Raw genomic sequence first — 543,417 nt, 5'->3', positions numbered from 1 at the left:
TGAGACAATTGGAGGGCAGATGGGTAAAAATAGTCATCAGTTCAGGTTAATGTGTTCCCGGAGGGTACTTGATACGACGCGGCAGTCAAATGGGAGCCATTAAAGATGAGAGCAAGAGCGTATCTATCTTAGCACTTAAGCACTCTAATTATCTCGCACGCCGCTGCCAACATGCGCACGGCGTAATTCACGTTCAAACGGCTAATGGCGGCCGATCGCTATTATAACTTCTTGGAAAATAATATCTACATAAAAATGCCCAAATTCTGTTTACTGTGTTATGACAAAAAGAACAAAATAGATCGAAACTGTTCAAGATTATTATTCTGTTTACTGTGTTAGTCAGTGGCCTAGTGGTAGAGTGTCCGCCCTGAGACTGGAAGGTTGTGGGTTCAAACCCCGGCCGGGTCATACCAAAGACTATAAAAATGGGACCCATTGCCTCCCTGCTTGGCACTCAGCATTAAGGGTTGGAATTGGGGGGTTAGATCACCAACTGATTCCCGAGCGCGGCACCGCTGCTGCTCACTGCTCCCCTCTCCCCCAGGGGATGGATTAAAATCACACGGGGATGGGTTAAATGCAGAGGACAAATTTCACCACACCCAGGTGTGTGTGTGACGATCATTGGGACTTTAATCTTTAATCTTAATCTTAATTATGACAAAAAGAACAAAATAGATCAAAATTGTTCAAGATTATAAACAAAACTGCCGTTTAAACCGCACGTTAGCTTTGCCCGTCAAGTGGGATACCTCCACTGCCGACATTAGCATTTCGCCTAAACAAGCGCGTAATAAGTTTAACGCGTAATAAGCTGGCAGCGGGGGATGGGCAGCACAATGAAAGAAAGCCACGCTGGCTTTTAAAATGAATAAGAATTGATTGTGTCCCAATAAAGAGCGAATGGGCCCAGTGTTAACTAGATTGCGCGTAAACGTCGCCGGCCGTCCCCGGGCCGCTTTATTGCGCGCTAATGCAATAGAGAACACTTAGCAATAAACGTGCCTCTCTGATGAGCTCGCAGAGGCTTTTCCAAGATGGCCCTGATGAAATTGCAAGAATTAGATTTGAGCCCGCTGCTAATGATGCCTAAAACAAAAAAAACAAAAAAAGGGAAAATGTCTAAATAGAATTAGCCGGTCCTCCTCCTCCTCCTCTCGGCTAAATGCATCATATGTAAATTAGTGTCATTTGGAGAAATCTCCTCGCCCATGAGGTAGGGCCTTCATTAGACGGGGACTTGAACAAGAACTCCTCCAGGATCTCTAAAAGAGTTTTAGCGCAAACAAGATGATCAAGATATTTATTGCACAGATGCTTCATGACTTCAATCCAAGGAGGAATATGCCTTGATTTTCTCATTCCCAAAAACGCCAACAAAAAAATGTTTTTAAAAAGCTGTTATATATATATATATAAAACAAAAAAGACGTATAAAATCAATATATAGATTCCAAGCCATTACCTGTGAGGGAGCTGTGCTAACCGCTAACACCACTCTAGCGCAATTCGCTCCACTTTAAAACTCCAATCCAAATGTTTACACAACGAACAATGCCACTTTGTCGTGGACGGCGCAGACACGCAAATTCTGCAACCAATTATTGACCCCCCACTGGAAGATCCTCCACTTAACCACTCGGCGACCTCTTGCACACTCGACCCCTCCCCTCGCCCTTTCTGCTGTAAAAACAGACCAACTGCGGGAATTACACAGCGATTAAACGGGATCAGCCGGGTTCCCAACGCAAACAATGAGACAGTCTAGTTGCTCGGCTAGTATGTTTTCAGCAGGTAGGTAACTCACTAATCTGGCCCATTGTTCCACCCTTCAGCCCCGCTGAATAACGTGGCTTTGCTAGCAGATTTGTATGGCTTTAGAGAAAACCTCCAGCAAATAGGTAAGGCAAGTCTGTTTGTCGCGCGCTTCACATAAAACGATTGCTGTGTATTAACTAGCCTAATGAAAGGAGGTAAAAGTAAAGATGGGGCCCCGGGATTGACCCCTGTGGAACGCCACAGGTCACCGACAATTGGTCTCAAACTCACAAATTTCAACAAGTCCCGTCCTCAATCAGACTTGAATGAATATATGTTCTAATTTCTGTAATAAGATCCCATGACAGGAGGAAATTAGTAAGCAAATGGAAGACCTCAAAATTTTCAAGCAAAAGTTGACAGTATTTGCATGCAAACTGCGGCTGTCACGTTAGGCAGACAGCTGACGCTACTGTAGCGCGAGGCTGCATTTGGAGAGCACCGACTAAGTATTTTCTGGGCGTCTGACAGCAGGATCGCATATGGCTGGCCTGCAGCTGTGCGGGTATTTCCACTGTCCATAAGCACCTTCCTATTAATGGGCTGGGAAAGCCACCAATGCGTTGGAGCTAGAAAACACAAAGCCTGGGAGACACATATGGCCCAAGACGTCTCATCCGGTCCACCGCCTCGTTTCAAAACTAGGACAACCTGTTAAAAAATGTGTTTAAGCCACAGATACTCGCAGAATCTCAGGTGCATCGTCACGCAGTGTTTTTCCTCCTTTCGGCTGTGACTTTTTGACTCCGATGACATCATACCAGAGAGACGGGAAGACGGCAGTAAAATGAAATGCGCTATTTCATAAATAACATGTAGAAGGGGGAGCAAAAAGATCAACAAAGTATAAAACGTGATCAATTACTGGGCGAGTGGGACTAAGCCAACACTATAAGTCACATCTGAAAACCCCCCAAATGAGCAAACAGAACTTGATTGTGTTGCTTTATTTGGCGCTCGTTTGTCACTCAGGTGGTCTCGCGGGCGGCCCACCTGCACGCCGTACTGTAAATTATGCACCCCGGACCCTAATTGCCCATGTCCACCGCCTTGCTATAAAACCGGGGCACGGAGCACTAACTCTATTGTCAGGTACTTCATCAAGGCCGGCGTGATTTATTTGCTCGTTTTCAGCAAGAGTTTTATATATATATATATATATATTATTTATATATTTATTCTGTATATTTCATTTTACTTTAGGCCACTAAAAAGGCAAGCACAGTAAGTTGCACTTCCTGCGCTATGGTTAGCATCACACTAAGGCCTGTGCGGTTGGCGTCCACGGTCATTCTTCAGTCTAATTATTTCCTTTTTTGCAGCGCACCGCAGCTGACAGTGATGGATCGCAGGTTGAATCTGAGCATTTTTGTCTGCGTATATGTTGGACGCGCTAGGCGTACGTACACTCGCTGCGAGCAAACACAAGCTCGGAAAGATTTCTCTGCTTTTCCCATTCCACTTTGTCTTCATTTTCTCTCCCTTCGGTGATGTATTGCGAAAGCGCATCGGCCAGACGGAAGTGTAGATTATGTGCCGTCGTGATTACGCCAAATAGTCGAAATGTATAAAGAGCTGTGATTGGATGTTTTCTTTGTCCAAGCTGTCAAATAAAAGTCCGTCAAGTGTGACTTAATGTCAATTCATGATGCGGCATCGAGCTGACGGCTTGCTGTAAAACTTTAGCAGCAGTGTGCGGTATTGAGAAAAAAATCCCTCAAATGCTAACATTGTTATTGACAAAAAAAAAGATGGAAGACAGCAAGCAGATGAAGACAATCGGGAATTAATGGTGCTTAACATTTTCAGGCACTCCAAGCGAAATCACATGCGGCTGCTGCTTGTGAAAAAGACTTGTGTGAATTTCTCTGGCCCAAAAAAAATGTCAGTCTTATTAGTGCTTTGCGTATCGTCGCCACAATTTGGCCAACCTTGCTTTGAGGCTAATTGGCAAGTGGAAGGCGCTTTACCAACTCGAGAAATTAATGAATCCAAATAAGCAAGTCATCCAAGTGCAAGGCCGTGCGTGTGTGCCGGAGGCACGTAAAGTGGCAAACACCGCCGATTGAAGTCTGGAATGTTTTTGGCTGACTCAAAGCAGGCGACTTGAAGTGGAAGGGGGGATCACCCTCCACCACCACCGCCCACCTTCATCCCCTCCCTTCCCCTTGAGATTTTAACCATTTTCATGCAGGATGTGAAGGAAAATGCAGGACTGGAACAAAATTGAGGGAGAAAAAGTCAAATAATCAAAGAACAATTAATCGGTCTTAAAAAGTCACACTGCTGTCTTGTGTTAGCGTATCCTGGAGATCAATCAGTCTGTTTTGCATGTTTCTGGGATTCAATTGCTTGTCGGGACACCAGGCGAGAATGCGGCGGCGGTCGTGTTGGGCTTTGTGGCTGTTAAGCGTCTTTTATAGTGCAAGAATGTCACGGCTCAGTGCTGAAGTAGAATTTATTAATAACAGTCGGAGCCCACGCAAAGTGTTTCTCATCGCTTTCTTCCTTCCTGTCGGCTCAGATCGCCCGCAGTGGAGGATGTGTGCGCTTTTTATTTTCAAGACAGACCTTATAGTTTTGTTTTTTTTCGATACAAATTTTCCAAATGTTAGTTGAGATTTTTGACAGATTTTCAGAGGATATTTTTTTATATCCTAAAAAATGAGTATGCCGTGTAGAGAAACGGTAGTCCCTGAGCCGCCACCTCCTCACTGGATCCATATGCGAGGCTCGGAGGCAGGAAATCGCCACGATTGGATGTAATCAGGGGAGGGCCCGCCGAGCCCATTAGACGAGTCCTGCTGGAACTGATTGGCTGTCATTAGCGAGAACCGAGTCATGCGCAAATAACATTTCAGCCGGCATCAAGAAGATTAACTCTGCATGTGTGTTTTGGTGGAATTTATTTTGGTAGGTTTCTACTTCCTGTTTCGAATTCAGGTCCAGTGGACAAGGCAAGATTTTATGAAAGATTAATAAACTATTTTGAGATTGTCATTGGAGACTGTTTTAAGGATTTTCGGTTCAGGCAATTTTTGAAATTGTCAATTGAGATTTCTGAAAGATTTTCTGCAAATTAAATGAAGTTGAGATTTTTGTAAGATTTTGCCATTGTTGCTTAATGCATCACGAATCAATTGCAATGACCAGCTTCTCTGCTGCAATGGCAGTCCAATCCAGCTGCTTTTTACTGACGCAGATCCAAATATGTAAATGCCTGACCGCCGCTCGACCCGCGTAGGAATGTTATTTTGCTTCCGCTGCCTCACGCTACGCTAATTTCTTCAGGACCGCAAGTACGATTCAGGCTGTTCCGACAATATTCTTAGAGCTGCGGAGACCGAAGTTGTTTGACAAGCCTGTGGCTTTGTGTCACCAAAACCCCCAGCAGGTGAGGCTCTGGCTCCCCCGCCTCCCCTGACCACACGTTCCCACTCGGGGAAACTAAGGTCCACGCAGCAGACGCAACGAAACGTACGCCAAGACTTATTTTGTGTCTGCTGGCGTAGTTGAAGTCCTTGATTTGTATCCCCCCCACTCCTTCCATTCTCCTCCCACTCGATTCCCAGGTCAAGGGGGCTCGATGAGACATGTCTGCTCTACTGTGCCGCCATCTGGTTATCCACTCAAGGTGTCCGGCCAAACAATAGGCTTACAACAAGGTTCGCTCTGAAAACACAACTTCCCACTGATGACTTTCTCTCTGTCTTTCTCAGTCTGAGTCATCCAGCGCAATCACAGGCCAAAAGTAAACACAGCAAATGAGACGCTGATTACATCACAATGGCACGACTTGACGTTTTATGAGCACCGTCAGCCACCTTTGAAATAACGCGCAGATGATGTTTATGCGTGCCGGCGTTTTGCTTCAGCGCTCGTGTTTGGACTGTAAACACGCATGATATGGCATGATGTAAATCCCACGGGCTTTGCTGGAGTAGATTACACATGACACGTTGCTGTCACATTTATTTCTTTTTGTATTCTTAGAAAATAGCTACAAATTTGAATTTCACTTTGTCTGAGGACAGAGGGAGTTTTGTTGCGTCAAGGCGATGCGGACAGGGGATGGATAGCATCAGCTAGCTCCCCTGGGCTAATGGAGGAGTTGATCCTATTAGAGGCCCTCGCTCTCCACTCCCGCAGCCCTAATGGCCTCCCTCTCCCCCCTACTCTAGTGTTCATCATCCCTTCCTGGCCACTGATTCCCAGGATCAATAGTCCTCATCCCTCTCTCAACGTGTCGTAAATCAGCCGGGGCCGAGGAAAGAACGCGTCTCCAGCGAGCCGGCCGGGGTCAGGCGGAAAGGTGAGGACAGCTTTAAGGGCCCCGGCCCGGTAAAATCCTCCCAGTTGTTCTTCTTCAGTGCTGACTTAAAGGATGGATGAAAGGGAGGACATAAATTAGGATGCACCATGAAGCTGTCAGCAGCGGCATATATGTGATTTTCACATCCACTCAAACAAATAAAGGTTAGCAAATATAATAAAGTTAACTAACTGGTGATGCAGTTATAACTCAATTTTGTTCTCTTCCCACCATTTAGCCCCACATTGGGCAAGGACAAGGGGACAAAAGTGAGACAAAATAATTTACTAAAAACATCGCTATGTAAATGAAAATATGTCTTTTTTGTCGCCCTCTTGTGGCGCTCACATGCATTACACGAGCAGAATACACAAGCCTCTTCTTCTTCTTATCACATTTGCACATCAAAATCCTTTGGAGCGGTGAGAACGGCAAACCCCCTTGAAAGGCTCACTGTTACCTGCCCGCTGGGGTAGAACCCGCGTCGGCTGCGTCTGCCCTTTCCCATGCTTCCTCCCGACGGTCGGACCCCCACGAGCCACGGCAGGACAGAGGGGACACCTGTTCGGCCGCCATGTGAAATCTCAGTCTTCTATTGAGAGAAGGGAGTGCGGGTGGGGCGGCTTGGCGATAGGGCACCTCCGTGGCAGGAAACCAGAGAGGGCGGCGGGAAAGCGGACGCTCGGGTCCGTCGCAATTTGCCTCTTTTCACAGGACGATTAGCCGCGCTTGGTCGGAGAAATGGGACTGTGTGCTGCTACACTTTTCTAAAATGCTCTCTCTGAGGGACAGTTAAGGACAAACTCATCTGTAATAAGATGGAGACAACTTTTGTCCAAGAGGAGACTCAGGGCTGGATATATATAAATGTTTTCATTGAAATGTTATAGCCATAAGTAATGAGAGGACACCCTTATTCTCCTCCATTGCTGTTGTTTGCTAGCTCAGCTACTTGCCGTTTCTGATTTCAAACGATGCAACGTATTGACAAGCGGGCCTTTTGGGTGGGAGGGGGGGTTTACATCGAAGTGCGCGCCCCCAAGCATCGAGTGCGTGATCAATGGCACAGGTGGGTGCACATATCTCCAAACTGCTCATTAGGTACAAATTAGCGTGACTGCTGCTCGCCTCCATTCATAAACGTTGAGTAACGTTAACAGCTCATCACTCATTTGCATGTGTCATCCGTGCCCCCCCAACCCCCTGCAATATGGAGAGCGGGGGCGCGCCATCCAAAACACTCCCGATCCCCTCTCGGCTTCATTTGCGCTGACCCACAATGCGGTATTTTCTTAACACGAGCAGCAGGCCGCTTTGATGTTATCTGCCTATCCAAACAGCCACGGAGGACGGTGGCCATTAATCACTGTGAAGCCTGCGAGGGCCTGCTCATAAATCGCCTCGCCGCTCCTTAAACAGGAGAGGCCCCCAGGGGTGCGCCCGCGCCATTTATCAATGCTCGCCTCCCTTTCTGGATGAAGTAAAACTCATTCGGGATTGATGCTGCAGGAGTTGACTCGACACCCTTCACTGTGCTGCAGAGCTCTTTTTTTTTTTTTTTTTTAAAGCCTGATTTTTAGCCGCCTTTGCCCTCATCGAAAACACCAAAGAGGCGCGTCCGCGATTGTGCCAGCTGCGCTTGGTCGTCATGGGCCAACTTTGGCACCTTGTAAACAAACCGGGGTGTCCATGAATGTGTTCTTGTGGTACCCCAGAGACAGAGAGACCACTTCATAAAAAGGAAGAAAAAAACGCAGAGTAGCTCAGACAAGCGTCAGGTGTCAAATTTGCATGAACTATTTTTTTTTTAATATAAAGATATACATGACATGAAATGACAGTAAAATGGTCGCATGTGACTTTTTGCTCCTTTAATCCATAAATCAGTGTCAATGTCCAAACAGACAGCGGAAGCAAGATGATGGATGAAAAGTGTCTGCTTGGATGTGTGTGTTGAGAGTACGCAAACAAGCTGCTCTTGTCACGCATGGCCTTGAGGAAGCTCTGTGGATTTAAAGTCTCCATCAGAAGCCCCCCCACCCACTCAGGGACTTCACTCAGGGCCGTCCTTGGCGCACTGCCTGATAGTCTCTTTCCACACAGCCGAGCGGGCAAACAGCGGGGTCCTCCCTGTGCTCCCCCTCCCAGGGGGTCAGCACCCCCTTCTCCTCCGCACCTACACCAAGCTTTGATGTGACGGACGCGAGAAGAAGGAGGTCTTGGCAACTTGAAGCCCCCTCCACCACTTGTGTGTGTTCCTTTGTGATGTGGTGACAGGGGGGATGGTGAAGGGTCGGCCGGGTTCAAAGGTCGTACGGCCTTCTGTTTGTTGGTCGAAGAAGTGCCGCTCGTAAACACAATTTACTTTTAGCTTATTTATTGTCATTTGCAACATTTTGTCCTCCATTTTGTAAAGATCACTTACAAAAGTTGGCTAGCTGAAGTTTAGTCGGGACTATTACGTAAAATACACACTGAAAACATGTAAGAAAAAAATAATAAAAATATAAGTAAAATAATAAGAAATATTAAAATAAAATATGAACGGTCACTTGTTACGAGGCAGACTAGGTGGTGTGGCTCAATTGCGCCACAGCGTTCACGCGTCCGTCATTTCCTATCCTTGCCCATGGCCACATCCTGCTCGGACCCCCGCCAACCAAGCCCCCATCTTTGCAAGTGGAGTAATTAACGCGCCATCTGATCCACCAGTCCTCCACATCATCTCTCTTGGGTAACACACACACACGCACACACACACACACACACACACACACACACACACACACACACACACACACACACACACACACACACACACACACACACACACACACACACACATTGGTGATCCATCAACTGGCGTTAACTGGGCTGATGGATCTGTCAGTGCGTATTCGGAGGAGACCCCGAAGAGGTCGTTGTCATCATCATCATCATATGCTGAACCTTTGATATGGATGCATCTCATTTGATTGATTAACAGAATATGTGCAACAGCAGTGGCGTACAAAGGGGGGGGGGGCAGGATGGGGGGGGGGCTCAGCCACATGCCCATGAATCTTGTTGGATGATCTGCGTGCATATGTTGCTACCACTTGTGTACAAACCTGAGTTTTTTTTTAAGGTATATAATTCTGGCAAGATCAATGCTGGTTTAATTAGCCTTTCTATGGCGTTTTGCTTTGAATGTTAGCATTAATAACATTAGCTAGCAGTAATATCTCCATCTTTTTTTTTCATGTTGTCAATCTAATCAGTAAAAACAAATGAACGGTCCGAATGGAATTCATCCCTTTTATTTGTGAGTTCAATCTTGAGAAATAACATATCCTGTCAAACAAAATCCGCGCTTTCCAACGTTTAAGAGGCTTGAACTTTCCGTGACCGTGATTGAAATCAAAGCGATTTCACGCTGCTTGTGTAAAACGTGACTTCCTGACGGCGATCGAGGTGGCAATGACAAAGAATGAGGAAGGCGGACGGGGGACCACAGGTGCAACCAAATAGGCTTTTGAATTTTAGACTTTCATTTGGCTTTTTATTGGGCTTTTAGAAGTTAATATCCATCCGTCTAAATTTACACCAATAAAGCCAGACCGACCACCTTTTGTTGTCTCATATACAGAAAAAGAACACACAAGACACCAGGCACTTCAAAGGACATCACATCTTTACTCTTCGTTCCCAACTCGAAAATGTTTCGACCGGCGGTGCCACAGGCAATGGTTTAATCCACAGGTGTGTTCCACTCCGGTCCAAGTTCCCAACGGGCCCTCTGACAAAAGCCATTGTGGCCCAGAGAACAATGGCGGCGGCTAATCCCTCTCCAGCGCTGACAGCTCGGCCCTTCCAGAAAGCTCATTGGTGGACGGATGACAGGGACGGGAAAACCCAAACGGATTATTTGCCCCAGAGCGTGGACCCGATTTCTTTGTCAGGATGTCTTTGTGGACGCATGAAGTCAGAGCAAACCACATTGAGGCAGAAATAGGGGTTTAGTTTTATCGTTTTAGGATCAAAATGGCGGTCACCAAGAAAGCAAACGGCACGTTTAATTTACTTTGTTTTGATTTTTTGATATAAAGGTTTGATTTTTTTTTGTTGCTTTTCCTCTGAAATGTATTTTTGTTTCATTGTTTTTCTCCTTAATTTCTGTCAAATACCGCCAAAAGTATTCTCTCAGGAAGAAGTAATTCGTACCTGCCTCACTCAAATTTGATTGAAATGCCTCGGGATTTTCTCATTAGCGCCCCTGAGTGAGTGCATATTGGGTAACAAACATTCCCAAAAGTCACTTCGGGCTCTTCTTGAAATTTTCCCATAATGTCAACAGAATCACTAGATGTTCAGTCACGGAGAAACACTCCCTCCTTCTGGACATATATATCATTGCATCATCCCTGGACGTAGCATTGAAAATTTAGTTTACAGTACAAATGTGCATTTATTTGGCTTCAATATGTTTATTTTTTTCATTATATTAATATGAATAGTAAAGATTTTATATTATGTTTGGGTCACCTGGGCCATTTTGGCCAATCATAACTCAATTTCGTATGTAATCAAGTCACGTGGTTTACGTCCTACAGAACACGAAAGGAGTTCAAAAAAGAAATGGTAGCTAACTTCGTCGACGATGAAAATATTTTTAAGATCAAAATTTCTTGGAAGAATGAGCATAAACGGGGGTTGGGTCCACAAAAAAACAATAACATAAAACAAACGTTTAAGAAAAATCCCCAAAAAGTGCAAGTTTATCCGTGGGTGCCACTGTATTCCCTTTCTCTCAAATGTAAGAGGCTTTGCAGCTGACGTCATCAAGCTACCCACATTAGCTTGGCGGCCATCTTGGCGGTCAACTTTTCAGTGCCTGTCAACGACTCACACGCTTTCGTTATATCTGCTGCTATTTGAGCTTAAAAATGCCGGATACCTGCTGTGCTGTTGGATGTAGCAATAGACGAGGCGATAAACCAAATCTTAGCTTCTATAGATTTCCGGCGAACATGAAAAAACGTGATAAATGGATCGCGGATATTCGTCGTGAACGATGGAAACCTACGATTTACACAAGGATATGCAATGAGGACTTCATATCAGGTATGTAAACAAACCATTCACCCCTGATTTGTTTCACAAAATGTGAAATAATACAATATGGGATGATACAAATATGATTGTTGAAAATGCTGGGTGCATTTTTAGAAAGGCAGCAAGAGCAGCAAGGCAGGGAATGGGATGATTTCTTCAGTTCACCCCCCCGTTTTTATTTTGTGTTTATTTTTTCATGATGCTTCATCTGATTGGCTTGAAAACGTTATCAATGTAAATATTGAACTTCATATTGGAATTGAACAATTAATTCTCGAGTGAATGCATTAGGAAATTTCCCAAAAAATTATTATGAACCTTGTGAAACAATTTCTTTTTTAATGTAGCATTTTTTAACAAGAGGGTTTTTGTTACTTCATTTGGCACAAGGTAAAATCTACATTGGTAAAGTTTTCAAGCCATTGGCACAAGGTTAAAATTTTTATTGGTTAAGTTTTCAAGCCAATCAGATGTGGCATCATGCAAAAATAAACAAAAAATAAAAATGGTAGCAACTTGAACAGACAGGTACAGTATCTGAATGATTTCACTCTATTCAGTTTTTTAATATGTCAAGTTATGAAATGCCATTACAAAACAAATCGACGAGGTAATTATAAATATCTGGATATGAGAGTTCAGGCAGGTCGGCTGTTGCAAAATGCTCGGGCGATTTTAGCATGCTTCTCGGTAAAAGGTACGGATCCGTTGTGCCAACAAGGTTCAACTTCTCTCTGTAACGTTTCTTTGATTCTTCATCCAAATGCCCAACTTCGTTGGATAGCAAATCAGCCATAATTCTGATGTAATCGGTGAAAATGTAGCGCAGAAATCAAACAGTCTATACAAACACGAAGGAACGAGCTGACGAGTTGACCGCCAAGATGGCGGCATAACACAAAATCACGTGATAAAACCACGTGACTGCAAAGCCTCTTATAGAGGCTATGATTTTTTTCTTGTTATTCTATATTTGCTCTTTTACCAGTAATATTGATAACATTAGTAACATCAACAATCGTCATTATAATAGCAATAATATCATTATGAGTTTTTTTTTCTTCAAACGCTGGGAATTGGAGATGCTTTTTGAGCTTGCACTTGTATTGTTTTCCACAAGGTGTCAGTACTGTAACACCTTACGTTTGAATCCACTGAAAAAATCGAAAACCATGAGAATGGGACCACTCCATCCATCCTTATCATCGCCTTGTTATGCTGATGGATGGCACCACTTAAGTGTACATCTGAGCCGATTTGTTCGCCGGCTCTTCATGTTTGTGCCGGTATGAGAAGGAAGCTCATTAAAAGTCTCTCGAGAGTCGCTTCGCATGGCTCTCACTTGTGGGAATCTGACCAACAGCTGCGAGTTTAACACCCACCCGATGAAAACCTTTCCCTTTGTTTGTTAGTGCCACCAAACTTGCCTCAAATCTCACAAAATCTCACTAGGGTTCAACCCAATAATCATGCAAAGGATATATTGGTGATGATAACCATAGAATAGGACGTGGCTTTTGTCATGACCGTGAAACCCAGGGAGCAAAAAACGTTTTATTTAAAATAACAGTCTCGTGAGACTGACAGTCTATGACCATAGAAAGGACGTTCTGCTGATGATGTGATGCTAACCATAGAACAGGAAGATGTATTTGTCACCTCACTCTAGCGATTTAGCTTCTTTTCCCTCCCTTTGGCTTTTACACCTGTCTTTTGTCTGTGATGTCACCATGAAATGCTCTGGCCAGGCTGTACTGTGTTCAGGCTGCGCCACAAAGTCTCATTGTGCTCTTGGAATGAGAGTGCTCGTCCTCAGAGTGTCCCGTCGTCCCAAATGGCCAGGTCTGGTGGGACAAATCATACAAATATTTTTGTAAAACTTCTTAATTAATTGTACTACTTTTTCTGTTGTGCACGCCTTGGCCACCTAGGGGCAGTATAAAGCTGGTTCTCTTGTACTCAGCTCCTCTCTTGGCTTCTCAGTACAGCAATAATATTCATTGTATGTTGTTTAGTTCGATAGGAAGCTCTAACCGAGTGAGCTGCTGTGTGTTTATATCCATGTGTATTTTATGTATTTGTTTATATAGTGTCACTGTCTAGATAAGTTAACACTTGTGCAGTCCATATGTTTACATGCCACAAATTAGTTTGCATTATTTTTGTAATCTGAAATATGACGATCGGGATTTGAATATTTTTCAGAATCGTTCAGTAACACAATAAATGCAATTATAATAAGATACAATGTGATATTAGAAACAACACCATAAGATTGGAGTTGAATAATTAGATTTCTAAGTTTGCCATGAAAATAATAATTTTGAAGTTACCATACCAGACTGGAGGACTTGACAAATTCGTCATCCAGCGGGCTGTCATGCAGCGGGTGGTCTTGGAGCTGTCGCCTGAGATGCGAGATGTAGCTGGAGGCCAGCCGCAGTGTGTCCAGCTTGGACAGCTTGGTATCGGGGGGCACCCAGGGCAGGGTGGTCTTCAGCCTGAAGAAGGCATTGCTCAGCACCCTCATCCTAGCCCTTTCGCGGGCGTTGGCCGCGTCCCTGTGCGACTCTTTCCCACAGTGCTCCACTCCTCTGTCCTCTTCGGCCCAGCCGGCTGACATGGCCTACTGCAACCCTTCGGGATATGCTCTTGCGTTGTCCAGAGGGGTGAGAAAGCAAAAACAAGCCTGTGGCTGGGCGACGGCTGTCATTTAAGAAAGCTGACATCTGGGCAACACTTTCTCCTCCCACCACTCAACAGCAATTCTCAGCCTCCACTTACGGAGACTCTGCCAAGTAAAGTAACCGTACACATCTGTGCTAATCGATTAGCAAATCAATCAACAACTATTTTGGTCATCATTTAGAGACCTTGTTTAACTCACAGTTGTTGGAATTTCAGCCTATCACCTGTAAATATTCTGTAAGTGTATTTCAAACAGTAACATAGCTGTGCCGCAGCAAAGTCTACTTGGCTTAATGCTAACAAATAATGTAAAACTCCATAGACATGCTAATAGTTAGCAACAATCATGGTGGTTTTGGTAGCAACAGATATTCAAACGTAAATAGTGGAGAGACGCATGCTGGCTCGTCTTTGCCTGGCTTATGTCTGTGTTACACTGCCATCTAATGACCAAGGTGAGCACAGCAGAAGGAGCAGCGCAATAAATTGAATTGTAGCATTCAAACCTGATGATCAAATGTTTCAATTCTTTGCATTCTGTTTATTTTTGGAATTCTGTTTTCTTTAAATTACACTATTGTAGGGTTAGGGTTGTTGTTATTGTAGGGTGCACTCATAATTTTTAGTGATGTCACCCCCCCAAAAAAAAGTTTTGAGTGATAGTAATTTCTTGAAGACCTTATCAAAAGCGTCTCATCTTGCGGGCGGTTTCACAGAGGGATCGTGTTTCCACACACGGAGCAGCTGTTTGCCGTTCCCATGACATCTGGCACGTTGGCATGACCAGGGCTAACATCACTCATGCATTCTTTGCTCTACTTGGTGCTGTTTGAGGAATTGTTTTAGAAGACTGGAGAAAGTCGAGGTTGGGTTAGGGTGGACTCCGTGCATCAAATCCAAGCCAAAAGCAAGACGCTCAAGCGCGACCAAATTTTGGAAATCTTTTTATTGTTTTATAATCATTACAAACTACAGTGCACACACAGACGTCAAGCTATTTAATGACACTCCCAGTTGAGTTTTGAACACAAAGAAAATTTCATGCTTGGAAAACCTGCTTTTCTCAATGCTAACAAACAATGCAAAACACCATTGACATGCTAATGGTTAGCTTAATTAGTCACGATTTGAAAAGCGATGGATATTGGAACACAAGAGCAAGACAATATAACAATACTCGCAGGCATATATTCTTGTTCCTCTATGACGAATAACTAATATATTTGTATATTTTTGGTGAGTGTGTGTGTGTAGCAGAAAGGGTGTGTGTCAACTTTAGTGTTCACAAATGTCCATCTCATTTGGGCTTGGACTCTATGGCCTTAATAAGCGGAACCCAGCGGGACATGCTGGTGGGGCGTTTGGGCAGACACGCCTGCTTCCATGTGGCGCCCGGAACATTGACGGGGCCGTCGTACTCGTCCGCCTCAGAAGTAATCTCCATCTTCTGGATGATGAGTTTGAGGAGGTTGTGCTGCTTCTCCAGCATGCCAGACATCTCCTTCAGCCTGGAGATACGATTTCTTTAACTTTGTTATTTTAAAATCGCAGCGCCTTGTTTTTTTTTGACAGGTGTCATACTACCAAAATGTTATTAATAATGCATTTGCAGCAAAATGCAATGGAGACTACTCAAGTGATGTCATGACCACATTTTCCACTAAGAGCCACTAATGCATACGAGTCAAACTCAAGGCCCGGGGGCCAGATATGTCCAGCCACATCATTTTATGTGGCCCGCAAAGACAAATTGTGCATCAAATTCGTGTCATTACTAGAATTGCAAATTGTCTTCACTTTTAATATCTTTTTTCTTTTAAAATATTTGACCAGTTTTTACTCATCTGATTTGAAAACGAGTTATTTGTCAGTTTGTTTTGTAGCTTTTACTGCATATAATATGAGGTGCTCATACATTTATTTGGGTTGACAGTCATAATGGCCCTCCGAAAGAAGCTATGACTACAATGCGGCCCGTGAAAAAAATGAGTTTGACACCTCTGCACTAATGCAACAAAAACTGACCACTTTGGCTTTTACCTGCATTCATAGTCGAATGCCACACAGAAAAAGGCTCACGCGATTAGAACACAGAGTAATGTGGATTTTCGTTACCTGCTCTTTTGTTTTTTGACCTCGGTCTCCAGCCCGGAGCATTTTTGCGACGCCACCTGAGTCCGCTTCCACTCGTCGTTGGCCGGCGCGCTGCCTCCAAATAACTGCATGATGAAGTGCTGCGTAAATCGGAGGGATAAATCACAATATTGCGGCATATTCATATTTATGAGCGCGTGTTTACCTTGGAGCACTTGCGGTTGGGGTAGATGATGACGGACCGTTTGTCTGCTCGTTTGATGAACCAGTAGGGCAGCTTGTCTTCCAAGGCAGTGTGGAGATCAATCTGGTTCCCCATAAAATGCTTGTTTTCAGTTACATGTAAACCAGATTATTTACGTGTTCTAATCGTACTTCTTCTGCCGACAGAGAGCCTGTTTGTGACCCAATTAAATGCTTTCATAATTTTGAGGAACATATAGTCACAAGATGAGTTGATCAGTGGCATATGAAAATGTGATAAATCTTCTATGGACGTTGATGTTAGCATGATGCGTTTTTGGTAGGGTATATCTTAGTGGTAACAATGCTTCTTGCCAATATGACTCACGCCGTTGGATAGCCTGGTTATCGCCCTATTGATTGGTACCTCATTTTTGAGGATCCGGTTTTTGTAGGATGAGTAGCACAACAGCAATTTTAAAATGCAAAACATTTTCTATGGAATCTTGTTTGGAGCTAGCTGTATTCAACTGGTGTCTGTTGCTAGAATGATATGTGTTTACAAACCAACCTGCATGGCTATTCTTTTCATGGCAGCATTTCTTTGCACTTCCGCAATGTCTCCAACGGCTAAACCAATCTACAAGACGGAAAGGGACGCGTTATTTCCGAGTTTCCCCCCTTACATTAACGAATCCGGGCGCCGACCAGCTTACTAGTAAGTTGATGAGGACAATGGGCATCATGAGAACAAAGGAGACAAAAGTGAAGTACGTCAAGCCGCTGAATGGAAGTTCGTTGTTGAGATATGCGCTCAGGAAGTTGTTCTGGTAATTCAGTTCACCGACCATCATGACAAACGTTTGCATCATGGATAGCGGCAGGTTGTCAAACTCTTTCTGTAGGAGGTCAAAACAACATATGGTGGGATTACTGTGATTACCTGCCGACACACACGGCTATTGATGAAAAAGGTAGAAGGACTAGATGAGGCGTCAAGTGTGAGCATTCATTGTACCTGGTCAAGCAGTAGCACATAGAAGGCCAAGGCGAACGCCAACAGGAGATAGAAGAACAGCAGCACGGTGCGAAAGAGCGTCCTGCAGATCTCGCCAAACATCACCACAAAGATGCCGATGTGCTCGAACCTACGGGGAGCGACCGGCCGCAGTCAAGTGCCAGGCGGACATTTTGATCGTAAGATTCGCCTACCTCTGGAGATACAGGAGGAATCCGAACCAAGAGCTGGAGACGGCCAGGGCGCCCGCTTGCCAGTACCACGAATCGGACGTGTTGAGCATGAGCGGGATGACGAACAGAAGCGAGTTGACGGCCGAGAACCAGTCGGCTTGGTTGGAGTAGTCTTTTAGGTAGTCCCAACGCTGAGAGCCAATGTGTTACGTAAGGATTCTCGTGTCATAGTCTGACCATCTTGCAGGTACGCAGTCGGACACGTTTGAAGTAACCAACTAGGGCAATGTTAAGAGTTGTCCTTTTTTACCTGCTGTATCATCTGAAGGACTTCCTTCAGTATGGAGTAGATATTCATGACGAGGACCATCACCATGCAGAAGGACAGGAACAGACTTTGCTGCTCAACGCAAAGACAAACAAAATGAAATATCCGTATATGAACTTGCCAAACTGTACCATAATGCAGATCAAACCTAGTGCTCGTCAAAATTAACCAAATCAGGACGATAACACGGCTATAAAACAGTATTCTGCGCAGGCAGTTATACCTCTGTGAAAGAGACAGGCACCATGGTGATCTTGCGCTCTCCCGTCTCGGTGATGTTCACGCTGGGCCTCAAGGTCACAATGAGGTGCGTCAGCGGCAGCAGGCCCAGCAGGTACATGAACATGTTGAGAATATGCGCCTTGCTCCCGTACGCCACCCTGCGGAATCCATGCGACGGTTACTCGTCAGAAACAAAACATCGGAGCATGACGGCGCACTCACCACTTCATGGAAAGGTACTTTTTGCTGACAGGGTGGTTGAGCAGACCCAACTGGTTGTACTTCACCATTGCCTGTGAGGAATAAATACTGCTGAAGTCCAGGTCCGTGCGACTATTCCGTAATCTTAATTTACGTTGAGCGCGGCTAGCGGTTGCGGCCGGTTGGACTTGTCCCCTGTCTTCTGCATTTCCAGTGGCGCTTGCAACCACCTGAAATCGTATTCAATCTGTGGAAGGTAGACATCAGATTCATTGTGTCTTCGGATCGGGGTTGGATTAACATCGCAGGCGAATTACGTGAAACTCCGGACTGTTGTGATCGTCCTCCGACTCCCTCACGCTGCAATCCAACAGGTGCTAGCGAATAGAAAACGATATTACATTTTGTAACGTACATGTGAGTCACTTTAAAACAAACCTTATAAGTCTCTGGAACGTATTCAATCATGTCCATGATGGCGCAACGCTGGGATCCCCCGATTTTAAACTTTATCAACGCTTCCACACGTCTGCAGGGACAAACGTAATATAACAAGCCGCCATTTTAAGTTATCCAAACGATGTAGCTACCTCTCACTGTCAATGACGGCATTGACCACGTCCTGCTTCCCGTGCTGCAACGCTTCGTGTAGGAACGAGGTGTCGTTCTTGTTCAACGCAAACTCCGCCCCCCGGTTCACCATGACCATGACTGCCGCCACGTGGCCCATCCTCGCCGCGATGTGGAGGGCAGTGTTCTGAATGCCAGATCGTCGTTTTAATCTAGTCAACCTCAGGGGTGAAGAAAAATCATTCATACCCCGTCTTCATCCGTTTTATCCAGCAGTTTCACATTGGCGGATAATATGATGTCCATAGTTTGCGTGTATCCCTCCGAGGCGGCGTGGTGGAGACACGTCCAGCCCTTGTAGTCACTACAGACAAACATTACATCATAAGACTCACAGAGTGCTCACGACAAAAATGTAAATCAGCCCGACGGGTGTGTTGACCTGTGAAATAGGGCCCCTTTGCGCAACAAGAGCCCCACCACCTGCGTGTGCCCCCCTCTGGACGCCAAATGAAGCGGCGTCAGGCCCCGCTCATCGCCTTCGTTGAGCAAGCGCGAGTCCGTGATGGTCTCCAGCAGCCGGTGACATGTGTTGATACGGCCGTACCTACAGGGGAACCAAAATGATAGCGACACCTAGGGAGCGCTATAGTCACACAAGTCATGTTAGGGTCCTTAGATGACCTCAAGATGCTTGCGAGCTTTTTTTGGTCTAGCTGACCCCTGATAGGCTGTCACATAACTAAACCCAGAAAACTGGAGAACCGTGATTGGTCGTTACCTGAAGAGCAACTGTGATGTAATTTTCAGTGGCAAAATGGGCCCCGCCTGAGGACATCAAGCCTTTATGACATCATTGCCTTTCATTTGCCCCACAGCACTAGTGGAATGAGTACATGACCACTCATTTCACACCTACTTAAAAAAAAAATCAAATATGCCTAACTAATTGAATTCTATTCCAGGCATTTGGGGCAGTACATAATGGAGATGTCACACCCAATTAATTGTAAAAAAGCTTTTTGCATGGAAAAAAAAAATTATTCTAGATGTTGAGGTAACAGCGCAGCATGCTTACTGTTCTTTTGTCCCCATATCACGTTCATCCAATTAGGGAGATGAAACAGTTGGCTTCAGTCTCAGGTCTCCCAAGAGTCATATTTTAGCCGTTATGCTCCTGCAGTCATTTTTTTTCCCATTTTCTTATTTCAAGCAGAGTAAAAATAAGTAAAACGACTTTTCACCAGTGCACATCGTTAAGAATGAGCTATGACAATAATGGATGATGATAAATGTTTCCTCTTTTTACTTCTGCAAAGGGCCGATGCAGCAAAGTGGAGATTGCGGAGTAAAATAAACGTCCAGAGCTAAAAGCGATCCTTCTAATGGCTAATCACTGCCCTTAGCCTCAAAAGGGAACCAAGAGCAGAACAAAAACAGGACGCTGGAGCCAAGAGGAGACTGCGGCGCATAATGCTGTAGCAAAAAGCTGCGCATTATTCCAGCCCCTCTATCAAAGCGACTCACTGAGCAGCAAAGTGCAGGGCAGACTTCTTGTCCTTGGACTTGCACGCCAGGCCCAGCTGGCCCGAGAGGCCCAACATGTTGCGCACCGAGTTGTGGATTCCCAGCCGGCAGGCGTAGTGCAGCGGCGTGCAGCCCTCGTTGTCCTCGCAGCTCAGCAACGCTTTCATGCTGCTGCGCTGGAAGAGCAGAAGATGAAGCATTATCGGAATACGATTCTATAAGGCAGCTGGGATGCGTCATGTGCGCTAAAGCGCTCATGCGGCTAATTGCTGTCTTATGTAACATGAATCCTATCTCAAGTTAAAGGCAGATTACGCAAACAATAGTGGACCATGATAAACAGGAAGAACACTAATTAGGAATTGAGCCACACCCCCAAAATGGAAAATTCTATCAGACTGCAGGATTTTTATTTTTTCTAATAGCGGAGCTAGCCGGATTCACAGGGGCCAACATGTACCTGCAGCACATCTTCCGGTACATTCTTCAGCCCCTTGGGTTGCAAGATGGCCAGATGAAGAAAGTTACAGCCAAATCTGTCTGTTAGGTTGACATTGGCCCCTGAAAAATGAAGGAAAAAAATGGTCAGAAACAAATTATGATTGGCACGTATGCTGTTGCACCTTTGGACAGGAGCAGCGCCACGGTTCTCCACGCGCCGTTACTGGTCGCTAGTAGCAAGGGTGAGTTGCCTTTGCAGTCAACGGCGTTGACATCCGCACCCTGTGGAACACCAAAGCGTTCCTCATTAGCTTCTTGTCCCAAAGTCATTTTTATCTGTGCAATTTTGGGGGGTGCGCTGTTGCACAGGATAAAAAATGTATCAACAAAATATATTAAAAAAAAATATATAATATATATATATATTTATATAAAATTTATAAATGTATTTATTTATTTGTTTATTTATTTATTTAAAATAACGCAGGAGTTATTTTAACATTTGAGGTGGTGTGTGGCTTAAAATATTTTGCAAGTTGCAAATCAGACACAATTTCATGACTGCTCTGTTCCATGACATGCGTAAAAGGCAACAGCAATCGTGGCCATAAAAAAATCCCTGATGCTTAGTTTTTAATTAAGATAAACTCTGCGCACGTGTTTGTTTCCCACCGTGGCGTTTGCTTCAATAATCACTCGACAAGAGGTCAACTTGAACCTTTTTTTTTTTTTCCCCGCCAACAGCAGATGGTGACAAGTAATTGCAAGCAGCTTTTACAAGCTAATAAGTGCTCATGGATGTTTGTTCAATGCACCTTATGGCGAGGAATCCACATTATTAGAAACAGTGATGTGTATAAAATGCATGTAGATGTTTACCAAGGATATGAGGTAGCCGGCTAAGTCGACGTGGTCGAATATGGTCGCTCTGAGAGGAAGACAAACAGGTTTTGTTAGTCAGGCTCGACATGTTACACAGTACGTGACTTTAAGTGGCAGTTTGTGTGTGGAGTGTCGTTTTACAAGCAGGTGCAAGGCTTCATAAATCAGTCTTGCTATTATTGGCGGCTACATGATTTCATCTATTTATCCATCCACCCACACCACCTTCGGTCTGTCCATACGAGCGTCTGTTGTTTGTCTGTGTCTTTCAATTGCCGCATTGAATTGAATTGAAATGGCGGTTTTTGTGGAGCTGTGACACATCGGAAATCGCGGCGCTCGTAGTCAAGCTACCGCCATGACCCGTGCAAGTGTGAAGAGAGCCCACTTGTGCAGCGGCGTCTGACAAGCTCCATCGGCCAGGTTAATGATGTCCTCCACTCGGCCGTGAGCGCACAGCATCATTTTGACCACCTCGGTGGCGCCTTGTGTGCACGCCAGGTGCAGCGGCGTCGACTTGTCATGCTGCACGCCAAACAAACAAACAGGCGCCAATTAAACCGAGCATCAGTTTTGTCTCCAATCGCTGGCGGATTGAGTTTATAGAGCAGCGCAAACACACACACACACACACACACACACACACACACACACACACACACACACACACACACACACACACACAAACACGATTAGTGCACTTAGCAAAGCTGAACACCGAGAACTGTAACACAAGCCTTTAATGAGATAAGCATGGCAGAGGCAAAGTGTATTTTCTTTTTTCTTTTTTTTTTTTTCTTCAATTTACATGACACTCGGGAGGCTCTGTCGAACTAGTGCAGTACCTGCTTCTGATCAATGTTGGCTCCCATGTCGATACAGAATCGAATAGTCTCCACATTGCCGCCCCGCACGGCCAGATGCAGAGGCGAGCTATTGGATTTGTCCAGATAGTTAATATGGTTTGCACCCAAGTAGCCCAGCTCCTCCCCTGTTGGACGATAATTCAATCGCATGTAATACAATTAGGCTACATTGACAAGAAAAAACATTTGACTTCAATCGGATGCTTTTTATGCCCCACCAAAATGTTGTTACATTTTTTGGTCCATTCTTGTGAATTCATGCTGTCCACCAAAATTTTGTGCTCACCCAAATTTTGCATCCCTCCTAAAAATGACATCCAACCAAGATAAAATGACCCCGAGGACAAACTTCCTTTTTTCCTTTCAAGAAGAAACTTTACTCAACAAAATCTTACTATTACAAAAAATATTTACTCTAAACTATAACTATATTTGCACAATTTTAGTTTCGCAAACAGTAACTGCAGGTTTTTTTTTTTCAAATTTACTTAGTTTACAGGAAAGTTATTGGAGTGTCTTACCGGCCTTCAGAACGTGTTCCAAGACCTTTTTTGCACCAGCGAAGGCTGCCGCGTGCACCGCAAAGTGTCCCAGTTTGTTCTGCTGGCACAGGCGCGCTCCGTGCTTTAGCTTTCCAAACACAAAGAAAGGAATTAGTCACCCCACCTTCAATATATTCTGTATCCTCCACCCCTGCCTTGAATTTTGTGCTGCTTACCAACAAGTTGAGAGCTTGGCAGTTATTGAGCGAGCAGGCCATCATGATGGGGGTGTTACCGAGGTCCCCCGGCTGGTTGTAGTCCACCCTGCCGTAGGAGAGCAGCAGCTGCCAAGGACAAATGCTCGCCTTCATTTCAGTGCGATTGCCGCGTGATTGACGGGCAACCCGTCCAAGGTGCCGATCGTCACGATGTCGTCCTGGATTGTCTCGCACCGCCAACTTTTTCATCGTGCGGGACTCACCTCCACCAGCCCGTTGTGTTCCAGACTGATGGCCAAGTGCAAGGGCGACAGCAGCGCCGCGTTGAGGACATTGGGGTCGGCCCGCAAGTCCATCAGAACCCGGCAGCTCTCCGCCTGGTTCTTATCCACGGCCCAGTGGAGGGGCACATCACCGCACTCATCGCAGCTATTCAGAACTTGGAGGCAGGACGAGGACGTCGATGAATGAACGTCTCGGGGATCATGTGATCGACGGCCGCCTTACCTTCCGGGCCCAGGACGCCGCTGATGAACTGGATGATGGCGATGTGACCTCCCGCGGCAGCGTGATGAATGGGGCCGGCGCCCTTTTCATCTTTCTCACTTAGGACCTCTGGATTTTTTCTCACCAGGCTCTGCAGCAGGGCCCGGTCACCCTTCTCGGCCAACTTGAATACAGACAAGAGAGTTAAACGTTTTACTATTGATGATTTGCCACCACCTCATTTGACCACAATATTAAGCACAATTTTATTCCCTTAAAAAAAATAAACGCCTCACCTCGAATATATTTACATGCGCCAGGGCTGGATCCTCATCTATCACGTACGTATAACAACTCGTCTGCCTGGCCACCTCCCTGCCAAAGTTCATCACTCACCTTTGCGCATCACCACACACACAGAAAAAACAAATCAGGATGTAAATCACAGCCGTATCTCCATTTGGCCCGGCAGGTGGGCAGATAAGGTCTTAAGCCGAGCCTTGAGGGGGAAATTGGCCCATGTGACATTGTCCTTACCCCCCCGGAAGGACGCTCAGATCCGGTTCTCGTCGCGAGGTCAATGTGGAGAAAAGCAATTATGTTCCTCGCAGTCGGAGGGGGCTACGTCCTTGATTGATCCCGGGTGTGAGGCGAGATTGCAAAGGGCCCTTGACACAAAGAAATCCTGAGTTTATGTATTTTTTTATTTATATTTTTTTATTTCAATTTCTGGTGTGCGTTACCACACTTTCTTTGGTGGCGGAGTGTGTGTAACAAGATACAATAAAACATCTGCTAAAATGTTTCCTGTCTGTTCCTCCATTAATATTTGAATAACTTTTAATCATTTTATCATCTTCCACCAGAGACCTGAGTGCCCAAAGAGAAAAATGAAGATTCATTTCGGCCAAATGAAATTGGACGATGGCTCGCCGGCTGCATGTTCCAACTTCATTCTAAGAGTGGGCTCACTATTTAGCTGTCTTCTCATCTACTGATCGATAGCAACTTAACAGAATTGGGAAAAGAACCAGTGAATCAAATTAGTTCATAGCCAATTAATAAACCAAATAAAAGGGGGGGGGGTCACTATTTGGCAAACCTACCTATTAAGGTTGAAATTTTTTTCCGAATTTGTAAAGTATTTTGAAAGCAGGCTCACTATTTAGCAAACTCTCAAGCTCTTTGCCAAGCTCTTCTCATCATCCTCAGTTCGAAACAATTTCGACAGTGAATAAAACTTTTCTGTGATTCTATAAAAGGACATTGATTCTTACTTGAGGTGTTTTGAAGTCGAGGATTTTTCTAGATGTTTACCTCATAGATGCAGCCTCCTCATCTTCCTTCTTGTTTCTTCGGATGCTGACAAGATGCCGTCCCCGTTCATTATGCTGCTCCGAGCCAAAGCGCGGCCATGCCCACTTGGCTAATGAGAGGAAATGGTGCCGGCAAGCGCTATATTGCGGCGGCAAAACGTGATATGCTCAAATGCTGGTAACAGGGAAGGCCTGGAGAGGGGAGGGGGGGAGTCAATTTATTTTACAGACTCGCCATTATTGACTGTTTACCAAGCCGAGCTTTATTGTTCTATTTAAAAAGCTTGCGGAGGCTCTCTGTGACATTTCTACAAAGCTGACCACCCGGTTGCACACAGCAGTGTATACTATCCATCAAAACTTGCAGAAGGAAGCAATTTGCTTCCCTTCACTTAATGTAACCTTTAAGACCCCACCCACCCACCCACACACACACAATTCCTACAAATACATTGGTACCTTAAAATACCATTTATTGAAATGTCTCAATTCCTCAGCTCATCAGTACGGCGTTGATATTAGTCGTTCTCGGCAGAGGATAAAGAATATGACTCTGAATACCATTTTTTTAATCTGTTGATGTAAAACAATCCGGATGCTAGTTAGCATTAGCATTAAGCTAGCTAGACTATTACCCTATGCTGTTTGTTATCAAGTCAAAATACAAGTGAATAAAATCCATGAGAAAAGCTTGACAAAGAGCAAGCACACATGAAAATCATGCCAAATAGTGAGCCTACATGTAAAAATTGCATGTATGGAAGGGATGGAAGTGGAAAGCTAGCCATGGTTTGTGGAAAATAAGACCATCTTTGTATATTTTACACATTATACTACTAAATATATTCAAATTCTTAATACATAATATTATGACCGTTTGGTTTTTGTACAACATAATACTGCAGGCTGATATTTTTCCTATGAGAAAAACACATTACAAAATGACAGAAGGTTTTTTTTGTGTGGGACCAGATGGTAGACAGGTGCACAGCAATGAGACAATATTCAAATCTATGTAGACTTTACCTAACCAAATGGGACGAATCGTCAGAACAAATGTAGCTTATCACACACACACATGCACGCACGCACGCACACACACACACACACACACACACACACGCACACACACAGAGTTTACTTTGCGATTGGCCGAATGTGAGGCTTGAAGAACAATATCCCGGCAAATATTGATTTTATGGCCTATTAAAGGTACGACGGATACAAAGGCTCACGGGTTTGACTTGTGAACATTACCGAGATGTATTAGGAACACATTACAAATGAAATCGTAGAGACTCAAGTTTGAATAGTGAAAATATTCAACATTTATCTAAATTTCTTGTCTCTGTTCCCCTAGAATTCAAAATGGTGCTGCCCACTGCTTTATGGCGTTCTCCTGGAAAGAACCAAGAAGTGACGAGCTGACTGACAAACAAATGTAAGACTAAACAATTTTAAGAACAGTTAAATTCACTCATCCAGTCTACTCAGGAATGAAAGTGGTACAGTCCAACTCTAAAGTAGCAAAATAGCTAATTAACGTAGAAAGAGACAAATAATTTTCTTAAAACTTTTATTAGAAGACATAAAGTTTACAAAGTTGATTTTTTTTCATGAGTTTACATAAAAGAGGTTGAGTGCAGCAGTATGCAAGGTGCACATGCCTGTCAATCACAGCCCAAGTGATGCGTGTGTGTGTGCGGGGACGTGGGGACGTGAGAACGCGTGCGTTGGCGTTCCATCACTTATGAATGAGATTTGCTCTTAGGCGCTTTCCTCGGGGGACGAGACCTACGGGTTTTTTTTCCTATGCTAGGTAAAACATTAAATGCCACTCGACAAAAACTGCTCGTGTCATCGTAAACCCTCTTCTACCATATACGGGGATTAGCCTGCGAAGCTAATTAGCATGTCATAGCGATATAAATAAAAAATGTTGATTCCCTGCAGTAATTAAAAACACGACAGTGACATCATCGAATCATGATGACACTTTTTAACAGCCCACCGCATTCCAATCCCACAAAGACCGACGAGTCCCTCTGACCTTTTTCCCCGGCCCTCATTTGGCTAGCGAGGAGCTGCAAGCGTGCAAACGGGTAATAAAGTGTCTCTGCTCCAACGGCGCCATTATTTTGAAGGTCGACGGGCGACTCAGCGACAGCCGCTCTCACTGAGATCATCGCTCCTTCCGACAGATTTCACACCACACACGTGAGCGATTTCTCCCATTTTATCACAAATGTTGCCTTGGAGGAGGTATCGGCATCATAAACTGCTGCTTGCTGCTAAATTGAGGCTTTGCAGGCAAATGAGAATGACGCCACCTTGTGGACGTCCGAGCAGCCAGTAGGCCTCGCCACTTCGATTGACGCTCACCTAGCAAATATGTTATTAAATAACATCACTGCCCCCACCCCCACCCCCCCGTAACACAGCAAAAACGAATTAAAAAGGGTGGCGGTAAATCTCGCCAAAGAGACGGCGCGGAGAAACGTGGAGATGAAGAGGCGCTCACCTGAAATGGCACGGCTTGGATTTATTGCCGCTGCTTCTTCTTGAAACAGACTCGTAAATGTTTTTGATGCTCCGCAATTAAATGACCCACGTCCGTCTGTGCGTGTGTGCGTGTCAGCGCTCAGCAAACGATAAATCATGTGAATAAAAAAAAAAAGTGCAATGATTCCCAATGCCAAAGATTTATTGTTGGGTTAGTTTTGTGTACAGTACAGTATTTCTCCACATATCAGGTTTTGGATAAAAGTAGGCCAACACGGTGACCTCGTGGTTATCAAATCCGCCTCGCAGTCAAGCGGTCCAGAGTTAGAATCTGTTGGTTGGCTTTTTGTAGATTTATGATTTTAATTTAGCGCTTTACGTGAATAGAAATGTGTTAGCAAGCAATAGAAGTTCTAATGCTGGTACTCCTGCGCAAAATTTTCTGCACTCTTGAACGTCCTCCCCCTCGCTTCCCACATGCACGAGGTCAAGAGACTCCCCTGTAAAGCTGCCCTTCCTGCAACTCGGCGCTCATTACAACACACGGGACGCCCGACTACGCGCATGCACACGCCAGGAGGAGGAGGAAAAAAAAAAGAAAAAACAGAAGTCGCAAAATCAATGCAGATTGGTCGCTCCCGAGATGTATTCGCGTGTGTAGTTGCATGTAAATGTGCGCTCGTTTCGGCGGAGACGTTTCCTCGAGAGGAGATCTGTGGAGCGGAAAATGGCAACAACAAAAAAAGCAATTTGTTCTTCGGGGTTGGGAGGAATCGCTCATCTGCATCAAGCGATGTTGATCATTTGGTTTTCCGGCTTTTATTTCTTTAGCGTTAGATTTTTAAATAAAAAAAATAAAAAGAAATCAATGAAAAAATGATTTAAAAAAAAATGTAAATACCAAAAATAAAATCAATTGCATACAAATAAATCCAGATCAGTTCTATTGATTGGTGTTCCGACCATAAAACAAAATACCAAATAGTGCATCCAAGCGAGCGTAGCTACAGTATGTCGGCCACTGCCGCATTGTCGGCGCTTGTCGATGAATGATTCATTGAAGTCCTACTCACCGTAATTAAACTGTATTGACTTAATTACCTCGAGGCCCAACGGGGTCATCAAAGCGATCAGGTTTGAGCGCGGCGCGAGCTAACCTTTTTCCCTTTGGTGTCTGTTACGCTACGTGGCCTTCAGGGGATAACGTTACCGCCCGTCTGTCATTGCTTGCGGAATTTGTTTTTCGGGCCCTCTTGGAGTTGTTTATTCTAAAATCACTTTATGGGGTTTTTAATGAAAGGAGAAATCAACAATAAGCCCGTTGGGACAAACATGTCACTTTGTAATAAAGCTAATATCAACTCTGAGAACAAGGGCGGCGATTAATGAAGGTCCTGAAAGAGCGCCAACAACTCTCCGCAGGTGACGCAAGGCCAAAGTCAACCCCGCCCCGCCTGCCCAAGCCAAGGTGTTCCTGGCAGCCCTCCTTGGCGCTTCCATACGACGCAGGTTCAAAAGGGAAATGATGTTGAGACGTATCAAAATGACTTATGGCTGTCAACAGATGGCGGTCCTTGGATCATCACAGCCACGTTAACCTTCCAGCAGGCTTACATCATGCGGGCCGGTCGGGTCATGGCTCCAAAAATACCTTTCCTGCTTTACCTTGGCAGAGATGTGCCATCACTTGCTCGGGAGACAAATAGAATTGAAGCTGTGGGCCGTCTCCTGGTTATTGTTCAGAAGATGATCATCGAAACTTTTCGAGGTGTAAGAAGGCTCAGATAGAAGAGCAAAACCGCCGGGCTTGTCTTGTCTGCAAATTTACAGACGTCGTTAAAAAGCTCATCTCCCGCCGGCCGGCTCGAGTGAAGTCTACTAGCGCAAAGACCATATATTGCAAGCAACGCCACAAAAATCCCTTTCCAGGAAGAGAAGCTCACATCCAGAATGTCAGCCTGGCGGAACCCGGAGCAACTGGCGTATACCCAAACAAATTCACGGCGAGGCTGTGTGCGTACTATGGGATCTATTTTTAAGGAAGGGAGTATTCAGCAAAAGATGACTTCATAGGATGAGCATTTTGAATGAGACAACTGCCCACGGGTGGAGGAAGATGAAGAGCAGCAAACAGCTTTCAACCAAATATGCGAGAGAGCATTGCACAAAGGTGACCGACCGATCTCAGTCACAAATGAATCCCGTTGTGGTTTAAGCTTCGCATACCAACGAAGGACCTCGGATGCAATGCGTCCCTTTTTTGTCAAGTTCACATCAAACTCGCTTTTTATAATGACACTGCTTAAAATTCTGTGGGAGTCCCGGACGTGAGCGGCAATGAGAATGACTTAATTGACACACGAGCGGCCAGCGTGGAATTTAAAGAGCAATACATCGTCTAACCTTGAAGGAACGACAAGTAAAGCGATTATGACATCACCGCCCGGACGCTGATCTGGATTGAACACATTATTATTAGATGACTTGGTGAAGTCGTCAGCTAGCCAAGGCTAGGGCCAACGCGTACTTACAGCCCATAAATGTCTGGCCCTTTCCCAATTTCATATATATATATGAGCAAGTCCAACAGGGTCCAATAACACCTTGGCGAAGGCAAAGTATGCTAGCGATCGCTAACGGGGTAGCGACACATAGCATTCATGTTTTGCCACAATGAAGTGGAAAAAAGATGGCCAACAACAGTTTTATCTTTCTTATCTTTCTGTAGTCTAAGGCAGAAAATAACAACTCATGTACATTCTTGAATTAAATTTCTGCCCCAAAGTTTCTCAAGCCTCTTAGTGTTTGCTACCATTAGCGTTGTGTCTCATTCTTTTCTACTTGTATTACACAGCAGGCAGCCGCAATGGGAATCCAAATAAATAGAACCTTTTTTTGTTCCCAATTAGGACTCACAGTCCTGGATGTATTATGTAAATACAAGCGGCTCTGCTGAGCCGTGATCAATCGTGTGTGTTTCAGCCGAGCCGCCAACGCAAAACTACAGCCCGCGCGGTAAGAACGCGGCTAGCTTACTTTGATTGATGGCGCTGGCGAGCGATTAGCACGTAGATGACATCAAAAAAGGCTCTCGTGGGATTTTGTGGTTAGCAAGAGTTCAGACAAAGCCTGTGTACAGTTTGCGTTGTGTTGTGTGTATTTTTGACTGCTGCGGCGAGTGTCAGAGGTGAACAGGTGTTTGTTGCTGGATGAATGAAAAGGTGACACCGATTTATGACTCTGGGCTATGGCGGGCCATTAAATTGAAGGCCTCTGCTGCCCACTGTGGGCGGGTGGATGCTTTGTATGGACCTTGACATGGCCGGCAGCTATTAATAGCCGCGGGAGAAGGAAGGAAAAGAGAAAAAGGAATCGGCTGGTGCAATCCGTGAATTTCCTCGTTATTGCTGAAAAGCGGACACTGCAGGCGCTCGCTCGTCGTGCTCGCGGTTGGTGGTCTCGCTGTGAGGGAGGACTGGACCTGCCCCAAATTTCAATATAACAAATGACACTTTTTATCTTTTTTTTTTTTTTAAAGTGCATGATTCTTATGATGCAGTGGCAAGCAGGCGGGAGAGTGGGAGACAAAAGGTTTTTTTTGTTTGCTATTGTGTTGGTTTTCTATTCACGAAGAAGCAGCCCCACAATTTGTTTTTACTGGAACAAAAATGGCAAATTTCTTTTCCGAACTGGTGTCCAGGGCTCATTTTTCAATCTTTCCAGTCCCCCTTTTTCATTATATTTGGCCCTGTGTCAAAACAAAATGGCCGCCGTCCAGGTCAATTTCAAGCATGGGTTCTTAATGTACTTTCCTGTGGACACATCTACAGAATTTCATGTTGTTTGGCGGGACTGGTGTTTGGAGATAATTCATAAAACCAAAATAGTCAACTGGTTCAGTTTAATGATGAAATAATTTATTGTCACTGTTTTACTCTGCCAAACATGACCCGCTAACTTCTTTCCAATCTTCTCGCAGGCTCGACGACTCGCCGCTAGCCTGATGCGATATGCCCTGGTCGAATGTTTCCTTGTACAGTTAGTCAACTGAACTCGGGAACCTTCCAGAAGCACATGTTCATATTCAAATGTGCCCGGCCAAGCGACAGTCCAAGCCACCGTACGCTACAAATAATTCATCGGGCTTACATGCCATTTGCTATCACGGCCGTGTGGAGGCGTGTGGACGGGCCCACGCGTGACACCCGCAGTGCACCTTTAACCTTGAAGCGCTCACACTTACTTAAGGCCCACAATTTGCGCTCCAAAGACGTCCTTTAATCAATGGCGCGCTATTGATCACTCGTCCCTGGGAGGAAGGGACATGACAGGGAAATCAATTACACGTATGCAGTGCATAATCACATTTCTGAAAAGCGCTTAGCTAAGGGGAAATATTGAGTCGCTCACATACACACACACACACACACACACACACTCGGGAGCTCGATGGGGAAATAGCGTTGCTCTATTGAACAATAGTCACATGAGTGAAAGAGAGGGAGAGTTCAATAAGTCAGTGTAGCTAATGATCTGGGAGATGATAAGAGATGCATAATTTAATGTCTCCATTTATTCGTTTAAGAGCGGCGAGTGGGGTAGATCGTTACGCGTCGATAAGCGGAGGTTAAGGCAAGTTTTCATGACATGGCGTGCAAGTGTGTTTTGGCCGACTCGTGTTCAAGAATAGGGGTCAAACCGTTCTGCGCGGGATTATTTTACGCGTCTCGATGTGCTTGCCGCATATTATTTTTGCCACTTCAGTTTAGTGACTGGAGATCCTGTGTGGTCCTGCTGACCTAAATTAAGGGTATCCAAGTGTGAAATTTGTCTTTAAGACTTCCAATAAGCTATTTAGAAGATTATTTTTTTGTGATTTATTTACAGAGCATTAACCTTATTGACTCAATGGGATTTATTTTTTTAATAGTTAATAGAGATATAACTCCTATTAAATTCATGAACTAAACCAAACTGCACACCTCCCCTTTTTCTTTCCAATGAATCATATCAAATCAAGCAAATGTCTGTTGGTATACACTGCGGTTATTTGTCCGTCCAAATGTCCCTTTTCTAAAGTCCTAAAATCTGCTGACTCATCAAGTTTTTCATGTTAAAAGTCTTTCGTACGGCATCAACAGCTTGTGCGTCCGCGCTGGCTCCCGCGGCGCTCACTTCCCACACAAATCAGCGTTTACGCAACCGCGTGCAATACCCCCACAGCACCCCACCCCCCCTCAGGCCCGCCACCCCCCCTGTAAGGGCGATCCGCCTGGTGCCGGCCAGTCAGTTCACCTCTCGCCAGGGAGCTGCTGCAGCCTCTCAGCTGCCTGGTGCCTGCCTGCCTGCACACTCCACTACAGCTGGACGCTTCATTCCGCGCACTCCCCCCCCCCCCCCTGCCTGCATTTTCACGCAACAAGCGAGCGCACGGATGGAGGCGGGACTCTTATTTTTCCCACTTTCGCCAATGATGGAGCGTTAAGATGTTTTGAATGCGCACACACCAACACGCTCGATTCGACGGCATGCGGGGCGCGCGGTCTCCGCGCGGTGCCTGTGGATCGCTCTCGGCCGCGGACGCTTGACTGAGGACTGGAGCGGGAAAGGGGGGATCCCATCTCAATGGAAGCACTTTGCATAGACAAATGTGAATTATCTTGGCAAGGTAAAACCAAATACTTTGTTTCAAATGAGCTATAGTGTTTGGAGGGGAAACCACTTTGAATATTACTCAGGAATTGCTCAAACTGTATTGCTATGCACTCACGGTCCGATGGAAAGAGAGATATTTGTTCTGCAAGTCAAGCAGAAGTAACATCATTTAATTCCCTCTTCGCATCACTTGTCTCGCATTGAGTTTATAATCGGGATATTATGAGTGGTAGCCTTGCACGAGGAGGCACATATGCAAGCCACCAAAAAAAAAAACTCCTTTGGAGAGCTAAAAGTCAGACACATTTTCTCAGCCGTGTAACATTAATGACAATTTACGTAGTTGTTTTTCTCGGCTGTAGCTTTTAACTTGCCCTCCATGAGAAATATCGACTTTTAAAGCAAAATGATTTGTAATATTATTGGATGTTTCATCATTCAAACTCTTTGCTCGATTTCCTCAGCCATGGAGAGACTTGCCTTAAAAGGACCCAGTGGCCATTTTTAAGCTCTTTTTGGTGGACTTTCTACATCGTCGCAAGTCTTTTGGGTCGTGTCCGTCGCCATGGCGGAGAAGCTGGAACCTTCCGGGATCAAGCCCGCCAACGTGCTACCCCTTCCCTCGGTGCCGCCGGAACCCATCGACATCATCCGCACCAAAGCGCGCTCCCGCCGGGTCCGCCTGAACGTTGGTGGGCTCAACCACGAGGTCCTGTGGCGGACTCTGGACCGGCTGCCGAGGACCCGCCTCGGCAAGCTGCGGGACTGTAACACGCACGAGTCCCTGATGGAGGTGTGTGACGACTACAGCCTGAACGAGAACGAGTACTTCTTCGACCGCCACCCGGGGGCGTTCACCTCCATCCTCAATTTCTATCGCACGGGCAAGCTGCACATGATGGAGGAGATGTGCGCCCTTTCCTTCGGCCAGGAGCTGGACTTCTGGGGGATTGACGAGATCTACCTGGAGTCCTGCTGCCAGGCCCGCTACCACCAGAAGAAGGAGCAGATGAACGAGGAGTTGCGCAGGGAAGCGGAGACCTTGAGGGAACGCGAAGGGGACAGCGAGTTTGATAACACCTGCTGTCCAGAGAAGAGGAAGAAGCTGTGGGATCTTCTGGAGAAGCCCGGCTCCTCTGTAGCTGCCAAGGTAACAAATCGAAAGGGGAAGTCATGAATCGTATTTGAATCAAAGCCGATTCCAAAGCTCGTTACTGCGGAGCGACTCACCTTAACTGGCTTGGCGAACACAATTGATGCTCTGTTGCTAACCAAAACAGCAGCATGTAAACCTGACCTTAATTGTGGAATCTTCCTGCATGATTCAATAGAACATTCTGCGGAGAGTCGTTCATGGAGATTCACGTTCACATAGACTGCTGACATCTGGTTAGTCCACAAAGTTCATAAAAACCGATTAAGGTATTCATTCCTTGTTAATTTTTAGCTAGCACTGATGCCAGTTAAGAGAAGCACACAATTTTTCCCAGTAAGCAGACGCTGGGAAATGTCTTCTTGATTTGTTTGACTCTTGACAACTGTTTGTACATACAATAACTCAAATCTACGACCCAGTGTGAGTCTTTTCCTGGCAGGCGACATTTCTTGTTTGTTATGGTAGCGCAGGACCGGGCTGTAGTTACAATCCTGCCTTGCTATGATTTAGCGTTTCATGTTAGGCTCGGATTTTTAAATCAGTCCTCCCAATCTTACGCGGATCAAATGTCAAGGCCGCCCCAGCGGTAATAAAAACGACATGTCCTTCAACTGGTCGTCATCCTCCGACGCATTGTGACTCCCCGCTTCTCAATTAGGTCAGTCACCCTCGATGAAATCCAATCACTGGTCGTATACGTCAGGTTTCAAGTATCCTGATCTCATCAGGGCAGGGCTGTGGCAGACCCGGATTAGATTGCATGTCAAGTGGATCATAAAAATGAGGGAATGGAGTCAGAGGTTTTATAGGGGTTCAATCACTTCCGGTTTTGCCGGGTTGTGATGATCGGGTTTTTCATAGAAGTTCAGTTTGGAGGTAGTTATTTGGTCCAGTTAAGTAGTGGGCGGGTAATATTGACTGGGTGTATTATTCCTGCACAAAGTGATTTGCGATTGGCAAGGATGATCTCAGAGCTTCATAATTGCATCAAGACAAACGGCGCTTAAACGAACGGACGCCGGAATCTAATTCTGAGCCAATTCCCTTTTGATTCAAAATTGCCAGCGAAATTTATATCTGTCTTTCTCCCGATATATGCGGGGACGCATTTTATAGGGAAATCCCGCCTTTATTGTGATTGTATTGACATTTTCCCGAGGGGGGGGCGAGAACGTGACTTAAATGGCTTGGGCGTGTGATCGCGCCGCGGAGAGTTGATTTGAAAATAGACTCAGGATGGCTGCGCCGTGAGGTCAGGGAAGCCTTTTAGAGGCCAAGGGGCGGAACCTCGGAAACAAAAGTGGAGACGCTTGTTTGTGATGTAAGCGCCGTCGTCTCCCCCTGTGAACGTTTTGAGAATTGAATCGTTGAGGGGAAAATAATACCCGGGGAGAAATATCAGAAATGCATTGGCGGGCGGGAGTCGTGCCCCCCAAGATGCTGACTTGGGTTTTTTCACAAATCATTTTGCATGAATAATAAATGAAATCATCACAGGGTGAGAAACGGTCCAATGCGGCAACTTTTTAACTCGGCAGCTCCGCCTGCTGGAATCACGCTCGTTTTACGGAAGGTTCGATCGATAGCCGCTGACATTTTAAGGCGGGAAATTGCAGATTGTTTGTTGACCACCTGCTCGTGACTTTATTGTGATAAGCGTGCCTGCCCACCGCTTGCTGGAATCCAATTTATCAAATCATTGCTTCATCTCGACCTTGTGAGAGTTATGCTTGTATGTTGGCCTTTAGCCCCCCCCCCTCCCACCAACACTTTCAGCCTCCCCGCAGTTGCATGAGCCCTCCAGCCACTCTCTAATCAGCGTCCCTTGCATTTGGGTACCAGCACCTAAATCCTCTTATCCAGCAATCATAATCAGATGAGACGGAACCTCCTAGATGCTAGGTAACTCGGGTTTTGGTGTTTATCGTCCCCGTGCCTGACATTCCAACTGAACTGCAGAACGTTTCTTAAAATGTAAAGAAGAATAAAGATCTTTGGTTGGAATGGAGATGGAACACAAGGATGGCCGTAAAACCCAGGGTGTTACTTTTTTTTTTTTTGCTTTGCTTTGCTAAATTGAAGCCTTTCATTTGCTTGATTACCGCCAAGAGCTCACACGTGGAAGAGTTACAGCTCGAGGCCCCCACCGACGGCGGCGGCGGCGATGCCTCGCACGTGTACCGTGATTTATCAATTAGGGCGAATGGGAAGCGACCAGGACTGAAAGGCCATCGGTAGAGTTTGAGGAAACGGACAAAAGTTGACGTCAGCAAATTGGCGTCGCAAAAAAATAAAGCTAGCGGTGGCAGGCAAAGTGATCATTCCGGCAAAGGCGAGGTGTCCATTACATGCGCCAACGATCACGAGCTGGCGGACTTTGAAACACACCCCGCGTCCTTGTGCACACATGCGTAGCTTTTTATTTGCAAACAAAAATGCTTAGCTCAGCTTTTCTACCTTCCAGTGCAGGAAGTTATTGCCACACTGACATCTCTCTCGCTCTCTCTCTCTCGCTCGCTCGCTCTCACGGTCGGAAAAGCTTTTCAGCAACATTGCCGCCGAGCCTTCACGTCCTCTTAAAGCTCTCCGGCTTGCCGGCGCTTCCTCTCGTCGCCTCTTCCCTCTCGATGGGGAGGACGCCGGCTTTCCTGCCCGACTAATTGCAATTCAAAGCGGTGTCGTTACATTCGGCGCCCTATCGATCACTTTCGGTTTTCATCAAAGTGTGGCCTCAGGTGGCTCCGTTTGCTGCGCTTATCAGTGAAATGTGCAAATTTATGGGCCCTCGAGCTCTAGAAGTTCCAATTGAGTGCCCCTTTTCCATTTTTTACAATACACTGTTTACATTTGCTGAGCCCCTAAAAATATGAACATAATCCGATTTTTGTCCACTTTCTGAAGTGATATGAGGAGATCCGCTTTCAAGCCCTGCCCCCTCACCTCATGACACATCAAAAACACAATTGTCATTCAAAGCAGCGCAACCGAAATGCGTTCCCGTCCCGTCGTTAGCCTTCATTTGTGTTTGCGCGGTTGCCACGGCGACCGCCACCCGTACAGCGATGACTTATCGACACTTATCGGTATCTGCCCGGGCTACGTGAGAAGGCAGAGCAGCTGGTACGTCGCCACCCCGCCACACCGCCGACCTCGCATGCAAATCCGAGGGAAGCGCTTTCGCTCATGCCTCCTTTTAATTTCTGCGTTTCCATATTTCCTTGAAGACTTCAGAGTGAGATCAGGACAAAGTTGAACTAAATAACGTCATAATCCGGTCTTCCTCTGATATTCTTCTAAAATATTCTGAGAAGCAGATTTTTTTTTTGTTCATGACCGATGTTTGACTTTTAACAACAGTTTCCAGTTCACGAGCCACAAACGAGGCGCTATCGACTCCAACCTTCAAGCTTCCTCTGGTGTGAAATTTGTCGGTCTCACTCGGCCCGCCCCTTAAGCGTCCTTCAGCCCGGTCACCTTTGCTCCCAAATCACTCGCCGCCTCAACTCGTTCCCGCAGCGGGTCACCCCCGCTGGGCCTGAGGCTTAACGGCGCCCCGGCAACGACCCCCCCCCCCCCCAAGTACCGTTTTTTTCCGTATAATGCGCAAAATGTAACTAATTTATTGTCCTAAAATCTGGGGTGCGCATTATACATGGGTACAAATTTTATTTTATTTATTTATTTATTTTTATCCAGATATCATACGGAGGCCGCCATTACAGATGCGCTTTCTTCTCTGCTGTTCACTTCAAACACGCTCCCTACGAACACAATGCTCTCGTATCAGACGCTTGCTCGATCACCTGCTCGTTTGCTGTCACAATGTACCCTACACAAATCCGAAACATTTCTTCGCTATTGAGTTTGCTAGCGCATGCGCAGTGATACTGACCGGCAGAATAACATCCGGTTGTTCCCAAAGATGATCTTTTTTCTGAAATAATTTTACGTTTACGGACTTAAGTAGGAGTCAAAATTTGGGTGCGTATTATACATGGGTACAGGCTTTTTTCCAGCATCAACATGCCATTTTTAGGGTGCGTATTATACATGGGGGCGCATTATACATGGAAAAAAACGGTATTCTTGTTTGTATTTTTTTATGTATTATTTATTTTTATATATACCGTATTTTTCGGACTATAAGTCGTGTTTTTTTTCCATTGTTTGGGTGGGGGGGCGACTTATACTCAGGAGCGACATATATGTGTAATTATTTACAAATTTTTACTTGGTCATTAACACATTACTTACTAGTATAGTTGATCACTTCACATGTTATGTTCACTTTAAAACGCATGAGGGTGCACTATGGCTGTGGAATAATTGGAGCCTCACTGACAATGAGTTCCATTCACTGACTTCCGGAGTCAGGAGATTTAATGATTTATAAGCTTATTTATGTTATAGTTATTTGATATATAGTTTATTTAGAGTAGCAACGTCTATGTTGTTAGACTTAGACTAGTTTCCGATTCTCTAGCAAGGCCGTGAAGGCAGCGGGGGGGAAGAGCGATCCAGGGCGCTTGCTTATAGCACTGTGTGTTGGCTCATATGTTGAGCTCTTGTTTTGTGAAATAAAGAGACGGTTACCAAACCCACGTCTTGCCTGGTACTTTGGCAATGCTACAATATAGTACGTAGTTATATAAATGATTGGAGCCGCAACTGACGAGTCTGACGTCAGCGGCGCATGGAGTTCTGGAGTCAACAGCTGTTTTTTTTTCGAGGACGAATATTTCGATGGATTTAATGATTTGGAGTGACACGGTTGGTTCGATAAAATTGTTGTTTATATTATAGTTTGATATATAGTTTGTTGTTTACACAAAGGATGAAGAATCCGATGGATTTAATGATTTGGAGTGACACAGATGGTTTGATAAATATGTTCTTTATGTTATAGTTATTTGAATCACTGTTAATGTTACGTCAGGCCCGTTCTCAGCTCCTCGCTTGTGTTTATGTCACGTTAGCATACCGTATCGTTTAGCCTGTTGTTGCTGATTCATGTCTGTTATTGGATTTTGTCAAATAAATTTCCCCCAAGATGCGACTTAAACTCCGGTGCGACTTATATATCCCCGTTATGGTGCATTTTATGGCTGATGCGACTTGTACTCCGGAGCGACTTTTAGTCCGAAAAATACGGTAGTTTATTCCTACACTGGCTCTTCCACTTTCTAGCTCCATTTATGTTGCGACCAAAGGGACAGATAGACACCATAAAGCTGGACTTAGCGGCAGATATAAAGTAGGCCTCTTAATAACACATTGGCACATTAACAACGCCGAGCAACTATGTGCAGTTATCCAGACTATAAAGCCCAGGAAATATGGATTCTCTGCCCCCCACCTCTCTTTCTGAGAATACCGACAAGAGATTAGGATGTGTTATTTAAATGTACCGACGCATTGTGAACGTTCAAAAGCTAATGCGGATTAGCAAGTATTAAATCAGTCGTGGAGGCAGTAATTTATCCAACCTCGGATACAAAGTTCATCCCGTCTGTTAGGGCTTAAATATTGATTTAATTTTTGCCCCCCCCCCCCAAAAAAAAGAAATGTAGGATTCTGTTTTACACAACGATATTTGAAAAGAGATTGATACCGTCACATCCGAGATGTGTGACAGGTTCCCGGACCTTCTCGCTGTGGATTAAATGTGTAAATCCCTCCTGCCTCCTGTCAGTCCGACGGACCCCCAAACCGATGTGATGTCACCCCCGCCTTAATCCCCCCACACACACACACGCACGCACATTCATGGCAACGTTCACAAGACAGAATTAAAGTGCCTTGTTCCAGTCTTGACGAATCAATTTGCGGCTTCGAATGCTAAACTCGGCCAAAGGCATTCTATTATCAGGAATTGAAGTGGTAGCAGTGGGCGGGACTTAAGGATTGTCAGTAAATGTACATACATACATATTGCTAATTCTGTTGAGCAATGTCTGCCATCTAGTGGTGAACACTGCAATTACAGCTTAAAACGAATCAGCTCCACCAAGCTGCAGCTTTACATTAAAAATGGTTGACTTGAGGCAAGGAGCTGTAAGAAGTCGAAATTGACAAACATGGTTCGGATCGATACTTTTGCCTCCATCTATCAAGTTTGTTCAATGTTAACGTCAAGCTTGTTTGGCAGTACAACGCAGTACAGACACACACACACACACCCTGTTTGTCAGATGGCGCTAAATGTTTAATGAGCATGTTGGCACAGCCCTGCTGCAGCACAACAAGAGAACACCTGAAAACTTGGTTTTGTATCTACTCATCAAGATTGTATTAGAAACATAACTTTCCATTAGTCCTTATAGGTTTTACTTTGCTGATACTTTTATTAGCCAATAAATCAAAATGGTGGCAATACTTTCTCCATTTATACATTGATATTATGTCCATGTATGTGTGTGTGTTTTGTGTGTGTCTTCTAGCCTCTGCTTGAACCCTTCAAATTGCCACCGTTCTACCTGCCGCATTAACAATTTCAGTAGCTGCTAATCCGTCACGTGCGATGGCGGCTATTTAAAGTCTCGTGTCAAATTTATCATCCTGATGGCTTCATCTTCGTCTCCATATAGAAGGAGATGAATTCACATCTCTGTGGTACAAATCTGTGTGGGATCGCTTGGGAGAAGGTCAGGGAATTGCACGGCGGCCCTGTTGTAAACAACAAGCATGCTAATAACAAAAGGCTCGTTAGCGCGCCACCTGGAATAGCCTCGGTTTCAACCGAGCGCCTTCCAACTATTGACTCACAGCAACGGGGCGCTCCCTCCGAAGTTCAGCTCCTCTCCGGCGTTATTTATAGCGGCCAAGAAAACCACAAGACGTAACCTAGACAACAGCAGGGAGATACTTTCACACTTGGAAAAAAAGCATGTCATTACGTCTCTTCCTATGACACAGCTGCGTGATTATAGAGAGCGCCGATTAACTTCAGAAGGCGATGGCGGAACAGATTGTTCCGATAATAACATTGATTTTTTTTTTTTCCCCCTTTCATCGTGCTAATCTGCACTCCGAAAAAAGTATTTTTCCTCCTCCGCGACGCGACCGCGGCGGTCGTACGATGATGAAGGGCATAACAATACGACGCGCACCGGCGAGCGACTGATTAGGGGGGTTAGAGGAGTAATTACGCAGCTGTGCGGACGAGTTAATTAAAAGGAAGCCTGCGCAAAGATCGAGAGGGCGACTGTCGACTTACAGCGTTTGATTTGTCTCCGTCGTTGCCTTGACTCGAAAAAGGTTTTTAGAATGTGGAAGTGTACCTGTCGAGCAGGTCACGAATACCGGGACCCGATAGCACAGTGACCGCGGGTCAGCTCGGGGAGCAGCTGCCTTCTGTCTGGACTCTGGCCCGGTTCTGGCTTTTAGCGTGTTTATTTCTAGGAAGGCCCAGCACCTGCTGTCTGTTCACACTGGGCTTTGGTTTCCATGTGTGGAAGACAAAGACGGGACATCCGTTCATTGTTTACGTCGTAGCAATTCAGTGTCCAAATCAGGATGTGCTTATCAACGGTTCTCCGCTAAAGTGTTCTTTTGGACTCGTTCTCTTACTTTCATTGGCGTTCAACCACACCTGCGTGGTCATGGTCGCTGTATCATACCTCCTCTTCCGCTAATATACCGCTCTGACCCTGCCACAAGAGCAATTGCGCAATCACCTCACCCCTCTCATGCTGTCATCACAGGGCATCGCTCCATCTCCACAATTAAGGCTTTTATGGCCTGGGTCGCCAGGTCCTCCCTGCGCCGGAGGAGGTGAAATGAAAGACGGAAGCTCGCAGCGGGGGAGAGGAAGGGACATCAAAAGACTGTCCGTCCTTGCTTTTATGCAAGCGGGGAAGTTTTGGGCATTACAGTTAAGAATGAGAATTGAAAGACAGCTTTTGAAAGTGGCTGAGTCAGGTGTATCCTTGGTTTTCTTTTCCCAGGAAGGAACCCCCTTGATTGCTTGACCGCAAAATCGACCTGCCAATTAATTTACCATGGCAAATTGGACGGAAGTCACGGGGGCCATTTTTATACATTTGCGCTTCTTTATGTGCAATTTATGATTGACCTTTTAAGAAAAAGTATTTTTTTTAAAAAGTCGTCGTGATTGTATCACAATGAATCATGCATAATTGGAACAAATCATCAAATGAATTGTATCACAAAATAGTTGTCATGAACCGCAATACAACATAATCGTAATGACTTAAACCACATTGTGATTGAATCGAATCGCATCACAGTGTGAATCGTGTTGTACAATATCTCGTTTTGTGAATATACGGTACCGAGCTACGGATCACACTATTCTCTTTGATTGTTAGCCGATGACTCCGATTATCATTTGACCGAAGCAGGAAATCAATGCAGCATGATGGAAAAATACCAATCATTGACGGAGCCGTTCGTTAAAATAGCACGTTTATCTCCGCTGTAATCAAATACGTCCCGCCTCATATGATATGGAGCTTTATCCGGGCTTTGAATTTGATGTGCGGACACTTTATCTCTCTAAAAATAGCCAAGCGTTTTGTTTTGGACACTGTGTATTGGAGTGACTCCCCAATTTTATGTGCTACATAACCAACCCCCCCCCCCCTTGAGAATGATTGATCTAAAGGGAAAATTGTGTTTCTAAATATACGTTTTTAGAGGTTGAATGTATTCTAAGGTGGAAACTGACAAGGTGGACCGTCCCTTGGGCTCTCTTGTGCCACACTGTACTTTCCCATTCTGAATAACTGGAATGACTTCTCTGTCCTGAGAACGATGATGATACAATGGAGACGTCCGAGTCACTGGGCTGCTGTGGAACGTTATTCTTTTCGAGCCGTCGTTTGCTTTGTGTGTGTTATCGTCCTCGCTGGCAAGAAGTCCAAATAACAGAGGTTCCAAACAGTGGAACAATGCTTTTGACAGGGAGCATTAATCGGCTTTTAGTGCCGGCGCTTCCAGCAGCAATCCCTGTTAAGCTTTTTTTTGTTAGTTTTTTTTTCTTCCCCTCCTTGTATTTACTTCCCCTGAACAATAACACGATATTAAATGTCCTGACCTGCGCTGGACCACACACACACAAACACGCGGAGTGATCGACAGTTTACAAAGCTTGGCGCCACCGTAGGCCTCCACCCAAGAGCAATCGCAACAACGTTCGCACAAGTTCCTCCGAAAGTCTTAATGAGATATTTAGGTAGAGCTTATAAATACCACTTGGCAACGTGAAAATGACAAAAACAGAATTCAAATGACTTCTCATTCGAATTGGACCAAAATTTATATTCCAGATGATGCTTTCTAGAGCCATACATAACAGCTAAGTCGACGACAACTAGCGCCACAGGCTAACGTAGCGGTATACATCCCCACTCTGTTCCCTCATGTTCGCTCAATGTCACGCTTACATTCCGTGCACGTCTCTCTTTATGGGGGCAGTGGAGGCCACAAGATGTGTAAGGCTGTCATATAATTGGACGGCGTTAAATTAGAGTCGCGCTAATTACGCACCGATGCTAATGACAGTTGCCCGTCACCCATCGGCAGATTCACGGTCACAGGAGGGGGGGGGGGGGGTTGTCATTGCTGGGCCCTCCAAGGAGATTGCAACTGGCGCGGAAGAACGGGTCCGTGTGGATGTTGATTACAGAGTAGGTGAAATTGTCTGTGTTAGCTTCTTGTGCTAACCGCCACGTGCCGTTTTCTGGCCGTGGCGTAAGAGGTGCCGCGCCGCTCCAGGTGTGACAGTGTCCGGGTGAAGCGAGATAAAGCCTCCACCACAAAAGCCATTTGGGGAGAGCTACAGAAACGAGCAATCATCATCATAATGCGGCTCCATTATCCATCTATGCCGCAATTTACCGATTCGGTCCGTTGGCTTGTGACTCGGCGCGGGCCGAACGTGATTTATGCGCGGCGTTTCGACACAGCCAAATGATCTGCAGGGCCACTTTATCGGCGTAGAGATTTGTTGGAAGCACTCCGCCACACATCGTGCATACATCATCTCCTAAATATGTATTGATTGGCCCTAAAGAAGACTTTGTAAATACTCTGCAAGCCACACAAAGCCTTGTACATGAGTTGGTGCAGACTTTTTTTTTTAGTCACCCATTTTTAATATTTATATTTTTGCAATGCATTTTTTTTAATTTTAGAAAGATGTTTGTGTTTTTATGGATTTTATTTTCTATTTTATTTATTATATTTTATTCAATATTTATCATATATTTATATTATGTTTGCTTTATTTTATTATATTTATTTATTTATTATTATTGTTAGTTGCAATACAAGAAAAAGTACATTAAAATTAAATGAAAATAATTTCAATTTATTTTCAATTTTATTTATGTATTATTTGTTAAGGTCCAAATCCCAATAACTGCTGTCTAATTTGAAAGTCCAAAAATGCAATGTCATCCATGTCCAAATGTGTTTTAGATGTTTCTTTTTTTTTTTTTTTTTTTTGCGGTACATTAATGATCCACTCTGTTATTCCTGTGAGGCGTCGGCTAATTGTCGGATATGTGAACGTGCCTAACGTCTGTTCTGGGAAACGGAGATTCTGAAAGCTCTTAGAGCAGCACTTTGGCTCCCATCACGGCCAAGCGAAGGCTTCTTTCAAATACACTTGTTGCGAGACGCACACAGCCGAAGGGCGTAATGGCTCTGCGGCGTGCATATGTGATGAGCACAAAGTGACTGGAAGAGAGAAAAAAAAAACATCGGATGCGAGATTTCAAGGTGTCACATTGAGATTTATCTTCCCAGTTGATCGATAGACTTTATTTTGCTAAGCCACACCCAGGAATTACATGCCAGCCAATCACAGCGTAGTATCATTAAACATTTGATTTATTTGTATTTTATTGTAAATGTTATCATTTTATATATATATATATTTATCTTGTTTTCATTTTAAATTATTTTTTGAATGCATTTTGAATATTACTTTAAGTGACACAAATGTGGTTCAGTACATGCGGGCAACTGTACGACTTGACCCAAACTGAACTCGGGATGACATAACGCATGATGTTGTGTATGTAGGAAAATGAGCGAGACACGCTGCGGGCACATATTGATAATAATCAGTTGGCGGTCAATTGCCTCTTTAGCTACAGACACAATAGCACATGGCATCCATAATTCATAACCCACTTACGCTCTGAGTGTGTGTACCTTTTACGCAGCCTTTTTTTCACAGGTTTAGAATGTGCCGATTTTCTGCCTGTTTCATCTATTTTTGCCTGAGGTACGTATCAGTGGATGATATCGGTATCATAGAGGAGTACTCGATAGCTTAAAATAAGCCTGATAGTTGCTCGGACACTAAAACGTCGGACGAACGTTCGTTGCCGTTAAGCGTAATAAGCGGAAATTTGGAGTGGTGGGTGAAAGACCCGCTCGGATAGAATTCTACGAACCACACACGTATGATCACACACACATAGGTCCTAAAAGTCTTGTCGTAAGCACTTTGTCGATTTCCCGCCGAGAGAAAACTCCTCCTGAAATTAGAGGTTGAATTTTGACTTTTAGCTTGATTGACAGATAAAATCCGCTGGCTGACTTCGTTTTTGCTCAGCTGTGGTCTTTTTCCATGATGTTTGAAGGATGGGGTGACATTTAGCGAGCTTTTGTGGACGAGCTTTTTGTGTCCTGCCAGTTGGATTATTGCCCGACGTGCGGTTGAAATCGCTGCACTTGTCAAATCCTTGAAAAGCACCAAGGTCCATCAACGGCTTACATCGACTTTTGGGGTTGCGTCTGCCCGGAAGACAGAATGATTTTGAAGTTACGCTTCATGTTTAAGAAAAAATAATAATAATTCCCTTATGTTGAAGTTAGCTCTTGATCTTGAGATACAACTTGGCATCATCGGCATGACAGTAAAAAGAAATGCCATACTGATTATGTGATTGAGAGAAGGCAGGGGAGACCAAGTATAGACCCTTGAGGGACACCACTGGTGAGAGGCAGTGTTGAAGACCTTACAGGTATACTTTATACTATAATTTTTTTATGTCGATTCTGCTAACTGATTCATCATTAGATTGATTTTATAAAACAACTTTTTTTAATCCCTTACAACAATTAAAATTTCAAGTATAACTTTTGACTGTTTTATATTTTCGATTCGGTGTCTTATGTTGTAATGTGTTAAAAAAAAAATATATATATATATACGTGCCGATTACGTGGTTAAACCCTTGAATTTTGCATGTTGTTGCTCCTCGAATAAATCAAAGTTATTGTAGCTGAGCTCCTCGACTGTAGCTTATCCTTCTCCTCCTCGCAAGTGATTTATTCGTTAATTAGCCGCAGCAGCGTGCTCCGCAGGCAGGGCATCATTTTCTCCGCTGTACCTTTATGTTTGCCATTGTCGTATGGCTTACATAAGCGCTGTGAATTTTTGTTTATTTTTATTTTTTTGGGTGGGGGGTGTAGAATGAATATTTGATTGGGGCTCTTAATGCAGAGCGAGCGTTCGGGATGAAGAGGCGGCCGGTGGGCGGGAGAGCAGCGAGCCGCATCGCCGTCCGGGCCTTTGGCATCGGGCCAACACGGCCAAGAGAGCTTTTACTGTACCCACTCTTCTACTTGTCTATCTGCTCTCTGGTGTGCTTTTCCCACTTCTTCGCCGAGTAGCTACCTTTTTTTTAAATTTCATTTATTGCCTTGCTGTATTTTCCCATCAGACTTTTACAGCAAGCGAACTGCAGTGTAGTCGAGTGGAAGTCACGGAACCGGCGCATGGAGCAAACTGCTTCTAAACATTTTGGAACCGTGGTGCAACCTTTCACCATCTTTCCCCACGCTTCTTCGCTGCCCTATGATTAGCCCCCCCCACCGGCAGCAGAAAACAAAACCTCTTGTCTTCCTCTTCCTCTTTTTTTCCGCATCCCTATTATTTGCTCTTCTCCAGCCGGGAGACACAATTAGGGAGGCCACCGCACCGAGTCTGTCCGCGACCTCCCCCATAGACAGGAAAGTGGCCGTGGAGAGCTTACAAAGCGTATCTTCTGGCCAGAGGGAAAGGGAGAAGTGTGTCCTGACTGTCCACACCTTTTGAGATTTGACCACAAGGGCTAATTAGCATGGTATTATGCAAAAGAAATGCAAAAGCACAAAAGAAAAAAAATTCCGCCGACAGGGATTGGACTCCATTTCTATTCAAACAAGATTTTATTTATTACGTGCATGTGAGAATGACGACAACCACGACGACATCCGTCAACGCTCGGTATTCCTGACTCAGCGCTTTTTTACAGTCCGCCCTCTGTTGTTCCCATGTGACTCTCAGATTGATGTTTAATCGATTGCTTTGTTCGCCGTCCAGAAAGACGAGTGTTTATTGGACATTGGCATCAGGGTTGATGAAGTCATAAGGTCCCGATAGGTAAACCGACATTTTGTCGTTTATTGCGTCATATTTCAGGTCTTCTGTTTTCACGACTCTGATTTAGATCATACTGCACAACTTTGTGTCCTCAAAACTTTTTTTGTTCCCTCCTGACGTGATCCCGCCTCTCGCATAAACACCGGCATATTTATATAAAAGCCAAATGACTTTGTGATATCATAATTAGCCGTGATTGATTCCCTCCGTCGGTGTTGTGCACTTTGGTTTCTAAGAGGATCATTATGCAAATTGACACAACTGTCAGGGGCCACGATACAAACTCATTAACGGCTTCCACAAAGGTTCCTTGTGAATTTTTTTTTTTTTTTTTTTACAAGACACCCCCCCCAAAAACAATGGGAGTTATTCTTAGCCGCCTCCTTGGCAACACCGTTGCCCTGCGTACACATCCATAGATACGAGCTCGGCGGGTTTTACCTCCCATCGGAGAGGGCGAGGAAGGAAGTCATGGTTGGTATGACTTTTCGAGCTTCGTAAAAGGTTCGTGTGATCACGACTTGGCCAGATGTTTGGCGATACGTAAGCCCTCCTGTAAACATCCCGCCGATACCTTAAGCTTCTTATGGACTCGTGACATACGATCGCTTACAGCTAAACACCTCCGGCTTATGTCGGCGCCGCTAACCGAATGTTGGGTCGAATGGCTTTTAATCAAGATCCGATTCCCAACTCTGGGCTAGCGGTAAAGGACGCAATTGGGTTTCTTGGACTTGGACTTTGATGCATAAAGATTCAATTAACACCATGAAAGATAAATGTGGACAGAGATTTTGTTCTGACAGTTGCCGGTTTGTCAAACTGATGTAGTACAGCGCCAACTACTGGCAAGGAGGATTTACATCAGTTTTTCGTCAGCCTCCATGAGTAACAGATATTTTGATATAAGATACCGATATCTTGTATTTGTAACATCCCTAGTTTGTACCGTGCTATTGTTAGCAATATTAGCGTATCACAAGCTAGCGATAGCGTGGGAATGGCCAGCCACAATTTTCTCTCAAGATCAGCTTCTCTTTCTTGAAGTTTTCCTTGAAATTAAGCCTTAAGGAACGAGATTCAGTTTTCGAGTTTGGGAGGTTATATTTCTCCTTGGGCTCCAATGAGTTTTGGTACAGCAAAGTTTACGACATCTCGTCAAGGATTTGTCGCTAGCCGCTGGCGTCTTACCTCCTTATATATTCTCGCAAACTTTATTTACCCGCTTTGACGGCGGCTTAATCTTGGTTACAAGATGTTTTTGAATGAATGAATTTTAAAAGGCTTATTTGAAGCCCTTTCTTTGGGGCCCTTGCAACCATGAGGTCACTGTTTTTTGGCGAGTGATATTCATGCGTGGGCGTTGGAGTGTGTCCGGATGAAGTATTTTCCCTCTGATTCCATAACAATATAAAAAAAAAAAAAAAGCGAGCGAAGGAGAGGGCACTTGGAAGTCCAGAACCTTTCAGACTAATAGAGTGCTCACATGGCCTGCCAACAAGGAACCATCCCAAAAAATATGACCGGCATAGTTTGTGAGGCGACGTTTTTTTTAATATCTACAATAAACCGGGAGTGGCATTCAATAGCTTGATTTTTTTTTTCGCTCTTATCTGAAGGCACTGCTTTTGACATTGAGGCACACACAGATACGTCCTAATGGTGGGAATCAGGCGGTGTGGGGGCGGTAAAGTGAAGGTCACCTTGCGTGTGGCCCCCAGTTGATACGCCATAATCTCCTCTTTTATTTTTTTACGGGACGCCACGTTCTCCGAGGAGATCCTCTGCTGCGGCTCTGAACACCTGATCAATACACTAAATCACAGCGTCTCATTATAGCTCTCCTGGGCTTGTGTGTATGTGTGTACGTGTGTATGTGTGTACGTGTGTTTTATGCCGGCCGGGCTTTATGAGGTGTGCCAATGCGCCTTTGGCGTGATTCAGTGCATATTTTATGTTTATGTGTCGTGCTATTATTTGCCCGGTTCAGAGCTCATCAACAAGACATCAAATTAAGGAGATTTGTCCAGGCTGACTCACCTTAGTATGTAGTTTTATTAACTTTTATATTTTGTATTATATATTTATATTATCTTTTTATGTGTTTTTATTTATTATTTTATAGTATATATTCTACTTTATTCGATACATATTTATGTTATTATTTTATACTATATTTATTACATATATATATATAATTATTATTATTTTTATTTTATTTTTTTTATTTATTGCAGGTTAACATTATTAAGCGACAAAAACATTTGAAGACTTTCTCCATGTCAGACAAAGTAGCGATACAAGAGAGTCTTAAGAATGAGGAGAAAATCTAAATCTGATCGTTAATCCGATTGAGCTCCGCCGTGGGCAGATGTTGGAGAGACTCCGCAGGGATCACAGGTCAGCAAAATAAACAGACACGAGGCGGGATGGGATGGGGGGGGGTAAGATGGAAATGGAACCTCATTTGTGTTGTTTACATCATCTTTTATGCCCTTGCTGCCACCTTGTCCGAATCATCCCATCGCTTGTCTTCAATTCACGGCAGCCATCTGGGCTCTCTTTGCAAAGACACAAACGTGTGTCCGACATTTGGGCAAAATTTAGATTTTTGATCGGTTCCACCAGCTTTTTCTTTGGCTTTTTCGGTGACTAGTGACGGTTGTTATTTTCTGGGGGGGGGGGGGGTCATTACCGGGGGTACTCTAATGTACTCTAATGTTGCAATGCAGAACGTGCGCTCTCTTCCCTATCTAATCTACACTTCAATTGAGTCCAGATTAGATTGTTTAATCAGAGTTGGCACATTGTCTGCCTGCCTGATAAACTGGCCCACTTGACTGCAGCTGCCGACGAGGACATCAGATAAAATAGAGTCAATCGCAAACACCCCCCCAAACTGATTGAAAGACCAAATTGTGCACCTCTTGGTCAATTTTCTTCCCATCCTCCAATCTCCTCAAATCGGACACGGCGGGGCTGCAATCGGACGTCGTTTTAATGAAACGACAATTCTTACTGAGGCGGTGGAAACCTTCCAGTTTCCATTTTTCTGGAGATTCCCTGCTGGCATCTCCCACGCTGGGTGACACACTCATCTAAGTGAAAGCTTGTGCAAGATTCAAGTTATTATTTCATAGGCAATAAAAGTGATAGGTGCAGGAAATGGCTTTTTCCTTAGGCGCACACACACACACACACACACACACTTATCTATAAGGGCTCCCACACATGGGATATACGGATGAGCGATTGCGAGCAATACCTCCTTTTTGATAACGGGCCCAGGTGTGACATTGTCTTTGTGTTCCTAGCGTACGGCGGGAATGTGTTGAGTCAAACGGGCTCAGTCGGCGAGTTGGAGGGATGAATAGACCGAATGCAGAAGTTGTATTTCGAGGGTCAGTCGGAGGTAATGCGAGAGAACATGCATGCGCGACGGAGGAAATGAGCTCGTAACGACATGCAAAGGCGTCGGAGGCTATAAAGGACACGAGTCAGCACATTTTCTCTGCTCTCGTTTCATGTTTTGTTTCCTGTGTATATTTCAGAAGGGGTGGGGGGGTCGGGCGTGGGAGGACAGAACGGTGGGAATGCCTGCGCTCATGCGCTCCATGTTTGGTGCCTTTCAAGGAGACACAAAGCCTTGCCAAAGCATTTGTGGCATTTTGTTGTGCCTGGTAAATTTTCTTTTTGTCCCTTCTGGACCACCGTACGTTCGGACCAAAATAGCACTTTCCCTTGAGCTGTTGCCCCTTTTGCCCCCCCAATCTACGGCACTGGGGCTGTGATGAATCCAAATAATTTTGGTGAAACCTTGTGTGACATTTGACTCAAAACACGTTTATCTTATGTTATGAGCACCACTCCCTTTTTTTATCTCCTTGCGTCTACGCATCGGGGTGTGATGAGAAACTTCAAGCGAGCTTATCTCATATCCATCTGACGGACCCTCACTTCTTTCATTCGCGTTCATGTGGATCAGGGATGAATTTGCCGTCTGCACTCGCACCTCTTTAAATACGTGAGGGAAATTAAATGGTGGTTTTCTCTCATTGTTTTGATTGACTTTCTTAATACAAGCACCTATTATGATTGTTCAAGTGTTTTGCTTTTATGGCTTTATTGTCTTTTGAATTTACACACAAACGACAGAAAAACGTGTAAACAAACAATATTTAGAAGCCGAGAAGCAAATATCAATACATAATAGCGAACATATATCCAAAGGTGGCATTTCAATTGATTTCAAGTAGAAATGTACTTGGCCTAACGGAGATCGGTGAATTCCTGGGCCGTATGTTCTCCCTTAATTGGTCATTTGTCTTTGATCACCGGCGTCTTTTTAAGGGGTCACAAGGGTTGCATTCTGGATATACAGACGAAGTAAAAAAAATAGCCAATTCAGCTTAATTAAGACATTAAGAGTGAAGCAGCGGCAATTTGTGTGTGTGTGTTCTCGCAATGCTTATGACTGCGCAAGTGCTTCAAATGCTGCAACCTCTCCTCCGCCTCCAGTTTGGCCCAAAGGCATCCACATGTTTTCATGTTGGCCCTCTTTGCCTCATTTCCCAGCGACATCACACGTAAGGAAGAAGCTGCAGCATTGCGGCATATCTCTGATTGTATTGATTCGATTTTCAATATTTTTTCCAGAATTTAATTTTTTTTCTCGTTTTACAAAAAGCCTCCTATTATCTGTTTTTGAAACAACATTACATTACATTACCCGTTTGGCTAGCTTCATGCTAACACATAATTGAAAACGCCATTGGCATGCTAATGGTTAGCATTAATAAAAGTGATCATCCTCCAGACACTCACACACCCCTTCCTGTGTGTGCTCCCTATCGGAATATTCATAATGCTGTGTAAGGCGTGCAAACCTTGCCCGCTGTGTGCAAAAAGGACTTTCACGACAAGTCCATTCAAAGTTGCCTGCTGTGACCGCCTGTGACTTGACGTAATGAAAGCGAATCAATATAATGTGACATTGATTGTGACAAGGGTGCGCAGGGGGTTTAGGGGAGGTGGTACAAGTGTTTTAGGTTGTGTCGTTTTTTTGCTTTGTTACCAAAACACACCCTGACAAATTTGGCGCACCCCAACATATCACGTTATACATTTTTGCAACAGTAAGACTGCTATTCCGCAATGATGGATCATGTAACTTTCTTAGTATGGCCACAAACACATTTGAGGAATCACTTAGCGAGGCATTAGCTTAATGTGCATCAGTGGGAAGGCACCGCAATGACGACTAACATCTTCCGGGTGGTGTCGTTAAACTTGAAATGGGTGCGCGGTCGGAGACAACCAGCGGACCGGAAAAAAGCTTATCGAATTTGTTTGCGACACCTAGTGGAGAAATAGGTGCAAAAGAACGTTGGACAAAAAGCATGAATTAGCTTAATGAAGGGGTTGCGTGGCTGGAAACACATACGAGGGTTGTTAGGGGTGCGTCGCCTAAAAATAAAATGATTTAGCGATCTCATTAATGGCGAAATAATTCACCGCCAATTCCATCTGCACCTCTTTTTCTTTACGGTGTTTTCTTTCTGTGGCCCGTGGGGAATTATTAGACTTTTAAAGGCGTGCAAGTTCCTCGAGGCCTTCGTCTGTTGACGTGATAAAAGTGATTAACTGCCGCAATAGAACACCGGCGAAGGCTTGTTAGGTCCGCACGAAAATTCACAAGCACCTTAAGTGTATCATAATGTGGCAGCGTTTTCAACTTTGGAGGAGAAAAAAAAAGTTTCATCTGCAGAGATTAAAGTAACCCCCTACGGTTTAAGGCTATTCTCTGGAAGTGTCACTGGCTAATTCCTGGCTGCTTTGTGGGCTCACGAGCTGGTCTTATCTGGCTTTAGGAGTTACTCGCACAACTTTGCAAAGGAAGTTAGGGTTGAATTTTTCAACACCTTTATCCGCAGCACCGCAACCCCCTGCCGACAAAGAAAGCATTGAAACGTAGCCCATTTAGCATATAGCTAGCTAGCTATATGATGATTTTACATCATAGAATAGTTTTTCTTTTTAAGATGCGCACCCCCTTTAGCAAACAAATATGGTGCACCCCAACCTGAAAATATAAGCCAAATTTCACTTGTTCAGCAATTAGCAACGTTGATGTTATGTCGTACATTAAAACATTTTAAACTGCGCACCCCTTTTATCACATGGTGCACCCCAAAGAAACAAGGATTAGAAAAAACAACTCAGCCTATTCCAATTTTGACTTTACGTCAAAGAACAGCTTTTCAAAACAAAAAAATGTAAAAGCCGTGTACCCCCTTTGACACACCCCCAAAAAAAACTCCAGCCCACCCCACCCCACAAAATCATAATATAGCCAGTTTAGCTTAACACTGCTTTGATTTTATGTACAAAAAACCGCCTTGTCCAAATAATTAAAACCGCGAACCCCCTTCAACACACTTTCGCACCCCTTTTTTGACACCACCGGTACCCTCTATAAAGCAGCAAGACTATTTCCCCCCACGTTACAGTTTCTTGTGCCAATCATCTGTTGCCGCTCCTCGGGTGCCAGCATGGCTCATACATTTATTCATGCGCACACATCACTGATAGAAGGAGAGGGAGGGAAGGATCTCATTAGCAAAGAAAGCAGCTTGTCTCGGGCGGTAAACAGAGTTCGTTTCATTTTACCTCCTCACCCACCCCCATTTTTTTTCCCTCCATAGGTAGACTCAGGAAATGCGTGAAGTTTTGAAAGTGGCAAACTTCTGAAAGGAGGAAAAATATGTCATGTTGATTTTTTCTTTTTTTTAAAGCCATCAAGGTGCATCTACAGTAGTTCAACTCTGAATTGTTCCACTTTTGGGGCATTTCCTGAATATTTCGGTTGAAGTTGTGTCATTGAGATCAAAGCATCAAAAACTTTTTTCAGTTGTTGATCCCCGGCTGGCGTTTAAAGTGTGCGGGAGTCATTTGAGAAGGCTTTAAGACAGGATATACAGCAGCGTCTCTCTCGCCATCGATTGAGCGGCTTTAAATATCCATCGATATCACAACCGCACGGCTAAATTTCTCTCGGGAGGCCGACTGCGGGAACGGCATCGCAAGCTGACAAGTTGAGCATGTGTATCGGTTAGCTTAGCATCGCACTCATAAATCTCGAAGCTGCCGACTGCAACGCTCGCATCCTGTTGGTGTCGTGTTCAAAATGTTTATTTTTTATTAAAATGTTTCCGCTGTGTTGTTGACATGGCCGCCGCATTGCCTGGCATGTTTGCGCCCAAGAAAGAATGTTCATAAATATTTCATAAGATCTTGCTCGGCTTCCTGCTTGTGCCCACAAACAAAATGTTTCTCGGGTATCATTTGAATAATAAAAAAAAATGTATTTACGGCTTTGAACGATTTTGTTTGCAAAAGAATGCAGCGGAAAAGCTTGCAGCTGGAAAGAAACACGGACGACCGCTAGGTTAGCCTCTTGCTAACAGTTAAGCTTGAGAGGTTGTGTCAGATGCAAATAATCTGTCCGGGGTGGTAGAAGAATTTACGGCGGTAATTCATTGGTTTAATGGGGTCACCAAACTGCCAGATGATGGAAAAGTACACACACATACACACACACACTCACTGGGATCAATGCACATTACCAAAAGCCATAATCGTCTGAATTGATTCTGCAGCCAAAAAAAGGCTCTCTGCTGAGAAACGGCTTCATTTACAGTACGCAACACAAATTTATCCAAAGTTGTCTTTCCAGTTGATTCCGGGCAAGGCAAAGAAGAGATCGGTGTCAGTCCAACCCATAAAATGTCCATCTTTGAAGGTTGTAGGAAAAGTCTCCAATAATGATCTTCTTAAATTGTTCGCTTTCCTCTCGTGCGAGTCAATCAAGTGTCACGACTGACCCGGCGTCACCCCGCCATCCATCTTGCCAAGATGTGCAGTCTTTTGGACGCCACGTCGGGCTCGGCCCGCGCTGCCGCTCTTAGCTTGCTAATCGCTTTTACCTTATCGGCATTCAGTGAAGGACAACATTTCTTCACCTGCGGCGTGACACCCGTCTTCCATTTGTGGACTGAGTCCAAATCAAACGTTTTGATGCTCAACCTTATAAATGACATCAATTTAGTCCAAGTCTTAATGACTCATTTAGTTCTGTGAATCCACCTTTTGCATTTGTATGGATGTTTGCTATGCATTTTGCATACAAGAAGGGCTGATTGTAATTCAGCAGCACGCCTGCGGTGCCATTTGTGCTCAGACCTTCACTCGCTCTTTTGATTCACATGCTTTTTATTTCCGGCCGCCTTTGTTTATGCAGATCGACCGTACCCAATGGAAATCAACCGGGTCGTACCTGAGCCATCAGATCCGATTTGAAGTTTGAATCTCTAACGTGGTGTTTCTTGGGTTTGTGTTTGGGCAGATTCTGGCCATCCTATCCATCCTGTTCATCGTGCTGTCCACCATCGCGCTATCCCTGAACACCTTGCCGGAGCTTCAGGAGAAGGACGATTTTGGCCACGCCATTGACAACCCTGAGCTGGCGCACGTGGAGGCCGTCTGCATTGCCTGGTTCACCATGGAGTACCTGCTGCGCTTCCTCTCCTCGCCAAACAAATGGAAGTTCTTCAAGGGTCCGCTCAACGTCATCGACCTGCTGGCCATCCTGCCCTACTACGTGACCATTTTCCTGACCGAGTCCAACAAGAGCGTGCTCAAGTTCCAGAACGTGAGGCGCGTGGTGCAGATCTTCCGGATTATGAGAATACTTCGGATCCTCAAATTGGCCAGGCACTCCACGGGGCTTCAGTCGCTGGGCTTCACTTTGAGGCGGAGCTACAACGAGCTGGGCTTGCTCATTTTGTTCCTCGCCATGGGCATCATGATTTTCTCCAGCTTGGTCTTCTTTGCCGAGAAAGACGAAGACGCCACCAAGTTCACCAGTATCCCCGCCTCCTTCTGGTGGGCCACCATTACCATGACAACGGTGGGCTACGGGGACATTTACCCGCAGACGTTACCCGGAAAAATCGTCGGGGGGCTCTGCTGTATCGCGGGCGTGCTGGTCATCGCCCTGCCCATTCCCATTATCGTCAACAACTTCTCTGAGTTCTACAAGGAGCAGAAGAGGCAGGAGAAGGCCATTAAGAGGCGGGAGGCTTTGGAGAGAGCCAAACGTAACGGCAGCATTGTGTCCATGAACCTCAAAGACGCATTCGCTCGGAGTATGGAGCTCATGGATGTGGTAGTGGAGAAAGGAGAGGAGAAAAGCTCCCTGGACAACCACCTGTCACCCAACCGTTGGGGGGGCTCCAGCAGGTTGGCCACCTCGGAGACCAACCTCAAGTCGCCAAAGAAGAGGAGCCTGGAGACCATGGCGGCGGGGCCCAACTCTCCCCACCACATCACCATCACCACCACGGGTAGCCCGCAATGGGGCAGCAAAACCCCGCAGCATCTCAACGTCCAGAAACTGGAGGAGATGTACAACCAGATGACCAAGTCTCAGTCCTTCACCAATCTCCACACGACCAGCTCCATGAGCACGCTCAGCACCACCATTGCCGGCCCGGGCTCGCCAAAGCGGTCCCAAAGTCCCGAGTCCACACAGAAGGAAGAACTGGAGATGAAGGAGGTGGACGGACCCAAGAGCAGACACCTCCAGGTACCTTCGCCTCTCCATCTAACCGCGGTTCAGCTTTCGTCGAGCGACATCCTCAAAGACGGCTTTTATCGATCCGATAACCGGGGCGATGGAGCGGAACTCCACATAGAGGAAGGGGAGAGTTTCGGTAGTGCCGTGGAGAACATTCAAAAATCTCTTCGTGGGAACAACGCTCTTAAAATTAAGACGTCCGCCGAGGGCCCACCGACACCGCCCAGCACCACGTCTCCTGGAGACATTAGCTCCAGCATCCTGGAGGAAGAGTCACCAGACGGGGAAAGGTTGCCTCTCATGGCCAGCTCGGAAGCGCTTATCCAGGCCGTAGAGGACGAGGAGGAGGCGGGGGAGACCGGCCCTCTGGTGGACACCCCACCCGGCGATGAGGGCCCGTCCTCAGACAACCGCCTGATGGCGGTGGCCGGTGCGATTGCCGTGCCCCGGTCCCCCAAGACCGCCGCCCAAAACTGCAACCAGGGCGAGAGGGAAGCCGACCAAAACGGACACAAAGCGGAGAACCACATTTTCACGTCCGACATCCACCTGATACCCGGGGACAGCGGGCTCTCGCCCGCCTGCGAGACCAGCATGTGACTGCGAGAGCCCAAACATTTCTGCATGGCATGGCAAGCCCCTTTCACTTGTGTCGTGGCGGACCGCCCCAACGACAAGGAACCCGTCCACTGGTGGAAACTATTTCCCCTTGTAAATAAAAGACAAGCTCCTTTTCCATTACGCAGATGAACTGATCTGTAAATAAGCATGCAAGATAGAAAAAGACTCGTCTTTTACGGTGCTTCATTTGCTTTGTAAATACTCGGACACGAAAGGCAATGACAATTAACGCGATTAAAAAAAAAGGACAATACCGTTAACAGCAATGTGACAAATGGACAAATGGACAACCATTGTAGCGACCTATTTATTAAAAAAAAAAAAACATATCATTACCTTTTGTGGAAAATGCAAAGTGTTCCCTTGATGAGCCTGTCATTTGTTCCTGTGTGTGTGTAGTAACGTTTTGCAAATTTCAAGTTCCGATATTCAGTCTCCGAATTCATGAGGAAGCAAAACAGCAAGCTTATATTTGGAAAAAAAAAAAGGGATCTTTGTTAGGGACAACTCAGGTTTTAGGGAGCTTGTGGCCCACTGCTTAGCACAGTTGTCTCACAAAAAACAATGAAAAATAATCACTTGTTTTTAAAGAAAAAAAAAACCGAACAATATTATATGTAAGTCAAAAAGTTTTTAAACTTAAAGCTTCTGGATTTAGCACCTTTAAAAAGGTCAGGAACTCTTGTAGCCATACGCTTCGTTTTAGCGCTGGAAATAAATCATGTACTCTCCGGCGTATTTACCTTTTCACAATTATTGTTAAATCTTAAATCATTTTGTTCAATAAAATAGTTGTAGTGTAGTTTGTGGATTTTAATCCATTCTAATAATTCAACAAGTAGATCGAGAGCCATAAAAAGCAATTGTGAATTACGACACCTACAGTATACGCTTTACAGTGTAAAGGAATCTAGTTTGTCAAATAAAGTAGAAATACTTCAGTTATCGATGGACCAAATCAAGCACACAAATAAGCTTTTGTCTAATCCACTAATATGACATGTAAGTATGGCGCCGTAGCTCTACCTTTATATAAATCTCCTGTTTATTTCGCAGGTCAAATTGACCCATATTCAAATTGCACTTTTTCGCTACCCAGCTTCTTCTGCTTGGCTTAATAATGAAATATTAACATTGAGATTTTTTGTCCTGGGTCAAATTGACCCGGAAAAACATAACAGGAGGGTGACAAAGTCAAAGTCAAAGTCAAAGTCAGCTTTCTTTTTTCAATTTTAGCTTCCTAATATTTGTGTTCATATTTGTGTGTGAATTTAATTTATTGTGTTTGTTGTTTTGTTTACATTGACAGAGAGCATCTCTTGTTGCCTTTGAATTCCAATTTATGGCTGGAATATTTTTTGGGACAGATGGCTGTGTGTACAAAATGCATGTTTGTATATGTTCATTATTTTAATTTATTTCCAATTTTCTGTCTTTTGTCACAAGCAAAGAAAAGAGGAAGGAGTACTTAAAGTACAAGATATAGTGTATAATATAATGTGTATTATGATATCTACAATATACTGCGTTGAGTACTGCAAAACTATGCAGGCCCAAAATTGTGGCACTTTATTTTCTTCTGTCTACGAGGGATTTGTACAGACAGACAAATGTATTTTTCCAATGTTCTATCTTTAATATGAGGTAAAAAATAGCATTGCACAAACATGCAAAAAGAGAATTTCACAAGGATGCAATTGAAAATTTGGTGGTTATTTTATGTTTGCTTTTTAATACGATACTGTGTATGTACTGTCAGGCATCTAAACAATGTCAGACTTGAATCCAAAATGGGGGGGGGGGGGGGGGGAAATCATTTTAAAAATGGCCACACTCCATTTGCGTTCTTATTTAATTATTGATTTATTTTTGTGGCAAATTTCTCTATTTTTTCAACAACAACAAAAACATTGTCTCAAAATGGAGCACGACAGTTTAAGTGGTCTTGGAAAAAACAACTGTCGGTGGTGCGACTCATAGCTCACATAGCGAGGCACTGTATAGATAGTCTAATTTTATAGCAGAAATCAGGTCTTTATGTAATAGATACAATTAATGCGATTGAGTTCTCAGGTTTTCTATCACTCTTGATGTTTTTGTCTTTCTTTCTCCCTTCTATTAACCCGAAAGTAAGCCACATTGATGTCTAACCGAACATCGCCGAGCGCTTCCGAATTCGCAGCGCACCCCTTCGGGAGGTCCGATGGATGTGTAGAATTCCCTTCAAAAAAGTGGAGTAGCGTGGGGTGCGTTTTGTCCCGTTAGGGCCACCGTAATTTAATAATCCGGCATGGAACGTAGCAACCGCATCGCATTTGTTGATGGTGATGCGAATCACGCAAATTTTATGTGAACATTATCCGGAAAGGGGGGGGGAAAATCGGATATGGCTGCTGACAATTTATCCATCTCAGGGAGCAGTCATTTTGCCGCTCGCTGTGAACTGAAAACGACATCACAGTTTCTCAGGAGTGGACCCAGGTTACGACCAATCATGGCTCACCTGTTTTCTGAAGCTAAACCAAGGCCTGAGGGTGCTCGTCGCCCTTCCATCTGGCTCAAGAAACATCACAGGGTTTGCAAATGTAATACACAACATTTATTTTGGTCTTTTTTGTCCTTTTTGGGCAACTGTACCTCGGACTATAACAGCCCCACGCTACGCCACTGTATATTTAAATTAGACACGACTGTTTCTCCTCAGCATTCATGTTCCCTTGATGCACTGACTTTACCATTGATGATTATTATTGTACATAGCTTGTGTCTTTTATTTTCTCTGAGAGAATGGCTCCTGATCACAAACTCATACACACACATAAGAGTTTCTGTACAAAGCGACATCTTTGTATGCATGTTGTAGTCCATAGGATGATGTGGCCGCAGAACACTTTGTTGTCTTGTTTCCATGTTCGCCCACCAACACCAAGTCTATTAATATATGCAGAATAACAAATAAATGTACATATAACAACTTGTGTTTGGTGCGTTCTCCAATTTACTGTCTTTTCCCCAATACTTCAAGACTGACCCTCGAAAAATCGTAATTCATAAAGGCATGCGATTATTAAAGTGCGTCGTAGTATACAAAATAACAGCGAGCCAATGTGACTTGGTATTATGAAGTGCTGTGCCTCCATCTAGCGGTAGGAGTCGGAAGCACATGTGTATCATATATTTGTACGAGGCACATTTTTATTTGAAAATTAAATGTATTCGAACAATTGTAATTACTCAGCCTACACTGTAAATTCAAAATTGTAAATTCAAGCCAGCGACAACAACGATAAAACAATAAGAACGACGAAGACGACAAATAACATCAGAGGAGTCACGATACCTTCAATGAAGCCATTTGACTTTACTAATATTTTTGTATACGTGTTTTTATTATCATTGAATGACAAATTAAATCATTGTCTTCCTGTTTTACAGATGTCGACACTTTGTCAGTCGGGAGAGGAAATGATCGGGTGAGTTGGACTAACAGAATGAGCCTCAATTGGTGGTCCTCTTTTCTTATGTATTTATTTATGACGTCAGTAGACTGGTGCGGGTTAGGGTTATCGAAAAAGCAATTGGCAGGATTATGAGTTTGATGCTAAACGACCGCCGGAGGGTTTTGGAGATGACCCACAAAGTGGACTAACATGCACTAAGATTATGTGCCACTAGAGGGCAGAGTTAGAATACAGTATTTACTTTGTGTGCCGTTTCTTGTTCACATCAAAATTGTTTTTGCATTGTAAGTCATCAGCTTAGCTAACGTCATGTGGCAAATATATACATACAGAGCGCTTACATGTGAGATTTTTTTTTTAGTGCAAATCTTTCCTTTGTTGCCAGTTTAATGATCTAGAACAGTGAAAACGTGATTGGAATAAATAAATATAAAAAGGTCGAGAAGAAAAAAAAATACAATAAGTAGGTATAATCCCCCTCCCAAAAAAGTATATTATTTTACAGATTGTGCCTTTTGGCAGATATTTTCTGAAGTCCTTCGGGGAGGCCATTTATCGCCATGTTTTATATTCACTGAGTCTTTTTGAGGGACCTTTTATACAAGTTCGGTCAGATGAAGACAAAGCTGTGCTGCGGTGGACAAGTGCACTGCTGCGTTTTGCGGATTCTCCTCCACGTGCCGCTGCACCGAGCGTTGCCCACCGCCTGCCACTGCAGCACAGCATCCCTGCAGCCCAAACAAATGTGTCATATGATTTGCTGTGCGGTAGGTCAAACCATTATGACATGGACGCTAACCTGTCCATGTCCTGGCCGTCTCCTTGGCAACCTTGGCTGTGGTTGCGCATGGCGGGCGGCTGGCACGCCACACACACCGTGAAACCTTCGGTGATGTAGCGCATCCAACGTGTATGCGGACGGTTCTCTGATGTGCAGTGAGGGGAGCGTGACTCCAAAGAGAATTCCACGCAGAACCTGAGGGAAAGCGAGTTAGGGTCTGAGTAAAGATGACGTTTGTTTCCCGTGCTAAGTGCTCAGCAGCAGACTATAAATGATCTGGTGAGTATAAAGTCCCTCACCCTACTTCCAAAGGGCTCCCGTAGCTGCCCATCTTGGGCCTCGCCTTGCCGAACTCCAGGCTGGTGATAAATGCAGGCCCTGAAAACAAAGGTCTCAATCATTGGGACTGCATTCAAAGCCATTTCAACACAACTTGCGCTCACCTGTGTGCAGTCCACACGGGGTTCCCCGGCGGTCTCTGTAGTCCATGCAGCCGGCCCGCTCCTCCAAGGCCGGACAGGGCTCGCCACCGTTAGCGGGTCGCTCGGCTATGTGTCGCACCCGCACGCGCCAGGAGGGTCGGCATGGCTCGGCGCAGCCGCTCCAGAAGCTCCAAGCTTTCACTGAACACGCCTGAGCTGGAGTTGGGGACATTGGCGTAATCGGCTAAGCTCTCAGTAAACCAACAAGAGACGATTTGTTCCGACTGACATCGCTTATAGCGGGGGTGTCAAACTCATTGTTGTCGCAGGCCGCATTGTACTCATAGTTTCCCTCGCAGGGCCATTATGATTGTCAACGTCTTATAGGCTCATACAGTACAGGCTAAACTGATGAATAACTACTTTTGAAATCAGAGACGAGTAAAAACTGTTTAAATATTTTAAAAAGATGAATGCTAATAAAAATTTCTAGCAATTTTTCTATTTTTATAAAATGAAGACAATTTGTAATGTTAGTATTGACACATGAAGTCGATGCACAATTTGTCTTCGCAGGGCACCTAAAATGATTTGGCAGGCCGTATCTGGCCCCCGGGTCTTGAGTTTGACACCTATGGTTTATAGAGACATAAAAAAAGAAAGCAACAAAATAGTCCATTTAAAGTAGAAATGTAAAAACATGAAAGAGGAAAAAAAGCTTTCTTTCAACATACAGTGCAAGCCACGCTGTAATTTCTTAAACTGATCGACTTAGTCGCATTCTTCAAATACTTGTCGCTCGCCCCGGCTGGGCAAACAGTTCCACCTCTGTGAGATATTTCCACAGTAGATAAGCATGAGTGCATCTTATCATCTCGTTACTGTGCCAAAAGTACCTGTCAGCGCTCACCTGGGCAGTGGGCAAAGTAGTCCGAACAGCAGTCCCGTGTTGCGACGCAGCCGCGGTCGCAGTAGCAAGTCCCGTAGACGCGATCCATCCTCCAGTCCTTGGAGGTGCAGCTCTGGTCTCGGCCGCTGCAGCATTTACCCAAACAACCTCCGCAGACCAACTGGCGCTCTCCCATTAAGGCCAAAAGCAGCAAAAAGTAGGCAACGTCCATTTTGATGTCAATTGGGGACAACTTCCAATACTGGCAACCCCATGTGTCCCACGTGTCTGACGGTGCACCTCTCTCGAGTCTGAATGGACTCAGAGAGAGAGGTTTGGTTTTCTGCCACTACCCCCCCCCTCCCCTGCTTCCTTGCATCACGCCCCGGGCCACCCCAGAAGTCCCTGACAAGAAAGGGAGGAATGTGAGCACTTGGATGTTCTCCACGAGGACGACGGTGCCAAGCGTTTTCAAGTCCAACCCCTGAACTGTCCTTCTTGTTTGCCCCTCACACACAAATTAGATTCTTTTTTTTTTTTTGTCTGTGCTTCCCATTTGTTTTCTGTTTGGAAGAGGAAAAACCTTTCACGCCCTCCTGTGTTTATTTAAACACGTGTACGCCCAGACAGTGTGTCTCCCGCGATAGTTCCGGTCCATAAAGCAGGTGAGGTCGACGAACATTCATTTACTGCCCACGTGCTCAAATGTGGGTGGACGGACGTTCGTAATGACTTCTGCGTGATGCTCCCGGGAGGTCAAGCGACAATAATAACCTTCATCTCCACCACCATCATCATCACAGGGTGAGACGTCTGCATGACCTCACAAATAAGTGAGGTTATCTTTCATTCGGTCTTTCTTTCGTTGGGGTCGGCCATCGTCGTATGTAAACACGCAGTCAGTGTTGTCCGACACGCCTTTCTTAAACGTGCATGTACGTACCTGAGAGCGGTCCTCCATCACTGCCTATGGACAAATACCCTTCTGGGTTTCCTGTCACGGGTGTCAAGGTGACATCTATATGGGGAATGCAAACTGCGGTAGTCGCCGTGGTGACGCCCAGTTGCCATGACTTCCAGTCGTTTGTTTGACAAAACCATCCATCTCGCTGGAAATGCGCTCAAACTGGGTTTAGGATTGGTTTTCGGTTCTATGGAAAGTTGGGTTCTGGGTTTACGATTTGGTTTCACAAAGCGGGGCTTCAAATTGACTATATAAACAATTATCGATGTCGTTCATTCATCAAAAAAAAATATTTCATGACAATTTTTGGCACTTGGAATTAAGCTAACAGGTGACCTCATACGAAGCGTGCTAATTGCCGCGACTCGGGCAAAACTTCCCCAACCCGGCCCCTCCCCAGCATCATTGTTCCGCCTAATGAGCAACTCTGCAGCGGCGCGTTATGAATCGTGTCTTTTGTCCGCCATGTTGACCACGTCCCGAGATGTGTGACGCATGAGTCACTCTTGGTGGATGTTTGATTTGGCATCTGTCGCCACCACGCAATTAGCGGGCGGATGTGCCACCGAAATACACTAGTAGGACGTTGAGCGTGCACCAAAACGCCTCCGTCATGCGGCTGTTAAGTTACGCCATGAGGAATGTCACCTGATAAGAGCTGCTTAAAAAAAATGTCAGTAAACATTGTAATACGATAACGCAATGTGATATGACAGTGGTCACAGCTGTGTGGATGGGCCTTTATTTTTTAGTTTCTATTGTAGCGACCGGTTTCTGTTGACTCACGCTTTGGGCGGCTTTTGCTTTTGATGGATGACTTGCTTGACAACAGGTTGAACACAAAATGGTCGCCGGCCTCCGTAAAAGGAAGTATGCGGAAGGTTGGAGAGGAAAAAAAAACAAAAAACACTTTGCCATTCCGATATCCAACGTGCTGTACCGGATTAAATGAGAGAGCGAGACGTCATTCAGGGCTCAGAGTGCTTTTATAAGTGCAGAAAAATGACAATTTGGTCACTAAAATGGACATTCCTGCTCATTGAACACAACAAAACAGCAGAAGTACAGGAGCAGGGACAGCATTACACATCGATGATTTGATTGTCTAGTTTTCTGTCAAGGGAGTCAATACCTGAAAAATCACCAACCACAACCGTACGAAAATACTTAGAACATTTTAATTTAGTAATCCCACTGGCTAATCGTGTAACAGATTATTTTGACCTCAAATATTCTTACTATTTTGATTTTCCTTTTGTTTACAGTTGTGCAGTAAATATGGTGAATAAATCAATGACTATATCAATAAATAAAGTGACACCATACTTGAGGCTAGAGATGACCTCCAGCTGTCAGCCAGTGCAATCTCGAGTCAGTTCTTAAGAAAAACCAACAACAGTAGCAACACCTTCAGGGCAAACGTGAAGTCGTTCTGCACGATTTTCTTTTGTGCTACGCGTCTTTCGCAGTGGAGGCAAAAGCCTCAAAGGCGCTCACTGACCATTTAGGACACTTCATAAGGTACACTTGCACAATCTCACACGTCCCTGTGACATGAGTTGTTGCGCCACCTGCTGGGGGATGTCGGTCACATCACTCCTTTGAAAGTTTTGACCCCGGAAAAAGTTAAAATTATTTTTGGTCCATTTTTGCCTCATATTATTAGTTAGAATGTTTAAACTTTATTTACAATGGAAAACGTGTCAAATGATGACAATTGCATGTTTTTGAGGACCACGTTGTTTGTTGAAACTGACTAGATTTATTTCATCAAGTATTGTTTTTTTTGTTCCAGAAAAAAAGATTTCAGGAATAAAGTTGTAGTGTTAAAAGAATGTTGAGACTTTCCACTTGTACTATCAGGAGTCGCTACAGCAAGTCAGTTTTTTTTTGTATTCCAATATGTTTTCAAGAGAAAATTAATCATATTGCAGCAATAAATCTTTTTTTTTTTTTTTTTTTTAAAAGTTATCTTTTTGTAAAAGCTGTTTTAGCACGACAATTCTCCAATTTTATAATCTTATCCGGTTCACTGGCAGCTGGGGCGTCGGCGATGGTGCAGGCATACCTAAAGCGAGGCGGGGGCATCACTCGGTGGAAAGCGCGGCGGCCTTTTCAGCTAAAGTCCCTATGTCGTCCGCTTTGGGCTGCAGCACGGCGTCCCCGGTCGGGTTCCGGTTCTCATCTATCGCCTGGGAGTCCTCCTCGAGCTGGAAGTGGCCCCCTTCCTCAGCCACCATCCGGTCCACGCACTCCATCAAGTGAGCCACTTGCTTCCGCTCCTGGAAAACGCAGTTGTTGACCAGTACGTAGCGCCGCCGGCACTTCTCCAGCACGCGTTGCAGCTCGGCGCCCTCGCGGCGGATGTAACGCTCAAGCGAAATGTTCCGCAGCATGTCTGCCCAGGTGAACACCACCAGGACATGCCGCCACACCCGCTCCCCGAACAGACCAACGTGCTCCTCGATGCGGGCGCGGTCCACCTCTGTGAACATGCCCACGGGGATGACCAGCAGGAAGGCATGCGGGCCCGGTGGGCACAAGGTGGCGCCGTGGGTAATCTCCTTCTTGTAGGAGAGCGGTGTGTCCTGTGAAGAGTACCAGCCAGGTGTGTCCACCACAGTCACTGGGCGCCCCGCCACTTCCGTGTGCCGCGTTACGCTAAACTCAGCGGCGCGCTCCAACCGGAACTCCTCGCGGCCCAGGATGGTGTTGGCCGTCAAGCTCTTGCCGGGCCAGCGCCAGCCGAGGACTACCAGGCGCATCGGGGACAGTGTCTGCTCGGGGCCGTTACTTTCGCCAGACGCCGTCACTGAAACATGGTAGAACGGACTCATTTTATTTACACAACATTCAGAATCAAGCTTGAATTGGGGGGGAAAAAGACTGTCACAATAAAAGTGAAATCATCCCATCAGATAAACAAAAACAATTATTTTACTGACAATCTGAAAATTGGACACTTGGTCTGCACCTATCAAATGTTTTTTAATAAATTATTCAACCAATTATCAGGGGAAAGTGGATTTTGCATTTTAAACTATCCCTAGCTACATTCTATAACCTATTATCATAATATGACTAATTTATGATAACATTTATGACTTTTCTAGAAGTTTAGGTGTATGTAAACGTATAATCATATCAACATAACCACGATTGTCATGACATCCAATTTCAATTCGAAATTAGGGCTGTCGACTGGAATTCGAACTATTTAATACGACAAATGACTTCAATGACGTAAAAGTGAGCATTTCCTGCCACCACTCACTATGCTTTAAAATATTATGATATATATAAATCAAGAAGACATAAAATGAAACGAACGCATGACTTTTGACCTGTGCGTGGGGGGAGCCCGAAACATGATCTGTTCGAGCTGCCTTTGTTGTGTTTTTGGCGGTCAGGGAATGACACACGGAAATGACAGCAACTATCCCTGCTGGGGTAAAAATAACCAAATTAATAATAGTAATAACTGTAAAAGAAGCCAAGACGAGGTAATTTAAGATGTGTCAACGAAGCTTCGATACCCGCGGCGTTTAGTCGGAGGGCTAATAATGTTCGCCTTATTAGTTGGAACTTTTTAAACCGGCGAGGGTGTCAAAATGGAGATATGTCGCCAACTTACCCGAAGATGGTTCGTGAAATTTTCCTGCCATAATGTTTCAAATTAAGTCTTGCTAACTTTTGTTGAAGTTGGCGCTTGTAGTTTCGGTAGCGTCGGCGAAAGTACGGAAGCGGTTTTTCTTCTTCCTGCTTGGTGACCTCACTGTCAGAAACGCTCACTTCCCAGGGACTATAACGGGGGGCTGGGGTGGTTGGTGGGGGGGACTATTAAAATAATTATTCAATTAAATTGACTTTAGAATGATCAATAATCACTAGTCGAACGATTTAGACACACAGGAGAATTTGTTCACACTTCAGTTATGAAATGACCCACTTTTCCACCAGGCGAGATTCCTCTCGCGAGATATTTGTCTATCGCGACGGTTCGGTCGCACACACTGTCCGCGGCGGGCCCACAGGAGCAGCCTGGGAATTGTAGTCTTTACCGTAGAATGGTCGCTCAGCCCGCTCAAACGTTTGCCTTTGCGAGCAGTTACCTATATAATAGTTTTTTTTTTTTTTCCGTCATCATATTTTTTTCTGGCGACATTTCCTGAATTGAACACGAGAGTTCCCGACAACGTTTCTCATCTGACGAGATTGCTTTTCGTAAGCAAACTGGAACAACTACATTTCCCAGTGTGCACCTGTACCTGTTATACACTGTCTTCTTCATGGCGTCTGGTCGAAGTCTTCGGGCTGCTCCCCTTCTGACGTACAGATAATCTGTCACAGTTTTAACGGTAAACGACATTAGTTCCTCGAATCTTCTAATGTTCTGGAATATGTGCATTATATTCAAGAGCGGTGTTTCTAACGGTTTGTCCAAGGAGGTTCGTCGTGCGTTGTTTCCTCACTGCAACAACGCAATCTTTGCCTTAGTGTTGAGTGGGGCTTTGATTGTTTAGAGCAAAACATGACGACCTAAAGCCAACATTGTATGTCTTTGGATTACAAGGCGCTTGTCACTATGGAAGTGGCCCAGTCGCCCGTTACGGACGAGCAGAGGCATTTGACCCAGCTGAGGTTCGACGCCGCTGTCAAAGTCATCAAGAGTTTGCCTCCGGATGGTGAGCCAAACAACAACTGAACTAGAGGAGGTCGTTCGGGCCAGTCTAACCAGTCGACTGTTTGATCACGTCGTTGACGCCATAGCTTTGCATTGCACTGGATTTAAAAAGGCCTAATCCACTTTGCAAAGCAGACTTTGTCAACAACGCCGTTGCGAAACACATTGACAGTCTACAACATTTTTTTCAGGTTCTTTTCAGCCGTCCAATGACATGATGCTCAAGTTCTACAGTTACTACAAGCAAGCCACCGTGGGCAAGTGCAACATCGCCCGGCCTGGATTCTGGGATGCCATCGGCAAAGCTAAATGGTAGGACAACAACAATCAGTGTACACATTGTGCAGCACGTTGCTCTCTGCCCTCAGACGACATGCGTTGTTCATTCACTGGATTTGCCGACCTGTGGACTTGAAACCTCGCTGGCCACAGGCCACACAGAGCTTCAAAATGAGTTGAAAATGCCACTCGAGCTCTTACTTGCACGTTCCCTTGCCATTCCATGACATTTTGGAGGAAGTTGCATGAGACCGTTGGGAAATTCTAAGAATTATTTTGGGAGTGCTGGTGGCCATGGCTGACCTAAAATGAAAAATAAACAAAGGCACTCCATGTGAACGCTTCCGCAAAAATGATGAAATTAATGCTTTCATTGTGACTAATCAAGGAATGCGTGGAACTCTCTGGGTGAAATGACCAAAGAGGAAGCGATGGCAGCCTACGTTGACGAAATGAAGCTGGTACGTTCTCTTCCCCAAGGTGTCATTTTCTGACGAGTTGAACTCAACTATGGATTTTTGCGTGTAGATTTTGGAGGGCATGCCCGTGACAGGCGAGGTCGAGGAACTCCTGCAGACCTTGGCACCTTTCTACGAAGTGGTAGACGAGAAGAAAAAGATCACAGAAATATCAGACCTCAGCACAGGTTGTGCATAACTGACACACCCAACACATGCTAGAGGCGAGGCGTGCTTGCTTCAAGCATTTTATTGCTTAATGCCAACATGAATGATGTCATGGGAGTTCACTGAATTGCAATCTTTCAACGTAATTGTTTTTATTTTGCAATCTGTCTCCTGTCGCATGCACTCTCAGCCCGTTTGACACAGTTTGCTAGGCAGCTGGAAGGCAAGTACATGTGACTGTGTTTTGAATCGAATAGCGCCAGTTAGCCACCAGTGCTAAGTAGCAGCGAAGACTTCCTAGCTTGGGTTCTTTTTGTGCTCATGTTGCTTGACGCACACAGAGGAACCTCTGAGATCAGTTCCCACCCCCTATTTTCCAAGGCAAAGAAAAAGCATTTTTGAGAGCAATGTCATGGGCTGAATAGCGCTATTACGTTTTCTGGGAACTTCAGAGGTTCCACTGTCGAATTCTTATAAAGCCCGTAATCTTGGGAAATAATGGCCAACAGGAAAAGTGTCGTGGCGTCATTGGGGGCCAGAAAATGTTCCGCCGGCATTTAAGGTGACGGCACGTTGTGCGGCCGGCAGGTTTCGGCTCGACTCTGAGCACCGTGTCGTCAAAGAGCATGGCCAAGAGCATCGTCAGGACCATGGAATTGAACGGAACACTGGAGATTCGGCCCGCCAAGCCCACGCCTGAGAAAAATAAAGAAACATCCGACGACGACTCTCAGGAAGACGACGACGAGGTCAAAAAAGGTAATCCGATTGAGGCTACCTGAGAAATTGTTTCGCTGACCAGGTTCGTTCGCAGGCTCGCCGAGAGCGCACAAAGTAGAAACTGGCAAGATGGCCAACGGCATGATGCATCTGACAAACGGCGACCGCATGCTCGCGCCTCCGGATGTACCAGACGCTCAACCTCTGCTCAACGGCCACCGTGCCGGTGCGTTTTTCTGTGTGGCATATCACACCAGCCCAGACCCTCCACGACAGCCTTTTAATGAAACGATGGCAGACTGTGACCTTTCTGTGTTGACCTTTCCCACCCCTCCCAGACGCCATCAAAGATGTGACGGGCCCCGCTCAGCTCGCCAGTGACTCGGACAGTGAAGTCTATTGTGACTCGGTGGACCAGTTTGGACAGGATGAGGCAAGAACTCATTGCGGAAATGTTACATGTACAACTATGACATGACAAAGCACATATTATTCTTGCTTATTCATAAAGAGCACTGAGCAGAATTGCTCTCTGAAAGACCTGGAGGAGGAGGAGGAGACTGTGGACAGCAACGACCCACAGGGGGCGCCGCAGGGCATCAGGTGCGGCGGCGAGGACGGAGAGGCCGGCGGGAGCATGACGCAGAGGTCCAGACTCAACGTGGAAATGGCAAACTCTGTCATCGGAGGCGGCAGAGGTAAAAGATATTATGAGATGCTGTTGGTAAGTTCCTGAACAGGAATTATTAGCTTAGAAAAAAGTCATTTTGATTTTGGGTTTTTAGGGTCCAGGTCTCAAAGCCACGGGCTCAGGGCGCTGAAGCCCACCCACGAAAGCGGCGGGGACGACAACGGCGGCGGTGGCGGCAGCGAGCGTCGTGGCCACACCACTGTGGCCAGCCTCAATGAGCAGATCGTGGCGGCGCTGGCCCAATTGCAGGAGGATATGCGAAGCGTCCTGGAGAGGCTCCACACGCTGGAGGCCCTCAGCGCCACGCAGGTCCCGAATTGTTTTTTTTCCATTTATCCAAAATAATACAATAGAAAAGCACGTCACAGCAAGATTTAATGGCCGCCAGTGAATGGTTAACATTTGTCCTTTTCTTTGCAGGCCCGGTCAGCAGTCCTGTCTCCTTGTCACCCATCCACAACAGTCAATAAGAACAGCCGGGTACTTTTATTTTTTATTTGATTTTATTATTATTTATTTTTTTGCTAGCACTGACTATTTTTTCCCCCCCTATTTGTCGGATGTTGTAGAGACCAGCGTGGTGGCCTCTTGACATTTCTCCCAGCAGTCTGGCCTTTGCCGTCGCGTGGCCCTTCGTGGTGCACTGGCTCATCGGCCTCTACGTGCAGAGGAGGAGAAGGTACTTTGCTCCTTCATCATCATCATCATCGGGTTGGACTAAACCTGCTGCTTCACTCAAAACTCCCAGCCATATTTATTTTCTTTTTGTCTTTTTTCCCCTTGAAGACGACTGAACTGAAAGAAATGAGGAAACGGCCACCAAGAAAAATCCTCGCCGGTTAGCAGGTTGGCTAAAGCGCTTTCTACGTTTGCTTTTGCACTAAAGAAGGAGAAAAGAGTCTTGTGAGTAAACGTGCATACTAAAGAATGTGATGATGATGTTGTTAAGGCGGTTTCCATAGCAACTAGGGCTTACTTTGCACAAAGCGGGCCAGATTCTGTTATGAGCTTGATGTGATTTTTAATCTTTCACTTTAGTCGCCCGGAGCAATGCTGCTAAAACAAAAGATGTAACCATTTGGTAGTTTAGAAGAAAGATTGAGAATTACTGTACTGTGTGACATTCTTTGTAATTCTGCGTTGATAGGTTTGCAAAAAAAAACATTTTTGGTAAATTCCCATGGTAATTTAAGATGGAGAATTTGGGAAATATTCCAAATAGGAAACATTTATCAAATGAATGAAATCAAATAAATTTGACTCATAAATCACTCAAAACCTCCCTTTCTGAAAATACCACAAAGGTCCCTTTTGAAGTGTCCCTAAAAATTCCCATAGGAAGTTTCCAACTTTGAAAATGTTGCAACCTTACGTGTTAAGTTGATATTTATTGCGTTTAGCAGCTAAACAACCGTGCGGCATTTCGGTTCATCCTGGTGGTCTCCACGTAGAAAGTGCCTCTACATTTTTAGGTGCACACCTTGTAGCAAATGGACCAAATGAATATACGAATAACATGAACTCAACCCAGTAAAATCTAATTTGCTTGTACTCTGAACACAAACTGACTTTTTGTGACAGCCATTCAATTTACCCGTTCAAATATAATATTTTGTGTGTTATGTATTAAGGAGTATATTAGCCGGATTTGCAGAAGCGCTAATCCTTTAAAGAGCCATTTATGTTTTAATAACAGAATAAATCAAGTGATAGTTTCTACTGGAATGTGTATGCATGTCATAATCCAAGCCTCAAATAAAAGTTTCATAATGCAAAAGTGACGTGACTTGTTTGAAAAAGGCTGCAGAAGGGATGTTACAAACAGTTTTATTTGCCTTTCTCTTTCTGACATAAAAGCAGCAGCTTTGTGTTTGGAAGCAGCGTTTCAAATTACAATAACAAGACAAAAATATAGAAGTGTTGTATATATTATTAGCATTCTCCAGCAAGTGCTACCTTTACTTTAAACTTCAAACAAATGCCACAGAAAAACTAAACCGACACCCGTATGGGAAACTGATAAATTTAAGAACTTCATGAGATAAAAATCATATAAAGTAGTGATTGCACATACGTTTTTTTTGTCTTAACTGCAGTTAAAATGACGATGGCGACTAACAGGAACTGAAGGTGGCCATGTCGATGTGCTGCGCGTTGTTCCTGGCCTCAAAGTAGGACGTGTCCGTCTCGTCGTCAGGCTGCGGGATAAACGGCATGGGTTGCTTGTGAAGGTTCTCCCAATCGGAGCCCTCGAACAGTGGGTGGAGCTTCAGTTCTGTTGGGGGGTGGGGTTCAAATAAAATCTGAGCGTGGGAAAAATCTGGATGAGGTGTGAGCAACCAATGTTGTTTTAAACCTTTGAGTCCCGCCCGCTTGGTCTTATCCATGGTTAAGAGGATTTCAATGGTGTCGCTGGCATCGTCCGACAGCGCTTCGTCTCCCTCGGGCCAGGGGATGTCTGAAAAAAAGTTTTTAAAAAAAATTACATTTTGATTTGAACAAGTGGCTTAAAAAAACAAACATTGCAGCCACCTCTGTTGAGAATATTCTTGAAGACCAGTTGCGGCGTCTCATCATTGAAGGGCGGCACGCCGGTGAGGAACTCGAACAGACACACACCTAGCGCCCACCAGTCCACCATGCAATCTGAAAAGTCGTCTCAGATAAGTCATCCTAAAATTTCACCCGGCTGACTCGTCATATATCAAAAATAACACCAAAGAAAAGGCAGCTGACAGTCACCATAGTCAAACTAAATTGCTGTCCATTTCCACTTTAGACGGTGTTTTCCGTCAGTGGCTAAAAGTTCTGCTTTGAACAACAACGCAGCCCCAGGTGAGCAGAAATTGCGTCAACTTGCATCTTAGCCATTAGCGTGAGCTCCATGTTAATAGATCCAAACGGCCCCGGTCATTTGCAACCTGCTGAAGCCGAGCCAAAAATCAAAGGGCGGAATTAGACAAAGTGTGTTAGCGGCGGGCCATGCGAGCGAGCACGCTTGTGCGCAAACGTGATTTTCCTTACCGCATCCACGCCTCCCTGGAACTCACAAAGAAGTGCTGTGAGATCAGTGAAAGCTAAAGGTACGTACAGTGGTCACCCACTGTGCCGCTGCCATTTCAAAGAAAACTGCATCCGCTCTTACCGTGAGGTGTTTGCAAAAGCAGCTCCGGAGCCAAATAGTCGGGGGTCCCTAAAATGTGTGCCCCCTCCATGGGCTGAGCCCCCCGTCGCACGCTCTTGGGAGTCCGTAAGGGGGTTTGCGAGGTGGACATGGTCCGAGGAGTCTACAAGGAGGAGATGCGCAATCACGTAAAATAACTACATTTTAGTAAGAAAGAAAGGTAAGAAAATATTTATGTACAAGCCCACCAGATAAAGCGAACTTCCAGAGCTGATCTTCCTCTGAACCGGTGTGGTGAGGCAGATATCGGGTGAGGACGCGTCCAAAGTGGAGCCCACGCTGAGTCGCGACACGTTGGAGCGGTTGATGGAGCTGCAGTAGCTCCGGAACGCCACCACCGGCCGCAGGAAGGAGCACTCTGGTCGGTCGAGGGACGCCGGCGTACCCGCGGTGCGGGGTGACGACAAGGAGCGAGTCTGTCGAAGGGACAACTCGCCGCCTTTTTCAGGGGAATGTAAGGCACTGCTTTGGGCGGGTCCGACGGGTTCCGGTGGGGCATGACTGTCAATGGGCAGTGACGTCTCCAGCACCGAGACGTCGAAATCCAGAGTCAAACTCCGGCAAAGCCCGCTGCCAGGGAGAGATGGATAATGGCTAAGTGTGTTTAAAACTTTTGTTAACATGCACAATTACCTGCTTTGCGGCGACGCGAAGCTGCTTTCTAACGACTTCACGTTCTCAAAGTTGTCCTCGAGAGCCGATTCTTTCGTTTCGCAAAAAAGGCTCTTGGCCACGGTGACCGGATTGGAGGGCTTAGGGACGACGGCGCTGTTCTGGCCGGTGATTGCAATCCCCACGCCGGAGAAGGCTCCGGTCAGGCCAGTGTGAGCGGCGGAGGTCTCGCAAGGGACGTGGTAGCATCGTTTGTCGCTCTTCTTGGCGAGGGGCTCCACAGCTTCCGGGCTTACTTGCACCTCGGAAAATGGACGCTTGGCAGACGGCGCGGAATGAGAGCCGGTTTCTGGCTTGCCGCTCGCCTCCCGCTTCTCGGGGGACTCTAAATGTCCTCTTGCCTTCGGTTGGTTTGGCTCATTTTCCTTCTAGAGAGCACAGAAAAGAAATATTTATGATCTCATCACATTTTCAGGATTATTATCACATTTATCTGACCTCCTCGAACTCCCACAGTGGGCTGATGCCTCCCTCTGTGTCGGTGGTGCTGCCCGCGCTCATGGTCTCCAAGCGCTTCCTGGTTTTCATCAGCATGGGCGTCAGATTGACGGCCAAGCTGTGCGGACTAAACATGAAGCTGTGCGGCCCTGTGAAGAATATCTTTTATAGACAAGGTACTACATTCTAATTTTGTTTAAATCATCAGGTGATTTTTTTTTCCCCGTCTAGCTATCAAGTGGGATGGTCTCCCTTATGGATCAGGACCAAACAGATACGGTGGGAACAGCACCTTTCCTCCAGGCAGTGCACGCCGGTGAGCTCATGGTCTCCTTTGCCGTATCAGAGGGGGAGCCAAGGGAGTTATTCTTCCGCATCATTTTGCCACAGGACAGGGCCGACGTGCTGCTGTGGCGTTTATTTTTGTCTGCCGGGGTATTCTGCGCTTGAAGGAATCATAAGTCAACAACAAACGAGACCATCGTGGAAAAAAAAAAAAAAAAGGCTGGAATTCACACTCACAAAACCAAGTGAGGTGATCAAAGACATGACTTGACCCGGCGTGCGAGAGTAATTTGTGGGTTTGGACACGGATGGTGTGTTTAGGATATCTGTGAGTTGCAGTTCTGAAAAAAAAAAAAAATCAATGATAAAGCGGTCAACATTCCATATGCACCCTGTAAATCTGTTTGGACCTACCTCTACCAAGCTTCACTTTGGAAAGCCCAAAATCAGTTAACTTGATGTGACCCTCGTTGGAAATGAGCATGTTGTCTGGCTTTAGGTCCCTAAAAAGGCAAAAAGTGACACTGCATTTGCACCCATGCCGCCTAGAACTCCATACATACGTCATCCCAACCGGTTTGTACCTGTGGATGATGCCATGGCGGTGGAGGTAGTCCAAAGCAAGGGCAACCTCAGAGATGTACTTAACCGCCATGTCCTGGTCGAAATATCCACAGACGTTGAGGAGAGACTTTACATCTCCTCCAATGAGGTACTCCATCACCTTCAATGGCAAAAGAGTCAATTTGACATCACAGAAAAATTTCGGTGATTGTGATCTTGCAAGATTGGTGAGTTACCAAGTAGATTTTGGTGGCTGTCTGGAGAGAATAAAACAGGTGAACCACGAAGGGACTTTTGCTCAAAGCCAGTGCGTTTCTTTCCGCCTTCATTTGGCCCGTCATGTTTTTATCCACCATGTCCGCTTTATTCATGGCCTACAAGCGGTTGATTGCAACTTTGTAAATCAATCGTAAATACAGTAGATACGATACAGTAAAGCAAATATCAACTCACCTTAATGGCATATAACTGGGAATTGCATTTCTTCCGTGCAAGATAAACTTTGCCAAAAGCACCGCGGCTGATTGGTTTCAAACTGACGAAATCTTCGATCTTTGATAGCGTGATCAACCCAACTCTAGAATTGGGAGTAGATTTGTGCTTTTCCTCCGTGTCCATCGTGTTAGTGTTTTTTCTCCCTCTCTCTAAAAGCCACCAACTAGCCTAAAATAAACATTCGCATGTTGGACAAGAGTTGCTGTTTGTTTTGAAATTTGAATTCAGCACCCTTCACCCTGGGTCCTCTGACCTCTATTGAGGTAGGCAAGCAGATGCCTGTTCATAATTATACAGGAATTATTGTGTTTTCGAATACCGCCGGTGTCAGTGCCATATGTGATCGGGCTGGCATAACGAACATTTGCATAGTAATAAAAAGAAGAAAAAAAAGGTTGTAACTGGCAACGCAAGATGTTTACCCTCTGGTGGCCTCCGCGCCTGCTGATAATGTCACGTTTTAATTACTTATTTCTGTAAAATAATGATTTGCCTATGTGTTTGTCACCCCAGGCTGTTGTATTTATAAAAATCTAATTAAGACTAGGGATAAAAATTGTCATATGTTTTTCTCGCTCAGCATTCGAGTGACGTCATTTTGTAGTATTTTTCATCAGCATTGGATGTCAAGAGGAGTTGTCTGTCGGCGTTGTTAGCAAACCAGCCGAAAGTCGTTGTGTTAGAAGAAAAACACCGACTTGGGACTACATGTTCCTTTAAAAGCACACGGAGGGCTTCTCCTCGTACATTTACGTTCCACTTTTGTGTTTTATTCAGCCAAAATGTTTTCCCTGTCGTCGTTTCAGCCACAGCAGGTAAGCGAGGTGCTGTTTTTTTGTTGTTGTTGCCCTAGCTAGTTAGCTCATATCGAGCAACATTCCTCTTATGTAATATCATTTTGGTCGCCTGGTGAAGTATTTTCTGGTTTATTAACTGTACCGTGATGTGTACTTGTCAAGGCTGTTCTTCCTGCCTCTTTTATCGCAAATATTTGGCTAATATTAGCATAAACGCGTGTGATCGTTTCACCGTCGGACCATGCTTACGTCACAAATTCAGTAATCAAGCGTAATTTTTGCACCTGTCAAATTAAGAGAAAGGGGAAATAAATGGTGAACCTTAATGTAAAGTAAAATAACGGTCGCCAATTTAAGATTACACAACTGCCATTCGTGGACGAGGAGTTACGTGGAAACGGTTATGTAAATACATACACACATGACAAAAGTACTTCTGCTCTGTACCAATGGTACTATTAACTACGTATATTAAAACAAGTACCAAAGGAAGTGCTGATTCGATTTCTGTGCTTGAGCAAAGTTTTTTTTCTTTTGTAACTATATACTTAAATTTGTACTTTGGAATAAACTGTGTTAAAATAACAGGTGCCCACTTGAAGGTGAAGTCACATTGAAGAATTCTCTTCGTGACATAATGTAGTTCCATATATAATTGACAGTGGTATGTGTCGTGTCACCCACCCCTCCATTAGATGATTGTGCCTCTCAACCAGCTCATTGGCGCCCTCCACTCACTGAAGAACACTGCCACGGCATCAGTGCAGACCCTGCACAAAGACTTCAGCCCAGAACACACTGCACATGCAAAAGAGGTGAGTTTACGATTTTGAATGTGCCTTGGTGACTGTAAAGTGATCATGATGTTTGCTTCATAAGGATACATGTTTTATTATTTTTCTTCCCACTCTTGTAGCCCAACGCAAGTCTTCGAGATCTGGGTATGTCAGACATTCGAGGCAGTCACCTGGACAAGCTACTGGACAGGCTACTGCCCACACTGGGCTCGGAGGAGCCGCCTGCCGTCCCCTCGGTATGGAGGACGAGTCACGTTTCGGCGCACAGCTTCTTTCACAACAAGCACGGTTAGTTGCTCAGTGCTGATGAAGTAAGCCTCTCTGTCCACATTTTAAAAAGAAAAATACAGTTTATGATGAAAATGTTTTGGTTTGTCATAGGGTTTGCACACAGAAGATTTTTTGGCTCGCCAGTATTCCACAGGCAAAATCACAGACCTCTACGAGACGTTTGCACTGAGCTTCAGTTTTTACCCTGTTAGTAACACCTCGCCATTAGTGTATTACAGACCCACAGATTTTTTTTAAAGCCATTTGTTGTGCTTTGTTTGGGGCTATGTTCAGTGTGGATCCAGAGTCGAGATTTCAAGACTCTCAGACCAAAGAGCAGAAAGACGGCGTCCGGTGACGATGTTCCGACTGAGTCCGATCCTTATACACCGGCTTTCATTAAGGTCGGGAGCCCACCTCACTCCTCACATTTGATACATTACGTGTGGTGTGACGCCTTGCTTGGGTTCTTTCAAAAAGGACTTTTTGATCTCCTTGAAGCACACCAACTGAAAAGGCAAGTCCAAAATCTCATGAGTAATATCTCCTTTGTTTCCTTATAGGGGTTTCTGACGAGGGAAAAGGGTACAGAGGCTCATTCGTTGGACCAACTGACAAAAAGCAGGAACCTTCCACAGAACCAAGAAGAGACCTTCAAGTTGGGCTTCTCTGAGGGCTTCATGCGATCGCAGGCCTACACACAGAAGACGCAAGGCAGGATGCTGATTCCCTTTTCCCAGCAAATCTCTTTTCTGATATTTTTGTTTCAACTTTGCTCCGTTTGCAGATTCATTGAGGAGAACCAGATTTGTGCTGTTGGTGCTTCTTCTACTCGGCATTTATGGTCTGTCCAGATCCCCCTTTCTCTCGGGTAAAGGCTCCTTTTCTGATGCTGGTTTGTCCCTTTTCCTCCTCTTAAATGATCTGACAGCCACATGCACGCATACCCTAACCCTCGTAGTTACATTCTATATAAATTCTACAAAACACTGAGTAGGTTTGTGTTCTCATAGTGAGGTTCCGCACCACATCGGGCCTGGACTCGGCCATCGACCCTATCCAAATGAAGAATGTGACATTCGAGCACGTTAAGGGAGTGGAAGAGGCAAAGAATGAGCTGCAGGATGTTGTGGAATTCCTCCGGAACCCGGACAAGTTCACAGTTTTGGGTGGGAAGCTGCCCAAAGGTATTCCAGGTTTCCCATCCGGTTCTGCCCGATCTCTTCGTTTTTTTTTTAATCCAATCTTCATGCAGGAATCCTCCTGGTCGGGCCACCAGGCACCGGGAAGACACTGCTAGCCCGGGCGGTCGCCGGCGAGGCGGACGTGCCTTTCTACTATGCCTCTGGTTCTGAGTTTGATGAGATGTTTGTGGGAGTGGGTGCCAGCCGCATCAGGAACCTATTCAGTAAGGTTCAGGGAAAGCAATTGATTGATGTGAATGCAGCCCAGCATGGCCAAATCTCAAAGCGATAGCTGATGGTACTACTAGTAAATTCCACCCCCTCTTTCATTTAACTAAGCAGAGCCATGAAAAATGGCTTGAATGATGATTGTAATGATTGCCCTCAAAGGGCCAGACAGTATAAATTAAGTAAATGTTAACCAAGTGTAATCTAATCCCAAACACAAGTTTTTCTTGGTCACATTCTCTGTTTGTATCGACAGAGGAAGCCAAAGCCAATGCGCCTTGCGTCATTTTCATCGACGAGCTGGACAGCGTCGGAGGGAAGAGGATCGAGTCTCCCATGCATCCGTACTCCAGACAAACCATCAACCAGCTGTTGGCCGAAATGGACGGGTCAGTCAGTCCTTCTGTGGTCATCACCCCGAGGATCTTTTATTTGGAAGAAGATATTTGATCATATTTGGACATAGGGTTGTCAAAAGTTTCCAATGAAGTTCAGTGTATCATGTTGGGTTGTTTTTTGACAGGTTTAAACCAAATGAGGGCGTCATCGTCATCGGTGCTACCAACTTTGCAGAAGCCCTGGATAAGTACGTTTGCAGTTTTAGAACTTTCATTTCCAAATGTCATTCCTCTGCTTGATCAATAATCATCTCCTCGCCATCAGCGCTCTGGTGCGACCGGGCAGGTTCGACATGCACGTGACGGTCCCTCGACCCGACGTCAAGGGACGGACTGAGATCCTCAACTGGTACCTGAACAAGATCAAAGTGGACTCAGGTAGTCTGTCACTAGCACAGTTATGACAATTAACTCAAACTAACAAAATAACTAAAAGTAAAGTTGAAGAAATGAATCATGAAATAAAACAAAAAGGTGAGTACTTTAAAAAAAGAAGAAAAAGAAAACTAACTCGGCTACAATTTACATTTATAGCATTTACTGTATATAACACTTATAGTCACTTTAAAAAAATACACATAATGAGTAGCTGTTGTCCTCTTAGTAACAGTGCTCTTTGTTATGTTACAGAGGTGGAGCCTGAAATTATCGCCAGAGGCACGGTGGGCTTCACGGGAGCCGAGCTGGAAAACCTGGTCAACCAGGCAGCCTTGAAGGCGGCGATGGATGGGAAAGAGATGGTCGGCATGAAGGACCTGGAATTCGCCAAGGACAAGATTCTCATGGGTGAGCGAGTGAGGAAGTGAAGCGCAAGGTAGGGAGGAAATGGGTGGGTGTCTTAACAATGGACCCAATTGTTCATTGTAGGCCCTGAGAGGAGGAGCGTGGTGATTGACAAGAAGAACAAGACCATCACGGCCTATCACGAGTCGGGCCACGCCATCGTGGCATACTACACCAAGGACGCCATGCCCATCAATAAGGCCACCATCATGCCACGCGGACCCACGCTCGGACACGTCAGTCAAAAAAAAATAGATACAGGGGAACCTCTGTTTTTGTTCTGCCCAACTTTTCATATGATTCCATTTGCAATGAGTTTTAAATTTGAAATCAGACCTTCAAAATAAAAGCATGCAATACAAGAACATTTTCAACACAAACAAGCACAAAATATTTTGACTGCTGAACAAGCCACTCCCAGGCCAAAGAAAGTGCTACTATAGTTGCACCGGTTTGGTTTTATTTTTATTTTGTGGTTGTCCTCTAGGTGTCGCTGCTCCCAGAAAACGACCGCTGGAGCGAGACCAGGGCGCAGTTGCTAGCCCAGATGGACGTCAGCATGGGTGGGCGAGTGGCAGAGGAGCTCATCTTCGGCGATGACTTCATCACCACAGGTGAGGGATACCTGTGCACTTGCTTTGTGCGCCCTCCTGCCGTCCACTCAATTCGCACCTCATTGGAATCCTCCATTTTAGGTGCATCCAGCGACTTTGACGGGGCAACCAAAATTGCTAATTTGATGGTGACCAGGTTCGGCATGAGTGACAAGGTCAATTCGTCAGTGTGCATTTTCTTAAGGAGGCTATTCAGTGGATGACGATGTCACACGCCTGCTCATTTGTTTCCTATAGCTCGGAGTCATGACCTACGGCGACGTGTCCAAACAAAGTCCTGAGACGCAAGCCGCCATCGAACAGGAAGTCAGGATACTCTTGAAGGTCTGTTTCGCTCCCGATTTTTGATTAAAGCGGTGGAAATTTCACACAAGTAGCTCACTGAATAGTACACGGTGTTTCCAAAATTTTGACACTTAACGTGCAGGAAAATAACAGCTTGTTCTTTGAGGAAAAACTTGTCTTTCTTTTATTCATTTCTCTCATGTTTGTCTGAACCGCCTTAAAACAATTGCATTTGCAGGACTCGTACGAGCGGGCCAAGATCCTCCTGAAGAAATACAAAAATGAGCACGAGAAGCTCGCCGACGCCCTCCTCAGGTACGAGACTTTGGACGCCAAAGAGATCCAACTGGTTCTGGAGGGAAAACCGCTGGACCACTAAGATATCCCCCACTTCCCTGTACTGTGCAGTCCTCATGTCTTTTTGTCCTGCACAGTACAGCGAGGCCGCAACGTACATACTGTGTCAACCCAGAACGCTGAGTTATTTAAAACTCTCAACTGCTTTTTCTAGTCATTTTTAGATTTAATTTTATCGGTCGGATTGGATGACAAAGTAACCTCATTTCATGGACAAGACACACGAGCACCAGTGCTTCTATTTATTCAACAAGGAAGCTCTGGATACCTAGAAGGTACCATTTTGTATAGCCGGGTGCAGTACTTTTTCAGCATCATACCTCCTGAAAAGAGCTACTTTTATTTATTGAAGTGCCCTCCATTTCCTCCCGGATTCTTGCTCAAATAAAGGTCATTCTTTCTCCACCTGACAATGGTCGTTCATTTTGAACCGAAGGTATCATCCGCAACAGGTAATTTACTGTCATGATCGAACCTGCAATTAGTTCCACAGTCAGACATAGGGACATTGTTGAGTTCTCTTTGGTTGCCCCTCCTCTCAAGTGTTTATAAGTGGAAAAAGAGAAGTTCTACTCACTTGAAGACTGAAACTTCACATGGAAAAAAGAACCAACATGGATGCTGCTGACGACATCGCCGTCATCGGGATCGGATGCAACTTCCCGGGAGGTACACTGCCCCACAAATAATACATTTTGTTTGCCTTATAAGCAACAATTTCAAATTACCATGTCTCGAATGACTTGGCAAATGATACTTTTTTTTAAAATTCCTTGGATCATACAATTTGGATCAAATAAATCCTTCCATAGAGAAAAATTATATATAACTATAGTATAATTACATATAGTATAAGAAGTGGAAGCTCTCTTGCTGGATATCAAAATAATTAAAAACAATTTGAAGTATTTACAATAATAACATTTTGGTTGAGGTTTATGTTAGTCTGTCGTCCCTGTGGTTTTTAGGTGAAGGCTTGGATAATTTTTGGAGGGTTCTGTCAGAGGGCAAAAATTGTGTTGTGGATATTCCAGCTGAGAGGTTTGACAAAGATTCCTGGTATGAACTTGATGGCAGCAAACCTGGAAAGACGCAAACCACCAAAGCTGCTTTCATAGACTGGTAAGCGGAAGAATTCAGATTGTCAGTTGCAATATTAGTAGCATTTATTTACCATTTTGCCCTCCTGGGAGTTTAAAATCAGGGGATGTTTGAGAATAATTGTCAATTTTCGCACATGTCCTGAATGTTGTTAGTCACCTAAATGTTGAACAGAGGCTGAGATCTACCGGAGTCAAATTCCTTGTTTGGCATGCCCAAACATGGCCAATAAACTTCTTGAATCTTGAATTTTCAACCTTTCAAAAGATCCGTCATATTTACAACTTCCATTCTCAATATAAATTCAATATAAATGACTAATATAAATTTGTAGCGGTCTGTGTTTTTGTTATGCATGCAGTTCATGATGTAAGACGGTGCCCATTTCAGGTTCAACGAGTTTGACCCCAAATTTTTTGGGATTCCTGAGGCAGAGGCGGATGTCATGGACCCTCAGCAGAAACTACTCCTTCAATGCTCCTTCAGGGCCTTGGAGGATGCCAGCATCCCCATGGAGTGCATCAGTGGAAGCACAACTGGAGTTTATATTGGTGACCACATCAAGTAGTATTTATGACGCCCAGATAAATAGATACAGTATGTCACAAATGTGACGACACTTGCTGCTATGTAAAATAGTCACTGTACTGCTTGTATACCAGGACTGTTAATTTACTTTCCCTTAAATAAAACTGACACACAGCTCTTAATATGTAATATTGAAGTAAAATACAAGAGTACACTACCAGCAGAGCTGAATGCGTTGCAGGTCTAATGAACCGAGACTATGAGATGCTGCGAAGTAATAACCCCGCCTCCATAAATCACTACAACGCCACGGGGACGGCCATGAGTCTGGCAGCCAACAGGATCTCCTTTGTCTTCAATCTCACCGGGCCATCGTTTGCCGTGGACAGTGCATGCTCCTCCTCCCTGGTGGCTCTACACGTAGCTTGTCAGGCGATAAGACAAGGTAAACTGTAAATATTCTCAGGATACTTTTTCAGGCATCTGTACTGTAGGATTAGTTTTTGTTTTTGAGGCTTACCTTCAATCAAGTACTCCTTTTCCTCTCTGACCAGGGGACTGTGAGATGGCACTGTGTGGAGGGGTCAACTGCATTTTGGAGCCTCGAGTGTTTGTGGCCCTCAGCAAAGCCAGGATGATTTCGCCCGAAGGCACCAGCAAGCCCTTCTCCAGCCGAGCAGATGGCTACGGCAGAGGCGAGGGCTGCGGTGTCGTTCTTCTCAAGCCGCTCAAAAATGTGAGTATTGAAACCAATCCTTGGAATTTCTCGATTTGTGTCTGGTGGATGTCAACCAAGGTTGTGGGAGTTGTTTTTGATTGCTCCCAAGGAGAGTCCAGTTGTCTCCACTCATCTCTTAATCTAGATGCGACAAAATCTATCAAAGAGTTTTTAGGATTGTGTCATTTACAGGCATTACAAGACTGCAACAAAATCTGGGGTATCATTGCCAAAACATCTGTCAACCAAGATGGAAATTCAGCGTCACCAATCACCAAGCCGTCCTTGCATCAACAAGAGGCGCTGCTGCGACAAATATACTCCGAGCGTGACCTCGCCAATGTCCAGTACATCGAGGCCCATGGAACTGGAACCCCCGTTGGAGATTTGGCAGAGGCAACAAGCATCTCAAACGTGGTTGCCAAATCTAGAGACGGTGGTGCAGACACTCTATGGATCGGCTCTGTGAAGGGAAATATTGGACACACAGAATCTGCGGCCGGGGTGGCCGGACTCATCAAGGTGCTCCTCATGATGAAGCACCAGACCATCGTTCCATCTGTTTTCTACTCCCAAGACTGTTCCAGCATAAATGCTGAAGTCATGAGAATTAGTATTCCAACAAAAGCTGAAAGGTGGGGAACGAATGGATTGTGTCAACGGGTGGCTGGCATTAACAGCTTTGGGTTTGGAGGCACAAATACACATGTAATTGTAAGAGAGTATAAACAGACTGCAAATGTCGCACATATCCCAAAAGATGCTCCCAGGATTTTTGTGACATCAGCAGCCTCTGAGGAATCCTTGATCCGATCCCTCGCTGATATCCACAGACGGCTTCTCGACGGCCAAGCAGCTGACGCGCAGGCATTATCCTTTACCTCTGCTTGTGGACGGAGCCACACAAAGCACAGATATCGCAGGGCTTTTGTCTTCTCATCCCTCTCAGATTTACAGGATCAGCTTCTGTCTTCATTGAAAGCAAAGGTGGCCTTGACATTGTCAAACACTGAGGTGGTGTTTGTGTTCAGTGGAAACGGTGTTGCCTTCAAAGGCATGTGCAGGCAGCTCTTTAGCACCCTTCCTTATTTCAAAGACAAGGTGCAGGAGGTGGAGGTCCTCTTTCAGAAGAAGAACCAACACATTAGAATCAGTCAGTGGCTTTTCGAAGAGTGCGACACGGTTGACCTGAGCCAGCCAGATGTTGTCCAGCCTTTGCTTTTTGCTCTTCAGGTTGCCATAGCAGCTCTCCTGAAGCACTGGGGCATCAAACCTGACACAGTGCTGGGACACTCCTTAGGCGAGGTCGCTGCCGCTCACTGCTCTGGTTTGTTGTCTCTCGAAGATGCTGTCAAAGTGGTCTACCACCGCAGTGTGCTTCAAAGTAGGGCTATCTATGGAAAGATGCTTGTGGTGGGCAACATACCTTTAGAAAAAGTGCTGATAGCTCTTGAGGACTTCTCACAAAATATTTGCGTGGCTGCCTTCAACAGCCCGCAGTCTTGCACTTTATCAGGAGATGAAGGTGCGGTAAATGTCCTCCATGAGAAACTCAACAGGATGTACGCTGATGAGAATATCTTTCTTCATATCTTAGATGTTCCAGCAGCTTACCACAGTCATCTCATGGATCCTATCCTTGAAGGCATTCAGAGTCATCTGGCTTGCCTGGCTGTCAACGACATAGAATGCAAGCTATTTTCTACTGTGACAGGAGCCAAGTATGTGTATGGTGACTTTGGAACCGGAAGCTACTGGGCAAAGAACATCAGGCAACCAGTTTTGTTTGAGCAAACACTGCGGGCTGTCGAAAGAGATAAGCAGTCAAGAAGAAACATGGTCTTTGTGGAGATTGGACCTCGCAGGGCTCTTCAAAGGCACATCCACGAAACACTTGGAAAAGACATTATTGTTCTCTCTGTTCGACCGCATAAAGAATATGAAACCATCTTGTCAACAGTGGGGAAACTATTTGAACTGGGTGTCAACGTGCACTGGCAGGACCTCTACCAAGGTTATAAAGCACCACCCACAGCGTTCCCAGTCTATCAGTTTGACAACACACAGAAAGAGGTCTACTTCGAGGATGTCAGACAAGGAAACGATTTGTCTTCTTCTTCTTCTTCACCACATCCGCTGTTGTCCCAAATAAAGAAGAACAACAAAGAGTACGTATGCAATCTCACGACGGAGACCGTGCCATATCTCTGGGAGCACAAGCATAACGGCGTTGCCATCGTCCCCGGCGCCTTCTACGTGGAGCTGGCTTTCGCTTCTGTGGTGGCCTATCTGAAGCCGAGGAGGCCCATCTCCTTTATCGAGCTCAGTGTGACGTTTCACAATCTGCTTAGCACGAACAATCACCAGCTGAAAGTGAGGTTTGAAGAAACTGACGGTGTCTTTACAATAAGCTCCTCTGCTGACCCTCACACCTCTGGTACATTCAGATGCGCGGATGGACCAGCTGTGTTGGAGGAACCAAGTATTTGTCTGGAGGGAATCTTTAAAAGGTGCACTTTGACCGTAACGGCTGTAGAGTTTTACGCCATTCTTTCTAGAGCAGGATTCGATTATGGATTTGTGTTCAAACAGCTGAACAATGTTCATTTTGGTGATGAGTTTAAAGAGGCTGTGACAGCAATCCATGTTCAAAAAGAACTCTTGAATCATCTTCACGACTACTTCATGCATCCTGTGCTGTTGGACTATTTCTTGCAAATGACTGCTGTCGCAGCCATGAGGCGTCTCTCAGTCAAGCAAGGATTCCCCTCGGCTATTGGCAAGATTGTCATTTCAGGGCCACCACAAGAGGAGATGTTTATTTACATGCGTGCAACGGAAGAGAAGCCAGACTTCCTGAAATTGTGCGGTTGCTTTACTACCAAAGATGGGAAAGTACTGGTGGAACTTCAGGAGGTACAGATAACATTTTTGGGTGGTTGTTTGCCTGCTCTGCATTCTGTGTTTTACCACAATGAAATCATTCCCATCACAAACAAGATAAATTGTGATAAGAAGATAAAGGCAATAGTTTTTGCAGACAAGCTCGGCATAGCTAAAGCACTCAAGCCATACTTGCATCCGGAGTCATCTTCCGTGGAGGACAGAAATCACTGGACACCAGGCCAGCTCCAAGACGTTGTTCTCGGCAACAACTTGAGAGATTTTCTCTTCATTTGGGCCGTAGAAGATCTCAGCCACTTACCATCTGGTAGAACGCTGGACCGCCTGGTGGCCTGCTGTGAGTCATTCCAACAAATCGTTTTAACTTTGAAGGAGAGCCAACAATCTTGCACTGTCCGTGTTATAACCTACAGGTCCACAGAGAGGATTGTAGACTGTGTGAGTTCTGGTTTTGTGCTGTCTGGTATGATGAGGGCTTGTGCGGCAGAGGTACCGGGTGTCTCTTTTCAACTCATTGACCTGATGTCGCTAACCAGAACAGACATTGAATCTTTAGTTGGTGTCATTAACTCTTGCAAACAATCCGAAGTCATTGTTGGTCAAGGACAGGTGTCGACGACAAAGATAACACGTACGCTCATGGAGGAGAGAGTTTTATTTAAGGGTAACATACCATCAGTGAAAGATTTTGTCCTACAGACCGGTCATCCTTACAGACTGGAAGGCTTGACTGCTAGCCCCATTGACACAAATGACGGCACAGTTGCGGATAAATCAGTCGAGGTTCAACTACTAAATGTGTGTGTCCATTCAGCGGATTACTTCCCTGTGACACTTTCACACTTGCATTTTGGAAAGACATTGTATTGGAACAATCGCATGACACACAACCACACACTGTTGGCTCTCGACTTTAGCGGCATCGTGACAGCCGTCGGGAAAGACGTTTGCAGCCTAAGAGTTGGCGACCGCATTGCCGCAAGTTACCCATCTGCAACAGCAACGAGGGTCGTTATTCCCGAGTCTGTGTGTTATGACACCGAGAAACTTCCATTCCTGGAAGAATGTCCAAGCATGTCCTTCTTCATCCTGGCGTGGGAGCTCCTGCAGCGGATGCTTCCCCCTGTGACACGGCAACAGCAGAAAAAGATGGTCATTGTCACTCCAGACTTAGCCTCTGCGTTGATAAAAGTTCTAGCGTTGACAGCAAACCGATCCGGCTGGAATGTGTCCTGTTTGCCCCATTTGCCAAAGCAAGGTACAAGTCCTGATCCGTGCCAAGCCTTTGTCTTCCTGCCCCCATATGACAACTCTTGGCAAGAATTAAGAGAAAACGACAGCCATGAGCGACATGCTGTTTTTGTTTGCGGAACGCACCAGTCATCCTCATGCTGGACAAACAGCTTTGCGTTCAAGAGTGACTTCCTTCGTGTGCATGTTCTCCATGTCCCTCGTGTCCTTCAAAGAGTTTATCTCAAAGCACAAGGAGGAGCCATCTTTAGGTGGCTCATGAAGCTCGGCTTTGATCGAGCATCTCTGCCTGTCAAAAGGGATACATTTCAAATCTCAAGCGCAGCAGAAGCTCAGGCTGACGAGTCGTACTTTGCCGCCAAGACAGTACGCCAAGTGGTTTTAGATTTGACAGCACCTAACTGCCAAGTGTCAGACATTCCATTTCTGGGCAAACCCAGACAACTTTTTCAAAAACACTCTACTTATATCGTAACGGGAGGCCTCACCGGTTTGGGTTTTGAAACTGTTAAGTTCATTGCCAGCAATGGCGGCGGGTGTATCGTGACACTGTCCAGACGCATGCCAACGCATGAAATGCAGTCCGAACTGGATCTCATCCAGAAGAGGTACAACATCACCATCATGACCTTCCAGTGTGATGTTTCAATGTTGCAACAAGTAGTGGAAGCCATCTCAAAGATTGAGCAGAGATTGAGTAGTTGTCCCATCAAAGGAGTTTTTCACAGCGCTGCCGTGCTCCACGATGCACCCATAGAAAATCTCAATGCGTCTCTCCTGCAGAAGGTTCTGCAGCCCAAAGTGAGTGGCGCCCTGAATCTCCACAATGCCACCCTTCACAAGAAGCTTGACTTCTTTGTGTGCTACTCCTCCATCTCGTCGCTTCTTGGTAACCAGTCGCAGTCCAACTACGCAGCAGCCAATTCTTTCCTTGACACCTTTTGTCTTTACCGGAGGAACCTTGGTCTGGCCGGACAGTCCATCAACTGGGGTCCTCTGAACCTTGGCCTTCTGTTAAAAAAAAAGCACGCCCAAAAGCACCTAGAGAGCAAAGGGATGCTGGTCATGGACGTGGGAGAGATTCATGAAGCTCTCGCCAAAGTCCTTCTCACCAACAGACCTCAGCAGCTCGTATGCAAGTTCAACTTGAAAAACGCCTCACTCGGGAAACGACTATCAACCTTAGTGGACGCAGAACTAAAAGACAACAGGACCATTGAGCCGCCAGTTCACCAATCGTCTCCCTCACGTAAAAATGTGAAAACTATCATCGGCGACGTTAGCAACCTTGGTGAGGACGAGTTGGATGATAATGCCACGCTGGGTGCGCTGGGCGTCGACTCGATGTTGGCCATGACACTTCAGAATAAAATCTTTCAAGAGACGAGTGTAAATGTACCGTTGGTCAGGATACTGGACCCGAACACGACAGTGGCAACTTTGGAAAGTTTTGTGATAAATAATAATATCATGTGATTGATGTAGATGACATGTCCTTTTAGTGAGACAGCGCGGTCGACAACACACACAATACAGGAATGATGCTGAAAATTGTTTTCGATCTTGGACAGTGATCACTTTGTATTCCTCGCAGCTCTGACTGACTGTACCAACAAAATATTTATCTTTCAGAGAAAAATAAATCCAATAATATGACAGTGTGATCGTATCTTGTTTTAACTATAAAAACAATCAAGTCGCCCACTTTTACCAACAGGTACTACAAGAACCAAAGAACACATTGGTGTACAGCTGGTGTATATATATCATTTGGTGCAATAATAAAATATATATACCGTAATTTTCGGACTATAAGTCGCACCGGAGTATAAATCGCACCAGCCATAAAATGCCCAAAAATGTGAAAAAAAACATATATAAATCGCTCCGGAGTATAAGTCGCATTTTGGGGGGCAATTTATTCGACAAAATCCAACACCAAGAACAGACATGAACGAGCAACAACAGGCTAAACGATACGGTATGCTAACGTGACAAACACAAACGAGGAGCTGAGAACGGGCCTGACGTAACAGTCAGTTATTTAAAAAAAACTATTACATAAATAACACGTTTATAAAACCATCTGTGTCACTCCAATTCATTAAATCCATCAATCGTCCTTTGTCAACAATGCCGTGTGCCGCGCCGCAGTTCAAATTATTCCACAGGCCCATACAACGATATATAAACTATATTTTAAATAACTATCACATAAACAACAATATTATCATACCATTTGTGTCACTCCAAATCATTAAATCCATCGATCAAATTTCTCGTCCTTTATGTCATCCTGGTGACAGAGGACATGTCCAGAGGATATGGCGCTTTAAAGTGTTAATTACTTTATTTGATTTTTTCTCTCTATTTTTCATGTTTTGAATATGTTCAAGATAAAGATATCAAAGCATGTGAAGTGATCAACTATACTAAAAATAACATGTGAAGTGGTCAATTATACTTGTAAGTAAGTGATGTGTTAATGATCAAGTAAAAATTTGTGAAAAAAAACATATAAGTCGCTCCTGAGTATAAGTCGCCCCCCCCACCCAAACTATGAAAAAAACCGCGACTTATAGTCCGAAAATTACGGTACATGACACCAATTTGATTTTTTTTTTAAACCAAATTCTTGTTTTTCTAATCATAAAGGCTTAAAAACCACTTCCCTAAATAACCATTAATGTCGACCGCACGTTACCGCGAACCTGCGCTAAATGGGTGAAAAATAACAACATAAGAAATAAAATACAGCAGAAGTGACTGTTACAATACAGTATGACAGAAATGATGGTAAATGTCACACTCAGTCCTGGATGGACAGCAAATCAAACTTTACTCATTATTTCAACATGGAAAAGGTTTCAATTGACAAAACGGCAATTGAAAGACCACAAAAATCAGACAGATTGCATGTGCCACACCGTGTGCCGCTTGCTCACTCCCGTCATAATTTAATAAAGTATGTTTCACTCTGTTACATATACTTAGTTTAATAATCCTCATAAAGCGATAAGAAAGATCACCTTCGGAACACAGGATTGATGAACAGCTTTAAAAACAAACGCAAGGACATCTGTCTTATCTTCACATATCCTTGAGACAATGAGATAAACATAAACACAAAACAATCATAACATCTTTTCAAATGTCTTCTCCATAAAATGTTTACAAAAAAACACCAGTCAGAAGACAATCGTGAAAATAATGCCAAGAAACTGACATGTAGGTTTTCATAAACGATCACGGCGGTACCATGACTTAGTTTTGTGTTGAAAGCAAAAAAAAAAAAAGAAAAAACGGACTTCTGCGTGACCTTCAGAAACTCCGCCAGATGACAGCTGCGTACCCCTCCTCGCAGTGAAACTTCAGGTGTCTTATTTGAGTTTGCATTGTCGTTTTTGTTTAGGTATTTTGCCAAATGTATTTGTTCAAACCACTGGTCCGAAGGTAAGTGCTGGTCTCTGGCATATTCATGGGATTTCCATATATTTCACTAGAAAAAGTTGATTAGATATTTCAATGTTGTGAGATATGGGCGTGGTCACAGATCGAATTATACTCGCAGCTGTTCGCAAATCTGTAGGGATCTTAAAATCTGACTGAAACAGTGCCAGCATCATCGCTTGAAAGAGCGTTTGGGACATTAGTTCCACCCTCGTGAGCTTCATTCAAAATGGCTACCAAAGTGGATAGCGTGGCATTGGGATCCAAAAGTTTGACCAGTGGCACCTTCACACCTCGGTCCTGGTAGATGAGGTTTTGCAGCGTCATGGCCTGCAAGGAGTCTGTGCCGAGAGATGAAAGCAGCGTATCGTCCGTCAGTTGGCTAACGTCCACGCCAATGGTTTTGCAAAGCAGGGAGAGCACATAATCTCTGGGTGGCACCTCCTCTGTGTTCTTGCTTTGAGAATTCAACTCTCTAGACTTTTGGAGGGCTTGCTCCACCAGCGCCGACAGCCGCATGGTCAGGGCGACATTCTGTGAGAGGATGTTGAAGCGGATGTTCCGAAAGTGGAAACGGCAAATAGCCTGTTGGGGTCGGTTGATCAGCAAGCATTGTTCCAGGCTTTTATGGATCTCAGCCACCATCAGCACCATCATCCCTTTGGTCTCCAGGAAGCGATGGATCAGCTCTTTGTTTAAGAGGAGTCCCAGGTTCAGAGCTCCCCAGTTGATGGACTGCGCCACCAGGCCGAGCTTGCGCCTGTACTGACAGAATAAATCCAAAAATGAGTTTGCTGCCGCGTAGTTTGTTTGTGAGGCGTTTCCCAAAAAGGATGATATGGAGGAGTAACAAACAAAGTAATCGAGCTGGCACTTGAGTGTTGCCTTGTGCAAGTTGAGCACACCATTGACTTTTGGCTTGAGAACTTCCTCATATATGGACATGTCAAGGGACTCGATGAGAGCATCGTGCAAGACGACTGCACTGTGAAACACACCTCTGATTGAATAATCTTTGAACTTAAACTGGATTTCGCTGATAACCTGGTGCACTTGCTCAGACACGGCAATGTCACATTGCATGGAGACAATGTTGTTCCCACACTGCTTCTCTATGTTTTGGATCTCTCGCTGCACTTCGGGTGAGGGCTTGCTCCTGGAGAGAGTGATGACAACCTCGCCACCCTTTTGTGAAATGAACTTGACTGTTTCAAAGCCCAGCCCAGTCAGACCACCTGCTATAATGTACACTGATCTTTTTCGGAAAAGCTTCTTTTTTGAGCACAGAAGCGGAATGTTTGAAGTCGCGCCGGTCTGACATTTTTCCAGCGCCACAACAGCCAGCTTTTTTGCATGGAAGTACGACTCGGACATCTCTGAGGGAAGGTTTTGGATCTTCTCAGATGTGACACTCTGAAAGGTGACGCTTTCAAGGGAAAACTTCTTGTTTAAGTTAAAGGACTTAAGCCAGTGATAAACACGTAGCCTTCGAGCACCCAGGGATCCTTTTTGCAAAATAGCCGCAAGGTCAACTCTTTGCACGTGTACACTTTCTTTTACATTCTGGAGCTCATCCTGGTCAGGCAAGTCTTGTGTCTGGGATCCTCGAACAATGACGACATTCTTGACACCAGGAAAGTTGCAGACTTCTGCAATCAAACTTTTGCTGTATGGAGGCAGGACAATGAATGCATCAATTTGATTGGCTTCTTTGAAGATGCCTTGTTTTCCAATGCTCACGTCGTAACCAGACTTTTCAGAGGCGATTGTCAAAACCTTTACCAGAACGGAATCCGGAATAGGAGATATGATGGCGAGATGATGCTTGGCTTTTGGCAAGACCCGACATAGGATTTCCCTCGCCAGCACAAAGAAGGAGAGGCAAGGTGTTGTTTGAAGGAAGGGGAGTTGTTTGGTTGTGTAACACACATCCTGTGGAACTCTTATCCTACTGGCTGCTACCACGGGGTAACAGGAAGCCACAGAATCTCCCACTTTTAATTTCCTGACATCCTTTCCAACCTTGGTAACAATTCCACTGAAGTCAAGCATGAGTAGCTTGTGGTTCTGTGAGGAGTGTTTGTTCCAGTACAGCGTCTGGCCAAACTTGACATGTGAGGCACTCACAGGGAAGTACTCTGATGAATGCACACAAACCTTAGTGGGCTGAATCTCAACTGACGTAGCACTCATTTGCTCCACATCAGCATGGATATGTACAGCACTCAAGCGACTCATTTTAAAAGCATCCGCAGTCTGAAGGATGCAAGGTTCAGATGTGTCGGAAGTAAAGGTGCGTTCAGAATTGTCAGGCATTTCAGGAGGGGTACGTGTGATGGAAGGTTTTAGAATCGCCCCATCTCTAATCACCAATTCTGGGTACTTGCTGCAAGGGTAAGCTCGTAGGATCTCAGACAGAGCTGCAATGTCCTTCGCAGAGTTGGAGCTGATGTCGACTAACTGGAATGACATCTCAGCTATTTCTGCAGCAAGGGATCGTGTCATGCCTACAATGGCAAAGCCAGGATTGATGTGATCAACTGTAAACTCGGATGAGCAGTAGGTTACTGCCCGGATGGGGTTAGCGAAGTAGATTTCCTTGAGCTCCAGGACTACCTGGCGGAATATTTCACAGCAACCTGCTAGATTCTCCAGGACATCATCAGGCGTGAAGGAGTTTAGGTTTTCTTTGCCCCACAAAAACAAGACCTCATCAAAGTTGTCCTTCAAGTCTATGTTGAGATTTGCTAAAAGATATGGAAATCCACGGTTCAAGATATCTTTTGCATGTGTAAATGGAATATAGTGAGAGCGCGAGTCTAAGTGGGGTTGTAGGGCTTTTGCGATCCCCATATTGTCAGAGAAGACTAAGGCCTTGGGAGGTGGATCATTTGTGATCCCCTCGGGGATGACACTAAACTCATTATGGTAGAAGTATTCCTCAACCACATGAGAGTCACTACCAAGGTACTTGATCAACACATGCTTAACCTCAACCAAGGTCCTTCCATGTTGATCAGCAAAGCATCCGCAGACCTCAAAATGGTTTGTACCAACATTGATTGCCCTCAAGTAGACGATCATCTCATCTTGCAAAGGTTCTAACACTGTTAAACCTCCAATCTGGGCTGGAAATCCCGGTCTACCAGCAAAGATGTGCTCTACCGTGACTGGGAGGAGCTGCATGAGGAAGTCCAGCACAACTGGATGAACATAGTAGTCGTGCAACTGAGACCGTAGGGCCTGTGGAACTGTGATCATGGCAAAAGCCTCTTTCAGATCTTCCCCATAGTGTACATTGGCCTTATTGGTGAAGACGTCCCCATATTGGAAGCCTCCTTGGGCAAGGTAACTATAAAATTCCTGATAGGTCACTACAGATGTGCATCTTTTGTAGATGCTGCTCAGGTCAATGCGCTGCTCTTCAACTGGTCGTTCTTTCTTTTGGACAACCGTGCCTGATGCGTATGTGGCTGACGAGGAGAACACTGAGAAACTAGCTTCGTTCTCTTTATGCTCCAGCTGCACCTTCATCTCTAGGGGGCTTGGGGTTAAGACAAATGGGTTGTGAAAATTGACACTGAGCTGCAGTGAGTTGAGAGGGACTTTTGGTTTGGCGCAGGCCATAAATGCGGCTAAACCCAACTCAGCGTAGAAGGCCCCAGGGATGATGGGCACTTTGTTGTGCCTGTGCTCTTTCAGGAAGAAGGTGGAGTCAGACATCAAAGCGCATGTGTAAGTGTTGGTCTCATTGCCTGTGGCGCAGAGCACAGGGTGATTATTTGTTGTGTTCTTCTGAGCCCCTTTGATGATGACATCCCTGTCCGAAGAATCAAACTGGTATCTCGGGAAAGGCAGCGGCGGTGCCTCATAGCCTGCGTAAAAGGTGTTCCAGTCTATGTATACGCCGAGCTCAAAGAGCTTTGAAACGACAGACAAGAGTGTCTCGTGGTCTTTGTCTGGCTGCAGTGAGGCTACCACAGCTGTGTCATTGCCGAGAGTTTCCATGATGTTCCTCTGGAGGGCTCGCCGTGGACCTATTTCCACAAAGACTGTGTTTTTCTTTCCCTGACTGGCTGATCTAACTGCCTGCTCGAAAGCGACAGGCTCACGCACATTCCTTGCCCAATAATCACCTGAGCAAAAATCCCCCCTCTGTGCCTCCTCACCAGTCACAGTTGACAATAATTGCACGTCAAGCTTGTTCTTCACCAAGGAGCCAATCTCCTCCCTGATTTTTGGCAGAATTGGATCCATCATGTGGCTGTGGTAAGCTGCGGGGACCTCCAGGATGCGGATGAAGAGGTTCTCACTGTTGGCTGTGCTGCTCAGCTTTGCCTGAAGGCTCTGGATTGCATCTGCGTCTCCTGAAAGGGTGCAGGACTGCGGGCTGTTATAAGCAGCAAGACAAACTCTCCCTGAGTATTCAGGGAGAAGAGCTGTGACCTCTGAGACGGCCATGTTGCTGACCACCAGCATCTTCCCCCCAGCCACTTCACCTTGGAGAACGCTGCGGAAGTGGATGACTGTGAGGGCATCCTCAAGGGATAGGAGGCCAGAGCAGTGAGCCGCTGCCACCTCACCGACTGAGTGTCCCAGCATAGCATTAGCTTTGACACCCCAGTGCCCGAGCAAGGTGGCGACGCCCACTTGCAAAGCAAAGAGGAGAGGCTGGGCCACATCTGGAGCATTGTAGTCACCACGTTCGCTCTCACTTTCAAGCGTGTCCAGGATGTTGAGCCTGCTCAACTGCTGGTAGACTCGGGAAATCTGCTCAATTTTGTCTCTGAAGACTGGCTCGTGTCGAAGAAGCTGCTTGCCCATGCCGTGGTAAGTGAGGCCGTTACCGCAGAAGACAAACACTAACTTTGGGTCTTGGAGTGAGAGGCTTGATGGATTTTTGTTCACGGCAGCCTGGAGCTTCTCTTTGAGGTCAGTTATGGATGAAACCACCGAGGCCCATCTGTATTTGTGTTTGAGGTGGCTCCTCCTGCATGCCGCCGTGTACAAAAGATGATTTAGGTCAATGTTGTCCTCCAGACGTGAAATGGTGTCTACTTGCATGAGGGTGAGAGACTTTGGTGAATTTGCCGACATCACAAAATATTTCATCTTTCTACCATCATTCTTGTTCATTCTATGCGACTGCTTGTGCTGGGTGACAATAGCGTGAGCGTTTGTACCCCCAAAGCCAAAATTGTTGATTCCCGCAACCCGTCCACCGCTCGCTTCCCACCTTTCCAACTCTTGAGGAACTTTCATGTTCAGGGCCTTGAAGTCTACACAGGCTGTCTCCTCAGAGAAGAAAACTGATGGAACAATGGACTCATGCTTCATCATAAGGAGCACCTTGATAAGTCCGGCCACTCCAGCGGCGGATTCCGTGTGTCCAATATTGCTCTTGACTGACCCAATCCGCAGAGTCTCTGCACTGGAAGCTCGAACTTTGGCGATGACATTTGAGAGGCTCGTTGCCTCCGTCGGGTCTCCGACCGGTGTTCCGGTGCCGTGAGCCTCAATGTACTGGACATTGTTGAGATCGCGCTCGGAGTAGATCATCCGCAGAAGCTCCTCCTGCTGAATCCTGGAGGGCTTAGTGATCGGTGATACGGAGTGTCCGTCTTGGTTGACGGCGGTCTTGCTGATGATGCCCCAGATGTTATCCTGGTCTTGTAAGGCCTGTCAAAGTACAGAGAGAATATAATGAAACCAAAAGTGCCGGTGCCAGGACCACAATTACATTTTTTTATGATGGGTAGTGAAAAGTAAATAGCAGAGGGTGGCATTAAGTCAGCAAGTTATCCATTTTCTGTAACTGTATCTGCCCTCCAATGGAAAATAGAGTCACCTTGGTCAATGGTTTGAGGAGAACCACACCACATCCTTCCCCTCTGCCATAACCGTTGCCTTTGTTTGAGAAAGGCTTGCTGGCTCCGTCCGGGGAAATCATATTGGCTTTGCTAAGGGCCACAAACACTCTAGGCTCAAAGATGCAGTTGACGCCGCCGCACACTGCCATGTCGCAGTCCCCTGAGAAGACGGCGCACAACCAAGGCCCTTTTAGAACCTCTTTTCTCAAGATCACCTCCGACAAATTGAAGCACCTTGTTTGATGGCCTGGCATGCCAGATGGAGCGCCACCAGGGAGGACGAGCAGGCGCAGTCGATGGCCAAGGATGGCCCGGTGAAATCGAAGATGTATGAGACTCTGTTGGCGGCGATGCTCATGGCCAACCCTGCTCCGGTCCAATGGTTGATGACGCTGGGATGGGCATGAGCCGCCGTGGTTTCGTAGTCCCTGTTCATAAGGCCTGCCGGGGGAAAAGCATTCATCTCCCATGCTCATAATACTTGGTAAATGAGGAAAGTGATTTTTTACCAAAATACACTCCAGTTCTGGTCCCGCTGGCTTTTTCCATGGGAATGCCGGCATTCTCCAGAGCTCTGTAGACACACTGAAGCAGCTGTTTCTGCTGAGGGTCCATTTGTTCTACCTCACTGTCGCTGATGCCAAAGAACTTGTGGTCAAAATGGTTGAACCTGCAAACATCATGGTCCAAACCCAATCAATAGTTGAATGAGCCACCAAGTCGTTCTTATAGGGCAGTGGTTCTCAAACTTTTTACACCAGGTATCATCTCAGAAGTTATAGAGGAGCTCAAGTTTTAGTATCAACTTTTTTATGAAATTTTTCTCAGATGAAATATGAGCCTTCATGCCTCGGTGCAATAAAGTTTGGCAAACAATGCCGTAGAGTAGCATTGAGATGTTCTACCCGTCGATGAGGGCAGCGTTGGCTGTGTGGGACTTGCCCGCCTTGTTGTCGGGGTCATACCAGGTGGATAGATCGAATCGCTCTTTGGGAATCTGCACCAAACAATTCCGCCCACTCACCAGAACTTTCCAGAAATTTTCCAGACCCTCTCCTGTGTGCAAAAAAAACCCACGCTCCTATCTTAGACTGGTCACGACTTCATTTTTAATCAATAAAATGTATTTACAATTGTAAATGTGAAATTTCAAGAAATCCAACAATCAAAAATTAATTGAGATACATTACCGCCTGGGAAGTTGCAGCCGATGCCCACCACGGCGATGGCGTCCTCAGCCCGCTCCATCCTCGTCGGGCACAGCTGACGAACACAAACAAAATCGAGTCCTTAGTTCCTCTGCTTTGCAACTAGTCCCTTCCCGCCATCCTCAATCATCCAAACTAAACCTCAGCAGAAGTGAGCCAGCCTCTTTATAGGCGGCCCATCATCAAACATTCATGGTGGATTGTATAGACGTGGCCATGGTGACCAAGAAGCACGCCTTTATGAAGTCTCACAACTGATTAGGAGCGGTTTAATGAGTAAATCAATATGTTATATAACAATGGGCTGCTGTTATTGAAGCTTATCAAAGATCACCGTCGTTAATCTCTTCGAATATCCCCAACACTTTTTTTTTTTCCATATCAGTGGTTATGTTATATGGGCCTTCATTTGGGATCCAGCCAACTTGATCCACCTTTATCTACCTACCAAACAATTTTTTTAAGGCAGGCGTGGCTCAAACTGATAGCCTTTCAAAATAAAACAGCAAAAAAAAATTATACCGTCTCTTAAAGAGAGTTTTGTAATCATATACAGATAAAACCAAATGACAGTAAGACAATAAAAATGGAGGATCATAAAGCATCAACACGCGCCAAAGCACTAGTTTTACAAGAGAAGACTCTTTCTAAACACCAGGCAAAATTTTCCCAAAAAGTAAGAATATGGAAATAATTAAACTGACCATGGGTCTGTAATTTGTTTCATTAAACCCTAACCCTAACCCTAACCCTTTTACCATTTTTATGTCATTTGTTTTTCAGTTGCACATTTTACATTTTTAGATTTACATCTTTGATTTTCAGTTTCAAATATGTTTTTCCATGTGTAGCACTTGGAATGTTGCTATTGAACTGCAAAACGGGACTTAATCTGTCAAAATAGGTTTTGAAATAGAAATTTGTCCCAGACATCAACTGTCAAGCTGGCAATCTGGCCTATATAAGTGTTGGGTAACATTTGATTTAGTTCCTGCTCCTCTACCTCCCCAAAAGGCACTGGGGGAGGTTCCTAGATGTTTTTGTTCAGCTGTCAATCGCTCGGTTGATACCCCAAGGCCACATAAAAAAAAAAAATGAAGATTTGAAACTCAAAAAGATAAGATTTGAAAATGAAAAATAAAAGATTTGAAAATATAAAACTGAAAAAAAAACATCAAATTTCAAAATATCAATGAAATTGAAAATTAATAAATTAATCTAATATTAAAGTCAAAGTCAAAGTCAGCTTTATTGTCAATCCCTTCATATGTCAAGACACACAAAGAAACCGAAATTCCGTTTCCTCCATCCCACGGTGACGAGACATACAAGTAGGCGACACAAAACAAAAACAAGAAGGCACAAACCATAAATAATAAATAATAAATAATAAATAAAATAAAATGAGCGATGAATAAATAACAGACCAATAACCCATTCAATAAGAGGGGCAAAACCGAGCCAGTGTGCATACAGCAAGAACAGGACGCTACGCTGAAAGGGGGAGCGAGTTCAGGATCCTAACAGCCTGGAGTACGAAGCTGTTGGAAAGTCTGGATTGTCAGTTTTATTTTTTGAAGTCCAAAATTTTTTACCCCAATTTAACTCGAGTTTGAAGCAAACAGCAGTGAGTAGAAAGTGCGACACACTCTGCTCACTTCCGAATATTATTTTCCCACACCAGAAGGAAAAAAGAAAAAACTAACATCACATTCAATTCAGCAGTGCAACACAAAACAATCGCTAAGTCAGTTTCAAATTCGAGTTAGGGTAAAGTTAGGTTTCAAAAATGCAGCGTGTGGATGGAGCTTACTTCTCGGGTTGGTGTCCTGTGCCTTCTTACTGAGACAAATGATGTAATGCGTGTAGCGTTGAGGCAGCATCATTTGGATGTTGTTTTCAGTCCAAAATGTGCCCAAACCGGACTTGAAGATGGAAGGAAATGAGCTCATGATTGGCAAATGGAACAAAATGAGGTCATAATTAACTGATGGAATGAAATGAGCTCATGATAGAACAATTTGCCCGCTTCCTCCTACAGACTTCCTCTTCCTGACCTTTTAAAAAAAAAAAAAAAAATTGTCAATACACTACATGTATGAAAATGTTTTGTCCAGCATTGTGCAAAACATTGAATAGGACAGCATTCATTTTGATGTGGTCCCAGGACGCTTTTGAAACTTCAGCAGCAATTATTTTTTAGAAGGCGTGTGGAAGCACTTAACAATGCAGGTGTACATTTATTAATCTTCAATCTTTATATTGCCTTTATAGATGCACGTGTTGTGAACTTTGATGCTGTTGGATGGGATGACAGCAGATAAAACAAAGGTGCCGAGTCAGCACAAATGAAACATTTGCAGAGTCAAAAGGGAAAATATATCTGCTTGAAAATAAAATGTGACCAAAAGCATATTGAATATTTTTTTAGTTTGATGGGAAACTACACCCACACTTATCTGCAGAATCCACAAATGCAGAACTGTGAATATGTCAAGGTCCACTGGACAAAAAAAATAAACTTGGTACTAAAAATATGTACAAAGCAACCTGAGAAATGTACAAACATGTTTTAACATGGTAGCTCATGACAACGTTAAAATGGGAAATGTGTTCACTTGCTGTGAAACATCACTAGGTGAAATTCATCAAATAGCAAAAATTTCACTGAAATGTTAGTAAAAGCCAACAAGTAGTGAAGGTTAAAGATAACGTTTATTGAGTACATTGGGTAGAAATGAACATTCAATACAAAGTCAACAACAAAATCAGAGCTCCACACAACGAATACCGAGATATGAAGATTAAACAATCGAAGCCGGCAAAACAGGAAATGTCGCAATCCTGGCAAGTCAGTCCCACGTGATGTTGAGCATCCGACAACTAAGCTCCCACATCTTCTCCGCCACCTCTTCGTCTCTGCCTTCCGCCGAGCAGTCGGCGGGGGCGCATTCCCTGCGGAAATAGAGGGTGGGGGACAAACGGAGGTGAGCGAGCAACGCCCGGGCTTTTGGAGGTTATGCGCCAGCCTACATGTAGAATCCGCCACTGTCCTTGTCCAGCGTGGGCTCCACGGCGCAGTAGATGATGGTGCGGGCACCCTGCGCCGGCGTCTTAATAAACGGTCTAATCATCGTTATCACAAAGCGTTGAGGTCGGTTCATGTGGCGCCACAATTCCGTGTTGACCACACCTGGATGCACAGCGTACGTCGTCACACCCGTGCCTAACAACCACACAGCCAGGTGGTCAAAAAAAATGTCACCTGTCACTGATCTTCCAGATTGGATGCGCTTCTTGCATATTCTAATTAAAGCAACTATTTGGATTGGCTACACAACATTAAATATTCCATGAAATTTTTCATTGCATAAAACTTTGAAAATGTGCGCTGACCTTCCAAGCGTTTGGCGAGAGAGCGCGAGAAAAGCAAGTTGGCCAGCTTGCTCTGAGAATACGCTTTGAACTTGTCGTAGGCGTGCTTGCTGTTGATGTCGTCAAATTTGATGGAGGTCCAAGCGTGAGCCATGGAGGACACTATCACCACGCGGGCGGGAGACGAACGCTTCAGGAGATCCAGCAGAAGATACGTCAAGAGGAAGTGACCTTGGGGAGGGACAGTTTTACTATATGACCAAAACAGCCAGGCATTCAAGTAACACTTTGTTGGGGGGAAAAAGCGAGCAGTCAGCGTTTGTGACAACATGTAACCTGAAGTGACCTGTGTGTCCTATCATGTTACTAACAGCAATCAAACGTAATATATGAATCATTAAGTGTGACGCAACGCAAACAGTTGTCATAAAAGAGGCCGTAAGAATAGAGTCATAATAACCGTAATCTCCTCACGCTGTTGAATGGCCTGACGATGTGCTAGTGGGATGCCAACACTACTAACAGCCATTTACTTGGGGTTTGAATGCATTCTGTTAAAAAGGTCTGGAAATGTTTTTCAATATTCCAAAATCACCCCCAATTTTCAGAATTTCACATTAACCTAAATTTAAGAGATTCCATGAATTTCATCATTGACATGCGATGTGAAAAAAAAAAAAAAAAAAACTCATTCACCCATGTGATTGACACCAATGTGCATCTCAAAGCCATCGGCCGTTTTGCTGTAAGGACACATCACGCCAGCATTGTTGATCAGAATGTTCAGTTTGGACTCTCCTAAAATAAAATAAAAAATTATGACAGGAATGTTTGACTGCAAATTAAAAGGGAGCCGGGGGGGCATCCATGACACCTCACCTTCATTTATGGCCTGTGCAAATTCTCGGATAGATTTGGTGTCAGCCATATCTAATTTCATGCAAACCACGTCGTCATTGAGGGACCGGTCTCTAACTTCTGTGAGGGCCACCTGAGCTTTCTCCATGTCCCTGCACGCCATGATCACTCTGGCACCTAACCACACACAATTGACATGGATTGATTAGCAACACCTGGAAAGTGACGGTCCATTAAAACTAACATACTTCTTTACAACACTTTCCACTATCTTTAGAATGTTACCAAAAAATATACATTTTTCCATTTCTATTTGATTGCCATTCATCCACTATTGTTCCAATGCAAAGAGACAAAATAATTGATAAAGTTTAACGATTACACAAGCACGCCCCCTAATTGAGAACATTAATTTCGCCATCGAATTTCTAAGTTTGATCCATCCAAAGAAAGTACTGCAAACTACAAAAAAGGACGTCAAATAAAAAAAACAAGTCTATTGTCACCAAAATATCAAACCACAATGTACAAAGTGTTAAAAATAAATACTTGCGAAAAGGTGGGACCGGTGTAAAAAGTTATTAAAACGTTATGCTATTTTATGCACCTTTAGCCTACCTAATGTTAAAAGAATGACTCAAAAAAAAAAATCTCAGGTGTGTTTGCTTTGGTCACACTGACCTCTGGTGGCCAGGTTGGCCGCCGTCTCCTTGCCGATGCCGGAGTTGGCCCCGGTGATGAGCACAGTTTTGCCATCGAGCCTCACATCGCTGTCCCAGGGAGCGCGGAACTGATCCCTGTCAAACAGCGAGTGACTCAACCGGTAAAACATCTGTTGAGTCACTTAAACAAAAACTAACAATCGCGGCAAAACTTATGACTTGGAAAAGTCATAGAAACTTCTCCAGTGCCATCTTAACACGAAGAGCCTCACACGTAAAATATTTGTTTATTATTAAACATAAAATTATGACGATGATTACCAGCTGCGTCGTCATTAACTTGTTAAAGTTCTCACCTTAAATACTGCATGTCGCTTTCTTGAAGTCTTGAAGGAAAACAAGCAACAACAAATGTGCAAAAACTCACGTTGATACTTATAAAAGCGCCTTCGTCCACCACGCCAAAACCGACGACGCAGACCTGGCTTCCTCCAAATTGACGCTCACGTTTGAGCCAATTAACGCCGCGTTTTATGCCCTTGCTCGAACGTGATTGGTTAGGACCACAGGGGCCCGCGCTCAGAATATTTTTCATTGCGACACACGCTGTGCCGAGATAATTTATTTTAATTAAAAATGTTTGGAAAAAAAACACAAAACCTTATGGTTCCATCAGCGAACAAAATAGTAGTAAAATGTTACAGGTTGAGATTGTTGACTGACTCTCGTTTTAGCCAATCGGCACTTGGGTTAACGCCCTTGGACGAACGTGATTGGTTAGTGTGATAATGCAGATGCTTCCGATTTAAAATACAAACTGTGTCGACACAATTTTTCTTAGGAAATGTTAAAAAACGGAATTTTTGGAGTCATTTGGTGATAGAGATACGCTTAAAACATTTTAGTTTATTTTTTTACCAGTGAATCTTAATTTATATATTATTGATTTGTGGACTTTCGACACGCAAGCGCACAATGCCCATGATGCGCGCATATATGTGTCCGCCAGAAGGCAGCAAATACCAACTGATCAGCTGTTGTTTTAACCCTTTGCATGTTTTGTTTATGTATAGATTAACTGGTTACTTTGTCTTCTATTGAGACCTCTTTCTCGGTCTCTGCTGGGTAGAGTAGGAGCTAGACTCGAATTGTGTGTGTTTATGTTTGTGTTTTTTCTTGTACTTGGGACATTTTTTCAATGACTTACGGTGGTGTTTTTGTGCACACAAGGTCACTAGAAGAGGAAACTTAGCAGCTCATTGCACGTCAGCAAAGATTGACTTCCCATTTTTTTGCTTAACCAGTCAGAAAAGGAGTGTGGGACTATGGGTGTGTGTGCATGGGGAGTAAAGTCTGGCATTGTGAAACAAACTTGGGATAATTATTTCAACATATGCTTACTGGAATGAAGCAGGTAAACATTAACATGAAATCCAACAAGAACTAGAAAATGCAATTTCTTTGGAAATTGCGTGTGAGGGCAAAAAAGCTGAATAAAAACTTGGGGAATGTTATGGAAAATCAGTAGGCATAAGCTGAATAGTTTAAAGATGAAACGGTTTAATTCTGCATCAGTGCTCGTTTAAAAAAAAAAATTAATGCTGTATTTCTCCTAAGCAAATTTGAACAGGTTCCCCTCTCCTCAGGCAAAGTTACAGCGGGTACTAATACTAACAGCAGCCCTATTACACTAAGTCAATACGTGAAAATAAGTAATAAGTCTCTGCACTCCCTGAAGACGCTGTTAGGGTGGTGCTCACTATTCTGCAAACCCTAACAGACGCTGTCTCTGAGGATGGTTCCGAGCATTCTTTTTCAGCTGACACACGCGATTCCACTCCCCGTTAAGCTCCACTCCCACGCCCGACACGCCAAATTCGGTTCAAAATTGTGAAACTCGAAAAAAAGATTTGAACCTGAAAAAAAAGATCAGAATCTGAAAAAACAAGTTGAACCTGAAAAAAAAGAGGTGTGAATCTGAAAATATTAAGCATGTAACTGAAAAAAAAAAGAATCTTGAAAAATAAATGGAGGTGAAACTTGAAAATAAATATTTTATCCAAAAAAAGTGTCGCCCCAAAGAATGTGACGTAACATGAGAATACGTCTTCGCCTTCACACAATAAACAAATTGGTCAGAAGTACATTAGAAACATTTCATGGGGCAAATAATTCCAGTTAGGTTGCAGGTGGAAGTAAGCAAAGATACAACCTTAACAAGAGATCAAATCATGACTTAAGGATTCATTAGCAAGGATGTTTGGGTCACCTGGAGAAAGGATCAGACTTTATTTAACCTCTTGCGCTGGCGCCACATTAGTAAATTCCCAGAGGCCCCAAAACAATGGGGCAGCGGGAGGATGCGCTGAATAAACCATGAGAACAATCCATTAGCTATAACAAGAACGCCGCATTTGCTTGATGGGACGCACGTTCTCTTATTTTGGCCCAGACGGGAAGTCAACACAAACAAACGAAACCATGTCCTGCATGGGTGGGCCTGGAACCAACATGTTCCGTATGACCTGTAAGTGCATGGAGGAGTGCAGTTGTAAGGTTTCAATGCATCTGTTTGTGGAGTACATTAAACCGACAAAATCAGATCAGGTACAGTACTTGTTGAAGGTTAAGTTCATAACCAATCACTAGGTGGCGCTCTAACCCCTCACGCTATGTTCATCGTTAGGCCACGATAGTCTGTATGAACACAGTTGCCAGGAAACAAATTGGAAAAATACAAAATGTAAAATACATTTAAAATAATAATACAAATCAGTCTAAATAGAAATATTTTTTAAATTAAATCAATTCAAATTAAATGAAATTGAGGTCACGCTAGTCTGGAATCTTATGCTGACGACGACTACTTCTACTACCACTAATAATAATAAAATATGACTAAAAACTATAAATATATAAATAATATAAAAAAAATTAAGACAAAATATTGATGCCCGCACTGGTCAAACAATCCAAGTAGATCAACAAAAAAAGACATTATTGTAGGCAGAAAAAATGCTAGTGACTGTGACTTGCCATAGATTTCAACTGAGGTCAAAAGTTTATCTTCCAGAAGAACAGGAAAGAGGAGTCCTGTTTACATGACAACAAAAGTCATCTCAAGGTCGAGTCCCTCTTTGGCCAAATGATAAACATCGTCATTATCTTCGTCCATTGCCACCTTTCATGCTACACTAACTTCAGTCAGACAGTTGACGCCCCATGCGTTTATGTTTGTGTGTGTGTGTGTGTGTGTGTGTGTGTGCGTGTGTGTGCGTGTGTGTGTGCGTGTGGCGGTGCGCGCGTGTGTGTGTTAGTGTGTGTGCGTGTGTGTGTGTGTGTGTGAGACCTCACAGAAGTGCTGTGATTCCGTGTACAGTATACACACAATGCACACACACACGCACACACACACACACACACACACACACACACACACACACACACACACACTAATGGCCTTCTGATAGCGATTATTATAGCACAAACACACATGCGAGTCATTTTCTCTCGACTGTATGCAAGCACACATTTTAGCTTTTAAAACCGCTTCGCCCCAATTCACGTGAATTCGCATCAACCACCCAAATGCAGTGCAAAATAACCACTGTTTTCCTTCTCTGCCACCTGATATGGAGGAGGACCAAAACGGCCAAAATTGCAAATAAATAAAAAGAAAAATGAAGAAGAAAATTGAAAAAATAAAATAAATTAATATTTTATTGTTTGTATTTTTCACTATAGTTATTTTAAATTTTGGGTTTACTTTTACTTCTATTTTGAATTATATATATTTTTGTATGTATACTTTTGTGTTTTTTACTTCCGTATATAGATTTCAAATTACATTTTATATTTGTTTTTATTTTCTCATTCATTATTTATTTGTTTATTTGTTTATTATTTTGGCATTTTTTGTCCTGCAATGCAAAAGGTAATGTTATTCAAATGAGGGGGCAGTCCTATGTGTGTCTATTTTTGTTGTTGTCTATTATGTTTGGTCTATTTTTTTAATGTCATTCAGGTGGCGGTACTTTTTTTGTTTGTTGAATTTGTTGTGCCTTTCTTGATTCCTAAAAACATTCCTAATCGACTTCAGCAACCCTGCTGTTAGGCTAACAAAATGATTAATTTGAATTTGTTTGATTTGCATCCGGACAGGAAACAGCGACAGCACCGGGCCTGCACTCAGTCACTTTGTGACAGCTGACGGCCAGCTGAGCAAGCGCAGAACTGTTATCATTGGCTTCAAAAAGGTGCTTGTGTCCTTAGAGAGACGTTCAAGCAGCACCATTTTTAAGGTAATATTGTTAATTTTATTTTGTCTTATTTGCTCGTCTTTGATGTCTTTTTTCTGCTTTCCTTCACCCCGCTGTTGTCCTTTTTCTTTTTGCCTGCAAAAAAAAAAAAAAAGCTTTCACAGTGCGAGCATGTCAAACAAAAGAAAAGGCCCCACTGGAAGAGACCACATGGCGGGCTTCATATGCCGGGCCAAGATCCGAGCAGATGAGAGCCATTAATATTCCCGTGGCATCCCAGATCACTTGCCGTTGCCAAGGAAGCTGGGCAACAATTTGCCCCTTCCACTATTCCGCAAGGTCAGTCGAACTGTGCAAAGCTCCACACTCGAGTGCCGGTGCAAACCTCCAACTAGCGTCCATGGGCTTTGTTATGATATGCTCGCATTAAGCTAGTGTTGCTCATAAACTAGCACTCGAGTGCCGGGATTACAAACGCCTTCTGGCAATAATGAGATCCACTTCCCCGACTGGCGACCTTTACACAATAATAAGAGCGAGCGGCCCGCTTAAGCCGCGACCGCGCGCCTCCCTAGCCGTAAGACCGGGTGCAAAGCGGCTCGACATAAATGCGCGCAATACGATAAAACCGCTTATCGATCCGCGTCCGCACACTCGGACTTTTGTTCATCGAAGGCCGTTAGCAGGAAGTGGGCCACTGTAATCCTGGCGTCGGCGCCAACGTGGCTTGTTATGACTGCAAATAGGAGCGGTTGACCCTTATTTAGCACGCGCTCATCTGTTTAGACAGCAGCGCATTATGCGCTCCGCAAGTCTCATCCAGTTGTTTTCATGAGTGCCGTTTCATCTCAATCATCAGCTTCATTAGCGTGTCTATGTTTAAGCTAGCGACGATGGAGGTTTGTGAATTTGCTTTGCCAACATTCACACACACACATACACACACACACACACGCACACACACACTGACATAAAACCAATTGTAATGAGCTAATAAAGAATAAAAACTTCTAGATAAATGTGACTAAGTAAACATACACTTTTGCTCCCATAGAATGTGCACACACGAGAGGGATAAGGAGCAACACACAACCACTCTACGATGCACTTAATGAGCCACAATCATCCTTATCTACAAACATACATACATTTTCTGAAGCGCTTATCCTCACGAGGGTCGCGGGCGCAGCTCAGCGAACATATCCGTGCGCACACACACACACACACACACACACACACACACACACTGTTACATCATTTACCGTAATTTTCGGACTATAAGTCGCACCGGAGTATAAGTCGCACCAGCCATAAAATGCCCAAAAAAGTGAAAAAAAACCCACATATATGTATATAAATCGCTCCTGAGTATAAGTCGCCCCTCCACCCAAACTATGAAAAAAAAACGCGACTTATAGTCCGACAATTATGGTAAATGACCCAAATTGTAAACGTCGTCTCCTGTTCAAACTGCAACTAGCAAAGTCGAGCCGATTGAATGAGTTGAAGTTTGATTGGCATTTAGCTCCTGTATGTGATGATTTCAGGGGAAAGCCAAAGTTATCCATATTCAAAGTTAAAGAAGTGAACTAAAGTACGAAAGACGTCGAATTAGCGAGAACATATTTTATCGCGAGGCCTCATTGTGACGGTGTGTAGGTGACGTGTGGACCGTGCCCGCGTTCCCACAACTGTTCAGCGTGGAAAGGGATTTCCCACCCGGTTAAAAAGTAACACCAAGTGGTCAACCATTAACCACCGAACAAAATTATTGGGACACCAACAGGCGGTGGGGGGTGGGGGGGGGTGGGGGCCGTTTTTCCCATTTCTTTTGGAATTCAATTCCAACCATCGTATGTGTTCTAAAAATGGATTCATTTGACCAAACTAAATAAAAATTTGCTTAAGGCAAAGCTGTGTTGTTTGGAGTAGATAAGGCATCATCGTCTTTGTTTGATGTTGACTCGGACTCGACCCCCGCCGATTAAAATTGTCACTCAAGCCATTTCCCGTTTTGCCAGCGGCTCGTCCTCGCTCGGGTGACATTGACAGATTTGTTTACAAGCGGTGCTGTGAGAGAAAGAACCGGCTATCTTTTGGAAGTACACGTGTGAAAACATTTTCAGAATGTCGAAACATCACCTGACATGAGCGGCAAGGCTGCAAGATGGCGACACGCGATGCTCTGACAAGATGTCGGTACTGATGCTGGTGATGTAACGTCTTATGTAATATGTGCCCCTCCTCCTAAAAAAAAGATGGGTAAAATGAGGCTGAGCTGATGCTTACAAAACAGGCAATGTGAATTTTTAGGGCAGGCAAAAATATGAGATTGTGTCCTTTATATTTTTAAAATATATAAAAATATTTATAATTTCCCCAATGGAATTCCCATGCCGTTTATGTCATAAGAGACTGCGGGAAGAAATTAAGGGCCCAAATTCCCTTCAGACGAGCGCCCTGATGGATGGCAGGAAATTCCTCGTTTACAAACGTCACTGTAAAGACAAGATGGCGTCTGTGATTGTCGAAGCAAGCCAAAATAGGATGTCGTTGATGCCGGGATAACGTTTGTCACCCCCATGGGCAGCAGAGAACATAGATGGCAGATAGCACAAGAATGCGCACCTGCAGCTTGATTTTTAGAAGCATTTTGTTTTACAAAAAGAACGACTCTTGACGCTTTGTATGTTTTTCTCACTTTCTGCTGGTGTCCCAATACTTTTGGACAAACGTCACAGATGGGCCGCTTGTAGTTTTTCAAAAACATATACGTATATATAAAACATTTTTAGTTCCTGTAGGTGTCCTAATACTTTTGCCCATACCCCACAGGAGTAGATGACAGTTAAAAGATAAAAACACAACTGTTGACATCTCACAAGTATATTTCCACTTCCCCATTGACCGAAAACACATTTGGCATTCTAAAGGCGTCCCAATATTTTGGTCAAACTGCTCGATGCCACCGCAGCTATGCCAGGCGGTAACGTGAGAGCGGTGACCTCGTGAGCACGCCCGCGTGTGTGCGAACAGGAAACTTTACTCCCATGAGTAAAGCAATCTCTCCTCCTTAGCAACCGGCGAGCACAGGAGACAAATTTGACCCACTCTCGGACGCGCTCGGTCGTAGCTAATCAAGTACCAGTCAATGAGTGCGATTGTTCTTCCTCTTTTAATGGCTCAACACACAAAAACTCTTTCTTCTTCTGGTGGGAGCAGTAAGAGGAGAATTTGGGGAGCGGGGCAACAACAAGGCCCTTGATTAGCATGCTAACATATTAGCATACACATTTGGAGAAGAAAACAAAGTCTCGACATCTTTTGAGAAAATGTCAAATGTTGACGCGAGTGATGACGCCCCCGAGATTGGGCATACACGTGTCGATAGTGAGGAGACATGGAATCCGACATGCGCTACTTTAACTTTATCTCGAGGGAAGCATGCTGCGATAGCATCCACGTGGAAGAATACGCTTTGTGTCGCCATGACAATTGATGTTTCACCACTGTGCAAAATTCAAATGCAATTGTAGTCTTAACAAAAAAAATATCCACTCATAGAAATGGGAGTTGACTATTTATGGCAAATGTAAGTATGACACAATAGAAATCATACTTCTACTCTAATTTAGCCTCCCAGGGGCTTTTTCTACTGCTACTCACACACAAGTGTGACATTGCGTTACATGATCACATGCCAGGCGACATGTATGTCAGCCCAGTGACCTGCTAGATTACGCAACAGGATGCAAAAGCCCACAGGGTCCGTCCGTCTGACCATGTGTGTGTGTGTGTGTGTGTGTCCATGTAAAATGAATCAATACAATCTATGCAAACAGTGTGCATGCCACTGTTAGAAAATTGATTTCACCTTGGGGGAAAAAAAAAACTTTGCGTTAGTATGTGAGGCAAAAAAAAAAGAAGGCGTGTGTGTGTGTGTGTGCGTGTGTGTGTGTGTCACATGACAGCCCCCAGCAAGGTTATCCAGCTGTCACAACAGATCAAAAGCAAAACACACACGTTAAAAAAAATACTGTCACTGTGTCAGCAATTCCGTTGATGATATGAACTTGTGAATTTTTAAGGCCTTTTAAAAAACACATTGAATTTAAATTGAACCTGTAATATAATTATTTTTTATTATTTTCAACCACCTTGAGTTATGTAATCAAATCAATAATGATAAATCATGATGTCATCATGTTACAAACCACTCGACACAGGTTTTCTTTCAAAACTTTTATGTAACTGGTGGAATGTCCATTTCAGAGAAGACAAACAACTTCTGAACAGGGCTTAACAACCACTGGCGTCAATCAAAATAAAAACAATCAGGCATCTAATTTGTCATAAAAAAAATTGAATTACAATCTCTCTTTAGTACATCAGTTTAGAAATACAGAGATTAAATGAAGCGCCTGAACGTCTCATCTCATCTCTTGGCAGCTTCTCGTCTTCTTCTTTGCATCTCTTTTAAATTATTATCTCAATTGCACACTTTTGTTTTGGACACATAACAATTCATTTCAATTTCTTTCCACAGGAGGACACATAGAGCAGTCGTTGGTTCGGTAAAGTGACATCTGATAAGTGCTCCACGGGACACAAATACAATATCCATGAATATTGGACGGAGGGGAGACACGTGAGCTTTGGTGCGTACTGTCGTGCCGTGGCTAAAAGAAGGTAGGAGAAAGAGGCTAGTGTGGAGGTCAAAAGGGCAACTGGAGGGAGCGGGGGCACTATGGCAGTAGATCTGCGCCATCTGAGTTTGGATTTGGAACACTGAATATTTTGGGTGGGAATTTCCTGACGTCTGATTGCGATGGCGCAGTTTGTGTCAGTTTGCATTGGGCGTTCACTTGAAGCAAGCGCGCACTTGGCGGCCCATGAGCGGCTGCGGCGGGCGGTAGTTGTCCACCATGCAACACTCGGGCTCGCCCTCGGCCGAGAACAGCAGGCTGCGGAATTTGTCCATCTGCGGAGAGAAGGGACGTGATGGTGGACAACCCTGACAAAATGCTAAGACCAACTAAAAGAAAAAGACAAACTCATCCAAAACTGGGTGATCGTTGCGTTTGGTCCAAAACAGAGCTGCTCTTTCTTCTTCACAAGCGCAACTCAACAAAGAAGCATTTGTACGCAAGGCGCTACCTGAGCCGAGCTGACGCTGATGGCATCCTTGCAGACGATCCAGGTGACGCTCTCCAGCAGAGGGGGCGTGGTCAGGGACCCATCGTACGTCCAGTAGTCCAGGGAAGAGGGCAGCAAGCTGCTCGGGTCGAAGCCCTTGAACGTGGTCTGCTTGCCCTGAGGGAAGGGGGGGGGGGTGCATTAGGACCACCTGACGCTAACTCAAGTGTAGAAAACGCAGCTACCACGGGAACTTACTTTGGTCTTGATGGCACCAAAGGCGTCCAGAACCTTCTGGAGACTGGCGTTTTCATCACCGATCTAAGACGTGATAACTGTTAGCGAACCATGTTCAGAAAGTGAAGTTTGAGTTTTCGTACGAACCTGCAGGAAAACTCCCACCACGGCGAGTCCGTCGGGTTTGCTCGCAGCTTCGCCAAAGTTGCCATATTTAGTGTTCCAGTGCACCAGATGAAGCTGCGAAAACAAGTAAAAAAATGCTTACAAATTTCCCCCCCAAAAAAAAAAAAAGTCATCTTTACCTCCGCAGGGTACTTGTTCCCGGACACCGTGTGCTCCGAGCCCTTGTTGTCAGAAGCCCCCCAGTGGAAGTGGAACTGCTTGAGCCGGTACACCCCTGAGACGGGCCCGCCGGTCAGAACTGCGGGCGGAGGGACAGATGGAAGGACAGAGAGAGAGAGAGAAAGAGAGACGGGAACGTTGAATGTTGTGAGTGACAGCGACAGTCGTTTCTGCTTTGGGCATGACGACAACAACGACACGAGGCCTCCTGCTGTGAACCTGAGGTTGGATTTAACATCTTCTCGCGACAATTGCAAACACGCCTCATCATAACTGCATGTGTTGCGCAACCTCGATTGAGCAAAGACATGTAAAATAAATCACGGCACACTAACCTGTGTCTAAATAGTTAAAGATATCTAGAGAATTTGAAAGGGGTAAAATTGCAACCAAAAAAAATATTTGTCTGTAGGATAATGTGCGTAATAATGGCAACTCTTCGTATGTGATGTGTCATCTTCATATTTGGCTCACAGGATGCATGACTAAATGTCACAAAGCCAACACCAAGGTGGAAACACGCACACGGAAAGCCTGGACGCACTTGTCTTGTGTTTGTATTTGCACCAAAGCAGCGGGCCGCAGTAGATTATGTAACCTTAATCTCAGTTGGCAAGCGCACATGTAATCTGGATAAGCAACGGTTTAAAAATACACACAAATGATCTATTTCTATCTTTACAAAAGAATATTAACCCGCACTGAAAAGACTATTCTTGTGAGATTTTGACGGTTAAAATATAGTTTTTGACCAAATTCCAATCCGTCCACTCATTTGTTGACGTTCCTAAAATTATCGATCGAAGGAGCTCCTATTTTTAGTGCGCTTTGACCTTCTTTGAGCCGTTTGTGGTGGGGAAGGTTTACTTGAGGTGACATCAACAATTCAGTTACCGTCTGCATACATGCTTTGTTCTTGTGAGGAGGGGGCTCAAATGAAGCCCCCCCCCCTTGCCGTCCACTCAGCCCTCCAGCGGGAAGAATGAGCTCTTATTGTACACATACAGTATGACAAATACAATGAACCCATACAGTACATTTTAGGAAATAAAATGTATATTGTCAGAGGGAAAAGGGCCAAAAAGAACAAAAATGAAATAAACTGCCTGCAGGAATAAATTGTGGATGACGTCACTGATGCATGTATGCATGCAAAAAAAAAATCCGCCTGCAGCGATGTTCTAATAATAAAACATGAAAATAAAAATGTGTAGTACTCACCGGAGCTGTCCGTGTCATCGCTGAAGGTCACCTGGAAGGAGTGTCCGTTGTTGAGGATGTCCAAGCAGGTGCCCGGGTCGTACTTGAGGCTGAGCGGCTTGAGCGCGCCGTCGTACGACGCCAGGCCGGGATTGATGTCGATGGGCGACTGCCGCCGACCGTTGGCGATGGGAAAACTGGCTGACCACTTGTCCGGACCTAAGGTAGGAGAGAAAACACACAAATAAATAAATGCTGCAAATGCGTGGATTTTACGCGCGCCTCCCTGTGCACGAATGCAATATCTGCGCGCGCAGATGAGGCGCAATGAAGGCCAAGTGTGGCGGATCGGGATGAGAATTAAGCTCACCGTTATTAGCGGCGTATCCCCACGCGTGAGACATGTTGTCACTAGGAGTGGATGCGGCTTCTTTCTAAGCAATCCTGCAAACAGAGCGCTGGTGCCCCCAACAACTGACAGCCGCGCGGCACCTTATATATATAAATATACGCGGACCCCCCCCGCCCCCCTCTCACGTTCCCCGACGTTCCCCGACTCTTCCTCCTCCTCCCCCTCCTCCCCCTCCTCCTCCTCCTCCTCCTCCTCCTCCTCCTTCTCTTCCTACACCGGCTTTCCCTCTCTCTCTCTCACACTCTCTCTCTCTCTCTCTCTCTCTCTCTCTCTCTCTCTCTCTCTCTCTCTCTCTCTCTCTCTCTCTCTGTCCCTCTCTCTCGCTCTCTCTCGCTCTCTCTCTCGCTCGCTCTCGCTCTCTCGTTCCCTCCCTCTCTCCGAACCCTAACGCTAATCCAACCGTGTTACCCGAGTCGAACCCATGACCACGAATTCAGGTGGTCCCATCATCATCCCTCGTCCGCTCCAGTGTGAAATCCATTAAAAATAAGTAAATAAAGTGTCTTTCGTCTCATCGCCTTCCTCGTCTCGCCTGCATCACGTTTAAATAAAAAACAGAGGAGACGCAATAATGATAACGATTGCAATTGGCTGGCAACCAGTTCAGGATGCACCCCTCCTACTGTACAGAGACCACTGGGAGAGACTCCAGCGCACCCACGACCATTATGAGGATAAGCGAGTCACAAAATGGATAGATAATAATGGCAATAACGAAATCTGTCAAATTCTCACAGAACGGGGGCGAGTGCAGATAAAGTCAAGTCCAAATCCGTAATAGTTGAGCGGCTTGAAGTCATGACCTTCAAACACGACTGAAGCTGCTTCAGCATGGCGAATACATATTGTATAATGCAAATTTGCAATGCACAGCCAGTTAGGCAGGCTTTTCTGCGATGCAATAGCTCTACCTGCAGGCAACTGATGAATATGCGGGCTCGGAGGACCTTTAAAAATAGATGCGTCATATTGATGATGTCATCAAAAAAGGACGCTCCTCCAGAATACAAAACAGAAAAACGTGGAGCGCACGCAAGTTACGTTTGAGTATTGTTTTCGGGTCGTTCATCCAAAAAACACAAGCTGTACAGGTAAATGGATCGCGGCATTATTTTTGTTTTTTTAGAAAAACGCCAGCCTCTGTTGATAAAACATTAAATAACATGCACTTGGGTGTACTATTAGCATTAAATTAAATTAATTAATTAATTAATTAAATACCAGCTCAGTGGCCTCGTGGTAGAGTGTCCGCCCTGAGACTGGAAGGTTGTGGGTTCAAACCCTAGCCGGGTCATACTAAAGACTATAAAAATGGGACTCATTGCCTCTCTGCTTGGCACTCAGCATTAAGGGTTGGAATTGGGGTGTTAGATCACCAAATGATTCCCGAGCGCGGCACCGCTGCTGCTCACTGCTCCCCTCTCCCCCAGGGGATGGATGAAAATCACATGGGGATGGGTTAAATGCAGAGGACAAATTTCACCACACCCAGATGTGTGTGTGACGATCATTGGGACTTTAATTAATTAATGTAATTAATTTAATTAAAAACGCCAGCCTCTGTTGATAAAACATTAAATAACATGCACTTGGGTGTACTATTAGCATGTAGCTGTAGGTTCCGTTTGCACTCCGTCCTGTGTTTTCCCGGAAGAACAGCAGACGTTCTTGGTAAATTACAACCGAGTGGTGGTATCCTAATCCCCCCCCCCACAACAACAATACAAAAACAAAACACACACACACATTAAAACTGTTAGCAATTCCGTAGATATGAGCTTGCGAATTTATAAGGCCTTTTAATAAAACCACATTGAATTGAATTTAAATTAAACCTGTAATATATTTTTTTATTATTATTTTCAACCACCTTGAGTTATGTAATCAAATCAATAATGATAAATTATGACATACCACTCGAAACAGGTCTTTCACAACTTTTATGTAACTGGTCGAATGTCATAGAATAACAATAAGACAGACAATTTCTGAACAGGGCTTAACAACCACTGGCGTCAATCAAAATATAAAAAGTAAGGCATCTGATTTGTCATAAAAAAAATTGAATTACAATCTCTCTTTAGTACATCAGTTCAGTTCAGAAATACAGTGCCTGAACATCTCATCTCTTGGCAGCTTCTCGTCTTCTTCCTTGCAACTTTTTTTTTAAAATTACTATCTCAATTGCACACTTTTGTTTTCGACACAACAATTCATTTCAATTTGTTTCCAACACAGGAGGACACAGAACATTCGTAGGTTCGGTAAAGAGACGTCTGATAAGTGCTCCACGGGACACAAACACAATTCCATGAAGGAATATTGGACGGAGGGGAGACACGTGAGCTAAAAGGAGGTAGGAGAAAGTGGCTAGTGTGGAGGTCAAAAGGGCAACTGGGGGGGCACTATGGCAGTAGATCTGCGCCATCAGAGTTTGGATTTGAAACAATTTTTTTTTTAGCATCAACATCCAACTTTACTCGGCCTATCAAGCTAAGCCCCGTTGATCATGTGACTCAAGGAGAGCTAGCAGTAAATATTATGGGTGGAAATTTCCTGACGTCTGATTGCTTTACGTGTGACAGTTTGCGTTGGGCGTTCACTGGAAGAAAGTGCGCACTTGGCGGCCCTTGAGCGGCTGCGGCGGGCGGTAGTTGTCCACCATGCAACATTCGGGCTCGCCCTCGGCCGAGAACAGCAGGCTGCGGAATTTGTCCATCTGCGGAGAGAAGAGACGTGATGGTGGACAACACTGACAAAATGCTAAAACCAACGAAAAGAAAAAGACAAACTCATCCAAAACTGGGTGATCGTTGCGTTTGGTCCAAAACAGAGCCGCTCTTTCTTCTTCACAAGCGCAACTCAGCAAAGAACCATTTGTACGCAAGGCGCTACCTGAGCCGAGCTGACGCTAATGGCATCCTTGCAGACGATCCAGGTGACGCTCTCCAGCAGAGGGGGCGTGGTCAGGGACCCTTCGTACGTCCAGTAGTCCAGGCAGGAGGGCAGCAAGTTGCTCGGGTCGAAGCCCTTGAACGTGGTCTGCTTGCCCTGAGGGGGGGGGGGATTATTAGGACCACCTGACGCTAACTCAAGCGTAGAAAACGTAGCCACCACGGGAACATACTTTGGTCTTGATGGCACCAAAGGCGTCCAGAACCTTCTGGAGACTGGCGTTTTCATCACCGATCTAAGATGCGATAATTGTTAGCGAACCATGTTCAGAAGGTGAAGTTTGGGTTTTCGTACGAACCTGCAGGAAAACTCCCACCACGGCGAGTCCGTCGGGTTTGCTCGCAGCTTCGCCAAAGTTGCCATATTTAGTGTTCCAGTGCACCAGGTGAAGCTGCGAAAACAAGTAAAAAAAATGCTTACAAATTTCCCCCCAAAAAAAAAAAAACTCTTTACCTCCGCAGGGTACTTGTTCCCAAACACCGTGTGCTCTGAGCCCTTGTCGTCAGAAGCCCCCCAGTGGAAGTGGAACTGCTTGAGCCGGTACACCCCTGAGACGGGCCCGCCGGTCAGAACTGCGGGCGGAGGGACGGAACAACAGATGAAAGGACAGAGAGAGAGAAAGAGAGACGGGAACGTTGAATGTTGAGAGTGACAGCGACAGGCATTTCTGCTTTGGGCATGACGACAACGACACGAGGCCTCCTGAGGTTGGATTTAACATCTTCTCGCGACAATTGCAAACACGCGTCATCATAACTGCATGTGTTGCGCAACCTCGATTGAGCAAAGACATGTAAAAAAAATCACGGCACACTAACCTGTGTCTAAATAGTTAAAGATATCTAGAGAATTTGAAAGGGGTAAAATTGCAACCAAAAAAAATATTTGTCTGTAGGATAATGAGCGTAATAATGGCAACTCTTCGTATGTGATGTGTCATCTTCATATTTGGCAAACAGGATGCGTGACTAAATGTCACAAAGCCAACACCAAGGTGGAAACACGCACACGGAAAGCCTGGATGCACTTGTCTTGTGTTTGTATTTGCACCAAAGCAGCGGGTTGCAGTAGATTATGTAACCTTAATCTCAGTTGGCAAGCGCACATGTAATCTGGATAAATTACGGTTTAAAAATACACACAAATGATCTATTTCTATCTTTACAAAAGAATATTAAACTACGCTGAAAAGAATATTCCTGTGAGATTTTGACGGTTAAAATATCGTTTTGGACCAAATTCCAATCCGTCCACTCATTTGTTGACATTCCTAAAATTATCGATCGAAGGTGCTCCTATTTTAAGTGCGCTTTGACCTTCTTTGAGCCGTTTGTGGTGGGGAAGGTTTACTTGAGGTGACATTAACAATTCAGTTATTGTATGCTTTGTTCTTGTGGGGAGGGGGCTACAATGAAGCCCCCCCCCCTTGCCGTCCACTCAGCCCTCCAGCGGGAAGAATAAGCTCTTATTGTACACATACAGTATGACAAATACAATGAACCCATACAGTACATTTTAGGAAATAAAATGTATATTGTCAGAGGGAAAAGGGCCAAAAAGAACAAAAATGAAATAAACTGCCTGCAGGAATAAATTGTGGATGACGTCACTGATGCATGTATGCATGCAAAAAAAAAATCAGCCTGCAGCGGTGTCCTAATAATAAAACATGAAAATAAAAATGTGTGTAGTACTCACCGGAGCTGTCCGTGTCATCGCTGAAGGTCACCTGGAAGGAGTGTCCGTTGTTGAGGATGTCCAAGCAGGTGCCCGGGTCGTACTTGAGGCTGAGCGGCTTGAGCGCGCCGTCGTACGACGCCAGGCCGGGATTGATGTCGATGGGCGACTGCCGCGGACCGTCGGCGATGGGGAAACTGTCTGACCACTTGTCCGGACCTAAGGTAGGAGAGAAAACACACACAAAAAAAAAATGCTACAAACGCGCCTCCCTGTGCACGAATGCAACATCTGCGCGCGCAGATGAGGCGCAATGAAGGCCAAGTGTGGCGGATCGGGATGAGAGTGAAACTCACCGTTATTAGCCGCGTATCCCCACGCGTGAGACATGTTGTCACTCGGAGTGGATGCGGCTTCTTTCTAAGCAATCCTGCAAACAGAGCGCTGGTGCCGCCAACAACTGACAGCCGCGCGGCGCCTCATATATAAATATACGCGCCCCCCAGCCTCCCTCTCACGTTCCCCGACTCTTCCTCCTCCTCCTCCTTCTCTTCCTACACCGGCTTTTCAGACGTACTATCGCAATTCTCTCTCTCTCTCTCTCTCTCTCTCTCTCTCTCTCTCTCTCTCTCTCTCTCTCTCTCGTCCCTCCCTCTCTCTCTCCGAACCCTAACGCTAATCCAACCGTGTTACCCGAGTCGAACCCATGACCACGAATTCAGGTGGTCCCTTCATATCCTCGGCCGCTCCATTGTGAAACCCATTAAAAATAAATATATAAATAAAGTGTCTTTCGTCTCATCGCTTTCCTAGTCTCGCCCGCATCACGTTTAAATAAAAAACAGAGGAGACGCAATAATGATAACGATTGCAATTGGCTGGCAACCAGTTCAGGATGCACCCCTCCTACTGTACAGAGGCCACTGGGAGAGACTCCAGCGCACCCACGACCATTATGAGGATAAGCGAGTCACAAAATGGATAGATAATAATGGCAATAACGAACTCCGTCAAATTCTCAGTTCGGAACCGGGGCGAGTTCAGATAAAGTCAAGTCCAAATCCGTAATAGTTGAGCGGCTTGAAGTCATGACCTTCAAACACGACTGAAGCTGCTTCAGCATGGCGGATACATATTGTATAATGCACATTTGCAATGCACAGCCCGTTAGGCAGGCTTTTCTGCGGTGCAATAGCTCTACCTGCAGGCAATTTATAAGAATGCTGGCTCGGAGGACCTTTAAAAATAGACGCGTCATATTGATGATGTCATCAGAAAAGGACGCTACTTCAGAATACAAAACAGAAAAACGTGGAGCGCACGCAAGTTACGTTTAAGTATTGTTTTCGGGTCGTTCATCCAAAAAACACAAGCTGTACAGGTAAATGGATCGCGGCATTATTTTCGTTTTTTTAGAAAAACGCCAGCCTCTGTCGATAAAACATTAAATAACATGCACTTGGGTGTACTATTAGCATGTAGCTGTAGCTTCCGTTTAATTGTCCTGTGTTTTCCCGGAAGAACAGCAGACGTTCTTGGTAAATTACAACCGAGTGGTGGTACCCTAATCCCCCCCCCCCCCCCCCCCCACACACACACACCCCTAACCGTCCTTTCTGTCTTAGCAGGGTAACATGGGTAAAAACAAACCAAAAGGCAAGAAGCAACCAAATGTTTTCCAAGTGGCAGCGAACAAGCACCTAAAGGCCAAAAACAAAGCGAAGCCCATCAGGACCAAGCTGAAACATGTATGGTCCATCTTGTCTTCATCGCATGGTCATTTTTAAATAATTATACTGAATGTCTTTTTTTTTTTATCATCTCAGATCAGTGCTGTGAAGAATGAGAAGGTAGAAAACCTTAACCAAATGTTCTCGCAAGTCCAGAAGGACGTCAGCGTTTCCAAACGCGTCGCTGCAGAAGCAAAGAAACCAGCACAGCAGGTGAAGGCGAACAGACATTTTTATTTGATTATGTCATGATCAAAAATGTCATTTTTTCTTTCTTTAGAATGTCAAAGAGCCGCCAAAGGAGCCAGTAAATGTTGACAGTGCTGCTCAGCTTTTCTCTCAGCTTTGATGGATTTCAGTTGTTATGCACATGTGATTGATATCATTATTTTAACCCACTTTATTTTGTAAATAGCCATATAACTGTCATTAAATGCCATTATTTAAATTACCAATTACTCTGTTACAAATCTATCATTACTGCTCTATTGTGTGTGCGTGTGTCACATGACAGTCCCCCCCCCCCCCCCCCGCAAGGTTTTCCACCTGTCACAACAGTACAAAAACAAAACACACACATTAAAACTGTGTTAGCAATTCCATAGATATGAGCTTGCAAATTTATAAGGCCTTTTAATAAAACCACATTGAAGACTCCAAATTGTCCCTAGGTGTGAGTGCGAGTGCAAATGGTTGTTTGTCTCTGTGTGCCCTGCGATCGGCTGGCAACCGGCTCAGGGTGTCCCCCGCCTACTGCCCGTTGACGGCTGGGATAGGCTCCAGCACTCCCGCGACCCCCGTGGGGACGAAGCGGTTCGGAAAATGGATGGATGGATGAATTGAATTTAAATTAAACCTGTAATATATTTATTTTTTATTATTTTCAACCACCTTGAGTTATGTAATCAAACAATAATGATAAATTGTGACATACCACTCGAAACAGGTCTTTCACAACTTTTATGTAACTGGTCGAATGTCAGAATAACAATAAGACATTCTGAACAGGGCTTAACAACCACTGGCGTCAATCAAAATATAAAAAATAAGGCATCTGATTTGTCATCAAAAAAATTGAATTACAATCTCTCTTTAGTACATCAGTTCAGTTCAGAAATACAGTGCCTGAACATCTCATCTCTTGGCAGCTTCTCGTCTTCTTCCTTGCAACTTTTTTTTTTAAATTACTATCTCAATTGCACACTTTTGTTTTCGACACAACAATTCATTTCAATTTGTTTCCAACACAGCAGGACACAGAACATTCGTAGGTTCGGTAAAGAGACGTCTGATAAGTGCTCCACGGGACACAAACACAATTCCATGAAGGAATATTGGACGAAGGGGAGACACGTGAGCTAAAAGGAGGTAGGAGAAAGTGGCTAGTGTGGAGGTCAAAAGGGCAACTGGGGGGGGCATTATGGCAGTAGATCTGCGCCATCAGAGTTTGGATTTGGAAAAAAACATTTTTTAGCATCAACATCCAACTTTACTCGGCCTATCAAGCTAAACCCCGTTGATCATGTGACTCAAGGAGAGCTAGCAGTAAATATTATGGGTGGAAATTTCCTGACGTCTGATTGCTTTACTTGTGACAGTTTGCGTTGGGCGTTCACTGGAAGAAAGCGCGCACTTGGCGGCCCTTGAGCGGCTGCGGCGGGCGACAGTTGTCCACCATGCAACACTCGGGCTCCCCCTCGGCTGAGAACAGCAGGCTGCGGAATTTGTCCATCTGCGGAGAGAAGAGACGTGACTAATAAAACCAACTAAAAGAATATGACAAACTAATCCAAAACTACAACTGATCGTTGCGTTTGGTCCAAAACAGAGCCACTCTTTCTTCTTCACAAGCTCAACTCAACAAAGAAGCATTTGTACGCAAGGCGCTACCTGAACCGAGCTGATGCTGATGGCATCCTTGCAGACGATCCAGGTGACGCTCTCCAGCAGAGGGGGCGTGGTCAGGGACCCTTCGTACGTCCAGTAGTCCAGGCAGGAGGGCAGCAAGCTGCTCGGGTCGAAGCCCTTGAAAGTGGTCTGCTTGCCCTGAGGGATGGGGGGCGGGGGGGGCATTAGGACCACCTGACGCTAACTCAAGCTGCCACCACGGGAACATACTTTGGTCTTGATGGCACCAAAGGCGTCCAGAACCTTCTGGAGACTGGCGTTTTCATCGCTGATCTAAGACGCGATAATTGTCAGCGATCCATGTTCAGAAGGTGAATTTTAAGTTTTGGTGCGAACCTGCAGGAAAACTCCCACCACAGCGAGTCCGTCGGGTTTGCTCTCAGCTTCGTCAAAGTTGCCATATTTGGTGTTCCAGTGCACCAGATGTAGCTGTGAAAACAAATCCCAAAAAATGCTTACAAAAAAAAAAAAAAGAAAAAATCATCTTTACCTCCGCAGGGTACTTATTCCCGGACACCGTGTGCTCCGAGCCCGTGTCGTCAGAAGCCCCCCAGTGGAAGTGGAACTGCTTGAGCCGGTATACCTCCGAGACGGGCCCACCAGTCAGAACTGCGGGCGGAGAGACGGACAGACGGAAGGACAGACCAAGAGACGGGAACGTTGAATGTTGAGAGTGACAGCGACAGACGACAACAACGACACGAGGCCTCCTGCTGTGAACCTGAGGTTGGATTTAACATCTTCTCGCATCTTTGATTTGATTTGATTTGATATGTCTTTATTTCAAACTTATTTAAAACATAAAAGGAGGGAAAAAATTAATCCATCCATCGATCTTCTACACCGCTTGTTCCCACAGGGTTCGCTGGCGTGCTGGAGCCTATCCCAGCAGTCATCAGTTAACAACATAAAATACAATAAATAACACTTTAAAGTGCCATATTTAAATCACCCAAAAACAAAAGTGCTCGAAAAGGAGTAAGAGGAAGCAGAGCTTTTTAGATTCATACCCCTTTCTCACTTAATCCATTAAACTAATAAATCAGTTGAGGTTTCGCTTTCACTTTTCTTTACAATCTCTATAACTTCTTTTCTGCTATAACTGCACCGAGAAATATAGATTTTGTGTTTCTCTCCCATTGAGCAGGCTCCATTCCTCCGGGTCTGCCTGGATCCTGAATCCTGTATCTGGATGGCGTCACTGATGCATGTATGCATGCAAAAAAAAATAAAAAATCACCCTGCGGCGATGTCCTAATAATAAAACATGAAAATAAAAATGTATGTAGTCCTCACCGGAGCTGTCCGCGTCATCGCGGAAGGTCACCTGGAAGGTGTGTCCGTTGTTGAGGATGTCCGAGCAGGTGCCCGGGTCGTAGTTGAGGCTGAGCGGCTTGAGCGCGCCGTCGTACGACGCCAGGCCGGGATTGATGTCGATGGGCGACTGCCGCGGACCGTCGGCGATGGGGAAACTGGCTGACCACTTCTCCGGACCTAAGGTAGGGGAGAAAACACATAAATAAATAAATAAATAAATAAATTTTACGTGCACCACCCCAGTAGGGGTTTTTGAGTTTTTCCTTGCCCTCCTGGCAGTTAAAGCGTATGTAAAGGCACCTTTAACATGCTCTAGAAACCACTCAGAATGTTCGAATATATTCACCTGTATTCAAATAATATTATAGAATTTGAAATAAAATTGCATTCGTGAGCCAAACGCAGTCAATTTGTGTGTATTTCTCGATCTTCCCGGCCCGTCATGAACCGCTCCATTCTGGATCACGTGGTACCGTGACGTAGTTGATCGGACCCCCCCCCCCCCATTGTTTACCGATTGATAGCGCGAAGAACCACACATTTTCCTGGTGTTCTGTCTCCAATACGTCACGTAAGCTTCCTTTTGTTTTAGTTTACAAATTGGTGTTTAAACGTCTGTTCAATGATGGTGACGGTTTGTGTTGTCAAATTTTGTAGCAATACGCACAAAACCCACAGTTTACATCGTTTCCCAGCAACGGAATCTATACGACGACAATGGGTTCGTTTTGTCCAAACAAAACGAGCCGATTTTAAGACCCCGCGGCCAGACTCGTCAAAATTCCAGATTTAATAATTAACAATTTAATTACCGAAATTTTCTCCAAGTCCTCAGTCTAAATTTTTTGTTGATCATTAAAATTATTTTTCTGAAACTGAAGAATTTGTTTGTCACTTTTCCAAGAATTGCCCCTAAAGCAGGTATCTCAAACTCCAGTCCTCGGGGGCCGCATTCCTACATGTTTTCCAAGTTTCCCTCGTTAAACACACCTGATTCAAATGATCAGTTCATCCTCACGTTCTGCAGGAGCCTGATAATTGAATCGGGTGTGTTTAACGAGGGAAACTTGGAAAACATGTAGGAATGCGGCCCCCGAGGACTGGAGTTTGAGACCCCTGCCCTAAAGTGTCCATATCAACTGCAAATTTCAGCATTTAATCCATTTCACTCCTGTATTCTGTATGTAACAACCAAACATCATGGTGTTTGTGTTTTTTTTTTTTTTTTTTTTTTTTACTTGTCATGATTCATAAATCAGAGGCATTTACAAGGCACTTTTGAATGAGACACAATAATTGAACACTGACCTGTGGCAAAACCATGAAAGTATGTTTACTCTCAAAATATCATTTTACATTATAATAATTTTTCTGGTCATGATATTACAATATAAAAGACAGTCATTCATGAAAATGAGTCAAAGCGTTGGCCACTTGAAACCAGTGTATGGCTGTCCATGAGGGTTAGGGAAGCTGGCCCGTATCTTTCTCACACAGCAAGAGGGCAACGGTATTCTGTAGTGGCGACCAACAACTCCCCAACACCAACGGACCAATTGTCTGTATGCTGTGTGTCTGTATTTTCTGAAAGTACACAAATGTATTTATGAATTCAGGTTTCATTTCTTTGCTCAAGTAAATAATCAAAAAGTTGAATCTCTAGATCTAGGTTTATTTTTAGGAGTAAAGCTATACTAATATTACACCTACTCGTGCTGTGGAAAATCCATAGCCTGATGGTACTGTTGCCTGTATTGTAGATAGGCAACTTCCAGCACCCAGTGGTCTAGACAATTGCCCTGGAAACTTGGGTGGTCAGTGATGCAGCTTAGTGGGGCCTTATCTGGTTCCAGCTCAGAGTATTGGCTCATCTTTTCAAATTCTTGACAACATGAAGACTCCACAGCAGATGTCATCACAACACATCGTGTACACGAACACCTAGCAAAGTACAATTTAAAATGACACTTTCGAAGTACCCAAAGTTAAACTTACAAAAGAAAAACCCTAAAAAATAAAACTTACACAAGAAGAGCCATAACGTGGCACTTGACAGCTGTCAGTGTCAAATGCAAAATGTAAACAAGGACCATGTGAAAATTAGGTCAATGCAATCTCCGGTTAGAATATCTTATTTTTTCCCATTTTGCGCGTAGGTATTAACAAGTAGAATAGTTTTAAATTATTCACAATTATCGAGGCACTTAATTATGGGATATTTTGTTACGAACCAGTCAGTATTTCCAAGCCGATCCGCATTTTCCTGACCATGGCCCTGCCCGCGACCACGATGATCGCCATTTTCGGTTTGTACCCCAGGAAAGAAATCATACTCTTCTTCATTTTCATCTGAAGAATAATCTGAGGGAGATTCGTCAGACGACATCGCTTCCGCTGCTATATCCGCCATTAGGTTTACATGGGCTAAGCAACTAGGCAACGCTCGGCGTCCTATAATCTACGTCACAGTCACTTCGGCAATTTCCGGGATGAACTTCAACGATCACATACAAACCGTTGATTTTTCATCGATTACTCCTCAATTCGCAATTTTATTCAAAAATTAACAACAGTTTCCTAAAATACAAGTCCATCTTTTTGGGACCCCATAGTGTCTTTACATGCCCTTTAAGATCAGGGGATGTTGAGAATAATTGTCAATTTTGCACATGTGAAGCCCTTTGAGACTTGTCTGTGATTTAGGGCTATATAAATAAACTTAACTTGACTCCCTGTTCACGAATGCAAGGCCAAGTGTGGCGGATCGGGATGAGAGTGAAGCTCACCGTTATTAGCGGTGTATCCCCACGCGTGAGACATGTTGTCACTTGGAGTGGATGTGGCTTCTTTCTAAGCAATCCTTCAAACAGAGCGCTGTTGACCCCCCCGCCACCAACTGACAGCCGCGCGGCGCCCTTATATATAAATCTCTCTCTCTCTCTCTCTCTCTCTCTCTCCCTGTAACTCCCGAAATCTAAATGTAATTGTATGTTTCGCCACTAAGCGGAGCTCTTGTAGCTCTAGCGATAGCTGTAAGTTTTACATGGTGTGCAATTTATTTTTGTGTGAATTTGTTTTCCTTTTCTTGTTATTTGTGTATAATTTGTAGCAGAATATTGTTAATATTAAGTTGCAAGAAAAAACAAAAGTGTCTAACTTCGAGGGCACTTCCTGCTTCTGGCAAAAGATTCGGGAGTCTGACGTAATGCAGCAGCGTCAAGTCAAAGTCAAAGTCTGCTTTATTGTCAATTTCTTCACATGCCAAGACACAAAGAAATCGAAATTACGTTCCCACTAAGACATAGTACACAATATACATACAAGTAAACAACACAAAAAAATTGAAACAAGAAGGCACAAACAATGAATAAATAAGAGTGATGAATAAAACATAAATAAACAAATAACAATAAACAAGAGGAGCAAAAATGGAGCAAGTGTGCATACAGCAGTCAGTCAGAATATAGCGCAAAAGTACAGGACGCTACGCAGAAGGGGGGAGAGAGTCCAGGATCCTAACTGCCTGGAGTATGAAGCTGTTGGTGAGTCTGGTGGTGCGGGAGCGCAGGCTCCTGTACCTCTTCCCAGAGGGCAGAAGATCAAACAAAAAGTGAGCGGGGTGACTCACATCACTCACAATCTTGGTCGCCTTGCGGGTGAGATGGGAGGTGTAAATGTCCTTCAGGGAGGGGAGTGAAGCACCAATAAGTTTACCAGCCGTGTTCACTATGCGCTGCAGGGCCTTCATGTTGTCATTTGTCAGAGCTCAATGCAGCGTGATTAAAGAAACCTTAACGGTGCCGTTGCAAAGAAACAAAACAAGAGGAAGAAGAAAAAAAAATCAGGGAAATTTGGGAGCTGAGCGTGGGTCGCTAATGCATCGAAGGTGCTGCTGCGGCGGTAGTGCATTACGGTAATTAAAGACATGCAACATTACGGGCTTCATTAATCATGCCTTCAATGGACTTTGAAGCCTTAATGAAAAACGGTTCGCCGTGTCGCGGTTATTGGGCCCGTACAAAATATGGGGGGCACCGCACACGCCGGCAGACCCCCTGAAATGGATTGGCTGCTACAGGATGGAAAAAAAAAACAAAGGGAAATGAGTTGATGGAGGGGTTAACAGTCTGTATCGAGGCAGCATTTGAAATGCATTGTTCTTGAATCATATCGCACCTCATGTTTCGAGATGAGGTATTGAATCGCATTTTATAAAAAAAAAAAAGAAAAAAAGGCCTGCAGTCATTATGTCAAAAATAGCACAATTTAATTATGTCTGTGTTGACTTTTGAGGCTGATAGTTCACTTCTAGGGGTGTGCATCCTCCTGAGCAAAATCAAGAAAAGATCTGAGCTGACGCAGATGGTTTTGAATGTCTTTTCTGTTCCCTCCGAGATCATCTCCTACTGGAGGTGCATTAGGGTGAGATGGGAGCCCCAGATTAGCGTCTATTACCGTGCCAGAAATGACGTACTACCACTTTCCCCGACCCGCTTTTTCGGGGTCTTGCTTTGGCGCTAACTATTCAGGTGAGTCGCTCAAGCAAAATTGTTCCAAAAAGTTCGCCCCCGCCCCCTCCCTCCCTGAGAAAAGCACTTTTTGGCAGCTTTACTTGGCTACATTTTTTTTCTTCAACAAAAGGAGCAAAAGGGAGGGGATGATCCATCATTTAGAACGATGACGTCATTGTCTTTCTCCTTAAATGGGCAACTCCGGGCCTGGATTGTAAGAAAATAACAATGACACCTAGTGTTCAACGAGTTCATTGCAGACTCCTCCAGTAGCCCTGTAAACGAAATGCTCATTTTGTGGCACCTCGAAAGTTATTGCGTAACCCTTTTCTTTTCACTAATAACTTTCTCTGAAGATTTTTTTTTCATGCCTGGTGGTGATGTAGTCCAGAGTTGCACCGCCAGATGGCGCTCCAGTAACGCTACAAAATGAGAAGCGTTTCCAAGGGCGTTTCCTATTTTACGTAAGTACAGTAACAAGATATATTCAATCTTTAAAATTTTAAAACGTATACTTGTATAATACATAGAAATCACTGACTCTGGAGACAGATACTTTAGGGATTTTAAGGTTTAATTGATCTCCGGAAAAATCCAGGCACACATCGAAGGTGAAAACATGCAAGATGAAATACATATGAATATCAATATGAAATCAAATTTCTGGGTGCAGCAATAACCGGGAACAAACCAAATGTGTCTCCAACAGAGCATTAACCTAAAATATTTTGGCAGAACTTTGGTTAGTCTACATCTATTTCTTAGTTTATTGCACAATATCTAGTTAAGTTTTTTTTGCAATGGACAAATGTGCCATTAAACCATTAAATGTGCTATTAAGTAAAACCATGTCATTTCGAAAAACATCAACACTTGCTCAATGTGCGGAAAAAAAATGTGACAGCAAAGGGGCGGGGTGTTTGGCGTTAAGCCACATCCTTGAAGGACCCGAAGTGGGTGGCAAGGATGTCAAATATTTCTCTTTTCTCGGCCGCGTTGTGGGATGACCCGGCAGCAGCGACTTGCTGCCCAGGTTGATTGGGAACAGTCCTTTTTTTAGACCACTTTTTCTAGGCCCTTCCCTCTCAGGGTGAGCAGGGAGGCAACTGCTCAGTCGCGTGAGGATGAGCCGGAGAGGAGCGCTGTTCCATCCCGCTCCTCGGCGACAAACTCGCTCACGCCGCCTAACGTGCAGAGTTGGGCTAGGTACTCCCAGTCACATCCTGACCTGTACCTACTGCCCTTCCCCATCGCCGCAGGACTTTGGGGTGGAGACGTGGACGGGGGAGTGGGGAAGGGGGGGCTGCGCTAAGGGGTCGAATTGCGCGCAGGCCGAGTAGTCCACCATGGAGAACTACATAAAAGACGGGGACAGGATGACAGTGGTGCCTTGAGAGAGAGAGAGAGTACAATCGGCAAAATGGCAAACTAGTGCAATTCAGAAGTCCACCACAGGATGGCAGCAGCATACAATTCACATAGAGCTCTCATTCGAGAGGGGGACAACATCAACATCAAGCGACTTGGGTGAACACAGTCCATTAGGTATTGTTTGGACTGCCGTAGAAAAGTGTTCACTCATTAAGATGCCACTTTTGGGCAATTTGCATTTCCATTTTAATAATTTTACCCACTCAGCCATCTGTGAGTGGGTAAAATATGAATGTGTTGCAGACCAAATGAAAGACTTGTATCTGAAGGCACCGCTGTAGCCAGATCATTTTGAAAAAGGATGATAAAAGGCTTTGGGGTTTTTTTCAATTATTTTTAACATTTCATATTTTTATGCTTATTTAAGTGAAACGGAGAGGAAGGAAAGTCCTTTTTGACAGATGTGAAATTCTTTTGGTTATCAATGATTGAATGATTCTGATCAAGATAGAGGGTGAAGGCCCCATTATTTTTTTTTCTTCAGAAGGACCCAGATGAAAGCAGCTCCATGCATCTCCATGGCGACGCAGTTTTGATGGAGGGTCCTCCTGTCATTAGCCGAGTCATCAGGAAGAGAATGTGGATGGACGAAGATCCCATTCTAGATGGGGGACGAGACAATATTCTATCTGACAGCACTTCAATCCGAATTTGACCTGATCGTCGCACAATGGATGCCAAAATGTCTCGATAGCAACAGCCCACTCCCGATGGAAAACGTTTGGCCGTGAACTCACCAGCTCGTCTAGAACCACCACATCAGGCTCACGCTGCAAATGGCCATCAGCGGCAGCGAAAGCGAACAGCGTTGACCCCCTGAAAGACAGCAACGAAGCAATTTGGTTTGACCCCTGCTGGACCCGAAGGCATGCAACGCACACATACACACACGTTCCAAAATAATAACGGCTCAAACATTTGCAGTCGGACTCCTTCCATGGCATTGGTCGGGCGCGCGCGCGGCAAGAAGGAAAGCGACTCACCGCGAGCAGTGACTATGACTGTGAAAGTCTTCTCCTCAGCCGTTCCAGCTTTGGGTGTCATGGTGACCTTGTACTTGCCCTTGTCTGTCAAACCAAGCTGGACGATAGTCAGGTCTCCACGGGTCTGGTCAAACACGAACTTCTTAAGGTTGTAAAGATCCTCCTTGGTGAGTTTCCAAGTGTCTGCAGTTGAGTTGTTAAGGGACGCGGACAGCGATTGGGCTTCGGCGTCAGCAACGACCTCGTTCGCCTTGGTCGGGGCCTTGGTCTCGTTCGCCTTGGTCGGGGCCTTGGTCTCGTTCGCCTTGGTCGGGGCCTTGGTCTCGGTCTTGCCGTAGGTGAGAATCTTTTTTCCCAGGTCAATTTTTTCCCAGACGACTTTTGTGTAGTCATCCAGCTTAGTCTTGCCGGTGGCCATGGTAACATTGCCACCTGCTTTGCCCTTTACTTCCTTGTCTGCTGCTGCTGTTGAAAACAAAGCACAAGTTACTTTTTATCAGCAGCTCCACAATAATCATTGTCACAGCACACCTCGTGAGTTTCTCTTTTCTGCATCATGGATCATCTATCTCATTAACGGCATTTCATTGGAGAGGTCAACCCTCCATTTTGTTTTCAAATACGGAAGTTACCAGCGAGCGGAAGGGAGATCAGGAGCGCCCACATCAGCCGAGCCATCTTGCTGGTCATCCTTTTCTTCTGCTGATTGAGGAAGAAGCGCGAGTAAGAAGCACACTTTGCCCGAGCAAGCGAGGTAAGGTGCACCAGAGTTAGTACTCGATGGGACTTTGCTTTCAGTCTCAGCTCAGGCGTACCCACAATGCTTGGCCTACAAAGAAAAGGACATCCGCCCTTTAGAAATGACACGGCGCTTGCAAATGTCATACGCGCATCACTAAGACGCAAAGGCATCAAACGCAAAGCTTTGAGAGGAAATCTGCAACTCCATAGGACGGGGACTACGTGTGCTCACCAAGGACGGCATGTGGCTGCCAGGCCTCTCCCGCTACGGAACGGGATCGGCGACTCAATCGTCGGAGACGTCATTGGTTGTCAAAGCACAAATCTCCCGACGGCAAGTAGGGGACGCAAACTGGCCGCTCAAAGAGTCAAAGAGGGCCAGAGCGGCAGAGAGACAAAGGGGTTCTTTGGCGTTTGGGCTACGTTTAAAACTTTGGAGACATGCGTTACTTTAAGGTTACGACCGTCGATTGCATCGCGGTGCCTTTATATTGGCTTACGCAAGCAACACTTTGACTTTGATCCAAAGTGGAACGCGGGGCGGATTTGGCAAGCTCGATGACAACATGAGCGCGTGCAAGCCCGAAACAACGCTCTAGGAAAATGAGCCAACATGACACCAAGACGATGAAAACAATTTCCATAGCCACTTTTCTTCTTTTCCACCAGTACGACTTCTCCGTTCTGTACTGATAGCAAGGACCGATACTTTGGATACGGCAAAGTTCCCCCGCCCAAAAATGCAAGAAAATCGTGACTAAAGAAAGACCTGGATTCGCCAATTGAGATATTTTGCTTATTATTGCGCAACATTGATGGCGATTTTTCCCATTCTCATTCCAATTTCTGGTTGAAAAAAAAACGGCCACAAGATGGCGCTCGATACTGTCCCGCCGAGGTGGAGGCGGCCAACCGAGCCAACTTTATTGACATGAACAGGAATTGTTCATCAAAGTCTGTCTGCTTCTCCTGCCGATTCGTTTTCATTGATACAACACGCACACGCATGCACACACACGCACACGCACACAGCAGACAACCTCGAGGGGATATTATTATTATCATACATATGTGAGGATATTATTATAAACCATAAAGATTGGGTCAAGCAATCATTTACAAATTATGAAAATATAGTTTTTGCATTTTTGTTTATGATCTTGGAGACAAATTAAAATAAACCCATTTTGGATGCAATAAGTATTGATCTTGTTTTCCATTTAATCGCCTTTTTTGCCCTCTTGATTTGACCTGAATGCAATTCCATTTTTGTCCACTGGAGAGAAGCACACGTATGGTACATTGAAACAAGAGCAAAACGGCGTCTACGTTTCTCGCGCAGTTTATAGAAAATGATTGAATGTCATCGCAAAGTAGAAAGACTCGACGCACGTTTTCGGTTGTTTTTTCCTAATTACATTTTTGTATATAAATTGATGTTTCAGCTATTTCTTCATGAAAACAAACACCTCTTAGTGTCTTCAGAGATCCGTTTCCTTTTACACATGGTCCGTCTTTTGACACTCAAGTTGGCTTAACTGTTAATGCTTGTTATTGTTATTGCAATACACCAGAGGGACCTGTGAGCCAAAGTGCCATGATGAGGCAGCCGTTTTATTGTTAAATTAGATTTTATTTTTTATGCCTGCACTATTGTTGACCAACCTTTTCTGAATATGGCCCACAATGTATACATACTGTGGTTTGTGCCTTTTTGGCAGTTTTCAAATGAGCTAAATGCATTGAGGGGGAAAAAAAAACACTCATCAGGGATCAATCCAGCTCAACTATCACTCTCATGGTGGCCTTACCCCCCCAAATGAGTGTATGTATGCTCATGTGCTGTCTTGACCCCTGAAGTGGGTCCTTCTAGCTGGCTCATCCCGCTAATGAGGGCCTTGCTGTAGGACTGTAAACAGAGGACCACTCCCGATAATCAGTCCGAGGCCCGCCGGATGAAAGGAAAGAAAGCGCAGAGGGACTATCAAAGGCCATCCTGCTAACAGGTGAGGTGAACTTACGATTCAAGCCATATTGTTAAGTAAACCTAATAGGAGCCAAATCAAAAATAATAATGCTCAGTGTTGACTGACACAATCCGAGAGGTGTTACGTGACAAAAAGCTTCATTTAGGTGCTTGGAAAGCTTAGAAGGCAGATTTTTTTTCTTTTTATTGATATTTTGACTTGATTGTCCGCCATTCTCAAATGCGTCCATCTTGTCTTTGTTCTTTCAGTCCATTTTCTTTTTGATCTGCAACTGTGTATTCCACCAACTGTATGGTTCTTGTCCTGTGAAGAGCTGTGCTTGCCCCCTTCAAGCATGATAATAGTTCCTGTTGCTCTCCCAAAGGTCAAAGGTGTCTCATGACCAGGGACAGTCCTCTGTTGATTTTGAGACAGCCAGTGGAGTACGAGGACTCAGTTCAGGACTTGTGCCACGCGCTAGGGCAGAACACACTGGGACACAAATTTCACAAAACTATCTTCCTGTTATCAGTCTTCCTGTGTAGCATTTGTTACTTACACTCCAAATCTTCCTATTAACATTTTGTATCCTATCAGTTGCGCACACTCATCATGTTACTATCAAGCCGCCCTTATCAAATGCTTTTTTTTTTTTTTTTTCCTTCTGAGTAATCCATCCACCCTACCCATTAACACGGCTAAAATCCTCGTTCCAGCGTTTATCATCAAATAAAGTTCCGAAATCCTTTGTAATAAACTGTAATGTAATTTCACAATCTACCAACACGGTTGTATATGCGGTGAATGTTATTGTTCAATCTATAGGTCATACAGCGCCTGTGTTCCAAATATGACACTCCTCCTTGATTTACCATCTCATAAGTTATTGTTGTCAGCAGCGCTAAATGATAGTGCTTGAAAGTGAATGTCTCCTTGCCCAATTTACAACACATGCCACATTTCAGCCAGTATTTATTTATGTATTTATTTTCCATCCTCATGTTAGCTGGCATATGTCAGAATTAAAATGTAATTTTGCTTAATAATTAAGTCTTTCAGAATTGCTATATCCTTACTGCACCGAGATAAACTGTTAAATATATCTTTAAAAACAAACAAAAACAATCTATGCTCCTGCACAGACTCTTAAAAGTGGCACCCAAATGCCAGATTACAAATCAAACCTCCTCCTTCACGCTCACATTTTTTGATAAAACAGTCTACTTATCTAGACACTGTCATCACATACTAAATAATGGCCCGCAATATAATGTTGTTGCTGTGGTCCCTCAAAACATGTGACTAGAATTTGGATAATTATTAACCCCCATCAATTGATCAATGACCGTTTTTTTCCATGTATAATGCGCAAAATGTAACTAATTTATTGTCCTAAAATCTGGGGTGCGCATTATACATGGGTACAATTTGTTTTTTTTCTTTTTATTTTTTTTTTATTTTTATTATTATTTTTTTTTTAATCCGGATATCATACGGAGGCCGCCATTACAGATGCGCTTTCTTCTCTGCTGTTCACTTCAAACACGCTCCATACGAACACAATGCTCTCGTATCAGACGCTTGCTCGATCACCTGCTCGTTTGCTGTCACAATGTACCCTACACAAATCCGAAACATTTCTTCGCTATTGAGTTTGCTAGCGCATGCGCAGTGATACTGACCGGCAGAATAACATCCGGTTGTTCCCAAAGATGATCTTTTTTCTGAAATAATTTTACATTTACGTTATTTGTAAATAAGTAGGAGTCAAAATTTGGGTGCGTATTATACATGGGTACAGGCTTTTTTCCAGCATCAACATGCCATTTTTAGGGTGCGTATTATACATGGGGGCGCATTATACATGGAAAAAAACGGTATCTCCTCACTAAATTCCTAGCCTGTTAACCTATCTGCATAAAGAAGACATTTGCAACGCAGGGGATAAGAGAATAACAAGGAACACCTGAACCCTAACCCCAGAACACAAGGAAAACCTTAACAATAAACAAAATAAACCCAAGTACTCCAAATATTTCCTCATTAAAATTTTAGCCTTTTTGTGTAGAGCACCATTGATTTCTAATCATTGACCTAATTTTATCCTTAATTTAATCCCAATCACGAATGCCCCCTGCTTAATACTTTTCTTGGTGTTCTTTTAATAAAAAGTGCCCCCTTGCAATGTCGTTTTTATTTGTTGTTTTTAACTCTAAGTGATTCAAATCTTTGACTTATCCTTACATGTAACCACCTTGTATAGTCTTATGTCATAACCAATCAATAATTCCTCCTAAATTTAACATCTGCAATCATGATTTAATTTGATCCAATTCTTTTACTCTCACATTTTTTATGAGGGCTGGGCACTCTCCTTTTTGGACCCGTTTCTGCCCACAACCCTCAGATTATTCTATAATTTCCCAGTTTTACATTTAACAATGCAAATCTGATAAACCATTGTCTAGCACACCGTTTTCGTGCACCATTTTAACCCAATTCCATCATTTATAACGAACTGATACGCAAAGACAAACATAGATAACACACGGGCCCACAACATAGACATGACAATCTTCCCAGCTGGGGGGGGCAACCGAAGTGCGGAGAGCCTCGCCACCACCACGTCGCACAATGCAACCCCCCACCTCTGTCCAAAATATGCATTTGTGCCCACCTGACCGTTTGGCCCAAACTTTAGAGCCGCACCCTTTTGAAATCAAAAATGGTTACAGTTTAACCTCACCTCACAATGGGATACAACCTTCATGCTAATTATATATATACATTCTTTATCAAATTCTTGTTAAGCCATTTTTCTGACTCCAACTCACATGCCAAATAAAAAAAAATCAACAATTTTATACAAATCAATTTATTGTTCTTCATGAACCACAAATCATCACTTCCACCCCATGAACAGCAGCACCACAACTAATCACTCACTTCTCCAGCTGCGTCGCTGTCCCATCTGACAGCCAAGCCTGCTTTCCACACAATATCATCATAGACACACTTCAACAATTATGTAGCGACCTGGTTAACCCAGTTACCCTTCGCCCTAGACAACAATATAAGTCTCTAAGGTCGCACTATTGAGGTCGCCAGGCATCCGTCCTGCTATATCAGCGATGCCTTCACCTTTTGTTTTTTTTGTTTTTTTTCCCACGAGTCCCCGACTCGTATTGGTGGCCTGGCCGATCCAATCGACCCCGACCTTAGGCAACAGTATAAGTCCCTAAGTGTCTACTATTGAGGCCACTCTGGTGCCCATATGCTAGTCACTGGCATCCCACAAGTTCCAGCGGTGTGAGCGCCCTTTGCTGATCAGACAAAGTCCTCACCACCTTTCTCTTTTCAAAAAGAAATCATCCATACAATCATAAATGTATATACAACCACCATTCCTGAACACAGAGCTAAAATTATTAATTTTTAATTTTACTCTGCTTTCACTCCACAATATTGCTGAACTGGGAGATTTCATTGAAAAAAAAGGTTCCCCCTTACCTTTTGTGCCGATCGGACTGCAATATTGTTGAGCAAGAGCGGAGAAGGAAGAATCCTTCCTGGAGCATGCACTTTCCCTTCTGAAGAAATCACGTCGGATGGTCACCATTTGTTGGATTGTGTCCACAATTTAGGGAGCGCGCTATCTGCGCCTCACGGCAAAAGCCATTGCCAATCACCTGTTATCCAATTTACTCACTGCGTGCTCGTTTGATTTCTTCAGATTTAGGAAAATGCTAAGACACTGAAGCAGAAATTAGACTTACACAGGTTGGTTGAGTTCAATCACAATTCTTGTTAAGAAAGCTCTGTTTTCAGGAAAGTACAATACAGCGCTGGGCCTTTCGTGCGACCATGCGCAAGAGCAGAAAGTCTCCATTCCGAAAAGGCAACGTTCAAGGTTCTTTGGTCAGCTTATATTCAGTTGCACATGCCGGTGTGGGCCGAGTTTGATGGGTGATGAGTCTTTGGGGTGGGGCAAGTTCACAGGAGATTTTGATTCCATGGGAGTGGGTGCTGGTTCGGTGAGAGCTGGTTCCGTGGGGGTGGGTGCTGATTATGGGCGATTCGGTGTGTGTGGGGGCTGTTGTCTTCCATTCCGTCTTTCGGCCTTGGCGATCATCGTTGGCCGGGTTCTTGGCTGTCTCCCTCTGGCACCTGCTGGTTTTATCTCCAAGTGACCTTCCTGTAAACATTCTGCTCCATTCTTGCACATACACTGTCGCACCTCATCCATTCGTCATTCTTTCAATTTTGTCATTTTGTACGGAATTATGTGAGCTTTTGGCTGTGACATCATCAATTTATTCATGTTCCCTGAATATGCAAAGTTTGTACTCACCACTTACCATGTTCTTGTTTGTTTGTTCTTTTGATACTCCGTGTACTTGCTTACGTCATCATATTCTTAGTTTAATCATGCTTCCAACCATATCTTTTCTTTGTTAGGCAAAATATTTGCCCCTGTCCAGAACGTTCAGTAGTAATCGAAAACTGGCGTCTAGCATTAGTCAAAACATATGATACAATCAAGTACTGAACATTTTTAGACGACTTTGGCAGTGTCCGTGATCTAGAGAATCATCAGGCATGCATTAAACAGTTCCTTAAGGGTCATTAAGCTCTTCAGGCAATATATCAAAAAACATTTGTTATTTCAAAGTGCTCAGAAATATATATCAGATCATAAAGTTATAAAAACCTTTGTCATTACCACCTATCAAAAATGTCTTCTTTATTGATTTGGTGTGTGTAGGTATAATTATATGCTTAAAATATTTCTTTGATTGCTTTAATATGTGAATATACTTGTCTGCTTATGTACTTTATTCAATGAGGTTTGAGCATATCTGTTTTGGTAGCTAGGCAGGACTTTTTGTATTTCGACCCCATTCCTTCAAGCTACGAAAACGTACGGAGGTTTTTGAGTTAGGGTTAGCGGTAGGCAAGCGGTAGCCATTTTGGGTTCATTTGGAGCAGACGGGGCGCCGGGTGGACTCTGGATGACCTATAAAATAACGTCTCATAACTAAAACATTGCGTTGCAGCACAAACACATTGTTTTACGGCACAAACGAAATAAACTGTTTTCCTTCAACGTTGCGTGGGGTAGGGGGCCAGCTTCACGCAGGTGTAACATAGGTAACAAGCGCCGTGGCCGTTTGTGTGTCTGCGCCCTCTTGTTGAAATACTTGCAGGTGGATTAAGAGCTTTAAGAGCTTCCTGACGGGTCGCAGCCAGAGGGTGAGAGTGGGCCGTCATACATCCACACCTCTCAGTCTTGGTAGCGGCTCCCCACAGGGCTGCGTACTGAGCCCACTGCTTTACTGTTGTTGTTGAATAACGATCGTCCGCGAAAATGACACTGGGTCCCCATTGTGACCTGCAGTGAAAATGAAAGAAAATGTCACGTTTGTTTTCAAAATTTGCATTATTTATTCAACTGTTCTTTCTTTTTCTATGGACATTTATTATGCCGCTCGAGACTTTCCAAGACATTTCATGTGGGGAATTTTGTCCCTAAGTGGATACTTTTTAGTTGTTCTTATCATCAATTTGACCAATAGTGAACAACTATGTGTCTTTGTGCTCTTGTTAAACAAACGAATCGGTGTGGAAGAAGCCTTGAACGTTCTGACGACTCCCCCGCAGCAAAGCCAAAGGAGTGTGATGAGTCCAAAGTCATTTTTCAATTTGTTCGCCATTGCTGTGTGGCGCTGTCACGTGTCTGCCGGTCGGAAGGAACGACTCGGCCCCGCCCCCTGGTTTCAGGCAACCTTGGACTCGCAACATAAGTAACAAGCAGTGTTGCCGTTTGTGTGTCTGCTCCCTCTTGTTGAAAACCGAGCCCCCTTTCTAGACCGGTTTAGTCGACCTCAAGATCATAATGAAAATAGTCAGGCTTACTGGTCTCTCAGATTCATTTGCTCATCCTCGTTCATTTTCATTCAAAAGCACGTCCGCTAAATGTATTTTCTCATGTTCTCTGAAAATCAACACGAATTCTGAGAGGCGTGAATGGAAAAGCTTCTGTAGTCTTGTCTATACTTGAACATAAATTGAGTGACACCTCATTGAATTCCAACTTTCATACTTGGATTTAATTATTTATATTTACAGTTAAACGAGTTGACTGCTTTTTGCTGTTGTTCACGTCCAGAACATTTACAAAGTTACAAAAAAAGAAAGGAATTCAAGGGGAGGTGCTGTTTTCTTTTTTTTACTTTTGGTCATACGCACACGCGCGCGCCACCCCCCACGTAGCTTGAGAGTGCTTTGAGATGACCACCTTTGAATGGGACGTGTTTGACGTGTGGGCGTGGCATGCCTCTGGCTCGAAGAAGGGTCCATTTTTCTCTTGACTAAAATCCACTGGCTATTCACAGTGAGGCGACGTATCATTTATTTTCTCCCGAGACTGCAATTGTTGCACCCTCAGTGAGAGGGGGGATTTTCCTCCAACATGTGGAAAGAACTAAAGTGTGTTCTTCTCCTGATTGCCATATATTGGACATGTGCTTCAGGTAAGCAATTTGTATCTTTAGTCCATTGAAACAACAGTAAAGAGCTGGAATGTACTGTACTGTGAGTTAGCATGACTGCATCTGCTTATATTCTAACATTACGGTGCCTGAGATAAAAAAAAGAATTAAAATCATTGCAATGTCACACATTTGGGCGACAAAAACTTTGAGAACCTTTGAAGAATCCTCATTATTTGGACACTTTGATGTAGTTGCTGTGTACAACTTGGTTTGAGAGGAGCACAATTGCTTTGTGCGTGGTCCCGGACCGGACCTTTCTTGTTATCGAGGCTTGCCTTTATCATCATTTTCATCATTCACGTGGGCTGCTGTTGTGTCCGAACATACGAGCAACTTGACTTTGAAATGACGAGCTAAAACCGTTGAGTCAAGTGTCTTGGCTTTTTTTTACGGCGGCAAACGAGCCGCTTCTGAATTTTAAGTGCGCAGTATGATGTATTGAAGTTGAGCATGTAACTTTAAAATATTCAATCTAAAATTGCTCTTTTATTTTGAAAACCGAATGTGTTTATATGTGCTGTCGCGTTACTGGGCTTTTCCTTCCATCTCTTTTTTCCGTGTTTACTTTTGTTTTTCCTTCGCTCTGTTTTTTTTTTTTTTTTTTTTTTTTTTTTTATTCCTAAAACATGGGCACGCTTGGAATTCAGGCTGATTGGACTTTGCGACACTTAGATGAGTTGCACCGTTAGGGTTTAGACAGAGAATGTCAACAAGACACAAGAATAATAATAAATGATATATAATAATGATAATAGTGATAATAGTGATAATACTAGTTTAATAATAATAAAAGTAATACATTTATTATTAATAATAATAATGATAATAATAATAAATAAGAATAATCATTTCTTATACAATATATTATGCACATGTGTATATAGACAAGATATTTCTTGGCGCCCCTATGATAAGAATATTTTCATGATTTATATGAGCTAATTATAATGAATAATAATCAGTCATTATTATTAATAAGTTCTTACAGTCCTTGATACAGTATTAGCAATAATTTCTTACAGCCCCTTTATACAATAGATATTTCTTAGCACCTCTGTTATAAAAATAAAAAATCATGGTTATTATGATCTAAATATAGATCATAATCATTATATTACATTAATAATTATATTGTAATTATATTATTAATAATACACCTTCGTGTTTGGTCTGTTCTCATCACACACAAAAAAGTTGCAACACAGTTGTGCAGTTCATAATATCGCTGTGCATCATCAAAATGTGTCGGCATAATGTTGCAAAATTGAGTAGGACTTTTAGGAGACTCTGATTTCAATGCGTGTTCATTTCTCCTAGTGAATCGCAGGGCGCATCTGAATAATTGCATTTGCCCCTCAGAGTCCATGCTTATTAGGTTTGATTGATTGATTGATTGATTGATTGATTGATTGAGCCCGCAGCTTTGATTGATTGATTGATTGATCGATCGATCGATCGATTGATTGATTGATTGACCCCGCTGATTGATTGATTGATTGATTGATTGATTGATTGATTGATTGATTGATTGATTGATTGATTGATTGATTGACCCCGCAGTTTAAAGGCCCTTCTTCTCCATGAAACACTCAGTCAGGCCTGGCTTGCTTGGCTTTGTACTTTGATATAAGGAAGGACGGGCTCTTCTTGAGCTAAGAAGGGGGGAGCGGTCCAACTGTTGCAACGTGTTCCATTCGATTGAGTTGCGTTGTGCTTTAGCACCCTCCAGTGGTGAAATGTGTGATGACCTGATTTGAGCTCAGGTCATCGATATGCGTAACTGGTGGGTGGGGTAATAGCTGAGGGTGAAGATGATGATGATGATGGCATCTTTTAAGTGGAACGACTTGCACCATTGGTGGCTGACGACATACTTTTTGCCCCACTGTACATCTGAAGCTTAGTATCATCACTTTGGGGCAATTGTGTGCAATCCTTGGCAGGCGTAAGTGATGCTTTTATGCGAACAATCAGCAGCTCCACTTTGCTGCATGGCGCTGGCTGGACCCAAAAATGAAGGACAGGCAAGTTTTTGGAAGGGGCCAAAGCGACAATGGGCGTTGGCCCCCCCATCCCACACCCCACCCTTGACAGAATCCTCGTGCATTTGGTTGAGATGCCCCCAATGAAGAGCACAGAATAAAAACATGCAAGTGTTCCATCAGTGTGCTCTGATCTGTCCGCCTGATCCCCAAATTGTGCCTTCAGCCAACCAGTGTCTTCCCGGGTGGCTCGAGCACGACTCCAGCTGCTACAAGAAGGAGGTGGTGACGCCCAACGGTTGGCTGGGGGCCCGGCACCACTGCGTCTGGCAGGGCGGCGACCTGCTCTCCATCACCACCTCGGCCGAGGAGGACTTTGTGAAGCGCACCATGGGCACGGGCACCCGCTTCTGGCTGGGACTCTCCAACCAGGTGAGACGGAAGCAGTCGTGGACTCTGGACAACAACTGGAACTGTTTTCTTTTTTGCCCCCCAGAAATGCGACGACGTCTGGTGTCGCTTTGTAGCCAGAAGCCACGAGCTGATCTGGTCTGATGGCGAGACAACGACATACACCAACTGGGCCTCAGACCAATTTGGAAGGTAGGAAGTCACATCTTCGCATGCTGTTGTCAGGCGGACACGCGTAAAGGTTCTGGAACCGATTTTGAGAACGAGCACTCAAGGAAAAATAGGAAAATGTTCCTTTTTATAATCTACCGACAGCGCCGACGTCGCGTCCTGCGCCTACGTCAACCAAGGAACTCATCTTTCGCCTGGGAAGTGGAGGTCTGGCTCCTGCGCTTCCTCGTTGGCCTACATGTGCAAACGGCCGCGGAGTAAGTCTGCACGTCCGTGGTCACGTTGCTGATGAAAGGTGAGATGCGCAAACGGGTCTTTTTTTGCAGGCTGCCCGGAGGGACGGACGTGTACCTCCAGTAGTGTTTCTGCTGTAATGAAGAGTGAGTTGACGCACGCTTATTTGCACTTTAACCATGTCGTCATGGTTTCCTCTTCAATTTTTTTTCTTTGTGGCCTCAGCTTCCGACTGCGACGATGGCAACTTCCTTTATGGCGATGATTGCTATCTTTTCGACACGACGAACAGAACTTGGGAGGATGGCGAGAGGTTTTGTCTTGCCCGGCGAGGCCACCTGGCTAGCATACACTCTAGGCAAGATGCCCGATTCATCCTTGGTGAGCACCAAGAAGAAGCGCCACCGTCGTCATTTGGCTGAAGCTCTTCTTGCCCTGAAGCTCTTGTTCTCCTTCCTTTCATCAAGATCACGCACATGTCTCTGAAATTTGGTTGGGAGAAAAGAAGAAGGGCAACAACGACTACGAGTGGACTGACGGAACAGCTTCTGTAAGTGGATTGCTGAAGGCCTTTGGAAAAGTCATGTTGCAGGCATCCGTCTTGTCTCGAGGCATCGGGCAGCCGCTTACAAAGTATTGGCGCTCTGATTTTAGAGAGGAGGCGGTTAAGATGATATATCCTGGACGGTGGCTCGGGTTTGTCTTTAGGTCTTCAGGGTTAGTTGCTTTGTGCACGTTTTCCCTAGACATTTGGGTTGCCAGGGCGGGCACAATCTTTTATTACAATGTTCATACTACTTTGACTGACAGGGTTAGTTGCTTTGTGCATGTTTTTCCCAGACATTTATTTGGGTTGCCAGGGCGGGCACAATGTTTTATTGCAATGTTCATACTACTATGACTGCCAAAGTGAACCCAACAACCAAAGTGAAACTTTAATGAGAGAAGGTACGAAAACGCTGCAAGTGAGGAAATGCGGCGGGAAGATGACCACATCGAATGCAAGGCGCTAAAGTTCTGTCCAAAATCTCATCCGCAGGACTACGGCAAAACTTACTACTACTACGGTGGTGTCTGTTCTACTTTGGATTCCTTCGAAGACCTGAACAGAAACAGGAATTGCTACAGCACATTCCCACCGGTCTGCAAAACAGGTGCAAACGTCCCTCCCGAGCGCCCCTTTTGGATGCGTGAAGCATTTGCTCATCATATTCGCTCCCCTTTTTCTGCAGCCAAGGGCGGAGGGCCTCCACAGCTGCCACCATTAGTCGGCCAGCCGGGTAGGTGTCCCGCACTGCCGCCGTCTTACGCTGTCTTGCGCTGTCTTACGCCGTCTTACGCCGTCTGGCTCGCAGTCTGGACTCAGCAATGCGGCTGGTGGCTGGACAACCCCGAGAGCGACTTCTGCTACCTGATGATCCGCCAGCCCACCAAGACCTGGCAGGAGGCGCAAGACGACTGCCAACGCCTCCAAGGGAACCTTCTCAGCATCACCGACCGCGATGAGCAGGTCTTTGTGCATGGTAGGCGGACATGAATTGAAATATTGGCCATGAACAAGTTGTTGTTGTTATATGTTCATTTCGAACCTATTTAAAACATGAAAATAGAAAAATAAGACACCACTTTAAAGTGTCATATCCAAGTCACTGAAACAAACAACCCAAAACCCCCAACGACAAAGAATGCTCGAGTAGGAGGAAGCAGAGCTGTTTAGATTCCCACCCTATTCCATTCAACAAATAATTCAATCAATAAAACCGAAGTAGACACACGTTCAGATTCCTTTTTGCCAGCGTGTAGTCAGTCTTGTCTTTTTTTTCCTCTCATACATGTTAAGAAACCAGTTTTTCGACACTTTTTTGGAACACTTTTATGTTTGCACTATTTTCGTGCTCATTTTCCAGACCATTACACAATTTCACCCCACAGACGACGGTTATACCCATACTTTTTATCGTTGTTCAAACATTTCCACTCCTAAAATTCTCTTCTCTTCTCAGATGATAGCCACCGTGCCTGCCTTTCCAGAAACAAATTTTGTATCCCGCTTGGATGAAGGTTATACCTTGCTGTGTACATATAATTTGAGCTGTCTTGTGTTTGATCACATCCCTGAGTGACAAACGTTTGTATGCTCCTTGTTATTTGTCCTATTGCTTGACTTATTCGCTGTTACCCCGTATTTCCACACAGTAGTTCAGCTATGGCAATATGTAGGTATCTGGAGTCCGGAATGCTTCTTGCTTTCCTCGGAGTAGCAATAACCTTTGACATTTTGGTTTTTACACGATTAATTAATGTGTGATTTCCAGCAGATTTTTATTGTCAACAGTCACGCCCAGGAATTTTCTTTCAGAAACTCATACCATTGTCAATTTTCACTTCCAAACGAGGCTTCGATTTATACCTGACAAATAATTTTGTTGTTGGCAGTGTGGTTTTACATTAAACCACGTATTCATTTCTCTTGTGATTGTTTGTTTTCATAAGCTGCTGTAAATTGTCCCCAGCGCAATAGATGTTTGTATCATCATCATTTCATGATGTTGGATACACAAGTCATTGAAGAGGACCAAGGGCAGACCCTTGAGGTTGTTCACCTGTTATGGGATACATGATCTCCAGACTTTTTACAAATTGCTGCCTGTTGCTTAAGTAGCTCCTCAGCCAGTCCAGACCAACTACTCTGATGCCATGATTTACTGGGTCAAATGCTTTTGGTTGATGAAAATCCCAATAACTTTTTTTATCATCTGATGTTCTCTATTAAGATCCATTAGTGTCCTTCCGGAATCCATATTGACTGTCAGCTAAAAGCTTTTTTTTTTTTTTCTTCAATCTTGTTTTCTCGTTTTTCTGTGAACAGTTTTATATATATATATATATATATACACATATATATATACACATATATATACACATATATATGTAAATTTATTTATTATACACACATATATATGCAATGTCCGCATTTTTTTTGTCAGATGCTGGTTGAGGTCTGATCCCCTCAGCCGTCTACCCTGTATATATATATATATATACACACACACACACACACACACACATATATATATATGCAATATCCGCAATTTTTTTGTCAGATGCTGGTTGAGGTCTGATCCCCTCAGCCGTCTACCCTGTTTCAGTAGCTCCAATTTGTGTTTGCAAACCGCACTGTTATTGCTGCTTTGGTTTTAATATTTCTCGTTGGTCCCCCTGTCTAACTCAATTCCTTTTGAGCTGAGAAAGTCGATCACCCGGAGCTCAACGGATGACGCGTCCTCCTCACTCGGCTCCTCTTGATGATGTCGTTCATTCTGGTACAGGTTACATCAAGGCTCTGACGAACGCATCCTCTCTGTGGTTGGGCGCCAATGTCGCCGTCGGTGACGAAGGCAGCACGTGGGCTGACGGAGCCTCGTTCACTTACGTCCGCTCGGCTTCAGGTCTGTCGGAGACGGTTGTCTGCTGCATTTTGGAGGAATGGAGGAGCACTGAGATCTTCTCTCCCGCCCCCCAGGTACCGCCGATGGGAATTGTCTTTCCTTCTTCACTGGCACCGGCAACTGGGAGTACGACTCGTGCAACAAGAAGAGAGGTTACGTCTGCAAGAAAAGAGGAAATGGTGAGAGGCAACGCCCCACCGACTGACTGTCATCGCCCCTTGACGTCTGTCTGTGCCTTGATGTCTGTCTTTTCCTTTCGCAGTAAGGAAAGACGCTACGCGGGCTCCTGATTGTAAGTCGCCTTTGACTGCGTCGAAAACAGTGACCCTGGAGTCACACCATGCCAACCAACAAATTCTGTGCTTTTTCATTTTTATGAAGTACTCAGCCACGTGTTGAATGTTTTTTGCATCGTTTTACCTTGTACAGCGGCACAACAGCGGTTGTATGCGGCCGTGTTTTTTTCTCAAGCGCGAAGGTGAATTTTCCGGAATCCTTTCAAAATGTAAACGTCTCTGATGCCATTGGGCTAAGCTAACCAAGTCGAGTCCCGGATCTTCCAATTTGCCCGAGAAAATGTAGATTTGGCCAACCGTGACCCGCAAATTGCCCTTTGCTCAAAATGGTGGACTGAAGGGCAAAAACAGGAGTGTGCTCTGATCTGTTCCCCAAATTGTGCCCTCAGCCAACAAGTGTGCTCCCGGGTGGCTCGAGCACGACTCCAGCTGCTACAAGAAGGTGGAGGAGCCCAACGGTTGGCTGGGGGCCTGGCATCACTGCGTCTGGGTGGGCGGCGACCTGCTCTCCATCACCTCCTCGGCCGAGGAGGACTTTGTGAAGGGCACCATGGGCGAGGACACCCCCTTCTGGCTGGGACTCTCCAACCAGGTGAGACGGAAGCGCAAGCGGTCGCCGACTGCTGCGACAAGTGTGACTGTTGTTCTTTTCCCCCCCAGAAATGCGACGAGTTCTGGTGTCGCTTCGAAGGCGGGAGCCGGAATCTGACCTGGTCCGATAACCAGACAACGACATACACCAACTGGGCCGCAAATCAACTCGAAAGGTAAGACGTAACAACTTTGCATGCTGTTGTCAGGCGGAGGAGCCAATTTTGAAAACGGCCACTTGGGGAAAAAAAAAAAAACACGGCAAAATAATTGCTTGTTTCTTTTCTCCCGACAGCGCCGACGTTGCATCCTGCGCCTACGTCAACCAAGGGGGAAGGGGTGAGCCCGGCAAGTGGCGGTCTGGCTCCTGTCTTTCCTCGTTGGCCTACATGTGCAAACGGCTGCTGAGTAAGCCTGCACGTTTGTAATCAGGTTGACTTTGAAAAGAGAAAAGCTCAAATAGGTCTTTTTTTTTTTTTATGCAGACTGCCCGACGTGCTCCCCCAAAAGTGGTCCTGCTGTAGTGGAGAGTGAGTTGCAGCACACTTATTTGCACTTGAACATCTTGTCATGGTCATGTTTCTCTTTGTGGCCCCAGCCTCCGACTGCCACAAAAACACCTTCCACTATGGCGATTATTGTTATCGTTACGAGAAGACGGTTAAAACGTTTGACGATGCTGAGAAGTCCTGTCTTGGCCGGGGAGGCCACCTGGCTAGCGTCCACTCCAAGGAAGAGGCCCAATTTGTGTATGGTGAGCACCCAGAGGAGCCGCCGCAGTCGTCATTTGACTGAAGCTCTTCTTGCCCTGAACCTCGTCTTCTCCTTCCTTTCCTCAAGATCACTTGCAGACCTCACAATTTGCTTTTGTGGGACTCAAGAAGACGACGGGCGACGACTACGAGTGGAGTGACGGAACAAGTTTTGTAAGTGAATTGCCTTTTAAAAAAATCATTTTTCAAAAGATGAGCTGGGAAAGTCCAAATTTGAGCAGGATAAAAAAAAGACTTGGGCGCGAGTGAGCGATTGCCGAGGAAGGGCGTTGGGAAGCCGAGCAGACAGAGTCCAACACGCTCATGTCGTCCACAGGACTACGACCAGTGGCAAGATGACACCACGGGGGACTGCGCATTCCCAAATTCTGTTGGGGAGTTGAGTGCCAGCCCCTGCACAACGCAGCGGCCATTTGTCTGCAAAACAGGTGCAAACGCCCCTCCCGAGCGCTTCTTCTGCACACATCAAGCATTTGCTCATATTTGCAAACACCCCGACCCCCCCCCCCCCAACCTCCCACCCCACCCCCACCCCCCTTTCCTCCCGCAGCCAAGCACAGAGGGCCTCAACAGCTGCCACCATTAATGGGCCAACTACGTAGGTGTCGTCGCGGACTGCAGCCGTCTCACCCCATCGGCACGCCGTCTTATGCTGTCTTATGTCTGGATTGCAGGCTGGACTGAGAAATGCGGCTGGTGGCTGGACGACCCCACCAACGACTTCTGCTACCTGTTCAACTTTCAGCCCATCAAGACCTGGCAGGAGGCGCAAGCCGACTGCAAAGACCGCCAAGGGAACCTGCTCAGCATCGCCGACTCGCTCGAGCAGCGCTTCGTACACGGTAGGAGGCCATGAATTAAAATATATTGGCCGTAAACAAGTGGATCAATTTTTGTTTTCCAACATGAAACAAACAAGAAATAGTAGCTAAAGTAAATCGAAAAAGGCGTCATGTCTTCGTATGCGGTCTTCATACGCGGTAGGCTGGCCATGAAGTTGCTAATTCTTTGAGCAAAACTGTTTTTTTTCCTGTTACGCCTTCCTTTCCAACTCAAAACCTGATAAACCTGAGACATGGCCAGCTTTGCTTGGGTGTTTTTTTTTTGTTTCACTCTTTCTTGCAGTATTGTTAGCGCTTTGTCACGGCCGTGCCACATCCATCAAGTTGTTGAGTCGTTTTGGAATAATCTTGCGTGTTCTCTTTGGGATCCAAAGGTATCACCAAGATTCTCATGGGTGATGCCTCCCTGTGGTTGGGCGCCAGCGCCTCCATCGAGCGTGACGGCGGCAAGTGGGCTGACGGATCCCCCTTCTCTTACCTCCACTCAAGTGCAGGTTGGGCAGAGGCGGTTGTCAGCTGCACTTTGGAGGAACGGATGAGCGCTCAGATCTTGTTTGCCTCCCTCCCTCCCTCCAGGTGTCACTGAAGGGGGGGAATGTCTTTTCTTGCTCACTGGCAGCGGCGACTGGAAGCGTGACGAGTGCGACAACAAGAAAGGCTACGTCTGTAAGAAAAGAGGAAAAGGTAAGTGAGATGTGACGCCCCACAGTGGACCGTCATCACGTGTCGACATCCACGTTCTGGTTCCCGCTTTTAGGAAAAACAGCAAAACCTCAGCTGCCACATGACGGTAAGTCACCTTGTACATCTCTGTAAAAAAAGACATGGAGAGAAGTCAACGGTTGTGCCCTCACAGGCTACAAGAAGGCGCTTCTCTGCCAAGACGATTGGAAATCTCTTGAATGTCCCGATGAAAGCGTCATCCGCATACGGTCGGCTTTCTATGGACGGAAGCGTAGCGACGTCTGTCCGAGTGGCGGCGGATCACGCGGTAAGAATCCTCCAGTGGCATCGTTGTTTTTGGCTCGCTGTCCTGGAGCCGTTTCTGTCACGAGGTTTTCACACGCCGTCAGCGTTGGCGGTAACTCGTTTGTAACATATAACTCAATATCAAAATGCATGGGCATGGACGTGTGAGCGATGGCAATAGAAAATGTTGATTTGACTTTGAATAAAAATAGAAAATGATGAAAAAGAGCTAAGCCGGGCGCTTTTTGGATTCCTCTTTCTCTAATAGTCATTAACCATTAAAATTCCCTACGTCCTGTGACAAGTTGAAGTCAGTATGTAAGTGTGCGAATAAAATGCGCGTGAAATGGTGGTGTGTTGTCACTTGCAGATGGCTGCAAGGTGGAAGGGGCTCTCCGTCACTTCAGAGGATTGTGTGACAACTATCAGATTTGCCCCCTTTACCCTTCGCATACGGACTCCTGCCCTGGTGTCTCCAAATACCTCCACGTCGTCTACAGCTGTGAGAAGAAAGGTGGGCTTCACGTCCTGACACTTGCCGATGATGTGCCAAGGAAAGAATCCAACGGATCCCCAGATAGAGCGTCGGCTAGGAATGAGCGAGCGTTCCTTCCACATTGTCTTTTTTTTGTCTTTTCTCAGTGTGTCTTGATAGTCTGGGCATCGCTGACGGGAGAATCCCAGACTCTTGTTTTTCAGCCTCTTCCTCTGCGATCAATGCCGAACCTCACAAAGCGCGTCTGGGGGGCAGCGGTTGCTGGAGACCCTCCGAAATGTGTACGTAAAAAAAAAAAAAAAAGTCGTAGTTTGGTATCCTGAGCAATGGAATGCCTTCCGCCCTCAGTCGGCAACTGGATCCAGGTGAACCTTGGTCAGAACTTCAAGGTGACAGGCATTGAGACCCAGAGCTGTACATACCGATTGCAAAATTACACCGTATTTGAGATCCTGTTCAGTATTGACGGAGTGACTTGGTATCACCACCCAGTACAGGTGAGCGGTCGCTGACTCTCGACTTTGTCGTCCAGGCTGTCGTCATTCACTGCAAACGCGCGTGTTCTGTTTCCAGCCTTCTGTGGGGATTTATCTACTAACCAGGCCCGTGTTCGCCCAGTACGTCCGCCTCCTGCCAGTAGACAGCAAGTTGTTTTTAGGCCTTCGCTTTGACGTCTTGGGGTGCACGTCTGACGACACCGCTCGCGGTGAGTACGACGTTTGGAGTGCAGTGAGAAACTAGCAAGAAACGGGCTTTGATTTTCCCTTCTGACCCACAGACATCTTATGCAGCAGGACAGCCGCCGACCTCGGCCTCGACGGTTCAATGACGTGAGTCGGACTTGATAAGACGTTTCTTGCCAAAAAGCCTCCTCCTTACTAAACGAACTACTTCCGCAGGGTCCGGTGCCCACCGGGCTGTGCCGAAGCCGGCTACCAGGTCTACGGAACACGGCTCTACAAACAGGTATGTTAATTACCGCACGACCTGCAAGCGGAGTTCTTGTTCTATGTCTGAGACGTTCTCTGAGTGCAGGACTCAAACATCTGCGCGGCCGCTATTCACTCGGGCGTCATTGAGAACCCGATCGGAGGAGATGTGACTTTGCTGAAGAGACTGCCACAGAAAGCCTACAACGGCTCCACCTGTAGCGGAATCCTCTCGAAAGTGTGCGTGCTCCGCTTTCACTGGCGAGTCCACTTAAAGATGCCCGGCTCATTCTCACTTTACTGTCTGCAGATATGTTAACAAATTGGCTCCGTCTCCGTCTTACACTTTTGCTGACACGGGTGAGTAGAATGTCCAGAATAGAAAGCATTTCTCCACGTGACGCCATCTTGCGCGCAGAGCCGAGATGCTTGGGACCTGAATGGGAGGAGTTTGCGGACTTCTGCTACAAACGTTTTGATGATACAAAGAAGTGGCACGACGCTCAACACTTCTGCAGGCGTCTCGATGCCAATCTGGTGTCCATTCGCTCCGAGGCTGAGCAGGATTGGCTGCAGGACCTCTTGAAGTCTGGTGCGCGCGCGCCAAGCGTCGCTCACATTGGCTCGATATCTGCCATATCTGGAAACCCATTGAGAACTCTGTTGCTGTTTGTCCTCTGCAGCCCCCGGAGACACGTGGAACGGACTGAACGACCTGGTCGATCTCGGCAGATTCGTGTGGTCGGACCGTCGGAAGGTGACCTTCACCAACTGGGCTCCGGGAAAACCTACCGGCCTGATGGAGAATTGCGTGGCCACCTTGAGCCAGGTAGGTGCAGAAAAGATTGACCTGCTCGCCGAAGACAAGTTTAGATTTAAAATCAATCTCATTTTGACTTTCAGTCTGGCAAATGGAAGATGATGTCCTGCATGCAACTCAACGCCTACGTGTGTAAGATGCCCACAGCGCGTTACGCGCGCGATATAAAAGACGCCAGTGGAAGTTGCGAGTAATCATATGAATGCAATTGACCTTGCATGATCATTCTGCTTGGTTTACCATGCATTTTGATTGACTGATTGATTTACCATGCATTAATATGATTGATTAACCATGCATTAGTCGTCTTGTTAGATTTACCATGTGTTATTATTCTGTTGAAGTTACCATGCATTCTTCTTCTTCTTCTTGACTTAACATGTGATACTATAATTTACCATGCATTATTATTATTTTGTTCAATTTACCATGCATTAATATGATTGATTAACCATGCATTGGTCGTCTTGTTAGATTTACCATGTGTTATTATTCTGTTGAAGTTACCATGCATTCTTCTTCTTGACTTAACATGTGATATTATGATTTACCATGCATTATTATTATTTTGTTCAATTTACCATGCATTCATATGGTTGATTAACCATGCATTAGTCGTCTTGTTAGATTTACCACGTGTTATTATTCTGTTTAAGTTACCATGCATTCTTCTTCTTCTTCTTGACTTAACATGTGATATTATGATTTACCATGCAATATTATTATTTTGTTCAATTTACCATGTTATTATTCTCTTAGATTTACCATGCATTTTCATAATTGATTTCTTATATTTCATTTACTTATTGTTAAATTTACCATGCATTATTATTCCATCTGTTGTTTTACCATGTTTAATTGACCCCCCCAAAAAACAATAAAATAATAAAGACAATTGGTGTCACCTGTTAACTCATTTAATAGTTTACTGATTTGGACAGGGCAATTTTATAATCTGGTCAATTACATCATACCTGGACATATCCTTCAACACTGGCTCAAGCGAGGAGTGTTTTTCGGCGTCAGCTGTGGGGCGTTGTGAATAAATGTGCACCCCCGGCCCCAAATCGTCCCCATGTAGAAACTCAAATTGTCTGGCCTCTTACTATCGTACCACTAGATGGTGGAATTGGACAAGAAATGCAATTTAAATGAACCTGAACTATTAGACTGTGATTACACATGGCACGGCTTGGCGTCCTAGTGACGGAAGTTAGGCCAAAGTGCTTGATAGTGTAACATTTAATTTTGGGATTATATATATGTATTTGTCATGATCATTGTTTTCTAACAGGCTGTAATGATGTGTATATTTACGTTATCTGGGTTACGTTCATTTTCGTGAATTGCTCCTCTACGCTCTGTGTGACGGCCGGCCGGCGGGAAAAAGAAAAGAAAGGAGGAAACGGGAGTTGAGTTGGGAGAGAGAAAAATAAAGACGTGGCTGAATGAGTCCTGCCATGTCGGTCGGTATCTTATTTTCGCAAGGAAAACTACGTACCGGAAGGTACGCACTGTACCACAATTGTGGCCCGCCGTACGACAACATGGCGAGCAGCTGACTTTCACCAGCAATGTTTTGTCCGCCTCGCCCGTATTGCTGAAGCTTGCTAGAAAAGGCTGCCTCTAGATGCCATACAGCAGCGCCTCCTAGTGGGCACAAACAACAACAAACTCCTGGACTTTTCAAAATATCTTTCACACCCACTATGGAAATTATCCTGTTAGTCTACCAATATAGTATATTTAATATACAGGTATATATTATAATATGAAACACAATTGATCTGTTGGTGGTCTTAAAAGGAGGCACTGTAGTATATTATATCCTGCCGCCTCAGAATTGGCTCACAATGGGCGCTCGTAGAGTTAGCAGGGTTGTCGAAAGGCAGTCAGTTAGCTATGCTACTATGTTAGCGCCACGACATTTATGTACGTCAGCGTCATCGCCATATTTGATGAGGCAAAGTGGAGCGATTGAAAAGGACGCCGCAGTAATTTGCCATTTGGGGAAAATATACAGTAAATCAAAGATTTTTTTTATCTTGGGATAAAAATCTGTCAACTTCAGATTCACAGCAAAGAAACATCTTTAAAAAAAAAAAAAAAAAATGTTACGTAAACGTGACGTCCATGTCATCTTCCGCTTCCGAGTCGCATGCGTGCGCCCATTGAATAACCTCGGTCAAAGATGGCGGGTCCACTGTGGTTGCGATGCCAGAGGTGGATCGTCGGTCGTGTCGCTGCGAATTTACGAGAAGCACAGTGGCACTTCTCCAGGCTCGGACCCGCGTCCGAGACTGCCGTGTCAGCAGGAAACTCGTGGCGGGATGACGAGGTGAGTGTGTCGCGATTGTGGGCGCTGCCAGAGAGGGGAAGGAAGGTCATTTGTAGTTACACAATTGTAATAACAGAATAGTTTTGACTTATATGGGGTATTTGAGAACTAAATTCCTGTTTATATCTTTTAAACATCGTTCAATATAGTTTACATTTTTGGTCAGAAGTTGTACTTTACATACTACGTTTATTATACCTTCATTCATTGACATTTATGTGTAAAAAAAAAAAAAAAAGGTTCTAAATTGTCATATGCTGAGCGATTATTAATAGAATCGAATAGACTTAATGCATTTCTTCTTATTTTGCACATTATTTATTGGATTACTTTTAACAATTTTACTGCGGGATGTTTGACCTTCCTGAGATCATACATAGGTGTGTCTGTGTGGATGCCTGCTGACGTTGCAATTCAATTTTTTCTTCCCCTATTTTATTATGGGATGAGATGAGGTGCCTGATTTTTTTCTGCCCCCTTTTAGATGCCGCCATCGTTACAATTTAACCAGAAAATCCTTCCCAGGTCAACATCCAGTCCGTTATCTCTCACCAGGTGAGACTTGATGATTCTAATGTGATTTGATTTTATTATACTGTATTTGTAAGTGTTTGTTTTCCATGCAGACACAGGTATCCAGCATGTTCCAGGAGGAAGATTCACAGTGATGCCAAACCCAAAGACCCCTTCACACTCGCTCAGAAAGACTTGACCAGCTTATACGATGACATTAAAAAGGTAAATATAAATAAAAGGTAAAAATGCATGTAAGCTAGGGATGCACCGAAATAAAAATTCTTGGCCGAAACCGAAAACCAAAAATGAGGAAACCAAGGCCGAAAACCGAAACACCGAAAGAAATGATTATGTCAGTTATTAGAACCACAGCATTTATGGCTACATGTGTACTAACCTCACTAAAATCAAGGCATTGCAATAAACCAGTTACAAAAGTATGAAAATATTTATTTAGCACTGACATTACAACAATGCACAATATAAATTAAAATTCAAAAATAAAATAAAAATAAAATGTTTAACTTGACCCCACTCATGTGTACATTAAATAATAATTTACAGGCTTATAACTGACTGGCCTGCTGAAAGACTGTAAAATTAAATATGTTCTCTTGGCAGAATCACTGGAGAACTTTCTTGCCTTTTCAAAAACGTCCGCCACAGACGGAGTGGGCGTGCTCGGTGTCAGTTTCCTTTTCTGTGTCGCCTTCTTCTCATATTCAGAATGGCGATCGGGATGTTTGGATTTCAGGTGATGAATTAAACCCGACGTGGAGAAACTTTTTGCAGATGCACCCCCTCTTGAAATTTCAGCATTGCATGTTTTGCAAATCGCTATCCGTGGGTCTTTCTCTGAGATAGTGAAATCAGTCCACACCGCAGACATGCTGGCTCTTATCCCGTTTTCCCGGGTGCTGGCTGCGCTGTTTGCTCACGTCATCACAAGTTTCGGCCGTGTTGTTTCGGTGATTTAGGTCTTTCGGCCAAAAACCGAAAATGCACTTTTGGGTCATTTTCGGCCGAAAATGTTCGGTGGCCGAATTTTCGGTGCATCCCTAATGTAAGCCACTTGATTAGGTCGCCCTGCTCACACTCGCACGTTTTTTATTTTGTCCCAGGAGCTATTTGTTTCCAAAGAAGAGCTCAAGTCTTTATGTGATTACTACTTTGACGGAAAGGGGAAAGCCATTCGGCCAATGATTGTCATCCTGATGGCACGTGCCCTCAACATCCATAGCAACCAAGCAGGGTAAAAAATACACGCACACGTTTAGTAGGCATGATGTGTGATATGATAGTGTGTGATATGTCGTCTGTGGGGTTGTGTAGAGACTTACTCCCAGGTCAGCGCGCCGTGGCCATGATCTCGGAGATGATCCACACGGCCAGCTTGGTGCACGACGACGTCATCGACGGCTCAGACAAGCGGCGGGGGAAGAGGACCATCAATGACCTGTGGGGTGAAAAAAAGGTGCACGTCGAATAGCGCTCACTCTGATCGCCTTCCTATGCCATGTTTTGTTTTTTTTGACTGTCATGTCCCCGAAGGCCATCTTGGCGGGCGACTTCATCTTGTCGGCCGCTTCCATGGCCCTGGCTCGCATCGGCAACATCACCGTGGTCAAAGTGTTGGCACAGGTTATTGAAGACCTTGTCAGAGGTAAAAGTAAAAATATTGCTTGACTTAAGTGTGTGTATATTCACTTTACAGTATTTACTAAAGCACAGTGACAGCCTTGTAGAGTTCAACGATTAATTTAATAATTGATTAATAAATCGCAGTAATTTGGGTGGGGGGTTGCAATTAGATGGTTGAATTTTTTTTTTTTTTTTTGTGGCACAGGTGAATTTATGCAGCTGGGCTCCAAAGAAAATGAGAGTGAACGCTTCAAGCACTACTTGGACAAAACATTCAAGAAGACGGCCAGTCTCATCGCCAACAGTTGCAAAGCAGTATGTACGTTCTGTCTGCACGACACCCCCCTCTCTTCAGCTGTCTCAATGTCATTCCTGTTTTAAACTCGTCTCACCGCAGGTGTCCATTTTGGTCAATGCGGACCCTGACGTACACGAGATTGCTTACCAGTATGGAAGGAATGTCGGCATCGCTTTTCAGGTACTTTCAGGAAAAACATGAAAATATAGTGCTCAGATAAATATATCTAAATCTAATTAACAAGTAACTCATTCATTGCTAGCTCAGTTAAAACAAGTGAATGAGTTCAATCATTTGTGTGCAGCTGGTGGATGACGTTTTGGACTTCACGGCAGGCGCCAGCCAGTTGGGAAAACCATCGGCCGCTGACCTCAAATTGGGCTTGGCCACAGGACCCGTTTTGTTCGCTTGTCAGCAGGTCAGCTTCGCCACAACTCGACCAAATTGTTTTTTTTGTAAAGTAAAAATGATCATTCAATTTGTCAGTTCCCGGAGCTGCACGCTATGATCATGAGACGCTTCAGCTCCAAAGGGGATGTTGACCGAGCCTGGCAGTACGTTGTCCAGGTACCCCAAATTGGCCATATTTTATTTTCCTTGTTATGATTGCTTCAATCAAGTGTCTTCAATTGTTTGAGCAGAGCGACGGGGTGCAGCAGACCAACTTCCTGGCGCGCCGTTACTGCCAGGAAGCCATCCGGCACGTCAGCCGGTTGCGCCCGTCGGCCGAAAGGGACGCCCTCATCGCGCTCACTCACATGGTGCTCGCCAGGGACAAGTAAGGTGCAACTGGAGGGGCTTCGCCTCAGGCAGCTAGCCGTGTCAGCGTGACCCTGCCCCCTCCTCTCCATCATGCAAGCATCAATGACGTCTCTTTCTACCTCGACACAAAGAGCGATTCACGTTTGACAGCCGCACACTGTTAGGCCGTTTATTAGATACCCTCATATACAGTGTATGTAACTCGATGGTTATTTAAATGCTCTGCATGAAATCTTTGAAGCACTGGGCTAAGTATGTTGCTACATCTTGTACTGTAAACGCAAATGTGTGTACTGTGGAGTCATTAATGCTTGGGCTCCGTCCGCTCTTGAAATCTTACCGAAGTTTCTAATCATGGCCTTATCATCTGCAACCACTGATCAATAAACATTTTTTTATTTTATTGCAAAACTTACCCTGTGTTGATGAATCATCACGTGTGCTTGTTGTCGTATATAGAACTGTTTATTATAAAAGGCTGTACATTAATTTTTAAATCAACATATTTTACACAAATGAAGGGCAGCGTGGACTTGAAGCCAAATTTTCTTGTTGGATGCACAAAAAGCAAATGCGAAGGAACAAATGAAAACAAGACCTGGTCTGAACTCAATGCAAACAACTGAATGAAAGTTGGTAGGACTCAACGTGGCTGCTTGTGAAGAGCAAAAAAAGTTGCTCTTTACATTTTTTTTTTTAACTTCTAAATTCTTTCACATTACGCCAAATTAACTTTGCATGGTCGGAATTAGTTGTTGGTTTTTAAACTGGCTACACACCCTCAGAAGAAAAGCTGAGGTTATGCTTAGCAATTAATCCAAACCTGGTTTGCGTAACGCTTCGATGCGAAACATTTCCTGTCATCAAATATGCTGCATGACAAAGCCAAACCGAAGGTCAACCCGGAACTAACATTGCATTACCAGAAAATTTTATTTTATTTTTTTTGCATTAAAGGATGCCAATGTGTGAACGCAGCAAATGTGTTTAATTTTTGAGGCCCGGAAATCTGCATTTCTTTCTTTTTTTTTTTTTTTTTTAAGTTCAGTGATTCAACAGAAATACAAATTATATAAAAGGTGAATAAATTTACAACATAATGGCAATAGCAATAAACTGAAGTTAATATCATGAAGGTTGGCATGCTTTTTTTCTAAATGGTTCTTCTCTCAGGGAGGAAGTATTGAGTTAACTCAATTTACAGCATAGAGAGAACGCCGCCGACTGATTTTATTTTATTTTTTTACACATTTCCATCAAAGCTCCTTGTTGGAGCAGCCGGCCATCTTTCCACATCCTTCAATTGTTGTCTGTCCACCCACGTAGAAAAGCCCCAATACAGTGACCCCTCCCACTAAATTGCAGCTCATTATTTGTGCAAGCCGAACAGTCGCAGATTTTTAACCACTTTTTTTTTTTTTGGGTGTGGCCCGTGTCTGGTCCTCTCTGGATCGCGGGTGTGTCTGGAACGTATCCCTGGCAAGCGGGGGCTCACCGTAGACTACTTGTACAGTTTCTCATCTTGCTTGGTCGCGTTTCAGTCGGCATAGTGTATGATGCTTTCCACATAGTTGCCGGGGAAGAGGCCGGTGACGCCGCCGCTGACGCCCTCGTACCAGCCGTCGTCGTTCTTCTTCATCACATAGATGATGGCGCCCTCCATGAAAGAGAGCTCGTCATCTTTATCCTTGCTGTAGTCGTAGATGGCCACCACTGCCGGAAGGAGGCGGAGACTCACGTGAGGACACTTCAGAATAGCAAAATTGTGAGAAATCTGGCGCACCGACCTTTTTCGACGTAGTTTTTGGGTGCCCAATGGGGGTCTCCGTCGGCATAGGGGTCGTTGTAGTGCACCACTGAGGCATCCTCCTCCTCGTAGTCCACCGGGGGAGGGGGTGGCGGCGGTGGGGACTCGTCGAACATGGCCAGGTCGTCCGGGGGTGGCGGCGGGGGCGGAGTCGGGGTGTCGGAGACTGCAGGGCGAGCGACGCGGCGTCAGTGACATGGAGATTGTGAGGTCAAGGGGTCGGTGGCATGACGATGCACATGCACAACTTACATGCAAATTTGAAGAAAAGTATTTTTTCTTTTGACCAAGGGAGGGGAAAAAAAAAAAAAAGCCACACTAATGTGGGACATGCGCGTCTTTCATTAGACGGAACGCTACGTTGAGACCATTACGACTAATCATGCAGCTACCATGCAGTCCAGCAAAATAAACTATGTGCTGCTGTAAAAAAATAAAATTGCAAGCGTGTTGAGTTCGTCACAGAGTTGCAAACAGTGGGAGCCACATTTGTGAGAGTGGAGCCAAAAATAGAGCAATGCATGCTGGGAACACAGACGATGAGGACGAGATGCTGGGGTGGGTTGGGGTGTCAATCAATGATGGGCTTCACACTTACTGCTCTCCTGCATCCTGGCCACAAAGCCAGTCAGGGGGATCTGTGGCGTCAGCTGGGGCATGGGGGGAGGAGGAGGGGGGGCCACGCACACTGAGGGACAGCACGCACACGCCGGGGAAAAAAAGAGAAAGACAAAAAAAGAGAAAGAAATGAAAAAGAAAGAGAATCAGTCACCCAAAGTGGAAAAGAAATGCCGCCCCACACGGAGCTGATGTGACAAAGGGTGCATCTCAAATACGCTTGGGGCAGTTCTGGGATTCAAAATACAGCCACTAAATTTCACTTGTATCTTGGCACCGATGTCTTCTTTTTCAAAAAGTCCCTGAGCTAAAATGGAATCACTACACTACACTAGACCGTCGTACTACAGGGGAGGGGCTTACTTGAGTTGTGGCTGTAAGCGGGCGTGCCCCCGTTAATATGAGGCTGCTGTTGCTGCATTTGCTGCTGCTGTTGCTGCAAGGAGAACTGTGAGGTGACGGAAGGGGCCCGACGGTAGGTGCCGGTGGCCGACACCATGGAGACGGACGAGTTGGCGGGGTTGTGCCGCGAAATCTGTCGCGAGATGGTGCCGAACTGCGACATCGGGGCGGGGCCCGGGCCAGGCCCGGGGGCCACCGCTGGCGAAGGGTGAGGAAAAATGGCCGGCAGCAAGCAGGAAGGTGAAAAAGATGGTAAAGCAGACACAGAGAGACCCAAAACAGTTAAAAAGCCTGATTAGAATCAGACATGACCAATCAAAAGGAAGCAGAGCGGCTTCTTAAATGACATTTCAGGAGGGAAATCAAATACAGTGGCGCCTCGGTTTTTGAACACAATCCGTTCCAGAAGGCTGTTCGAGAAGTGAATCGTTCGAATTCCGAATCATATTTTCCCCATTACAAATAATGGGAAAAAATTCATCCGTTCCAAGCCCAAAAAAAAAGCGCCTTTTTTAAGCATTTTTTCATTTGCGCATTTTTGTCCAATCGCGCAACTACAGCGCACCGCCGAACGCGCAACCGTAGCGTGTCGCCGACCGCGCAACTGCACCGTGCTGGTCGCATTATTGTGACAGAGCCGTCGCTGAAATTTAGAAAATGTTTTTAAAGTCCTGCTGTACTTTCCAAAATTTAAGTGGACATCAGTGCGCAGGGAGCTTAATTTTGTCTGATCGCGCAACTGCAGCGCACCGCCGAACGCGCAACCGTTGCGCGCCGCCGACCGCGCAACTGCACCGCGCTGGTCGCAATATTGTGACAGAGCGGTCGCTAAAATTTAGAAATTATTTTTAAAGTCCTAATGTACTTTCCAAAATTTTAATGGACCTCAGTGCGCAGGGAGCTTAATTTGGTCCGATCGTGCAACCGCAGCGCGCCGGGCGCTCAGTGTCGCATTGCTTTAGGAGCGTCTTTGTGTTTTAGGATCGCTTTACTACTCCCACCTACTTCCTTTGGAGGCATGATTAGAGTTGATGCAATCCTCAGAGTAACGAGAACGTAATAACGACCAGAGTCAGTTGGCATGCGGGTCCTCTCGGCTCATCTTGCGAGGTTCGTCAACCGAATTCCGTCCGACAGCCGAAGCAAAAAAATCTCGAATTATTTGTTCGAATACCGATTTGTTCGAGAACCGGGACGTTCGAAAACCGAGGCTCCACTGTATGTCCAGCTTGTCCCATTTCCTATTCAGCAAAACAATAACTGTTCAAAGTAATATTTTCATCATTTCAAGTATTTGCAAAGGAAATGCTGCCAACCATGATGAACCTGCTCAGCCAGCGTTGCTTCGTTAGAAAAAGGCAACAAAGAAACGCTTCGACATTTGTTAGCCAACAGACAAAAAGTGGAGTCAACCACCACCACCACCACCACCACCATCACCATCACCACCACCAGCAAGATTAAGAGAACTGATTTGAAGGGCAGGCCCCAACGGACTGACCCACCAATACTGTGACCCATGCATGGCGGTCAGGACGCCCGCCCGAGGGTCTCACCTATGGGTGGAGGAGGTGGTGGCGCCGGTGGTGGTGGTGGACCGAACCCGCTCGGAGGGGGAGGCGGAGGAGGCACACCCGGAGGGGAGGTCATGAATGGGACTGTGGAAAGTTTTTTTATGTTCACAATTTACTATCTGTCATCAAAGTAATGATAATCCGATTCCATCACCTTTTCACTTTCACCTCTACTTTGCATATTTCAATTGAACACAAACAGATATTTAGCCCCTTGGCCTTTTTTTGTTTGTTTTTATTGTTTGCTTTGTGGTAGACTGTTTCAACGGTGACGCTTCTTGCGTCGGCGAACCCGAAGCGTAAATTCCGAGTATATATTAGAGCATTAGTTGCATATTCATGTGTGAATGAACTGAAAGAAATTTATAAATCTGCACGCCACGTGAAGCACAGGGAAAGACAAAAACCCTAACCTGGTCCCAAGTTGGGAATGGAGGGTGTAGGTACTGCGATGGGAATGCCGATGCCACTGCTGCTGCCGCTGTTCTCCCGGCTGCTGCTGCCCCCGCTGCTGCCGCTGAGACACCACACAAACACACACACACACACAAGCAATTGTGATTCTTATGATTTAGAAAGAGGATCAGAATACATTTTGTGACCATTCGAAGGGTTCACATATTCTCAAATAAAATCTGCCGGCTGTCCTCGTGCGAACAACAAAATTCCACATTAATTCCATCAATGGGAGTGAGGGCAACATGAAAGTGCCACATCTGAGTTTGACCCCGGGGTGGGTCTGCCTTGATCCTCCTCTGCGTCCTCCTTCCTCTTTCATCCCACTTTAAAATGATACCCCCGCCTCCCCGGGGCATCCCTCGACCTGCTTGTCAACTAACATGTCCCTGAAACCCTTCAAGCACCTTCCATCCCAGTGAGCCAGTGCCCACTCTTGCCATGGCCTCTTGCCATGCCCCCCCCCCCCCCTCCAATATTCATGTCAGTGGAGCCCCGGGCGCTCGTGGCACAAACAGCAGGGGGGGGGGGGGGCGTTGACCCTCCGCAGGCTGCACAATAAAAGTGCCAAGCCTCATTTTTGTTTTGAAGGCCAATTTGATCTGGCTGCTTCGCTCGGCTCGTTTACGAGCGTCCCCCAGCCTCCTCATTTGCTGCAAAAAGAGCAAAAGAAACATAAAATATTAACGAGCGTCAAAGCCTGACTGCCGTGCTCCTTTGCTAACGAGCCCTCGCTTCAAACGAGATGAGTGTTTGGCTCTCAATGGAGGTGCGCGAGCGAGCAACGTGCTGTGGGACGAGTGTGAGATGTTTCACTTCGCGGCACCCAAGCACTACTTTTCTATGTGGCAGCTGTTTTTCATATGTGTCAGGAAGGAGGGGGCTAGACGCTACCTGTGTGTGCGCTGCCTCTGGTTGAGCGAGGCCGTGCGTCCAGGGCTGTGCTGCGCGGCGTGCTGGTTGCCCAGGCGGGCCGGGCTGGTCATGTAATCGTTGGGCACCGTCGGGGGCTTCACTGGCTCCAAAGTTTTGTAGGATGCGTTGCGCCTGTAGAAGCGTCCCCCCGCCCAAAAAAAGAGGAAAAATGTGAGTGGTGAACACCGATCCTAATGAAAGCAGCAAATGTTGTGATCCACAGCGACTAACGGAACGTCTTACCCAAGCGTCCCGCGCCCTGACATGGGCGGGCTGGGTGGTTTCTGCGTAGGCGGGTTGGTCCGCGATAAGGTTCCCGCTCGGACTGACTGATTGTTTCCGTGCTGCTGCGGTCGGGAAGAAGGAAGACAGAAAAAGAGGAAAAGGCCTTTTAGAGAAGGCGACTTGCTGCTGCTCCATTTTGGGTGACGGCTGCACTTGTTTACAAATGTGAAGGTTGCGTCTGATGTGTTAATGAAATGTGTCGGAAAATTACCTCTGCCAAGGAAGTTGTTTTTTTGAAATGAGTTTCTTCTCCGGATTAAGCAGCAAAAATAAAACCTCATTTACAGAGTCAGAGAATTTTGTTTGACTTTATAATCAATTTGTTCAATTGACATCTGGCATGTCTTTTTCAATACTAATCTTAAAAACCCAGTGTGCAACTGTTGAATAATCAACCGCCATTGCCAATATTTGACGAATTGTGGGCTTTGTATGCGAGGGAGTAAAATGAGTTCGTCTGGCCTTGGCGGAGGTCATCTTTGCTATTGTGGTTGTGTTCCACTCTTATGAGTGCAGTGTGGGGGGAGCTGAGGAGGAAAAAAAAAAATCTCAACTACTTATCTAAGGACGACAACAACACATAACGTGAATGACAACATGTATACATAGGGATGCGGGGTTAAAGGGTGGGGTGCATCTAGTCATTAAGGGGTTGATTAATGGGGAAATAAGACAAAAATGTTCATATTGTGCAGTATTTTCCATGTTTAAAATACATGACACCAAAATGGGTCACGTGGAGGACAGAAAACTTACCTTGGCTTTCATCCACTTAGTGTGGGCAAGTGGTGAGGAGGGTTGGATGGGGGGGACGGAGACGGAGTGGAAAACAGTCAGAAAGAGGGCATGTCAAAACAGCCACAACGCAGTGAGGTCACAAAGAGACAGCCGAGAGAGAGTGAACAAACCAGTCATCCATGATGCAACATTTGCGTTTAGCCTTTCGCATGTCAGGGCCTTTGCTTTGCGGCCAAGGTGAGCCGCCAACTTCAAGTTTGGAGGGGAAACCCAGGCGTCACGCTGGCCAGGTTAGCAGCGCTCGACGGCATTCGCTTCGCAAATGTAGGTCATGCTCGCAAATGGCAAGACGCCCGCACCCCTCCCTTATCTTTGCTCCCTTTCTCTGTGTGGGAACACTTGAATTATGACCTACTTTGAAAAAAAAAAAATTAAGAAGCCTTTTGGGAGTGATGTCATCATGACCCAGTGACCTCCACATTCAAGCTTCATGGGCAGCCGTCAAGTGAAGATGTCATTTCCCAAAATGCTGCCATCACTTTCCTGAACTTCAAATGTAATTACCAGCAAATTCTCCCATGGAAAAAAAAAAGCTTTTAGAGAGAAAGAGAAAACGTAATCACAGAGACCGTTTGGTTGTCGTCTGAGCTTTCCGTTTTCTCCCAAAGGCCTGACAAAAGACGTTCTCTCTGAGAGCAGCATGATGTTATGTCATCTCCTATTTTTTTCCCCTTGAGATTTTATTTTGAGGACATTATCGGCCAGCCTTCGAGAAGATAGTGACAAGCTCTCTCTCTCTCTCTGTCTCTCTCTCTGTCTGTCTCCCTGTTTCTGTCTCCCTGTTTCTGTCTCTGTCTCTCTCTCTCTCACCTTGACTCCGTGTCCAACGTCGTCCAGCACGGCGTAGTCGATGGGCTTCCTGATGTAGCGCACGGGGCGTTCCATGTTGGCTGGCGCGATGATCTTGTGGGTCCTCGCCGTGTTCTTGTTGGTCGTCAGGATGCCAATCTCTCGTCGCGCCACCTTCTCTTTGTGGATGTCCACTGTCTGGGGATGACATCATAACAAGCGGGTGAGGGTGGTTGCTGAACAGAAGCTAATGCGCTAACGCTTCTTGTAGTTAAACAATGACTTTTGAGGGGCTCGTTGAAATAGAAACCCGTTCATCTTCTGCTTTATTTGCAACATCCGGTGACTGACTCACTTGTTCCTTCCATTCACGTCGCGAGACGCGCACATGCACAAATGGCTCATGTTTGTTCTTGCCAACAAAAGCTCTGGGGGATTTTTTTGGGGAGTGCAATGCAGACAAAATGAGACAAAAGAGGTGACATGCCTTTGGGTTTTTTAGCAGTCCTGGCTGTGCTAACAGTGACTCACAAAGACATGCGAACTTATTGCGGTGTCCACTTGTGTGGCCTCCGCCAAGTTGACGTTCACGACTTAAATAGAAGGTGACTCAGTTTAGGAAGTCAAAGCTGCTCAAAACAAGACGACTACTTTTCTATTTTACATCTACGTCGTGTCTGAACAGCGTGGGAATGTCATTGGCATAGAAGCTGCGTGATGGACACATGCGGTTGGTCGGTGGCAGTGTCAGAGGTCGTCAGTGTGAGGCGTCAGCTTCCGCTGCGCACACAAAGCTCTCCCTGTTGGCAGCCTCTTAACAGCCACTTCACACGCTGCACAAGGTGGAAGAGGAGCTTCCCGCCACCCCAACAGGTCCTTCTCTTGGTCTTCCTCCACGATCACTACTGCAGCTTGCGGAACATTTCCCTACAGCCCACTTTTTACTTCCTAAAATGCTGTTAACGATTGAACCGATCTTTATCTGTGCTTCATATTCCTCTCCCAGCCTGACCCGAGGTGTTGCCATGGTAACAAAAAAAAAAGTCCCACGACCTTGGTGCTGGCCTGACATCTATCCGCTGAGATAAGAGTGTACAAATCTGCTTTTTTCTTTAGGTCTTTGGCCTGCTAAGTTCCTCCTTCCATTGCACTCTTGCCCTGGTGCCAACGGAGGTTTCCGCCGTCCACGTGATGCCATAGAGAAAAGATCTTTGGGCCGTGGCTCTTCGCTTGACTTATCTGAGCTCTTAATTCCTTCATCTGTATTAGCTGCACATGCAAGAGGCCTATCGGAGGCTTGCCGCGACAGAAAAGGGACCGCTTCCGAGAGGTTTGCGGTCCACATTCGAGCTTGTGGGACTTTGATGTGGCTCAAAGTAGGACCTCGACAATGGCGGTTGTAGGAACGGCCCAGATTCAATATTCAATAAGTGAGAGCGACCGCTGGTGGGCGTGTGCGTTTGTTATGACCTGCGAGATGTGGTTGATGGAAGACTCCATGCGCCGCAGCTGCGAGGCCTGGATGTCCAGCAGCTGCAGCACGTTGTTGGCTAAGGCATTAATCTGGTAGGCCACGCTGGCCAGCGACTGCGTGGTGTAGGCTTTGGTCTCCTCCAGAGCTTTCCTCTTGTCCTGGGCCTGCAGGGGGGGGGGGGGGGGGGGGGCACACAAAAGACAAAAATGTAAATTCAAGTGCAGGCCTACATTTCACACTCAATGTTTATTCTTCTGCTACATTTACACTTCCTCCCCCGGGATACAAACTGTCCGAGAGCCTCCACCCAGATGCCTGAGCAGGAAGTGGACTTCTTAACGCGGTGACATCACTCGGAAATCAGATAGAAAGTCCAGGCTGCACACTTGCTTTGTCAAACGGGGCAAGCGTATTGAAATGTAACATTTTCGGCACGTCAGCCGGCATGCAGACAGACATGTTGGAACGTCTGAGGCCACAAGCCAACGCAATTGATTCCACTCTGACACACTCGTCTTTCCACACATCCAGAGAGAGCCCGGCTACAAGAAAATCTCAGGAATGCTTGGAATCCAGCAGAAGTCGTTGAAGAGCTCTTGGGGTGTTGGGCCGTCAGGGCGGGCGCCACGAGAAAATAAACATTCAGGAATGGAAGGAGCAGGATTTGTTGTTGTTGTTTAAACTCAACCGCTTTTAACAAATGGCAAATCTCGCTTGAGCCAAAAGGCTCAAAGGTCAAGCGAGCGTGGAAAGCGGCACGATGAGGGGAGGAGGGCGGGGGAGCGATTGCAGATCTCTCGAGGCTCTCGGCCGCAGGCAGCGTATCCGCCGCTGATTGTTGCCGACTGTAATCTGGGCACGGGCAGCTGTTGATCTCGGATTGATGTAAACGTCTGAAATCCGGAAGCTCATTAGGAATAGCAATGACGCGCGTTCGCTTCGACTCGCAAAGCCTTCTGCTTCACCGCCTGGCATGGATGGACACTCGTCTCTGGGATATCCCAATACATTTTTCTGCATTTCCTCTTAAGGTCATCTGGTCTCTCTGTGTTGCAACTTGCTGATGTTGACCCCGTGACTCCAACCTCGCGGGCCGCTTCCCGTTTGAAGCCTCACTCAATTTTCGGGCGTCGTTTAATCTCATGATGTCAAAAGTTCAGTGAAGTTCAGTAAAAAAATATATGTATACATTTCCCCCTATAATCTCCAATCTGGGTTCATTGCAACAAGCATTCAAACTAGGATGCAAGAAGGAAAATAAATGTATAAAGCTGTTATGCTGTTATGCTACTATGCCCGTTATGTGACGTGTCGGACTAACCATAAGGCCCCTCGTGTGTCTGTCTATGCCAAATCCACATTGACGCGAATGTGCACACACGCAGACAAGCCTCAACTTGAAGCGACTTGCCACAGCAACCCTTCACAAAAAGCCTAGCTTCCTTCCTTCCTCCTCCTCAACATTCTCGAAATGTCACGGCGTTCAAAGAAGATGGTGAAAAGCGAGCAGTACAGGGACTTGGCGGCAATGATGGCGTATGCCGTCCGCCGCCTTTGGCGTATGACTTGCATTTCCTCAGGAAGTGTCCTCATAATTGAGCCAGCATAACCACGTGTTAATCGCCGGCTTTTGTCTTCGAGGGCTTTCCTGTTTGTTCACATTTAGGAGATTAAAAAATTTTTTTTAAAAAAAAGGACTACGAGTGTGTGTCAAGTGTCACATATGACATTTTGGGATTTCGAAATATCACCCTTAAAATTTATTTTGGCGAATATTTTTTAGCAGCATCATTGGTAGGAAAAAAACCCAATACTTTCTATAGAGGACATGTTATCCCGCAAAGACGTCAAAGCGGACCAAGACACTTTAGCTCCATTTGAAGCTGGTCTCCGAGGGCTATAATTGGCACCAATGTTCCTCACAGCGGTGCCTCCAGGCTGCCAAATCGTACAGCCAGAAGGCTGAGGAAGAAAACTAAATTACAGGGAATCCTGGCGGGGGAGTGCGGCTGCAACAGACACACCCTCCCTGACTGACAGAGCACATTTTCTTCCTTTTTCCTGCTGTTACTTTATCACCCAACAAAGCTGTCACTTTTAAAAACAAACCCCCAGTGTCACTCATGAACCAAATGGTCCTACAAGCACCACGGTGGAAGCCCAAGGGCCAGCAGAGACAAAAGCTATTGAGAACTTTGTTGAGAGAGAGGGGAGAAGAAAAAAAAGAATCAATAGCCAAATCAATAGCTCCAAGCATTATTGACCTGACTACACATTCCTCAAGCCTGGAGATCTACTGTCTCTGCATGAAACACTGCATTCCACACGCATGTGTCTCATCATAAACGAGATAATGGACTGGAGGTAATGCAGCAACATCAACAAAAGTGTGACAGCGGAGTTTACTTGTGGCCACTGAACGCTCCACTGCAACAAGCACTGTTTTTGAGGTACAAAAGAGGTGGTTTGAAAATGGTCCGTGGCTATGATGGTAGCCATAAAAGGTTCTACTGGCGGCGTGGCGTGTTAATGTGGGATTATATGGCTTCTTTTGCGGGCTTTCTCGTGATATAAAAGCAAGTTTAACAGCTGAGACGCGTTCACTGACCGGCTGTAAAACAGGCCTCCGCGCGTCGGTAGTTTTTAACCCACACGGCGTATTTTATTATTCGACAGGGGTAAAGTAGACACACCCTCCGCGTAAACACATCAAATATCGCCACAGCGGCTCATAACGAGACACCCCGTGAGCAGTTTGCTAAGTTAGCCCCGTCCGCCACTTTCTTTTTCCACATTTCCGGTGCCAACCAGCGTTCGGATCCTCAGCTTTTTCGCCACAAAAGACGGCAGGAGTTAGCTCCGCTTTTAGCTTACCTGCACATAATTGCTTTCACAGTAGTCCGCGACTCGGGTTAGGTTCTGGTAACTCTCGACAAGCGCTCTCTTGCCGGCCGGGATCTCCTCGTCGAGCAACATTTGTAGTTCCGCCATCTTTACATGTCTCCGCTGAGTGTCGTGGTCCCTTCTCCGACTTCCCTTCAAGTGAGGCGGCCACCAGCTCAGCCTCAACCCCCGGTAACGAGAGCGGCCCCTCCCTCGCCTGCTATTTGTGTGCGACTCGCCCATTGGTTCCTACAACCGCTGACGAGTGTTCAGCCTGTGTGATCAAATGCTGCTTGGGTCATATGTGGTAATACAGATTAAGATTTTTTTTTTCTTCATGACCATGATAAGGAATTTGTTTGTGTGATATATATAATAATAATAATAATAATAATTAATATGATTAATTATATATATATATATAAATAAACTTACCATGTTTCGTATAGCTTTTTTTTCCAAACAACCATGTATAAACGTTTCAAAGAAAAATCAACTATGTATAGTCAGGCTTTTTTTTCTAAATAAACAACTGTGTATAGTAGTAAGGTATTTAAAAAAAAAAGAATCAACCTGAAGACATTTCTATTTCTAAACAACCATCTAAAATACAATTTGTAACTGTGCCACAAGTATCCTTTATGACTCAAATTTGAATGTGATAAAATCTCAATTAGATAAACAATTATGTACTGGAAATTATAAATAACTTGGACTTGTGGATAAAAAATGAAAAACAAGTCATATAGGAAGGTGTTTTTTATTATAGTTGAAAATAAAAGCAAAAATATTTACAATAGAGCAAAGAGATTATCTACAGCTGTGGAACAAGTCGTGTAGTCTGATGCTCAGTGCTGGAAATCCTTTAGCGTAAGTTACTCTGCGCCAATTTGAATTCAGATCAAATTTTAAAATGAAACAGAAAAAAAGTGACAGGAAGAACAGTAATAATTTCCTTAAATGTAACATGGCAGCAGCTCAATGAACACACGGGGAAGATGTCCCAACATGGTGGTAATTGCTTCAAACCCACTGAGAAATTTAAAATGCAAGTCTGTCATTGTTTAGTTCCCTCCTCCCCTTAAAAAATGGCTTATGATCCCCATGATGCCAGCATGCGCATGTCTTCCTCATCATCAGCCCTTCTTCTGGCCGCTTTAAAAACAAAGACACAGAAATGCAAATTAGATTTTTTTTTTATGTGCATTGTTTTTAGAATTTTAATGAAGAAATGGGGAGGAGGGAATTTCAATTAGTACTTTTTCAAGGAAAAAACCTTTAACATATTTGTCAATGAAAAAAATTGAGAAAGAAACTAATTTTACAAGAATAAGCTCCTTTTTATGTAATATCAAAGTAATGTTCTATTAAAAAAAGAATAGTTCCATTTCTTACAAGAATTTTGTTGTTTAAGGGGAAAAATAGTACAAAATGAATTGTACTTGTCCAGAAATAATTAGTAAATTTTACAGAAATAGACTTTTCCAACATAGTGTATATTTAAAAATTAAAAAAAAAAAAAAAAAAAAAGAAGATTATTGCACATACTTGCGCGGTGAGCTACCCGTCCTGATGGAGCCGAGGGCAGTCTGGCACTGGGCACCGAGGGCAGTCCACCCATGCTCTTCAGGTTCTCGTCCATGTCCTCCTGCTCGAGCTCCTCCAGCTCAGCCAGCAGCTCATCCTAATAGCAATAAATAGTTATGGTTAGTTAGTTTTTTGAGAAAAAAATACTTAAAATGTATTAGTTGCAAGGGCAAAAAGTATACCTCGTCGAAAGTGTCTCCACAAGGTCGGGAGATGGCTTCATTGATCTCACGAGCCACATCTTGCTGTTCGTTGATGTCCTCCATTAGATCGTCTATCTTGTTTAGATCCCTGAGGAAAGACGGAGGTAAACGGGAGTTCACTGTAGAATGTATTTGTTTTCAGTGCATCTACTCATAGGCGTACTCCTCACATGCTCTCGTGGACCTTCTTCATGGCCTGGGCAGCGTAGCCCATGTTTCTCACCACCTCTGTGTTGGTGTGCGAGTTCTCCAGAGCCTCCCGCTGGAACTCGATGGTAGAAAGCGTGCCGTCGATCTGTGTCAGCTGCTGCTCCAGGCGCTTCTTCCTCTTCAGGGCCTGCAGGGCAGCTAAGAAAAAGTTTGTGGGCATTAGCATCGCGGCAGACCAACACAATAGATATAGTCCCATGACGACACAGGGAGGCTATTTTTAGTCTGGTGTGCTGTGATTCAACAGGCAGTGAGACAGTTTTTTTTATGAGAGTACAAATCACATTGAAATTTTTAACGTGGAGGGTTTAAACACTCTTCAGTGTTTTCGCCAACATTTTAGTTTTGCTGCTGCTAAAAGTGCCAGAATGTCAGTTAATCGTTTACTCGATGTGATTCACTAAACATTAATTATTAAATTCATGCATTTTTAAGACTAACAAAATGATTTGTAAGAATTTGGCGTCACATTTTTGGCCAAAAAGTGGACATTTGCCCCAAAGTTAGATGTCTCTTGTTTTCCAGGAAGATGCACCTGTAGCTCTTCCTAAAATGGCGGATGTCATAACACTTCACATCAGGTTTGGGCATTTTAAGACGACGCCTAATACACGACGTGACTATCTTGTAAACTAACTTTTTAGACCCTTTTTGTTGGTGATGAACATCGAAACATACGTACCTCTCTTATTTCTTGTGCCGTGCTTTTTGGCTACCATTACTTCCTGCTCTATTCTTTTTTCCAGGTAATCCTGCTTCTTGCTCAACATATCCTCGGTCTCCCGGAGCTTGTGGATGGCCTCCCCGGCAGAGGGTCCCCCCTTGGACCGGTGATGGTGTTTGGACCTACCCCCGGACGACGACGACGAGCCGGAGCTCGAACTCCCTTTAAAGAATTTCGTGATTTTACTCATTTTGGCTGGGAGTACCTCCGACGGTGGGTAAAAAGCAGCGCTCGGTGGAGGTATGCGGACGCCGAGCTGTTATGATTGTCAGGTGTTTCCACGGGGTGTGTGAGTGGACGCCGAGCTGTTTTTCCGGCTCGACGAGCTTTTGTGGTTGACGATTCAACTTTTGCCACACCTTGTCCCCATCACCTGCGTGACATCATCGAAACGCTTCCCCCCCCACGGCGTGACGGGGGAAACGTTCGACTGAATATTTTGAATTATTTATTCAAATATACTCCTAGCTATTATGGTGCGGTATTCGAAGGAAGGTTTGTCGATAAACGATCAACTGGAGCAATAATTAAATTACTGTTTTACTATAATGCAAAAATGTGCGCCATCAAATTTCACTTCCGGGGTAATCCACAAACAATATTTATTTATTCAAATATATATTTAACTATATTCTTTAATTATTATCAAAGGAGTGATTAGTGATTATCCTTAAGAAAATACACTTCTAAATTGTGAGAAAATTGTCGTAAAATGTCACTTTCGTGTTTTCAGTTGAATTTCAATTCCGGGGTCAAATTCATGTTGACATTCTTGTTGGAGAAGCTCACTGCTAAGCTAATGGCTGAGTTAGACATCGGAAAGCACTGTCGAATAGATTCTTGTCATCAACAAGGTCTCGAACGTTTTCGCTCTTTTGCTAAAAAAAATAACAATTTGGGTGACGTTAACATTATCGGTATTTAACAAAATACCCGTCATAGCTCAGTAGTGCTAGCATGATTCTGCACTCATCTTAATCACAACTAGACTCATAGATTATCTAAATATACTAAACGCTTTAAATAGGTTTTAATAGTCAACTGTGTAATAACTGTTGCTTTCGTTCATTTAGATTTCCTTCCATTTGTTTGTGATTCCTGCAATGGAGTCTACTGGTAAGAAAACCTTAAGGGACATTATTTCCAATGACCAATAAGAAGTAATTTTTTTCTTAATATTTTCCACCCCAAAATGTTTTACATAATGGTGTATATTGCAACCAATTTATCTTTGCAGTCTTGAACACAGAAGCAGAGAAGCTCACTCATGTTCTCAGGTAAGCGGCACTTAATAGTGTAGGAAAATTCAAAAACAGCTTTCCTGTTGCACACATCCGTATTTTATCATGAAAATTCTTGAAATTTGGAACTCTCAGGAGCCCGCGAGAAGAGAACCCCAAACTGCGGGCGGCAGCACAAGTTATCCGTGCTCCGTTGAGGACTGCAAGGGGAAAGAACTCCTTCCTGTTGTCTGTCCGCAGTGTCAGAAACACTTCTGTTTGGCGTAGGTTTACACTATGAAGCCAGATTTTTACTCCCTGTGTTCAGTTTAGTGATTAAGATTCCGCTATGTCTCTTTTTGTCCACTGCATGCAGCCATCGTCATCAAGATGATCATAAGTGTGAGAAGCTGGAGGTGCAAAAGCCACGCATGGCAGCCACCAAGGAGCTGGTGCAAAGAATCGTGGGTCAGTTCTTAAAATTAATAATGAATGAAATGTTTCTGCTGTTCATTTTTTGCCCACAAGGGGTCAGCATTGTACAAAGTGTGTGTGCGTTACACAGTTTGCCAACCTAGCAAAGCACACGCAGTTTGCCAACCTAGCATAGCACACATTTGGCATTAGAAAAGTTTTTTTTTAATGTATTGAAATAATGATTTTGCCATTGGAAAACAAGGTGCGGAGGACGGCACACTCAATAAACAAGAAGAATACAATTGCCTTGAGTCAATCTTCGCTGATTAACAAGAGCTTGATAATAGAGAATTCACACAAATTTAACTAAACGAACATTTCTAGGGAGCATATTAGTGGGGGGTTTTTTGTCATTTTAAAATGACTCAGGCAATTATGCTCTGAGGCTAACGTCTTGATTTGATGTGTCAATCAATATTTTTTCAACCAATTCAGTGAAATAGTATAGTGTAATTTGGTGATCTAATAAATTTCCACTCTCGTCCATTTAGAGTCAAAGGATGGTTCTAAAAGCAAAGGCCGTAAAGGGGCAAAGAACAGCGCTACAGCAGCCAAGGTAGCTCTGATGAAACTCAAGCTCCATGCAGCAGGAGACAAGAGTTTACCACAGGTACTTTGGAGAACTTAGTTTATGATCGCTGTTGACTAGTTTCCTGATCATATTCTGCTCCACGCTTTCTTTCAGACCGAACGAATCTACTTTCAAGTGTATCTTCCGAAAGGCTATCAGGCGGCCAGTCAGCCGATGTTCTTCTGCTCCAAATGGAGCGTGGGGAAGGTGGTGGATTACGCCGCCTCACTCGCTTCCCTCAAGAACAACAATAACGTGCTCGTAGCTCAGGTAACAACACGCCTATTGGCTTAAGTATGTCTTGGGTTACCTTTTTTTTTTTTATATCTCCCCCAGAAGTTGCGCCTCTGCCATCCCGAAACGGGGAAGTGTCTCCGTATGGACGACAGCCTGCACACGCTGCTGAGCAGTCCGGAAGACCCGCTGCACAATGGGGGGAACGTGATCCTTGAGTACCTGGACAACAAGAGCACCGGAGTGGAGGATGTTTCAAACTATGTTAAATTCAAATGAGTGAATGACTTGATAAAACGCAAGTTTCACAAAGAATGTGTGCACGTTTGTTGCTCTTGGGTACCTTATTATGAGTAGGGCTATCAGGGGAGTATTGTTATCTATTGGGGGAGAGCTGTTTATCAATTAGAAAGCAATACTTTATTAGTCCCACAAATGGAATATTTGCACTGTTTTACCAGCAAGTAAATTTTATAACTTGTTTTTGTGGTCACTTTTTACAATATCTTTATTGTTATGCTATTTCCTTTTTCACAAAAACAGGACTGGATCCTGAAGAGATTTCTGACCAATCACAAGAACTCGCGTACGATTGACGGACGCCCACGGCCAAATCACGAGGAAATCCTGACCAATTGCGTGCACCCTTGCTTGATTGACACACAACACAGCCAATCGCATTTCAAATGCGACGTCAGTCGGATTTATATACATGAAAAGGGGGCTTGTCTCCATCAGACAGACGATTGTTGTGTTCGTAAACAGAAAGACGCAGCGGATTTTGTCGACGTTTCTCAATAATTTGTCCGGATTCTAAAGGCTTGCTCACGCTTGTCACGCATTGTTCAACTGATCGGTCGCTTGGACAACGGCGACTTGATCCACCGCGAAAAAAAAAACGTTTTTTTTTTTGTGCTATTAGGTTGAAAGTGATGCAGCTGCAGACGGACCCCGACGGGCGCAAACAGTCACTCGATTTAATCTCATCGCATTTAATCGGAAAGAGTAGTTTTTCTATAAACCGAAAGTGCCTCAGAGCGGCGCATTCTCGACCGAGTGCTTGTAACAGATTCTTGAACGCGCACTAATTCCTCGGTTGTAAACGCACAACAACACAAGGAAAACGAAGCTTGGAGGTGACCGGAGCGGCGAACTCCAGCAAAAATAAGAATAAAAAAAAGAGCCGAGAAGACTGCAGAGTGAGACAAGCGACTTTTTTGGAACATCTACTTGGCTTTCGCGTCGAGGAATATCGACTTGGTAAGTGATTTTGAGGTGGAACTGTGTTGATAAATAGAAGCAGGAAGACGATTGGGGACAATGTGGGGGAGGGGCTGGCAGAAAATGGCGGTCGTTGTCAAAGATGTCCTCAAGATGGCGGTGCGCTCACTCTTGCTCATGTTTTTCTCCACATAAACAAGCTGTCAAACGCCTACTTTTTTTTTTTTTTTAAACAAAACATTGGATTATATTGTGAGTCAAGTGCACTGCTAAAGTTACATCGTTTTTTTTTTTTTATTGGCATCTATTCTTTTCTTCCTTTTTTAACATTCAGCTAAATAACTCGCTATGTGCTATTTTTAATTGTGGTTTTATTTAATTGCATGTTATTTTACTACGTTTATTTATCAATTTGTTTTTTGGCATTAAATGTGTTATACATTGTATTCAAAGTACTGTTATCTATATGTGTATCCCCCAGAGAAGGAGATGAAGTTGCTGGAAAACTCGAGTTTTGAAGCACTCAGCTCACGGCTGTGTGCTGAAACAGGAGAGTCTCGTATCCTTGGCAGGTGGGAGTTGGTTATTATTACTGTTATTAATTATTTACTCAAGAAATGTAGATTAAAGAAATATTTTCAAGCCCTTCAAAAAGATGCTCTATATATTTTATCGGTATGCAAAATTAAGATTCTAATTTTTAAACAAGTGATCAATAAAAAATTATTTTCGGTATCTAATAAATCTTGACATTCAATAAAATAATTGATTCAATAAGTAGCAATCTACCATTACCATTAAATTGCTCATGTTTATTGACTGTGCTAAACAGAGCGTTAAACATTGTTCTGAGATATAAAATGTTACTAATTAATCTCTAAACCTGACTTGATGTTCTCCGGAAATGAGAAATTTGTGACCTCGCATGGGGGGGGGGCAGTAGACCAAGCAGATCTGTGTTGTTACTTAATCATGTCTTGGAGCACTAACCAGCTCAGTGGCCTAGAGTGTCCGCCCTGAGACTGGAAGGTTGTGGGTTCAAACCCCGGCCGGGTCATACCAAAGACTATAAAAATGGGACCCATTGCCTCCTGCTTGGCACTCAGCATTAAGGGTTGGAATTGGGGGGTTAGATCACCAACTGATTCCCGAGCGCGGCACCGCTACTGCTCCCCTCTCCCCCAGGGGATGGATTAAAATCACACGGGGATGGGTTAAATGCAGAGGACAAATGTCACCACACCCAGGTGTGTGTGTGACGATCATTGGGACTTTAACTTTTAACTTTTTTTAACGACTCGGAAAGTTAATGCCTAACCACCGGTGTGTGTTTCTAGCTTCAAGCGTATTACCTTATGTAAGAACATAACGGGGCCGCAGTTACAATTACACAGCACGTCGTTTACATGCAGCCTGCTACCGACCACAGTGCAACCGGAGCACACGTAACACACTGGCTATTTTGAAGTCCGTTACGTGTTAGACGTGTACACACACAATGTAGGCAGCGACGAACAGTTTTGCACGGTTAAGTAAAAGCTTGCTGACTTTTAGGCCGCTTAGATTAGTGAAGCAGCATCAGGCAGTGACAGAATGCCCACTTGGAAATAAGTGCACAAATTTTTTTTTAGAGTGGTGTATTTCTAATGTGCTGTTTTTCTTAAAAGTTTATTATTTATTTTTTACCTCATAGGTTTTACAGCCGTTCTTATATATTTATGTAAAACAACACAAAGTACGTTGTTTTGGAGTGTTACACTTGTGGAGCTTTCGTGTGTCACACTTGTGGAGTTTCGTGTGTCAAATTGGTGTCATTTGTTGGGTGTGTCAAAGTTGTTTGTTGACATCAGCTGTTTGTGTGCGAGGGGAGGAAAGGGTCAGCTCTGTCTCTACAATAGTCATCAGTGTTGACTTGAGCAAGCTCGATCTTGCATAACAAGCAGTCTGTTCCAACGCATCACATTACACCAGCATCTGACACGAAGAAATAAAAGTGCAGCAACTTGGTCTTGTCACATGACTTTCAGAGATAAGCTTTGGCGCTGGAGATGAGCAGCTAATCTTGTTTGAACAGCAAAAACACTTCCACTTTTTGTAGGGGTTATGAGTTTGCCTCAAGTATTCAAAGCTGAGTCACTTGTGTCAAAATGTGCATGCCACATCATTAGGAACACCTTACAATCGAATTTGACAGTATAAGAAGCAGCATAAAAAGCGACGTGTTTTTAGCTTTTTTTTTTTTATCTGAATACTGGCATTGATTAAAAAAATTGGTTATGTTTTAAAATATTTTCCGCAGCTGTGTTCTTTAGTGTGACATTCTCGCTTGACTGACTTGACTCGCTTTGTCTGCCAACAGGATCGAGAGCTACTCATGCAAGATGGCGGGCGACGATAAGCATATGTTCAAGCAGTTTTGCCAGGAAGGCCAGCCGCACGTCCTGGAGGCTCTGTCCCCGCCGCAGTCCGCCAGCGCCGCCAGTCCCGATCTGTCAGTCGCCGTCGCCCTACCCCCAAAAATCAATCGTCTTACATTCCGCGATAAAAAACGTCTCCCTCCCTTTAGGCTGGCTAAGAGCGCCGAGGACGCGGAGAACCCTCTGAGTGACAAGTGCTGCAGGAAGACTATCTTCTACCTTATCACCACGCTTAACGAGTCCTTCAGGCCGGACTATGACTTCAGCGCGGCGCGGGCGCATGAGTTCAGCAGGGAGCCAAGTCTCAACTGGGTTAGTACACGTTCAATTGAATTTTTTTTATTTTAAAAGCCGAAACCTAACAAAAATTTCGTGGCGGTCAGGTGGCCAACGCTGTCAACAGCAGCTTGTTCTCTGCTGTCGGGGAAGGATTTAACTCTCTGGGACCTGAGCTGTGGAGCGCCATCGACCAGGAGATCAACCTGCCAGCCTGCGACATCTACAGGTAATCCATGCGGTCCCTGATATTTTTTTGACAACCGCAAAAATATGCATGCTACATTAATTGCAGACTTTGAACTGTCCCTAAGTTAGAATTGTTGTTTCTGTGTCTTGGGATTTGCAGGCAACCAGCTATAAAGTTATTGTTTTACTTAAATTTCAAATCAGTTTGAGACCAGATTTTGTTTTTGTGACACTCCAATAACGTTTTCCTACAAGATTTTCATCTAATTGTCAATAATTTATGAAGCGGCCATTCCAACCAGGCAGTTTGAGTGTGGCTAAATGTCTCCCTCTGGTGGCCATCCTCAACAGTACTGACTTTTTCCTCCCCCACCCTCAGCTACAATCCTGATCTGGATTCTGATCCTTTCGGGGAGGAGGGCAGCCTGTGGTCCTTCAACTACTTCTTCTACAACAAAAAGCTCAAGAGGATAGTTTTCCTCACGTGCCGCTACGTCAGGTAAGAGCTGTTTTTGGTTTTGACCTCCCCCACACCACCAGCCAACTCACTTTTGCCGCCCCCTTTAGTGTCCTTAGCGGCTATGGCGGTGACGGCCTGGACAACGACGAGTTGGACATGGAGCTGGACGACCAGGACGACGAAGAGGAGGAGCTGGACGGCTTCACAGAGGACAGGTGAGAGCTAACTAGAATTTGCGCCACCGTGACAACAATGCAATGTTTTTTGCTTTTTTTACAGGTGTCCCAGAGTCGTGTGTGCGTGAGTCTTCACTGTCCAGTCATCGTTGTGTTTTTCACGCAAAGCAGTTCTCACGCTTTTCTAGGATTATATGCATGTTTCAGAGTTTTTTTTCTAACAAATGTTGAGACGAGGCAAATTGCAAAGAAAGTCAACAACAAAAAGGAGGCAGTTTCCTGGGCTGGAACTTGTGTTACTGTTTTGAAGTATGAACGTTTCTCTCCGCTTAGATTAACGAAGCTCGTTTTACCGCAGCTTTTCCGTCAGATGTTCTTTTTTGTGTGTCCTAAATATTCCTTTTTTTTCTATATTTGTGTGCACCTGATTTCCATGCACTTGTGAATAGAGTGAAACTAAGCTACATAATGACTGTATCTGTGCTTTCTTTTCTGTGTTCTAATATATTACTGATGTGAATAAACACCTTTTTTATGAGTGTCATTTTGCTTTTGTTTGGTTCAACACACATGGCTCACAATTTAAAGTTAGGGTTTCAAATTTGGGTTTTAATCTATGCTTGAAGTTTCAAGTGGGAAGTTTTAAATTAGAGTTAAGGTTTCTAACTAGGGTCTTAAATTAAGGTTAGGGTTACAAAGTAGGGTTTCAAACTCAAGTTAGAAAAAAAAACTCCCATGGCTGAAAAATATTTAATCTTGTCATAAATGTAACGCACTTTACAAGGATGTCTTAATGCTGTTTACTCGCATGGCTCAAATACTGCCACCAACCTTAGTTCATTCTTACTACAAAAGTGCACATCGCCGACTTGCAAAAATACACAAGAGCACCATTCCCGCTAGGGGGGAAAAAAAAAAAAAAACGACCTTCCTCGCTGAAATGCTTCAAGACAATGACATTAAATAGTGAAATTTAAAATACTGTCCTTAAAAAAAGTAACCACTTCTCTTTGTCCAAAAGAAAAAAATAACCAAGCACACTTTTGCTCATGGAGCTAAACCCACCAACCATGTCGTAGCTTATGTAGACGCAACAACTAACGTGGGTGTGTGTAATTTTTGTTTTTTTGTTAAACCACAGCCTACATTCGCTTACGTCCCTGAATGTTGTGGCTGCATTTCATTTCCGGCCCAAATGCGTACGTGTCCGTTCCAAAGAAAAAAAAAATGGAAGGAAATGAGAGAGACCTCTTGTGGGAGGGGTTCCTTCCAAGTTCCATGAAAGAATTCAGAGACGGGAGGGGCTGCTATCTGAGTCCAGCCCGTGATGTCATCCACTCCAGACCTTGACACAAACTGGAACCAAAAAGAATGGTTTTGTAAGATAAGTTGTTGTTAAAGTAATACATTCTTGTGAAATCAAAATAACATTCCATAAATAATATTCCGGTATTTTTTTCATGTGTGGTGTGGGCGTACCCTTCCCCCGTGAGACCGCAGCAGGACTGGATGTGCCACGGGTGATCTTTAATGGCGCTCAGCGTCATGTACTTTGAGATCTCGGCCGCTGACATGCAGTCCTTCATGTCCTGCTTGTTGGCAAAGATCAGCACAGCTGCTTTGCGCAGGTCCTGCAAGAGACGAGTCACGATCGGCCGCTTGGAGACAGAAAGCCAAGAGCAAGGTAGCCCCCCCCCCCACTTACCTCATGAGCCAACATTCTGTAAAGTTCCTCTTTGGTGATTACCAGACGCTCTCGGTCGGTGCTGTCCACCACCAGGATGACAAACTGCACAAAGAACCACTACGACTGAGCCCAAAAAAAAGAAAGACAAGGAATAAAAGACGGCCAAGGCTCCACAGCACGCCCGGCAACAGCAGCCTTTAAATTGATGGGATAGCAAAGCGACCACAAGATTTCCTCAGCATTTATGCTTCTTTCAGCTACGTCACATTGTTTTTTATTTTTATTTATTTCATGAGGCTACAATAATAAGTTAGGAAATTTAATTACTGTTCTGAAACTAAGATTTTACGTCATGGTATTTATTTAATAACTCATTAAAAATACTGCTACTACGGCACATGAAGGGCAGACTTTCCACTTCCCGGGGAGAGGGAGGGGATGTCTTTGTCAACGCTTAACCTTTGAACCAGAGCGGCCCCCCAGCTGCTGTGTGCTCGGTGAACAAACACACCATCTGCTCCCATTCACACATCTGCGAGTGTGTGTACCTCGGTGTTGGCGTAGTACGTGTTCCAGGAGGATCTGAGCGACTCTTGTCCGCCAATGTCCCACATGAGGAAGTGCGTGTTCTTCACCACGATCTCTTCCACGTTGCTGCCGATGGTGGGCGACGTGTGGACCACCTCATTCATCAGACTTGTGAAAAGACACTTTATTAGGTACATTTCCCGCTTAGTACTTCACAATTCTTTTTTTTTTATTATTAAAAGTAGACACTAAACTGGCAGAATAAGGAACCTAAGCCATAAAATCATTAAAAATGAATAATAAAGTGCCTCACAACTGGTAGAGTATGGTGGTCTTGCCAGCGTTGTCCAGGCCAACGATGATCACCTTGTGTTCTGTCAAAAAAAATGGGCCACATTTCCATCATTTTTGTGGTAGTCGCAGTCATTTAGGGAAGTCAGGAGCAGACCATTGTGCTCTCAGCTCATCCAGGAAGGAAGCCTGATTAGAGGCTTCCAATTCTAACAAGAGTCATGTCTATGACTTCCTGCGGCTTTGTAAAGATGCGCATCGGATAGATTAAAAAAAAGTCTCCACAACTTAGTTCAAATACCAGATTTGAGTGATTTAAAAACAAAAACAAAAAAAAAGTCAATTTCAAAACATTTTCAACCACTAACATTACGTTCTGAGTGATGGATTTTTTTAGGCCATTTCCAATGTCACATTTTCACAAAAGAAAAACGTTTTTATCTTCTCAAATAAAAAGAAAATTTCAATAATACAAAACTAATATTTTCTGGGGTGAAATGAAGTATTCTTAAATGTAAACATTTTTCACGAGCAAAGGTCAACCCATCGTGACGTCAAACAAGGTGCTGTCCAGACAGTGCTAATCAATCGACCGTTCATCCAAACAAACACAATTAACCAAAAAAAGATAAAAATTTTCCTAACTCTCTTTAGTTTGAATGTAAATCACATTTAATAACCACTCAGGCAATAAAATGGCGAAGAGTTTATAGAAAACACCGTGTTACAAAGTCAACTGTAGTCGTCGAAAACGATTAAGCTGGTCGGAGTAGTTTTATTCTATTTTCTTGCGGCCGAAATAATTAACTCTTTACGCACCTTGATTACAGAAGAAGCTCCACAGTTTAGCGAATATGAGGCCCATTTTTTTAAAATAAAAAGGATGCCAATGTCCGTTCGTACGTCCGTTCTTTGTTCCTAACATCCGTCGGTCGGTACAGAACTGCAAGTCGCCACACACGGCGGCTAGGCTGAGCTAAGCTGCAAACTCACGGCGACTGTTGCTCCGACAAGGACTCCATTCGCTCCCGGAGACATCTACAAATGTGGCCGGGCGTAGCGAAAGACGGCTCGGAGTTTCGTAGTCTGTGTTAGAGAGAGAGAGCCGCATAGAGTTGCCGTATGTGCGGTCTGTTCTGCACCGTAAACCCAGCAGCCCTTGCCGTCAACTGGGCCTGCTCGAGAGGAAAGGAGCTATACATATTGAACGAATTACTGCTGACGTCATCACGCCACGACGCGTTCATGTTTTTTAACCTTAAAAAAAAAAAAAAAAAAAAACGCTCGCTCACTAATCACATCATTCTAGAAAACTATGGCTTTTATAATCTACACATTTTAAAAACAGAAAAAAAACGGTTTCGTGCTATTTGCGTGAGCGCTCGCGGTGACGTATACGGAAGTGGAAACACCGGCGATTCACATACCGAAATGTTGTGGCGGTACCTTGCTGCGAGAAAAGTGGACAATTAACACATTAGGGTGGCATGTGTCATGGCTCACGATAAAATCGCAACAAAAACAGACACAATGTCGGTTTTTCCGAGAATTTCTCTGAGGCCGGAGGTCGTCGATTACTTGAAAGGAGGTTTCCTAAACAAAGAGGTATGTTTTTGATTAAATCTGCACATTTGTTGTCATGGCAGTGGGAAAAAAATCATCATTATCCCGCCAGAGTATCGTTTCAACGTGACCCTAAACGGAAGAGTTTTGAGATAACTTCTAATAGTTCGTCCTAATTACTTTCAAGAAATACAAATGGAATTTAGACCCAGTATTTATCTGATATGCTTCACATAGCTGTAATTCCTAACTACTACTACTACTACAGTAATAAGCTGCCAAACGAAGTGTTGTTGACCTTTAGGTGTCTTACATGCTGTTTTGTAATGTATAACTTCAAAGAACAAAAGAACAACAGCAGCAGTTCATGCTTGCACACCAACCAGGAAATTTAACTCGTTTGTTGCAAGTTGTTGGCGTCCATTGGCCATCAGGAAGCCGAGCGCCACTTTCAGACGCTTCTCACCTGCCTGTCGCATCCCCCGTCATACACTTGCGTCCGGGCCAGCGTCCACCTGGCGTCCCTGGAAGAGATTAGACGAAAACTGGGTGAGGAGCTCAAGAAGGTGAGATGAAAGAAAAGAAAGGGGGGAAAATGTTTATCTCTGAGTTGTCGTGTTTACGTTTGTTGATGTAGCAAACGTGTGCATCTGAGGGTGAGGAGCTTGAGATCGACACTCATCCCAGCGTTCCGGATGTGCTTCTGATCCCTGTGGTCGGACCGAGGTACAAAACCGCCGTGCAAACCTGAGGAGCATTTTCTCAAAAATCTTCTTGAAAAATAACTTTTGGAGATATTTTTTAAAAATAGCATTTTTAGCGTGACAATTTTCTTTTTTTTTTGTCTTCTGCAGATGTGTGCAGCAGCTCAGCTCCGAGGTGGTGGCAGGTGTGCAATGCGGCAACGCTGTGCTCAGGGGCGCCCACGTCTTTGCACCCGGAATACTTGCCTGTCCAAAATGTAAAAAACATTTATCTTAATCGTTTTTCATAATTTAACACCCCTGGGTGGTCGCATTCAAACCTTGAGACAGACAATTTAGAGTGCTGAAAAACTGAGTGCAGCCATGCTTGTGTTGCAGACATGAAGTCCGGGGACACCGTGTCGGTGTTCTCTGACGTGGAGGGAAAGTGCACCCGAGGAGCATTCGGCTTTCACGGCAAGAGAACATTTGTGGGCAACGGTGTGGCCGAAAAGGACCGCACCGACATTTTCGGCACGGGAGAAACCATCAGGTAGCTCAAAGTGTTGTTAACTAACATTAAGACATTCGTAACGTTACAAAATGCATAAGGAAAATATGTTCACATGACATACAAAATTCATAGTTTTGAGTTGCATGTCTCGCTAGGGGCGTCGGCGTGCGTATGACGGAACCCCTTTACTGGACTCCCTCCTTTGATGGAGTCTTACCTCGTCTGGCCTTCTTACAGGTAAAATGATGAACTGTCACAAGTCCAGATTTTTGGTTTTCTTTGGCTAGTTTGGGGGTCTCCTTTTGGAGGTTTCACACTTTGGAGAGCAGTATGGTCATAAAAGTATTGTTTGCGCCAGAACCTTCCATCTGTGGTGGTGGGCCACGTTCTGGGTCCTCGACCCGGAGAGCGCGTCCTGGACATGTGCGCCGCCCCGGGGGGGAAGACGTGTCACATCGCAGCCCTCATGGAGGATCGGGTACACTGCAAAACGACATCACTACTTCTTCTGTCTCTCACATTTACTCAACTGTGCACGAAAAATGTCCTCAGGGCGAAGTGGTGGCCTTGGACAGGATCAGAAACAAGATTGAGCTGATTCGCCAGAATGCTGAAAGGCTGCAATTGAGTAGCGTGAAGGCATTTTGCTTCAACAGCACCAAAGTCGTATGCGATGACATCATCGGCGACCGAGAAGGTGATATTTACTTCTGCAGCCCGGTGGCACAAATCTCTGAATGAATCGTAAAGTTCTCGCCTGTTCTCCAGGGCCACCCTTCGCTTCTGAGAGCTTCGACCGGGTGCTCTTGGACGCGCCCTGCAGCGGGCTCGGCCAGAGGCCAAACATGGTGAGCACCTGGAGTCTGAAGGAAGTTTGCTCCTACCCACCCCTGCAAAGAAGCCTCTTCCATGCTGTATGTACGGACAGTATGCTTTACTTTTCACCACTAGATGACAGTAGAGACACTTGCTGTTTGATTTGTACCTGCAGGCGGTGCACGCATTGAAGCGTGGTGGCGTTCTGGTGTACAGCACGTGCACAGTGACACTGGCAGAGAACGAGGAGCAGGTGGCCTGGGCCCTTCGCACCTTCCCCAGACTCACGCTGCAGCCTCAGGTACGAAGACCAATGTCAGCATCTTGGCTATTTTTTCCCACCTCATACACTCATTTCATCGGCTCGCCTCTCCAGGAGCCTCGTGTGGGGGGTGATGGCATGCCGGGCGCTGGGCTGACCCCGGAGCAGCTCGGCCTCCTCCAGAGGTTCCGACCAGAGTTGAGCTGGGAGGCTGCCGCCACGACGCCCCTTGCCAAAAGGGCAGACGGGGACACCATCGGATTCTTTATCGCCAAATTCCAGAAAAACTGACAAGCTCCCTGAGAGGATACTTGGGAACAAGAGGACACTTGGATGCAAAAGGACTGAAAAAGCTGTAGTAAGCATGTCAGGCCAGTAGGTGGCGATGTCACTATGCAAGAGTCATTGTACACTAAAGACTTTTTTTAATTTTTTATGATTATCTAGTGTTGTTGAAAAAATAATGTTATTAATAATTAAAAGAAAAATCTTTCCATGATAAAAATTGCTGTGTCATGTCAACAAAGTCCCACTGGAGCCCAATGCCTTTTAGCAGTCAATGTTGGGATAAGCCGCATAAACACGGAGTTAGAGGCTGAATGCAGGGGACGTTGCCATGACAATAGGGACGACACCGTTGCCACGGCAATGGTGGATTCCTCATTCGCGCGCGCAAACCAGGAAGTGATGAGGTCACGAGAGGTATTAACAATTTATCGGAGCAAGTGAAAATGAACTTACTGCATCTCGAAGCTAATTTATGGATGTTTGTCAAGCTGGCAGGATTCCCAGGAAAACACCGTTGCACTCAACTCCAAGCCTATTTTAGACTCATCCCCCTTTGGTAGGGACGTTGCCTTGACAACAGCTCCGTGAGCCCACCTTAATTTTTCAGTAGCGTTTTAAGAGCGAGGGGGAAGAAGAAGAAAAACTATTTATAGACGTGGGTGTTTTCATAGAGCAACGCAACTATGCTATCAACCTATGTAAGAAAAAAAAATGTTTTGTATTTTATCAAGAATTTGGTATTACAAGTTTTTCTTTTTTTTTTTTTTTTTTTTTAAACCAAATGACTTTACTGTGTTTCCTCACGTGATAAAAAGACAGTGGTGGACTTACTGTTCCCAAAGTTATAAAACCACCAAGCAAAGGATTTTCTGCAAACAAACATGGCGACTCGCTCGACCAATCAATTACGGAAGGATGTCTGAAAGAAAAAAAACATGAGTGAAGTAGTTGCAGGTCGAAATTAGTAAAGAAGAACAAGTACAGCTCAGTACATGAACAAAAAGTCATGTTTTTTTTTTATCAAATATGCATATTTGTGAACATTCATGCATATCCATTAGGATCTATGCAGATACATGTCTACGTAGATATAGTCTACACACCCCTGTTCAAATGCCAAGATCATAAAAAGGTGAGACCAATATGAATTATTTATAACCTTGTGTAATGTAACCTAAGGGGGAAAAAAACTTAAGGGAAAGTTTAAAAAAAAAACAAGAAGGAACATTTGGAATTGTTTTTTGTTCAAGTGTCCACACCTGGTATGGATATGTTCAGAATTCTTCTTCACTTTGGATAAAGTTCAGATGTTCTAGTAGTCTCTCATACATGAATGCTGGGGAAAAACGTTGGTCTCATTTTTCTGCATGGCATTTAAACAAGGGTGTGTAGATTTTCCATCCACTGCATACTTGTATCTCCATCATAGAAACGCTGCAATCAAAAACCGGAAGGAAGTGGATATAAATAGGATGCCGTGGTTTGGAGGTGTAGCAGCACAACAGGAGGGAGGAAATGGATCCTTGAGGGGGGAGGGGGTAAAAACGTGGTCTACTGGGGGATGTACGAGTCTCGGGCCCATTCCCCCGCGTCACCCCTCTTTTTGGGCTCTCGTTCGTAGTGGTGGTGGTCCCGCACCGGCCTTTGTTGTTGTTGATGGTGGTGACTGCGCTGCTTGTTACGTTCATTGTGGTCCTGCTCGCGTTCCTTGGTGCGATGGTGGTGGTGATGATGATGGTGGTGGTGGTGGTTGTTGTGGTGGTGGTCACGGTGGCCTTGTTGGGGCTCCCTTAAGTCCTCCTCCTCCTCCTCCTCCTCCTCCTCCTCCTTCTCCTCCATTTCTTCCTGGTTGGTGTCCTCATGCTGCTGCTGTTGGTGGTGGTGCTGAGGGAGGAGCTGAGTGTGAGGCTCCACGTAAGCGTCGTCCTTGTTCTCCCGGTTCTCGGGGCTCTCAGAGTCCAGCGTCTCTTGCCGGGCGAAGCCCCTGCTTCGGTGGTGGTGATGGTGATGGTGATGTCGGTGGTGGTTGTGGTTCTCAGTCCTGGCGGAAGAAGAACGGTGCTGGGCATGAGGCGCTCCTCTCCTGGACGACTCGGTCCTCGGGGGGCGCTCCTCCTCGATGGCGGCGTCCTCCTCGCCGTCGGCCTGCTCCTGGTCCTGGTTCTGATGATGGTAGTGGTGGTCCTCTCTGGAGCCTTTCCGCTCCACTATTGCCTTTTCTGCTCGATGCTCTGCACCGCCACCCTGATGTGGAACAGGAGGAATGATTAGCCAAACAATGTTGCAATAATAATGTCCTAATTCTTGATGCATTTTGGTGTCAATTTGTTTGTGAATTTTTGATTGGTCGGGAGAAATTCTGCATTTTTTCCAGCTGTATTTCGGTAGTATGTTCTAATTTCACTCATTTTCATCATGTTTTATTGATACAAAATTTTAAATTTGAGCTAACATTAATTTCAATAACATTTACTAGCTACTGCAAAAAAAAACTAAAATAACCTATTTAGAATGTCATCTTATCAATATGTCATCGAAATATTCCTTTTTGGTTGGCTGGTAGAAATCGTGCGTTCCGTAGTTACTACAATATAGTTTTATGATTTAGTTTGAATATGTTAAATCTTTTGAATTTTCAGTTCTATATTTTAATTCAAATATTTGGTATGTGGCTTTCATTAAAATATGACATTTCAAGTTTTGCTGTGGATTTGCCATTGCATGTGAGACGCGGCGACGTTTCAGCACCTGCACGCCGGATGAGGAGGGCAAGGGGGCGGCGGGCGTCTTGGTCAGCGACAGCTCCGGGGCGTCACAGCCATTTGGGTGCGTGCTCTTCCAATAGGCCTCCAGGTAGTCAGCCATGTGCTCGCACGCATCCTCCAGCTGGTTCTCGTCCAGGATGATGTCAAACATCTCCTGAGGGCGGCCAAAAAGAAAAGCATGTTAATAAAAAAAGTCAGAACAATGAACAACTAACAAGTTACGGGGGGCTTACAGGCGGGCACTGAGCCAGCTTGTCGGCCGCCACCATCTGGACGTTGAGGTGTTTGGCTTGAGACTTGCCTCGCGACTTGATCAGTCTCTGCAGCACCTGAAGGCATCACCCAAAAGTTGTATGCAGAAAATAAAACTTTTATTTGATAAGAGCTGAACCCATGGAGATGTGGTGCAGTTTCCATGGCGACGGACGGGAGCGTCTCCTCACCTTGGGGGAGGTGATCTTGACGTAGACGATGATGGGGGCCAGCGATGTCTTTCCCAGCTGCGACGGGTGGTTGATGGTGTCGGCGTCCAGGATAACCAGCTGCAGTGTCCGCGCCAGCTCAAAGATGCGCTCCCTCTCTCTCTGGACCTCGGCTGAAAGGGGCACAATTGAAAATATTTGAAGGGCGTTCGAGGACGGGGGAAGGCGGCAACAGACGGTGTGAGCCGCGCTTGGACAAAAGCAACATCAGGATTTCCTAACGTGGTGAAAATTGTATTCATTATTTTTACCGTTAGTAGTTTTGTTTTGCCGTGACATTTTTCAAGTCAACAACCACAGCCACCTCACCTAAGTTGGAGCGCGTATTGGAGCGCTCGATGATGGCGTGCTTGCTGGGATGGTTCAGGACGGAGCGCTTGGCGAGCGAGATGTCGGCCGTGACGCGAGTGATGGAGATTCTGCAAGCAAAACGACAAAACAGATGACATAACGTATATTTAATGGACGTAACGCGAGGGGGAGGGCACCCCCAGTTCAATATCAAGTGTACATGGGCCACCTATAAAGTTGCCTGTGTGTGAGTGTGTGCACTCAAATGTGTGTCCCGGGCCTCAGACGAGTCCGCATTGAAAAAGCAGACTCTCGCTCAGCCTCAAAGAAGAGGTCCTCTATAGCCTATTAAGGACATGCCTATTTAAAGCAGCACCACACTCGCGTCTCCCCGGGCCAACTTGTTACTTTCTCCCCAGAGGAGGTGGGGGGGGGATACTTTAGGGTGGATGAGGAAGGAAGCAGGATGAGAACCTACCGTCCCTCAAATCGGTGCTTCAAAAAGTCAAACAGTGCTTTTTGCATCATGTCGGTCACCTGTGAGCAGAAAACACAAACAATCCAATTGAAAGCGTCTCTTTCTGTCCTGTGGGCGCATTTGTGCCGCTCAAACGCACCTCGTAGCCCTTCAGCGACGGTCCAACCAGAACCACGGGCCGCATGGAAGGCACAACATCATATGGAGGAATGTGTTCCGTCTTTTGGAGAGAAAACAACAACATTCACAGCGCTGAGGCATTCTGGACCATGACATGAGACTATTCCTATACAAATGACATTGTAAGCTTTGGGCAGAAAGGAGTGAACAAGGAAAGAAAACAAAGCAGAAGTGTGTCACGTAATATTTAGAATATGTATTGGAAGGTTGTGAATTCAGAAAGGAGCAAGTACGCGAGCAGAGGAAAGTAAACCGGCGCGACTTACCGACTTCTGCTTCTGCTTGGCTGCGGTGAGCAGAGAGAGGGAGAGAGAAAGAAAAAGTTACGGAGAAGTAGAAAGGCGCATGCTAGCCGTGCTCGGCGGAGGATGAGAAGCTGAGGGCATTCGCTGGGCGGGTGGGCAGAGGAGGAACGCGGGAAGGGCGGCCGTCCGCTTTACCTTCTTAAAAAAGGGCATTCGTTTCTCTTTTGCTAATGGGGACGTGAGAGTGTTAGCGCCGCCGCATCGAGGGGAGCGCAGGATGACCGGCGGCTCATTGTCGTCCGCGTCTAAGCCTGTGGCGTCTAAGTCAACGGCTGTCGATGGCGGGGGGAGAATTATGGATGGAAAGGAAAGGAAGGGAAGGGAATGGAATGTCAGCTCGCCTACGCGTGACACTTACCAGACGAAGGAGGAGTTGACTTGCGGGAGTTCGAAACCACTTCACCTAAACTTGATGAGGAGTTTGCTCCCAGTTTGCTGAAACAATACGGAATCAGATTCAATTTTAAATGAAACAAAATGATTTTTTTTTTTTTATTAAAATGATTTTTTTCTTACCTGGAATGGAATTTGCCCTGTTTGGCTCTCAGCTCTTGGAGGACTCGCATGTTTTCCAGCTTGACCGGACTGGGAATGAAACCGATCTCACAGCCTTCCTTCACCAGACGGCCTATCCACCAGTCGTTGTTGAATTTCTACGACAAAGGAACGCCGAGATTTTTGGCCGGCAGCTTCGCCTTCAAGAAAGGCCACGTTGCGATCGGGTCGTCACCTCTTTGACGTGGAGGAAGTCTTTGGCCTCGAAGGAAAGCGCCATGCCGGGGACGGGGACATCGTCCTCGTGACAGGGGCTGTAGTTGACGTTTGTGCGGACGGCGAACGCAACCGGTTTTGTCTGACGGGAAAGCAAATAAAAAATGTTTTTTAGAAAACAATCAACCAACTTTAAGGAACCAGTTGCTTGTCATGTGTCCCCAGTCTCGTTATTCTGCAAGTCAAAGCAAAAAATACTTTTTTCCCCCTGCAACACTTTCCTTAATTACCTTTGCTAACGCTAACGGGCGAATTCTGGCACATGCAGGTGGCGAGTAGTTATTGAGATGCGCAAATTGACGCAGATCCAAGTGGAGATTTGTTTTGGCGCTCTGCACTCTGCTGAGTGAATTGAAAGTTGAACTTTATGATTTGCGGCTGTGGAGGTTTTGGCCAACGGGGCGTGAAGTTTGCCGCCTGAAGGTTGTCGTCACCCATCTCTCGGGCGTGTCGTACCTTGGCCTTGTCGAGCTGCGCCTGAGCTTGCCTCTCTGCCTCTCTGCGCACTGCCTCCTTGTCCTCCTCCAGAGACACATCAGAGTCCGACGGACGGCTGGTGTAGGAATCGGCCGAACCCTTGATTGTGAGTGAGAAAAAAAAAAACATCAAAACAAGACAAGGCAGGAATAGTGTTGGAAGTGGCTCATTTCCTCCCGTACGCAACTTTGACACCCACACGGGGGGTGGGGGGGGGGGGCTTTTCATTCATCTCACTGCAGCAGCACAACACTAAATATAGCTCCCCTCATTAGAATTGCCCAGCCGTTGCACACGCGCCGCCACGGCGGATCGCTCCGTTGTCGGCGTTACGTTGGGATTATGCAAGGAAAGTCGTATGGGCGTAAAAATGCTTAATTATCCGCTCATGTTCGGCCAAGTGCTTCAGAACTTCAGAATGGGACGCCGCTTCACAGTGTTGTTGCTCACCCCCCCTAAAGTTTGAAGGAATATTTCAGGAAAGCTTAGGTCAACATTATGAGGCGTGATAACGAAACACCGTCACCGCATCTCACGGGCGGCGGTAAAGAACTTGACGAATGTTGGCTTACGTAGGCATCCGAGCTCTTGACGCGACCTCCCTTGGCTCTTTTCAGCAGGCGGACCCAGGTGGCCTTCATCGGCCACGCCGCTACACTTGGAGTCCTCTTGGACCCGGCGCCGCCGTGGTCAAGTTCACGCCGGCGATGCACTGGCTACAGGTAGACTGATGCTACATCAACGGCTCCCTTTGAACGCCTCGCCGGGGAATGCCGCTTTCATTTCCAGCCCCGTCGCTCGATGAGGAATCCGCAGGAGCCGCCTGCCCCGCGCATCTTCTCAAACGGCTGCAGCAGGTGCCGACCGCCGGGATGAGTCAGGTGGCGGCGATGCGCCGCATCCTCCCATCCCCGTTGCCACTTGACATGCAGACAGCTGATCCGTCCCGATTTGACTCTTCTCCTTGGTGCTAATGAAGTCTCGCAGGTGCCGCCGCCGCCGCCCTGACGCAAGCTCCAGCTCTCTGCATTTGTCACAAGCTCGCCTGTGCTATTTCAGTGATTCTGCCGCTCTGTCTCCGTCCACCCCTCCTCCTCCTCCTCTTTCCCCTCCTCCTCTTCCGTCACTCCCTACATTTTTTCCCTCAGTTACCCCCCAACATTGCATCCATCTGCTTGCATTGCGGGGCTCTGGCTGGGTTGTTTGTTGCGCAATCACCACAACGCCTCCTGCACGTGTGCCACTTGCTGAAACGAGTAAAGGTGACATGACACAATCGTGTCCACGCTGACATGCTTTTACAGGGTCTCGATGTTTTCTGCAGCGGTGAGGCTGCAATTACATCATCCAAGTGTTGACTTGTTTTGCTTCACTTCTGTGCGCATTTACTTCCTTTTCAATTTCAAGATGGAACCACGAGCCGGAGCAAAGACATCTTTATTTAAAACTCCAAAGTGCCATCGCAAAGCCACACGGGACAAATGAGCATAATTAGCGCGTTAATTAAAAGATTCTCGTCTCTGTTCAGGAGCAGACTAAGTTAGACTTGGCTGAGAGAGGTTACTAAAAATGTCTCCGCCGCTGCACCAATGACGCATGTTGCTCCCACGGACCGGTCGCAGGGTTGCGTGAGTTCGGAGGTCATCCGGTATGGCTGGCGGAATAAACGGATTTATTCATTTATTTATTTTTTACGAGTGGTGTTGACTCCCCAAGGAGTCCTCACCGTACATTGAAAGCTAACACGCTAATGAGCAGCGATTAGCCCGAATAATCAACGCAACATGTATCCGCGTGGTTTGACCCGCACACCAGCCCGAAATCCACAACCTGATCCAGAGTGGGTGTCAAGTACGTGATTGAGCTCCACAAGGCAGGACGCAGATGCTGTTCCGAGGCCGTAAAGGTGAAGAGACTGGTGGCCCGGATGAGGCAAGGGATGACAAAGACTTGTTTGGACAGAATGAGCCCGGGGCCGCTTCGCCGGGTCAACCTCCCTGTCTACTCCCACACCCAGAGTGACGGCACTAATGAGCATCGAGAAACACAATAACACTGCTCTGATCCACTTGGAATGGGATCTCCTCATTCACTTCATGTCCACATTTTGCCATCCAAGCCTGATCCCATCATGAGCGCTGCCTTCTGTTGTCTCCCACTGGGATTTCCCAGCGCTCTCTGGCTTCTATGCATCCACTCCAGAGGGGGGGGAGGGGGTGGGGGTCAGAGAGGCTTGCATTTTCTACAAAGTGACCTTCAGCGATAGTGGTTCCTTCTCAGTGCAGAGAAAATGATATTTATATCTCATAAATACAACAGCTTAAAATACTTTGTTGGATGTGGACCAAGAAAAGCTTCTTTTACATTTTTTTGGGGTGTTCTGTATAGCAGGATAATGAGTCTTGCGGCATGGCGAGAAAGAGTGATGGCGGTGCTGCCGCACAGCCATCAAGGTGACACCGACGGGCCTGGAAAAAGTGTTTACCAAGCAATCCAAGAGCCAGCGCATTAGGTAAGTGCATTGTCCCATCACCTTGATGGACTTGCTGGCTGTCAATCACATGACAAGCTATCGTGGCTAGCAAGACGTGAGAACCGGGCGCATCTATGCTACGACGACTACCGCTAAACTCAAGGCAATCCAAATTTGGATTCTAACCAAAAAGTGAATCGATATCAAATTGTAGCCTTTATCCATTTGAATTTTATTGTTCAGAACGTAAGGACTCGGGATAAAAACCAAATGTCACTTTAAAAAGCTAAAAGCAGGGCGATATTGATTAACTGAAATGTATGATGTTCAAGGCCAGACAGAGAGAGAAAAAAAGTGGTTTTAGGGCTTCTAGCGGCGTATTATGATTTCATCGCGGCTCGCTAATAAATATTACCTGCGACTGGCGGCTGCTGTCCCTGACAGACGCATCGCTCTCATTAGCAGTCAATCCCTTCACTGCGAGGATCTTCTTTATCTAGCAGCTCGCTCCCTCGGCGGACATCGAGCGCTATAATAGGATGATGGCTGATGAAGAGGATACACTTAAGTGAGAGAGGCCGACCTGTGGGGATGGGGTGGGGGTGGGGGGGCTATACTTCTATTTTACGCCAGCGTCATCAATATTCCGGCAGCTCTCTGGCGTGCGAGGTGTAAGACTGCGAGATGATTGATGAGAGCTGGCCGAGAGAACGGAGTGAGTAGCGAACTAACCGTCTCCAGTCAAACGTTAACAGCCGACAAATGGAGCGGGTTCCACATTTACACGTTTTGCCTCTGCTTCCATTTCACGTGGACTGGCTGAAGTGAGGGGGGGTGGTGACGTCACACTTTTTGGGTTCAACAAGTTCTACTGTAGATACCGTAAAAGCACCGCCACATCTTTTTATGAGAAACTGCATCCAGTGTGTGCAAAAAAAGGCTGATATTTTCTCTTCCGGCTGCTGAGGTCACAAAGTTCACAGCGTACCTTGACAAAGAGCTTGGGAACAATCCAAAGATCAGCTGATTCGGTTGCTTTGCATGCTACAAAGAAGCAGCGAAAGTGATCTTCAAGAACAAAGCGTGGGATAACGCCCCTTCAAATGTGCCCCAATAACCTCCATTCTGACAGAGTCTAAGCCCTTCCCCTTGCAAAGAGAGGAAGGAAGAAAAACCTCGCAAAAGCCTGGAAAAAAAGTTCTCCTCAAACTCACCAAATCCGAGTCCTCGCTAGCCGAGTGAAACATTTCTGCCGGGAGGGAAAAAAACAAAAAAAATCTCAGCGGCTGCCCATCTCTGTTGCACAGCACAGGAATTCCTCTGCCTTTTTCGGTTCCGGTAAAAAAAGTATGAGCCTGGAGAGGAGTTAAAAGTTCCTTCTCAGTCCTCCTTTGGCCTACTTTTGAGGCGCGGAGAGAGGATGAGCGTCTTTCCCACGCTGGGAGTCTACTCCTTTGGAACGCCACAACCATCCACTAGACCCAAAAAACAACCCCCCCCCACCCCTTTCCTCCCCAACCTCTGTCCCTCCCACACACATACACACACGCACACACACGTAACGGGTAAGCAAGGAAGATCTCTGGCCAACAGGGCTGGCTTGAAAATTCCAGAAAGCAGCTGCAGCCGCTTTCTTTTATGCCCGCGTGTGTGTGTGGAGTTTACACGAGTTCCATTTTGCCTAAAAAGAAGCTAGCTTTTTGTGTGTGTGTGTCTTACTGTATAGCCTGGAGCACGTGTTGGTGAGACCCGAGATATCAGGAAGTCATTATCTGCGCGACACGACACGGAGATGGTCACGGTTATCGGAAGCAGAGGCCGCCGAAAGTTTCCGTTTGTTTCGAGGGTAACAAGGGCACGGTTGCTACTAAAAACAAAGGAAATATCGTTAGCCTGATAGCGAGAGGAATAGTCATTTTGATTTGATTCGCTCAACATTAATAATAAAAAGAAATTAGAACTAAAAGCCAAATTTGTAAGTCCTTCTCCCCCCGAGTGAGTTGTTTTATGGGCGGCCCAGGCTAAATCCTGGATTATATTGGGTTTGATCAGGGTTAGCCGCCCCACCCCCCCCCCCCCCCCCCGCCCCGCAAGGATTATGTTGTGGAGCGTGTGCTCGGCACGTGACAAAGCAAAGAGTCGTCGGCGCCAGACTAAATAATGCTTTCGAGAAGCACGTCTAGCTTTGACCTTCATCATCAGGCTGACTAAAGACTTGACGATTCAGCAGTTTCATTGTCTTGCTACGTTGTGCTCCTTAAATCGGAAACTACGCACTTGATTAAATTGCCTTCAATTATCAATTCATTGGTTACTTTTAAATCATTTGAAGACATTAGATATTTTTGGATGGGCAGAGTGACTTAGAAGGAGAAACTTTGCTAACGCTAGCTTCAACAAAGACAACGTTGCTAACAGCACTTCAAACGACAGGACCGAGCTTCTCGCTCGTAGGTGACTTCCTAAAGTCTCCACAGGGAAGCGCAGAAAATAAAAGACATTATGAGGTGATTCCGCACGCGTGGTGTCAAAATGAAGGTCGGACTAATTGAGCTTGAGCCTCGAGGGAGGAAAGGCCGCATGCCGAGTGAGTGACTGGTGATCAGGAAGTCGGAGCTGGTGTCGCTAGCCGCCGACTAAAAATACATCGAAAAAAAAACTGATAGGCAACAACCAGCCTGTAATGTGACCAAGCATCCGGCGAGCAAGCCGTTCGTTCCCCAGCTAAAAGTGCGAAAGCGGTAACTGTTGGCAAGCAGCTCAAAACCAAAAGCGGCCATTTTGAGTCTCGAGTCACTCGCACTTAACAATAACAGTCCACAGCTTCACATTGCCAAAAAGCATCGACGGGGATCACGAATTAATTTGTCACAATGAGACAAGGTCAGACCAGCGGTGAAATGAAAAAGTGCAACGGACAAGAGACTCCATTGATTTAAAAAAACAAATGGGCCAACATCAACAACTGTGTGTTCTTTGCCATGGCTGCCATTCAACATTTGTCAAAACACACGGAGGACTTGGCAAGAGTGCCACAACTTCACGTGCTACCCTGATAATTTTTTTTAGTAAATAACCTGGAATACTTTTGACCAATTGTTGGACGCTATAACGGATATCAGACTCATCTTTAGAATCTAAACAAAGGCACGGATGGAAAATCTTGCCTGGGGCCTGACGGGACTCTGATTCCTAACTAATGAAGCCCGCAAGGGCCGGCAGCCAGCATCTGACCGGGGTTACCTAGATACGGGACACGCCACGTCACTCGAGCTGCGCCACCATCTCTAATTACTGACATCGAGACCAAGAAGGCTCGCCAAGGGGAAAAAAAAAAAAAAAAAAGGACAGAAAGGAACAAAGAGCAACACTTCCTGTCTTGTTTCCTCTTCACGCCGATCTTGAGTATTCGGGTTAAAATGATTGAAAGGATTTGAGAATCAAATCAAAGCTGGGTCAGTTTGTTTCACTTCAGCACAAAATTTCACTTGCTCATCATCGACATTTGCATTCAGTTGACGGACTAACGCAAGCTTATCTTTGGCAATCCAGCGCTTCTCCCTAAATTGATATTCAAAGCGCAGGCCGACGTCAGCAGACTGTGACGACGGCAAAACAAATCCAAAGTCAGACCCGAGACGCTCTTGTTTTTTTTTTGCTTTACCTTTAGTTTCTTGGACATGCTCGTCCTCTATGCCGAAAAGACCTGCGGCCGGCGCTGCTCTGGCTCCTCAGCGCGACTGCCGGCTGACACGCGCCTGCCGTCTCTCGTTTAAGCTGCTGTGGTGTCATTGTTCGCTGCGAAGTGTTTTTCCCGCTGGCTGAGCATTAAGCTTTAATTTCAAAGGATGACATCTGTTGCGTGGTTAACTAAATGGCACTCAACGAGGAAGATTTGGGGGGGAGGCAGCACCCTACAGACGAAAACATGTTTTAATTTTGCTACTGCGGAGAGCTTTCGTGATAATGACAAGCAAACGTGACGCCGTGACCGGACAAACTAGAGCGAGTCAGAGTAACATCTGGCGCAATAATCTGCCTGGCGACGACTGACGACCGTCGCTGCGTTGCACGCCGGTGCAAACATTTTTTTTCAGTTGAACCCCGAATGCTGATTAACATTCAATAAAGGTTTTACATGAAGAATGGGTACTGGAAATAGAAATATAGTATATACACAAAAATACATAAATAAAAATTTATAGTAGAGTGCCCCATGCCCAAGTAGCTGATTTCATCCCTGCAAAGCCACTCTCACTCTAATCTCCCTTGATCCAGCTGCACTAGCAAAGAATTACATGCCAGAATTACTTTTCTTTTTTTTTTTTTTAATAAATAAATAAACAGGAAACATAAAGATTGTGACGGGTATTCCTGCACTTGCGAACAAATTTAAGAGTCAAGCTAAAAAGCAAAAGTCGTCGATAACTTTCTCGGACCGCCATGCGAGTTGGCAGAGCAGTCGGCAGATTTTATAAAGTGGAGATGTAGTAGCTTTCCGTTATATAATAGTTAAATCTCTAAAGCCTCTCTTTGGAAAGGCTCGCTGGCACAGGAGCATCAAAAACGGGCGCAAACGCACCGGCGGCGACCATCGTGTTCTGTTCACGCACGCACGAAGCAAACACTCTGCTTACCCACGACACATTTTTGTTCTTGGAGTGTCTGAGCATGGCAACGGGAGCGGGCCTGTCCAGACGAGTCTTCCGAAAACCCGGGGATCAGGGCTGCTGGCCAGAGGGCGGCCTTCCCGGTGACCCCGAATTGCCCGGCATCCGCAAAAAAAAATCTCCAAGTCTTGCGGGAAAATACAAATCTCGTGAACTCCTCCTGACAGCAGGCAACGACCTGAGTGCTTACATATTGGCGGCGAGTATGAATATGAAAGGTCCCAGCGGCAGGTTTAACCCCGCCCAGCTGAGCCCCCGGCCGGCACGCTACCAATCGTGCTGCGGTTTGCCGTGGCCCGGCTCCCGAGGGCCAGCTTAGAGGCGGATGAGCCTTCTCCGTGAAGGAGAGGGCTGCTGTCATTCGATGCCACAACAACCAGAACTGAAGGAAACCAAAACGACACTAGACGATAGGTTTTCAACGCCAGACTTCCCGCAGCGCCTTGATCCACTTTTAACAGCGCGGCTCTTAATTAATTGTTTATAGCCGCATTGGCCGGCAGCCCTCGTCAAGAGGTCGCCCGCGTGCCGCCGCCCCTAATTAGCTCCGCGGAACATCTGCAGATGTTTTAAATGAGGCTCAGAGAGCCCGGCTCCCTCTCCGGCTTGCGCTTGAGTGGAAAGGCAAGCCGAGTATATATCACACTTTCCGGTCGTCTTGCGAAGATGATGTAAAAGTGCTACAAGAGTTCCGAGACATTCCTTTAAGTCTCTGTCGCCAATTAGTCGCTCCCTTTCCGGACAGTTTCACATTCTCTGGAAAAGTCGAAAAATGCTCGGCGCTCGCCAAAAGAAGTCCCGGGCCCCAAAAAGCTCCTCCCCAGGCGGCTTCCAAAAACGTTGACTGAGGTATCGGCCTTAGGTGGAGTTTTCTGGAAGAAACTCACACCAAAGTCAACTCTAGATTCATATTTTAGTTTGTTTTGTTTAGGTACAAAATATATTTACAGAATGTGTTCTGAAGTCCCACTTGACTGGCTGGCCTCCATTCACAATTTTTTCTGACTAGAAGGGGGGAGGGGTGGATGTCTTACATTCCCAGAGTTTCCATGAGTAGCGTCTGGGACCGTCTACTCTAGCCTGTCAGGAAACGGCACGCTTTACATTCCATCTGGAGCGGAATTGTCATTTTGATGATGTAACATGTAAGTGGAGCATCGTAGAACTAGCGGCGGGGCACGGCAGCTGGAGCGCAATTACTGCTCCGAGTTTTTTTTTTTTTTTTAATATATGACATTGATGATATTAAATTTCACCGCACCTGAACTCAGCGCGTGAACACCTTACCACACGCCGAGGCTCACCAGCCAAGTGTGGCTGGGCAACAGCTGGTCCGACACTAATCCACTCATCAGTTAAATTAAAGCTTACTCAGTTGTGAGGTGAACGTTGCTCCAGCGCAATGTGGAGTCAAACCAATCACTGCAGGAGTCTGAAATATATTCTTTTGGACGAGGGATGGAGATGTAGACAAATTGTCACATAATCCAGCGTGAGGTTTGCGACAGACAGATTATTCGGGCCGAGCTCATTTCGACACACGCGGGCTTGTCATCGCTGAGTAGTCCAAACATTTGATTGTGTGATGACGCCAAAGTGATAGAAGGCCATCTAGTGGCGAAAGCAAATGAAAAAGTATCTTAACTGCAGCACAGGAGTAAACACAAAAGATGAAAATGAGTGTTGGGGTAAGGTGGAGTAAACTGCTGACAAACTAAGCAACGTTCAAAAATGAAGACCTGGAGCTGAATGGCCGATTTCCGAGCCCGGTGATGAATAGGAAGCGTCAAACTTACATATGGAAGCGCTGCTTTCCGGCGATGGCCCAGCCCGCAGCACGGCATGAAGTGGACCGGGGAAGGGAGGGACGGACGGGGGCTACCTGTCGGGCGGCGGCATCCGCTCAGCCTCGGTCCGCCCCGGTGTATCCTTGACGTGGGTTGAGAGGACTTGAAGTCGGAAAGCCTGTCGTTGTCATCATCATCGTCTTGTAGCCATCTTGTGACGGCAGAATCCACTTGAGCTCCTCAGGTCGGACCTGTCCCCGCCCCAAAAAAAAATCCTCTGCAGTGCTACAGTTTTTGCGGGGCTGCTTCCAGCCACTCACTCGCTGTGGCACACGAGTTGCTGCTCGCCACGAAGGCTTGTGGAGGGAGGAGGGGGGTTTGTCCTTTATTGACCGCCGTCCCCTGGCGTCCTACACGAGAGCGTCCATCCAGATGCCCCTTCTCTCTTTTCTTCTCTTGACTTTGAGCCCCCACCTTCCCTTTCGCAACTTGAACGCTCTGCCAGTCAGTCCTCATTTGCATTGCATTAGCCTTTATGCAGCAATGTGCTTCCCTTTCAAAACCACAAAATGCAGCAGTGCCTGAGGTGCAAAAAGATCGGACTATAGAAAAGTCTTTCAGGGGATTCACAGTAGGGTGTACCCGGCATCGTGCCCAAAGTCAGCTAGGATAAGTTCCAGCTCACCTGTGACGCTCAAGTGGACAAACGCTATAGAAAACGACCTCATGTTCAAACACTTGCAATTGCCACATTCCTCCACTAGATGGCAGTCTAACACCGAGCTCATGACTGCAGTCTAACGCCACAAACACACAAGACCATCACTGCACGTTATAACACCACCTAAGGAGGACCAAGAGTGTCAAAATGGAATAAGCAAGTAATCAAATATGCTAATAATGATTTAATTAGTAAGAATTGACAAATAAATATTGAAATAAAAAAACTCAAATTGGCAGTCTTGGAACTCCATAAATATCCACCACTCTTGTACAGGTTACATAATAGCACAGGAGAGGTCGCCAGGTCTGATAAGATGCTAATCAGGAGGAAATTAAAAGCCCGCAATCAGTGGCGGAATGCAACCGGGTTTTCCTGCCCCGGCCGTGGCCTCAGGTTTGTGAGCGCGACCAGGAGGTAGTAGGGTGTGAAATGACCTCAGACAACATACAGACTTCAATGTTGGAGCTAATCGTTTCTGTCGGTACCATATTTGATACCACAATTAGGACAAGAGCTATTTTTAGACCGGTGCCTAAGCAATCCTTCAAAAGTTCCGTAGTGTTTATTCTGTGCTTCGCTAGAAGCGTTTGTTGATTCTTAGACAAGTTCTAAATTAGGAAAGCGTATTAATATAGTCTTGGGGGAGGGGTGTTTTCCTACGATGCACAGGGATGGCAAACGGGAAATTCGTCAGAGCAGAAACAAGGTCCAAGAGGCTCATTCACAAGTTGTCAGAGAAGCTGAGTGCAAACAGGCCTTTTTGCGCTTGGTGCCAAAAAAATAAGACCATGCGGCCTCCTCCTAAAAAGGGAGAAACATTTCAGCAAGGGCACCCATCCCGCCCTGTGCAGGTCTCTACATTCTACAAAGTTCAGACGAGTAAAAGGCATACCTCGCCAGTTCTGCTTTATAACAGGAGATGCGAGTGCCGCCGCCGACGCGGAGGCGGTGTTTACACAAGACTGTCAGGGCAGCATACATACAAAGTCAGGACTGATGGATGATGATGACCACGAGAGCACAGAACTTATGCTTAGTTTGTTTTTACCGGCACACATTTACACAGAAACATGCCGTTTCCGAGAAGGGATAGGAAATGGGCTCAAAGGACATTAAAGTCAACTTTTGTGGGGGGGGGGGGGGAATTACTGCACAAATTACAACAGTTGAGATGTCAATATGAGTGAGCGAGTTTGTTAGTTTGCAAGAGCAGAAAGTATGGTTACTCCTTACCTGACGTACGAGGCTGTTGGTGGTGGTGTCCGAGGAGGTGCTCCCGTTCAAACCTTTCAAGCGACATTTCCTGCAGGCTGCTTTGCTGAGACTCTTTAAAAATAAAAATGCATAAATAAAACAATTAAGCAGCTAGCTTGACTGACTGACTGACTGAAGGCCTCGAATGAGCACTCGACTTAGCTTTTAATTAACAATAATCAAATAAAACAGCAGTAAAAATATTATTAATACACATACAACTAATTCTGATAACACTATAACAGTAAAAAGAAGTACCAACAAAAGTCGTAAAAGTGGAACTGACCTTTACCAGGAAGTAAAGCAAACTTAAATGTCGCCGTAGATTCGATTCACCTGTCACCTGAGTAATTTGATTCAACTGTGATTAAAAAAATACGCTCGTAGCACATTCGACCCAAAACAACTTTGATTTACGCAGTAAAGAGCAATGGAAAAAGTAGTAAACGTGACACAAAAGGACACTAGGGGTAAACATAAACCGAAGCCAAAGTGTCGCCGCAGTTGAGCACGAGACTGACATTTTCACCTGCGAACTTTTAAAGACTAAAAAAAACGATTTAACTCACTTGAAACACCGACTGCTGCGAGTCAACCTCCATTTATGGGCCAGCCGCTGTTTCTTTCTTTTTTTCAGACGTAGCAACGACAAAAATCACAAAGCACGCACACGGTGAAGCTCTCGACCATCTTGAGGCATTTTCATCACTGCCAGCAAGCCTGACGAGGCTGCTCCTCCGCCGGGGTCGTCAAGTTGGCCGAAGCGAGAGGAGCTTGAAACAGCAGCTCCGGTGATAACGATGGAAGTTTTACAGCCTGCGGCATCACATCTATTTTCCTGCCCACACTGGATGCTCAATGTGTACCCGTCCGTCCCTCCGTCTGTCCATCCTTCCTTCCACCACCTCTTCATGACAACACTCCAAGAGAAAGAAATTAAGTTAATGCCTGAAACAGTTGTTCATTTTTATTTATATCAAAATGCAAGGAGAATTAATTATGTTTTATCACACTTTAAAGCGGAATTCAAGATAAGTCTAAAAAAATTCTTCGTAATATTTTGTATCCGCTTGTCTTCCAGGTTATCCTGTATTGCCCCCTGCTGTTGACAAAACGACGTTACAGTGGCCACACTCACGCTTGCGAATGTCAACATGGCCAAACTCAGAAAACACATTTTTTGTGGGCTCGCTTAGCAGCTAGCCGTTGCATTACCATAACCACCGACGAATGAACAAAAACTAGGTATGAAAAAAATAGCACACTCTTCTCACCCATGGTGGGCAGCAATAAGCCTCACAAAGGAGACACCGCCATAAAATATCCCCGCTTATTGTTGTGATTATGATAATACTAGAATTTGAGCTCATGTTCAAAGAGTGCGAGCAGCAGGAGACAGGCCCAACCCGACAGGAGGCCAATATTCTGCAGGAGGAACGCAGTTAATGGCCGCCCACTCTGGAAGCGATTCATCTCAGGAAGCTAGCGGAACACAGAAAATGATGACACAAATATTAATCCACAAGATGAATAAAAGATGTGTGGAGTCCCATTAGCAGCTATTAGCTGACTTCAGACAGATAGCACATAGTAGCTTATTGCTAGCATAGGGCCATTTATCTCACCATCTCCACCAGTGACAGGTAGAGGAAAATGCCCGCAGTCACTGCAAAGATCCACTGCTGCACATGAGCCTGGGCCGAGACGAAGAGTCCAATGTAGAGGCCTGCGAAGGCCGTCAGGGCGCTGACAAAATTCATGACCACGGCCGTCTTCACGGGGAGTCCGGAGCTCAGCAGCACCGCAAAATCACCTGCAAGAAAAAAATGTCAATAAGTAGAAAAAGTGTGTTTGGAATGGTGGAGCAAGTTGTCACCCATCTCGTGCGGGATCTCGTGGCACAAGATGGCCACGGTGGTTGCCATGCCGGTCTCGGGCGAGGAGGAGAAGGCGGCGCCCACCACCAGGCCATCGGCAAAGTTGTGGAAGCTGTCGCCAACAATGACCATCACAGCCAGCAAGGGAATGTCACAGCCTAGGGAAACCACGTTAAGGACTTCATCGGTAGTGGACCACATTGCTCTTTTCTTTACTTTTTGGTGAAGGTCTCTGCTCTGGAGATGTTTCTGCTTCTTCATCCACTGGTCCCTGCTGGAAAGTTAAACTGCACCTTTGCATTGAAACTGTCCTGAAAGCCAGCTCATAAAACCACAACCCGAATGAGCCTTACCAGCTGGATGGTGGAGATGGACTTGCCCCTCTGGGACGGACCCTTGGAGCCCCCCCGAGAGTGGCTCTAAAGGGCAAGGAGAAGCAAAGCCGTGCTTGAGAATTCCAAGCGTTGCTGTCAGGAACTTACATGTCCGTGCTGAGGAACCAGGAAGGAAAAGATCTTCCCCATGAGGAAGAAGCCGTAGATGCCGGCCACCATGCCGACGGTCTTCCACAAATAGTCCGTCTGCTCTGTGAGGTGTTCCTCGTCATGTCCATGCAGACCGAGGATCTACAAATAATTTTTTTTTGTACATCTTGTCCCTGAACACCAACCACTAGCTGAAAAACCATGAGGGGCTCACTTGCGGGATGAGGTGAAGGAGGGCATCGCCCGAGAGAGTCCCCACGGCCAGGCCCACAAAAAGCTGCAAGATGAGGCTATAGCTCTCCTGGCAGGAGTTGAAGAAGATCAGGCAGATGCCTAGCATGGATCCCAGCGTGATGAGCAGCACCGCCATCGTGCTGTAGCCATACTCTGAGACCATTAAAAAATCAACATAGGATTTCTAATCATTAGGAATGGAAAATAACAAAACTAGGTCGAGAAAGAGGAGGTCAAACATCTCACTCTCAAAAGCAGTGGGCTGAGCTCCTCTCGCAGTGCCTTCTGCAGAATGGCACGCGTGGCCTAGCAACTGCTGGATGATGGCCGGGCACATTTGTCCAAAGTGCTCCTTCGAAATGGGCAGTTGCGGGTCCAGAGAAAAAATATACACCAGCTGATTGGCTGAAAAACACACCTGAGAACGAGAAAACCCAATGAGCTCTCTGTGCGTCTTCTCCGTCCATCTATCGAGTGTTCACCTGCGCCCAATTGCCAGCTTGGTGCTGGCAACCCTCCAGCGAATGCGCCGACTCGACCCGCGAGCTTCGCCTCTTCCTGTCGTGAGCGTGTGGCTTCTTTCCTTCTCCGCCAACACCAAGCTGGTGAAGAAGTACTTCCAAATCTTCCAGAAGAAGCAAAACTATCACCAAAACTATTTTCAAAAATGGCTTTAAAGAAAAAGAAGGTCTCACCTACAACTTGGAGTTCGCTGGTGCGATTAAGGGAATGAAAGATGTAGTTGGTAAAAAAAGCCGGCGGAGGGAGGTTCCTCTGAGCGAAACAGGGACCTCTCAGGAGGTGACTGACGATGGCAGCAGACACTTTGGCAACGGACGCCATAGCGACACCTTCTTTCACGTTGGTCTGTTCAAGCAGATGAGCGGCGTCAATACACTGGATCTTCAAATTGGAGGTCGTAGAACCTTCCCGGCTGGAGGTTTTGTTGTCCTGGTTGACAATCTGAAGAATGCTCTGAAGTTCACCCGACGACAGGACGCCGTTGTCCTCTGCCGCGTGGAGATCGGTGAGAGCCCTCAGGTAGAAGTCGTAGCTACGGGCGGGCGAAGAGGACGACCGGCACAGATCTGGCAGCTTCACGACGTAGTACAGCAGAAGAGTGGAGAGGCGCTGGAAGTCGTTCTCTGTCAGGTAAGGCTTCTCGTCATCCTCCAGCACGGAGAGCGCCACGTCCACTGGCAGGCACTGGTGATAACGAGAGCACAAAGGAACTCTGAAATCCCATAGAGGAGCCCCTTGGAGGCTCCGTGTGGAGAGCAAGGGGTGCTCCAAAGAAAGCCACTCAAGCAAGAATGAGCCAAAAAGGTCAAGAACTTAAGCCTCGCATTCCAGCCTTGACAAATGTTCTCAGGAGTTAGCACAAGTTGTTTTGATTGGTGGAGATGGGCCTACCTTGTCACAGACATCTAGAGAAGCACCCGTCCTCTCTGGGCAGTCCACCGCCAGAAGAATTGCAGAGACCAGGATGCCGACATGGTTCTTCTGGAGGCGCGTCTCTTCACCCTGACTGAGCGGCAGATCCAAGACTCGGAGGACGTCTTGTAGGTAGGACTCCGCTCGGACTCGTCCCGGCAGACACATCAGCAACAGCAGGAAACGAGGAACAGCAAATCCTCGGGAGCACATGTTGCTGCGGAGGTCTTCCCAAGATGAAGTGACCATCCAAACGCTTGGCGCTCACCCTCCGCTTGAACTAACCCTTACAGTGCAGCCAAAGCCGACCGGGCCTCTCGGTCCACAACAAAAGGATTAGTGCAGCCAGTCAGAGAGCACGGGGGCAGGGAGAAATCGGCGGGGGGTGAGCACAATTAGTATTTAGAAGAGAAATTATGCTTGGCATTCGAGGCTGGGGAGAAAAAAAGTTACATTAAAAACGAGGTCACTGGGAATGAGAACTAGTACATGACTCCTAAAAATCATGTCAGAAGGTTTTATTAATGATCTCTGAGTCCATGCTAATGTTTTTTTTTTATTCTTCACAAAAAAACTTTTTTGAACATCATCCCACTTTGGGTCAAAACGACCGAGCACAGTAAGAAAAGCCAATTTCAACCAGCCCATAAGGTGATGAAAGGTTTGTGCAGAATTCCAGCTACTAAAAACAAAAAAAAAGGACTTATTAGAAGTAAGCTCTTGAGGATTTGTTCCCATGGAGAGAGTTTGGTTGCTCCTAATGGAGGTAAACAAGCGGCAGAAAGTTCTGATTCGCAGTTTTACGAGGGAGAATAATGACCATTTGAATTTTCAATCTATGATTTATTTTATTGAATCTATTTACAACGTCGGCCAGTGAAGGAATGCAAAAGACAAAGAAAAGTCTGGCGAATTAATTTTCCGTAAACATCTTTTGATTTGCGTCACTTCGAAAGAACAATTTAAAATAAAAAAAACTCTTTTGATTCTTCAAAGTGAAAAGTCCTATTTACATTTTTTAATCACCTCTTTTGGAGTGTTATTTAGTGTATTCTCAGTACTCGCAAGAATTATTAAAATAGAACAATCAAGTTTGTCATTAGTAAAGATCAGCGCCCAGTGGCGTCCGCCTACGATTGTTCGTTCTGCTCAATGTTGCCAACCAGGCTCTTGGTGTCCACCAGAGCTCGGATGGGATTATTAAAGTACAACTTGTTGATGAAATTGGACTCCCCCGAAGGTGAGGAGATGGGCATCTTTTTCCGGAAGAGCAGGAAACCCACTAGTCCCGCCAGGGCCAGAACCACCAGCACCACGACCACACTGATGCCAGCGGAGCCGTTGGACACCTTTTCTATGACATGAGCTATTTGAAGAAATGTACAACGTGAATATTAAATCCAGAAAATTAGCTACTGCATAACTTCTACACTCACCAACAGCTGGGGGCTTTTCTGTCGGCGTGATGACTGGGAAAAAAAAAATCATCTCAGCGTTAAATGTATTCTTTCAACCTTGACACAATTTACTCTTCACTAGCGCTTTGGTGCCAAACATCTAAGTACATTGCAAAAAATAATATAAAGAATAAATAAATATATATAAATATAAATAAACATTTCAAATATGTGCAATTGTGACTAGCGAACTGCAAAGGATGAGAAGGGGCTGCAGACAGAGCCCTGGGGCACGCCTATATTGAATGGAAACCTTTGGGTGTTTTGCAGATGTACGAGCGGTATCTGCTGCAGCTGGTGGTCTTCCATTTGCCGCTGTCGGAGAAGACCTCCACGCACGTCCACTCGGACGCCAGCATGCCCGGCTTCCAGTTGGTGTAGTCCACCGCACTGTTGTCAATCCACGCCCACTGACCTTTTGACAAAGAAGCTCCCTGACTTAGCCGCCATCCGAAACAGCTAGACGAGTGCAATTCTTACTGTCGTGGGTTTTGTACAAGCCGATCCAAAAGCTCTTGGCACTGTCCTGCAGGACATCCAAGTTTTGTTGGATGAAAAGACTCTCCTGGGGGTCCTCGATGCTTGCCAGAGATGCCCCTGACAAAGAGCCAATCAGGCATACACGTTTTATATCCCACTGAGGTGGTGGTAAAAATCATCCCAGCGTACCCATTCTCAGACATTCCACGGAAGCGTGGGCCCAATTGTCCTTGAGCGAGCTTAAGAAGGTGTAACAATGACCCCGGAAGGGGACCCAGGTTATCTGCTTCTTTGATTCTGGACAATTTCCGGCCAGCTGAGGAGGCTCGATGGGCGCCGAATCTATCAAAAAAAAAAAAAAAAAATTCAGTGTTGTTAGATGGAGGCAAAGTCCGAGAAGAGGGTTTTTCACCCCCGACCTGGTGAGGTCTTGCAAAGCGAGTAGTAGGTGTTGCTGCACGGTGCCGTCTTCCAGGTTTTGTCCACGTCCATGTACACGCAGCCGTAGTTGCTCTTTGGCTCATCTTTGCCCCATCTGGTGTACGACAGCAACCAGTTGTCCACCCACTTGAAGCGACCTCCAGTCTGTCGAGGGGAAACCACGCTCAAGTACTGCTTAGTCAGACATTTTAGAGGTCAACGGGTCTTGCATCTCCTTTACCACATTGCTGTTGAGGCCGATCCACACAGGCTCGTTGAACTTGAAAATCTGCAGCGAGATGTAGGCTTGCGCCACGGGGTCGAGCACGCTGGCCAGCTCGGCGTCGTTCGCCTGGCACTGCTTGCGCGCCTCATCCCAGCGCAGCTTCTGCGTCACCAGCTTGTACGAGTCGTTGCCCAGCTTGTTGAAGGCCTTCGAAGACATCGTGGTGGCCGCCGGCGCGATCTGGGAATCTTTGGAGAAAAGTCATGTTAGTTGCCCAAAACAACTTTTACAGTATAGTATAAAAATAACAATGATTATTTAGTGGTTGTGCCACTGACCAAGATTCCTTTTACAGATGAAGCCACGCTTTTCGCCACAATCGTCCACCTTCCAGAGTCCCATTTGTTTCGAGACGCTGCCCACCATCATCACACAGTCAAAAACTTGCTGAGGAACAAAAAGTACAGTGGTGGGTGCCTTGAGATTCACAATGCTAGTTTAATGCTAACATATAATAGAAAACGGCCATTGACGTGCTAACGGTTAGCATTGGCAGTATGACCAACTGAATACGGACGGTGGAGCAACACACGAAGACAGCTAATGCAATAATAATAATAGTAATAATAATAATAATAATTATTATTATTATCATTATTATTACAGGCATATATTCTTTATCCTCTGAAAAAAAAAAGGGGAGAGCAAAATATAGACCTTGTCCACTATGGAGTAGCGTCCGTCCGGCGTGGACGTAGGATGCCCTTTGGCCCAGTTGGTGTACAACACGCCTCGGCCGTCCGTCCACACAAAGTGCATCTCCCAGTTGACATCGTTCATGCCGAGCCACAGGTCCTCCCTGTACCTCGACATCTGTGTGGTCAGGAAGGCTTGAAAAGGAACATTTGGGGATTAGTGGTTTTTGGGGGTTGAGTAGTGAACCGCAAATAAAAGCGAGGACCCGGCGTACCTTGCTCCTTCTCGCTGATGACAGACACCAGATTCCCTCCCTGGTTTTTGCAGTCCTCCCTGGCGTCCTGCCATGACTTTCTGTCGGCGCCCACAAACTTATAGCACTGTGAAAACCAGATAAGAAGTCAAGATGACCAAAGAAATAAATCACCAATGAGAGCTTTTGCATGTGAGTGTAATAAAGTTGGAAGAATTCCTCCTCCTAGCGCTTACCTTGCCTTGGAATGGCAGCCACTCGGGCGCGCAGCCTCCCTTGGGCTCGGCCGTGGGCATGGCGGTAGCGTTGACGAACATGCTGCTTCTTTTGCAGATGGACGGCAGCTCGAGGCCGCAGTTGATGTCGTTCCAGAAGCCTTCGGGACACACACACACACCCGGTACTGCACGTTTACAAAATTGTTACGGACAATTTGAGGTCCTTTTTTAAAATAGATAATGATATTTAGCATTTATAAGAAAATATATATATTTATTGTTTTTTTAATCTTCCTTTAGGTGCTGGTCTAATTGATACGATGAGTTTACCCATGCTCTTGTATATGGTCACACAGTTTTCGTCATTGTTGGCAAAGTTGGGCTCGTTTTGTTCCCACGCTGTGTACGTCACTGGCGTTTCATCCAACCAGCTGGAGGAAAACACACATTTTCTTCAATATATTAAAAAATTATTGTGGTGGTGGGGTTAGAAATTTTTGTGAGGTTATGATTTTTACAAATGTATTAATTATTCATTATTTTTTCCTGTATGTGATTTTGGTCTAACGTGCATTTTGAGTTACCTAAAGGAGTGGTCCAGATTGACAATGAGCCCGATGTAGTACTGATTCTCGGAGCCCCTGAGGATCTGTTTCCACAGGAACCTTCTCTCGCTGTCCCCCGTGATGACGGCCAGTTCGGCGAAGTTCTTTTTGCAGAAGGCCCGCGCGGCCTCCATGGGCTGCTCGTCCATGTTGATGAAGTACTGCGAGTCGTTGTAGACCAGCCAGCCGTCCTCGGTGATGTTGAACACTGCAGAATCAGCAGAGCACATATTTGAAACGCCACTTGTTTGTTTACATTCCAAATTTACGTTTATGTCTTACCTGGCATGACGACGACGGGTTCGGGTTTGGGAGTCACTCCTGTAAATAGAACAGCACTGAATCAATGTGTTGTGTGTGTGTGTGTGTGTGTGTGCGTGTGTGTGTGTGTGTGTGTGTGTGTGTGTGTGTGTGTGTGTGTGTGTGCGTGCATGTGTGTGTCTGTGTGTTGGTTACCTTTGCGTATCTGGCAGATCCAGTCATTGTAGACCTCGCAGTGTCGGTCATTCCAGTGTCGTCTGTAGCTGATTTGAACTTCCGTACAGTGCTCGGCGTCGTTGTAATTGTTGGGTTCCCCATAGCCCCAATTCTCAAAGCCGTACTACATAGTCGTGGGAGGAGGACAAGGAGTTTTAATCATCACGATGAATGCTGGCTGTGATAAAAACAGGTACCCACGGGCGATCCGTCGCTCCAGACGAAACCTTCGTTGGTGCCGAGTAGGCTGAGTCCGATCCAGGCTGCGTCCGATGAGTGAAACCTTGACGGCAGTACAACTTCTTAACATACACGCTAATTTGACCCAGTGTGTGCGTGTGTGTACATACTGCGCATTGCTGAGGTCCTGAGCTCCGTGGATGCTCATCAAGTCTCCATCAATGGTCCTGCAGAAGTCCTTTGCTTCGTGCCAAGTCTTCTTCTCATCCTTGCTCTTTTTGTACAGCTGCAAACCGCCAGAGTTTTTAATTCATATTTTAAATTTTAAATTTTAAATTTTAAATTTTAAATTTTAAATTTTAAATTTTAAATTTTAAATTTTAAATTTTAAATTTTAGTTAGATTTTATTTCATTCTGACTTGGGGGGGTCTCTCACCTTGAAGCAGACGTTCCTGTTTGCCACAGGCACCCACCCAGAGGCGCAGTTGAAGGCGGGCGTAACAGGCGGCGCGGTGGTCACCTGGACGCCCTCAGCAACTTTCTTGCAGATGTACTTCTCCTTGCTGCCGCAGCTGACCACGTCCCACAGGCCGGCTGACGTCCCCGTCGCCAAGGCCACACAGCCCGCTTCGCGGTCTGCGGTTCAGAATCGCGTGGTTCAGGTCAAAGGTTAGTTGAGGAATAAAGAGGAAACGATAGTATTTATTATTAAGAGACAAAACTATTTCTAACTTTGAACTTCAATGCATTTTTATATCATTTAAAATTGGCACTTTTGAAATCACATTTTCCAAAAAAACAAAAAACATAATGGAATTACACTCCTCAGCCTCCCTGGTAAGGTCTATTCAGGGGTGCTGGAGAGGAGGGTCCGTCGGGAGGTCGAACCTCGGATTCAGGAGGAACAGTGTGGCTTTCGTCCTGGCCGTGGAACAGTGGACCAGCTCTTCACCCTCAACAGGATCCTCGAGGGTGCATGGGAGTTCGCCCAACCAGTCCACAACAAGCTCTCAATTTACCGGTAGATTTACGCTCCTACCCTCACCTATGGTCACGAGCTATGGGTCGTGACCGAAAGAACGAGATCCCGGATACAAGCGGCCGAAATGAGTTTTCTCCGCAGGATGTCCGGGCTCTCCCTTAGAGATAGGGTGAGAAGTTCGGTCATCCGGGAGAGACTCGGAGTAGAGTCGCTACTCCTCCACGTTGAGAGGAGCCAGATGAGGTGGCTCGGGCATCTCATCAGGATGCCTCCTGGACGCCTCCCTGGGGAGGTGTTCCGGGCATGTCCCACCGGTAGGAGACCCCGGGGACGACCCAGGACGCGCTGGAGAGACTATGTCTCTCGGCTGGCCTGGGAACGCCTTGGGATCCCTCGGGATGAGCTAGATGAAGTGGCTGGGGAGAGGGAAGTCTGGGAGTCCCTCCTGAAGCTGCTGCCACCGCGACCCGACCCCGGATAAGCGGAAGAAGATGGATGGATGGATGGATGGATGGATGGATGGATGGATGGATGGATGGATGGATGGATGGATGGATGGATGGATGGATGGATGGATGGATGGATGGATGGATGGATGGATGGATGGATGGATGGATGGATGGATGGATGGTTTTGTTTTCTTTCTTGACTTGAGAGTAACTTGGCAATAAAAATCACAATTGGAGTAGCATACCCGGAATGTCCACATTGAAATACGTGAAGGAGATTTTCCTCTGGCTGGTCCAAGTGAACGTGTGCGTTTCTTCTTTTTTGGAGAGCCCTATCCAGAAGTACTTCTCAGGCCTCAGGCCAACCAAGCTGGTCAGGAAAGCATTCTCGTACCTTTGGGAGAAAGAAATGAGGTCAGTGAAGCGCTCCATGACAAAGCGGCGCGCAATCGTACCTGTCGGCCACATCGACGAGGTTCCCGGCATCCTGTGCGCACGCCCGCGTGGCCTCCTCAAATGTTTTCTTCTCAGCTCCGATGGTGTAACAATACGAGTGGTACCTGAGCGAACCCTACAAATATCAACAATGTTGTGAATTTTGCTGAAAAAAAAAAAAAGCATTTGAGATTTAGGCGGGTCCCTCACAAGCGCGCAACCCGGGTTGCTTTCCTGGTGGGTTCCTTCAGCCGCTGTGGAAGAGGCTTTCTTCTTACAGATGTATCCGTACGCCTTCTCGCACATTTGGTCGGCCCACCTGCCGCTCTAAAAAGACAAAGGCACCATTTGAATTGTTTTTTCAAAAAAATGCATTCCAAAAACAAACGCTTTTTGCTCACGTCTCCCCGAATGAGTACGCAGTCCTCCTGGTGGTTGGTGCCATGGGTGGGCTCGTCCATTAACCACTGGGTGAAGGTGACCTGCGATCGGTCGGACCACTCGAACAACATCTGCCTCCTCTGGTCGTTCAGACCGATCCACAGAATATCCGTTACCACTGAAAAAATGTTTTTTGTGTGCTTTTGAATGATTTGGTCTCGTTTAAGAACGACGACGCCGGGACCGCTTACGATATCCCGACTGGGCGATGATGAAGCTCTGCTCTTCGATGTTGTGAATGCTGGCCAGATCGGCGTCATCCCTGCGGCAGGCAGTCAAAGCATCCTTCCACATTTTCTTGCTCCTCTCAATGAAGTAACAATTGCCACCATAAGGGACCCAGTGGTTGGGGCAGAAGCTGGGCTGGTGGACTGCATCCAGAAGATTATCATCGATCAAATTTCCTGTTGCGTAGTCAAGTTGAAATGCTCTTACTGGGCGGTGGAGGAAGACTGGTGGAGTTGCCTTTGCGGCAAATGTATCCCAGCTTCTTGGTGCAGGTGCTGGTCTCCCATTTGAAGGCCTTGCCGGCATTTAGCGTGGCGCAGTTCATCCCGGGATCGGATGACGGATGACCTGATGGCAAACACCCAGTTACACATTTGTACAATTACAAAATGCTAACGCTAACACCAGACAAATTTTCAATTCAATTTGAACTACTGGTTCAAAATGTCTCTTGCCACTTCTGGAATGACAAATCTAGAATGACCTGGTGCCCAGTTTAAATATCGGAAGGGGTTCCCGTTGCTCCACTGCCATCCCGCCTTGTAGTCCAAACTGTTGAGTCCGATCCACAGGGCGTTTCCCCACTTGTTGGTCAGTCCTGTGTGGAGTCAATAAGCTGGTCAGCGTACGTCCAAGTCCATATCAGGAATTTTGGTGCTACCTGAAATGTAGGACTGCTCGTGGAGCTCCACGATGCTGAGGAGATCCGCTCCCTGCTGTAGACAGCTCTTGCGGGCCTGGTGCCAATTCAGCACGGCCTGAGCGATGCGCTGGTATTGGACCCCCGTCACCGGGTCCGTGTCCCAGCCGGACGATGCTGCAATTACAAATGAAAAAAACAGGAGGGCAAAAATCCACATGCGCTGATTTGCAGTCATTTTGCAAACGTTGCGGAGGGGAGGAGAGGACTGAGGGAAGAGGAAAACAAAGACTGCTGACAAGTCAGGACGGGAATGTATGTTGTTCTGTCAAGGGGGTCATAAACCTCAATTGTTAGCGCTGACCTCTTTCAAGGCAGAAAACGACACAGAAAGAGTCGCGTCCGGACTTTTTGTGGTACTGTATTATTTGATGTTTTGCGCGTACTTCTGGTGGGACAGAAGCCGAACTTCTTCTCGATGTTGTAGTCGGCCTTGGTGGCGCACCATAGCTCCCCATCGGTGCGGCCCGCCTTGGTGCACTCCGAGTACCACTGTCCACCAAATTTGAAGGGGAACACACACGGGGCGCTGAAGGAGTTGCCCCCGATGGTGAACATTTCTGCGAGTCCAACACATACAGTGTTAGACATTCTTTGTAGATGATAAAGAATATTTGACTGGGAGTACTGTCTGTCTGCGTGTGTTTCTGCTCCAGTTGTGTTCAATTCGGATCCAGAAGTTTTTTGCCTTGTCTTTTAGAATTGAAGCATAAAACAGGAAGTCATATGTTACCTGTGTAAACACACCATTAATGGAAATGGAAACGTGCCATTTTGATTTTGTTTTACAGATCGGTGAGGTAGTTTGAAACATTTCATGGTTCACCCAGCGCCTACCTTGATAGCCCTTAGCGCACAAGTCCAAGTGCGTCCCGTAGATCTTCCATCGGCTCCAAAGACCCGAGCCCTTGTAGATCATTAAATTCTTCTCGTTGCGGTTCCCCCAGTTGAGGTGCAGGTCTCGGTCCCGCAGTCCAAACAGGGTTTCGTTTTTGCACTGCCAGTGCTGCAGCTCGCTGGCCTCGTCGCATTCGAACAGCAAGACCTTGACCCAGTCCTTGAGCTCCACAGCGCCCAGGCACAGGTTGAGCGACAGGCTCAGCAGGCGGTCCGCCGAGGCCCAGCGGAACTGCTGGTCCTTGGCGCGGGGCTCGCACCTGGACAGCGTGATGGACGAGGCATGGACGACCTTCACGCACTTGTCGTGGTCCTGGTTGAAGATTAGGAAGGAGCTGCTGTCTAAAGCACAGAGTACAAACTCACAATAGACCCTTACTAGTCATATTTGTTTCTGCTACTAGAACATTTCTGTCGCCACAATCAAGAAAAATCGACTTGAGTGCCCTCAAGTATTTGTACTCCCGACAAGACATACCGACATTAGCCGCCACGGCACCCAAGAGGCAGAGCAGCAGTGCGGCGAGGCGAGGCCACATGATGGTGTTGGATGTCAGCAGGGCGTCCAGTGGCAAAGTGGCGAGCTGAGCAGATGCCTTCGCCACGACTCCTCTTCCTTGGACATCCTGTCACATGGCGCTCAGAGAGAGGGGCTGAGCAGGCGGTAGGAAGCACTACTAGAGGCAAGAAAACTGACACTTGGATATTATTAAAGAGCCATGTCTGCTTTTGATAGCCAAACTCAACTCAATAATAATAATCAGGGGGTCAAATTGACCCAGTAAGTGATTAATGGTCCGGGAGTCAGCTCTTGAATAAATCTTAAATCTCATTATCACCTGCTTTGTTTCTATGGTCCACAGAACAGTTGGTGGGTCAAGGTGCCCTCCCACCCCCAGGATCACTTTTTAAAATCCCTTATTTTGTGAAAATTCTGGAGACAAAATAAACAAAGATAAACTAACTAAATTGTTTATGTAGTTAAAAAAAAAAAGTTAATATTTAATATTTGGGTATAGTGTTAACTGGAAAGTAGGTCAATTGCACTCGCATCACAATCAAGCCCAAGATAGTCAATGTGATGGCAAGGAATGTGAGTAAAATGCTGATGTGACAAACTGCGAAGAATGTGAAAAAAAAAAAACAGTACCCCCTAAGGAGATCTGTGCAGTTTCCAAAGATGACACAAATGAAGAGAAAAAGTGCACAGGGGGAAATCCTGCTTCCTAGTGGGGAAGTGCCCTCAAATGCTGGCAATGAAGTTACAAATGTTGGTTGAATGAAAACAAAGTCCTGTTGAGATTTTTTTTGGGAGTAATAAATATTTATTAGAAATTGGATAAAGAAATCCGCAAATAAACGTCTCCCTCGAGTACTATACACTGACAACCTTTCTTTTCCAAAAATAGCTTTACAGTCATTGTAATTGTTTACATTGCATAGATGCTGAGCCCATTTGAAGTCAGTTGCTAACCAAAACAGCAGCACCCATTGATGCAGTCAAATGAATATGCCGTCTAAACGGCTACTGAGTGCAAGTTAGCATGAATTAACTAGCAATTTTTCGCATTGTTTGTTCATTGTAGTTATTTTGTGAACTATAGTAACCTTGACTGATGCGTGTTGTGTTGTTGTGGACCTACGTGACATTCCAAAACGTGTGAAATTCACAGGTACATCCTTTGTGTGTTGAAGATCCGGAGCTTGGTCATGAAGTTGAAGTAGATGAAGGCCAGACATACCAGCAGATTCTTGAGCAGGTAGAGGAGCGGCGTGACCAAACCGAAGAAGGCCAGCAAGCCAACTCGCAGGAACAGGAAGGGCATGTCCTGGAGGGCGACGCCCAGCGGGGACAGCAGCGGGTCGCGAGGGGCGACAGCCACCCGCAGACAAGACAGGCAGCAGAAAACGTAAATGGGGCACACCCAGCCCGAATAGCACACCAGCGGGTGGCTCGCCGCCCGGGTCATCTCCGCCGTGTCCAACCAGAACATGAAGCCGTCCACAAACACGTCGGCGCGGGCGTCACTGGCGCACAGGAAGCCCAGCGGACCCGCGCGGGCATGCGCCGCACGGGACCCGGATTCAGAGGCATCCAACCCTCGCCCGCCATTCCCGGGTATTCCCATGATGGGGCCGTTGGGTTCCGGACTAAAGCGGGAGCCGTTGCGGGTTCGGTCGCCCCCACGCTGGCCTGGCGTGCCCGCCGGTGCCACGGTGGGTCCTGTGACTTGCGGGTGGGGACCGGCTGTTCCGGGACCCGGCATTCCGGATCCCGGAACGGTCGGAGTGATGGGTGTGACCTGTTCTACATGAGTCAACACCGAGGAGGGGATGTCAGCATCTCTTGCCACATTATCTGAAGACACAACCAGAACAACTGTCACACTGTATCATGGCGCTAAATGCTTAATATAAGAACTGGAATTTATTTACACAAAATTAGGGCCCAACAAATGAAACGTTTCCATGAGTGAGCCAGCGAGACGTAAGCTCACCTTGTCCCGTAAGCCTGCAGTGCCGTATCCGTTCCACCACATCCATGCAGATGAGGGAGAAAAGGATGAGCGACACGGGCAGCTCGCCAAACGTGTCGTGATGCAAATTGTTGCGGATCTGGATCTACAATTAAAATAAATAAACAAAGGTACACTGCTGCTCCTTCTGATGAGTCCTTTTTGGCCACCAGGCAGCAATAGAGTTATGCAGACAAAAAGGAAGACAGATTACATACTAATATTCTATTACAATTCAATGCCTTCGTGTACCACATGAAAACTACTTGACACCTCGAAAAGTCATGTCATCATTTTTATAAACTGAGTACCGCTTGTAATTTTTTTCATATCCTTGTGACTCGCACACCAGTGTGTTGCTGTTCAGCTCTTGACATTAGCCTGAGTCAGAACTTGAGAACAAAGTCCAGCAAGCAGGAATCCATGCAGCATTTTTTTTTTAACATCCGATAAACCAAGGAGCAAAAGGTCCGTTTGGGGCCAAGCAGCAAAGTGAGTTCTGGGCCACGGTCCAACCAGGAAGTGAAAATGTGCCTGGTGGACACATGATGTGACAAGAAGGACAGGAAGAGGACCCCAGCTGCTTATCAGCGCCTCCTTGTCCTCACATATGACTCCCTAGGGACTTTCTTCTCACAAGTCATCACCTTGTATGTCAATAAAATGAATAACATTTTTTTTTCCCAAGCTCAATAGAAAATGAACATTTGTGGTACCTCAGAGCTTGCGATCAGGAAAGCAAAGCAGGGCATTGTGGAGAGGATCACAAACACGAGGGCCACGGGCCTCCTGGATAGAAACACACATTAGTGAGGACAGCAAGACAAAAAACAGTTTCTTTCCATCACGGCACCGCTCACCACTTCTTTCTCCCAATCAGGAACCTCTTCTTGGCAAACACCAAATACTTGAGGGGCACCCAGATGAGGAGGGCAACGGACGTGACGTAGGCCACCAAGGAGGCCACGATGAGCCAGTAGGCTCCGCCGGAGGCGCCCCCTCCTTGAATCTCGGCCACGATGGCGGCGAAGCGCTGCATGACCACGAAGAGCGGCACGCACAAGCCGGCGAACTGCAGCGCCTCGCACACCGCCAACTTCAGCGTTCGGCCCGAGCCCATGCTGTGAGGACACCGGGGTGGGAGACGTAGGGGGGGGGCGGTGACCGGTGCCCACCATTGTCCACCCTGCCCCGCCACTAGCATGTTCCACACAGTGCAGGCCTGAAACTGCTTACGCCACAATCATCATTGTGTGCCTGGTAAACAAAGCTTGACAAGGATGTGGACTATCTATTAGCAGTTGTGGGGTCCAAACATGCCGATAATCAGGCCGGATAGAGAGAATAGAGAATTTTCTGCCAAGCTAAATGTCAAGTGTTTTGAAAAGATGATCCTAAGTCACAGGTGTCAAACTCAAGGCCCGGGGGCCAGATACGGTCCGCCACATCATTTTATGTGGCCCGCGAAGACAAATTGTGCATCAAATTCGTGTCTTTACTAGAATTACAAATTGTCTTCACTTATAATAATTTTTTTTTTTAAATATTTGACCAGTTTTTACTCGTCTGATTTGAAAACGAGTTATTTGTCAGTTTGTTTTGTAACTTTTACTGGATATAATATGAGGTGCTCATACATTTATTTGGGTAGACAGTCATAATGGCCCTCCGAAAGAAGCTACAATGCGGCCCGCAATAAAAATTGAGTTTGACACCCCTGTGACCTAAGTGATTATCCCGTGGTGTGTGGAGTGTGTTCAAAGTACCGTATTGGCCCGAATATAAGACGATGTTTTTTGCATTGAAATAAGACTGAAAAAGTGGGGGTCGTCTTACATTCGGGGTCTAGACATTATACCCATTCACTTGTGCGCAGCAGTAAGTTTGCTGGTATCGACTGAGTATGTTGCTGTGATCGTGTGCGTCTTTGACACAAAGTGAGTATATACATTTCATTGTTACTACTGTCCATTGTTGTGCCGTTTGTCCGATCGCGGTTTGCTTCGTGTGGGCGCCGTTTAATTGACAGCTCCGGCGCGCTCCTTTAAGTTTGCCTCGCATGGTACGAGCAGCGTACACGCATGACTACAGCCGTTACGCAGCGGCACGGTGACTAAGGATCGCCAGCAAATGTATTTTGTTGTCTCGATGACTTAATTATTAATTATGTTTGGTGTGTTGCCGAGTGTATTTCATTTATGGTTATTTAGTATAGCGGAACAGCTACGCGCAGTTAGTTATGTAATGTGTGCCGTCTACTAGTGTTGTGTGACGTCACAAGTTGAGCGTTGACTTGCGTGCTGTATTTCTGTCTGTTGCAGAACCATACACATACACACACACCACACACACACACACACCACATACAATAATCACACACACAAGAATCACATTCACACACCCAAAGACTCACCCATATACACTACACACACCTGCTCTCACATCCTTACGACCAAACGTGCCTATACCCGTTTGCCAGTTTGCCCGTATGCCCAATATGAGCCACAGTGCCTGTTACTTTTTTGCCAATAATTCAGTAAAGCAATCAAAACTGAACCACGTCTTCCCTCCTGTGTTCTGACCGACACCAGGGGGCGAAAAGAGCATAACCATCCGAGCCAACCCCCTATACAGTCCTCAGGCTCCCCAACAATAGCGGTAGCAGTTTGCATTATTTTATTGCAATGTTTTTCCTTATTCAGATTTGTTTCAAGACTACAGTTACAGTTAGACTTCACTTTGATGGTTAATGCAGTTATTGCAATTTTGTTGTTTTATCACAGTAGATTGGTTTATTTACATTTCAAAAACCAGAAGCCATTCATTTACAAGAGTGATTGCACTTTAGTTTACATATTCAAATGTTCAGATATTAAGATGTGATAGACAGTTTGCATGATTTGAATGAGGCAAAATAACATGCTTTTTCTCTCGAATATATTGTTATAATCATTTGTTTCAGATGTAATCATTTTCTGTACAAAAGTTTTATTTGGTGTTCAAAAAGCCTTTTTTCAAACCTGAGTCTTGAAAAAGAGGGGGCCGTCTTATAATCAGGGTCGTTTTATATTCGGGCCAATACAGTAATTATTTCTTACTTTTCCACCAGGTGGCAGCAAACTTGCTTGTCGCGCAACCCACCGTCCCTCTTCGTGAGCCGCCCCCCCTCCCTCCAGCTGTCACCTAACTTCCCGGACCCCCCTTACCGTCACCCGCCCCGCGACACCACCCCACCCCAGCCTGGGCACCAGCATGGCGTCCAGCGAGGACGACGGCGGCGCGGCGTCGGACGAGAAGGAAAACAACAACAAGAAACGCGGCAAAGGCACCGTGGCCACTGCATGGCTCGCCTTCTACAACATCGCCATGACGGCCGGGTACGTGTGCGGCGTGCCGCTGGAATGAATGGAGCGTCGCTGCGTGTCCAAATAGGGCCGAGCCGAGGGTGTGAAGTGTGAAGGGCCGCGGGGGCTGCCTGCTGGTATAAGTTTAGACCGGCGACACTGGAGCGACGCTGGAAATGCTCAATGGGCACTTTTTGATTTTATTTTTTTAAACTCACATTAACAGGCGTGTGCGACCCTTTACATTCTGGAAATACGTCCTGTATAAATAATTATGTTTTTTAAAATTGCTGTCATCATCACCTAAGGTTTTCGACCCACTCCTAATTTAAACAATTTGATTGGATTATTATAAAATTATTATTATTTTTAAATTATTATTATTATTATGTTTTGTAAATTCATTTTTGTCCCCCACAGCCAGCTGTTTTCAAAACGTGGTTTTTACTCGCATCGACTCTTCAATTAAACATCTCCCGGGGCTCTGTGATATGGCAAAGTGGCGCACTTCAATATTTTATAAAACTTGTAGTACTGTATATTAGAAATTTCTACCTGACATTGCAACAATTGTAGAAAAAAATATAAAATAGCAGAATGGATGGAAACGTATAGTGTAATAGGATGCAATAAATAACTTTAACCAGCAGAGGACAGAATTAGCTAGCTAATGACCGGCTCCCATTCTAAAAGCAAACAGAAGCAACACAACGGTATTGTTTAAGTTACATTTTTGTATTTATCTGATAAAACAGAATAAATTAAACAAACAGACAGACAAGTATTTTCCGTACAACACTACACAAACCAAAGTGGAGCAAAATAAATTGATAGAATCCGCACAACCTTCAACAACAGTGTCAACTAAACCTATTTTGATTGCGTGTATAAAAAACTTTTGCGATATGAAGAAACAAATGCCATCTTAACACATCCAGATCTCTTTGAGCTATGATGGATTAACATCATTCAAAATAAACAATAAATTAATGTTATTTTTGTGGTCAGCTGGTTGGTCCTGGCCATGGCGATGATACGCTTCTACATGCAGAAAGGCACACACAAGGGCCTTTACAGAAGTATAGCCAGGACCCTCAAGTTTTTCCAGACTTTTGCTTTAGTCGAGGTAAGACTGTTTTGACCATTGGTACAAAAAGTAATACATCATAAATGATTAGATATGTGTTTAAATATTGCACTTTCTCACAGCTGTAAGGCCCTGGAAGAGCTGAAAAGTAATCTTGAAAACACAATACTTCCTAATCATTTTTATGTACTTTGTGTTCCAGGTGGGACACTGCGCCATCGGTACGTGACAAATTGAATCTATGTCGGGTCACGGCTGAAATATCCGCCTTTGATAATTGCTGTTGCCACCAGGTCTTGTTAGGACGTCAGTGATTGTCACCGGGGTGCAAGTGAGCTCGCGAATATTCATGGTGTGGTTCGTCACCAGCAGCATCAGACAGGTAATAAAACACACCCACACACAGACAAGTGCACAGGTATGAAATCAGGGCCTCACCCTGCACCCCAGGTACAGAATGAAGAAAGCGTGGTCCTCTTTCTGGTGGTGTGGACCCTGACGGAGATCACCAGATATTCCTACTACACCTTCAACCTGCTCCACCACCTGCCGTACTTCATCAAATGGGCCAGGTGGCAGCGCCGTAATGCTGAGCGTGTTGGGTTTTCGGATAGCTTCTCTGCTAGCCACTAAATGCTAACATGCTGTGCTATGATGACACTAATTCTTGGAAACTTTGTGTGTATCCGCCACTGATTAGCTCTCAAAAGTTGACTATGTGTGTGTAATAAACTAACATGTTTGTGTGTGTGCAGATACACGCTGTTCATCATACTGTACCCGCTGGGCGTGGCGGGTGAGTTGCTGACCATCTACTCGGCACTGCCCTTTGTGCGCCGCTCGGGCATGTACTCCATGAGGCTCCCCAATAAGTACAACGTGTCCTTTGACTACTACTACTGCCTGGTGGTTATCATGCTATCCTACATCCCATGTAAGTGTCGTGCAGAGATACCACCCAAAACAAAAAAAGCAGCAACATGCTTCGCCTTTCACGCGGAACACTGCACTTTTGGCCATTTTCACACAGCGGCGCAGCATCCCACAGTTGTGAAAGCTCATGTAAAGCATTTTTGATTTATTTAATTAACTTTGTTTTTTTTTTTACTTTTATTTCATTAGATTACATGAACCATAATAACATCGGCGTGGGACGTATCCAACACAATAAATCACGGTTCGCTGTAAAATCAAACACTGACTTGTTGTCGTGTTCAGTGTTCCCTCAGCTCTTCTTCCACATGCTGCGACAGAGGAGGAGGGTGCTCCACGGCGAGGTCATCGTGGAGAAGGATGACTAGTCGGAGCTAGCTCGATCGCCACACATCTGAAAAATGCACGGGAGGAGGCACAATTGTTGTTTACAAATGGCTGTCAGGAGACGTACTGAGGACCGGTTGTGGGGGTGCAATAACTCACATTGTTACAGTGTCCCAGATAATTGACAAGAAAACAACAAATCTCAAGAAACAATAAATGTCCACGTAGACAATTTTTTGTGTATGTTTGTCCGAGGGAAAACACTAAAATTTTGTCTGCATTTGTTGGTGATGTTTACCTGTAAGATTTGTGTGTCGCTACTTCGATTCCCGCCGAGCAAAAAGGTGCTAACAGGAGAATCGTTGATTGATGTTCAATCAATAATTCTGCTTATAGGAACAAAAGGCCGCAATTTACTGGGGCGGGTGGGGGGTGGGGGGGGAGAGTAAAGAAATGTGAAATCATGTGCAAAAATCAATAAACTCAATTCTACGATATTCAGAGTTTTGTTATCACCTTTGCACCAACTCAATAAAATTGGAATCTAAACCCTCCTCCAGTGTTGTGGATCAAATTATGTTTGTCAGTATATGTGAACTATATATTTCTGTTTGTGAATGTGCGATTGTTAAACATGATTGTATCTGATAATAGCTGTCCTCACTTGTTTAGTGTTTGTATTCGTGTTTACCAGCTTTCAACGTACATTCACAGATTTGACAAATCCAATACGGCCGATCGATGCGCTTGCGTATCTCGGCAACGGGAGTTTGACGGCGTGTTAAACACCCCGGGAGTGAACGAGAGTGGTGAAAAGCTTGATTTTGTTTTGTTTAGGGTGGGGTTATTTTTCCTTTATAAAATAATATGCATATACACGTTTCAAAGACAGTTTTTGAGAAAATAAATAAATAAAGGGGGTACTGTGTGCCAATATTACCGCTAGATGGTAGTAATGTCTAAGGTAGAGTTTGCCTTCTCCTACCCCCTCAACTTGACGGCGTTACTAAGCTTTTCAAAATAACCCTGCTGACCACGTCACATTCATTCCAGTGGGAACTTCCCATTTGTTGCACAGGCCAGTTGAACTGTGTTCAACATTGTGTTACTGCTTCCAATAGGGGGGGGAGGTGCTGAATTCAACAGATTTTTGGATTCTGCTCGAAGTTTCAGAAAGGGTACACAATTCAACATGACCAGGTTGACGGTACTTGCCATTTTCTTCTTGACTCTTAGATATTTTTGGAATTGTTTTCCTCTATATTGTAATTTTAATTACATACACACATACATAGGCATTCCAGATTAGCACTTTTATTTGATAAATTGGCTCTCGTTTTTTGTCACAAACATGTTCTACTTCAACTACACGCACACAAGTATCCCAGCACTTACTGTACTCATTATGGAATTGACAAAAAACTAAAAGAAATTCACACACACTATTCATCATTTAACTTGCAAAACTAATGCTCAATTGACTGCTAGAACTGAATTGGCAGTTAAATTGATAGAGCCACGCATTTGAATTGTTACTCATTGGTAAGGTGTCACACAATGGCCGTGACTGGCAAGCCACTGTTGATCTGATTATGATAATAATGGAGAGCTTTGAAACTAAACAGCGGATATGAGGAAACAAGATTTGAAATCTTCCAAACTACATCTGCAAAATTCCCATTTTTCTTTTTCTTCTTCTCTTGTGGTGACTTCAAGTACATTTAGCGCTCCTGGGATGACCGAGACATTCGTATCCATAAGGCCACTTTATTAGGGAATCGTGAGAGTCTCATCACCCCGCAGCTCATATCCCGTTCACCGCCACAGGTGCAGGATTTTTTTGTGGGGCCAAAACAGAGTCCAGGTGGTCAAGGTAGTGTCCTCCACTCATGACGCCCAAACGCACCCCCTAGAGCCCACGCATGTGCATGTATGTGTGTGTGACAGCGCAGAAAAATAGATTCTTCCCACACAAACACACACAAGTTCATAAAATCACCTTGATGAAGTCCAGATAGACAAGCGTGGTCCACAAAGTCCTTGCCGTGAAAAGCTTGTTTGGAGTTGCATCCCCACACCACCTCCACCCCTTCCCAACCTGGTGAACCTTTGATGTGATGATTTAAATGCATATGTGTGTGTGCGTGTGTGTGTGCGTGTGTTGTTGGCGGCGAGTGCGTTAGCACAACGTTCAGCCGCTTTTTTTCCTCCTCATTGGTTGGTAGGGGGTGCGCCAAATGGCAGCGGCGGTGGCACGCATGTCTTACTTGTCCCCCAGGACAGCAAACTGGTTATCCAGCTGCAGGTGCTGCACCGTGGCGGTGGCATTGCCGTCCTCTCGGCCGCGACCCTTGTGCTTCACGACCTCAAACGTCTTCTCCATTTCGCGGTCCCTGGCGGGGGAACACACACAAAGTCACTTTCAAAATGGTGGCTATGAATATGCTCTGCTTTTTAGTCAGAAACCCATGTCTCACCTGAATTTATCAACTTTTTAAAACGATTTCATTTTATTTGACAATATTGCTTTTAAAAACAGACAACCAATAACTCATCTTTCTTCAAATTATTTCCCCCAATACCTTCCAATTTTTATAACATGCAAAATTTTGCTGTTGAATGCTCTCAATGAGGAACAACTAGTGTCATCTGGTGGATCGCACGAGTTTATGTTAGATGCTATGTGTGAGGATATTTCAAATGGCATATTTTTGCCATTCTCTTATGGTGTGGAAAGCCAAGCAATGGCGGTGCGTGGAATTACTTGCGCGTCTCCACATGCTTGCCGGTGGCCATCAAGGATGGGAACTGGGTGTCGCTGAAGATCTCTGGGGGTCCCTGAGTCTGAGCTCGTTTGGATGAGGAAAAGCGAGCCCCCGGGGGACGGTACACGCCCCCCGGCGCCTTTGAATCGACCGTCTCCACCTCCTCTGCAGAAAGGAAATTCAAATAATTTACCAAATTCTCTCAATAAATCTGCACATATTTTAAATATGAAACCTCAATCTTTATGTTCAAGACTATCATACCGTCAAAATGTGATAGTGGCCCATGTCTTTTTGGCAAGTGAAGGTTTACTACTCACCAACTGGTGCAACCGGCGCAGGAGCAGAAGAGGACTTGTTCCAAGGGCCTGACATTTTGTCACCGCCCGCGACAATGAGGACATCCCCGTCCTCGTCCTGCTCCTCGTCATCGTAGTCTTCTTCATCCTTCTCGTCACTTAGGGGAAACAAACGTTATGACCACATTGGAACGCTCCTGATGGAGACATTTCACCCTCACCTTATCTGCAATGCTTGGAGCCTCAGGCCACTGTAGTCAACCTCTTTCTGCTCAAACTCTTTCCACTCCTCGTCCTCCTGGCCGGAAAGGCACAAAGCTACTCACTGTTGTTACTGTTGTAGAAAACTAGTCAGTAGAAAACTAGGAAAAGCCTACTGATACACTTTACTAGTCCAAGGATGCAACTACATTAGCAGACACGAATACAATCTGTTCTGCCCAGTGGCTGGCCAGAAAATGTTCCTATCCACCCACTGGTGGCGCCCCTGTAGTGGACTACAGTTTACAGGCTCAGTTATTGCCGAGCTTACTCGTTTTCTAATATATTTGATATTACAGATATTTGATAGGAATATAGCGTCCTCCGACTTGTGTATAAACTCGGGGTTAGGTCGCCACTGTTGGAACGGAACAGCGTCGTAAAGCGAGGACCCCTGTACCGACGTCTTAGTGGGGTGACTAAACAAACTAAAATGGCGGCGGCTCGCCCTCCCTTTTCTTTTCTCGGAGATCTAAAAAAGACAGTATTAGACACTTAACTAAAAAAACTACGAAGTAAGTGGTTCCACTGAGTTCGTCAACGTGTCAGTGAGAGAAGCTAAAAGCTAAGCGGTGCTTGGCAGCCGGTCGTCACATGAGCCGTGCGGAGCATATGCTAGATAGCCAGTCGGTTTTTCTTTCCAAATGACTCCTTAAAAGTTGATTTCTCGTCATTTAAGTGTCAAGGGGCGGTTTAACATAACTCGATAAGGGCCTTAAATGTCGTGGCTTCCAGACACAGATTCCTCCACGTTACCTTGTCCATGTTGGCGTCCTGACCGTCGCCTTTCGACGACTTTTCATTCTCCTTCTTGCTCTTTTTAAGGCCTGTCGAGGAGACGGCTGACTCCTTGGCCTTGCCCTTGTCTTTCTTCTTCTTCTTGTCCCGTTTAGCAAAGAAGTCGTCCAAGCTCTTTTCACTTGACACATCCGCCATTTTCACGAGAGCCGCTAGCTTTTTTCAAGCACGCCGGTGGAGCAATGACACGCCGAGGAGGGGGGGAAAAAGTGATTCTCGTGTGGGGGAAGGCGGAAAGAGGAAAAGGGCGGAAGCTACTAAAAGCTCCGACGCCGGTCACTTGGCTTTCTTGAGTGTCGTTTCTCCTCCGTTAAAGGATGGCAAAAAATAAAAGGTTCGGCTGAGTATCTGCGTCACCCGTCAGCAATCCTGTCAAGCATGCCATGCACCGCACAGGAAATCTGACAAATCAGCACTGTGACCCGGTAATAGATGGACATGAACACGGAAGTGTTACGTTTTTTTTATTTATTTATTTATTTTTTATTAGTTTTAAATGTTGTCAATTTATATCTTCAGTTTTATTTAAATAACAACAATGACAATAAGCAAATTGATAATATAAAAAAAAAACGTTTTCAATAGCGGTCTATTCCAGCGACGTAACCCGAATTGGTACGTAAATCGGAACATTTGGTGCATAAGACTTAACGCGCCGTAGTCCGCAATAACATTTTCGTAATGTTAAAATATATGGCCTGTTGACTAACGTCTGATAAACACTTATGTCAATTTATCAATAATATATTGAACATTCGTGGAAATATGAAGAGTATCAACTGCAATTTGAAATTACTGTAACTTCAATTTGAAATTCATATGCGCCCGTTTTTTTACTTGCACACCTAAAATGCCAGTTTAGAGGCCAACTGTGCTCCTAGTTAAAAAAAAAAAAATCCAAGCAAGTATTGAGCTAACTGCCAATAGTGTTGTTCCATCACTTTTCCGTTGATGTAATGACAATAAAAGGCATTCATTCATAAAGCGCCTGGATAAATGGTACAAATATCAAGTGTGTATTTGAGCTCCATTACAACTTAGTCAACACAATAAGCAACAGCGAGACATTTATTCATGACTTTAAAATGTTTATTTATAAAAAATTAAACCACTGATTTGTCTTTACAGAGAGGAATAGCAGAGAGCACATTTGCTTTTTGTTTCACCTTTTAGCCCTGTGCAATGGAACCTGTCAGCTGGGTCTGGACAGAGAAGAGACTTACGTTCTTTCTCCAAGTTACACAAATGAAATTGATGCATAAAACATAAGCGTAACTAATAACTCTACAACATTTGATATTTGAATTAATTTAATTTTCCATCATTGTTCAGCACTAAGATAGCATTCGGTCCGACTACGTCAAGTCAAACAGGACAAACTAGCACACGTGTTAGCCAGTCAACTGAATTAAGTTGAAAATATGCACACACAAAAAAAAATGGAAACAAAAAATAAAAACTATGGCAAACTGGAAAGAGCTATTAGCAAACTTGAACATGACTTGAACCACTAGAATTAGAACACCTAAAAATGTTAAATAAACAATACGCTGATGATGCAGAATGTCAGATGCAGAAGCTGATATGACATCAGGGAAGGTCTTATTTCATTTTGTTTTGGTAAGTGAACCTCTCCCATGAAAATGAACAAAATAAATGTGACCCGCGTGCTGTCCAAACCCAGATGCTCGATTGGTCAACACATTGGCTCAGTTTTCACTAGCTCGCCCGCATTCTTATTTGTACATTATTCACACCATGATAAGAAAAATGATCTCTCAGTGTCGTCAGATTATTAAATTAGCCCCGTCGGGCAGAAAAATAAAGCATCCGCTACCTTCACATCACACCGGAACACTTCAATGATGATTAGAACGTCAAAGAGAATTACGTTCAAAGAAGGGAAAGTACCGTTTGTGTAAAAAAAAACACCCAACTTGTTGTGGCTCCCAGATGATCATAAAAATAATATTGGGATATCAGGATTTGGGGTGCAAAACGGAAACATTTATGACTTCCTGTGTTAGTGGCCACTTCCAAATACATTTTCTCTTCAGGTAAAATTTTATTTTAAAATTCCATGCTTTACATTATAATCAAGTCATTGTTGAAATAGGCTTTTTTTTCTCTCTCTGTATGCTTAACTGTAATGTTAATGTTCAAACGTGCATAATGTTACATAAAGTTGTGGCTGTCAAAATGTTTAATTTTTCAGTCTTTTTTTATTATTTTATTTTTGAACACTCTAGCCTACTGTACTTTAATGTCGGTAAATATGGTGCTTTTTGCAGTGCTATTTTTTTAATGATTGTAATTTGTAGAGGCACTGTTATCATGGATTTTTGATTCATTTTAGGATTCCACCCAAAAGCCTAATATCCCCACATTTTTGTAAGTAGTATCAATATGCCCAGCTAGTTTTGCTGCATACATAAAATAGCCTCACTTGGGCCTAAAATTATTACATAAAAACAATAAATTACTTGGTTAAAAATCTGCAAGGCAGTGCAACAATGATACATGATATGTTTTTTTTCTTAAGCTCCCAACAGTCTGCGTGTGTGTGAAGGTAGCAGGATGTCATCTACTATTATTTACACTCCAAAAACAACATTTTACAATCTAGTCAAAATATTTTTCCACATGTTACAGCTAGGGCTTCTTCTTTTTTGTCTTTGGAAGGTTAATAAAAAAAAAAAAAAAAAAAAAAAAAAAAAAGAAGCTAAAAACACCAACAAAAGAATGTTAGCTGGGCTGGAGGAAGCGTGGAGGAAGTGTGGTCTCCATGATGACTGAAGGCAAGGCTGGATATGAGGGACCTCTATCCTGGTCTCTTGTAAATGGACTCTTCTTCTTCTTGTGTAGTGTGTACTGATGTGTTTTACGTGCAGTGTTACGTGGGCACGGCCGTCTCCAAACTGCGGCGCCCTTGTCGCAGCTTGCGTTTGTTGCTGTACAGCGCCATCTCCTCGAGGGCCGAGGTGGCGGGCACCGGGACCTCGGCCTCCGGGCCGGCGGTGGGGTCTAGACAGGAAATGCACACACACAGACACACCATTAGGCTCAGAGAAAAAGTTGTAAACGAGGGCGGTGAAAGCTGAAAATATCCCCTCCGAGATTACCAACACTAAAACACCAGCAGAAGCGGGGAAAAAAGGAAAGACACCAACAAAATCATAACAGATTAAGTATAATTATAATAAATAATTAAATTAAAAAAATATTTAAATATACTGTACATATTTTTGTGAAACTCTTCTTTGTGTGTTATAAAGTCTGTTATACTGCTCTCTGGTGGCAAAGGTGCAAACACCAGAAGTGAATGTCAATCAGTAATGAAGCATAAAACACAGACTGTTTAATTTTTTTGTTATCGTGGTATGTTTTATCAAGTAAATCATGACACGGCTGTCGTGTTGTGACTATGCAGCTTCACAAAGCCGCTCCTGGTTAGTATGTTGTTAATTTGGGCTGGCTTTCACCATGAGGGCACTAAACTATCGCATTAGCGCGCGCACATGCACACACACATTCCTACCACTAGGGGCGTCTTATCCCGTGTAGACACCTGAATCAAAAGGCACAGGAAACACGTATCTCACTCATCCTCTTGTCAAGCCTTCGTCATCATAATTGTCGTCATCAGCGCAAAGTCAAAAGGAGCGTGAGGCGCACTCACCCGGATGCTGCGAGCCGTCGTCGGTGAACTGCACGTCGTCCACCGCGTCAGGAGACTGCGAGGAGACAAAACGTGGGTGAGTGGAAAAGGAGCAGAGTGGCAAGTTCAGGAAAGCAAGCTCGATCGACAGTTTTGTGGCATTCACGGAAGGTCATTGGCATAAAAGCGCAACCAAGTCAATGTAGCTAGATGAAGCTTTGAAAAAAAAAAGTTGCATAAGCCTTTGATTCCACCAAGTACACTTCCATTCACTTGGAAACATTCACTTGGAAACATTCCGTTTCCTAAGCATACACATTTTAAATGTTTTAACAACAATACTATATATATGTACTAATGTATAGTTTGACATTAGAATATTTTTGCATTTTCCTCCCATTTTTTTTTTAAAACTTGTTCTAATTTTCTTACTCCACTTCCATTCATTTATGACTTTGACAATGTATTTTTCTCTTCATTTTTTACCATTTGCGCATTTTACTTTCACATAAAATTATAAAATAAGTTGAGACACGTCTTAACTTCCTATATTTGTATCCAACCGCAATTTAAAAAAAAAATCTAATTCAACTTTCATTTTTCTCAGCCCTAAAAAAATGTACATCGTAAACATAGGCAAGTCAACTTGTCCCCGAATCCACGTAGAACCGAACCATACAGCTTGGTGGAAACGTGACTTTTGTTATAACAGTATCAAAAACAAAAGCCACCATATAATGCGAATAAACCAAAGCAGACAGACGAGCAAAGACCCCCCCCAAGCGCACCAAATGAGAACTCCCTTTTTCCCACCGCATCCCCCCTGTTGAGACCCTTCCAGCCAAGTTATGTGGATTAATTCAGAGAAGCTATAGGAAGGGTTCAAGGTTGGTAAGGAGGCGTGGCCGGGCAGGGGGGGGGGGGGTTGTGAGGCTCAGCGTGCAGCCGATACCTGGACGTCGGATGCTGGTTTGGAAGAGGGAATGGCGGCAAACTGGCGGTAGTCAAATCTCTTTGATGACAGGGACTGGAAGGATGGCAAGGCAGGATAGAAGAGGAGAGGAGGGATGGATGGATACAGTAACGAGCAACGGTGGGGGATTTGTGTGGAGGTGGCGGTGAAAGCGTGTGATGGAGTGGAGGGAACACGTGTGGATTCCTAACTGCCGAGGAAGCAAATCGCTTCTTATAATTCCCTTTAATAGGTGTCAATAAATTTTAATCAGGAGTAGCAATAAATGGCTCGAAACCTCTTTTTGGATGACTTACCAGTCTGCCCGGAGAGGTTAGCATCCGAGGACTGGTGAGCTCTGGGAGACAAGGAAGTGAAAGACAAGATGAAATTGGATGACAAAGTCATCATCTTAAACATTTTCTTACCTTCCATCGGGGTGGGCGAGGGCGTGGGCGCCGGTGAGGGTGTGGGCGCCGGCGAAGGCGACTCAGCCAGCTGGTCCAGGGTGCTTCGTTTCTTGCCGTCCCGAGACTTGGCGATGACCATCTGAGCTTTGAGCGCATCCTGCTCCAGAGACTTCATCCTGCCAAGAGGGCAACGCGCACACGTCAGGCAAAGCAGGTGAGGCACGCGCACACACACCTATGGGTGGGTGGCAATCATTTCAAATCTGGATGTTTGCTGAGTTATTTGACTAAGTTGAAGACAAGCTGCGAATAGACGCGGTGCTCCCGGGAATGCCAGAATCCCAAACTAAAGACGCATTCCAGGAAAAGGATTTCACACACAAACTTGCTTGCAGGCAAGTGTGCATTAGTACAAATGGAAACAGCAAGGCACAAAGAGGACATGGATGAGGTGGGAAAGACGTGCAACGAGCGCAAAGCCCCCCCCCCCCCACGCCATGCTCACGTCTCCCGCTGGCAGACCTGAGCTGGGAGGCAGCGGCTGATGTGCAGTCAGAGGCCCTCACTCGAGCCTGGTAGAGCCTCTTGGCCAGGTCCTGCTCATAGTGCCTAACATCGTCCTCCAAGTCTAAAGGCCTGAGCCTCCCCCCACCCCGGGTGTGACCAAGACCAAGTGGGATGAAGGAAAGATCACCAGGAAGACAAACAGAGAGAGGAAAGTGGGGGGAAAAAAACGTCGAAAATAGTGACAACAGTGGTGCCTTCAGATGCAACTTAAATCAATATTTTGGGACATGGCTGAATGGCATTCACATTACATTGATTGATGAAGGATGGGTTTAAGTTACAAGTGTGGTCATAGATCATATTAAAAGTCGTATCTCGAGGCACCGCTGTCGTTGAGTTTTTCAGCGACCAGGAAAGGTTTCACAGAGGAAAAAAAAATCAAAAATACTCAAATTGCGTATAGGGGGTTTCTTGTCTTCATTTACCGTGCCGCTCTCCACATGGCTCTCTTCTCGGCCTCCAGTGCTCGCTTCTCGGCGGGGGAGAGGTCCTTGTCCACGGCCACGGCCAGCTCCGGACTCTGCATGCGGAGCCTCTCCTGGTGCCGGCGCTCGGCTTTGGCAGTGCGAATGGGAGCCGCCGCGTCACTGGTGTAAGCAGGGGTCAAACTGCGGGGAGAAAGCACGTGAAGACACTGGCGGCACCCTTGGAATTGAGTGCTGGCTTACCCAGTCATGGAATTGGGCCGCTGCGCCAGTCTGAAACTGTCATCCAAGGAATTCCTTGCCGTGCCTCCTTTGCTTTCCACTGACGAAGGCCTACAGGGAGAAACACGTTGACAGAATCAAAAATTTAAAAAACACACACACAATGTCTCCTTTTAACATCAACAAGTTTGTACCGTGAACTTGCGCCGTAGCTTGCCCGCGACACGGGCTCCACGTCATACTCGACTCCGTCCAGCAGCACCTTGCCCGTCGCCTTCATTTGCGCCACGTGCTTGGCCAGGTCCTCCTCGTCGTCCTCGTCCTCTTCGTCCAGCAGGTACTCGCGCGCTCGCTGCTCAAATTTACGCTCTGCGTTCAAACAAACCGTGGGAGGCGTTTTTGAGCGGGGAGTGAACCGTGAAGAGGGAACACGCACAAAAGGACCAACCTTCTTCCTCCCTCATCTTCTTGAGGTCGTCCTCACCGACGAGCGAGATGCGAGGTTTGGGCTTTTCGGGCGTCTGCTGCTTCACGTCGATCTCAAAGTACTTCTGCCGGTCCCGGAAGGAGCGCTGCTCGGGGCTGTCCTTGCCGCTGGGTGACGGACTCTGCAAGGGTTCGGAAGCGTCAAACACTATCAGAGCTCCAAGTTTCCACATGGCCAAAAAATGTTGATGCGGCAGGATTTGAAAGATCGAGCAGCAGGAAGCAAACACAATAAGAATTCAGCCCCCCCCTGAAAAACCCAAACAAATTAAAAGATGGCCAACGCAGCCTCGGAGCCCGCCACCGGCCAGACCAAGCACACCACCTAAGCAGGGCTGCTGGCGGCGGCTACCTGCGTGTCCAGAGACGGCCTGGGGATGCGAGGCACGGCGGCCATATTGGTATACTCCCAACGGTCGGGTGAGAGGGCGGAGCGGGCCGCCGCTTTGACGGACCCGCTGACCCCCTCCTCAAACACGTCGTCGTTCAACTCGGGCTAAAAGGGCCACACGAGCGGGAAGGCGTAAAAGCTTGAAATACAATCTCGGTGTCGTTTAGACACAAGTAGTGCTTTGCTGCCACCTTGTGGCATCTATAGAGAAACTTGTCTGTGCGGATTAGTCGCTGGCAGCTTTTCATCATTCATAAAGTACACCAACTAAAATTCACAACTCACCTCTGGAGAAGGCTGCTTGGGATGGAAATTGTTCCTCACACCATACAAGTCCTAATTGACAGAGAAATTTTTTTAGCGCTAAACAAAATGAGGATGGGGACAAAGACTGACTGATATTGGGCAGGCAAATATACAGCATTCACAAAAAGGGAAAAAGAGTGACAAATTTATAAAGCAAATGGATATTAATGTACGTGCAACACACGGAGTGTACAGGACGGATGAAAACAAGCCGATGTCGGCAAGTATGAAACCGATGGTCGCATTCCACACATCACAGCACGTCACAGGCGCCTTGGGGTGGGGGTGGGGGGGGACACAGCATGCGTTGTCATGGCGACGCAGCACCACGACTTGAGCCTACCTGCTCCGGCTCTTGCACCGCCAGCGAGCGAGGCACGGCGGCAAACGCCTTGTACACCTGCTTGGCGTTCATGGGCAACTCGTAGTGCGAGGTGGGGGAGGGACCGCGAGGCTGCACGGATAGGGTGGGGTGGGGGGGGATGGCGAAGGTGTCGTGGGGAAGGAGAGGAAGATGACAAACGAGAGGGTAGACGATGAAAATCCTAACCAAGTCAACTATGAGAGTGGACGGGTGAACAGCATGGCGGCTGGTTGTACGTGTGGAAAACGAAGGGGAGAAAAGACAAGACAGTCGGGCTTACGAAGCTCAAACCAGGAAGACTTGGGACATATATCAGAAGAATTAAGGCATGTACACAATCAAATCCCTTTTCTTTGGTTCGTTTCGAATGTCCTTTTTTTTTTTTTGCACCTCCGCTCCGAGAGAGGTGCAGGTACGGAAAGTTTGTTTGAGCGTTTATTCCATATCCTTGATATGTCATTCCTGTCCTGTGCTGAAATGTCACGCTAGTACATGGACATGAAGGATACGGAATAAAGAACACGGCCCTAGGAGGAGGTGAGGGGTCTTACAGAGGATTGAGAGTTGAAAGGGGAGGGGCCATGCTGGAAGGGGCTGAGGCCGGAGCCGTCCGGAGTGGCCGGCGAGGTGCTGGGCCGCATGCGCCCGACAGGCAGGATGGCGCCCGGTCGAGTCTGCGGACACAAAAAAGCGAGTGTGAGGCACTGGGCAGGAATTGATGGCGCTTTCTACGGCAAAGTGGAACTCACAGAGGGTGAAGTGTTGTCCTTGGTGTTGGGGGTGGAGGTGAAATGAATGCTTGCCTATGAAAGAAATTATGAGGATGTGTGAGTGTGTGTGTGGGGGGGAGGCACCAACTCATTAACTCCATGCGCCATTTATAAACAACAGGCTTCCGAGGGACAAAAAAAAAAAAGTAGACAAACAGTTTTTAGGGCGGGAGTGTGGGGCCCCCACTTACAAAGCGGGTCTCCCTGCCAGAACACAGGGAGCTGTCGGAAGAGTGGTGGCTGGGCTAAGATGGGGGGGAGGGGAGGTGGGTGTCAAAGTCAAAAGGAACTCGTGGCCAGGAAAGCTGAAAAAAAAGCTGACGTGAAATGCAAATGATGTGGAGGTTGGCTCAGTGCTCACCGGCTGGATGGTCGGCGAGTAGGAGGTTTCTCTGATTGGACTCTCGGTCCTGGCGTAATCAGACGAAGGAGTCTGGAAGATAAGAAGCAGGTAATTATTTTAAACTACTTGGGGTCACTCCTGTAGTGTCCATCACTTTGGAGTGTGTATGACTTTAAAAGGAGGGGCCTGGTGAGTGACGTGGGCGTCAGGGAATGACTGTTGTCTCGTCATTACAATACAGTCTAACTAGCTATAATGAATAAATATATTATATATAATATAGATTACATATTATAAAATATATATAATATAGCAATACTAAATTAGCTAACGTGAATTTTAGTACAGCAGTGCTCGTCTTGACAAGAAAAGAGTGGCCCTAGAATTAGAGGGAATTTGCACACCAATGGGATCCCTCCACTTTTATAGTCTGAGAGGAACACGACATCGTAAGTAGACATGGCGATTCATCGGTTAGTCTCATCTAGCAAAATTCAAGCTTGCAAAGGACATGCACTCCGTTTGCGGGGTCTTGCCGGCCTCAAACAGTCCAAAGTGGCCACCGCAGCTGTCGCCACACGCATTCCAGCCTATCTTGACCGGGGAGTGAACACATTGCAAAGTATGCTGCCGGGCACACAAGGCAAAAAAAGCGTGTGTCTTTCAAAAGGGAAACAAAAGTGAGTGGCAACTTTCACCAACCGCGGGTGAGTTGGGAACGTTTCCCCCGCAATAAAGGGCAGTTCACTCAACATGCCGGCTCCACAGCACACCTAGCCAAAAAGAGGCTTGCCTTGCTGAATAACCGAGTCTGAAGTTGGCCTTGCTTCCCGTAGCCCACCGGCGGTCCCGAAAGGATTTGCTGGCCGGGTGGCAGACCCTTGCCTTTGCGGTTGGCCACTAAAAAGGGATTCTCCTTGAAGCAGATGGGCTGCGAGTCCACCAGAGACTCCTCGCCTTCCTCTGATGAATTCAGAGTCGCCGTCGAGCCGACGCTGTCTTCTTTGGAGGAGAACAAACTGGGGGAGGATGTTGGCTCCGCGTGGGGGTTTGGGGGGTGGCTTAAGCTGTAGCCCAGAGGCTCTAACGGGGCGCCGTAGTGGGCTTTCAAGGGGGCCTCCATGGGGACGGTTGGATTTAGAGAAGGAGAGAACTGAAAGCCAGACAGCAAGAGGAAGAGGAATGGGGAAAAAGTGGAAAAGCTATGCGGCACACGAGGTGTTGATTCAACTCAAGTCAATTCAAAGGAATTTATCTTTCATAATAACAAAAAACGATCAAATCCCGCAGGACGGCTATTTTCATACCTACTGTAGAGTTTCTGGTTGGGGTGTCTGTCAACGTCCAAGTTAATGTAAGCCCACTTGGAAGTCAAAGTAGGACAAAAACCCTTCCCAAATGTCTGGACCGTCTACTCCGCCCACTTAAAGTGGCCTGCGTCCACTTCAGAGCGTCAGATGCAGGTTTAAAATATCCCAAGAGTGGGCAGCTGTCCCCCCTTCCCCCCAATCTTGCACACACGCTATACTAGCTTATAAATCAGCACCCGTATGCTTTGGTCAATTCATTTCATGAGCCCTCCAAAAGGGGGACGTGTTCTTGGAACAAGGAAGGTCGGCCATGTTAGATTTGGGGGTGGGGGGTTACAAAGAGAGCAAATGGCGGGTTCAAGAGGACAAGATGTTAACGTGGGGACTTCCTTAAGTAGGTGAATGCTGTTTAAAAACTTACTCGGTTGATCTTCTGTAGGCTAGTGGTGGGTAGCGCTGCCAGCGTTTTGTAGTCCAGTTTTAAAGGTCCAGTGCCGATATTCTACAAAGCACAACAAAAAACTGAATCGGAAAATGTTGGAAAATGTGAAATTATTTTTCTTTCCAAAAACAGACTTCTCCCAAAATAAATAAATAAATAAATAAATACATAAAAATAAATTATATAAAAAAAAAATTTTTTTAAATGAATTAATGAATACATAAATAAAATTGTGAAATGGTAAATCTGTTGAATTTGTCCATTAATTAGAAAGATTTCCCTTCGAGCAGGAATTTACCGAAAAGTGAAAAAGTTGTTCACCATATCTACAATTATCATGTAATTTCCCGCGCTGAACTCCAAGCAGCATCCAGGATTGTCTCACCTCGGTCTCTTCTTCAAGCAGGCGAGTTGCCTCTTCTCGCTCCAAACGCATACGCTCCTTCAACCCGGACAGGAAGGAAGGAAGGAAGGAAGGACAGTGCAGAAGGAGGAAGTCCACAGAAACACGCACACACAGGTGATGGGAGGTGAAATAACGGAAAGCAAAAAAAAAAAAAAAGCGGCGGCACAAAAGGAATGATGGGAGGATTTCACGCACGACCAAAAAGGACAGAGCAGGAGAGAGAGAGAGCGAGAGAGAGAGAGCGAGAGAGAGAGAGAGAGAGAGAGAGAGAGAGAGAGAAAAAGAGAAAAGTATAGAATCATTCGTTCACTTTGGGAGCAGAAAAAGCATGCGAGGTGCGATATGTGCAAATAGCTGACAGACTCCCTATTTTAAAATACTGAAAAAATATTTACAAATTGTAGGTTTTTTATTGTTACATAAAATTTTGTCTCCAAACATAAAATTACTATTGGAGAATTTACTTTTCAAACGTAAAATTACTATTTGAGAATTTACTTTTCAATCACTTTGTAGACTTAAACGATGGCGCTCCTCGATCAACTCACCACTTTCTCCATCTCTTCCTTCTCCCACTCGGACGTCTCCCTCACCATCTCAGACTCCTGGAAGAAGAGTGGCGGGCAGTCTTTTAAGTGCGCGCGAGCTCCATTCAATTCTACACGCCTTCACTCCGGGTAAGGGACTGCTTTCGGGTGCTCTGATGCATGAGCGCGGCGGGGCAGTAAAACTGACACTGAAGCTGAATTGCTGCCGGAGCGCGCACACAAAAAAACGCTGAACAAAAACATTTGATTCACGCCTCCACTTGGCCGCGCCGAAGCCATTCCCGGTATGTTGATGACTGGCAAAAAATACTGTAAAAAGTCACCCCTTGTAATGCATGCTAATGACTTCCTGGTTTCCCAAAACACTTGTGAGGGACTTGTGATTCGGGCCTAGCGCATACCGGCACCCACAAAAAAATATATACACTGAAATAATGACGATTTTGTTTCAATTTACTCGTAGATTTATTTCTTTCAGTGTAAAATCTACTTTACCGCAAATTTGTTATTTGGCTGTAAAAGTGGTAAAAGATGGAGCGGACGGACACGGGGTTAATGTGGCGCCTTCTGCCCTCTAGTGGAAACACATAAAGTTGTTCCTGCCTGTCACTAAATGTCGCTGTCATAGACAGACAAATAGATATTATTTTAAGACAATGAATCATAAATAATATTTTTAAACTTTAATGATCATTATCGAGCCAAAGTGCACTGCTAAAAAAAAAGCCCTTGTTTGTGTTTGTACCTTTAGCATGATGTCCACCTCCTCAGGGCTCAGGTCTCGGTCTATAGAAGAGATGCTCTCCATACTGTTCTTGCGGACGATGCCTGACGCAAAAGGGTTGGCGATGATGCCGGGAGACGCCTGAGGACACAGATTCAATTGAGCCCGTGCAGAAAGCAGTCACATTAAATGCCTAATTTTATTTTTTTTACGAACATAAGGCTCCTGGTTGGGAACAGCCTCGGCGGCGGGCACTTTGCGCGGGTCGAAGCCTTCGCACACCAGCATGACCAGCGAGTCGCCCACGGCCCGCAGCACTCGCACGGCCTCCGTGTGTGTCATGCCCAGCAGGCTATGGTTGTTCACCTCCAGGATGCGCATGCCCACCTGCAGCCGGCTGTCCCGGGCGGCCGCGCCGCTGGAGCTCACCTTGTTTTGAAAGGACACATGTCATGTGTAACCTACATACAATCAGCTCCTAAGCTAAGCTAGCAAGGCAAGGTAGTGCTAGCTAAAACAACGTACGCCTTGGCTACCTTGGATATGAAGATGCCCTCATCAGTGGCGTCAAAAGGATTTCCCGCATGGCCTTTAGCTCCTCCGCGTATACTGATCCCCAGTTTCTCCCCCGGCTGCTTATGGATGACAACTTCCTGGAGAAGACGATGGAAAAACACTTCCGTCGGCATCTCTGCCAACACACCACTCGTGCGAGTTGACGGGCGGCACCGACCTGCATCCCTGGCGGCGAGGGATCTCTGCGCACCACCATGCGGATCTCCTGCTTGTTGGACAGCAGCGCCCGCACGGCCTCCTGGTGGGTGGCGTGGCGCAGGTCGATGGCGTTCACCTCCAGGATGCGGTCGCCCACGCGCAAGCCGCTTTGGCACGCCAAGCCGTGGGGGATCACCTGCGAGATCCGTCCTCGTTAAAAATGTTTGGGAGTCTTCACGGTTTCACTCTGGATGGAAAGCAACTTGTTTACCTTTGAGATGAACACGCCGGGTTCGTTGATGCCAAAGGGGTGGCTGGCGTGGTCGCTGCCCCCGACGATGCTCAGGCCGAGGGGACCGCCTGACTTGACCAGCGTCACTTCCTGTCAAAGCAGATCATTTGAATCCAATGAAAGAATTCAAACGGATACGTTTGCTGGGGGATGTAAAGGATTCTATTTTGGGTTGTTTCTATTGTTGATGCTAAGCGGGGTACACGCATACATAACATCGAGGCACCACGCTAAACCGGTATGCATATACCCTGGTTAGGAAATGTCTGGACTATTTAAGCTATTTACTCTACAATCCATTCCACGATTCGATTTCATACCATGCGCCATCCTCTTTCGAACTGGACAACAGCAAGTATCGCGTCCAAGCCAAATAGAAAAACCTATTAAGGATCTAATCGGTATGTCACGTGACACGTTGGCGGCTTTGCAGGTGGCCCCGCCCCTTACCTCAATGGGGTACTCATCCTCCACGCGGCCTAGGTGGTTCCCCTGCAGGCCGTCTTCCTCCTGGTCTGGAGAGTCAGAGGGCTCTGGGGGCGGCGGGGAGTGGGGCCGCTGCCGGGACAGGCCCGGAGAGCACGGCGCGTTGGGGTCTCGCTCCACCAGGAGGGCGATAGTGGGTGAGGTGCCGGTAAGGAGCGCTACTGCCTGGTCATGTCTGGCCTCTGTCATGTCTACACCATTGATCTGGATTCGCAGTGACAAACAACCGGAGTTTTGTGTTTGGTTGTTTTTTTTTTTTTTTAAATGGAAAAAAATTTCTATAATGTTGCACTTTATAAAAAAAAAAAAAACATGAAGGATGTAAATAAATAAATTAATGAATGAATGTATGAATAAATAAATAAATAAATAAATACAAAAAAAGTCATAATAGAAAAATAAATTAAAAAACAAATAATAGATATTTAATGCTGGAACTCAGTTCATTGTATTGCTCCTTCTGGTGTGTGCTGGCACTCTCCACTATATGTTAGTGTTTGAATTTATAGATAATTTACTGACATGATGTGTGGTTTTGAATTTTGGCTCTTGGAAATGAGTCTCAGAAGAAAAGCGGGTAGACAGCGAGCAAGCAGGAGCCTGACTTGAATAACGTGAACTATTTCCCCGCCGCTTGCCTTTATCTTAAAACACAAGTGGGAGTGTGCAGACTCCAAAAGATTTGCTTTTAAGTCAACAAAGGCAAACAGTTCATTAGAACGCGGGCCGATAAGCTTTCAGCAGACAAGCAGAGGTCAGCGCTGGCCCGACAGTATCGCCGCTTACCGTCGGCTGAGGCAGCGACACTGCGCCCACCACCGCCGACGCTCAAGGCAGCGAGGTAACACAAGAGCGAACAGCAAAAGGTAGGAACGGGGAGGAAAGAAAGTAGAAACTGCCGGAGGAAGGACGAAGAGAAAGTTGCTGGTGCTACTCACAGAGATGACCCTGTCGCCTATCCGTAGCGTGCTGTCTCGGTGGGCTGCTCCCCCCTCCGCAATGCGAGAAATGTAGATCCCCTAAAAGCAAAGCAGGTCCATGTTGAAATGTTCCTCGGCAGATCAAACTGACCAGACGGAACGCGCTGAACCGTCGGCCGGATCAAATATGATGAAACCCACGTGTATGTCAACACACGCGTGAGCAAAGTGCAGAGTCAAACATTTTGACTTACAGCCGGAGCCACGTCAAACTCCTCAAAGTTGTCGTTTTCACTCGGGTTTGACGGAAAGGAGACCCCCCCAGGACATTGGCTGGCCATAATTTGCGCCTAGAACCACCCCGTCCACTTACGGTGAACCTATCATGTGTCCGGAGCTCGCTATTCATATCTCTGTCTCTCTGGTGACGACGGAGTAATGTCGTGGCCGGAATTGGAGCAGCTCAGTTACGACAAACACTTTTTTGGGGGGGGGTATTTATTCAGCAAGTACTGCTTAGTGGACAGACTCGTTCATGTTATGTACAGTATTTAATTTTTTTCCATTTACATTAATACATTTTTGATGGAAAATGATAAAAAATTAAACATGGTCCTCACACACTACACAACTGAGGTCAGGGTTAAAAAAAAAAAAATCCAAGTTGTCTCACCATGTCTCCAGTGCGGTACGGCGTGGAGCCCTTCCCGCCGGCGATGCTGAAGCCCAGCCCCCTGTCGTTGCGCACCAGGCAGGCGGAGAGGCGCTGCAGGGGTCCGTACCCGGCCCCCTGTCCGTGGCCACCTTCACCCAGCCCGCTGCCACTGCGCCTCTCCCGCGGGAAATAGTCGTCCTCGGGCCGGAGCGGCGTGGTGGTGATGGCGTTCTCCGGCTCCACCATGCGCTCACGAAGCACAGTCATGGAGACGGCGGCGCCAGAGTTACGCAGGGCCTCCACGGCGGTGTGGTGCTCGGCCTCGTGCAGGTCCACGGCGTTCACCTGACGCCGGCCATAAACTTGAATTTAATATTTTCTTATTTGATTTGATGTTCAATCACTGTTCTGCACCTCTAGCAACTTGTCTCCCACTTTGACTCCTGCTCTGGCCGCAGGACCTTCCTCCGAAACTCTGGAGATGAAGATCCCCTAAAGTCAAAGAGAAAATATGATTAAAAACATCTCCATCTCCTTTTGTGTTTCCTATCCCCGGACTGACCTCGTCGTCCCCCTTGTATGGCGTGGAGCCTTTCCCGCCAGCGATGCTGATGCCGAGGCCGCCCGTTTGCCGTTGGATGGTTAAGGTGTACTGCAACGCGAGGAGGCCCAATCAAAAACACGCAATGGCGCCAAGCGGAACCGAATGATTACAATGCGTTTCGGGCTCATTCTGAAATTGCACCGCAAAGCCCGATATTCTTTTTTTTTTTTTTGTTGTTGAGTGGAGTACATATAAAATCTGTTCACAAGCCATGCATAAATAGGACGGGTGTAAAGGAGGAGTACAGAAAAGTACATTTTGTGACTAACAAAAAAAACATGCTACGGCGTTGAAAATCCATTCGACATATCCACAAACCAAAACAATAACACACTCAAGACACACAATTTTATGATGGTCTGCTTTCATCCAGTGGGCTGGTGCTGTTCTGGTGCAGTGTACCAAAAACAAAACTCAGGGATGCCGACGTCCCGACCAAGCGTAGACAAGCCAAGAAAAGGAGCAAAGCGGCGGGAAGCAGGAAGACGGCAGGAAATGTGGCAGAACATGAAGCTGGACAAATTCATGCATATTTTGGGGTGTATGAAATAGAACTATTAATAATACAACATGAATGGTGGACACAATTTTTTTTGGTCTGCATTCAGGTTCTGCCACACTCACTGGATGGCGGCGGGTTAGCGGTTATCTAGCTAGTGATCGGCTATCCTGGATTCGTGTGAGCGGGCGTGCGACAAAAAAGTAGACAGGGAAGCAAAGGTACAGACCTCTTCCTCCTCAATTCGAGCAGGTTCAATCAGCAGATTATTGACTTGATCAAATGACACCCCCTGTTAGGGACAGGAACCAGCGACAAGCATGCGGATTAGTTAGGCCCCCCCCAAAACAGGCTCACATTCATTCCAAAAACACCCCCCAAAAAAAAAGTCACTTATTTGACAAAGCGCCGCTCGCACCGTCCCAGCCACCAGAAGTCAACACCGGCAGAGATGGAGAGACCAAGAAAAAGCAAAAGCCGACGAGAGGAGGCAAAAACAAACAAAATAAATAACGAAGGCGTCTAATAGGTTTTTGAAATTGCCTTACTGAATGTCCACCCCCCCCCAAAAAAAAACAAAAAACAAAAAAAACTCAGGGATGACACAGATCGCACTCCAACTCTGCCTGAACATCTTCTGGTTGGTCTGAGGCGCACATACACACAGACACACACGCGCACACACACAGACTGATCATCATTTTAATTACATTAAGGAATCAGCAGAAATCCCGCAAACAAATAATTGCTCATTTTGAATATCGACACACACGCACGCAACACACAAAGCGTGTGAAATGACGCCATTAATTCATTGGAAGCCGTTACTGCTCATATGTGCGATGAAACGTTTAGTGGCGCTTTAGTGGTGATGTGGCAGAGCGAGAGATCCAGCCTGAAGCTGCTCGGCTTGGCGGGGTAGGAAGGGGTGGGGTGGGGTTCCCCAACATCATTTGTCATCGTCGCACGCTTGGTGAGATTTAGCCCAACATGAAGGATTTGTATTGTGTACACAAATATGTTGTGCGTCTAAAAAGCACAACAATGTCATCCTACCTTGACTTGACTGGAGTTGACATGATATCGGCTGTCTTGCAGCTCCGACGTCTCCATCCTGCGAGTTAAGCGAGGGGTGCCGACGCCCTCGTCTTCCTCATCCTCCTCGTGCCCGTCCCGCTCGTCCAAGCCGAGGCCGTCGGGGTTGAAGCCCTGCAGCAGGGCCACCACCGTCTCGGGTTTGGGCAGCTTGTTGATCTTGAAGTGCTTCTTGTAGTGCGGCGTGTCCTTCCGGATGAGCCGCTGCTTCTCGGCCGGGAAGGGCGGCCTGTCGTCGTCCTCGTCGCTCCTCTCGCCGTCTTCCTCGGCGTCGTCACTGCGGATGATGGGCTCCTCGGCAAAGTGCACAGTGGGCTGGAAGCAGAAGATGGATCAAGAGTTTATGGATAGAAAAATGTTGGGCTGGGAAATTAATCGAGTTTTGGCAACCACAGCCCTCTGGTGGACAAAGGTCATCACAATGCAATTTGTGTGGAATTTATATTTTAAGGCTTAGCTGATGTAATCACCTCAATATACTCCACCTCCATGTCATCCAGTTCTTCGTCCTCATGATGAGAGTGTCCGTCCACAAGGTCCTCCCTTTGGGAGGGCACGGCGGCGTCTCGCCTCTCCTCGTGGGAGGTGGCCGACAGCGTGCTGTCGGACACCTGCGAGTCGTGGCTCTGATTGGAGAGGTCGCTGAGACGTTTTTCCTGAAAGCGCAAGGCATTGTTTCAGGAACGCAAAGACAAAATCAAATGTCCGTTGATGAGGCTTTTACGTTACCTGTCCTTCGGCGGAGTGATCTTCTCCTTCGGGCCTGGACCCAAACACTTCGTTGCGTCGGTCCTCAATGACTTTTTTCATCACCTTGAGTTCGCTGGGATGAGGTGTGGCTCGACGCTGAAGGCCCTGGAAAAGCCACGACGAGTTACGTGGGGTCAACATTTTCCCAAAATCAGCAAAACCAACGTGTACCGTATTTTTCGGACTAAAAGTCGCTCCGGAATATACGTCGCATTAACCATAAAATGCACAATAAAGTGAAAAAAAAACATATATAAGTCGCACTGGAGTATAAATTTATTCGACAAAATCCAACACCAAGAACAGACATGAACGAGCAACAACAGGCTAAACGATACGGTATGCTAACGCGACAAACACAAACGAAGAGCTGAGAACGGCCTGATGTAACATTGACAGTTATCCAAATAACTATAACATAAATAACACCTTTATCAAACCATCTGTGTCACTTCAAATCATTAAATCCATCGATCGTCCTTTATGTCAACAATGCCGGGTGTCCGCCGCACCGCTAACGTCGGCTGCAGTTCAAATTATTCCACAGGCCCATATAACGATATATAAATTATATGTCAAATAACTATTATATAGGCGGCTCGGTGACGCACTGGGTACCACGTCCGCCTCACAGTTAGGAGGGTGCGGGTTCGATTCCACCTCCGGGCCTTCCTGTGTGGAGTTTGCATGTTCTCCCCGGGCCCGCGTGGGTTTTCTCCGGGCACTCCGGTTTCCTCCCACATCCCAAAAACATGCTTGGTAGGCCGATTGAGCACTCCAAATTGTCCCTAGGTGTGAGTGCGAGTGCGTATGGTTGTTTGTCTCTGTGTGCCCTGCGATTGGCTGGCAACCGGTTCAGGGTGTCCCCCGCCTACTGCCCGATGACGGCTGGGATAGGCTCCAGCACCCCCGCGACCCCCGTGGGGACTAAGCGGTACAGAAAATGGATGGATGGATAATAGGGGTGTAAATCGCGGGTTTTGTCACGATACGATATCATATCGATACAAAGAACCACGATACGATATTTGCCGATATCTTAAAGCCTGCTGTGATTCATTCACGATACATCACGATATAGTGCTCCACGATCGATATTTTTTTTAAAATTTTTTTAAATAAAAAATATAGAACAATATCCTGATTTATAACAATTCATACGCAAAATCAACAAGGTACTGCAAACTCTTTATTTAGGAAATTACAAGAGTATTGTAGTATACAAAGTGCTTATTTTAACACTGAACTTTATCAAATTCCTATATTTTTTCTCATATAAGTAAAGAAAAATGAATATTCTTTCTTTTTTTGTAATACCATTAACTTTAAAGTGCATTACTGAACTATTTATTTACAATAATTTTAATTGTCCGTTGAGCCATCTTTTCTTTGGAATCCAAAGTGCTTCCAAACGAATGACTTGAAGCCCAAAGGGGAGCGAATTTCCTCGTCTTCTTGGACACTAGCCATAGCACCAGCCCAGGAGCCGCGTAGTTGTCGGCTCCCCTTTCACGTGCCTGCTCTGCTCACAACACAACACGCCGCGTACTGCTCCCGGAAAGAGGAAGCAAGCAACAATGAACTGGATTTCAAAATAAAGTCGCGTCAAATGTCCGAGGTCAAACACGGCGATATAAATCGATGTTTACGTTTAGCATCGATGCCAATAAATCGTAGAGCATTATATCGATTAATCGATGTGTATCGATGAATCGTTACACCCCTAATGGATAACTATTATATAAGCAACAATATTATCAAACCATCTGTGTCACTCCAAATCATTAAATCCATCGATTGTCCTTTATGTCAACAATGCCGGCTGGGTGTGCGCCGCGCCACTGACGGCGGTTGCAGTTCAAATTATTCCACAGGTCCGTATAATTATAAACAACAATTTTATCAAACAATCTCTGTCACTCCAAGTCATTAAATCCCGTGATCGAATCCTTTGTCCTTTATGTAAACACCGCCGCGTATACGCCGCACCGCTAATGTCAGCTGCAGTTCAAATTACAGTAATCCCTTGCTACATCGCGGTTCGTTTATTGCGGTTTCACTACATGGCGGATTTTTGAATTTTGAAAATTTGTGAACAATTTCACATAGAAGTCGCTCCTGAGTATAAGTCGCCCCCCCACCCAAACGATGAAAAAAAACGCGACTTATAGTCCGAAAAATACGCTATGTTCTTTAGCGCTAAGGCTAGCATCCTTGCGTTAGCAACATTGCATCATCGTTCCCTCACCCTGCGCTCGGCGGCGGCCTCGTCGTCCTCGTCTTCGGCCTTGGTCTCTTCCTGGAACTGAATGACCGACACTCTGTTCAGGTTGCTGTCCGTCCAGCTGTCGTCCACACTGTTTTGCAGCAGGTTCTCTGCGGACAACAACAACTTCAATCGGCCTGAAAATCTGGTGCATCTCCGTCCAGCTTGCCACGTGACCTGACAGAGAGGAGGTGGGTTTCATTCTCACCGAGGCTGGGGGAAGGCTGCTGGGGCAGCAAGTAGCAAGTCAACACTTTCTCCCCCGTGCGCTCGTCGTCCTCTGTTTGGAACTTAAGCATTGGCTGCGACTGGTTCTCTGCCAGCCACATAGCCTTCAGATTGAGGTTGGTCAAGGCAAAAGGCAGGTTTTGTAATCTTGTTCGTGGAAAAAGAAAAAAAGAGAAAAAAAATGAGTCCAGGGTAAGTTTAACGTTATTGGCTGGGGAGCACGATGTCACCTATTCCCGGCCACGTCCAGCACGTGCAGCTCGGTGGCGTCGGCGAGCTCAGCCGGCAGCTTGGCCAGACGGTTGTCCCGCAGCGAGAGAACATTGAGGCTGGCGCAGCCGCCCAACTCTTTGGGCGCGGCACCCAGGCGGTTGCGGTCCACATTCAAGTTGGTCAACTTCTTCAGCTTGCCCAGCGAGCGAGGAAGGGTCTTTGGAGGAAGCACAGAACAATTCATCAATAAAGTACCCTGAAAATGATTATACGGTGAAAACGTGGTGTTACCTGGAGGAGGTTCTCGGTCAGAACCAGCTCTGTCAGGTTTTCACACTCTCCGATGGAGTCAGTCAGGTGGGTCAGTCTGTTCTGGTCCACCTTGAGGATGGACAGTTGCTTCAGGCAACCTGGTGACACAAAACAAGCAAATAAATCAATGACATTGCGACGGATGCACATTTGAGCAATCAGGTCTTGAAAAAAAATGTCTTTGCCACTTGTGAACGAACTGTAATGGCGACACTTTTCCAGTAGGCGGGAGTGTTGGCTACTTAAACATGCCTAGTTGAATGGTTGACTTTGGAGAAATGGTTTATAATCCATCCATCCATGTCTGCAAAATCAATATAATCCCCTTTCTGACTAAATAAAAAATAAATAATGGTATATATTTATTCCCGGTACTGTATTGTTTTTTAGCACGCGTCGCTTGTCTTTGTCACCTATGCTATCCGGAACCACCTCCAGCAGGTTCTGCGTGAGAAGCAGGTCAGTGAGGGCCTGGAGGCCTTTGAGCTCAGAGGGAAGCTCCTCCAGGCGATTCTCGGACACGTCCAGACACACAAGTCTGCGGAGGTTGCCCAGCTCCTAAAAACACAAGGGGAGGGGGGGGTGATGAATAATGTCGACGTCAGCAGGGTTGATTGTGAAAATAAACTCACTGGTGGTAACGAGGACAACTGGTTCCGGTCGAGCCAAAGCTCCCTCAAGTTGGGCAGTGCGCCGAGCGTGTCCGGCTGGGGAGAAGAAAACGAGTTTGCTGAATGTGTGACAACTCAACGTGCATTTGCATGTGCTACATCTGACACGTGGCAGGTCATTACCAACACTTCCAGTTCGTTGCTGCCCAGGTCCAGCTGTTCCAGTTTCACCAGGAAGGACAGCGACCTGATTAACAGCAAATTGGGATTGGTTCTGGAATCCTGTCCACTGAGCTTACACGGTAGACACTTTTGAAATTTCGCATTCGTTCAAATGAGATGGGCGTCACCTACGTGGGAAGACACTTGAGGAGGTTCTCCCTCAGCTCCAGCGTCACCAGGTTGGCCAGACTGCGAGGAAGAGACGAGAGGTCGGTTAGTCAGATGGCAGCCGGGTGCGGCGGGCAGATTGGGAGGGGGTCTTCTCCATCCCCATTGCCAGTTGAGTAACATGGAGAGGATACAAATAAATCATACTTTCCGATGTCGCCGGGCAGAGTCTGCAGCGACACCTCGTTGAGCGCCAAGTGAGCCAGCGCTCGCAGCTGAGTGAAACCATCCGGCAATCTGTGGCACAAAGAAAGGGGGGGGGGGGGTTAGTATCATATTACTATCTGCATTGGCTTCCAGAACGTCCTCGTGTCCATCACTCTTATTGAAAGGTCACATTCATTTTCGTATTTGATAGTGAAGTTCACTTTTGTTTAATAAGCTTTGATGCAGCGGGTGGGGGGGCGCAGCGCTTACCGTCAGGCTCCTGTTCAATTATTGCACACAGGATTTCCTGTGTGGCGGAGAGCTTAAAAGCCGCGCTTGTTACATAGTTAGCATCGAGCGTGTTGCGTGCCTTTAGACACGTAGATGGGTAAAAGGCATCGGCGGACTGTTTCCGGTCGCTGTGTATCGCGTGAGCGATTTCCAGTCGGCTTACCTGGAGAGGGGGTTTCCGCTGAAGTCGGCGATCTCCAAAGCCCGGCAAAACTTGATGCTCTCGGGGATCTCGGGAATGTCTGCGGGAGGATGGACGAAGGAGGAGTAGATATGTTACGAGTGAAAGCATTTGAAGTTGCCGCTAAACACAACCAGATGGCGAGCGTGACAGCACAGGAGAGGCAAAACACCCGACCCGAAATCAAACGTACCATTTCGGGATATGTCCAGCTCCACCAGCTGCATGAAGTTGGCCACTTCGGGGGGCAGTCTCTGGATTTCATTGTCGCTCAGGCCCAGTTTCCGGAGGTTCAGTAGTCGGAAGAAAGGCTGCAGAGGATGACACACAGGATGTCGCGCATTGGCTCACAAAGTTCAGGCATGAAGAGAAAAAAAGTTCAGGATGTACTGTGTGCGCCGCTCGGGTCATTTCCTGTTCATTGCTCTCACTACTGAGCTCCCAACGTCAAGGCCACGATTGTGCCGTCTGCTGTCTGGATGGGCAGACGCCAACACACAAGCGGGACCCGTGCCGCCGTGAAGCCCCTACTCGAGTGGCATCCACAGAGGACCCACTGTTCGCATTCACCCAACGCCAAAGCACCACTTTTGGCAAACTCGCAGGAGGAATTTAAATCAAGTCACGATTTGCTTGGAGTCTGGATGCTAATTGAAAATTTCCATTTTTTTTGGTCAACTGATTTTACACAGGGTGAGTCTAAAGCCAGATAAGAAAAAAATCTTTCAAGAGTTTGTATACAAGACGACGGAGCCGGACAATCACGTCGGCGAGCTTCTTCGTGACGGACATTTCCTGCTCTCAAATGCGGTTGTGGCTACGTTCCCAAACCGACTGACAGGCTTGGACTGGGAAAAGGATGGGAGGCGGAAGGTAGGGCACCTGAGCCAGACACAGATCTGGGCGTTGGTGTGTTATTAAGAGCCGGTATCGAGTGGCGGGAACAGGAAACGGCGAGATTGGAGCAGCCAAACAATTGAACAAATTGGCCCGTTTTCAATTCAACTCAAATATTTTTTTGATGTAAAAAGTTAGGAACATTCTTGTCGTCGCAAAAAAAACAAAACTGGAGGTTTTAAAGCAGTTCACTGTCCCAAATCGATTTTAATAATCTCAGAAAATTTAGTTTAGGATTTTGTGGACAGTCAGCAAAAGCCACAGACGTTCCCCGGAGCTCATTTAAAGCCTTGTCGTGTGCTAGCTAGCACGTTGCAGCGCTAGCGCGTAGCATTTCGCAGACGAGGGAGACGACCTCTGGCGCTGTGTTTACAAATTCTCAAGCCTTTCCCTGAATGAGCCCGGTGGGATCAACGGCACGTGCACACCAACGTGGATTAACCTCAAACGCCGGCGAGGGAACTGTAAATTCACACAGAGGAATGTTTGTCAAATGGCACCCAAACATGCTGCTTTTAAATCAGCTAACCAGGAAGGAGGCTGCGTGCTACGTTGCGGCCGTATGCTCTGTTCACAGAGGATGCAGTGTTCCACTTAAGGGACTCTGTTAGGCCTCTGAAAGCGAAATTAGAGCCGTGATGAACGGGGCCCTCATAAGAAATTCAGCTAAACCTGCTTCTGATTGGGACCCATTTTGGTGAATTTCCTTGTAAGCACTGAGATTCTCCCATAAGTAGCTGACCCAACTTAAAAGTGAAATTTTGGGGGAAGGGTCGATGGAACTGAAACTGCTACTGAAAATCTTTTATCCAGCGGAAGTAAAGTTCCGATTCCCAAGGTTCCAAATCGTGGTGCTTGCTCGCCCCTCCCCAAACAGCCCATCCAATACTAAGCGATCCACGGTGATACAGCCTAGCGACGCACTCTGATAACAACAATGCAGCAGGACGAGAAGGAGGCAGAAGAGACGATGGACGCACTTGCTTTTCTTGAAACAGGACGGGACTCCTAGCGGGGATTCAGCTCTTCACCATTCACACAATCAAATAGTTCCACACATGAATGCCACCCTAGCCCCTCCTTTTGCTCCTCCTCTCCGAGTTCCCTCCATTTTCTTGGGACCGGGGACAAAAGCCAAGCCCAACAGAAGACTGTCAATCTGCCCTCATTAACCAGCCCCCATCCCTCCATTGTCTAAAAGGCCACCGCCGAGTGAAGAAAGGAGGACTAAGTTGCAGTTGGAACCGGCCCCTGATACAAAGTTCGGTCTTAATGACGTTCCACATTAGAAAATGAGACGCGCCCCTACTGAGAGTCAACCAATGAAGACGACCCAGCCTAACTGGAAGTGGAACAAAGTACAAGATGCAAATGTAAAGCTTCTGACACGCTGCTGTCCAAGGAAGATTGAGAGTGAACAGGTGGCGGCAGCATTGAGGGCTTAAGAGGTGACTTATGTGGCTCAAGCACACATGAGTACCAGCTAGCGTGTACGCTTGCGCATTTGCAAAGCAAAGGACATTCAAAACAGCCGGGAGGGCTTTGAACTTTGTCCCGCCGCCGCTGGATTCTTTTTATTCCCGCTGCATGTTGTGCATTCACCTGACTAAGGAAGGCCTAACGCAAGATGTCTGACTGCTTGTACAGGAGACAGAAAAGGGCAATGCACAATCTGTCAAAATGATAAAGTGCTGAGTGTGAGGGTTGACTTTCTCGAGTGATTCCAAACACAGCCAGTGTTAAAATCCGAATCCGCCACTCATGTTCCACACGCATGACGTTCCTCACTCGAGTGTGTTTGTGTGTGCACAAGCAGTATTTGGCACAATAGCCTCATTGTTCAGCCGCCGGTGTCCACATCATTGAATCATCTTTTCCAGTAAATGCCAGAGAATGGTCCCCCGTCACATTTACACATCTCAGTCGCAATCTTTCCATTGTGAGAGAAAAGCCTCGACACGACACGGTAATCCTTTGACGACCGAGGCTAACGGTGGACTGGAATTGTCCTCTGAGAAGAAACGCGGAGAAAGTCCCACGCTCGCGCTTCCCACACTAATCACGACCAAAACATACACGGGCGAAAAAAAGCACAGTCGGCAAATTTTCCTCGTGATCCCCGTTCACGTCCCCAAAGAACAACGGCTCACTTAATGAAAAATAGGACAGGCTTGTGCGTATGTTTGCGTTGGCCATTGGGGAATGTGCGATCATTGCTAAGTTCAAGTGTGTGAGAGGTGGACTGGGGAGGGGGTGGGGGGCGAGGGGGGAGGCAAACTCCTGGAGATTCCAGGCATGCCTGTGTCAAGTGCTGCAGTGCAAACACAACCACGCTGAGCTAATTACAAGGGCAGCACCAGCCCCTCTTGGAATTTTTTCATAGAAATTACACAATAAAAACAAATGAACACAATTAGCAGGTAACATAAGGTAGGTACACTTTATTTGCTTTAGATGGCCACCAAATGTGGCAGACCAGATCTGGCCTTCGGGCCTTGACTTTGACATACAGCAATATTTGCTTCACTTCCTTAAAGGCTACATGTTTGTCACGCAAGTTTAAAAAAAAAAAAAAAATCTACATGTGCTGCTGCACTATTTGTGGTCAAATATCCATTACAGGATTATAATGTCGCTGACTCAGCAGTGAATGTAAAAGCTACAAGACTGGAGTACTACATCGCTTTTGTTCTCATCACTCCGGAGCCATGTGGTTCAAGAACACAAACAAACACGTTTCTTATCGTAAGCGCCATCGTGAGGGGGGGCTCGGGGTCCGAAATGAGAAAATACAAGTTCTTTCGTCTCGCTGTTTTCCGGCAATATACATTCACAAAAACAGGGCATTCCACGACTGGCTCGATTCTTCCCGCTTCCTGCCGACGGGGACGCTCCCGACACGAAAGGAATCAACACGAGAAACGCGCACGTCAACAAATCAAGGCGGGCCAACCCTGGACGCTGACAGCTCTACTTGACCCGTGCGACAACAAAGCTTTTGTGCATGCGTGTGTGTGTGTGTGCGTGTCAGCCTCGCCACAAAGCCTCTGCGGCAAGCCACAAACAGCGAATAGAGTATAAAGTTCCATCAACTGCAAAGTTAGCGCTGCAACGAGTCAATATCTGCTTCACTTTGGCAGAGGACTCTAATGAACGCATCTGACTCGTGATTCCTGATTCAGCGCAAATATTTGAGTGATAAACACAGGTGAGTGTGTAAAAAAACAAAAGTCGACGCTGGCTCGCAATGTGATAAACTCAGCCTTTGAGCTTGCTGTTAGCCACAAGTGTCGGGCGGGCTTATGTCTGTCTGTCTGTCTGTCTGTCTGTCTGTCTGTCTGTCTGTCTGCAGCCAAGCAAACCGCCATCTCGCAAACTCTCTGTGACTCTCCTCGATGGCAAACAGCTGCCGTTGCCACCGCCGCAGCCATTAATTATTCACTGGGGCTTTGCTTCCATGTTTACCTTTGTCGCTTGCTACTGGGCGAGCGCCTGGGGAGGACAGATGGCTTTTTGTGTTGCAGGCTTTAGATTTAGCATTAGTTTTTGTTTTGTTTTGCTTGTCACAGCCCATCACCACCCAAAAAGTCTTCATATAGGATGCTACCATGTGTAGGAATCAGTGGCAAGATGTATGGACGGATGATTCTACCACCAGAGATCCCCAAAGGACTAGAGGATCAGTGTAGCTCAGTTCCTCAATCACTTCCTCCAGTATTGAAAAGACTCCCACCCTCCTCCCTTGTTAATCCTTTTTAGGAATAAATTATAGCCCACTAGCAGGACCACGAATTTGCTCACACACCAGATCGGGCATGTGTGTGTCCGCTTGGGGGGTTAGGACAGTGTCAGGCAGGATGTGGGACCAGCTGGTCATCAGCTCAGACAAAAGAACCTGCTGAATGCGCTCGGATCTCTCACACGGCCGCTCTGGATCGTTCTCCGGCAACGTTTGAAAGAGTCCACATTCCCAAATGACTCAGATGATTCAGGATTTACGCTACAGCACAAAGGAGTACAGAGTTCCCACACGGAACAGCAGAACGTAAAGAACATTGGAGAATTTACTCCCGGCAGTTTTTGACATTTGAAATGTCATTCATCTTTTAAGATTTATGACAGTTTGATAACAATATCTAACTAATCATCTCTTCGGATAAGTAGACACTCGAAAGACGCAAGAGTCGGACACTTGTTGAAGTTTCCGAGCTTCTGATGTGCCTGCAAGGCCGTATTGGGTAATAACAGCGGGAGCAACAGGCCGCATAGAACCTGTTCAGCAGAATCCATTAGAGACACACCCATCAGGAATTTGTTTGCCCATCTCGACAAAGGAAAAACCTCAAGAACAACGCCCGCTCATCTACATGCGACTGGAGTGAACCATTACGTCCGTCTGTCTGTATGTCTGACTTTTCCTTTTCAACGGAATGGTGATGTGTCGCCACTTGAATACAGCGCGAGCACGGCTGCGGACAGCGCAGAGGTCGACTCAAGCGGTGACATTTGATATGACGAGGAGGGTGTTTTGGTCGAGGGGGTAACGGGATGGGTGGTGAATGGACTCCTTTGTAACCTGTCATGAGACTGGAGAACAAGATCACTCCCGCTTCCGCAACAGGGACAAACTATACACCTAACAAATGCAAAGATGCATAATAAAGTAGGATTAAATAGACTTGCATGATTAGGGCAGGCACATAATCAATGATTGGTGGGCAGCGATTTAAGAGTTCGAGGGGGGTTGCAAAACTTAAGCAACTATCTGGGTATCTAAATCTCCATCTGTTCACTTTGCTAAAGCACAAACACTTAACAAGTCGCTGCTTCTGCAGTCCATAATTGCTACACTGGTCCTGGTGGACAAAAATAATATAATTTTTATTTTTTTACTTTTGTTTTATCTTCCAATACTTTTATTTGGGGATCTTTTCCCATCTGTTTTTTGTATTTTCTCAAAGTTTTCTTAATGATGTGGGTATTTTGTTGGCTAATATTTATATTTAGTAAGTGACAAAGTTTTGTGTGAGGTGATGACTGCTACTCGCCCTCGACTTACCTTGGGCAGCTCCTTGAGTTGGTTGGCATCCAGCAGAAGCTCTTCCAGACTTCGGCTGTATCGGAACACCTCGTCGGGGACCGCCTGCAGGTTGCAGTGCCGCTTGTCCACCGACTCGACGTGGCGGTTGCATCGCCACAGCGGGATACACTTGAGCATGTCGGGGTGGGAGGGAGGGGGTCCCCCGGGTGGGTGTCACTGGAGGCAAAGCATCGGGAGGCGAAGCGTGTTTGGGCGGCTGGATGGTTGGCGGGGCTTGCTTCGCTCACGAACCAGCAGGCCGGAATCCAATTAAAAAAATAATCCCACAGCCAATGTCAGAAGGAATATTGTCGTAGTCCCTCTGGTGTTTACATGAACAGAATACAAAAAGACAGATTTGGTCTCACTTGAGTCGGACGGTTTCACTTGAAGTTAGCTACCAACGCCACCATCCTGGTGTCTCAGCCCCGAAAATAAGCCTTGTCAGGCGGCGTCGAGAACGCCACCGCCAACTGGAGGGGTGGTGACCGTGCAGAGCGGAACGAGTTAGGGGAGGTTCAACGTGGTGTCCATGGGGATACTCAGTCGCTCCTCGCCGGTTTGAGTTGTTAGTGAGCTAGTTGCGGCTAGCCTCCATCGGCTAACATCTATTGTGCCTAGCCAGTAGCCGCCGTTAGCTTCCACAAGTACCGCAGATGTGTGGGAAAACGTCGTGGACTTCCTTGTAAAAATAACCGCGAAAGGATAAAAGTTAGCGTGTGGAGTTTTGGGGGGCGAAATGCCCCACAGTGAATGTATGAGCTTCTCCCCAGACACGGGCGCGCGGCGTTTCCCTGCCACTGTTGAGCCCCAGCCAGGCCGGTTAGGCGTATGGGGGGCTGGGCTAAGTTTGCGGCCATAGGACCGCCGCGTTCCGGCCCCCCCTGACGCGCTATTGTCGCTGGGTCCTGGGTGTATGGCGCCATCTAGGCGGCCAAACACTGAAATTTCATCATGCAATGCAATTGATGTCCAAAAAGTGCAGTTCCGTTTATACGTAGAATGTTTCATATTTATCGATTATTAGTGTATTTTTAGCCATTGATTTGTTTATATTTGTGTCGTTTTTCACATTTGAAAAATAAAAATCTCTACATCGTGGTGTGCAAGACAAATATTTTTTGAATAAGCATTTTTTAAAAATCCATTCAGGGATGCACAGCATCATTCATTAAAAAAATGTGTAACATGCCATGAAGCAAAATGCATCACAGAAGCTGTGGACAAATAACCTTTAATTGTAAAAACAAACAGTGTTTACATGGTCCAATAATTTTGCGAAGAAAAAACATGTAAATGAGCCAAAGAAAAAACTATTCATCTGTTTTTCTTTTTTTAATGGGTATGGTTACAAAAATGTTGAAACCTGGACCACGGCGGAGTCATCACAGGTCTGAGCCAAACAAATTAATCATTGACAAACAACTATTCTTCCTTAAAAAATGTGGAAACCTGGACCACGGAGTCATCACAGGTCTGAGCCAACCTCATCATTTTCATCATTGACGAACAACTATTCTTTCTTAGAAAAAAAGAGACAAGACAATTAGAGAGCCGGCAAGGGGACTGAGTGGAAGCGGTTCACGCAGACAGATCGCTGCTGTTGAAGCGGTCTTGGTCGTACACCTCGGCGACCACCTTGCGTCCGCCAAACCAGCGGTCGTTGAGCGCCTGGATGGCTTTGTTCATCTCCGAAGCCATGGAGAACTCCACGAAGATCTTGACGATGATGTCGGCGTCCTCCTCCTCTCCCTGCTTCTCCTGGTAGATGATGACGCGGTTGACCGAGCCGAACTTGCCGCACTCTTCTGTCACCTCGCCCTCCAGGGCGTCATCTATGTCCTCCGGGCCCACCATGTTGCGCAGGACCATTACTGTGGACTGGAATGCAAGAATGAAAAAATGGATAAGGGTAAGATTTTGTTGTTGTTGATAACTATAGAATGCAATTTGGTGGCATTTTGTTACCTCTGACTTTCGAAGCAGCTTCTGCATGACCATGTGTCTGGCGCTGCTGCCCGATATGCTCATGTGCTCCTGGTCGCTCAGCATCTCCTGGCCCGTGCCGTCCTGGAGCGCCTCTTCTTTCTCTTCCTTCTTCTCCTGCAGCTGGCCAGCAACGGCTGCCGCCAGCACCTGACTGGAGAGAACGGGCGGCGACGCCAGCACGGGGTTCACCAGGCCCACCTGGGGGAGCACCGGGATGGGAGGACGCACTGGAGTCACTCCTACAAGGGAAACACCAGAATGAAAATTAGAAAATTCAATGCTTTGCTTATACATTTAGTCTGCATTTGCCTTTTCGGACTTATGTTAGCCCCGGACCAGATCATCAGTGACAAAAAAAGGTGGCACTGTTATCAGCGGACGTGTTCAATGACGCTCTCACCTGTGATGACGCCGGGCGCCTGCGCAGCCATGACGGCCTGCGGTATTCCCATTTGCTGACTAAGGAGCTGAGGCGCAGCTAACGCCCCCAGGACTGACGCGCCGGCTACGGCCTCCTTGAGAGAGGGGGTTCCCGAGACATTAGGTAAGGGAAACACAAGAACACAGCACAGAGGCAGCACAGTCAACAATCAACAAAGTGTGACCACAGAGGCAGCTTAGCGCCCCAACACGGAAAGACGAGCTCATCTTTAAAATGATTCAAGCAACTTCTGCTGAATCAATGCAACTGTTCTTACTGTGACAAGACTCTTGGTGTGCACATCCTAATGGTGAATGGGAGGAGTGTCATTGTGATAACCCCATTTTTCTTTTTGAGTGTACAGTGCTCCCCTGCAACTTTCAGCACTTGGCACCCACCATTCCCTAAACTTAATTGTTGCCAATTTTCTTTCCCATTTTAAAATCCAGGCTCTGCTGCATATTTACTGGAGTGACACTTTCACAGAAAGTGGCCAACCGCCAGGGGTCGACAAAGTTAGCCAAGTGATTTTTATCTTGACATTCGCCAATGAACTGGAGGCCAAAGTAATGCTTTGTAAGTTGAGGAGCCTCATTAGGAGTTTCACTGCCATCTTATAGGCAATTTGCAAGGTACTGTTGTTTAAAACTATCTGTTTTGTATCATTCTCAGATTTTTCTATTTATTGAATAACAGAGGGAACACCGTACTGCATTTCAATACGGACTTGACTAAGCTGGCCTTCTCCCAGTCACCTCAAATCAAAGCAAAATGGCCATCAGTTAATTTTATATTTACCTGGAAGGCCATTAAATCCCTGTGGAAGGGATTCATACTTGCCTGGGCCGTAATCTTGGCAGTGGCCGCCGCTGCAGCCACCGCCGCCGCCGGTGGGAGGCCACCGGGAGTGGTGGGGGTGAGCATGGGCATGGGAGGAGTGACCGCCTTGCCCACCCGCAGGTACTGACCCCCCAGATCAAAGAGGTTCATAGAAGACACAGCGTCCACGGCCGACTGCGGCTTTTCGTACTCTGCAAGTCAACAAAGCGTAGTTAGAAGGCACTGAGAGCGGGGCTAGGAGGCAGCGCCGCCGCCCCCAACCTGGCACCCGGCTCACCGATGAAGCCGAAGCCTCTGTGCCGTCCGGAGGTGGGGTCTCGGGCTAATGTACACGATTTGATCCTCCCAAAAGCCTCAAATACACTTTTGATGTCGTCGTCCGACAGGTCGGGGTGCACCGAGGCCACGTAGATGCGGTTAAAAGCGCGCGCTTCCTCTGCCAGCTGGTCAATGATGGGTTGCGCCTGACCGATGTTACTTGGCCGCCCAACCTATAGCACAGATCATACCAGCAGGGCTACTTAACAGGGGAGGTGGGGGTTTGCTTTGGGGAACCGAGGACACACTCCGAATCCCTGGCCTACATTCTCACTGCACCTGGCTCATCATCCTAGTCGTCCGTTACAGCGGTACCTTGACTTACAAGTTTGATGCCAGTAAAATGTTGATTTTAATCAAACGATGTAACTGTGACTGTAATGTGTAAAAACAAATAAGAAGGTTAAGAAATGCTTTTTGGGCTTTTTGTGTAGTGTAATGTCAGGGATAGCATTTTTTGTGTGTGTGATAATACAAAGAAGAATTGAGGTGTGAATGAATACTGTGTTTGATTTGTGTTTGTGTAAAAAAAAAAAAAAATTTTTTTTTTTATCTAAAATTATTATCTAAATTATGTATCACTACCAAGAATCTCTTGTTGCCTGTGTGCTTTTAAGGGCTGGGTTTTGTGAGTGTATTCATTTTCTATTGGTGTGTTTGACTGCGTGTCCAGTTTGCTGAAACTGTCTGAAATGAGATTGTGGCTCTTTCTTACTTGAGCGACAGCTTGAAAAACTAAGGTCAAGGCACCGCTGCATTTAAATCCCTAAATCAGGGGCGTTCCAATTCTTCTTTTTTTTTACTGGATCCGACGAAATGTGTGAAAAAAGTACGACGCACCGGAAATAAATGTTGAAGGATTTTCAGCTAATTTATTTTAGAATGAGCTTTTATTTGCTTTTGGAACGGCACGACGGACCAAATTCAAATATTTTTGTAGATCGCCCACTCCTGCCTTAAAGCTCTTCTCTTGAAATGAATCAAGATATTTTAAAACCACTTAGCAACTACTCACTACCTCCGGAGAACTACTCTGTCTCTCTCTGCTCTTATTATTTTTTTCTCCACGAGTATCTAGACGGGACTGGGATCTGTACTACAGATGGGGCGGCCAAGCAACACCAACCAGGCGCAGCCCATCATCGGCACAACGTAGCAACAGAGCGATGCAGCGCGCTGCTGGGAATCGCACTGAGAGGTCACGACGAACAGCCCTTGATACAAGTGTGGAAGCAACACATTCGACACAACACGCGCGCACACACTCAGGCACACACGCAAGTCACACAGCCACGCACCTGCAAGTCAACAAAGACACACAAGGCAAAAGACAACAATTAGTGTTTGCATGTTGAGATGACAGGAGCAATTTTAAGGGCTACTCAATAAACAACAAGTGCGATTGGCTTTTATTCAAAATGATATGGTACAGTGGAACCTCAGTTTCCCACATTGTCAAATTTGGAGAGTAGAATTTTAGGTACACACAAGAAATTGGCCACTTATGTCTACATCTAGAGTTGTCCTAAATCAAGTTGCATTGGACTCTACATAGAACAGTTTATCATACGTTTATTCAACTACGGATTTTTAAGTAATCAACATTTCACTAGTGTATTTTATTGCTGAGACATTTTTTTCACTCCTTAAAATGTTAGCAGAGGACTTGGCTCTTCCGCGCCTGCTGCGAGATTGAACACGGAATTGGACGGCGCTGGGACTTTGGAGGTTCCACTGTAGTGTTCTCAACTTACCATTAGGACGAAATGAGTCCAGACTACTCACCTTAATGTTTCGCCCACCCAACATGACGGAATTCATCTGCTCCAGAGCCAGCTGGGCAGCCTCTGGCACGTCGTACTCCACAAAGGCAAAGCCCTGCGCGGCCCACCACAAGCAAAATGAAAACAGACCTGGCACCCCGCCTCCCTCCAACAAGACAACTCGCTAACCTTGTGCTTCATTGTCACCGAGTCCCAAGACATGTCAATGCTCTTGATGGGGCCGAAGGGAGCAAAGGCCTGTCTGATGGTGTCCTCCCCCAGCTCATAGTAAATGGAGCCTACGTACACCCGGCACATGATGGCGAGAGCGCGCTGCCGCTGAGCTGCCACCTGCCGACCAGGAAAAAAACACCAGCCGTTAGCATTATAGCGAAAGGGAACGACGGGGAGAATATGCACACGCACACACAAACGGGAAATAATAAATGTGTATTTTTCTACTGTGCTTTGGTTTCCCAAAAGTAGCCTATGGCCAATTCAAAGTTAGGGAAAGGGGGTCGGTCTGAAGATAATGATAAGGTAATCAAAAAAGGGACAGACCGTAGTGGAAGACGTCTTATTATGTATATGTAGAGGCGTTATCAAATGACTTATGGAGGCAGAGAAAACACTGAAGTGATTGACATGCACAGCCCTTACAAACATTTGGCTTCAGAAACTGACCTGTAGTCCAGGGATGCAAGTAAGGTACAAAAAAAATAATAATAATCGCGGAATTCATACGAAATCCAAACAAAAATCTTGAGAAACACATCGGACAGAGGTCTTAATTTAACAACGACTAATCGAAACGTGTTTTCCATCACCAAGGCTCACGTTTAAGTCGCACGAACGCAACGACTGCTAACCATCCACTAGGCCATGCTTGGATGGTGCTACAAGCCGCTTAGAAGACCTTTAAACGCGAAACGACTTTATCTAACTTGCTTGCCCAGAAGCTAAAAACGCAAAAGCCCCATTTTAAAAATGTCTCTCAAAGCTTTTTCAAATCAATTACGACAAGGACGCTAACAAAATACTCGAATGCAAAGATTTAAATGCAGGGATTGGTGCCACATCAAAAGTCCTTTTTTTTTTTTCATTGAGAATGCGCACAGAAAAAAATTTAATAATCTATTGACCGATTGTAAAGGTGAGAGAGGATCTCCAAAGCCCATAGTCACTGCTGCCATCTGAAAGACAGTAAAGACGAAAAAGGTGCTGAAAGGTAGGTTAGATATCCCTTAGCTTTTTGCTTTTCTTAACTTTTCAAAACAAAAAAGAAGGTCATGACACCTAGACAGACAAATGTGCTGGTCTACTCTTTGAGCATACTCTTCCACTAAACAACATACAGTTTGGCGACTTGCCTCCTCCATTTTAAATGACAATTTCATCACAATTAGTAAACAAGCTTCCTTTGAGCAACACATACTAAACACAAAAAAACTATGCCTTCGTAGGGACTTCAGCCACCTGAAAAAGAACAAAGAGGCACAAGCAGGACACGCTCTACACATGCTTTTTCACTGCATGGTGGAGAAAAGGGGAAGAGCATCCAATTGAGCCTTTTTTTTTTTTAATTAATGAAACAAGAGATACTTGAATAGGAAATCTATAATTTAGAGACTGTGCAGCCGATACATTGTTTTCCTAAAGTTTAGGCAAACTAACGCGCAAGGAAATAAAATGTACATCTCACCTGCAGATTGGTGAGCTGCTGCTGCTGATGGGCAATGGTCTGCTTCACCAACACACTCTTAATGCTCTGCTCCATGGCATACTTCTTTGCCTGGCACATGTGAAGCAAGCGACATTCAATCCTCCAAATGTTTAATTTTTTTAAAATGATGGGTTAAAAGAAGGGTTGTGAAAGTGCTTTGCTACCCGCTGCAGCGCCTCCTGCTGCTCCGGGGTGAGCGGGGGCAGGCCAAGCTTAGAGCCTGTGCCCTGTCCATTCTCCATCGTCATCGCTGCAACTCCCTGTAAGAATAAAAACTATAAAATAAGGTCTACATGTTTTCTGATTATTATTTTTTTATATATAAAAAATAAGCATTTAGGGAAATAGATACGTTTAATTTAACATCTCGACATTGCATTCATTTCTCGACTTGGCCTGAACGATGAATCCTACTTTAGGGGATTATAGTAAGCATCTACAGAAAATTAATATGCGTTTGTTGCAATTGGGAACAGTCAAAAATTAACTTGCCTTACCTACCAAAGCCGCTGAGCGTTGGCTCCACCACACTGAGGGAAAAAAAGCCCCAGAGGGGGAAATGATGGGGACTCTTCAACAATTCAACAAATCCTGCGGGAGGGTAATAAGAAATAAAATAAAACTTCAGATTACAGGAATAATGTAACGCAACAAGCAACGAAACAATAATACTGAAAAATAATCTGCGTTCTGGTTAGCGCGGTGCTAACGCTGCTCTTCATTCAAAGCATTGGGATACAAAATGGGTAAATCGATCACTTAGCTAAGCAACATTGAGTTCAAAATCGTTGGGGATGTTTAACGATACACAAATATTGGCGATATGATACAGCCCAATATCAAAACAATGAAATTATTTAGGGCCCGATTCGGATGGCTATCACGGATGCTAGCTGATTAGCAATCGCTAGCCATTCATTACAATGGCGCGCAAAACAAAACGCATTTCTTTTACGCTAACTACTCAATACAGCTTTACAAATACAATATATAAAGAGATAGAGAGTCTGCGCACTTGTTAACTGACGTCCGCTCGAGTAGAAATCCGCTTAAAAGGCAACTTTGTCAACGACGAATATTTACCGCAGTCTCCGTGTCCGCCATGAAGCACACCTCCTCGGAGAGGCCCTCGCTCTGGCACAATCGCGAGATTTGGGATAGTTCTCAAACACGGCGAAATGACAGGATCTCGCGATAGCACAGCCGCCTTGACGTAGGCGAACGGAAGTTGTGCAGCGCTGGTGCGCTACACAGAAACCTGACCACGTTATTTTCCACCCTGCTTAGATTATTGCAACGTTGCCGAATCCTACTTTCCTGGTTTCCTACCTTCCCCCTTTTACTTTTAGATCCTAGGTATAATACTACACTTCCTTTGCAGTTTTCTGCCTTCTTACACCTGCTGCCTTCCTTTCATCCACCACGCCAGTGGAGTTTTTTTTTGTTCTAACATCCTTAGATCCTTCATGTATAACTCCAGACTCACTGAACATGTCACAAGTTTATTTATCTGCCATTGCTACAATATATTACAAATGCTTAATTAAGTAGAGCACATCCAAAGGCAAGTTTCATTCAACAGTCTTGTCTGATAAGACCAATGTGAATGGTTTTCTTCTATTATTATTGTACCATGTATGCAAACATGCAGCTTACAAGGTGGTAGAAGAGCAAGAGCTTTCACATTGGAGTACGATCCTTCGTAAACTATAAGCCACATAGAAATAGTATACTGCACAGCCTGTATGGAAGGTTCGGGAAGATTCTGGGTTCCCATCTGCAGCGATAGGCAAAGTAAAACTCAAAACAGTCACTGTACAGTCTGTTATTAAATTTGGAATTGACAGAACAAAGACAAAACCAGTGGAGACAATTTACAACCATATCTTCACCAAATTTCATGTCGATGGATAAAACTGGTGTTAGGGGCAAATTTTTTTTTCAACCAGGCCCCTTTCACATCGAAGTTCATCTGAAATGGCTACTTCAAACTAAAATTGACAACTTCCTGTTTAATTTGGTCACTGAGACTTTTTTTGTGTGTTGTCCACCAAAATTGATGTTAATTGATGTAACTGATGTTTTTTTTTCTTCCTAACTTTCCAAGTATTCACTATAGAAATAGTTTTGAGGGGACATCAAATAAACATATTCAGGACACAATTTGTTTGTTGGAAGAAGAAACAATGAATGCAAGTGGGCTCCAATATTAATAATATGTAAATATTATGCATATCATAGCAGTACTGTACTGATTCAACTACTACAAAAAAACTGAATAAAAATTTGGACAGATTATCATTTCTCAATGAAATCAAGACAAAACAAACAGGGCAACAGAAAAATAAAGCAAAAGAATTACACTGGTGAGCAAGTCATCATGATTTTAAGTGTCAATGACTCCAAATGATATTTACATCCAACGCACAGGAGGCAAGTTGAAGTTCATTTGCACATTCACATCAGGGGAGGAGCTCTTAGCCATGTCAAATAGAAAAGTTGTGCTTTTCCACCATCTTGTGGCATCTATCGGCAATTTTAGACCTTTTTAGTCACAGTGTCAATTATTGTTGGATTAGCGGGGAGTCGTGAATTGAGGTCTACCTTTTTTTTTTTTAAGATGCACTTCAATGTTATCCTTTCCCAATTCGTTTATTAGTCTTAAAATGTTCATGTTTAGTTGCCATATCAGGCACTTTGCAACAATTCTTTGGCACTGAAAACAATTTTAGAGGGGAAAAGCCCTTAAGAGCACTGCAGGCTAAAAGGAAATGCAGCGAGCGCAAATCGACATGACAACCTTGTGCGTTGCTTCGCGATAATAAATAAGTCCACGGTGAATGAATGTTAACAGCGCATGATGGATGGAGTACTTAAAAAAAAGGGAGATTGGCCATGGTGGACACTGGAGTGCAAAGATGGCGCGTACTAAAACATTCGTTTGACAACAAGATGGCTGGATGTTGAGAATGTCGGCATCCGGCACGGAACTGACACGTTTAAAGGCAAACGCGCCCTTCGGAGGGAATCGATCCCAACGCAACCGTCACGCCCGGTCCTCCTGTTCCCTTCTTTGCCGGTCGCCGTGACGTCTTCCTTGAGCCTCCTTTGGGTTTCTTCACATCCCTCAGTGTTGCTGCCGCTTCCTCTGTTTCCAGCTGTCGGCCGCCGTAAAAGGCCCCTCAAAGGCCCTGATTGCCGTCCGTCCTGGAGCTACCGTGACTTCCTCTCACTGCATGCTCCCAGAAGCCAGAGCTCGTAGCCAGTGTCGCTTGATAGCGTCCTCCAGGAACCCGGCCACCTTCTCAATGTCCTCCTTAGTGACAAAAGGAACAAGAACGTACATTTGTATCATTCATTTTTAATGTATTTATTTTATGTATAATTCTAGAATAAGAGAAGATTATGGACAGCAGTTTAAACATTTATTTGTGTACAAATATAGCCCAATTAAAGTGGCGCCAAGCTTTGGCTTGGAAAAGCCCTTTTAGCTCAATGCTAATGTTGCTAATGCAACTACATGTTTATTTTGTTTGGCCTTTCAAAAAGTTTTCTTTCATAGGTCACATTTCCTGAATTTCCATTCTACAATAAACATAGCGTACCTCATTTATGAAGGCGTAGTGAACTAGTTCGCTGGCGAGGTCTTTGGATGTGTCGGCTGAAAGGTACACATGACATCATCAAAACACAGCGAGCCAATGAGAAAGCAGCATTCGCGTCGGGTGGTAAACCTACTGGGGAGGATGTCACAGCTAAGCTGGCGGTGAAGTTTGTCGTCCATCTTCAGAAATAAAGAAAGCTGGAGTAAAGATAAAAGATTTTAAATATTAGATATTTTAAAAAAAAAACTGATTTGATGTAAGATGGAGCCCAATAAGAAGAGCCTTACAGGAATGTACCTGCTGTACAACGTGACTCACATGAGTTTTGGTCCCTTCCTCATTTGACTCCAAGTTGCAGTGCATCTGGATGACCTAATAACACACATGATGTTTGACAAATGTAACAATAATTTTTCACGCTAAAAAATGCCAAAATGCGGTAATATGCAAAGGGCGAACCTTCCTGCTCTCGGTCTCCTGCGGCTCCGGCGTGGGCGTCTTGACCGTCTCCACCTGCTCCTGAGACAAGGAGAGGGCGCGGGGGACGGGGTGGGGCCGGGACGAGGCGAAGTTCATCAAGGGGTAAATCCCGTTCCTGATGGACAACGTGATTAGCATCTCAGCTAATGCGTCCGGTGGTGTTAATGACGGTCTACTTACTTGACGTCCTCCAGAAACTTGTCCAGCTCCAAAGGGGACACGTGGGAGTACCTGTGGGATATAAAAAGCCAGCCTGGTTCAGCATTTAATATTTATGGATTACCAAAAAAAAAAGACTTAAAAATAAAAATTACTTTAGTTGAACACCGAGCCTGTCTTCATGCTTAATCTCGGCCATGACGGCGTTCGGGTCGAAGGACTTGGTCCTCTCTTCCACGCAGTTCTCAGGAAGCAAGTCTATAGAGCCAAATGTTTTCAATTTCCCATTGAATTACTCCCTTTCGCTGCTGAGAGAGAAACTCACACTGGTTGCTGATGAGGCAGTGGGCGGCCAACAGTTTAAGGGAGTGCACCTCAAACAGGACGCGGTGGAAGAGGAGGTCGTGGGCGGTCGGACGGAGCTTGGCGTCGGGGTGCAAACACGACTGCGTAAACTCCTGCGAGTAGAGACGACATCCATTTTGATTGCTAACATCTCACTTCCAATTGATGCTAACGCAACATTGTTTGTTTAGCAAGTGAGTGTAAACAGCAGGTGAGTGCAAACAATGTGGCTCATACTCTCATAAGAGGGTCCTCCAGGGATTGGCCCGCGTTGACGATGGCCTCCTTGGAGACGGCCACATCTCCGTTAGCCTGGATCTCCAACACTGCCATCTAGGGGTGACACATTGCCTGTCAACGCACACACACGAGCGCACTCACGCATGCAGCGGTTCACACCTCCAGAGCGCAGATGCCAAAGGAGAAGATGTCGATGGCATAATCATCTTCGCCGGCTGGCGGAAAAAAAGACATGGGAGTGGGTGGAGACACGCAGGAAACATCAAGCAGTTCATGTTTAAGTTAGTGAACATACCGCCGTATTCTGGTGCAAAAAAATGAAGATTCCTCTGCTCGCCACGGTGTTGCCTCCCCTTTCCCTGGACGTTGGCGTCTGGGAAAACTGGCGAGTGGAGAGAAGCAAGACGATCATGTGGGTAATAACCTCGGAGATGAAAGCAAACAAATGGACTTACCGTTAACAAAGAGCCGATGCCACACTGCGGAAAGAAGATGACAAAAGATGAATTATTTTTCTGTACTAGCACGTAATGCCTGGCGGGGGATCACACCTGAGCCGATCTTGATGAGTCCGTTGTGCTGGATGAAGATGGTGTCGCACGTCAGGTTGCCGTGGATGATTGGTGGATCGCACGAGTGCAGGTAACTGCAAGGGGGGGAGGGCAAGTCACATAAATAAAAGAGCCGCAGTTGCAGTAGGGCTGTAAAAAAAGTCATCAAGCAGTACCTGAGGGCAGAGAGGATCTGCGTGCACCACCTTTTCCAGGCCTGAAGCACAAAACACAATCCTGGTTGGAATTTTTCGACTGAGACGCATTATTGATAAGTTCGTTTTTTTTCTATGCAAACTAATTGTGATTAAGGCGAGAAATAGCGAACCTTTACGTTCATGGTCTTGTGGTTCTTTTTGGTTTTCTTCAGAAACTGCTTGAGGCTGCCCGACGACATGTATTCGGTGATGAAGATGACCTGTCCATGGCGGTAATGTAAGTAAATATGAGGCGCTCACACATACACAAATGTCCACAGAAAAGGTCAAAACATACCCGAGCCTGACTTTCCTTCATATCAAGCCAGTACTTGTGGAACTTGACAATGTTGGGGTGCTCCACCTGCATTAGGTTCTCAAACATCTCCTTGATCTTCTCCTATACCACAAAAATGACAAAAAAGAGACCAGAAATGTTATGAAAAGCAACAGAAAATGATCAGTAGAAATATTTTAAGTCTGCGTACCTCCTGAGCTTTGAAGACCTTCTTGTCGGAGAAAAGCACCTCGTTCCACACCACCTCCACTCCTTCTTCTGTGTCCATGGCAAGGGAGGCACTTTCTACACCTGGGACGTTGCCTTGGCTCACCTGTAAGAGGCCGAGACAGGGGGAAAAAAAAAATAAATCAATAATTTTTTTTTGTTACAGCACAGATTCTCATCTCAGGAAATATACCGCCCCTAGTGGATTGGAGCGTTATAAAGCGGATCGCTGAGAAAATTGTCAAGTTGCAGGCTATAAAAATGATGACTAGCGCACAGCGTGATAAAAACCCACATAATCACCTTTAAAACTAATAAATTTCACGCACTATAAATCTCTTTGGTGAAATAAAAAAAATAACCGCAGACCGACAGTGTGTGCCTTCAAGCCAAAACCTGAAAGAGCAAAGTAGCAACGGATTTGATCTCGTGATTACTCAACAACAACAACAACAAAAAAGCATAGCCGAGAAGATTAGACATGCACACGCGCTCTCTCTCCCCACTGGAACGATAACATCTGTTAAAAGCTCAATATAATCCATTCACAGCGAGTGGATTGTTTTTTCTTTTGTTTATGAGAAGAAATAAAAATAGTTTTTTGTGCAGTTTTTTTTCATTTTGGTTGGTCTTCTGTACTAAAACGACTCCCCCTTGGCGCTAAATTATTCCGACGTCTCTCTCTCTTCCTCCAGCCGCCGCTAGCTAAATGCTAGCCATTGATAGAAGGCGACGAGCGCGCCCTTCGCCGCGTCACCGCAGACGCGTGGACATGAAACAGCTTTCAGTTTGCAGCTCCACAGGGGGACCATTGTTCGGGCCGGGGGCCCAACCGGCTGACCGCGGCCGCCACTAAAATCTGCTTTTAAGACCCTCATTATTTCCACGAAGGAGGTTACGTTTGCGAGAAGGATTATGGAAAGATTAGGGAATTGATTTCCAAGAAAATCGGAGGTGGGTTGCAGGGTAGATAGAAGCGTTGAATTCACCGGGGGTGGGGGGTGTATTTGAACTTTCCAAAATTGCATAAGAGTTTACAATACATACAGAGCGTGCTAGACAGGTTCCAGAACTGGTGTTGGTGTCACTAAAAGGTCTCACCAGCTGTTGTTGTCTTCGACCATTTTGCTCTCTGCCTGTCGCCTCTTAAATCAAGTACTGTCTAGTTCCAGTCGTAGTATCATATGATATCATCAAGAATGATCTCTATCTCCATTCACTCAGTGGGAGATGGTAATCTGATTTTTGGTTACGGATCGAGATGTGGGCTGGCAAACCGCAGCGGGAATTCCTTCCCTTGACAGGGTGCCAGCCTCGAATCGTGTTGAGAAACACTCGGTGGGAGAGATGCGGCCGTTGCATGGTCACGCTCGAGTGCTAAACAAGCAACCCGGGGTTCTGCCCTCTGATTGGCTGGCGTAGGGGAGGCGGTAGAAGGCACCGAAGTCATGTAAGAACACCGACTCGTGTTCTGAAGTTTGGAAAGAAAATTGGTTTTCTTCTCATTGTGTTCAATGAAATGTTATAACTAAAAACTACTGAAGGTATCGTTACTTGGTATCGGTGAGCACGCAAAGAGTGAATACTTGTACTGGTATCGGTCAGAACAAAAAAGTGGTATCAAACATATGTAGTAATTTATATAAAAACAATTTATATTAAAATTCATATAAAAATAAAACTATAACAACCACTTCTTCAAAGGAAGGAGAAAGTATCGCTTGTCACAGCCATGGGCCTTTTTTTCAAATTTTTTGCTGACTCAGACTTTTTATGCAAATTAGATTCAGCACTCGAAGGCAAAAAAACGAAAGCCGCCGAGCTTGAAACGACTTGAAAATCCAGCTTGAGTTTGTGCGAGCTGGAATGTCAGCGTGTTCTTGAAGCCTCTGTTTATTTATTTCCTTCGCTTTGGCAGCAGTTATAAAATACTGACGAGTAGAAATTCCAGAAAAAGTCAATTCATTTCAATCGCACAAACTCATCAATGGATATTAAAAGCCGAGTAGACTCGTAGTGGCGACGAGATAACGAGGAGATGAAGACAGACGGAGCCTGTAATCGCCGGTGGCCTGAGCCACTGACCGTCTGCTGACCTTTGCCTCCATCACCCTCTCGCTTGCTCTCTCTCTCTCTCTCTGTCTGTCTGTATGTCTCTCGCCCAAAGCTGTCACATGGGCGGCTCGCTGTCAAACACAGAATGTGTGTGTGGGTGATGAATAATGATGTGGCGTTTCGGTCAAAAGGACATGAAATATTAAAATTCCCAAACCTGGTTTAAAAGAATTATGGACAAGGTCATAGGTGTCACAAAGAGTATTATCACATCACATCACACGTCTTGATTTCTCAAAGAGTCTGGGAAAGCGGCCGAGCGAGACAGCCGTGATGAAGGCCGGCGCGGCACCCAAGCCGCCCGAGCCGTGACGAGCATAGAGAGTGTGGAGTATTACATAAGAAATGTCACCCTTTGCCAGCTTTGATCTCCCTCCCATCTGCCTGCAGGACGGAGGTGCTCATGCAGACATGTATCGACTTCGAATCAGTACTCTTGTTTTTTTAATGCGCGGAAAAGCAGGTTGCGCGACATTTTACGCCAGCTCAGACGTCTTGAACACTTTTGCACCGCTTGAACTGAGGCCCTCATTAGACTGCAAAATTGTAGCTAAAAATCTGACTTGTGCCGGTCCCACGAGCATATCCTTGATTCGATTACTTTCAGTAATATGGTGCTATTACTACTGTGAACATTTTTGCTGACTATAATGACCACATGAAACATTCCTACTCTTTCATCTCTCATCCGGAACGCCGTGAGTTAGCCACACCCTTCGACTTGCACAGGCAGACCAAGCCCTGCTGTTTATTTACTTATTGTCCAACGGATAAGAGCCCTTGATAGTAGGCCCAAGGCACTGTTCCGTGTGAAAGGCTCGGGGAACGATGAATTGCTCACCTCCTGAGCAACATAGCAAAGCAAACCAAGGTGTTAGCTTAATGCTAACACTTGTTAACATTTATTTTATACTATCTCCTGATTTTATTGTTTTATTGCGATATGGTTTTATTTTACTCTATGTAAGGTGACCTTAAGTGCCAGAAAGGGTCTGTAAAATGAAATATATTATTATGATTATATAATAATCATAATAATAATGTGAACGCTAACAGCTAACAGAAATTAGCATAGCCTTTCAGGCAGCCTGCCAAAGCCACCTTTTTACCCGTCACCATGTGAAAGGTATTTTGTTCTCATTACGATCACTTTCCCCGTGTTTGCAGTTTATGAAGTGCCTCCCCCACAATGCGGCAAGAGGAGGAGTACGGGCGCTTTACCGATTGGCCTTTTTTTTAGCTAGCAGTTTCCATGTTCCCGAGAAAACAAGCAGGTGTGGTTTTGGTTTTCTTGCCTAAACTGGTGCATTTGCGCAATTGACTGTTCTTGGAGCCAGGCTGCATTAAAAAAAAAAATCTTTGAAAAGACAAAGAGTGTGACTTTCCCTTGGCCTTGGCAACCTTACTGCAGTGCAGCTTTCCAACAAAAAAAACAAAAGAAGTCTAACAAAACGTCAAAATATAATGTTCCAATTTGCTGTGAAGTGCCGTTTCTCTTCGTTCATGCTCTCAAAGCCGACACTCCACCTAAGAGGTTTATAGTGCTTATCCTCTCCAGAGACAAGACGGAGCTGCGGCAGTCAATCCCGACTGACTGCCGACTACTTCCTGGACGCGTTTCAGCACTTCCCTGGCATCTTATTAGGTTGTTATTGCAACAACACTCAGAAAGTCTTGGTTGCATCATTGAGATGGCTCGCAATCAAATGGACTGGAGCTGAATACTGGCATAATGGGAGTAGGTGGGTGAGGAGACCAGTTTCACAAGTCTAAATGTGTACCATGAGAGCAAGTACTGTTCTTGGAGAACAATGCTCGTCTGTATAAACAAAGCCAAAGACTGAAAAGCAACGTTATCATCCTGATTGATGGCCAGGCGCGAGAAACTTTGCGACAGCAATATATTCAAAGTCTGAATCCAAAGCCAGCAAAATCGCAATTTCTGCTCACGTCGTACAACATTTCTATTGAAATTCCTGTCGGTTACTCCCCTTTGCGTAAGATTTATTGCGAGCTGGGCTTGTTCTGTAAAGTTTTTAAACTTTGAACTCCACAAAATGGAGGTTCCAAACAACTGGTGCTAAAATGCTAACGCATAGCAAGATATCACCCTTGACTACACAAATCAGATAGCTTATTTAAATTTAATACAACTTTACAAAGACAAAACATAAAAAAATGAAGGAAAAAATAAATCCAATTTTGACAAACTGTGTGAGTCACTTTTACTCAACCGTGCTTGATTTCCTGTGTCGTTATGTTCAAACTGAGTGACTACTTCAAAAGTAGGATATGAGGAGGATTGAGCCAGCAAGGAAAGCAAACCACGAGATCCCGTGTTTACTGAAATGCTCGAGCTCAATAGCAAATCAAGCGGCGTATACTGCGAACTTTGACACACTAACTTATTTAGCATGTGAGCTACACTGAGCTTGGTGGATGAGATTAAGCTTATTACTTCTTTTACCTTGTCACTAGTTGCTAGGCAGAATTCATGGGGCACAATCATTTCTAAGGATTCACCTTAGTTTTCATAAACATTGAAGATTATCCGATGTGTTTTCAGAGACAGATTTTATTTGACTCAAAGATGTCAATCTAATATTAGCAGCAATAGCATGTTTAGCTAATGCATCACAACTCTTCTCTGTCTGGTATTGCTAGCTGTCGGGGTTAATGGAACGTTGGGCAATCAATGGGTGGAACAACGCTCGGGTGGGGTTGCGAAAGGCCGAGCGTCATTTCTAGCGTGGATGTGCGAGGTCAGGTTGTGCCAGAAGAAGACTGCGAGCCAGAGATAACCTTCGCGTACAAACGCTTGGTTTATTCACTAGCGGCTGTGCCCCCCCCCCCCCCCCTGCCCGACGCGCAATCGCTGAGTGCTAGAAGGCCATCACTCTTGTTGTCTGATAATCAAACTCGTTGTTGTTTATAGGACTTGTTTGCTTAGTCATGTTCTCGCTTATTGTTGGATTGAGGTTTGAACACAATTTGTAAAACGATAGACCAATGTCAAAAAGTCATGAATCTTTCAAGACCCTAATGCATAAGCAAATGTTTTCAAAACTAAATCGCTTTTTAAAGTTTTAAAGTCAATATTGAATACCATTTCAATTCGGAAACAAATTGAAGCTACACATTTTTTGAAAACATGGAAGACAAATTTGAGTTGGAATCAAATTCAGCGTGCGTGTTTTCACAAACACAATTTAGTCTTCAATTGACTTAAAATATGTTTTTATTTTGCACTTGTGTTCATTTTGTTTGTTTCTGTCTAGAGGTGGACATTCTGTTGATTCTAAATACATAAATATTCTGTTGACAATTTTGTGTCAGTAAAAAGTATAAAGAGTCGAAATATTGCAAAGAGCTTTGGTCAGTTTGTCCACCACTGCAAACGCCAAGCACAATAACAAACAAATTGTTAAATACCAAAGGCTAGTGTCACTCGAAAGTGGGCATTAGTATTCAGACAGTGCAGGGGTACCTAATGAAGTGTCCGGTGGGGAGCGTGTTTTGCGGCGGGATCGGGGCGCCGCGCAGCACACACACCAACGGAGACACACACGAACGAACATTGAATCCAATCCAGATATTGAAACCCCCATCAAGCAACCAACCTGTTCTTTGCGCTTCTGCCATCTTCCACAAGGGCTTTCTTCCAGGATCTCGCTCTCATCCTCGCTCTCCTCCTCCTTTCCCTCCGATCCCGATTTCCTCTCCGGGACGGACATCGTCATCTTCACGCCGTCTACTGTTGACAGATTTTAGCTCCCGTCCTCCACCAGGAGGCCAACCTCCTTCCCCTCCTCCGACCTCCTCCGTGTGTTCGTGGGGGATGAGAAGATGACCCACGGGACGACGATTTGCCTCGGGCGACGTTTCGCTACCTCCGTCGGTGTCGATAAAGGCTGAAAGCGAGCTTCCCGGTTGGGATAGACGCCACACCCCCTTGCGGGTGACAAAAAAATAGCAGACACACTGGAAAGAAGGAGCGCTAAACTCGGAAATAAATCGGGAAAACTCGCTTCTTAGCTTCCAGGTGATGGTCCAAGCGAGGCTGGGGAACGTGCAGAGCTTCCCCGGGAAGGCGGTAGTCGCATGATTGGCCGGGTTTTAGGGACGAGGGTTAGTGTTCCGCGTCTTGCTCCGAGTGGAGGAGTGTGTGTGCGTAAGTGTGTGAGCCGCTGGCGTCCAAAGCTTAAACAAGGAGCGTCGATTGGAGCACATTTACCGTAACGGTACACACACAGAGACCTTGCAAAATGTTAGCTGCCCGAAAGCACCTGGAAAGCGGAAGACAAACATACGGGTACTTTTGAGGCAGGAATGAATTATCGGGGTCATGTCTTATTTCTGGGTAATGCGTGTCAACACACACCCTGCCATTTTGCTGTTGGGCAAATAAAATATTGCTTTTTTAGTTTTGGACCATTGTGGAGTATAGTTAGAGATCATCAGAGTAATTTTTTTCACACGAAATTGAGATTAGCTTTGTACCGCCAAGCCCAAAACGTAATAAAATGGCTAAATGGAAAGTAGTTTAGGTAAATAAAGACATTTGGGGAGGTGGCAAATTGTTGTAATGAGCTGAAAAGTGGAGAATGCCAAAATGCAAAAGGTCCCTTTGTGTCATGTTAAGTCATTCCATGCACCACTCACAAGAGAGACATTTAGTATGATGAAATGATTTACATTGGCTCACCCAAAAATATTTTGGTGAGACCAATTTAGGAGCATTACGGTAATAGGTTGAATTAAGATGAGGCTGGTACGACTTCATATTGCCCTCTAGTGGTCTTTTGGGGAAAAGCACCTACCTATGGCAGAACAGTCTACTGTAATTAATGTTGGCCTACTATAGTGTTTTTTCCTTTTTTATTGCCTTTGACGTCGTATTTATTTAAACATTTATTTAGGTTTTTATTTCAATTAATGTAGCAATGTAAATAGTTTATATAACATCTAATTATTTGTTTTTTTACCGATATTTCTATATTGAAATTAATACACTTATTTGATATTTTGCATGTGATTAAATTTCATTGTATTGTATTACGTGTAGAGCCGCTGTGTGGCATTTTTACTATCATTGCTACTTTTTATTAACACCAGTCATGCAACTTTTACAATTTGTTTACCACTGTGGTTGCAACCGAATGCTGCAGATTCTTATTGGTCAGTGAACTGTAATCACACACGCGTGTTGTAATCACTCTCCCTCTATATTTAGCACCTCTACTTATATTTAGGGAGGCCCCACTTTGCCAGACTTCCGTTAATGAGATTCGCTCTTGGCCAAGGCTGCACAATATGGGCATTGGTGGGGATGCAAAATGGCGCCTCAAGCATGACAAGGCCAGGAGAATAATGATGTGTGAATAAGAAGAAGGCAAATATTAGAGTAGGGCTGAACGTGCATATTTTTGAGTGTCATTTATGATGTCTGTTTGCAGAAAATAAAAGTACAATGTACAAGTATCACCACTGTGTGTGAAAATGATATTCAAGTACAATAACAAATCGTAATGCAAGACAGGAAAAAGTGGTCATGAAGCAAAAGTGAACATAATCCTAAGCGGACAGCCATTTTGATTGGACGAATGTTATTTTTAAAGTAGCAATCTTACATTTTGCACACAAAAAAGGCTTGCAAGTGACGTATAAAAGCTGTTTTACATGTAATAAGATGCGCATGTAGCAGGCTACGTGTCAATTTTGAAGCTCTTGTTGTTTTTAGAGGCCTTTTAATCCATTTGCACCGCCAAAAGTGTCAGACCTCCTGTGTTGTAGTTCATTTGTTTGCAGTGCTCTGTCCTGGTCGTCACCATCTCCTGAAATTTCAGAGGAAAAACAATTTTAGCAACTCTCAATGGTGGAGCAAAAATATTTGGGGTTCTATTTTTGTCACTGCCACAAATCTGAGCGGAGGTGGCTTTGACTTGCTATTGGTAATTTCTTAGTCATGTTTAGAAGTATTTTATAAAAATGTACCTGAGTGAGTCTTGGCCTCTGAATGCAGTGAACATAAGGGGTGGGATCCGATAAGATCTGGTCCACCTCTGTCTTGTAGCACACCGCACAGTCCATGAGAGGCTGCGATGACATTTTGAAATTAAAACGATGAATATTTCAAATTATTGATATTATAAGGGACTCACTCTGTCGTTCCTGAAGGGACATATCTGGTTACTGGAAGTGGATCCTTTGGCACAACGGGTGGGCTTCAGTTGAAAGTGGTGGTAGTAGTATTTCACATCAAAGCCACACTGCAAATGAGATTCACCATTTGGTTTGAAGTTAATTGACTATAATGTCAAGAAACCAAACTTGAAGTTGATATTGGAATGAACAAGGGTCCCTGAATGCACCGCAGCTCAGTCGTTGCTCTAGTTTTCATGTTGTTGATCTCGTGTGCACTTAAGAATTAAGTTCATGAAACAAACTGCCAGACTTTCTAAATGTTTTCGTGTTGCGTTCAAGGTACCCTTGTACATTCCAACATCCAGTTTTGCTTTTTAAAGTATCCCATAGAGACTTGCAACTGGCTGTTAAACTGGTCATTTACAAACCAAGTGAGACCAGAATGAAAAAATAGGATACACAATAACCCTTCTTGAGCGTCGAGAACATTTTTTTCTTTTCTTTTTTTAGTTTGAACAAGGATGTCTTCCAGAGTGAGGCCCCCGAATGTTACCTCGGCATCCAACTTTTCCAGACTCCTCAGGAAGCGAAAATGGTGATGCACGCCCGCGTGAGAGTTCAGATGCATCAAGGCCAGGTCCACGCCTTTCTTGTAGTCCGCCGGGAGCAGGTTGTAAGCGTTTTGGGCTTGGGCCGACCCCCACACGGCTCCCCCAACGCAGGCCAGCAGCAACAAAACCACCGCCATCTTAATGGAGAGCGCAACTGAGTACACTGAGGGGTGAACAACCTTTTGTGTCTGTCTGCTGGGTCAGAATAAGCCTTGGACTCAACAGAGCGGCTCCCATGCCAACATTTTTTTCCCTCCCTCTTCCTGGAAACCCACCACCCCCATTCTCCCCAGGGGGGCTCGGAGCAAGTTTTGACAAAAACAAGCTCAGAAAACATGCGGCTGCAAGACAAACGCTTCGGGTATGACACACTTGGATTACTAATCTGAGTCCAGCATGTATGATATAGATGCTTGCAAACTGTTTAGAAACGCAGTCAGAGGGAGTGAATCATTCATGGTCCATTATACAAAACATTTGTGTCGTTGAATCAAAGGGGCCAACAACCTTCTATGTCTGTTTGTTAGCTCGATCACAACAAATCCTTTTATGGCTTGTGACAAAGTACTGTATCGATTTGATCTTGGTTCAAAGGTATTGAATACAAGGTCTTGGTGAGCGCTTTCCAGATTTATGGAGGTATATGGAAATATACGGTATGAGTAAAATAACCTAATTTCCTCAAAGTACTGTTATCGTTTTTCAATTTGTGACAACGTATTGGAAGTGTGTTTGAATAACATATGTTAGATGGATGATATAAAAATACTCACATGCATATATTCTTTATCATCTGCAAAGAATAACTGTTACTGTTGAGAAGCAGCATTATGTCCCTTGAGTAGAAGCAAAATATTACAAAATGATTTCGTTCTTTACATTTCTGTTTTTATAATGTAAAATATGGACTAGTATTTTTCTTCATTGGAAAAAAAAACACAGGCGGGCGCTTCTTTTTTTATCTTCAAAATAATCAACTAAAACATGTCACATGTAATGATTGTCATCGGTGTTTCAGAGGCGACAAATGGCACAAATCCTGTTTCACAACGTGGATTTGATGTGACCCACCGGGGCGCCGGTTTATAATTAGAGGCTGTTTGATGCTTTCGCTCTGGGTTGGATCAGCTCCTGACACCACTCACCGGGCACAGATCAAAACACGATTTTGTTTTTTTCCCTTTTATTCTTTTTCTTTGGTTCACGTCTCATTTCTTGTAGCCATTGCTCATTGACCCTTCGTGTGGAGTCCCGTGGTATTACTTTGTTCCGGTGGAGGCCAGAAGGTTAGTGGCTCCGTTGCTGTATGCCAACCTATTGCAATGCTCCATTCGATTAACTCGCATCTCCTGATGCACAAAGAAAAAACCAAGAAACAGTTAAGTAAGTGCAACTGGCAGTGAGTAATCCACTAGGTAACCCACCGGTGTGACGGAAGGCTTATGGAGACAATTGAGGTAAGGTTTGGGCTCCGGCTCGATGTCCCCCCGGAAGGTTTTGTAGCAAATGGCGCAGTCGATCATGGGCTGCAAACCCAGCCCCCCCCAAAAACAGGTAAGAACAAGTGACCCAGATTGATAGGTTACACATTTTTGTTTTGGTGTTTCACTCACAACGTCGTTCCTGAAACTGCAACCTGTCGGATCCGTGGTTCCTTTGGGGCATCTGGTGGCCTTCAGGTAGAAGTGGTGGTAGATGAAGACCACGTCAAAACCGGCCTGAGTGGAAGAATGCAATGAAAAGAAATGTGTGTGGGGGTGCAAATACAGTAGATATTGTATTCGTTCATTTAAAAAAAAAGTAAAGTAAATAAAGCATATAAAGTGCATTGTGTTTCAACCCTAAACGTAGTTTGATTCTTCTATTTGGTTAAAAAAATACTCTATGGTAGCTGTTGACGTCGTCATTAGCGCCCCCTGGAAGACGACAAGCAGTATTACAAGTTTGTTGAGGTGTAGTTTGACTATTAAATGATTTGACGCTAACACATGATAGAATTGATGGATTCCTTTTTGATATTTTGACAGTAAATAGAGCACAATGTGTTTTCAACGCTTTAAAAAGGCTTTCGATTCTTCTCTGCTTGTTCTTGACTTATTGCTGTTACCACCAACACTCGCTAGCGACCAAACAAACTGGTAGAAAGTGGTATTAAAAAGTAAATAAAAAAGTTAAAGTCCCAATGATCGTCACACACACATCTGGGTGTGGTGAAATTTGTCCTCTGCATTTAACCCATCCCCGTGTGATTTAGATCCATCCCCTGGGGGAGAGGGGAACAGTGAGCAGCAGCGGTGCCGCACTCGGGAATCATTTGGTGATCTAACCCCCCAATTCCAACCCTTAATGCTAAGTGCCAAGCAGGGAGGCAATGGGTCCCATTTTTATAGTCTTTGGTATGACCCGGCCGGGGATTGAACCCACAACCTTCCAATCTCAGGTCGGACACTCTACCACTAGGCCACTGAGCTCGTTTTATCATAAGATCGATAGAGTACCAGAGATGGGACCAAGTCACACGTGCAAGTCAAGTGAGTCTCAAGTCTTAACCTTCAAGTCTCAAGTAAGTCCCAAGTCATTTTTTTCTTGGGCAAGTCAAGTCAAGTCCTTAAATAGGTCAAGTCAAGTCCAAGTCAAGTCCTTAAATAGGTCAAGTCAAGTCACCTTATTATTGCAATTTTACCCGCAGAATCTGATCTTAGTAACGTGAAAAGACAAGATATAAGTAACTTTAAGTAACCATCATGTGTCTAACCTGTTTAAAAAATATGACAATAATTTGGATTTGCACTGTAATTACTGATATTCAGTAAAATACACCATGGAATCAAACAAAACAGAAATTACCTCATACAATGATTGACAGCTCAATCTAAACAAATGAACGTCTGCCGACAGTGTGACACATTTGAGTTGCAAATATGAAAAAATAATCTGAAAAAAATCTGAAAGAAGAAACACATTAAAGAGCATTAGAAACATTTTATGTTTCATCTGTAACATCTGGAGACACCAGAGCTCTATAAACTTCAAACGGACAAAGTTTGAAGTTGTCGTCTGGCTGTCTGAAATGTTTCTGTTGCATATCTTGCACTGTGGTCTCCGTCTTTTGCCGTCATAAAGGTAATTACGATAGCCGAAGGTACCGCTCCCGCTGACATGTTTGTGCATGTCTGATATACAGGGGCGTGATTCTCCAATAAACACGTTAGGTAGGTAGAGAGGGCACGACTGATTGATTGACAGGGTAGCGATCCAATCATGACAACGCCATTCTCAGCCTGCGCTCCTTCCGTGTTATCGATATTACTTTTTTAAATGTATTATTAATTTTATATTGAAACTGAAAACATAAACTAAATAACACTGAAGTCATTCAAGTCATCGTGTCCCAAGTCAAGTCCCGAGTCTTTAACTTCCAAGTCCAAGTCGAGTCTCAAGTTTTTTTATTTTTGTCAAGTCATCAAAACAGCGACTCGAGTCGAGTCCAAGTCACAGTGACTCGAGTCCCCATCTCTGTAGAGTACCTCCACGTTGGACTTTGTGACGCTCCTGAAGAAGAGAAAGTGGTTCTGGATGCTGGCGTGTTCGCTGAGCTTCTCCAGTGACAAGTTAACACCTTTTTTGAAAGTCTCTTCAAGTTTTCCGTAAGCTTCTTGTGCCTCTGTGCAGGTGCACAATAAACTTCCTCCAACGGTGAGCAGCAGAAACAATGCGGCCATCTTCGGTCAGTAGTCCCTGTTTGTTTGTGTTGTGGTGAATGGTCCAACCTCCCTCCTCCTCCCCTTTCTCTTCTCTGTGACGGGAACAACCTGCCCTTTTCCCCGCCCCCTTAAAACAAAACAAACACCCCAAAAGTCTGAAATTAGGCAACTGGAACTCTCCACAAAGTGGTGCACGATAGACAGACCCCATCACTGTCACCAAGGTGTTGATTGCCAGGCAGACAAATCCCATTTCTGACAACGTGGGCAGAAAGATGAAGAAGACATGAGGAATAAATAGAAAATAACGTTTATTTGCTATCAATAGTAAAGCGTCAAATGTACAAGAGAGCTTCAGTAGTGACATCTGTGTTTCATTATCATCATCAAAAACATACACAGAATACACTCACACCATTCACAAGCACCACAAGCAAACATTAAAACTACACGTGTGTGTTTGAATTTAGCCCGAATAAGAACAAGCAGTAAAGCTTATAATGCAACAGCTAAATATTTATCTCTTTTAATTCATCACTTCATGGTCCTGCAGGCACTTTTTGGGTGATGTCACACAACAGCAACCAAGAGCCTTCAACAGGTTCAATTGTCTACAATTGTTACGGAGAAAGGGTGGAATGTTAGTTATGTTGGATGGACTGTTTGGCACTACTAAATATTCCTGGGTAAAAAACTGTGACAGCTAGTATCTTCAACTTTTACTATCCCCAACAATTCCACTCTGTGCTTGAACGTAAAAGTATTTGATTAGGGACAAAAAAATGATGTAGCGGCATTTAAAAAAAATTAAATGTTTGTTTTTGTCTCCCTCTGGTGCCCTGACAAGCTAACTACCATACAAGTAGTAAAGTAGCAATCACCAACATAGACTAGTTAACTTGGTGAGGTAACTAGTGAGGAGTAGGTTAGTCAGACAGCTCTCTAGTTTGACTAGTTATCTGACAACTTAAGAGGCAACTCCTTAGCCAGATTGTCTGTTTCCTTGCAAATTAGATCCCCAAACTAGCTGGTTCTACGATAATAAATAGAGTTCAAGTAGTCAAGCTTGCCGGTCTACGATAGTCTAAGAGTAGTAGCTCGTTTGTTCGCTTGTCAAGCTCGCGCTTTTGATATAACAATAGCTTACATCTGGTCAGTTGTAGCTCGGTAGTCAGCTTGTCAAGCAAGTTACGCTACGATAAGCCTGTTAGCTTTTCGTTATAGTGGTAATTCAGTGTTCCTTACCGCTAAGTGAAATGTACAGTGTATGTCACATGCAATGAGTTTTAGTACATTTAGGAAAAAATACAGACAGAAAATAATTTCTGGTCACTGCTACTTAGCGCAGGTAAAGGTCAAGTGACCCTCAATTGCTGCATTTGAGAGCATTGCAAAACGTGGAAAAGCGCAACAAATAACTCCCAGGTTGCCACCGACTACGACAAATGATAATGTTAGGTGATTTGATGATTAAAAACAATCACACTGCGTTACAGTTCTTTGATTTGTTGTCTTTGTTTTAAAAACAAAAAGTGCTACTAACATTGAGTAAAGTGAAAAGCGAGGCATCCAGGTGTCCTCCAAGAACATACTTAAGTAGTTCCTACTTATAAGGCACTTGTAAGTAAGGCAGCGGGTAAGTCGGTGTGCAAACACAGTGGAAACTTCCCCCTGCGTTCGTCACATATTCAATGTGAATCAGAGCAAACCTTTCAGGGTTAAAACAAATCACGTTGCGTGTCCATCCAGCGTAAATATGTCATGATTTTGGAATCCCCTGAAATACAGTCTAATAATAATAATTTTCAAATAAAAAGTAAACTACTTGTTGACATGACACACAGGCAGCAGGTGAGGACGAAGCCGGGCGCGCCAAGGTTGACCTCCCAGCGCGTGGCCTCCCAGCGGGTGGCGCTACGAGTGTCTGGGGCGAAGGCAGCAGTTCACACGGGCATGTGCATCTCGGAGTACTCGTCGTGGCACTCGCGCTCGTCGAACGTGGGCTCGGCGTCGTCGGCGTCCAGCTGGAAACACAATTGCGGTTTGGCAAAATGTCGAGTAGAGCAAAATAAGAGAATATTTCAAATTGTGTGTTGGGGCTACGTACGCTGAGCATCTCGCGGGAGGTGAAGATGCGCGGCAGCAGAAACATTTTGACAGGCACGGTGAGGATGAGCACAAAGGGGAAGGCCAGCGACGCCTGCGTGGACATGACGGCCCACAGCACACCCAGGCACACCATCTGGATGCAGGTGAACAGATGCATGCGCAGGGTTCGAACCTGGAGCAGAAGACAAATTTAGTTCCTCCCAAAGATTTACATATGCGTGTTGCTCGAATGCGGTTCCCACCTTGCGGACGTAGCTGTGGTCGGGGTGGTACTTTGGCGGCATGAGCAGCAGCATCATACGCTCGCTTAGCTGGATGCCGTTGAGCGACATCACGCCCATGTAGAGGAAAATCCCGAAGAGCACAGCCAGGGGGATCTTGCGCAGAAGGTCCCCGATCACGATGGACATGCCTGAGGCGAGACGGGACCGGATACCCGTTAAGACGCCTGTTTCGGGAGAGCCGGTCCGCCTATCGGGTTTGGTTTGATTGACACCCACCGACCATGACGGACACCAGGAGCCCCGTGACGCGCTGCTCCTTGACCTCCTTGATGCGAGGCTTGTCACCCGGGGCCACGGCCTTGCTCATGACGGTGAGGGCGTTGACGTGCGTCACCGAGCGCACGGTGGCGGCCGCCATCCATGGCAGACCGAACAGCGCAGAGGCGCCACCCAACGTCACGATGAGGAGCAGATCCAGATGGAAGCCGGAGCCTTTCACCAGCATCCGTTCCTTCTTGCTCACTATCAGCCTGTCGGGAAGAACAACAGATAACATCTAATAATTACCTGAAAATAAATATTTGGCGTTCACGTGTTTGTTTTGGTGGTGTTTACGCTCGTGTGTTATTTCGACATCTATTTAAATGCCGCCAGATTTTTTTGTCTACTCACGTGGTGATCTGAGTCTCCATGAAGATGAGGATGAACACGAGCAGAGCGGGCAGGCTGCACGCGAACATCATCCAGATAGGGAACTCGCCGTCGCTACCCAGCGGGCTGATGACCCAGCCGCGCTTGTCGGGCTTGGTCACAGAGAAACCGCTCGGAACATTCAGTTTCTAAACACACATCCAAAACTCTGTGAGGCTCCTTCTCGAACTGACCCGCTCGGAATGAGTCTTGTCTTACTTGCGTGTACGTGTCTTCTAAACTGTTGTCCACGAGCACCATGAGGAGGATGGCGATGGGCACCCCAAAATCGCCGATAAGCCTGCGTAGCTGAGGACATAACATGGGAACACTGAGGAGACGTGCTCGAGAAAGGAAGAACAATGCAATGCTCTTTTTTTTAATTATAATTATTGTAATATTTTTCATGTATCAAAGAACTTATTTCTCACCCTTCCGGGGAAGAAGGCACTGTTCTTGAACTTGCGCAAATAGAAGGCAATGAAGAACGTTCCGGCCATGAGAACGAGCGACAGCAGCGCTGTATTGGGTTCATTCGTTGGGCCGGCGGCCATCTTGGTCACCTCGGGAACGTCGGTGACGTTGGAGATGCTGAGCGGAATCGCCGTGGCGTCTTCTACAGATGCGTTCCGGCCCACCGTGTCATTCAAAGGTAGGAGTGGGTCCAGGGGGCAGCGCCTCAGAGGGTGCTGAGTGAAAATCTGCCCAGTGACCACAGTAGCTGTTATTTTATTTACATAGACATGTAAACATAGATATGCAGTTATAGTTTTATTTTGTCCTGACCCAGATGCACATTTAATTTGTGATGAGTTCAAATCTGGTGATTGTTCCTAGCATAGTTTTCACTCAATTAGCTTTGAGTTGCAGAGATTAAGATGGGAAAGAAAAAACATAAGCCCTGGATAATAAAGCTTCCATCCAATCAACATTCGAGTCCAATCCATCAGTGGAGATTTGAGCTTCACTTGTTAGAACAACACGCTCATTTCAGCCCTGAGTTCTGAACGTTGGTCAGGAGCGATTAAGTCCACTTGCTTTAGCATCATGGACGCAAAGGTACCGGCAAGCCTGATTTTTTTATTTTATATTGCTTGTTACTTACCCTGCCGAGCTTCAGGAAGGTCTCGCAGATGAAGATGAGCGAAATGAGGAAAGAGAAGATCTCCTGGGTGAAGCGCGAGACGAAGCGCACCAGGAAGCTGCCCTCGAAGGCCACCGTGACGAGCGCGATGACTACCAGCCACACGCCGATCCAGACACGGCCCGTCAGGTACTCCATGTTGCTGGACTTGCAGAACTGGAACCACAAACGGGATGTTACCGATGTCGCTGAGTTGAGTGTTTCGGTCGGTGGGTGAGGATTTTGGACTTACGGAGTAAAACGCTTCTTCGAAGACCAAAAGGGGTCCAGAAAAGCCGACAACCAGCAGAGGCTGTGCTCCAAGCAAGCAGAAGACGACGCCCTGCACGGCAGTGGCCACGATGAGCTCCGACACGCCGATCAGACCCTCCGTCTTCTCGCCTGAGAACACATGCGCATCTGGTTCGCGCCTGAGAACGACGGACGGCAAGTATTCGCTTGCGGCGGTGCTCACTCAGCAGGCCTCCGAAGGTGATGGCCGGAGAGAGGGCGGCGAAGTAGATGAAGATGATGGCGGCCATGCACTGGCTGTTGAGGGCGTCCTTGAAGTCGCTGGCGTATTTTGGGTAGCGCCGCCTCACGTCTCGTATCAGGCCGCCGAAAGGCCGGCCAGTGCGCTTCAAGGGGTCGTCGTCGGACTTCTTGAAAGGCGTGATGAGGGCTTCTGGTGGCGAACACAGCCGGGGGAGGTTACGTTGAGTTCTGGCTGGTCCTGGATTATCAAGGTCTACCTTTTTCCTCCAGACTCTTGGGTTCATCAGCCAGCAGCTTTCCCTCCTCCCGCTTGCGCATCATCTCCCGCTGGAATCGTGCAACAGAGCGCAGCAGCTCCTCGCCGCCCATCTCCGACGGCGGCAGCACGATGCTGCAGTCCAGGAAGCTGTTGATGGCATTCAGGAGGTCCTGCCGGTCATCCGCCAGGTAGGCCACCTCGTGGAATTGCTGGAGCCGCATTCAAATCAGTGAAATGATGATTTTTCTTTGAAAGGAAGAAGGCCAAAAACTCCGTCGCACCTTGTCGGACATGAGCGTGGAGATGGAGCGTCCTATCTGGTGGTAGTCCATGCTGGTGGTGGCGGGCCCCAGCAGGACAAACAGAAAGCGGACGGGCACGGGAACCTCCAGCACTGACTCCAGCTCCACGGCCTCCTGCAGCCGCACGAACGCCATGGTGGGCTGCTCCAGGAAGTCCACGCTGCCTGCAACGCAGCGGCAAATGGCTCGACACCTCGCAAGACGATTCGACCGCCCTTGCTGTTTGGAGCTTGCGGACTCACCCACAAGGACAACGGTGGCCTCGGCGTCTTCTGGAATCTTCTCCAGGAGCTTGAGTTCGTGCTTGGACTTGGAGCGATGCATGCCTGAAACCATGCTGGGCTCTCTCTGTTGTGGAGGCGGGACAATTTAAAGAAGTAGTAACAGACATGTATTCTTTCTCCTCTGTGAAGACCTGCTTGAGAGTTTTTGTTGTTTTGGGGTGCTGGCCTTGGCCACCAGGAGGCAGTATAATACAGTCATACAGACAAAACAATTCTTGACCGTTTCTTTTGCGACACGGGCTTGATGCCAATGACTGTACCTGCACGTCGTTCTTCTCCACATCAATGTGCACGTCGCAGTCGCCCGCCGCGCGCGTGTTGCTCATCAGTGGGTCGGTGACGGAGGGCTCGGGCGGGTGGGCGTGGTTTGCGGCGTGGTGGTGGGTCATGAGGCTGCCCAGGCTGCCGGCCGAAATGTTCCTGGGGAAGGGGCTGCTGCTGTGCTCCTTGTCGTCACTCGGATGGCTGCGGAGAAAACAGTTTACCAAAGGAATTTCAAAGCATCTCGGTGGGATTTTTCCAGACGGTCGGACAAAATGTAATCTTCGAGGAATTTGCGGGGCTCCGCCGATGGGAGGAAATGATCTCGGCGGGAGGTTGATGCGATTGCCGCTCACCTGTGCTTGAGCAGCAGGGCCCTCAGGACGTTGGCGCGGTCCTCGGCTTTGATCTGGTCGGAAATGATCATCTTCTCCACCACCTGGTGGGCGATGCCAGGCAGGGTCTTCTGGTCCAGGTCCAGCAGGACCGCACCTGCACAAACACAAATGCAGTTCAGCGGAATAATGAGTTTTGTTGTCTGCTCGGTTTAATTTCACTTTGTTTCAACGTCTTACCGTGCGCGATGGTCTTGCGGAGTTCCAGCAGACTGCGAAAGGACAAAGAGGCCACGTGCGGCTTGCCCCAGCGGTCCGTCTCCTCCTCCACGTCCTCCTCAAACTTGATCCAGCGGGCCGTCTCCTTCCACCGCATTTCCTGGTTCTTGTCCATGGTCAGCTCGTTCAGCTCTACAAACACCTAAGGGGGGAGGAGCAACGTGGTCACTGCTGTGGAAAAACTAACGTGCTTGTGAATTTAAGTATGTGTAAAAACAGGTTCCATGCTCGGTTCTTTAAAGTAGCGCTTGTTAAACGTATAAAACATAAAAGCTTTTTACCCCCCAATTAATAATACATAAAAATAAGATAAATAATAAAAATATATAAATAAAATAATAAAATAATTCTTTAAAAAAATAATGTAAATTAATGTAAAAGTTGAATACAACCGAACTGAACTTAGTGGTTATTTTTTTCGCACTCCACACTACACGAATGACTGCTTGAAAGCATGTGAGAGACACAAACATTAGTTTGCCACTGTCATTTATGTGATGTTAAGAGAACATGGGCTCAATATTACGTTTTCCTGCTTCCTGGTCCACCTAAGTGACGGATGGCTGACCAGGTGAGTTCTTCTTCACAAAAGCAAGTTCCCTCAAATTGATGCAATATTTGTTAAGAGTCACTCCATGCTCGCCGGGCCGTCTGCGCCGTGCTACATGCCAGTGAAATCACGCTCACACGAGGTGGGAGGGGGTGCCACCTTGCCGGCCTCACCTTCTTGTATGTGGAGGCCACCGCGCTGGCGCCCGCGTCCAGCAGGACGCCTTTGGGCCGAGATAAGGAGCGGTACAGAATCACCGGCATCGGCTGAGGGGCAGGGGAGCCGAACGGAAAAGGACAGAGGACTGAAAGGCCCACACGGGCATTGAGCTGACGGTTTTGTGTGTGTGAGTGTTAATAAATCATAACGGCAGGAGCGCCCGGTGTCCGGTTGCCTAAGCCGGCCCTTGTTCACTGGTGTGGAAGGAAAGAAGTCATTCATTCATTATTAATCAGCCACCCACCCATCCACAAATCCAGCCTAGAGATGGAGATGATCACGGGAAGTGTCGAGTAGGCTCCAATATTGTGTGTCAATACAAGCGGTAAAATATGAAATTAAAAGATGAAGGCAGGTTTTATTTTTGTGTCGATTAGCATTCTTACCTCGTGTGGTGTGCGGTCCTGCTTGCGGGTGCGAGAGGCGGTCTCCTTGTAGTCCTTGCCCGTGTGCACCACCTGGCCTTTGGTGCTCTTTCGAACCAGGTGTCTGCGCACGCCGGGGACATCTTCAAAACGGTGGCCTGGTGACAGATTTAAGATATTCAGATTTAATGTTCAATTTAACTGTACTGAAGAAATAAGATACACTGGATTAAAAAAAAGAATTAACATCAAGTTGTCGTGCCACTAGAGAGAATCCACACTTTTAGAATCACGGCATTAAAAGAACAGAAAGAATCTTATGGAATCTCAAACTTACCTTTGTCTGGGTTGGTTGGCCCTATGTAACAAACCGTGATGCTTCTGATTTTGTTCTGCATTGACCGACTCATCTAAAATAAGCCCGTGATGGTGTTCACAAGCACTTTTAGGACTGAGAGGGTCCAAAGAGAGGCAGATCCATAACTTGAAGGGAGGGGGCGGGCCCTCGCCGTTCACACAGGTGAGTACACGACAAGCGTTTCCACCAATTGGGGGAAAAAGTGGTCATTTCTTGACCGGCGCCTGAACCCTCCGCTTGAAGCCATCAGAGCAGATCAGCGCACAGTAGCGTTAATTTGCTTGGGGTGGAACAAAAGGGGAGTCCTGGCCATCTAATAATTCCGATTGTTGACCAGCAGCCAGGCACAGAGCCGCTTTCCTAGAATGATCTACAGCAGATGTGGCAAACGTAATGATACTCTGGGCGCAAGGTGAACCACAAATATTTGGTTGAAGGAAAAAAAAAAAGTCATTAATCCTCACCTCAAGTGAGGTGAATACTGGAGAAGACTGAGAACTCGTGCTAATTGCTAAGCTAATGCGACTTGTACAGTAGCAAAGCAAGAGTGTAAGTATTGACAAAATATTCAAAAGTATGTTATTGTACATTATTGCATATGTTGGCCAGCCCGAACTACAGATCTAATTTTTCAGTCGGGGGGGGAGTGACACCACAGTGAAGCTTGTGTCACTAAGCTCCATAATGACCACACATCCCCACCGCCCGGCCGGAGTGACTTTGTCTGACTTTTTTCCACTAATTAATCGGGGCGGTGAACCCCATGTCGGCCCGTCTTTGGCAATTAACCACCGTGCGGGCTCGGGCTGCCATCCAGAGGCCTCAGCTGACAGCGGGAGGGGCTCATTTCATAACAAGAGGGAGGGGAGGGAGCCGCGCGGCACCGTACGGTCCAATAAGACATCCCGCTGAAAGTAAAAACGTCAACAACCCGCTCCACACTCACTCTTGATGCCGTCCAGATCGGCGGAGACGAGCGTCTGGGCCTCAATCTCATCGGTGGGGATGCGCTGGTACTTGGCCTGCTCGGCGCCTGTCATGTTGCCGGTTCGCCTACGATCCTGTAGGTCGTAGCTGCGGCCAGTCGAGGACACGCGGGCCAGCGGCGGGTGGTCCGAGTGCGGCGGAACGGGGACGTCTGACGACCCGGGTTTGCTGAAAGGCAAAAAAAATAAAAATGTATGTTAATATTTTAAAATATTTGTACATTAGTTATATTATAATATATATAATACATAATAATATAATATATATAATATAATATAATATCATATTTATTCTTTTACAGATTACTGTACATACTGTATTAATTTTTTGATGTCATTTCCCTTACTTCCAAAAGAGGAGATATAGTCCCAAACTGTATGCGATAAAAGAAGCAAACCTTTCCAATGACAGCCTACGCAATCAAGGTTATAAATTCAAATGAATGTTAATGAACTCACCGTCCAACGAGTCAAAGCTTCTATCGGTTATATTTCTCAAAAAAAAAGCTTACGCAGCTACTTTCCGCTTTGCTCGGGCCACAGACTTGATAAAGTGACGCGGCGAGGTATAAATGCCATGCGCGGAGCCCAGCCTCTGCGGAGGCGGGCCGCGTCGTCTATAGCGACAGCTGATATACGGGATTACTGGGGTGCATCGCGTCAACGCGCACAGCGGGACCGCTGGATGCCGGAGACATGGCAACGTACAAAAAACAAGATGGAAAGAAATAAAAAAGGGAAAATGCCGCACTCACTCGGTGGACGTGCCGTCGTCAGCATCGGCTCCCGCGGCCGAGTGCGGGACCACGTCCAGGTCCCGGGCGGGGACACCCACTTGATCGTCATCGGACAAGAAGAACTGAAGGACACAAGCAAAACATTGCGTCAAAAAAAAAAAAAACGGACTTAAATGTTCTCTTTATTATTGTTATTGTTCATTTTTTTATTTATTATTATTATTATCATTATTATTATTACATGAATCATTTAGACTGCACTAAAATATCAATACAGGAAACGATGCAAACGACAGAACAAATGTCAGATATTACCTCCGCAACGGCCACTGGCTCACAAGAGGCGGCGCCGGCCTCCTGCCCTTCCTCCTCCTCCTCGTCCTCGTCCTCGCCCTCATCGATGGGGCCGGTGCCAGGGGCGTGGCCGCTTTTGTGGTCCTTGTCCTTGCGCCGCTTTTTGTTGCTTTTCTTGCGGCGCCCGTCCTGGGGCAACTTGGACAGAGGGCGGTGGATGTGGTGGGAGGAGTGGCGGTGGTCTGCGGGACGCAGTTTGGGTCAGTCTAAGCAAACTTCTGCTTGTCTTTTCCGCTCAAGCTGAAATCAGCCGTTCCTAAAAGAAAGCAAGACGAGAGGGAGGCTCACATTCAATGTCCTCTTCATGATAGTTGTGGTGCTGCTCATCAGGCACGGAAGTGGACGGCTTGAGGATGTGCTGGAAGCGCTGGACCCCCAACGCCTTGTTCAGGTCGCCGTCGTCGTCGTCGTCCACTTGCGGTGGCCTGCGTGAAGACGACGCCTCGGGCTGAAAGGACAAACAACGCGGCCGTGAGCATGTGGCCTTCCATGAAAGAAAACTTGGGTCAAGTAAGTTCATTAAATGGCCACTAGAGGAAGCTGTGGTGCAGACGAGCACTCCCAGAGTGGAAGCATCATATCATGTGACGGGCCCTCTCAAGAATTGTACACAGTGAGCATGTGCCGGGTTCCGTTACAGTTTGTCCACATCGCAGAGATAACGGATTGTTTTTCCACCGCCGCTGGATGTCAAATCTCGCATGGGAAAACAACAAAAGGCTGTTTTGAAAATCTTTTTTTTTTTATATTAAACTCGCACATCTGACATTTGTGCAATTCAAAGCTGATCTTTTATTTTAAGACTAGATCACTGTATCGCTTTAAAAACCTCCGCAGGAAATATAACAAAGCAACATAAGATCCTCCGCAGCGGTTTATTTTCACACGGCCAATCCCCGGAGCTGGGAGAGACGTGCGAGGGATTCTCGCGGAGGTGAGACAATTTTCCAGCACTCGCCAAGTGCCAAAACAAGCCGCGGGGAGCCGAGGGGCAAACAAAAACACGGGGAAGGTGATGTTTCGACTCTCCCGAGAAGCAGTCAGCAGACATGCCGCCATGTGATGAAAAAGCACCTGAAACTGACGCTGTGACGACAGCAGCGTATAAAGACCGTGCAGGAGATTATGGGTGCACTTCTTACAAATCCTACACCGTCAGCACTTAAAGGGGGGGGGGGGGGAGCACTGTCATATCCTAACGCGTGGCTGTGAATGTTGCACAGGCGTTATTAACTCATTCATTGCCACGGACGTTTGTCTCCATCACCGACGAGTGGATATAGTTTTGGAAAGTATTAACCATGGTAACCATTTTCCCATTCAAACAGTGTGCATAAGATATCGTCACATTTCCGTCCAGAGTAGCAAACCTCTACACCAACAATTTCCCGTCAATCAAATTTCGGTAGTAAAAGCTATTAAAGTGTAACCCAACCCTGACCTCTTTGCGGAACGAGCCACGAGGGACTGAGACTCCAACGATCTGTTTCCTTTTGGCCTGTGGGAAATCCCGCTGAAATGCCAAACTCACCTTGAATGAGTACAGATAGTCCATGGAGGCGATTGGTAGGAGTGAAAACTAGAATCGCCTCGAAAAAGCGCAAAAAAAAAAAAAAAAGTCACTCAAGGAAGAGATCCTCTATTCGGCCAAACCACATTTGTCATTCCGGTTAGTGCCGGTCACATGACCGCGGCAGCAGCTCTTCAGGAGAAGGCGAACCATATGACTCAATGCTCGACCCTAAATATCCAACAGACAGCTCATCGGGACGCTCCTCGGCAGTCGTTGTCGGATGTAATCATTAACTCAGCTGGAGCTGAGTGAGGAGCCAATGGGGACGCGGGAAGTGTCACAGTGCAAACAAACTTTTTTTTTCTCAATATATCTTTGGTGAGCTTCTCAACCGCCACACTTCCTGCTCGTAAGTGTGACACACCGATCTGGGTTAATGTTTCGATATCAGCTGCTTTTATGATACTTTTTTTTTTACAGGAAATTAAACTACACTCCAGTGGCCTGTCCGGCGTCATTGAAGAAGTATTGAAATCATTTTTGTCCAGTCAGGTATTTGCTACATTTCTAACAGTCAAGACATTCTCCAAGAATGTCATCGTCTACTCACTGGAGCACTAACGCAATAAACTATTTCCTGATAACCTTGAGCCAGGAAAAAGAAGAAAAAAAAGATGAGCTCGGGGGGAGGTGAAGAAAATCGGGTAAAAGGTCAGACAGTAATGCTTACAGTAAAATTCCCGGGATGCCATAATCCTAAATTACCGTTCTCTGAATACACAAGAGACGAACGAAATGTCCCCTTTAAAAACTTGCACGCTATGTTCAGTCGAGGGATCTTAGTCGGACGTCTCCGTGCGGCAGAGGAATGTCGCTAACTTTGGCCGAAGATTATTTCAAGCCTTTCAGAGAAACGGACGGAGGATTCACTTTTGGCAGTCAAGTTGGACACGTTTTAGTTGGGCCGGCGTGACTGGAAAAAGATTTTGCGGGCCGACTTACGCTATCCGTGATCTTTTTGGGAGCGGCGTGGTTGCTCATGGCTCTGCTTGGCGGACACGCTTTGGGAAAAGCTGCTGGGGTTACGCTGTGACGTGGTTAGCCCTTCTCTTTTTCGCTGGGACTCAGGCAACTTTTGGGCAGCATAACCTGGAAACACAGACAAGAGATTCAGGAAGGGTTTTTTTTGCCATGCCATGCCTCCATCACCATCACTGAACCACGGCCAACAAAACGTCAGCGCTGAAAACTGCATTGTGGTGTGTGTGTGTGACGGTTTGTCCCATATAATCGCGCGTAATTACAGTCAGTCTGCAGCCGTGCAATAAAAGCATTGCGCTACAAAACAATGCAGTCAGCAAAAAAAACATCATGAGGACTTTATCATTTTCTGTTTGCAATAAAAGGGCAATATGTAGCTTTCTTGGACAGTACACACAGACTTTTTTTTTTTTTTTGGGATGCTCTCATTTCCAGGGCCCGAGGGCCGTCTTTGCCGCCATCCAAGGTCATCAACCATTACCGAGATAAGAGCCTGATAACGCCGTGTGCTACTGTGAAGGGAGACTTTTAATAAGCAGCGATGGCGGCGGTGCTTTCGGCTAACCTTCTTTACATTCGGCATGCGGGCTGTGTCCTTTGTCCTTTCCAACAATTATAACCGGACGTAAAAGGTTATTTATAGCGCGGGGGGGGGGCTTAATGTGTCAACAATTGCGAGTGGGCTGTCTGGCAGCGAATATCGAGAAGGTGATGATGAAGATTCCTTGGCACAAACATGCAGTGGGTCATATCGGTGACCTTGTTGACAGAGATTCCGACTCAGGTTGTAATTGCACGCCGAGAATGACGGCTCGCTTTGAAGACTGCGGTCTGTGAAGTATACAATAAAATCAAAGTAACACGATGCCTTGATTTGCATCGCTTGTTAGCATTATGCTAGCTGACTTTCCTAGGCTAATTGCATTGCTTGTTAGCATTGCGCTAGCTGACTTTCCTAGGTCATCCACCCTGTAAGCCCGCTTGCACTAATGGAGATAACGAAGTCATTCACCTCGCTATACACGCTTTATTTTCTCAGTAAACCAACACCCCTTCCAGGATGGTAGAGGCACGGGGATAAAGTTACACAAGGGTGGGATGTGGAGCCCGGACTATGGGAACCAGCAGCCCACCTACCCGCGAGAACAAGTGTAATAACACCGCTAAGACAACGATAATTGTCCTATTGAGGACGACACCTGGGCGGAGTTGTGTTTTGGCGTGGGGCACGGCTGAAACGGAACAGGAGGCGCCTTATGCAACAGCTGACTCTGCCGAAAAAGAAATGGATGAATGCTGAGTGTGCAAGAGGAAGCGAGGACAAAAAAAAAAAAGCAATTCCCAGTAGAGCTTCATCATGTCCTCTTAACAGAGTCCTGGCGCCTCGCACTCTTGTCTTTTTCTTTATTGTTGTTTACACATTTTTTAATCATTCATATTGGACGGAGTTGTGAATCACACTCTTCTCTTCGGTGTGTCAAATTTGGTGCGAGAGTCCGAAAACATCAAACCGTCAACGACTAAGAATAGAAGCGTTCCTCGTCCCCTTGTTGTGAATTATGATTGATGTGCGACTGATCTGTCTGGCGGCGGCATAAAAATACACCAAATAAATTCCTGCCGTTGATGGTCGTGCCCGCTATAGCCTTCTATCGGGGCGAGCAATACACGAGTGATACAGTAGATGCCGCTGCCATTCAGGCATGTATGGTGCGGATATAAAAAGTCTACACCCCCCTGTTCAAATGCCAAGTTTTTCCAAATCGTTAGACCATTAATGTGGCCCACAATCCACCGCCTTTTAACGTCCCGAATCTCATTTACCACGAGTTTGAACGTGTTGGGTTAATTCTGACCACAGCCACATCTGGAATCGTATGAGGGTGTGCGCACTTGTGCAATGCCATTACCTCCATTGGTCATTTTTACTTCTACTTAAAAGAAAACCCAACATGATTGTTTGTCATGGTCATTTGACACACTTCAATGTAGGTCACAGGTAGCCTGTTTATAAATGACAATAAAAGGCCAGAATAGAAATGCATACTAATGATTATGAAAATTGATCCTTGTTGTTAAACGGCAAAGAAAACAATGATTTGAAATCTTACTGAGCTCATTGAAGATGCTCGGACTGCTCGCCCTTTCCACCATGTTTGGCATTTCCACCGTACGTGCTTGCACTTACAAAACCTGCTACAATGACAAGCAGATTTTTTTTAAAGCCCGCGCGTCCTTTTGCAGCCCCCTCATGATATGCATATTGTGGCCTTAATGTTTTATCAGATGATGTCAGAACACAGGCAAGAAAGGAACGCCGACAAGGACAGCCTGGAAGTGTTATTGAAAATCCCCAAAACAAATGCTAATCATATTCTTACTAACACTTGTTTATTTGTTTTACATACATGTAAACAAAGCTTGTAGAGCGCATAACAAAGGGAATAAATAATAAAGCGTTTCGTAAGATCAAGTCTTTGAAGAAATAATTGAATATTTGAATGCTTTGTTATTGTACCGTTGCACCCAACTCGGATGACTTGAAGCAACAATCAAATCAAAGGAACACTCAGATTTCCCTAAAACTTGGAGCTGTGAATTTCCTTCCTTCTTTTCTTTTTGACTTTTTCCTGTTGACATTATTATGCTCCTGTTTTTTTTGTACTATTAAGTGACATTAACCATTTGCTAAAGACTCATATTGTAAAAACAATGTTATTCCGATTTTAAAAAATTACCACGCAAAATATTCAACACACTCAAATTGGTGCATGTTAAAAAGGCGCGGCAATCAACTAAAGGTAAAGCTCCGTACCTTGCTTTGTTTACTGCAGAGAAGCCACCGCAGACATGGTAGGAAGTGCAACCGTGAACTCTGCAGGCAGGTGGAGGGAGAGACGCTTCTGGGCAGAGTGCAGCAAAACGGCAAACATACACAAGAGAGAGAGAGAAGACAAAAAAAGTTAGATGTGAAGCGAGCGTCCAACCACTCGAACCGACGTGCGCCCACTGATAGCGGCCGCCTCGCTCAGCGGGATTAAGTTTCCTCCTGGAGCCTGCTGACAAGTAGCCATGTGACTGCAGGCCCTATCCGACACTGAGTCACGCACGCACACACACACCTCTGCCTCAAAAGTGGTCAGTCAGTCATCCCGATGATTAATAAGTGGAATTTTAGCACGTCTTGAAAGCGCAAAAAAAGGTTTACATATGGCTCACTGAACTTCACAAATGTATAATTTGATCAAGTAAAACAATGTTACATATCTCAATTTATTTTGAAAGTAATTTATTGATCATTAATATGTTAATTAATTGACAATCTTCCCCAAAATATCTGCCATATATCATATGCAGTTCACGATATAACACATGAAGAGGATAAATAATATATGCCACCAAGCATCCATTTTGTCACGTCGCAGCAAAACAACAAAATCATTACACAAAGAATCCCACTTAAAAGTCACAAAAGCAACTGGATTAATTGTGTTGGGGAACAAAGAAGGTCCTGTGATCCAAACAAGTCGCTGCGACCCCTTTGCAAAAATAATCAAGGCGCGCATTCCACATGGGCTTATTTGAGCCTCTGGGCCGACAAAATATCCAAACCCCGGAGAAGACAGAATTGTTTGTCCCCAGGGTCCGGGGCTCGCTGACGAGTCACATGAGCGTCCTGCGTGGAACGGGAAAAAATGAGACGGCTAAATATGTCGCTTGGTGTTTTCCTCCATCCCAACGAGTTGCTAAAAATAGCCTCCAGGACCGAAACAAAACTATGTAAAAGAGGTGTGTGACCCAACGGAGGCGCCGAGGATGAACAACATTGCTTTAACCCTGGCACGCTGTTAAACACTTTTCTATTAACTATAGAGTAAAAGTCCACAAGATGGCGCTGTTTTACGGTCTCTCTTACACTTTTTATGTCATAGAGTGATTCAAATGCAAAAATATGAACTCTGCCTAGCAACAAGTGACAATCAGGAATACGATTCAGAGCAATTCTCGTTGATGCCAGTTGGCTAAAACTCGGACTGTTGTTTTTCTGGTGACTCACCTACCCGCGTGGTTACTTTTCCGTAAGGAAGAGACGAAAACTTCCCCCAACGCCTCGTCTTTTCCACCAGTCTGCGATGGCCGCCACCCGACAGCTGCCCGGCCCGCGAATTTCTGAAGGGATTTAGTGCTGCTCGTGCGCGATGATAGCGTGGAGTGTTTTTGCCCTAAATAGCCCCGCGGGACTTTAGCCTTACCGCCAGTACGGTCGTGTGCGCTAACACGATTGAGGATTCGGGTCGGTCCGACACATCAGCACAGAGGGGTCCGCAAACAGCTGCATCGCCGTGAGCCTCAAAGGACTGAGACGGCACCTGTCCGAGGGCGCGCAGGGATTTAAGGGGCGACCGAGAGCTGGCCGTTTACGTAACAGCCAATATAAATGCTAACTTATTGTTCTCCAGAGGAAAAAGCAATAAACTTTCAATCATTTTTAAACCCGAGATTACGACTAGGGGGTATTGTTTTGGACAAGTGAAATGGAAAGTTCCGAGTAGCGGACTGGAACAGTTAGCGCATTTTGACCGCAAGAACATTAACCCATTACCAAGAATTTCAAAATGAGTTTAGTTTCAAATATGACCAAAAAAAACTGTCGAGTTGCAGAATCTTTAGCATCGCTTAAAAAAACCCTATTCTTCTTGTGTGGTTCTTCAACTTTTTAAGTCATTGATCATTTGAATCAAGACTGCTCAACATGCTCTCCAGACCCGTTTAGATAATTGCTTTGAACTCAAAGTCAACAATAAGACCTTTTGTGCGCTCGGCCAGCAGCCACAAAACTTGGATGGAAAGCTGCTCAGGTTGCACGGGGCCGAGTTCTCACAGCGCGCCGCCAGACGAGCGGCAATAAATGCATTTGTGCTCGTGAGAAAACACAAGCTAACGGGCTCCCGCTAGGCTAAAGGACGACAATCTCATCCCACGGTGAAATTAAGAAGGAGAGTCTGGTACCGAAGTGCTTGGGGGTCCAGATGTGGCACGTTTGAAGGATTGCAGTCACTATTGCACAATGATTTACCCGGCAATCTTCACACATGTAAACGGGCCTCAATCGGAGTTGATTTTCTGGAAGGCTTTACACACCAAATCCTGTTGGCTGAGGGGGAGGTAAAACAAACACAGCTTTTGCATTATCAAACATTTTTCACCCTTCTCTCCCCTCTCATGCATTTTCTGCATGATCAAGCCATTTCCAGCAGGAATGCGGAGACGTTCACTACGCTTGTGACAAATCCCTTCGCGCATATTCAACAGGCGAGAGAAAACAAATCATCACCAAGATAGGACGATGTCTTTGAGATTGTCCGGCAATAGAAAATATGGAATTTGGCGTTCTTAAAAGTAAAATTGATTTATTCCACTTTGACTTCATCTTCTACTAGATAGTTAACTTACAAACAGATGAGTCAGCAAGACACATCCTTCCTCACCCTGACATCCCGATAGTAGTCATGTGATGTCATCCTGTTGTCAAAATAGGTTGCAACAACCACTCTGTTGGGTCACCTTGATTTTTAAAAAAATATTCTTTCCCTTTTCGTGGCATCCTTGCAACCTATTGACTTTTTTTCTACTAAAATTAAGCAACCGACCTGTCATGTACCTGAAGTGCTACAGTTTGATATACTGTATGCAGGACTTTGTTCACGTTTTCACGGACAAAGGTTAATTTTGCTTGGAAGCAGCGCACTTTTATTGTTACATATTATGCCCAAAGGTAACTTATTTTTGTCAATTTAATTTTTGAACATTTAAAAATGTGACCACTTTGCTCACCTTTTGAATAATGTGCTTGTACTTTACTTGTTATTAAAGGGAATTTTTTTACACAATTTATTTAAATCAAAACTAACAGGGAGTTTTAATTATTCTGCCTATCACTTTCAAAGTTAATAATACATTATGTATTACAATAACAATAAATTTATGCTAACACAGTATTAACATTAGCAATCATATTTTGAATGGGTACCTGCTAGCTTAACAGACACTTCACTCTACTCCACCATTCGATATTCTTGTTTTTATATAAATCCACCTGTTCCCAACCACAAGAGAATTCCAAGTGTGAACACATTTCCAAGGTCTTTTGTTAATAATAAGCCGAGAAACAAAAGCGAAGTCACAACATTTGTGTGTGAGGGTGTGTGTGTGGCAGACAACTGTGGACCACTCGCAATGTGAGGGGGTCAACTTACTCCCCTCAGACAACCACGGATGTCCAACTCAACCGCAGCCGAAAGTCATTTTAAAACTGTCTGATGAAGCCAAAACGTCACCGAATTTGTCACTTATTTCCACGGAGATACCAGGTGGTACTCACCTCAAACTCTCGCCTCTGGCTGGCTGGATGACTTGCTCTCAACCGGTGTCAGACAGCAAACTAAAATGTAAGCTATTTCCGGTCAGTTGTTAAATGAATCAAAGCTCAACGTCAAATATATTTGAGTGGTTACTTTTCAAAATTGTCTAAAACTTTATATCATACATACATTTTTTGTTATAAATTAACAGGGCACATACACAAACAAAACTGGGCAGTTATAGAAATATGTTTTTCCAAATTTTGTTTATTTTGAAGTTAATGTTGCCCATTCCGGTTGTGCTTTGGTGGATTCGGGCAACTTATTGCCGGCGTCTCCAAGTTCCATATTTTCTGCGCATGCGTGAATGTAACTTAGTGAGTCTGACAAGAGGCTGTAGAGGGGCGGGGCACGTTCCGTTAGGATGATGATGCCACGACCTTCAATTTTAAAAATAGAAGACCTTATTAAATATCACCAAGGGATGACTGGATGCGGATTCTAGAAGGTGTTTGCTGATGATCCATCCTTGAATAAACATGGTCTCAAGTACTGTGCTGTCAATCTGCATCGTTTTGTGGATGTTTTTCCGGTCATAATACAAGGCTAGAGTGTTGTTCAGCTCAAGAACATTACTTCAAGTAACTGTAACTGTATGTAAGGTTTGAACATGAACACCATGCCTAAATGTAGGAAATTTGCACTAAAAAGTTCAACAGAACCAAGCTACTTGGGCAGTGATTCTATTGTGTACCACTAGAATGAGCCCGGGGGGGGGGCACCCTGAACTGGTTGCCAGCCAGCCAATCGCAGGGCACAAAGAGACAAACAACCATCCGCACTTGCACTCACACCTAGAGCAATTTGGACTGCTCGATCAGCCTACCATGCATGTTTTGTGGATGCGGGAGGAAACCGGAGTGTCCGGAGAAAACCCACGCAGGCACGGGGAGAACATGCAAACTCCACACAGGGAGGGTCGGTGGTGGAATCGAGGCCGCACCCTCTAAGGCGGACATGCTAACCCTAACCAGTGCCCCACCGTGCCGCTATTGGAAAACAAATCTTCCTTATTTCCATGCGATTAGTGACTCGATCAAAGCAAGTGCATCATTACATCATAAAGCCGGTTTCCCCATCAAAGCCACTGATATGTTGACAATGAACAACTTCGTACACAATAAGAATCTTGTGGCTGGTTTGTTGTTGTTCTGCTGTCAATCAAAAGGGGGCAGGACGTTTGTCTCGTGCCTGCTAGCATAGAGTCGACGGCTGCGTTTGAAATAGCGAAGCAGCCGATGCAGGAAGTCCTACAAAGTTGCTGATTAATTACACTTCAGCGTTTTGATTGCAAACCCAAAGGCGAACATGAATTCTTCGGGCTCCCTGGTAAGCTTCAAACGACGACTTGCTGGGTGTTGTAAAAGTCCCGCGGGACGCGCTGAGGGGCATATTAGCTTGCCAGTTAGCCTCGGCGGCTAAGCTAGTTGTTATGCTAACGGCTGTGACAGGCAAGCGTCACAAACTATCACGCTTAGCTCGACTGATACGCTTATTTTATGTTTTATTTTGATTTTAAATGTTCGGTTTTGAAGTAAAATTGCTGTGTAAATACGTCAGAGTTGATTAAAACGGTGTCATTGAAATTAAGAGCAACAGATTAAGGTGACAGCAGTTCCAAGTGGGTATGACATCATAGATTGTACGGTCTGGTGGCTCACCATACCCATCTTTAGATTCCGAGCATGAATCGGTCACCACATCCAAGTCTAATACTATGATTGTTATTTAATAATTCAGTAGTCTAGTATATCATAGTCCAGTATTCGGCAGAGGTGGCCACCTCTACATTTGAGAAGCTCCTTTGAGAAGTTTCCTTTTTGACTGTCTTGCAGACAATTGGGGAGCTATTCCACACGCTTGGCGAAATGGGCTTCACACAGGAGCAGATCCAGGCTGCTGTGCAGGCCGGTCATTTTTCCGTGACGGACGCGGCCGAGTGGTGAGTGTGTCCACATATCATAAACTGTGTCTCCTTGAGTTTTCAAAATGATCACCTCTTAATTCTTAATTGAGAGACGTTCGATTGCCTTTTTGTCAATAGGCTTCTGCAGGGTCATCAGCATGCACGACACAGTTTGCTCAAGCAGCCGACGGGGCCGGCGGAAACGGCATTCGCGGCTTTCAACCCTCCGAAAGACTCGACTATCACGTCTGCTTCTGACTGTCCAGGTGTGATGTTCAACTACACTTGAAAGCAAATAGCATTTGTCAATTTTGGAGACATGTCATCATTACCTGTGGTTATTCATTTTCATGTTGTCACAGCAAGTAGCTCATTAGCGCAGAAGTTGTCACCGCCTTCCCGAGAGTTGCCCCCCATCGAGTCGCGCATCAAACAGGACAAAAGTGACTTTGAGGAGCAGCAGAGGCAACGCGTGACTCAGCAGGCGAGGGCGGAGCGCCGGCAAAAGAAACAGGTATTTCGAGGATCTTATCGGTCGGACCCGTGCTGGTCTGAATGTCGAAAATATTCTGTTCATCAATTCCTTTCTTTGTTTTTAATCACACTGTGCACTGTACAGTTGCACCTGACTCATTTTGTACTTGTTTCATCTTCATTCCAGGAGCGAGAGTTGGTGCTAAAGCGTATTGCCGACGATCGGCGGAGCTTACAGGAGAAGAGTAGCCAGTCTGGCGTAGCGGCGGCGGCGGAGGGGGCGTCGCCGTCCGATGACAGTCAAGGGCACACTCTTGGAGGGAAGGTTCAGACTAATGTGGATAACAACTGTATTCTCATGGTGAGGTGGTAAAGGCGTCGCTGGTGGTAATCAATACGGGATGCCGAATTTATGTTGTCTCGTCTGTGGCCTCGCCGCAGATCCGGCTGCCGTCCGGTGAGTCCATGCGCGAAAGCTTTCCGGCCGACGCGCCGCTTCGCTGTGTAGTGGAGCACATCACGGGACGTCATCCCGCCCTCCGCGCCTTCTCTCTCCTCCAGGGGTTCCCACGAAAACGCTTCGGGGAGGCTGAGCTGGCCTGCTCACTGCGCTCCCTCGGCCTCACGCCTAACGCCGCCCTTTGCATTCAGACAACTCCCCCGGAGACCCCCCAGGACCCGGCCGGCCCTGCCGAGCCGCCCCCGGTCGGACCTGACCGGCGGGCGTGTCCTACTCCTCCAATCCCAGTCCAGGAGAGAGCGGGTGGGCCAGATTTTGTCGTGCCCCCTCCGCTACCCAATCACGTGTGGGAAGAGGCCGCCAGTCTCGCGGGGATCTCTGGAGGTGCTCCGCTTCACGGACATTCTCACTTTTGGGGCAAGTTTGATCCTAATTTAGAATTTGGGATAAGGGGCATGCAAAAATGCTGCCACCTTCCCGGGAAACTTTTTGCAGTCTAAACGTCCATAAGCTCATGAACATGCGGTCATTTCACAGGGCGAGGCCAAAAGTTGGTCGCTGGCAATCCCGACGAAGCTGCTGGAGTCCAACCCGAACAGGAAGATGACGGTGACGAAGAAGAGGGAGAAGCTCAACATTTGCTTAATGGTACTGTGCACTTTTTACAATGTAGCATTTTACCCACATCATGTTTGTGCTATTTATAGAAGATTAGGCAGCAGCCGACTTAATCAGATTGAGTCGTTGGCATTTTTAATGACACGTCTTTGTGCTTTGCCAGGTCTGCCGCGACTTCCGTTCCTCCTGGAGAACAGGAATCGTGGTGGCTTGGAGCCCAGACACCGGTGGCCCGAGCAGGGCAATCGACTTAGAGAGGCCCCGGAGGATGAGCCGGCGCCCGAGCCGAACGACGCCGAGGGGCGAGCGGCGCCCGGAGCCGCCGGGCAGGCCGCCGTGGAGCGTCTGCAGCGGGCGGTGCGTCACGAAGACCCCGCCTCGCAGGGACAGCCACTTCCCCCCAAAAGGTCCTTCCAGACCCCCAGCGTCTCCTCGCTCTGTACCTTGGCCACGCGCGCAACCGTCCAGCTCATGACGGGTGAGTGCTGTGAATTTGTGCCTCTGTGTGTGTGTATGCACGTGTGTATACACGTGTGTTTTATCTGTGTGCATGCACTCCAGCTCCCAGTATGCAGTACAGCAGCAGCCTGGCCGGCCTGACACCTGAGCTTGTGGAGCTTCTGCTGAACCACATGGCCCAGGAGCGTGTGCTGCGTCCGCGCAACCTGGAGCTATTCTTTGGCTGTCCGCTGCAGAAGTTTGTCCTCAACTGCTACCCGTACTCCACCAATGAGCTGCTGCGCCAGCTGCGCGCCTTCACCGCGCTCAAGCATCTCAGCCTGATCAACTCGCCGCTCATCACGGGTACAAACAACTCCGCCTTGCTTCAAGCAGGTTTCATTGGAGGGCATTTAAAAATAAAATAGAAAGTTGAACTCTCCCTGTCTCTCCCACAGACTCTGGCCTCTCAATTCTGTCCAGTCTGGTTAAACTGCAGTATCTCAACTTGGCCTCTTGCAGCAAACTGACCGACTCTTGTCTGCAGTACATCACAGGTTGCAAACTCCTTCCACACGCACTCGGATCGGATTGAGGTTACGTAACGCCACGTGTATTAACTGCTTTCATGTTGTCAGGTCTCAAAAGCCTGTGCTTCCTGTCGCTGGACCAGACCAAAGTGACGGACGCGGGCGTGACGCTGTACCTGCGCTCAGCGCCGCCGTGCCTCTCGCAGCTCAGCCTCAACCAGACAGCGGTAGGCGAGACTACGCTGGCCGTGCTGCCCGCTTGTGTGCCGCAGCTGCGGATGCTCAGCATCAAGCAGACCAAGGTAGTACGCCACAGCCACCAGCAGATAGCGCTGGTTTTCTTTCAGCCAGCCGTTCTGTTTACAATGCGTGTCCCTCCAGGTGTCCGACGTTTCCGCGCTGTCCGAGCTGCCGGGCCTGCAGACGCTCAACCTGGACGGCACGGGCGTGACTGAGGCCTCACTTGCGCAGTTGGGCGCCCACCCGTCTCTCTCGTCCCTCAGCCTGGGGGGGGTGCGCGTGTCCAACGGCGACCACGCCCTGCAGATTGTATCGGGTTAGCGCCAGTGTCCGCTTCTGGCCCGGAGAATGAGGCATCTGGTCGCTCAAGCGCAATTTGTCTTGCAGGACTGGCATTGACTCACCTGACACTCCCAGGACGCCACTCGGTCACGGACGGCGGCCTGGCGTTCTTGTCGCGGCTGCAGCTGCTGGTGGAGCTCGACCTAACGGACTACACGCAAGTCACAGACCGGGGAGTTCAGCACCTCTGCACTATGACCAGGTACATGCACATGTCCTATTTTGTCACGTAATGTCCCCATTGTGTCTCATGTTCATCACTGGGCTCCATAGGGTCCCCCAATTTTTCCTCATCATTTCTGTGTTAGTATGAGTAGACAACATTACATCTACTGTATGTGTGTGTGTTCAGATTAAAAAAGCTGTCTCTGAGTAACACACAAGTGACAGATGCCGGGCTCTCCTACTTGCGCCCTCTGCTGGAGCTGCAGGAGCTGTGCTTGGACCGAACGGCAGTCAGCAGTCGAGGAGTGGCGGCGCTCATCACCTGCCTGCCGCACCTCCAGGTCTTGCTGCTGTACCTTTAATCCTTCTATTTATTTTATTCTTTTTTTTTTTTTTTTAAACCCAACTGTTGTTTTGCAGGTGTTGGGCCTGGCCAGCACTCAGGTGGGCGACAGTGTGGTGAGGCGAGGTCTTATCCACTGCCCTCAGATGCTGAAGTTGAATCTCAGCCGCACCAGAATCACAGATAACGGTAAGCACATCCACATCCTCTCAAACGCGCCTTAGGCGTCATAACATTTTTCAACTCTACCCCTTAGGCGTGAAGTTCCTGGCGCACATGCGTTTGACTCAGGTGAACCTGGACGGCACCGGCGTGAGCCTGACGGGCATCGCTGCCCTGCTGGCGTCCACACACATCAGCAGCATCCGCGCCAGCAACACGCGCGCCGTGCCCATCGACGATGTCTCCGACGACGAATGGGAGGCTGCTTTGTAGCAGTGAAAAACACTCCCCTTCCATATTCCCCCCCCCCCCTCCTTGACTCCGCCCCCCCCTATTTGCACTGTCGTTGATGATCTTAGGCACAGCTCGGGTCAAATTGACCCATTTGAAAATGTAAATTGAGAAGCAATAATGTTCTCAATTCAAATGTTATCGTAACTAGGGGGGGGTTAACATGCTGGATGTCAATTTGACCCATTTGAAAATCTAATCAATGATCCTCAGTATTCAAATAGCTTTTTTGCTGCGTTACCCTGAGGAAACCAAGAACACTTAAGATAGAGCATGAATGTTCACGCCGCGTTATGAGAAACATTTAAATTCAACATAACTGCTGTCATTTTTTGGTTGATTATGAAATGCAACAAGGACCTTTTGTTATTACTAATTCTGTTGTATTAAAAAGGACAATTTAGTGTCATCTAGTCTCTAATGGTTACCTTGACAGTTTTCTTCTTCCTATTACTGCAATGCTGACCACACGCCAACTTACACAAAATATTAAATAACAGCTGGGCTGATGTGTAAATTTTAACCTATGGTTTCTACTTGCATCATATCAGCCAAGTGCACAGACTTGTGGCTATTTGCCTTCATTGAGATGCAACAAAAAGTTAGTTCCAAACTTTTATTAGTGAATGTTCGCCGCACTGTTGGCGGAAGATGTTCGTGCCAGTCCCAAATATGCTAGCGTCATTCCTGTTTGTCCTCTCGGCGGGAAAAGAACAAACAGGAGGAGAAAATTGAACAAGACCAATGTGACGTTTGCGATGCCTGATAGGGACGCTGCAACGATAACGGCCCCTTTCTTTCAGTCGTCATCCACAGTGGGCGTGATGGTCACGCCCCTCCTGATCTGCCCCCAGCCGATCAGACTGCAAAGTGGAAAAGGGGAAGCGAATCAGATGACAGAATGAAGAATAACTATCGTGGCTAAAGTTCCTCACCGCCAATGTTTCTCCACACGTCGACTCAGAGCGATCTTCTCTCCGACTTCGGTGCAGACGGGGTTGGTGAGGACGATCTTAGCCAGATCAGCTTTGACGGCGCTGACACGGCCGCCTGTCGATAGCGAGCCGATGTTCACCATCAGCACTTCGTTCTTTGACAGCTTCTGGACCTGTGAGGATGTTAGTAAAGTCTGCTTAGCTTGATGCTAATAAACAATGCAGAACACTATTGACATGCTGACGATTAGCATCGACGACGGCTGTATGCATCAAACATGGATGAGCATGAACATCCCGTGACGCTGCGCTCACCTTGGCGGCCTTCTTGTCTCCCTCCGTGCGCACACCCAGCAGCCGCCTGAGCAGGAAGTATGAAATCTCCAGCTCGGTAAAGATCTCCGGCAGCTCCCCGACGGCACCCAGCACCTGACCCACCATGCGGTCAGCTCGACACAGCGTCGGGTCTATCTTGGTACCCACACCTGTCCCAAGGTCAGAGTTCATAAGAACCGGACAGATACATAAATCAGCAAACGGTTCACTTCAACACCAAACCGTCAACACGGACGGACGTACCAATGAGGCCTCCGGGCGCAGCGTACTGGAGATCGTTGTGTTCAGCGAACAGCGAGACGATCTTGGAGAAGATGGGCTTGCACATCAGCTTCCCTTCATGGTCCTTGGACACAATGCCTGGCCGCACCTCGATCTCCTGGCCTACCTGCAGGCACCGAGACAGACTGTTAACGTTCATGTCATCATGGAAGACTTTTTTTTTTTTCCCCCCCAGTGTCTCACCTTGAGGACACCCTTCAGGATACTCCCTCCTGCCACGCCACCTTTCAAATCGTCGACTTCACAGCCAGGTTTGTTGACGTCAAATGATCTGATGACTACAAGATGAGGACAAACAATACACGAAGCATTGGTGGTGGGCAAATACACTCAAATGCCAAACGCTAAGTTCAGAGCGGTTTTCATGGGTTTCTCACCAATGAGTCTGGGCTCCGAGGTGAAGTCTCGCACAGGGACAGGGATCTTCTTGACGATGTACTCGCACACCACCTCGATGTTGTACTTGAGCTGAGCAGAGATGGGAATGATGGGGGCGCCCTCAGCCACCGTACCTGTCAATCAGTGTGGACATGAAGGACATTGGTTTAGATGGAAACCCAAAACCTGAGTTAGACCGATTGAAGCACATTTTTGTCCACTGTATTAAGGGGAAAAAAATGATGTTGCATTTGCATCGTCTTTGGCTCTCACCCTGCACGAAGGTAAGGATCTGCTCATACTGCTCTTTGGCCTGGCTCTCCTTTACCAGATCGATTTTGTTCTGCAGGATGAGGATGTGCTTCAGCTTCATGATCTCGATGGCGGCCAGATGCTCCGACGTCTGCGGCTGTGGACACGACTCGTTGCCCGCTAGAAGGACCAAAACATTAACTCACCGGTCACACACCTCGACATTGATACGGACAAAACAACTCACCGATGAGTAGGAGAGCGGCATCCATGACGGCAGCTCCATTCAACATAGTCGCCATCAAAATGTCGTGACCGGGACAGTCCACGAAGGACACGTGTCTACGGGAGACCGATTACTTTCAGACACACAGTGCTACATTTAACATTTTTGGTCAGAAGAAAGTCCAACTCACCTGACAAGTTTAAAATCGCCTTTGGTGCCAGGAATGTCTGTGGGGAATTCATCAGGGGTGCTGCTCCCACAGGAGCGATAGCATTCGGGCCTAGGACAGCTGGGATCGTCCAGCATGTAGATCTAATGCGACAACATGGGGGCAGTTAGCATCAGCAGCGGAGCCTCGATGCCAAGCGTACCTTAGCATTAGCATAGCCGAGCTTGATGGTGATGTTCCTCTCCAGTTCATTTTTGAAGCGGACGGTGTGAACACCCGAGATGGCTTTCACCACTGTGGACTTTCCGTGCGCCACATGACCGATGGTGCCTGGGATTAAAAACAAGAACTTGGTTGGTCGCCCTAATCAATGCAGAACGATGTGTGAATTTTGATGGTGTTCATTCTACGGCTGTACCGATATTGATGGTGGCCTGCCTGCTGATGATCTCGGGGGACAGAGTCGTCAGCTGGGACACATTCTGCAGAGGTAAACAACACATTCAAGTTGAAACAGATGGATGTACTGTTTATGTGGACGTCTCACAACTAGTCATGTGTCATAATGGTCTTGTGATATTCATTTATTGTCTGTCTACATAAGCATATGGATATGTGGATTGTCGTTAAAAGTACTGAGTGGAATTTTGCCATCAAAATATTATATCAAGACGTAATCAAGTGTCAATAAAATCTAATTCAAGTTAGCTAACAGCTACTAGCCAGCCGTCGTGTGCCGGGTGATGGCAGAGGCGCAGCAGCAGTTTAGCGGGCAACAAACAAGATATGTATTGCAGCTCATCTTCGACAAAAACTGATAAAGTCTTGCTCATGAGATCACAAAGGTGTCAGTGTTTTTCGTGAAGCACTTACCAAACTACTGAGGTCCTGTTTGGCCAAATGAGGCTGGCCCAGCGTAGTACCCGACTCGTCGCCCGCCATCTTGACTGGAAAAGGAAGGGAGGGAGGAAAAGGTAGCCGAGGACAATGCCCGAATTGAATGAAATGATTTATTCTGCTATAATGTGTGATCAATTGAACTTTGGGTCGTTTTACATCATAGTAAATTTAACATATGTGTTCGTGAAAAAAACCATTTCACTTAAATTGCCTTTACCTGAACAATAACGCAATAGGGTCCTTTTACTACGGCTGATGCAACTTGAAGGTACAGTCCAAATTTTAAATAAAATAAAATGGGGACTCCACTAACGTCCAGCCAAAGCGCTTCGCGTATGTTTAATAAAGGAGTTCTTCCAAACCGTTGACAATATCAACAAACGAGTTTTGTCTCCAGTGAGTAGAGATCAGTAGTGTACGTTACTCGCGTGTCGGGTCCGTTGTGGATGGATGACATCATCAACGGGTCTCTTGTAGTCCAGCAATGTCATTTGTAGTCTTTTCGAGAATCGCATGGAGAGTTGAGTGACACATTTAAGAGTAAAACGTGGAAATTTGGTTAATTTGTGATTTATGTTACTATTTTTGAACAAAATGACCAAAAAAAAAAGATTGTCCATTTTTATTATACAGTATTTTAGTTTCTCAAACACTTGCCCCCACTTCCGCTAAAATAGGACGTGACGCAAAGCTAGAAAATGGCATCCACAAAGCCTACGGATCGATTTGGTTTGCTAGCCGTCTGCTGTTGAGCCCAACCGGGGCTCTGGGGCTCTGGCTGAGGGCTGACACCATGGAGGTGGGTCGCTGCAGTAGTCTCTCATTCCGGAGCTAACGGCATCGCTCCATGTCCGAAGCGAGGAAAGCTCGTGTGGATTCTCAGCGCCGAGGTGAGACGCCTCGTTTAGCCGCTAGGCTAAGTTGTTATCCCCGGTCCAGCCCATTCGGAGCCCCGCCGCTCCCGACACCGGTAAACAATGTTGTCCTGACAGTTGGAGACGTATGATCACGGTCGTTCGGCGCCTCGGTGTTTCATGTTAATATCGGTTTGGATTAGTTAGGCAGCTTTGAAATCACAACGGCGGTGCTGTCACGTACCTTTGTTTGGGCACCAAGGCAAAACATTGTAACTTCAAGGTTGAACTTTAGGCTAGCCAGGTAATATTTTAAGCGTGAAACACTCATTTTAATTGAGCAACTTTACAATATGTTGCTCGTTCAGGGCATCTTGGGTACTATTCCCATGAAGTCTAAAAATTTCCACAATAATATTTTAAAATAGAATGGCTTTTTTACCACCAACATCCGCAAATCTTTGGACACTTATAATTAAACAAATGTAGAATGTTATTTATACTGCATATACAAATGAAGCACTGCAAGCAAGTCACTGCATCATGGTGGGAGATGTGCTGTGCACCTGACTCCTCTTTTGCAATGTGTCAAACCAGGCTGGAAACACAAACACAGGAAATGCCAGCAACCGCTTTGAGTCCAGACATCAGAAGCTGTGAGTGCAAAACACTTTAACCGCCACCTTCCTCATCTCCAATCTTTTGAAACGGCTTCATCATCCTCTCGTGTGCTGCTATTTTATTTTAATAAAAAATTCCCAGGTCATTGACACTGACTGAGGGTCTTTGTTCGCATCAGCTGGACACAGTGGGGCACTGTCCTCTGATTGGCTGGGACAACTCCATCTGACATGCCTGTGGCCAATCAGAGGCAAGTGTATAAAAAAAATAATCCTATCCATTTTCTGCACCACTTAACATTTATTCAACTGTGTGTTTTTAATATTTCTCGCCACCATTAGGTGTGCTATGTCGGGGGTGGATGTGGAGGTGTATCTATCCCAGGTGCATGATGGGAGCGTGTCGTCGGGCTTCCGGGCGCTGTACGAGGAGCGCCTGCTCCTGGACGTCACGCTGATGATCGACGAGCATCACTTCCAGGTTTGTGACGGCAACGTCGTGCTTATCGGGCGCATCAGGTTGAGTAGACTTGTGATGACCTCGGAAGACCAGTGGTTGCGATATAACAATTGTTACCGATGTCTCCTTTAGGCCCACAAAGCGCTCTTGGCCACTCAGAGTGACTACTTTCGAGTCATGTTCACGGCGGACATGAGGGAGCGGGACCAGGACAAGATCCACTTGAAGGGGTTGACGGCAGCGGGCTTCGGGCACATCCTTCGCTTCATGTACTACGGCTCGCTGGAGCTCAGCATGCCCACCGTGCAGGAGATCCTTCAGGTGATGTCACCATGCAATTTTAGGAATGACTTAATATGTGTCTTTGATGGATGGACTGTCGTCGAACATTACGTCCCGCTGTGCGTGTGGCGGCAGGCGGCGATGTACGTGCAGCTGACGGAGGCGGTAGAGTTCTGCTGCTCCTTCCTGCTGGCCAAGATCTGCCTGGAGAACTGTGCCGAGGTCATGCGGCTCTTGGAGGACTTCAGCGTGGGAGTGGAAGGCGTCCAGGAGCAACTGGACAACTTCCTCCTGGAGAACTTTGTCCCCCTCATGAGCCGAGCCGACTTCCTGTCCTACCTCAGCTTGGAGAGATTACAGGTTTTCCACGGTTACTTTTAAATAGTAACTACCGTAATTTTCGGACTATAAGTCGCTCCGGAGTACAAGTCGCATCAGCCATAAAATGCCCAAAAAAGTGAAAAAAAACATATATAAGTCGCTCCGGAGTATAAGTCGCATTTTGGGGGGCAATTTTTTCGACAAAATACAAGAACAGTCATGAACGAGCAACAACAGGCTAAACGATAGGTATGCTAACATGACATAAACACAAACGAAGAGCTGAGAACGGCCCTGACGTAACATTCAGAGTTATTCAAAAAACTATTACATAAATAACACGTTTATAAAACCATCTGTGTCACTCCAATTCATTAAATCCATCGATCGTCCTTTGTCAACAATGCGTGCGCGCCGCTGACGGCGCTTGCACTTCAAAATATTCCACAGGCCCATAAAACGATATATAAATTAGATATCAAATAACTATTATATAAGCAATAATGTTATCAAACCATCTGTGCACTCTAAATCATTAAATCCATCGATCAAATTCCTCGTCCTTTGTCAACAACGTCGCGCGTGCGCTCTGACGTCAGCCTCGTCGTTATTCCACAGATCTACTATATAACTATATGGTAGCGTTAACAAAGTTCAAGGAAAGACGTGGGTTTGGTAAACGGCTCTTTATTTAACAAAACAAACTTCCAGGTGTGTGGCGGCGTGGACTTCCAGCCACGGAAGTGGAAGAGAGCTCCATAGAATAGGACCGGGCGTGCGTAAAAGCCATGACCGAGCCCTATCCACCGTCCTCGGACAGCCACCCGGCCGAGCGCCGGCCCCAGACTTCCATCCACGGAGGTGAAAGAGAGCTCCATAGAATAGGACCGGGCGTGCGTAAAAGCCATAATAGTTTTTCAAACCTTCTGTGTCACTCCAAATCCTTAAATCCTTCAAACTCTTCGTCCGCCGTCTCACTTAGAAACAAAGCTGCTAATGATGCCGGTAGTACGTGGGGTCCTTCGTCATCTTCGTCATCCCGTGATCAATCTTCGCGCTGCTGACGTCACTTGAAATTCAAATTACAGTAATCCCTTGCTACATCGTGGTTCGTTTATCGCGGTTTCACTTTTTTTTGGGGGGGAAGATTTTTGAAAAAAAACATAAGTCGCTCCTTATTATAAGTCGCCCCCCCACCCAAACTATGAAAGAAAACGCGACTTATAGTCCGAAAATTACGGTAGTTACTTTACTGGTTCCTACTTAAAGTAAATAAGTTAGGATGTGTAAAAAATGTTTCAAATAAATTTGGGTAAACCTTGGTCAGTTAGTTACAGTCAGCGCTAATCAAGCAACTTTTTTTTTCCTGTGTCCCCCAGGCCTACCTGAACAGCGACGCCCTGAGTCGCTACCCGGAAATTGAGCTGTACGAGGCGGTGCAGTCGTGGCTGCGACATGACCGGCGGCGCTGGAGACACACAGACACCATCATCCAGTCGGTTCGCTTCTGCCTCATGACGCCCGCAAACATCTTTGAGAAGGTGACAAGTGGTCCCTGGAGATGACTTCACTAAGATCAAACTATTTTTTACATTGGGTTCTGCACTCCCGCCCGCAGGTGAAGACGTCGGAGTTCTACCGTTACTCAAGGCAGCTGCGGCAGGAGGTGGAGCAGGCCCTGGCCTACTTCCACGACGTCAACCAGCAGCCTCTGGCCGAGACACGCGCCAATCGCATCCGCTCGCAGCGGCCACAGACAGCCGTCTTCCGGGGCATGATCGGCCACAGCATGGTGAACAGCAAAATCCTGCTGCTGCAGCGCCCCAAGGTGCTAATCGGCGACACCCGCGTCGTGACGGCGAGCTCGGTGCAGTAACCCGCTTGGTCCCGCAGGTGTGGTGGGAGCTGGAGGGGCCCCAGGTGCCGCTGAGACCCGACTGCCTGGCCATCGTGAACAACTTCGCCTTCCTGCTGGGAGGGGAGGAGCTTGGGCCCGACGGCGAGTTTCACGCGTCGTCCAAAGTGTACCGCTACGATCCCCGGCAGAACTCGTGGCTGCGCATGGCGGACATGTCGGTGCCTAGGTCAGAGCTCGTCATCAACGTGCCCTCGGGCTGACATTGCGAGCATCACGCCACTGTCTGGTCGCCCGTTGTCACTTTGCAGGTCAGAGTTCGCCGTCGGCGTCATCGGAAAGTTCATCTACGCGGTGGCAGGCCGCACGCGGGACGAGACCTTCTATTCCACAGAGCGCTATGACATCACCGAGGACCGCTGGGAGTTTGTGGACCCGTACCCTGTCAACAAGTACGGACACGAAGGGACCGTCCTGGGCGGGAAGCTCTACATCACGGGCGGCATCACGTCCTCGTCCACCTCCAAGCAGGTGTGCGTTTTCGATCCAGGCCGGGAAGCTTCGGCGGGAGGAGGAGCGACGGCGGCAGGAGGGGGTTCGAGCGGGTCGGACTCTCTCCGGACGCGCGGGGGCCGCGGCGCGCCGCTGCCGGGCTCCCATGCCGGCTGCTGGGAGAACAAATCCAAAATGAATTACGCCCGCTGCTTCCACAAGATGATCTCCCACAACGGCAAGCTGTACGTGTTCGGCGGCGTGTGCGTCATCCTGCGCGCCTCCTTTGAGTCGCAGGGCTGCCCGTCCACCGAGGTCTACGACCCGGAGGCTGACGAATGGACCATCCTGGCGTCCATGCCCATCGGCCGCAGCGGCCACGGGGTGGCCGTGCTGGAGCGCCAGATTATGGTGCTGGGCGGCCTGTGCTACAACGGACACTACAGCGACTCTATTCTCACCTTTGACCCCGACGACAACAAGTGGAAAGAGGACGAGTATCCCCGGATGCCTTGCAAACTGGACGGGCTGCAGGTGTGCACCCTGCACTTCCCAGAGTACGTGCTGGAGCACGTCAGACGCTGCAGCTGAGGTCTGCTACGCACTGGACACACTTTTTCCCTTTTTTACACACGGGGGAAGCATTTATTCCGTATCCTACTCGTACGCTGAATTGTCCACATACTCAAATGAGTCTTACGAGGTTGCCCCCGGTTGACCCCCCCCCCCCCCCCCCCCCACTGCCTTCCACTTTGATTGTATGACATTTCTGCGCATGACTCAAGGCTAGGCTTAGTGGTCTTCTTGGCACACATTATACGGAAAACCATTTGAGCATTGATTCGATACCCTTAATATCCAGTTTAAGGGCCATGGAGTAGGCGCTTTACCCTCACCCATAAGACAATTCACACTTTATCCGAACGCATCTTTGGCATACCAATAGGACAACAAAATTTTACTCGTGAGATAAAACTATGTACTAGTTGTATCAACTAGTTCAACTTGGGGGCAGACAAAAATGTCATGTTGTAGTGGAAGGAAGGGAGAGGAAAAAAACCATCACGAATAAGACAGCCCGTTCTATTAGTGTGCTGAATTGTTTTCCTCGTGAGGACAAAGCGTGTCCTAGCACACGGACACCTGAGTGTCGTTGAGGTTCCAAACACTTTCACACTTTGCTTTCTTAGAAGATGTCGGGGGGCGGGGGACGGTTTGGATTGTACCTGTTTGGGCGGTTTCTCGCTTTCCCGTACAGCGCACTGGAAGCTCAACTTCCAAAGTCAGCAGCGGTGAAATGAAATTATTCATGTTCTCGTAGAAATGTTATATGGAATGAATAATCAATAACATGACGCACTGAATGAGGTTTGAACTCGTGCAGCTACTGTTTTACTCTCGAGGGCACACACACACACGCACACACACAAATTGAATTGAATTAGCATTTGCTGAAGTTGAGTTAACTTTCATAAGGAAATGGTTTTTGGGCTTCTAGTGCGTCCCTTTGTCGGGTCATGACACTCTGTAGTACTGTACACGTACACTCTGTTCTGCTTGGTTTGTAGAATTCTCAGCCAATCAGCACTCAACGTTTGTCGTATTTAGGCGACCGCCCGGGTTTGGTTCTGTCTGTTCATGTTCTTGTGCAAAGGGCTCAGAACATACTGATGCAGTGTTTTAATGTTATTTATTTAGCAAGCTATGCAGTCATGTGTTGCTTTATTTATTATTGAGACATAAAGTCATATTTTATTTTTGGGGGGGACTGTGCAAGACTGAAAAACATAGTTGCCAAGATGCCTCCTCCTTTTTTTTTTTTTTTTAAATTATTTTTCATTTCTGTTAATGCTACCAAATTCAATTTCACAGCTTCCAAACTGCCTGGAGTAAAGTTGTTACCATGGCAACATCTGCGTAACCTGCGTGTTGCTGTGTGCTCGAACAGCATGTATCACTTCCGGAATTTTTTAAATCGACACATTCCACGCAATGTCAGCTCATATTTTCCCTCACTTGGTGCGGCTTATCGGTTCCACTTCATTTCTCGCATGTTCACCTTGTAACTACTGTTATTTTAACTATGCACTTTTTTTTTAACGGGTCTTTTTTTTTTCTTGGCACATCCTCATTTGTTGTTTTTTAAACGGCCACAGAAGTGTCAAACCGATTGCCTGAGGAATGTTTGCAAGTGGATCTTTTTAAGGTTCATGTTGGCGTTTACTTCCTCCCATATTGCTGTCAAAGAAGAAATGTGATGAAAAAGTGTTACCTTGCCAACTCGCAGCATCCTTTAGTCCGTCAGTAAGCAAACAGAGTAGAAGATAAACGTATATCCACATACAGTATATATACTGTATATACATATATATATATACACACACAGTAAGACTTTAACGATTAGTTAATAATCGATTGGTCAATTTTTTTCAACTAATCTATGAATCAGATTGATAATTTGTGATTAATCAATCAATTGTTGCATCCCTTAACAGTACCTTGCTAGCGCTGAATTAGAAAGAGGGCAGGATCAAATGAACATGTTATCTGGGTAAATCTTCTTTGGAAATGTTTGTAACTTCTTCCCAGAAATAAATGTTCATATTGGATGGATTCTGGCTGTCAGTTTAATTTAAACTATTCTGATTTTAAATAGATATAATCAAAATACAGTCCTTTAGCTTTTAAGTGGGACTGCGCATGCGTGTAACCTCTACGACTTGCCGTAGAAAGCGAAGGTATTTGCGACGGAAGATGTCATACGTGAAACTGGTAAATTAGTCTTTACTGTCGCACGTTTCTCAAACGCGAAGCCTACTTTGGCGTTGACGCAATACTCTGTCTCGTGCATGTGACCGCAGTAAAGTAGTTAATTCTAGTTCGACAATTTACTGCTGCGCAAGATTACTGCTAACATTAGCTGGTTGCTAACAGTTGACTGTTAAACAATTACATTCATGCTAACTGATAGTAGTAAGTATTAATGGGAAGGTGCTTAAGGGTTGATGAAAACCCTGTTATCTTTGTCGTATACCGTTTTTAAACAAGTATTTTATTTATTGAAGAAAAGGTGACTTATCTTGAAGTTGGTGTGATGTAATTGTCATGTTCTCGTTACTCCTGCAGGTGTCGCTGTTTGCCGCAGCTCCTGGACTGCTGCCGAGTGCTGCCGCTTGCGAGGCTCCAAAGAAAAGCGCGCAGCCGGCCATGAGTATCGACGAGGTGAGCAGTACTGTGCAGACCACTAAAGAAATATACAAAGATGGAAGAAATGATCAGATTCTGTTTTTTTTTTAGCTGCCATCTCTGTACAGCAGAGCCGAGGAGGAGCAGCCCTGGGTGGATCCATTGGCGGCAGCGGGACAGTTGGAACAGAGCGTGGCATCACTGAGGAAATTGGCAGAACCATACACAAATCAATGTCAGGTATGATGTGCTTGAAACGCACACCAAGGATCTGGATTGAATGCTCAAAGGGCCATGAGAAAAGAAATCACAAGACAGCAAAGGTTATATGGTTTCACATCTGCATTGTGTTTACAGAAAGCAGGAAGGGCAGCGGCGGACAAAGTTGAGGTTAGGAAACTTTTAAATAAGTTATTAAAAGCTTTTTTGGCAGTGACAGTCGTGTGTTTGCCTTTCCATAGGATGTGTACAGAAGGGTGGAGCCCGCTATCGCCGCATCCACCGCCGCAGTCACAGGTAGCAGTCGCCATTACAAGATTTCCTCATGTTTTGTGCTAATCCAAAAGGACAAAAAAAAAAAAAAGACACAAAGCTTGCGGTGTCCTCTTTCAGACGTGTACCAGTTTTTCAACGATCCGCCCCCTGATCTGTACCCCAGCATGGCAGTGGTGGGCTTCTCTGGCTTGCTGGGACTTTACTTGGCCAAAGGTGACCTCCCATCCACAACAATGTTACAAAAATATTTTTTATTTCTTCAAAAACATTGAAACCCTGTTGAAGACATGGAAACAAGCTAAGTCGTACTGTTATAAAAGCGCTCCAACAACAGCTGAGCGTGATAAGGCACGTTTACTTTATTTTGTCTGAACGAGTTTCGGGTGAAGGTGAGAGATTGCCTGAGTTCGACACCCTGACAACGTGTTTGTTTGGTCTTCAGGTTCGAAGGTGAAGCGTGTGGCGTTTCCGCTGGGCCTCATGGCCCTCAGCGCGTCCATGTTCTACCCTCAGCAGGCCGCTTCGCTTTTCAAGGTCTACATGGTTTATTCCCTATTTCGCTTTTCAAGGTCCACATGGTTTATTCCCTATCTCGTGGTTCTTATTGTTTGGGTTTGTGGTGAGAGGCAACATTGTGAAGTAGCGGTGAGCATGTTTGGCTCACAGTCCAGAGGTTCTGGGTTCAAATCTGGCCCGAAACCTTGGCTGGCAACCAGAGGTAATAAAACCATTCCCACGTTGTTTGTTCTCACAGGTGAGTCGCGACTCTGCGTGCGTGTGGGTTAAGCAAGGTCGCGTCGCCATGGAAACACTATGGAAAGACCCGCCATTTAGCAAACAGAAGGTGAGTCTCAGAGAGGGGCTTATCTCAATTAGCATGTGTAAGATTTGAGTTGCAACCATAAACAAAACCAAAACTTGTTTGTCAAGCCTGACAAGACTGAGCGGGGGGAGAGCGGCGGCACATCCAGCTGAAGTCGAACAAGCCATGAACACACAAAACCACCATTTAAATTAATTTATCTTTATTGTGCACAGGTATGTGTTGAATGCTCACTATGCCCATTTATGTTGGACTAACTTGTTAGTGTCTTGGAATACAATCGAAATCTTGGAGCAAACTTTTGACAGTGTGTGATTAGATTTTGTTATAGCTTAGTGACTTAAGCAGGCGGCATCAAGCCAACATTTCAATAAATGATTTCTCGGTTTTTATTTAATAAATGAAACCTTCCCTCTCCCGGCGCGGTCACTCCTCAGTGGGTGTGGCCATCTTGACGAGACTGCTCTTGTCAAAGCGGTAGAGCCGCCAGCCCTCCTCCTGAGAGAGGTCCTCGGCGCCGCGACGCTTGTAGTACTGGATGGACACCTCGTTGTTCTCGGCCACTACGAACATCATACCGGTGCAGCGTGTCTTCACTGCCAGCTACGAGGGGGCGGGGTGAAAAACTCAGTCATTACACTGAACTACACTAAGTCACAGATGTCAAACTCAAGGCCCGGGGGCCAGATACGGCCCGCCACATCATTTTATGTGGCCCGCGAAGACAAATTGTGCATCAAATTCGTGTCATTACTAGAATTGCAAATTGTCTTCACTTTTAATATCTTTTTTTTAAACATTTGACCAGTTTTTACTAGTCTGATTTGAAAACGAGTTATTTGTCAGTTTGTTTTGTAGCTTTTACTGTGTATAATATGAGGTGCTCATACATTTATTTGGGTTGACAGTCATAATGGCCCTCTGAAAGAAGCTGTGACTACAATGCGGCCCGCGAAAAAAATTAGTTTGACATCCCTGCTCTACGTAGAAGTGAGTTGAGGATCTTCAATTAGACAAAAATAGTGTGTTGCCGCCACTCACATCGCTGAGCCGCCGCAGGATCTCCGAGCCGATGCCGAGGCCTGTGATGACACGAGACGCGTAAATGTGAGCGGAGCGCGACGGCGGGCGTTAGCAGATGCTCGTCTCCCTACCTCGAAAGTCGTCCATCACGTAGAACTCCTCCATGTAGAGCTGTTTGCCCACCCAGGGGTCATACGTGAAGTAGTACATGGCGAAGCCCACCACCTTGGAATCTGCTCGCACAGCACATTCCACACTTCCGTCAACATGCGCACTTTGATCAACGCTCGTAAAATAACAAATTGGCTCGAATGACTTTGAATTATACGAAAAATTTTCATTTATGTGAAGCTACCATCTGGTGTTTCACTAATCGCATTCAAATGTCAACTGGCAGAATTTGCCTCACTAGCAACATGTAGTTGTCCTACTTGTGAGTACATGGGCTCTAGGAAATGGAATAAATGCTTGGCTCGGCATTCCATTTGCCCTCCCCCAACACAGGGAGGAAGTGAGGAATTTTCTTTCCATGACGCTACGGCCTTGCTGACCTTGGCTGGCGTCCCCTCCTGGGACTTCAGCGATGATGCAGTGGTAGAACGGCGTCTCGCCGAAGCCATCCTCCAGGAGCTCTGCGACGACAAACATTCAATTATTTAGAGCCAAGGCTTCGGGCGGATTGATGTCACGCTCGGTAGAAGCGAGACCTAAAACAAAGAGTTACACTTTGTGTATTTTAAACTGTGACAGTCGAGAACGGCCCGATAGCAGGACACTAACAACGGAGAATTATTCCGACAGGCTAACGGTCGGTCAAACTTCAGCTGTAACAAAGGTGCTATCCATAAAACATTACATTCATTACCCTGAATTTCTAATTAGTTACCATAAATCCTCAAGGGAAGTTACCAGGAATATTTGAGACCCATGTACAACCTTATTTATTATATACTTTAAAAAAAAAAAAAAATTGGAATCTTTGTTTTTACCACCCGTAGTTTTTACCTTGTTCAGTCAGCGTCACCTGGTTCTCCATGTCTTCATACTTGGCAAGTTCCTTTAAACAAGAAGGCTTTTGTTCAGTGCGCACATTCACACTCGCAGTAAAAACACATTAAACCTGACAAGCGTTTCATTGTGGATGCTTCATTAAAGAACATCCATTACGAACATAAATTTATATTTATGTGTGTGTATATATATATATATATATATATATATATATATATATATAAAAAAACAGAAACACACGCCCACACACACGCATATATATATGTAATAGATCTTGCAGACCAGACACCAGCTGCGGTTTACGCAAGTAAAGCGGACGTGAGTCATCGGACCAGAACAAAGAATGACGACGGTGACATCACACTCGAACACTTTCGGTACTTTTTGGTCTATGATGTCTAAATTCTTTGCTCTCGTGATGATGGGTCAGCCTATGACAACGCCATCGACCAAATTATTTCCAATTATTGTTATGGTTTGGATTAAAGACAGGTCGAGGCGAACTGTATTCGTGCATATGTTTGAGTGCGGCTGATCTGACCCACTTCCAAGTGGTGCATTTGAGATTAAAACCGAGCTATGAATAACTGCCGTGTGGGGCTACCTTCACCAGTCGTAATATATCAGGCACGTCCTTTGGTTCAGCCTTTCGCAATTTATACTCCATTTCCTCCGTTTACTCTTTTTTCCTTTCGTACGAAGTCCTCTGTAAGTGAAGTGAAAGATTAGGAGTTTCTTCATTCGCTTCAGAGACGCGTTCCCCCCGCAGTCAGCCGCTGATCCGGACGAGTTTGTCCCGCAACATTCAGCAAGAGACACCCAGTACGGGTCGATGCTAACTACTGCTTGAGCGTCTTTGTTTACTACCGTTTTTATAGCGGCCTCATTCTGCCTTGTGATTGGTCGGCTCAATTTCCGCAAATCCAATTGGTCGTTTTTATCCAATCGGAATCGAGGGTATGTTTATGAGCCGAGTACTTTTCCAAATCCGTTGGAATTCTTTTCTCAAATCAAAGTAGGACGTCCAAGAATTAGCGCGTTTTAATAGTAAACAAACAATGGTGTGTTAGTGAATACTCTAAAATGCGTCATATTTGATGTTTTTCCTCATTACCCATTTCTCAAATTTCTCCCATCCCATTGGTCGGTTATCTATTGCCCAGCTCGCAATTTTCTTATCCAATTGGAAGCGTGGCTATGTTCACGTGAGAAGTATTTTTCCACATCAGATCGAATTGTTTTCTCAAACCATTTTGGAATTACTGGCTGTCCGGTTCGCCCCATCAAGCATTTTGCACCAAACATCTCTGATTTTCTGTTGTATGTTCTCCCCGGGCCCGCGTGGGTTTTCTCCGGGCACTCCGGTTTCCTCCCACATCCCAAAAACATGCTTGGTAGGCCGATTGAGCACTCCAAATTGTCCCTAGGTGTGAGTGCGAGTGCAAATGGTTGTTTGTCTCTGTGTGCCCTGCGATTGGCTGGCAACCGGTTCAGAGTGTCCCCCGCCTAGGGCCCGATGACGGCTAGGATAGGATCGCTGGATGGATGGATTTTTAACGTTCGAATTCTGCACAGGGGGCACTGCTGGTTTGAAAGAGGCGTCAACAAAGCCATAGGCTATATGTCAAACTGGAAAAGCTCTGTCAACAGTGGAGGAACTTTGAGGCATCACTTAGCATCTGACATTCCTCCCCCTACAGATTTCGTAATTCTGAGTGTCCCAAAAAAGCTGTTTTTCAACAAGGCGTCAGGTACGGTTATGCAGGACTGCTGTTTCACTAACCGCCACCCAGGGCAACAACAAAGTGTGGAACTGAAAAAACATTTAATTTTAACTTGACCTTAAAAACGGAAACATCTCAAACAAACAACAATAGTCCCGTTGTCCCGGTTCAACCTTTGCAGACTCACGACATGTACATAATATTCTCTTCCTGAATGAACGTTCACACAGATAAGACTGACATTTTATCAGCCACACGGTGGTTAATAAGTTATTGGATGATGATCTTTAGGTTGCTCATCCATAACAAAAATATGAGTACTACACGGTACAGTTTTAGTCTGGTTCTCAAAGGAGAAACAGAGTTGGTTGCTTAGTGCTTTATTTCTTTTCCATAAGAGTCAGACTGCTGTCCTCATAGAAAAAAAACATTACATTACAATTAACAAAACAACTCATCTTGTGTGACATCTTTTATACCATAAAGTGATTTTATTACAGGTGGTTGGCAGATAAGACAGGGAATTAAATTGTTTTATGGCTTCTCTGAAGACACAGCAAGTCTACCTGAGGTATTGTAAACAAAACACGACACATTTTATTTTTTTTATTTATGTATCTTTCTTCATTTATGTGTTTCTTTGTTTTGTTTGGACATTGGTAAATTTCTCAATTAAGCAGTCAAGTAAATCTAGCTATTTGGATAAGTCTGATAATATGTGCATGAACTAGTGGTGTTTAAACACTACTAGTAGTCGCGATTGATAAAACCAAAACAAAAAAACAATCAGTGTCGTGGGGGTGGATGTGAAGTGTCGTAATATCGCCGGGATGCGAAAAATAAACCACGACTGTTTCCAGGTGATTTGCATCGAACCTTGGCGTCCTCTGCCGGACAAACTTGGTACAACGCGGCCGTGACAAATCCGTCCACATTTTAATGCGTCATCACCCAGTGGGCGTGACTCATCCCAATCCGGAAGTGTCCGTCTCCCTTGAATCTATGGTCCACATCGTTCTGTTGGAACAAGGAGTGGAAAAGTGACGCTTTATTTTTTCTCTTCATGACAGCTCGTCTGCGTTCTTCTCGGCGCGATGTTCTCAAAGAGGTTTGTCTTATTCTTTCCGTGCGTTGTTGCTAGCAGCTTCCGAGAAGTTGTTTTTGGCAGGGCGCCACCATAGTCGGAAAAAGACACACAGGAGTTCGTGTGTTAGGGTTTGGGCTTGGCTGGAGGGTGGAGTACCACGCTGAGTTGGTGAGGCAGTCGGGGTGTGTCTGCAATCGACATAATTTAGGAAAACTACTCGCAATGATTCTTGACGTCTACACGATAAGGCAAATGAATCTAAATCTTAGCATCGCGTACAATTGCAAATCTTGACACATGAAGCAGGCAATATATCTTACAGACGATTACTAACATTAGACAGCGTACTTAACACATAAAAAGACAGCATATAATAGTGATGCTAATTACTTCTATTTGGTTAATGAAGTAATTCCAGTCACATGAATATTATGTAAAAACTGTCACCAGAAATTAATCTGAAATCTTTCTACCAAAATAATAATAATAATAATTGTGTGTGTCCAGGTTGATGTCATGTCTCCGATCTTCCGCGTCCCTGGCGAGCAAAAGACTAATGTGCTCGGCGGTGAAGAAGGGATGTGCACCTGATATGGCCGAAGGTTAGACTCATGCCTCATTACCATCATCACCTTGTGCGCGAATTGATTTAAAAGAATGTGCGATTGAAATAATTCGTTTGATGAGCTGCCGTCACAGGAAGCACTGTGTGTGTGATGTGTTTTGTTTTTCCGCAGGAAATCCTCTGTTGCACGTGTCAAACGGTGTGTTGGTAATCAAATGCACAACAATTAAAATAACATCATTAGCAGTGTTAGGGTTGGGCGATCGTGAACAGTTCTTCCCAAAAAAAGCGGCTTCATCCTGTTTAATGTCACTTCTAGTTGACGTTTACTGTCAAACTAAAACTAAGAGAACTACACCTTGTCTATTTAAAACAACCGCATAGCCTTTAAGTCTGCTTTCTTAAAGCTAATGCTAATTATCCATCTTTTGCCGTACTTTAACAATTTACGCTACGTCTTAACAGTTCGGCAACATAAGAGGACTCAAAGTCATTTATTCTTTATCCTCTGTGAAGAGCGCCGGGTCTCCATGAACACGATACCTGTGTTATCAAGAGTAGCACACCACATCGCCCATCTCTAATTAGTGCTAACCACGTTTACCCGCTCTGGCATGTCTCCTGGCCATCTGGCTGCTTCCATGCCTGCCTCCGTCTGTGTCTCGCAAGGAATGAACGTCACTTCCTGTTCCTTCCACAGCGCGGCTAAACACTCCCTGCTGCACTGGGACTGGTCTCGCCTGTTAACTATTCTTGTGTGCTGTTTCTTCTTGTAGTTTCCTTTCTCCCCCTGTGGACTCTTCACTGAGAAAATGTCATGTTCCAGCTTTTTATTGTTGCGAGATTCTGTTTATTGTCATGATTTGTAATTTGGTTTGTTCCAGTGCGGAACAGGCTGAGAGAAATTGTGGGAGCTTCCACCAACTGGAGGTACGCAATGATCAGCAGAATATGATGAAATCTGAAATGCCTGTCCTTTTTCAGTTCAATGATGCCATCTTGTGTTTGACAATGATGTCATGCGCAGCGACCACCAGCAGGCCATGGCGGAACGCGTCTCGCTGTCGTCCAAGTTGGCCCGTTCCCAAAGTGAGCTTCCCGCCAAGAGTATGAAGGACAGCCTCCTGGAGGTCCACCTCCCTCTAGGTTCCGAGCCGCAGCTGCGAGAGAAATACCTCACCTTCCATAACACCGTCAGGTAGCAGCACCGCCTCCGCCGCATCAGCAAACGCGACGCTGACGTCCTCACTTGCTTTTTGTCTTTGTCAGGTTTGGACGCATCCTGGAGGACTTGGACAGTTTGGCAGGTATCAGCTTGACAGCCTTTAACATTAGATTTTGAGGCCCTCTTAATACTGAATTATTTCTTCTTCAGTGCTCATTTCGTACTCGCACACGTACAATCCTGCCCTGAAGAGGTCGCCATTGTCCATTGTCACCGCCCTTGTGGACAAAATCGGTAAGAATTTCACACACTTGCGATGTTGTCGTGGTGACGGAAGGACAACTGCTGTTTGCAGACATGAGGCAGCAGGTGATCTATCCGGACTGCGACATCAAGTTCACGGGTCACGTGACCTGGGTGGGGAAGACCTCCATTGAAGCCAAGATGTATATGACCCAGGTACAAAGTGGTTGCGGCGTCCCAATATTTCTGTCCATACAGCTTTAATTGTTGCTGTTTCAGTATCGCAACGGAGCGTATGCACCGGTTCTGGATGCCACCTTTGTGATGGTGGCACGCGACCCAGAGAACAAGAGGTACGACGCAGTTGACATCAGGAAGCCCACTGACCCACTTTAACTTTGGTGTCCGACTCGTTTCCAGAGCCGCCTTTGTAAATCCTCTCAGTCCAAAAGCTCCAGAAGAGGAGGAACTCCTCATGCAGGGAGAAGGTAGGCGACGCCGCATCTGTGTCATGGCATGTGACCTCCTTTTTCTCAACTTGTGCGCTCTCCAGCTAACAAGTCCCGTCGGGTGGAGCTGAGCACAGCCTCCCTTTTGAAAGTGGCGCCCACGGCCGAGGAAAGGAAAATCGTTCATGGCCTCTTTCTCAACACGCTGGACACCAAGTGAGAGGACGCCACCTTCATTCAATCTTCATTTTCTTTTATTTGAACGGAGCCCACAAAATATTTCCGGAGAATAAATCTGACACTGTTTATTGCAAATAGCAGTGCTCATGCGCTCTCTGATTTTCGCATCTTCCTTGAAGGACGGTGAGCTTCCGCAGTCGGGTGTTGCCTCCCAACTCGGTATGGATGGAAGACGCGAAGCTGAAAGGATTGGAGATCTGCCACCCGCAGGTGAACTCACATTTCTTTCAAATGCCTTCAAGTAAACACATTGACACTGTGTGTGTATATGTGTGTCAGGAAAGGAACATCTTCAACAGGATTTTTGGAGGTTTCCTGATGAGGAAGGCTTATGAGCTGGGCTGGGCCAACGCCTGCTCCTTCGGGTCAGTGTGACATTGGAAAGAAATACACAAAAAACGCACATGCAATGTGACCCAAATGTGTGTGTGTGTGTGCGTGCCACAGGGGGTGTCGTCCCAGTCTGTTGGCCGTTGACGACATTCTCTTCCGGAAGCCCGTGGAGATCGGATCCCTGCTGCTGCTCTCGTCGCAGGTCAGGACGAATGCACATAGGGCGCGGAAAGCAACAACAACAGAACGTGTTCTCTTTTCAGGTATGTTACACGGAGGGCAAGCACATCCAAGTCCGAGTCCACAGCGAAGTCTTCGACCCGCTGACCCGCCAGCATAACACTACCAACGTCTTCCACTTCACCTTCGCGTCAGACCGCGACGTCCCCAACATTGTCCCTCAGACGTACGGAGGTGAGCACAAGGGCGTGCGTGATTTTCACTGCTTGACTGCAGTAGCAACGTTTCATCGCTAGAGGGCACTAACAGACTGTTGTCACTGGATGTAGTCGGCGTAAACTGTAACACCAGTGCAAAAATTTTCCAACAGATTTAATTAGAACTTTCAAATGAGGTCAGAACTGGTATTGCAAAAAGTATTTTTCAGTGTGCTACTCTACTGAATTAAATCTACCATTGTGTTATTTTACACATTTGTCCCACCCCTTCATTGTGTTTGTGTATATTGTTTGTCCCACAGAGTCCATGTTGTATCTGGATGGGAAGCGTCACTTCAACCAAACAGTGGAATCAAATTGACGGGCAAGGTGCTGAAGCGTACGTGTGTGTCTCTTTGCTATCCAAGACGCACACGCATCATGATCACGTGTGTGTGTTACTTTTCGTGATGTTTACAAGTCCGTCCCAATGGGAACATGTTTGACATCTATTTTGTTATGTTCCTTTTCTTTTGGACCAGTCAGCGTGGACTCCACAGCTCATCCACAGTAAGATAGTTGTCATACTTTATCATCTCCTGGGTGACTCTAAGCACTGCTTGAATGTTATATGTAATATTTGGACTCTGTTACTCTCCTCAGTTACATACTTCATTCTGCCGGCGAATTATTTTTTTTCTTGGCCTTATGATGCAATAAATTGATTTTTATTTCTATGGAGTACTGTTCAAGTGTCCATGCACCGCCCAGGAAATTGTTTTCAGAGAACAAAAGGCATGAAAACATTGTCGTAATATTGTTGGCGCGTCGTCGTCTTCTCATTTCCCGGGCGGCGGGATCCGGAATGTCGAGCTGCTTTGGAATGCAGACTGTTCCTGTTTTCTCCGCCTGCGTGTGTGCGTTGCCTGTGACGTGCGCCATAAAGCGACGTAGGTGCACGGCACCTGTTTGCTTTCAAGGAGGTGTCACAAAATCCGGGTGGATGTCGTCGGTACGCTACAAAGCACACCGTGCTGCTGATGACTTCTTTGAGGTATTTTGAGAGGTTTCTTTTAAAAGTGCCTTTTTTGTTTGTTGACAAATTGATATGTATGTTAATGCATTACATTCGATATGATAAATGCTATATAAATATAAACTACTATTGGCAGTATTCATTTTCAGGCGGATTTTTAAAAAAATAACTGGTTAACTTTATTTGACTTGTAAGCAATGACTGAAAATGTATATAAATAAATGTAACTAGATTACGTACTCATGTGTCAGTTTGAGTTATTAAAATAAATGTATATTTTTGGGACCTTTTACATGTAAGTGTTTAAACCATTTCCATCGCTCATATGCCCGTTTTCAAAAGAAAACGCTTCTGTTAAAAAAATGCAGAGTTTATTTATAAATCCACTGTATTTTATGTATTTTGCATTACAACGGGTGAAAGATGTCATTTGTGGGCTGGATAACTTGTGCTTTCAAAATAAAACCCGACGCCAGTAATGGTGTGAACGTGTTCTCTATGCTTTTATTTTGAAGCACCAGGAAGTGCCGGTGCGGCGAATCTATTGAGTGAGGCGTCGTCTTCACGTCTACCTCACGCGCTGAAGCTCATTCAAGCAGTTTCTTCTCTTCTGGAGGAGGTAAGACGTAAGCCGCTCCTGCTTCCGAGATGTGTGTCCTTGCGTGTGCACGTGTAAATCTTAAACTCTAGCTCTGAACGTGTCGCGCGTGGGTATGATTTGGCCAAAGTTTGCATTTGTACGCGAGCGTCAATTAATCAGCGTGCACGAGCATCACCGCGGAGCCTGGTCTTCCGGTGTGGGCGGCAGGTCAGGGGATGCTGCTGCTGGTGGTGCCTGTGGTGATGGTGGGGGTCTCGATTGGATGACAAGCACGTGATCAGCTTCTGGTTTTTCCCCCACCGCACTTCCTCCTCTTGACTGGAAATGAGCACGTTTTTTCTTTTATTTCGTCAGGTCTGTGTTCGGATGACTTATTTTTTAGTGCTGTTGGAATGTGTAGTCGATTATGACCACAAGTGTCTGAAATATATCCCAACTTGATCTGCAAATTGCTAGTGAGCAACCTTGATAATGCATTGCTAAGTTATATGAGTTGTGGCATTGATAAAGTTAAGTATAAAGTAAAAGACTGGCAAACTTTGGGTTGCAAACCTGAATTCCGAAAGCCGTTGCCATAGTAACCTCGTACATCTGGACCAAATACCGTGTTTTTCCATGCATAATGCGCACCCGTGCATAATACGCACCCTAAAAATGGAATGTCGATGCTGGAAAAAAGCCTGTACCCATGTATAATACGCACCCAAATTTTGACTCTTACTTAAGTCCGTAAACGTAAAATTATTTCAGAAAAAAGATCATCTTTGGGAACAACCGGATGTTATTCTGCCGGTCAGTATCACTGCGCATGCGGTAGCAAACTCGATAGCGAAGAAATGTTTCGGATTTGTGTAGGGTACATTGTGACAGCAAACGAGCAGGTGATTGAGCAAGCGTCTGATACGAGAGCATTGTGTTCGTATGGGGCGTGTTTGAAGTGAACAGCAGAGAAGAAAGGAACAAGGCAAAGTGTTGTGAAATAAAATATTACCTGTAATACGCATTTAGGTAGAGAACTAAACTCTCGCTCTTTATATAGCTGACGTGTCTTGCGCGTCCGTTCTGCGCATCTGTAATGGCGACCTCCGTATGATATCCGGTTTGCAATGGAGATTAAAAAACACCGATTGACAACAAACAAGAAGAAAGGTGTGATTTCAAGTTTTATTTCGAGGGAGATTTTCTTCAAAAATGGTTGTACCCATGCATAATGCGCACCCCAGATTTTAGGACAATAAATTAGTTAAATTTTGCGCATTATGCATGGGAAAACACGGTATGTCTGAAATAAACACAAGTGAAGATGCTCTACAGGTGCACCGTGGGAGTTGTAGTTGCCGCGTAACAAATACAACGGTAGCGCCATTACTCTACTTTTATAATCCCTTCTTCCAGACTGTCTCGAGGGCATTTACATTCTTAAAATGATGCCGTCGGTATTTTGACAAGCTCCTCTTGGTTGGTTCGTGTTGAAAGGCTGCCTACAGGAAGTGTGAAGAAAGAAGGTGTGTGTGTGTGTGTTTGTGTGCGTGTGTGTGTGTGTAAGACCTGCTCTTCCACTACAGCTTGTTCTCTTGAATGAACATTGACTGAGTGTCAGACTGGGTTTGGTGCTGCTTTTGTTATGTACAGCTACATCATGTGTCTGTGTGTGTGTTTGTGTGTGACTGCAAGATTGACTTTGTGGGTGTGCACGTGTGTGTTTTAAGTGGCCATCCTACTGTGCACTTAGTGCTCAAGGTGAGCACGTGAGAGGCGCAGCCTTTTATCAATAATCATCAGCCGTCTATGTAATGGACAGAGAGTAGCTTGTGAATCTTTAATGGCGGCAATTTATGTTGGCGTTGCTCCGCCATGTTGTTGTTGTTAACAAAGTTCCATCTGTGTGAGAGCTCACTGAAACAAGTCAGAAGCAGATGCTACAAAAGAACAATCAACCTGACTGTAACTTTTCAAACGTGTTGAGCGTGAAATTCCGGTCGTGACTCTTGCCACAGTGATGCTGGGCCATATAGCATCTCGCACTCTTGTCAACTTTCCAACCCTTGAGCGAGAATACAATCAAAATACAAAATCAAGATAATCGGTAGGGCGGCCATGTTTTGCTCTTTTCGGGTGATGCGCTCGCTGCTGAATTCCTGACATATGTTTCACTTAGCGCTTGTCAATGTGGTGCTTGTGCGGCCGGTTTGTTTTGCTGGCATTTTTTTGCCGTCAGATTAGCCTCACCTCATGATGAGGACAAGCTGCGACAAGCTGACCTTTCACCTCGACATCAACACGTGTGTTGTGTGCACGCACAAAACTTCCATTTGTGTTTCATGGACAATATTTGGAGGAAGTCGTCGGAAATCATTTCACATTATGTCAATAAATGACAATCTTGCGGTTTAAACTCGATTAATCGGTCAGCCAATATGAGTCTGTTGCTGTGCCCAAAGGCAAAGTCAGATGAGAACACTTTTTTCCCCATGATTGATTGATTCACTTATCTCTTTGTGGTTGACCTGACATGATTAGGAGATAAAGAAAGATCACAGCGTCGGTAAACAATGTTTTTATTGATCTGCGGACATAATCGATTGTCGCATTCTTGAGTTGACGTCACAGCTTTTATTGCGTACGAGTTGCTCACAAAGTAAATCGAAAGCCTACCTATTGTGTTGTCGATTGTATCCAATGAATCGTATCTGGTTTTAAACTTCAACCAAGCTTTATTGATCTTTAGACGTAATCAAATATTATGCTTGGCACCTTCTTAGTTTTGCTAAAAAGAGTCATCTGAATACGTATTAGGGCTTTGACGATTAATAATTAAAATTAATCAACCGATTTTATCAGCCAATATTAGCTTTTTAATATATATTTATATATGCATTTCATCACAAAGACATTTCAATGCGAAACTTGATACATATGGGATTTCGATTCTGCTCATCATGTGCAATGTCAACAATGAGTCAGTGGCCAGGCCACTCTGCTTCTGGGTCGTCCTATTTGTCCATCTGAAAGTAATCGTGTGAACTTGCGCATGACACCTATGTGCGAAATAGTTTTAGTGCTATGTGAAGAAAAAGTTGGCCATCATTCCTGCTCAGCACAGATACACGCACGCGCGCACGCGCACACGCGCGCACGCGCGCACACGCGCACACGCGCACACACGCACACACGCACACACGCACGCACACACACACACACACACACACACACACACACACACACACACACACAGGTAGATTGACCACATTCCAACCCTGCTGGCCTCTCATTGGCTGTCCAGCACACTCGGACAGCCTGACGGGCCAATGGCGTCTCTTCCCTGCCCAGTCAGGTTTCTCTCCTCTGCACATCGCACTACTCTGCTTGACCACCTCACACGCCGTCTGTCTGTCTGCATGCTGTGTGCATATCCGTGTGTGTGTGTGTATACGTATGTGTGCGTGGGCTTGCTGCGTTAAAGAGTGAAGAGGGAGTACACAAGGTGAGGATGAGGATGGTCTTTCTTCAGGTCAGTGAATGCCAGTATATATATGTGTGCGTGTGCGTGTGTGCGTGTGCGTGTGTGCGCGCGCGTGTGTGCGTGTGCGCGTGTGTGTGTGATAGCGCAATGATGGTGATGGTGATGATGATGATGATGCGTTCTGTAGCAGCCTCAGCTCTGTCGCTATGTGTGCGTGTGCGCGCGTGTGTGTGTTCCCAATTAACATGAGTGCTAAACTGCTGTCAACGCTGTCTGGATCGTATATTATCCTTGAAAGCAAATGTTTGCTGACCATATTTGGGAAAGGAATGGAGTGAGTTTTCCGAACAAACTTCACTCAAGTCAACCATTTGAGCTGTATTGTTAAAAGTGTCATAAATCTTTAAGTGGGAGTAAAAGAAAGTACTGATTTGTGGCTATAGCATTAGCCGCTGTGGTGTACGATGACGGCTAGCTAGCAAAGTTGACCTTTGTAGTGAATCATAAAAAAAATCTGCAATGCAATGAATTGCGATTGTCCAAGTATTTCCTCACCATCCATACCTGTCTCTCCAGGTGAGCCTCGGGCTCCCAGCTAAGCCTTAGCCATGTTGGGTCAAACCCAGCCGACCTCCAGCACGCTGCAACTGGTCGCCAGCGACATGAGCGGCATCATGGAGACGCTGGACGCCCGCGAGCTCGACACGGGCGACAGCAGCAGCACCGGCGGATTCTCCACCAATGAGCCCGGACAGCCAGGTGGGTCCAACTTCTCGTAGACCAATTGCGTCAGATATACAAGGCTGTCTCAGAAAATTAGAATATTGTGATAAAGTTCTTTATTTTCTGTAATGCAATTAAAAAAACAAAAATGTTATACATTCTGGATTGATTACAAATCAACTGAAATATTGCAAGCCTTTTATTATTTTAATATTGCTGATTATGGCATACAGCTTAAGAAAACTCAAATATCCTATCTCAAAATATTAGAATATTTCCTCAGACCAAGTAAAAATAACCATTCATAACAGCAAAACAAAATCAAACATTTGAAAATGTCCATTAATGCACTCACTACTTGGTTGGGAATCCTTTTGCACGGGTTACTGCATCAATGTGGCGTGGCATGGAGGCAATCAGCCTGTGGCATTGCTGAGGTGTTATGGATGCCCAGGATGCTTCAATAGCAGCCTTTAGCTCATTTGCATTGTTGGCTCTGGTGTCTTTCAGTTTCTTCTTCGCAATACCCCACAAATTCTCGATGGGGTTCAGGTCAGGGGAATTGGCAGACCAATTGAGGACAGTAATGCCATGGTCAGTACAAGTGCCTTGACCATGGGAAAACGGCTATTGTAGCCCATTTCCCGGACACGTCTGTGAACAGTGGCTTTTGATACTTGGACTCCAGCTTCAGTCTCCTGTCTTTGAAGCTCCCCCAGTTTCTGGAAGCGACTCTTCTTCACAATGCTGTTAAGGGTGCGGTCATCTCTCTTGGTTGTGCAGCGTTTCCTGCCACATTTCCCCCTTCCAACAGACTTTTTGTGGATGTGCTTTGAAACTGCACTCTGTGAACAGCTTGCTCTTTAAGAACTTTCCTTTTGTGTCTTACCCTCCTGATTGAGGGTGTCAATGATGGTCCTCTGGACAGCAGTTAGATCAGCAGTCTTCCCCATACTTGTGATTTAGTTTACTGAACCAAGCTGAGTGTTTTTCAAGGCTCAGGAAACCCTTGCAGGTGTTTCGAGTTAATTAGACAATTCAAGTGATTAGTTGAATACCCTACTAGTATACTTTTTCATGATATTCTAACATTTTGAGATAGGATATTTGAGTTTTCTTAAGCTGTATGCCATAATCACCAATATTAAAATAACAAATGTCTTGCAATATTTCAGTTGATATGCAATGAATCCAGAATGTATGACATTTTTGTTTTTTTAATTGCATTACAGGAAATAAAGAACTTTATCACAATATTCCAATTTTCTGAGACAGTCCTGTACAGCCCAGTGCTACTTTGAGTTTGATATCATTACAGGGGAGGGGCTGCCCTTCCTGGCGGTGTACAACACAGTGGGCTTCAAGGACTGCAAGTCGGCCTTCCTGCCCTATCCCATCACCGCCAAGATCCTGGAGGTGGAACGCTTCACCTCAGCCCAGGACCGCTTCAACGTCAGCCAGCAGAGAAGTGTCAGCAAGGTGCCAACCAAGTCCAAGCAGTCATCTAACGCAAGCCCCCAACTTTAATCTGTTAACGTGTCCTTGGTGCGCAATGCGTGATGTTTCAGTCCATGCCGGCGGTCTACAAGATTGAGATGATACACGGCGAGTTCAAGTGGTTGGTGAAGAAGAAGGAGAAGCACTTCCAGGATCTTCACAGAGACTTGAAGACGTACAAGGCTGTCCTCAACCTGCCGCTGCCCACGCGCCAGTACGTAGCGACAGGAATGTAGTGACAAAAATCATTTGGATCAGAAAATGTTTCACACCCCATGTATCTGATCTGTATAGACATAGACTTGCACATAACTGATGTTTTTTTTTTTTTTCCAGTCACACCATCAGGAGGCGAACAGCCTCAGGGGAGGTTAGGGACATCCCCAATCTGCCCCGAGGAGGAGGAGATGAGCTTGTCAGGGAGGAGCAAGTGTCAAGCCGCAAGGTCCGTCAATAAGGGGGGGGGGGGGCTTGCTCCCAGTTGACGTTAGCTAACGTTGATGTTCCTCTGCTGCGTTTTGTCTCCAGAAACAACTGGAAGATTACCTCAACAAGCTCCTCATGATGCCGACGTATCGCAACTATCACGGCATGGTAAGCAGCTGCCGTTTCGGGAGAACTTTGTGTTGACATAGAACTTGTGGTTACTTATGCTCCGCTCCGCTCGGTTTTTGTTTTTGTTGTTGTTGTCAGGTGGAGTTCATTGAGGTCAGCCAGCTGTCATTCATCCACGATTTGGGTCCGAAAGGCTTGTAAGTGATTTGGATCGGCCAATCTTGACATTTTGTAGTTAACACACAATTTCTAATTCGCTCAATTGTTGTGTGTGTGTGCTCGTAGAGAAGGAATGGTTCTGAAGCGGTCCGGCGGCCATCGAATCCCCGGACTCAACTGCTGTGGTCAGAGCAAGATGTGTTACCGCTGGTCCAAACGGTCAGCACGCACGCTAAATCACAAATCCCCAATGCTAACAGTTAGCATCTATGTACTTTTTGAATGTCATTTTCTTTGTTCATATGTAGGTGGCTCGTGGTGAAGGACTCATTCCTGCTGTACATGAAACCCGACTCGGGCGCCATTTCCTTCGTGATGTTGTTCGACAAGGAGTTCGACGTCAAGATGGACTCCAAGGACACGGACACGCAGCACGGCGTGCGCGTCGACAGTCTGTCCAGGTCAACACCGCCACACCCATCAGGAAAAAATGCTAAAGCATTCATTCCTTAGCTTTGATAAGGTTAACTTGAAGGTCTATGTACGAGTCAGCTAGCGTGCTGAACGTAACACGACCAAGTCCAACGTGAAGGCGACCAACCACACGTGTTTGTCCAGGTCCCTCGTGCTCAAGTGCAGCAGCTACCGACACGCCCGTTGGTGGGGGCAGTCCATCGAGGGCTTCGTGCGGAAGCACGGCGCCGCCTTCCTCACTGACCATCGCTTCGGCTCCTTCGCTAGGCAGGAGGAGAACATCCCTGCCAAATGGTAACCACGGCAACCGCCTTGTCATTCACTTCACTTCTATTTCACCTTTGTTGCGAAACGCGTCGAAAGGAGCCAGCGCTTCCATCTGGAAAATTAAACGGGTGTGTGTGCGTTTATGAGTGTGTGTGTGTGTGTGTGTTTTCACTAACGTAACACGACACAAAGTGGGGGGAAAGTGAGCCTCTGTTGTCTGTCACCTGTCCCCCTGCTGGGCAACACTATACCATCTGTGAGATGCATAAGTGTGTGTGCTTGTGTGTGTGTGTGTGTACAGGTGTGTGTGCATTTTGAAAAATGAGAAAGTTTGAAAAGTGATTTTGTCGAGTTATACTGTGCATTTTTGTGTGTTTCTTTCCATCCAGGTACGTGAATGGGAAATCATACATGGAAGATGTGGCCAATGCTCTCGAGGAGGCCAAAGAAGAAATCTTCATCACAGACTGGTGGTGAGTTCTAGAGTGTGTGTGTTTGTGTGTGTGTGCGCGTGCGTATGCGTGCATGCGTGCGTGCGTGCATGCGTGCGTGCGTGCGTGCATGCGTGCGTGCGTGTGGAGTCCACTGAGTTCACTTGGTGGTCACATCTCGCGGAACATTTGTGTTTGAGGAGATCAGTTACCATCTGAGACTACGACACATACACCCAACTCCTCATTCCGTGTGTGTGTGTGTGTGTGTGATGTCAGGTTGAGTCCAGAGATCTTCTTGAAGAGGCCCATCGTGGAGGGCAACCGCTGGCGTTTGGACCACCTGCTGCGACGTAAAGCGGTGAGTGTGGTGGCAGGCGGGGTCTGGTGGCGGGAATTCCAATCGTGACCTCGGCGGTGACGCTTTGCCAACAGCAACAAGGTGTGCACATCTACGTCATGCTCTACAAGGAAGTGGAGCTGGCGCTGGGGATCAACTCGGGATACAGCAAGCAAACGCTACGCCACCTTCACCCCAGCATCAAGGTGAGCGTGTGTGCGTTTTTTTGTTTTGTGTCTCTCGTGACCCCGGTTGTCGCCCAGGTGATGCGTCACCCCGCTCACGTTTCGTCCGCCGTCTACCTGTGGGCTCATCACGAGAAGATCGTGGTCATCGACCAATCGGTGGCCTTCGTGGGCGGGATCGACCTGGCGTATGGTCGCTGGGACGACCGAGAACACCGACTCACCGACGTGGGGAGCGTCACCTTCTCGCAAACGGAGCAGGTGGCCTCACATTGCTGCCCCGTCCATTTTGCAGAATTGTCACATTCAATATTTTGTCATTGTCTTAGGCCGAGGCGTCGTCCGCTAACTTAGCCGCCCAAGCTAACGGCAGCGGCGGCGGCTACGGGAACGCCGCCTTCTCGGCCGATGACGTGGTGGTGCAGCCCAAGATCAAAGGTCAGAGCAGAATGAAGCGGGCCAGGATGAGCTTCAAGCGCCACCTGCAGAAACATGGACTGGCCCACGCCGACAGCGACGATGAAATTGACCCAGACTTGACAGTACTAGGTGCCGTATGCCAATAAAACACACACAATAAAATGTTAGTTAAAAAAAATCCTCTCACATATCCAAACACTTGCTCATGCACGCTTGGACGTCTTTGCCGCGTTTCAGGGAGCGAGGCGCCGCCGAACCTGCAGTCGGCCCAGGACGAGCTGTGCGGAGACACGCGCTTCTGGCATGGCAAAGATTACTGCAACTTTGTGCACAAGGACTGGATCGAACTGGACAAACCCTTTGACGGTAAACCGGACCATTTGTATAGTATTTTTTTAGCATGTTAGCTTTTTTGTGACACTGCTTTAATTAAATGTTGCTTTTTCTGGGGTTCCCCTCAGACAGTTTGCGCAATCTGTCCACCCATTATTTTTTGTTTTGGTCTTCTAGATTTCATCGACCGTCACGTGACTCCCAGGATGCCCTGGCACGACATCTCGTCAGTGGTTCACGGCAAGGCGGCACGCGACGTGGCCAGACACTTCATACAGCGATGGAACTTCACCAAGGTCCGGCCGGCTTGAAAAATTCTCGCTGAAAATCGATGAATTGCTCGGCCTTATGGTTTGACGTGGAGTGTTTCTCGTCAGATCGTCAAGCCCAAATATCGTATGCTATCCTTCCCGTACCTCCTGCCCAAGTCGCACACCACCACCGGATATCAGCGCTACCAAGTCCCTGGATGTATCAACACCAAAGTTCAGGTTGGCCGCCATTTTGTCTTCCTTTCTTAAGAAACTACTTCACAAGCATTTTGATATTCGATTGATTGACTTCCTGCCTGTCCAGATCCTACGCTCGGCGTCTGACTGGTCAGCGGGCATCAAGTACCACGAAGAGTCCATCCACAACGCGTACGTGAAGGTCATCGAGAACAGCCAGCATTTCATCTACATCGAGGTAGAACGTTCTTTCCCTCAAATAAATGTTTCAAGCCTAAGTTTAGGCATTGTAAAGTTGTCACCATTGCCAGTGGCAACACAGATATTATTTTACAATGGTGTGTGTTTTGCGGGTTTCCTTCCAGAATCAGTTCTTCATCAGCTGCGCAGACAACAGACATGTCTTCAACAAGATCGGCGACGCCATCGCCGAGCGAATCATCAAAGCGCACAGGTTATGCGTGATTTTCATCTTGTCGCTGCATATGTGTTTGTTACCTTTTTGTAGCTTTGATGTAATATTTCGTGTATTAAGAAGCTGATTTGTTTTCGTCTTTCAGGGAAGGGCAAAAGTACCGCGTGTATGTAGTCACGCCTCTGCTGCCAGGCTTTGAAGGAGACATCAGCACCGGGGGAGGAAGTGCCATCCAGGCCATAATGCACTTTAACTACAGGTAGGTGAGTGTGTGTGTGTGTGTGTGTCTGCGTGTGTGTGCATGTGTAGGTGTGTGTGTGTGTGTGTGTGTGTGTGTGTGTGTGCGTGTGTGTGTGTGATTCCTTTCAGGTCCTCTCTTTGCTCATGTTCTGTCCTATGCAGGACCATGAACAGAGGCGAGCACTCCATCATCTCACAGCTCAAAAGAGAAAGTAAGTCACCTGACAGGAAGTTTGATGTGCTAAATGCTAATTCCCTTAGCTTGACTATGGTGTTTTGCTTTGTATGTTAGCCTTAAGCTACTGGCTGTTTTTATATTTTGGTTTAACAATACAATTTTCATTCTCTTTTGTCTGGAAAAAAATAAAAAATATATATACATATATAATTTTAAAATCTGAATTTTGATTGGGACATTGTTGTTGTGATGCTGCAGTGGATGACCAGTGGATGAACTATATCTCCATTGCCGGCTTGAGGACGCACGCCGAGCTGGAGGGCAAGCAGGTGACAGAGCTCATCTACGTGCACAGCAAGATGCTCATCGCCGACGACAACACCGTCATCATCGGTAAGCTCGCAGACACGCCGCTGCCGCCAGCGCTGACTCGGCTAACCAACGCACGACCCGCAGGCTCGGCTAACATCAACGACCGCAGCATGCTGGGAAAGCGGGACAGCGAGGTGGCCGTCATCGTGGAGGACTCGGAGATGGTGCCTTCGGTCATGGACGGGATGGAGTATCAGGCAGGATGCTTCGCGCTGCAGCTTCGCATCGAGTGCTTCAAGTATGATGGATGCGGCAGACATTGTTATTTCCTGTTCCATAAGTTTTGGGACAGAGCTCCTTATGTTTCCCCCCTATGAGCCCAATGTTATAGAAAAGGAATGGAACTTTTGACCATGTGATCTGCCTTCTGATGATGTCATCCCTTCTGTCGGTCTGTCTGTCAGAACGATATTGGGCGCGCACACCGACACCAGCATCGATGTGTCGGACCCAATCAGCGATCATTTCTACAAGGAGGTCTGGATGAGCATATGTGCTCGAAATGCGACCATCTACCAGAAGGTACAAAATATTTTCGAAATTGGGGAATTTTCTAAGATGATGACATGTCGGTTGTTGTGTTGCCTGAGCAGGTGTTCCGCTGTCTCCCGTCCAGCGACGTGCGCAACCTCCAGGAGCTTGAGAACTACCTGAGCAAGCCGGGGCTGGACCAGGAGGACACAGCCCGAGCTCAGGAGGAGCTCAAGAAGATCCGGGGCTTTGTGGTGCAGTTTCCTCTGCAGTTCCTCTCCGAGCAGAACCTCCTACCTCCCATTGGCTCCAAGGAGGCCATGATGCCCATGGAGGTTTGGACCTGAGGCCTTTTTGGTGGGACTTGCAGGAACATCACCTCACCCCCCCATGGATCCTCATGAACTAGACTGACAACAGCAGAAGACACTAGCGTCTCCTCGGCCTCCTCGCATGTTCCCAAAGTGCCAAACGTGCACCGACTGTTAAGCCGGCCCACAGGAAGTCGTCGGTCCTCTGGGAAAACATTCCAGCTGTCGCCTTAACCCCGACGCGATGCCTTCGTCACGGGAACCGTCCCACATGCTGCACTGACTGGCTAATGCCCTGCTAGCCCCACCCACAAGGATGTCATCCAAGCGCGGGTGATGTCATCAATCTGTGACGAGCATGTTTCCGGCTCTGTGGCTTTCGTGTTTGTGCTCAGCATGTTTGTCATATGGAGTGATCGCACCTTCTTCTCCTTTCTCTACTTCTCTATCTCCTCCCCTTTGTACTCATGTTCTCGTTCCTCCTCTTCCTTTTTTTTCCTCACCTTTCTTTTACCCTTCCTATTCTCTTTGTCTTTCTCCTTGTCGCCATTCTCCACCATCTTCTACTCATCTTCTTTCTCTTCTCCTTTTTCTCTTCCTCTTTTCCTCTTCGTCCTACCCCACTTCTCTTAATTTTTCTGTTCCCAGCAAGTGAGCGTCGCTATTGCCCTGCATGTTGCGTGTGTGTGCGTGTCCTCCACCAAATGCACTATTTGCACAGACTCTTGGCATGTTGCCGTCTTCTCACATCGTTGTGTTGCGGTGGCGAGCATCTGGACGTCACTTCGTGCTCCTTCGAATAAACAAATCTTGCACACACACAAAATACTCTGACACTGGTTGCCATTTTGTGGTCTTGGTTCTTCTTCAACAACTCCAGGCTGACATACTTTTAAAAGATTCACACAAGTAGGTGTGAAAGTTATTTTCTGTCCTTAGAAAGTGTCCTAATTTTCCACCTGTCGCCACTGGGTGGTGCTAGAGGCACAATCTGAATACTTGAGTTGACACGGTTCGGGTTTGGCCTCCCCACCTGCAGCGGATCTCACTCACTGGTTCTTGTTTTTGTTTTTTTAGATAGATAGATAGATAGATAGATAGATAGATAGATAGATAGATAGATAGATAGATAGATAGATAGATAGATAGATAGATAGATAGATAGATAGATAGATAGATAGATAGATAGAGATGTGAGTTCATCCCAACAGTAGGCGTGTCTGCGTGATTCGCACGCCCCTCCCGGGTTCCGCGCGCCCAGCGAGTGACGCTGTCCTGTGCGCGCCGCCGTCGCCGCGATGCACTCTGTCGTGCGCGCGTCCGCGCAGGTGGAGGCATGTAGCAGTACCTGAAGCCCGTGCACGTAGTCGTCGCTTCTTCTTCTTCCTGACGTCGGCTGACCGCGTGGCGGGAGGAGGAAGGAGAGGAGGTGGTAGAGGAGAAAGGAGGAGGAGGCCGTGGAGGGAGCAAGATAGGAGGACGAGTCTATAGGACGCTTCCTTCCTTCCATCTTGAGTGAACCAGCCGCATCCGCCGCCATGGCGAGCGACTCCCCCGCGAGGAGTCTGGACGAGATCGACCTGTCTGCTCTGCGGGTAAGCCGAGCGTGCGTGCGCGTGCATCTCTACGTGCGTCTTGCCCACCACCTGTCCTATCCTGTACAATCCTTGTCCTCCTCCGTCTTACCCGTTTTCCTCACCATCCTTCCTCAACCTGTCTGGCCCCCCTCATCCTACCGGCGATGCGCGTGCGTGTGCTGCCTCGTTGCATGCTGCATACGTCGTGCGCGTGAATGTGTTTTCTTGACAATCGAGGGCGCGCGTGCTCACAACTCGATGAATGCAGATGTGTGTGAGTGCGTCTCGTTCAATCGCTTGTCTTGACGCGCGTGCACGTAAATCCCAACGAGGAGACGCGCGCACGCGCCAGCTAGTTCCGCCATTTCGTGATGTTGTGGTCACAGCAGCAGCAGTGCGCGCTCGGCGAGCACGCGCACTATCGTACGCCACAGCTGAGGAATGTGTGGGCGGCGGGCAAGCGTGTGCGTGTGCCTGGTGAAAGAATTCTCATGCCAACTTGCACCTTCTTACATGGCTCAAACGTGCATGTCAGCGCGTGCGCGGTCTCGTCTAGTCTTTCTCTTTTATTATTTTAATTACACAACACAACAGTGAATTACACGCGGTACAAAACAAGTACCTGCAGAGTCAAGTCTGGGCATGATGGAGGGTGCGACTCCGTGTGTGCGCGTGTGTGTGTGTGTGTGTGTGTGTGTGTATGTATGTATGTGTGTGTGTGTGTGCATGGGTGCGTGCGTGCACGTGTGTCATGTCAGAAAAGAGCAGATGCATTGTAGGCCTCAAATGTCTCCATCAGTGAGGAGAAATTAGGTCACACAGGACTGAGATGACACACACTTGCGCATGCACGCACACTCATTGGTAACCTTCTTCTCTTCCCTTTGTTGTCAAAGCGTTCTGTTCTAGCTTTTTGCAAATAGTAGCCACTCATTAGCATTCTCCAGCTTTAGAAGCGGACATCCTCAAACAGAGTGAGAGCGGACATCTACCACCTACACTTACATTTCATCCCTTCCGAAGTGACTCAATAATGTAGTTTTAACCTCTAATCTGACTCGGACTCGACCGTCACAATTTCCACTAGAACCTGTTGTGATTTGATCTATGGATCCCCAGCACTTTATTAAATCTATTAAGTTATAAGTCAAGGAAGAAGCATCCACATCTTTTAGCATTAGCTTAGCATCATAGCACTCATTCTCAGCATCTTTTAGCTTTAGCTTAGCATCGTTTCTCACCCAGTTAGCATATCTTTAGCTTGTAGCGTCATCTTGCTGCTACGCAGCATCTTTTAAGTATTTCAGTGTTACTGTAGTACTACTTTGAAGGTGTGTTAATATTTCCCGTTTGCTAACTTGTTGCGCGTCTCTCCCAGGACCCAGCGGGCATCTTTGAGCTGGTTGAACTGGTTGGCAATGGCACCTATGGCCAAGTATACAAGGTAAGGCTTGTTGTTACAAGGTAAATTTTCATATTCCTGTGTTGTGTGTATATTTCAGATAATTCTCAGATTTAAGCCTATGCAAAGTGTTTTGTGTAAACACATCGGGTCTGAGTTGCGCATTCCCAAACAAGCTGCAGTGGCCCTGATTTTGCTAGTTCTAGTGATGGTCAAGGAAGTTCTGGTTGTAAAAGTGCTTTTTGGACTTCTGATTTGCCGTAGCAGATTCTTAACGCGAGTGCTAATACAGAGGTGCTAATAACCAGTAGTGCCGCTGAAGCTATACACATTTGTGGAATTCCTGGAAGTTGACTGTGAAGTCAGGGAGTGAGAGCACGTCCACACGTGTGATGTTCTTGTCATGCGCTCGCATGCATCTTGCCGGTTAAATATGTTATTGTGTGTGCGTGTGCGCGTGCGTGTGTGTGCGCGTGTGTGCGTGTGCGTGTGTGTGTGTGTGTGTGTCATGGAAAACGCACACAATTTAATTTTTGTACATTCTTGCCTAAGACGTCTTGCTTAATACTGACTACTGACTCATTAGACTGTTGAATATGTTTGTGGCTGGGAACTTGGTTCTTGTTTGATTAAATTAGAGGACTACAACACATGTTCACTTAGACATTTTTTTTTAAAAGCTTAGAAAATTGCACTTGTGCATTGAGATACAAGTTTAATTTTTCATCAACTTTACCCGTTGAAATGAATGGAAGGCCATTTATCCGAGCCAGCCCCCAACCCACAAAAAAATCACACCGTATTGTACTTTATAAAAACGTAGAGTCAAGAGAATAAAATGAACTAGTTTGTGTGTCATGATTTATTGCTGCAATTCATTTCATTGTGCTGCTCCTTCTGGTGTGCCTGCTATGGCCACCAGGGAGCAGTATAATAAAGTAATGCAAACATAATTAAAGAAGAGTAGTACTTGTTCTTCTTCTGGCTTTAATATCAGTCATTTTTCACCTGCTTTTTTCTATTTGTGTCGATGTAATTGTCTTTAATCTTATCCTTGATAATCTTGAAGTCGTTTGAACGGTAACAGCGCGCCAGGAATGTTGGGCTTGTCTGAACACAGCACCTGAGGATTGTTGTTGTTGTTGGTGAGGCTGCAGCTAAGGAGGTCCACCGCCTCCCTCCCTGCAGGTGTGTGCGTCCATGTGGCTTTTCTCACACACACACACACGCCCACACACACACGCCCGGAGACTAACACGAGCGATTGTGTGGCAGGCGTCAGTGTTGCAGGAAGCCAGATAAGCAAACAGATATGGTATCGCTTCCTCTCGCTTCACTTTTATTGCCCGCCACCTCCACAGTGTTACACTGTCAACCTGACGTCCAATCAGATGACTGGTGTGGATGAAAATGTCTTCACACCGTCTTGAAGAAACAAAATATAACAAAATGTTCAGCTAAACTGTGCAAGAGTTTTTCTTTTAATTGTTATGATTAAAAAAAAGGGGTTGTCTGTGTGCATCAGGGTCGCCATGTCAAGACTGGCCAGCTGGCGGCAATCAAGGTCATGGATGTCACGGGAGTAAGTAACACATGTAGACTGTATGTCAAGACACACACACACGAAGATTCATGCTCACAAATGTGTGTGTTTGTGTGTCAAGGATGAGGAAGAGGAGATTAAAGCCGAGATCAACATGCTGAAGAAGTACAGCCACCACAGAAACATTGCCACCTACTACGGCGCCTTCATCAAGAAGAATCCTCCTGGCATGGATGACCAGCTGTGGGTGCGTATGGATCCAGGGCAAAAGTATTGGGACACGCAATACACCAATCAACCAGTGAATGCTCTTTTTTTTTTTTTTCTTCTAGCTGGTGATGGAGTTCTGCGGCGCCGGCTCGGTGACGGATCTCATCAAGAACACCAAAGGCAGTTCCCTGAAGGAGGAGTGGATTGCTTACGTCTGCAGGGAGATCCTCAGGGTGAGCTGGCTTGAATTGAGAAGAACATGTGAAGGGCATGTTGAAGCGTTGACGTCCTCCTGCAGGGTCTCACTCACCTCCACCAGCACAAGGTCATCCACCGTGACATCAAGGGTCAAAACGTGCTTCTAACAGAGAACGCCGAAGTCAAGCTAGGTGAGATCCGAATGCCTCTTTTTCCCCGTGAAGCATGGTTACATTTATCGTATTTTTGCGTGTGTGCGTAGTGGACTTCGGTGTGAGCGCTCAGCTGGACCGCACGGTGGGCCGCAGGAACACCTTCATCGGGACGCCGTACTGGATGGCGCCAGAGGTTATCGCCTGCGATGAGAACCCGGACGCCACCTACGACTTCAAGGTACGCCTGACGTGCTTACAGGTTTGTGGTGGCGACGTGTTATTTGTGCCGCTTCCCGATATCAGTTGGGACGTGTGACTGCGGAACGGTCCGGAACAAGTGAAATGAGAAGGAAAAGTGTCAGAATGTGAGAGGACAGATGGCGGCGTGATATTTTTATGACTTAACAAGTACACGTAGCGCAGCTAGCATGTTAGCACGTTGGCTGGGAACGGGTAAGTGAAGGCGCTTGTTTTTGTGTGTGTGTTCGTGCAGAGCGATTTGTGGTCGCTGGGCATAACGGCCATCGAGATGGCGGAGGGAGCGCCGCGTAAGTCACAAACTTTTAAGTTCAACACATGGTCGTGCGGTCAACATACTTTAATTTGTGTTATTTCTTCCACTTTCTTCTCCTTGTTATCTTCAGCGCTGTGTGACATGCATCCCATGAGAGCGCTCTTCCTCATCCCCAGAAATCCTGCCCCCAGACTCAAGTCAAAGAAGTGGTGAGTCATGTGACACTCTTGGACCATTTGAATGTACGTGGGAGGTTCAGTGTTGTGTTGTTGTGCCACGTGTGCCCGTGAAGGTCCAAAAAGTTCCAGTCGTTTATCGAGAGTTGCCTGATGAAGAGTCACAGCCAGCGGCCGAGCACGGAGCAGCTCCTCAAGCATCCCTTCATTCGGGACCTGCCCAACGAGCGACAGGTGCGCATCCAGCTCAAGGACCACATCGACCGCACCAAGAAGAGGCGCGGAGAGAGAGGTGAGTGGCCGTCGAGGTTGTGGACAACATTGTATATTCAAACACCAAAATAACAAACATCAGCTAGCTTAATGCCCGCATATAATACAGAACGCCTTTGATCGGCTCACAGAAATTAGCCTCATTGTTACTTTATTTTGTTGAATGTTTGAGAAAAATTTTCAATTTTCGCACATGTCCTGAATGTTGTTAGTCACCTGAATGTTGAACAGAGGCTGAGATCTACCGGAGTCAAATTCCTTGTTTGGTATGCCCAAAAATGGCCAATAAACTTCTTGAAGGGTTGTGGAAAACATTGTATATTCAAACACCAGAATAACAAACATCACCTAGCTTAATGCTAACATATAATACAAAATGCCTTTGATCGCCTAACAGAAATTAGCCTCATTGTTACTTTATTTTGTTGAAGGGATGTGGACAACATTGTATATTCAAACATCAAAATAACAAACATCGCCTAGCTTAATGCTAACATATAATACAAAACACCTTTGATCGGCTAGCAGAATTTAGCATCATCATATTTTCCATGATCCTTCCAGATGAGACGGAGTACGAGTACAGTGGCAGTGAGGAAGAAGATGAAGAGCGGGACATCGGAGAGCCCAGGTATAACTGCTGCCCGCCTTCTCCGCTGCCCCCTCACTTTTTAACCCCGCCTCCTCTGTGCCCTTCTCCAGCTCCATCATCAATATTCCCGGGGAGTCCACTCTGAGGCGAGACTTCCTGCGCCTGCAGCTGGCCAATAAGGAGCGCTCGGAGCTGATTCGCCGGCAGCAGCTAGAGCAGCAGCAGAACGAGGAGCACAAGCGCCAACTGCTGGCTGAGAGGCAGAAGCGCATCGAGGAGCAGAAGGAGCAGAGGCGACGTCTGGAGGAGGTGACAACGATATGATTATTTGTTTATTTTCCACTGGAGTTGCATATGGACGATCTCACGCTCCTGCCCTGTTTTTGTTTTCCCGACGTACAGCAACAACGTCGCGAACGTGAGATGCGCAAGCAGCAAGAGCGTGAGCAAAGGAGACGGTACGAGGAGATGGAGCAGATTCGCCGAGAAGAGGAGAGGCGGCACGCCGAGCGGGAGCAGGTACGGACCTTGGACGGAGAGATGGACGCTCACACTAAAATCTAATCTAAAAGAATCAAACCAACCATAAGAATTTGAATCTGTGTCCATCGAGAACATTAGACAACGAAATAGAGGTTTGGAATGTGCCACTTCCTGTCTGCTCGCCGTCATCTGACTTCTTTCTGCCTTTTGAAAAGCTGGAACCAATCTAACACTAACACAGCTTCACCTTTTTGGTTTCTAACCGCTCTACCCTCCTCCACTTCCTTCTTCTTCCCGCTTCGGTGATTGGCTCCCACTGCTCGCTCCCTCTGCGGCGCTGCTGCCCGCCTTAGGAGTACATCCGTAGACAGCTGGAGGAAGAGCAGAGGCAGTTGGAGATCCTGCAGCAGCAGCTCCTGCAGGAGCAGGCCTTACTGCTGGTAACCTTACTTAGTAGGGCCGTTTCTATGGCGACCGCAAAATGCATGTGCAGCCAGGGGTTACGTTCCAGGTCTCCTTCCTCCTAACATAACCATTGTTAAGTGAGGCAAAAAAAAATAAAAAATCTTCGCTCTAATTGTTGTCTTGTGTGGTCAGGAGTACAAGCGCAAGCAGATTGAGGAGCAGCGTCAGGCCGAGCGTCTGCAGAGGCAGCTGCAGCAGGAGCGAGCCTACCTGGTGTCTCTGCAGCAGCAGCAGCAGCAGGACCCGCAGCAGCGCCCTCTACAGGACAAGAAGCAGCTCTACCACTACAAGGACCAGGCGCCAGGGGCCGCCAATGACAAACCTACCTGGGCTAAGGAGGTAGGCGCACTTTGTCCTTCTGATACACTCTGTCCATCTTCCTTGTCCTTATTGTCATTATACTTGAGAATAACCTTCAGCTTTAACAGGCATAGAAGCAGGGTGCAGTTGGACAGAGGATCATTTGTGATCAAGTCCACATGTCCGCACATATTTTTATCGTGCTTTAAATATCTCATCACTTAGCCTTTTTGGTCCACTAGCTCAATGCTAACGCTTCATCAACTAAAGATGTGGTCCAGTAAATCCTGGCGTCCGCCCTCCGCAGGTGATGCGGCGAGCTCAGAGCAACTCCCCTCGCATCCCCCCCAAGAGATACCACTCCTTTAGGCATGTGCGAGACGCCCAGCTGGACCCTCTTCTCTTACTGCCTGGTTACAAGCCGTGCCGCCGCCGCCGTCCCCCCTCCTACCCCGCCCACGACAGCCCCTCCAGGGATCACGTCCACGTACCGCGCATCCGGATCACCTGCGTCCCCGACGCTCGAGGCCGGAGTCCCGACCGCCGGGTCAGTTAGAGGACGAGAAGGAGTTACTAACTACTTTTTCTTTTTTAAACCCCGCTAATGCTTCTTGGTCCAAGCAGGTGGCTTCACTTCCTCTCATGGGCGACACTTTCACACTCATCTAAACGTCCTTTTCAGCTCTCAATGTTGTCATCTCTTATTTTTCTTCAGCTTCTTCTTCGGAACCAGTGCTTCCCAACCGCAGGAAATTGTTTCCATTCATTTCAATGGGGAGAGACGATGATGCCGCTTAACAAATTTTTTTGTGGCATTTTTATTTGGTGGTGCAATCAAGGTTGGGAAACACTGTACCAAACCTTTAATCTTTGCTTCATGTTTTGCTCTAGAAGGCTACGAGGTGAACTAACTAACTAACCAACACTTGCTCCTCTCCTGCAGGCTTCCTTTCCCTTCATATTACATTTTGTCAACACATGAAGTCATTCAATGAGGGAATGTTTTGCACGAGTGTCGTTGATGAGCTGAGTGATTGCACATTTTTTGAGGCCGCAGCGGTCGACACATGTAGGGCAACCGTGGCTATAATCAGACTGACTCTCTGCGGATAACGCACACACACACTCGAAGAAAAGCTTCCCTGGGAAATGACGCTTCTAAGGTTCAAAGGTCGCAAGTGCATGTGCCCCCTGCTGCATGCCGGGAGTGACTGAGTTGTGACGTTTTGCGACCAACTGACATACCTCCCTCCTGCCTTGCAGCATAAAGTCTCCAACCGGATCTCGGACCCGTCGCTGCCCCCGCGCTCCGAGTCCTTCAGCAGCGGCGGCATCCAGCAGGCCAGGACCCCGCCCATGCACCGCTCCGTCGAACCGCAGGTGGGTACGCAACAAAACATACCTCAGCAGCTTCTGTCAATCAAATAACAGACACGCCTCCGCAAATATATTTTTTTAATTGTTTGGAAGGGTCAGCATCACTGGAAAAATCGATTCCTCCTGACAAATAAATTTGAATTTATTTGTCCGCCCGAGTGTGAATGCTGTGTGTGATGCACGATGTTCTCTCCTTTTTCTTCTTCATCCCGACAACACGGCGGATTCCTGCTCCTGTCCCTCCTTTCCCCGCCATCACCTCCATTTCCTTTTCCTCTTCTCCCTCCTCTTCCTGCCGGTGCCGCTGCAGATGGCCCACTTGGTGCAGGTGAAGAGTCCGGGCCTGTCCGGTTCTCAGTCCCTGTACGACCCCCACGGGGTGTCGTCTTCGTCCTCCGCCCTGTCGCCCTCCCCCTCGCGCCCTCCCATGCCCCGGCAGAACTCGGACCCCACCTCCGACACCCCTCCTCCCCTGCCTCTCGCACGTCTGGCACCCCCTCTCGACAAGCTGGATCGCAGCTCCTGGCTGCGGCAGGACGACGACATGCCCCCCAAGGTGTCTGCATGCCGCCTCCTGTGCGCCTCTGTGTGTGCGTGCTTTGTGCTGTGTACAGTGAACCAGGCCTCGTTTGTTGTCTTTATTTATTTTGCTCTGTGTGTTGTTTGTTTATACGGTACAGTGAACCCCTGACAGTGTTTAGGGACTAAGATCCGCCACAAATGGTGAAAATCGGCAATTCACTACCCACATTTGTATTTCATTTCAGTCCTTTTAGTCACAGGGTTCACTGTTGTCCTGAATTTGTGGCGCACATCATCATGTGACTTTCCCAACGTGCGTCCTTCAGGTTCCTCAACGGACCACGTCCATCTCTCCGGCCCTGGTCAGGAAGAACTCTCCAGGAAACGGGCCGGGACTCGGACCGCGGGCTGGAGCTCACCTTATACGGGCCAGGTACACGCACACAAGCGCACGTGTACAACATGCTGTTCTGGAGGCTTTTTGTTTGGTAAATAAAAGCTTGTGTTGCCTTAGCAACCCTGACCTGCGGAGAACTGACATTTCCATGGATACGCCCTTCAAGAGGACAAGCAGCGGAAGTTCCTCCAGCTCCAGCACCCCCAGCTCGCAAGGGGGATCCAACGAGCGAGGTGCTCACGCACACACGCACACACACACACACACGTATTTTGCCGCTTGCTGTCAACTGAAGATGTCATCACAGTTCCTCAGGTCACAGATAAAGAACATTTTGGAATTGTCGTTTTTCAGCAAACGCAGCCATGAAGCCTGAAGGCTCCACGATGGCGTCTGACGAAGCAAAAGACGACAGCAGAGACGTGTCCAGACCCAGTCGGCCTGCGGTGAGTACACACATACTGACACACACATTGGACACACACCAGTTGGTACATTTCTCATGCTCATTGTCACTCTTCTTCTCTCTCCTCCATCCATCAGAGCTATAAGAAAGCTCTAGATGAGGTCAGTGGTACGAGTAACTCTTCCCCCTCACGAGCACGTTAGCATGCTAGCCATGTGCCCTGTAGCGGTGGGTGAGTGGTTGCCAGAATGCAACCCCGAGCCCCGGGGAAATGTAACATAGCGTATTTCGGGGGCCCAAATGAAAAGATGATTTGATTTCCCGGTATGTCGGAGGTGAACCTGCAGCACCTTCCTGTCACTGCGATAGACATACAGTATATAGACATAGACGAGCACTCAGACGTCCATGCCATACTGAATGTTGAGTAGTTGACATTTGGAGGTGCAAATGTTCCCTGAGCTTTTACCTTTCCTCCCCAGCATGCAGCACGTCCACACAAACTTCCCGCACAAGCGTCTACCTTCCTGAGGCTACCTCACTCCGTGCACTTGTTCTTTAGCTTTTTAACTGCAAAGCCTTTGTTTTTACAGTAAACAGAGGCCTGACATGAATAGCAAAAAAAAATCTCCACCACATCAACTTGGCACCACTGAGACGAAGAACAATAATTTGAGGTTCTGAACTCCTTTCTCCGAATTAACTTCATGCTTTATGTCCCTGCCAGGACCTGACGGCGTTGGCCAAAGAGTTGCGAGAGCTGCGCCAGGGCGAAGAAACCAGCCGGCCGCCCGTCAAAGTCACCGACTACTCTTCGTCCAGCGAGGAGTCGCACAGCAGTGAGGACGAGGAAGGCGACGGAGAAGGAGGGGCCAACGACGGGACGGTCGCCGTTAGCGACATCCCGCGTATCATGTGAGATGAATAAATTAAATCATAACAAAAGTCCACTAGCTTAATGCTAGTTTATAAAGTGGAATTCTATAGAGGGTCTTTCAGAGGACTGAGGAGCTTACATAGAAAGAAATGAGACATACCCAAAATGTGTTTCAGGCCTGCCGCCAGCCAAGGAGCCAATGAGTCGCTGGGCATGATGGGAGGACACAACGACTTGCACGGCGACGCATACGGAAACAACTCTCGGGACGGCACTCTGATGATGCGCGAGGTGAGCGCGCTCTCGTGTTTGTGGACACGGTGAACCACATGCTGCTTCACCAAGTCAACTGTTGGCATTTAGCAGCGTCATGATTTAGCAAATCACGACTGCCTCCAGTTGCCCTTCTAGAGAACACCAAAACCAAAAGCCCCCTTCAACCTGCTCTCTCCAGCCTCTCACATGCCAATCACAGCCGCGCTGCCCGCCCCCTGTCTGTCTTCTTCCAGAAGCGTGGCGAGCGGCGGCGGAGCTCCACCGCCAGCAACGGCGTCTTCGGCATCGCTAATTTGTTTGCCGACGCCTCAAATCTGCCCGATTTGGTGCAGCAAAGTTCCGCCCCCCTCGTTGCCCCTGGCGACGCTCCCGGGGCAAAAGTAGGTTGAATGAGTCGGTTTGCCTACGAAACCTCCTTGTCAACCCGTGATCCCACACTGTGACCACGCCCACTCTTCCTGGTTTCTTGATTTGCAAATTGGAAATCTTCCCTCCAGTCTCTTCCATTATGGCAACCTGCTTTTAATTGAAGATTTCTGATTGGAAACTCTTCCGTCTGTGGCTGAGCTGTGTTTTGCATCCCGGCAGTACGGGATGGGAGGAGGAGGCGGCAGCGGAGGCTCCAAGGCCTCCTTCACGCCATTTGTGGATCCCAGGGTGTACGGGACGTCCCCGACAGATGACGAGGACAACATCTCGGCTTCGGGTGTGTCAGATGTGCCCCCCCCCCCACCCCCGAAAAGCAAACGAATCTCAATGCCAACGCTGCTGTTGTAACGTGTTTTTTTGTGTTGTGGTGCAGCCTTGTTTGCAGATGAACTGCTGAAGCAGGAGCAGGCACGGCTCAACGAGGCCCGCAAGATCTCGGTGGTCAACGTGAACCCCACCAATATACGACCGCACAGCGACACGCCAGAGATTCGCAAGTACAAGAAACGCTTCAACTCCGAGATCCTGTGCGCTGCGCTTTGGGGTGAGAACAACATTGCCTTGAGAACACCATACTAGCTTAATGCTAACAAACAATTCAAAACACTATAGACATGCTAATGTTAGCATCGGTAATTGTGGTTTTAGAAGCACTGAATATTTGAGTACCAACAGTGGAGCGACACATGTAGACAGACATTAGCATCCTTGTCACTTTTATATTTAAAACTACTGTCATGAGTCACATCTTTTTTTTTTTACTTACCAATTGAACAAGCAAAGAACAAATGATGCACACATTTGGTTCGTCCACAAAGCTGACGTTTTGTGCGTGTGCATGCAGGCGTAAATCTGCTGGTGGGAACCGAGAACGGCCTAATGCTCCTGGACCGTAGCGGGCAGGGCAAAGTGTACAACCTCATCAACCGCAGACGCTTCCAGCAGATGGATGTCCTGGAAGGTCTCAACGTCCTGGTCACCATTTCAGGTGGACTCTCACACTCGACCAAAATGTCTTCATTTTGCTCAATTCGTGCTTTCATTGTAAACCATCACTGCAAATTGTTGAATGATGATGCGGTTGCACACGTCTCCAGGCAAGAAGAACAAGTTGCGCGTTTACTACCTGTCCTGGTTGAGGAACCGGATACTCCACAACGACCCCGAGGTGGAGAAGAAGCAGGGCTGGATCACCGTAGGGGATCTGGAGGGCTGCGTGCACTACAAAGTCGGTACGAAAGTCTCGTTCGTGCCGGTGCCACGCGGGACTTGTGTTCTCTTCAAGTCTTTTCGGAACACTTATCGCTCAACTCTTATCGCAGTGAAGTATGAGAGGATCAAGTTCTTGGTGATCGCCTTGAAGAACGCTGTGGAGATCTACGCCTGGGCTCCCAAACCTTACCACAAGTTCATGGCCTTCAAGGTGCGTCTAGTAATAATAATGTCAGTCTTCTCAAAAGAGTCGATCTGCGCTAATTTCAGTAATTATATAATTATATTATAATTGTTATTATAATTATATTTGTTATATTTATAATTAAAATGTCCTAATATATGCCGTGACATGTGTCTTCAGTCTTTCACCGAGCTGCAACACCGCCCCCTGCTGGTGGACTTAACTGTGGAGGAGGGTCAGAGGTTAAAGGTCATCTACGGCTCCAACGCAGGCTTCCACGTTGTGGATGTGGACTCTGGAAACCCCTACGATATCTACATACCCTCGCATGTTAGTAGAAGAGAAACGAGAGCAACATTACATCACAGCTGTGATGACAGTGTTACTGAAACAAATGTCAACACATAATCACTGTAATGTATTTTTAAGATTCAAGGTCAGGTGACGCCGCACGCCATCGTGGTCCTCCCCAAGACAGATGGCATGGAGATGCTGCTGTGCTACGAGGACGAGGGCGTTTACGTCAACACCTACGGCCGCATCACTAAAGACGTGGTGCTGCAGTGGGGGGAGATGCCCACCTCGGTTGGTACGTCAACCACCATATTTCTGTCTTCTTTACTGCTACATATTAGTCGGGGCACCAGTAAGTCACAGTCGTGTGTGTGTGCGCGTGTGTGTGTGTGTGCGTCTGTGTGCGCGTGTGTGTGCGTGCGTGTGTGTGTGTGCGTGCGTGTGTGTCAGCCTACATCCACTCCAACCAGATTATGGGATGGGGAGAGAAGGCCATCGAGATCCGCTCGGTGGAAACGGGACACCTGGACGGCGTCTTCATGCACAAGCGGGCGCAGCGCTTGAAGTTCTTGTCCGAGAGGAATGACAAGGTGAGCGTCTCAACGGGAATATTCATCCCGACGTGGCATGGTTGAAAGTTTTGGAGAAATTTTGGGAGATGCACTGTGGGATTTTTTATTTTTTTTTGCTCAAATAGAGCATGTGAGACTTGATGTCTTTGTAGATGATAAAGAATATATGCCTGTTAAAAAAAAAAAAAAAAAAAGAGATGGATGACTGTGGTGCTCTTTGTCCTGTGCAGGTGTTCTTTGCGTCCGTGCGTTCAGGAGGCAGCAGCCAAGTGTTCTTCATGACCCTCAACAGAAGCTCCATGATGAACTGGTAACCCCGACTGCACTAGCAACATGGCCGCCGTGCTTCGGGGAGTGAGGACGGACCCTTCAGGGTCCAGTGGAGCTCGGCGACGCCTTTGCGGCGCTCGTTCCTTGAGAGGTGGCCGACGTGACGGCGGGCAAGTAGCCTCGGATCTCCCCATGCGGGTGACTACGGACGGTTTGTAGCACACCACTTGTTCTTTGCGGGACCACTTCCTGGATCTGCTCCAGTCTAGCGACGTCTTTTAACCCCACCGCTGGTATTGCGCCAGGAACCAAATGAAACAGTTTTACTCCCAAATGGTTGCATCGCCCCGCCCGTTGGTTTTCAAAATAACTCTTTGTCTGGTAATGGCTCATAAACGTGCTGTGAAAGATTTGTAGTTAAAAATAAAAATATTGTAAAAGGCAAAAGAGAAAAAACAACTTGATTTGTTCAATAAGAATGAAATTGAGAAATTTTTTTTTTTTAATTTGATTTTGTCTGAAATTGATCAAGCAACATTTTGTAAGTTGAACATTTTAAATGCGATAATCCTTAATCAAGCCTCTCACTGTACTGCATTAAATCTGACTTTAATCGGGTGATTATTTTTTATAAAAGGCTTTCTTGTCACTATTCATCACTCGCGTGTTCAAATTGTTTTCTCTCTTTTTCCTCCAAAAGTGTTGTTCTCTCAGTTTATTCCCACGCGACCAACCACAAATATTACTGACGTAAAGATGTCGTCTTTCTCCTCGCTATTAGCGGACGCCAATACAACCACAGCGAGTAGTTTTTAAGGTTCATTCAATGAACTTTTTTATTGTAATTAAAAAAAAAAAAAAAAAAAGTGACGCTGCTAACAGAATTGATAACCCCTATTCTCCATCCTACGATGTAAATATTCTCACTGTTTAGGACACGGCACGCTACCTAGCACATCTGCACACATTCGAGTTTTTGCACAACATTGTTCATCTCATCTCACCGGGTATGTCGGGAATCCCTCCCAAGCTACTTTTTGTCCTCAATCCATTGAGAGTTAAAGCACTACAACATAGATGCTATTTAGTGGTAGCATTAAGCTAGCGAACGGAAAGGCTAAGCGATGAGGTTGTTAACTTTTGTTTTATGTTTTAGTAGGGAATGCCGCATGATTGCTGAGCGGACTATCTCGGGCCACACCATAACAAAATAAATCACAGGAGTTCCCAACACAGCCATTTTTTTTTTTTTTTTTAAGACACCAATTGTGACGTCATAGAATCACAATGCGAAGGAAAGGTAGACTAACAGGAACTCAAAGTTCACAGTCAAGACTTGAAACTTGCAGTTTGCCATCTCGTCCACAGTGGCGTGCAAAGCACACGAGATGCCCAGCCAACCGCCCCCCCGACCTCCCTCCTTTGCACACCATTGTTTGGCAACGTGCTAAATTAACTTCTGGAGCTCTGCTGAACTGAAGAATCTGATTTTTGAGCACATTGGATCATTTCACTGGACCTCTGTTGCTTAACGAACATATGGTGCACCGAAACCGGGGCAGTGAGTGTAGTAGTGCTGCCGACGTCAGCGTCCTTGAAAGCACCACTGCTCCGATGTCACTCACTCAGGAAACTCCACATGCATTCTTGGCTACCGAGCAAAATGCTTGGAAGATCCAGCTGAGCATTTATTCCATAACTAATGAATGACCTTGGATGTGGTATAAACGTTCAAACGGCTCTCCATAAAAATGTACCTGTAAACATTGTAACAATGAACTAAGTCATACACGTCACATGATTTATTCATTGGTGTTCCAATGAAGTTGTGATTTTTTTTTTTTTTTTTTTTTTGGGAAGGGATAAGTTTTACTCCCATTCTACAAAGAGCTGTGGCACCGCCCCCTTCCCCATGAGCACAAACTGGATGTTTATATTTTTCAGCATTTGTTTTTGTGCGCTTGTGTTAAGCCTTCAAGAGGCTCACGTTTTACTTAACATTGTTTTTCTCGAATGAACGTATGTGAAAGGTGGAAGCAAGACAACATGGGCCACCTGAAGCCTTTTCCATTATGTTTAAGAAGTTCACTTTTGTGGACACTGCGCTCTCTCTGTCTCCCTATATATATATATATATATATATATACGTACCGTAATTTTCGGACTATAAGTCGCACCGGAGTATAAGTCGCACCAGCCATAAAATGCCCAAAAAAGTGAAAAAAACCCATATATATGTATATAAGTCGCTCCTGAGTATAAGTCGCCCCCCCACCCAAACTATGAAAAAAAACCGCGACTTATAGTCCGAAAATTACGGTATATATATATATATATATGACACTGTATATCTTATTTTTGAGTTCTAGAGAAAGACAAAAAAAATGTTGATCAAGGCTTAGGTGTCTTTCTACAGATTAGAAAACAGCTATAACACTTTCTAAACAAAAAAAATTCAACACTGTTTTTATTGTGATATTTGTATTTCAATTTTTGTATCAAGACTGTGAACAGCTGTGACTGTGTGCGTGTGTGAGCACAGATGAGTGACATGCATGTGAGTGTGTTTTCACGTCATCTGGATCACCGGAATCAAACGACGACCTCAATTTAAGGACACGCATCTGTGATGTTAGAATTCTACAATAAACGTCCTCTTCTTGTACAGCAGCAACATCTCTTGTTTTTGTTCTCATAATCGGCAAAATAACCCAGCAATGATTAAAGATAAACAGCCAGATGCATCTTGTTGCTAACATAAGACTCCAATTCTTCATACATACATTTTCTGTGGGAGGAAACCGGAGTGCCCGGAGAAAACCCACGCGTGCCCGGGGAGAACATGCAAACTCCGCACAGGGAGGGCCGGAATCGAATCCGCACCCTCCTAACTGTGAGGCGGACGTGCTACCCAGTGCCCCACCGAGCCACCCTCTTTATACAGTATTTTGATTTTAATTTGGTTCAGAGAAATCATGTCAAAAACTTCAGCCTCTGCTTGACTGAATATCACCAATCGCAGCAAATTATAGAACGAAACACCCGTGAGAAATGAGGGAATATTCTATTTGAATGCGCTTGTGCTTCGTTGCCAGGTTTTTGCCCGACATGGGCATCAACCTGGCAACCCGTCGCGGATAAACGGCCCCTCCCTCGACCGCTCTCATACGGATGCTGCAGTAAGTTGGACACGCATGCGCACTTTCGCTCCTCTTTTCCTTGGAAGGTAAGTGTGGCATGGCGCGTGTTTGTGCCTCGAGGGGGAAAATGAAGCAAAATAACGGTCCCCGGCGCAGGTGATGGCGGACGGGGAGCGATCTAACAGAGGCGGGCGCTGATCGGGCGGCCTCAGCGGTCGCTTTTGTCGGCGTTTCGAGCGACTTTCGAGACTGTCGTGTCGCACGGGCGGCCAGGCTCTAATGAAAGCACAGCGGCAACAAGGCCTTCGTCATCGGTTCACCGCGGCGCGGCCGCTACAAGTCGCTTGTCATCCTATCGACTAACGGCCGCACAAGGGTCCCGTTTACTCGCTCAGAACAACGGTCTTTGAAGGAAAGCGGTCCGCTCGGCTCGGCATCGTGTCCTGTTCCGCGCGGAGCACTTTCCGAGCCAGCGCCGTTGTGGTTTTTAATGGCGATTTAATTGAATGGACTGCTAAGGCGGCTAGCGGCTGTTAGCATGGCGTCGCTAACTCGCATAACGGTACTCGAGCGCCCGCGTGTGTTTTGCTTTTTTTCTAGATTAATTCCGACACGCATCTCGTTTTCACGTCGTTTTACAGGCACTTGTCAAAATCGCCGAAAGCGACCGAGGACATTTAAAAGACACGATGTCACTACAAAATGTAATTTGTGAAATGTTTCGACAACGGTTTGACGATTTGAGGATCATTAGGAAAAATACGGGCCGGCTAACCAATGTTAGCATTTGCTAACTTTTTAAGGTTGACATCCAATGTTGCAACTTTGTCAAATGTGTCCTTGTATTTCGCTGAGCGCTCAAATTAAATGTTGGACTTTGTCCACGTCAATATTATTCCAGCCATTTGTTTTCAAAAAGCTAGATGAGCGAGCAGCCTCGTGTTGACGCGAGCACTTCGTCAGCGCGTCCACGTTTCACTGTCACCAAAAGTCTTTTTTTTTTCTTTTTTGGTGTACTTTTTTTCTTCTGATCAACGCTTTAGTCAAAGCTTTCCATGAACGTCGGCGTCATGTCGTTGTCGTTTTAGACACTTATGGCTCTTTTCCAAATGGTTTAACTTGTATGTATGACATATGTTAAAAGTTGAAGTAAGCAAACGTTAAACAGTGACAATAAGCTCGGAGGTAAATTGAACTTTTTAGTTAGATTATCATCAAGAGCTATTATTACTTAAATGCTATTAAGCAGTAGTATTTATTAATTTGTGGTATACATATTGTGCTTGTAAATATCTTTGGAAGCGCATTAAGGTTATCAAATTGTATTTCTCTGAAGGCGTGAAACCATCTCTACCTATTTACAAATAAAGTCTTGGAGGTAATTGAACTTTGAATCTGATTTTGAATTAATTTAACACAGTTAATTTGCGTTCCAGCAGCCCAAAAGCATTGCATCATGTCAGATCCCGAGCTCGACTTCGGGACCGTCGAGTCCGGCGCCTCTGCTACGTACCCCATGCAGTGCTCGGCCCTGCGTAAGAACGGCTTTGTGGTGCTCAAGGGGCGTCCCTGCAAGATCGTAGAGATGTCCACATCCAAGACCGGAAAGCACGGCCACGCCAAGGTGACGCCATGATGGCCATCCACCTTTTTTTATATTTTTTGTGCTAATGATTTGAAAAAATACCGATCTCATTTACCTACATCAATTCTGTTGTTACGTAGGTTAACCTGACTGGCATCGACATCTTCACTCAGAAGAAGTATGAAGACATGTGCCCCTCCACCCACAACATGGATGTCCCCTCTATCAAGAGGCTAGACTATCAGGTATGTTTGCAGAAGTCACGCTGTGCGCTCACTCCAGTTATGAACGCTACACTTAAAAACACAGATATCAAACTCGTCATGCATTTCTTTTCATGGTTTACGCTAATCATACAATTGCTTGCCGGTCCTTTGCACCAACATACACAAGAAGGCACCAAAGCATCACATCGCGTTTGTGGCAATAACCCTGAAAGCAGCCGTTGGTTCCCTTCTCAGTTGCTCAACATCACCGAAAACTTCATGTGCTTGATGGCCGACAACGGCGACATCCGCGAGGACCTGCGCGTCCCCGACAACGAAGTCGGCAAGGAAATCGAGTCCAAGTTTGAGGGGGGCGACGAGTTTCTGGTGAGCTCTCCGTGATGCACACGACACCCACCCACACCCCTCACATGACAGCTCACACGCCTCGCTAACTTGGCAGGTCACCGTCATGTCTGCCATGGGGGAGGAATGCGCCGTGGCTACCAAGGTCCTGACCAACAAATAAGGAGACGGACTTTGCAGCCCTGGCAACAAGCACCGCCCACAACCAGTCTCTTGCATTTTCATTGGTTCTGTCACCAAAGCGTCGGCCTTCACTGACAACCTCAAAAATCATGCTTATGTCATTTCTTGATTTCCTCTCGTTTCGCTTTCTTTCATCACTGTCGGAAATATTTGAGTGCAGCTCGCTACCCGATTGCTCACATTTGTTGATAACTTTTAGGAAACAGCTGACTGGCTAAAATGTAATGAAATGAAATTCTAGGAAACAACTTCAAAAGAAAAAAACATGACCTGTTCTGTGCATCCGCTTCCTTTGACCTTCACAGTGTTGCTCACATTCCTGACTGTTGACATAACAACAATGGGATTCAGCGTTTGCATCTTTTTTTGTTTTTAGAAATATTCATTAGAATAAAATCTTGTAGAATGAGGCGCGGACCCCTGTAGATACTAGATCCGCTTGGGGGTGCCCCTCTGACGTCGAACCTCTCCAGTGACGGGATGTTGGCGGCAGCAGCGAGCACTTCTGGCCGCTTTCGCTCCACCCCAGCACTGCAAATTCCAAAACCAGGAAGTCCCCTCACCTCTCCTACCATTTAATATAGACGCGTGAGTGATTTTTGTCCCTCAAAATGCTGTGAGGCTCGCGTGCAAACAGCCATCCCTCCCAATACTAAACGAGTGATTTTTTTTTTTTTTATTTGTTATCCAAGAGGTGCGATTTGAATGCAGTGTGAGCTTCAGACAAGTGGGAGGCGCTTTGCAATGAGCTTTCTGTTTGAGGAACTCAAAATCGGGTTGGGGAGGGTGGTGGCCGCAAACTTTTTGTTCACGCGAGGCCTTTGTCACCTGACTGGAGATGGCTGAAATAAAACATTGAAACAAATGGATCAACTCTGCACATGTCTATGTTTGTGTCTTGTTGCTGCATGACTATTACCCAGTTAACGGTCATTTCTCTTAAAAGTGATCGAAACAATTGTACATGAGTTGGGGATATTCGAGTCATAAATGTTTACATAAATTCTAATCTGGTCTGGATGGAGCCTTCGTAGGAATTAATGATTGACGGGTTTTTTTCATCATCATTACGTCACATTTGAAACGTCATCTTTGTGGCTCAAATGATTAATTTCAAACGTTATTTTTGTGCCCAAAATGTTTAAGCAAACTATTTTGGGGACAAAATGGCAGAACGGTCTCTGTATAATAAAACAACTTGGTTATCTCAAAAGTTTATTTTTGTTGCATTGACCATATTTGGTAAGCGCGTAGCCAACCTCACCCTGCGTCACTTCCTGCTATTCCTTTCCGGTTCTTACTGTCCAACATGGCACCCGTGAGTCCAGGCTACTCAGCCACATTTAAATGAATTTTGACGTTTACACGGTTTTACAGGGAAGTCTACGAATTGCGTGTGCATTTAATGGCATAGAAAGCTGCTGGTTGATTTTAGTTTGAACTTGAACTCACTTTAACCATAGAAAGAAACTACCTTGGCAGCGCTAGCCGCCACACGTGTTACTAGCGTAGAATATTGCATATGAAAATGAAAAATGTCTAATTAAAAGTAGTAGTACAATAGTATAATCGCACCCCTTTTCAAACAACTGACGTCCACTTTCAAACTTTCACAATTGCCTTTAAGCACGTTTCTTGTCCACCCGAACCTCATAAACGCACTTCGACTTGATTCTTATGCGTACCGAACCGAAGAGCATAATTACTCGGTATCAAAATGTCACCAAGACACAGGAACAGGATCTGTTACAATTGAATGGGATTGTGTGTGAATACGCTGTTCTATAGTTAAGGCTGTGCATACCTTTTTTTTTTTTTTTTTTTGATACGTCATATGATGATGATAGAACTTTATTCATCCCACAGCGGGGAAAAGCGCATACGAGTGCAAGAAACAAGTGCCAAAATAATAAAAACTTATAAATTGTAACTAGATCTCAATAGTTGATGAGAATTGACAGCATTCGTGTTTCTGAGTTCTGCGATGTGACGTCACAGATCCGTCAAAAGAAGCAATTTGCCAGCAAAAAAAGCAAAAGGGGGCCTGGCTGGAAATTCAGTCTGGGACCTGACTCACCCTGTCGAGGATGGCATCATGGACTCCGCCAACTTTGTAAGCAGTCTGAATTTTTAAAAGCACAAATATATTGACTATTGTTGTTTGCTCTTTGAATAGCAGGCTGCTAACGGGGTTTGCGGACTAGGGCGCCCTTCCCTAGCTCCCAATATGCTAGGGTTCTCTTCCCTAGCGTGTCACTGTGTTCTGCCCAATAGGAAAGCTTCTTGAAAGAGAAGATCAAGGTCAACGGCAAGACCGGCAATCTTGGGAACGTCGTGTCTGTCGCCCGCATGAAGAACAAAATCAACGTCACCTCTGACAAGCAGTTCTCCAAAAGGTATTAAATGCAAAAGCACTGTCACACTTTTGTTGTTTTGCCCCCATGTCACGTGTTTTGGTATTGAAATCTGCACCTGACCCATTGAAGGTATTTAAAGTACCTGACGAAGAAGTACCTGAAAAAGAACAACCTGCGTGATTGGCTGAGAGTGGTGGCCTCCGACAAGGAAACGTATGAGTTGCGCTACTTCCAGATTAGCCAAGATGACGAAGAGTCTGAAGCAGAAGACTAAGAGTCCTCTTCCATTTTATCATGACAATAAATCTGAACAAAAACAACCCACATTACTCTTCAGTGTTTTTATTCATTTCGTTTATGATTTTATTCTTGTTTATTAATCAGTTGGAACAATTGTGATGAAGTGCCGTAAATCAGTCCTTGTGTGATTTTCTCTCCATCCAGCAGTACGCTGAAGTGTCACTAGATAGCGCCAAAGATCAAGGGTCAACTTTTCGAGATAAAATGCAAATTTTCAGTGTTCATGTTCTCGTTAAAAGGAATGACATGGTCTTTATTTATGTGTGTAAAATAAATATCAAGTAAGTAGAAATACAGTAAAATAAATATATATTTAACAGGACAGCACTGTCAACACATACCTCAGTTCTAAGGTGGTGACTGAATCTGTGGAGTTTGCAAATTGATGTGAGTAAAAATACTGTGTGTTGGTAAGGAAATACATTTTAGTGTGTTTAAAAGGATCATCATCGTTATACCTGCAAGTTGAAAACAACTTTTGTTGACAAGGTAAAAACCAGACAGGAGAGTCTTTTGACGGTCTGATGTGTTTTTTTTGGAATTGGGTGAATGTCATGTGACCCACTCATCTGTTGTCCATCAGCTTTAGGAATGCTTCGACTTTAGCAGCTCATGGAAGTCTTCTGCATTCCTTGTTTTTGGGTACCCTACACAGGCACGGTCCAGTCATGATGGGTTTCTTTTTTTTTTTAAGGTTTACCATTAATGAAGTTGTCAGAAATGGGAGCAAATATTCTGAATTTGAGACGCTTTGAAGGATTCAAAGTTTCCTCGAAGTTGTTCATTGAAAGAACTACTGGAGGCCACTTTGCGCTGTCACATTGTGGTTGTCATGTAACTGCCAGTTATCTGACTCTTTGTGTCTCATTACTAGGTGAGGAGCGTCCCTACTACTAGCACCACTACGACCAGTACGCAAACAAATCAATAAAATTGAATAAATTTGCCAGCACACAGGCAAAATCTTCCCTTCTACGACTGAATGACAACAAAGACATGTATGCTCTGGCTTTCAGGTGTAGAAGTCACATGACATCAGCAAGTGAGACATTTTTATTAAATAAGGCTCAAAAAGGTTTTGTGCTTTTGAATTGCTGTGAATTTTTCTTTGCCTTTTGTGATGTGAAAGTTGATCTGCGCTCTCTTCATAAATGTTTCAGAAAAGAGCCTCGCTCGGCTGGCTGGGAGAACAGATGACGCTTTCTTTACCTCCTTCCTCTCATTCATTCCTGCCATCCTTTCCACTGCACATTATCAGGTTAAAACCCCTTTGCTCACCCTGTGTGCATATTACTTTATTTATTTGCAAATAACTTTACTGCCGCTTTTTGTACAATGTTTTGTTTCTGCTGCCGTCTACATAAATGGATTAAGAGACTGAAAGACAGAAGGAGGCAATTATGATAATAAATATTTCCAATTAACTGTCAATGTTAGCAGCATGTTATCAATGTTAGAAAAGCTCGCGAGAACACCAGAACTTTATTTGCGCTTTGATCCGATGCCCTTTAAATGTTGCCTTAAATGTTGTTTTATGGAATGTGTGCATACTTATACAACTGCAATATCTCAGTTGTTCACGTTTATTTCCATCATGAAAACATTTCATGTTTTTTAATTGAGTTGTACACATTACAGATCACATTCATGTCGGAAAACGTTCTGTAATCATTTGAAATGGCATTTTAGCAGGGGTGTGTGGATATTTTTCTATCTACTACCATAACAAGTATGTGTACCTCTTTTGAAGTATTTTTACCACCTGTGTTTTTGCCAAGAGGATGGCGTTGTCCAGGAAGTGACATCTCCGGTGAGCACAGCTGTTGGCCGCCATGTCGTGGCTGCATCGGATGTCCTGGGCGGATTTCTGGTACCGCACCTGCTCGCGGCTTCTGCGTACCAAGCCGGTGGGCGCTATGGTGCACGGGGGCAGCCACGAAGACCTAACAGAGCTGGCGGAGGGCTCCGCGGTGGGATGGCCAATGGTGCTGACCACCCTGGACCTGGTGTCACTGGGGGTGGGCAGCTGCGTGGGCACCGGCATGTACGTGGTCGCCGGGCTGGTTGCCAAGTCCGTGGCCGGCCCAGGCGCTCATCCTGTCCTTCGTCATAGCTGCTTATGGCGTCCGTTTTGTCAGGTGAGTCGGCAGCCTAGTTTTAATTGGAAAACCAATTAGGATTAAAATGCCTTTAGACATCCCATATGGCGTTCTGATTGGCCGATATGCTCGTAGGTGTGTGCTACGCAGAGTTCGGCGTCCGCGTGCCGAAGACGACGGGCTCGGCCTACACGTACAGCTACGTGACAGTCGGCGAGTTTGTGGCCTTCCTGATTGGCTGGAACCTGATCCTGGAGTACCTGATCGGCACGGCTGCAGGGGCGTCGGCTTCAGCAGCATGTTTGACTCGCTGGCCAATCACAGCATCAGTCACTACATGATCACACACCTGGGCACGCTCAAAGGACTCGGTCAGTGCTCGCAGTTCTTTGGTACAATCAGTACACAAACATTTTCTGTTTGGTTTCTTTTTGTTGCAGGCAAAGGTGAGGACACGTTCCGGACTTGCTGGCCATGTTCATCGTCCTGCTGGTGACGCTGATCGTGGCCCTTGGCGTGCGCAACTCGGTGGGCCTCAACAACGTCCTGAACCTGGTCAACATGGTGGTCTGGGTCTTCATCATCATGGCGGGACTTTTCTTCCTGTCTGCCAAGAACTGGGAGGGCGGCATGTTCCTGCCCTACGGCTGGTCGGGGGTGAGTTGTTGTTACTCATTCCATAATCATTACAAGATAGATTTTCTCGTGAGCACCGTTTGCTTGTCGGTTGGCGTTCAGGTGATGCAGGGGGCGGCGACCTGCTTTTACGCCTTCATCGGCTTTGACATCATCGCCACGACAGGGGAGGAGGCGCAGAACCCCAACACCTCCATCCCCTATGCCATCACCGCCTCGCTCGTCACCTGTCTTAGCGCATACGTGTCGGTGAGTACGGAAAAATATCTCAGTTACTTGTCTACACAAAAATGACTCTAATAAATGTACTTCTACATTTGGTGTGACAGGTGAGCGTGATCCTGACCCTGATGGTTCCGTACGACCTCATCGACGGCTCGGCGCCTCTTATGGAAATGTTCGCGGCGCACGGCTTCCTGTGGGGGAAGTACACAGTGGCGGTGGGTTCCATCGCCGGCCTCAGCGTGTCTCTGCTGGGCTCGCTGTTCCCGATGCCGCGAGTCATCTACGCCATGGCCTCAGACGGACTCTTATTCAGGTTAGCGGAACAGCTCCATGCGGACACAGGCAAACAAGCGTCGCTCACACTCATAACTGAAACGCTCCGATGTCATGCGTGTGCGCGCAGGTCCCTGTCTCAAGTGTCAGCATTCACGCACACGCCGGCGGCGGCTTGCGTGGTTTCCGGGACTCTGGCTTCATTTCTGGCTCTGCTGGTGAGTCTGCGCGACCTGATCGAGATGATGTCCATCGGCACACTGTTGGCATACACGCTGGTCAGCGTTTGCGTGCTGCTGCTGCGCTACCAGCCCGACGGCGCGGAAAGCGAGGGTCTTCCTGGCAAAGACCACCCGGATGTTGACTGTAGGTTGCATTTGGATCAACTCACAGGATCATGAAGCATCAACACTAGCATGTACACAATCATGCACCTGTGTTGCATAAGCAAAGACATGTCAGACAAGCAAGCGCACCCTTTTTGTTTTGAACTTCTTTTTCAGGCTCCTCCATTGGCGATCCTTCCGACCACGAAAGCGAGCCCAGCGACTTCCACACGGGCTCGGCGTCACCGCTGCAAAGGCTTCTGGGAGCTCATTACCCGAACCTGCTAGCCCGGCTTGGCGTCCCCTCGTCATTGGCTCGGCCCACGGCCTGGACTGGCCGCACGGTGACGCGCTGCACCCTGGCCTTCTTCTTCCTCTCCTTCCTGCTGTGGATCACGGTCATCTTTGGCGTGGAGCAGGGCGTCGGGACGGGCGCCGCTGTTTGGGGCCTGACAGCGGCGCTGCTGGCGGCCGCCTTGGCCGGACTTTTGCTCACGGTGGTGCGGCAGCCTCAGAGCGGGCGGACGTTGGCCTACATGGCGCCCTACGTTCCCTTTGTTCCCGCGGCGGCTATTTTGGTCAACAGCTACCTGATGCTCAAGTTGTCACCTCTCACTTGGGCGCGCTTCGCCATCTGGTGCGCCATCGGTGAGTCCACAAAGACGTCGTTGCGTTCTATACTATCTGTGTGTCATCATCCAATGTGTACGTAGTTGCGTTTTGTGGTTGTGTCGCTAGGCCTGCTGATCTACGCTTTGTACGGCGTGTGGCACAGCTCTCTGGAGGTGAGCGCTCGCGAGGTGGAAGCCCACGCCAGCTCCTACCAACGCTTCGACGACCACCTGGACGATACCTTCTCCGCCCACGAGGACGACCCACAGGAGCGGGACAACGGACCCTACCGAGGCTGGACCGCCCCCGAGGAGCGGGACTTGCATTATCAGAACCATGCGTACGACACGGGCCCGGGCGAGGACGATGACGACTTTGGATACCAGAGAGGAGGTGGCGGCCACGGCGGACTGAGGCAGACAAACGATCACAGCTTTGACGATGGATATAACCACTGACAACACAAGAACAAACACACACACACACACACACACACACACACACACACACACACACACACACACACACACACACACACACACACACACACACACACAGCAGCTCTGGTTGGTACCATTCGAGGTTCGGTGGCCAAGGGCAATACAGCTTCCAGCTTGTGTTTGACAGTTTTTCTTGGTGAGTTTGAGAACCTTTGTTTTTCCCCTGCGTTGATGTTGTTGTGCTTGTGCTGTTTTCCTCAGGTAAAATAAATATCACTTAAAAAAGTCGCAAAACTTTATTTTAGAGTACATTGGAGAAAGGGTAATATGTTGTCATGTATGAGCTAAACGGCAGCGCATCTGCAAAGTATTTACAAGGGCTTCCCAATTTCCACAGCCTGCTTCCAAAATGGATTCAATCAATATCTAATTTACGTTTTCCTCAAAAACTCAATCCAGACCCCATCATGACTAAGTAATGTTTTGTATGTTGTGTGCAGCTCTACGTCTTAGACATTTTCACCCTCACACATGGGCGCTCTTGGCATGATTAGCAGGCACATCCACCATGCTGGCGCTGGCTCCTCCTCCTCCTTCTCTCCCTCCTCTTCGCTGTCTGGAGTAGAAGAAGCTGCTCTCCCTGGCGAAGGCGCGGGGATCTACATCACCATGGCAACAGAGGACTACACCGCCGCCCAGGAAGCAGAGTGCCACTCCTGCCCAGCCGCAGTACAGCGACGAGCCGAAGGACATCAGACCCTTTTCCTGATGGACGCCTACCGGGAACCACACGGTGGAGGCCAGGCCCAGCACAGCTGAGGACACACACACGGTCACGCATTCACACAAAGATCACACCGCCAAACACACACATGCCCTCACCCATGAGGAGTATGAGGCTGCCGCCCACCCGGGCCCGCCTCTTTTTGCTGGCGGCAGAGTCGTGTGGCAGACGCACACAGGAAGTTGACGTGAGCACCAACAACATGGCAGGAAGACCCAACAGGCAAGCGCACACCATCATGGCACGGGAAGCCTGTACGTGGGCTGATATTTGCAAACAACACACAACTTGAACACACGCGTCTACACAAATGACTTCAAAAAGCACAAACACGCACACACAAACTTCAAATAGTATATGCACACTTGACCACACACGCACAGACACACAACTAGACGACTAGACATGATGATGTCACGACGACTTTAAAATATGATGTCGTGCAGGTTACCGGGCAGATTGAGGATCTGGTTGAGCGCGGTGCAGTGATAGAGCGCGGGTGCGATCACGCACTCTGTCCAGAGGCCGCGCGACCCCAGCTCATCCATCCGGACGCAGGTCGCCACGCTGTAGTCGCAGGTGCGCACCCAGTCGTTGGTCGCCGCGGCGACAATGAGGCACACCCAGCCCCCCAGGCTGGACAAACTGCCGCACGCCTGCCGACACACTGGAGACATCTCACACACACACACTAGTCCAAAAACCTCAAAGAAAGCTGAAAAGTACACAAAATTGAATGTAAAATAATGAATACTCTTCTTCCCTAAATATCAAACTCCTGAGTGGTGGACGGGTGCGCTGGGGTAGACCGTGTGGACTTTTAATGGGTGCGGCGCACAAAAGGTGCAAGTAGTCACGTGGACGCACTAAAGTAAATCTGAAGCAGATGCATAGCCAAAGATGAGCCAGATGCTGCTAGGCATGAAAAATATGTCTTCAAGAAAATTCACAGCAAACCTTTCCAACAGCTCACCTGTGTCCATAGGCCACCTGCTGGCCACAAAGTAAACTACAACAACCTGGCTCTTATTTAAAAGCCATTCGGTGACCTGCCATGATGGAATTGTTGCTAAGTTGCAGGAGAAGCAGGAGAAGGTTGGCTTAGTTGGTGGCCATGATGTGGGACCTACAGGTGAATTACTTTGGTGTATGCATGCTTTTTTTTTTTTTTTTTTTTTTTTTTAATGTTTTGTGTGTTCTGCAGTCAGAAGCTGTTTCCCCAATGAAAGTGTTGTCTTCACATGCTGCTGGCCTTCTACTTGAACATCTCACGACCAACATCTACAAAAGGTAACACACACTGCTTTTTATTCGGTTTTGCATGAAGGTCTTGCCTCTGGTGGCGAGACTGGGTCAAAGCTAGTAAAAAAAAAAGTGTTCAAAGGCTGCTTTAAGTCTTGAGCTGAGAGTTGTCCATCATTCACTACTGTGGACACAAGCGTCACAAGAATGTGACTAGACATTTTGGCCTTACTATACATGGTCTTTTTTTCTTCTCTTTTAAAAAAAAAAAAGTCTTACACAGTTTGGCCTTTACAGAAGAGGATTAGGGCCAGGGATAATTTCCATAGTGGATGTGAAAGGTATTTTCAAAAGTCAAGGAGTTTGTTGTTGTTTGTGCCCACTAGGAGGCGCTGCTGTATGGCATCTTGAGGCAGCCATTTCTAACAAGCTTCAGCAAGGCGGACGAGGCGGACAAAACATTGCTGGTTTTCTCAGAATTCTGACTTTAAAGTTTAAAGTCAGAATTGTGAGAAAAAAAGTCAGAATCCTGTCACCCCCCTTTTTTTTCTTCACTGGCCCTAATCCTCTTCCGTATTTACACACTAAAAGTATGTTGCAAAAAAATATACCTACAACATAACATATATTTTATTTACACCTTATTAGATTCAGGCTGTTGATGATTACTTTTTCACAAATTTACAATTCATTTACCACCCCACAAAAAAATACTTACGTGAGTGTCAAATGATCATTGGCCGAAAATAATGATTCGACTATTTTGTCATTTTTATAATTTTATGTATGTATACTTTTAAAAAGAATTCTATGTCCGGTTGTATATTGATAATGTAACATTAATATTTTATATTACAAATAAATTAAAAATTATTATATTTATACTTATCTATATTTGCCATCATTTTATATACATAAATATATATATATATATATATATTTTTTTTTCATATTTTAGTTTTTATCCTAATATTTTAGTATTTTTTTTTAGTAGTAGCCTCATATTTTGGGGAGGTACTTACCCACAATGTCATGCTTTGACTCATGCCAGTCCCAATAGTTATTCCACGTTTTTTTATTCATCACTGAAATATAATGTTATTTACAATTTTTTTTTTTTTTTTTAAGATTCAGCATTTGTTTTTAAAGACTAATTACACCCCTGTAAACCTGACGATGGACTATATACACATCTTGCAAACATGATTGGCTTCAAGTGCTAAATGGCTGAACCCAAATTGTAAACTTAATTAATGGGGTCACGCTTCTTGTGCATGGCCCGCATAAGTTCGGACATGAAGTCACCTCCACCACCTCCATCTCCTCCACCTCCACCCCCAGGAAGAGAAGGTGTAGTCCTCTTAGGCGGAGGCGGTGGCATCTTCTTCACCGACCCGGAAGGCCTCATCTGCGATTTTTGGGGGGCGGCGGAGGCCGTTATAAGAGGCGGTGGTGGAGGCGGAGGTGGCGCCCCGGTGAGCGGAGGTGGTAAAAATCCTGGATCAGAAGGTGGTGGCGGCAGGTTCGTGGTCTTCAAACTCGGAGGAGGCGGCGGTAGAGTCTTCCAGTTAGGCGGGGGATGTGGTAGGGTCTTCACGGGTGGCGGAGGAGGTGGTAGCGAGCCAAAATTGGATGCCGGAGGAGGCGGCGGGAGAAAGTCCGGCGGGGAGTCATCGACGGGTGGTGGAGGGGGAGGGGGAAGGTCATCTTCGGCAGGGGGAGGCGGCGGGAAGTTGGTCGGTAGACGTCGCATTTGGTGGAAAGGTTTGGGGGAAGATTTGGCTTGGAGAGGAGGAGGAGGAGGAGGAGGAGGAGGACAAGGGAAGCTGAGGTTCGGAGCTGGTGGAGGGGGAGGCGCAGGGGGGAGTGCTCCTCCTAGTGGTGGAGGTGGTGGGGGAAGGGCTCCACCTAATTGGGGAGGTGGTGGGGGGAGAGTTCCCCCAAGTGTGGGAGGCGGTGGGGGGAGGTTTCCGCCTAGTGGGGGAGGAGGCGGTGCGGGTGGGATGTTGTTTGCGTGTCCGTTAGCGACCTGGCTTTCGAATTTGTCTGTGAACACACAAAACACTTTGAAAGGTGACCCATGCGCATTTTGTGTGTGTGTGTGTTTGCGTGTGTTTACTTTGGCTTGACGTAACACTGCAGCTGGCCCATGTGGAACCGATGGCCACCCTCTTCTCGGCCGTTTTGAAGTTCTCATACAAATTGGAGCCGTACTGCAAGGCACACGTTTCATGTGTCTTCACTTCGATTATGATGACATCATCGTCATCCTAAAAACAAATACCTTTGCAATGCGTATTCCGGTGACCCACAGGTTCATGGTCCAGGCGTCGTCGCAGCACAAGTACTTGATGTACTCAGAGTCCTTCTGGATCTGAGGATGCTAAACACACAAACAATCTTAACACAAAGCACTAGAAGAAAAAAAATGACTCAATACTTCGCCGAGCCAACAGGAATACATTTTTGTCGCAAGTATGTTGTCTTACTTTGAGCACAAAGCAAAAGTCACTGGGCGCTTTGTATTTGGCTCTGAAATCTTTTCCATAGTAAACGTTGACGTTGTCAAACTGCACGAAGCACACCAGGTCACGAGACGACTGAGAAGAAAAGACAACAGCTACATGTAATCAAATGTTATCAAAATCCCTCCTGGGGTACTCGATTAATCGATTTCAAACCCTGACCTTGGTCTTGCCTTTGGGCACGTAATAAATCCCGGAGGCTCTGAGCTGGAAGAGGCGGGGCTTCCATGACTTCTTGCCGTCCTCTTTGAGGTGCACCACGCCCTCCAGGTCAGGCACCATGATGGATGTCCCACAGAAGTTCTCCTGGGAGGGGTGACGAATGTCCGTTTTGGGTCAAGAATTTACTTGTAATAATCTCAGAGTGAAAAGAATACATTTCGGGCTTATAATTGCGGTCAAAATGAAAACAGTGCACCTTGATCAAGATCTCCTTGTCTTTGTCCTTCATGTCTTTCAAAGTCTTCTTGTCCTTCTTCCACAAGTAGAATTTCTGCACACAGAGGAGACTCAGTCGAAGCAAGAGAGATGGAGCAATCTACTCGCTCCGTTGATCGATTGTACTGACCTGAGGGTTTTTGAAGACTTCGTACTTGTCTGGGCTCTCCTGAAAGAGGATCTGGTTCTCGCTGTCCCTGATCCAGGACAGTAGAGGCTCAACCAGGTTTTCATGGTCTTCAAAAGTCCTTTCTAGCGCCACAAAAACATTTCAATCAGCGCCACGTTTCAATCAGGTGTGTTGAAGGAGGGAGACAACTAAAACGTTCCCTTCAAGGACCAAAGTTTTCCGACCATGCTAACTCAATGCTCAATGTAACACGTCAGCATAGCTAAATTTAACAATCATGCGGGCGAGACGGAAACTCTCATTTCCTCATTTTCTTTTCACCTGCTTGTGGGGGCATCAAAAAATAAATAAGCGGTAGTAAATGATAGCTAGCGTTAGCGCTAATGGGACCGTATAATCTCCTGACCGAGCTGCAGTTCTGCGTTGGTCTCGCACAGGCTCCAGTCCACGTTGCAGTCGCAGTATGTCTTCTCAAAGAGGTTGTCCAACACTTCTCTCACGTTCTGCCTCTCATCCACCATCAAGGTTTTGGAGCTGCCGTCGTTCATGCGCACCTTCACCACTAGCTAAAGCACACAAACTAAGCAACCAAACTAAACTTTTTTTTTTAATATATATATAATGTTTGACATCATTGCCTGTTTCACCTTTTTGACTTTAGCTTCTTTGAGCTTCTCCAGAGCCAGCTTGATTTTGTCAGCCTTGATCTGGGCCTCAATCTCCTCCTATGGAGCCATCAAAACACAATCATAGAATATACAGTAATATATGAGCCTTATGTAAAACCCCAACCAGTCCTAGTCAGAAATCCCATTTTTCATCAAGTTATCATGAATGGAACAGCTTTCCTACTAGATCTCATGTACTCATTCACTCCCATTGACGGATCTAGACGTCCTAGATTAATTTACCCTGGGTTGGCGGTGAATACGTCAACTGCAATGTAAATTTAAAGAAAAAAAAGCATAAGCTGTTGCGGACTCACCATCGAAGGTTTGCTCGATTGCGGGGGTGGAGGCGGCAATATGGAGGCGGTGGATGAGGAGGAGGTGGCGGACGAGTCGCTGGAGGTCGACAGGCTGGAGGAGGGCGGGCGGGCGATCGGGGGCGGCGGAGGCTCAGGCTGAGGCTCCTTCAGAGGCCCAACCTGGGCTGCCAACTTCTCCTCTGTGGCGTTGAGGTCGGCCACCAGGTCGGCCATCAGGGCATCCAAATCAACGTCCTCCAGCTCATTCAGGGACACTGGTTGGAAGTCACAGCAGACGTTTCGCATATAATATCCACCACCTATTGTGATGAGGGAACCGACCTCAGTTAACCTTTTATTATTATTATCTTTGTTTAATCAGTACGCCTGCCACACATTTGCTGTTTTTTTTGTCATGCCGATGTTGTGCAGGTGAACAAATACAGAACGACAATGAACACGACGTCACCATTGAGGTCCGTGAAGTCCATGGAGGGGTTGACTTCCTGCTCAGGTTTGGGTGGAGATGGGTGGGTCGGCACAGCTTCTTGTCCCAGACTCTGCCAGGGGGAGAAAACCAGTCCGTCTGTGTTTTACAGAACAATGCGAATGCGCTCAAGCGTTCCATGGCGCTTTTTTTTAACTCATTCGCTATTGTCATGGTGACAAGGGGGCGGGACTCACCTGTGTCAGGAGGTCCATCTCACCCAGCATTTCGCTGAACATGGCATCAATGTCGTCCATCTGTCATAGACAAATCAAGATAAGGTTGGCAGAAGGCCAAATTAACTTGACACATGTTTATGTATTTTAGACATTTTGTGACAAGTGATATAAAATAGCCGGCAGGGCGTTAGCATGTTAGTTGTTTTTAATGACCTGCGGCCCTGTTTTTTTTCTCACTATCTCTCGTCTCGGCTTGTTTAGTCTTGCTGTCACTTTTACTTGAGAAGAAGCCAAAGCAATCATTTGAAAGCAAAGGTATTCATCTCAAGTATATACACAGTCCTTTCCAATTCTCACGGGTACATGCTTGCCTTTAGCTTAGCGACCATTTCACACCAAAGGTTCTTCACCTCTGCGAAGAGGAAGTGGTCGTACTTTAGTGTTCGCTATGTTGTAAAGCTAAAGGAAATGACATCAACATCAAGCTAGTGGTGCGAAAAAACAATGTACAAATAGTTGATTGTCTCTTATGTCCCTTTTTTAAGTATCTGTAGTTTACTAAGGATTTATTTAAATTTTATTCCACCAATTTTCCACTTTCTAACGGTGTCCTAATATTTTTGTCCGTTCCCTTCACTTGCAGCCAGTGAGCCAAACAACTTTTTAGTATGGCAGATTTTATTTTACCTGCCGTTGTCTCCTCACAATATTGGGTCGCTTTCCGGCTCAGAAATATGCAACGCGTTACCTATTATCAAATAATACAACACGAAAGAAAACAAATCGCCTCTGGTATCGAGAACTTGACTGAGCCGTGTTGGCAACGAGCAGCAGTGAGATAGCATTAAATATGCTCAATGTGATTTCAGCGTATGATTTAATATGATAGATGATATGATGATATGTATGATAGATTTAACAAGCAGTTTTGTGATTTAATTTCAGGAATCAATTGTCGCGCACACACAGACAGACTACACAACACATCTCCAAAAACTCGAAACAACGTCAGGTTCCTTTTGATAGAAAATTCTCTCCGATTTTATTTCCATCTAGTTTTGACATCGACTGATCCACTGTCACCAATTCAAAATTGTGGCAGTAAAAGAAAGCAGAAAGCAGAAGTGCTAAAAGTGTGAACAACAAATCACTTTAACTCACCTTTTCCAATGTGTGTGTGTGTCTGTACAATATATAAATAAAAATATCCTTCAAGAAAAATGTTTTATCGACACAAAAAAAAAAACGTTATCCAGCAAAACAAGGCCGTTAGATAGCAGCGAGCAGTTTTTTGGGCGTGTTGACGAGCGTTGACTCATCTACTGCTTCTTTCTTTTTTTTTTGACAATCTCCTTCCTGCCCAATGCGGAAGTTCACGTCCAGACCTGTCGCCGCATTCCTGCACAACACTTTCACAACACTCGTGTCTGGGCCCGCGACCAACCCGCAGCCTGTTCAGAGCGCTCCACCAACAATGCCAAGTGTCGCTGTTAATCATTGACCTTAGTTAAATATTGATTTGCACAATCTGCAGATTTGCCAATACGCAGCGGATGCGACTAGCACCGCCTACGCGTAGCATGAACTTTGCTAGCATGTGCTGTCGAGGCTCCACATGCAGCATATTATACTCTATTACTTTGATTGAACCACAAAAAGGCCAAAGGCCTCTCGTCCCCTGATGAACGAGGCCGGTTCTGCAGCCAAAATTTCCTCCATTAGCGCCAATACTTCATCCATTTAACACCCTGATAAATGCTCGGAGGCAGACTGCAAATGTCACAGCGAGGGTGGTCCGAACAATAAAATCTCTTTTTAGCTCAACAGATTTATTCATTAGAAGCATTTGAAGTGAAGCGCTAGTTACTGTGGCTTTCAAGGAGCCAAACAACGCAACCTACTGGTGCTTTTTTTGAAGGCCAGATGGCAAGCTGTGAGACTGCATGCTTCAAGAACCATTCAATCCAGCCGCACTTGGAAATGACTTTTTAGTTTGCTTTCAAAGAAATAAAACGGGCCACTAATGGCAAAAGCAGCGGGGAGCCTGCGAGACAATATGCCATTTTGTCAGAGTGTGATGTGAAACACGGGGCGTCGACACACAGGCCCTTCTGCATTGAACTCAGTGGGCAGCTACTACATAAGCGTGGTGAAAACCACAACCCGAGTTTGGCTCCATTCATTCCCGCAGTCGAGGGAAGACGGAGAAACAGCCCTGCGGGGGTCGTATACCTGACATCAGTCCTCACATTTATTGGTCTGGTTGAATATTTTGTGTTTAATTTCATTGTTGCCTTAAGTCAGCTTTCCACTAAACTTCAAATGGAATTGAAAAATAACCAACTCGAAGCGGGCATACCTTATTTGGAATAGCCATCTTTAGTTTCCTCAAAGTAACGTTATAGGCTAGTCTCCTATTTCTTGACAGTGAGCATAAAAACAGATGCTCAGGAGAATAATGGGTTTAATTGTATTTAAAGCGCTTGGGAGTCGTAAAACATTCTTAAAAATGTTTTTATACATCAAGGACGGGTGGCTCTGAAACATATACGGCATGATAAATGTGGGGGAGGGAAGTTGTGCCCGGCGTACTTTCTCAAAAAACATCTTAAGCGGAATTTCTTAAAATCCCAAAAGTCCTTTTGCGTTCCTGCCTCATGCCATAGTTCGACATGTATCTGTAGGTGTTGACAACACTTTGGTGACTGGTGGGCTTTGAGGACCAGCAGCTGTCTCAACATTCAGAGGCTGCTCAAAAAGGCAAGAAGAATAAAACACAAGTCAGGGAGGAGGGGGGCAAAGGTCACAGGAAAGTCAACAAGTGAGCCAAATTGAAAGTGACAGTCATCTGGGAAAAGACAACCAAACACACAGACATAGCAAGCGCTGGCCTTAAATGATCTATTTTTCTAGTTAGCTAGCAAGAAATATGCACTTCAACTGTTTATGCCACATTGTTTATCTAACTTTGTCTACCAAAGCAAATTTTCTTAAGCTAGCGCTTCACTTTGTCTTTGCTTGTTAGCACAAATAAGTTTGGCTCGTTAGCGGTGTAGCCCCCCCCATTTTTCTATTAAGGCTAGTTAGCTCCAAGTAGCAACACCCTGTAGCTAATTAAGTTAGTTAACTCCTCAAAAGCACTAAAATTTGTTGTCAGCTAGTCTCTGTAATGTACGTAATGTGATGTCATTTATATGAATCAAGTCTACTCCCCCTCCAGGAGGGATTTGGATCCTGGTTGCTGGTAGCAATCGGCAGGCGAAGGGTTAACAGACGCCGTGAAACCTGATGCTAATTAAGCTCCAGGAATGCCATCATCACATCCAGACAGCTCAAAGGGGCTCTGGCTGGAGAGCTGGCTGGCTGGATGGATGGCGTGTGCGCGGGATGTTATATTTCACACTTCACACTTTGAACAAAGAAGCTGGACAAGACGGTAAAGAGCGAAAACCAGGTCAGAGTTGAGTTTTGGCTCCTTTTGAAGCCATAGTGCTGTTTTGTTGTTGTTGTTGCGGGGGATACAAAGGTTCCCAGGGTTTCTTTTCATTTGTCTCGCAAAGGAGAAATTTGTCTTGGAGTAAAAAGGGACAGCTGGCGACATAAAGACAACCAATCAAACATCACCGTCACATATAAATATTATCATACATATTTATTCATCCTCGTAAATCCATATCACTATTATAGAAGGCAAGATGTTGTTGACATCATCGGCGCTGTTGCTCCTGGTCCTTGCGTCTGTGCGCGCTGACTGGTGCAAGGGGGCTCACTGCGCGGGTTCTAGCACCGGAGACCCGCGACCGTGCACCGGCGACCACTGTCCCTCAGGCAGGTCGAACAGACATTCCCGTCACGCCCCCTCCATGGGATCTCCCCGTCTGAGAAGCACCACCACAGAAGGCGTCCCTTTGTGCACCGACGGCGACTGCGCAAGGGTGCCCGAGACAAGAAACCAAACGCGGAACTGCAAAGGGTTAGAGTGCAGATTCCCTTTGCGGAAAGGGCGCCCCAGGGACACCGGGGAGAGCTCCCCGCCGTCCCCTGGAGCCGAGCAGCTCCCTCTGGTTCGTCTGGCTGACCGGGCTGCGCAGTTCCTGGGGGACTTCCCCGAGTTTGGCTCCCCGTCTTCAGAACTTGGTGGTGCACCACTGGGGCTCCAGCTCACCTGTGATGTCAAACCAGGTCAGCATTGACTTTTTAATTCGTGCAATATTCTTATTTTCACTTCGATATAAGACCGAAACTGGGTTTCAGTTTCTCGTTACAAAATTCACCCCCTATAGTATGAAGAAGAATATGTAATTTCACAGCCCTCCTTAAACTATGATTCTTTCTCCAGGAGAAAATGAAGTCCCTTCAGAGGACGCCCTGATCCTCCACCTCCAGCTGGCCAAGGGTCAGGAGAAGCTGGTGGAGGCTCTGCGGGCGCAGCAAGTGCTCATCAGCGAGCTGCAACAGAAGCTGGCCGACCAGCAAGAGGCACTCCTGTCGCAGCAGCGCGACATCTTGACACAACACCATCGTATGTACGAGCAGATAGACACAGTCAAGGTCCAGTATGGCCTCCTGGCGGACGTGCTCAAGCAGGCGTCCTTCCAGGGTCTGCAGGAGGAACTGCAGAGCTACTTCCAGAGCCACCTCTCGGGCCTCCAAAATCAGGCCCGCAGCCATCTGCACAATGGCGTCCATAAGATGGACACGGACACGAAGGTGATGGACGTAGTCGGCGAAGCTAATTTGCCACAGCTGCTGATGGGGGGGTGCCCCTCTGCCTGCCAGCCGGACCACTACTGCGACTTCCAGAGTGATCCGCCACAGTGCCACAAGTGCACCATGTGTCCACCGGGATTTTTCCTCATTTCACAGTGCTCACCCACCATGGACACCATGTGCCAGGTAACCTTCAAGACAAACCTCCAGCAAGTCTTTAAAAAATAACATATGTCTGTTAGGGGTCAGTCGACATTGTTGCTGACCGACACACAATCAGGTTGAAAGAATGAAAATAGTTGGCTAAGTCTTGTTGTGGTTTGACACTAGTTTCAGAGCCTACCATACCTAAATTTAGTTTTGATTCAAGCGACAAAGTTTTGCCCCTTTCAAGTGGGAATTTCCCTCGACAAAAATAGTCACCCAGTTTTCCAGGTTTGAAAACAAACTTTGCATACCAATAGTTTCCTTAGTGGAGTAAGTTCAGCAGTCATGGAAATAAGACTTAAACACTTGTGTCCCTCTTGGTAATGCCGACTCTTAACGGTTTGCTTCACAGGATCGAGATGAATGTTTTGAGCTAGCAAACATCTGCGGGGAGCGTGTCAAGTGTCTGAACACTCCAGGTTTGTGTACTGCCCTCAATCACCAGCAACTGTTTTCTGATGACTTGATGCTACTTTCTCCTGCCGGCTCAGGAGGCTTCCGGTGTCTGGGTGTGTCTCAGAGAGAAGCAGAGACGGGCTTGTGCGGCCACGACTACTTTTACAACCAAGAGCTCCAGGAGTGTCAGGCCTGCTCTGACTGCGAAGGCGATCCTGTGGCCGTCCCTTGCACGACACTCACCGACTCTGTCTGTGGCTCTGCCTCTGCGGCTCGTCTCTCCTCCTCCTGGAGCGCCAGTGTCACTGTCCCCTCTTGCGGGAACTCTGGAAGTCAGATCTTCACTGGGCTTCAGCTGAGCCTGCGAGGCAAGGAGCGCAGTGATCTTGTGTCCAGCAATGGTGGCCTGATGACAATACTGCAGCACGGGCTGCTGTGGCTGGACCACAACTTTGCCATGAAGCACAGCTGCAGGAACTTCCTTCAGCTGGGCTTGAGGTTCAACGCCAGCCAGGAAGAGGAAGGTCGGGAAGTCAGTGGGGTGCGTGTGGAGCAGCCTGAAGGCAAGTACTTGCAGGGTGTGAGCATCAGCGCCGGGGTGGAGGTGGAGCCTAGCGACACCCTGAGTCTTCTTCTGAGGAGCCCCAACCAGCACTGCAACCGGAGCAAAGACCTCCACGTCTATGACATGTCGGCGCCTACGTTCAGCTTGCTCTGGTTGTCGCATGACACGGGTGCCGTGGCCATGACCGCCGAGATGTCGCTGCTAGCGCACTATCAGTCCAGCTACCGCCCGACATTTCGTGTGCGCTCATTGTCAGACCCTTACATGATAGGTTTGACGCACGACAATCGCGGTGTGCGCTTCACGGAGAGCGGTGTGGTCAAGTTTGTCCTCCAGCAGGCGCTCTACGCCATGGGACACACTTGCGTCCGCGAGGGCTTCTTCCTGCTCGCCTACACAAGCCGCAATGGCACAGGTCAGGAGGTCATGCGGGCCTTCAAGACAGGCGTGAACTACAGGGACACCTCCATCACGCTGGCGGGCGCCGTGGCCGTGGGTGGCGGCGACACGCTCAGCTTTGAGATCACGACACCGCCGCAGTGTAACGTCCGCTACTTTGGGGACGGCACCGGCATCAGCATGCTCAGCCTGGTCTGGATCCCCTCAGCTGTCTCTTCCTCGTTGACAGCCACGGTGGCCAAGGTAGGCCTCCCTTTTGGCGCGGTCCGCAACAAGCCACTCACCTTCCAGCAGATTTCTCCAGACTCACCGCAGATTCGCCTGGCCGGCTCCGGCGAACCAAACAGCCGCAAGACCTTTGTATTCCTGGAAGATGGGACCGTTAACATTGCCTTAAACCTGAGACTCATCCACTCATGTAACGTCTTGAAGGTGACCCTCCAACGGGCCGGTAGTCCGGGTCTAGGTGCGGGCAGGCTAGCTGGTCCCGTGGCTCAGCAGGTTTCGGGACACATACTGGAGGGCAGCGAGTGGGCCAGCGTGGGCCTGAGGGCCTCCTTCCAGGTCCACAATGGGACCATCGTCTACAGCACCCTGGACTGCATCCGCGGACGCATCAACCAGATCTCGCACGAGGGCGGCACCAACATCTCCATCCTTTGGGTTGCCGCGTGAGCCAGGGCAGAGATACTTTCTTTTTGCACAAGGTTGACTTACTAGTAGGATAAAGGTGAATTGATCCAGGCCCTAATATTCCACAAATGTTCAATGGAAGAAACTGGACTCATCTTGGTTTTTGAAGACACTTCACTTTTAATCAGAAACGCTTCTTCAGTTCTCTGTGAATCTATTCATGTCTCCAAGGGAACTCTACACCTAAGATTTGTTGACTCAGCTCCTTCCGCTTGAATCATTCACCTCCCAGCCATCCCCAGTCACCACAGGTGAACCCCAAGGCTCTGTTCTGAGGCCCCTACTTTTTATCACATCTTTCTACTTGGCATAATCCTTCATAAATTTCTTTCTTGGCTGTCAGATAACACCCAACTCTATCATTCCAGCAAACACAACTTATCTCTGCCGTCCTTGTTTAGTCCAAACTGTCTCAAACTTAACCAGATTCCTTCTAATTGTGTCCAAATTCCATACTTGCCAAGTTGCGGGTATTGTCATGTTTTTACAATGTCCTTTTTTTGTTTAGAATTTACTGTGAAAGTGCTGCTTTGTTTAGTTTTCCCTGGCGTATTTTGGCTAGTTGAGCAGTGTCCAAATTCTCTCATGGAGTGTTTGTGTTTTGCAAGGTATGGAATATGACAGGTACTCCATATTTTTGCTCTGATGTATGTTTGTATGATTATTATTGCTTAAATACATGAGTATATACGTTTTTTGTCAACCATCTTTTTATTGTTTTTACGCAGGATCCAAAACATTGATTTACAACAAGAGACAAATATGTATTTTGTTCCTGTGGGCATATTGACATTTTATATCTGTTGTTGAGCAACACATTAAGGGAATATGCAAATGAGCTTCATCTACCTTAAGGATGCCTTTGAGTGTATTGTTTAGCATCCCATGTGTGTTTGAAAGGCCAAAATAAAGAAGCGGTATATTTTTCGCACAGAGCTGTTCACGCAGTGGCTCCTCCGAATGCGAATCACGACTTTTATTTTCCGAGTTGTAATCGCAGACGTGACTCATCCCGACATGTGGACGCAATTAGAAAGCAAGCAGTGGCTGTCAAAAGGAGTGCAAAGAGCTGGAGGTGGAAGTAATTCTCTCATTTTTTAGACTTGGGACTTGAATGGCTAAAACCTCAAACAAAGACTCCACTTAATTTTGTTTTTGCGATATTTCATCATAGTTTCAGCAAAGCTCCCGAAGCCAAAGGAAACAGTTAAAGGCCACAGAGGAGTGTGACTTACTCACACCTCCAGAGTAGGTACCTGGACACCACCACCCGCCTCTTATTTCAACGTTGACATGCTCTCGCCAGCAAACTGGGAACGATCATGTCAAAAAGAAGGTAGTAGACAAAAGTTTTAGATTCTTTGGGCTGCCCAGATTGAAAGCAGCTGTACCAGATGTGAAGTGCCAGACGGGGACGTGATGATAGAGGGAATGAACATTAGGAAGATCACGTGTTCAATTGGAAAGTCGTTCTTCAGTCTTTCTCCCGGAACTTCTCTTACAAATTGTGAGCTAGCAGTGCCCCCTAGTGTGTGTGCGCGCGTGTGTGTGTGGGTGCGTGAGTGTGTGCGCGTGAGCGCGTGTGCACTCGGACACATTCGACAGACAGACACAGAGAGAGAGACAGACAGAGAGAGAGAGAGAGTCAGAGAGAGAGACAGACAGAGAGACAGAGAGAGACAGAGAGAGAGACAGACAGAGAGAGAGAGACAGAGAGAGAGAGACAGAGAGAGACAGAGACAGAGAGAGAAACAGAGACAGAGAGACAGAGAGACGGAGACAGAGAGACAGAGACAGAGAGACAGAGAGACAGAGAGAGAGACAGAGAGACAGAGAGAGAGAGACAGAGAGAGAGAGAGACGGAGACAGAGAGACAGAGACAGAGAGACAGAGAGAGACATAGAGACAGAGAGAGAGAGACAGAGAGAGAGAGAGACAGAGAGAGAGACCGAGAGACAGACAGACAGAGAGAGATCGAGAGAGAGAGAGAGAGAGAGAGAGAGAGAGAGAGAGAGAGAGAGAGAGACAGAGAGAGAGACAGAGAGACAGAGACAGAGAGAAACAGAGACAGAGAAAGAGAGAGACAGAGAGACAGAGACAGAGAGACAGAGAGAGAGAAAGAGCGAGAGAGAGACAGAGAGACAGAGAGAGACACAGAGAGACAGAGACAGAGTGAAAGAGAGACAGAGAGACAGAGAGAGAGACAGAGAGAGACAGAGAGAGAGACAGAGAGACAGAGAGACAGAGAGAGAGAGACAGAGAGAGAGACAGAGAGAGACAGAGAGAGAGACAGAGAGACAGAGAGAGAGAGACAGAGAGAGAGACAGAAAGAGAGACAGAAATGTTAATGTTGATGTTGTCCCCCTCTCGAATGAGAGCACAATGTGAATTGTATGCTGCCGTCATCTTGTGGTGGGCTTCTGAATTGCACTCCTTTGCCATTTTGCCGATTGTACAGTCTCTCACTTAAGGCACCCCTGTAATCTTGTCACCATCTTTTATGTAGTTCTCCATGGCAGACAACTCGGCCTGCGCGCAATTCGACCCCTTAGCGCCCCCCCCTCCAACCTCAATCAAACATTAAAATCCCCAAAGTATCTTTGTCGCCACAGTCAGTGACTTCTATGCATTCTAATAGTATTTCCGTATCAAAGCATCTTTGGTAGTGTATGTATTTTGATAAGTATCTCTACGTTTTACAGTTTTACAACGAGAATAAATACGAATGATAAGCAATTCTTGAACGCAGGTTTGGATTACGTGACCATTGACTCAGACCTGTATACGTCATAGAAGTATAGAATGACTTTATTGTCACTGTACAACCGAAATTAAGGTATTCTACCAGTGGGGGGCTGCTGCCATGAAAGGCGCTGCCAGGCGCTGCCAGGCGCCACTGGGGGCAATTCAGGGTTCAGGCTCGCTCACCCGTGTTATTTATATTTAGATGCCACATCAGTACTAAAATGAGAGGGGGATAAAGGGCTTTTGTGGGTTTACATCGGAACAGCTTTATGATTGAATGGCAATTAGAATCGCAAATAGTGTGTTTTATCAATATTGTTTTATCGGGCGTGCCTATGGGCATTTTGTGCGTGACCCTACATCGCACATGGGTCAGCACTGCTGCCAGCTGTCGAGACAACGTCATATACTGGGCCGAAATGCAAACAGGTGTGCTTGATTTGGTTCCCCCGTGAGATTTTGTTCCCCCTGCCGCGGGAGCGCGCACGCCTTATTTGGAAAGCGAAAAACCGATGTCGTACGGCGTCGTACGGCGTCAGCACTATGTTGTTTTCAATAAAAACATGAAGAACTCACGTTTGCGTCAGTCAATTTTAATTTTTATAAAGGATTATTCTCATTTGATGTCTTTAAATTCATCCGCGTTCTCCCATTGAAGCGGGGTGCATTCAAAGACCAGTCGTACAGACGGAACACTCATTCACTTCACCAAAAAGCAACAATATAATTACGTGAGCTCTTTGCATAAACCTCGATGCAAAGAAATTCCTCTTTTTGGGTACCGTTACATGCTACAAGGAGTATATATTACAAATGAGAAAATGAGAATAATCCTTTATAAAAATTAAAATTGACTGACGCAAACGTGAGTTCTTCATGTTTTTATTGAAAACAACATAGTGCTGACGCCGTACGACGCCGTACGGCATCGGTTTTTCTCTTTCCAAATAAGGCGTGCGCGCTCCCGCGGCAGGGGGAACAAAATCTCACGGGGGAACCAAATCAAGCACAACACCTGCTCGCGAAGTCTACAGAGGTTTCGAGTGTCTCTTATTCGACATCAAAATGTCGTTATAATACATCTTGAATTGCAATAATGCTCTGTTCCAATTTCTTAGCGTTTAAAGGTTCGTGTTTTGTCATCATTATGCTATTTAAGTTGAGCTTGTTATGTCATTAAAAATTGCAAACTACAAGTCCCATCTTAAGATGGTTGAGGTGATAAACCATTCAGGGCTGGTTGCTCGGTGCGTTCAAAGTTACTTATTCTTTTCGGCTATAAGCGTCTTCGCCCGCCTATAAACTATTATAACTATTCGCCAATATCCTACAACGCTACATCAAAACAACTTGAAAATAGATCAGCGTATGGATATTTTCTCTCGTGTCGCTTTTTGTGGCGAGACTGTTGAAGTTGACTAATTTCCCACGGTCACTGGAGGCAGCAGCAACTGTGGCTGCAGTAGCAGCCCAGCGCATCGTTTCATTCAGCGAGCGACTGCTCCGAAGACGGAAACAGGCGACGTTCTTTCTGTCCCATGCGAGTACAACGGCTCTTTTGAATTTCTGTAACTTATTCAAAGCCACTTTTTGACAAATTTGTACAATAATATCAATATTGTGCCGTTGTCGCAGCGTGTTTGTCGTTAGGGTGAGACATTTAGTGACCCAGCCTGCTCTTTTGTTCTCCCACTGTGTTTGTGCCTTGACAAAAGAAGAGATGCTGCTGTTTATTTGTCGAATTTGACCCTTTTGGGGTTTAGACTACATCGTCACGCGCTCGTACGCTTTGTTGGTGTTGTTTACGGTCGGCTTTTGCTTTAAAATTTAGCAGTTAACCGATTCAAAAATGGACATCCGAGAGCCCGTTGGCGAATGCGGACAATCCGTACACTGAAACCGTGCGTCAGTAAACAAAAGTCATATTTTTATTTTCACGGTGGCTTGTGTTTATTTAAAGCCCCAGATTCATAGCATTACTCAAAATAAGAAAACAAAACCAAAATCTAATTACATAAAGCGCAATACCTCTTCAAAAACGCTATTTTAGGAATACAATGCAAAACAGTACTACGTGAAAAGCTAATTCACCAGATTATGCCTGGAAAATTTCTAAAGGGCAAATTTCACCAAGGGATAAAGTACAGTACAAACTTGGCAAGTGTTGTACATAAGCGTAATTTTCTTATATGTAGCGTTTAAAAATCACGACTCTTGTTGAGAATACGATTGTGTTTAAAAAAACAAACAAACAAACAAACAACAACTTCAAGTAAGTGAACTTTAACAGATTCGGAGCAGCATCTGAATTGCCTGGCCCAAAAATTTCCCAGGGCGCAAAGTGCACATGCCTTTATTCTGGACACCAGCCATACTTGTTGTTTGTTCTGTCTCTAGGCTGCTTGCTCTGCTGTGAAACAAAGGAAACTAGCATCTAACAAAAAGCCATAACAAGCATCGCCACAATGGAGTCTAAACCAGACACAGTTCAAATATGTGTTGTTTTTGTTTTGTTTATTGCCTTGTGAGGATAATTTGTTTCTATGTGTGCTGTTTGACAGCAGATGGAAAAATGCCTGGATCCAGAGGCATCCAGTCCACCGCGGTAATCCGGGCAGGGCGGTCTTTAGTTTCGGCCTTCCCGCCCCCCAACTGAGTGCTCATTAGAAGCCTTCCCAGCTCAGCCCAAGTCTTCTCAGAGCTGCACCTGCCCTCCTCCTCGTCCTACTTGGCTGCGCCATGACGTCTTCGGACAGCGACGAGACCGGTAGCGATTTCTCAGAATCTCTGGCAATCCTTCAGCTCCGGGACCAGTACGTGGACTCGATAAGCGGCGTCGAGGCCAAGGACCTGAACGGACACTGCCGATATGGCTGCAAGGAGTCTGGCTCGCTTGACGTCGCCGCCCTTCACGTGGAAGAGAAGTGCGAACTGCCGCCGAAAAGCCCCGAGTCGCCTTCCTGCAGGACAGACTTCCGGTCCTCTGGCGTGGTAGGCCACAGCAGCTCCCTTCCCATGGACCCCCACCGGGCGGCCAGGGGTAAGACAGTCGGTTTTTCCCTTTCCCGGCTTCTTCGCATCCCGGCCAGAAAGTACATGCCCGTTAGCCTCGGAGACTCGCGCTGCTTCCTGTTGTGCATTTGCTACCTGACCTTCATCCAGTCCCTGATGGTTTCGGGCTACCTGAGCAGCGTCATTACCACCATCGAGAAGCGCTATAGCCTACGCAGCTCCGAGTCGGGCCTGCTGGTCAGCTGCTTCGACATCGGCAGCTTGCTGGTGGTGGTCTTCATCTCGTACTTGGGCGGCCGGGGCCAGAGGCCACGCTGGCTGGCGGCGGGTGGCGTGGTCATCGCCGTCGGGGCCGCGCTCTTCTCCCTGCCCCACTTCATCTCGCCGCCCTACCAGATCCAGGAGATGAACGCATCGGGGGGCCAAGAGGGACTCTGCCTCGGCGCCAACGACAGCGGACGGGCGGCGGCTGACGCGCCGTCGTGCCATCGCCAACACGAAGGCGACGAACACAACCTCTACGTGGCGCTGTTTATCTGCGCCCAGATACTGGTGGGCATGGGCTCCACGCCCATCTACACCCTCGGGCCCACCTACCTGGATGACAATGTCAAGAAGGAGAACGCGTCTCTCTACCTGGGTGAGGGCACCTGCAGCATGCACAATGCGCCATTGTGTGAAGGCAAAACACGCTCCACGTCCACCCGGGGTTCGATGCCTTCATTGTGTGGCCTCCCCGCCGTGACTTGCGCGCATGGCTCGCTCAGTAATCCTCCCTTGTGACCGCGTCGGTGCGGCGCCCCTCAATCTGCTCAAGGATTGTGCGTAGATGCCCGCTGGCCCACTGACCTCTCATTATCAAAAGGCAGTCATGTGCTTAAACCGGCTAAACATTGCGATGGATTGCTTTCGCACCAACGCCCGCCCCCCCCCCCCCCCCCCCAAATTCTTTTTTTTTTCCAATTGCAGTTTGAGTGATTTCAACACGGAACAGGACGGCTTAACTCTATACACTGAGTTGCGTCGGCCACAAATTGCTCCAGTTGTCGCTCAGCGTCGCTCTGTGTCGAGTGTGCTCCCTGCCCATTCACACAAAACCCGCCTTTGTCGCGTGGTCGATAGATTTGCTCGCTCGCTCTGTTTCGTAATAATCGGGCGCACTGACCTCTGTGACCCCCAGTGGGCTGTCTCTGTCTTGCCCCCTCCAGGCCTGACGGATCACGCACGGTTTCATCATGTTGGATTTTTCACACGAAGGTTAAATATTACACCAACCCACGTACCTTTCCTCTGTCTTGGCAATTCCAAGCAGGTCATCATTTGCCACTGGCCCTTACCAGCGCATGAGTCGCATTGTTTTGAGCGTGTGGGAAGGTTCCTGGGGAAATGCCGCAAGCGAGGTTGTGATTCTCAGCCGTGGGTTCTCGCCCGCTGTGAGGCGCTGCTGTTAGACACAAACGCCCCGCTGGAGGAAAAGCAAATGAGCATCGGGATCCCGCCGCCAGAATCATGTAGGAGGCCCCGATTCCGAGGCTTGGGTGTCGGTGTGAAATGGGTCGTGAAAGCAAATAATTTTGACCCTTCGAATGTCGAGGGCAGGCGGCAGGGAGGATTTGGCACCTTGGAAGACCAGCAAATGTGTTCAGAGCTTCCGGCGTCATTGGCAGACGTGGACCTCAGAAACTTGATTCCAGTCAGGTGGTTTCCGTGCACCCCGCCATGTCTTGGCTGACTGAGCGCGCGGTACGACAAAGTGCCTGGGTGGCCTCCGCCTTGACGCCACTAGTCAGAAGGCTGGATTTTCATCTTCAAGTTGAAGCTCTCCGTCTGTACCGGTCATTGCCGACGCGACGTCCGGATCAAACATCTCGGCTGCGATTTTGATCCGTGAAAACCAAGCCCGCTTAGTAGATCAACCAGCTCCCGCATCTTTAAGTTTGCCTGTTTTTTGCACCCGTCACCCCTAAAAGGCAACCAAACCCTAGAAAGAAACTTTATGTTCGAAATGCACTTATCTTCATGTCAGTCATTATTACTATTATAATTAGCCCAAAGTAATGGCTTTGGCCACCGGGGGCAACTTCACTCACTGATGTGCTTTCTCATTAAGTTTCTGGCTTTGTTGTCAAGGGTACTAAGGGGGAGTGGGTGGAGCTAAGGTCAGTTAGGGGAGCTCTGAAGAGATACAGAGAAATACCACCACCTTGGAAGTCAGACCCCAGCGGCCACGAACCTGCTGACTCGATACAAACACAAGCGGGGAAAGCTGATAGCACCCAACGGGATCAAGTCATGCCAAGCCCGGAAGGTTACACCCTTCACGTGGCGTCGCTGAAGGTCTCTTGCGTAATTGAGTCGAGCAAGCGTGCAGTTAGGCGGCTCTCCTTCACACGCAGACTCTTAGCGGTTTTTGTCTGCACAACAAATGAGAGGCAGGGTTTTGTAAAACAAAAAAACAAAAACATTTGTTTTCCCCTCAGCCATCATGTACGTGATGGGAGCCCTGGGCCCAGCCGCCGGTTACCTGCTTGGAGGCGTCCTCATCGGCTTCTACGTGGACCCCAAAAGCGCCGTCTCCATCGACCAAAGCGACCCTCGCTTTGTAGGCAACTGGTAACCATGGTGACTGCAGTTCCTTTAACAGTTTGCAAAATCAAATCTCATAGAGTGTGTGTCGCTCAGGTGGAGCGGCTTCTTGCTGTGTGCCTTTGCGACGCTCCTGGTCATCTTCCCCATGTTCGCCTTCCCCAAAAAGTTGCCGCCGCGCCACAAGAAGAGGAGGACAAAGACAGACAAAGACGACGACGACGTGATGAAGGACAAGTCCGGCGGCAAAGGCCACGACGTGTCGTCCTCCATGGCCTTCGGGAAGAACATCAGAGGTGAGCAACCACTCGAGTGCAGACTTTGGATGACATTCCCTCACACGTGATTGGACGAGAATGTCGCCTTGGAAGCATTTGCGGTAATGAGTCGTCTTTAATCTCGCAGACATCCCCAAGGCGGCGCTGAGGATCCTCAGCAACGTCACCTTTCTGTTCGTCAGCCTCTCCTACACGGCCGAGTGCGCCATCGTCACCGCCTTCATCACCTTTATCCCCAAGTTCATCGAGTCCCAGTTTGGAATCCCCGCCTCCAACGCCAGCATTTACACAGGTGAAAATTTGTGTCATTTGATTTGAGGTCAGTAGTCGGTATGATCTCGCTTGAAAGTTCATGTTAGCTTGTGTGCCGTCACATCACCAACATGGCCGCCCAACAGCAGGAAGCCGCGTTGTGGGGTTCGAGTATCCTGCCGGCCAACATATGCTTCTTTCTAGACGCGTGCGATACTATTACCTCCTCACCAAGTGCCCGTTGCTAGGATACACAGGGGCGGTCCTGTTGCCATGGACACGCAAACCATGTCAAGATGGCACCTAACCCAATGAAGAAGAAGAAGATAGCAAGAACATTAGAAGCTTTCCCACTGGCAAATGCTGGCTTTTTGTGTCTTGCAGGCGTGATCATCGTGCCCAGCGCGGGTGTGGGTATCGTGCTGGGCGGCTATATCATCAAGAAGCTGAAGCTGGGCGCCCGCGAGTCAGCCAAGCTGGCCATGATCTGCAGCGGCGTCTCGCTGCTCTGCTTCTCCACGCTCTTCATCATGGGCTGCGAGAGCATCAACCTGGGAGGCATCAACATACCCTACACCACCGGGTGAGCCACCAGAAAGAAACAATCAAAGATAATCCATAAATACAATACCATGTAGTTAATCACAACAAAAACCTCCCGACTGTGTCATTTGCGACAAATGCAGTCCGATGCTGACGTTGGCGCACAGGAATCTGACGGGAAGTTGCAACGTCAACTGCGGCTGCCGCATCTATGAGTACGCGCCCGTGTGCGGCTCGGACGGCATCACTTACTTCAACCCCTGCCTGGCCGGATGCAGCACCATTGACAATGACAGCGGCGGGGTGAGTGCAGATATAAAGAAATTGCGAGGGCCAAGGACAGAGCCTTGCGGGACTAACTACTTTGAGTCATATTCCAAATGTACAAACCGGATTCGGTTGAAGTTTGGAAATTGTGTAAAATGTAAATAAAAACAAAATACAATGATTTGAAAATCCTTTTCAAAATATATTCAATTGAATACACTACAAAGACAACATATTTAATGCTCAAACTCATAAACTTTATTTTATTTTTCAAATAATTAACTTAGAATTTAATGGCTGCAACACGTGCAGTAAAAGTTGGGAAAGGGCATGTTCACCTTTCCTTTTAATAACACTCAATAAACGTTTTGGAAGAGAGGAGACTAATTCTCTTAGCTTCTCATGTGGAATTCTTTCCCATTCTTGCTTGATGAACCGCTTCAGTTGTTCAACAGTCCGGGGTCTTCCCTGTCATATTTCATAATGCGCCACACATTTTCAATGGGAGACAGGTTTGGACTGCAAGCGGGCCAGGGGAGAACCTGGACTCTTTTACTTCGAAGCCACGCTGTTGTAACATGTGCAGAATGTGGCTTGGCATTATCTTGCTGAAATAAGCAGCGGCGTCCATGCAAAAGACGTCGCTTGGATGGCAGCATATGTTGCTCCAAAATCTATATGTACTTTTCAGCATTTATGTTGCCTTCACAGAAATGTAAGTCACCCATGCCATGGGAACTAATGCACCCCCATACCATCACAGATGCTGGCTTTTGAACTTTGCGTTGATAACAGTCCGGATGGTCCGCTTCCGCTTTGGTCCGGAGGACACAACATCCAGTGTTTCCAAAAACAATTTGAAAAGTGGACTCATCAGACCACAAAACACTTTTCCATTGTGCATCAGTCCATTTTACATGAGCTCGGGCCCAGAGAACCCGGCGGCGTTTCTGGATGTTGTTCATAAACGGCTTTTGCTTTGCATGGTAGAGTTTTAACCCGCACTTACTGATGTAGTGACGAACTGTATTTACTGACAGTGGTTTTCTGAAGTTTTCCCGAGCCCATTTGGGGATATCCTTTACACACTCATGTTGGTTTTTAAGGCAGTGAGGGATCGAAGGTCACAGTCATTCAGTCTTGGTTTTCGGCCGTGGCGCTTACGTGCAGTGATTTCACCAGATTCTCTGAACCTTTTGATGATATTATGGACCGTAGATGTTGAAATCCCTAAATTCCTTGCAATTTTGCTTTGAGAAAGGTTGTTCTTAAACTGTTCAACTATTTTCTCACGCAGTTGTGGACAAAGTGGTAAACCTCACCCTATCCTTGCTTGTGAATGACTGAGCATGTTTGGGGAGGCTCCTTTTATACCCAATCATGGTACCCACCTCTTCCCAATTAGCCTGATCACATGTGGGATGTTCCAAATAGGTGTTTGATGAGTTTTTCTCAGCTTTCTCAGTATTTTTTGCCACCTTTCCCAACTTCTACTGGACGTGTTGCAGCCATGAAATTCTACGTGAATTATTATTTGGCAAAAAACAATTACCGTAATTTTCGGACTATAAGTCGCACCGGAGTATAAGTCGCACCAGCCATAAAATGCCCAAAAATGTGAAAAGAAACATATATAAGTCGCTCCGGAGTATAAGTCGCATTTTGGGGGGCAATTTATTCGACAAAATCCAACACCAAGAACAGACATGAACGAGCAACAACAGGCTAAACGATACGGTATGCTAACGTGACAAACACAAACGAGGAGCTGAGAACGGGCCTGACGTAACACTCAGTTATTTAAAAAGAACTATTACCGTATTTTCCGCACTATTAGGCGCACCGGATTATAAGGCGCACCTTCAATGAACGGCCCATTTTAAAACTTTGTCCATATATAAGGCGCATAAAATAGAAGCTATACTGCAACAAACTGAGGTTGACTAGGGTTGCGGTATGCATCCACTAGCCAATAACCAACGAGCCCTCTGTAAACAATCGCGTTTCTCAAACGATCTCCTATAAAATGATCGGAAGTTTCGGAACTGACTAAAGTTCGATCTAACGCATTGGTACTACTTACCTATGTTTCCCTTCCATATCGATCCGTAGATTTACTCGAAACATTAACAGAGCAGCCTATTTTGACATGAAATAGCCTAGTGCGTATAGCAGCTATCGTTATAGCATTAGCCATCCGCAATTTCCCATGAGCCTCAGCTCGCAATCTCCCATGAGCCTCAGCAAAGTGTAAACAATCGCGTTTCTCAAACGATCTCCTATAAAATGATCGGAACTGACTAAAGTTCGATCTAACGCATTGGTACTACTTACCTATGTTTCCCTTCCATATCGATCCGTAGATTTACTCGAAACATTAACAGAGCAGCCTATTTTGACATGAAATAGCCTGGTGCGTATAGCAGCTATCGTTATAGCATTAGCCATCCGCAAATTCCCATGAGCCTCAGCTCGCAATCTCCCATGAGCCTCAGCAAAGTGTAAACAATCGCGTTTCTCAAACAATCTCCTATAAAATGATCGGAACTGACTAAAGTTCGATCTAACACATTGGTACTGCTTACCTATGTTTCCCTTCCATATCAATCCGTAAATTTACTCGAAACATTAACGGAGCAGCCTATTTTGAAATGAAATAGCCTCGCGGGTACAACAGCTATTCGGTGACGCCCCCTGACTACAGTTGCCGTAATGTTGGGAAGCGATGCGACCTTGTAATTTACTAGTCGTACTAAAACGTACTGAAACATTTTGGCAGAGCACTGTGTACAACCAGTATGGATCAACAAATTCATCAATTGATCCATATATAAGGCGCTCTGCATTATAAGGCGCACTGTGTTTTTTTTAGTAAAATGTAAGTTTTTAGGTGCGCCTAATAGTGCGGAAAATACGGTACATAAATAACACGTTTATAAAACCATCTGTGTCACTCCAATTCATTAAATCCATCGATCGTCCTTTGTCAACAATGCCGTGTGCCGCGCCGCAGTTCAAATTATTCCACAGGCCCATACAACGATATATAAACTATATTTTAAATAACTATCACATAAACAACAATATTATCAAACCATTTGTGTCACTCCAAATCATTAAATCCATCGATCAAATTTCTCGTCCTTTATGTCATCCTGGTGACAGAGGACATGTCGCTTTAAAGTGTTAATTACTTTATTTGATTTTTTCTCTCTATTTTTCATGTTTTGAATATGTTCAAGATAAAGATATCAAAGCATGTGAAGTATCAACTATACTAAAAATAACATGTGAAGTGGTCAACTATACTTGTAAGTAAGTGATGTGTTAATGATCAAGTAAAAATTTGTGAAAAAAAACATATATAAGTCGCTCCTGAGTATAAGTCGCCCCCCCACCCAAACTATGAAAACAACCGCGACTTATAGTCCGAAGATTACGGTAAGTTTATCAGTTTGAACATTAAATATGTTGTCTTTGTAGTGTATTCAATGGAATATGGGTTGAGAAGGGTTTTCAAATCGTTGTATTTTGTTTTTATTTACATTTTGTGCAATTTCCCAACTTCAACCGAATCCGGTTTGTATATGTTTAACGTGTGAACCATTCTTCTTGGTCAGATGAGGAACTACACAGAGTGCGGCTGCGTGCAGAGCCGTCAGGTGATTACGCCGCAGTCGGGCGGCGGCCCCGTCAACCAGCTGGTCATCGTCAAGACCTACCTGAACGAGAACGGCTTCGCCACGTCAGGGAAGTGCGAGCGCACCTGCAACACGCTCATCCCCTTTCTTGTCTTCCTCTTCATCGTCACCCTCATCACCGCCTGTGCGCAGCCCTCCGCCATCATTGTCACGCTCAGGTGGGTTAGGGTTAGAGGGTTTAGAGTTAGGGTTAGCTCACATAAATTGAAAGTGAAAAGTGTTGATGTTCAGGTCGGTGGATGAAGAAGAGAGGCCTTTTGCTCTGGGCATGCAGTTCGTCCTTCTCAGAACTCTTGGTGAGTTAGTTCAAGTTTCAGCAGTCAAGTCTTAAATAGTCCAGTGCTGCCACCCAGTGGTGAGAAACATCTAGCAGCACCTTCTTTGACACTTGCATTCTTTCTTCGTTTTCATGCAGTCAGTGTTTGCACCAAGCAGACCTCATGTTGCCTCATGTTTTGATTTTTCGCCAGCTTACATCCCGACGCCAATCTACTTCGGCGCCGTGATCGACACCACATGCATGCTATGGCAGCAAGACTGCGGCGTGCATGGCTCGTGCTGGGAATATGACGTCACCGCCTTCCGCTTCGTCTACTTCGGCCTGGCCGCCAGCCTCAAGTTCGTGGGCTTTGTCTTCATCTTTCTTACGTGGTACTCCATCAAGCACAAGGAGGAGCGCGTGGAACGCTGGCGCCCCAGCTTGCCGCCATCATTGCCATCACCACCCCTGCCCTTGCTCTCGGGCACCGTCAGCAGTCTGGTCTGCCACCCCAGGGTGGCAAGTGCCACACGCGCACACGCTCCTGCCCCGTCTTCATCCCCTCTGCGCGGCCCGAGGCCCCCACTGCTGCCGCGTTTCTGCTCTGCCACGGCAGCCTCAAAACAATCACGCCCAGAGGCGCTGGGCTCATCTGACCCTTCTACCAACAATTACCTACCACTCACCCTCTTCTTCAAGGGCTGACCAATACACCGCCATTATGGTGCTGACTCATGTCTCACCCACTCAGAGTACAAACTGTGTTCTATGCAAGGTGCCTACTGTCTTCACCTCCAGGAACGCTACTGTCCCAAAGATGTGATCTGGAATTTATCCACCATGTGTTGTAATTACAATAGGTGATGATTAATGATTGTATTATGTACATAATGCAGTAGAAGGCTTGAACTCTCATTGAGCCAAGACCAACTAAACACCGACTTAAAGAAAGTTGGGATATTTTCAACATATCGCAGTATCTACAGTGGTACCCAGTAGTACACGTGACCAGACTTTTTCTTTTGGCAAAACCTCAATAAAGAGTCTTCAAGCTGTTTGATGCCAATCCCACAGTACCATTTACTGTCAAACTAAAAGGGATTTAATACGTACGCATTTAAAACACAAATGAGCCGCAGGCATATTTCCTTCAAATATATTTGAGCATCTTACCTCTGACTTTACGCTACAGAGCTTGACATTGCAGAAGCAACATGTTCATGTGCAAGTACTTCATACGTTTTCACCAGCACGAGTAAGGGTTGAACCCTACAACCACATTACCACAAAACCTTAACACCTTACTAAATCAAACTGTAAGAAGCAGCAACACAAGAATATCAAGACAAATTTCAATTGTGTGGATGGTTTACTTTTTATACATTTGGAAGAATCACCATTCTATTTAATATTACTGGGAAAAGAATAAATATACTTTAGTGACTTGTTTTTTTAGTCATTTTAATCTGTGACACTCCAAACATGTCTTGTTGTGTTCCCTGTCCTTGATGGCATTAAGTCAGACCTCACCACGGGTCTGCTGATTAATCCAGTTGGCAAACTTGACCACCTGTGTGTAGACGCCGGGACGATTTTGCCTGGCGCAGCCCTCGCCCCAACTCACAATGCCCGCCAAGAACCAGCGCCGTCCGAGCTCCTGACACACCAGCGGACCTCCAGAGTCACCCTACAAATACAAGTATTCGTACATTACTGAATTGTGGAAACAGTAAAAAATTATGAAATCGTCATTGAACATATAAAAATATGCATTTATCATCTTATCTAAATAAAATGCTATGAAAAAGTAAAAAACAAAACAAAATATAAATTTCATAAATACATACCAAATAACTAATCTTGATTGGAATAGGGTGTCTAACTAAGAAAAGTATTTGCACATTAAAAAAAATAAAATAAATGGTTGCTATTTGCATTAGTCACAAATAAAACTTACCTGGCAGGCGTCAACCCCACCCTGCAGATTCCCTGCGCAAAGCATTCTGGGTGTGACGGCATCGTCGTAGAGCTTGTTGCAGGTGTTCCTGTTGATGATGCGCACCGGTGCCTCCTGCAAGCGAGACGCCAACTCCCCTGCCATCAAAACACACACAAATCAATTGTCATTGGGTTTCCTTGCAGGGTTAGGGCTAGGAATTGATGATGGACTTTTTCATTCATTTTAATAGGGAAGGCTATGGGTTAGGGTTAGTTCACGGTCAGAGAAATCCTACCGTCCTCTGTGAGGACGCCCCAGCCGGTGACGAAGCAGCTGGTCCCGATGGCGAATGCGTGTGACGGTGCGGGCACACACACGGGCTGCACGAGCTCGTTGAAGAATACGGGAGCGCCGAGCTCCACCAGCGCGATGTCGTAATCGGACGTGAGCTGCTCGTAGTTGGGGTGTGGCACAATCCGGCGTACCGGCCTGCTGGCGGCGGCAATGGCACTTTTCCCTGCCGCCATCAAGCGCATGCCCATGTAGGCTCGCCATGAGCGTGGATCTGAATACCTGCGTACAAAGAAATATAAGTATGAACATATAAAGTAACTCCTAAGTATGAATACTCACTTGATGGCGTCCGAATCCTGGAAACAGTGCGCCGCCGAGACGAGCCAACGTGTGGCCAGTAAGGTGGCGCCGCAGACGTGGCCGTAACGTTCCATCTGGAGGCTCACCTGCCACGGCCACGAGCCCGGAGACGCGTCGGTGCCTCCTACGATCTTGGGCCTCTTTCGGGGGCGGACGCCGCAACCTTATACGCATGTTCATTTCTCAAAACCAATCGCTGCTTTTGTATTTGATATCAAAAAAGATTTCCACATTTCATTGTACAGTGCAGTGGCCCCAAATGGGCATTTTAAAAATACTTATTACTAAAATAATTATTCTTACCACAACGCAGCTCATCAGACCCGTCCTGGCAGTCTTTGAGTCCGTCACACTCGGGGTTGAGCGTTGTCACGCACTTTCCGTTGGCGCATTTGTACGAGGATGACGAGCAACCTTTGGCGTCTGGGGGAACAACAACAACACCCTGAATTACATGTAAGAGTATTAATAAATACCTATGAATATGAATGCTTACACGCTCTCGTGCAGTTCATTTCATCGCTGCGATCTTGACAGTCCACGACGCCGTCGCACACTGAAGACTTGGGCAGGCACACTTTGTTGGCACACGTATGGTGACATTTAGTTCCTGCCAACATAGGAAATGATAGGAAGGTGCACTTTGTCTTTGTGTGTGCGTTGACTCACTGCAGCCGCTGTCTTCGCCACTATCTGCGCAGATGCCACACTGGCTGTTTTGAGCTTGACACTGGCCGTAGGCGCACAACACCTCGCCAGGGCTGCACGACACTAGGCGCAAACAAAAACGCTGAGGCTACAGTGGAAGTTTGCTTATCACAGACCCCTAAACCCTAGCCCTAAACCAGACTTACAGCATCTGGCCTCGTCACGTCCGTCCTCGCAGTCCCTCACGCCATCACACACCCGCCTCAAAGGGATGCAGCGGTCGTCGTCGCAGCCGAACTGATGCGGCGGGCAGGCTTAGAGTACAGAAGATATCAATTAAACGCCGGGCCTTTAGATGAGTGGGGCAGAATAGCCACGGGGTGGCTACTTACAGCCCTGTGGCGAGAAGGCCCGGTAGTGCAGATGGAAGCCCCGGTGAGTCACGGCTTCGTCCGAGTGGAAGTGGATGGAGAGCGGAGACGAGTAGAGCCGCTTTTTACCGCCATCCGATACCCGGTTGCACAATCTAGACCAAATATGAGACGAGATAGGTGACCACCACGTGACCACCTGAATTGATCACATTGCCCTCATGACTCACTTGACGCCACCGACGTCCAGCCAGTCTTTCTCGCAGCCGTCAGACGACTGCTGGATGTCAAGCATCACCATCGTCACGGAGATCAGGTAGCCGGGCAACGGTGCCTGAGTGTGAGCCGGTTGATTGATGCGTATGAAAAAAGAAAAAGAAAAAAATCCTCGTAAACATGCAGTTAAGACTCACCCGTAGTGTCCACCTGCAGTCTATATTGGGAGGGTAGTGATAGGGATGGTATGGTGAGGAAATAGAGCCATTCCAAGAGGACAGTGACCCCCCGCAACCTAGATAAAACAAAAACACAGTACCCCAAGACAATTTCCTTCTCAACCAATATCACATGCCAGATTTCCATCATGTGCTCAAAGTGTGAATATTTGCCACAACACAATGAACATGAAGCTCAATGGAAAAAGTTGTGTTCTCTACTAACCTGCTTTGGGGACAGCCTGGAAGTAGGCTTTGAAGACAGCCCCCTCTCTCTGCCGGCTGAAGGAGAAGGTGAGCAGCATGACGTTCCCCGAGGACGTCAGCCTCATGGCGGGCGAGGAGCCCGACGTCAGGGGGAGCCCGCACCACCTGTGGCCACAAAAATTGGTGGTGAGAACGCAAAACCCAACGGGTGAGAGGGCGTACCTGGCGATGATCTTATTCTGCAAAGGAAGCAGGAAGTCGTAGGCAGACATCTTGTGAGCGCCGCAGCTCGGCGCTGTGGCACCGCCGTGGAGCACAAGGACCACCAGGTGGACGGTGTGACCCGAAGGCACGCGAAGGCGCCACTGGTAGTAGAGCTTCTTGGGACTCACCAGAACCAGGGTGCGGTTCACGCCGAGTTTAGCATACAGGTCGAAGGACACCGCTTCAGACGGGAAGCAAAAACCACATTTGAGCTTAGATTTCTTTCCTATTTTGTCCAAGTCTCACCTTGAAAGCCAAACTGCCACTTCCCACTTTGGAGAATGTTTGGATTCTTAAGCTTGTCGGATTTTTCTTCCCACTCATCAGGATCCAAACCTACAAATGGTGATGTCAAAAGTAAATTGAGAGTTTTTGGACATTGTGATGTTCTAATACAAGATATGGTAACATTTCTTTCATACGATTTGACACGGATGGTGCAAAGCTCCGTTACCGAGGAGGTGTAGTGTGACGTCGTCTTGCTCCAAGTAGTAGCGCTGCTCGCGTCGGCCATCCCACACAGCCGTGTTGCCGCCCGGCAGCCTGCGCTGCAGACTCTCCGGGCTGGACCGCCGTATCGCCATGGCGACGTGGTCCGGGGCGGAGAACTGGCTCCAGTAGAACACGCTGAGGCCTTGTGTGCCTTCACTGACACACGCAAGCATGATCTTCAGTCGCATAATGATGCCCGGGTGTCCCAATATTTTTGCGGCAGCGTACCTGAAAGCAGCAATCCCTGAGCGCAGGTAGTAAGAGTTCCACGGGGAGGACTTGTAGAGTTCTGAGAACTGAAAAATATTTTGTGAGGTGCAGGGAGGGAGGGGTTTATTTATTTATACACATTTGCTCTTCCGAATATTAGGCCTTCTCCCAGGACCAGCCCACTGTTGTGTGCGTGTGTGTCACATCGCACACAGACAATGTCAGTATTGAAGCCTTTTGCTCGTCCTCTCACTATGGCGGGCTTGTCCTCAAGACTGAAAGAGCCTGATCCCTGAGGACCCTTTGGACCCCCTTTGGACGCACGCGCACACACACAGCGTGACGAGCTCCTGTTTCAGCTTTACATTTAACGGCAAGGAGATGCAAAAGACGAAAGACAAGGAGAAGGGAATATGCAAACGACATTGAGAGCAACGTGGACTCACGTAAGGCGTTAAAGAGCGCGCCTGCTGGCCGAACTGCGGCGAGGAGCAGTCGGCGAGCTCGGTGGAGAAGCTCAAGTTGGGAAGCTCCACGCTGCATCCCAGGAAGAACACGGAGGAGGTTGGGGCTGCTGAAGAAACGTGGCAGAAAGAAAAAAAAGCTTTTGAGTCATCCCTCGCCACAAATAACCAAATTGTGAGTAAATGTCTTCTTGGAAATGGCGAAAATATGTATTTGAAAGAGAACAATAGCAAGACAATCTGTGTTTGTTTTCGTGTCGTCAATTTCATGATGAACAGAGGAAAGTGTTACTCACATGTCAAGTAGTAGGCAGCGAAAGCGATGGTGACGACACATAAAACGGACAGCAGTCCCAACGCCCATCTCCTGCGGCAACCGCATTCGGAAGGCGAGACCTGATCTTTTTCGGTCTTTGTCTGGGTGCTCGGAAGCTGAACGGGCTCATTGGAGACACTTTCTTCCTTCTGTGGAACATGCAGCTTAAGGTTGGCTTCGTTGTGACAAGATAGGCGAGGTTGGGATTCTTACCGGCAGCCCGGAGGAGCTGGAGCGCCCATGGCCGAAGACGCAGTACACCTGGCAGCTTTCCCTCCTCATCGCGGAGTCCCGGTTCGTTCCGGTGAGGCGATTGAAGGAGCGAGACCCCCCCCACCCCAGGACGAAATCCGACCCCCTTTTTTATTCACCTGCTCCGCTTTTAGGTGTCGGCCCGAGTCCCACAATGCATTGCACGGCCGGGGCGGGGGACAATGAGGCCACTATGTGCGAACCTCGTTGACTGATATTGTGTGCAAACTTCCCCCTTGTCGCAATTGCGACGGGTTGAACGCTCTGCGGGGGGTGGGGGATATTTAGCAAGAGCCCTCAATCGCTAATCTGGCATCAAATGACTCGAGACGCTACTGTAAGGTACATTCAATCAACATTTATTGTTCCATCAACAATAACGGCAAACTTTGGATTTTTAAAGCGGGTGGATGGGCCAGATCATTTGTGGATGAAGTAAAAAAAATTAATTCAATAAAAGATTGTCTAAATGGAAAAAAAAAAGACTCATGTTCTGATGATGTAAATGCTTAAGTGTGCAATACTTTACCCAATGTCCACTTTGAATTTGATTATGGGTTTTGAATAGGGCTGTCAGCTGATATGGCCATAGATCCACGAGGTGAACTTGCTGACCCTGGTGTAGACGCCGGGCAGCTCAGGTCGGCCACAGCCCGCACCCCAGCTGACGATGCCAATCAGGAACCAGCGGCCACCGCTGGGCGCCTGACAGGATAGCGGCCCGCCCGAATCCCCCTGACCAATCAAAGCAGAGTATAGGTTGGAGACGATTAACATTTTGGAGGTTGGCGCAGAGGCGGGAGTCACCCTGCAGGCGTCCCGCTCCCCTGTCGAGACTCCAGCGCACAGCATGCGGGGCGACACCAGGCCGTAAATTGCCTTGCACTCAGTCTGACTCATAACTGACACCTGGGCTTTCTGCAGCACAGACGGCAGCGACTTGTCTGCGGGGAGGAAGTCACATCATGGCATATATTTTGGTGTCATTTCCAACCAGGCGTTCCTCACCGTCTTCAGAGCGATGTCCCCAGCCTGTCACCCAGCAGCGGTGTTGGGCGGTGACGGCGTGCGAGGTGGCGGGCAGGCACACGGGCTGCACCAGCGGGCCCAGCGAAGCCGGCCACGCCCTCTTGAGCTGCAGCAGCGCCATGTCGTAGTCCAACGTACTGGCGTCGTAGTACTCGTGCGCCACGATTCGCTGGATCTCTGCCACATGTTTGGCGGAACCCTGCATTAGCGCGCCCAAGTGGGCCCGCCAGCGTCGTGGATCGGACAGTCTGCGGGGGGTTTGGATGTCGATTTGCGAACCCGCCAAATGAGCGAGAGAAAAAGATGGAGAAACGACCTGTCTTTGCTGAAACAGTGCGCTGCAGAGATGAGCCAATCGGATGAGAGCACGGAGGCGCCGCAGATCAGGTGACCCGAAAAGTGCAGGCTGACCTGCCAAGGCCACTCGCCCTCGCCTGAGTCGGACCCGCCCACGATGCGATGGGCCACGGGGGGAGTGGGGAGCCCACAAGCTGCACAAGACCTTACACTCTTTATTTTTTTTTTTAAACTTTCTTAGAAATGCCTTCCACTATGTACATAAGTAATTGACTTCCCTTAAAAAGGACAAAAGCCCATGTTACATAAATGACCATTTTTTTTAAAGACAAGTAGAAATACAGCATCATATTTGCATTGAGGATGTTTCAATGACGTTTTCTCACCACAGTCACGTTCGTCGCTGCCGTCCTGACAGTCAGTGACGTCGTCACACCTGGCGTTCTTTTTACGGATGCACGAGTCGCTGTTGCAGCGAAAGCTGACGGCCGAGCAGATTGTTTCTGTCGCACAGCAAAGCGCATCAGAGGCAAAGACGGACAGATACGATGGAAATATTTCACAGATGTCTCACCCTGAGTGCAGTTGGTTTCATCCAAACCGTTGGCGCAGTCCGGCTCACCATTACAGACAAACAAAGGATGCAGAGGGCTGCTGCCGCCGCCACAGTTTTTGGTGGGCATCACTGCAAAGAAAAGACAAGCGGATTTAAAAAAAAAAAAAAAAAAAAAAAAAAAAAAAAGTGAGTACCACATTCACCACAATTTAATTTGTGGAAAACACGTTTCCCTTTGAAAGTACACAATAGCCATCAATTAATTTTAAAAATTGATTCTTCTTAAAGCTATACAACTTTTGTTTCCAACATAATGCGTGTTATTAAGTCATAAAAGTCATCAGTAATTAGGAACAATTTGACTCACAGCAGAAGACCTCGTCGCTCTCGTCCTGGCAGTCGTCCAGCCCGTCGCAGCGCCGACTTTTCTCGACGCAGAGTCCGGTGGAGCACAAGAAGTGACTTTCAGGACACGCTGCGGAGAAGTCGAGAGTGGCGGCACAAACATGAGGTAGAAATCTTCTTCAGCGATAAAAACAAACTCTTACGCTGGCTGATGTTGTAGCTGCTGTACGACAACTGAAAAGGTTGAGCGGCGCTTCGAGAGGTGGAGCGAAACTCCACCTCGGCCATGTGTTGCGCAATGCGGAATACGCTCTCGTGTCCCACGTAGTTGCCGCAGAAACTGTTAGCGACAATTTGGCTAACTCAATACGCATTGCCGTATTTATTGTAAAAATATACTTGAAAATGTTCTGTTGTTATTCCCCATACATTACTTCGTTGACTCTCCACCATCCATGCTCACAGCCCTTCATGTCTTTTGGTCTCAGCACATAATTTTTAAGCTGCAGTGCAACCCCTAAAGCAGCATCAGGGGTCTAGAATAAAGGCACAAAAAACAGGTAATGGCAAGTTCAAGTGTAAGACCACTCATAGAGTCTCAGAGTCATTACTGTGCAATAACATCCTGCTCTTCACACCTTTTTGAATTTGTCTACACTGTTTTTGCCATTATTCACATGTCCTGAGTGTTGTTAGTCACCTAAATGTTGAACAGAGGGTGTGTTTTACCGAAGTCAAATTCCTTGTTTGGCACGCTCAAACATGGCGAATAAAAACTCTTGAATCTTGAAGATGTATATTCCGGCGCTTTACCTGAAAGATCCAGGTGCAGGAGGAGTGGGGGGGCATGAGGCTGGGGTGGAAGGGGCTGTTGATCGAACCGCTCACGTGCGATTGCGGGATGACGCGAGACAGGCACACTGAGGAGTACAGTGGATATAAAAAGTCTACACAGGTCTATTCAAAAGCCAAGTTTTTCTTGATCAAGACCATCGATGGCAACAAAATTGTGAGCCTGAAGACTTTATGTTGTTCAAAGACAAAGATGACATACACTCTTCTGTGATGGCCTCAAAGTGTCCGCGGAAGCTCTTGGATCCACCGGTCATGGTGAAGGACAGCAGCATGACGTTGGAGGTGGACACAAGGGAGATAGAACTGGAAACCGGGGTGCATAGCCTGGAAACACGCATATAAATTGCTATAGCACTTTTTATTCCCAACATCGTTCTGCTTTTTCTTTTTTATCCCAATTTTCATATGTAATTTTTTTTAAGAAGATGAGAACATTGCAAGGGATGCAGAACGGGGGGGTTGCAGTAGAATTCACCTGTGCAGAACTCGTCCCCTCATGGGCAGAAGAGCGTCGTATGCAGTCAGGGCATCATGAACGCAGTCACTGGGCTCCATTTGGAAGGAGGCGATGGTCAGCCGGATGAGGAAACCGGGGATGGCGGTCAGCTTTACGTGGCATCGGACATCGCCCCATGACGAAAAGATATTCAAAGGGACGCTGACACCGGGAAGGCTGGCGTAAAGTTTGTCTACACACTGGGATCCTGTGATATTCATATTTCAGGTCTTACTTTTTGGATATGATAAAGAGGTGAAACAATGATATTCGCACCACCAGAATTCCTGATCAAATAAACTTCATTTCAGGTGATAAATTATCCACCTACCTGCTGCAGTGGATGTGTAATCTGATCGTTGGACAGCTACAAAAAAAATAAAAATGTCAATTTTTTTTCTTAAACAAAAGGAAAGACTCCACACATCAGAGTCACCATTGATGAGAATGGAATCGATGTCTACAGGCAGGTCCAGCAGGTAGCCCACCGATGAGCGGTTCTTCAGGCTGGTGTGGACCGAATCCCTGAGGATGACGCCCACGCACTCCTCGCACACCACCGCGCTTTCCAGCCGAGGGACCTCAAACACCATCCAGAAGTGCACCAGTACGCCTCCCTTACTGTTGGTACTGACGTTTTTTGACAAGACCATACCAGCCAATAAAGTCAATGTTACAATGATAGGCTTTGGAAAAGTGTTTGGGGAATGACAGAGCAGCGCTACCAGATTGGGTTGTGTCAAATAAATAGATCTGGGATGAAAGAGGACGGGGTCGAGTATTGACCCCTACGGAGTCCCATGGGTTTGCGTTAGGGCCCTCAAATGACTAGCTAAGCTCGTAGGTGTATTATTGACAAGAAATTGTACCTGAGGTCTGAAATGAAGTTGTGCTTGTACAGACGAGCCACTGAGGACACCTTGTACACACTGCTCACCTGCAGCAACATTTAACACTGCGTAAATGCGCAGTGTATGATGCACAATATCCCCCCCCCCCTACACACACACATACCACATGCTGTATTTTGGTTGCCATGGAGACAAACTCACGGGATCCGGCCTGGCGGTACTCCGGGATGAACTCCACATTGGCCACACGGAACATCCCGGCAAAATACACGCCACTGTTGCCCTCGCGTCGGACTGTGATCAATAGGAGAAATGTTGGTACATTATGGGGGAAAAACATGTCTTAAAGTGATATTGCACTTGGCCAACACACACTTACATATGAAGACCCAGAGCAGCGACCAGAGGACCACCACCAAAACAAAGACCACGGCTGTGATGATGACCGCCAGGTGCTGAATGCTCAGCAGGTAAGCCCACAGCCTGGAAAAACCTTTAGGCTTCCGCCTCGTCTTCCTGTACATCCTACTCAGCTTCTGCAGCGTGTGGTCCACCGTGGACACCTCCACCGATACATCTGCGACCTATAGAAACCCGCAAAGGGGGGAATTAGTCACCCTTTTAGAGAGCCCACTCTTAACAAGGATGTGATTAATGACGTAGAACAAACAGTGAGGAAATGTCAAGCAGAACATGTTCAGAGAACCGTTAACACTTTGGACCATAATGGAGAACGACAAAAGATGTGAATGTAATACTGTAAGGCTGCTTGATCCCATCTCTGGTGAATTGAATGACACTCCAATGCACATGTGTTATTCATTTGGGGTCACCCGATATGCAGTGTTAGGCTCCTCGGAAGTAAAAGAAATAACGGGAAAAATGTCGTCGCACATGTGCGGACACCCTCGTAATGTGACTGTGCTCTGAATTTTCACACACATTCAAACTCATAGTAAATATGGGTTGACATAACTGACACCATTTAAAAGAACAGAATCTAAAAAGTAGCAGCAGACACAGAAGAAAAAAACAGATCAAAATATGCTCTTACGCTGGCGGTATCCATTTGAAATGCGTCGACATCGCCGCTCGCCTTGCACTCGGAACCCATGCCGCAGGCATCCCCACTTTATTTGCTCATTTCCAGTTCTCTTTTTGAACGACCCATTTTCGGAGCAAGACCCAGCACACCGTTCGCCTGGCTTCTATGTGAAACAAGACCCCAGGCATCGGAAAAACGCACGTATCGCATTACCGTCATTACAGACTCTGCCCCACCGAGAGAGCCTGGAAGGACCTTTTTCATACAAGACTTTTATTAACAATGTTATTAATAGACAAGGTGTTCAGCAGCAGGAATTCAAATAAAAACAAACAACAAATAGGTTCCAGCCTTTGTCAAATAAAATACGAATCAACGTCAAAGTAGAACAGAGCTCATTTGTCACAGAGAAATGGCAGAACAAAACAGTTGGTATTTTAACACTAGTGGCCACTTCTTTATCTAAGGCACAACGAGTACATTCGCGGGAATGGACGGACGCCCGGTTCACTTCCTGAAAAAGGCGCTGCGGGTGATGCTGTAGAGTAGCTGGTAAGGCTTTCGCTTGGGCGGCTCGGCCAGGGCGAACACCTGCTGCTGGGGCACGCTGGTGGGGATGGTCACGTGGCGTTGGTGGAGCGGGTGGAGGTTTTGGTGGTGAGGCGGTATGGAGCCGGAGTAGCCCAAAGCTGGAAGGCATTTAAAAATAAAAATAAAAGTTGCCAAAAAAAAAAACTAAATATGAATAGTATGCTTCCTTACTTTGGATCTTGCCCTGTTTTGCTCTTCTGGCGTTAGCAATAGCATGCTTCCTTTGCTCCTCGCTGATTTCTATTCCTGGAGACAAAGCAAATCAGAAATCCCGAATCGTAAAATCATATCAATTCACAGCAAAATGAGGGTGTTTCTGTATTTTCACCTCTTTTACAGGCAACGTGAAAGGGTAGTCATTTTTAATGGACTTTTCCAGTCAAAACCTGCAATTGAACATGTGTAGTGTCACATGAAGAAGTTGCGAGATGCTCACCCATCTCCTGGTCCTCTTTGACCCGCCGCCTCTCCTTCTTGAAGGCCTGTAGCCACCGCTCCTTGTCCTGGAGCTTCCTGCAGCACAGCATGCACACAAACTCCAAAGTGTCGGCGTGGCGCAGCCGTACAGCGTTCCTCAAGGTCAGGCCCAGGTCCGGGTCCCGCCCGTCAGGCACGTCAAGCACTTCGGTGAGGTCCATATCCAGCCACCCTCGGTAGTGGAGGAGGTCCCGGCGCAGGATGTCCTTCTTGCAGAAGACCAGCTGGTGGTCGAACAGGAAGAAGCTGCGTTGCTGCATTTTACCCTGGCGGAGGATCCGAGTCAGCTCCCCGGAGTGGATCAGCTCAGAGCTGCGCACCAGCACGTCGGGGCCCTGCGTCACAGATGACACAATCTTAGCTGAAAGCTATCGGCGGGAAGTTCGGGTTAGCTCACAACGCGGTCATCACCTACCTCCCAGCGCAGAATGGCCACCTGCCAGTGGGCGATGGCGTCCACACTCTCCAGCCGGCGCTTCCTCTCGTTGATCAGACTTGCCACGTTCTTCATGGCCTCGTAGGCATCGCTCACCCCGCCGTGGTCGCTAAGGCCCACAGGGAACGGCAATGCAAATTTTGAGCAGCTTGACACACGTTTGTTTTATCATACATACATTGTGAGACAGTTCATACAATTTCACGACGATTAAAGTTGCAGCCAAGAGCACATTTACATAGTCCCCATGGGAACGCTAATCAACTAATCTGTTCAACTTATCTGACGCTAAGCAAAATATTGAAGAAGAATTTATGAAGATAGGCTGACACGTGATTTAAACCGCTACTGTGTGGTTAATATGATCCCCTAATGTCCCTGCGGCCTCTTGAATTGAGTTGATGACCCGTATCCTGTAATATAAACGTTAGCGTGAGCTGATGAGATATGCGTGGGACAAGGATGTGTCCAGGCACGTTTATCTGACAAAAATAATTCCATCCCTGAGCTGTAAGGACTTGGAGTGGAGAGAGTACCTGTGCTCTTTGGGGGTGTACTTGAGCAGCTCCCCCAGCTGCAGGGGGTATTTGCAGATTTTCTGGACAGGAGTGAGCAGGAAGCCGGCGATGGAAATGTCAATCATCTGCTGCAGGAGGCGGCAGGCCTCAAAGAAGTGCTTGTAGCGGCCGGACTTCATCAGGCGCTGCAGTTCGGCGCAGGCCGCTGGGTGGGTGTTGCAGTACTCCGAGTAGATGGAAAAGCCCTCGCCCTTTGGTCACAAAACAAAACAAGATGGTGAATTTTGAGAATTTTTATTGACTGGAATTATACTACTCACAAAATGTTTGCGTTAGTGTTGGCTGACTGACCTGCAAGAGAAAGCAAGAGCCGATTTCACTGAGATGCGGCTGGTCCTTGTTGTACTTTTTCTCCAGCTCGCGTAGAAACTGCCTCTGGAATTTGTAGATGTCTTCAATGTTGCTAAAGATGGTTTTCAGCTGGAGCTCAGTGAACATTTCTGGGTGCTTGCGGCACTGACGGATGTAACCCTGGGTAGAAGAGTCAGGAAACATTGTCACTGCTGGCTCCAGTTCAGACATTGGCCAACAGAGGGCGATGGAAGCTCAAGTTGAACATTGAAGGAATTTGCTGCCTTATCATTTCCGAATGAAGTGGAAGGAACGAAAACCCTTGAATGAATAAAAGCAGGGCTTGTGCAATATGATCTTAAAATTCAATATTGAATTTTTCACAAAATTCCCTCACAAAGTTGTCAAGACTAAAAATGCTTTTGTGAACTAGCTCCTTCCTGTTCACGTTGCTGGTGTTAGCGATGCACATCAACTGAGGGACACGATTTGGGCTACAGATGCAAAGAAAGAAAAAAAATCATCCTGACACAAAATTCATCGCCTAGACAAATGTGACGGCACCGCACCTCGCAGATGTCTTTCAGGTGCTTGATGTAGACACGTTCTGTGCTCATGATCTCCTGCACCACGTTGGTCCTCATCTGCTGCCTGTGCTGGCTGCTGTGCGCCTCCCGAGGAGTCGGGTCCTCCTGGTCCGCCACGCTCTCCACGCTCCCCGCGCTGGAGTCCTCCTGGTTCACACGCACCTGAAACAAGTGTATGGGAACACACACTGTGGTAGTTTCCCCCTCAAGAAATACTATTAGAAAGCTTCTTTTGCTTGCGCAATTTCAAAAGTAGTAAAGAGAACTAAAAAAAACAAAAAAGCACTTGAAGCACAAAAGAAGCACGAGTGCCACGCTGCGTCGCTATGGCGACCTTATGGGAAAGTTTAACTCGCGCTTGCTCGGCATCTTTGAATGAGCAACAAGCAATTACGCTGCAGACGCCTATCTGTCAATCAAATCGCTGGATAATTAAGACTCAACTGTCAATCAACACTGGTTGTCACAGAAACCAGTTGGACCTCGAGTGGGGTGTAGACTTACTTGGACACGCACACACACTGTAAAGACAGGCTTTCATTTGGAGTAAAGCCAGCTTACAAGTCGAGTGCAAACAAGCAGGTCAGGAAGTCCACTCACCCGGACAAAGCTGGAGGGGAACCAGGCCTCCTTGTCAGGCCCCCTGCCCCACCACCAGTCCTTGTGTGAGGCATCCAGGATGCGGATTACGTCGCCCGCCTTGAAGGCCAGCTCCTGCTCCTCCATGGTCACATGGTCCCACAGGGCCTCGGCATACACGGCATGACCCGAGCTGATCCACTGCGCCAACACACATTACAAAGCCGATGAGAGCGCGTAGAACATGGAAGATTACGGGCCCGGCTTGCCAAACATCTTGAGAACGCCGTTTATCACCAAGTCTACTCACGGGGCGGCAGGCACACGCAAAGCCACACGACCAGATAAACGTTACATCATAAAGTCAACGTGGGCGGCAGCGAGGATCACCTCCACCAGCACGGACAGCTCCACGCCTGGCTCCAGGTAGGGCGTGCCATCGGCCAGCTCGTCGAAGCTGCCCTCTTCCTCCTCTTCCTCGCTCACGCTGTCATCCAACGCCGCCGAGCCTTTGGCCACGCCGTCTGCAGAGCGACAAAGCGGAGCTCGAGGCATAGCCGGGAATTTCGTCCATATCGGTACACTCGATTCGACATTCCCTACCGCTGAGCACCCGGTGCAGCTTTCTCCTGCCCACGCGGTCCAGTCCAATGGGGGTGCTCTGGGAGAGGGTGGGGGGGCGGAACCTGGCCGAGACTGCCTTGTAGGGGGGCACCTGGTGGGAGGGGATGGGTGGCCGCGACAGGGACTGCACACAAGACGAGGAAGCGTTCTATGATTCAATGAGTCTTGCGCAACTTAACGCCAGCTATTTTACAGAATCATTCCCTCCTACAAATCCGGACACAGCCACTCAGACATGTTAAAATAAGAAAAACGCACAGAAGGAATGCACTCCTCATCTGCGTCGGGGGAGTACAAGTCCTCCACCCCCATCACAGACACGGGTCGCTGCTGCTGCCGCCTGCCTAGGATGTTAGCGCTCACGCCGCACTCCTCGCCGCTGTCGCACACGCCGTCGCACACGCCGTCGCACACGCCGTCGCACACGCCGTCGCACACGCCGTCGCACACGCCGTTCCCGAGACATTCCGGATGAAGCGAGCGCGTCCTCTCGTCGGGGTTCAGGTCGGCGGCCTCCTCTGGGATGCAGTGCCTCCTGGAGAGGAGCTGCCCGTAGTCCGAGATGGGCCGCGGTCTCGGGCGCCCGCTCTGTCGCCGGGACTTGATGGCGGGGGCCTCCGAGGCGGGCGAGTCTGGGAGGAAGACTGGGGAGGCAGGAGAAGTTCTGGGGCTTGTTTCAGAGGAGTTGCCATCTTGTTGCAACACTTGCTCCCTCTCTTCTGACGTGACCTGACAATCACAAGAAATAATCAAAGTCAGCAATAGTGAAAGGCCAATGACCCACAATGTACAGAGATGGAGTGCAGTGGCGCCACACAGATCGAGTACATGTGTTAATCAGAAACTGCGCTACAGTTACTCAAAGAAGTGTTTTGATTGGATTGAGAATCAGCGCAAAGCTACTTGAATCAATATCAGCTTTCTTGGGGGGAAAAAATTGTTTTTTTCTAATTCCAGCACAAATATTCCACAATGCAACACTAGCATGGCAGATTTCGTTTCATGTGCAAATATTGACGCGAGCAGCTGGCAACAATCAAACCTCACCTTTTGGTTCTCCCGATCTGGATCAGGACCGCCGCACACACAGCGGAAAGGCACACAGAGCGCAAGCACCATTGTGAAACACATGCCGGCCCGTGACTGGGCCGCCGAGCCGCTCGATTTTTAAGCTAACCGGACCATCCATAAAAACAGCAGAAAGCTCTCTTCAGACGGAAAATGCACTTTTTTTTTGCTGCTGGACTTTGTGCCGCTGCGCCGAATGAAGCGTGGAAGCCAAACGCTCGCTTGGACCTGCCCGCCCACAATTTCTGTCCATTTGCGCAAGTGACTGCTAATCATAAACAAAGTCTAATTATTAACCGGGCTTGTTCCTTAAAGCGCAGGACAGTCGGTCCAGCATGTGACCTGGCGCGAGTCAATAGATGACATGGGTAGACAGCACACGTGACGCTCAAACAATTCAACCAAACGCACCAATATAAAAAGTATAAACTAAAAGATTTTCTCATACCTAATGAATCAAAGCTTACCTCATTCGGCACCTCGTCTGTTCGGGTATGAGGGGGCGACTGGTCTTCTGACACAAACCCGCACGTGGTGATTTCCAAGGATCCGTCTGCCACGGAGAGGTGACGCTGCGGCACGGCCACGTCCAGTTGAGGCGGCGCGTGAACAAGCGGTGCGTGAACCAGCGGGGCGTGCCCGGCGGACATAACCCGGGGTCTGACGGGTGAGGGTCGGCGCCGTCGCTCGCTGGTGCTCCGGCAAGGCACGCGTCGGGAGTAGTCGTCGTGGAGACGGCTCAGGGGCGACATGGGAGCGGGTGAGGTCGGGGAAGGCGACTGACTTTGTCGGCGCAGGTTGTTCACGTCGCTAATGCTGCCCACCAGCTTAAGCATTTGCCCCTTCACTCTTACCGGGCTCTTCCTGAGACCGCTGAGGTCCACCGAGGAGGCGCTGCTGGTCCTCTGAATATTCGGAGCCCCGTTTGTTGCTGTAGTGCTCTGAGGGTCCGTCTGAGGGGACGGGGTGAGGGTCTTGCGCCTGAACGGGATTTTAAAAAGGTAAAGGTTTTCCGCACTCCTACTCAGTCGGCTCAGCAGGGTCGCATTGGACGAGTTATCCGCTTGCCCGTTGATCTCGGCTTTCTTGTGCTCAGCGCTGCCCGCTGCGAGGCTCTCCTCGTCCGTGTCCAACATGGTAATGCGTCCGGCTTCATACGCTCTCCTCATACTCCGGGAGAAGCGGGAATTGCGTTGGAGGCCCTCGGAGACGTCGTCGTCTTCGTCAAAATCAAAGTTGTAGTGACTCGCGGTGAAATTTCCGTTGGCGTTGGTGAAGGCGTTCCCATTTTCAGCTTCCCGACCGGACGAGGATGCAAATCCACTTGCTCCGCGATTCTGAATCCCCTGGAGCACGGAAGAGCGCATCTTTTTAAATGAGTCCACGACGCCGAGTCCGGGGAGACCGACAGAACCATCGGTGGAGGGACTCGGCGCAGAAAAGGAGCCCTTCCTGGAGCTGGAAAACAGCCTCATGATTCTTGAGGAGCCGGGCTTCCCGGAGGAGGAGCCCACGCCGTTCGGGTGGCTCTCGTCCGTGGCGGCGGGGCCCACGATGACTGGCTCCAGGTAGGGGGCGGCGCTCCTCTCGGGTTGACCGCGGAACGGGTACAAGTCGCTGAATGGTCGACTCCGGATCGGAGGGTCCGCGTTGGAGGAGCGGAAGCGAGGGAAAGGCTCTTCGCTTATGGACGAGACTCTGTCCTCTGGTTCTACCTGTGGAAGAAAATAAAAGACATTTGAAGATTTTTAAGAATCATCGGTTCTTATTTACATGATGACCACTTCAGCATAACTTTTTAAGGACTCAATGAAAGGCAGCTACTGCAGTAGCAAGTCCTGAGCAGGCACTTAAGGAATGAGCACATTGACAGATAACGCTTGCTTACCCCACACTGGATGACTCAACAGGTAATTAAAGAACACTGTCTCTCTGAAACAAAACACACACTAGGAACAGGACAAGCATTTAACGCTGGTGCTGTGATTTGAAAGTCAGAGGGGAGCTGAGGCCCAGGTTGGGGTCCTCGATTAGCGTGTGTGTGCGTGCAATTCACAGTGGTAGTTAACGCAGCTGGCCCTTTGAAGCGAGCCTCTTGGAGCATGACTAAGCGATGAAAAATGCTAATCCGTTGTGATTAATGCGATAGACTGCCATGCTTCCTCCATGTTAATGGCAATTTCCAACCTTTCGCTCCAACATCGCCATTTGGTGCACCACACAATGGGCTGCAGGCAATCCCCCCCCCTTCATGTTTTTCATGCATGTGAAATTTGGGATGGTTGGGTATCGTAAAGTTGACACTAAATGTAAATTATTCTATTGCTGATGCGACAGCGCCTATCACTTCATGACTCTGACACTTTAAATAAAGTTAAACATTGTAAGCACCAAAACCATTCACTCAGACTATTTTTAAGTCGACTATTTTATTTTGTTGTATCCAAACCGGTTGGCTTGATATTTACCGATTAGAAAATACTGGCGGCGCAGACACGCATGGGAATTATCAGGACGATATCATTTCTACCTTAATTTGAGCCAGGAAAACCCTACGTCCAGTGCAAGAGCTGTGTCGCAGATCCAAATGGCGTGCGGAATCTTCCGTCACTCCTGGTGTTAGTGTGGCGCTGTCGCTGCCGAGTACCGCCCGCTGACAGACAGTGAGCAAGGGGAACAATGCGCTACTTTCAAAACGGGGGTCTCAATTGTCTTCTTGTACTGCCGCCCAGGACTGACGAAGAGCAGCCGGATCTGTTATCCCGTCTGCTATCCAGGCCGGGAGAGGGGTCGGAGATAGGAGATAGGCCGGGAATGTCAACAAGTCGACTTCGCTTGTTTTCTTGGATTTGGATCCCGAGACAGACGCTCGACTGACTGCGTTCTCCTTTGACGCCCCCATGAGGGCCTGGGCCCGCACTTGCCGTCAGAACGAGTCACTACAGTGACTAAGGTGCCACGGGTCAGCTGGCATTTTTATTTTACATAACGAACATAATTTGAAAAAAAGTTGGGATTTCATGAAATCTTTTTTTTTTTAATAATATTTTTTCCCTCTTGCTTTTGTGTGTTGCTCTGTGAATTTTCTTGAGGTCCTGGTCCCGAGTTAATGAAGAGCTCAAAGAGGAGTTGCCTTTCCCACCCTCAGGCACACTCCCTCCCATCAGGTTGACGCAGGCAGCTGGAGCCAGCCTCAGATTAGACTCCCGGAGACAAGGATGAACATGCACGCAGATATGTAAACATGAATGCAAAATATATACAATTAATTCTGGAGATTCCAGCCTGCATCCATATACTGTGAGGAATTCCATCATTGACTCCCTCCGCCCTTATGCCATGTTTATTTTGATTTAATGAGAGACACGAGTAAACTCTGAGACGGAGGTCACCTCTGCAGAGGTATGTCGCTCGCCTCGGGCCGGGGATCAAATTCATTAAGGGCGGAAAGAATCGAGCATTAGAGCCAAGAGACTCCAGACGAGGGCGGCCCATGGGAAAATGGCCGCTTGTCATTTTCCATTTTTTTCCCCCCCAGCATCATAAATGTACAGAACTACATACTTGTTCTTATGCTAAGGGGTGCATTCCTTTTACACAATGAAAATGTCTTGCTCGCATTTTTTCTTGTTGGTGTGTGCAAAGCTCGCCCGATTAACCATTCAAAATGCTCACTGCCAAGTGCTCCGAGTCAGCTCGTCGTAAGACACCGGACAAGTCCTGTATGTGTGTGTGTGTGTGCGCGCGCGCGCACAGCATATTCCTTTTCCATGCCATTGCTAATGTGATTAGCGCAGCTTTGCTTTTGAGTGCGGTTTCATCTACACATGATAGCCCAATCAGGCAGACAAGCGGTCCATTTGGCACTGACTTGAAGTGACACCCAAAAGTTTCCAAACAGCCCACCCGGTTGCTGCCTGGTTTCGGGCCAGCCCGGTTCAACTTTTTGTGTAGTAGTCATTCAATTCATCATTTAAACTTTGGTCGAACCCTGTGCACTTATTAAAGGTTTTACGATGGCACCACACATTTAATCGCTTGGACCTCGACTTCCCCATTTCAGGATGTGCCATAAGGACAGAGAATGGCAGAAGCCCCGCCCCCTAACATGTCAAGAGCGTGGGAAGCTGGGCCTGCCCGGGGGACGGATGTCTGTACTCACACCTGATCCACTGTCATAGTGACAGACAACTGGGGAATTTCATACAATACACGGACGAGCCCTGTCAAGAGTCAACACTTTTACCTGATAGCCGCTTTCAAAATGAAAGACAACTATGGAATTTGAACCCGACTAAAGAATTGAAATTCTATTTGATGCTATAGAAACTATTCAAATTCCTGAGAGGCAAGCAAGTATGAAAGAGAAAGTAGACTACAGGAAGTGGACTTTTTATTTTATTTTTTTAAACATGCTGGTATGTAACCCGCTTTGCAAAAAAAACATCAAAGACTAGTTTCCTTTTGGGAGTTTTATGACATTTTGACACAGTAATACGCCGATACCTTTATTTTGTTAAATACTGCAGTACAAAAGATGATCTTATCGTACTTTAAATTGAGCAGCTGACTGTTACCAGCTGATGTTAACTTCTACCACTGCCGATAGTGATGGGGACCTGTCAGTGCATCATCCTAAGTAAATGTCACAATGTTTTTTGAAATCGAAAGTGTTTTTCTGCCAATTATCTTTGGTTGGTGATTTCACACACAATTTCCATGGTGCGATTTTCACAATTATTGGAGCAATGTACTCTGGTTGAAGTGGTTATTCCAGACTTGGCATTTTGAGTTCCTGCAGGAATATCCCAATTTTGTGATTGTCTCCTCCAAAATGTATTCGTTTTTGGATGGTTCTTCTGGAAGCAGGGAAAGGGATTAACCCTACACTGGAGCCAAATTGCCTATGGCTTTCTACCATTGATTCACTTTCTTTTGGCCCATAAAGCTCTTTGTAAGCCCCCTCACACTTCCCCCCTCCTTCAGCCAGCCTGGCTTCTCCCACGTCACTATAACAACCAGGGCTGAAACGCACCATACCCCCCCCCCCCCCCCCCCTTCTCCAGTACACAGGGGAGCACAGTGATAACGCGACAAAAATACTACAATACGACACACAGCTTCTATGAGAAAGTTATTGTAGAAACACAAAATGGACGACTTACCTTGCTCATAGTCACTGATGTTAACTCTCCTGGTCCTTTTTTAGCCATAGAAATGTAGCCGGGCTTTTTCTGAAACCTCGCTCCCCTCGTCCATGTCGAGTGGGAGTCAATTAAAAAGAAAAAGAAAAACAAGGAAAAAGTTTCTATTTCATTTTGCGGGTCCTCGCAAACAAAACTAGGCTACGAGTAGCAACTTAAGCTAGCTGGCGAGCGCTCGCTTATAAACTTCAGTCGCGCCAAAAGTTGTTTAAATTCGACTTGTCAAGAAGATATAAATGCCTAAACAAAAAGGTTGAGGTGACTGAAATGTCTTTTACGGTGATGGTGGCGTAGGTAACTAGTTATTTAAGGTAGCGAAAGCTGCTGTTTTAAACAAGTACGTCTCGAAGAGGACGAAGAGCATCTTAATGCACTTGTTGCAGTTGTCTCCAAAAAGAAGGCGGGGCTGAGAAGAGCCCGGAGAGATTCGATTGGTTGACCCTCGCGCGACTGCTCCGCTCAGGGCCAATCACGCGTCGGATGGTAAAATAATTTACGCCCCCTCCTTATTGCGGCTAGGACGCCAAACGAGAGAAATGGGGCGGGGTCCGATAGATCATATTAAAATGTGATTGGCTGACCGCAGGTGACTGTTTTGCTACGAGCCAACCATGTGCTGGTTGGTGGCGTAGCAGTCAAGCCCCTTTTCTCCTCTGAGGAAGCAGTCAAGACTGGACCATCCAGTTGGTGCATTTTTTTCCTCACATTGTTTCACGAGTGTACAGGAAGAAAACATGCAACAGAGGACTTTTTATTTATTTAAATTCTTTATTCTTAAGAGTACAGCAATCCATTAAACAATACCTTGTCATTCAAAGAGAAATGAACAAAGCAGAGTTGAACACAGCATTGAGACACTTGCAGAGAAAACATGCACAAAAAAATGCATCCTTGAAAACTTATTTCTCTTTCATGTATTCACAAGCTGTCTTTCTTCTCTCAATTTACTAATGTATTGTTTTCTTTCCATCTACTTACTTTTGTTATTCCAGATATGCTCGTTCACTCAAAATTAGGCCCCAAAAATAAGGAACCCAGAGAATGTGGTGTCATCATCTTCATCAGCAAAGAGCCCATTGAAAAGTTCTCCCCCGACTACCTGCAGCCACACTTTGTCCCCGGGCTCCAGGTGCAGCACGGTGGCCCCAGCTGCCTGGTCCTCACCGCTCTGGTAGCTGTCGGTGGTGTGAAGTACCTTGACGCCGTTCTTCACCAGGGCCACCTTCACGTTCCTTGAGAAGACGGTGATGTGATAGGTGAAAAAGTATGTGCCGGCTGCCGAGCATGTGAACCTTCCGGTTTGGGGATCGTAATGATTTTGTTGATTGTAAATGATCCTGTCAAACCGGACAGGCGTGTGAGCGGTCGGGAGTTTGCTCTGCACGGTGAGTCCTACGGAGAAGGCGCTTTTGGACATGACCCATGCATCTCCCTGCTCGCCTTTATCGCCCTTGTCTCCTCGAGAGCCCCGGTCCCCCCTGTGACCAAGACCGCCTTTGGGACCAGCAGCGCCCACTTCCCCTTTAGGCCCCAGCCTGCCCGGAGGACCCAAGGGCCCCTGAATGCCTCGATCGCCACTAAGACCAGCTTCTCCCTTTAGACCTTGTGGTCCAGAAGACCCCTCTTCACCTTTGGGTCCCTGGGGTCCGGGTAACCCGAGCTCTCCTTTATTTCCTTTCAGACCGATGGGCCCTTGGATTCCATGAGGCCCCATTTTACCAGGTGGTCCGTGGTCTCCATTGTCCCCCCTTTTCCCCTTGAGCCCCGCTTGACCAGGTGCACCTAGATACATAAATAAACAGAGGAGAATAATTTTTCAGATATAGTTGAGCATCTGTTTATGCTGGAAATATGGAGACACAGGTGTGGAATTCTTTTCGACCAGCTCCTACTTGATACCGCTTATGTGCCAAAGAGGACTAATCCAACAATAACTAATATTTGTTTAAAAAAAGCCAACAGAATAAGCACTTACCAGCCGGACCTCCATCCCCCTTTTGTCCATCTTTTCCCGCTGGTCCCATTGCACCAATTCCACCTGACAGGGACAAAGTTAAGCATAAAAAAAAGACGCCGGCGGCTAACTCTTTAAATGCGGTCATTCACCTGTGTCCCCTTTCTCGCCTCGCAGTCCGTCCCTGCCGTCTCTTCCGGGTACCCCATTGTGGCCCGGGTCCCCAGGGATGCCTGGGTAGCCGCAAACGCACCCCTTGCTATCACCGCTCGGGCCGTCATTTTGCGCAACGCAGCCAAGTCCCAGCAGGAGGAGCAAAAGAGGGACGCTGACGCTCATCGGTGACATCGCTAACCTCATACCGCCTCGATGCGTTATCTTCAAATGGCTTTAATGTGATCTGGGGATCAAAAGTGGAAGAAGTGGAGCGGAACAAAGAACTTTGGACCTTATTTCAATTGGGTGCTTGAGAGTTTTGGGCTTACTTATTGTATTTGCAAGTTACACATCACTTAAGCATGGCTTTAATAGTACACCGAAAGGACAATTTCCATGTTATTCAACCAGATGTTTTTTTTAACACTCAAATTGGATCACCCCACTGGATTTGACTTATTAATTACTTTAATTGATTTCTTGTGGTGGTTCTCAGACATTTTACAGCAAACACCACTTTTGAGTTTTGTCAATACGTTGGTCAACATTTGTGTAGTTTGTCCACAGGAAGCCGCTGCCCTAACGTCCTAATGACTGTGTTGTCCGGCTGCTTCTTTATTATTAGATTGTACTCGGCGAGGAGAGACAAGCGAGCTGGCGGGAGGGACGAACCCCAGGGAAACAGATAAGACAATAACATCTCTGTAAAGTGAACACACCCCTGCATAACAGTGTGGAGAGAAAGTCAACACACTAGGATGCATAATTGTGACTCATAACTGGAAAATTCATTCAATGCATTTTTAATGAGTCTTCAGTGTAAATAAAGTCATTTGATGTATGTACATTATTTGTTGTGCCTTTTAAAGGTTGTTTTAAAAAAAGATTTATCATTGTATTGAGTTTGTTACTGTAAATTAAAAATGTCAATTTTAGTTTGTATTTATTTTGGGGAAGATAATGTCATTAGCAATTTACTACTGAACTAAAAAAAAGTGTGAAAAAATATGACTATTTTTTGTAAGACATTTTGGTACAATAAAGAGTTTACGTTTAATTTGATCGATGGTTTTCAAGTAAAATAAAATTGGCATTCACTTTTCATTTTTTAAACCATTGTGGATTACTTTATTAAAATCAGGGGGAAAAAAAATCAGTTGATGATTTTCTATACACAAGCACACTAACATTCTATTCATGTGTTTTATTATTTTCTAAACCAGGCACGACGTGAGGCCGACTGAGCACACGATCGATGGCATAATAAAGCAACAACCGTGGTTAATGCCATTCAAAGACACATGCCTTTTTCGCAGCATCCATCAACACTCATGGCTTGTCTGACATTTTCATCATATGTCAGCTGGGTTACATTGGGGGACTTAGGAGTCGCACGTCAAGTCGTAAAGTGGAAGTGACAGCGGCGCGGCAGAATGGAAGACACAAAGAGGAGAAGAAAGCAGCAGTTTCAGGGAGGTTAGGTTCGGTTAGCAGAAGGCAGAAGAGGCTACGTTACACAGGGTGGAGGAAGCGAGGCCGGCCGGTCTTCTACATGATCTGACGGTGCATACCGTAGCCCGTCATGCCCGACTGAGACGCTCCGCGATTGCTGCCCATCTGAAGGCTGATCAGACTCTGGCCCTGGCGCAGCTGCTCCTCGGTGAACTCCCGCCGATAGCCCTGTGCTTTCCTGCGGGCAGATGGTTAGGGGGAGTAATGGCGGCGACACGGAGATGATGGAATGGATTTTACCTGTGGAACCAGTCTGGGTCGCCTTTGTAGAGGCCGTCGTTATTGGTGACGGCCACGCTGCCCAACGCCATCAGGGTCCTTTGCACCGCAGCCATATCCTTCCCTGTAATGGACAATTTGAGCGGTTGCAAACTAAAATTTTGGCTTCAAAGTGACTCACCTTCCCAGAGGTCCACTGTTTGGAAGATATCCGTTTTGGTGACCCCGTAGGCTTCGGCAGCTTGCAGGAACTGAGATATTTTCTCCATTTGCTTGAAGGCCATCTGGGATTCTGAAATCTTCCTGACCGGCTCCTTGTCTTTAGGATAAAGGCTGTTGATGAGCCGACACAGGACCTGGAAAGCACAAGGGAGTGTGTGCGTGTGTGGGGGGGGAGAGATATTTACACACACATACACACACGACTGGCCACTTCATTAGGTACATATTTAAAATAGAACTAATTTCCTGCTATTGAAGTCAAGATGAATTTTTACTAAAAATCAATTTTCTTGAACGAGTGCAGTGAATGAGTTAAACGCCGCCTTTGACAGTTTGATTTGAATAATTCAGATGTTTCTTCTATTTTAGAGTCACACTCACCGTCCCATCCATGAGCCATTTCTGGAAGGCCTCCCTGCCCGCCGGCGGCTTCTCCACGCTGCCGGCGCACTGGGCCACGATCCAGTCGACGAGCCGCTGCTCCAGGTCCGGGTCGTATTTCTGCTCGATCTTTTCTTGCACCTCTCGGCTCAGGCCATAAGTGGGGCCTCTGTTTGCCATGGCAACACTTCCCAGATGTTTCACCTGGCGATGACGACCTGGAGGGAAGAACACAGATAATCATATTGTGATATTATGTCCACTTTTACAATCCACAAAGTAATGATAATCAAGTTTTCCTTATTTTTTATGATACAGAATGTCTGTAGGTTTTGTGATCTTACAATTATTCTAGACACTATGCTGAAAGTAGCCCCAGAATATTTTTATTATAGTTTTGGAGTAATCTAAAAAAGATAACCACAATATTAGGAACACCTCACAATGATAACTTGAGGAAAAATATTTTATAGTCAGTGACCACAATATTAAGTGGAAGTGGTGTCTTCATGAGAGCCGTTCTTAATATTTGGACCTTTATGTGGAAATAATTTCAGGAGACCATCATATTAGGCACACTCTGTATGATGCAGAATAAAAATATAAGTAAAAACATAAAGCCACATGGCACCATGACATCTCGTAGAGTTTTGAATGCCTTGATGTGCATGTGTACCTAATCAAGTGGCCTGAAAGGAAGGGTGTGGTCCCTGGCAGATATCCCATCCAGAGACACATTATTGCTACGCAACTGCCTCAAACCCGTTTCCGGCATACTGCAAAAACATAAATAAATAAAAGGGTCTCTCGTGCATAGAACTACATGGGGTTTATTTTTAGCCCTGCGTTGAAAATTACTGACGTCAGCACTTTGACGATAGCATGCATGTCATTGCGCATGTTAAACGTAGATAGATAATTTGTGAAACACACACACACACGTGCCAGTTGACTTACAATTCGAGAAGCTGTTGCGTGGTCACGTCCCACCTCGTCACAACAGCGTGTCAATTCCACGGAGGATGCCGGAGTCCTGGAGCATCCATGAAGGGCATTCAGAAGCGCGTGTGGGGCGCTCAATCTCACTTGTGTGTGGGAGGTAGGGGGGGGGAGGACACGCCTTTTTATGTATACTCGGGACGGAGGGAGGGGGGGGGCTAACGCGGCCAGCAGTCTTTGCAGCTACTGGAAGCATCACTATTGATGCGCTTATTGATTGTTTCGCCCCTATTGTGCATTTTGACCCAAGCGAAAACATGAATGGGCTGCTGCAGAATTTTCAACCCGATGTGATGTGATGTAAAAAATAAATAAAAATAATAACAATTAAAAAAAAAACTGTAGTCGTAAAGGATGACGTGCATTTTGCACCTCAATTTAAATCAGCTCATTATCAGCACATTTTGCTTCACGGTGTTGAGGTTTGACTTTCGACTCCCGACCTAAATCCTATGGAGAACCTGTGGAGCATTTTTAAAAGGAATTACCGTTTTTTTCCATGTATAATGCGCCCCCATGTATAATACGCACCCTAAAAATGGCATGTTGATGCTGGAAAAAAGCCTGTACCCATGTATAATACGCACCCAAATTTTGACTCCTACTTAAGTCCGTAAACGTAAAATTATTTCAGAAAAAAGATCATCTTTGGGAACAACCGGATGTTATTCTGCCGGTCAGTATCCCTGCCCATGCGCTAGCAAACTCAATAGCGAAGAAATGTTTCGGATAAGTGTAGGGTACATTGTGACAGCAAACGAGCAGGTGATCGAGCAAGCGTCTGATACGAGAGCATTGTGTTCGTATGGAGCGTGTTTGAAGTGAACAGCAGAGAAGAAAGCGCATCTGTAATGGCGGCCTCCGTATGATATCCGGATAAAAAAAAATGTAAAAAAAATAAAAAAAATTGTACCCATGTATAATGCGCACCCCAGATTTTTGGACAATAAATTAGTTAAATTTTGCGCATTATACATGGAAAAAACGGTACCTACTCTGGGATGCATTTAAAAAAAAAAAAAAAAACACACACACATTGTGGTTCTTTTGTTGAGTAAAATGCTCATTAGCATGAAAGCTAACCACACAAAAATGTAAATCACATTTTGGAACACTGAACAAAGCCAAGGCCAAATAATTTAAAACACAGCTGTGCACGTTTGGGTTCAGGGTAGACCACCCTGTTGCTCCAACCTCATAAATAAAGTCCAACACGGGGAACAGGCGCCTTCGATTGATGTTCTCACCCATGCGTGAGGACACAAAGATGACAGACGAGGGGCGAGGTAAAAGGTCGCGGGACTCCGTTAAAAGTGATAGGCGCCGCCCCGTTGAGCACAGTCCGGCGAGGTGCCGATTGCATGTTAATGATCAACAGCCCAGCTGGTCAAGCTGACAAACATGCAGAACACTGTTGTCACGATGAATGAAAGAAAGAGCTGCACTGACAGTGTGCAGAGATTTTATTGGGCCCACAAGGGTGAAATGTGATTTTAAGAAAAGGCACAGGAACTCTATAGACTTGTGTCATTATAAAGGAAGGAGGAGAAGCAACAGGAGAAGTGAGTGACCCGTCTAATACTGAAACACAACTTATATGCAAACGAAACACAAAGATGCTGAAGGTCATTTTTGGCAGAAGCAACTTGCCTTGTTTGGTAGTAAACAGTCTTTCGACGGCGTCCCGGTACCTTGTAATCACACCAAGGTGGTCAACTTGTCTATGAGGTCGTCGATGGTGTAGACCATGAGCTTGATGTCGTCCTTCTCCGACATGCGGTGCTGGCCGTGCCGCCGCAGGATGATGTCCACGTCAGCGCTCAGCACGCGGTCGGCCACCTGCATGGAGATGTGCCACGGCACGTCCTCGTCCTTCAGGCCGTGGATGAGGCGCACGGGGCACGTGACCGGGAGAGGACTGTGCAGCACGCAGTGGTTCTCGGCCTCGTGCAGGAAGTCCATGCTGAACTTGTAAAGGCCCTCCTCAGAGTGCTTGGTCGGTAGCGTCCACTCGCCTTTCTCCTGCAACTGCATCTTTGTCTATGCGGCACAACATTGATGAGTCAGACAAAGGCTTCAAAATGGTGGCAGCACTGCGTTGGACAGCACGTGAAAACAGTCCCACCTCCAGTGGAAGAGAGTTGAACGAGGTGACAATGTGGTCAGCGGCAGTGGAGATGCCCACCAGCGCAGCCGTTTTCTCCGGGCGCGCGATGGCAGCCAGCAGCATGAGCCATCCTCCGATACTGGAGCCCACAAGTATCTACAAGCACACAAGAGCACGGTTGAGTATATGATGCAAGAACCAACAACTTGTACCTAATGGTGTGTCCTTTGAGCATTCAATTCATGGCAGTGTGGTAACACAGTGACAACTAGTGGCAAGACAATGACACTCTTGATGACTCTTTGAGGATGCGAATCACCTGTGGGCCCTCTGCATATTCATCCAGCATAAAAAGGACATCTTTTTTCCACGTGCCGATGGTCCCCTCTGCTAGGACCCCTTCTGAGAGCCCGTGTCCAGTGTAGTCGAACCTGTGTGAGTACAAAAAGGTGCAGAACACCACCATCAAACGTGCCTGAATAAGCTCACTACACAAGCGTTCTTTCTGATGGCTCACCTGAGGCAAGAGTGTCCGAGTGACCGGCAGAATTCTTCCAGCGCTTCAGCTTTCTGACCATTCATGTTGGACCCGTAACCAGGCAGGAAGACCACGCCAGGACTTTTGCCCTTCACCCTCCTACAGGCCAATTTAGGAAGATCCGGCCTGGTGGCATACTGGACTGTGGACTTGTGTCTTCTGTCTCCTGGTGGACACACACGTACATAGCATGTTATGTAAATGTCAACATGGAAAGAACATGACAAGGTGGAAGACAAACTATTCAAGAGAATTTCACTACTGGTGGAATCATGTTTAAGACTAGCCAAAGACGGGATGAAGGCATCAATGACAATCAAATTGAATCAAATTGTGATGTAATTAATTTAGTGACGAGCACAAAATGTACAGCTCAAGATTTTTAAAACGACGCAGTCCATCAAAGCCACACCCCCTCGTGTCTTCCCGAGCGATTACCAGCCGTGTTTAGCACGTCGAGACAACAATTAAAAACCGTACAAACCTTTCGAGTGTGTGTCAGATGAAGCGGCGAAGTTTCCATGGCTTAAAAAACGCGAAAGTCCTCTGCGACAAGACCTCAGCGCGACGACTGCCATACTGGAGAGCAAGCAACCGATGAGAAAGTCTCGCGAGAAATGGCCTCCAAATCTCGTTTAAGGTAATCGCTTCTGGTTCACACACAGCAACATAGATATCATTAATACATAGATCCCGCCGAGCGTTTCTTTCACCTGCTGGGTCAGACGAGCGTGTCCGCCATATTGAATGTGTTTGCGCTAACCATGTCAACGTGGCAAAAGTGTGCGCACATTGTACTTATTTCAGAGATTGGTTTCTATGCATCCATCATTTGAAGATAATTTCTGAAAGGTTTATGAAACTTCTGAAAGGTCCGAGTATTCTGAATAGAAAGTGAATGAAACTGCTGGCCGGAGTGCGGGTGGGGGTATATGATGTTGCACGAGTCACACACTATACTCTGTTATAGTCAAACTCGAAGGGAGTATAGGCTTGCCTGTTTGAACATAAAAACTTGACACTTGTGTAGGGTCGTAATTTATAGGTAATAACAGTGCGTCGATCGCAAGTGGTTTGGCGGTTTAACACACCAGTGCTAGTCGAAGCAGGGTAGGCTAAAGGACGGTGGAGGGGCTTTAAAATGTTCAAATGGCTCAATTTAGCTATTATGAAAAAACGTAGTGGGGCATCTGGTGAGTTTGTGACTGTCATGTGAAGTGTCAGAGTGGAACATGACTCAGAGCGTCACAAGCGGAAGGTCACCGAGCGGAGGAGCGGAGCGGAAGCGGGACTCTGCGAAAAAAAAAAAAGAAGCCAGTCCGCCATTGTGGAAGATGGCAGGGGGCGATATTCCCGTAAAACGCTCGTCACTTTCCCGTTGACTCACTCCCGCGTTCCTCCCCGTTCGCTCCGACACCACCTCGTTCACGGGCGAATTTAGTCGTCTATAAACGGCCACGACGTCGTGTGCTCCCGGGGGTCTCCGCTGCCGCCGCCGCTGCCTAAACGCTCGCGGAAGGATCGGACAGCCGGAGAACCGAGGCAGGGAGGCGGGAGGGGAGGGAGAGAGCGCGGCGGAGGAGGAGTGCACACGGGCGGAAGGACAGTGTGCTGAGCAGCCATCGGCCCCGCTTCCTGGAGGATGTCTGCGACCACAGTGGACCACCAGCAGGTCGGTTTCGGCCACGCTTAGCTTCGGTTGACGGTAGGCCGGGGATCGGTTCGTGTAGGCGGGCTGGATTGCTGGGAAAGTTTGCCGACAGCAGTTCGATCCTATTGGGGATGCCACATAAAAAAAAAAAAAAAAATAAGGCTGCGATATGCGACAGCTTTTAGCCGCCCGGAAACGCAGGCAGGCCGATCCGCGTTCATGGTGGGAGCCGGTTGAAGCCGGTCGGCGATGCGGCACCTTTGAGCAGGATGCATCGGCGTCTGACATCGGCTTAATAATAAGAACCAAGCAGGCTGCAAGCTCCAGTTAGCCACTGACATGCTCATCCACTAAAACCACAGCATCATGCGTGTGCTGAGGCAGTCATTCCCAGCCAGTGAGCCGTAAGAAATCATCAGGTGTGCCCTGAGAAGTCCTTCAGTTTCACTTCATCCGTCCGAAAATTATTTATTCACGGCAAATAATGCATCCTTGTTCTACCGCTACTATCTAAGCCAGCAATGTACACTGACGGATAGAATGATCAAATGCTCTTCCACTAGATGTCAGAGGTACACAATAAACCTTTCCTATCGACTTTTTGTGCCGGTTTAGTTTGGTGGTGTGCCTTGTTCCATAGCTCGGTGAAGATTGTGCTAATACAATCTTTTTTCCACCATTCCAGAGACCGAAAGGACAGGGAAATAAAGGTAAGTGACTGTGGAGGTACATTCTGGTCCAAAAATGTACCCTCGTTTTCCAGGATACATGGCTGCACGGATATTACCGAAAATGAAATATTCATGTGTGCTATTCCCGCGGTGATTTAATGTTGCCTTCTTTTCCACGCAGTGCAAAACGGATCAATGCATCAAAAGGACGGAGTGAACGACGATGACTTTGAGCCTTACATAAGCAGCCAGACAAATCAGGTAATACGGAATCGTTGCGCCCATGCGCCGTGTCCTCGCTGCAAAGAACCGGTCAATGTACAGCATAACCGGGTGCCATTCAAAAGTGACGTCACAGATGCAAAGACTCACCCTTTGGCATTCATTCATTTGATCTGTCTTCTCGATGTCTTCACCACGCAGGATAACAGCTACCCACCCATGTCTGATCCCTACATGCCCAGCTACTACGCGCCGTCCATCGGATTCCCGTATTCTTTGGGAGAGGCCGCCTGGTCCACAGCGGGAGACCCACCCATGCCCTACCTGACCACTTACGGACAAATGAGCAATGGCGAGCCGCACTTCATCCCCGACGGCGTGTTCAGCCAGCCGGGCGCCCTGGGCAACACGCCTCCCTTCCTGGGCCAGCACGGTTTCAACTTTTTCCCCAGCAACGCCGACTTTTCCACCTGGGGTACCAGCGTGTCCCAGGGTCAGTCCACGCAGAGCTCCGTCTACAGTAATAGCTATGGCTACGCGCCCAGCTCACTGGGCCGTGCCATTGCCGACGGACAAGCCGGCTTCGGGAGTGACGCGCAGCTCAGTAAGATGCCGGTGTTGAACAGCATCGAGCAGAGCATGGCGGGGCTCAAACTGGGTACGGACATGGTCGCGGCCGTCACCAAAACGGTGGGCTCGCCCCTACTGGGCACCGCCGGGATGAGCAGCATGGCGGCCAACAATTTCCCGCCTTCCGCGAGCACGTCGGCAGGGAAACCGGCCTCGTGGGCGGCCGTGGCCAAGAAGCCGGCCAAGCCGCAACTCAAGGCCAAGCCCAAAGCCAACATGGGGATGGTGGGCACCGCCATCCCTCCGCCGCCCATAAAGCACAACATGAACATTGATACCTGGGACGACAAGGGCCCCCTGAACAAGCCGCCGCTAGCTCAGACGATGCTGCCGACGCCGCCTTTGGTGCAGCAGCCTCTTCTGGCCCAGCCGGCGGCCTTGCTGCAGAGCCCTTTGCCCCATCAGCCTCAACACCAGCACCAACCCTTCCACCTCCAGACCCTCCAGTCCCCGCAACACCATCCGCCGCTCCCGCACGGCCCCCTGCACCTCTCCCACCCCGGCCCCCTGCAGGCCCTCCATCAGCATCAGCCCCAGCCGCCGGGCCCGCCGCCCAGCCGCTGGGTGGCTCCCAGGAACCGAGGCGACGGCTTCGGCGTGGGCATCCCCGTGAGCGCCTCGCTGTGCCCGAGCGAAGTGCACCCGGTGCTGGAGAAACTGCGCGCCCTCAACAACTACAACCCCAAAGAGTTTGAGTGGAACTTGAAAAATGGACGCGTTTTCATCATCAAGAGCTATTCGGAAGACGACATCCACCGCTCCATCAAGTACTCCATCTGGTGCAGCACCGAACACGGCAACAAGCGTCTGGACGGGGCCTACCGCTCGCTGGGCGGCAAGGGGCCCTTGTACCTGCTCTTCAGCGTCAACGGCAGCGGCCACTTCTGCGGCGTGGCCGAGATGCGCTCGCCGGTGGACTACAACGCCTACGCCGGTGTCTGGTCTCAGGACAAGTGGAAGGGCAAGTTCGAGGTCAAGTGGGCCTTCATCAAGGACGTACCCAACAACCAGTTGCGACACATCCGGCTGGAGAACAATGACAACAAGCCGGTGACCAACTCCAGGGACACTCAGGAGGTGCCCCTGGAGAAGGCCAAGCAAGTGCTTAAAATTATCGCCACTTACAAGCATACCACCTCAATCTTTGATGACTTTGCACATTACGAGAAGCGCCAGGAAGAAGAGGAGGCCATGCGGAAGGTAAGATCAACGACAACAGCTGTGTGAAATTTATAAAAAAAAATTTAAAAAGTGAGACACTTTCAGAGTAGTTCATCATCTGAAGTATCTGAGTGTACTGCAACTTGTTTGCATGCATGTGACTCAGTCAGCGGGGCACTTCCCTCAAACACGCACGCACTCGTTTCACTGAGTTATCGCCTGGAAAAAAAAAAAAATCAGCTGATCCACCTGCTCAGTCTGGTTAAGTGGAAGTTCCCGGCATGTCATGCTTGCTGATGAGCAGTGTTGAATCAATAAATAAAAACTAAAAGCCCAATTTAGCGACAGCCATCTCGCCAGTCTGAGAGGGGAGGGATACCCGGGAAGTTGGAGGGGGGGGGCCTTGAAATAGCCCACATTCCCGGCATTCCCCGTTCGGAGACAAAGGCAGATGCAGGCTGATGAGCTCTCTTTGAACGCCGAGCTTGTGTCCGCAACCTTACTCACACTCTCGGTTTTAAGGCTGAAGGTGTTTGGCTTGAATGATTAATCGAATTCAAATCGACATTGCGATGTAGCCAAATGCAATTTTTAAATCACAAAAAATAATTTGGATAAGGGGACGTGTAGTACACTCGTTAAAAAAAAAAAAAGCGCGTGGTGCTGTACTCATAATCAAGACATTGAGTATATTCATAGTAACGACGCCCGGAGTTATCAGTGTGCAAGTCAGCCGCACAAAAGCTTTCATTCAGCTGTGGTGTCTTTTCATTAGTGTCACCGTAGCAACCGATCAATTGCGATTTGATCTAAAGGCACAATTTAGTCACAAAGAGTAGAAATGGGTAAGCAGACATATCCTAAAATTTGTCGCTCGCTATTCAGACAGAATCCAAACAAGCTGGCGGCTGTTGGTGACCCTTCCAATAATGTCTTCTCTCTCGCTCTCTCTTTTGGCAGGAACGTGGTCGAAATAAATCCTAACCGCTGAGCAAAAAAAAAACCAGACATGCGGCATTGACGTTGGACCTTCAAAACAACGACAAGTGCGGCAAAAGTCGCTTCGCCGCGAGGATGACGACAAACGCTCGACGTGTGTGTGTGTGTCTCCATTTTCAAAGTCGGCTGCTTTGAAAGCACTTTCATCCCCCCCTCACTGTTTTTAACTTAGTTTACAACTAACTGACTAATCTACTTAGACACCATCTTGTTTTCATTTTTTATTTGTAATCATGTTTAGCCTCTCTTGTTTGGAATCAGTATTCTGGTGAGTTAATTAATTGGGGAAACACAATCACACCAATCAGAGGATGTATTAACAACATGCATACCAAAAGAATGCAACGGCAGGCTCATCTTTTCTTTCTATTTTTCCTTCTTGTGATTCTCAAGTGCTTTCTGTCTGAGGAGAATGTGGCCGACCTCACTAGCGACAATAAAGAAATGAGCCGTGTTTAGCGAAAAAAAAACCAACAACTTATGTTTGTCTTCATTTAGACCAAGTTGAGTGGATGATGATTAAAGCTGACGGTTAACATACGCCCCATTGATTACTTCTGCTCAGATTTACAGGCAATTACTTTTGTTTAGTCAAATTGAAAGTCGCCAAACACAACGACAATTTATTGCTTCTATTTACAGTAATTGTAGTTTCCTTTTGGAATATTTAGCCTTATGTGCTAAGTCCAACATACCGCATCTGTCCACGAGAGGACGCCATCCGTCCACTATTATTTTGTTCTGTGGTCAAACATAAAGCCCCCTATAAACAGCAAGCCCAACTCCCCAAGAGCCAATTAAACTAGGACTAGAAGCATTTGTTGTGACTCCACGGCTTTTTTATTTTTTTTATTATTATTTAGCCAGCTGCTTTACTAATGCCAGCTTGACAAAGCTGCGCAGTGAGCGCGGGAGGAGTGTGAAAAATCTCCCATTGTGTGCGTCTAGGGAGGGAGGGAGGGAGGGAGGGGGGGGGGGGGGGGCGAAGAAAGCTGTAATTTTAACACTGCAGGCTTTTGGATTGGCGACTTGTTACCTTGAGGAGGGTTTTTTTTGGAGGGGGGACACACACTTGCCACTTTTACCGTGAACAGCAAATTTCTCATAATAAATACCCTGGCTGTTTCAGAACATCTACTTTTAGTCCCGTTTTGTCACTAATGGATAGATGGATGGAAAAAGGTTAGTAACGGCAATAATAAACATAAATAATAGTCGAAGGCAGGACAAGGTTAAGTATAATGGCTTGCGCTTTCAAGGCGCTAAATTAAGAAATAAAACCAGACGAAATCATCAGTGGGCTTTTTACTTCGTGCCGCAGCGAAAAAGGGAGGAAAGCGAAGAAAAAAAAATGTGAGCTTTTGATTGACAACTTGCTGCCATTTGTGAGGCTGTCTGCTGCCATGGTTACCTCATTACAAGAGAAGCCGCGCACCCTTTCTCACCATGCCACGAGCTCCCACGAGAAAGATCATTTGTAATTGTCAGCTAATATTTGCTTTAAACCTGTCAAAGCAAAGCACCGGATTATGATTTTAATGATGAACATGTCCCACACGAGTTTCATTCACACGAAAAAAGTGCCCGTTTTGTGTGGCTGATTTGCTACATTGCGCGCAGTAACATTTCAGCAACACTGTAAAGCGCTTACAAGCGGTGTTATAGTTTCCAGACATCGTAAAAATGCATCCCGATTAACTTTTATGTGCGCATCCTCATGACAATTACGTTTGTTTTGTTTTGTTTTTTACAGCTATGTACTCCACAAATATGGCGTCGTGTGACGCACTTAAAGTCCCACGGCAAGCAATACAGATATGGTCAACGTGTTTGGGCACTCACTGACACACACACACACGCGCGCGCGTGCACACACACACACACACATACAAATATACACACATGCCTAATGTCATATGGCTGACATACATGAACCTGTGCAGTGACACATTCCACAAAGATGGCCGACTTACAGAGATGTTTTACATTTTTCTGCCATTCTTTCTAAGCAGTTATGCCTTGGTCTCATTTTAGCCATTTCTTTTAACCAAACACACACACACATACACACGCAGACTTTTGGCATTTTATTCTGAATAGCAGCGCAGGTGACCTTCCATGTGAATCGCTGTCCTTTTCCCCCCAGGCCAACTTCACACAACGCGAAGCATTGATTTTCTTCTATAGCGTCTGCAGCCGCGCAATCTATAAGCGCTAAACCTTTGTGAGGGCTTTTAACGTTGACCTCGGCAGAATGCGTCGACTCCAACATAAAGTACTTGCATTCTGTTCGAGGCACTGCATGTTTGCAAGAGACAATTTCAAGGCATCATGGTGGGAAATGTCACCAATAAATAGAAATACACAACTACTAAACATTCAAACAATAAAAATTAAATTAAATATATTTTAAAACGTAGTTCTTAAAATACAAGTTATTTTAATAATAAATAAAAATAATAAAAATAAATATTTAACACAATATAATATACAAATCAATATAATATTTCAATATTATTAGTGATACTAAAATTAAGTATATGTAGTATTACAATTAAATATTGTATAGTTTAAAATATAATATTTAATAAATTATGTTGTCTCCATATTACATTCACGCAAGTGACCACTAGATGGCAGCACCTGTCCTGATGCTTTTGTTTACACACTTGATGTCCTTCCTTAGGCAAGTTATGCAAGCTATATATACCTTTTGTGTGTATGCCATTTCATAAAGCATCTTAGTGTGCATTGACACCCCAAAAAATACTGCCCTGTGTGGAGGGGCTGCATATAGTGCATATGCCAGAAACTGCCAGACAACGCGCAGAGGCCTTAAGACACGGCTGTCTTAAATTGGCAAGTCAGCAAATGGACAGGTCTTTCTTTGTAGCAGTGCTATCGATCCCAGCGCTCCTCTTCCTCCTCCTCCTCTTCCTCCTTTTTCTTTTCCTCCTCCTCCTCCACCCACACTCCCCCATGCTTGCTATTCTTCATGTGCACCGTATACAACATAGCTCAAGATTCACTGCACACCTCGCCTTCCTACACCCGATGACTCTTTTTCTGGCTTTATGCTGAAGAAAATAAACAGTGTAGCTGCATAGACCATGTCAAAATAATAATTAGGTATGACAGGAGGCCACTGACAGCTGATCTAAAAAAAGGTCCAAGCCATCAAATTAACTGAAGTGTCAATAAAGCTAAAAATAAATATGTAATATACGTATGATTCATATACTGTATATACGTATGTACATATATACACATAGAATCATTTAGAAAAGAGAGCATGGGTGGAATATGAATGCTGACATCCAATACCAAGATTGTTGAAATAGGAGAAGATGGGTCAGTGTGTGTTTGCATGTGTATGTGTTAACCTTCACGTGAGCTGACCTCCAGTCTTGCCATCAAGGTCTAGAAAAGATGGATGCTAAAGTTACCACAGCAATGCTCAATTTCAATAAAGTAGGCCAACAAAGCAAAGCTATAATCGCAAAATCTACACTGGTGCGATAGCTCGTATTAATTTTTATGCAGCGTGCCGCACGGCATATCTCCCGCCCGCAGAGATTGGCGACTTTCTCATTTTACACATTGTGCGACAATTAGGGAGCTTGTGTGAATGTGTAAAAAAAAAAAAAAAAAGTGAAAATGTAAGAGGAAGGTAGAAGTCGTGCTTTGACGTATGAACAGGATAGCAAGAGGAATGTAGCCGACTGGTGTCAAGGAACTACGTTTGAGTGAATCATCTTGACTGATAGATGAACATCTTTGTATGGCGGGGCGGGGCTAACTTTAGCCTGGGTTGGTGGTGAATGGTTAAATGCTACAGGGCCAAATATTGTAAAAAATGTTCTTCCTAAAATTCATCTTACATTGTACAGTCTATTCTTTTGATTAATCGGTTATCGGATCTTTATGCCAAATATTAAAACCGGTCCAAAAAAACCCCATCTATCTCGGCCTACCTTAAACATTTGATAAATATTAGCCTATTAGTTTCAAAGCTCAGTCCCAGTTCCTGTTGACACATTTCTCGACCAAGGTGTAAAATTTCCCACTTTTCCCGAACTGGCCACGTCGCATGTCGATTATATAAGTAAGCAGCCGATGGCTTATGAAAGCTGCACTTTCACCCCTGCTGGTTAATAACAAAAGCAGCGAGATATGTGGTACCCAAAGCAACGCCTGATCGGTGTCACACTCGCAATTTCAAGAAGGCTTTGTCTGAAATCAAGCTACGAATTACATGGGAAGACCTGAGGTTATCCCTTAATCAATAGCAAACGTCCCCCGCCATCCTTTCAGCCAATCAGAGAGGAGCAGACGGTAGGCGACCGCATTGTTTACACTCCTTGTCGTGGGTTAGATGTGTGTGTTGGTTCTGGGCGTGATTGCTGATTTCACTCTGCTCTCCGTGTGTGTGTATGTGTGAGAAAGCTAATTGCAGCTGTTTGTTTTCTTGCCACGCAGTTAGCGGGGCACAATCAAGTGTAGCGGGGATTTCGTCAAACTCAAAGTGTGATGAGCTGAGAGATAAATAAACACGGAGAAAATCAGTTAGTGCGCTATGACAACAACCAAGAGCTTCTTGACTTGAATTTTGTTTTCTACATTCAGTTAGTTTTATTTTGGTTTTAGTTATTTTTAGTTCAATTTTTGGGTATGGAAATTTTGATTGATTTTATTATTAAAACTAGTATCAATGACATGGTGTTGAAAAAAAGAATTTTGACAAATGGTGCAACTACATGTCGACTAAAGGACTGTACTCACGGGCATCTATTCTTTATCCTCTGCATAAAACAATATACAGTCGTGTGTCTCCATGTTTATAATATACTGACCTCTGGTGGCCAAAGTGAGCACACCTGGAGGAGCGCAATGTGTCGGGTGTGAAACGGCACACGCAGGCATGCCGCTTATAATTAATACAGAACAGCAAAGTTTTCTTCCTTTGAATTGCAGCCATTTTCTTTTTCAATTACCCACCGAAAATTAAATCTCCCAGTGAGCTACACAAACATCCTAGCCGTTATACACCCCCACCACACACACATTCGTAATGATTGCCGCCGGCGCCGGCGGTCGATTATTTGCAAAATGGAATGCTTGATTTGTGATTGCCGTCTGTCTCGTAACGCCTCACCTCTCTGCAAAAAAGACCTCGCTTCCTCCTTAAGATGCCTGGCTCGTTTTTTTGTTTTGTTTTTTTCCCCCCTTCCACAAGCTGCGTGCTCAATCTGCTGAAATAATTCTGTGATGACGACAAACAGAACAGAGTTCTGTTAATAAGAAATAAACGCCTCAACTCAAATACATGTCGGGTGCCATCTGCAGTTAAGTAACGGTAAACTGAAGCACTATAACTTGATTTTTTTTTCCTTTAGTGCGTCCCACTGGTCATCTAAAAAGAAGACGCTCGCACGGCAGGCAATTAAGGCGGCCGTGCACAATATGGCGCACCCGTGCATATACGAGGGCGACTCCCCGCAATTACGGCAACATTAAAGGGATTAGACCGCAACCCCGGATTCCTCAGGAGGCCCATCGGAGGCCAGCGGGACGGAAATAAAAGAAGGATGCAACGCCGCACCACGCACGCAGGAGAACATTCAGCGAGGATGGCAGGAATCATAAACGAGCGCAGAGCGGAGGAAGAGCGCATGATACGAGTGGAACTTCCACACAGGAGGTGACTACATCATCGCTAACACACACACACACACACACACGCACACACACACACGCACACACACACACACGCACACACGCACCCCCCCCCCCCCACCACACACACACACGCACACACACACAACAACAACCCATATACTGGATGGATGGATGGATGGATGGATGGATGGATGGATGGATGGATGGATGGATGGATGGATGGATGGACGGACGGACGGATGGATGGATGGATGGATGGATGGATGGATGGATGGATGGATGGATGGATGGATGGATGGATGGATGGATGGATGGATGGATGAAGCTAAAGGTTTTTTCCATAGACGGCCTCGCTCCACACGACTGGGCACGTTCAGCTAATTCGTTGTGTTGACCAGCAGCCCGATGAACTATTGATCAGCTCTCTGACAGTGTGTGTGTGCGTGTGTGTGTCTTTAATGATGCGTTGGCTCACCACAGGAGGGCACACCGTGCGAGCTAGCTAGCGTCGCAGCGGCAGAGGGCACGGCGCCACATCAAGGTCAAAGGAAGGCTGGCGGTGCAAAATAATAGCGCACACACACATGCATGCACGCGCGCGCACACACACACACACATGCATTAGCGCTCGGTGTTTAATGTTTTTAAATACGCTGTTCTCCTCCAATGGCTTTGCCATGAGCAATGATTTATCTGTGCCCCGGGGTTCCATAGAGGAAGAAAAAAAAACTGGTTTATTCCTGTCACGCCCACGAGTTGCAAATTATTTGAGAAGTTAATTGCTGCTCTGTATGAAATATAAAATACATGCTGATGACAAATCTCAAGTCTATTCAAAAGAAATGTAATTATTAAATGTTCGATGGGGATATCTTGTCCGTTTGAGTGTTTAACTGACTTTTTAGCGTGAAAAAGTTCTATACAAACAAAAGTGTCAAATATGAATCATATGAGGATGATTCTTGTCATTTTGGATACGGAAGGCTCGCTCCTTTAAATACATCAAAGTTGCTCTCGTTACCTTTTGGTGATAAGGCCACGGTGCATTTTAGACTCGCTTAATTGGCCGGCAAGATTGTTCCCCGTGGCGCGCTTGAGCCCATTTAGTCCCGTTGCTATGGAAACGCATACGCATCCAGCCTTGTTTTATTACCTCCCGGACACTTTTAATCGTTTGCCATAGGAGACCGCTGTCGGCATTTCCTCTCTTCGCCGTACACCCGCGCAATTAATGCAGCAAAGAACTTTCCGACTTCAGGCAACGTCACTTTTGCAAAGTGTTTGGGAATATTAGTTTTGCGGTACGATGGCCAAAACTCGATTATAATAATAAAACGGGAGTACTCCATCATACATTACCTTGAGTCCTTCTCCATCGATCGCGTGAGCGATTGATCGGTGACGGAACGAAGCAGCATTGGCGGCAGCTGCGATGAATTTCTACTGATCACGCGCAAGTGGCGACTTGTGGACCGTCGGAGTGTTCTGCGTTTTTTTGGGGGGGTTGCTAGTAAGCAGAACGCTTCTGGGTTCCTCTCTTCCAATTCTATCGGTCGGCGAGGACTCGGATCCACTTATCTCATCGCCAACGGATGAGGAACACTTCCCGACTCTCAAAGTAGTCAATTAGCGCAACAAATCAGGTCAGGCCGGGAAGCGGCGGATCGCGAAAAGAAATCGTTTCCTGGAGCCGAGTGGGAAAACAAAGACGTTGCGATGACACGCTTCCTTCATCATGCCTAATCCGCACTCCCTTTTCCAGAGGGCGCTTCTTTTCGGCTTTTTCTACTTTTTGCGCCGCGGCATGTTGATTTTTTTCCCTTCCACCTCACCCGGGAACACTTTACTGGGCTGCCGTGAGAAATCACCCCCGCATCGCTGGAGACGTCTCGCCCTCCCCCCGCAGCGCCGGAACGTTAGCCGCCTCTCCTTTCTGAAATCTCTCCGCCGCCGCGCTCCACACCAAAAACCGCAGTTTTTCAAAATGGCTGCCGTGGAGCCGCGAAGCGTTTGCATACAGATTAGGATTACGGAGCTGCAGCGAGTTTTCGTTTGGGGGTGGAGGGGTCTGTCAATTTTAGTGGCTTGTGGTTATGATTCAGCCGGTCTGGCCTTGCCGTCCATATTATCGACGGCGTGTTGGGGGTGGGGGGGGGGGGGGGGGGGGGGGGGGTGCAGGCTGCGCATGATTGTGGAAACTGCCAGCTGCAGCGTCCGCAATCAGGATCAAACCAGTTTCGGGGGGGGGGGTTAGGAGTGGCCGGAGGATGGAAGTAAGTGCGGATTTTTGTCAAGGCGAGCCACGACACTGGCCCAACGTCCTGGCGCCTCGTCGGCTCATTAATAATTCATCAAGCGTGTGTGGCGCTTTTTTCTTCCAGGTTTTAACCCTTTACGCATCATTTTGCGACATTCACTTTTTTACTATTTTGATTAAGCACTAGGAGCACTACTTTTGTCTAAATCAAAGTCTCAGGCTGATTTTGACACGATAAATGCCATAAATGCCATAAGAAGGCGCCAAAGCACCACTTTTATCACGTTGTGCCTCCTCGCTACTTTTTCCTCATTCGGATTATGTAGCACCGTGTGTGGACCGCAGATAAAACACAAACGCAGTAGCAGAATGTAGCTAAAATCTACGGGGGTGGGGGGGTTCTCGGCACGGACAGCGAGCGGTTCGCGGCGCCGGACTGCGGTCATCAACTGGCCTGCTGGGGCGGGAAGACAAACACCTGCCGCATGGATAATTAAAGCAGAGCGATGGAAGCGGAGGAACCAAGGTGGGACGAAGGGGGAACCGTAGCGCGGAACACAATTAGCCGCTGTGTTCTACTCCGGCAAAATTGCATTAGGTTTCTTTTTTTTACATTTAATTTAGAATTTACAATTTAAAACTGATACGGGAATGTTGCACGCTGACTCGGTGGCCGGTAATAAGACTTCAAAATATTGTTTTACAGTAATATAATCTGGTCGTGAGCAATCCAGAATGAAATTTTACTTCGAACGCTTGCAAAGCCAGACACATTCAAAGTCACAGATACTGTAATTGGAACGTGAGGATAGCAACACAATTGGTCAGCCACAATATTATTGTGTTTAATAAAGCAAAATAAAATTGTATTCAATTACTTGATTAATCAATGGGATAGTTGATAGAATTTTCATTCTGCCTTGTGCCTGTCCGTGCACCGACTTATGTCTTTAGTGCCGTTGATTTGTTTCCGGGGGTGAGATTATTTCGATGGGCCAGATTTAAGCGTAAACCCTTCGCAAACCGCAAGCGCTGCACTTCAGTCCCTGGTTGGGATTTGAGCCAGGTCTAATCAGATTAAAGCAATGTCCCCCCCCACTCCACCCACTTCCTCCCTCTCGCCTCCTTTTTGGAGCAACATGGCACATTGCTCTCTCAGCCACATGAGACCAAAGACATCTTTTTTTTTTCTAAATTGTAAATTTGTACGGTATATTTATACGTATGGTTATAACATTGACACACCGCCACTAATCATTAGCCAGCGCTCTCTTTAACATAATGCTAACACTCTATTCAAAACACTATTGAAAGGCTAACGATTAGGATTGGTGATTTTTTTTTTTTTTTGCCAAATGACCTCCATTGGTAGATGAGATGAGCAGTGAGGTTTTTCTGACTGCTAATAAAGCCCCCGTCCGAGGGCGACCTGGATCCTTCACAATGAACACGGCCAACAATGGCGGCTGACTGATGGCTCCACGCGCCTTTTGTGCCCGCGCCACAAAAGCATCCCATCAAAGGGCGGCCCCGGATCATACACTCGACACAAATCAATCACTTTTCTTCCGGCCTGGGTGGCGAGTGGAATTAACCCCAATCCCGCCGGCCCCCCCCCCCTTTTTTTTTCATTTACAAAACAGAATGGTGCAACGCGAATGAGCGTGAAGGTGCACTATGACAGAAAGCGCTGATGTCGGTCACACACTGAAATCTAGCCTCTCTCTGCCTCTATTTTGTCTAGAAACACACACGTAACATTATCGTAGGGTCCTTTTGAATATTTTTTACATACTATTATTATTCTCATATTGCTAAAATGATATATTCGCTTTACCTTTGGAGCTTAGCTTAATGCTAACAACCAATGCAAAATGCCACAGTTGTGCTAACAACTAGCAATGATTCTTTTTTGATCCTCCACTTGCATCTACTCGGTGGATCAGAACTCACTTCACTGTCGCAAGTGAGATGCAAGCCCCCCCCCCCCAAAAAAACCCCAAAACAAAGGTGGCCGCCACGCGTCGGGGTTATCTGTGTGACAAAGCAACTTTCCCCCCCGTGCGCCATCCATTTTCATGAGGCGGCGAGCGGTTGGTGACCTTCCGGGGGCGGAGGGCTCCAGCTGGACGCACACCTCCACGTTGACTCATTGCGCGTCCCGCCCTATTGTGTGCGACGCGTGGCCATTGTTCCGACATACACGCTCCTGTCAGCCATTTCGCTACTAGTTGACCTTATTAGTTTAGGCGGATGCATAAAACATGACACGATCGAAATAAGACCGACTGTTGGATTTGTCGTTAAGAAGACAAACTGAGTGTTGTTGCTGGTGTGATAAATTGAAATGGACTGTACGTGATCTCAAAATATCAAGAGACGATGATTCACATTTAATAAAAAGCATCCAGATGATGAAATATTCTAACAGTATGAACCGAATGTCTATGAGTCGCCCCTCCCCCACACATCCTCGCGGGCATCCTCCAGTGAGATTGAGAAGGGGGGGGGGCTGGTTTGTATGGCAGCGCGTGGAAGGAAGTGGTTGTTGGCTGACAAGATGCCGAGACAGAGGTGATGATACTCGATAATTGAGGTGCAACCCTGTCACAGTCGACCTGCGGCTAAACCTCAGTGACGAGCCCGCTGGGGCTCACTTGCGACCGCGCGGGTCCTCCTGCGTCGCAACATGTCGAGAGACTTTCGTACAATTAATGACAATTAATCGTGTTGTGTCATAATTGGTCACTTCCACGACAAGTGTAGTGATTGTCGTATACAGTTGTGCTACTTGTAGCGTATCTTCTCCTAAATTGTCAGTGCAGCATTTTTCTAAAGTCTCGACATGTCGCTAATCTGCTTTCCTCGCTTGTGCGCCGCAAACGTGCAATTTGAAAGGATTTTAATACATGTATAATCTGCTCGAGTAAGATTAGGCGGCCTCGATTTGGAACAAATCTGCAGGAGACAAAAGGGAACATCTGCATGGTCTCGCTTTTATCGGACTCCATTTTGGGATGGAAGCGCATCGCATCCATATTTGCACGATTAAACGTGAATTAAGGCATGACCGCAACTGCAATTTTTTGTAGTTGACTTTAAAGTAATAAAAGATGAGTTGATTAATCAATGACACATTCCAGAGGTGGTATGAATTTTTTAAGACTAGCTCGGACCAGAATAGCCAAAGCAAGGAAGGCTAACCGCTATGGTCTCTTCCACAACCAAGGTTTTGTACTCTCGCACCTGCGCAGACAAATGAAGACTGCGTCGCCTTTTTAGCTCGTCATTTCCCTTCGTCTGTCATCAACTCACAAAGACAAGATGACAAAGAATGACATCGATGAAAAGTAGCAAAATCAACTAAATTGAAAATACTGTGCAAGTATATTCTCGGGAGATGGAGTATAATTTAAAAAGCATTGCATGGAGCTGAAATGACAAAGTTCCCATCTGCCCTTCAAAGCGGGCCGGCAGCGTGTGTGTGTGTGTGTGTGTGTGTGTGTGTGTGTGTGTGTGTGTGTGTGTGTGTGTGTGTGTGTGTGTGTGTGTGTGCGTGTGCGTGTGCGTGTGTGTCCCATCTGCCCTTTTAGCCAGGCGAGCAGCATGAAGCCGAACTCTGACCCTTTAGGATTACAGCTCCACCCTGTGCCAGTGAGCAGAGTGATGAGATTGACCTCGCACGCACGCACGCACGCACGCACGCACGCACGCACGCACGCACGCACGCACGCACGCACGCACGCACGCACGCACACAGAGGAATCAACTTTTCGCGTTGGCCATTTCGGGCTCCGACACAAGCAATCATGGCAAAACCGGCATGATGGCCTCGGCCACGCCCCTCACCAGAGATGATGATGATGCCTAATCTGGGATTACGCCTCTCCGGGATTAGGACATGATGATGCGCAGGTTTGCCTTCACCTCCAATCACCAAATCGCTCACACGATGGTGGCTCGATCTAAGCACACACACAAAAAAAGTCCATTCAACCAAGTTGTCCAACATAAGTTTTCTTTTGTGCGAGTTTTCGCGACAATTCTCCAGAGGTGACACATTAGTGTTGGCAGCAGGCAATCAGATGAAGAAAAAAAAACATAAGCAACCCCGATACCGCCCACACGTCATGCACAACAAAAAGTGAGCACGACACAGCAGGCGAGCTTCAAACTTCCCAGAAAATGTTTTTTATTTGCAAATCTCTTTGCCACCCAGAAGAAATCACGTTGACATATTTTTCTTCTTCTGAGCCGGCGGAACAAAGCAAGAATAATAAAAAGCGAGTCTGCGATGATTCCCGACAGAATCCCCTCGTCTGCTGTAAAAAAGCGGCGGGTTTTGATTTGGAGGTGACACGTTTCGGGCTTGAGTGAGTTTACGGCGAGGTTACGTCGCTGCGCACAAGCGTGGGAGAGAGATGGGGGGAGATAACAAACAGTAACGCTCAAATATTCACACAGGAGCGCCGCGCAAATTAGCGTCTCGGAGTCAGTGCATGCGGTGATCATTACGGTAAAAATATTCAACATTAGATGGCGCAGATAGTTGTTATTTGGGGGGGCTAATGAGTGATGAGACACTTTACTTTTGTTTAGTTCTCGAGGTCATTACTTTAAAATGTCAACCATCAAAGTTTGCATGTTGTTATTACTTTGAGGGCTAACGAATTAAACCCAATACCAACAATATCGTCTACATTTGAGAGTCACACATAGCAGACTTGCCAGGGAAAACAAAACAGGAGCTAGCAGAATAAAAGCAGGTAACAGTGCTAACATGAAAGCTAGCTAGCGCAAGGTAAGCGTCGCTGTTTACTTATTTAAAATGAGGCATTATTTTCTCCCAAATTTTTGCCACTGATGATTTTTTTGTGTGTCAGGCTGACTTGCTCTTCCGGTTGTTGCGACAGGCCGATTAGTTAAACACGTCATTCAGTCTTTTTGTGTTTTGGGTCTATTTGCGCGTCCCTAATGCAATTTGACTTGTTGGTTCAATTGTGTAGAAAGCAGCTTTTTGCGTCCAAGAAAAAGCTTTTAAAGTGTCACCTTGCTCTCGCCAAAAAGCCTTTTAGACAGAGTGTGAACACGACTTTTCCCAGGCGGGAATTTGATTCATTCAGGCGGGATAGTCAGCAATCGCCAGCCTTCACCACGCAAACACAATAGCTTATTCTTTCAGCTTTTAAGATATACAGGAAGACAATAGTCACATTGAGTGTTTTTGAAAGAAAAAAAAAATTAAATTGAATTAAGATTTCAAATTATTTCATTAACACAAATAAATTATAATTAAATTTTATAAACATTTTAGAACCTATTTTTATTTTTAACTGTATTTATTAAATTAAATTAAATTGCATTTTTAAATTAATTAATTTACACAAATGAATTATAATTACATTTTATAAATTTTTTAAACCCTATTGTTATTTCTAACTGTATTTATTTTAAAAAAATTACTAGAGGATCATTCATATTTAAAAAAGAAACATGACAGGCAAAAATATTTTGGTTGCTTATCATCATGGTTACTGTCGAAAATGCCAGCGTGGCAGGAAACGAACAGGGGATGAAAATTAAATTAAACCCCCCAAAAAAGAACAAGCAATAAATAATGCATGTGTGCCGTTGTCTATAGATTAAGTGTGAATATTCATTCATCGGCATGCCCTTTGGGAGCTGCATGCATATTCATGCGGTGGCGCGACACACGTGGACTCATAGCGGTAAATAAACAGTGCAAAATATGACACATGCTTATTCCTTCGAAAGACTAGCAGGCATTTATGTACGAAGAAGGTTGGACTCAAGGGAGTGACCATTCCGCCCAGCATTGCCCCATTAAGTGAAAAGTCACCAGAGCAGGGAAAGCCCATTAGCCTTGAGAAGACGACAACGAAGAAGAAGGGGGCACGGGGGGGGGAGGGGAAATGATTAGTCTGATTGGATAGAGTAGAGCTAGGTTGCTTAGGTCAGGACTAATCAACGTCAGGATAGGGAAGGTGCATAACGAGAAAGAAAAGAAAGATGCCATCAAACACATCCATTCATTTTCTAGAGAGCTTTTTCTCATTAGGGGGGTTGGCTGAGTTGGACTCAAGTTGATTTAGGGGCAAGAGGTGGGGTACACCTCTGGTTGTCTGTCAATCGTAGTAAAAAAATTGAAAAATAAAAAGTGGAAGCTTAGCTTCTCGAGCTACTGCAAGGTACCACACCATTCATTTTGAATGTGTGGTACACCTTGGACTAATAGTCATTTGAGCTAGCCTTGAGTTAGTTTCTCAAGCTACTGCAAAGTACCACACCATTCATTTTGGGACAAAAAAGGCCATCAAAGAAAACAACAAGTGCATGTTTTTAAGAATCTGGGCTAAGGCATAATTGCGCTACTTCTCGTAACTAACATGAATATTCATGGCTCCCCGAATTAGTTGTGTGGAAAATAATGAGTTTATTAGCATTTGTTTATTTGTCCATGCATAAAAACGACTAATGAGAAGGCATTAACGAGCGCGCCACTCTAGGGATTCCCTGAATTCCTTGCTTTAATTTAAAAAAAACTACTAATCATAATGAAGTAGGGTAAATGTTCAGGCGCAGACCCTCGGAAACATTGTCTCGGAGGGAAAAAAAAGTAGCAATTATAACACATACAGTGAGTTGACATTTGGGCTGCGGAGATATTTGGCCTTATCACACCCGGCGTAACGAAAGGTCAATGGGCTCCTCACCATTGACTGCTGTGAAAATGTTCCTTCAGTCTCTATTGAGGCCGCCACGGCTTGTTTTGGCAGATTACACGTCAGTTGACCTGATTTATCACCTTGATGCGGTGTGAAGTTGAAATCACAGGAGAACCGGGCAACCACGTTTATCTTTGACACTTGGTAGCAAACTTGCTAATAGCTTTAGCTAAATCTGCTATTGTGTTCATTGTTTAAATTTACAACTATATATACTGTTTTCATTTTTATTTTTGTTACACCGTATCCACAATGATGATCCAGTAAGTGAGAGCTGAGGCACGGAAGGCGCTAATGCTCGAATCTTTATGTTTAGCGGACACAGAAGCGTAACGAAAGCGTGTGAATGAAGGAGAGTGCTTCTACATAGCCTGCTGAGACGCTAACCGCCGCATTTGCACAACATCTCAAACATTTCTTTTAACGCGCACCCAATAAGCGGCAGAGGAGACGCTAAGCAGAGATGCTATGATGTTTTTCTGTAATGGCTGCCGCCCACCTGCCCCCAAACCCCCACCCGCATCCTCCTCTTCTATGCTCAGGCATGCTGTAGCAAACACGCATGGCGGCATGTTCGCACCGACTCGCTGCTCCCATCGACTGCAAGGAAAAGTGCAACCTTTCCCTTGGGCCTTAATTGTGTTCAATTTGCCAAGCTGGGCCTGAAACCATTGGAGGGTCTGGGAGTGGGGGGGCTGCAAAAGCTCTCTGACCTATTTATCAGTGCAGCTTTTTGCTTCCGTTGCCTGAATCTCAAGCAACGAACGACAAGAGCGAGCCAGCGTGACACACAAAGCGGTAAAGAGAGCGAGAGAAAAAGAGCTAACAATGGTGTATACATACAGTATGTACGCACTCTGACACTTTTACTTCAGTTATTAGAAATGTGTAAAAATATGACAACATTTTATGACATATTTTACATCAGAAATATTTATTTGCTAGCAATAGCAAATCTGACCACACAGAAAGACATTCCACGTGTTTAATATATATTTTTCCCAGTGATTATAATAAACAGTTGAAAACAATTCTTATAAATTTGAGTAATTTTACTTCACATTTTCAGAAAAACTTATTTTATTTTCAAACTAAAGGTAATAATTCATAGTGGATATTTTGCATAGTAAACTTCTGGTGAATTGTTTGACATGCCGCTGCTAGCTTAATACGAACATGATAGAACAGAATAATGACATTTCCATTCATTACAATTGAGGAAGAAGATTTGAGAAGTGCCGTATCTTGATGCACCACGCACATTACTCATGTTTTATGTTAAAAAGTGCCTTAAAACAAGCTTTCACAAAGTGCCTGGAACATCAAAATCAATTCGCTTTATTTCCTACGGGGAAACATGCTCGACTTTTCTACTGTACTTTCTATTTTTAGCACGGATGATTGTGGTTGCGTGTACACTAACACACCGCCGCCACCGTCTGCTTTTACCTTGCCTTGCCTGTAAGCGAGAGGAGGATGTCAGGCTCCATTAGCGAGCCGCCATCCGCTTGGTAACGGACGGAGGGTTCGCGGCGGGCTTGTGAATTAAGGGTCAGGCCTCGACGCAATACCGCCGTTGTCGTCTCCTTAATGAGAGCTGATGGTGAGACCAGGCACCCCCCCTCGTCCCTCTGTACCGCTACGACAGTACCATAACCACCCCCACATTACCTTCCTCATTTGCTTGGCCGTTAGCGTCAACACTAGCGGGAGGTCGTTCTAAAGCGACATGAAAAGATTTAATCAGCATGGCAGAGAATCAGAAATAGAATATACATTTTGGGACAGATCAAAAAATGCACACCTCCTCAAAATTTGTGCTCCCAGACAATGTCCCAGAATGCTCCACATTTTTTTTTAACACACAATTTCCTGAAGAATATAGAAGACAATTTTTTTGGTTTCCGCAACAATATTTGTTGTCAGTCATACTTCCGTGCGCGACCAAGTTACAACGTAGTGGCTCGGTTTGAAAATGGCCGCACAGCAGCTTTCCCGGCCACGCCCGGCGTACGCCGTACATCGCGCAGAGACCTCCTCGGAATGTCACGGAATGTCAGCTGGACACGGAGAGGAGCAGATAAGAGCTGCAGTAGCCAGGTTATCCTCCACACTCCCCCCACTTAGCCTGCTAAGACTAATGGCGAGAAATGACAAGCTGAGGGATTTGAAGCCTCTAAAGGGCCTCTGGGAGCTGATTAGTATGCACGCACACACACGCACACACACGCACACACACATACGTACAAACTTCACAATCTTCCTGACCTGCGCCGTTATACATGCGAATGTGCTGCGCAGGCATTTTCCCATTCCTTTATGGTGTCCCCTCCCAACCCCCATCGCTCTCCATCATGTATGTGCGCCCACCCCCCCGCCCGACAGAAATCTCACCCCCCCTCCCCTCCCCTGCAGTGAGCGCCAAGGGGGAGAGAAATTAATTGAAATGTGAACCACAACGCAGGAACGATTAAGTAGGCAAATTGCAGTTGTCACGTAATCGGGGGGCCGAAAAACGGTGGCCGCAGCAGATGAAGGGGGAAAAGAAGACCGATGCTGAGCTTTCCTATATCCATTTCATTCGCGTGAGTTCTTCCCAACGTGGCTCCAGCCATCCCTGCCTGAGCTTTCCAGCGTGTCACATGGAGATAAAATATTAAATGTAACACTCGAGCCGAGATGCTAACGTAGCGATCGATGTCGTAGCAATTTCATGACGCTCATCTGTCTAGCATAAATATGTGGTTGCTATAAACTGGACAAGTTAATCTTTGAAGGACCCCAAAATTGGCCAAGTAATCTTAAAATGTGCCCCAAAAAATGTCCGAAAGGTTCCACGCAAGCTATCAGCAAAGCCTTGACCGGAGGCTATCGCAGCGACCAGAAGACTCAATAAGAGTGAAGGATGCTCTTGTTGAGAACCGAGACCTTCTCGTAATAGACTCCTCCGTGCTGCGAAAATGCCATTTACGTTTCGGAGACGTGTGCTTTGGCGCCGCTTTTGCTGCCTCCACGCACACACACGCAAACACACAGATGTGAGTGCACACCGAACCGGGCCCTGATCCGTCATAATTAGACGGGATGAAAGCAATCCTGGTGACTGACAGCAATAAATCGTCAGAGCTTTCCGAGTCATCTTGAAGAAAAACCTCAAGGGTTCCTTTCCACATGTTTCACGTGTGTGTGTGTTTTTATTGTACTCATTTTTAACCGCATTTAGACAAGTGCCATGGATGCAGGAGCAGATTCAACGCGAGTTAAGTGACAAGGCAAATGTGTGTGCGTGTGAGTGTGTGTGTGTGACATATAAAACGTTTTTTGTTTTTGTTTTTTTACATTTTTTTTTTTTTTTTCCTCCTCTCCTCACCTCATTTTTCTCCCAGCCAACACTGTAAGAGCACGTCCAGCAGGATGACGGGGGCCTGCCATCTGTGCAGGTATCCTGCATGCAAGCATTCACTGTTTGTGTGTGCGCGTGTGTGTGTGTGTATTTGCGCACGTGCATTAGCCATCTATCACGACATTAATAGTAACATTTCTCCCTGACTATGTATTTCATTTTACATTTGTTATACAGAAATTGTATATTTTATTTGTATTTTTTCCTTATATTTGATCTCATACACTTTATTAGTTGGTAATCTCCATTTATTAGTATTCATTATGATGTGTGTGTATTTTTGTTAAAGTTGTTACCTCATCTCCATTTTAAAAGTAGCATTTATTATTTCTATTTAATCATTTGTATTTTATTTTCATTGGTGTATTTTAAAGAAACATATGAATGTATTTTATTATACATATTATGTACGACGTGTTAAAGCATGCAGATTTATTACATTCCATTTTTTTACTGTAGAGATTAATTTTTTTAATTTTCTCAGCAAATTTTATATTTTCTTTTAAATTTGTTATAGTGTGGGTATATAATTGTTATTTTATGTTTTTACATTTCCAGCCCTAGAAATATGACAGCGTGCACTCCTGTCCAACTTGAGCAGCAAAGATCTTAGCAGTTAGTGTGAAAGTAGCTCTGCAGACAAATGTTGCCGAAGCCGATCAATAATGCAGTTTCATTTAAATAAACATTAGCCAGGCTCCGTCTAATTGATGGAAGCTCATCTGCAATTTGTCAGCGAGCTCTTTGATGTCGCTATGAATATTTCCTTTTTGGCCAAATGAGCCCCCTCGCTCGATTAGCGGCGTATTGTGGCAGCTGCCGCCAAACCCGTCGTCCCCTCCCCCCACGCCCCTGCGTGCGTGTCCCCTACCGGTGTCGCCGTTTGCTTATCGAGAGCATGCTCGACCGTCGTCAGATTAAAATCGTTCGCCGCGCGGCGAGGACAATGAGAGGCCGTAAAACGGATGCGGACCAACATGAAAAATAGCAGGGAGGGTCTGGAATATCTGATGTATCTAATCTACATACAAGCAAACTGATCAAATGCTTGGGCAATTTCTTAAGTCGTATATCAAACACAACACGACAGGAACACAGAATCAATATCAGGGGGGGGGTTACGCCCGGGAGCGCTAACGCTAAGCGCTAGTAAACGGCAAGGAGGGATATAAAAACGCACGCGTCGTCGCAATGGCAGCTCGTGACCCAATTTCACACGGATGCATAATTCAGCCATCTTCCCAAAGAGAAACTATTTAACAAATCCGACTCGCAGCGGACTCCCGTTATGACAGATGCTGCTCGGTTTAGGCGACCTCAATAAGTCAAGTCCATCGATGCGAAACGCGCATTTATACGGTTTAAAGATTTAAGATGGTTAAAAAAAAAGGAGTTGGCAAGATGCTCCACCCCCAAAATTTAAATTCCTCACAATCTAGCACTGCTCATTTGTCTGGTATGCATAATTATCGCCTCGAAGGATCCCAGGAAAAGTGACCTAAATTGGCTGCTTGGAAGCGTCCTGTGTCTTTTCAAGAATGGCTTCTCGAGACTTTTGTGGGTCTACTCGTGACAGACACGTCTAGCAAATTTCACGTGTAGGCTCACATCTCTAGTGAGTGGGTAGCAGTCGTACAAAATCTCTTAGTTTCTTAGCAAAATGGCTGACGTTGAGTCTTCACTTTTGGGACACTCTCCAACGGCCATTGTCGCACATCTATTAACATAGATGTGCTGGTTTCAGTTCTCCCAGATACAATCAAATTAGCCAACAATCGAACAAGGCGCTTTGATAAAAATGCATATTGACCCACTTTTAAACGGCTATAATCAAATCCTAATGGTTTGTGGAATTTGCACGTTATCAGTTATCGGGATCTTCCGGACCGCCGCAAAGAAAGCATCGACGAACGTGTAAAGTGTTGCGTGATAACGACAACTCGATGGGAGTGAGTAAAGCCACGTTTAGCCGGTTAGCGTGAAGAGCTAACATCGGATTAAAGCCCATAACGAGCAGAGCGGCATCCTTATTTGGGACACCTGAAATAGGCCAGAGGCAGAGGAGCACTGGGAGGCTGCAGGGGAACCAAGGGGGGGGCCTTAAGTGTGCTATCATAGGCGTCTCTTGTGCCTGCCTGCTTTATTTGCGGCAGTCAGGTTAATGAGTCCACCAGCCCACTTGATGTTGAGAGGCCTACCACAAAGAGCCGCCTCATTAGCGCTCGCCTGGCACGCCGCGCCCAGACAAAAGCCGCATTCACACTTGCTGAATGCCTTCATGCCGCTCAATGCTGCCAGCCGCGCTGAGGGGGGGGGGGAGGCAACACCATGCCAGGCCATGCCCCCCACTCCCCGCATGCGTCCTGGACACTGGCCAGCCCTGACACGAGCCCTCCGCACCCATGTCGGGATGATAGTCTGGAACCAGGAGCGTGCACCCAAAAAAGTCTGACATGCAGACGCTCCTTAGGTGGGGCACAACAGTCAGACGCAGCACTTTAGCGTTCCGCTTTTTACGTCTCATCGTACCTCTGCAATTATGAAAGAGAGCTTGCTAACATTGATTGTTAGCTAGCTATCATGCTAACTGGGTCATGCTTACTCAGAAATACTGACATCTTACTCTTGTTTGGAAATGTATTATTCCTGTATTTTTTTCCCATCTCAACTATTTGTATTAATGGTCTATGTAATTATACACCTTTTTAAATGTGACATCATTGATTGCAAATTATTTTGTGGGCCACCAGGCGACATCTGGAAAGCCAGTTTGAGGAGCATGCTCTCAAGACATCCCATGCCTAAGACGCACCTCATGACTGATGCATGGGCAAAAGACTACAGTTCAGCGCTTCCCCGCCGGAGGGAAAATAATAAATAAATAAAATGCAATCCATTTCTCCTGAGTGGTGTGGGGGTCAGGAGGAGTTAAATATTTCCTGCATAGGCACTTGTCTATTTTTAGCTAACAGCTGAGCTGACTGCAGTGATGTCAGCGGTGGTGCTGATGGAATGCTTTGTTGTGTGTGCTGCAAATTGAGGGGTGGGAAGCGAGACGCAGGAGCCAAAATGGCCGCCGGTCGCAAAACACCCATCTCCTCAAGGTAGCGACGTTAGCATCGGGGCTAACCGAAAAAAACGCGCAAGTATGTACAGTATTTATAGTAAGCCTCAGGGTTCGTTCCCCGTGTCCCTAAAAGAGCATGGTTGCCAGGCAACCGTTATTGTTGCCATGGCGACGCATGTGTCGGCGTTAACTCAGAGGCGTAGATGCACGCTTTCATTCCGACGGTCGGCGAGTCAGTTGTTGGATGTGACGTCGCGTGAGGCGTTAGCATATTGCGCTGCATTGAATTATTGCCTGTTTGTTAAATTTTGCAAACACAATGTGGTTGTTTACTTTTTCTATGACTTTTTAGCAATACTTATTTTCAAGCGGGATGTTGCAATTTACTCCCATGCAACAATTTACTCCTATTGCAGATCAAGTTATTTCCTTTGTCAGCTTTCTGTCACGAACGCCACGGAAAAAAAAACAATAACAGCTCCAGTTGAGCTCCATCCGGCAAAGTGTAAAAGAAAAAAAAAAAAGCAGTTTTCCAAAGCGTGCAGATTGGCTAAGTCATCGGTCCGTTGGGGGATAAGAGTGCCCCCATATGCACACCAGGCATACTGAAGCGGGGTGAACACGCACAGCGATTTTTAACATCTTAACTGATTTTCAAAAGAGACTGCGGGCATGACAAGGAAAAGAAAGTATTGTTAATTATTCAACTGGATTAACATTTACCATTGTTCGCCCTGAGTGTTATGCTAAATATTTGGGGAAGGAAAACTCCTCTGATCGAACCACAGGATAATCACTCTGGATTATCTGTCATAGACATTGTTTGATTTTTTTTTTTTAATCAAAAACGGAAAACTCCAATCAGAAATCATACCACATGCCACTATCAGGCCTTTGCCGAACTTTGATCAAAATAGAGGGGAAATTATACAAGAGAGGGAGGGGAGTGGTGTTGGGGGTGGAGGTGTTGGGGTAGGTCTGTGGATGTTGCTGGATGACATTTAGCTTCACAGAGGAAAGGGAGGTGGTGCCCTACATGCACGTATGACCTCCCGCTAATGTCGGTGTGTGTGTGTGTGTAGGGGGGGGGGTATTATGGCTATCCCTGCTTCAACCACATCAAACACTGGAGGTTCGCACTTTGGCCGCTAGCCAATCACAGGGCATGTAAAGACAACTGGCAGGATGACCAGTAAGGTTTCATTGAGACATCTCAACTCCTCTTAGCTCAGCAGTACGCCACTAAAACGAGCAATTCTACACAGATGACAAAGAATATACGAGGACTGCTACATTGGCCAGGCATTTTTGGCTGCACTGCTTGTGTTCAATAAGTTGCTTAAAGGGCAACACTGAGAACATTTTTAAAATACTGTACATGGGATGATTCCCACTGGTGGGGAACGCCCGTATATAGAGCAACATTCGCTCATGATGGCTGCCTGCTTCCAAAATGGCGGAATTCCTCGCGTGTGTGTGTCTATTGTCCCGCTCCCAAACAATGCACACATGAATGGCACCGGGGCCTTTTTGCATGTGCGCGGGTCAGCGGGCCTGCCATTCGGGGTCCCCATGAAGCCCCACCACCACTCTCCTCGCTCACAATAAGCCGCACAATGGGGTCACCCCTTCTTTTGTCACTTTCTCTCTCTCTCTCACTCACACGCGCGCACGTACGCACACACACAAACACACACACGCACACACACACACGCACACACACACACACACTACTATTTGAGGGAGGAAAAAACTGCATCTATCTATTTATATCACAAAACACAGGTGTGTAGACTATCTATACTCTAGATTGGTGTTTGTGGCTGCAGAGAGTGACGTCAGCTATACTGCATGGAAGTCAATCGAGGTTGGAAGTGGAAAAAAAGAACAATGCCCAAATAAGGAGATGTGGGGGCGTGGCCTAAAACACGTACTGGAGGGATGCAATCGATTCAGACTTATCCCATCAGTTTGCAGAGGATAAAGAATACATGCCTGAGTACTGTTGTATATTGTCTGTCTACATGTATCGCTGCAGTTTGTGTTCAGATATTTGTTGTTTAAAATGTTAATAACAGTGCCGGATATATGCTAATTGTTAGCTCATGCAGCTATGAAAAGTCCCATTGTATGTTAGCCTTAAGTTAACGCGTAATTCTTTTACTGTATGTTTATACTGATGAACGACAACTGAGTAGCAATAGACAGTGTAACGGCTTTTTTTTTAAAAGAAAATTTATAAATTACACCTGCGGTACTGCTCTTGGACTCCACAGTGTAAACTGCAACTATAGTAGTACCTGATTTTGTGTGTGTGTGTGCTACAATTTGCATACGATGCGATCAAGTGCAGCCCATTAATGGAGCCCTGGAAGCTTTTAAAGATGATTAATTGCAACCAGTCCCTGCATAATTCATAATTACCAGACTGCACTAAAACACATATATAAAAAAATAAGGGGACATCAAATAAAACGCGCGGTGTGCATTGTGTGAGGGTGACTGTGACGAAAGAGAGGGAGATAGAGAGACACTAATGGAGGGAGGGAAGAGGAAGAGGAGGAGGAGGGAGGGAGGGAGCACTCATTGGGATGCACACGACGACCTGCCCTCTTTCAGGCAGCAGCCATGCTTTGCAGCACTGCTCTCGCGCTCACCGGGAGCTTCAATATACACCGCCGGGAATACATATTTTAGCCTGCAGTAATGCTCGTAACACTGGTGCAAACGGACGGATAACGCGCCGACGCCGCTTTGGTGAGTATTCGCATCATCGTTTGCCGCTTTTATGCCGAGCCAAGCCAAGCCATCGCGGTGCGCATGTGCTGCACTTGCCATTGTTATTGCGGTACGATAGCACAAATAGAGCCGGTTGGCTTCGTAGCGATGACGCCGATAAATGTGGAAGGACGATCAAGATAAAGGGAGCTTCGTAGCGGAGGAACTCCGGACGGGGCGGGGGGAGGGCGGGAGAGAGCGGAGAACACAGCCGGGAGCAGGTGAAGGGAGAGCGGCTATACGATGGGACGAGATGCCCGCCCCCCCCTTCTGCCACTTGCTCAAGCCTCCCCCGGTTCTCAAGTGGACGTCTTAAAATGGCGTTGCCCTTTGTTTGTGCACCCCCCCCCTCCCTGCCCGCCCTCCACACGCGCACGCACGCACGCACAAACGCATTACCATTACGTACTGTTTTTTTTTCACATTTACTAGTTATGAGACATTAAGCCGAAGCAGATGCCTCTACTGCTTTAATAAAAAAAGTATACATTTTTCAAATTTAAAATTTAAATGACAAAAACAAATTATATGTGGGGGGGGGGAATGCAGCAAGATTGCGCATGCGCACGAGTGAGGCGTTAACTATTAGTGCGTGCTTGTGTGCTTTTTTCCCCTGGTGGAATAGAGCAATGTTGCGTAACAGGCACACGGGCATTTTTTTGGTGGGGGGCTGACACGCACGCTCACATTCAGATGCACCCGGACGCTCACGCTCGCGCACACTTCACACGCACGCACGCACACGCGACTCTGGGGGGGGACGTCCATCCTCGTCGTCATTTTAGAATTTCAAGGACACAGGGGTGATAGCTGGTGGATGCTGGGTAATATAGAGAACATCTGTTTGCCTAGTGACGTCATCCCCCCCCATAAAACCACCACCACCAAAGTCTTCATTCTCTCCTCCTCCCATTATCCCAATCCTCTCTTGCGCTGAAGGCAGATGCCTCATTTGTTTAGCCGAAGAGTGGCGATTTAATCCCAAAGTCAGAAAGGAAAAAGGAGTTCAACACGATTCGCATCTGGACGAGACCAAGATTCTTTTGTGTGTGTGTTGATTTTGTTGTCCTTGCTTTTGTTTTTTTCCCCCTCTAGTTGCAACCTGAAGAGGCTGGACTTTTACACTTTGAACGGATCTTTTTCTTCGACATTTTCTTCTAGGATTCAAGCAGCAAGATTTATGCATTTTTGGATTAGAGTCCCTGTCGAATGGAATGCAGCAAGAGGATCGTGCGCGCGCGCACACACGCGCGCACACACACACACACACACACACACACACACACACACACACACACACACACACACACACACACACACACACACACACACACACATCCGGTCTGCGGGTTGCGTCTCTCCGTGTTCACAGCGGACCTTGATTTAATGTCTTACAATTAAGGCACGCGGTGAATGCCAAGAGATGATCCTCCTGGTCTTCTATCGGAATTTATTCATGTCTTGTACCGTCTAATTCAAATAAATATGTTTAAAAAGCAGTTTTTTTTCCTGTGGGTGTGCGCGCGTTGTGTGGAAAGGGAGCTGTCCGTTATATGTGGTGCTGAAATTTGAGCCTTTTGTTTCACTCAGCATAAATGCCGACACTCTCCACTCATTTATGCTCATATTGCAACGCAACTCAGCGTTCCACATACGTTAAGAAATCTTATTTAGCATGTATTGCAAGAATTTAACACACGCAATACTATAATAGTTTTGTCGTTTTGAAAAAAGTAATTGCCTTTAAATTAACGAGTCATTAGAAATTCGCAGTGATATGCAAATTTAAATCCAGGGTGTGTAAATTAATTTAAGTGACGCTTAAATATGTGGTAAAATAAAGTCGTGGAGGGGAAAAAAGGGTCTGACATGATTTGGTCTCAGCGCGCTACCTGGTGGCAATACCAGGCATTGCAGCATTCAGGGGGTCTTCAAAAGGGGAAGTGAGGAGCACACCCAAATAAAAAGTTACAAAAAGGATTACGAGAATAAAGTCGCAATGTTAGAGCTAAATATTTTCTGCGATTTTGAAATAGCTGAATACAATTATATAATTTGGAGGCGAAAGATATGAATCAGAATGTTGCAAAAATTAACTGAATGTTAGGTTAAAGCCAGAAATAAGAGGAAAAGAAATTGCATTTCAATGTGTAATATTACGTGAATTATTTTTCTTTCAAGGGAAAATGAAGCACAATATAATATTTAAGTAAAAAATGCAATATTATTAGATTTTTTTTCAAAAAGAAAGCAAGCACACACGTGCATGTTGGTTCTTCGTGTTAATTTAAGAAAGCCAACCAATGGCTCATGGACGGTATATTGGGCCCTACTGCATTTGATGTGCCCTGTGGTGCAATTCTAAAACTAAAAAAAAGCTCAAACAACAATAATTGACCTTGCATCAGATTTAGACAAGAATTCATAATTTAGTCAATTAAAAAAAGTTCCCCATCCCCATTATAAGCAATGACCCCTCCCTTAATTAATGTGTGCAGGGAAAGTTCATCCAATCACGTCTTCCCTCAACTAATTTTCTGTTTATTTCCTTCAATTAAGAAAACAATCAACAGACATAGCAGAACATGGTGTCTGAGGGAAAACAATTACACTTCAATTAAAATCCAAACCATTAAGAGGATGGGGGGTGGGAAACTACGAATAGCAGAAACGTTACAAGAATATCAAATAAAGGGATTTTATGATGCTGCGTCACAATGACGCAATATGATAGTTTTGCCCCGTGTAAAAAAAACTGTCCAGGTCTCAGGCGGGGAAGTGCATTTTCCTACAGTAAGTCTATAGCGCTATTCTGTGGCAGGAAGTGTTCATTACAACAAACTAAACAATTTTGAGACGTCACTACTAGGGGTGTTACGATTCAATCAATATAATGCTCTACGATTTGTTGGCATCGATGCTAAACGTAAACATCGATCTATATCGCCTGTTTTTGACCTCGGACATTAGACGCGACTTTATTTTGAAATCCAGTTCATTGTTGCTTGCTTCCTCTTTCCGGGAGCAGTGCGCGGCGTGTTGTGCTGTGAGCAGAGCAGGCACGTGAAAGGGGAGCCGACAACTACGCGGCTCCTGGGCTGGTGCTATGGCTAGTGTCCAAGAAGACATTTGGATTAGAACATATGGTCAAGGTGTAATGTTTACTACATTCATTATAAAGAACTTATTTTTGTTTTGTAATTAAATAGTTCAGTAATGCACTTTAAAGTTAATGGTATTACAAAAAAAGAAAGAATATTCATTTTTCTTTACTTACTTATATGAGAAAAAATATAGGAATTTGATAAAGTTCAGTGTTAAAATAAGCACTTTGTATACTACAATACTCTTGTAATTTCCTAAATAAAGAGTTTGCAGTACCTTGTTGATTTTGCGTATGAATTGTTATAAATCAGGATATTGTTCTATATCGATCGTAGAGCACTATATCGTGATGTATCGTGAATGAATCACAGCAGGCTTTAAGATATCGGCAAATATCGTATCGAGACTCTTTGTTTCGATATGATATCGTATCGTGACAAAACCCGCGATTTACACCCCTAGTCACTACATTACAGCACGAAAACTGTCAAGAGATACTACAGAATGAATGAGAATGTGAGTATGGCGCTCCCGTGTGGACAAAAGTAGTGCCTACAACTCACATTTTTAAAGAAATTGAGAGCTAGAGTTATAGTGTTTGTGCCAAAAATACAAAACGAATGCTATACAGTAACATTTTGAAAGACAAATTGAGATAATTGTGCTAAGATTAAATTTTTATTATGAAAATTGACATAACCTCAAGGGGCGGACCTGGGGAGGGGTATAGAGCGGTTTGAATCAACTCTAATTTTGCGGTGAAAAGTCCAAATCTTGCAAGGGATAGTGGCTTGATAGCAGCGAAGGAGTTACGATGTGAACAGAGGAAGTCTCGGGAACACCTTCATGGCCAATCGACTCGGCCTAATGAGACAAGATGGGGCCGGGGCGCGGTGCGGCGCCCATTATGGCCTCAGTCTGTCAGCACTTTGGTAATGAGGACGGCGCGGCGGCTGGACAGCCAGCGAACATGAATATACATTAGCTTGACATGACGCAAATTTACTCAATGTGACCTCATACCAGGGTCGACTTCAATGTAGCTTGAAAGCGCCCCCCCCCCCCCACAATAAATTAATCTGTTCCAAGGTCAGCATCATAACACACGTAACATATGCGAGCTACCGCTTCTTCTTCCCCAAATACAGAGATTGTCAAACAAAGACGTCCTACTTCCTTGACAAAAGCCCGACTGTTCATTGGCAAAATGTTTGAAACCGCTTGTCACCGCTAGGAGGCGCGATTACTCTCCATACAAGAAGAGCCACTCTGAGGCCGCGAGGAAAAGAAAGTCAGGAAAAGCCAACTAGAACATTTCAACTTCATTTGAGTTTAATCAGAGGTGGCTATTTAACTTGATTTTGAATGTGATTAATGTTAAACAGATGCATTCCACTCAGGGGGTGTACATGCTTTTTCAAAAATGTTCCCCTCCAACTGAGTTTTACAGTTTTTAAGTCCCGTTAATGGTGGACAGGGACAGTCTAAAATCATAGCTTACCTTTCACAACGGAGCAAGGGTTCCATATTTATCGTTCTATTCATTTATCATCTCAATCCAGATGAGTTGTAGGAAACGTTACAGTCCACAAGATGGCAGAAGAAGCACGGGTGTGTTTTTAGTACAATCGCGTCGTGGGAATACTGAGTTAAGCGTAACAATAGAAAAGTCTACAAACACACGCTGGGATGTAGATTTTGAACCCCACGTTAATAGAAATCAAAAACGCATTGTTTGTTTGCTTGATTTTGGTGGGTGTTTCAGCGCGAACATCAAGTTTTATAGTCGGAATGATGTGTGGCTTGAAAACAACATCCGAAGGGCTCAAGTGTGTAAGTGGCGTTAATTAAAACGTTAAGATGCCTTCGTAGGTGGGGTGGCAGGGGTGGGGGGTCCCAATGGACGGATCCTTTTTAATAACCCGCCTCCGGATAATAATGAACAAACGAGGACGAGAGAGGGAGAGGAAGGAAGAGAAGGCGCAAGAGCGCGAGAGTCTCCTCCTCTTCCTCAGCATCTCCGCTGACAAGTGTGACAGCGTCAAACTCGCAGAGGGCAACGCCAGGGCGAGACGTGTTGTCAAGAGTTACCCCCCTTCCCCTCCCACCGAGGCGCGCCATGGACCGGAGGCTCAACTTGAGCGGCGACATCTTCCACAAAACTCTGAGCGCCGTGTCGAGCAAGAAGATGCACGATCCGTACCGGGGTGGCGCGGAGCTGCCGACCCGCGAGCGCCAATCGTCGCCGGGCATGGGCTGCTTCGAACGTGGCGACGCGGACCCCATGCAGCCGGGAGGACTGGCCGGGGTGCGGGCGGCGGCTCTGGGTTTGCCCACCGGCTCGCTGTGCGTCAAGTACGGCGAGAACGCGTCCGCGGCCGCAGCGGCGGCGGAGAGCAGCGGGGGCGAGCAGAGTCTGGACGACGACAGCGACGGCCGCTCATGCAGCGACATGCTGTTGCTGGCCGACCGCAAGGGTAAACCAGAGGGCGGCAAGAAGAGCAAAGAGCAGAAGATGTTGCGGCTCAACATCAACGCCCGCGAGCGGAGGCGCATGCACGACCTGAACGACGCGCTGGACGAGCTCCGCGGCGTCATCCCTTACGCGCACAGCCCGTCCGTGCGTAAACTCTCCAAGATCGCCACTCTGCTACTGGCCAAGAACTACATCCTCATGCAGGCGCAGGCGCTGGAGGAGATGCGCCGGCTGGTGGCCTACCTCAACCAGGGCCAGGCCATCTCCGCGGCGGCCATCCCGGGCACGACCGCGTTGGCAGCGCCGCCCGGCCTTGGCACCTACGAGCCGCCGCCTCCGCCGCCACCCGGCTACCCCGCCTTCCCCTCCACTGCAGCCGGGTTGGCCGCCGCGGCAGCTGCCGCAGCTACGTCCTCCTGCCCCAACAAGTGCGCCCTTTTCAACACGGCCGCGTCCAGTCTGTGCAAACAGTGCACTGACAAGCCTTAACCCGGCCCGGACAAAGGTTAGAGACTCCATACCGACACTTTTCTAATATTTACAGTCAATACTTGATCGTGTACATAAAGTCGTCCTTTAAGTGCTGGCGTGAATGACTACATCGGACCTCTACGTGGAGATTTTTTTTATTTTTTTTGGCAGGGACCTGACAACTTTTTACCCCACTTTTGAGGGGGATCGAACCTGCAGCTTCCCCCTTTTTGAAATTTTGTTTTCTCTGTGGAATGTTACAATTCAGTCTGATGTTTATGTTTATTATGTTGCAGAGACACTGTGAAAACTATTCAATGTGTCTTTTTTTGGGAGGGGGGGTAATTTATTCATGTCCAATGCACTTGCTGGTCTTTTTTTTAATTTGTTACATTTTAATAGATCAGACGGTTGTCAGGTCGGGTTGTGTAGATAGACTCGAGTTATTCTATGAGCAGAGGGCCCGTTTGTATGTATCTGAGTGTTGGGAAAAAGATTTATTAAAATATTTTGAACAGCAGACAAGAGCCAAATGTTCATTCCTTGCCTCAAGATAGAGTAAACAGGTTATTTAACGTGGAATTTGTTTCTAAAAATCGATTCATTGATTTATTTGGCTTTAGAAAACAACATTTTTAAATTCTTCAAATTGTTTGGAAATGAAAAAAATATTTTTGCTGAGGGAAGGGGGAAAAAAAGAGATGATCGGAAAAAACAATTTCAGGACCAGACAGAGAATTGATAACAGGAACCAAGTGTAAATGTGCTGATTTCAAAATCTTATTCTCACGAATGTGGCATAATTGTGTTAACAAAAAGGGGCTTTGTGTTTATGATGAGCACTTTGGACATGAGAGCCCACCGCTGTGTCCCACTTCATCCTGTCATGCTCCCTCATCTTCCTTTGGGAAAACAAGATTTTTTTAATCAAACTAAAAATAACACACATTATTACTCAAACGTTAAAAAAAATAGACATTTTAAAATGACAGAAGCGTTTAATAACCCGTAGCAATATTCATATTAGCCCGGAAGCGACAATTGATTCCCTCGGGGAGAGAGCTGGAGTCATAAGTGTGAATTTGTGTGAGTGCGCTTGTGTGTTACTTCATTCGCATAAATGCATTTTTGTATGTGTGTGAGTGTGAGTGTGTGTGTGTGTGTGTGTGTGTATGTGTGTGTGTTGGTAGCAGATTCCGTTTGGCCCTGAACAAGTAGGAAGGCCTAAAAACAAGGCAGAGGTTTTATTCCTAAGAAAAAAAAGCACAATTCATATGACTGTAAGAAAAATAATACTTGACTTTAATGCAGTAAAATAAAACTTAATAACAAATTTTTACAAACGCTTGTAAGCAAAACTGACATGGACATATTTTGGAAAACAAGCCTGATAAAATAAAGGCCAATACCCAACATAAGTGCCCGAGACCTAGTGCGAAAAAAAATTATCTGAAGGATGAGTAAAGTCACAATATTATGAGGAAAAATTGCGGATTTCCCAGATTTAAGTTGTTTTGTACATTACAAGAAAAAAAGTAATTCACGATTTAATTTACAACACAAGTTTTATTTAAGTTATTTTTAAAAAACTTTTTAAGGTTTAGTATAAAACTATTCACCTTCCGGAAATGTTCTTTTTTTCCTTCTTTCAAGCAGCACATATTTTATACTGCTGTGTTTGTATTAACGAAACAAACAAAAGAACCGCAAATTAGATTAAATTATGATTACATTACAAAAATGTTTGTTGGCCTGATAATAAAACTCAATAGACAACACAAGTTACCCAAACTAAGCGCTTTTTTTTTATACCCACCATAAAAATGTCCAATTTACTTTATCCTATTGGTAAAGGCAAAAATGCTGATAAAGTCTGAATCTACACAAGCGCATGAAATTGAAACATCCTATCAGTGATGAGGGACATTCTGGCTGCGTGGCAGCGGGGAAAATAGCAATCCAAAGATATATGATCAACAGAAATACGTGATGGCATGGTTCAGGTGCCAAATCAGTCACACTGAGCACTAAGTCATCGCATGACAACAAAGTGATAGGCGTACATTGTGTTACCTCATAAAAACACAAGTCAAGCGAATACATGTTGCTTGGGTTCAATACGCGGCCGTCTTTTGATCGGGTATTCATATTTCCGCTTGACGCTTCTATAGCTTCTGCTATCATGTGAACAAGATGTCAGGAAAAGCCTACTAGATCACCAGAACTTTATTTTAGACTTCTAAATTGCTGCTTAAATCACTCCCATCAGGAATACCTGGCACTTCAAGAGGGGTGTGTAGACTATTTATACCCATTTTACTTTCTATCATACTATTTTTGTGATGCAGACGGGCCTTTAATTAGCCACATCTCGTTAACTTTGGGTGGCTCACTTTAGCGTCGCCATCATTTATGTACCCGTTCAAGACAATTGATGTAGTTATCAGTCCAAATGTGTTTTCATAATGAGTGACTAATTTATTAATATGTGAGGTCAGGTAAACATATGGTGTTTATCTCGGTTGGGGGGGTACGATAATGCTTCGTGGGAAATACAATTGTTGGATAACATGTCAGAATATTCCATCTGCAGCCATATTAATCAGATTAAAATCCCCTAATCCCCTCCTCCTTATTTACTCTTTGTACCGTAATCGGATGTGCTTTTATTGCGGCAGGATTAAAACGGGTCAAAGCAGTCATTTGTGAGGTCAAAAACAACACGTTGGAGTGGGGGAAAACAAAAACACCATAAAAAGTTGTTAAAAAAAAAAAGAATTGCTTAGTCCGACTATGTACAGGAGCATGAGTAGGGAGCGTGGGGGAAGGGGAGGGGGGGGGGCACGCGTGTCACATTGCCTGATCAATATGCAGATGGCAACCTGCTCAGAGTTCATTAATGCTGAAGCGAGGTGGATTTCATCTCCTGTCTGTGATGTTCATTAACTCCAACCTCCGCGTTGAAATAAAGACACGATGATGACACAATAACAGTGGGACGTGCTCACACACATACACGCGCACACACACACGTGGCCTGACCAATAGCGAGCAGAGAGCCGCAACGTATCCGAGGCCGTGTGATGTTATGACGCCGACGGGGTCTTGTTTACATGTTCAAAAGTGCTCATCAACTGATCGCCCGACACGTTTTTGATTAGAATGTAATCTCCAGATTAAGACGCGTTACGGACAAGGTCGATAACGCTGTGAAAGGACAAATAAAAAAAGACAAATAAGTGCTCATAGAACACGAGAACCATTTTAGTCATTCTTTGTTTTAGCCGTCAGATTATTCGTTTCCATGTATGGTCATGGAACGTGTTAAACTGTATTTAGCTATTAAACAATAAGTAGCTTTATCTTCTAGCTGCGACATCCCCTGCAAGATTAAAATGAATTCATACTTAGCTTTACAGATGCCACCAGATGTTTTTGGCGCCTTTTTCAATCTGTAAAATATTTCTTTCTGCATTTTACAAAACCAATCGCAGTTTTTTTTTTACAATTTTACCTGAACGTAGTATGAAAGGCCGGTCGTGGTTTAGTGTATCCTAGCTTAGCTGGCTAGCGGCGGCTCCGTTGTAGCGTCGTGGTCGCGGGGCTTTAACAGCCATTAATGCCAAGCACGGGGGAAGGCGGGCCAGGCCAAGCGGAACCGCGGCGGTCCCGTGTCCTTGGCTGCTCGTCGGCCTTCACCTCGCACCCCACCCCGCGCACCCCGCACGGTGAATTTTATGGCTAATTTCCGGCAATTTATCCTGGCACTTTTCCGAAGAGACATTCCTGCGGGAATAATGTGCATAATTTGCATAAATCATTCTGATAGAACGCATATCAGCGTGCATGGCTCCACCCCTCCTCCCCGTACACACTCCTTGTCTGATGCGCCGGCATTTACTTTGTAATCAAAACTGACTCCAATGCACGCAAGGGGGGGGGGGGGGGTCACGGTTTTGACGAGTAATTATAATGAATGCAGAGTTTTTTAGACATAACAATGACTCTATCCTCTCCAAAAATGGGGGGGGGGGGTGTCAAATCAACAACCTGATATCGGTGCCTTATTTCAATGGATCAGGTATCATAAAGACCGCCAATACCAACCACCGATCCTTAAAATGCCCTCTTGTGATTTTTCTACAACCAGGAAGTAAATAAGCACAGCTGTGTGAATCGTATCTTTTGCTATTATTTCAGATGCAATGTTTACTTACGGTTCATTATTAGTGTGTTTATTTTATTTTATAATTTGTAGCAGCCATCTCCAGCAGTATCGCCGCTGACAAGTGGACAGCTGTCGGCCGGGTAGACGTTAATCACAATAATACAGGGCGGGCTAATCAAGACTCGGTGATGGTGTGCTAAATGACACGCCCCGACGTACGCGGCCGAACCAGTCGCTCGTAGAGGGATTCACGCGAGAGCCCCCCGTCGGAGAGGGCAGGCGATGATGATGATGATGAGGCGGGTGCACAGCCATCCAGACAATAATTACTCTTTGACTTCGCTCGCATTAGGAGTCAGTCAAAGCAGATTAATTTCGACTGATAGCATTGGTACCTCCTAAATGCAGATTCTCCTAATAAGAGTGAAATTGCAGAGAGCGGCCCGCCACTTTGTTGGCCTTACGCGAAGAGACAAGGTCTTATTCTTTTGCATAAATCACAGCGCGCTCCGTGATACCCCGTTGTCGCCTCCGGAATAGCGCCGGCGACATTAACGCGTCTCGTCTGATGCCGTCGCCGGCCGGGGCCCCTCTTGCTAAATACCACGAGACCCCGAGAATTAGCCCGAGCGCGGAGGACGGCATCTGTTTGTGTGCTTGTGCCGAGCAAACAAGGCAATTTGCAGCACGCTGAGGGAGCGGCTAATAAACGCTAACGTATTCCCCCCCACGTCTTGCTACACCTGCCGTGCACGTTTGTTAGCGCGCTAATGCTAGTGGATTTCTATTACAGATGTTTCTTTTGGAATAGACCAGTGGCAGTGTCGTTGAGACTATCGGCGGGTTAGCTAAGATTACTTTTGATTTGAAATCAAAAGTATCAATCCTTTCCTCGGGGGCCGAATCCCTACATGTTTTCCATGTTTCCCTCGTTAAACAGACCTGATTCAAATGACCAGTTCATCCTCACGTTCTGCAGGAGCCTGATTAATTGAATCAGGTGTGTTTAACGAGGGAAACTTGGAAAACATGTCGGGATTCAGCCCCCGAGGAAAGGAGTTTGACATCCCTGTTTAAACCATCAAAAGACCTGTTATAAATTACAATTTGTACTAACTAGCGGGGGAAGAGAATGACAACTAAAAGTGATGGACATTACATGGCGTAGCATCAAAAATGTTCCATGTTCATCTTTAAAGAAACCTACGGGCCATTGTTGACTTGCCTGCAAACAGCAGCTCACTATGATCTACTAGCCAAAGTGACACCCAGTGACAACGCTCAGCAGACCAAACACAAAATGGCCGCCCAGTGCCAAAGCCCATCTTGGCTTTCACTTCATATCACACCAAAGCTCCTGGCTGGGAGCCTTTCCAGTGAATCCACAGATTAAAAATAAACCCACAAAGGTGTTATTCAACTTTTCTTGATTATATTACCCTCATCTAGGACTATGAATCGTGGGTAATTTACTGGTCAGCGCTTTCAAGGTCACGTAGCTGGCAGAGCGAGAGACGCGCCCCGACTTGTCATCGTTTTGAGCCTGGCAGCCAAAGAACATGATGGAATCAAATAATGAGAGTGCAAAAGGCAGAGATGAGCACGACTTAGCGCCTTGATGAGGCTAATTAAAACATGCCAGGACACGGGGAGGGCCCCGCCAAGGATCAGCGGGTGCTAATGGGTACCCCATAGGCCCGTCGATTTTACATCGAAATGATGATGTCATGGAAACGTAGCGCCCATTGGAGAAACCCAAGAAAAGATTGGCTGTGTCAGCAAATTGAAATTGGGCCCAATTCAATTACACTAAAGACTTTTTGCACAATAAAAACATTTAATTATTGGACGATTAACGGGACGGCTCTGTGGTTGAAGGTCACATTAGCTATGATGCGATTGGCTAACGTCCTTTAATGAGAAACCAGACTGCTTCTCATTTCTGATGCTCACGAGATGTTTAGTCATGGCCTCTAGGGTGCATTTATTAAATCTCTTGCGACATTAGCGTTGTATAAAAAAAATATCGTATGAAATATTTTATCATAAATTGTGTTTACATTGTTGTGGACATGAGTGAACTTATAAAACATACATTTCCCAATTCGAATAGTTAGGAAAACAAAGGGCCACAATTTGTTAGCATAATTAGCACAATAAACATCAGCTAGCATAGAATGCTAACAAACGCTAACATCTTACATCACAAGACATTTTAGCAACAATTTCATTCCGCATAACATGAATTTACTTTCGCGTCCGTCCGTCTGCCGGCTAGCGTAAGCGGCACTGACAATTTGTGTGTTTAACTGAGCTTCAGTTCCAACATCCAACCTGCCTTATGGTGCAGAAAAAAAAGCCACGGTGTGGATATGACAACGCTGATCGGCTATAAAAGCACTTAACGACCCCGTCGCTCACCTCCTCGACTGTCGCTTACGGCTCTACTTAACACTTCGTCACCTCCTCAAGCCGCCAGACAAATGAAATCTCTTGAAGACGCTGCCGCTTGAGGATCAACCAGTCACGAAATTGAGACTTGTTTTATGTAAAAGAAAAAAATACAATATTATATTGCAATATTATGACTTTTACTTTAAAATTATTCAAGTAAGATTGCAACATGTTTTTCCTCATAAAATTGACTTTACTCAAAAAATTGGAAACCTCTCGCATTGTTATGACATTTTACAAAAAAATCTCATTAATTTTAGTATAATTATATTTAACCCAAAAAAGTTACAATTTCTGATTTTGAGCATTTCCTTAAACTTTATTCTCCTATCAATAATTAACTTGAACATTATCCATTATTCCTTTTTAGTAAGACTGGTGGGCAAACAAATTCTCAAAAAAATATCTATTGTTGGAAGACTACAACTTTGTTTTTCTGTCAAATGCCTCATTCTGCGACGGTGAGATGAAAGTGTGCAGTGCGAAATGGCAACAACGAGAAATTTAGTCCGCCGCTCACTGCGGGTTTGTTTGATCTGTCACATTTTTAATGACCTTTCCGGAGGCGACCCCCCGAATTTGCATGCTGGCGTAATGAAAAAATGTAGGAGCGGAGCATATTTCAGTAGGCCTGTCAAACTCACTCCCACCCCTCGCCAGAGCCTTCAGGAACTTCATTCCCGCCGACGTCTGTTCTCGAGGCCGAGTGGGACAAAATCAGTGTTTGGACGCATTTACAGAAAGAGTTGTTTTTTTTTTTGCCTTGAAAGTAAAGTTCACGCACGCACGCACGCACGCACACACGCACGCACGCACGCACGCACGCACGCACGCACGCACGCACGCACACACACACACACACACACACACACACACACACACACACACACACACACACACACACACACACACACACACACACACACACACACACACACACACACACACACACACACACACACACACACACTATAAGGGGCATGCATGAAATCTTTTCTCCTTGAACAAATCAGGCCCATCTAGCTTGTTCCCATTTTTCCTTTGAATATGAACCTGTTTTGCGAGCTTGTTAGGAAGATTTGGTGGGCCCACTGACAGTGACGTGAGCTGGGCCTTGGCAGAGGTGACATGTGGGACGCGAGAGTCTGCTGCACCACCACGCGAGAGCAATTAGAGACAAGGCTTCCCCAGACAGGTCTGGACTCGGCTACGCGGCGGACGGATACGTGGACTCCCAAGTCGTTATTGACATGACATGCGCGGCCGCTCAGGGTGACAATCAAGGGGTCATGGCAGTAATCAGCGAAATAAAGCGCACGAGTCAGCGCATCACAACGGATTTGCCCAGTGAGGTGATTTAACAAAAAAAAAAAAAAGAAGTTACTATAAGGCACCAGAGCGCACTGGCTAATTAGCAGTGGCACTATAACTAATTTTTACAGCTAAACATAATGAGTTCAGTCTATTAATTAATATAATCACCCATTACGGCGTTGGCCCGATTTCACGCGCCGTGTTACAAATTTGTTTCTAGGGACGATTTCTGTGCTAACGATGTTGTAATTAAAAGGATGGAAGGCTGGCGCTGTTCTGGCTGTCTTTTTGTCACATCCAAAGTAAACCACTCAATAGACTTGAAATCGATTCTGAAAGGAAAGTGCCAGAATGATGGCATCATGATCGCCAATTCATCAAATAATTATTAGGCTCGCCATTAATAGATAAACATCATTTGCGTCGTCAACTGTTTTGTCAGCCTCCGAAGATAGTCCGGGTTCTTAAGGGACTGCCGGAGGAGCGCGCTTAACACGGCGGGCCCTGCTCCCCCGGCTGTGAAGGTGACACGGCGACGCTACACGCAGAACAAGCCCTTTTGATTAATCACAGGATATTTACGAGCTCACATCCAATCAAGGGCCGCCGGATCACCGGGGTTGGAAATTACACAGCAGAGTTAACCTGTCACCTGCCAGTGCTATAAGCACACTTTCGACTTTAAACACACACACACACATGGGCTCCGAAGTGATTGTTTTATTTCCTGCAGAAACAACATAACTGCAGTCGTGTCATTTGATATAAAACCCTATGGCAGAGAGGGGGGACGAGCCATTTATCTCAAGGTGCTGCTCATAATGGGATATACGCCAAGTTAACAACTGTACATTTGCTGCAGAGGACAAACTGTGCTCGATAAAACACACGTAGCATAAGCCGGCATTTTTGTAGGGTGTCGCTTAAATTTAAAATAGAAATATATTGTTGTTGATGAATCAGTTTGTCCAAAATGACTTCATTTGATCATAAATGAAGAAAAAGATACAATTCTTGGCCAAAGTTGAGCTGTCAATAAATGCTACAACGATAACAAATGTTGACGCGATCAGAATAAAAATGCAACCTGTGTTCATAGAACAAGAAAGTATCGGAAGCAGTCAAGGTCATAGCGTGAAATCAAAATGACTTTTCCTTAAAAAAAAGACAGTTCTAGTAAGATTAAAAGTCAAAACAAGATAAAAACTAAATTGAAATGAACATAGTATTCCGACCCCGGTCCAGATGATGTCAAACAGTGCGTGACACCACTCGCGACGTAACCTTTGGGCTGATCCGCATGCTGTCCTTCACGGTTAGCGCGCCTATGCCAGGCGGGAAAAGGCAACCTTACTGTGTTTGCGCACGATGCTAAATGTCACTCCGCGGGGAGGCCCGTCTCATTTCAAAACAATTTCAACATTTTCTAACGTGCCGCCCAAATCAATGTATGACTCCTTCGGCAAAGCGATAAGGGTAGCGACACGGTTGGGGGGGTGGGGGCGACGACGAGGCTAGATAAAACACTTTTGTTAGCTTCCGCGCGATAGATCACTTAGCGCCAGCGCGCGGTATCTCTGGACAAATAGTCTATTAGACGGGAGCGCTTTTGTCAGTGGCGCCGTCGTCCTGATATTTCCTGGGAGTGACGAGTCGTATTAGCCGCCAGGAGGGAGAGTAATTTCCGTGTCACATCGCTTTAGCCCGACCCCCGCTGACAATCGCAAAGACGAGGGCGCGCTTACCAAACTTAATCACATTTGCCTTTTTAATGGCATCACTCCACCATGTTGGCCCGGGACTTCGCACTCACTCGGTATTGTGTGAACGCAAACTGAATCGTCTTCAATAACAGCCTAAAATTGAGCTGATTTCAAAAGAATGAGACATTGCGAAAAATAAAATAAAAGCTCATTTACATTTCTAAATAACTTGTGCTATTTTAATCAATAATTGGGCCAAAAAATCACAGTAAAAAGATATACTGAAGGAAAAATGGAAGTGAGGGATCCGACATCAAATATTCAGAGCAACTTGCAGTTCTGCGAGTGGGCAACAAAACACTTGTGGTAAAACAAGAATGTTCCGAGGACATTCTGTCAGATTCGGCTCTTTTGTACAGATTTCATCACTGGGCCGACATGGCGTAATGCGTTCAAACATTTTGACATGGCACGCGGCGCGCCGAGAGCCTCTCCGCTTGTGAATAATGAATGGGCAGTATGCTCCGAACAGCTGTCTCACCTACCGCCTCTCTACCGCCGTCGCTCCAGCTTGTTATCACGACATCACCTGGCCAATCGGCGGCCGCTCGGCATCTTAATGAGGCCGTCCGCCTTCGGCCAAAAGGAGAGAAATGACGCTTTGGGCTATCCTCACGTTCTTTGAGCCACGCTTCATATTTAATTCAGAGCTTGTGTATTTCTTTATGATTGTGACATCTGTTTGCTTCCACTCTCAGCTGCCACTCTGTTCAATAATTCCTGCCCCACGACTCAAACTTCACTGGCACACACTAGGACAGCGAGCCAATTGCGAGCGGCACTAAGAAAGAAAGGCCTCATTGTTGTCCTTTTACAAAGCCAAACACAAAACTGCATTTCCTCCAAAACAACAATCCATCAAATATAGGTTACTCAGTGCTAGGGTTGTCACTATCGAATATTTTTTATAATTGATTAATCTATTCATTATTCGATTAATTGAATCCATTTTATTTGCATTAAAGTGTATTAATTTTTATTTATTTTTTAGTCTTTATTATCTATCAGAGGACTTTTTCCAATTGGATGAGACACATTTTGTGAGGTTTTGTGAGGTTTGTGTCCGTTGTCACGGATGTAGATGGCGGCGGGGTCTACCAACAGATGCTACCCACTGACCTAAGAGAGCACGGTGGAGGGGGCCAGATGTTCAGATGACCTCGCTACGTTGGGACCAGCTGATGCGGCCGTGACGCCGATGGACCCTGGCAGGGGAAAGCGATCCGCTGGCGCCGCAGTTTCCCGCTTTGCCCCCTTTGCGTTTTGGTCTTCTGCCCTACCGCAGCGGGGGCATCCTGGAAGGCAAAAACAGAAGACAGGATGGTGAGAAACATGTAAAAAAAAAAAGAAAAAAGAAAAAAAGAAATACAAGTGTGAAGGGAAAAGAAGGACAGCAGCGGGAAGGCGGGTTGAAGTGGTCAGTGGTGGTTGTCACAGATGTTGAGTTCAGCACAAAACATTGCCAGCAGCCATCACGTCAAAGCCAAGTGAGCCGAACGAGCGGGGACAACTTGGGCCCCTGTCACCTTCCATCCCGTTCAAATTTTAACAGCTGTTTCTTGAACGAACACAGATGCAAAAATAATGAGAATAATGTTGACTTACAGGTTTCGCTAAGACGTAAACATGCGCAACCTGTAGGAAGCAATTTTCAAAGGCCGTTTCATATCGGTATGTCCATTTGCTTTAAATGATTACAAACTGACAGAGTTCCCTATGACAGCTTTAAAAAAAAAAAAGCTAAATACTGAGAGAGCTGTGATGTTGCGATCTAAAAGTGTTCCATCATATCCTGGGGGCTTTTTTTGGCAAAGGGCACCTCTGCCTCAACCTCAATCAGGGTGCGATTGTGTGAACATTTCCTGACCAACGTCGTCTCTCCACAGGCTTTCCAGAAAGGTGTCTCATCCGGGGACACGCATGCACCCTGTGTCTGCACCCATTCTCCACTGCATAATATAAATTTTTATTTAGTTACAATATAAAACATAGTTCGCTATCTTTATGCTAACGCTAATTTGCATCGATGTTTTAACAGAACAGTCCGGTAGCACAACCATAATCATATATTCTTTATCCTCCCCGAAGAGATTAAATGAGCTGAGAGGGGTCAAGACATCTCAATGAACCGCCTTCTGTATTATACTGCCCCCTAGTGGCTAAGGCAAGCATAAAACCGAAAGTTTTTTAAACTACATTTTATTATGTGTTCGCTCTATGTACTGTACGTCTATGGTGATTCCGTTCAAAGGCAGCGCCGTTGTTTAGCCTGTCTTCACACGGATCACTAATACCACACATGCTCGTGTTTGTACATTTCACTTACATTACCCGGAGAAAGACTGCCAACTTGCCTAAGATGGCCGTCCAGCACCTGTCAGAAAGGCTGAGTGTCACCCGCGTCACAGGGTGTCGTGAAATGACAGCGCCCAAAGTCTTCAGAGGTGGTGCCCCAGGAAGGAATAAACCTAGAAAAAATGTAACCACACACAAAAATCATTTTTACACTCCCACATGTATCACAGCAACATTAAATTAAAGAATAAGGAAGTGGTCCGTTTTACGGCGGGGGAGCAGGAGCGAGGGAGAGGGGGGAGGGAAGGTAAATGATGTCGGGTGCCTTTCCAAGACAAATGATGACAATGAAAAGCACCTTGTCAGCCATTGTCCATTTGAATTAATGGAAGCACGGCCACAATTGGAGGGGGACGTCGGACAAAGGAAGAGAGAAGGATTGTGTTGGGGAAAGATGAGCGACCAATATGGAGCTAATAGAACGCAGATACAAATGTTGTGCCTCAATTTCTTGCCATTAAATAAAATCCTCACCTCAAATAAAAACATTTTTTGCTTCAGGTTAAAAAAAAAAAAATCCAATTCAAATTTAATTTATCAACTCACATCATACATCTATAATCATTCACAAAGATATGAAAATAAAGTTATGGTCGTTGCGTTTTGTGGGCGCAAAAAGCAGGATTCAAAATTTGATATTTAGTAATCTTCAGTAAAAACATGCCGGTGCTGAAATACGTCAAATTCAGTCTTCGACGTCAAACACAAGAGTGCCATCATCTAGTGGTAGACAGTGAAATTACATGCCAAATCAAATTATTAAACTGTAAAATAGTGTAAAGGGTTTACTGTAGTCGAATTGGAAAAAATTGCCAGTCACTACGAGGCAAGCCTTTTACCCAAACAAACCAGCGCAAGTGTGCGCGAGATACAAAGACTTGTGCGGCCATGACAAACATCAGATGCTGCGGGCTAAAACAAACAAGCAAAACAAAAAAAAATACATATCAGGCAACCAAAATCTTGTTTGTGTCCCTGGGCTAGTCGTTGCGGGCCACTTGTGATGTCGGCACTAGCTGGTGTAACGCAACCAGCCAAGCATTACCATTGGCCCTCCAGTTAGGGGAGGCTCTTTGGATCCTGTCAGCCAAACTTACCGTACACTATCGCACACACACACACTCACACAAGCAGTTTGTTTGTTACAGCAATTTGAGCCTCCTTTTATACGCATCGCACGAACAGCCGCTTCTATTGTAGGGTGCAGCAGTTCAAATTTAATATCATGAAAACATGCATAATAACTCAGACCATCCTCATCATCAAATGACTGTCAAATGAAATTAAAAACTAAAAGTAAAATTGAAAAGAATGGACGAATAAAACATGTCGAGTTGGGGTGAAAAATTACACTTAAAAATTTGAGTCTGACCCACCGGCCTGGGAAGGTAAACCTGTAAGTCTACCCCCCCCCCGCCATTTAGCGAGCACACAAAGTTCAACAACTGTGAAGAAGGAACTATTAAAGGAGGACACACAAAGCAGTGACCTTGACTGACAAGAGCTCTTCACGGTGGTCATAAACAGCAGTGGGAAGGCTGATAAGTGCTCACCGGCGCGGCAAGTAACGACCTATCCGTCACCAGAGCTTGGCCCGTGTGAGCTAGCAGAAATTGAACATACATAATGTACAGCAATAACAGCGCCGCTCTCACATTCTAATGTATTATCATTATTCTTGGGGGAGGGGGGGTTGAGTCTACCGGGTGCCCCCCCCACACCCTTTGCCCTGTGGGTAAACGCCTCCAGCCGTGATAATTTCATTCTAATCTTTGTTCCATATTATAATTTTCATGGTCAGAAATACGGCAGAGGGAAGCAACGCCACATTTCGATCAAGAGCTAAACAGAACACGGGGCCCATAACGGCGGATTTTTATGTGACGGCATAACCGCTCGCCGCCGGCGCGCCGGTCAATTGATGATAAGGAACGAGGGGCGCGCCGTAAATCCACCTGTGATGGCCCTTTTCAAACATCGTTATGGCGGCGGCGGGCCTCCGATAGGACGAGCCCTGTATCCATATGGAGGGCTGCTTAACGATGAAAATTCAATGCAATAGATCCCCAAAAAATGATATGCAGATTATAGAGTGGAATTATCGCAAGACGGGCACGTGCCTTATCTATCTGGGAAGTTACATCTGCATCTTTGGAGCACGTAAAATGCCCCAAGGACCTTCTGCTACCAAGAGATGCTGTTAAATATTACAATAATGATAAATATTTGTGTTTTATACTATGTCGCAGAGAGGCTGACCTTTGAAAACGACACGTGCAAATAGTGTACAAAAAGTGGCTTCAAGCTGTTTAATGTATTTCTCAGGTGAAGTTGACATCAAATTAAACCATGCGACAAAGAGAAATAAACCGCATATTCAAAACAACAACGCAGCGGTTTAGTCTGCTAGCTTAATGCTAATGCTAACACATCATGGGGAACATTGGCATATAAACTCTCACAATGTAAAAGAGCTATTTTTTCCTTATCAAAACACACAGTATCGTAGAGTCAACCACTAAATTTTGTTTTTTAACGAGCATAATGTGCATTTAAAAAAAAAGTTTTGCAAGCCCAAAAAAAACTCACGTCAGAAAATGTCAGTCAACCCAGAAAGCTACGTACGCAAGTACCCGTGTGAGGGTAATCATGTAACACCCTTAATTAACAGGGAAGTGTCTGAGGCCTCCCACGCACAAACTGCATCACGCTCACAGTCGGCGCCCCCGACAAGTCTCACGCGCGACAACTGCGCTGCTAACTGTATTACGTACGCTCACGTTGCTTCTGTTAAGCGCCGTCACTTTTATTATTTTGGTTTTTGAAAATGCTAATTCCTTTGTTAGCTTTTCAAATAAGCGCTTTGGTAGCTTTTCTACTTTCTGCTTTTGTTCCTTTGCTCTTAAGACTTATTATTTGACAGGGTCCGCTCGCTTAATGCTAATCGTGAGCAGTTACGTTGCGTTCTCTCTCCCAGGTATCCACGCAAAGCAAGAGGTGGTGTTGGGGGTTGCATGATTGGGAGGAGAAAAGAAAAAAAAAAAAAGAAAAATGCCTCAGAAGCTGGGAGACACTAATCTCCCTTGTGGAGGTCAAATCTAACATGGCAGGTTAGTGTCTGTGGAGATTGACAGCCTGGAGAAATTGGGCTGCCAGGCAGCCACAACACACAGTGACAGTAAACACCTCCCAGGAAAAAAAAGGCTGGTTACCAAGCCTTATAGAGCGACTGTCAGAGGGCGCCCGTCGTCAGCGCCGCCGCCGACCCTCGCGCTGACACTCTCTGTCAAGCTACCTCTATCACTGCCAAGCACGCACACGCGCAAACGCGTAAACAGATCACATAGCTACACGTCTTTATCTGAAGCATTGCAGGCCAGGCTTTTATTGGCAGATGACCTCAAAGCATCCTCATATATGTCAGCCTTACAGATATACCGTGCAGGAGACGCAGCTCCTCTTGGCTTCTCAGTACGGCAGGAATATTAGTTGCTCTTTGCAAAGGATAAAGACTATATGCCTATGAGGATTGTTATGAGTTGTTTACATGTATTGTAGAAGCGTTTGGGTTTATATTTAAAGGGTAACAAAGCTCCAGCATAGATGCTAATTGTTAGCCTGTGTGCCTATGGGGGTTAGCATAAGTTAGCATTCAGTTAACTTTTACAGTTAATACACACAATCACAACAATTTATTGATTGCGTAAAAACATTGATGCTACCATTCTATAAAGATGGCTTTTGGTAATGAACAACTGGACATTTATTTTTGTCATTTTTATCGCGTCTGTTGGATGCGGAGCGCTAATTGCGTGAAATATGCTATCTCGCAGGCTGGCGCTGCCCGCCGTTCAACAAACAAAGGCTGACAGATCATGCCCTCAACCAAGTGACCCCGCTGTGAGCATATGCACTAATGCAAGGTCACACTGGAGACTGGCCACATGACGAGACGACGGCCAACCAATTTGCCTCGCAAGCCACGCGCACACACACACACAGGGCAACAACATACTCCAGCTTCCTTCCACATCCAAAAAACACATTTGAAAAATAAACGTATGTGTTCATAGTTTGTAGTAGGTTTAAATTATTTACTCATTAAGTGCCAGTCTTGACTGAGACTCACAGACTGCGTTCTGGAACAATATAGAGCACAAAAAGAAAATGTTTAACCAGGAAAAGTTTGTTTCTAGCTTCTTCTGTCTTAAGTAATCAGAAGTAGAGCAAGGGTTGGTTTAACCGCTTTCTCACCCAAAAGCAGAGAAAAGATTTTTTTTGACAAGAAACGTGAACAGAACAGTGTATTCGACGGCAATTGCATTTTTTCCATTTAGTCAATTAGTTTTATCAAGGCAAGCAGACAGCGGCGGTCTCAAAGCGACCCCCGTAGCCCGACGCCACGGCCCCTCATCCCCTGCTTGCCCTTTGCCGTGCGCCCGCCTCACCTCCAGAGCTGTCAGTGACCTGTCAGAAGCAATCACCGGACGGCGTGCTGTCTGCCAGCCAGCCGCGTCCCCGTTTGGACAGCGTGACATCACGTTTCTGGTGCTAAGTGTCAAGGACCATATGAAAACAGATGTCCTCATTACTGGCTTGCTGGACTGCCCGCGCTTTAAACGCACGACACTGCGAGGGATTAACAGGGATTAACTTTCATGATGTTTCTGTGACTTTGCTATGAGAATCCATGTACAGCCTCCACAGGGAGCAGCAAGAGCGCTGGTAGACAAAAAATAAATAAAATAATGACTAGCAAATTAGCTCGCTAACAGTGCACTAAAAAAGAGCGAGGCATCCCGAGAACGGTGACGCGGGAGGTTCGCTTGAGACGCGGCGTGCCAAAAGTCACGTTATTGAATGGGACAGATCGCCGCTTGTCTGACTGACTTAATCTGTTTGATTGAGCAACGGGACGCCTTCGGCTTCACAAGTCCTTCAAAGGCCGCGCATTCTGAAAGTGTGAAAAAAAATAAAAAATAGTAGGGTGGGTGGAAGAGGAAGAGAAATCTCAACCAGTCACCCCCAACCATCATGCAGGGACACAATAATATACTGCCATTTTTTAGTCAATTAAATAAAATAAAAATTAAATTAAATTTATGGACTCACATTGTCAAATTGTTCATTATCGATATTTTGTTAGCAATTAAGTGCTCTTACGATTTTCTTTTCTCACGCATAGCATCGGCTAACGATAACGGCGCTTCCGAAGCGATTCAACGTGGCAGCAAGTCGATGGCACACGCGGAGGAGCCACCTATTAAATGACCTCACTTTTCGCACGCGCCGTTGAGCAATCCGGCGAGGTGTTTACGACACCGTGCGCCCTTTTCATCGCGTTCATTTAAATAATCATTTCCTTATGGACATTTAGCGTCAACGTTGGATTGTTTTATCACCCCCATCGGCGATTTAAGCGCCCCATTCGGAACCCCCCCCCCCTCGACAAAGACACGGGAGGCGGGAGGATCTGTCAACTGTCAGCGTCATCGATCGGGGGCACAAGAGGCCGATGATGAGGAGGCGGAGGCCTCGTTGGGTGTGATAAAGAGGCGAGGAGTCAGAAGAGTCGCTTTCCACAAAGCCTCAAAGAGCATTAGCGAGCCATGCATTCATTTGGCCGCGCTTCAGCCGCCATTGTGGCACATTTGAATTTGATTTGGGGTTCCATATGCTCGTACCCCACCCCGAAAGCTGCGACGTTGACGCTTTGCCTCACTTGGCCCGATAACCACTCCAAAGAAAAGGGCCCATTCTGTCGCCACACGGCCTTTTGTGAGCCGCTCGGGTTCCCAGACAAAAGTGGGAGATCATGAATGAGTACTCGGCAGTCCATTGAAGGGTAATGTGCAAGCAAAATCAACACCTGACCTCAATCGCGGAAGTAGAATTAACAAATGGACAAACATTTTTGAAAATAAATATTGTGATCGTTACAACACTTACTTTTCCCAAGTTGGCACCAAATGCCAGCTTCTATGAGGAAAGACACAAGGGGGCTTAAATGTGCATCGGACCTCAAAGCAAGCTGGAGGACACCCCTCAGATGGTCATACCTCTTCGGGGTGGGGGGAGGGGGGGGGGGGGCAACTGCTTGGACAACTCTCTCCCTCCAAGTATCCAAATCTCTCCAGCTCAGTCTCCAGGTCTCCCCTCGGTGACAAAATCGTCCACATCAGAGAGCCGTCAAGCCTAACAAGAGCTGACTGGTGACACGCAGTTTGGGGAGGAGGGGGGGGGGGGCAAAAGACGGGGGCGCCTGCCTACCCCGCGGCTATGCAAAAAAAACAACAAAAAAAAACGCCACGCTCCGCCTGTCGTGTGAGAGGACACAACTGCTTCCTGCTAGGCACGGCTTTAACACCATAAGCTCGACCAGCCCCGCAGCACGCGTTGCATTGCACTTGTAAAAAGCGTCGACAATAACGTAAGTCAATTTAATCGCACCCAAATGTAGTTAGCATAAGGAGCAATCTGTTTTTATAAGAGCTTTTTATCCTCGCGAAGGGGAAAAGGAAAAAAAAACATCTGCCGTCACTGATCCAGCCACGTTCTTCAAACAGTAATAATAAGATGCCACTTCATTAAAGCATTCACGGGAAGAAAAGCAACACACACACACACACACACACGCACACACACACACTAAAGCGTGTGACTAAACAGCAAATCATGTGAGAAGAAGCGTTCCAGCGACACACAAAAGGGGAAAGAAAAAAGCAAATCAACCCCTAACAAAGCCGCGAAGAGGAGACAACTTATCAAGCGTGGCTTCTTTTACAGCGGATGATTTTTTTACAGCACGACTGGGCCCGCAAAAGCATTTGAAGCTGTGACAATGTGGAGTTGAGTGAGGAGGTTTTATGGCGAGGCGGGGAGACTTGCTTTGTCAAGTGCGAACTAAACAGTTTTGGCCACATTTGTTTGCTTCAATTCAGGGGTGATTGTGCTGCTCCTTTTGTTGTGTGCGCCTTGGCCACATGGGGGCAGTATAATGGATAGGCAAATACATGGAACAGCTTACAATACTTCTCAATAGTCGTTCTTCGCAGAGGATAAAGAATGTGAGTATTGTTACATTGACTGTCTAGATTACAATTGATAGATAAATAAATAAATAAATAAATAAATAAATAAATAAATTATAAAGGAACAGTTTTTTAAAAAAATCATTGAATGTCATGTGATATAAAACAAAGAGCACACAAGTTGACCCCGTAGCCTAAAAATCTCAGCCCCTCTCTTCCGGTCAAGTGAATCAGCCGCGACAAATATATGCAATTAGGTCACGCTGGCCACCATGACCCAAACTAGGGCTACGCATCACTGTTGAAATTAAACCAGTTTGAGGTGAGCAATAATGTAAAAGGTTCCTCACAGCAAAATGCTGCAACAAGAGCCCAGGATCAAATTAAGGAACATATGGTAGCTCCTAAAAAGTTAATACAGCTATAAGCAAGGACGACTCTCCCAGGTTGGTTGGTGTCCATGGCAGCGCCGTGAAACCCCAATAAAATGGAGTATAAAAATGCAAATGCTTCTGCTGCCGCTCTCACCTGTCTCTCCTGGCCTCCTGGCCTTCATTTTTGGCCTCAATCCCTGACAACCTCACCCACTGAGCTACAGATTGGCCAGCACACAATATCCTCCCCCCCTCCCCTCCCCACGACCACCACATCAACACAATGAAACCACCTTCCACCGGCCGCTCTATCCGGTTCCCCGTTTTGTCCATCTCAACCCCGTCGTTGATTTGATTTCCCGGAGCGGCGTCCAAGTCTATCTGCGGCCGCTCGGTACATTTGGCGGCCAGAGTGAGCATCTCCTGCGCAAGCCAAACAAAGGTTGCACGCTCCATCATTCAAAGCGGAGCCGCCACGACAGCTGCCTCCACCACACTCGAGCTGACAAACGGCCAGAAAAACAGATGGTTTGTGCATTCATGACCAGTTTAGTGGAAGCCCGGGAGTCGCCCCCATTCAAGGGGAGGGTGCGGCTTTTTTTGTCCGACGCGGCTTTTCGGTCTGGTAGAAAATTAGAAATGCATTTTAAAATCGTTCCTTAATTATTGAGGTCACGCTAGGCTCTGTGGAGAGGATGGAGAGCGGCGCCGCAGCAATTACTTCAAACGCTGCCAACGGCATTTACATACATTTTGTAAATGCTTATGAGAAGAATATGCATTGGATTCTGGAAGCCAATGTGTTGCTTCGTCATCTAAAAGCAGCTGCCATTCATATTACTATTGCAAAAATTAAAAAAAATTAAATCTAGAAATGCAGTTGCTATTTCGATACACAGTAGAGAGGTATCCGGTACTCGCGGAAACTGCCGATACCAGCAACCAATTCTTAAGGCCAAAGTGATGCTGACCCAAGTAAGTTTGTTTATTGCAAAATTAGCGGCGCGTCCCTAACAATGCGGCGGGAAAGGCTGAGCGGATATGAATTAAAGATAACCGCCACGTCGCCCCGCGTCTGTCTTTTGCTTCGAAACCATCTGGACGTTCAATATTACATCCTCGCCTTCACACGCCGATCGGGATCAGAGTTTTGTTGGCACGTATTCACGAGACCTCTCGCCCAGATGTGCTCGCCCGGGCTGACGGAACGCATTTGTCGCCGCATCACTCCGGCCCGCGAGAGGAGTCGTGAAAATGCCTCCAAAAGCCGTCCCCGGGAAAGAGGCGGCACAGCTGTGCTGGACTTGAGAGGCTCTTTGGCTTATGCTAAATATGAATGCAACATTATGTCACGCTCAGCAGCTACAAAATTAGCAACTTTGAAAAACAGATGCACACAACTAAAAATCTTCTTCTAAAGATGAACCAGAGAGCGAGCGGGCGTGTTGCGACCGTGTTGGTCGTCATGCGAGCCCGGCATCATCGCAGCGGACGACTGAAGCCTCATTAGCATAATCGGGCAGCTCATTAGCATAATTCCTCTACCGGTTCATCTGGGCCGCTGACTGCGATGAACGCTACAGTTAGAAGACGCCCACCAGCAGACGGGAGGAAAGCACACATGGGCATCGCTGACCTATAGGAGAGGCGCACGCAGTTGACATGATACAAACAAGGATGCACACAACATGCCCTGCATGACCAGTTACCACTTGAACACTGCCCTCCTCTGACCGTTCAAGGGACTGCAAGTGGATTGGGAATATAATTGTGTTTTAGAAGGTAATGTAAATCAAGTTTGAAATAATAAAATTATTTTTTAGACTTAAGTTGGGTTCTATAGATTGACAAAATCAGCTTTTTGTTAGATTGCAGCCTTTTTGGCAGAGGACGCATCGTCACAACAAAACGTGGGAGGCCTTCAAAGATAGACAGCGGCTCTCTGCCAAAGGCACGGGTGCTCAATTGACGAAGTGTGAATTTGGACCCAAAAAAAAAGCAGTTGGATCAAATACATATAAAGGTAGCGAGTGGGAAATAAGTCACAGCAGGATATCATGTTAGAGACTCAATTATCTCAGTTCTAAAAAGAAAAAAAGAAAAATATTAGCTTTTTATGCTAACTCACTAGCCATTATTATATTATAGTCGTTATTTTCACATTTTACATTACATTTCATAACCTTACAGTAACTTCTTCCGATATAAAACTTAAAACACCGCATATACATGCACTAAATGTTGAAGCGTTGGTACTGCTTGCGCTTTGACTGTAATTAAGTTCCCGGTAGACTTTAATCAGCATTCAAGCGTGGCATCATCAGAGTGTGATATACAGCAGAGGCCCTGTCAAGGTGATTTGTCGTCTTGCACCACGGCCATCACACACAGACAAACACACACAGACAAACACACACACACACACACACGCGCACGCACGCACACACACACACACACACACACACACACACACACACACACACACACACACACACACACACACACACACACACACACACACACACACACACACACATACACACAGAGTCCCAAATTAATACCCACAAGTGAAACCGTGACCCCGCAGAAGCCAGCCCCGACCTGCCGTCCCAGAACTTCCCATCGGATCCGCCCACCACGGAGCGGGCGGACATGTTCGTCTTCCCTTGTCTATTCCCCCCGCAAGTCTGAGCAAGGACAAGAGCTAGGCGGGATTAGATACGGATGATATATTCCGTGTACTGTCAGAATCTTTAAATAAACTGCTTTTACACCAAAAAATGTGATATTCACATCTAAAATGCTTCATACGGAAATTATGGGATACTAAAGTAATGATTTCAGGTGTACACGCGTACAAAACGAGTAAGACAATATAATGTGAATGGAATGTCAAGACTCAAGGCCAAAAGGATCATAATAATAAACCTGGTCTCTCTCACCACAAAATGGCTGCTGCTTGGTTAGCCGCAAGCTCCATTTTGGGACCTTTGGCTCCCATATTTAATTAAAAATTCATTATCACCTCGCGGCTCCAGCCCGATCTGCACTTTTAATTTTGTTTAAATGGTTTTAAAATGCACACGATCAGGCAAAGTGTTGTTAAAGCGATCCGGATCCTGGTTTCGAAGATTGCGCACATCTGGAAGGAGCGTTAGCGGGATAAGATCGAGTGTTGCGCCATACGGCAGCGGATCTCTGAGGGGTCTAAATTTAAGATGTTTAATAAGGAAACACCTGAGCGTCGGGCAAAAATGGACAGACTGAAGGGACGAGAGAGCTACAGGTAAACTAAAAGTGGATCATCCCCTTCACATCCCATTGCCGCTCTCCTTCGCTGTTACCTCGGTGAAGGCGAGCCAAGGCCCGAGCTCCCTTGGCTGCAACTAAGTGGCTTGCTGGCATATGGCGTAACCTCCATTTGAGTGCTAAAAGCTGGAGATTGTTTTTGTGGAGCAGATGTTGGCGGGCATTGGCAAGCGGCACAGCTGACTGGGCCACACAGCTGGGAACAACGCGTGTGCGCGTGTGTGTGTGTGCGTGTGTAAGTGTGTGTGTGTGACCCACATTAGAGGGAGCCATTTGTCCTGTATTGTCTTTGCTCGACCCGTTTGTTAGCTTTTCTTCCGTTTCTGCGCTTGCCGGTCGTTTGATTATATTGATCCATAACTTTGTGAAGGAGATGACGAGGCTCTAACTCGCATGAACTGTGTGGCCGGGACATTCTCCGGGGCGGTGCAACGCCCAATTTTAGCTAGTAGGGGGCGCCGATAAATCTCTTCGGGGTTATACGACAGAAGATGTTAGAATTCTGTTTTTATGGTGAATAAACTTCGCCACCTTACTTCACCCGCGCATTATGACGAAAACACAAGTTCTTTACAACTTGGCATCGCCCATCTGTCTAGACTGCGTGCACTAAATTTGCTAACAATTAGACAAAATCTCTCGGTGGAGTTGGTTTTTAAAAGACACCTGGAAAATCCGTAAAACTGACTGATGTCATGGATTCTCATTAATTTCACTGGGCAAAGATTCGATCACTAAAACCAACTTTTTTTTTACCGTTTCTAAAAAAAAAAATATTTGGTTGCACCACATTGGACTTAAATGACCCGTTTCCTCATCGACTCGTGCAACTGAAAGCAAAACGAGGACACTTAATACGCCTTGCCTACTTTCCCAAACCCAGAAGTGTCCCGATGCCAAGGGTGGACAAATGAAGATTATGCCGAGATTATAACAAGGATGCCAAAACCATTATCCAGTCTACTTTGACAAATGTTGTGCCTTAGTGCGAGCAGATGGGCCCGAGACTTTTGGGTGGGGAATATCCGTCACCCAGTTGGCTCCAAAAGACGAGGATAAACGGCGATAAAGGTCTGTCTACTTTACGCCGTTGCTTTCTCTCCATTTTGAATTTTGCTATCATAGCAGATTGCTATACATTCATTTTTTACGCTGGGTGATTTTATTACGTACGCCGGGGAGGTTCTAATAAAGTGTTCCTACCTCGGCGTGCCAGCAGAAAGCCGGAGATTGGGCAGAGCAATTTGGCTCCGGCCACTTAATTATGAGAGTGTTAAATGCCGTATGCTGCGAGCTCGGGCAAAACAAACTGGCTGGAGGCTGCGGCAAAAGAACAACACACACACACACACACACACACACACACACACACACACACACACACACACACACACACACACACACACACACAGCCTTGTGAGGTAAAAAGGTTGAGAGTTGCCCGTCAGTCAGCGGGGTCACGACAGAGCGCTACTTAAAAAGGCATTTTGGGAATTGAAAGATGCTCGCGGCGCTAAATTGAGGACTAAAGAGATGCTAAGTGCGTGCCTTGAGGTGACCGCTAACGAGCGCATTTCGAATCAACGCTCGTTAATTTACGCCGTTTATTGCGTGATTATGAAAGCTAGCGAAAGGTAAAGCGTTGGGAGCTCTGTAGCGCAACACACTCTGTTGCACGCTTTTGATTTTTTGCTGTTGCTGCCAAGTGCAGAAGTAGCACATGTCCATCAAAAGTCAAGTTGATACGAGACACGAGTGCTGAGGCCTGCTTGCGAGTTGGATGGACGGGAGTGACTCATCGCAAAGAAAAGGAATCAGCACGTCGGGACTCAGATGGCTACGCAGTACGCCGAATATTTGAGCCAAGTGAAATCTAATCCGCCCTGGCTGCTGCTCCCCAGTCAGGTGCCCATTTCTTTCCCCCCTGAGCGGCAGGTCTCGGTTTGTCGTGGAAGTAGTTGCCGTGAAATCTCGAGCCCCCCGAGGACACGTCAGAAGGGCTTCTCGGTTATGCGGTCGGATGTGTGCTCATAACTCGCGTCAAAGCAGCTCGTCGAAGCTTCCCTTGAGCTTAAAACTAAACTCCCGCTTGTTCCTTTTCTTATGGGATCAGTCGTCACGCGCTGAAGGTAATCGTGGGATTTTTTCGGCGGACTGAAAAAATTCAAAGAAATTTAAAAAGTGGAGTGAGGTTCCCGAGGCTAATAAAGTTAGAATCTCAACATCCTCTTAAATTTGCTACTTATGGATTTTAAATGCTGAAGTGACTTTTTTTTTTTTTTGACGGTTCAAGCACTCTATGGATACTCAGTTTAGCTCAGATCTTCAGATGTCCGCCTTTCAGCTAACAAAGGCAACTCAACGTCGCGTCACTGTCATTCCGCTCATCCCATCATATCCACTCTGCTGGTCGCAGTCGTCAGCTCCGACGAGCTTGCACCTGAGATGACAGGTGACTGTCCCGAGGCCACAAAGGGGGGCGGGGGGGCTTAAACCTGCCAACCATCCGTCAGTCCAGCACAAAACCGTCTCCTTCGTCATGTCATCTCCACCACGCCGATCACGCGTCAACTTTGTGTCAGGGAACAGTAGCGGAGATTACAATCTAAAACAATGTTGCCCTGAGCTGCGGCAATTATTGCAAGGCGGGCATTTAAACGCTGACGGGAAAAATAATTACAAATCAGATTTTGCTGTAATTGTTCAGGTAATACAAAAACTCAGTGAAAACACCACAGGGTATATTCTTAAACGATATAGTTTCTCATGCCTGTACGTTTTTTCCAATTTTGTCAATTTTCAGGCGCCGTCAGGGAGGATTTTGTTGACGTTTTGAAAGACGGGTCTCTGTTGCTGCTGTCACCTCAATTTGCGGTTAAAGATCCATCCGACCGTGGACGGTTAATGGAACTGATACGGCCTAAAGGCAAATGACACGACTAACATGTAAAAATAATTCACAATCCAAAGACAGTGGTGCCTTTGAAAGGAAATGTAATTAATCCGTTATTTGTCTTCGGTGTATGTTTAATTTGACAACAATTCCTAGCAGAGCTCGAAATCGGCACGTTTCCTTGTTGTCGTCCTTGTCGTTATTAGACAGAGATTCATTTGAGGAATGGTAAAGGTTGCGCTGACCTAGCCCCGTAATCACACATTTTTGGATGGGGGAGGCCGACAGCGCCATATGGCTAACCATCACAACAATACATCAATTTCAGCCTGGCCATCATCTTTTAGATGAGAAATTAGGATTTTTTTTTTTTTTATCCTCGCTCGGTATAATTCCACTCAATTGCTTTGTCTTTTCAAGACCTCATTTACAAAAAAATTATACAGAGTTTGAAATGTTGATGTCTTAATGCCGCGCTAATGATGACGTCTTCATTGATCAAATAACGGTCATGAGCGGAAGAAGCTCTAACCGCCAAACATGCAAATGAGGAACCTTTCGGAGGGCTCCATGGCAGATGGGCAGTAAGCGGAATGGGGACGGAGCTTGGCTTGAATAAATATCCGCCGCTTGCTACCCTTCCATATTCTCCAAAATGAGATTGCACAAAAAGATTTTAGATTTTGGCAATCCCGGCCGTCTCCGTTTGGCTTAAATGTGAAAAAAGTCAATCAAGTGAGAAGAATCAAAAATTTGCTATTGCAGCCAATACAGCTGCCCGGAAATTCAGAGAGGGACTGTTTTCGTGCTAACTTGGCAGCGGGTTTAGGTGACCTTGGGTCCGCGCGCACGCACCAGTTACGGGATGACGCGGCCCCGGTGACCAAACCAAATTAAGCAGCTGTCAGCGCCTACCTGCAGCTCCGAGCCGGCCGATGATGATCAATTTATGACCGGTCGGGGAACGCAAGCGCCCCTCCCGCCTCCCATTATTGTTTCCCAATCGAGGATTACGGCACTTTTTAGTTTGCTTTCAAAGTAACGACACAAGACTGGAAGCGCGTTTGAACAAGGTCCGACAGATTCAACAATGAATAATTGAAAAGGAATTCAAATGCTCGGGATTCCTCATCTGTAAACGTTCTAATCCCGAGGGAGAGACAACAAAAGGTGAACCGAGGTGACGGCGACGAAACGGGATTGTGGCCCGGTACCGCTAGGATGTTTCGATACATAATTCATAACGCAACGTGGGGAATAAAAGGCGAAAATAAAAGCTAGAAGCAGCTGTGAATGGTACCTGACAAAAGACTTGCAGGATCTTTATGGCTGTGACATAAACAGCTGCTGTAATCTATCAACAACCTACACAGAGGTGCAACGATTAATCGATTCATCGGCAAATAACCGATTACACCGATCAACAGATTTTACTGGATTTTTTTAACGTAAATTAGAACAGCTGCTGTAATTTATCACTAACCTACACAGAGGCGCAACGATTAATCGATTCATCGACAAATAATTGATTACACTGGTCAACAGATTTTACTCGATTTTTTTCCATCGTATTTTTTTTTTAAATTACTATTATTTCTTCTTTTATTTCTAATTATGTGAATTACCTTGCGCATGAAAGCTGTCATAAATGGAACATGAACTGCACGGCTTCTTGTCGCACCATACTGTACCGTCTTGAGCTTCCAACTGTACTCGCCGCATTTGGTTTGTCACGCCTCTGACAGATTACGTAACGTCAATCTGGAGCTAATAAGTAATTGCAAAAAAAATAATAAAAATAGCATGGTGACACGTGGTCGCCGTTGACTCACGCCATTTGACTTGCTAATTTGCGCTCTCAGCGTCAGATGTTTAAAAATGCATGTAATTCAAGGCTTATGTCCACCTCATAAAAGATAATATAAGGCACAAACAATATTCTATAAAAGCATGTGGAGTACATTTGCTTGATTAATTAGGAGAAAATTGGCCCATGCCGATTCAAATACATAGCGAAGAAACATTCCAAAAAAACTATTAATTGCAATATACATGTATTATTTCCCTTAGGCAGATAATTTGAGTGTTTAAAAACAGCACAAACAAAAAATGGAGATCCAGCTTGACTTAATGATTCAACAGCCTGAAAGACTAGACTGGAATAGAATTGTGTGTCTGTATACAGTGAGCGAGGGAAGGGGGGGGTTGCGGTGCGTCGGGGGTGTCAAAGGAGTCCTCTAGATCAAATAGCCGCACGTAGCTTGACAGCAGGTAAATGATGTGTCAAGCGAGGGCTGCATTTCAATCCTCGCATATTTTCCAAAAGGCTCCTCGCCGTTTCCCGCCCGCAAACACAAGCACTCCACGCTAACTGTTTCTGATTAAAATGTCAATAAGGCGGTGGAGCTCTTTCATCTCTCGGCCCCCGAGCTGTCCGTCTTCGCAACCCAATTCTAGTGGTGGGAGTAGGGGGGCCTCGCACGACACCGAGGTCCGTTTATCCACTCTGAGGACCGGTGTCGTGTAATAATCCGCGTCTCCGGGGAGCATTTAGCCTGATGGGAAACGCTGATTGGGGCAAAAGCGCCAATGTCCCCCCCCCGCCCCCCTCCCATTTCGCTGCAGCTGCAGGTGGCTGCAGAGGTAAACACACTTATCTCGCGATGAAGAAAGGATACAAACAAACAGTCCCTCATACATTGCTTATAAAATATTTGGATTCAGTGCTTTAGTGGAACAACTGAACTTTATTTAGGGTTAATCCGAGCCATTGTGTGCCGACTCCCATTTAACAAGAAAGTGAGTGCGATTGCTTAAGTCTAAACACAGCCACATCGTCTGTTATAAGAGGGTGTGCACACTTTTGCAACCACATTCTCTGATTCTACAAAAATGTACAGATTTAGAAATGATTCCTCCTTTACATCACATTTTAACAGGGGTGTGTAGACTTTTTATATCCACTAGATACAATTCCCAACAAGAAAAGCGAGAATGAGAAAAGAAAAAGGCGGAATATGGTCAGAGCGGGCGGCAGCTGTATCCACAGATGCTCGTGTTAAAACATCCTTATTCACTTGTTCCCCTCCGCTTGTTTGTTTGCTGCTAATTTAGCCCTTAAACGTCGAGGAAAAAAAAAAAACATGCAGCTTAGTTGTCATACTAACAAGGCAATTAGCAATCATTACACATCTCAAGACTGCCTGCAGGCCCGTGCTGGTCACCAATTCCCTGATTTCTAATGTCTTACTTAGTCTATTTATTCTCCATTGTATTATCTCCAACATTGCATTATCATTAGCTAACAGTGTAGCAAAAAAAGGATGAAGAGGGGCGCCAATTCATAAAATTGTCAACTTCAGAAAAAAGAACAAAAATTAAGCTAAAAAAATCAAGTCTGGTTGCTAATGCTAACAATCAAGAATTTAAATCCTGAAGTAACTGATATTTGAACACAAACGCCGCAGCAACACATTCAGACATTCAATCTCAGTGATACTCTTAATACAGAGCAATTTGCTCGAAAAAAATCAGTAAACCCAGTCAACAAATGACACAATATTGAACCACGACCATCTTGTAGCATCAAAACTAAAATGAATGCATTCGTGCTAATGACACAACAGCGCGTTCATGGTCTTCAGCGCTCTATAGCCTCATTTCTTATGCACATTCGTCTGGCTTGGGACCACACTGCACAGGGGTGGGGGGAGGTGGGGGGAGGGGGGGCTCACAGGGGACAAGAGTCCCCGGGGCCAGGCCCTCTGTTCACAGGGACCTTGGGGTTGGCCGGGGGGGTCCCATCCTCACTCCAACCCCCGTTTACCTGCCTCAGTTCATCAGAGCAGCTATGACAGCCATATGCGAATTTTTATTTTTAGGGTCACAGGACAACTGGAACCAACCCAAGCGTTTTCACCGCGGAGGTTTTGATACGGCGATCCCGCATAAGAAGAGCAACTAACATACCCACAGATGTGATCTGAGCAACTCCTTGACCGGTCATCTGCCAACACATGACGGACAATAAGGCGTGTCAGTAAACTCTGACATGACAGACCTTCGTCTGCCTGCCCGTCCCCGCGCATCTCGTGACGAGAAGCCCTGTCGCCCGTGACAGGCCTGCTGTCAATCATACGCGCCCACGCCATGGATGGAGTGGACACCAGCGCATGCACACAACACTCAACTCGGTTGGAAAAACACAAATAAGACACTTTACGTCTAATCAAGACCATCCCCTTGTCTTCGGGGTGGGGTTGGGGGGGATAAAGCGAACTATGATGCTTTATTTCTAATCATCGTAAATTACTGACATCAATCAGGTGAGGCTCGAATTAAAACGTCCGCCTTGACAAAGCAATGGCAAAGTGAATCATTTGATTTAAACTCAAAGCGCTACACGTTAGGTCATCGGGGAGCAACGGAGGAATTAGGAGCTATACAGAGCGTTAGCATAGCTATAGCTAGCTAGTAGCTATGCTAAAGTAAATTGTCTTGAAGATATCAAATCAGTCATCCAAAAAGAACCTCTCGTATCGTGACCCCCACTGTCTTTGCATTAACACAGTGGCCAAGTCAAATCTAATAAAGTAAAAGCAATCCAATTTGGGGTTTTATTTTTCTCCTTTTTTTTTAAGGTAGTATTATTCTAACCTTAAGTGAAGCGCTGTCGTCCTTGCGGGGGTACCGTCACGTTAGGTCACAGATTTAAGGCCTCAGAGTCAAGTAAGACGACGCTGTAAAACTGCTGGAAACTAAAAGCCGCTTTATTGTTGTCAACTTGTGAAAGTAATTAGTGTAATTGATCAAATTATCAGTTTAAGTGCACCCGCTTAGCATGTACTTCTTAAAAAATAGATATATATTCAAAGATTAAAGGCAGCGGTCATTAAAGACCAGTGGTCGAGCACAATGGAATTTCTCCAATTCATCAAATAAGTGTGGCAATTAACTAAGTGAGGGCTTAAGAGTAGTTGAGGGGCGGGCAAAGGGTAAAAAATACAATAAAAGTGACCAGAGCAGAATTATTATTATGAAGGAAGTGCAGGCAGAAAGAAAAGTTCAACATGCCCTTTTTACAATCTATATTTTCAGCAATTTCATGGAGGGAGGCCTTTGTCTGTCTGGTTTGTGTTTCAGAAACCAAAAATTGTAAAGGGGAATGTTATATAACTTATGACGTTAAACGTTAAGGTTTGCATTTTGAGAACATCAGCTTTAGAGATACAACATAGCTCACCTGCTTTTCGGGTGTGGTCACGTGACGTCTGCAACGCGAGTCCGAGGGTACGTTCCTGTCAATTTTAGTGGACAGAACGGGGCAGTGCAAATCGACAACCTGGGATTGATGAAAACAGATCAATTAATATAATTCATACTTATTCATCATGTGTTAGCATTAAGCTAGCAGGCATTCCTAAGGCAAAGTTACGTCATTGTTTTCAATACACAACAGGTGTTCCACTTTTTTTAGTATTTTGGCTGGAATATTAGATATTGTTTTTTGTTAGCTAAAAGATAACAGGAAGAGTTAGTACAGAAAGCCATTTTGATGGTTAATGTTTTTAGCACTTTGAGGAAGAAGCGTGGCGATACCCCGGGTTGGTTTTGCACTTGGCCCAACGAGGGTGGCGGCATCCCTCCCTGCCCAGATTAGCGTTATATTGAGCAGATGGCGGCTCCATTTTGAACTTTTGCACTGGTGCAAAAAAAAGCTTGGGCGGGCGTTTTTTTTTTCTCTTCTTCTTCTTCATCTTCTTCCTGGCGTCGCTGACAGAAGCTGCGCATCAGTTGAAGGGGATGTGTGAAATAGCGTTCGGCGCTCGGGACACAAACATGGCGGCGAGGGAAGAAGAGGCGCACGGTGCGGAGGACGAACATGCTGCTCCGTCACATGCTCGGCAAAGTCATCCGACAAACTGCGGGCGTGCTCGTAGTCCATTGCATTCAAAACGACATTATGGGCCGCATTAAACAATGGGGTGGGCCAGATCTGGCCCCTGGGCCTCGAGTTGGACACCTGTGCTCACTGCACTGAGACCTGACAAGACTCCAAAAATCCAATGTCCTTTCGCCAGACCACCACCCACTCCCATTAGTATCATCATGTTGTCCCCCACCCACCCCCGGCAGAGTGGCTTGTCTTGGCAGGCCCCTCGCCCACGTCATGCCAACTGAAGCATTTTCACGTTTTGGTCAACGGAGGAAGAAAAAAAAAATGTGGCTAAGGCGGAGGCGACATTTGACTGACAAAGTGACTTTTTTTGGAAGGGGCCCGTGCCCATTCCGGTCAGAGTTTATTGAAGGTGATTTTGATCTCCTCGATGAGGACGCCGCCATCTGTCACCTTGATTGCATGGTGGCCTCTCCGGGGGGAGCGCCGTGGCTCCTGATCGTTTACAGATTGCGCTGCTTGCGCCTCCATAAGGGCCACATGCGCGGGGCCAGATGGTGAGCATACACGCTTATTATGAGTCTTTATCTCTGTGCAGGAAGGAGTGGAACCATTAGGCCTCCCTCAGGATCCCCCCCTCCCCTCCCCACCACCCTCCACACACACTCCTCACTGCAGCCGTGCTGTTCTTCTGCAAATACACTCTTCTTCACACACACACTTGTCAAAAAAAAAAGCAAACACACACATGGAGTCAGGGCATGTGATGGCTGTGTTAAAGCATCTGCACACATACACAAGTACACACATATACACACCACAACACCTGTTCATAATTTGACATTTGACATCGAACAATGGTGCTTTAACTTTTGAAATTTAAATTCTTCTATAATCATTGCAATTAGTGTAAGCGACCCTGAGATTAGGCACAGTTTGTGCTTGAATTGAATTCGGGGATTTTTCCCTTGCCACTAGAGGGCGCCACACCAGGGGAATCAGAGTGTGCGAAAACCTCGGTCCAAATATGGTCAATTTATAATTTTTCCAAAGATTATTGTCAATCAGCGTCATAATTGTTAGGGATTTTTTACTCTAGTTTACTCTTAGATTTAATATTCATTCCCAACTAATTGACGTCTTAGAGATCATCTGTGGAGTCTGTCGCCCCCGTGCTTGACATATGCCCCTCATGACCAGGAGGGCCGCAATGTCGGCGCTAATTTGTCATGCTCCTTCGCCTTTTTTTTTTTTTTTGTTGCTTTTTATGATGCTTATTATTTCATTTGGGACATGTTCTAAATGAATCACTAATGATGTTGCATTTAGAACGCCATCACAGGAAAGGTAATTGTCCCAGATTCTCCACAGGGGGCTTTCACTGAAGGTCATTGGGGCCTTGGGGGTGAGCTAATATTGGGCATCACCTGAAAGCGGGTCCGAGCGTACATCGGTGGGGTAGCGCCGGCCTGTTCCAAGAATGACGAAGTCACAGCCAAACATGCGGCATTTACATTAAAAGCTCAGCAGGCCAACGCAGCCTGCAGCACGCCAACATGGTCCTACCAACACACTTTCATCTTCACACTGGGATTGCTTTACAAGACAAAAACATGGACAGAGTGGAAGAACATCCCACAAGGTCATTAAAAAGTATTTGTGACAATAATCTTAAACACTTATCTCAAGGTGATGAAAACCATAGCAACAATGGATTCCTCGCAAGTTTGGCCAAACTAGTACTTGACACCGCGGGAGCGTAGTTATTTGTAGGAGGGGAGGGGGGGGCGTTCTTTATGTTTGCTTTGGCTTGGGCACGGAAAGCACATACGCAGACTCTCAGCCTTTTTCATCCCTCTGCATCAATCTGTTCCCAAGCTGTTTCCACATTTGGGCCCGGTTTGCCAAGCCTCTTCCTTGGCAGGGACGACAGGGGATGATTACTGCGAGTCTGCGTCCACCTTTAGACGCCACTCGGAGAATGACGCCATTACACTCATAATCGCGCTTTCATCTCTAAAGTCGTCGCACGGTCTCTCTGCGTAAATTGTGGCGTAAATATTGCCAAACCCGTGAGACAGCTGCGGCCCATTAAAAAGTGTTTTGCTTGCTGATCGTCGCATGGCGCCAAATCCGCCGCCAGCAATTAGCCCAGATGAAATGTTTAATTGCGCCTTAATTTCCATCAGATTTATCCGTCGGCCAACCCGTCGCACGTCCTTAACGAATCGAATTAGGCGGCCGGAGATGTTTGCTAACATGACAGACAGGCGGGCGGTTGTACAATTTTCTGGGTGGGAGGGGGAGCAAATATCAGTTTTGAAAAATACAGTTACCCACAGTGGGTGTCTGGACAGGTGAATGAGCAAAATATCTGGGCCACTTTTTAAAAAATAAACAAGAAAATATAGGCCAGTGTCTATGCTAGCAGTATGCAAGAAATGTGGTCGCGTGGAGCACATACGACGAAGATCGACAGATGGACGATGCAAAAGCCGGGAGAAAAGTCAAGATGGAGGGGGGAGGAGGGGGGGATACAAAAGGTGTCCACGTCGACTGCGAGAAAACGCCGCCGTCCTGCCAAAGCACGCGAGGGCCGCGTCGAGAGGGGGCCGCTCGTGGCTCTCAGTCGCCAACTCCCGAGGGAGCAGACGGAGAGGACCACTTATCGAGTCTGACTGCAAGGCACGCTGATGATTATGCTAATGTTCCATATAAATATCAGCAAGATGCTCATTACTGCTTTCATGTGATGGGGCTTGTTCACGTTGATGCATCATCATTTGGCCTCATGAAGCAACATTACTTATGCAAAGGCTTATCAAGTGGGACAATTTGTGGAAACATTACACCCAAAAATGAAATGTGGATTGAAATACATTCAAATATTATAAGTACCGTTTTTTTCCATGTATAATGCGCCCCCATGTATAATACGCACCCTAAAAATGGCATGCCAATGCTGGAAAAAAGCCTGTACCCATGTATACCGTTTTCTTCCATGTATAATGCGCCCCCATGTATAATACGCACCCTAAAAATGGCATGTCAATGCTGGACAAAAGCCTGTACCCATGTATAATACGCACCCAAATTTTGACTTTTTTTTTTTGTTTGTTTTTTAAGTCCCAATGATCGTCACACACGCATCTGGGTGTGGTGAAATTTGTCCTCTGCATTTGACCCATCCCCGTGTGATTTTGATCCATCCCCTCGGGGAGAGGGGAGCAGTGAGCAGCAGCGGCGCCGCGCTCGGGAATCATTTGGTGATCTAACCCCCCAATTCCAACCCTTAATGCTGAGTGCCAAGCAGGGAGGCAATGGGTCCCATTTTTATAGTCTTTGGTATGATCTTAACAAGGCTGGATGTATTTTTTTTGTTGGCGTTGATTTCTCCGACTGCCCATAAAGGCACCACCGCGATCAGTTAGGTTAAAATGAAAAGAGAGGAAAGTGACGTGCGGACATGTGAAAAAGGCGGCTCTGTATGGGAGAGAAGTTGAAGAGGAATAAAAACACCCTTGGAAACCAAAACTTGCCCCTCGTCGTGACTCGGAGCCGCAACAAATGTTTGGGATTTGTGTAGGGTACATTGTGACAGCAAACGAGCAGGTGATCGAGCAAGCGTCTGATACGAGAGCATTGCGTTCGTATGGAGCGTGTTTGAAGTGAACAGCAGAGACGAAAGGAACAAGGCAAAGTGTTGTGAAATAAAATATTACCTGTAATACGTATTTTGTTATTTGCTGATTGTATGTATTAAACTATCACATTCATTGTCAGTCAAGAAGAGAAGAGGACTATTCGCATCGGATCCATAGTGCGCATGCGCAGTGATACTGCCTCCGTATGACGTCCAGTCCGCGATGGAGATTAAAAAACAAACAATATTTGACAATAACACAGGTTTCTGTTCCTGTCTTTGGTAATGTCCCCCTGTCTTTTTGTTCCACGTCTTTGTCGGTCAGTCCTGTTGTTGGTTTTGTTAGAGAGTTATGTTAGTTTACCAAGTCTGTGTTTTGAGTTCCTCCAATGAGCCCTGGTTCAAGCTGCACTTGGTCGCCCTCTTCCTTTCCACACTCCATCCGTGACAAGATTTTCTTCAAAAATTGTTGTACCATGATTTTCTTCAAAAAAAAAAAAAAAAAATTTTTTTTAAATTGTACCCATGTATAATGCGCACCCCGGATTTTAGGACAATAAATTAGTTAAATTTTGCGCATTATACATGGAAAAAAACGGTATATTAACTAAATCGAAATAAAGAATATTTCCCAGAAATTATTTTTTTAACTCTTAATAGATTTTCTTGGAGATAACATCCCTCATTTCTATTCATTTGAAATAATAAATCAAATGAATTGAAATAATAAATAAGTAATCCCTCAATTTTGGCCCTCTAGTGGTCGAGGAAGGAATCATTTCCTTGATACATTCAGTTGTATTTAACTTTGAAGTTCAATACGTGAGCATTTAATCCTGATAAACTGTTATTTTTATTATTCATTTCCATCTAATTTCATGTGCGCTACATTTGAATTGAATGATATGCTTACAGCGACCATTTTGTATATTTATGATGTCATCGAGAGAGAAGGCCAGCATGGGAATTGTTGCCGTATTCAGCAGCATGCGCGCCACCAAACATCATTACAAAGGACCACCAGAGAAAATGAGATGTGTGGGGCAAGGCTCCAGAATCAAAAGCGCACCCCCCCCCTCGCCCCCTCCTCATAATCACCGTCGCCAACTGTCACCCGGGCTCGACGAGGATTTTGCCCCGCAAACTCGCCGAGTGGCTCTGCAGCGGTCGGACATCCTGCCGAACATGTGGCACCCGTGATAATTACGGCAGAATTAACACAGGGCGGCTTTATGGGCCTTCTGCCGCCGCCAAGCGGATGCCAGATAGGCGAGCGCACACACGCGCAAACACACACGCGCACATGGGGCTAGTGTTTGAGCAGCACTCGGGGGGTCCGGGCGCCCACCCGCCTCTCGCACAAACAACTGTTCCTTCTCCACGAGACGAGTAGCGCTTCTTCGATGCCAAGTGCCTCACTTTGCATTAGTTGGCTTTTTAGAATCACTTAAAGTGAGGCAGGCAGCTAGGACAATTTTTTTTGGGGGGTAGGTTGAAAAAAGTTGAAAACTTGAAAAAGGTTTTTCATCAATGCCAACCTTTGAAATGTGGCTACAAGCGCAGGGAACATGTCCTTGATTTCTCTCATTTGATCAAAATAACACAATCAAAGAAACGAGATCACAGGCCTTGGTGCCCGCCACCTGTATGAAGTTGATTTTTGTGGAGGATTATCAATGGCTAATGGCAGATGTTTGCACACACCATCGCCCCCCCTTCCCCCCTCCGTACGCTTTGATTGGGAGAGGCGGGATAGGGCGTCGGTGTGTGACAAACAGATGCTCATAACTCAGTTCAGTGAAGAGCATTACTTTCCAATGAAGGCCTGGACGTGGGCCAGTCCACATCGACTGCGCACAGCAAGGCAGGGAGGGAGGGAGCGGGCAGCAAAAGTCATCAACGAAACATAAATGGGTCGCTGATATCAGCAAATTCTCTCGACGAATCCCCTATATCTGATCGTCGCAAAATAATCTAGAATATTCAAAGTCTGCTTTATTGTCAATTTCTTCACGTCAAGACACACAAAGAGATCAAAATTACGTTCCCACTATCCCACGGTGACAAGACATAGTACACAATATACACACAAGTAAACAACACAAAAAGTAAAAACAAGAAGGCACAAACAATGAATAAATAAGAGTGATGAATAAACAAACAAATAACGTAACAAATAAGAGGAGCAAAAATGGAGCGTGCATACAGCAGACAGTCAGAATATAGCGCAAAAGTACAGGACGCTACGCAGAAGGGGGGAGAGAGTTCAGGATCCTAACAGCCTGGAGTATGAAGCTGTTGGTGAGTCTGGTGGTGCGGGAGCGCAGGCTCTTGTACCTCTTCCCAGAGGGCAGAAGATCAAACAAAGAGTGAGCGGGGGACTCACATCACTCACAATCGTGGTCGCCTTGCGGGTGAGATGGGAGGTGTAAATGTCCTTCAGGGAGGGGAGTGAAGCACCAATAATCTTACCAGCCGTGTTCACTATGCGCTGCAGGGCCTTCATGTTGTATTCAGTGCAGCTACCACCCCAAACAGCGATACAACTGGAGAGGATGCTCTCAATGGTGCTACGGTAGAATGTAGTCATGACGGCCGGAGGAGCACTTGCTCGCCTGAGTTTTCGCAGGAAGTACAGGCGGCGCTGAGCTTTCTTCGCCAGTGATGCGGTGTTGGTGGACCAGGAGAGGTCCTCACTGATGTGCACCCCCAGGAATCTGGTGCTGCTCACTCTCCCCACCACAGCACCGTCGATGGTCAGTGGCAGGTATTGGGTGTGACCCTTCCGGAAGTCAACAACAATCTCCTTGGTCTTGTTGACGTTCAGCAGGAGGTTGTTGTCCCTGCACCACGTGGCCAGAAGGTCGACCTCCGACCTGTATTGAGTCTCGTCGCCCCCGGTGATGAGACCCACCGTGTCGTCGGCATATTTCAGCACGCGGTTGCTACTGTAAGTTACAGTGCAGTCATGCGTCAGCAGGGTGAAGAGCAGCGGACTGAGCACGCAGCCTTGGGGGGGCCCCCGTTCTCAGCGTGATGCTGGCGGAGATTTTGTCGCCAACACGTACCACCTGAGGCATGTGACAGAGGAAGTCCAGTAGCCAGTTGCAGAGGTAGGTACTGAGGCCCAGCTTGTTGAGTTTGCAGATGAGTCGCTGTGGTACAATGGTGTAGAATGAAGAACTGAAGTCCACAAACAGCAATCTCACATACGAGTCCCTTCTCTCCAGGTGGGTGAGGGCTGAATGGAGGGCAGAGCAGATGGCATCCTCAGAGGACCGTTTGGCTCGGTACGCAAACTGGAAGGGGTCTATGGTGGGGGGGAGAATGGATCTGATGTGCTCCATGACAAGCCACTCAAAGCACTTCAGTGCCACGGGGCGGTAGTCATTGAAGCAGGACGGAGCAGGTTTCTTCGGCACAGGTACGATGGTGGCAGCCTTGAAACATGATGGGACGATGGCCTGCTGCAGGGAAATGTTAAAGATGTCCGTGAAGACACCCATCAGCTCCCCAGCGCAGTCCTTCAGCGCTCGACCTGGGATGTTGTCAGGGCCCGCCGCCTTACGGGAGTTGATAGCGGCAAGCGTCCTCCTCACGCTATCGGCAGAGATATTGATAAGTATGATACCATTATGATACGTTACAAAGTCGAAATCACCACAACACCCAGTTTTCCTAAAACTATGAAACCCGCATTATGATACTTTATAACATCGCTGATATTGTCCAACTACGAGACACGAAAACATCCCTTTGATATCATCGCGATACATCACATGTTGTGCAATGTATCATGATACCCATGCACAATATCATGGTACATTCGAAATGTTTATACAACCAAGAATTTTTAGGGGTGGTGGTAGTTGACAAAACAAGTTACATACATACATCACGATATCCGCTCAAGACCGTGGAGATGACAGTGGACTTCAGGCGAGACCCTTCACCACTTTTACCCCTCACTATCCGCAGTAATACTATTCTCTCCACAGACACCTTCAAGTTCCTGGGAACCACAATCTCTCTGGACCTGAAATGGACCGGCCACATAGACTCTGTCCGGAAGAAGGCCCAGCAGAGGCTGTACTTCCTGAGACAGCTCAAGAAGTTCAAACTGCCGCGAGAGCTGCTGAAGACATTCTACACTGCCATCATCCAGTCTGTCCTCTGCACCTCCATCACTGTCTGGTTTGGATCGGCCTCCAAACAAGACAAGCACAGACTGCAACGGACAATCAGGACTGCAGAAAAGATAATTCGAATCAACCTCCCATCTATCCAAGACTTGTACCTGTCCAGGACCAGGAAACGTGCAAGGAACATCTCTACAGACCCTTCTCACCCAGGTTGCAGTCTGTTTGAACTACTCCCCTCCGGACGGCGTTATAGAGCTCTGTACGCCAAAACCAGCAGACACAGAGACAGCTTCTTCCCCCAGGCTGTTGCTCTGATGAACTCACACCACTCTTAGAGTCTCAGAGTCATTACTGTGCAATAACATCCTGCTCTCCACACCTTTTTTGAATTGTCTACACTGTTTGTACTATGTGTCCTGTGCATCCATTGCAGCCTGGTCATCCTGGAAGAGGGACCCTCCCATCTGTGGTCTCTTCTCAAGGTTTCTCATTTCCTCTAGCTGGAGTTTTGAGTTTTTCCTTGCCCTCTTGGGAGTTTAAGATCAGGGGATGTTTGAGAATATTGCCATTTTTCACATGTCCTGAGTGTTGTTAGTCACCTAAATGTTGAACAGAGGCTGTGATTTACCGAAGTCAAATTCCTTGTTTGGCACGCTCAAACATGGCGAATAAAAACTCTTGAATCTTGAATCTTTATGATATCATGATACTCCAACACCATGCATCACAATATTCTATAATACAGTCAACACTATATCAGCCAGTGTCGCTCCTTAACTTCCGTCAACATTTTGCCTAATTTCTTTGTCAATAATGCATGAATGTTAATGACAAAAGGAGGTGGAGCGCATTTAACATCAAGCCCGGGTCGAGTTGGCGCGCGCGAGAGAGAGAAAACGAGACAGGCCGGTGCGGAGCCGTCGTAAAAGGAAGCTGTCGGTGCGAGCGTAGACACGATTTCACGGCTGGCGACTCGCTCGCGAGTTGAGCTGTCTTGAGCTCAAATGATTCAATTAGGCCAGCTGTCCCTGTTTGTCATGGCTCAACTGGCCGCGAGATTACCTTTTGCGGGGCGCATATAGGCGCCTCCGACGCCACCGCGCCGATACAAAAATACACAGAAAAGAAGCAAAGGCGGCGGCAGTAACCGTGTTAGCCACTTAAGCGCTAAATGTGTGCATTCTTCCCCCCATCTAGTCCCCTTGTTGCTCTCTTCAACTTTACGATGGCTACGATATCGGCCTAACACCGTCGTGTTATTCATGCTAAACGTGGCCTCCCTCCCTTCTACTACTACTACTTTCCACTTTGCTCATATAAGGCAGTTAACACCAGGAGTCATTAGAGCTGATGTCTTCTTCGTCTTATTTTAATATAGTTAGCGCCAAGTAACCTCATCAGACGTCGTTAGCGTAATTGTCAGTCTGGAGAAGGTGATGGCTCAAAATGGCCAATTAAAAGCTCATTAGCCGCATTAGCGTCTGCTCCCGTTTTTGTTCTTTTTCAAATGTAAACAACAGCCATTTTAAACGCACGCAACGTGCAAACCAGGAGCCTGCTAGCTAACAAACTCAGAAAAACAAGCAAGGAAACTTGCTTGCTTTTTTTTTGCCAGTGCTGAAGAAAGGGAGGACGTGGTCTTGGTCTCTGAGCTGTCAAATCTCTCAGCGGGCTCACGCTCATCACAGTGATTGAGAACAATGCCTCGGTGCAAAGCTAGCATTCATGGGCCGCCTGGCGCACCGACTCCACGCCTTTGCCTTCATTAAAGCAATTTTTGTCACTTTCACTAGTCAAAGCTGCTTTTCTTTTTTTATCATGGAAATAAATGGTCACATATCACAGAACCACAATGGCAAATGAATTTTATAACATGCTAAAAGTAATCCAGATTAGGTCAAGATATGCTAAGCATTTAAAAACAAACAGCCTACTAAGCAAAATAAATTTACCACTACTTATCAAGAATAGGAAACCAAACAGATTGGCAATTTCAAAGTACAACAGATCCAGGTTGCACTCCTGTGTGTCTGTGCTGCCGTGTGTCTTTCCTGAATTATTTGACCCAAATATTTAACTGGTTCTTTTATCACAAACAAGACATTTAGGTTGAATTACCTGACATGTTTCAGCTTGTACTTCCGCCTTCAGTCAGAGTCACTCTGATGAAGGCGGAAGTACAAGGCGAAACATGTCAGGTAATTCAACCTAAATATCTTGTTTGTGATAAAAGAACCAGTTAAATAATTGACAAGTGAAAACAAAATTAACATAGTACAACTATTTGACCCAAAATTGAGTTTTATCTTCAATACTTTTGTTAATTCCACAGGTCCAGGGTCACTTTAGGTTGATGCACCTTAATGCTAACAAAAAATAAACTGTTCAGTGTCATCAAACTGTGGTGGAAGAAAAACTGTGTGATAAACAGTGTTTTCACAATCTGCTCACTTGTCAGTCTCACCAGTGTCTCCTTTACTTTCCACACAGGTGCCCAATCACTTACCCAATCAGCTGCTCTGACCCAAAAAGGCGGGGCAATGAACAATTCAAACCAATCGGTGACACTAACCGGACAATATTGAGTGTATTTCTAATGCAAACATACGTTTTTGACTCCTAAGACACATTCAGGTGCATTGAAAGGTCTTTGTGGTTATTGCGGTGTAAAAGTAGCGCTATTGTCAAACAGCCTCCTTCAAGGTCTCTATGATGTCATTATGAGGAATCACAACTGAATGGATGCTCTGGTGTGTAATAATGGACATCCATATCCATACAGAGTGACTGCTGGGTTTAATGGAGCTCCCCAGTCAGGCGAGTGTGCAATGTTCAGGCCCATTTATTTTGCACTCCCACTGCAGCGAGGCAAAGGAGGGAGGGAGGGGCGGGAGGTTCTTGACCCCAATGAGCCGCCTGCTTTGCTCAGGTGGCACTGAAGCCACACAAAACGCTTTGCACATTGAAGGAAGGCGCTGACAGGTCCTTCCTGGGCCTCTCGATGACGCTCGAGGCTTTTCTATGCAGACCTGGCACCGTGATAGAATTTAAATGTTTTTATTAATTAATTTTAAATTAATATACACTAATCAAAACTATTACAATAAACAATGAGACTGCAAGAAAACATTTTAGATTGAGCAATTAGGACTTTATCAAATGCGCATATTAGTTGGAAGAAATGCAATTTTGATGAAGCAATCAGTGCACGTGTCATCATCAAAGAATGAAAATAAGTTTCGAAATCAAAGAAGTGAGGGAAAATGTGCGCGCGTGTGGCCATGAAGCGTTGGCGGGAAGTGATCATTACTTTAATTGATGATAATGCTTTTAATGATTGAACATTTTGTCTAATTGATGGTGATTGATTGCACATTAGCGCACAAGGAAAGTGAATCAGCGAGCTAATCAGGGAGACGACAGCGCGGGTCAACGCCACCATGTGACGGAAACATACAGCGCGCACACACATGCGTGGTGTTGGGGGGCAGCAGATGGAAGGGGAGTGGAGAAATCATTACAAGAAAATGTGCACATTAAATATTACTTTGACTCACTTCTGGTTGTTTTTCTCCTGTCACATCGACTTGGGGTGTTATGGTAAAAATAATAATAATAATAATTCACTGGTGAGGAAAATTTTGTTTTTCAGTTCCTGCAGTTCAGAAATGTTTTTTTTTTTTTTACTAATTCACTGAAAGTTACAAATTGACGTCCATAGCCGTCAATGGCAGTGAATGAGTTAAAAATAAAAACAGCAAAGTTCAGGGACGTTAACGCTCAGGTTTGATGCAGGTGTACCTAATATTGTGATCCACTCTCCGTATGCAAATGTGAAGTGGCGAGGTGGTGAAGTGGAATGTTGGAGTGCGCCGCCCTTTGGCACCGATGAGTGTCTCCAAGTGGCTTTGAGTTTAATGAATATAAGTGCGATAATGTGATTTGTCTAATAGGGTGACATCGTCTAATGGCGGCCTGTGATGATGATGAATCATACGCTTTTCTGGGAGACAAAGCCGACAGCCGAGGTGCTCGGTGAGGAGCGAGTCCGCTGGGCTCTTTTTAGCTCCCAATGCCAAAAAAAAAAAGAAAGAAACATGAGGAAAAAAAGAACACTTTAGGGCTGGAGAGGGAAAGTCAAATAGTTCAATAGTCGAATAGACTGAATAGTTGATTCTCGAAAGACAAACGAGACACGTAGCGAGCGTTACGTTAGCTTGAGGCACTCGCCGTAGTGACGAATGGCGGCGGACGCATCTCACCCAAGGTTGTTTGAAAGACGCCAAGTGAGATAGGAAAGAGGTGGTTTTTTTTTGGAGGGGGTCTTCCTCCTCCGTCGCCGTTTGTCACTGTGATATCTGCTAAACGTGATAATTAATACCCTCATTTTCACTAGCAAGCCACTCGGTGAGGGCCCTAATTAAAACTGATGTAGCTACTTAGCGCAGCCAGCATCACAGGTGGAGCCAAATTAATCAGCAAATAGAGCTAAATTGGTCGCACTTGGTGTTTTTTCCTCATTTTTATATTTTCTTTTAATTCGCTGCAACATAGTCGTCGTACATTTCAGGTTTAACGCATACATGGTGACGATATTACGTATGTTAGCCAATTCGTGTCCGGTGTTCTACCTCTTGACATGAATGCTATCAAGTTTGGGGTTACTCGATTATTTTCAGTCAAAACTTTACCAAACGAGAAAAACTAAGTCATAAGATTCTGACAGCGGAATGTAAAAAATCATCGCGTGTGTTTATGAATGTTTGATTCGGTCACGGCAAATAAGGAGAGTTAATTGCAAGTTTCCATAAATTAGCAAATTGTTATTTCATGTTAATCACAGTTCTTCGGCTGCTTCCTTCCTTCATGAATAATTTAACAATCAGCGCAAACACACACCCCAAAAAAGCTTGTTGGGGAAAGAATGGGGACAAAAATTGTTCACTTTATAAAAGAAGTGTTTCATTTCCATAACAGGAACTGACATATTTAGTGTCAAAAGTGGAACCCATTGGCTGAATGGAGCAAATCGGAAGAACGTCAGGTTTCAATTTTAGAAGGGACAAGCCAAAGGTTTCAAACAAAGCTATTCTATCAGGGGAATTAGAAATAAATAACAATGGTGGAAATGCGAGGACGGGGAGCCGGGCTCAGAAAGGGGGTGTCGGTCCTCGCTCAAGGGGTTAATGTGGAGGCGGAGGAGGGCATCCAGTCAGAAAACAAGAGCTAAACAAATCTGCGATGTGGAACATGGAAGTGAGTGAGAAAGAGAGAGAGCAGCCACTCAGGAGGGTTTAATGAGAAGTGGGGGGCTGCGCAATGATGTGGCCTTTGAGTGGAGAGAATGGCCCTAGTCGAGCATGGCCCCTGAAATGAGGTGAGACCGGCGTCACCTGATCCACAATTATCATGGCTGACAGGGAGGGAGGGATGGATAACGAAATGGAAAAAAAAAAAAATCACAATTGACTTTATGGCAAATTGTCAGCGCCCTTGCAGGACTCAATGAAAGCTTGTTAGAAAGATTTATATTTTAGAAGGCCATCCGGCTGGACTGGAAGAACTGATCAGGAGACGTCTGAAGAAAACGACATGAACAGAAAGTGCGAAAGAAAGAAGACTGACTCGCTTGTGTACGTGCGGCGCAATAACAGGAGCGCCGATGATTAAGTGGTGTTAAGGAGCAGGAACACTTGTTTGCAAGGACAATCTTTGTGTACTTTTGTGGCGCGCCGGCCGCCTCCATCTTTGTGCAAGCATGAAATGTGTTTAAAGAGATGAATCGGGATCGGACGAGCCGTCCTGACATGATTATGAGGGATTCATCTGCGGCCATCTGCCGCCGTTACGAAGAGGGGGGGGGGGAGTGCGGACCTTCTGTTCAGCGAGCATGCCACAAAGACAACGCGACACGGACCCCACGGCTCCGCTATTTAACGTGAACGCTTTGCTGTGTGAAGGTGGGCTTTGGTTCCTGTCAATTAAAATATGTTTTGACATGTTTGTGGAGCCCTCCTAAATAGGAGAAAATGACTTTGAAGCCATTTCGTACGGGCTTATGTAAGCAGTGGGGACTTTTTGCAGGACACTTTTCAGGTATTATCATATTCACACACCATGTGGACGAAAGTGGGGGCATAGCAGATGGGCTTCGTTGCTCACAACAACGTCCACTTGTCTTAAGTTGTGTAACAGCCAGCAGAATTTTTTAAGTCACACCTTATTCAATTTTTTTTTCCCGCTTTCACTCGGATTTTCACAACAACATTTGGACAATGCGGAATATTGTATTACCGATACAGAGGACGCATTCATATAATTATGAACTCACCATGTACTGTGTTATAAACTCAAACTTCCTGGCAGGAAAAAAAATCCACGTGGTTCATGTATGTATTATTTAAATTTTTCGGGTTTTTTCCCCCCAGACAATTCTCTTTTCCCGTACGCCAGGAAAGTCAGCTTAATTACAGCGCGCTAATAACCTGTCACAGAGGCGAATGCGGATGTCACACCATATTGCTGAGCCCTAATGGCGGTGGGCAGATCCACTGATGAGCAGTTTTGGGACAATTATGTTCAAATCTCAGCTTGCGTGTGGCTTGATCCAGCACACACATAAGCTGAGTGACGGGCCAATACATGCATGCACTTTTTGGACCTTGAACCCACCCACCCTCCTCCTCCTCGCAGGCGATACTCTGCCGCAGCTTTTATTATCTTCCTAATCCACATATCCGGCCAGATATGCATAATATCGTGAATTATTTTGACACCGGGGACCTTTTAATTCTCAACAGCCATAATTCATCCTACCAATCGAGTGTGTTGAGAGAGGTTGTCGCCGGGCGGACGTGGTCATGTCACAGGGGCTGAAGCGTCCCTCCCCCCCAACCCAACACAACTTTCCTTCCCTCCCTGGCTGAATCCAATCATCCAAGTGGGGGAAAAGGGGAGGGGGGCAATAATGAGCTATGACCACAATTACAAACTTTTTGTGTGTGTCAATCTGATCAACAGATGCATGCTTCTGCTGCAACACATGGGCATGAAAAGGTTTGATCGCCAATCACATTTGGAACCTTGTTGCTAACCAAAACAGCAGACATTTTAGTTTGTCATTTTGATCAAATTCCAAAGCTTTCTAATTTTAGCTGGCTAGCTAAATGCGAATGCTAAAACATTGTGAGAAACTAATATAAAAGCTTTTAAGCAACTGATATTTGAACACAAATGTACCAACACATTCGGTCATTATAACGGGTACTCACATTGACACATTCTTTATCGTCTGCGAGGAGCTGAGACACCTGAACAGTACAGACGTCTTGCTTCTAGATGCTCAACGTAGAAGGCAAGCACAATGGCCATTCAATTGCTGTAGAATTTGACTAAAAAAATAAATGTAAAAATCATTACAGTTTTTGAAGGGCTGAGGCTGGAACAGATTAATTGCATTTCTATTCATTTCAATGAGTCAAGATGATTTGAGACACTGCTGTATTTCTCTTTCTCCGTCAGGGTCAGGAGTCTTGCGTCAACGTTGCGCGATGCTCAAACAGTCAGCGTGACCTTCGCTCGGGCGCGATAACGAGCGACATTACATCTCAACAACAGAGATCAAGAGAAATGTCTCAATTAAAGCTCCCGGGGAAGGAAGAAGAAGAGTTATCACTCCCGCCACGCTCGCCGCATCCTCTAAAGTTATTTGACATAAATTGCCAGAGTCACATCATTTCCTGCCACCCCGGCCGCCACCGCTGGGATTTACGGCCGAAAGCGTGGACTTGGCCTGCCGTCGCACCGCAGCGGGACCCTCAACGCACGCCCACATACAAATGCAAATAGACACGGGCGCCGTCGCGATAGGAGACAGTTGATTGGCTTTTAGCCAAGGTGAAGTGTCTGATGTGGACAAGCTTCTCAAAAAGGACTAATATCATATTTAATGTCATTACATGGAAGCATACGAATCCCTCCAGAACGTCATTTAATGCACAATAAAGCGCCTCGTCTACAGTATTCACCAGTAAAAGCAAGCTGATGGCTGCACGGATACTGACGATTATGATTGCAAGGCGGTGAGTGCAATAATTTATTGTAGATTGAAATGCGGGATCAGCAAGTGCAGCTCCATTTGCTTTTAAAAGCTACCAATTTATTATTGGATGTTTTTTTTTTATATGATAACTTGAAACCGTGTGGTTAATCGTAATTGTATTTTCAATGTGTTTTGTCAACCAATTCCACACAATTATATATTCTTATAATTTATTGATACTTTTGTCAACAAGTGTCACATATTAGCGTGTGTACCTAATGAAGTGGCTCAGCAGGAAGTGACATCACAGTCCAACAGTGTTGCTCCAGGGCCTGCAGCTGGGCCTTGGCTGCTGCCTGCTGCCTGGCCACCAGCACCATGCAATAGCTGGGGCAGCTGGATTGCCTCCCTTACTACCCTAAGGCACCTCTCATTTCAAGAAAAAGTGATTTAACATTGAAGAAGAAAACTGCACAAAAACAACAAAGTTGAATTTGAAGTTTATGGTCATTTGACAGGAATGAGCATTACAGTATATTACACGGGCGGACGTCTGTACATTTCTGTCGTTGGGCTCAAAAGTGAGGACACGGAGCAACACGCGAGGATGACAAACAGTTAAACAAACAAAAAATACTGATCATTGTAACGCAATGTCTTGAAAAAGATGGCTTACCAGGATGTAGCCACCACCGCTAGATTTAGGTCACGCCGCTGTGTTACGACCTTGACTAACAAGAGATGAGACAAGTGGCCTAGTCAGCGCTACGCTGTGTCGCATTGTTATGTACAGGACGTTAATTATGAGAGACGTAATGCCGGCAAGATAACCGGCAAACCTGGGATGGGAGGTAAGCACTTTCGGCAACAGAGATTTCAATTTTGTGGCGTTTGCCGCGCAAAAAAAACCCAGACAGAATGTTTCAGGGTTACTTGGGCTTGAGTGAAGCACCATTTACAAAAGGTACACGTGATACTTTTATTAATGTGTAGTATCGGGGTACTCTCACTTTTCCGATCAGGGGCCATTGGAGGTGAGAAATAATAACAGCAATCAAACAAATGTTTATTACGGACTTTTCTGGGCTGTTTTATAATCAGGGTGACTCTTATAAAAGCCTGTCATGTCATGTTAATAAAATACTACCAAAACGTAAATAAAATTTTATTTTTTATAAATTCAGAATTGAAGCGTGAAATGAAATGCCAAAAATATATTACAACTTTAAATTACTTTCAATTGTAATTCATTCTTTTTTTGTAAATTAGGGACTAATAATAATATAATAATATAAATAGTTACATTTTTATTAACTGTAGGTTGTATTATTTTTTTCTTAGGGGAAATAAGCCCAAATTCTCAAAACAGAGAAAATAATAAACATTCATTTGATGTATTTTTAAGTGTTATCATTATTATTACAGCTCTAGGGGGATTAAAATGGCCACCAAAAGAAAAAGCCACATATTCTGCGCTCTCTAAGGATGCTCCAAAAATGAATAAATACAGAAAAATGTTCCCCAAAAAAATAAAAGGCACACAAAAGAATTGTGGGGGCAAGATTGGCACTAATGCATGTTAAAGTGAAAAATAAAAGTGTGAAAATATTAGTATGATAAATATTCTCGTTGGTAGGTATGAGGTGGGTCATGCAGAAAAAAAAAAAAAAAAATCTCCCAATTTCATGGTATGAGCATCCTTGGTGTCAGCTGATTTCAAGTCCTCTAGTTTGGGATATACAGCGGCTAGCTAGCGTACGCTTAATATACGCACACAACTTCGCTCGATGTGTGCGTGCCTGTGCGTGTGTGTAAATCATGCTGACTCGGTATTGTGGTAGAATGTTGGGGAGAGTGGCGGGGTCACCAATAGAAGGAACGAGTCAGGAAGTTGGCGGCGGTGTTGAGCCAGCCCATTCCGTCCGCGACAGATCCCATGCGCGTCACCGCCTTGTCCGGATCCTGCGACGGACTCTCCTCCTCGGGCAGGTAGTCCGGAATGTCCGTGTTCTCCTCCACCACCGACGTGCCCTCGCCGTCCTCCTGGAACGGCATGATCAGCTGCGACACACGCGCACACACACGCACGCGCACACACACGCGCGCGCGCACACACACACACACACACACACACACACACACACACACAGCATTCTAAGACATTAGGTAGGACTTTTAATGGTTCATGTATATTCCAAAAGCCCAAATCTGGATAATTTGGATTAAACTGTACTAATAAGTGGCACTATAAAAAAACAGGATAAAAATGATCCGTCAGTAAGAGCGACTTACTTTTGGCTTGTAAGATTCTGCCCATTCGATGCCCATGGGCATTCTAACACATCAAGTGAAATTTTCTTTTTTGTCCTTTTTCAAAGGGAGCATCCTACCCACCACTAAAAAAATGCCAGTAGTTGTTCAACATGAGCTCCTTGCTTGAAGTCATGACTGAGCCAAGCCTGCCGGCTGTTGGTCATAGCAGGTACTGACATACAGCGGGTACCAAACACTACTAGCAGTAGTTATTATAATAATTATGATGATTATTTTCACAATTTTTTGACATGTTCAAAAGGAAATGGGTCATCCTCACCTCTCCTCCATCCTCTGTCCTCAACACCTGTTGGGCTTTCATCACTTTAGTGGAGTTGATGGCTGTACCCAACGCCTGTCACACATCACATTATTTTTTTATTAAGTGGGTTGGCTCCCGAAAGATGGTGTGCATGAAGTTTCAGATCCGAGACAACAAGCATTGCGCTTGCTTACGTCAGCTTTAAGGTCAGAGCGGATCCTGACAACGCATCTCTTGACGGCCATCTGGAAAGTAAAGCTGATGACCCCTCGGATCTTCAGCAAGGCCTCCTCGCATAAGCTCCTGCGAGTCTGCTCGCCAGGCAGGAAGCAAAAAGGAATAATTGAGTAAAGATTTATAGTCTTGTTTTTTTTTTTCATTAAACATTAAACATAACATAAAAGCAAAGCCAGAAATTTCAATGTGGTTATTCTTTCTTGCATCACTGGAGGGAGCTCACATATCACGGACGGCCACCTACCGAGTCGTCCAGGCCGTCAATGTGCAGCACGACCGTCTTGGCCCTCTTATTGTTGGAGCCCAGGAAGAACTGAGCCTTCCGTCGGCATGAGGCGGCCGCCGCCTCTGCCTGCTCTGCTTCCTCTTTACCGGCCGACTGGAAGATCTCGTATATCTCCGAGGCCAGCAGTTTGGTTTCACCGGGCGACGTGCTCCTTCACGGACGGATGAACAGAGAAAACGTGTTAGACCACAGTAATTTTTCCTTTAAATCACGTGTCAAACTCAAGGCCCGGGGGCCAGATACGGCCCGCCACATCATTTTATGTGGCCCGCGAAGACAAATTGTGCATCAAATTCATGTGTCATTACTAGAATTGCTAATTGTCTTCACTTTTAATAAAACATTTTTTTAAATATTTGACCAGTTTTTACTCGTCTGATTTGAAAATGAGTTATTTGTCAGTTTGTTTTGTAGCTTTTACTGTATATAATACGAGGTGCTCATACATTTATTTCGGTTGACAGTCATAATGGCCCTCCGAAAGAAGCTATGACTACAATGCGGCCCGCGAAAAAAATGAGTTTGACTCCCCTGCTTTAAATGGTTCCTTCCTTTTCACAAAGTTTGTCTAATGTCTATACTGTCATGTTAATACCGTATTTTCCGCCCTAAAAGGCGCACCTAAAAACCTAAAATTTTCTCAAAAGCCGACAGTGCGCCTTATAGGCCAGTGCACCTTATATATGGATCAATTGATGAATTTGTTGATCCATACTGGTTGTACACAGTGCTCTGCCAAAATGTTTCAGTACGTTTTAGTACAGTGGTTCCCAAAGTGGGCGGTACCGCCCCCCTGGGGGCGGTAGAAAGATCTGGGGGGGCGGTGAGGAAGAAAGGGGCGGTAGGGGGGCGGTAGGGGGGCGGCAGTCGATTTGTACACAACACGCCGCTCTGGCCCAGTCAGATCCGACAGCATAGACTACAAAAGCAAAAGCTCAGGTTTGTAATTTCAAGCTTGTAATGTTCAGAATTTTATCTTATAATAAAAACCGCATTCTGGCGGTCAACATCATCTTGAGTTCAAGTCAACATGAAATTGGGGACTCGCCAGAACGCGCCGTGTTGTGTTGTGTTGAGCTGTTTAGGGCAGTGGTCCCCAACCACCGGGCCGCGGACCGGTACCGGTCCGTGGGTCACTTGGTACGGGGCCGCCAAGCCGCACAGGATTTTTTTTTTTATCGACGATCAATTAATTCAGGTCAAGACACTCGTCCCGGTCACGTGACATGTTTCCCCAGTCGAGCCCGCAAAGCTAATATGTGGCGACAGGCTAACTAACCAGGCAGTGAAGCATTCAAAACTGCTTCAACACATGGAGACCAAGCATCCTGCAATAAAAGACAAACCTTAAATCACTTCGGGTGTCATTGTCTCCGATTACGTCTAGATGGGACCGGCTCGTTTCTGAGAAACAAACTCAGTGCTCCCACTAATTCAACGTAATGGTAATGATATTATAAATGTATTATTTATTCATTTATATAAATGTATTATTTATTTATATAAATGCCGGTCCGCGAAAATATTTCTGACATGTAACCGGTCCGTGGCGCAAAAAAGGTTGGGGACCACTGCCTTAGATCACGTCCGCCACCATTTTCTGTGAGTAAATGGAAGAAAATGAATACATGAGAGGGTAAACTTGCTTTTCATACCTACAATGTTGTCATTTTTGTCTTTAAGTAGGCCTATTTATGAAATGCGATAAAATGCTGTATTTTACATGGTTTTATTTTTTTGTTCCAGAATAAAGTATGGCCTTGGTACAGCAAACAAAAAAGAAGTGTCGGCAATATAGTGTGGAATATCTGAAATATGGATTTGTCGCAGCACCACACAACCAACAGCAACCAATGTGTCTACTGTGTGATAGAGTGTTTATACCAAATATCAAGAAAGAGGTTTTTTTTCCATATGTGCCTTGGGGGGTTGGGGGGGGGGGGCGCTAGGAATTCACTGGGGAGCCAAAGGGGGCGCCAGCCTGCAAAAGTTTGGGAACCACTGTTTTAGTACGACTAGTAAATTACAAGGTCGCATCGCTTCCCAACATTACGGCAACTGTAGTCAGGGGGCGTCACCGAATAGCTGTTGTACCCGCGAGGCTATTTCATTTAAAAATAGGCTGCTCTGTTAATGTTTCGAGTAAATCTACGGATCGATATGGAAGGGAAACATAGGTAAGTAGTACCAATGCGTTAGATCGAACTTTAGTCAGTTCCGATCATTTTATAGGAGATCGTTTGAGAAACGCGATTGTTTACACTTTGCTGAGGCTCATGGGAGATTGCGAGCTGAGGCTCGTGAGACTTTGCAGATGGCTAATGCTATTGCGATAGTTGCTATACGTACCAGGCTATTTCATGTCAAAATAGGCTGCTCTGTTAATGTTTCGAGTAAATCTACGTATCGATATGGAAGGGAAACATAGGTAAGTAGTACCAATGCGTTAGATCGAACTTTAGTCAGTTCCGATCATTTTATAGGAGATCGTTTGAGAAACGCGATTGTTTACACTTTGCTGAGGCTCATGGGAGATTGCGAGCTCGAACTTTAGTCAGTTCTGATCATTTTATAGGAGATCGTTTGAGAAACGCGATTGTTTACACTTTGCTGAGGCTCTTGGGAGATTGCGAGCTGAGGCTCGTGAGACTTTGCGGATGGCTAATGCTATTGCGATAGCTGCTATACGTACCAGGCTATTTCATGTCAAAATAGGCTGCCATGTTAATGTTTCGAGTAAATCTACGGATCGATATGGAAGGGAAACATAGGTAAGTAGTACCAATGCGTTAGATCGAACTTTAGTCAGTTCTGATCATTTTATAGGAGATCGTTTGAGAAACGCGATTGTTTACACTTTGCTGAGGCTCATGGGAGATTGCGAGCTGAGGCTCGTGAGACTTTGCGGATGGCTAATGCTATTGCGATAGCTGCTATACGTACCAGGCTATTTCATGTCAAAATAGGCTGCTCTGTTAATGTTTCGAGTAAATCTACGGATCGATATGGAAGGGAAACATAGGTAAGTAGTACCAATGCGTTAGATCGAACTTTAGTCAGTTCTGATCATTTTATAGGAGATCGTTTGAGAAACGCGATTGTTTACAGAGGGCTCGTTGGTTATTGGCTAGTGGATGCATACCGCAACCCTAGTCAACCTCAGTTTGATGCAGTATAGCTTCTATTTTATGCGCCTTATAATCCGGTGCGCCTTATATATGGACAAAGTTTTAAAATGGGCCGTTCATTGAAGGTGCGCCTTATAACCCGGTGCGCCTTTTAGGGCGGAAAATACGGTATATTCACAAATTTTGTTTAGTTTTTTTCTATTTCTGTACAATTAAAAAAAAAAAAAAGACTTATTGCAATATTATGTTTGTGGGGCATGTCCATGCTGCTTTAAAGAACCATTGCAGCCCATCTCAAATGGTTTGTGTGTGTGCACCACTTGCTTCTGCATGACATTCTGCAAACTCAGCATCATGCCCAGCTCGCCCTTCATCTTCTCCCGGTTGGCTCGACATTCTGCCAGGTAGCGCACAGCCTACAAACATCAACACACACACACACACAACACACACACACACACACACACACACACACAACACACGAGGATGAGATAGGGGGCAGCCATTTTGTGGCTGAAATGTGCATGTCGTGGCTCAGTGTTTAGTTACGCTTCACAGGTTTCTGTCAAGCAACAGTTATTCCAGAAGCTTTTTTTTTTTTTTTTTTTTTTTTTTTAGTTTGACAGTAAATTCAAACTACCAAATGTATCTTGTTTATCATATGGCAACTAACTTACCAGCAATGCAGAGTAGACCACCTGCGGGTTCGGGTGGTCTAGGAAAAGGATGAGCCCCGGTAAACATCCCTCATCCTCTACGATGGCCCTGCGGTTGAGGGGGTCTGCGGCGAGGTCCCGCAGCTGGTTCACCACCGCCAGCGCATCCAACTCCGCACTCATGGCGCCTCCCGTCCGGCGGCCACGCACATCCAACCGAACTCCACCTGACTGCAACAGAAAACACAATAATGTCATATTCAATACAGTGAGCGAATTTGATGCTCCCTAAAAGCATTGCATGAAATGATGTCCCGTTCTTTATATAAAGCAATGTTAATATGAATATATAAGAATCAAAGACTAATTAATGTACAAAACAATAATTGTATAGCTGCAACCCTGGTTCACGAGTAGTACAGGATTTCCTCATATATATTTTGAATACCTCTCAGAGGATCATATAATAAGAAAGGGGAAACGGTGCTTGCTATTATTTGTATCAAAGCTTTGAATTGTGAATGTTAAGTAACAAAATGGTGTAAGAGATTAGGAACTAGCCCAAAAAGGGAATTTAAGAAGCTTAAAGCAGCAATTGGTTGACCTATTTATCATTAGAGCACTTGTATAACACAATAGTCGTCCGTGGACACAGCTAATAAGGAGGTTCTGAGGCACATAAAAACAAAGGAATTGCTAACTTTTCAATTTACGTGGACTATTCAAACCTGACGAGCTTAATGCTTCATTAAATGTATTTGTACAAAGTTCATGACATTCGTATAAATGCCCAAATTGAAGGAAACAAAGCATTTGAGTGCATTTGAACGTAAATATTTGATGACGTTTTGTTCGACCCCGAGCCTCACCTCAAATTTCGCCCTAGTAAAAGACCGAGACGGGTCGCCAGGCTATGCTAAAGCTAACTCAATTCAACCTTACCTTTCAGTCAGTATTCGACGAAAACATGAGACAGCCGCGGCCAAACGTGGGTGGCACAAGACACAGATATGTTGCGCGGAGAGACAAGATGTTGCAGTTGTAAAAACAACCTTTGCTAATGTAAGTGAATAACCGCTGGGCCCTCCGCCTTTTCTTCTATTATGCCCGTTTAGCTAGCAGCAGTGCACACTGTTTTGGGTTTTGAGGCACGTCAGTGGGTACGCTCGTCGAAAATATTTCACTTTAGCGGCTCTAGTGGTTCCCAGGTGTTAAAACACGCCACATTTAAACCGGGACACACAAAACTAATAATCGAACGCACTCTATAATTCCACTACATGATTGGACAGTCTTTTTTGAGCGACTAGATTGAAAGCCTATCGTAAGAGAACCTTGTTAAAATGCCTATATTATATTGGCTGTACTAGATGACAATCAACACGATTGTCAAATAGCGGTGGTGTATTGCGAAATAAGGGGATTTTATTCCCCATAAACCAATTGGTTCAGCGATTTTAATGACTACCTCCGTAGTCACCTCTCTTGCGGGACATGTCCTTCGGCGCAACAAGGTGGAAACTACTGTAAAAGTTGTCAGAAAAGCTCCCAGACATATTTTATAAGGTATCCTAATAGATATTTTACACTTTGTAAATGTTTATATGTTTTACGAGACTTAATCAAATGTGTCGAAGCGTTCCTTTTCCTTGATTTCAGCCGTTGACGTTGCTTTCGTAGCTCCCAAAAATTGGTTCAATCCGGTTAGCCACGATGGCTAGATTTAGCATCAAGTCGTAAGGATCTACGAATAAAAGCGAGCAAATGATAGTTTTAACTCGAATTGTGTCATTTATGCCATCTAAATAAGACAATGAGATTTGTGATTTTTAGTTTTTTTTGCTGTCTACTTGTCAAATCTTATAACAGCCAGTATAGGTGTTGTCTACAAACGTTTTATTATTGTTTTTAATATTTTTTTATTAATATTTCACATTGCGGTTAAGATCGAATAAGAGTTTGCACCGCGATAGCTTTATAGTTATAAAGTTCAAGTTTTTGAGGAAGATTGTTTTTGCAAATGTCATTGATGTCATGCGTGTTTGACATGATGCAAGTGCGTCTTTGAATAAGGTTCGAAAAATATGATTAAAACAGCAGGATTCTGTCATTTTACAAACGTCACTTAGCAAACAAACTACCGTTTTAAAAATCTAACAAAATAGTAGTTAATAAGATTGTGATCACAAAATTGTTTCTGCTATACTATAAGATAAAATGTGTTTGTCCATTAGAGTCCTGTATGGTCATGACGTCATCACCATTCGAGTGTGCGTCAAACATCCCGTTCTCAGTGCCTCAGCAGCAATGAATAAACACTATGAACACATCGAAATGGATCTGGTAGGTGAACGGATTAATTTCAGGCTCATTTGTGTGCAGAATTGTAACAAAATGTTTTTGTGGGACAAATAGACTTTTGGATCGGCCAAACCCTACGGGTCCTCGAGGAGTATCGTGAGGAGGATAGCGAGCAACCTCCCGCTCAAACCCTGCCCGAGGGTTCACTTTCAGGTGAGAGAAATGTCATATGACTCCCGCCTCTACGTCAACTTGTTGACATGACATCCAGCTTGGTTGACTTATGTCCAACTATAAACAGTCACTGAGGAGTGACACTGCAGCTCTTTTGAAAATATTGGCCGTCACTTTTTTCCCCTTCTCTTTCAACATGCCTTTTTCCTCTTTTCCCACTTTTCTTCTTTCCAGCGGCCCAACCTATGTTATGCGGAATACAGTAAGTCTGCTTTCGGTCAGTTTGTTCGCAACGATTCTCTGAATCCTTTTCTCTTTGTTTCCAATGAGATGGACCGCTAACGAGCTAACAATTACCATGCTAATGCAATGGCGTGGATACCTAACATGGCCTTTCTTTGTCGCAGCTGTATCCATTCGACGACGATGCAGGCGTCCTCAGTATGAGGAAGGAGCATGTCGTGGCCTCACTCGCCGACGTCTCCTGGATCGACCAGGAGGATGATGAAGATGACGACAGGGAGCAGCAGGAAGATAATGTCAGACCTTGGTGAGAAATTAAACACATTGCGGCCACTGGCGTCTTACCTTTACTGTCCCTGACATTTACAGAATCTGAACATTGCAACATTGACCCAAAAATAATTGCCACTATTTCTCAGCAGTTCAAGGGCTCCCCGGGGTCTGGCATTCCGAACCCGCCCACCTCGGCCCCGGAGAACCCGCCTGGTCCGGCGGCGCTCACTGCCCAGCCTCCACCAGGGCCCCTCGGACCCCCAGGGTCCGGCCGCGGCTAACGACGAGGCCATCCAGAAGATCAGCGTGCTGGAAACGGAACTGGCAAAGTTGCGAGCACAAATAGCCCAGATCGTACTGGCCCAGGAGAAAAGCGCCCATACAGGTAGGGAAATTCCTCCTCTTGGTGTAATGCGCAAAATGCCCGATAGGTGGCAGTAGAGTATCAAATTCGGCATTTTTCTACCACTGACCTCAGATGCATCCACCGGGACAAGTCCTTGGCCGCCCACCCCTTGTGGCAGTGGGCCTCCCCCACCACGTCCTCCGCCACCGCCTCCTCCTCCACTTCCTCCTCCGGGACTACAGCGCACCTTTTCCGCCATTGACCTGATCAAGGAGCGGCGCGGCAAAAAGACGCAAGGCCAGACGGAGCTCAAGCCGCACGCTGAACTCCCGAGCATGCTGGATGTCCTCAAGGACATGAACAAAGTCAAGCTGAGATCCGTCAAAAGGTAAGTACACGGATATTTGTAACAACAGTCAAGATATGATGAGGATAAAATAATATTTTATCAGCATCATACCTTGGCTTTTGTTTTTTGTGAGCAGTCGGCCGGTGGAGAAGAGCGACAAGCTGAAGGAGCCGTTGGACGCCGCGGCGCTCATCGCGCAGGCTCTCAAGAGGAAGTTTGCGCACACGTACCCGCAATCACCACGCAACCACAAAGTGGATCAAATCAAACATCCTACGGAGAGCTCTCTGGTAAACAAGGCACAACAATTATTGGATTGCAACCAAGTCCAAATATTAGCAAATAATAAAGGGCACATTTTTACATTATTGTCTTTTTTTTTTTTGACAGTTTGGTCAGCACATGTTGAGATCAACCGGGAAGCTCAAGTTTGTCTAATGCAACTTCCTGACCAAGAGGAGGCTTTGAATGTTCCAAGTGGCCAATGTTGTTACTTTATTCCTATTTGTGGAAGCACAAAAGGGATGTACCTCTGAATTCTGACCCTGCGTTCAGTTTGGTACACTTAAGTTATATAACGTGTTTTTTTCTTTTATAAATCTCAGTGTTGTGAGAGTCTAACTGGGCAGATGTTAAATTATGATTGATGCGTCTTATGATAGTTTGTTCTAAAATTGTTGCTTTAAGGTGAACACTAACTTTGCAAACTTCAAAGCCAAACTTTAATATTGCGTGATTTTATTTTATTATTTTTTAAATCAATACCTCATTTGATGGCAATAAACGTCACCTCGATTCTATTATGCGCCAGTGTTATATTTTAAATTGTGATACAATGCAGCCGACATGTCATGACTGACATTATTTATGCTTTGTGTTACTGTTAATTGTTTTAAGAGGGAAGGTGGAACGACGTGATTTGTTCAAAATCTTTTGCAGTGGGATTATGTTCCGTTGAGATGCTGTCCGATTGTAAAGTTATTGAATAAAGCTTTTTAAGTCTTGGACCAGTCTGTGTGTGTGATTTAAAAAGAGGAAATGGTGAAAGAAAAAAATGTAATACCAAAATGTCCACTTTTTAGTCAACAAGAGGTTTTCTTTTTATTCTTCCAAAAACAACTTGCAACGGCCATGTATCAAAAAGTGGAAAAAGAGCACGAAAAGCCTTTACAAAAAACTCCAGTCTTGCCCTTCCCTCCCCTTTACCCGAGAAAACAAAATGGCTGTCGCGACAGAATTGTAAACAGTTTGGAAAAACAAAAACAGTCTTACAGCACTTGTCAACAGCGAGGGGGTGGGAACAAACATCTGCGATCGATTTTCACGGGAGGGTTTTGCACCGTGGAATGTGGTCATTATCTTCGTTATCATCAAGATGAGTTTGGTCACTTAGCTTGTCGCTTGTGCATAGTCGTAAGGCATCTGTACAGCGGGTGTGTGAGCGAGAGAGTGTGTGTGGGAGTGTGTCCGAGTGTGTCCGAGTGTGTGGCCCTTTAAGACAGAGGATCCTCATCCTCCGTTTTCTTTAATGACGAAACCCTGAGGCTCAGAGCGGAAGAGTTCAATGTGTGTGTGTGTGTGTGTGTGTATTGTATGGCTTTTGCTGTTTTGTGCTTCCCAAAAAAAATATGAGTGTGTGTGTGTAAGTGTGTGGCTTTGTGCTACCAAACAAAAGTGTATGTGTAAGTGTGTGTGCGTGTATGGCTTCAACTGCTTTGCGTGAGTGTGTGATAGTCACGTGACCAAGTGTGTGTTTGAGTATGGCTTCAACTGCTTTGTGCTATGAAGAAAAAAAAAGGAGTTGTGCTTCCAATAGTGAGAGTTTGCGTGTGAAGTGGAGAAGTCAACAGTCTGGGTTGGTCGAGAGGCAGCAAACGACTGGGCTTGTCACTTTTGGAGGAAGAGTCAATTGCAACGTGAGCCCACGCAAGGGTGCGTGTGAATACTCGGCATCAAATGGCACTACGAATGTCTTCTGGAGCGACAAATAAATAAAAAAAATAAAAAAGAATTGAAAAAAGAAAAAAAAGGGAAATTACAGCAGGCGCCAAATGAGGTATCTACGTATTGCTCTACGTCCAATAACAAATCAAATTAAATAAATTAAATAAAATCAGTGGTTTAGCGAGAAGAAAGATCAAACTTAATGGGATCAAGGCGCTCCCCCCAGTGTGTGCGTGCGTGTGTGTGTGTCAAGAGGCATCAGGATACTCCCCTTCCCTGAGGTTTGTCTTTGGAGAGGCTTGCGCTAGTGGTGGTGTTGGTGGTGGGTCCGGGCTCGGGCTTTGTTCTCGGCTGCCCCAGCTGGCCTTGTTGAGGCCCATGTGGCCCAGCATGGTCTGGGACAGACGCGTGTCAGAGAAGCGGGACCACTCGGTGAACAGCGGCTCGGCCACGTACGTCATGAAGCCTGGCGAGGACACAAATGCTTAAAATGCCGGACGTCATCGGCCGGTGGACGCGTGTTGCTCACCAATTTGAATATTGCCCATTGTGTTATTGGCTCGGTCACAAAGCGGGCTGACTTCCAGTTTGTGTTTCTTCTCAACGTCGCCTGCGTGAGGAAAATTTACAGTTCAAGGAAACGGCGAAGATGCAACAAAAATGGATGTCATCTTTCAAAGTGTGCCGTGGACCTTGTTGGAAGAACTCCTCGGTGACTTTCTCGCTCCACTGCTTGCTCAGCTCCCACGGCCGGCACGGGTTGCAGATGTCAGCGCACTTCAGAGCCATCTGCCAAAGGAAAGTCGTTCATTTAAAAGAGCTTCACGATTAGCGAAACATTCAGAGGAACCGAGGAGCACCTGAAGCACAAAGTGTCTGTGGCTGGCGTTGCTCAAGCACAGGTTGCTCTGGTCCAAGTGCAGACGGAATCGAGACAGGTAGTCATTCTGTCTGCTGATGTCCGTGGCCAGGATCAACGAGCCGAGGTCCCTCTCCAGGCTCAGGCTGAGGCACACACACAGATGAGCGTTGACGATGATGTCACGGTCAGACGTTGACATGAGCAGACCTGTCTTCGGCAGGCAGGTGGGAGAGGAGCCCCGTCTCTCGGAGCAGGCCCACGGCAGACTTCCAGTGGTGATTCTCCAGAACTGAGGTATTCTGTGGACAACCAAATGTTAAATTAAAAGGAAAACAGTTTTTGGGATCAGTCATCACCTTGTAGAGTGAAGCCAGATAGTGGTCAGTCTTAATGAGGAAGGGTTGGTTGACTCCAGGGTGGTCCAGATCATGAGTGGCGGCGGCCAGCAAGCCCAGCAAGATGTCGTATGACGTCAGAGACTTGGACAGCTGCGCTCAACACACGCTAACGTTAAGACAAAAAAAAAAAAGGAATGCCAGCGGTGCTACAAATGTGCATCAAGCCTCACCGCGGGTTCCCGCAGGTAGCAGTACATGGCCTGCGTGACGTCGGCGGCGTGCACGGCGTTGTGGTAAGGGTTGTGGGCGTGATAGTCCTCCTGGACCAGGACCAGAAAGCGCCACAACCGAACCACGTCCAGTCGGAACAGCTCCACCAGGCCGTATTGATCCAGCAGGTGGAACGTCAGCGTGATCAGGCCGTTTCCTACAAAGATATTTGAGGGTGATGGGAGCGTGTCAAACATTTTGCACTGCCGCTGTGCAACCCGTAGATGGCGCCATTGAGACATACACTATGCTTGTGACGTTTTTTTTTCTTTCTACATACCGTTGGTCAACCTGTCAAAGAGGAAAATGTCAAAATTCCAGTTGCCCACTTTCTCCAGCATGCACTGCAAAACAAGACAAGCGCAGATTTTATTTTTTTGGTTATCAAAAAACTGGAGTTATTCGATAAATGGATTCAGGACTCTTGCCAACTTTGCGCGAGTATCGTGTGTGGATCTTACGCGGGCCTGTCCACTGTAGTCCTCGTCGAGGATGGGGAGTGGGATCTGCTGGGCTAGCCCTCGGAGCAGGCGGGAGGAGTGAAGGTACCTCTGGAGGCTGAGCAACCGGCGCACCCTTCTCTCGGGGGCCGAGCACACTGCCACTTCTGACTCGCTGCCCAGGCGTGCTGTGCGCGCAACACATACACAAAATGATGCTTAACAAGTTACAAGGAATGTTCACGTTTTTTTTTCTTTTTTGGATGCGCAAGCTCGTCACATGACTTCCGCACTCGGCTGAGTGCTGACGAAGCCGCCCACCAGTAAGCCTTTTTGTCTGGCCACGCACAAGCAGACCTGCTTTGTCAGTGTTCTCTCTCACTCTCTCTCTCTCGGACACACACACACTCACACACAAAAGCAGCACAACTGAATAAACTGCGACTACAAGCTGGAAACACAGCAGCATGAGACGCACAAACACACACACAATGCGTCTGTGTTGTGATGTCATTGACAAGGTGTTGTTCGGGGGGAGGGGGGGGGGGGGTTACACACAGCTTTGGGTTTATGTGAGGTAGTGTCCGAAGAGGAGGTGCGGCGGCGGACGCGACGAAGGCCAATCGTACTCACTGTGAAGGTTTCGGAAGTCGATGCACAGATACGGATGGGAGGTTCGTCGTTCCGGTTCAAATCCAACCTGACTTCTCACTCTCACATCTCCTGGAAGAAATTTGCACTTATTTCCTCAAGGCTCATGCAATTACAGCACGTCTGTGTGGGTGGTTGGGGGGGGGGGGGTTAATTTCTAATTGAAGACGAGGGAGAGGTATGTTCGGCATCAGGCAAACAACACAGAAGAACAGAAACAGAAGTAGTGGACGGACAAGGAGCTTGGCATGCAATGTCATCACAACACAGAACCTGTCAAGGTGGTCCTCAGCCTGACTTTTTGGCCAGCTGTGCTTCACCACAATAACGGCAGCCAGACGTGCCGAATCATTCCAAAGGGGTGTCATAGAATGCAGTGTGTGTTTCCAGCATGACACTTGTAATTGCATTTAAATTCTCGCACCAACACACACGCGCACCAACACGCACACACACAACCACCACACAAAAAACTATGTTTCAAAACCTGACAAGGCCATTCAGGCTTAAAGTCGCCATTTACAATCTTTATAACAAATTGGTCAGAGATTTTACGACCAAATTTGAACTGCGTACACAAGATGCTAAATCACCAAACATTGGAGTTTTCATCAATGTTCATGGACCTCAATGAGTAGAACCACAAAATGAAAGACTCAAAACCCACCGCCAAAATGTCACAGGAAGTCGGCCATTTTAGTTTGAGGCAGCCATTTTGGATCGTTTTGTCCACTTCCCTTAAAGATGAACTAACGCGAGATTTTAACTGATTTAAACCACAAAGGCGACGGAACGGTGATGGAATCCTTCATCACCCCCTAGTGGCGAATTCTGCCAGATTTTGGCACTTGACAATATTGTTGGAAGCCGTCATCATGATGGAACGCGCGTCTAATCCGCAGCGTCGCACGTGCACGTCATACAACGATTCACATGGCCCGAGGCGACACATTCATGCGTGCGTGAATCCGTCAGCATGTGCTCGGCCGGAGCACGTGCGCGCACTTGACGCCGTGATTAGCGCACGTTTGGAGAGTCACGGGGTCCGCGGTGCATTAAGGGTGGGATATCGGATGTAGGTCATGTCATTCTCAGCTGTGGCGGCACGACAACAGGCTGCGTGAGCGTGCGGGGAACAGAGCGCAGATGTTTGTGCGCCCATGACGTCGGACGCGGCCTTGTGAAAGGATTAAAAAGGGGCTGGAAAAAATAAAGTTAAAATACACACGACAGCTGTTGACTCACAACATCAACAACTGGAAGCCAGTCAGACTTGAGTGTGCGTCTTCTGACTATATTATTCGAAAGAACATTTTTGGGGTTCAACTCCGCCCTCCATAGACGACACTCGTTGAATTGCGATGCGTGACGGACTGCATGTCAAGGAAACACTTACCTAGCATACGAATGTAAAGCGCCGTCTGGTCCGAGCTGTCGTACGAGATGGCCCCGCGTCTCTGCGTAAACACACATAAACAAGAGATAATGGGGAAGAGTTGTAAAGTGACACTTTATAAAGTTTACGGCGTAATGACTGGTGCGAGTGATACGATGGCTCTCATCTTACCAATGTGCGCGCGCGCGTGTGTGTGTGTGTGTGTGTGTAGGGGTGTGTGTACATAAACACTGATAAACGTGTCGCAACCTCCTATCATTCTGCCGATATCGCTCGCACGATGCTATTATCAGTTGGCAGACCAAACATGAGGTGCGTGTCAGCTGTGTACACACACATATAAACACACACACACGACATTATTCCATGGAAATGTAGATTATAAAATGATATTGACAGCTTCTTCCGTGTCACAGCTGAAAAGAAAAGAGTCGCCGCGCTCCCGTTGACCTCGTCACCGGAACACGGCGCCCGACACGGACGGGCTGCTGAGTCGCATGTGCGGCGTGGCTCAGCAGGGGTAGAAAGCGGTTGAGTCACGAGCGCACTCTGACGTAACCGTGCCGAGCGAGCGTGTATTTGCTCTGTCAACACACACCTGCTGTGGGGATTGGGGGGGTCGATAACGTGTGCGCCGCACGTCTCCGTGCTCTCGACACGTCCCGGACACTCGTCTGAGATGACTCCCTCGCCTCTAGGGCTTGAGTTTCCACTTCCCCATAAGCCAGCATGTTCTTACCCAAAATCTCTTCCACACACGCACATATATACAGTACGTGTCCTCTGAGGTCATATACAAAGCTAATATTTCTCCAGCGAGCAAACAGTTCGAAACAAGGTTGGGTCATCCGCAAAAAACCTGTATTTTAGTGTCAACAGGCCGCAGTGTTTACACACCGCGTCGGCCCTCGGTGTGAACCGTATAGATTGTGTTGAAGCATGCTCTGACTACACAATGTGTGTTTACTTATTTGATTTTTTTTCCCCCCCACCGTTGTCAAGGTATAACAAAAATTAATGGACTTGAGGTCAAATCGGGTCACGTTAACTGGGACGTGATTTAGCTGTAGGTAAGCGTGCGTGAAAATATGACGCTTTGAAGTCACGTGGGCGTTTTGAAAGGCGGGTATGCAAAACAGAGCGCATCAATGCGCTGCTGTTTGGACAAGGCGGTAGATACTGAGGCTCTACTTCTAATCGTGCTAACACAAAGGTGTGGCTCCATTGGAGGTACTATCTGCGATGTCATCGAAAAGTGCAGCGTTGCTAAATGTGAGAACCTTTATGGGTGGTTAAACGCGCTTGGTGAATACTACAAAAATACGAGCGATTCTCGTGTGCCTTTCCACTTTGTTTGCCATCACAAGCATTTGCCTGACAGCCTCTGGCGTGGAACAAGGCGGGATTAAAAATTCTCCCCATCTGCTGGGCCAGTGACCTCCTTCCACTTGGAATGAGTAGGAGGGGGGGGGGGGGACGTCAAATGGAAAACATAATTCGCCGGACTACACTGGAATGAGGTCATTATAAATATCGCCGCGCCCCGACGCCGATCGATTCGGTGACGGCAAGCAAGCCTTACTTCTGCATCGTGTTCCCTTTGCTTTAAACGATGATTTTTCCATTCTCTCAGTTTAATGTGTCCAAGGGATTTCAACAGTTTCAGGTAAAGGTCTGGGGTACGCATGGGACATTTCGCCATTTAGATGCCAGACTCGCTTTTGGTTATAATAGAATCTGTCGAATCGGCCTAACCAGTCGTGGAACGACGATGCGTGCCGATCGGTACGATTAAAAAACCTTTTAGTGAGTGTTCTACATTTGTCGAACATCTGGCGTCGCAGACGTTTGGTCTGCGTTGGAAGGAGTCTTGAGAAGGGCCTTGCAGCGCTCTCCTAACATAATAAGCGTGTCCATTGTCCGCCGTGCAATTCCATGAAAACCTCATTTAAACGTGGCTGTTTCTTATCTCGGCTCAGCGTCTCCGCCTGGGGTTGCGCTACTCGGGTTTCTGAGGTCACGGACGTGGGGAGGGGTCGGGGTCACGTGGTGTACGAATTTCACCCAAGGGGGGCTTCGCGCTTAGCTAATGTCTGACTGCTGCAGTTTAACCGAGGCCAACATTATCCCCAAGACACAAATTAAAACGACCTCGCTGCACTGGAGTGGAACTCTCTCGGGTGGTTCTGTTAAGTATCTGCCGGAGAGATCTTTAAAAAAAAAAAAAAAAAAAACTAACACAATTTGCGAGTTAGGATCAGTCTGTATTCCATCCTACACAAGCCCAGCAAATTACTCACAGAGTTGACAGGCAATCATGAAATCCAAACAGAACTCGGATCTCTGAATAAGAGTACGACATGCTAACCACAAACTAAGCGTGCTGCCAGAACACCAATTTATGGTTGATGTATTACAAAATGGAGGCCGGGCTCTTGTGGCAAAGGCCAATATCAGATTAGCGAATTGCTCCACCATCACAACTGCTCTGTAGCCTTTGCGTACAAACGTCCTGTCATCACAACATTGCGACACAATGCCTTCCGACGCCTTTTCACTGCCAGTCGACCGTTACGATGCCGTTCCGGAATTTTAACACTTCCCTCAAAAGGACAGGTGCTTCTCACAGTGAGTCAACAACGGCGGTTCTTCCTTTGACAGATAGCGAAACCAGTAAAGCAGTTGAAGTCACATTCATAAGCAAGAAAGCTTACGACCTCTTGCAGCACATTCCACAAACTCAGTGCTAAGCTTCAACTGAGGGTCGATTCGGACCACGCCGGCGCACGCACGCACGCACGCACGCACACACAAAAAGGCCCGGCTGGAACCTACTTGTCGTTAGAGTGTTTTACGAGATCGACTCGCTGAGTTTCTGAGAGACCGCTGCTGGCTGGAGAGGAGGCCAATTGGTCCCCGTGCGCGAGATAAGGAGCGACCCATCTGCAACCTTTTTATTTTATATTAAACCGGTGCCATAAACCGCCTTTCATGCGGGCTTTTTACAAGCCGTCCACAAAGGCAAAGTCGACTCACAATCATCCCCAGACTCTAATTGCTTCCCTGGGTCAACTTTGTCTTAGGAGGCCCGGTGACTATTTGGGGAGGGGGTTAAATCCACATCAAAAAAGGTAAATAAATACACTCGTGTCAGTCAGATCGACGTCGATACGCGGAGTTGCGTTCTCGACTGCACTCGACACGGCGGCACAAAAACAGAACGGTCATGTGATAAGAGGGGGGCCCCTCGCAGAGGAAAACACAACAAGAAAGGAGGCCAGGGTCTTGCGTCCAAATGAAGGCAGGATGCAAGGGTTCGCTCCCGTTTGTTTACCAAATACTACACGTTCCTGCTTGGTGACAAATTGCGGGACCGTCTGCGAGGAATTTTCGCAGAAAACCTCCAGCCGGCAGTGCTAGGGTTAAAAAAAAAAAAAAAAGCCAGCCTTTGAGGACGCTTGTGAAACACTTGGCTCCTTCAGCATTCTTACCACATCCTGAACAGACGTCAATGCAAGAGCCCTACGCAGATGCACGCGGCCTTATCGCTGCAGTTTAAATCAACAAAGTATCACCCCCACCAGACGTGTCTAAACATCTCTGATGAGGAAGAGTCAGTCTTAGGCCGGAGAACCAACGCAGTTCTGACGATGATGGCGGCAATGATTTGGCGGTACATACGCCAGATAGCCGAAGGGCGTTTTCACGGTCCGAGCAAGTGACCTCCATTATCTCCCAATGCCACGTATCATTATTATCTGATCACTGGTCCTTCTATCTGGCTGTCACAGTGCATCATTTACAGCCCTGCTAGATCACAAATGTTTAATTACTGTATAAAGGTTGTAGCATTAGCGCAGTCATGCTAGCCAGCACTGAGCTTTTTGGGGGGGGGGGCAGTGTGCCATGAGATTTGGAAAGGCTCAAAGCGCTTCGAGTAATGTCAGCGCACTATTTCGGTAGCTGATGCAGCTCTTGGCATCCCGCCTACACCGCGCCCGCTAGTGGAAACGCACGCGGACCGGGTCGGGGCTTTAGCATTCCGTGTCGTACCGCGGGCCAGCTGAACTGAACTACGGCGCTTGGCATGCTAAAGAGAGCTTTTGTGTTTTCTGGAAGCCACACGATCTGCTATAATCTACGAACGTGCGAGATGGGAAGCGCGTGACTCCTTGTGGCAAACTTGCGGTCCTTTCATTTCGCGCTCTGTTCCAAAAAATGATCAGCAGAACTTTTGCATTACCTCAAAGAAACAAAGGATAAATGAGGCCTTTTGTTATGCTGCGCGAAGCCGCCGCCTCCTCCGCAGCATTTTTCCTTACAACCCGTTGCAAGCATTCCTACAGAGCGACATATTTACCCGGGACTCGCTCGCGTCTTTAACCCGCCTTGGCCCCGTGTTTACAAAAAGGAATTGTCGTCATCAGCGGAGGCACGGAGAAGAAGGTGGCGGTGGAGAGAGTCAGTAACAGAGAGCTTGTGTGTGAGCGGAACAAAATAGCCAAATGAGAGAGAAAAAAGACTGAAGCGAGTCTTGGGCCATCTGCGAGTCTGGCGGCGGGCCAAACCACTGCCCACAGTGTCGAAGTACAACCCGACAGTTCTGGTTCTACCGTGCCGATCCGGCCCTGCTTCCACAAACAAGGGGCCAGCAGTACCGCGTGTAAAGAAACACACGGCCGCAAGAGCGCACACACACCTCTTGCGGTTTTAAATACGAGTCGGGGCGCGGGATATGTGGATCTGTGACAAAGGCAAATTGCTGAGCGTCGTAACCGCGACGATTTGTCACGGTAGACCTTGATCTAGTTTGCAACAGTGCAACCCGTCTTAGGATTTGGTAGCCCGAGGAAAGGTGCCCCAAAAATGCCATGTCCACAAAGTTGCACAGCTGCATTCAGTTTGGGACAGGGCGGTTCCGACCGGTAACTTTACAATAGAACCATGTCTGGTACGAAAATGAACCAAACTGCCTGATGGAAATGAGACTCGGAATGAATTATTTTGGGTCCCTTGAACGTCCAACAGATTTTAACCTAACTGCCGTTCTCCTGATGGATGACAGGCCGAGCCGATTGCTCCAAAGCACCAAGGGGGCCCGACAACAGTGAGGTCCATTGATAGCCTGGACTATAGATTTAAAGAAGCCCCCCCCCGGTGACAGCGTGGCTAGCTTCAAAGCGGACACACATGGGTGCGTATGTAGGGCAGGGTCGTACACAAAGCGCTAATAGCCGGCTTGGGGCAAGGAGGGTTCTCCAGGGGTCAGGCGGTGACTTCATGCTTCATAAATGTGCCCGACAGTGAAACGCAGCGCTAAGCAGGAGTCGGCTCTTGAGTAAGCGAAGGGAAGTGAGCTGAACACGAAGAAAGAAAACCGCTGAGAGAATTGTAAACATTGGCCCATAACTACTCTTGCCTTTGAAGCGCTTTATGGACCGTGTGTATTTTAGGAGCCATGAACACAACCAGCCTACTGACCCAAAATTCACTGAGTAGAACCCTTGGAAAGTTTAAAAAAAAGACTTAACTATAAAGAATTTGGGCTACACCAATATTAAGTAAAACATAAGGGGGTTGCTTTTTTGGTTGTTCTGAAAGCACACCAAACATGCAAGCCTATCGGAAGCACATTTCCACCAGTGACAAAGCAGGAAGTTCAAACGTGACATGTTGTTTCTACCAATGTGTCAAAGGGATGTTGACATAAATAACAGCGCAGTAGTCTCAGCATGTTTCCGCTGGCAGATGTAGCAAAATGGCAAAACGAGACCTATATCTGCGACGAACACGCACGCATTTAAAAAAATAAAAAAGTCTGGTCAAAAAGCACAAAGATAAGAAAATTGCAAGCGCCTCAATGGTTTTGTGTCGGGCCGAGACACCCGGCAACCACCTGCAAAATTCCTTTGGTCCTATTTGCAAAACGTTGCTTTTTAAGGCCTCTGGAATGAGTTCAAACAATTGAGGTGACTACACAATTACCAAAAAAATTCTCAAGAGAAAGTAGCAACATATGCTACTTTTTAAGGCCTAGAGAACTAGAGCAACCATTTTGGGGGTGGCTACACACTATGAGTGAAAACTGTGGGGCTACACAAAGAATGGAAAGGGGGCATGTTAGTCTTCTACAACTGGCATCAAAACTCAATGAAAGAGTTGGATGCTGATTTTGAACGCCTCTGGGATTAACTCAGCAATTTAGGGAGTGTGGGGAGCACAAAGGAGACACAATGAGTAGAAAACAGCATGTTTACCTGTGACAGCAGTCTGGATGCTGCTTTTTAAGGCCTCAGAAATGAACGCAGCCATTTAAAGGTTGGCAACACAATATGTGAAATGCAGTGTGTGACTACACAAAGAGTGTGATTACCTGTGAAAGCTGTCTGGGGTCCGGGGCCCCAAAGAGCGAGGAACTGGAGCTGAAACTGATGGCTCCCCTGCGGCTCAGGACGTGCTTGGGAACCGGCCTGTCTAGAGGCAACACCGGTAGCTGATAGCATACTTCCATTGAATAGTCAGGGAGATAACAAAGAAATACTTGGAAAATATAGCAAGCAAAAAATGTCAATAATACGATCTTTTATCCAAGTTGAAAGTGTTTCTGTTCATTGTGAGCCACTCTGGCACAACTTCCAAAGGGGGAAAAAACACCGTTTGCGCTCCTTTGGTGTCATAGTGATGGCAATCAAAACAAATATTACAACAACAAAAAACCTCAAGGAGAGCCTTTCCTTCTCGATCTGCTCAAATCCAGGCCTGAGGACCCACCAGACAATAAGACCTTGTCATTTTCGGGGTCTTTATGTAGACGCTTCCTCATTTTTTTGTTCTCCCCTTTTTCCTCCTGTCTCCTTCTCAAAGCAGAAACGAAGGTCCGCAGCTTTTTGGGCTCCGCATGTTAACGGGCAACAATCTCCCCCCCAAAAAACCCTCACTTCCACCCCCCACCCCCCAACAAAAATGGAGCTTCGACGTTTCACATCGACATATCGCCGACGAAGGGAGAGCCCAACTCCTGGAGATGAGAGCTCGACAAGTCGCAGCGGCGTGGTGGTGCTGGTTATTGGGAGTGGAGGGATCTTCTAATACCCCCACCACGGCCTCACTCGCTCGTTCCCGGTTCCGCAAGCGTTGAACAAGTCGCTGGCTCCTTTTTGACCACCAAAGTGGCAGCCAGCCTCGAAGAGGAAGGGGGGAACCCCGACGTTCTCGTTTCTAGCTCGTCCGCCGCGTTCCGGGTGGCTTGTCAAAGCTTGTCATGGCCGTGGATACGTGAAATGATCACTCGTTAATATAATAGTGATCAAACAACCCACACGCAACCTATTCCGTGCTAAAGACTCAAAAAACGATATTAACGGTCGCCCGGCTGCTGTTTCGTTAAAGGGCGACACCACCTGCCAGAGATGGTGCTGTTGTGGGGGAGCCACACGCACAAAAAGGGAAAACTAAAACGCCTTCGATTTACACGTGACCAATAGGAGAGAGGCGGTAGTTGTAAGCACCGCGACGATTGGTTGCTGTTTCCCATCGGAATGAACGCGGTACTCCTATTGGCTTTGTTCCCAAGACCTATTCCAAGTGGTGATTTTCTCAAGGGTATTCCTCCACACAACGGGGCTTGCCCTGTAGCGCTCTCCACAAACACTCACGCACGCACACACACATCATTGCCTGTGATTACCTTCCTCTCATGACTCATACTACTCAGGAGCTCAGTAGTGGTGACTCAAGATATTGCAAATGTAAAGGCACACTCAGCAAACGTCGCTTTTTTTCATGGTGTGTTTATCTGGCATCCAAACAAACGATTGTATTTGCTGCGTGTGTTTGCTGCGTGCGTGTTTGATAAAGTGCAGCTGAATACACACACTGGATGAGTGGTTCTCATTCCCTCCCCGTTTCCCAAGATAAACACATTAATGGAGCAGAAGAAGGACATTTTATTTGGGGAGTTCCATGCAGTGTGGAGGATACGGGGAGGGGGGGTGGCAATGGCTGTGTCATGGCAACAGTCAGGCTCCCGTGCCCAGTGGATAATCCCCCCTGCCCTCTCAATTTCTATGGCTTCCCCTTACTAGTTAGTATACAACCTTAACCGCACACAAAGGCGACCCACATCATTTCCAGCCGTCAGAGACAATACGACCCATCTGAATACATTTTTACGACTTGCTGGGAAGGGAAGTATGTGTTTTGAGTACATACATAGCGATAATTGAACCTGAGCGATTATCTTGTGGTGCGGGGTGTGTATGACTACTTTGGATCCGCTTGGAGGAAGTAGGCTGTCGGAATAACAGGCATAGCGGCTAATTGATAGTGAGGCAAGGGAGCTTATCTGGTCTGCCAGGTGAGCAGAGTACCTGTTGATTGCCCTCGAGGGGTGCGAGGAGAGAATCCCGTAAGGTCCCGCCGCTCCATCGACTGCTGTAATTGATTCAATCGTTACCTCGTGACGGTGCAACGAGTCATTTTACGTTGCCGGGTTGCATCTGTACCATTGGACATGAGCGCATCACTTCACATGAGCGCACATCATATTTACTCAACTGCAGATGGGGGAGGCATCTATGATTTTTGGGATGCACTAATGAGTCTTATAGTTTAGACAAAACACCATTTACAATCTTTGTTATGATGAATCGGGGTTGTTTGGTTTACTTGTGGCAAAACTTTTAATCTGTAATTAACCTAAGACTCTATTTTTTAAACAATAATTAATCAATTGCTAAAAAAAACATTTTACATACATTAAAATAATTCCAGGAAGTAAATAAAAATATACATATTTTGCATAACATGACAATTTCCCCCCCAAAAAAAAAAAAAAAAACTGAGCTGGGTATGTTGCGCTATCTTGTGGCAAACTAGAGTAGAACAAAAAAGGTCACCCTTTTTTATCAACTTCTGGAAAGCTTTATTATACCCGAGAAAAATATATGATTAAAAACGGGTCGATGCATTAATTAAAATAGCTTTATCCTCTGCGTAATAATCACCGATATTATACAGCACCCAGTGGCCAATGGAGGCACACCAGAAGAATCACCGCAATGTGTTGAACTGACGCATTAAATCATGATGCACATACACATAATGAATTCTTAAAATTGTATCAAACTATATTCACTCTATTTTTTATAAAATACAATGGTATTGTTTTCCTAAAATGTGCTAAATATGTTTTGCTTTTTATCGTAGAGGCCGGAATGGATTTAGTAGTAGAGTAGGAACGTAGCAGAACGTACAATCGTACAGAATATCCCGCCAGTAGATGGCACTAGTTGACTGTATTTCTCAGCGGGTGGGCTTTTGAAAGGAGAAATGGGTGGATATGGGTGATATGTTAAAATTAACTCATCTTGATGCCATAAACTCATTACTGTTAATCACATTCACGCAATTAAAAAAAAAACGTTACAAAATATTCCTTCGAGCCGGATTTGAACCAGCGACCTAAGGATCTCAGTGTAGCCTCTACAGTCCTCCGCTCTACCAACTGAGCTATCGAAGGTTCTGAAAGCAGGCGGTGAAATAGCCTTTTTGAATAGGGTGACCAGAGACTAGCTGAACAAGACGCATACATTAACGTAACAGCGGATCATTGCACAAGAAAACCAATACAAATGCAAATCTGGAGACTGCTGTTAAATATTCTACAGACATTTACTTCCGCTTTTCCTAACAGGGACTCAGCTAAAATGGTAGAACGATGTAATGTTTTCGATGTAATGTTCACGTGACTCAATATCGTCCTTTATGTTCACGTGACTCAATATCGTCCTTTATGCCGTGTCGTACTTGCAACTCTTCAAACTTGGTTTAAAACGTTCTATTTGATAGCTAAACATTAATTACAGCAGACTTCGCAAATGAATCGCGTTAATTTTGGGGTTTAAAACTGGTAATGGGTCGTTATTAGATTTCAGCCAGATTGAGGGTTAAAGCTAAAAGCAATCAAATGGGTTAGGAAATCTGGAATTGTGTGTACAGCAAAACACAACTTAGCCAAACATGATCAGAATGGATACTAACAATGCAGCTTTGCTTACCTTTTAGTTTTGATGTGGTGGGGCACTATTCGACTGTTGCTTCCACGTAGTCCTTGTCCTCGAGAGTTCTTTGCTCGAGATCGCCGCCCATTCCCAACTGCCAAGACATGGGTACACAATCTCAGTGTGCTTGTTATTGTGTTTGGTGGTCATTATGTCAATTGGTGATAATACAGAGAACATTTAGCATTTTTCACAGACAGATTAACTTGGTGTTTTAATTTCAAACTTAATAGGTGGGCGGGTACTTTAGAGACCCAACTATTCATTAAGGCCAATTGAGTTCTAAGAACGTCAGTTGCCAACCTTTAGCATCATTACAGTGGTCATTTTTTTATGTGATTGCTGATGGCTAAAGCTAGAGGCACTACTCGAAGCCTTTACTGTGTAAATAAAGGGGAAGAGTGTTGGCAACCCACAGCTGCCAGCCACTTCCCTACTCAGTTTCAAATATGGGCAAGGTATAAATGGCAGTGACGTGAGTGCAGTAGCTTCTAAAAACAGACGTGATACCAGCAGCAAGAGAGAGAGGCGCAACACACGGCCTTGTACTTTGGGGCCTAATGTTGTTTTCCTCAAACAATCTTTCCCTGACGTGAATCAGCTCTTGTTTTTGTGGAACCCGGAAGAGTGAGGAACACCATGGAGAACCTGGAGAAGCAGCTAATTTGCCCGATATGCCTGGAGATGTTTACAAAGCCTGTGGTCATCCTGCCCTGCCAGCACAACCTGTGCCGAAAATGCGCCAACGACGTCTTCCAGGTAAGAAAACAAGCCACTCAACATCTATCTGTATTCGCCATCATCCAATAAGACCATCTAGAGCACTGCTACTTGACGTTAGCACCTCAAGCTAACCTCGTGTCATTGAAACATTTGACATTTATGTGAACGTAAATAGCTCATGATGACATCTCAAAAGATACATCTTATCCATACAGACAGCGATGTACTTTGTTTTGGCACAATTAGACCAGAAGACATTTGGACCCGATAACATCAAACCAATGTTTTAAGTAAGGCCATGGATGGGTAGTAGCTTGCGCTTTACTGCTGTCCTTGTTTTTCCGACGTGTACAGCGGAAACAAAAACAAAATTTTTTGGTGATGTAAAAATTTATTGAAAACTTTTGACGTCCATCAACTTCAGGCTTCCAACCCATACCTGCCGACCACCAGGAGCGGCTCGTTGGCGTCCGGCGGCCGCTTCCGGTGTCCGTCCTGTAGGCACGAGGTAGTCCTGGACCGCCACGGCGTCTATGGGCTGCAGCGGAACCTGTTGGTGGAGAATATCATCGACATGTTTAAGCAGGAATCCAGCAGGTTAGTTGGGAAATGACAGGAAATCAACATCCAAAGTGTCACGTAATAAAATCTTGAAATTATTTGAATAAACATTTGCATGCATAGTCGACTCTGCTCTGACACCATTTTGCCCCTCGCATTCCACGCACGGCCAAAACCCGACGACCGATTCGTCAATACACTTCCAGCCATGCGAAACTGTGACATTATCAAAGTGACATCGCTCTTCCCGTCGATAAAAACAGCGGCAGCACGCCGGTGCCCGAGCGCAAGGAGGCGGCGGCGCCCATGTGCGACGTTCACAAGGATGAGAAGATCAACATCTATTGCATCAGCCACAACGTGCCCACGTGCTCCATGTGCAAAGTGTTTGGCGCGCACAAGGACTGCGAGGTGCAGCCCATCAACAGCATCTACCAGACCAAGAAGGTGAGCTTCACGCCTCCCAAAAAAAAAAGACTAGGAAATACAAAACCCCCCAAAAAAACTAAACGAAGGGCTCAACTCACGCAGTCTGAGCTGAACGACGGCATCGCCATGATGCTGGGCAACAACGACAGGTTGCAGGGCATCATCGGTCAACTGGAGGAGGCCTGTCGCGCCATAGAGGTCAGTTTTCCCTCAGAGGGAAGAAAAAAAATGTCGCAGACTATACACACCCTGTTTTTTCGTCTCGCTGAAATTAATTTCCCACAATAAGGAGAACAGTCGTCGTCAGAAGAATCTGGTGTGCGAGAAGTTCGACCTGCTTTACACCATCCTGGAGGACAAGAAACGCGACATGAGTCTCAAGGTGACGGCCGAGCAGGAGGAGAAGGTCAGCTACATCAGGAGCCTGACCAGGAAGTACGAAGACCACCTCGAGGAAAGCTGCAAGATCGTGGAGAAGGGGCTGGAGATCATGGGAGAGCAGGAGATGGCCGTCTTCCTGCAGGTCAGAAAACAAAATGGCCGCCGTGATCCCTTTTCACTGGTGACTGACTTCCATTTGGTTTCTCTCTTCCAGAATACAAAACCTCTCCTCAAACAGTAAGTACACCTGAAACACAAAAGTACTTGAATTTGGCCTTCACCTATGACCTTTACCCGTGAACACGCACACATATGAAGTAAAATGTAAGAAATCAGTTTTGCACTTAGACTAGCAGAAGCATGTAGCACGTCTCACCTGGACAAAGTAGAGCGAGGCTACGAGAACATGGATTACTTCACCGCCGACTTCCGGCGAGAGCGCGAGATGTTGGGCAGCATTGACTTCCTCCAAGGTGACGAGCACGTCGACGTCACATGACGTGGAACCTGTCTCTGACACCTCCCCCTCCTCCTACAGGCGACGACGACGAGGAGGATGAGGAAGAAGTGGCGCAAGTGGAGCCGGCGGCGCCCGCGACCTCGGCGGCTAGCACACCCACTGTGTCTTCCGCACCGCTGCTTCCCGCCCCAACTCCGCAGACAAATCCCGTCCCCGCCCTGGCTAAGAGCGTGGCCTCCACCTGAAGCTAAGCCGGGAGAAAACACAATGACTGAACTTTTTGCCCCTGTGCTTTCTGTGCGTCTTTATCAATTATGTAACGTTTATCAATATTTTTGCTACTTTAGCACAACACCCTTTTCCAAGGTACCAAGCTATGTATTTTTCAATTTTACTAAAAGGTACAGCAGTGCCTTAAGATACAAGTACAATTTGTGATCATGATTGAAACTCAAATTATGTGTGATTATGTGTTGTTTAACACAACAAATATCAAAACAAGAGTAATGACATAATTAAATGGAATGTGAAGAAATAATATCGGTCACACTTTTTGCTTCAACTCATTGGACATTTTGTGGCCACTTTTGATGTGCACGGCCACATGGGGGCAGTATAATACAGATATAGACCGAGAAAGTCCTCAGCACTAATGAGTTGCAGAGGATAAAGAATACATGCCGTTGAGAATTTTTAGATAGTCTGTTTCCAAAAACTGTTTATTTCAGACGGGGAACACTTTTTTTGCACATGAATGTTTGGAAATTTTTGTGGCACTTTTTTTTGCAGACCAAACTTTTTTGGCTGCACCATTTCTCTCGGGCGCATTTGTATTATAAATTCAATAAGCATATATAATGGACACAGTGCCATTCACTGAGGGCTGAGCCAAAAGTAGAATAAGGATGACTCACAGCCTTTTTGTTCAGTCTGCGGACAGTGTTGCTCAAGGATCAACACACACGCGCACACGCACGTATTTAATTAACACCCTCATTAACACTTCGTTCAAGCTTCTTTTCACAGTAATTGCATCTAGAAAAAGGTGCGGCGTGGGGGGCGGGGGGGCGTGTTAGAAAAATGTACGAAACCGTTGCTAATGTTTTGTTATTATTTTGGATGAAAATTCACATGCAGTGTTATCCCACGACATGGATCAATATCTGTGTAGGCAAGACTCCGGAAAGATGCACCTCTGCTTGCTTATATGGGTGCGTTTTTCTTTCTTTCTTTTTTTAAATGATTAATATTACCCAGCTCGACAGCAGGATTTAGTGAGTGAGGTGTGGAGGTTTTATAAGATGTTTAAAAGCCATTTTAATATTATTTTACAGCTCACTATTAAATATGTAGAAATATTAAATGAAGTTATTTAAGGTTTTTTTTATTAGCCACATTTCGACTTTTATTAGACACATTTAACTACTGGAACTCCATATTTACTATCAAATACTGTATATGGGGATATTAGTGACAATGAAGCCTTTTAGGGGGATCTTTTTCCAAGTACCGATTTCCACAGAGAAATGTAAAAACTGTGCTTTGAGTATTTTTTTTATTAGAAAATATATACGATATCTCCTGCACATGACTGCTTGCACATCAGTTTATTAACAAACCAATAATGTCATATATACAGAAAAAAAGCAACTTTTTTTCTCTGATAGAAAGTTTTTTGTCACATTTTAACATCCAGTTTGAGCTGTAAATCATAATGTGATAAAAGCAGCAAAATAAATAGTTTTTTTTAAGGGTGGATTTGAGGGTCTTTGGTCTTCACTTCCCGAAAAGCTCCATCATTCTTCTGTTGTTCTGGGCTTGCTGGGCCAGCTGCTCCGCCCTGGACAGCTCCATCATCTCCCGCAGTAGGTGGAAGGTGAGGTCCAGGGAGATGGGCGGGTCTTCGGACCGGCGGCCCCGCTCCACCGAGTCCCCCTCGTCGTCATTGCTGAAGCCGCCTCGAACGTTGCCCACTTTGCCTGGCAAAAGCCTCCGAATCAGCTGCAGCTGCAGCGCCCGGTTCAAGAGCCCACCGGCTCCGAGGGGGTACATGGACGAGGGGGGGAAAGAGTTCGAGTCGCCGTTGCCCAGCCGGATGAAATACTCCTCCCCGAGGCGCTCCAGGATGGGACCCGAGGGCGACCTGTGTTGCTGTTGGTGCTGCTGCTGCTCCACCTGCTGGGAGTTTTGCGCACCCGGGAGGCGCAGGGCTCCACCGGGGCTCTCAATGGCCCGACATTCGCGGCGCGGTAGGAAGGCAACGAGCAGAATCACGGTGGTAGCGAGTAAATTGAACTTCATGTCAGGACGTGAGCACAAAATCTGGAGGAGGAAAGGGCAAGAAAGTCGTTTGGGTCGCTGCGTCATGCGCAATTACGCATCGTTTACGCGTCACTTTTGATGCGTTTCTTTTAGAAACATAATTGCCGTTAATTTATTTTAGGTGCTTATCTTTTGTCATTTCAAACTAACCTAATGCTAAATTCTCGTCATACCTTCACTGTGTACAGGAGATCCAATGCGGTGCTGGTGCTTGTTGGTTGTCGGGTATGCTTGGCGCGACGCCCGCCGTCCTCTTTTATTTGTTCGTCCCCCCACGAGTGCAGTTGTGTAGTGTTGGTGGTGGTTACTTTTAAATGGGAAAGATGTGGTGAGTTGGACTGGTATATATAGTGCGCGACTCGATGGAGACTG

At 46.1% G+C, this 543,417-nt stretch overlaps 61 protein-coding genes, 10 long non-coding RNA genes, 1 other non-coding gene and 1 pseudogene across 173 annotated transcripts; 34 read left to right on the top strand and 39 right to left on the bottom strand.

Annotated features, from left to right (window-relative positions):
- Positions 1-12,762: 12,762 nt before the first annotated feature.
- On the bottom strand, positions 12,763-13,929 carry LOC119139557 (musculin). Its single transcript, XM_037280376.1, has 2 exons — positions 13,566-13,929; positions 12,763-13,071 (listed from the first exon to the last, which is right to left on the bottom strand). The coding sequence occupies exons 1-2, from the start codon at positions 13,848-13,850 to the stop codon at positions 12,988-12,990; spliced, it is 369 nt and encodes a 122-aa protein (XP_037136271.1). The 5' UTR covers positions 13,851-13,929; the 3' UTR covers positions 12,763-12,987.
- A 913-nt stretch (positions 13,930-14,842) lies between these two features.
- Positions 14,843-25,080, bottom strand: trpa1b (transient receptor potential cation channel, subfamily A, member 1b). The gene is made up of 29 exons (XM_037280197.1): positions 24,924-25,080; positions 24,144-24,274; positions 23,903-24,002; positions 23,628-23,790; positions 23,384-23,559; positions 23,139-23,246; positions 22,942-23,050; positions 22,400-22,545; positions 21,943-22,079; positions 21,552-21,600; positions 20,855-20,954; positions 20,692-20,792; positions 20,232-20,407; positions 19,147-19,311; positions 18,954-19,068; positions 18,725-18,891; positions 18,573-18,663; positions 18,452-18,511; positions 18,289-18,381; positions 18,156-18,226; positions 17,935-18,091; positions 17,694-17,783; positions 17,405-17,574; positions 17,211-17,340; positions 16,909-17,091; positions 16,764-16,832; positions 16,215-16,316; positions 16,031-16,149; positions 14,843-15,423 (listed from the first exon to the last, which is right to left on the bottom strand). The coding sequence occupies exons 3-29, from the start codon at positions 23,993-23,995 to the stop codon at positions 15,213-15,215; spliced, it is 3,351 nt and encodes a 1,116-aa protein (XP_037136092.1). The 5' UTR covers positions 23,996-24,002; positions 24,144-24,274; positions 24,924-25,080; the 3' UTR covers positions 14,843-15,212.
- A 7,604-nt stretch (positions 25,081-32,684) lies between these two features.
- Positions 32,685-58,381, top strand: kcnb2 (potassium voltage-gated channel subfamily B member 2). The gene is made up of 3 exons (XM_037280225.1): positions 32,685-33,092; positions 33,544-34,229; positions 56,045-58,381. The coding sequence occupies exons 2-3, from the start codon at positions 33,645-33,647 to the stop codon at positions 57,875-57,877; spliced, it is 2,418 nt and encodes an 805-aa protein (XP_037136120.1). The 5' UTR covers positions 32,685-33,092; positions 33,544-33,644; the 3' UTR covers positions 57,878-58,381.
- On the bottom strand, positions 40,270-42,018 carry LOC119139572. Its single transcript, XR_005101380.1, has 3 exons — positions 41,452-42,018; positions 41,001-41,078; positions 40,270-40,901 (listed from the first exon to the last, which is right to left on the bottom strand). It is a non-coding gene; the product is annotated as an uncharacterized LOC119139572 (long non-coding RNA).
- Positions 58,382-61,235: 2,854 nt separating the features above from the next.
- On the bottom strand, positions 61,236-63,940 carry LOC119139539 (somatomedin-B and thrombospondin type-1 domain-containing protein). Its single transcript, XM_037280347.1, has 5 exons — positions 63,473-63,940; positions 62,584-62,778; positions 62,440-62,518; positions 62,159-62,335; positions 61,236-62,087 (listed from the first exon to the last, which is right to left on the bottom strand). Exons 1-5 carry the CDS (start codon positions 63,681-63,683, stop codon positions 61,970-61,972), a joined length of 780 nt encoding a protein of 259 aa, XP_037136242.1. The 5' UTR covers positions 63,684-63,940; the 3' UTR covers positions 61,236-61,969.
- A 1,442-nt stretch (positions 63,941-65,382) lies between these two features.
- LOC119139541 (GTPase IMAP family member 9-like) lies at positions 65,383-68,233 on the bottom strand. Of its 2 annotated transcripts, none has more exons than XM_037280349.1 (2): positions 68,050-68,233; positions 65,383-67,227 (listed from the first exon to the last, which is right to left on the bottom strand). In XM_037280349.1, exons 1-2 carry the CDS (start codon positions 68,078-68,080, stop codon positions 66,503-66,505), a joined length of 756 nt encoding a protein of 251 aa, XP_037136244.1. In that variant the 5' UTR covers positions 68,081-68,233; the 3' UTR covers positions 65,383-66,502. The 2 variants fall into 2 exon arrangements, with proteins under 2 accessions (XP_037136244.1, XP_037136245.1); XM_037280350.1 differs by having other exon boundaries at positions 65,383-67,226; positions 68,030-68,218.
- A 368-nt stretch (positions 68,234-68,601) lies between these two features.
- acbd5a (acyl-CoA binding domain containing 5a) lies at positions 68,602-73,196 on the top strand. 2 transcript variants are annotated; one of them, XM_037280296.1, is made up of 13 exons: positions 68,602-68,773; positions 68,989-69,100; positions 69,291-69,411; positions 69,767-69,839; positions 69,907-70,024; positions 70,593-70,763; positions 70,819-70,950; positions 71,063-71,157; positions 71,236-71,422; positions 71,510-71,724; positions 71,836-71,895; positions 71,985-72,094; positions 72,202-73,196. In XM_037280296.1, the coding sequence occupies exons 2-13, from the start codon at positions 69,001-69,003 to the stop codon at positions 72,212-72,214; spliced, it is 1,395 nt and encodes a 464-aa protein (XP_037136191.1). In that variant the 5' UTR covers positions 68,602-68,773; positions 68,989-69,000; the 3' UTR covers positions 72,215-73,196. The 2 variants fall into 2 exon arrangements, with proteins under 2 accessions (XP_037136191.1, XP_037136190.1); XM_037280295.1 differs by having other exon boundaries at positions 68,603-68,773; positions 70,807-70,950.
- A 29-nt stretch (positions 73,197-73,225) lies between these two features.
- On the bottom strand, positions 73,226-77,559 carry mastl (microtubule associated serine/threonine kinase-like). 2 transcript variants are annotated; one of them, XM_037280229.1, is made up of 14 exons: positions 77,012-77,559; positions 76,795-76,932; positions 76,579-76,718; positions 76,409-76,497; positions 76,232-76,335; positions 76,002-76,149; positions 75,710-75,858; positions 75,233-75,639; positions 74,788-75,169; positions 74,561-74,702; positions 74,440-74,454; positions 73,948-74,061; positions 73,772-73,873; positions 73,226-73,690 (listed from the first exon to the last, which is right to left on the bottom strand). In XM_037280229.1, exons 1-14 carry the CDS (start codon positions 77,174-77,176, stop codon positions 73,530-73,532), a joined length of 2,256 nt encoding a protein of 751 aa, XP_037136124.1. In that variant the 5' UTR covers positions 77,177-77,559; the 3' UTR covers positions 73,226-73,529. The 2 variants fall into 2 exon arrangements, with proteins under 2 accessions (XP_037136124.1, XP_037136126.1); XM_037280231.1 differs by lacking the exon at positions 74,440-74,454.
- Positions 77,560-77,675: 116 nt separating this feature from the next.
- LOC119139489 (ATP-dependent zinc metalloprotease YME1L1-like) lies at positions 77,676-83,176 on the top strand. Of its 3 annotated transcripts, none has more exons than XM_037280236.1 (18): positions 77,676-77,868; positions 78,567-78,665; positions 78,767-78,935; positions 79,029-79,124; positions 79,212-79,321; positions 79,481-79,631; positions 79,705-79,812; positions 79,931-80,104; positions 80,173-80,325; positions 80,586-80,718; positions 80,853-80,915; positions 80,993-81,105; positions 81,358-81,513; positions 81,595-81,746; positions 81,998-82,124; positions 82,206-82,279; positions 82,362-82,448; positions 82,648-83,176. In XM_037280236.1, exons 1-18 carry the CDS (start codon positions 77,836-77,838, stop codon positions 82,786-82,788), a joined length of 2,139 nt encoding a protein of 712 aa, XP_037136131.1. In that variant the 5' UTR covers positions 77,676-77,835; the 3' UTR covers positions 82,789-83,176. The 3 variants fall into 3 exon arrangements, with proteins under 3 accessions (XP_037136131.1, XP_037136130.1, XP_037136132.1); XM_037280235.1 differs by having other exon boundaries at positions 77,677-77,868; positions 78,546-78,665; XM_037280237.1 differs by having other exon boundaries at positions 77,677-77,868; positions 78,546-78,665; positions 79,705-79,788; positions 82,648-82,788.
- A 204-nt stretch (positions 83,177-83,380) lies between these two features.
- On the top strand, positions 83,381-91,058 carry pks1 (polyketide synthase 1). The gene is made up of 6 exons (XM_037280148.1): positions 83,381-83,435; positions 83,735-83,888; positions 84,258-84,418; positions 84,637-84,840; positions 84,950-85,131; positions 85,306-91,058. Exons 1-6 carry the CDS (start codon positions 83,381-83,383, stop codon positions 90,742-90,744), a joined length of 6,195 nt encoding a protein of 2,064 aa, XP_037136043.1. The 3' UTR covers positions 90,745-91,058.
- Positions 91,059-91,940: 882 nt separating this feature from the next.
- LOC119139460 (highly reducing polyketide synthase 40-like) lies at positions 91,941-101,812 on the bottom strand. The gene is made up of 7 exons (XM_037280137.1): positions 101,610-101,812; positions 99,779-99,851; positions 99,494-99,644; positions 99,098-99,258; positions 98,823-99,029; positions 98,567-98,748; positions 91,941-98,397 (listed from the first exon to the last, which is right to left on the bottom strand). Exons 2-7 carry the CDS (start codon positions 99,834-99,836, stop codon positions 92,863-92,865), a joined length of 6,294 nt encoding a protein of 2,097 aa, XP_037136032.1. The 5' UTR covers positions 99,837-99,851; positions 101,610-101,812; the 3' UTR covers positions 91,941-92,862.
- A 680-nt stretch (positions 101,813-102,492) lies between these two features.
- Positions 102,493-105,207, bottom strand: rdh12l (retinol dehydrogenase 12, like). 2 transcript variants are annotated; one of them, XM_037280337.1, is made up of 7 exons: positions 105,048-105,207; positions 104,711-104,826; positions 104,051-104,206; positions 103,868-103,969; positions 103,193-103,402; positions 102,830-103,022; positions 102,493-102,751 (listed from the first exon to the last, which is right to left on the bottom strand). In XM_037280337.1, exons 1-7 carry the CDS (start codon positions 105,059-105,061, stop codon positions 102,649-102,651), a joined length of 894 nt encoding a protein of 297 aa, XP_037136232.1. In that variant the 5' UTR covers positions 105,062-105,207; the 3' UTR covers positions 102,493-102,648. The 2 variants fall into 2 exon arrangements, with proteins under 2 accessions (XP_037136232.1, XP_037136234.1); XM_037280339.1 differs by having other exon boundaries at positions 102,613-102,751; positions 104,711-104,822; positions 105,047-105,207.
- Positions 105,208-113,075: 7,868 nt separating this feature from the next.
- LOC119139536 (carbonic anhydrase 1-like) lies at positions 113,076-116,400 on the bottom strand. Its single transcript, XM_037280343.1, has 7 exons — positions 116,239-116,400; positions 115,890-116,087; positions 114,629-114,747; positions 114,471-114,563; positions 114,345-114,407; positions 114,108-114,263; positions 113,076-113,931 (listed from the first exon to the last, which is right to left on the bottom strand). Exons 1-7 carry the CDS (start codon positions 116,270-116,272, stop codon positions 113,812-113,814), a joined length of 783 nt encoding a protein of 260 aa, XP_037136238.1. The 5' UTR covers positions 116,273-116,400; the 3' UTR covers positions 113,076-113,811.
- A 2,470-nt stretch (positions 116,401-118,870) lies between these two features.
- On the bottom strand, positions 118,871-121,403 carry LOC119139537 (carbonic anhydrase 1-like). The gene is made up of 7 exons (XM_037280344.1): positions 121,269-121,403; positions 120,934-121,131; positions 119,689-119,807; positions 119,534-119,626; positions 119,408-119,470; positions 119,176-119,331; positions 118,871-118,999 (listed from the first exon to the last, which is right to left on the bottom strand). The coding sequence occupies exons 1-7, from the start codon at positions 121,300-121,302 to the stop codon at positions 118,880-118,882; spliced, it is 783 nt and encodes a 260-aa protein (XP_037136239.1). The 5' UTR covers positions 121,303-121,403; the 3' UTR covers positions 118,871-118,879.
- A 754-nt stretch (positions 121,404-122,157) lies between these two features.
- On the top strand, positions 122,158-125,493 carry rbis (ribosomal biogenesis factor). Of its 7 annotated transcripts, XR_005101366.1 has the most exons (5): positions 122,158-122,293; positions 122,541-122,660; positions 122,739-122,855; positions 123,893-124,010; positions 125,049-125,493. XR_005101366.1 is itself a non-coding variant. In XM_037280382.1 (4 exons), exons 2-4 carry the CDS (start codon positions 122,547-122,549, stop codon positions 123,911-123,913), a joined length of 252 nt encoding a protein of 83 aa, XP_037136277.1. In that variant the 5' UTR covers positions 122,158-122,293; positions 122,541-122,546; the 3' UTR covers positions 123,914-124,055. The 7 variants fall into 7 exon arrangements, 6 of the variants coding, with proteins under 6 accessions (XP_037136277.1, XP_037136275.1, XP_037136272.1 ...); XM_037280382.1 differs by lacking the exon at positions 125,049-125,493 and having other exon boundaries at positions 123,893-124,055; XM_037280380.1 differs by lacking the exons at positions 123,893-124,010; positions 125,049-125,493 and adding an exon at positions 122,923-123,097.
- On the bottom strand, positions 124,112-128,745 carry LOC119139538 (carbonic anhydrase 1-like). The gene is made up of 7 exons (XM_037280345.1): positions 128,654-128,745; positions 125,847-126,044; positions 125,041-125,159; positions 124,887-124,979; positions 124,761-124,823; positions 124,533-124,688; positions 124,112-124,374 (listed from the first exon to the last, which is right to left on the bottom strand). Exons 1-7 carry the CDS (start codon positions 128,685-128,687, stop codon positions 124,255-124,257), a joined length of 783 nt encoding a protein of 260 aa, XP_037136240.1. The 5' UTR covers positions 128,688-128,745; the 3' UTR covers positions 124,112-124,254.
- LOC119139563 lies at positions 127,177-128,057 on the bottom strand. Of its 3 annotated transcripts, none has more exons than XR_005101371.1 (3): positions 127,889-128,057; positions 127,578-127,808; positions 127,177-127,451 (listed from the first exon to the last, which is right to left on the bottom strand). It is a non-coding gene; the product is annotated as an uncharacterized LOC119139563 (long non-coding RNA). The 3 variants fall into 3 exon arrangements; XR_005101372.1 differs by having other exon boundaries at positions 127,893-128,057; XR_005101370.1 differs by having other exon boundaries at positions 127,578-128,057.
- Positions 128,746-144,760: 16,015 nt separating the features above from the next.
- Positions 144,761-145,155, top strand: LOC119139566. Its single transcript, XR_005101374.1, has 3 exons — positions 144,761-144,875; positions 144,945-144,998; positions 145,078-145,155. It is a non-coding gene; the product is annotated as an uncharacterized LOC119139566 (long non-coding RNA).
- Positions 145,156-149,268: 4,113 nt separating this feature from the next.
- LOC119139576 lies at positions 149,269-149,714 on the top strand. The gene is made up of 3 exons (XR_005101384.1): positions 149,269-149,364; positions 149,484-149,596; positions 149,674-149,714. It is a non-coding gene; the product is annotated as an uncharacterized LOC119139576 (long non-coding RNA).
- An 867-nt stretch (positions 149,715-150,581) lies between these two features.
- LOC119139589 (C-type mannose receptor 2-like) lies at positions 150,582-152,557 on the top strand. The gene is made up of 7 exons (XM_037280400.1): positions 150,582-150,803; positions 151,178-151,297; positions 151,380-151,487; positions 151,561-151,593; positions 151,660-151,794; positions 152,143-152,286; positions 152,415-152,557. Exons 1-7 carry the CDS (start codon positions 150,611-150,613, stop codon positions 152,555-152,557), a joined length of 876 nt encoding a protein of 291 aa, XP_037136295.1. The 5' UTR covers positions 150,582-150,610.
- Positions 152,558-152,720: 163 nt separating this feature from the next.
- LOC119139567 lies at positions 152,721-153,092 on the top strand. The gene is made up of 3 exons (XR_005101375.1): positions 152,721-152,765; positions 152,842-152,974; positions 153,047-153,092. It is a non-coding gene; the product is annotated as an uncharacterized LOC119139567 (long non-coding RNA).
- Position 153,093: 1 nt separating this feature from the next.
- On the top strand, positions 153,094-154,912 carry LOC119139587 (C-type lectin mannose-binding isoform-like). Its single transcript, XM_037280399.1, has 7 exons — positions 153,094-153,098; positions 153,168-153,234; positions 153,304-153,437; positions 153,508-153,557; positions 153,616-153,789; positions 153,881-154,026; positions 154,101-154,912. The coding sequence occupies exons 1-7, from the start codon at positions 153,094-153,096 to the stop codon at positions 154,209-154,211; spliced, it is 687 nt and encodes a 228-aa protein (XP_037136294.1). The 3' UTR covers positions 154,212-154,912.
- Positions 154,913-156,182: 1,270 nt separating this feature from the next.
- pdss1 (prenyl (decaprenyl) diphosphate synthase, subunit 1) lies at positions 156,183-160,246 on the top strand. Its single transcript, XM_037280309.1, has 11 exons — positions 156,183-156,355; positions 156,840-156,910; positions 156,982-157,093; positions 157,993-158,123; positions 158,204-158,345; positions 158,423-158,534; positions 158,718-158,827; positions 158,910-158,990; positions 159,115-159,228; positions 159,297-159,377; positions 159,452-160,246. Exons 1-11 carry the CDS (start codon positions 156,209-156,211, stop codon positions 159,590-159,592), a joined length of 1,242 nt encoding a protein of 413 aa, XP_037136204.1. The 5' UTR covers positions 156,183-156,208; the 3' UTR covers positions 159,593-160,246.
- A 275-nt stretch (positions 160,247-160,521) lies between these two features.
- abi1a (abl-interactor 1a) lies at positions 160,522-171,748 on the bottom strand. Of its 13 annotated transcripts, none has more exons than XM_037280269.1 (11): positions 171,565-171,748; positions 168,687-168,854; positions 167,238-167,414; positions 166,386-166,400; positions 165,588-165,691; positions 165,324-165,476; positions 164,387-164,490; positions 162,361-162,597; positions 161,978-162,067; positions 161,360-161,545; positions 160,522-161,285 (listed from the first exon to the last, which is right to left on the bottom strand). In XM_037280269.1, the coding sequence occupies exons 1-11, from the start codon at positions 171,679-171,681 to the stop codon at positions 161,110-161,112; spliced, it is 1,527 nt and encodes a 508-aa protein (XP_037136164.1). In that variant the 5' UTR covers positions 171,682-171,748; the 3' UTR covers positions 160,522-161,109. The 13 variants fall into 13 exon arrangements, with proteins under 13 accessions (XP_037136164.1, XP_037136165.1, XP_037136178.1 ...); XM_037280270.1 differs by having other exon boundaries at positions 165,588-165,688; XM_037280283.1 differs by lacking the exon at positions 166,386-166,400 and adding an exon at positions 163,998-164,057.
- A 566-nt stretch (positions 171,749-172,314) lies between these two features.
- Positions 172,315-174,632, bottom strand: chmp4c (charged multivesicular body protein 4C). Its single transcript, XM_037280353.1, has 5 exons — positions 174,256-174,632; positions 173,534-173,711; positions 173,343-173,451; positions 173,122-173,257; positions 172,315-172,728 (listed from the first exon to the last, which is right to left on the bottom strand). The coding sequence occupies exons 1-5, from the start codon at positions 174,485-174,487 to the stop codon at positions 172,667-172,669; spliced, it is 717 nt and encodes a 238-aa protein (XP_037136248.1). The 5' UTR covers positions 174,488-174,632; the 3' UTR covers positions 172,315-172,666.
- LOC119139574 lies at positions 173,724-174,391 on the top strand. Its single transcript, XR_005101382.1, has 2 exons — positions 173,724-173,965; positions 174,099-174,391. It is a non-coding gene; the product is annotated as an uncharacterized LOC119139574 (long non-coding RNA).
- An 89-nt stretch (positions 174,633-174,721) lies between the features above and the next one.
- zfand1 (zinc finger, AN1-type domain 1) lies at positions 174,722-177,114 on the top strand. 2 transcript variants are annotated; one of them, XM_037280336.1, is made up of 8 exons: positions 174,722-175,151; positions 175,371-175,413; positions 175,535-175,574; positions 175,674-175,801; positions 175,894-175,985; positions 176,486-176,604; positions 176,680-176,835; positions 176,902-177,114. In XM_037280336.1, exons 1-8 carry the CDS (start codon positions 175,010-175,012, stop codon positions 177,076-177,078), a joined length of 897 nt encoding a protein of 298 aa, XP_037136231.1. In that variant the 5' UTR covers positions 174,722-175,009; the 3' UTR covers positions 177,079-177,114. The 2 variants fall into 2 exon arrangements, with proteins under 2 accessions (XP_037136231.1, XP_037136230.1); XM_037280335.1 differs by having other exon boundaries at positions 174,722-175,214.
- A 407-nt stretch (positions 177,115-177,521) lies between these two features.
- Positions 177,522-182,082, top strand: maf1b (MAF1 homolog, negative regulator of RNA polymerase III b). Its single transcript, XM_037280351.1, has 8 exons — positions 177,522-178,059; positions 178,504-178,592; positions 180,380-180,511; positions 180,587-180,749; positions 180,821-180,942; positions 181,282-181,401; positions 181,470-181,577; positions 181,642-182,082. The coding sequence occupies exons 2-8, from the start codon at positions 178,510-178,512 to the stop codon at positions 181,664-181,666; spliced, it is 753 nt and encodes a 250-aa protein (XP_037136246.1). The 5' UTR covers positions 177,522-178,059; positions 178,504-178,509; the 3' UTR covers positions 181,667-182,082.
- Positions 182,083-182,274: 192 nt separating this feature from the next.
- Positions 182,275-185,232, bottom strand: arl8 (ADP-ribosylation factor-like 8). The gene is made up of 6 exons (XM_037280366.1): positions 184,864-185,232; positions 184,067-184,127; positions 183,774-183,921; positions 183,244-183,327; positions 183,018-183,169; positions 182,275-182,894 (listed from the first exon to the last, which is right to left on the bottom strand). Exons 1-6 carry the CDS (start codon positions 184,967-184,969, stop codon positions 182,846-182,848), a joined length of 600 nt encoding a protein of 199 aa, XP_037136261.1. The 5' UTR covers positions 184,970-185,232; the 3' UTR covers positions 182,275-182,845.
- A 155-nt stretch (positions 185,233-185,387) lies between these two features.
- On the top strand, positions 185,388-188,273 carry nsun6 (NOP2/Sun RNA methyltransferase 6). 2 transcript variants are annotated; one of them, XM_037280293.1, is made up of 11 exons: positions 185,388-185,649; positions 186,018-186,173; positions 186,245-186,333; positions 186,462-186,568; positions 186,690-186,843; positions 186,960-187,041; positions 187,163-187,282; positions 187,357-187,501; positions 187,573-187,718; positions 187,796-187,921; positions 187,997-188,273. In XM_037280293.1, the coding sequence occupies exons 1-11, from the start codon at positions 185,539-185,541 to the stop codon at positions 188,171-188,173; spliced, it is 1,413 nt and encodes a 470-aa protein (XP_037136188.1). In that variant the 5' UTR covers positions 185,388-185,538; the 3' UTR covers positions 188,174-188,273. The 2 variants fall into 2 exon arrangements, with proteins under 2 accessions (XP_037136188.1, XP_037136189.1); XM_037280294.1 differs by lacking the exon at positions 185,388-185,649 and having other exon boundaries at positions 186,019-186,156.
- Positions 188,274-189,159: 886 nt separating this feature from the next.
- cacnb2a (calcium channel, voltage-dependent, beta 2a) lies at positions 189,160-205,525 on the bottom strand. Of its 10 annotated transcripts, XM_037280219.1 has the most exons (14): positions 205,397-205,525; positions 204,807-204,899; positions 193,899-194,018; positions 193,402-193,524; positions 193,188-193,324; positions 193,030-193,106; positions 192,807-192,943; positions 192,326-192,406; positions 192,187-192,245; positions 191,727-191,836; positions 191,379-191,530; positions 191,169-191,264; positions 190,919-191,089; positions 189,160-190,414 (listed from the first exon to the last, which is right to left on the bottom strand). In XM_037280219.1, the coding sequence occupies exons 1-14, from the start codon at positions 205,427-205,429 to the stop codon at positions 189,722-189,724; spliced, it is 2,082 nt and encodes a 693-aa protein (XP_037136114.1). In that variant the 5' UTR covers positions 205,430-205,525; the 3' UTR covers positions 189,160-189,721. The 10 variants fall into 10 exon arrangements, with proteins under 10 accessions (XP_037136114.1, XP_037136119.1, XP_037136118.1 ...); XM_037280224.1 differs by lacking the exons at positions 204,807-204,899; positions 205,397-205,525 and adding an exon at positions 202,859-203,088; XM_037280223.1 differs by lacking the exons at positions 192,807-192,943; positions 204,807-204,899; positions 205,397-205,525 and adding exons at positions 192,633-192,652; positions 202,859-202,993.
- LOC119139562 lies at positions 203,035-226,763 on the top strand. The gene is made up of 3 exons (XR_005101369.1): positions 203,035-203,047; positions 203,269-203,271; positions 226,261-226,763. It is a non-coding gene; the product is annotated as an uncharacterized LOC119139562 (long non-coding RNA).
- LOC119139493 (zinc transporter ZIP12-like) lies at positions 206,098-209,144 on the bottom strand. The gene is made up of 11 exons (XM_037280240.1): positions 208,837-209,144; positions 208,119-208,629; positions 207,906-208,048; positions 207,670-207,841; positions 207,404-207,576; positions 207,187-207,330; positions 207,058-207,123; positions 206,921-206,978; positions 206,704-206,862; positions 206,453-206,640; positions 206,098-206,309 (listed from the first exon to the last, which is right to left on the bottom strand). The coding sequence occupies exons 1-11, from the start codon at positions 209,104-209,106 to the stop codon at positions 206,181-206,183; spliced, it is 2,013 nt and encodes a 670-aa protein (XP_037136135.1). The 5' UTR covers positions 209,107-209,144; the 3' UTR covers positions 206,098-206,180.
- On the bottom strand, positions 209,680-218,606 carry mrc1a (mannose receptor, C type 1a). The gene is made up of 29 exons (XM_037280177.1): positions 218,481-218,606; positions 217,943-218,344; positions 217,492-217,665; positions 217,067-217,222; positions 216,890-217,003; positions 216,613-216,753; positions 216,369-216,548; positions 216,138-216,295; positions 215,947-216,063; positions 215,757-215,872; positions 215,547-215,695; positions 214,307-214,506; positions 214,040-214,155; positions 213,891-213,972; positions 213,669-213,813; positions 213,495-213,533; positions 213,192-213,420; positions 212,938-213,038; positions 212,626-212,765; positions 212,411-212,516; positions 212,158-212,330; positions 211,779-211,887; positions 211,456-211,688; positions 211,214-211,379; positions 210,984-211,136; positions 210,795-210,911; positions 210,568-210,729; positions 210,294-210,326; positions 209,680-210,223 (listed from the first exon to the last, which is right to left on the bottom strand). Exons 1-29 carry the CDS (start codon positions 218,539-218,541, stop codon positions 209,988-209,990), a joined length of 4,308 nt encoding a protein of 1,435 aa, XP_037136072.1. The 5' UTR covers positions 218,542-218,606; the 3' UTR covers positions 209,680-209,987.
- On the bottom strand, positions 219,305-221,638 carry LOC119139519 (transmembrane protein 236-like). The gene is made up of 4 exons (XM_037280312.1): positions 221,379-221,638; positions 221,235-221,307; positions 220,501-220,624; positions 219,305-220,361 (listed from the first exon to the last, which is right to left on the bottom strand). The coding sequence occupies exons 1-4, from the start codon at positions 221,636-221,638 to the stop codon at positions 219,670-219,672; spliced, it is 1,149 nt and encodes a 382-aa protein (XP_037136207.1). The 3' UTR covers positions 219,305-219,669.
- Positions 223,740-226,704, top strand: hacd1 (3-hydroxyacyl-CoA dehydratase 1). Its single transcript, XM_037280352.1, has 7 exons — positions 223,740-223,895; positions 224,871-224,988; positions 225,152-225,170; positions 225,243-225,331; positions 225,400-225,521; positions 225,705-225,883; positions 226,168-226,704. Exons 1-7 carry the CDS (start codon positions 223,771-223,773, stop codon positions 226,248-226,250), a joined length of 735 nt encoding a protein of 244 aa, XP_037136247.1. The 5' UTR covers positions 223,740-223,770; the 3' UTR covers positions 226,251-226,704.
- Positions 226,764-227,507: 744 nt separating the features above from the next.
- Positions 227,508-230,747, bottom strand: cdv3 (carnitine deficiency-associated gene expressed in ventricle 3). Of its 2 annotated transcripts, none has more exons than XM_037280355.1 (5): positions 230,291-230,747; positions 229,495-229,571; positions 229,295-229,431; positions 228,974-229,139; positions 227,508-228,602 (listed from the first exon to the last, which is right to left on the bottom strand). In XM_037280355.1, the coding sequence occupies exons 1-5, from the start codon at positions 230,468-230,470 to the stop codon at positions 228,473-228,475; spliced, it is 690 nt and encodes a 229-aa protein (XP_037136250.1). In that variant the 5' UTR covers positions 230,471-230,747; the 3' UTR covers positions 227,508-228,472. The 2 variants fall into 2 exon arrangements, with proteins under 2 accessions (XP_037136250.1, XP_037136251.1); XM_037280356.1 differs by having other exon boundaries at positions 229,495-229,568.
- Positions 230,748-231,407: 660 nt separating this feature from the next.
- scrib (scribble planar cell polarity protein) lies at positions 231,408-260,130 on the bottom strand. 19 transcript variants are annotated; one of them, XM_037280157.1, is made up of 48 exons: positions 259,267-260,129; positions 253,504-253,621; positions 253,293-253,371; positions 252,839-252,928; positions 252,656-252,712; positions 252,485-252,548; positions 252,323-252,397; positions 252,104-252,248; positions 251,670-251,788; positions 251,396-251,595; positions 251,146-251,312; positions 250,920-251,047; positions 248,651-248,776; positions 248,392-248,577; positions 247,883-248,236; positions 247,056-247,118; positions 246,286-246,375; positions 246,138-246,215; positions 245,742-246,068; positions 245,087-245,167; positions 244,113-244,352; positions 243,642-243,752; positions 243,390-243,566; positions 243,193-243,309; positions 242,873-243,085; positions 242,678-242,797; positions 241,933-241,989; positions 241,364-241,420; positions 240,958-241,038; positions 240,020-240,379; positions 239,245-239,316; positions 239,075-239,128; positions 238,863-238,916; positions 238,665-238,787; positions 238,093-238,203; positions 237,729-237,779; positions 237,405-237,548; positions 237,015-237,174; positions 236,761-236,935; positions 236,588-236,677; positions 236,345-236,527; positions 235,862-235,988; positions 235,371-235,530; positions 235,260-235,300; positions 234,943-235,017; positions 234,012-234,066; positions 233,871-233,900; positions 233,218-233,356 (listed from the first exon to the last, which is right to left on the bottom strand). In XM_037280157.1, the coding sequence occupies exons 1-47, from the start codon at positions 259,423-259,425 to the stop codon at positions 233,884-233,886; spliced, it is 5,931 nt and encodes a 1,976-aa protein (XP_037136052.1). In that variant the 5' UTR covers positions 259,426-260,129; the 3' UTR covers positions 233,218-233,356; positions 233,871-233,883. The 19 variants fall into 19 exon arrangements, with proteins under 19 accessions (XP_037136044.1, XP_037136045.1, XP_037136047.1 ...); XM_037280149.1 differs by lacking the exon at positions 233,871-233,900 and having other exon boundaries at positions 231,408-233,356; XM_037280150.1 differs by lacking the exon at positions 233,871-233,900 and having other exon boundaries at positions 231,408-233,356; positions 235,371-235,528; positions 235,875-235,988.
- A 375-nt stretch (positions 260,131-260,505) lies between these two features.
- Positions 260,506-267,499, bottom strand: LOC119139498 (poly(U)-binding-splicing factor PUF60-like). 5 transcript variants are annotated; one of them, XM_037280253.1, is made up of 12 exons: positions 267,425-267,499; positions 266,843-266,932; positions 266,506-266,601; positions 266,321-266,410; positions 265,761-265,811; positions 264,808-264,969; positions 264,641-264,733; positions 262,815-263,028; positions 262,496-262,728; positions 261,677-261,791; positions 261,256-261,515; positions 260,506-261,168 (listed from the first exon to the last, which is right to left on the bottom strand). In XM_037280253.1, the coding sequence occupies exons 3-12, from the start codon at positions 266,587-266,589 to the stop codon at positions 260,869-260,871; spliced, it is 1,602 nt and encodes a 533-aa protein (XP_037136148.1). In that variant the 5' UTR covers positions 266,590-266,601; positions 266,843-266,932; positions 267,425-267,499; the 3' UTR covers positions 260,506-260,868. The 5 variants fall into 5 exon arrangements, with proteins under 5 accessions (XP_037136148.1, XP_037136150.1, XP_037136147.1 ...); XM_037280252.1 differs by having other exon boundaries at positions 260,869-261,168; positions 266,839-266,932; XM_037280254.1 differs by having other exon boundaries at positions 260,869-261,168; positions 262,538-262,728.
- Positions 267,500-267,823: 324 nt separating this feature from the next.
- LOC119139501 (nuclear receptor-binding protein 2-like) lies at positions 267,824-278,741 on the bottom strand. 4 transcript variants are annotated; one of them, XM_037280265.1, is made up of 18 exons: positions 278,159-278,741; positions 272,407-272,529; positions 272,217-272,318; positions 272,050-272,139; positions 271,898-271,938; positions 271,722-271,816; positions 271,626-271,649; positions 271,466-271,552; positions 271,330-271,385; positions 271,168-271,263; positions 270,911-271,043; positions 270,741-270,843; positions 270,607-270,657; positions 270,406-270,541; positions 270,244-270,318; positions 270,080-270,143; positions 269,947-270,002; positions 267,824-269,657 (listed from the first exon to the last, which is right to left on the bottom strand). In XM_037280265.1, exons 1-18 carry the CDS (start codon positions 278,276-278,278, stop codon positions 269,571-269,573), a joined length of 1,539 nt encoding a protein of 512 aa, XP_037136160.1. In that variant the 5' UTR covers positions 278,279-278,741; the 3' UTR covers positions 267,824-269,570. The 4 variants fall into 4 exon arrangements, with proteins under 4 accessions (XP_037136160.1, XP_037136161.1, XP_037136162.1 ...); XM_037280266.1 differs by having other exon boundaries at positions 270,080-270,125; XM_037280267.1 differs by having other exon boundaries at positions 270,265-270,318.
- A 6,543-nt stretch (positions 278,742-285,284) lies between these two features.
- On the bottom strand, positions 285,285-303,916 carry slc4a2b (solute carrier family 4 member 2b). 7 transcript variants are annotated; one of them, XM_037280186.1, is made up of 25 exons: positions 303,864-303,916; positions 300,297-300,384; positions 297,443-297,589; positions 295,216-295,375; positions 294,889-295,109; positions 294,592-294,695; positions 293,797-294,005; positions 292,514-292,650; positions 292,082-292,174; positions 291,320-291,500; positions 291,101-291,236; positions 290,744-290,948; positions 290,442-290,547; positions 290,179-290,363; positions 289,896-290,106; positions 289,619-289,828; positions 289,397-289,545; positions 289,126-289,320; positions 288,452-288,721; positions 288,240-288,329; positions 288,003-288,169; positions 287,607-287,860; positions 287,349-287,518; positions 287,105-287,278; positions 285,285-287,021 (listed from the first exon to the last, which is right to left on the bottom strand). In XM_037280186.1, the coding sequence occupies exons 3-25, from the start codon at positions 297,479-297,481 to the stop codon at positions 286,941-286,943; spliced, it is 3,747 nt and encodes a 1,248-aa protein (XP_037136081.1). In that variant the 5' UTR covers positions 297,482-297,589; positions 300,297-300,384; positions 303,864-303,916; the 3' UTR covers positions 285,285-286,940. The 7 variants fall into 7 exon arrangements, with proteins under 7 accessions (XP_037136081.1, XP_037136085.1, XP_037136083.1 ...); XM_037280190.1 differs by having other exon boundaries at positions 300,297-300,356; positions 303,864-303,881; XM_037280188.1 differs by lacking the exon at positions 303,864-303,916 and adding an exon at positions 302,559-302,636.
- Positions 303,917-305,069: 1,153 nt separating this feature from the next.
- si:ch73-173p19.1 lies at positions 305,070-310,299 on the top strand. Its single transcript, XM_037280204.1, has 16 exons — positions 305,070-305,232; positions 305,739-305,845; positions 305,948-306,075; positions 306,172-306,323; positions 306,471-306,644; positions 306,725-307,160; positions 307,281-307,391; positions 307,525-307,839; positions 307,923-308,165; positions 308,258-308,356; positions 308,438-308,631; positions 308,711-308,885; positions 308,957-309,113; positions 309,264-309,417; positions 309,497-309,608; positions 309,676-310,299. The coding sequence occupies exons 1-16, from the start codon at positions 305,212-305,214 to the stop codon at positions 309,852-309,854; spliced, it is 2,757 nt and encodes a 918-aa protein (XP_037136099.1). The 5' UTR covers positions 305,070-305,211; the 3' UTR covers positions 309,855-310,299.
- A 175-nt stretch (positions 310,300-310,474) lies between these two features.
- On the bottom strand, positions 310,475-313,805 carry eif2s3 (eukaryotic translation initiation factor 2, subunit 3 gamma). The gene is made up of 13 exons (XM_037280292.1): positions 313,568-313,805; positions 313,324-313,397; positions 312,869-312,932; positions 312,653-312,780; positions 312,472-312,593; positions 312,303-312,397; positions 312,077-312,235; positions 311,803-311,937; positions 311,609-311,703; positions 311,387-311,531; positions 311,123-311,292; positions 310,808-310,980; positions 310,475-310,735 (listed from the first exon to the last, which is right to left on the bottom strand). The coding sequence occupies exons 2-13, from the start codon at positions 313,390-313,392 to the stop codon at positions 310,672-310,674; spliced, it is 1,419 nt and encodes a 472-aa protein (XP_037136187.1). The 5' UTR covers positions 313,393-313,397; positions 313,568-313,805; the 3' UTR covers positions 310,475-310,671.
- Positions 313,806-314,015: 210 nt separating this feature from the next.
- klhl15 (kelch-like family member 15) lies at positions 314,016-320,845 on the top strand. Its single transcript, XM_037280241.1, has 10 exons — positions 314,016-314,240; positions 314,802-314,860; positions 314,967-315,075; positions 315,167-315,305; positions 315,417-315,605; positions 315,702-315,926; positions 317,267-317,428; positions 317,506-317,715; positions 317,781-317,971; positions 318,054-320,845. The coding sequence occupies exons 3-10, from the start codon at positions 315,056-315,058 to the stop codon at positions 318,823-318,825; spliced, it is 1,908 nt and encodes a 635-aa protein (XP_037136136.1). The 5' UTR covers positions 314,016-314,240; positions 314,802-314,860; positions 314,967-315,055; the 3' UTR covers positions 318,826-320,845.
- Positions 320,846-320,936: 91 nt separating this feature from the next.
- apoob (apolipoprotein O, b) lies at positions 320,937-323,043 on the top strand. Of its 3 annotated transcripts, none has more exons than XM_037280358.1 (9): positions 320,937-321,006; positions 321,361-321,456; positions 321,532-321,660; positions 321,778-321,810; positions 321,882-321,936; positions 322,033-322,128; positions 322,358-322,449; positions 322,670-322,759; positions 322,846-323,043. In XM_037280358.1, the coding sequence occupies exons 1-9, from the start codon at positions 320,989-320,991 to the stop codon at positions 322,888-322,890; spliced, it is 654 nt and encodes a 217-aa protein (XP_037136253.1). In that variant the 5' UTR covers positions 320,937-320,988; the 3' UTR covers positions 322,891-323,043. The 3 variants fall into 3 exon arrangements, with proteins under 3 accessions (XP_037136253.1, XP_037136254.1, XP_037136255.1); XM_037280360.1 differs by lacking the exon at positions 320,937-321,006 and adding an exon at positions 321,028-321,207; XM_037280359.1 differs by lacking the exons at positions 322,670-322,759; positions 322,846-323,043 and adding an exon at positions 322,485-322,656.
- Positions 322,924-325,625, bottom strand: LOC119139553 (diamine acetyltransferase 1-like). Its single transcript, XM_037280370.1, has 6 exons — positions 325,377-325,625; positions 324,767-324,818; positions 324,313-324,393; positions 323,893-323,994; positions 323,780-323,820; positions 322,924-323,341 (listed from the first exon to the last, which is right to left on the bottom strand). The coding sequence occupies exons 1-6, from the start codon at positions 325,437-325,439 to the stop codon at positions 323,165-323,167; spliced, it is 516 nt and encodes a 171-aa protein (XP_037136265.1). The 5' UTR covers positions 325,440-325,625; the 3' UTR covers positions 322,924-323,164.
- Positions 325,626-327,451: 1,826 nt separating this feature from the next.
- acot9.1 (acyl-CoA thioesterase 9, tandem duplicate 1) lies at positions 327,452-331,690 on the top strand. 3 transcript variants are annotated; one of them, XM_037280306.1, is made up of 17 exons: positions 327,452-327,604; positions 328,091-328,185; positions 328,321-328,347; positions 329,033-329,078; positions 329,176-329,346; positions 329,418-329,455; positions 329,524-329,607; positions 329,669-329,772; positions 329,836-329,909; positions 329,977-330,044; positions 330,110-330,221; positions 330,365-330,455; positions 330,525-330,610; positions 330,693-330,780; positions 330,842-330,992; positions 331,279-331,345; positions 331,498-331,690. In XM_037280306.1, the coding sequence occupies exons 1-16, from the start codon at positions 327,591-327,593 to the stop codon at positions 331,335-331,337; spliced, it is 1,308 nt and encodes a 435-aa protein (XP_037136201.1). In that variant the 5' UTR covers positions 327,452-327,590; the 3' UTR covers positions 331,338-331,345; positions 331,498-331,690. The 3 variants fall into 3 exon arrangements, with proteins under 3 accessions (XP_037136201.1, XP_037136200.1, XP_037136202.1); XM_037280305.1 differs by having other exon boundaries at positions 331,279-331,690; XM_037280307.1 differs by lacking the exon at positions 328,321-328,347 and having other exon boundaries at positions 331,279-331,690.
- A 181-nt stretch (positions 331,691-331,871) lies between these two features.
- LOC119139474 (phospholipase D1-like) lies at positions 331,872-344,709 on the top strand. Its single transcript, XM_037280198.1, has 27 exons — positions 331,872-332,009; positions 332,507-332,610; positions 336,632-336,814; positions 338,097-338,257; positions 338,347-338,489; positions 338,612-338,720; positions 338,804-338,869; positions 338,969-339,027; positions 339,116-339,208; positions 339,298-339,450; positions 339,608-339,757; positions 340,120-340,203; positions 340,441-340,522; positions 340,597-340,707; positions 340,765-340,947; positions 341,016-341,235; positions 341,344-341,472; positions 341,617-341,735; positions 341,817-341,930; positions 342,016-342,126; positions 342,254-342,342; positions 342,449-342,562; positions 342,706-342,755; positions 342,980-343,114; positions 343,178-343,331; positions 343,498-343,615; positions 343,687-344,709. Exons 3-27 carry the CDS (start codon positions 336,664-336,666, stop codon positions 343,909-343,911), a joined length of 3,123 nt encoding a protein of 1,040 aa, XP_037136093.1. The 5' UTR covers positions 331,872-332,009; positions 332,507-332,610; positions 336,632-336,663; the 3' UTR covers positions 343,912-344,709.
- Positions 344,710-345,159: 450 nt separating this feature from the next.
- On the top strand, positions 345,160-359,458 carry tnikb (TRAF2 and NCK interacting kinase b). Of its 7 annotated transcripts, XM_037280178.1 has the most exons (33): positions 345,165-345,470; positions 346,831-346,896; positions 348,380-348,436; positions 348,519-348,644; positions 348,730-348,840; positions 348,906-348,996; positions 349,068-349,198; positions 349,454-349,508; positions 349,605-349,683; positions 349,767-349,942; positions 350,488-350,554; positions 350,626-350,824; positions 350,918-351,034; positions 351,352-351,438; positions 351,596-351,802; positions 352,071-352,310; positions 353,027-353,143; positions 353,451-353,696; positions 353,989-354,095; positions 354,177-354,292; positions 354,414-354,505; positions 355,193-355,380; positions 355,519-355,633; positions 355,852-355,998; positions 356,207-356,324; positions 356,421-356,591; positions 356,892-357,035; positions 357,145-357,279; positions 357,370-357,470; positions 357,624-357,773; positions 357,873-358,032; positions 358,188-358,327; positions 358,540-359,458. In XM_037280178.1, the coding sequence occupies exons 1-33, from the start codon at positions 345,414-345,416 to the stop codon at positions 358,621-358,623; spliced, it is 4,197 nt and encodes a 1,398-aa protein (XP_037136073.1). In that variant the 5' UTR covers positions 345,165-345,413; the 3' UTR covers positions 358,624-359,458. The 7 variants fall into 7 exon arrangements, with proteins under 7 accessions (XP_037136080.1, XP_037136073.1, XP_037136076.1 ...); XM_037280181.1 differs by lacking the exon at positions 352,071-352,310; XM_037280179.1 differs by lacking the exon at positions 351,352-351,438 and having other exon boundaries at positions 345,166-345,470.
- LOC119139554 (eukaryotic translation initiation factor 5A-1-like) lies at positions 356,172-364,937 on the top strand. Of its 2 annotated transcripts, none has more exons than XM_037280371.1 (5): positions 356,172-356,176; positions 363,156-363,343; positions 363,445-363,549; positions 363,766-363,897; positions 363,974-364,334. In XM_037280371.1, the coding sequence occupies exons 2-5, from the start codon at positions 363,176-363,178 to the stop codon at positions 364,037-364,039; spliced, it is 471 nt and encodes a 156-aa protein (XP_037136266.1). In that variant the 5' UTR covers positions 356,172-356,176; positions 363,156-363,175; the 3' UTR covers positions 364,040-364,334. The 2 variants fall into 2 exon arrangements, with proteins under 2 accessions (XP_037136266.1, XP_037136267.1); XM_037280372.1 differs by lacking the exon at positions 356,172-356,176 and adding an exon at positions 361,712-361,805 and having other exon boundaries at positions 363,974-364,937.
- A 428-nt stretch (positions 364,938-365,365) lies between these two features.
- rpl22l1 (ribosomal protein L22-like 1) lies at positions 365,366-366,736 on the top strand. Its single transcript, XM_037280375.1, is given in 5 exon segments — positions 365,366-365,377; positions 366,058-366,129; positions 366,131-366,172; positions 366,334-366,455; positions 366,546-366,736. Coding segments are annotated over 5 exon segments (390 nt in total). The 5' UTR covers positions 365,366-365,368; the 3' UTR covers positions 366,691-366,736.
- Positions 366,737-368,513: 1,777 nt separating this feature from the next.
- On the top strand, positions 368,514-371,600 carry LOC119139490 (annotated as a pseudogene).
- Positions 371,601-371,604: 4 nt separating this feature from the next.
- On the bottom strand, positions 371,605-373,175 carry LOC119139546 (claudin-11-like). Its single transcript, XM_037280357.1, has 3 exons — positions 372,563-373,175; positions 372,210-372,374; positions 371,605-372,142 (listed from the first exon to the last, which is right to left on the bottom strand). The coding sequence occupies exons 1-3, from the start codon at positions 372,786-372,788 to the stop codon at positions 371,853-371,855; spliced, it is 681 nt and encodes a 226-aa protein (XP_037136252.1). The 5' UTR covers positions 372,789-373,175; the 3' UTR covers positions 371,605-371,852.
- A 1,235-nt stretch (positions 373,176-374,410) lies between these two features.
- On the bottom strand, positions 374,411-379,454 carry LOC119139491 (amyloid beta (A4) precursor protein-binding, family B, member 1 interacting protein). Of its 2 annotated transcripts, none has more exons than XM_037280238.1 (13): positions 379,241-379,454; positions 378,098-378,157; positions 377,883-377,973; positions 377,432-377,733; positions 377,094-377,171; positions 376,853-377,012; positions 376,447-376,568; positions 376,297-376,371; positions 376,041-376,184; positions 375,843-375,953; positions 375,638-375,736; positions 375,473-375,566; positions 374,411-375,399 (listed from the first exon to the last, which is right to left on the bottom strand). In XM_037280238.1, exons 2-13 carry the CDS (start codon positions 378,155-378,157, stop codon positions 374,600-374,602), a joined length of 2,136 nt encoding a protein of 711 aa, XP_037136133.1. In that variant the 5' UTR covers positions 379,241-379,454; the 3' UTR covers positions 374,411-374,599. The 2 variants fall into 2 exon arrangements, with proteins under 2 accessions (XP_037136133.1, XP_037136134.1); XM_037280239.1 differs by having other exon boundaries at positions 377,432-377,688.
- Positions 379,455-379,530: 76 nt separating this feature from the next.
- si:ch211-37e10.2 lies at positions 379,531-385,982 on the top strand. Of its 3 annotated transcripts, XM_037280200.1 has the most exons (6): positions 379,531-381,533; positions 381,767-382,261; positions 382,419-382,789; positions 382,859-382,975; positions 383,349-383,415; positions 383,488-385,982. In XM_037280200.1, the coding sequence occupies exons 1-6, from the start codon at positions 381,368-381,370 to the stop codon at positions 385,029-385,031; spliced, it is 2,760 nt and encodes a 919-aa protein (XP_037136095.1). In that variant the 5' UTR covers positions 379,531-381,367; the 3' UTR covers positions 385,032-385,982. The 3 variants fall into 3 exon arrangements, with proteins under 3 accessions (XP_037136095.1, XP_037136094.1, XP_037136096.1); XM_037280199.1 differs by having other exon boundaries at positions 382,419-382,975; XM_037280201.1 differs by having other exon boundaries at positions 379,531-382,261; positions 382,419-382,975.
- Positions 385,983-390,358: 4,376 nt separating this feature from the next.
- Positions 390,359-399,759, top strand: LOC119139479 (solute carrier organic anion transporter family member 5A1-like). The gene is given in 10 exon segments (XM_037280210.1): positions 390,359-391,446; positions 393,287-393,419; positions 393,489-393,688; positions 393,798-393,962; positions 394,307-394,505; positions 394,609-394,768; positions 398,353-398,591; positions 398,665-398,729; positions 398,904-399,203; positions 399,206-399,759. Coding segments are annotated over 10 exon segments (2,517 nt in total). The 5' UTR covers positions 390,359-390,533; the 3' UTR covers positions 399,349-399,759.
- Positions 399,760-400,139: 380 nt separating this feature from the next.
- LOC119139478 (suppressor of tumorigenicity 14 protein homolog) lies at positions 400,140-405,172 on the bottom strand. Of its 3 annotated transcripts, none has more exons than XM_037280207.1 (19): positions 404,905-405,172; positions 404,672-404,840; positions 404,358-404,485; positions 403,930-403,997; positions 403,664-403,857; positions 403,456-403,545; positions 403,168-403,390; positions 402,965-403,110; positions 402,718-402,815; positions 402,535-402,638; positions 402,326-402,459; positions 402,140-402,247; positions 401,955-402,056; positions 401,782-401,895; positions 401,589-401,708; positions 401,265-401,448; positions 400,927-401,204; positions 400,650-400,786; positions 400,140-400,379 (listed from the first exon to the last, which is right to left on the bottom strand). In XM_037280207.1, exons 1-19 carry the CDS (start codon positions 404,971-404,973, stop codon positions 400,212-400,214), a joined length of 2,634 nt encoding a protein of 877 aa, XP_037136102.1. In that variant the 5' UTR covers positions 404,974-405,172; the 3' UTR covers positions 400,140-400,211. The 3 variants fall into 3 exon arrangements, with proteins under 3 accessions (XP_037136102.1, XP_037136104.1, XP_037136103.1); XM_037280209.1 differs by having other exon boundaries at positions 401,782-401,862; XM_037280208.1 differs by having other exon boundaries at positions 404,358-404,482.
- A 113-nt stretch (positions 405,173-405,285) lies between these two features.
- Positions 405,286-410,583, bottom strand: tmprss7 (transmembrane serine protease 7). The gene is made up of 18 exons (XM_037280211.1): positions 410,427-410,583; positions 409,752-409,956; positions 409,536-409,666; positions 409,391-409,458; positions 408,958-409,151; positions 408,853-408,888; positions 408,501-408,729; positions 408,225-408,349; positions 407,984-408,090; positions 407,600-407,706; positions 407,374-407,510; positions 407,193-407,300; positions 406,844-406,954; positions 406,656-406,772; positions 406,289-406,463; positions 405,952-406,220; positions 405,751-405,887; positions 405,286-405,678 (listed from the first exon to the last, which is right to left on the bottom strand). The coding sequence occupies exons 1-18, from the start codon at positions 410,484-410,486 to the stop codon at positions 405,517-405,519; spliced, it is 2,478 nt and encodes an 825-aa protein (XP_037136106.1). The 5' UTR covers positions 410,487-410,583; the 3' UTR covers positions 405,286-405,516.
- LOC119139568 lies at positions 407,227-409,203 on the top strand. The gene is made up of 2 exons (XR_005101376.1): positions 407,227-407,336; positions 408,933-409,203. It is a non-coding gene; the product is annotated as an uncharacterized LOC119139568 (long non-coding RNA).
- Positions 410,584-410,673: 90 nt separating the features above from the next.
- On the bottom strand, positions 410,674-421,225 carry spata13 (spermatogenesis associated 13). Of its 3 annotated transcripts, XM_037280194.1 has the most exons (15): positions 420,814-421,225; positions 418,179-418,301; positions 416,116-417,363; positions 415,036-415,309; positions 414,839-414,975; positions 414,560-414,704; positions 414,347-414,480; positions 413,978-414,157; positions 413,360-413,539; positions 412,791-412,970; positions 412,458-412,690; positions 411,901-412,030; positions 411,445-411,820; positions 411,180-411,254; positions 410,674-411,106 (listed from the first exon to the last, which is right to left on the bottom strand). In XM_037280194.1, exons 1-15 carry the CDS (start codon positions 420,859-420,861, stop codon positions 410,925-410,927), a joined length of 3,645 nt encoding a protein of 1,214 aa, XP_037136089.1. In that variant the 5' UTR covers positions 420,862-421,225; the 3' UTR covers positions 410,674-410,924. The 3 variants fall into 3 exon arrangements, with proteins under 3 accessions (XP_037136089.1, XP_037136090.1, XP_037136091.1); XM_037280195.1 differs by lacking the exon at positions 418,179-418,301 and having other exon boundaries at positions 420,814-421,224; XM_037280196.1 differs by lacking the exons at positions 416,116-417,363; positions 418,179-418,301; positions 420,814-421,225 and adding an exon at positions 415,628-415,848.
- Positions 421,226-421,597: 372 nt separating this feature from the next.
- Positions 421,598-423,188, bottom strand: c1qtnf9 (C1q and TNF related 9). Its single transcript, XM_037280374.1, has 3 exons — positions 422,959-423,188; positions 422,828-422,890; positions 421,598-422,634 (listed from the first exon to the last, which is right to left on the bottom strand). Exons 1-3 carry the CDS (start codon positions 423,164-423,166, stop codon positions 421,865-421,867), a joined length of 1,041 nt encoding a protein of 346 aa, XP_037136269.1. The 5' UTR covers positions 423,167-423,188; the 3' UTR covers positions 421,598-421,864.
- Positions 423,118-426,777, bottom strand: tagln3b (transgelin 3b). 4 transcript variants are annotated; one of them, XM_037280362.1, is made up of 7 exons: positions 426,254-426,777; positions 425,973-426,072; positions 425,297-425,514; positions 424,875-425,049; positions 424,715-424,817; positions 424,534-424,652; positions 424,067-424,343 (listed from the first exon to the last, which is right to left on the bottom strand). In XM_037280362.1, exons 3-7 carry the CDS (start codon positions 425,474-425,476, stop codon positions 424,315-424,317), a joined length of 606 nt encoding a protein of 201 aa, XP_037136257.1. In that variant the 5' UTR covers positions 425,477-425,514; positions 425,973-426,072; positions 426,254-426,777; the 3' UTR covers positions 424,067-424,314. The 4 variants fall into 4 exon arrangements, with proteins under 4 accessions (XP_037136259.1, XP_037136257.1, XP_037136256.1 ...); XM_037280364.1 differs by lacking the exons at positions 424,067-424,343; positions 425,973-426,072 and adding an exon at positions 423,118-423,206 and having other exon boundaries at positions 426,254-426,774; XM_037280361.1 differs by lacking the exon at positions 425,973-426,072 and having other exon boundaries at positions 426,254-426,775.
- A 945-nt stretch (positions 426,778-427,722) lies between these two features.
- LOC119139532 (mycophenolic acid acyl-glucuronide esterase, mitochondrial-like) lies at positions 427,723-429,581 on the bottom strand. Its single transcript, XM_037280340.1, has 5 exons — positions 429,425-429,581; positions 428,920-429,106; positions 428,722-428,833; positions 428,421-428,558; positions 427,723-428,335 (listed from the first exon to the last, which is right to left on the bottom strand). Exons 1-5 carry the CDS (start codon positions 429,516-429,518, stop codon positions 427,994-427,996), a joined length of 873 nt encoding a protein of 290 aa, XP_037136235.1. The 5' UTR covers positions 429,519-429,581; the 3' UTR covers positions 427,723-427,993.
- A 111-nt stretch (positions 429,582-429,692) lies between these two features.
- On the top strand, positions 429,693-434,742 carry ythdf3 (YTH N(6)-methyladenosine RNA binding protein 3). 3 transcript variants are annotated; one of them, XM_037280249.1, is made up of 5 exons: positions 429,693-430,612; positions 431,232-431,301; positions 431,444-431,523; positions 431,686-433,314; positions 434,236-434,742. In XM_037280249.1, the coding sequence occupies exons 1-5, from the start codon at positions 430,583-430,585 to the stop codon at positions 434,257-434,259; spliced, it is 1,833 nt and encodes a 610-aa protein (XP_037136144.1). In that variant the 5' UTR covers positions 429,693-430,582; the 3' UTR covers positions 434,260-434,742. The 3 variants fall into 3 exon arrangements, with proteins under 3 accessions (XP_037136144.1, XP_037136146.1, XP_037136145.1); XM_037280250.1 differs by having other exon boundaries at positions 429,695-430,612; positions 431,277-431,301; XM_037280251.1 differs by lacking the exon at positions 431,232-431,301 and having other exon boundaries at positions 429,694-430,612.
- A 22,981-nt stretch (positions 434,743-457,723) lies between these two features.
- On the top strand, positions 457,724-459,703 carry LOC119139564. The gene is made up of 2 exons (XR_005101373.1): positions 457,724-458,183; positions 459,300-459,703. It is a non-coding gene; the product is annotated as an uncharacterized LOC119139564 (long non-coding RNA).
- Positions 459,704-463,259: 3,556 nt separating this feature from the next.
- bhlhe22 (basic helix-loop-helix family, member e22) lies at positions 463,260-464,776 on the top strand. Its single transcript, XM_037280341.1, has one exon. The coding sequence runs from the start codon at positions 463,429-463,431 to the stop codon at positions 464,272-464,274; it is 846 nt and encodes a 281-aa protein (XP_037136236.1). The 5' UTR covers positions 463,260-463,428; the 3' UTR covers positions 464,275-464,776.
- A 44,647-nt stretch (positions 464,777-509,423) lies between these two features.
- Positions 509,424-512,899, bottom strand: LOC119139573. Its single transcript, XR_005101381.1, has 2 exons — positions 511,915-512,899; positions 509,424-510,989 (listed from the first exon to the last, which is right to left on the bottom strand). It is a non-coding gene; the product is annotated as an uncharacterized LOC119139573 (long non-coding RNA).
- Positions 512,900-513,035: 136 nt separating this feature from the next.
- Positions 513,036-519,674, bottom strand: armc1 (armadillo repeat containing 1). The gene is made up of 7 exons (XM_037280342.1): positions 519,464-519,674; positions 518,543-518,752; positions 518,190-518,281; positions 514,696-514,888; positions 514,409-514,525; positions 514,233-514,307; positions 513,036-513,700 (listed from the first exon to the last, which is right to left on the bottom strand). Exons 2-7 carry the CDS (start codon positions 518,702-518,704, stop codon positions 513,503-513,505), a joined length of 837 nt encoding a protein of 278 aa, XP_037136237.1. The 5' UTR covers positions 518,705-518,752; positions 519,464-519,674; the 3' UTR covers positions 513,036-513,502.
- A 279-nt stretch (positions 519,675-519,953) lies between these two features.
- On the top strand, positions 519,954-523,214 carry mtfr1 (mitochondrial fission regulator 1). 5 transcript variants are annotated; one of them, XM_037280328.1, is made up of 8 exons: positions 519,954-520,087; positions 520,756-520,864; positions 520,937-521,035; positions 521,404-521,546; positions 521,662-521,897; positions 521,991-522,246; positions 522,341-522,497; positions 522,598-523,214. In XM_037280328.1, exons 2-8 carry the CDS (start codon positions 520,829-520,831, stop codon positions 522,643-522,645), a joined length of 975 nt encoding a protein of 324 aa, XP_037136223.1. In that variant the 5' UTR covers positions 519,954-520,087; positions 520,756-520,828; the 3' UTR covers positions 522,646-523,214. The 5 variants fall into 5 exon arrangements, with proteins under 5 accessions (XP_037136223.1, XP_037136222.1, XP_037136221.1 ...); XM_037280327.1 differs by having other exon boundaries at positions 521,659-521,897; positions 522,344-522,497; XM_037280326.1 differs by having other exon boundaries at positions 521,659-521,897.
- Positions 522,954-535,543, bottom strand: pde7a (phosphodiesterase 7A). Of its 6 annotated transcripts, none has more exons than XM_037280284.1 (12): positions 534,482-535,543; positions 528,109-528,169; positions 526,695-526,784; positions 526,083-526,249; positions 525,902-525,965; positions 525,582-525,778; positions 525,370-525,501; positions 525,221-525,312; positions 525,012-525,156; positions 524,844-524,940; positions 524,681-524,761; positions 522,954-524,617 (listed from the first exon to the last, which is right to left on the bottom strand). In XM_037280284.1, the coding sequence occupies exons 1-12, from the start codon at positions 534,617-534,619 to the stop codon at positions 524,400-524,402; spliced, it is 1,482 nt and encodes a 493-aa protein (XP_037136179.1). In that variant the 5' UTR covers positions 534,620-535,543; the 3' UTR covers positions 522,954-524,399. The 6 variants fall into 6 exon arrangements, with proteins under 6 accessions (XP_037136179.1, XP_037136180.1, XP_037136182.1 ...); XM_037280285.1 differs by having other exon boundaries at positions 526,695-526,781; XM_037280287.1 differs by lacking the exon at positions 534,482-535,543 and adding an exon at positions 532,469-532,680.
- Positions 535,544-537,542: 1,999 nt separating this feature from the next.
- Positions 537,543-537,628, bottom strand: trnay-gua. The gene is given in 2 exon segments: positions 537,543-537,578; positions 537,592-537,628. It is a non-coding gene; the product is annotated as a tRNA-Tyr (tRNA).
- An 886-nt stretch (positions 537,629-538,514) lies between these two features.
- trim55b (tripartite motif containing 55b) lies at positions 538,515-541,261 on the top strand. Its single transcript, XM_037280313.1, has 8 exons — positions 538,515-538,928; positions 539,317-539,489; positions 539,717-539,900; positions 539,985-540,080; positions 540,172-540,405; positions 540,478-540,500; positions 540,612-540,736; positions 540,802-541,261. Exons 1-8 carry the CDS (start codon positions 538,809-538,811, stop codon positions 540,966-540,968), a joined length of 1,122 nt encoding a protein of 373 aa, XP_037136208.1. The 5' UTR covers positions 538,515-538,808; the 3' UTR covers positions 540,969-541,261.
- Positions 541,262-542,259: 998 nt separating this feature from the next.
- Positions 542,260-543,368, bottom strand: crhb (corticotropin releasing hormone b). Its single transcript, XM_037280369.1, has 2 exons — positions 543,219-543,368; positions 542,260-543,045 (listed from the first exon to the last, which is right to left on the bottom strand). Exon 2 carries the CDS (start codon positions 543,022-543,024, stop codon positions 542,500-542,502), a length of 525 nt encoding a protein of 174 aa, XP_037136264.1. The 5' UTR covers positions 543,025-543,045; positions 543,219-543,368; the 3' UTR covers positions 542,260-542,499.
- Between the last annotated feature and the right edge of the window lie 49 nt (positions 543,369-543,417).

Source organism: Syngnathus acus, chromosome 20, assembly GCF_901709675.1.
Source record: "Syngnathus acus chromosome 20, fSynAcu1.2, whole genome shotgun sequence".
In the NCBI taxonomy this organism is placed as follows: domain Eukaryota; kingdom Metazoa; phylum Chordata; class Actinopteri; order Syngnathiformes; family Syngnathidae; genus Syngnathus; species Syngnathus acus.
This window is presented reverse-complemented; position numbering and strand designations above follow the sequence as displayed.

Coding starts and splice junctions, on each gene's coding strand:
- zfand1 (XM_037280335.1), top strand. CDS start 175,010: ATGTCACTTTCGTGTTTTCAGTTGAATTTCAATTCCGGGGTCAAATTC. Junction 175,986..176,485: donor GCTGGTGCAAAGAATCGTGG/GTCAGTTCTTAA, acceptor TCGTCCATTTAG/AGTCAAAGGATGGTTCTAAA. Junction 176,836..176,901: donor ATAACGTGCTCGTAGCTCAG/GTAACAACACGC, acceptor TATCTCCCCCAG/AAGTTGCGCCTCTGCCATCC.
- tagln3b (XM_037280362.1), bottom strand. CDS start 425,476: ATGGCAAACAGAGGCCCCACTTATGGCCTGAGCCGAGAGGTGCAAGAA. Junction 424,818..424,874: donor AACAGTGGACCTCTGGGAAG/GTGAGTCACTTT, acceptor TGTCCATTACAG/GGAAGGATATGGCTGCGGTG. Junction 424,344..424,533: donor GTCGGGCATGACGGGCTACG/GTATGCACCGTC, acceptor GCGACTCCTAAG/TCCCCCAATGTAACCCAGCT.
- tmprss7 (XM_037280211.1), bottom strand. CDS start 410,486: ATGGGTTCCGAGTGCAAGGCGAGCGGCGATGTCGACGCATTTCAAATG. Junction 408,889..408,957: donor CGATTCCATTCTCATCAATG/GTGACTCTGATG, acceptor TTTTTTTTGTAG/CTGTCCAACGATCAGATTAC. Junction 405,679..405,750: donor GGGAGCGGGACGCCTGCAGG/GTGACTCCCGCC, acceptor TTGATTGGTCAG/GGGGATTCGGGCGGGCCGCT.
- pks1 (XM_037280148.1), top strand. CDS start 83,381: ATGGATGCTGCTGACGACATCGCCGTCATCGGGATCGGATGCAACTTC. Junction 83,889..84,257: donor AAAGCTGCTTTCATAGACTG/GTAAGCGGAAGA, acceptor TGCCCATTTCAG/GTTCAACGAGTTTGACCCCA. Junction 84,841..84,949: donor TTGTCAGGCGATAAGACAAG/GTAAACTGTAAA, acceptor CTCTCTGACCAG/GGGACTGTGAGATGGCACTG.
- acot9.1 (XM_037280306.1), top strand. Junction 328,348..329,032: donor TCTGTTGCACGTGTCAAACG/GTGTGTTGGTAA, acceptor GGTTTGTTCCAG/TGCGGAACAGGCTGAGAGAA. Junction 329,079..329,175: donor GGAGCTTCCACCAACTGGAG/GTACGCAATGAT, acceptor TGTCATGCGCAG/CGACCACCAGCAGGCCATGG.
- LOC119139498 (XM_037280253.1), bottom strand. CDS start 266,589: ATGACGATGGAGAATGGACAGGGCACAGGCTCTAAGCTTGGCCTGCCC. Junction 266,411..266,505: donor AGCAGGAGGCGCTGCAGCGG/GTAGCAAAGCAC, acceptor CACATGTGCCAG/GCAAAGAAGTATGCCATGGA. Junction 264,734..264,807: donor CGGTGACAATGAAGCACAAG/GTTAGCGAGTTG, acceptor TGGGCCGCGCAG/GGCTTTGCCTTTGTGGAGTA.
- abi1a (XM_037280283.1), bottom strand. CDS start 171,681: ATGGCGGAACTACAAATGTTGCTCGACGAGGAGATCCCGGCCGGCAAG. Junction 168,855..171,564: donor GTGAAAGCAATTATGTGCAG/GTAAGCTAAAAG, acceptor CCCCCCCTGCAG/GCCCAGGACAAGAGGAAAGC. Junction 162,068..162,360: donor CGCTTACAGCCACAACTCAA/GTAAGCCCCTCC, acceptor GCTGTCCCTCAG/TGTGCGTGGCCCCCCCTCCT.
- klhl15 (XM_037280241.1), top strand. CDS start 315,056: ATGCCTGTGGCCAATCAGAG. Junction 315,927..317,266: donor TCAGCTTGGAGAGATTACAG/GTTTTCCACGGT, acceptor TGTGTCCCCCAG/GCCTACCTGAACAGCGACGC. Junction 317,429..317,505: donor CCGCAAACATCTTTGAGAAG/GTGACAAGTGGT, acceptor TCCCGCCCGCAG/GTGAAGACGTCGGAGTTCTA.
- LOC119139553 (XM_037280370.1), bottom strand. CDS start 325,439: ATGGAGTATAAATTGCGAAAGGCTGAACCAAAGGACGTGCCTGATATA. Junction 324,819..325,376: donor ATATATTACGACTGGTGAAG/GTAGCCCCACAC, acceptor TCTTGTTTAAAG/GAACTTGCCAAGTATGAAGA. Junction 323,821..323,892: donor CGTGATGGACGACTTTCGAG/GTAGGGAGACGA, acceptor GTGTCATCACAG/GCCTCGGCATCGGCTCGGAG.
- LOC119139491 (XM_037280238.1), bottom strand. CDS start 378,157: ATGGACGACATTGATGCCATGTTCAGCGAAATGCTGGGTGAGATGGAC. Junction 377,734..377,882: donor GGACTTCACGGACCTCAATG/GTGACGTCGTGT, acceptor TCATCACAATAG/GTGGTGGATATTATATGCGA. Junction 375,737..375,842: donor ACTTTTGCTTTGTGCTCAAA/GTAAGACAACAT, acceptor TTGTGTGTTTAG/CATCCTCAGATCCAGAAGGA.
- LOC119139532 (XM_037280340.1), bottom strand. CDS start 429,518: ATGGCAGTCGTCGCGCTGAGGTCTTGTCGCAGAGGACTTTCGCGTTTT. Junction 428,834..428,919: donor CTCGGACACTCTTGCCTCAG/GTGAGCCATCAG, acceptor GTACTCACACAG/GTTCGACTACACTGGACACG. Junction 428,559..428,721: donor AATATGCAGAGGGCCCACAG/GTGATTCGCATC, acceptor GTGTGCTTGTAG/ATACTTGTGGGCTCCAGTAT.
- crhb (XM_037280369.1), bottom strand. CDS start 543,024: ATGAAGTTCAATTTACTCGCTACCACCGTGATTCTGCTCGTTGCCTTC.
- LOC119139554 (XM_037280372.1), top strand. CDS start 363,176: ATGTCAGATCCCGAGCTCGACTTCGGGACCGTCGAGTCCGGCGCCTCT. Junction 363,550..363,765: donor TCAAGAGGCTAGACTATCAG/GTATGTTTGCAG, acceptor TTCCCTTCTCAG/TTGCTCAACATCACCGAAAA. Junction 363,898..363,973: donor AGGGGGGCGACGAGTTTCTG/GTGAGCTCTCCG, acceptor CTAACTTGGCAG/GTCACCGTCATGTCTGCCAT.
- arl8 (XM_037280366.1), bottom strand. CDS start 184,969: ATGTTAGGAACAAAGAACGGACGTACGAACGGACATTGGCATCCTTTT. Junction 183,170..183,243: donor ACAGAATGTTGGCTCATGAG/GTAAGTGGGGGG, acceptor CGTCTCTTGCAG/GACCTGCGCAAAGCAGCTGT. Junction 182,895..183,017: donor TGCGGTCTCACGGGGGAAGG/GTACGCCCACAC, acceptor TTTTGGTTCCAG/TTTGTGTCAAGGTCTGGAGT.
- trpa1b (XM_037280197.1), bottom strand. CDS start 23,995: ATGAACTTTGGCAGGGAGGTGGCCAGGCAGACGAGTTGTTATACGTAC. Junction 23,560..23,627: donor CGGCGTCCTGGGCCCGGAAG/GTAAGGCGGCCG, acceptor CCTGCCTCCAAG/TTCTGAATAGCTGCGATGAG. Junction 19,069..19,146: donor AAAGGGGCCCTATTTCACAG/GTCAACACACCC, acceptor GTTTGTCTGTAG/TGACTACAAGGGCTGGACGT.
- armc1 (XM_037280342.1), bottom strand. CDS start 518,704: ATGAGTGCGGAGTTGGATGCGCTGGCGGTGGTGAACCAGCTGCGGGAC. Junction 514,889..518,189: donor TTGCAGAATGTCATGCAGAA/GCAAGTGGTGCA, acceptor CCGTCCGTGAAG/GAGCACGTCGCCCGGTGAAA. Junction 513,701..514,232: donor GGACAGAGGATGGAGGAGAG/GTGAGGATGACC, acceptor CGTGTGTCGCAG/CTGATCATGCCGTTCCAGGA.
- tnikb (XM_037280178.1), top strand. CDS start 345,414: ATGGCGAGCGACTCCCCCGCGAGGAGTCTGGACGAGATCGACCTGTCT. Junction 357,471..357,623: donor ACAAGTTCATGGCCTTCAAG/GTGCGTCTAGTA, acceptor ATGTGTCTTCAG/TCTTTCACCGAGCTGCAACA. Junction 357,774..357,872: donor ATATCTACATACCCTCGCAT/GTTAGTAGAAGA, acceptor TGTATTTTTAAG/ATTCAAGGTCAGGTGACGCC.
- slc4a2b (XM_037280186.1), bottom strand. CDS start 297,481: ATGAGCAACCACGCCGCTCCCAAAAAGATCACGGATAGC. Junction 292,175..292,513: donor AGGACCGCACACCACACGAG/GTAAGAATGCTA, acceptor CCTGCCCCTCAG/CCGATGCCGGTGATTCTGTA. Junction 290,548..290,743: donor TGGAGAAGAACGACGTGCAG/GTACAGTCATTG, acceptor CCTCCACAACAG/AGAGAGCCCAGCATGGTTTC.
- LOC119139501 (XM_037280265.1), bottom strand. CDS start 278,278: ATGACGATGTCCGTCCCGGAGAGGAAATCGGGATCGGAGGGAAAGGAG. Junction 272,530..278,158: donor GGCAGAAGCGCAAAGAACAG/GTTGGTTGCTTG, acceptor GGCCTCTTACAG/GTGAGCCAAGGCAACGTCCC. Junction 271,044..271,167: donor TGGAGGACCCTCTTATGAGA/GTATGAGCCACA, acceptor CTCTACTCGCAG/GAGTTTACGCAGTCGTGTTT.
- kcnb2 (XM_037280225.1), top strand. CDS start 33,645: ATGGCGGAGAAGCTGGAACCTTCCGGGATCAAGCCCGCCAACGTGCTA. Junction 34,230..56,044: donor GCTCCTCTGTAGCTGCCAAG/GTAACAAATCGA, acceptor GTGTTTGGGCAG/ATTCTGGCCATCCTATCCAT.
- LOC119139460 (XM_037280137.1), bottom strand. CDS start 99,836: ATGGAGCGGGCTGAGGACGCCATCGCCGTGGTGGGCATCGGCTGCAAC. Junction 99,259..99,493: donor AACGCTGCCCTCATCGACGG/GTAGAACATCTC, acceptor TGATGTTTGCAG/GTTCAACCATTTTGACCACA. Junction 98,749..98,822: donor ATGCCAGGCCATCAAACAAG/GTGCTTCAATTT, acceptor CCGTCTTCTCAG/GGGACTGCGACATGGCAGTG.
- si:ch211-37e10.2 (XM_037280199.1), top strand. CDS start 381,368: ATGCTAATTAAGCTCCAGGAATGCCATCATCACATCCAGACAGCTCAA. Junction 382,262..382,418: donor CACCTGTGATGTCAAACCAG/GTCAGCATTGAC, acceptor TTCTTTCTCCAG/GAGAAAATGAAGTCCCTTCA. Junction 382,976..383,348: donor CCATGGACACCATGTGCCAG/GTAACCTTCAAG, acceptor TTTGCTTCACAG/GATCGAGATGAATGTTTTGA.
- scrib (XM_037280149.1), bottom strand. CDS start 259,425: ATGCTCAAGTGTATCCCGCTGTGGCGATGCAACCGCCACGTCGAGTCG. Junction 243,567..243,641: donor CCGGCGTGTTCATCTCAAAG/GTAAACAAGTTG, acceptor CGGATCTCGCAG/GTGATCCCCCACGGCTTGGC. Junction 243,086..243,192: donor AGGGCATCTTCATATCCAAG/GTAGCCAAGGCG, acceptor TTTCAAAACAAG/GTGAGCTCCAGCGGCGCGGC.
- LOC119139587 (XM_037280399.1), top strand. Junction 153,438..153,507: donor AGCGGAATCCTCTCGAAAGT/GTGCGTGCTCCG, acceptor TACTGTCTGCAG/ATATGTTAACAAATTGGCTC. Junction 153,790..153,880: donor GCAGGACCTCTTGAAGTCTG/GTGCGCGCGCGC, acceptor TGTCCTCTGCAG/CCCCCGGAGACACGTGGAAC.
- LOC119139489 (XM_037280235.1), top strand. CDS start 77,836: ATGTTTTCCCTGTCGTCGTTTCAGCCACAGCAG. Junction 79,125..79,211: donor TGAGCTTCAGTTTTTACCCT/GTTAGTAACACC, acceptor GGCTATGTTCAG/TGTGGATCCAGAGTCGAGAT. Junction 81,514..81,594: donor CAAGGACAAGATTCTCATGG/GTGAGCGAGTGA, acceptor TGTTCATTGTAG/GCCCTGAGAGGAGGAGCGTG.
- si:ch73-173p19.1 (XM_037280204.1), top strand. CDS start 305,212: ATGAATTCTTCGGGCTCCCTG. Junction 306,645..306,724: donor ATAACAACTGTATTCTCATG/GTGAGGTGGTAA, acceptor GCCTCGCCGCAG/ATCCGGCTGCCGTCCGGTGA. Junction 309,418..309,496: donor CCTGCCTGCCGCACCTCCAG/GTCTTGCTGCTG, acceptor GTTGTTTTGCAG/GTGTTGGGCCTGGCCAGCAC.
- LOC119139537 (XM_037280344.1), bottom strand. CDS start 121,302: ATGTCTCACGCGTGGGGATACGCGGCTAATAACG. Junction 121,132..121,268: donor GGGATACGCGGCTAATAACG/GTGAGTTTCACT, acceptor CTCCTACCTTAG/GTCCGGACAAGTGGTCAGAC. Junction 119,332..119,407: donor TTGGTGCCATCAAGACCAAA/GTATGTTCCCGT, acceptor CCCCCCCCTCAG/GGCAAGCAGACCACGTTCAA.
- rbis (XM_037280377.1), top strand. CDS start 122,547: ATGGGTAAAAACAAACCAAAAGGCAAGAAGCAACCAAATGTTTTCCAA. Junction 122,661..122,738: donor TCAGGACCAAGCTGAAACAT/GTATGGTCCATC, acceptor TTATCATCTCAG/ATCAGTGCTGTGAAGAATGA. Junction 122,862..122,922: donor AACCAGCACAGCAGGTGAAG/GCGAACAGACAT, acceptor TTCTTTCTTTAG/AATGTCAAAGAGCCGCCAAA.
- LOC119139474 (XM_037280198.1), top strand. CDS start 336,664: ATGTTGGGTCAAACCCAGCCGACCTCCAGCACGCTGCAACTGGTCGCC. Junction 338,721..338,803: donor AGCAAGTGTCAAGCCGCAAG/GTCCGTCAATAA, acceptor TTTTGTCTCCAG/AAACAACTGGAAGATTACCT. Junction 339,758..340,119: donor GAGAACATCCCTGCCAAATG/GTAACCACGGCA, acceptor CTTTCCATCCAG/GTACGTGAATGGGAAATCAT.
- eif2s3 (XM_037280292.1), bottom strand. CDS start 313,392: ATGGCGGGCGACGAGTCGGGTACTACGCTGGGCCAGCCTCATTTGGCC. Junction 312,236..312,302: donor TGCCGCTCTCCTACTCATCG/GTGAGTTGTTTT, acceptor TGGTCCTTCTAG/CGGGCAACGAGTCGTGTCCA. Junction 310,981..311,122: donor GAGACAAGAAGGCCGCCAAG/GTGAGCGCAGCG, acceptor ACATCCTCACAG/GTCCAGAAGCTGTCAAAGAA.
- spata13 (XM_037280194.1), bottom strand. CDS start 420,861: ATGGCTAAAAAAGGACCAGGAGAGTTAACATCAGTGACTATGAGCAAG. Junction 414,158..414,346: donor AGCTGTCCGTGCTGGTGGAG/GTGATCCTCGCT, acceptor GTGTTGGCGCAG/TGGATCAGCTCGGGTCATGC. Junction 412,691..412,790: donor GCTCTTGCTTTCTCTTGCAG/GTCAGTCAGCCA, acceptor TTGTGACCAAAG/GGCGAGGGCTTTTCCATCTA.
- ythdf3 (XM_037280249.1), top strand. CDS start 430,583: ATGTCTGCGACCACAGTGGACCACCAGCAG. Junction 431,524..431,685: donor TAAGCAGCCAGACAAATCAG/GTAATACGGAAT, acceptor TTCACCACGCAG/GATAACAGCTACCCACCCAT. Junction 433,315..434,235: donor AAGAGGAGGCCATGCGGAAG/GTAAGATCAACG, acceptor CTCTTTTGGCAG/GAACGTGGTCGAAATAAATC.
- bhlhe22 (XM_037280341.1), top strand. CDS start 463,429: ATGGACCGGAGGCTCAACTTGAGCGGCGACATCTTCCACAAAACTCTG.
- acbd5a (XM_037280295.1), top strand. CDS start 69,001: ATGGAAGTGGCCCAGTCGCCCGTTACGGACGAGCAGAGGCATTTGACC. Junction 69,412..69,766: donor GCCATCGGCAAAGCTAAATG/GTAGGACAACAA, acceptor TGACTAATCAAG/GAATGCGTGGAACTCTCTGG. Junction 70,764..70,806: donor CGACGACGAGGTCAAAAAAG/GTAATCCGATTG, acceptor TTCGCTGACCAG/GTTCGTTCGCAGGCTCGCCG.
- mastl (XM_037280229.1), bottom strand. CDS start 77,176: ATGGACACGGAGGAAAAGCACAAATCTACTCCCAATTCTAGAGTTGGG. Junction 76,336..76,408: donor CAAAGTGAAGCTTGGTAGAG/GTAGGTCCAAAC, acceptor TTTTTTTTTCAG/AACTGCAACTCACAGATATC. Junction 75,640..75,709: donor CACTGTGGGAGTTCGAGGAG/GTCAGATAAATG, acceptor TGTGCTCTCTAG/AAGGAAAATGAGCCAAACCA.
- c1qtnf9 (XM_037280374.1), bottom strand. CDS start 423,166: ATGAGGTTAGCGATGTCACCGATGAGCGTCAGCGTCCCTCTTTTGCTC. Junction 422,891..422,958: donor AGGCGAGAAAGGGGACACAG/GTGAATGACCGC, acceptor TGTCCCTGTCAG/GTGGAATTGGTGCAATGGGA. Junction 422,635..422,827: donor GGGGGATGGAGGTCCGGCTG/GTAAGTGCTTAT, acceptor TTATGTATCTAG/GTGCACCTGGTCAAGCGGGG.
- apoob (XM_037280358.1), top strand. Junction 321,937..322,032: donor ATCCACCGCCGCAGTCACAG/GTAGCAGTCGCC, acceptor GTCCTCTTTCAG/ACGTGTACCAGTTTTTCAAC. Junction 322,450..322,669: donor AGGCCGCTTCGCTTTTCAAG/GTCTACATGGTT, acceptor TTGTTCTCACAG/GTGAGTCGCGACTCTGCGTG.
- mrc1a (XM_037280177.1), bottom strand. CDS start 218,541: ATGTGGCCTCGCCTCGCCGCACTGCTGCTCTGCCTCTTGGGTGCCGTG. Junction 214,507..215,546: donor TTTCAATGTGGACATTCCGG/GTATGCTACTCC, acceptor TCTGAACCGCAG/ACCGCGAAGCGGGCTGTGTG. Junction 210,327..210,567: donor CATCTGCAAAACACCCAAAG/GTTTCCATTCAA, acceptor TTTTTTTCCCAG/TCATCACGCCGACAGAAAAG.
- rdh12l (XM_037280337.1), bottom strand. Junction 104,207..104,710: donor GGCCAACCTGGCCACCAGAG/GTCAGTGTGACC, acceptor GTGTGTGGTTAG/GTGCCAGAGTGATCATGGCG. Junction 103,023..103,192: donor TCTCGCCAAACGCTTGGAAG/GTCAGCGCACAT, acceptor TGTGGTTGTTAG/GCACGGGTGTGACGACGTAC.
- nsun6 (XM_037280293.1), top strand. CDS start 185,539: ATGGCTCACGATAAAATCGCAACAAAAACAGACACAATGTCGGTTTTT. Junction 186,844..186,959: donor GGCACGGGAGAAACCATCAG/GTAGCTCAAAGT, acceptor ATGTCTCGCTAG/GGGCGTCGGCGTGCGTATGA. Junction 187,922..187,996: donor GACTCACGCTGCAGCCTCAG/GTACGAAGACCA, acceptor TCGCCTCTCCAG/GAGCCTCGTGTGGGGGGTGA.
- LOC119139478 (XM_037280207.1), bottom strand. CDS start 404,973: ATGAGGAGGGAAAGCTGCCAGGTGTACTGCGTCTTCGGCCATGGGCGC. Junction 401,709..401,781: donor AATGAACTGCACGAGAGCGT/GTAAGCATTCAT, acceptor TTGTTCCCCCAG/ACGCCAAAGGTTGCTCGTCA. Junction 400,787..400,926: donor GGGCGTCCTCACAGAGGACG/GTAGGATTTCTC, acceptor TTTTGATGGCAG/GGGAGTTGGCGTCTCGCTTG.
- cdv3 (XM_037280355.1), bottom strand. CDS start 230,470: ATGGCGGATGTGTCAAGTGAAAAGAGCTTGGACGACTTCTTTGCTAAA. Junction 229,572..230,290: donor AGGACGCCAACATGGACAAG/GTAACGTGGAGG, acceptor CTTTCCGGCCAG/GAGGACGAGGAGTGGAAAGA. Junction 229,432..229,494: donor CTCCAAGCATTGCAGATAAG/GTGAGGGTGAAA, acceptor GTTTCCCCTAAG/TGACGAGAAGGATGAAGAAG.
- maf1b (XM_037280351.1), top strand. CDS start 178,510: ATGAAGTTGCTGGAAAACTCGAGTTTTGAAGCACTCAGCTCACGGCTG. Junction 181,402..181,469: donor CTCACGTGCCGCTACGTCAG/GTAAGAGCTGTT, acceptor CGCCCCCTTTAG/TGTCCTTAGCGGCTATGGCG. Junction 181,578..181,641: donor GACGGCTTCACAGAGGACAG/GTGAGAGCTAAC, acceptor CTTTTTTTACAG/GTGTCCCAGAGTCGTGTGTG.
- trim55b (XM_037280313.1), top strand. CDS start 538,809: ATGGAGAACCTGGAGAAGCAGCTAATTTGCCCGATATGCCTGGAGATG. Junction 538,929..539,316: donor GCGCCAACGACGTCTTCCAG/GTAAGAAAACAA, acceptor CATCAACTTCAG/GCTTCCAACCCATACCTGCC. Junction 539,901..539,984: donor GCATCTACCAGACCAAGAAG/GTGAGCTTCACG, acceptor CAACTCACGCAG/TCTGAGCTGAACGACGGCAT.
- LOC119139493 (XM_037280240.1), bottom strand. CDS start 209,106: ATGGTCACTTCATCTTGGGAAGACCTCCGCAGCAACATGTGCTCCCGA. Junction 207,577..207,669: donor TCAGCCCACTGCTTTTGAGA/GTGAGATGTTTG, acceptor TAATGGTCTCAG/AGTATGGCTACAGCACGATG. Junction 206,310..206,452: donor ACCTGTCACTGGTGGAGATG/GTGAGATAAATG, acceptor GTGTTCCGCTAG/CTTCCTGAGATGAATCGCTT.
- LOC119139519 (XM_037280312.1), bottom strand. CDS start 221,638: ATGGGCTCGGGCCGAACGCTGAAGTTGGCGGTGTGCGAGGCGCTGCAG. Junction 220,625..221,234: donor TCCTGATCGCAAGCTCTGAG/GTACCACAAATG, acceptor TTTTAATTGTAG/ATCCAGATCCGCAACAATTT. Junction 220,362..220,500: donor CTGCAGGCTTACGGGACAAG/GTGAGCTTACGT, acceptor TTGTGTCTTCAG/ATAATGTGGCAAGAGATGCT.
- pde7a (XM_037280284.1), bottom strand. CDS start 534,619: ATGGAAGTATGCTATCAGCTACCGGTGTTGCCTCTAGACAGGCCGGTT. Junction 526,785..528,108: donor GCTTTACATTCGTATGCTAG/GTAAGTGTTTCC, acceptor AATTTCTTCCAG/GAGATGTGAGAGTGAGAAGT. Junction 526,250..526,694: donor CGACTTCCGAAACCTTCACA/GTGAGTACGATT, acceptor TTGCGCGCACAG/CACGCCTGGGCAGCGAGTCA.
- LOC119139541 (XM_037280349.1), bottom strand. CDS start 68,080: ATGGCAGGAAAATTTCACGAACCATCTTCGG. Junction 67,228..68,049: donor ATTTCACGAACCATCTTCGG/GTAAGTTGGCGA, acceptor ACCATGTTTCAG/TGACGGCGTCTGGCGAAAGT.
- cacnb2a (XM_037280217.1), bottom strand. CDS start 197,864: ATGGTTGTGGCGTTCCAAAGGAGTAGACTCCCAGCGTGGGAAAGACGC. Junction 194,019..197,606: donor CTAGCGAGGACTCGGATTTG/GTGAGTTTGAGG, acceptor CTCACAATCAAG/GGTTCGGCCGATTCCTACAC. Junction 193,525..193,898: donor CGCAGCTCGACAAGGCCAAG/GTACGACACGCC, acceptor CTTTCCCGTCAG/ACAAAACCGGTTGCGTTCGC.
- LOC119139589 (XM_037280400.1), top strand. CDS start 150,611: ATGCTGTCTTATGTCTGGATTGCAGGCTGGACTGAGAAATGCGGCTGG. Junction 151,488..151,560: donor CTGTAAGAAAAGAGGAAAAG/GTAAGTGAGATG, acceptor TCCCGCTTTTAG/GAAAAACAGCAAAACCTCAG. Junction 151,594..151,659: donor ACCTCAGCTGCCACATGACG/GTAAGTCACCTT, acceptor GTGCCCTCACAG/GCTACAAGAAGGCGCTTCTC.
- LOC119139557 (XM_037280376.1), bottom strand. CDS start 13,850: ATGTCAGCCGGCTGGGCCGAAGAGGACAGAGGAGTGGAGCACTGTGGG. Junction 13,072..13,565: donor TTGTCAAGTCCTCCAGTCTG/GTATGGTAACTT, acceptor TTGTCCCACCAG/ACCTGGCCATTTGGGACGAC.
- LOC119139546 (XM_037280357.1), bottom strand. CDS start 372,788: ATGTCTCCAGTGTGTCGGCAGGCGTGCGGCAGTTTGTCCAGCCTGGGG. Junction 372,375..372,562: donor CCAGATCCTCAATCTGCCCG/GTAACCTGCACG, acceptor TGCAAATATCAG/CCCACGTACAGGCTTCCCGT. Junction 372,143..372,209: donor CAGCCTCATACTCCTCATGG/GTGAGGGCATGT, acceptor GTGTGTCCTCAG/CTGTGCTGGGCCTGGCCTCC.
- pdss1 (XM_037280309.1), top strand. CDS start 156,209: ATGGCGGGTCCACTGTGGTTGCGATGCCAGAGGTGGATCGTCGGTCGT. Junction 158,124..158,203: donor ATCCATAGCAACCAAGCAGG/GTAAAAAATACA, acceptor GGGGTTGTGTAG/AGACTTACTCCCAGGTCAGC. Junction 158,346..158,422: donor ACCTGTGGGGTGAAAAAAAG/GTGCACGTCGAA, acceptor ATGTCCCCGAAG/GCCATCTTGGCGGGCGACTT.
- chmp4c (XM_037280353.1), bottom strand. CDS start 174,487: ATGAGTAAAATCACGAAATTCTTTAAAGGGAGTTCGAGCTCCGGCTCG. Junction 173,258..173,342: donor GTGGAGACACTTTCGACGAG/GTATACTTTTTG, acceptor TATTGCTATTAG/GATGAGCTGCTGGCTGAGCT. Junction 172,729..173,121: donor ACGGGTAGCTCACCGCGCAA/GTATGTGCAATA, acceptor TTGTTTTTAAAG/CGGCCAGAAGAAGGGCTGAT.
- LOC119139536 (XM_037280343.1), bottom strand. CDS start 116,272: ATGTCTCACGCGTGGGGATACGCCGCTAATAACG. Junction 114,748..115,889: donor CGATGACACGGACAGCTCCG/GTGAGTACTACA, acceptor CTCCGCCCGCAG/TTCTGACCGGCGGGCCCGTC. Junction 114,408..114,470: donor TGGTGGGAGTTTTCCTGCAG/GTTCGTACGAAA, acceptor ATCACGTCTTAG/ATCGGTGATGAAAACGCCAG.
- hacd1 (XM_037280352.1), top strand. CDS start 223,771: ATGGCGTCCAGCGAGGACGACGGCGGCGCGGCGTCGGACGAGAAGGAA. Junction 223,896..224,870: donor AACATCGCCATGACGGCCGG/GTACGTGTGCGG, acceptor TTTTGTGGTCAG/CTGGTTGGTCCTGGCCATGG. Junction 225,332..225,399: donor TCACCAGCAGCATCAGACAG/GTAATAAAACAC, acceptor CCTGCACCCCAG/GTACAGAATGAAGAAAGCGT.
- LOC119139538 (XM_037280345.1), bottom strand. CDS start 128,687: ATGTCTCACGCGTGGGGATACACCGCTAATAACG. Junction 124,689..124,760: donor TTGGTGCCATCAAGACCAAA/GTATGTTCCCGT, acceptor CCCATCCCTCAG/GGCAAGCAGACCACTTTCAA. Junction 124,375..124,532: donor TCAGCATCAGCTCGGTTCAG/GTAGCGCCTTGC, acceptor TTCTCTCCGCAG/ATGGACAAATTCCGCAGCCT.
- LOC119139539 (XM_037280347.1), bottom strand. CDS start 63,683: ATGGACGTTGCCTACTTTTTGCTGCTTTTGGCCTTAATGGGAGAGCGC. Junction 62,519..62,583: donor CCCGTGTGGACTGCACACAG/GTGAGCGCAAGT, acceptor CTTTGTTTTCAG/GGCCTGCATTTATCACCAGC. Junction 62,336..62,439: donor GGGAGCCCTTTGGAAGTAGG/GTGAGGGACTTT, acceptor GCTTTCCCTCAG/GTTCTGCGTGGAATTCTCTT.
- mtfr1 (XM_037280326.1), top strand. CDS start 520,829: ATGAATAAACACTATGAACACATCGAAATGGATCTG. Junction 520,865..520,936: donor AACACATCGAAATGGATCTG/GTAGGTGAACGG, acceptor TGGGACAAATAG/ACTTTTGGATCGGCCAAACC. Junction 521,898..521,990: donor GGAGAAAAGCGCCCATACAG/GTAGGGAAATTC, acceptor CACTGACCTCAG/ATGCATCCACCGGGACAAGT.